Source organism: Chiroxiphia lanceolata, chromosome 23 (genome assembly GCF_009829145.1).
Source record: "Chiroxiphia lanceolata isolate bChiLan1 chromosome 23, bChiLan1.pri, whole genome shotgun sequence".
NCBI lineage: Eukaryota > Metazoa > Chordata > Aves > Passeriformes > Pipridae > Chiroxiphia > Chiroxiphia lanceolata.
Genome location: NC_045659.1, coordinates 14,427 through 524,445, shown reverse-complemented (window position 1 = coordinate 524,445; position 510,019 = coordinate 14,427). Strand labels below are relative to the sequence as shown.

Sequence of the window (510,019 nt, the reverse complement as noted above, 5' to 3'; positions counted from 1 at the left end):
CTCGTGTGATCCTGCCAGAAACAGCGTTTTTCTTAGAGAGAGATTGTGACACTGAGGGGAAAACTGCAGGGCAAAGCCAAAAAAGCAGCTCTCCCCTTTCTTACCCGAAATGAGCAGCGCGGCTTTGATGGTTTCCATGGCTATTGCAATTATTTCAATGCAGAAGAGGTTTGAGACTTGCAGGCCCCCAGTGCCGGCTCACGATGCTTTTCTTCTCCTCGAACCAGCGCTAATTGCGTCTCACACTTGCAGTGTCTGTAATTTATCCTCTCAGGGGTCCACATCTTTCAGGGTTTTAAGGTTATTTAGTGGTGCTTTTCTTCCCATTTCCTACTTGGTCCTTTGCTTTTACACATTACAAATGGGTGACAAGAAACTGTACCTGTAGTGTGCAGGATCAGTTTCCTATTGAAACCCTCTGCATTAACTTTCAGACACTGAGATGCAAAAACATGGATGGGGAAAGCTGGAAAGAGTAACACTGAGCAATAAGACTTAGTGATTCCCATATCCCAAGTGTTCAGCTTGGGATGCTTCACACGTTCCCCACAGATGTGACCCCATGGCTGCTGAGCCTGTCCCGTTACACAGAGCTGAGGACACTGTCAGGTTTGCATGAAAATGAAGAAAATTATCATTACTTCAAATAAGAATTGCCCTGAACTTCGCATTTTCAAAAGTTGCAGAAGTCCTAATTGCACAATTAGTTTATTGTATAATACAATTCCTAATTTTCTTCTTTTTTTTAACCAGATACAGGGAGGAATTATTTTGAGTAACTGAGTCTGACTTGTGTAATTACAGCCTTTTCTGCCAGGCTGAAGTTGCCAAAAAGCTTGTGCCACGTAGAGTAATTAGCCATAAATGACACTGTAACTCCCATCAGGTAACAGGTACCTGGTCCTGGGTGGGTGATTGGAATACACGGGAGCAGGGACGAGGCTGAGCGCGTCTGGCAGCATCGATCCGCGCCGGCCAGTCAGTTCTCATCAGAGGGTCCTGACAAGGGGCTAATAGCTTTTTCTGAAGATCCAATCCCATTTTCCAGGCAGAACACCGCCTGGGATAACATCTGCTCTGGGTAGCATCGATCGGGCGGGGGCACGTGTGTGTCCCCCCAGTGCTGGGTCCCAGCAGCTTTATCTGGATGTAATAATTTCAGTGAAGGGGAAAACCCAAATTCCACCTAAAACCCAACACTTGGGCTAATAATTTACATCTGAATTAGTACAATTAGTACAGGAAAAGAATTTCAGTCTACTGGTCACTAAGAGTTTAAACCGGCCTTGTCCTATTTCTAGAGTCAGCCGTGGAGGTGAACCCTGCAGCACCTCGAGGTCTCTCCTGGAAACCTGTGTACACACTGAGCAGGGCAAGGGCTTAATGGGGTCTCTGGGGAGGTGCAGGAATTCTGCAGTGATTCTGCAGATGGACAGAGCTCTGCACACCCTGCACTGGGCTGCAAACTGACGAGCTCCTTGGTGAGCTTCAGTTAAATAAACAGACTTTGGGTAAACAAACAGATTTTAGGTGGAAAAATAAACTTTAAGTGAAAAAATAAACTTTAAGTGAATTAACAAACTTTAAGTGAAAAAAATAAACTTTAGAAGAATAAACAAAACTTAAGTGCAATAAAGAGCTCGAGTTAAATAAGCAAACTGCTGAAGTAACTGACTGAAGGCCAGCTGAGGGCCAGTTGTGCTGCTGGAGCCTGTGAGAAGCAGGATAAGAGCTCAGCCATCCTTCCCAGCAGAGGCTGTCCTGGAGAGAGACCCCTTGGAGCTGCTGTGAGGGAGGACATCACCAGCTCCTGCAGCCCTTTTCTGCCAGAGGGTGCCAAGCAGATGGATCCACACCTGGACCCAGTAGGATGTCTCCCTGTCCCGTGTCAGGTCTGCTCCTTGCTCACCCCTCTGGGCTCATCCTCTCCCTCAGTCACCAGAGGTGGATGGACTGACAGACCCCCACGCTCTGCTCAGAAGGACTTGTCGGTGCCTCACACCGAGGTGCCAGTGCTGCCTGTGGAGCTCTCCATCCATTTTCCCTGTCAGCCCAGGCCAAGCTACTTTAATATCAGCTCTAACCCATGTGCCTCTGCCTATCTGCCCATAGCCGTGTTCTCCTGCTCCAGTTCCTTATCCTGTTCTGCAGGATAGCAGCAGCCCTGTAAGTCACAGACCTGGAGTGATGTGGGCAGCATAGGAATAACATGTACAGATGGAACAGGGATGCAGAATAGAGATAGGAAGGGTATGGAGAGATGCCATTCAGCAGTCCCTCAGCTCTGCAGTCCAAGGTGAGCAAAGTCCGGGTGCTGGGCAGCCTGAGTGTGGTTTGGGGGACACTCTGCCCCCCCGATGCCAGGGGAACAGAGCCCCTTCAGAAGAGCAAAGGGATTTGGCAGCCCTGGGAGGTTTTGTTTCTGTCTTAGGACTGTGCTGTGAGCCAGACCCACGTCTGCCTCCCTGCTTCACTCCACATGGTGGCTGGCAGAGCTGCCCTTGTGCCCTGTCCCCGGAGAAATCCTGGAAATCCTGTTTTCCTGCTTTGTATCCCAACAATACCAGCGTTGTCCTTCGCATCTTCCCAAGTCCTCAAGTGCTGGCTCTCAGCATCCTTTGGGGCGAGCAGGATCCCCTCCTCTTCCTCAACAAACTGCCCAAAAGTGGGGTTCCCTTGCTGCAGTGGTGCCTGTGCAGCCAGGGGGTGGTTGGTACCTGTCACTTCTGGGGTGTTGAGCCCTCGGCTCGGATACCCCAGATTAAGCATCCATCACAGCACCACCACCCCTCCCGGGAGCCCTCACAGCTCCCTCCTTGCTGCAACAAGCGGCGCCGGCGGCACCTCAGCCACCGGAGCCCACCGGGAGCGGGCACGCACGGAACCAGCGAGCGGGAGATGTGAAGGCTGCCAGGAGTAAAGGGAATATTTGATCAGATGCCCTCCTCTCTCCTCTGTTCTCTGCTCTCAGCCTCCCTCGGGGCCAGCACCTCACTGCCTCTGAGCACCACAGCTGCGACAGGTTGGCAGCAGCTCCTCAGAGTGGGACCTGCACGGGAATCTCAATGAGATGGAAAAGGTAATCTCCAGCCTTGACTCTCCATGTTGTTTTCTTCCCCCGTTCCTTTGCCCCCTTCTCTGTTCCATCTCCTCTCTGCTGTTTTCTGTGCCCGTGGTCAGCTTTCCATTCTCTGTACCTGCTCCCTGTGTCCGTTGCCAGGGTGGGAGGTGCTGCCCCACGTCCCCTTGCTGGGGCACAGCTTGCTCCAACATCATCCTCCTTGGATGTGCCCCTTGTCCATGCTGTGCCTTGGGCATTCATGTTTCTCAGCTCTTCCACATTTCCCAGACTGGACTCTGGCATTTGCACTTCTTCTGAGAGTCCTTTCAACGAGTCTGGCAGAGCCACAGATCAAGTGTGAGATTTCACACGGTCTCTGATGATTTCTTTTTTTCCCCCAGCATCAAAAAACAGCCTCTTACAATGGGAACAAGCTCCAGCCCAGTCACAGCACCCCAGGGACCTCATCCAGCCCCATGTTCCCATGCAGGTGATGCTCCCAAAACAGCTAACATGTGTCCCACCAAAGGTAACCTGCTCCCAGCCAGGGGGGACATGGTGCCTGGAGCATTGCTCCAGCAGTGACCGGGACCTGCCAGGATCCAGGCTCTTTCCCACACCCACTGGCCAGGCAGCCTTTCCCTGTGCAACCCCGGAGTGTTCCCTCCCCCAGTGCTCCTGTCCTCAATCAGCCCGATTATTCCTGGTAATTGTCCCTTCTCTGGGTAATGCTGCTGAGCAGGGACAGGGAGCGTGGCAGTGTTTTTCTGTGACTAAGAAAAGGTGTGTACGTGGCCTTGATTGCAAATGAAAAATTAAGGCCCCGTGTCTTGCATTCATTCCCACTTGATTACGCACCAGCACATAAACAAATCTTCACCCAGTTGCCTGAGGGGTGTCAATGATCCACCTTTGCTTCTCTCGCCTCTCCTCCAGCAAATCTATAACACATTTAATCTTCACCACTCACTCTCCTCAGTTTTTAAATGTCTAATTTGCTGCCGAGCGTGGCTCCAATTCTCCCTGTGCTGCCACTTTAGCTCTGACTGGTGTTTGCCTGATTGCTTGGCTGGAGACTCGGGGTGCACTGGGCCTGGGATGGCAGAGGGGCAGCAGCCCAGGCAGTGCCACGGCTAATGGGCTGCTTTGGAGCAAACCCCAAACTTCACAGATTTGTCTGCAAGTGTTCAGTGCACCCTGCCAGGAGTGCAGGTTCCTGTGCTTGTGAGCATTAAAACTTGGGGTACTTTAAGCAGAACTGAACAGTGTTGGAGCTGTGCTTCTCTGCAGCCATGGCTTCGTACCTGGAAAACATGTGCTTAAGGCAAACCAAGAGGAATGGTACAAAGGGAGGAAAACAGGGATCAGGATTTAGGTGGATGCTAGGACAGTTCCTGGTCCTCCCCCCTCTGGGCAGGCTGGAGCAGTGGGGTGCTCTGTGGTGCCCCTCTCACCCTGCCCCGCCCCTGCCCAGCTGTGGCCAATTACCACCCACACCTGTGGGTACTTTGTGCTCAACCCACACCTGTGGGTACTTTGTGCTCAGCCCACACCAGACCAGCACTGGCCACCAGTGAGGGACACGAGGACTGGGCTCTGCAGGTAAGGGGGTCCTGGTGGGTGGGTTTGGGTGTGAGGGGGCAGGTGAAGGTGGGGGGAGTTGCCCCCCGTTGTCAGGTACCTGCAGTTGTGTGGGTGCTGTGTTTGCCCAAGGCTGTGTTGCAGGGGGATGTGCTGCATTGCTCACCTGGGTGTGTGGATAAAAGCAAACCTGGGATGTGTGTCATTTGGAAAACCAGCAAGTTGAGGGAGGGAAATTAAAGCTACAATGGCCTGGCAGGCTCCAGGTTCAGGAGCTGGGTCATGGGAGAGTTTTAGCAAATGGTTGTGCAGTAAAGCAACAGGACATGAGGAGCAGGGTTTGCTGAGGACGTTGGACCCTTTGTGTGCTCGATGGAAACTCCTAGGCCAGCAGCTTCTCTTGTTGAGACTGGCAGGGTTGGAAGTAGAACTTGCCAAATGTGCCCATCAAAGCCCTCGAGCTCTGGAGGAGCTACCATTACCTACCACCACTTATGTGCTCACACCATCTGCCCCAGCCTGTTTGGTCCACGTGTACTGGGACTGTGTCTGGCACTGGGAGTGCTGCTGGGGGTGTCTCTGGGGCTGGGGGCACCTCTGGGGCTGGGTACAGAGGCTGGCAGCCCTGGGGCAGAGCCACATTCTGCCTCTACTGTTCTCCTCAGGGCCATGTTTGAGCTGTACTCCTGAGGATGAGTCTGCTTGAAGCAAAATGAGTTCAGATTATGAAGCTCTCCATAAAACTTGCAACACATCTCTTTGTGTCTGGGTGTGTGTATATGTGCTGCTTTCTTTTTATTTAATGCTCTGTTGAGGTCTGAGGCTTTTCCTTCCACTGGCTTTTATCTAGTCATGACTCCTACAATATTTAATCTCTATCAGAAACTGTAAGCCCTGTATTTATTTTATGGGTCAGTTGTTCATCCTTTTCCCTTGATGTTCTCACTGGCAGTGGATAGTGTGGAAGGTGGAAAAAGAAAAGGGGGGGGGGGGGAAGAAAGCCCTGCTTGTTTCTGCCCGTCAACATTTGTCCAAATGACAGGGTGACAAATCAGAGCTCTGAAGGCTAATGGCAGGCAGAGAAATCCAGTGAAGAGTAAATGGGTGTATGAAAGGGGATGGTGGAAATTTCCATCCCCAGGCAGAGTGTCTGGGGAGGACAGGCAGATCACAACCCTGTCTGAGGCAGGCTGTGTGCTCCTCTCTGCACAATCTCTCCTGGGGAGAGATTCAGGTGTCAGTGGAGCTGGAACTCGGGCACCTGCACCCTTACCAATGCCAGCCTGAGTCTGGCATCAGGGTCCTGTGCAGGTGGGAGGCTGTGAGTGGCACCAAGAGCATCTACAGTCCCCCTGTCTGACTGAAAGGTGACATACCCACTGCTCTCATTGTCACTTTACTATCTAGAAAGTCTTTTTTCAGATTTGAGATGAATAAAAGATTAGAGTTACAGGGGAGAGACAATGCCAAAGGTTAAGGTGATCCACTAAATTTACTGTGTTTGCTCCAGAGACATAAATCAGGAGGAGACAAGTGCTCTCTGGACACCCCAAATCAGCTTTAAAGATCCCCCTGCAGCCTCTAGTCCTCCTCAGGGTGCTGAGGAAGGAGCAGGTGGAACAGCATCCTTCCATGGAGTCCTGGCTTTTCTAGGGCAGGTGGCTTGGGATGGTGCAGGGCAGAAGCAAGACACAGGAGCTGCTGCCAGAGCGGGGCCAGGGAAGGAGTGATGATGTATTATCTGGGGGTAGAGAAGTGCTTGCTAGCTTGTTGACCCTGCCTGTTGAAAGGCAATGAATATTTCATGTCTCCAGCACTATCTGCAGCATGAGCAGATGAAGAGTCTTTTTATTCTTCCTCCTACCCCTCACTCCCCCCCCCCCCCAAAGTCAGGAAAATCTGTCAAAACATTTATCAGAATGTGTGTGAACTGGGTAAGCACTGCAAGGAGCTAATCTGTGCAGAGCTAATCTGAGTGAACAAAGTCACCACAGGCTTGCCATGGGCACTCTGATAAAGATTTATCATAGAGAATTCAGGTGAAACATGAACTGCCTCTGGAAAGAGGGATGCAAACACAGTGCTTTGCCAGGGCTGCACCTTGGGAGCCATCAGGAAGGGGAAAGTCAAGCTCCCCACCACGGGCACGGGCAGCCTGAATTAGTAGGAAGATGTTTCCTCTGCAACAGGTGGAATTTGGGTGCAAAGGAGCACGACTGGAGCACACACCATGGGTTGCTCCTCATGCAGAATAGCCAGGGCCATTCTTGCAGCATGGCTTGAGGTCACCACTCCAAAGCCAAGGAGCTTGTTCATCTGCTTTGTTCCCTTCCTTTTATTTGGGGTGGTATAAGTTGAGTTCTCCTGTCGGCTGTCACCCTTCACCCTCTTTGTGCTTGACCCACATCGAGAAATGGGTAGGTGGCTCCAGAAAGTGGCAGGTTGGGAAGTGGCATCTCTCAGGCTGTTGATTTCCTGGTTTGCATCAGAGAAGCTGGAGCTGGGGTTGGAGGTGCTGGGAGGTGGTGGAGGCAACAGAGCTGCTCTGTGGTGCTTCCTCAGTGCTTCTCACTCAGCAGCAGCACTGGTGGTGTTGGGCACGAGGTCCCGTCCTGGCTGCTGCATTCCCTCCACTGTGCTCCAGCAGGGCTGGGCAGCCTTTGGGCTCTCTGCTGGCATTTCAGGTGTTGTGTGGGGGCTGTGTCTCCTGTTCGGGCTGTTGGGAGGGCAAGCAGATCCTTGGACATGCCCACGTGTGCCCTGAGCTTTACTCTGAACATCCTCCAAAGCAGGGAGTGGGCTGGCCCTGCACTCTTCATTTCCTTGTAAGAGATGCAGGGTGGTACAGCACAAGCTGGAAGAACATCCCAAGTGTTGTCTGGAGACAACTGGCCGAGATGCGGCACAGAGACAACATTTTAAAACCTCATTTAAGTGAACACAATGAGAGGGCTCTTGGGTAGAAGGAGAATTAATTAATCTCATTCCTTCGTAGATACTTTTAATTAAATGGAAGTGCGTGGTCTTTTTTAAAAAAAAAACATATGGAGAAGAGCCGGAGTCTTTGTGTGAGCTTGTGGGAGGAGGATGGGGAGCGAGATTATTCTTTTTTTGAGTGTTCTCAAGAGGAATGAGCATCAGATCAGGAAAGGTTTGTACTGTCAGAGTGTGCACTGAACACTTCCTTTTATCTGGGAGGAGGGCAAAGGCATTTTCCCGGCCAGTTGCTCCAGGAGGTTGCTCTGTGCATGGCTCTTGCTGCTGGATGGCTCAGTGCAGGGCTGGGATCCCCATGGGGGTCTCAACAGGGCCGTGTCTTTAGATGGGCTGGCTCTGGATGTGCCTCTGTTCCCTGCTCACCTTCTCTGACTTTCACTCTGCCTCCTCTCCCTGTGGTGGTCCCTCGCCCTTGCCCCCGCTCATCCACGACACTGATGTGCCCTCAGGAGGCACTGATGGCTGTGCAGAGCTGACAGCTCCGGGAGGGCTCGGGCAGCAGTGGCTGGATGTGCTGGCTGTGTGTTCACAGCTCGGATGATGCTGCAGCTGAGGCTGGAGGAAAGCCGGGAGGTATCCAGGGGAGAGGAGTGAAATTCAATCAGAGAAGTGCGAGGTCTCGGGCGCTGCCCGGACGCTGCCAGCATGTGCCCGTCTCACTCTGCTGCAGAGCCAGGGCCCTTTGCACTGACTGCATCTGGCCAGACCTTTTTCAGCTGTTAGTAGGGAGGGAGGCAATGGGATTTCTTTTGGATGCAGGAAGCTGACATGGCCAGGGACCTCCTGGCTTCTTTGTCACACTGGCATCTGCCAAACTCACTGCTCATGAGTGTCTCACTAAAAGCAGATGCTGCCACTCAAACACAGGCACGTTGTTTCACCTTCCAAAAGTGTAATTTAATTTTCCTAGCTGGAATGCTCTAGCTTGCAGATATATAGGTTCCCACCAACCCATGTTACTCTTCCAGCAGGCTTGGTCTGCCCTCCATAGGACTCCTTCATGCAAAGAGGGATTTGGGTTATCTCCCAGGAGATCATATTGGAGGAGGGCCAGTGCTTTGGCTCTGTCCCAGTGAGGGAGATGTGGCTCGTTCCTCTCCCTGTCTGCCAAGGGTGAAAAACAAGCCCCAGACTGAAAACTGGGTTACTTTTTCCCAGTGTCTGCAAATGCATCTTCTGGCTTGGTTTATGGCTCTATCTCAAATCAGCTGGACAGGCATTTTTGGGGGTGGATGGAGTGTATTTTACAAGGCTGTGTGCCAGCTGTTTGCTACCCACAGCTTCAGAGCCTGCTGCTGTTATTACTGATTGGTCGATGAAGCCCCTGTCAAGAGAACAGACATCAGCAAAACTGTGTCTCCCCAGATTTAGTGAGTACTTGCATGAGCTTCACGGCTCATCTGAATATTTGCTGGTAACATACGGCACCTGGTCAGAGCAGAGACATTCAGTTTAGATGTCATGGTGATGGAAGCAGCATGGAAACCTGCCCACAGCAGAGCAGGATGTAAAGTAGCTCACAGCTACGTTAGAAACCTGTCTGATGTATAATCACGTTACCTCGGGCACCCATCAGATGGTTCAGAGGCCTGTATTTCCTAACCTAAAGCTGCTTATGGCACACTCCATCTTTCCAAGGATGCAGCGTGATTGCCCACTCTGATTTCAGTGGTGGAATGGGCTTGTTTGTTATGTGGAGCTGTTGGAATAAATCTGCCCTGCCAAAGAGGTGCTGCTCACCTGGCATGATGTGGAGCATAAATGTTAGAGGACATTGGCCCTTGTCTGGTTGGTGGAGCATGGCCCAGACCTCAGATCCAGAGATTTGAGTTCCTCCTGTCGTGCACTGCTGCCTGTTCCCTCCTCCGTGTCTTTGCCACCGAACAGAGCGTTTGTGGGGTGTGAGGGCAGTGTTTGTGGGGTGTGAGGGCAGTGTTTGTGGGGTGTGAGGGCAGTGTTTGTGGGGTGTGAGGGCAGTGTTTGTGGGGTGTGAGGGCAGTGTTTGTGGGGTGTGAGGGCAGTGTTTGTGGGGTGTGAGGGCAGTGTTTGTGGGGTGTGAGGGCAGTGTTTGTGGGGTGTGAGGGCAGTGTTTGTGGGGTGTGAGGGCCTTGGCACTGTGAGAGCTGCCTGTCCTGGCTTTCAGCTGCTCTGTCTGTCCTGTCTTGGGACACCCACACAGATTTTTAGGCTCATTCCATGCAGTTCCCCGCTCCTTGCCACGGGTATAGTGGCACCTTGCACTGAGGAACAGGGCTGCTGGACCTGCCTGTGGGCGAGCAGGGGTCCAAGATGCTTTGTTGTTCCTCAGTTGGGTGCTGGGGTTTTGTTCCCAGGTTTTGTTCCTAGTTTTAGGGACTCACCGTAACAACCACTGAGCTCAAGGAGTGTGTTCAGCTTTTCCCCAGGACAGAAAATAGCGTTGCTTTATTATCCTGTCATGTTTTGGTGAAAGGTGGGAACGTGGGTCTCCTCGGTCACCCCTCGGAGTGACAGGATGCTAATGAATTGAGAAATGGCTGCGGGACGGCGCTGCCCGCATCACATCTTCATTAGCATCCTTCTCCCAGCGACTGCTGTGATTAACGCTGTCACCACAAACGGGACGGGAATGAATAACAATGGCCCGTCTTCCACAGCAAATGTGCCTTTTGCTCAGCAGCGGAGCAGGGACCCCGCGGAGAAGTTCCTGCCGCAGGTTGCATCCTGCCACGTTGTCTTTACCGGGTTTGTTAGGCAGCTGTTGGTGCTCTGTCTGCAGCTGGAATGTCCTTTATGGCTTGGGTTAGGGCCCAGGGAAAGCAGTGACTACTGTGCTGGGAAAAACTCAGGAATTGGAAACTTCTTTGTCCCTCTTATGAGGGGTCTCATAAAACACCTGCACACCCCCAGATGTGTGCTTGGGCCCAGGTTGAACTGCCTGGGCTGTAGGAAGGATGTTGCAAAGGTATAGAATTGCTAGAAAGTTTGTCCCTGGGGTGGGAGGAAATGCTCTTACACTGTGGATGGACAGGATGGACAGGATTTACCCCAGGCCCACAGAAAAGCCTCCAGCCTGCACTGGTTCAGCCTCTCACTGCCCCTCTCTGCCCCTCACTGCGTGGTGAGCCAGGAGTTTCCAGTCAGTGGGACTGGCAGGTCTGCACTGCCAATGCTGATATCTAAACTGGTTTAAAGTGAGGGAGGAGAAAGGGACACTTGTGGGATGTGCATCATCTCATTTCAGTGCAGGTGTCTAAGATGCCTCATGGCTGTGTCTGACCAAGGTCACAGCTTGGGGCACTTGGATCTGGCTCTTGGGCCTGTGGGCAGTCCTGCTGCTGCTTCCCGAGCCAGCCTCATCCCACTGCCTTCCCAGCAGTGCCAGGGCTAAGAATAAAACTGCAGTTTGTGAGAGGAGGCAGCTCGAGTGTCAGCTCTGCAATCCCCAACACCCCCTGCTTGTCCCCCAGCCTTGCCATCCCGCTCTGGGCTGAGCAGAGGGACCTGTAGCAGGTCTCTTGCTTCCACAAGGAGCTTTCCACGAGCCAGCTGAGCCAAAGTGTCTGACTTGCTGTGCAGGCACCGTGTGCACACGTGGGGAGTGACTCAAGAGCCGAGGGGAGCGAAGTCACTTTCCATGTGCCAGCACCTGTTCCTTTGAAATGCCCTGGGTAGGGAAAAATCCCATTGCACAGAGGAGGCTGAAGCTGCATAAAACCGAGAAACTCGCAGAGGTCAAAAGAATAAATTATAGTGATTTTTAGGGTTTTGTGCATTGTTTATCTCCCCTGTTTTCGAGTCAATCTAATCAAATGCGGATTTGCCACAATCACAGCTCACGCTAACCTTCACCTGGAGGGTATTAATATGCATGACGCTCGTTAAGTGTTTGCTTAATTTTTATTTATGGAAACCAGGCTCTGCGAAGTGTAGCCGAGCTGGCTGGAGAGCACAGGGTGTGCTGGGGGAGGAAGGCAGGGCAGAGGGGAGGCTGTGGAGGGGCTGCCCAGGGGCGTTGGTCCCACAGCCCCTCAGCCTGGGGGACGTGGTCAGCAGTGGGGTCTGAGCTGATCTCGTGGGCTGAAGAGCTGGCAAGGGGAGCTCACTCATAAATGGAAATGCTTGACCCCAGCCCTGGCTGCCTGTTTAATGATCTGAACCTTGTGTGCCATTCTCCTCATCTATTGAAGATGTGCTTGCAGGTCACTTAACAGTGATAGTGCTGTGTCCTGGGAGAGAGAGAGGGGGAGAAGGAGTCTCAGCAATGGGGGATTTTCCTGCAAATGGCTCTTATTTTTAGACTGGCATTTGGGAAGTCAAAAGGGAAGGAAAGGACAGGATTTATTTTTAGCATCTATTCTTGCCAAAGCTGCTGTGAGGTCTGCAGGCTGAAGGACAAGATTCTCAGAGGCCCAATTCCTCAGAGTCCTCCCATGCCAGGATGTGGGGAGCATAACATCTGTGCTGATGGCGACAGTCCCTGTGGCCGTGTCTTGGGAAGAGTCCATGGAGATAACACAGGTTGGAGGTGTTACCAGAGGCCATGGCCGTGTTTGCAGGTTCCCCAGCTGCTGCTGTGCATGGATGAGGCTCCTCTAATGTCTCATACAAAGGATGTGAAGGACATTTATCAAGCCAGGGCTCAATTCCAGCACAGCATTGCCAGTCCTGTGCCCAAGAGCAGTGTTCGGGGGGTCAGGGTGGCCAGAGACCATCTGGGGGGATCTGGGAAGATGTTTCAATAGTCAGCAAACTAAAAGGGGCCTAAAGCAGCAGAGGGTGATCCCTCAAGCTGAAAAACCTGCAAGGAGCTGGGTGATCGAATATCCCCCACCCATTAGTGGTTTTTTTTATGGATGACAAGTTCTACTGCCCCATTCTTTAAATCAAAGAGGCACCATCCCAAAGCCTGCCCCAGTGCATCACAGTCGGTCCTCGGCAAGTGAAGGGATTGATCCAAACTGTAATGGGCTCCCTCTCCTCCCTCCCTCTGCAGCGAGTCTATAAATAATCATTTACTGTTGCCCTCTGCTTCGTGGGCTTCATTGAAATCTGCAGCACCGAATGTTTTTACAGCGACCTGGGTGTGTTTCGGCAGTCAATCCTAATCTCGAGATTGACTATAGCATCAATATTTGCCCGGGTTGTTGTTGTGATCCCTCCGGAGCAGCCGGTGGGTGGTGGCTCCGTCTGGCACATCCCGCGTTCCCCGGGCCCGGCCCCTCCAATCCCCGCACATGGCAGCTGATGGTGCCGCTGCTGCCAGCAGCCAGCTCCCGAAACAACCCCGAGAGCCGTCTCCTGGAAACCCTTAACGCATTCATAATACGACTATTTATGTATCTGAATTAAAAAAAAGAAAGGAAAAAAAGCCTTAACCTTGGTGAGGAGGGGGGGAGCTTGGGGATGGCAGAAAGGTTGCAGTGATTAAAGAAAGCTCGGAGCATTCGAGCAATATTAAATCTGACGGGCATAATGACGACTGAGATCTGATAGAACAGAGAGAAGGCTGGAAAGAAAGGGCTGGTATTTTTCCCTGATGTAACATAATGGTCACATTTTTCTTTCACAATGGTTTTTCTGAGATAAAGAACAAATTATACTGATTTGATTGCTACTTAGAAATACTTAAAATTGAAAAAAGACAGCAGGTGGGCATGGTTAGGAAGGAGGGTTATTTTAGCATAACAGATGCATGCATAAAGCATTGCAGAGCCAATTTTTTAATCATGAGACCCCCCCAAAAAAAGCCTTTGGAGTCTTTCTGTGCGAGGCGGGGAGGTGAGGAGGAGTGTGGGGACACAGGGGATGGAGGAGGATGCTCCTCTGCCACAGTGCTCCCACCAGGGTGGGATACACCATGGGAATGGTCCTTGCACCAACTGGGGGATGTCCTGTTCAGAAATAAATCTGACAGGGGATGCTTTGTTGTCAGGAAGGGGCTGATTTCCCAGAGCAATGGGGTACTACTGCCTGGGATAGCCACACTGGGAGGTGGCACAGTCCAGGGTGCCAGGCAGGAGGGACAAAGCCTCCTCAACCGCAGCCCTGGCTGGGTGTGCTCTTCAGTAAACATGCACAGTCATTTTTAATTATTCCCACAATTAAAAATTACTTGTTTACTCAGATTTACACAGCACTAATAAATATACCTTGGAAATTACTTAAGCAACTAGGGTTTGCTAATAAAAACACCATACATAAAGTAAGTGCATTGCTTGGTAAATCAATTAATTCACATTTAATTACTGGGAATTGCTATCAGTGACTGGCCATTGCTTCAATTTGTTTGCAGAATGGACGTGCTTGTTTACAGCTGCAGATAAATTATGTCAGGGAGGGCTGTGGTCTGGCAAGGCCAGGGCTGGAGTGGGCACCACAGCTCTGCAGAGCTGTCTCTGCTGGGATGGGAGTGCCAGGAGGGCTCCTGTTCTCAGGAGAACTGGTGGTGGCTGCTCATCTGCCAGCTCGGGGGTGCAGGGTGGGCAGCCAGGGCAGGCTGGGCCTGTGGGGGGCTGGAGGAACCATCCAGATGCTTCCAGCACGTGCCAAGGCAGCTGGGGGGAGTTTCTTTCACTCTGTCAGAACAAATCGTCTGTTCCTTTGTGTCTCTGAACCTGAAATTAAAAGGAGGTTCGGACCTGAATTACAACAGTTTCCAAACCACTTTGATATTCCCAGGAGTAGGGTGAGGCAACAAGCTAAGACAGCAGTAGACCTGTTAGTTCTGAAATTTTGTTTCCATAACACCAAGAAAGTTTCATTTACTGATAAAGTATATTTTATGTTTCTTTTCTAACGGTATTTTAAAAACATCTTGGATTCTCCTGAGCTCCCTGCCCAAGCCTTCTGTGACCATTACTGGAATGGAAAGAAATAACTCCCCTTGCTGCAGAGGAGAGGCTTTGCAGGCTCTGTACTGACCCTGGGACTAATTTTCAGCCAAAAAGGACTATTTGATTATCTAGCCTGACCCCTTGTTAAATATTAAATATGTAATTCAATCAGACTGCTGCTTTCCAGCTTCTGTTTGACTAAGGGAGTAGAGTGGTTTATAAACTAGACCTTGTAGCCTGGAATCCCTGAGCTCCTGCTGCTGCTGGCTTGTCAGCTCTCGAGCCCCTGCTACTGGCTTTGGTTTCCATCGGTGTGTTGCAGTAGCCAGAGAGGGAATAAGGTGGGGAAAAGTGGGTGAAAGAAGCAAACAGCATCCAGCTGGGGAGGAGAGAGAGCAGAGTGGCTGCTGGAAAGGGGCAGCACTCCTGGCACAAGCAGCACCACCAGACCTTGTCTGAATCTCTCTCTCCTCTTTCCTTTTCTCTTTTTTTTTTCTTCCCTAATCCTGCCTGTCCTGGTGCATCCCTGGGGCCTCCTGTGAAAGTACGGATTTGTCTGGCTTTGTGTTTAATTCCCGAATCTGTCAAGCCCTGTTAAATTTGATGGTGCCTGAAAGGTCTGGTGTTAAGCAAATAGGGGTGACCAGAGCCTTTGATGGGAATCAGATGGAAGGCCTAATCCTAAAGTAAGGATTTTCCAGTAAGCCAGGGAGGCCCCAGGGTATCCAGAAGGGGAGGAAGCTGGGAGCGATGCCGCTGCCTCTGCCTTGGGCCCTCACACACCTTCCCTGGGATGGGTGTCTGGCAGCCCTCCCTGTGACCCCTAGACAGGCCACATGCTGCCTCCATTGCCATCTGTCCTGCCAGCAGAGTGGTGCCCAGCTGGGGATGGGAGGCATCCATCCCTCCATCCCTCCAGCAGAGTGGTGCTGGTTGTGGATTATACCGACCTGCTCCGAATGCCCACATCCTCACATTATATCATCCCCACTGAGATCTGTGAGGCTCTGCCTGGGACAAGTGTCCCTGGCTCGGCATCAGCATCCTGGGAACAAGAAATTGCACTGGGACATGGGCAGGCGAGGTGCCTGTCTCAAGGAGTGATGCTTAATCCTTCTTTTTCCTCTCCTTCCTTCCCGCTGCAAGCCCACCAGGCGAGGATGGTACTTTCCATTAAGTGAATATTACTGGTCATGTAATTGAATTCAACTTTAAGGTTGAAACTCCAAAGCAATGAGCCTTGAAGGAAAATGCAAAGCTCACCTACGCTCCCATCTTGTTCCTGCCACCCGAGCAAGGAGGAGCCATGTGCCCCAGGAAAAGCCCAGCACAAAGCTTTGTCTCCAGTGCTGATGTGCCAGAGCTGGCTGGTGCTTTTATTTTAATCTCTTTATGCCCTTTTCATCACACAATGCACCCCTGGGAGTTTCTAGGGTTAGTTTGAAGCAGCAGCACTTTCTTTTCCTTTTTCCTCCTCAAAATAGCAATATTATCAGGATCCATCCACCCCTGTCCTTTCTGACTGTCTCCTCCAGTGTCACCGTGGTACAGACACACAGGGTCAGGGTCTGCCAGTGGGGATGGCACTTTCTGGCACAACCAGGGGATGGGAAGTGGCGAAGCCTCTCCCCTTGCTCCCTGGCTGCTGCTGCAATTCCCAAAGGCAAGTGGAAATGAAGATGTATCCGTTCCCATCCGCAGATAAACCAGGCACGTTTGGTAAATTAATGGAATTCCACTGTGCATCTCCAGACAAATATGTGCGTGTGCATGTTATTAATTTGGCTCTGTTTTTCATTCGCCTTTTTTTCTGCAGCTAATTACCTGTCAGAGAGAGTTCTCTGCTGGTCCATGTGCTGAAGGGCTGTTTTGGGAGCAAGCAAAGGGAGGGAGATGCAGGGTGTCTCAGGCTGGTCTGAGGCTATGCAGGCAGGAAAGGGAATGCTGGGCTGGAATACTGGATATCCCCTGTCCGTCACTGGATGTCATCCAACTGGCTCCATGCAAATGCCATGGACCTCAGCAAAACCCAAAGCCTTCCAGTGCAGAAATGCCAGTCAGTGACCAGATGCATGGGGTGGTGGACACACAGCCCCACTTGTGGCAGTGTGGTTTGTGTGGTTTGTGTGTGTTGCAAGAAATGGTGTACCTTCCGAGTGGGAGATGTAGCTCAGCAGCCATCAGTAATTCCTTGATTCAGGATATAAATTAATAATCTCTCAGGTACTTTCATGTGGGAGCATTGCAGGGGGAAGGGGACAACCTTGGGTGGACAACAGCTGTGGCAGAACCAGGTCTGGTAATGCTGGATCTCTCTTGTTCTCATCTTGGTGATGAGTGAACTCACATGGGACTTAGAGCATCTGCATTTAATGGTCTTGGATCAAAATCCTGCATGGGGATGTTGGCCAGAGGTAATGGTGACACTTCACACAGACCTCACAGGGATCGCACCCCAACCAGGCTGCAAACATAGGTATGAATTGATGTTTCCCACAAGGCTTCTTTTGAGGGACTAAAGGTGGAAAATGTGGGGAAGGGGTGTCCTGACCATGCCAGTACTTGCCAAGAAGGTGGAGAAGGTTTGGGTTTGTGGCAAGAAGCTGCTGACTGGCTGAAGAATCCGTCATCTGCTCTTTGCCAACATCTTTACAAGGGCAAGAGGTTGAGGTGCAGTATTTTTAAAGAGGTTTCTGTCAGAAAACCCTCCTGCTCAGCCAGCCCTGGTGTAGCACCGGGAGTGTCTGCTCTGTTTTCCCCGCCCCTGTTGCTTTACGTGGGGCTGACGAAGGAAGGAGTAGCTGTTGTGAGACACAAGTGGGTACGTGTGAGGTGATTATAAGCACATTAGCAAAATGAATTATTTATGCATTTATAAGACATTATGATCCGTCGGGTCCTAATCATGCAGTTACTCATCAAGTGATCTATTTCTCACACATTAACCCTTTTCAACCCACTATAAAGAGGACCTCGTGTATAAAATGTGACAAGTGGAAGTAAATGGGGTTTCTGGGTGTTGATTTGGGCTCTTGGTATAACCACAGTGGGAATCCTGCAGGCACGCAGACGCTGGCAGGTGAATAATCAGCATCTGTGAAGTGAGGAATCCCCATAGGACAGGAATTTGGCAGGTCTGAGAACTGCTGGATCAGCAGGACGGTTCCTTTGGCTGAGGGAGGGGGCTGGTGATGCCACTGGCCACAGCGTGAGTGCCCAGCACATCAAACACCTCCTGCCCGCACCTCTGCCATCCACAAACACTGAGTGGCGGCTCTGTGCCGAGCTCACTCGGAGTTTGCCTGTGGAAACAACTCTGGAGCCAGCCTCCGGGGACCACTGCAAGTTTGTGTTGCTTTCAGCAGAATAATGCAATTCCTCATATTTGATTAACCGTAAGAACACAAAGTCTCCTAGCCGTTGCCTATCTCCCCATCCACATTTTTTTTCCAACTTTCCAATTATTTCAGCTCCCTGCACCTTGCTGACAGAAATACATTTCAGTGCAGTTTCTTTGGGGCACCGTGAGCCTGGCAGTGCCTGAACCAGCAGCGTGGTGGGGAACAGGCACCGTGTTCCCACAACCTCGGTGACACCCCCACAACCCTCCCGACGAGCCACTCCCACTCGGGCAGAGGCTCCGAGCCCCAGCACGTCCCTCACACCCACCTCAGGCCACGCTGGAAACTGCAGAAAACTGTTGGGGAGATTTATTCTCCATAAAAAATGGTTGACTGTTATGCCAAGTTGTTGCATTTTCTGTCTTTGCTTTAATGGGTGCTAAAACTGATTGACTCTCCCGTCTTTAGACAACTCACAGCATATTTGTTGGGGCGGGATTGCTTGTTTTTTGGCCCTCCACTTTTTAACAGAGCAGCCACCTGAGTGACTTGAAGTTACGAACTTTGAGTTAAATTATGAACCTTTTAGTTTTGCGTTATGAGGAGTATCTGAAACCTGATTTGCTACATCAAACCACATTAGTTGTGTTATGTTATTTTCTAAAAACACATTTCGGAGAAATAACTCCATCTGTGTTGCATTTATAAGACCAAAATAATTGAATGGCGGCTGTTTGTAATTTTAGCAATCTCTTAACCTTAATCATATTTAATGGCTTTTCTCTTCAGGCTAACAGGAGGGAAAAAAACATATTTCAGCTCCATCACAGAGCAGCACTACAGTAATGCACTCCCAGCTCCGGCAGGCACTGTAAATTCCTGCTTTCTGAATTGTTGGTTCAGGACAATCATTCACGCAGGAATTACTTTCTCATCTATGAATAAATGAGATGTTAAACTAGTTTTCTGCTTCCTGCAGTAGGAACATAGCAGTGTGCAGACCTGGGGAAGGCAAAAACTACCACCCGGCCCCGGGCTGGTCACTGGGGAGTGGGGAAAGGAGCAGGGCGAGGGGCATCAACGGCACATCCAGGCCAAAGGAATAAATCAGGTGAAACCCAAGCAGGCAGAAAGAACCAATCCTCACAGACACAGCACTGCAGAGCCGGGATGCCTCCTGGGTGCTGGGAGGGGCACGTGGCTCACAGCTGCCAGGGATGCAGCGAGGGGTTCACAGTGCTCCTGGCCCCTTCACCCTCTGCTCTGTGCCGGGGTTGGGTGCCTCCTGGCAGCATCCCTTACACCCACCCACGGGGTGCCAGCAGTGCCTGTGGCTCTGGGAGCAGCAGGGTGAGTCCAGGAGTGCAGTGATGCTGCCAAGAAATCCCTCATCTCCCGCTCTAACGGGGGTGGTCGTTCCTAATCCTTCCAAGAGGATGATTTCTAAGGCTGTGCCCTGGAGCTCAAGGTCCAGCCTCCACACTTGGTTTTCCAAGCTTTGCCCAGCAGCTTTGCCTGAGGGAAGATCAAAGTTGTTAGTGCTGAAGTTGCTCTCTGCTGCTGGGCTTAGGGACCAGCAAGTCTTGGACTGACTTTTTAAAGAGCCAGGAAAAGACAGATTTTCCAGGCGGTGTCAGAGCAATAAAGGGTTTAATTTTGGGTGTGTTTGTATGTTTCTGACACAGCTGACTGAGTCAGAAACACTTCCATGGCTTTGCTGATTAAAATTCCAATTGCTCTGGTAATTGCAATATGTTTCAGGGAGGAGGGTTGGAACTTCTTCCTCACAGGTGACGGCTGCCTGGCTGTTCAGGCACTGGCTGAGTGTGTGGTGTGTGCGGGCTGGATCCCTGCTCTGTGACTTGTCCCATGTATACTCTTGTTCCATGGGCTGTTCTGCTGAGAATATGGTGCCGCCGGAAAAATAACAGCCATTATATCCCGGTTCAGTGAAGGAGGTAAATGTCTCCCCGTCAGAGCTCTGTTTCCTTCCGAAACTCTCTCCCATTGTACTCATGAAAAATAGGTTAGTGGTAATTAGGGATACGGGTCTGGGCAGCAAGGAGAGGCACAGTGGTGATTAACTCGGCGCGTGTGGGAGAGGGTCACCTTCTCTCACCCTGCCACGGAAGAAAAAAAGTCCTCTTTTTTCAGCCCCCCAGACATGCTGGAATTATGTGAGTGACAGGGCAATATCCATGACAATACGCAGAGTTTTGTATGAGATGGAACCTTCAAAGACCTGAAAGAAATTCCCCCAAATCTCTGGCTTCTCTCAGGTGGAATATTGATGCTATTTTAGCAGGGTCCTTTTATTCGTTTCTACAGAAGGATTTTTTTAAAAACTATGGTATTAAAAAAGGCAGACTCCCCTCTCTTATGCCCTCCCTGGTTTCTGGGTCCACCCAGAGCAAGCTGCTAAGAAGGCCCTTGATATACCAGTTTGCAGTAATGGCTCCTACAACCAATCCATACGATGGGGAAGTCAGTGGACAGATCTGTCCCCTTAGGCTTCAGCAGAGGCTTTGCAGGCCAAGGCCAAGGTCCACATGGAGTTTGGGAGGGATGGAAAGTGCCCAAACCAGATGCTCAGCTATGGGACATTCTTCCTAAACATTCTGAGTCATCGTGCACCAGGAGCTTCAGCCAGTGACTAATGTAAGGGATACAGCGACTGAGGGGGGGGAACACCAGAAGTTCCACTTTGCTTTTTCCCCTAAAAGGTTGAAATTTTCGAAGTTGGGCTGGTGCATACGAAAATCTTCAGCCAAGTCGAGCGTGATGGTCCTTGACCAAGGAATCTGCACCCCTTCGTGCTCCGGCAGCATCTGAGGCTTTGTGTGCGGAGGAAAACGATAATTGCCTTTTCATTCTTTTTCAGTGGCATTAGGAAACATTAAAATTGGGTTTGGTTGGTCACATGGGAGCATCATCCATCAGCAGCGCGATGGAGAGTTTCTCCCACTGCAGGCAGAAGGCATTATTAAAGAAAACTAATCATTAAAAAAATAGTACAAATAACCTCTTGTCTGGTGAGCCTGACGGCTTTATTTCCTATTCTCCAGCATAATGAGCGCAGTCTGGGCTGCTTGGATCTGCCTCTCTGAGGGCCTGATTGGTTTTAAAGTCTTTGCTAACCACTCCACATCGAGCCCATAAATCTGGGTTTGGGTAACTGAGAGCAGGCTCCCGAGCTCCCGGTTAGGACGAGGCGTTAATTAACACACGCTTAGGAAGCTGCAGAGATGCAATCCTTCAGTCCGTAAATGTGCTGCTGTGCTGGGTGCTGGGTTCCCTTGGTGGCTTGCTGGGAGCGGTGCCATCGATCCCCACCTGCAGGGCCTTGGCACAACACGTGGGCCCAAGCAAAGATGCTGAGTTCCTGCCTTTGATGCATCTGCCTTTGGGAGATTAGTGCTCGGAGCTTGTTCGCTCCCAGGTCGTCCATCACAATAGTGGTTGGATTAAAGAGTTGGTGGATGAAGGAAAGGCTGTGGATGTGTCTACCTAGATTTTAGTGAGGTCTTTGATACCATTTTCCACAGATTCTCCTGGAGAAACGGCCTGCTCGTGGCTTGGGTGGGTGTACCCTTTGCTGAGCAAAAACATGGCTGGGTGGCCGGGCCCTGAGGGGATGGGGAATGGAGCCACATCCAACACCATTCCACTTCCCTTTAAAGCAGAGATACACCCCTGAATGAAACATAGGCTGTGTTTTCCCCTGTAAATTAAATGATGTCTGAAAATGTGTTGTGACCTTGAACCTTGGGCTGTGTTTAACTTCAAGCAGCACAAAAACATACCTTTTTTTTCAATCTACATATCAGGTTTTCTCTTTCTCAGAAGGCGAAATATTAACTCTGTCTGCTTTGAGCAATTTTGAGTCAATTGGCCCTCTCCCTGAACTGCGAGCTGCTGAGCGTAATGTGCAGGGATGGAAGTCAGGCACGAACTTCCAAACTGTTTTCTTTTAAGCAGCCCCACTTACACATTAACCTGTAAGACGAATGTGTTTTAAGGGAGCCCTGTTCATCACCTCAGAAAGTCAAATTAACATAATATCTGGAAAAGAACAATGGGGATAGAAACTGTTAGTCATTGTTGATGGAGCAGGTAAGTTTCATGGCATGATCTGCTGAATATTCATACTCATATGTTTTTGACATTTAAGAACTCAATTATCAGCTGACTAATCAGTCTTTTACAGGACGTTATTTTTGTGATGGAAAATGCAGTGCTGGCAAAGCCTCGAGGGGAACACTGCTCAGAGAGATCTTGGATCTTTTTTTTTTTTGAAGGCAGGGTTTTTCTTTATTAAATGGATTAATTTAGCCCTTCTACCAGCAAGTGACTCTGAGCCTCTGGCAGGATGGGCAGATTTTATTCCAGGCTTTCCAGCCCTGCACGATGCTGGACCTTGGCAGCATCCTTCCCACTGGAGCCAGGGAGTGGCCCAGCATGTGACCCTGACCTTGGGCTTCGTTTAACCTCAGGCAGCAACCTGGAGGTGTTCAGGGAGGGGAAGGGGACCATGGTATGTTTGGGAGCCCCAGGGCTGGCTGTGGCAGCCTTTGGGAACCTCAGATTGTAATGGCTGTTCCTGAAGCAGAAAAGGGGTGGGAATAGTCTGAGCCTTAAGAAAGATGCCCAAAATCTTGTCCTTTCCCTTTCTTTTTCTCTCTTTGGAAGGCATTTTGGAAATCTAGTGATAATCTTTGTGTAATTTACCTCTTGCATTGAACAGCTCAGGGACCAGCTTTCCACTTGATAGATTATTTTGACATATTTACTTCATAGCTGTGTCTGTCTCAGCAGCCATCCCTATAAAAACCTCAACTTTAAATTAATATGTAGGGACTGAGATTCCTCTTCCCTGCAGTTGAACAGACTCTTAAAACACCTCTCCTCTCTCGCCTTTTAGTTATATTTAGGTCTCAAACTGTAACTACAACAAAGCACCGAGTGCATTTGTTGCAGAGCAAAAAAGGAGATGTTTTTGCCCAGGGTGTGGTGTCAGAGAGCGAGTCCTGTTCCTTGCAGACAGGCCAGTCCTGGTGGAGGCAGCTGCCCTCGGCCATCCCGATGCCCAGGGTGTCGGCAGTGCCGCTCCTCCGCGCCAGCCTCGGGGCACAGAGCGGGGCAGGAGGACTCGGACAATTCCCCGCAGGTTTAGTTTAATCTATGGATGAAAGCAAGCACATTATTTCACCTTCGTGGAACGTGACAGTTATTAATAACCCCATTAGGAGCGGTTCTGTTTAGGCAGGCGATGCCCGAATGATTGCTGGGAAGCGGGAGGGCTCCCCCGACTTCCCGAGTTAACAAGATGTTGTGTTGCTGAACATTGTTTTTCTGTTTTGGTAACGAGCTGTGCTCGGGGTGTCGCGGGTCAGATCAATACGAGCACGGGCCCCCTCCATCACCTCTGTGGAGAGCAGAGAAGGACAGCAGCTGAAGGATTTCTTACCATTTTTCAAAACAAGCTCTTTCCTTTGCACTCGTGTTTATCACACTCCTCAGAAGGGTTTTGTTTTTTCTTTCTTTTTGCAGAGAAGCTTTGCCCCTCTGACACACAGCCTGGCTCACAGAGAGCCTGGATTTGGCAGTTGGGGGGGGTGTTGGTGGGTGCTGCTGTCCCCCTGCCATGCAGCTCTGCTCTGGGGGCTCTGGGGGCTCTGGGCAGCGGGGCTGTCACTGTGGTTTGCAGGATCCACGTTTCCAGTGGCACCACACTGGCATGATTGGGCTGGGTTCTGAAGGGCTGTGGAGCCTGCAGGGATGCTCTGAGCTCTGCCAGCCCTGGGCTTGCTTATGGTGCTGTGGGTGCCCAGAACTCACTGGTCAGGTTGTGGGGGCTGCTGCACACCCACAGAGGAGCTGCTGCTTGTGGGCTGCTCCTGAATGTGGAGGGAGGGAAGTGTTGGTGTAGAGCTCGGAGAAAGAGCCAGAAGCAGCCAGGAAACCTTGGCAGCTCCTTTGCAGCTCCCACAGGGCTGTGCCTCTGTGCAGTGGGTCACACTGGTGTGTTCTTTAGGGTCGCTGATGAGCAATGTGGGTGGACAAAGGGTTAGTGGCTGTCAGGCAGAGATGTGGGGCACAGAGGCCTCTCATTAGGATCTTGGCAGGGCTTGGTGTTTGCTGCTTTTCTTTCAAAGGAAGGAAAAAACAGAACATTGCATCTTGGGGGTTTTGTTTGGGAAGAGAATACCAAGAATTGTAATTCTTTTTAAAGCCGGTGTTATATCTGCATCCATGTAGATGTGCACCCGTTCCTTTATCTCACATGGGGATAATGATGTCTGGTTCCACAGAACTTGAATAATTCATCGACATAAACACTCAGTGCCCGGCGTGCAATGGCCCTCTCTGTGCAATGGAAACAAATCTGGGAAAATGTGAAGGAATAATTAGATTTCTAGGGTCCCTGGATGATTTTAGGGAGTCAGTTCCAAGGGCCAAGGGCTGTTGATGTTCAGGGGCCGAGAGGCTTCAGAGACAGAGCCAGCACTGCCCCTCTGTCCTTTGGGCAGGATCAGCCCCTCCATCCTCTGAGACACCAGGTAATATTCTGGTGTTTGTGCAGCCCCTGAGTGATCTCCAGGGTCCCCAGAAAGCAGGTGCAGGACACGTAACCCGGGCAGGTGCTCCAGTCAGTCGCTCTCCGTGCCACACTGCAGGATTTGGGTCTCATTTCTCTTCTGTCAGATAACTTTTCAAAACAAATCTGTGTTTTATTTCCAGTAAGCAGAGCACTGCTCAGGTCCACCTCGCTTTTCTCTTTACAGAGAAGGAAATTGGCACATTTTCCCCTGCAAATACATTTATTGTGCAGTAAGGGATCAAAACACCATTTAATCCTGAAGATTAAAACCTCATGTTGTCAGGGGATTCCTACATGGAGCACTTATTTTCTTTGCCCTTGTTTTCTTTCTTTCCTGATGGATACAGCTGTCTGTTCTCTTGTCACCAGCCAGACCCCTCGTACCCGTGCCAGGGCTATTACTCCATCATGTCGTCTCTCTGCAGAAAGCAGGTATTAAGCAAAACAGCATTCTCAGAAGCAGAAACTGCTATTGTTAGCAAAACAATACCCGCAAAACAATTGCCTCCTGACTGAAGCCTTGTTGTTCCCAGCAGCCGGATGAGAGGGAAGATTTATGAACTGGTGGTCACACTGATGCCACTCCTGACCCTGGAGCAGTGCTTCCTCCTGTGGGTGGGTGGAGGGAGGTGAAGGAGCTCCATCCCAAGTCCTCACATAGATGGGCACAATGCTTTCCTAGAGGTTGATGTTTTCCCCGCTGCTGGCACTTTAGAGGTCACTTTGCTGCTGTTCAGAAGAGTTTGTCTGAAATGAGTCACAAAGCACTGATAGCACTCCTTAGCACCCCTGAATGTTTCTGTGTATGAAATTTGTGCAAGGAAAAAGGAAAGACAGTTGGCAGCACAGGGGGAAAAGGTGGGGTTTGTTGGGGAATATTTTCCTGACTGCAGCAGAAAAGGACACTGAGCATCGCAGTAAACAAGCCCAGGTTCCTGGGGTGGCAGAACGCCAGGCCTGGAGATTCACTGCTCGTTTTTTCAACAACAACAATTAGCTTCTTCAGCTAATGAGGGGTTTCATAAGCAACCATGAATAATAGTGCTTAGGGACTCTTGGCAAAAATCTGTGTTTTGAATCAGACAAGCCACAGTCTGGTTGAAATCAAAGCAGAGGCTCCTCACACAGCGATTCCCTCCCCAGTCTGTGTCCTGGGCAGACAGGCGGGGGGAGGGAGTGGTGTCCCAGTGCCAGTGGGTACCCGGTTTGGGTAGTTTGGTTGTGGGCATCTCCAAGGAGTCCCCAGAGGAGGCAATGATCCAGTTCTGCAGGGGCAGTCGGAGCTATCGGAATACGATGGCAGCACTAGGAGACATGGAGAGACCCTTTGACTGCATCGATGGGAAGGGGAGAGACGTCAATTCTATCTCTTTGAATTAATGAACTACAGTCTGAAACTTGCAGCCTGGCTAAAAGCAGTATGGATTTTGCCTGCTTGATGCTTGAAGAGGATTCCTGTTCCCCCTGAGTGCTCCCCCCAGGCTGCTGGAACCCCGCTCCCCTCTGCATCCCTCCCTCTGCCCAGCAGAGCTGTGCTCCCTGAGTGCTGCTCCACGGGAGGAGAGGCTCAGAAAGTCCCTGATTTTTGCCAAGAGGTGCACGACAAGGAAGGTGTCTTCCTCTGAATGTGCTCCTTGCCCCTATGCCCTAGAGCCCCTGTCACCACCCTGGCATGGCAGGCTCAGAGCCGAGCCATGCAGCGGAGAAGAGAGGGACGTTCCCACAGCAAAGGGCTGTTCACACGAGCTGGACAGAGGGCCCAGCTCTCACCACAGCACTGGCATTGCCAGCTGTGATCCGTGGCCTCTCCCTAAGCGCGAGGCACCATCAGCTCTCCAATTTTAATTTTATTCATACAACCGCTATTACTCCATCTGGATCACGCGGGATGAATACTAATGGCCCTCTGGATTGTTTTAAGTGCAGATCTGAACCAGATACTTGCCTTCATTTTGTCAGGAGCTGTAGTATCACACCAAGATTTGTGGAGTTTCCTCCTAATGAATCCCTCCTGGTGCTGGCATTGGACCCTGATGTGTGTGTGTGTGAGAGAGGGCAGAGCAAACCTGCCAATGCCACAGAAAGGGGGATATGGGCAACCTCCTCTCTAGACTGGAATGTATATGAATTGTATACATATATATATGTATACATGCCTGACCTAGCTGAGAATGCCCCAGGGAACATCTCACCCTCCTTCAAGGTCCTGGCTCTCCCCCCAGGGTGCAGCAGCTCCCCTGCCCCATCTGTCATTGTGCTGCATGAGAGGATGCCCCCAGGTCTGCTCTGAGGGCACTCCAGCCTTTCACTGCATCCGAGGTGGGAATTATTCCATTTAGTAAAGAGGATTAATGTTTCATAACAAAGGGTAATTTATTCAATTGTATGCAAAAAAGGTAGTGGTAACGCATGTACGACGCTGGCTTTATTTCTGGCTCTTGTATTGGAAGTTTAAATCCTGTGAAAACACTGGTAAAGCCGTTGTGCACTTTGGGGAGAACTTGACCAGCCCCAGCTGGATTGGATTGCCTTCATTAACTGCACTTGACTCTGACAGCTGAGGGACTTGGCAGGATTTTGGGGTGCACAGCCTGCTCCTGAGCAGATGCTGAAGAGCTGATTCCACAGAGAACACCACGACCTCCCACCCCCAACACCACGAGGGGATCCTCGAGGTGAGCTGGGGGGAGCTGCTGCTTCTGGCAGCCCCATAGACCAGCAGCTGGTGTGTGCATCCCAACTCCTGGCTTAATCTCCTCTGGCATCCCTGCAGAAGGGAGGCTTGAGTGCAAGGAGGGATCCCGACCCACGGGATGGCTGAGTCTGAACTGTCCATGTTGCTTCTGGAGCAGTAGCAATTGCATTGTTGTAATCGTGATGGACTTGGAAAGGAAGTATGGGCAAATTTAGGAACATGTAGGAAAAGCTAAAATTGTCCAGTGGATGAAATGATGGAAAAAAGTAGATGCTTTTGGGAAACAAAGACCATCTTGTGCTTAAAAGCTTGCACACCTCAACCACCTCAGTGGCCCCTGATGGGAGCCATGGCCAGTCCTTGTATCTCACTGCCATTGCTGTGCAATGCAGACTGTTCTCCTCCCTGCTCTTACTGAGGTTATTGGATGTTGTCAGATCAGGACAGGCCAATTCCTGGCAGTATGACCCTTTCCTCTGGTGATAACATGAGTAGAAGTACAGAAGGTAACTTGATTTTCCAGACCTCCACTAACTCGTGTGTTGCTGTTTGGAGAATCCTTCTGTTCTTTGATGTGCGAACCAGCCGCTCTCAGCTCGGAAGGTGTCGGAAGACAGTAGGCACACAAGCTGGCCTGTCACTTCTGAGGCACTCTCTAGACAGCAATCATCACTCAAAAGAGAAAAAAGGGCTTTTTTCCCAATTGTCATATATGTGAGTCAGTGCTCGAATTCAGTGGCACCTCTGCACGATGGTTTCTGCGGGAGGGGAGGAGGGCTGTGAGCTGATGGCAGAGCCCTGCAGAGCCAGAGGCATGAGGACAGTGAGCAGGCATTGCATCAGTCCCTGATGCACAAGGAACCCTTGTTTTGGGAGACCTGCCTGTTCCTTGGGCTGCCACCTCTTGGCTGCATTTGCCTTTAGTAAGCAATAATCATAATATCAGCAATCAACACGTCCCCGCCTGCAGGACGTCTCCCTCTGCTGTGGCTCCACAGTCACCTCCAGTCCCACACACTGAGCTCCCCACAGGTCCAGGGCCCCAGGTCAGCTGTGCCACTGGCTGCTCGAGGCCCTTAAACACCCCTCAGCAGGGTCACATATCTGTCACCTGCCTGGGACACAGACACATCCTCCTCCCACACCTGGCCTGGGCCACGGCTCCAGTCCTTCCTCACAGGGTTCGTTCTCACCCGAGAAGACAGACAGTGACAGAGTGGGGGACCCTGTACAAACACAGTTGGTTGTCATTGTTTTATCTGGACCAAAACAAGCACAGTTCAGCCTGTCCCTGCCCCAGCACAGACCGTGCTGGTCCAAACTCCCGTTGCAGACTGTTCGCCGTGGCACTGACGGCACCGCCTGTCTCTGCTGCGCCTCGGGAGGTATTTATAGCGTTTCGAGATATTTTGTGTGCCGTGAACTCTTGAAATAAGCAACCAGTAAGAGCTTTTACCTTCCAGGGAGACTGTAAAGCCTCGGTATCTGCATTGATCCAGCCCTGGGGATTTGCATTAATTACTTCTTCCTCCAGTGACTTTCAGCTCTGGATTCAGTTGCTGGAGAAGGTACCTGCAGCACACACAATCCTGACACAGACCTCGCTGGGCCACGTGCCCACATGGCCTGTCACAGCCATGGAGGGGCAGCACAGCAGGAAAGGGGACGTTCAGTGTTTCAGGCTGAGGCAGCAAATCCTCCAGCGCTGTCACATCACCCTGTATAGGGCAGGTCAGTAATCTGAACTACAGCAAGAGACTCAAGAGGTTACTCCTGATAGAAAATAAGGTTTAAACAAAAAAAAAATTATTGCACCATATTGCTGGCTGCTGTTTTGGCCAAAGGCAAAAATAGAGGTGTGAAAGGACTTTTTTTTTTTTCCCCCATTCTGTTTTCACTAGAAAGATTGTCCCTGGGGCTAGAGACCCATTTGGCAAAGTTGCATTTATAGGGAATTTCTAAGAAAGGGAAACCTTGAAAGCCCCTTTGCTGGAAGAACAAGAGGGCTCCTTCCCTGCCACCTCCCAGCCTGTGGCTCCCCAGGGAGCTCTGCTCCTGCTGCCCTGGCGAGGAGGGCTCCAGCTTAGGTCATTTCTTGTGTTCCAAACCCTGCCTCTCTGCTGAGCTATCTGAGAGCTGCAGGGCTGTGTGGGAATGTGGCTCTTCCCATTGTTTCTGGAGGAAGGGCTCTGTGGGGACTTTCATTGCTGTTTCGCTGGCCAGGGCATCAAAGAGAATAGCAGATAAGCTGTGGCTGGAGACGACGAAGGGGAGTGAGCCTCTGGGATTTGCCCCAGCTCCAGGACTGTGCCAGGCAGTCATTAATGATCTAGAGAAGCAATAAGCTGTGAAGGAACAGAATTTGCGATGACACACGGCTGTGTGGGGCAGGCAAGTTTAAAGAAGATGGAGAAATTTTAAGGACATCCACTAATGGCTGATGAGAAGCACCTGGCCTGGAGGTGGCACCTGAGCTGTTGGCACAAATGTCTGTGCTCTGGTTAACCCTGTCATCTCAGGAAGCTGACACACAGCTGTGTTAGAGGAAATCAATAACCTAAAAGCCAAGAAATATAGTTATCTCCAAAGCACAGAGCAGGGAAAACTCAGCCCTGGTTTAATGCCATGGGTTCTGCTCACCTGAAAACATGCATTCAGTTCTGACTGAGACACCTCAAAGAAGAGGTAGGGGAAATAAAAATTATGGCAACACTTTCCTGAATAAGATGAAACTCCCTGCAATGAGTTATTGGGGATTCCAAAGTGCTTGGCAGAATTCTCAAGTCTGGGGTGGTCCGGCCACCCGAGCAGGCTCCTCACAAGCTGGGCTCAGCCTGGCTGATGGCATCCTGGGGCAGGGGACAGCCCAGCACTGCTCTATTTTTTTTCCCTTTAACAACTGAACTGATTAGAGTGAAACTTTGACTTGATGAGCAATCATTGTTGCGGTGTGGCAGCTGTGTGCAGCCCCTTCATTTTCTTGGTTTGTCTTTAAAAAAACATTGGCACCATTTCATCCCCATTTAATGCTTGGTCTCGCTGCTCCATATTCATTTCTCTCTCCCTTCTTCCCCTCCCTCATGCTTAAAAGAATCAGATTATTGTTTTATTTTTGTTCATGTGTACAAAGCGGGGATTTGTGAGGTGGCCATTCCCCTCAGTCCGTGTCACCAGCAGGACACTGAGTGTGCTCTGTCATGCAGGGAACGGGAACAAAGCTACAGCAAGCCCTAATTACAGGATAACATGCAAAAGCAGTTCCATATTTCTTCCTCCTGGGTTCCAGCTCAGTGGAGTCTTTTACTCCTCGAGCTCCGATGCGTTGGAAGCTTATTCAGCATTATTTCTGTTAATTAGTGGCATTAGAGCAGTTTCTGGAAATCCTGGATGAGCTCAGCTGTTGCTGTGGCACAATTCATTGCCACTTTTTATCCTCTCAGGGTTCCAGCCCAGGTCAGGGCTTGTGGTCTTTGCTTTGTAGGCAGAAAATGTGAAAGAGCCCTGATCCATGGCATTCCCAGGCTGGAGGGGGCAGGAGCCCAGCGGGAGGGAGGGAGTGGTGAGCTGAGGGCTGCCCAAAACACGGGCACCGATGTGCAAGTCAGCTGTGACATCCATGTCCTCGGTCACCCCGGGACAGGCAGTGGGAGCCCTCTCTGTGAGAGCCTCTCTGTGTCCCCCACTCACCCGAGCTGCTCGTGGGGAAGCTGAGCTCTGCCTGGCACCCTCCCTGTGCCTGCTCTTCCTCTGTTCACTGAGCCCTCAGTCCCTGGCAGCATCAGCCCTGGCTCTAAATCACCTCCCACCTTTCTTCTTCCTTGCAAACACCGGGCAAAATATTTATAGCAGAGACCAGTGAGCTCCCAGCTCCTGCTGGGGATGCAGCTCACGTGCCACGTATTTCAACAACAAGGACTTATTAAATAATAACTGACATTTACCTAGCTGCCTCTTGTCCTCAGGGCCCCCATGACTTGGCAAACTTTAATTAATAGTTGTTTTAATAGTTAAATAACCTTTATAACTGCATTTCATTTATTCCAGGTCCGTCAGAAATAAAGTCATAATGATCTGAGTCAAGCGATAAAACACAACATCTGGTTTAATGTTTGTGGGTTATTTAATGAACTGAGGAACCTGGCAAAAGAACCAGATATTTATTTCCTTTTCTTCTTGTAAGAACATGGGGTCTGTAGTGAGATAGAGCTTGGTGCTGGCGTTTGGCCTCCTGCTTTTGGCTCAGTGCTTTTCAGCAGCAGGTTCAGCTGTGGGACCCCACGGAAAGAGGGTGCCAGGGAGCCCTGCTGTGCTGGGCACAACCGTGGACGCTGTGGGGGAAGCACCACTGATTTCTCTGTCGGTGCAATCTCTGCCATCTGTTTTTACATGGCCCTGGGCACAGGATGAGCAATTCCCACACAGCACACGCTCCACCGGCCGCAGGGTTCCTGTGTCTGCAGAATTCCTGGTAAGGTTGGCAGTTGTCCCAGTGCATCCTTCCCAGGAGCAGGGTCCAGGACAGGCAGTGCCACCTCCATGTGCTTCTGCCTGCTCCAGAGGGCTCTCCAGCCCCTCTTACCTGAACCCCTGATGTGGCTCCCGCCTCTTGTTGTCTTGCATGGAGCAGGCCCAGTGCTCATATCCCCTCCCTGCAGCTCAGTGTTACTTGCTCTCCCTCAACTTCTGACTCACGTTTCCTCATCTTTCTCCGCAGCCTATTAAGAGTATCCTGACTAATGTTGCTTAACACAGCTCGCTCCGTGGCTCCCAGAGTACCGTCTGCACAATAAAATTACCTTCCTCGGGCATATTTTGGGTACTTGTGCTCCCCCCGCAATGTTACCTATTAATTGCACAGAGAAAATATTCCAGAAACTTACTTGTGCCCTTGAGCTACATTCGTGTTTATTTCCATAACTCTTTGATACAATATTTGTCTTTGCCTGAGTTAGTTTGCCAAAAGGAAAGGGAGAAGGAGGAGAAGCATACGAGGGATTTGGATTGCCTCACATCTGCCTTTCTTTAAGCAGCCCATATGGGAAAACATATCTTCTGCACAGAATTTGTTATAAGGTTTCGTAAAATGCATTGCGTACACATTTAGCACAGAACCCAGCAATATTTATATTTAAAATGGGTCCAAACAGATCCATTTGGAGAGCGTTTGGAAGACGTAGGGTGGCAGTGCACATTGCTACTGTAATAGTCTCGTTAGCTGGCTCAGCTTGTGGGATCTGCTGCCGTGGGCTGATGGGAGGAGAGGAAAGCTTCCAGTGTGGTAAGTGTAAAAATCGTAACGTCTGCAATGCTGAGAGCATATTTCACCCACAACGCTCCCGAAAGGCGGCGTTATCCCTGTTCCCCTTCAAGACAGAGCAGTCTGAGTGAATGGGAATTGCCATGAGTGGATACTTCACCTATTCCCCTGGTGTTGGTCTAAACCACGAGAGGCAGCTCGCAGTCCCCTCGTCCTACTCACGGGATCAGCCCATCACCTCCCCTGCAGTAACTCATGGAAGTCAGGTTCATGTGCTGTCCAGATGGACCAGCCCCATGGCATGAGGAAGCAGGTGCTGGATCTGGCCCTCCGGAATGCTGGTGCAAGACCAGCAACAGCTCCTCCTGAGCCAGTGTGGTGGGGAGGTGGTGAGAAGGAGAGCAGAGGCTGATCTCAAAAGCAGATTGTGGGCATCTGTGTCATGATTTCAGTGGGTCTCAGCCCAGCTATGGTTTATTTTATAGGGATGAGATTTAAAGCCACGTTATTCCTCCCCACCCCCTGTGCATGGTGTTCCCTGTGCAGCCCTGCAGCCAAGCAAGGCCATGGGGGATGTGAGGTCCTGCTGGTACAGGTGACAGAGGAGGCTGGAGGAGCAACTAATCACATCCCATTAGCTGCTTTCAGGCTTTGGGTTGGTCTGGTTTATTCTGAATCTTATTAGATAAGCTTGAATTAGCAACAGGGCATGTGATGCAGCAGCCTATGTGATCCCCATCCAGAGAGGCAGGAGGGCAGCTCCCAGCCCCTGCTGTGCCATCCTGAGCACACACAGCCCTGCCTGCCTGGAGCTGATTTCATTTTGTCTTGGCAATCTTCTGCTGTGCACTTAAGTAAACAAAGATCAAGCTACTCACAGCCTTAATTAGGCTGCACATAAATAAGAGATTACTGGATTAGCCAGAAGTATACATGGGAGAGAAAAATCACAGCAAAAAAATCCCACTACCAGTGTTTTCCTTGCAGCACATCCCTGTGGATCTCCCCTGTTGCTTCCCCACACCCACTCTGCTTTTATTTGCTCCCTTGCAAAACGTGGGACTGATGTGAGTGTTGTGGATGCAGGGGAGGATGGATGGGGTGGGGAAGCAGCAGTGGTGGGGGAAGCAGCAGTGGTGGGGAAGGAGCAGTGGTGGGAAGGAGCAGTGGTGAGCCCTGCAGCTGTTGCCAGCAGGAGAGGCCAGCTGAGAGCACCGCACTGCTCCCTCGGGATCTGCAGCATGTCCTGCCCCACTGGGGCTGGGTGATTGAAGCTGAGCCACAGTGGTGTCTGTGGCACATCTTGGGGAAGGCAGGCTCTCTGCTCCTTGCAGAATCTGATTCAAAAGTCTCGTTTGCTTCCACCAGACCCCGGCAGGGTCCAGGAAAATCCAGCAGCTCTCCAGAAGTTGTAATTTCTCCCACGGGTCTTGGTTTGCTGAGGACGCAGAGATGTGGAGACAGAGATTCCTTTGGGCAGAGCATGGCCCACTGGAGAGGATAAAGGATGGAAGCCCAGGCTCCCCGTGGCATCAGTGGTGGCAGGACCAGGCACGTCCCTGGCTATGCTGCTCCCAGCACCTTCTGTCAGGAAGATGATGAGCACTTCAGCCCCATCAGAACTCAGTCCCTGCCTGCAGCCCTTTGTCCTGGGTCAGCAGTCCATTGTGTCCTCTCCATCAGTGTGTCCTGTCCTAACGCTGTGTTAGCAGTGAAAAGTGAGCTATTTACCCTTTATTAGTGGGGAAATCAATAAATGAGCACTGGGCAGGCTGTCACAGGTTGTTTCACACATGCTGTCACAGGCCACTGGCCTGGGCACACTCCCAGCCCACTCAGCCCTGTTGCTGCTCAGCTCAGCAGATGGAGCCAGGCACTCACCTCTGGCAGAAAACATGACAGAAAAATTATGTTTCCCCGATTTTCCCTTTTTCTTGGCACAGTGTGGGGTGGAGAATGAGACAGGAGAACACCCCAGCTCTCCCTCAGTGGAGGGGCTGCTGCTCTGGGCTGCCTTGATTCCTGCTCACAGCAGTGGAGGGTCACAGGGAGTCATTCCAAAAGGCATAAATATTACAAGGAGATACTTTTTCAGCCAAGCTGCTGACACAGCACCATCCATGTTCTTAACCAGGAGCGATGTCTGAGTTATCTCAACCTAAAGCCTGAAATATACATTATAGGGCTGTGTCTTTCTATGCTTATTTTGGGCTGTAAAGTGAGATCTTATTATTTCTCCCTCCTGGGCATCCTTTAATGAATCTAGATTGAAAGTGAAATATTATTATATTTCAGGAACTTAAGCACGGAAGGAGAGGAGGAGGGATATGCAAATTTGCCAGAAAGCATTAAAAAAAGGTCTCTTTATTAAGAAAAGAAAGTGAGAGTGTGCAAACTGTCCAAGCCACAGGATGGATGTCCCAAGAGAGTGGTGTTATGGGGATGTAGGGAGTGGGACTCCCCCTGAGAACTACCCCATTCTCACTCAAACTCTGGGGGAATTGGGAAGTTAGAACTGGAATTAGAGACATGTCTCACTGTTCTCAGTCCTCAGCCTGGTCAATGCAGTGCTTTGGAAAAATGTAGGAGAAAATATATTTCCAATTAACCAGAAACAAAGTGATAAAGCCAAGTGTATCACACAGGTAAATGCAGAGTTAATGCAACAGTTGTCAGCAGCTCCCTCCAACCTGAACCCCAGTGGAAGAACAAGGTGTGCAGCTGCAGTGGCAGGAGAGCCATCTTCATTAGAATCAACACATTTGTTTAAAAATAGAAATATTCTTCCATCTTCTGCAAGCCAAGATGAAGCAAGCTTTTAATGGATTATGATTCTGTGACTTCAGACCATTGTAGTTTTAATATTTCACGGGGCATGACACGGAGTACCTCATATGGTGACGGCACCGTTGGCTTCAGCTGTTGCAAACAATATGGTGCAGAAATAATTGAGCTAAAAGAAATTACAGCTATTCGGGCAGGTGGCAACTCTGCTGCACAGAGGGGAGGCTGCAGGCACCAAGTCGGGGCGTGTGCTTTAAAAAATCAGAGGTAAAATCTCTGGGTTGATGCTGGAGAGGTTTTTGGTGGGTTCTGCTGTGGTTGCAGTGCCTGCACCCAGAGAGGGGGAGCTGGTCTGTCAGTGAGATATATAGATAGATAGATAGATAGATAGATAGAGATATAGATATATATACAAGCAGGGAGGATGGGAAGAGGAGGGCCTTGCCTATATGGGGAATTGTGTTGGGTTCAGGAGGGCTGGTGTGAATCTCTGTTTGTGCTTTTAAGTCTCAGATGTATCATCCAGCCACCGCAGCTTAACAAGTCGCTGTTTGTCAGCTGTGCTGTAAGTCACCGTGGGCGTGCTCGGGCGCCCAGCGCAGGGATGCCATAGAGCTCAGCAGATTGCGCCTTTCATCTGTTCTCATTCCAGCTCCTTTAGCTTAAACTAGTTCCTAATCATTACAGAAACCCCAAACGAGGCTCGTTTCCAGCACAACAGCCGTCTGGGCAGAGCCTTCTTGCATCTTTGCTGTGTTGTATTGGGAGTCATATCTTTCCCTTGGTACTCTGGCACTGGCCCCTGCCCCGGCCACGCCTCTCGCACGTTCCCCATCTCTCTCTGCAGCAGTGGGGACACCCCACCCTTGGGGACAGTCTGGTGGCCTCGGCAGACCTCAGGTCAGAGCTGGGCTGGCACCCACTGCACCCTTTGCTCATCTCACATCAGGCAGGAAATGGGAGAGGAGGAGGAGATGCAGCAGCAGGATTGAAATGTTTCAGCGCTGCTGGGCTGCAGCACCGCAATATTTCATTCCAAAATAGATTTTTCACTTGAAATTTGTTAAAGGGTGGATGTCAGCCGGGAAACTCGATGTTTTGATGGCTGGAAGTGCCCGTTGGAAGGAGAACTTCTTTCACAGTGATTGTGAAGCACCTGATTTCCAGCTCAGAGCACAGTGTGGGGGCATCACCCCTAAGGCTGCCCGTCCCAACACTGTCAGTGCCCTGTTACCCCCTCAGCCCTTGAGGGGTGTGAAATCCCACTGGCTTTCTTTGGTCCCCAAACTCCCTCATGAGATGTCAGTCCCTTGTAAGGAACTGCCCGTGCCAGTGATGATACATCAGTCTTTGCTGGGTGAGGTGTTGTTATATGCATGTACATATATACATGTAAATAAAAATAGATATACATGATATAATAGATAATATCACAGGTACTATATAATACATACATCCCACACAGATGGCCAGCACTGCTCTGGTGTGCCACATGTGGAGGAGGCACCTGCAGCCATCACAGGTATTTGCATCATGGTGGCACCTGAGGGTCCTGGTCCAAGCACACCACCCTGGAGCACCTGTGCCAGCACTGACGTGCGTCACTCCACACTCCTTCACTTCTCCAAAGCAGGATCTGAACTGATTCAAATAGAAATTTTCTGGTTTTCTGAAAATTTTCGTCTGGCTCTGGCTATTGCCTCCTCCCAGAGCGACACAATTTCACAGCAAATCCATCACTGCAGCAGCCACTTGGCACCATCCCCTCTCCAGCTCCTGGCAGCCCTTGTTGTCCCTCCCTCTGCCTCTACAAATTCCACCTGTGGCACTGGTCCTCCGCTCCCAACACATTCCATCCCGTTTGGGGGAGACTTTCTTCCAGCAGGTGAAACAAAACCTCCCACAGCCTGTTCCGAGGTGTTTTACCCATCCCAGCCCCACTGGCCCCCATCCTGCTGCTCACTGCTGGATCCCAGGCAGGGACATGGGGGCTGTGGGGCAGCACTGAGGACCCTGTGGCAGCCCAGCCCTGAACAGGGCAATGCCTTCAGAGGCCGTGCCTCTGTCCCAGAACACACACTGCTGATGTGCAGCTCCTGAGCAGCTGGACCACCGATGGCACGAGGAAGAGGAAGGACACATTCAAGGCAGGCTGAGTTTTTGGCAGATGAGGTAAAAAAAATACTAATGGGTCTGGGACCTACACACCCAAATGCAAACCGGGAACATGAGCTGGTCTCTGCTGCCTCCCCGGGTGTTGTCTGGCATGGAGAGCCCTCTGTGGCCTCCGTGCAGGAGGGTCCCCCCCAGCCCTAACACCCCTCCCAGGGAAGGAGCTGTTTGCTGCTGTCAAGTGAAGAAACTCTGTCTGTGGCTTTGCTGCTTGACATGATGGGAGCTCCTGGGAGACGGAGGATTGAAGACAATGCTTTTTTTTTTTGTTTTTTGCTGGGCAGAGATACAAGAAAGTGTGTGAGGGCTGCCAGCAGTGTAAGAGTCTGGATCTTCTCGTGGTCAATCACAGTTCTTAACCTTCCTCGTTCCTGCAGCCAGTGCCCTTGGGACTGTTTGCGTTTCAATTTCAAGGCTTCCTCTCTGAAAGCAAACAGGCTGGGGGAGGCTGTCACACAGACACATCAGTCCTGCATTCCCCTCTCTCCTGGCTGTCAGAGGCAGGTTAGAGGCTGGTACTGTCCTGGGTCTGGGGCCAGTGAAGCTTTTGTTGTACAAACCAGCTCACTGCACTGAAGGAATAAGTCACGTTGTTCTGATTCCAGCAGATAACCATCCAGCTTAAAATACACCTGAGACTTCGATCAGATGTATGTTATCTTCTAGACATCTGGGTGGTGGTTTGGGTTTTCCCCTCAAAGAATCCACCCTCTGCAGTGAATCTCACGCCAGCGTCAGAGCTGGCTGGAATGCTGATGGGGCACACATCCCTCCATCCCACCCTTCAGCTGTGAGGACCCTCAGTACACCATTAATGCTAAAAAGGCAGAGGCCAGGCATGGTGGAGCCTGCTCAGGTCCATCCTGGACCTGTGGCTGCAGGCAATCACCCCTCTCTTGCCCCGCTCTGCTCCGAAGCCGCTGGCGATGCCGAATTCATCTCAATGTCATTTTCTTTGAGATGTGAGCTGGAACAAATCCGGAGCAGCTGCTCCATCTCTAAGTGTCCTTCAGGGATCCCTTCAGCAGACACTTTGCAGGATATAATGATGACATTCTAACGAGCACTAATGCACACGTTGTCATCTTTCTGTATTTACACTTCCCACAGGAGGCATCGTTCCGGGAAAGAAAAGTGAGAGACAGAAACTTTTACACAGAAACTTCAGCGCCTGCGCTGGGCTCAGCTGGGAAATCCACCTGATGGAGAGAAGCTGCAGGGCAGGGAGATCTCCAGCCTGAGAGGGGCAGTGGCTGGCAGTGCACAGAGGGGTAGCTGGGAGAAGACAGGCACCAAGCTGGAGCCCCCCAATCCCTGCAGCTGGATTACACGAGGCCATAAGGAAAAAGGCAGGAAACAAGGATTATTCTGGGGTACAGGTGACAGCAGAGCCCACATCACTCCAGATCTCACCAGGTTCAGTCTCATGATTTCACTGGGGACCAGGGTGTTCCATGTGCTGGCACACACATGCTTTCTCTGTGCTTCACTCCCAAAGACACCACATGGAACAAATTCGTGGCCTTTGTGGTGGACATTCATTAGACACATCATTAAACAAAGCCATAATGGCTTCAGGGAGCAGCACTGTCTCATCACCATCCCTTGGAAGAGGATCCTCTGGTCACCAATGCAGTGAAACCCTCCTTGTCCAAGAGGAAACAACAGGAATCAGCTCTTTCCCCCTAGGAATGTTACATACATAGGTATGGGTGCATGTGTTGCCTACTGATAAATAAATAAATAAAGGAAAACCTTTCAAAGTGAGGGAAATGAGACTCTGGATCCATGTGGTGCTTCAGCGCAAGCAGCTGGAATGGGTAAGGTCATCCCTGTGTCCTCTGCTCGCTGATGTTATCGGGAGGAAGATTGTATCAAATAAATAATACACCAAAATATTTCTGTCTCCATCTCTCCACCCTCCGCTGTCCTGCTGCCTTACCCGGGCCGGGAGTGAGGATCCGGCCGGTGTGATAACCAGGAATAAATGGCTCTGCTTGTCGGGGGAAATTCTGCTGGCAAATTTCCGAACCAGATTAAAAAGTAAATGAGATTTCTTCTGGAGAGTTATTTTCAAGGGTTTTGTCTGCTGATGTTCTCGTGCGAGATTGCAGCTTTGCCAAGGGGGGAAGAGAACAAAAGGGGAGGATAAAGAACCAAGGTTGCAATTATCCGACGGAACGAGGTTCTCCAGTGAAAGCACCTAATCAGGAAAGTCTCAAATTTGCCTAAAATACAAAGTGCAGTACAACATTTATTTATAATCTGCCTCACCTGCTCAGATAAAACTGTTTCTAAAGCCAGGCAATTGCAGGAGACAAGCTGTAAAATGGAACAAATGGAATCAAATCGGGTATTAATAACAGCCAAATGAAATAATAACAGAATTGGGTCTTTGAGCAGAGCACAATTTCTGTGCTACAGCAAACACAGGTGGAGTGGTGGGGGCAGAGAAGCATTCCCAACCAGGAGACACAGTGGGACAAGGGGATGGGGAGGCAGAAGTTGTGTGAACCCCCGAGGATGGTGAGGAAGCAGGAGGGCCCCAGGTGTGGGTAGGTGGTTAACGAGGCACAGCTAACGAGGGAAGTGATGAGGCAGGTGAAGTTATTTATGTCCTGGCAGTGCTCCCCAGAGCTGGGTGCAACATGGCGTTCCTCCAGAGCCTTCAACTGGGACCCTGGGTGAGTCTCTTGGTCTTTATTTCTCTACTAATGCAGCAGAAATGTCATTGGTTTGGTTATTTGGTTATTTGGTCAGTGGCTTGGTTATTTGGTCAGTGGTTTGGTTATTTGGTCAGTGGTTTGGTTATTTGGTGAAGGCCTTTAGTCCATGAGCTGGGACTAAACTCCATCTGTTGTTGGTCTTGCTGAGGAGCTTAAGGAGAGACTGTAGTAGAAAGAAGGCAAAGAATGTGTTGGCTGCAGAGCTGAGATGTTTTTGTCCAGGGGCTCTTGCTCCAGCCAGACGTGTGGGTGGGTCCGGCAGCGGTGGGAAAACTTGTTGCATGGGTGTTATTCCAGTTTTTGTGTCTCTGTGCTCTATAATGAGTTCTTTGCCTATCTGCAAGTTTATTGACAAGAAACTCAAGCTGGGAAAGTGTATTTACTCTCGAAGGTTTATAAACGTTTGTTATTGCTGTTTGTTATTGCCCTTTGCTGTTGGGGAAACAGACTAACGTGCTGGGTTTGGTGCTCCACAGCACCAGGGTTTGAGTTGGAGCAGCTGGTTCCCATCACTCATAATCCCTGCCCTGGCAGGGGCTACTGGAGATGGTAGTTTGGGGGTCTTGAAACTACTTGGGCACAGCCCTTCTGTGTTGAAGAGCTGGTCTCTGGGGAGCAGCTTGCTGATCTCTGCTGTAGCCTGTGCTCCCAAAGGCCCCAGAGAAAACCTGAAATGAATAAAAAAGCAATTCCTCCTCCTGCTCCTTACACCAGGCAGAGGTGTCCTGGCTGTGCCCTGTGCTGCAGCAGCCTAGCCTGGGTGCTGCTGGCAGTGGCCACGCACTGGGAAGTGGGGCCAGGCTTTCCACTTGTGCCATGGCTGTTCCCAGCATCCCTCGCCGTGCATGGGGGGCAGTGGGTGGCAGTGGGCATTGGAGTTGGACCCGGCGCTGTGGGGTGTGGGGTCTACATCGCTCCTGAACACTCACGTTCTGGTTCTCTGCTTTTGTGACATTACAGTGCAAGCAGTAAAACTGTGTGGAATGAATGGAAAAGCTGTAAACAAACAAGTTTTGGCAAGTGTGGGTGGACGGGGCAGCGCTGGGGGGTGCCCAGGGCCCTGGGAGCTGATGTGGGGTGGGCACGGGGCTCTGCACGTGCCCGGCTCTCCCGGGGATGCTGCACCGCTCTCAGCATCCACCGCCGTGCCAGCTGCCCTTACCCCCGGCTCCTGCCCTTCATTTTGTGTGCATTTGGGCAGCCGCGTTTCCAGGCGCCGAGCAGCTGCTGGGCTGACACCGGTGACGTGCTCAGCCCGTGCGGGCTGACTCCTGTAATTGGGGTCAATCACAGAAAAAACCCTGTCACAGCAGAAAGTGCTTCCCAGCTGCCGGGGCTGACACAGACAGCGGCGCTCTGGGGACAGGGACACAGCCCCACTGCCCTCCCTGCCCTCTCCCTGCCTCTCCTTACCTGCTTTCTCAGCATGTAGCTCCTCTTTGCTCCCTCTCTGTGAAGCAGGAGAGTGTTTGCCCTGGTGCCAGTGGCCAGATCTGCTTACCCCACCCCACCTTCCCTCCTGGCTAGGCTTCTGGAGCAGCCCCTTGGGCTCTTCCCAGGACTCTGCTGCCTCTTCTCCATGAGAAGAGCCATGACTGCATCCCTGTGGCCTTGGCCCACATGTGTGGCCAGGGAGAGCAGCCTTGTCCTTGCTCCCTGCATCACCAGCACCTCTGAGGATCCTCTTGGCTCAGCTCCTGCCCTCACTCCAGGAACACCAAACCCAACAGCCAGGCAGGAGCCCTGTGGCTCTATCTGTTGGGGGAGCAGAGTTTGGAAGCTCATGAGCTGTAGGAGAGCCCGGGGTGCAAGAGGCAGGCTGTGAAATAAATAAGCAAATATATAGATCATTGCTGCTCCTTTCTGCTCCCCCTGCCAGTCAGCGCCGAAGGAGCCAGGGACCTTTCATGGAGATAAATGGAGTGCAAGGGCTAATTAAAGTGACTGATTTCTCCATGGCAGGAGCTTCCCAAGGCTCCGCTCCTGTGGTGCCCTTGTGTTCGAGCAGGGAGAAGAGCCAGAGGTGCCAGCATGTTTTGGAGTGTCACGAGCTGGGGACAGCCACCTCCGAGGGACCTCTCCGGTCACCTCCCATCAGAGACACTCAGACAGCCCAGAGCTCTGTGAGCAGCATCTCAGCCCACAAATAATAACAGTTTCATTTCCCTGCCATGCTGCACCAGCAGGACCTTTGCCATCTCCTGTCTCCTCTGTCACAGAAATAAGGTGGGGGAAAGGTTCACAGCTCGGAGCTGGCTCATGGGTGTTTGCCCTGAGGGCAGTGGGGAGTCGGTCGGGAGCCACCATGGCCCCCCTGGGGCTGAGAAACCCATTTAGGAGGGGAGAGATGAAATTGCACAAGGCTGTTTTATTGGCAAAGGGGGCTTTACAAATCTGCCAAAAGAGACTCTGATAAAGGCTGAAGGAGCAAGATCAGCCCTTCCGGTCTGGGGCACAAGCTGAGCTGCTGCAGCTGCAAACAGCAGCTAGTCCAGAACAGGGGGACACAGCTCAGAGCTGCCACAGCCACCAGGTTCACACTGTTCCCCAGTGCCTTTTGCCTCTGTCTCTGTGCAGCTTCATTATGGTCCTTCCATTGCTTATCGTGAGAGAGAGCGTGCCTGGCCTTGTTTACGAAGGATAAATGCTTTGTGCTGCGTGTTAATCGCTGCCCTGCACCTTTAGTCTAAAGCCTCGTCCAAAGCTGCAACCAGGGGCTCATTTAGGCTTCTGGTTTGTAGCAATAATACCCCTTTAATATGCTAAATGAGAATGGAAGTGAACCTTCCTTACACTTATGAGTTGTTGAAGACATCCCTCAGTGGGCGAAGGTCACTCCATGGGCAGGTTGGTGTTGAGCTGCCAGGCCCTGGGGCTGGTGCCACTGCTGGTACCGCGGGTGGCACCAGGGACAGCCAGGCTGGCAGGCAGGGCACAGCTCAGGTGAGCACAGGGCTCGTGGGTTCCTGTGTGCTGATTCCCTCCAGCTGTCCCCAGACCTGCAGGCATTGCCAGTCTACCCAGGTCCTGTGCTTTGTTGGGGCTTTTTCCATTCCTTGGCAGCAGACACGTCTCTTCTGATGCTATCGTGCATTCCTCTCTCTTTTCCTTTCTACTCTTCCTAGGAGCTTGTGTCCTGGTGATCTATGAGTTGTTTGGAGAAGCAGCAAACACTACTTATGCATTATATACATGTCTTGTCTGTTCCACTTGATAATGCCATTCTTTAATATGCTCAGCAGTAGCTTTTGGGCTGCCTCTCCCTGCACTCCCCTAAAAGCTGCCTGGCATGCACTCAGGCCTTTTTCTTCTTCAAATAATTTAGAGGATTTTATGTCTAACTTTGTTTTCCAACATCCTCATGCGTGGAGAAGAAGGAACCAGACAAAGCAGGGATCTGCCTTGTGAGCCTGTAGCATTTCCATCCCATTCTTTGCAGAGACAGAGCAGCTCTGAGGTCTGGTCAGAGATGAAAGAAAAGACAATGACAGATTAGCATGTGAGCTCATGTCCCAGCATGGATGGAGGGGGAACTGCCTTCCCTCTGCCTTTGGTGTAGAGGCTGCCTGTCAAATGGCCAGTGTGTGTGTGTGTATATTTATTATAAATATGTTTGTACATGAATAATGATGCCCCATCACGTACAGCCCCGGCACCACAGAGGCAGCAGGAGAGGAGGGGGAGCACCAGAGCCCCCTTTTTCCAGCAGCCCCCCCTTGGGGCCCGTGGGATCCCATCGGATTGCCCTGGTGCAGTGTGAGTGCTGAGGGCCCAGGGATGACATGGGCTCCCTCTGAGATGGAGAGCCATTTAAAAAAGGGGAAAAGAGCTTTTTTAGTCCTCTTTTTCCAGCTGAGAGGAGAGCATCTGGCATCACTACTCTGATTCATGAAAATCACTCTGACCTCTCGTATGGAGAGTCTCAGCTCTCAGAAGCCAGGGGAATCATGCCCTCATCCCTGAACTCAGCTATTTTACCTGTTCTCTCTCCAGATACTCTAAATAAAGCACTCGATGTACTGCACTCAAGGCTCCCTGGCTTCGCTTGGTAGGCAATGACAGCTTGTTCTTTTTGATTGCCATGCAAAAATTCCCACTATCCCTGGCTTTCTGTTTGCTTATCTCCTGCATTCTGTAAAGAGGAGTGTGGGGTGTGGGACCTTGGTCCCACTGCTGCCTGCACTGGGAAGGGCAGGGAGGGATTCCCAGATGCCAACTCCATCCCCCATGCTGATGCTGCAGGATAAATCCTGCATCCCTCCCCACACACCATCCTCCTCTCAGCTGGATGCCGAGAGGGAGAGGAGAGAAGCACATGATGGATAAGCTTTAAAAAGGAGACCAGGGTCACAGCTTTGTCTATAAAAAGTAAATAATGTGAAGAGCTGAGGCCCATCTCCCAGCTGGCACGTGTGAGGAGCCGAGAACGTGCTCTGCCTTGTGATGGGAGCTCCCTCGGGACCCTGGACCCGCTGGTGAATGAGAGACCCATGGGGTGAGTGCCTGGGGCAACAGCCTCGGAGCAGGAACCACTCACAGAGACTGACTTGAAGGCTGTGAAGACAATTTGCTGCTTGCATAGGATTTCCTCTTCTTGTGTTTCCAGTTGGTGGGATCAGCTGGGCTGATGTTGCACAGCTGGAAGTGGTACAGAGGGAAACATCTTGTCTTTGGTGGCTGGGCCTGCTGAGACAGCATCCCACCCTCCCAGGAGCTCTGCAGTGTCCCAACCGCCTGAGTCAGCAGCAGCTGAGTACAACTTGACCTTGCGTGGAAAGAGATGTCAAACAAATCTTTGTGCTCGTCACACATGGCTTGAGACACACGTGCAGCTGCCACAAATCAATCTCTTGCCTTGGCCTGGCCATGTGATCCCTTGCTGGGGAGGAACATGAGGCTGGTGATACCACATCCACCTCCTGCCTCGGTCCCCAGAGCCCCAGGGTGTAATGGGGTTACGGAGAAGCTTCACTGAGCAGCACCCCCAGGATGATGAGCCGGTCATACGAGCTCGGGCAATAACATTTAGCACCATAATTATGCCTTGAAATGTCCTTGGAGAGTCTGCAGGGGCTACAGGGAAAGGAGAATGGACAAAATGTGTCCTTGCTGGGGTAATGTCTTGCATCCCTACAAATGGCTTTGGAGGTGTGAGGGGGACACAGAGACACAAGGAAATTCCAGCACATTAGAGTTTTCCAGTGTGTGGAAATGAAGTGTTTCTGGGTAAATGAGGGAAGCTGCTGTAAAACCCATGGAGTGGAGCAAAGCCATCGGCCCCAGCGTGACAGTGTCCCCATGCCAAGGGACTGTCCTCTGAAATTCAGCTTCACGTGCAGTTTGGCACCATTGGCCGCCTCCTTCCTCTGCTCTTTGGGGCAGGGAGGGGGTTTAACAGCGTTTTTTTTGTGCAAAGGCATAATTATGCTTCCCTGATTAATCTTCAGGCTGAGTCGAGTGCTTGCCATCAATCTTTGAAACAAACATGTCTATTTATATTTTAATTATCTTTCTTCTTTCCTAAAGTTCAGGTTGATTTGAGCTTCTCCTACATATTTATCAATGGTGTGATTCTCTCCCCGCCGTTCCTGGCGCTCGGCAGATGAGAGCGTGGTGCGTGCCAGCAAGAGGTGGCCACACCGGTGCTCCTCGGTGCCAAGCCCCTGTTTTGGGCTGGTAATGACTCACATTTGTGAGCCCTTGGTCACGGCATGCCCGCAGCCTGGCTGGAGGAACCCGTGTCCAGTGGCACCCTGGCCTGGGGGAGAGAGAATCTCCAAGGGAGAGTGGAGGCTGAATTTGGGAGCGCCTGTTTCCCCTGGGCAACCGCTCCAGCCAGCCTTTCATTTCCAGCAGGGCGCTGTAATTTGTAAACATTAATAACCATTATTACTATTAAAAGGAAAGAAAGCGAGTAGCCCTGTAACTAATTACTTTAAGTGTTTTCAATGAGCCGCAGTTCAGCTCCTTTATAAAATCTCCCGCTGCGCAGACCAGATTGTCGTTATGATCGGATCTTCCCTTAGACCTATTAATTCTGCCCGCAGTAACAGCCGAACAGATGCGGGGAGAAGGCTACTCTGATTAACATCATTCTTTTCAAAGCCCGTGTGCTCCCCGAAGGCCGGCGCCGGCTCCTGCAGCCGCTCCCAGATCTCATTACGGCTGGAGGAGGCGGGCGCCGATCGCAGATCTCGGCAGATGCTGCTTCTCAGAGACGAGGCCCCTCCAGGGGATGGAGCCTCCTCCAAAAATCAATGGGAATTACCAGCCCTGGCGCCATGTTCCCTTTCTTCTGTGGCAGACGAACGTGGGGGCTGCCCAGAAATGTCTGGTTTTTGGCCAGGGAGGCTAAATTCTAGAAATTCCCTAAACCTGCAATTTGTTCACTAATTCTTAGGTTGTTTGGGGTTTTTTCTCCAATTCCCTCCAGCGTGCTCTCCCTCTTCCCCACCCTGATCATTCCACGGGGGAAGGTGCATCCCTCACCCAGGGCTGGTGCAGGAGGGACAAAGCCTTTTCCAAAGGACTATTAGGTGATGAAATACATTTCCCTGCCCTCGGGGTGCCCACGTGCTGCTTAAATGAAGCTTTTTAACTGAACGTGGTGGTGGCATTTCACATGGGGGAAATTGCTCCAGTATTTACTGCTATTAAATTAATTTCTCAGTAGAGGATTTTAGACTCTTGTAATTCATGAGGATATTTTCGGTCCTGTTTACTGTCTGGTGCTTAAAAAAATTGTCTCAAGCATTTGTTTGCCGAATATAACGCTGTTATTACATTAGCTTCCTCTCGCAGGAGAGCCAGGGGTTCATTAATGTTGATGTGGATCTTATTGTATCTCTGAGCTCTCCAAGCAGCGGGTAATTTTTCATAACATATGTGTGGCAATATTCAGGCACAGAAGGATGAGTGGAAAATGGTTGTAGCCTGGCGCCCGTGTGCACCCTGAGTGACTGTGGCTCTGCACAGCACTGGGGAGAGATGCTCCGTGTTCTCTGCTCTCTCTCTCTCTCAAAAGAATATATATTCTCTATATATTACAGTATATCTAGTAGAGTATATAGTTGAGCAGTGGGCCCGTGGTAATCTCATGAGGTTTAACAAGGCCAGGTGCTGGTGCTGTACCTGGGTCTGGGCTGGGAATGAAGGGATGGAGAGCAGCCCTGCCAAGAAGGACCTGGGGGTGCTGCTGGATGAGAGGCTGGACAGGAGCTGGACATGTACACTGCCACCCAGAAACCAACTGTGTGAGCTCATCCCACAGCACGGGGAGCAAGTGGGGAGGGGTTCTGCCCCTCTGCTCCGCTCAGGTGAGACCCCACCTGCAGTGCTGCCTCCAGCTCTGGGGTCCCCAGCACAGGAAGGACATGGAGTTGTTGGAGCAAATCCAGAGAGAGATTATTTACCAGGGCCATGTAGTGAACAGGACAAGGGGGAATGGCATCACACTGACACATAGTAGGTTTAGATTAGATATTAGGAAGAAATTCTTCCCTGTGAGGGTGGGGAGGCCCTGGCACAGGTTGCCCAGAGAGGCTCTGCCTGCCCCATCCCTGCAAGTGTTCAGGGCCAAGTTGGACAGGGCTTGGAGCAACCTGGGATAGTGCAAGGTGTCCCTGCCCATGGCAGGGAGTTGGAATTAGGTGAGCCTTCAGGTCCCTTCTGTCCCTAACTGCTCTGGTTCTGTGATTGTATATTTATATGGTGCCCCAGCTGCAAAGGGAACTCATCCCTCCAAGCAAAAGCACCTTTGTGTCTGGACAGGGACTGCAAAAAAAGGGACAGAGCTCAAGCGGAGAAATATCTCTTGTTCTTAAAGAATAGATACCCAAGCACTGAAAGAGACACAGCCTGAGGTGGGATGGGGGGGAGGAAAGTGCTTCATTTGAAATGTTATGAGTATCTCTTAGTCCTAATGCCTTCCCTCCGAACGGCTGCGTCTGCAGTGGAAATTGGCAGCAATCAGGCTCACAAGTGTTGGGAAGAGATTTACTTGGGCAGATGAAAGAAAACCATTTTCTGCTAAATGTCGGTGCCCAGAGCAAGACACTTTCCTGCTCTGCCCGCGCAGCCGGGCGGGGACGAGCGGCTCCTTAGCCGGTGACATATCGCTGTTCCCGACGGGAGCGGCCGAGCCCGAGAGAGGTGTCGTTTTCATCTGCCGCTAATGAAAAGCTCCTCTCTGGTTTCTTCATCTGGGCCAGTGTTTAGTGCAGGGTTTTGATCAACAAAATGATGCTATTTGGGGCTTCTTCCCTCCTGCTTTGAAGTCGAAATGCGGGGAGGTGGGGAGGGGAGCACCAGGAACCTGTGAAGATCCAACCCACTGGACTTCTCAAAGCCAAACCCATAATTATTATCCCCCTTAGAACAGAGCTGTTCTCCCGGCCCCATCAAAGCAGCACCACAGCCTGCAGATGAAAGCCCGGCTTTGAGCTCCCTCCTTTTAACACCTCGTTAGTTGTTAAGCTCTGTTGTTCCCAAATGAACAGTTTGTCTGCAGCACCCAAAATAACCAAACCACTAAAAAAGCAGCAGGCAGGCTGGTGTGGCTTCGGAGTGGTCCTTGCCATGGTGTTGGTGTGATGTGGTGCTCTGGCCACGCTTGCTCTGCCATTGCTGTCGAGCAGGAGCTCTTTTCCAAGGCAGTTCAGCAGCTCCAGATGACAAAAATTCAGTGTTCCAACGTATAAAGTAGAAATACTAAAACAAATGGTAGCAAGTAGCAGATGTTGCAAAATGTAATTACCAACTAGTCAGTTCCTGGCCAGTTTGGGGTTTTTTCCCTACCCTGACTCCCATGTGGAAGAGCTGCCTAGCTGGGCTGCAGGGCTTACAGGGAGCTGGTGTGGGCAGAGAGGGGCCCTGGGCCACAGAGCCAGTGCTCAGGGCAGTGATCTCAGGAAGGGCCAGTGTACCCAAGCAGAGGGACTGCGGTGGGGGGCAAAGTCAGCTATAAACACCCCAACTTCCCCATGATTCCCAGATACACGTGGAAAATGAGGCCTGGAAGCTTCATTCTCCCCCAAATCGATACTAATCTTCAGTCTCTCCTGCTCTCGTGCAATGAGCAACGTGAGGATCAGAGGGAAGCGAAGCAGGAGGCGTTAGGGGGCTCAGCAGATCTCTCCTGTGTTTGCTGTGAGCCCGAGTGCCGTGGGGCGGGATTATTCCATATCAAACATAGATGTGCTCTGTGTTTGAGTTTGCTAGAGGCTCACAGGTCCTCGAAACTCTCTCTTTGTGTTTGGTTTCTTTTGTTTGAAGTGTTCTGGAAGCACTGGCAGGATGGACTGCAGCAGCACGTGCGTGCAGGAGCCCTCTGTCCACCGCCGGACAGAGGGAACGGCTGGACCAGCCCCGTGCATTGTGCATCACGATGTGCCATCCAGTGAGCAGTGCTAGGGGCTCTCAGATCTAGCTTTGATCACACGTGGTGGTCTCGTGCCCCCTCCTCTCCTTCCTCTCCCTCTTCCCAAACTCATGAGGGAGGCAGCAGGCAAAGGACGGGTGGCAGCACTGCTGCCTGGCTGACACTTGCTGCTCACAACAAGTTTGGGAGATGATTTTCCTCTCCCTCCTGTTCCTCTCTGGAGAAGGAGCACGTCCATACCTCTGCCAGTGACAGGCAGCTCAAAATTATATTTTCAGAAAAAAAGAGCACTTTGGTTTTCCTTCCTCTTGCTTTGGCATTCCGGGCGACTGCCTGGGTTTATCTCCCCTCCTTGCGCTCGGGAGGCTTTCAAGTAGCATTTCAATTAAGATTTTAAACTGGTGAGATGCAAGTTAGATCAGAGCAGAGCCTGATCTCAGCAGCTCCCCTCCGATCCCTGTTTGATATTGGGAAATGTCGCCGTTTGTACTTCTGTGTCAGGGATGCTGCGAGTGAGAGATTGCATCATGTGTGCGTTCCCGGGGGACATCTGAGGGGGAAGTGCTCATTTTCCTCCAATCCTTCCCAAAAAAAACGAGCCTCAGTGAGCAGGAGGGGCGGCTCCAGAATAGAAACTGGGCCATGAAATTTGTCAGTTTATCATTTGGGGCTGGAATTAAATCACTTTATATTACAGATAACTGTTTAGGGTGAGCCCTCATCCAGCGATAATGTATCTGTAGCCTCTATTTTTTTCACTTTTATGGGTTTGGGAGAAATCTGCCTTCTTGTGTGTGTGCACTCCCTTGAACAAGGGCTGCTTAGTATCTGGGGCCTCTTGGCACCCGGAAAACACAAAGGATAAATAACGGTAAACATGCAGAGCTCCACCCAACGCTTTTCCAGCCCTCCCACGCCTGTCAATGCAGCAGTTGTACGGAAAGACTTCCCCCAGCAGAATTCACCGTGTGCTCAGGGACTGCGAGACACAGACCTGGAGGCAAAAGTTGCTCTTTTCCTCTCGAGTTCCTTCTTTCTGGTGTCGCTTATCACACTCGGGCGTGCTCGCCCCGGGGCCACTGTCAGTGCACGTGGGTCCAAGTGCACCCAGCCAACACCAACACCCGTTATCCAAACATCTGAGCCTGGTCCAACAGCAAGTCCAGCTCGCTCTTTGATTTTGGCTTTGAGTGAAAGCTCTTGTTGTGCCTTATTTAGGGAAAGGAAGTTGCTTCTATCTGCTGTTAGCCCCAGGAAAGCTCCAGGGGCCTGATGTCTAATTAGTGGTGGTAGGGATGCAAACAATGGCCACCCATCAATGCAACATAATCACCCAAAAATGATGAGTTAACTGGGGCAAGTCACTGTCACCCCACTGTGGGACTCCTCGGACAGTGCTCCTTGGCACAGGGTCAGTCTCATTCCCCTTCAGCATTGAGCAGATAGTTGTGAAGCCTGTTTTTCTTCAGCTGTCAACGTTTTGAATTTAAAGTGCCTGAGATAGGGCAGCTTGAAGCCTCTTCTAAGGACTCCCAGAAGCTGGATCAGTTTGACCTCACGGTCAGGCAGATGTCTCTGCCTTTACTGTCTCTTTTCTACCATCTCTGCAGAAACACACAGTCAGGTTCGTTTCCAGCCCAGGAAAAATGAGGAGCACTGCAAAAATCAATGTTCAGTGGAGGACAGAGTGACTGGAGGGCTGAGGGGGAGGAGGATGCTGCTCCTGCTTTCTGAAAGGTTATTTTAGCTAAAGACAATGAAAAAATGCTCCACGAGAAGAGCAGCTCCTGCAAAGTCCACCTGATCCTCGTGGCGTTTCATAACTCAATTGCAGCAGTGCGTGAACCTCTGCAAGGAATATTATTCTTGTTAGGACAGTCAGTTCCCATTTCATGTGCTGTGCTGGCACAGCCTGAAGCCTTGCTGCCATTGCTCTAACCCGGGGGGGGAAACCCAGCAGGGATGTGTTTGCTCTGTGCTGTGGGTGTCTTGGTGGGAGCATGGCAGGAGGAGACATGACCCAGGCTCAGAGGGATCCCTCTCACTTGAGAACATCCCAAAGGATCGCTCCCTTTGGCATAAGGGTAATGGGAAGTAAATCAGAGAATCGCTTGGGTTGGAAATGACCTTTAAGATCACTGAGTCCAATCATTAACCCAGCACTGCCAAGCCCCCACTAACTATTGTCCCCAGCTCCATTGCCCTTCTCTGGACATGCTCCAGCACTGCAATACCTTTCTTGTCATGAGGGGCCCCAAACTGACCCCAGGATTCGAGGTGTGGCCTCACCAGTGCCCAGCACAGGGGAACGGTCACTGCCCTGGTCCTGGTGGCCACATTCTTGCTGTTACAAGCCAGGATGCCATTGGCCTTCTTGCCCACCTGGGCACACGCCAGCTCACATTCAGCTATCCACCAACAATGGTCTCATTTGAACTTTATCTGCACAATATAAATTTAATAGTTTCCCTGGAATGTGCTGTTCACGTTGTCATAACATGGGGGTGTTTGGGAAGGCTTCAGAGCTGGTTTAATTAGCAAAGTTAGTTGGGAGGGCATTTTGCATTATCTTCCTCCTTTTCTCTCTACTCCTGCTCTATAATTTATGTCAGCCACGAAGGCGTGAGCTTTGCAGCACACAATAAACAGAGGGGGTTCAAAGCCAGTGGTTAGCGGCGCTTCAAAGGACACGGGAGGGAGGGCGCTGGCAGGCAGTTTATGAGCTGTCATTTTCTGTACTGCCCCGCGAAAACAAATAAATAAGCGAGAGCAGATCTGTCTTCGCAGTGCCAGTGGCTGTGGGTGCTGTGGGATTGTGCCTCATCCTGTCCTGCAGTGCTGAGCTGGGTGACACGGCCGGACAGACGGGATGCAGGCAGGGCTGGGAGCAGGAGCACGCCACTGAGGATGCTCAGATGGACCTGCTGTGCTCAGCTACGTCAGGATCCCAAGGGAAAGGTTTCCAATGCTTTCCTGGGCAGTGTCAGTGCTGTTAAGGGCTTCGTGTCCTCCTTGCATCAAAATCTGCTTGTGCATTTGCACGGGAGTCACGCCGCAGCTCTGCTCAGGCCTCCCGTCTGTTTTTCTGTCTCACATCCCAGGAACTCCACACGCTGCTGCCCGTCTGGCTGAAAGCCCGGGGGAGCCGATGGGAAGATTTCCACTGACTTCAATCTGGCTTGGATCAGATCCAGGGCAGGAGTGGGATTAAGACATCCACTCGCTCCCTTGATAGCCCAGGCAATGGCCATCACCAGCAGCCCGCCAAGCCTGGCCCCTCACAGCCCCTCCTGCTCAGAGCCATCCTGGCTGCTTGGCTCCTGCAAGCACCACATCCCTTGTAGAAAGCCAAAAGTTGTGCCATGGCTGCTCCACAGACAGCCTCCATGTCTGCCTGGCTGAGGACAGGCCTTCTTTGGAGCAGGGGTCATCTGTGTGGGAGTGTTTCCAACACAACAGCCTGCTCTGAACACAAATAATAACAAGGGACAAGATTTTTCTGCTGCAGTGGTGCACAAAAAAAAAACAAACGAGATTAACTTCCCCACTCCTTTTCTTTCCCTCCCTGCATCTGAGAGCAAGAAACACAATTGATTACAGTCCTATCTGATTAGTACTGTAGTTCAGGCTTTCAGCGGTCAATTATGATCCGCAGTGGAATGCCGAAGCCGGTCGTTAGCTCGCTGTGCTTTGTTCTCACCAGCGCCTTCCCGCGGGGCCGGCTCCGAACTGCGTGGGCACGGGGGAGCCGCGGGGAAGTGCCAGCAGCACCTGCCCCCATGATGCTGAGTGTCCCCGGCCGCTCCTCAGGTGTGTTTGGCGTCCAAAAGGAAACATGTCAGGAAAACAGGGGACATGGGGCTGGGCTGTTTAGCCAGCTTGAGTTTTGGGGCAGTTATGTTCTGCACTGAATTTGTGCCAAATCCAGTGCATTCCAGTAGATTTGTTTCTACCAGGGAATGAAATATGCTGGATTGAAAGAGGAAAAAATGTTCCCACCAAACAATTCAGGCCTTTGCTCCCGTAGCTCTGCTTTCATGGCCATCCTTTCCTCTGTGAGCCAGCTCACATGAAAGGCTCCCCTGGAGCTGCTCCCCCTGAGCCCCTGCTCTGGTTCTGCTCACCTCTCATGTACTGAAGAGTTTTCCCAAAGAGTGCAAAGCTCAACCTGCTGCTTTTCCAGTGTAACCTGGCTCCTGTTAGCAAGAGGAGATTTGGAAAAGGTTATGTTCTTAAGGAAAATGGTTCTGTTGCTTGCGCTAACAAAAGTGAGTCACGTTTGCTGGAGGATGTACCTTGGCAAGTCCTCGCTGTCAGTCAGACACCCAGAGAACACACAACCCCCCGCCCTGTGCTGATGCCACCGTGTGTTTACGAGGAGCTGACACCAGCACAGCTTCAATCTCTCGCAAAAAGAAAAAAAAAAAAAAAAGGAATTCAGGTTTTGAAGGGCATATCTTAAAGATTGCAGAGAGACATCTAGTTATGTAGAAATAAAATATGAATTTTAATGTGAGGCATTAACATGAGCTCTTTTAGGAATAACTACAGGACTTCATGATGAACGTATTAGAGCCCTGCTCCAGCACAGGTGCCTGCCAGTCTTCATAAATCAGCTCCAACAAGTTAATTCTTCATAAAAGAGGAGGAATGTGAATCTTAGGGATGGATGAATGGGCACATAACAAAAGAAGCTGCATAACTTAGAGCACTCAGGTCCTGGCAATTGGGAAGAGGGTAGCATCAGGAAACACAGGAGAGAATAAGAGTTTTGGGACATGTCCTTTAGACCCCAACAAAAGGCAGTAGGTCACAAGGACGGCTCTTATCTGTTGCTTCTGTAGTGATGGTTCCTGGAGGCACCTAGGATAACTGGGTGCTGTTAGAGGTGCCAGGGATGCTCAGCATCACAAGGGAGGCAATGCACTGCTGGCCATCTGAAGGTTGGTGTGGTCCAGAGAGTGGACACAGCACAGTGCTGTGGCACATGCCCTCAGTCAGTATTTGTCACAGTGCCGTGTTCTTGGGGAGGAGAGTGCCTGTCCTCCCCACACGTGGGGACACTTCTCACACTGAGCCTGTTCAAAAGGTCGCTGGGATGTTTCCTGTGAATAGAGCCTGCTGCTGAGCCAGGCTGCTTTTATTTGTTGTTGATTTTATTGATGTTATTGACTTTTCCGTGGGGCACTTTGGGGACGTTTGCACGATCGCAAGTGCAGGAGCTACAAATTGCTTGATGTTCCACAGTGTTTAACTCGCGCTCTGCACCGGCGCCAGAGACACATTTTTATTAAGAATCTGTGGTAGTCGTTGCTTTTGTGTTTATGATAAAATATATAATGCAGTCCTCACTGCTGCCGTCCCACTGTGGCCACCAGCTAAGGCAGAGTGATGATGTGTCATGTAAGCACTTCCCAGACAGCAGCAGTGGTACCCAGCACACGGACTGGCTGCAAAGAGCTGCCGGGCTCTCTGTCGGCATCCCAACAGGTCGGGAGCGTGCAGGGGACTGCAGCACAAACCAGCCCTGGCACAGGAGCAGGGCTGCTGCTGTGGGGCTGTTCCCAAACTGAATTTCTCCAAGCGAGGCTTGAAGCTTACGGGAATTTGTGTAACTGCAGGATGGCAGTCACAAGGGGTGAAGTGGGTCAGAGGCACCTGAAAATTTTGGAGTCTACCCCAAGGTCACAGCTTCCTTAGCCATGGCGAGGCAGGCTGGGCGTCTGCCAGTGCTGGACAAGCTGCTCCAGAGCAGTGACATCTGGCCACCAGGAAGGTGATGGAGTCAGAGGAGGTTTCACTGGGAGGAGAGGGGGATTAAGATGCAGATCTCTGATTGCAGCCTCTCCCTGAGGCATTTCTTCGTGTCCTTGCTGCCCCTGCCCTCTGCATCCCTGCTGTCCACTTCTCCTGAGAAGCCAGCGTTGTGGCATTAAGTGTTTTAACCAGAGGTTTTCTAGACTGAGCTGTGGAAATGTGATGTTAACACAGCAACGCACACAAACACTATTAATATTTCAATATGTGGGTGAGGACAGGGAGGACAAACATCCTTTGCTCCGTAAATAAAACAGGATCACTTGTTTTCTGCTCTGAGACTCGCTGCCTGCCTGAGACAGTAATATTTTAAAGTTGATTGGATCTTAAAATTGTAAGAGGTCCCTGGTGGCCCGACTTTAGCTGGCATTATCAGCTCAGCCATTGTCTTATGAAGCAATCTCCTCTTGAACCATCCTGTGCTCCCTCATCCTTTAAACCCGCGCAGCCGGAAGCGACTCGGTTCTCTCCAGCTAAGGCTGTATGGTGATGGTGAGGAATGAAGATGAATATCCTCGTGCCTGTGACCTTGGCAGCAGCCAGCCTTGTCCTTGGCACTTGGAGCACCTCCGAAGGTTCCTGTTTGCTTTCCTTTATTCTCCAGGGATGGGTTGGCAGTGCTGTCCTTCACACTGAACAACGCATCAAAGGGGAGATCTGGGGGAGCGTGAGGGAGCAGTGACATCCCACAGAGCACAAGGGGCAGGCTGGACCACGCACCAGGCTGGAAGGGGACGTGGGCAGCCCACTGCTGTGGCCCTGTGCTCTTGGAGGGAAGTGCCAGCACCAAGGCACATCTCCCAGCAAGGAGCATCCAGTCCTGTGGCACTGGGCAGCACCACGGTGAACAGAGAGCACCATGGTGAATGGGGACCACCCTTCCAGCAGCCTCCCAGTGTCCCAGGGCAGTGTGCATGGAACTCTTGCTGTTGTGGTGGATTAAAACTGGTCCTGCTGTTGGGAGGACAAAGCAGAGGGTCCTGAGGGAGGTGAGATGGGGGCTGGGAGCTGCCACAGCGCTTTGGGCAAGAAAGATGTTTTCAAGTTTAGGACAAAATCATTGCAGGGACATGCCAAAGTCTCAGGGATGTTTGCACAATGGAATTTTAAGGATGGTTTCCAGAAAGTGGGGATATGCAGCTCTGGAAATTGGGAAGAAGAGAGGCAAAGAGGCATGATGTGCTGTCAGGAATGGCCAAGGGAATGCTGACCATGCCATGCATGCCCAGGCAGAGGGGAATCCTGATGGTGGGTGGCTGTGGAGATGGATAGGGAAAGGCAAAATGATCCTTAGTGGCTAGGAATGAAAGCTGGACAAATTCAGGAGAGAGATATGGAACAAATTCTTAGCAGCACAGTCATAAAACATGGGAATGGTTTACCTAGGGATGGCAGCGCAGCTTGGCAGAGTCTTTATCAACACCAGATATCACACAATCTCCAGGTGGAGAGCACCCACAATCTTCTGAAGGCTTCCTTTGGGATACTTTACCTCTGCTCTTAATTAGGGTGGATTTAGAAAATTAAAAATCCCACTGATTGATTTGCCTTTGCCATGAATTTTCCTATTGGTTACCATCTGAGACCTGTGAAACCAGGAATATGAGTCTGCTGTTCTTATTTCCAGCTTCAAATAATTCTTCCAAAATGCCCTCTTGTACAAAATGAGCCCAATTCGTGTGTGCTGTGGTAGCTAGGAGACTGGCAGGAACTGTGCTCTCCATGATTATCCAAAGCAGTTGTCATGTTATTCTCATTGCTAATGGTATATAATTATGTATTAAGGCTCTCTCCAGGTAGAGCATCTCAGGGCAATTAGAGCACACAGCAGAGACCCCAGGCCAAGTCACTTTGTCCCTCTGGAAAGGGAAATGATTGTCCCAGAATGTATTTGTTTGTGTTTTTGCTGCCTGACATGAAAGTGGATCCATTAGAGTAAGCCAGGCCGTGATGTGGCCGGGCCGGGCAGGGCAGGATCCCTCCTCCACGTGGCCGATGCTGACACGTGCCTTGGTGCCTCCATCCAGGCACACTCCTGGCTGGGGCTGTGCAGCTGTTCACTCCAGGAATACATTCCCCTCAACCCTTTTACTGGTCACTGTTTGTTCTGGAGGGGGGAATTGATTAGCACTAATTTATCTACTCATGTTATTGATGGTCAGAGGCTGACTCAGATCCTGTACAAGCTGCCTGTGATGTTTGACTGGGTGGGTACTTGTGACCCTGAGGGCCAAAGAGGATTATCCACAGAGTGTGTTTCTCCGGGGGCTGTGGAGCTGTAGGCTTGGCTCCTCAGCAGGTGCCTTCCACCTGGTCAAGGGACCTGGGTGTTTGTATTCCCATGGGATGCTGTAGAAAACCTGCTTGTAACAGCAAAGGTCTCTCATTGCTGGTCAGTGAGGTTTTGGTGAGGGAAGGGTGCATGTGCAGCAGTGCTGCAATACCTGCTCGGTGCCTGCTCCGCTCACTGGCTCTGCTGAGGGGAGAGAACAAACCCAGAGAGCAACACTAAACCTTTCCCATGTCTGCTTCAAGGAGAACTGCTGCCCCGCTAATAGAGGGAATCTCCTTTTATTGGGAAAACATGAGTCTTTCATGTTCCTGGGCCAGTTCCCTGCAGGGAGAGCAGGAAGGAGAAGAGGCACCAGCTGCCGGTTCTGTGCCAGGTAGAGCTCGGAAGTCAGAGATGATGCATGTGTTTTAAAAAGCGTGGGAGGGAAATCACCAGGTCTGGGATGAATTTTCCCTTACAAATGTGGTCATTCCTCTTACCAAGCCTTCTCCAGTCTGTCACCTCACAGCGGATCAGTAGGAATGATGGGGAGCCCCAGGGTGCCGCCTGTGCCCAGTTAACCTCTCCTCTGCAGAGGGTCACAGAACAAAAGCATCATCCCAAACTGCACTGCTGCCTTGGATACGGGCCCAAGGTGGAGAAGGCAGGAGTGACAAGACCAAGCATCACACAGGAATCAGAGAGGTGGAATGCTTGCCTTCTCTGCTGACACATGCCATGAGTGCCACATTCATGCAGACACCTACACAGCACAGGGATGCAGCCAGGGCTTCTCTCTCCTCCTCCCCTGTGCCAACGAGGAACAAAACAATCCTCATTCCTGCAGGAAACTCTTGTTCCCTGTTGAAACAAGGGGATTATACCTGGAAAGGTAGCATGTACCCTTAGGACCTCCCTTTGACTGCAGGAGCAGTCAGAAAACAGCCGCCCAAGGGAAACCCATGGGCTGTGTGCAGCATTCCCAGCCTGGCTCTGGCTCCGTTGCCACTCTCCCTGCCAGAGCTCCCTCCACTCGCAGCTCCGCCGCTCCCTGTGTTTGGGAGACACCACAAGACCAACTGCAGCAACAGCAGCTATGCCGTCAGGGAATGGCAGCTCGGGAGAACGGATTGGGTGGTGGGTTTCGGGCTCTTCGGGAGCAGCGGTTTGAGCTTTGAAACCTGCGGGAAAGGTGAGGGCGTTGCAGATACATCTGGCAGGGAACATCTCCCAGCCCATGCGCCTCCCTGGCACAAAAGGCAGCTCCTGTCAGGGGTATTGGTGAGCAGAAGAGAGGAGAGAAAATGGAAGGATGCAACAGGTTGGGGGACTCGTGGGGATTTTGAGGGGAGTCAACTGCAGGCGGGGCAGGGGAGCCTTCCTCGGTGCTCCCCAGCCCTTGGGGCGCTGCTGAGGGCTTGCTGCAGGTATCAGTACAGGCGTTTCCCCTTCAGAAAGGGTTGGGCTCTGTGTGTGTGATGGCACTGGGAACCCAGAGCTGCCTCCTCCATCTTTATCAGAAGGAGTTTTATTCCGACTGGAGGGACAATGGAACGGGCACCGCAGAGCGCTGGCTGGCGATGAAAGTTTCTCTGAACCAACAGAGATTCGCTTCAAAGGGGCCTATGAAGAAGTTCCGCTTAATTATGGGGAGGAAATGCCACATAATTAATATATGCACACAAATGTATCTGTGCATGCAGCCATTCCCTAACAGACTGGGCACTGCAGAGAGCCAGGCAGATCCTGGTGCTGCGGCCCCGACAGCTCACAGACCAGGCTCTGCACTGGAGTCACGTTGCTGCCAAAGGGAAGCGAAACTCAGTTTTATTTTTAACTTGGCTAGAGGGAAAGAGGAAGGAATATCTCATGGTGGAAGCAGTTGATGAGGACCCTGGAGATCTCAGTTCAGTCCTTGGCTCTGCTGCAAATTCCCCATGTGACCTTAAGAAGGTCACTTCATCTCTCTGCGCTTCATTTCCCTTCTGCAAAGTTTGGAGAGCGTGATCCTCCCTCTGGTCTTGTCTGTTGGGCTGGGAGCAGAGGCTGATTTCATTCCATTGCAGTGCAGTGCATGGAGCTGGCACAGTGCAGGAGAGGACTCTGCCTGGGGAGGGTTCAGGGCTCACACAGGCTGCGTGGTCGCTTCAGAACACAGTTCCCCCAGACCTTCCAGGACAGGGGGTTTTAAGGGTGAACAGCAAAGCCTTGTTTTAGGACAGGAGAAAAATTTGCACCTTCATTTTTTGTTTGCTCTCCAGGCCCTGTAACCTGCCCGTGACACCCAGAGCTGGGGGGGTCACAAGGTGTCATTTAACTCACCGGATAATTGTGTTCTTTTCCAAAATACCGTCTCTGCGAGGCCCCGTCGCACCATTATCACACCCATTTACGCTCTTCTCTCGCTGGCGTAAGTGCCAGGGAATGGATCTCGCCGACTGTCACCTCTCCCTCCCCGAGCCCTTGACTGACAGCCCGTGCCCCGCTCGCGGCTCCTCCAGCCCGGCGGGTAAAACACCGCTGCAGCACCCGGCAATTTACAGCCATTTGGATCCCATCCATCAGTGGGGAGGCGGCAGGGAGGCAGGTCCCTGATGCCAGAGGGACCCCGTGTCCCCATGGCTTGGGAGGCTCTTCCCCACCCTGCCCCTGTTTTGCCCCTTTTCCTCCCTTCCCTCTGCCCATACTATTCCACCTGCTCTCCTGCTGCAAGGACAGCCCCAGGAGAGGCGGGGGTGCCCCGTCCTCACAGGGCCCAGGTGGCTGCAGCAACTTCCTGACAAGTTGTGTTTTACGGACTAGTCGCGGGGTAATTTTGCACGTCCTTGTTTTGTCATTTAGGGCACTTAAAATGTCACAGAGATTTCACTATCCTAAAAGCTTATCTGTCAGCAGGAGAGAGTTATTCCAGTAAAAGGGTATCATCAATGGCAGCAGGAGGAAAAAAAAAAAGAGACAAAAAAAGACGTGTCTGAAGGTTTTCTATTCCGGGCTCTCTGCAGCCGACCTTGAGCCGGTGCAGCTGCAGCGGGCGGGTCCCCGGGCTGCTGGGCAGTGCTGGCAGCAGTGCCAGGGTGGGCTGTGCGTCGTCCCTGCAGTGTCCCCAGCACGTCCCTGCCACCTCCAAGCATCCAGCTCGGCCTCAATGAACTGGGGAGGGTGTTACTTGGTCACTGTTCCCTTCACCTCCCTTCCTGAGGTTGGTGTCGTGTCTGTGACACAGCTGCTGAAGGCAGGAGCTCTTCTGGACTGTTGTGGTGGATCCCAGGCTGTGCCTGGAAGCAGAGGGGGAAAGAGCACAAGGATTTCTCTGGAAAAGGGGAATGGGAGCAGGCCTTACTGAAGCTGGGAAAAAAATGTAGCTTTTGTGTGGCATGAGATGATATTTTCCCTGATTTCTGTGGTTTCCGACTAAACAGTGCAGTGTTGATGGATGGAGACAAAGAGGTGCAGGGAAGGGCAGAGAAAAGATGGGAAGGAGGGAGGGATGGACGGATAGATGGATGGATGAGTCATGGGAAGCTCGAATGACTCGTGTCTGGAAGGAGTTTCCAAATGGGAAAGCCTCCAGCCTGGCAGCAGCTGGAGCTGTGGGACTCCTGTTCCAAATAGAGAATGGGAACACAAACTCCTTGTGCAGTAAAGGGTTTAATGTGCTGTTAAACCACCTGGATCCCGCTCTCTGTCCTGGGAGAGGGATTTCCATGAGGGTTAAATGGGGGAACTGAGGGTGGGTGTTTCTGACCAGAGCCGTGGCACATTCAGGGCAAGGATTGCTCCAACACCTGGCTGGAATAAGTGATGTGGATTTAAAGTTGCTCTGTAACCCGTGGGTACATTATTAATGTGGTATTAAGAAGACCTGAGACCTCTCTGCAAATTTCTATTTCAAATAAATAATTACAGGGGCCAACATAACTTATGAAATTCCCCTGAAAACCCCAGGCATACTCTGTATTTGCCTTTGAGGAAGTTTTATCAGCTACCACAATCAAAACCACAGTTATTTGCATTCCTGTACCTGGAACCTCTGTGATTGTGGGTGCGATGCTGGTGGAGCTTTCAGAGCATCACACTTGGAAGCAACGCCTGGTGCAAGTGCTTCTGGAGAAGGGAATGGTGCAAAGCTGGGGGGTCCATACCTGTTCCCCCTCCCCAGCCCCTGCTGCAGGAGGGAGCTTTGTTTCCAGCCCAAAATAACAGAGGCTTTGGTGGGGTTTATCTGTGCTCTGCCAAGTGCGTGACAAATTTGTACTAAATCAGAACTTCAAACGATGCCAGCACAGAAAACCAGGAATGCTATTGCATAACAGAGGGAAACGAGATAAAAATCCTCCATACAGCACCATTACTTCAGAAGCAAGAATAAACAATATTTTAAAATGTATAAACACAGGTGGCATATTTTCCTTAAAAAATGTTTTGAGAAAAACAAAAAGCCTCTTAAAAGGGAATAAAATATGAAAAGCAGGAGAAGTAGGTCACAGAAAGAAAAAGTCAAAGGAAGGGTAGAAAACTAACATGGAAATGAAAGACAAAGTGGATTCCACTGGTGTGTGGCCATGAGGTGGGTCCAGGCAGCTGCTGGGACAAGGGTGAACTGCGTGCTCTTGGTCCTAACACAGCACCAGCACAGGGTCCCGGTGGGTGGGGGGTCGGCAGCGCTGCGGGGATGCACCCCAGGCATCTCTGCAGGTGGTAACCCCATCCAGGGATGTCCCTCAGCCCTGCCCACGGGTTCTGGTACACAGGAAACAAACCTCGCTGCAATTGGCAGCCTACCTGGGACTCTGTGACAGAGGAGAGAGACATTTCACAGACTCATTTATTTGCCCCATTAACCATTTTAATGGCCTCTCTCCAATAACAATCGTTCCCAGGGTTGGCAGAGCAGGTGCTCCAACAATCAGTGGGATTGAGGAGCCCTGGATGGCTGTTACTATTAATGCCTGTAATAAAAATGCACCAGGGAGCTGCACACCCCGGGCTGCGTTATGAGCCGGTAGCTCCTGCTCCAGGACATCCCAGGGGAGGTTGGGAGCAGTGGCTGGAGGCAGGACACCAGCTCTGAGGGATGCACTGAATGCTTCACGTGCACGGGGCTGTACCTGCAGCGTGGGCAGGTGGCTCCCTGTGGGGAAGAGGGACACTGGACTTGGTTTGGTCCTGTGTGTTTTGTTTTCTGAAGTGTTTCTCACCACCTCAGACCCTTCCCCACAACTGTTTTTGGTAGCAAAGAGCTTCATGAATGTAAAGCTCTGCAGCACCTTCTCCTTCAGAGCCTCCACGCTAATTACTGGGGCAGTGAATGTCAGGGATGCAGGGGCAGAGGGATCTGGGTACTTGTGTGGTTTTTGTCTGGTAACTGGTGACACCTCTTATCTTCTCAGTCCTACCTCTTGTGCATTCCTGGGATGGCAGTTGTCCCTGTGATCCATGTCTTACCTACTCTGTGATTTGCATGTGGCTGTTCAACACTGAGTTATGTCACAGTTTCTGTTACTAGACAGAATGTTTTATAAACACTTTAACTCCAATGTTCGGGATGGTGTTGGTGAACAGAGGAAACTAATTGCAGACAAAAGCTAAGGTCCCTCTCCTGATGTACATTCCTTTTATACTTCCATTTTTTCAGACTCCACACCTACAAAGCAGTCATGCTTCCTCTGGAAGCTCAACCAGGGGGTAGTTTGGGTGATGGAAGCAGCTTTTTGTGGTTTCTACTCTCATGAGTGTGTTTTGAAAACACGGGAGTTACAGGGCAGGTACTTTCAAAGTGAAGATTAAAGTCTGATGCAGCTGCCTTATTGATAAGGACTCAAAGAATCATGGAATATCCTGAGTTGGAAGGGACCCACAAGGACCATCAAGTCCAACTCCTGGCCCTGCCCAGGATAACCCCAAAGATCCCACCATGTGCCTGAGAGCATTGCCCCTTCTTTGGAAGCTGCAAACCCCAATGAGGTCTCCCCTCAGTCTCCTCCAGGCTGACCAACCCGCTCTTTTCAATGCCCATGAAGGACTGGCACCCACACCATTCCAGTGCAGTGATGGTAATTTCCCAGAGTGTTTTCCTCTCCAAACCCATGAGCAGCTGGTTCACCTGGCTGTATGGCGAGCACCAAAGAAAGGCTGTCCAAAACCACCATCTTTCAACAGACCTTTTTTTATTGTGTCATGAAAGACTGCACCTAAAACCAGGTGCAAGGAGTATCAAACAGCGTGTTTTACCTAGAACACCCGACCCCGGGCGCTGCCGAGGCCCAGGGTGTCGGTTCCCCGCTCAAACTGAAAAGCAGCAGCAACTCAGGCTTCCTCTGCATTGAACAGCTGGTAAGAAACAAGGTAACCCAGGGGGCAGCTTCCCGAGAGACTGGCAAACAGAAAAGAACCAGGAGACGCATCTAGTGTGTGCTGGGGCGGCGTGGCAGGAGGGGGAATCAGCTGGCAGCTTTATCGCTCTCCCCGTTCTCAATCAGTTTCCTTTTCTTCTCATCCGTTTTCCTCTTGAAGATGTGGTCTCTGTAGAACTGGAGTTCTTTGATGCTTTCCCTGATGTCATCGAGTGCTCTGAAAGAGAATTAAGGAAGGTTTCAAGGCACCTGTGTGCACCTCCAGCTACACCTGGATCCCAACACCACTGAAAACTTCCAGGTTGCACGAAACCAAACTGATGTGTATGGATGGTGCACCTGTCAGACTCTCACCTCCCCATCTGCAGTTCTCCAATTTCAGTGTCTCTGTGACCAACTCTGCCTCAAAACAAGGGCAGATAAACCCCTGTTAAGTGACTGAAGGGATGAGGAAACTTCTGTTTCTCTGGATTTTAATAATCCCTTTCCTTACACTATCCAGGCTTCAGACAGGAGGATACAAATGTCTGACAGGGAGCAGAAGCACACAGCCTCCACCTGCATCAGACTCAGGATGCTGAAACAGGGAGCCCCATATCCTGCTCCAGAAGAGCCTGGTTCCAGAGCCCTGCTGTGTCACAGACAGGAGCACAAAGCTCACCTGTGAGAAGCTGCCTTCTTTGGTGCGAACTCATATTCCTCTGGATACCAGCGCCTGCAAGTGGAAAAATTAGAAAGGAAACTGGGATTCAAAACCATGTCTGCTGGCTGCTGAAGGTTTGTTACACGTGATGAAAGGATTTTGGTTCCACTGACACCCAGAGAAGCCACAGCTCTGCGAGTCCCCCTGCTAAGAACTGCAGAGCCCCAGCACCACGAACAGGCATCCCCAGGGTGTCCTTCAAACCACTTAATTGGGGGAACACTTACCTGCAAAGTTCCTTGACAGTGCTCACATCAACGATCCTGTAATGAAGGTGCCTCATGAACTGCGGCATGTATTTGTCAAGGAATTTCTTATCTGCATGAACAGAGTTACCTACAAAGACACAAAACAAGATGTTTCTTCAAAGACGCTACAGAGCAACATGGAAACGAGCGGCAGGATGAGCGAGCTGGGAGAGATCACAGGGGAGGAAAAGCCATTCACAAGCAGCTCATTTATCCCATTTTCTAGTAAATATGATTGTAAAGGTTTGTCAGATTTTCATTGCAGGATCACACGGGGTTTAAATACTAATACCTCTAGTAATTCCTCTGTTACTACTCCCACAATTTCTGTCACACAGATAAATATCAAAGAACCATGCGAACGTTGGGTTTTCTGCCAAGTGAAAGCGGCCATTGGTATTAATTTCACTCAGCACCCATCCCAAGACTGTATCTGAACATTCTGAACACAGTTACAGGTAGCAGGACACCTGGAAAATCCATATTTGGCCTTTGGCTGGATGCCCAGTGAGGAAAAGGTGCAGCACAGAACATGAGCACATCCCTACCACATGCGTTGGCAGGTGTTTGCATCCAGCTGGGAGTGTAGGAGGGATGAAGCTGTTGTTGTTAAGAAAGAAGATGCTTCACCTGCGAGAGGACAGAGCCCCGGGGGTGTCTGCTGCCGCACGAAGGACAGGAACTCGTACTCTGCTTGCTGCAATGAGATTTTACTCTCCTTCACAGCCTTAGTAAGGCCAGACTGCAAAAAAGAGCCAAGTCATAAATCAGAAACACCCTGCCACAGATACTGTCAGGAACGCTCCAGTTCTCAAGTAAATGTTTAACTCTACAGCAAAAGGTCATCCCTTCGAGTGCAGTTTGTTCCCCAGGTAATTCTTGAACTGTGTTTCTGTTCTCTGGGACACCCCCAGCCTCAATTCTGCCCAGGAACCTCCTGCTTGGTACGTAAAACCAAGGCAGGTATATAGTCCTGGCAGCACTGACCTTCCTATGAGGGTTGGGGCTTTTTCTTTTATTTCTTTGCTTTTTTCTTTTATTTCTTTCTCGGGGCTCTTCTCAATTACTGAGACATGAGGCCTCATTTATCCACCTGCCCGTCTGTGACCCAGGAGAGCATTACATCCCTTTACATCCCTGTTTCAGGAGAGGCACTCACCTCCCCAGCAGAGAGCAGCAGGTATCAGTGAACACAAGCAACCAGGATCCTGCCTTAAGTGTTTATCAAGACTCCTATAAATCAGAAAAATTCCTCCCTTCTTTTTTTTTCAATAGTTAAATGTCAAATCCTCTCCAAGTGTTCTCAGTGATTTATTTCCATCTGGCTACACTATATATTTCCATGACTGTGCTGCAAAAATCTACTTGACAGATCCAAGTGGTGGTTAAAAAATTCATTATGTGGCTGCATTTTCATCTATATTCTAATTGCTTCTCTTCTCTTAGTCAATTAAAAATAAGTAGCTCCTCAGGAGCAACGAGGACGCGTGTTACCATCTCCAATTCACTCCCAAGCTGAAGCTGAGCTGGAATCTTCAACTGGAGCAGGGAAAAGCACCCATCACAGTAAATTAATATTCATTTTCCAAACTCCTGTTAATCCTTCCCACAGAGAGTGAGACGCCGAAGGGGGGAGAAAGCAGGGATATGGGTGTCTTGAAACTTCAGCTCTTAATTGAAAACTAACTCGAATTTCAATTCATTCATCAGGGACTGGAAAATCCATTTGCTCTCTTGCTGCTGGCAAGGAGGAACCTTTCTTTGGTGGCCCAAAGAACTAAAAATAATCTCTTGCTGCAAAAGTGATGCTTTCGGTGAAAAAATGCACGAGGTTCCCAGTGCTGAGGGGACAGGCAAGAATAACAGCCCAGTGTTTACAGGCCTGTTTAATCCCACATATACCGAAATCTGCATGCAGAAATCTGCATTTCATCAGCTCTGGACTGTTCTGCACTTGGGCCTTCAAGCCTCACCTTCCCCTTCTCATCTGGAATTAGTCTTTAAATTATTTTATGTCAGATGGAAGAGGATTCACCGGGAGGAGCTGATGGAGGAACCCACCCAACCCAGCCTACACCAGGGCTCCCACAGAGGCAGGACAAGCCATCAGCTCCACAAGAGGACTGGGGAGTCAAACCCCAGCTCCCAACCTCACAATGGGAGGAGGAGGCTGAGATCAAACCCTGGGGGACGGGAGCCAGCGGCACATCCCTGAGCAACAGATCCCCTTCCGCGCTCCCCCTGCCTGCTCCAGCCCTCTCAGGGCTGCTGGGTGGTGCTGATGCTTCCTGAGCTCAAGGAAGTAGCTTCCAGCGCTATTCCAACTTATTAAAAACCAGACTGCAAAGCACAAGCTGCTCTAGGCAAGCTGGAAGATGAAGGCTAAAGATGAAGGCACGATTCCTGAGTGCAGCTTGCTCTGTGCCACAGATCACTTGTGAGACCTTTGGCAAAATGTTTTGCCTCGGCTCCCTGCTACAAAATAAGGATGATACTGTCTCCCGTCCTCCATCCCCTCTGACTTGCAAACTGCTCAGCACAGGAGTTGTCCCTGCTAAGGCGGCCGTGCTGCAGCTGATCGCTCTGAATTACACGTCATTCTCATCTGGCGAAGGCAGAGAAGGGTTTTTACCTTCCCGTGATGCTCCTTGCACCACTCGGACATGCTCTCCAGCAGCTCGTCGGGCTGGTTGATAATCAGGTTCGGGCCCTGGAAAAAAACATGGAACAAAAAAGATAATGGAAAACAAGTTTAGAAGCGACTAAAAGTTTAGTCCCAAGCACAGGCAGAGCACGGCGCAGTTTCAGCCCTGAGACGCGAAGTGCAACGTGACGCAGGTCCCGTCCCCGCGCTCCCGGTGGGGATCCCCCGCTGCCCGCCCGATGCTTTGTTCCCTCAGCCCCTGGAAGCGGCGCGGGGCCCGGCAGGCCCGTCCCGCCCCTCACCTCGGCCAACACGTTGAGGTCGCAGTCGGTGATCAGACACGCCATCTCCAGGATCTGGTCCTTCTCCACGTCCAGGCCCGTCATCTGCCACGGGGCGAGCGGCCGCGTCAGCACGCCCGGGGGGCCCGCGCCCCCCTTTCCCGCCCTGCCCGCGCCCCCCGCCGCCCCGCGCCGCCGCCCCGCACCTCCAGGTCCACCCAGACCATGCGCTGCCCCATGTCGCCGCCGGCCATGGCCGCCGCCCGCCGCCGGCCCCGCCACAGCCGCCCGGCGCAGCTCCGCAGGCGGCCCAGGCCGGCGCGGCCGCCGCCCAGCATCGCCGCCGGACTACAGCTCCCGGCGGCCCCCGCGCCGCCGCCCGCGCTCCCCCGGCTGTGGGCGCGTCGCGGAGGCTGCTGGGAGATGTAGTCCCGAGGCGGCGCGTGCAGCCCAGCGCGCTCCTGCCCGCCCCGGGGCCGCGCTCCCCGCCCCGAAGGAGGAGGTTCACCCGCCGGCTTTCCCCTGGGAGACTTTAATGCTCTTCTCCAAGGCAGTATTGGAATATTCAAAGGGAACATGAGACAATGGGTTCAAATTGAAAGAGTAGGTTTAGACGAGATATTGGGAAAAAGTTCTTTACTGCGAGGGTGAGGCACTGGAACAGGTTGCACAGGGATGTTGTGGATGCCTCAGCCCTGGAAGTGTTCAATGCCAGGTTGGTTGCGGCTTGGGCCAGCCTGGGTTAGTAGAAGGTGTCCTTGCCCACGGCAGTGGGTTGGAATGAGATGAGCTTTAAGGTTCCTTCCAACCCAGACCATTCTGTGATTCTGATTCTGTATCAAAAATGCCATGAGGAATATTGCAGACACCAGGCAGCATCTGTCCCACCTCTATTCTGCTTAAAAGGCTGGACCTGCCCATCTGATAAAGACAGCCTCCTCTCCTCCAAAAGCACCGACAGCCACGGTTTCTCCCAAACTCCATCACGGTGTTTTTCTTTTCCCCATGAAGAACCCTGAGGTGTGAGTTAACACATTTAAAACTGAGACCAGAGTTTGGCAGGACTGGGCTGCTGGTATTTTTACAAACAAACACTAAAAGGTGACTTCACTAGGGGTTTTTTTTTGTGGGGAAGGCATTTTATACACGTACTCAGTAAGAAACGGGTCGCGTTTGCTTTGCGCTCAGAGTCCGTCAGTGCCGCGACGGGTGCCACTTGGCCTCCCTGTAGCTCTCCCTGCGGTGGTCGTAGTCGTGGCTCCAGCCGTCCCGGTGCCTGTCGTTGTAGGGCTCGTCCCGGCCGCCCCGGTAGTGGTGCTCGGCGTCGTGGCCCCTCTCGTCGAAGCCGTAGTCGTCCCGCTTGCCGCGGCCGTAGTCGGGGCCAAAGCGCTCGCGGCCGAAGTGCCGGCTGTCCGGCGGGTAGGGGTGGGCGGCCAGCCGGCCCTTGCGCAGCACCGGCCCCTCGGGGCGCCGCGGCAAAGGGGAGCCCGGTGGCGGGGCGTGGAAGGCGTGGGGGTAGGCGGGAGGGGCGAAGCTGGGCTGCTCGTACTTGCTGCCGAACTGGGGCTGCTGCCGTGCCATGCTGTTCATCTGGGAGGGGGAGAGGGGAAAGGGAGGGTGGGTTTGGTGCTTGAAGGGGCAGAGAAACACCTAAACCCTGTGCTGGCCTCCAGATCACACTGTAAATACCAGGAGAATGGAACAGGTCGATGGGCAAGCAAGACTGAACGGGAATTTACGGAACAGCCCTTGCCCACTGCTTCTCCCACAGCTGAGCTCCCACAGCTCAGAGCCCTCCTGACTGACACCCTGGATACCAGGAGCTTCAGATCTTCTGGAATTGTCCCTTTGAGGCTCCAAAAGAATATTCCCACAACCTCTCACAATCACAACAGGAAACAAGGACTCCAAAAAGGGGAGGCAGCTCCACCCCATGCTGCCCGTGAGTGTGTGCCATGGACATACCACCGCTTGTCTCTGCAGGCTCGGCGGGAACCCCATGGAAGCCATGCCCTCGGTAACCCTCTCGTATCTGCAGGGAAAACAGAGCAGGGATTCCAGCATTAAACACGACTGCTGCAGTCCAAGGGGCATCTTCACCCTGGCCATGTTCCCTCCCTAGGGGAGACAGACCATGGTGCCCTGGGGAAGAGAAGCTGGAGCCAACGAGCCGTGCAATGCCGCTCTCCACTCCAAGCTCCAGGGCTGGTGGGATTCGTACCTGCTGCAGTTGGAGGCTAGATGTGGCATTCCAGGAGGAATGGTGCCAGCAGCTCCGAGCGGGGAACAGGATAGACTTGTGTCCTGGGCTGCATGACTGCTCCCTGGGGAGACACAAACATTTCAGGAGACCCACAAACACCAATGAGAGGAACTTGGGGGTGAAGGACACCAACAGCTTTCACAAGCTTCATTTGCTCTCAAGTTTTGTAAGGGATCTGCGAAAGCACATGGGTCCAGTCTCCAAAACAATTCCCACCAGGAAAGGGCAGCGATATTGCGACCACGTGCCTCATTTAACCACCACGAGATGTGACTTTTAGTGCTCCTGTGATAACTTACAACAGATCTCAAGGGTACAGAAGGAATAATCAGTAACAACCCAAGGAGAAGGCTCAGCCAAGGGGGTTACACCAGCCACGAGGGACAGAGGGTCCCTGGTGGAAGCAGCGGGACAAGAGCGTGAGGTGAGCAGAGCAGGCAGGTGAGGGGCCCCTGGGTGAGAGGCACCTGAATGTGCCCAATGAAACACGAATCCATTGGAGGCTGGGGAGCAGCTGACGGCAGTTCACTTTCCCTGCAGGAAAAGGGGGATTTGTGGCCCCTCCCGGGGTACCTGATCGGAACTGGATGCGCATGGGCCGCCCGTACAGCTTGATCCCGTTGAGCAGCTGCAGCCCGTACGGCACCGACACCTCGTGTTTGAAATTGACGAAGGCGAACTGCTTGGGTCGTCCGTCCCGGTCCTTCGGGATCTTCACGGTGATCACGGGCCCCGCCTGGCACCGAGACCGAAAGCGTTAAACAAACACCGGGGGGGAAGGAACCGCCGCCGAACCATGTCCCGCGACGGCCGCCGTAGCCCAGCCCCCCCCCCCCCCCCCAGCCCGCTGTGCCGAGGCCTCCCCGCCCCGTCGCGCCCTCCCCTGCGCACCCAGCTCGGGGCCCGAGCGATACCTGGTGGAAGAGCTCGAAGATGATCTCCTCGGTGACCTTTGGGTCCAGGTTGCCCACGAAGAGCGTCCGGTTCGCCTCGGCCGCCGCCGCCCCCATGGCCGAGCCCGGGCCCTGCCGAGCGCGCGCTCTCTGGCGACCGCTCTCCGCGTGCGCGGGCGCGACCGCGTGACGTCGCTGCGCGACCGCGCGACGTCACTGCGCGACGGCGGCTGCGCGCACGGCCCTTCCGAGGCGCGGGGCGGGGAACGGGAACGGGAATGGGAATGGGAATTGGGAAAGGGAACGGGAATGGGAATTAGGAAAGGGAACGAAAACGAGGCTGCGGCCTCGGGGGCGGAATCCCGGCGGGACGGCCCCGCTCCTCCCCGGGGGACACGGGATGTGCGGAGTCCCGCCCCGCTGCCCCGCGCCCTCCTGGGCCTCGGGAATTAACTGATAACCTGTAATTAACTAATAACCGGCAATAAACCCCGTTTGTCGCGAGGGAATCGTGGATGTGTCGCGTGTCCCGGTGTCGCGACAGCACCTGCGTCCAGGCGGTGACACCGCGCGGCTGGTGCCGGGCGTTCCCCCTTTCCCTGTTATTCCCGTTGGGAAACCGAGGGGGTCGGAGCCAGCCGGTTAAAACCGGGGGCGCAGGTTAAAACCCCCCAGACGGGCTGTTTGGAGACCGGGAAGCCGCCGAGACCCTGAATCCCGGGAGGGCTGCGGTGGTACACTGGGTGTCCCCTCCCGGGGCTCCCGGCCCCTCTCTCCCTCCGAGCCCAGCTGCTCCCGTGGCTGGATCCCGTCAGAGCGCCCTTCCCGGCGACTTCACTTCTCCAAGGAATTTGGAAAGCGGCTCCCGTGCCGTTGAATCTCCCCAGCCACTGTAATCCCCTGGGAATCCCAGAAGACGCGGGATGTAAAACGGGCGTTTTCCATCTGGAGGAATTTCGGGAGGGGGCAGTTGAGCTTCGTTTCTCATTAGGTCCCAGCACAGCTCTGCTTTCCCTGTTAATTGGGTGCCGTTCATTCTCTCCACCCCATTACTCGCCACCGCACCTAGAATTTATATCCATTTGGATTAATCGCGTCCGCCTGGTTAAATCCCAAACAGCCACTCGTTCAGAAAGGGAGTTATTACCTCGCTTTGCCAGGACTTCCACTTTGCCTTAATTTCCCTGGAGCCTCGTTTGCCTTGCTGTGCCTTCTTTCCCCTCCCCGGCTCCCCTCGGGCTCGGCTGGGAGCGTGTGACGCTCGTGTGCCATCGGGGCTCATTCCACGTGCGGGTCCTGCTGGGCTCAGGCCCGGCTCAGAGAACAGGAGCCACTTCAGGTGCTTCACAGACTCGCTTTTGGAATTCTGTTGTGCTTTTTGTGTCACTGGTTTGTGCCCTTTTTGCTCTTTGAAGGAGCAAAGTGGAAAACTAGAAACATTTTTGATTTGGGGGGGAAACCCCATTTTAGCTGTCTTGTTTTCACTCTTGAAGTGCAGGCACTCAGGAATACTGGGAAATTTCAACCAATTTCACTTGCTAATTTCAACTTTAGAAAAGGCTCTTGGTGATTTACTTTTTGGGGGGGGGGGGTTGTTTGCTTTTCTGTATATTTATATAATTATGGCTTTCTTCCTTGCTTCCCTTGCCTGGTAGAGGTACCCAGGACAATGTGTTCACTCAAAGTCATAGAATCATGGGATGGTTTGTGTTGGAAGGGACCTTCAGCAACAAATCTTAACCATTTACCCAAAAGAAACCCTCTTGAGAACTGAGGCATGTTGAGTATGCAAATATTAGTGATTATTACATATGGCTGGGCTCGAGTATCTGTGTGATGAACCTCTGGTGTGTCACAGGTCTTAAACCGTGGGGGACAACTGTGTCTGGCCTGTGGTGCTGCGGGCAAAAGAGGTGCCCTGGGGACAGCAATCCCTCTGCCCTGCTCCCGGTGCCAGTGCCCGGCAGGTACTGCTTGCTGGGGCTGCAGCATTGGGTCAAACAACTGTTTTTTACAGGTGTGCTGAAAGGATCAGCACGTGCCCCCAGCTCTGCTGGGGGCTGGGTGGGTGCGGGGCCTGCTGCTGCCCTCCACAGAGTCCTTTCCCCCCAGAGCTTCTCGGTGCGAGCCTGCAGGACTTGCCCACAAACGGTTCTGGGTGGGGACGAGTTCAGTGCCTTTGTGGCCAAACATTTTTCCCATAGGAGTGGGTTTTGCTCTCCAAAAAGCACATCATAGCTGAGAGAGGGAAGCCTCTCAGAAGCTCTGTGCTGGCTTGGAAGGATAGCAGGGAAGGGACTGGGACACTGTCCCTGTCCCTGGACCAGGGGGAGCCAGCACGGTTACCACGGGCATGGGCTGCTGGAGTGCTGGTGCCATGTGTGCCACACAAATCCATGGTTAGAGCGCTCAGGAGTTTACTTGGTGCCAGATAAAGGGCTGGGTTACACCAGCAGGACTTTCTGAGCCCAGGCTCACGGCTGTTCTCCCCCCCGTGCCCTCACACTACACGGAGGGACGCCTGCGTGCCACCAGGCCGAGCGTACCCTGGCAGTCCGTGCGCTCCTCGCTCACCGCGTACGGCTGCGCCTCGCTGAACGTCACCTCAAAGCCAGCAGCCTCCACAGCTGCCTCCACCTCGTGTTTCTCCAGGCGGAGGCACGAGAAAACCTGCTTGTTGAAGGCGTAGTAGGTTTCCCCGAGGACGGTCACCAGCACCAGGTGCCCCCCGGGCTTCACGAGGGTCCCGATGTTCCTCAGGGCGCTGCGGAAGGTGGGCAGGTCCTTGCAGGCGCCCTCCAGGCACAGGGTGGAGACGATGCAGTCGGCTGGTGGCAGGGACACAGCGCCCGTGGGGTTGGCTCTGGTCACGTCGCACTTCAGAACCTGCTTCACCTTCTTCCTCACTTTCTCCTGTTTCTCAGCCCACTTCTCCCTGGCAAGGAAATCCACAAAAAAGTAGAGGAAGTTCCGTGGTTATTTAACATCTGTGCCTGTGGCTCCATGGCCACTGTGGTTGGACACCAGCCTCACCTGTCCCCTTCCAGCTCACAGACGTATTTCACCACTGGCACCCAGTCAAAGGCTCCTTCTTCGTTCCTCAGCCACCTCTCCAGCTCCCGGCGGTTCTGGTCGGTGTAGTCCAGGGCAATAATCTCCTGGAAGCGCTCACAAGCAGATAGAAGCTGGTAGATGGTGGGGCCACAGCCGACATCTATCAGGGTGCCACCTCTCAGCCCGTCTGGTGCAGAGTCAGGGCAAAACCATCCCAGTGAGGACGGAGCCTCCCCCAGGGCAGAGACATCCCAGAGCCCCTCGGACCATGCTCACCCTAACCCAGAAATGTGACCCCGAGTGCCACAGACCCACGGCACAGCCCCTGTGGCTCTCTGGCCACAGTCCAGCCCAGAGACAAGTCCTGCAGCAGGTCCAGAGCCTGTGGCAGGAGCAGTGCCGACTCCTGGGGCAGAGGCACTGAGCCCACGCCCCCCTCCCCCAGCTGGGTTTGATGGTGTTCCCAGAAACAGGCACAGCTCCAGCTGCAATTCCCTGTATGCACAGACACATGCATGCAGGCAGAGGGATATTTTTAAGAGAGCAGGAGTGTGTCAGTGTATCACAGTGTCTGCTCCTTGTTGGGGCACGTGCTCTGCTGTTGGCAGCCCCAGGGCAGCCCTGCAAATGGCACCATCCAACGGCTCCGGACACCTCGGGAGTGCTTACCTAAGGAGAACATTTTGTGCAGGCTCTTCAAGTTTTGTGTCAGAAACACGTTTGCCCCTTCCTGGCCGTCACTCATGCTGTAATATTCTTTCAGATATGCCTGAGGGTCGAAATTCTGCTGGTAAAAATCCGCCTCCGTGAAGATCGCTGGTGCGTCCATCCTGCCGAGAGCCAGCTCTGCTCCCTGCTCCGCCCATCCCACGTTGCATGGCCCCTGTTGTACTTTGAGTTTGTTTGTCCTTCCTGTGTCCTTTGCTCCGGGTTCCGGCTGGACACATTCATCCGCAGGACTTACGCTTGCTCCCCAGTTTCCTGCTGAGCCTTGCCTTTTCCATAATAACTCACTACTGAGATTGCCCAGCAGCCCCCCAGCCTGCATGAGTGACCACAATTAATGGCAATTCCTGGGATTACAGTGCACATCCCTGGCTTCACAGTGACTGACAGCACTAAAGGAGTGCAGTGTGAGGTGGTATCACTGGCAGTCACTGCCTGGCAGCCCTGTAAGCTCTGTCCCACACTGCTGCTTCCTGAGAGCTGATGGAAGTCGGCGTGTTCAGTAACATGGCACAGGGCATTAAGGCCATTAGATGTCCTGGCAGAGGACAGCTGGAGTCTCTCCTGCAGGAAGGAAGGATCTGTCCCTGCCCATCCATGAGAAGCACCTGCCAAAATTTCCGCTCCATTTCCATAATTTTGTTGCTTTCAATTGTTTCAGGTTTTCCTTGGAAAACTGCAATTTCACCTCTGAGCACCAGAAACCAGAATCTTCCCAGCCTCGGTGCCCGGGTTTTGCCTCCTTAGCTGGCTCTGAACCCTGTGCCCCTGCCTGTCCCATGCCGATGGGGTCCCAGCCTGCCCTGCAGCCCCCAGGAGCCCCTCATCCTCATCCCAAGCAGCACGGAGGGCACACGGTGGTGACACCTCCTTCGCCACAAAGAGGCAGCAGAGCCCCGCGCTTCTCGTGCTGACGCGTCCCTGCGGCAGCTCATCCGCTTCTCGCTCGCCCAGCGGGAGCCGAAATGATCAAACAGTTTTAGGCTCATTACCGACTCTGAATCTATATAATTGGCCTTTGCTTTTTTTAAAGATCTGTCATTAGGAGTGACGGTGGAGGAGCCGCCGCATCATCGTCAAACTTCCAAGTGCGACTGTGGATCCCGAGGTGCGTTTGCTTCACAAACCCCCTCACTGTGCGCGGCCAGACCCGCCGCTGCCGAACCTTCTGCTGCGGATGTGAGGCGTAAAAAGGACGTCAGCTTGAGAGATGAACACAGTAAAGAGGTTTTCTTCTGACAGCAAAGCCAACAACCAGCCCTCCCTGCTACTGCAGCGCTGAGACACGGGGCTAAAATGGTCTCTAAAGCCCCACAAGAGCCCCATCAGCCAGGCAAGCTGACCGTGGGACATTTGCCAGCACAGCGCTTATGTTCCAGTCCTTAGAGACCAGTTTTGCTCACTGAGTGACATGATTTGGGGATAAAAGTACAAACTGTCTGCACCCAGAGGTCTTGGGGTATTTCTGAGCAGGGGTAGCAGAGCATCCTGGGGCTGGCAAGCCTTGTCCTCACCACCAGCCTGGCCCTGCCTGCTCCTGGGAACGGTAGACTGATAGAATAGCTACGACGACACTTCCAGGGATGAAACAGCCACAGCTTCTCTGGGCAACCTGTGCCAGGGCCTCACCACCCTCACAGGGAAGAATTTCTTCCTAATATCTAATCTAAACCTACTGTTTATGAATGTGAAACCATTCCCCCTTGTCCTGTGACTCCAGGCCCCTGTAAATAGTCTCTCTGTCTTTCTTGCAGGCTCCTTTCAGGCACTGGAAGGCTGCAATTAGGGTCAGCCCAAAGAGCCAGCCCCAAGCTGGTGGCAGCCCCCCGAACAGCTCTGCTGCTCCACAGAAGCTGGGCTCCAGGCATCCAAGTTCCATTTTCCCCCCTACTCTCATTTCAATCGAAGTGTGTGATTAGGGCTGTGCGAGTTCCATTGTCATCTCCACCTAAGTGCTGCTCTGATGGATGGAAACAGCACCTCAATGTTTACACCGAGGAACACATCACTCTGCTTTCCTGGATAATGCACAAAATCTGCCACTGCAGGGAGGGGAAATCACACACAAAAAAAAAGAGCAGCCCCGGCAGAAGGTTGGGGAGGGAGGAGGGGAACCTTCCCAGCTGGAACAGCACCAGGTCATCAGCTTAAGGAGGAGCACCTTGGCCTCATCCCCTCACCTGGGCGGCATCTGGGAGGTTATAAAGGGCAGGGGAGGTTGGGGGGGACTGGTTTGGCACTCTGAGTGCCTTAAGGCATTGATGGTTTAGGCTCTATGTGGTCTCTGCCACCAGCACAGCTCCTGTTGGTGTCCCAGAGCCAGTTTGGGAGCAGCCAGCTTGCGCCCCGAGCACTGGGTAAGCCCCAGGCTCAATCCAGGACCTGGGCATGAGCCTCAGCAGCCCCAGGGCTGGCCCCGGGCTCGGCAGTGGCAGCACTGAAGCCCCCCAGCCTGCAGCAGCACACCCTGAGACCCTTCCTGCCCTCCTGCTGCCTCCCTGTCCCGGGAGAGAGGTAAGCCAGGGTGCTGGGGAGGGCACGTATGCTCTGAGAGTGGGACTGAAGCATCTTTGTCTCTGTTTTACATGGTTTTACTGGACTGAGCTCTAGCTGCTCCTCTCCTTCGTGTTTGCAGTACATGTAAAGAAAGCACAAAAAGCAAATATCCAGTCTCAGATACTTATTGGGGAAGGGAGAAATGGTTCTTTTGTTGGAATCACTGGTTATTTGAAGAAAAGGTGGTGACAACTGTGCTCCCAAAGGATAAAGTGCACGTATTTTCCAAAGTGCAACAGCTGCTCAGGGACTTTTTGTGAACTCCACAGCTTTCTGTCATGAGCATTATTAGGCCTGTAAGGGTGTGTCCATGTGCAGAGGGACGCTGGGCTGGGGAGAAGGTGTGGTAGGGATATGGATCCCTTAGGGGCAGCACTGGGTGCTGATGCTTTTGGAAGGTTTGGTTCAAAGTGTGTGGGCTGGTTGTTTTGGTTGTTGCAGGAAACATTTTGAGTTTTTCCGTGTATTTCTGTATTGAGCTTCAAGGTTTCTGTCGGGGTCGGAAGACTCCACCCGCTGCTGTGCCTTTCCCTCTGCCCCCTTTCTACCCGGGATAGATGCTTGTCTGAGTCTCTGTTGCACGGGCATAGATGTGATCTTAGTTAAACAACAAGTAATTAACACCCGGGACGCTGCTGGGCCCCCGCCCAGGGTCTCTCCCCGCGGCTCTCGCTCCGCAGAGGGGAGCAGGAGCAGCCGGGGCCAGGAACAAAAGGTGCCTCTTCCTCCGCGTGGTGCAGAGGATCCCGAACAAAGGTTCCCATTCCCTGCGCTCCTCTCCCTGCCTCTCGCTCTTCGATGGGGATTTAAACCGTTCTTTTCCTGGTTTGAATTTCTCTGGGTTGCAACAAGAAAGTAGCAATTAACTGTTACAAGGCTGTTTTACAGTTCTGTGCAAACCCTGTTCTGTGCAAAGCATTCACTCTGCTTTAAATGGGTACATCTTTTATTCCCGGTTTTCGAGAGTGTAAAACTTTACAGCGTTTTCTGCAAACCTTCATACTTTGCTTTGCGGTTTATTGCTCCCTCTGTGGATATATCTCACTCATAAATACGGCTTCCAGCTCCAAGTACTTGACTCGGAGCCGCAGTGCCTCGGAGAGGTTCCATTAATGGGACTTTGCCTAGAAATCGTGGTGTGATTCATCCCAAACCTCTGTCTCTCCTCCACCCAACAGTGCAGAGCTCTGCAGAAGCACTGTGGCAGCAGCAGGTTGCTCAGCCAGGTTATTCTGCCCCTGCAGCAGATCCCTATGGCTTTGGGAGATGTGGAAAGTGGCTCTGGAAAGCTCGGTATGAGCTGGGGTGGCTTCAGGCACCACTGTAGTGGAGCCTTGGAGCAAAGGCTGCCTTAGATGGAGAGTTTCCTCTCTCTTCTAGGGATTGTTTACAGGTTATTCATTAAAAACTCTTTATTTTTCTCTGATTAGCAAGGAATCTCCCTGCTCTCCATGTGCTATGAGGGACAAATAGAGAGGTTGAATGTTGAGGTTCCTGTAGGTTTAGGTCTGATGTGGATGTGCTGTCTGTGACCACTCCGTAGCTTTTATTTCCATGGGAACACTAAGAGGGGCTCTTTAACGCTACTGCCTGGGTTCTTTCTGGAAAGTTGTGGAGATGTACTGTGCTTGACATGGGCTCAGGTGTCCAAAAATGGAGGCAGACAGGTGGAGGCAGAGTGGGGTTCTGCACAGTGCTGGTCCTGCCAGGGGCTCTGGGAAGGGGACAGGGCACTCAGCACCCAGGCAGGGGTGGTGGCCCCAGGGGAGGAGTGGGGGGATTGGTCCCTGCTGCGGATCCCAGCCAGCTGCTGTTTTTCCAGGACTGTCATGACACAAAGGATTCGGAAAGGTGTGGGATATTAAGTGCAGCTTTCAGAGCCCCACGTGCTACGTGGTAATTTTCTTGCATTACAGCAATGGTGGCTTTAAAAGCGCCCTCCTCCCGTCCCTGTTAACAAAACACGATGCGTTTCCCAGGGAAGTGTTCAGGGCCGATTTGGTTGGTGTCCAGGTTTGCAGCAGCACGGTGTGTTTGGGTTAATGGAGCTGTGCTGGTGTAAACATGACCTCTGTGGAAAGGATGGCACAGGGTGGGGGCTGCTGTCGATTGGTGCCACGTGTGCCACGCCTCGTCACCAAAAGTGGGATGCCTTGTGCCACCCCTTTGAGCGTCCCACAACTGTACTAAAGCTGCTTTTCCAGGGAGGAATAAGATCTCTTTAAAAAGGCATTGGTTGTCTGTGTCCATCCCCAGAGCCAGGCTGGGTGCTCCCCACAGCCCCCCGGGAGCACCGGCTGGAAGAGGGAGGGGAGCAGGGCGGGCACACATTGGCAGCGCCGCGTTAGCGGATGGTTTATGGGACCATTTGCCGGTGCCGGTACCTGCAGCCGAGGCTCCAAATGTCAGAGCCGGGCGAGGGAACAGGTGGGCTCTGCACATCTCCAGGGCCCCACTAATTCACAGGCAATAAATTAATGATGGGAACGGGGACAAAGTCCTATTCTGGGTGCAGGTGACTGAACAATTCCCTTCTGGCAGGCGGAGGGAGGGAGACCTGCCACTGTCAGTGTGCCTTTGATTGTGTTGTCTGAGCCAGCCTTAAAGGTAGCCTGCGCTCGGCACCGGCTTTGCTCCTGCTCAGGGCTTTGGAAGCGGTGGCAAGTCTTGCTTAAAATAACGAGCCCCTCTGCTAATTACCTGAGGCCGCCTCTTTGCACTGCAGGCTGTCACTTACATCATCCCCATAGAGGAACCAGAGGTTTCCTTCAATCCCAGAGAGACAGGAGATGTGCCCTGTCAGGAAAGGGTGTAAAGCCATTTGCATCCACACAGACCTGGCCCCTGGTGCCCAGCATGGGACAGGAGGAGACCCTGACAGGGAGCAGGGTCCTCCTCAGCCCCCTCTCAGCATCTGCCTTTGTCCCACCTGCCTCCAGGAAGGAGAGCTGGTGCTGTGCTGGAGGGAAGGTATGGGTGAGGGAGGGGTGCTTTGGTAGGGAACAGGGCCAAAAATAGCGGGGAAAAAGGAAAAGCACAGGAGTGGCACCATATTGACCAAGCTGCATAACAAACTGTCATTTCCCACAGACCTCGTATCAGCATGTTTCAGTTTTGCCTGTGCCATCTTTATAGAATTCCTGAGCAGTGATGACCTGGGAGCTGTGACCTGGTAGCGGGTGGGAGGGCAGTGGGACTGATGCAAACTGTGCCAGTGGGAGGCAGGGAGCACTGGGCTCTCTCCAGCTCTCCTCTAGGAAGCACTCTGACCTCAGGGAAATGCTGCTGCACTCCCCAAAATGTGGAGGATGGCTCCAAGCAGTGCTGAGAGTGTGTGCAGCCTCTTAGGGTTGGAAAAGAGCTTTTTTGGAGATCCTTGGCTTCTCACCCTTGGAAGTGGGTGAGGAGTGAGATCGAGGGAGGGACCCCAGCATGGAAGAGCTTGGGACTCAGCAGTTCCCTGTCAGCTTGAGGGAGAAGGTGGTGGGAAATGCCCCACGGGCCGGGTCCCAGAGCCAGGAACCCCTTCCCATGCAGAGGTTCCCTCCAAAACAGGGATGAGGTGGATGCCAGGCTTAGAGGATTTGGTTAGAGATGGGAGCACAGTGTCTGGAGGGGTTGGATTGTTCAGGAGCCACACTGGGCACTGCTGACAAACCTCCTTGTCCTGCAGAAGCGCAGGAGACACGAGGCTTCCCGGGAGCAGGCGGTTGTGCCCCGGCCCGACGAGCCCTCGCAGATGGCGGGGAGATAAACGACGCCATCTCCGTTCTGTAGTGGCTCGGTCGTAATTCCTGAAAGACATTTATTGGAGGCAGCCTTCCCTTTTTCAGGGCTGTGACTCCTCGGGCAGGGGGAATTGCGATAGGGAAGGTGGAAGGCACAACCCGGCGTTACTGATGAGAGCGGTGCCCAAACCCCCATCCATTCCTCTCCTCCAATTTTCTCCTCTGACAATTTATAGGTTAGTTTGATGCTTGAATAGCTGAGTCTCTCTAGTAATATGTATTCTCCGTAAGTATTCCCCGCTGTGGCATATCCTAAGAGAACTCCATCAAATAATTATCTTCCCTTTTATTTATTCACAGTCTTTTCACTCGATCTGCATCACGATAAAATATTCCAATGGCTTCCTCTTAGCACCGAGCCTTCCTGGATTGTAAAGTGTATTTATGTACAGTATTAAATCCGCCCTGCGCCGCTCTTTATCTCACTACTCTCCCCGTTCGATGCTGCCGTGGTGCACTGCCCTGGCCACCTCCTGCCTTGCCTCCCTGTGTCCCCATGGCACGCGCTGAGCCTGTGCCACCTGTGCAAACCCCTGGGAGAGAGAGGTCTGCAGGCAGCCAAGGATCCGTCTGCGGCTGGTGCAAGGGGCTGGAGAGGGGCAGCCCCACCAGGGGACCTTCCTGCCTCCCTTGCTGGTGCTTCCAGCCGGGATGTCGCTGCCTGGCAGAGCCGAGCTGCCTGCTGGCAGTGGAAGGACGTGACTGCAGGGCAGCCGAGCGCAATCAGAGCAGGGAAGAAACCAATAACCTCCTTTCCCTCCTCCGGAGGGGCTGGAGGAGCAGTGCTGCTCTTCTCTAAGGACTCTGCAGGTCTCCCTGTGCAGCTGGCAGTGGATGGGCTCTGGGGAAGGATGAGTCCCTAAAAGGGGGCTACCAGGCAGGGGCAGCTTTTCCTACAGGAAGAGGGGATTTCAAGGAGTGATGTGCAGAGTCTGAGCGAGGGTTTCCAATGGTGGTGAGCATTTGGGAGCAGTCCTTGGAGGAGGTGTGGGCTGCAGCATGGCTGTCACTCGTGGCAGGGGACATCCCTTCTGCACAGGGCAGTAGGTCTGTGTTTGTAACAGAGAGCTGCGGGTCTTCCAAAATAGCACTTCTGACACCAGTATATCTTTTTTGTGTTCCTGTGGATTGTGATGTGCTGCACAGCAGCCTAATGGAGTATTTGGTGTCCTGCATCCCTGCTTGCAGCTTTAAAAGGCCCCATGCAGGAGCAGCAGCTCCACCCCAGGATGCAGGTGGTACCTCGGTGTTTTTGCAGGCACAAGGGCATTCTGGGCTGAAGGGGCTCTCATTGTCACATTCACAGTCTGTAGCAGTGCCAAGGATTCTGTTAGGCCAGAAGAGCTCTCCACTCTCCAAGACCGAGGGAGTCAAAGCAAGTTTAACTTTGTTTTCAAGTTTGCTCCTGTGGCTCTGCCCACAGGAGCATTCCCTGGGAGCTGCAAGGCAGCACCAGCACTTTCTGCTGCACTGGGTCACTGTGATGTGGGAGCAGCGGTTATTAGGTTGGTCATGGAGAGAAATAGCGATGACAGTTCATAATTGTGGCTTTTCTACCCCGCTTTGCCCACAACCAGCTTGGCTGGTAGGTGGAGAGGCTGGGAAAGGGTTGTTTCCCAGAAGTAGTAGATGCCAGGAGAGAGGACCGATCATAGAGAGGAGGAGGAGGATGATCACGATGCTTCCACTCACTTGGTTCCAGTAGCTCTCAGAGTGGCATCCCTTCAACTTCTGGAGAGCCAAGTTCCCCAGCAAGGGTTAACTGAGTGTATAAAATTGATTGCGATTTTAGTAATTCAGTATAATCACAGTCTACCAGCAGGTTGCTTTTCCAGCAGGAGGGTTTGGAATTATTTTCTGGAGTTTGCAATATAGAACTTAAATTAAGCCTCAGAAGTCAGAGGAGCTCTGCTGCATCTCTAATGTGGTGCTAAATTCTCAGCAGCACATTCCCTGTATTAAAGCCTTTGCTGGCAATTAGGTTCATTAACTATCACAATACCTTATTTATTACTCGGCATGCCATATGGTTTCCCAGCTAAAGAATGGCACCCGTTCTAGCACAGACCATTTGGCATCATAAAAATGTTAACAAATAATGTTATGGCTCTCAAGGGCAAAAGGGCTCGCTGGGCTGCAGGTCTGCACGGCAGGAGAGAATATGAAAACATTTTTCTTCTATGGCAAAATAAAGAATTCCTCGAGACAGAAGTATTCAAAGAATATCCCGCTCGCATCACGCAAATGGGAGTTTTATACATGCCCATAATGGTTCTGTCAATATTTGCAGCAGGCAGCATGCTCACTCATCTCCTTTCCTTCCCCCTGCTCCCTCCGAGCACGGATGGTGTGGAAGCACTGACAGGAAGGACACACCTCCATCTAATCGTGCCATGTTTATGCCTCTTGATTTTTATTTCTTCTGATGGCACTGGCTCTCTGGTATCTGCAGCTCCTGGGGACAGGATTAATTATCCAGGACTGTCCTTTATTACCATCCAAACTTCATCCCTGCAGAAGCAGCACTGGGCACTGCACTGAGGCATCCAGTGCACCGGTGAGTGAACACAGCATCGATTCCTACTGCAGAAGAGTGGGTGTATAAATATATATATGTGGGTGAAAGGGCTGAAGCTGCACCAGTGGAAACAGCTAATTGGGAGCCCGATGATGGAACACAAAGTGAGGTGTTCTGACTCTGAAAAGGGGAATATCTCAGTTGCAGTTACTTTAGTGCTTTTCGCAGGAGATCAGGACCTATTACAGCCCAGGCTGCAACTGTTACACAGGGTGCACTTGGTTCCTATTTTCAGCAGGATTAGGATTATGAGAGCAAGGGACAGCATTTCAGGTCACAGCGACTCGGGTTGTCTCCTCCTGGGTACTGTGTGGCCAACACATAAGGAAAAGGTGCTTCTCTATTCCTGCTCTGTGAGTGGACTCCCCTGGAATTAACATATCCAAAGGAGGATTCTGACAAAATGTAACTTAGAGTAGTACTGAAAGCACAGATTAAACCAGAATTTGTGATCCTGTTATAGTATCCCATGACTACCTCTGAATTTCCAGAAATGGGTCAGAAAGCCAGGTTTGAGGCACAAGCAATGCTGCTGCTGAGTTTCCTGGGTGATGTTTACTTCATGCCTAGTTGAGGTGCCTTCCTGGATCCTGCTCCTTGCTGATTCCTGGGTCAGCTTTCTGATTTCAAAGAAGACAATTCTTTCAGCGTGTGAGCTGAGGCTCCTGCATGCAGGTGGGTCTGTACATGGCCAGCTGTGGCAGCACGGTGCCAGCTCCCCAGTTCCCCTGCCAACAGTCCAGTGGGTCAGGGCAGCCCCTTGGCTTGGTGCCCTCCTGCTGAGAGCAGCCAGTGGCAAGGCTGGAGCAGCTTGGTGTCCCAGGATGTGGGGCAGGATGTTCTTGGATAACTGCCAACGATGACCACTTCAAAAATGCTTCAATGTGCAGAACCTCTGCTCTTCCTTGGGCAGTGGCAGCAGTGAGGTGCTTGGCCAGCGCTGGGCTCAACCTGTGTGCAGTGACTGCAGCAGCTTCACCCTGCTCTGCCCTGGCAGTGCCCACTCCAGAGCTGCCTGTGTCCTGCTGGAACTGCCCTTCCCAGGGAGGGATGTGACGAAGAGCTGTATTGATACAAAACTCACAGCTTTAATGCCAGCAAGGATTATTTCTCATCACCTCAGCTGAACTCTTGAGCAATGTGGGTGAAGTATTCCACCTGCCAGTTCCCACAGCACTGCTTCAAGTCTGGAATTAAGCCATTTCTTTGGGAGCCCCTGTGTGGTGGGTTTTATCACAGTGGATGGCACGCAGCACCATAACATAGGCAGAGCCTGGTCCTAGGAATGACAGTGTTCCATGGGAGGATGAATGTGGTCAGAGATGAAGCTCTGTGCCCCCAGACAGTCACTGTAACATCCCCCTTCTGCTGGCCTCTGTGCCCCTCTCCAGAGGCTGCTGACTCCTCTCCATCCATCACCTTTGAGTTTTCCTGTTCCATGTCACCCTCCCTTCAGCTAATTACTTTTTTCATGAAAGTTGTAATTTGGTTTTTTGCCCCTTTGGATCCCTTGAAGAGATGTTCCAAAATGTGCCCCCTCAAAAGCCTCTGGGTCTGGGATATTTCCCTCCATCCTCCTTTGCTGCCTCCACACCCTGTCAGTCCCTTTGCACAGCCCCAAGGGCCCTTGGCCATCTAGTGATGACATACCCCAGTTCTGCGGGGAGCACGGTGATGCCAACTGTCCAACACTGAGCCTTTCATGGAGAACTCTTTGTGAGTGGAGAACTGTTTCCCAGATGACAGAGAGAAATGGAATTGGGGTCCATTTGTGGTTGTATTGTCATTTCCCAGCTGAAGGATGGAGCACCTAAGGCAGCAGAAGCAGTGGAAAAGAGGCACATGGGTGAGAAAGAGCAGGCTGGGTTCCAAAGGAAATTAATACCTGGAGAGGAGCCGGGTGGTGGTGAAAGCAGCTGCGCCCCCAGTGACAGCCGTGTCACACGCTGTGCTGCCTCCCCCCCTTCGCATCCCCGGCCGCGGGGACACGTGGAGCCTCCGGCCCTGGGCAGACAGGTCTTATCCAGGAACGGCTTTGCAGGAGTGTTTACTTTCATTCCTGGGAGGCTGATCGAGCCGTTCCAGCCGGGAATGTGCCCTGGCCAAAGGTGGACCCTGCCAAGCTCCCTTCAGCATGAACATTGCGCTGTCCAAGGGCACCAGAGCCCACGGCACGGCCGGGATGTGAAGCCCGTGGGCATGGGACTCGTGGCAATAGATGTGTGTGCTGTGACTGAGCTGGAACATGACGATTTCTCCCGACCTTTGGGAAGGATTCATAAGTTCTACCCTGAAAGGGCAGTTTGTGAGCTGCCTTGCTGCTCCAATGTTATCTGAGGCTTCACTCACTGAGGAATCTGTGACCAGATAAGATACCGGGGGTTTATTGTATCTTCTGGCAATTATTAAGAAAATAGAATCAGTTAATATCTAACCTTGAACCTAGACCAAAACGTTTGGCCTCAGACTTCATTCTGCCTCTCTTGTACATTCTGGAGTTGTACATTTTAGAATGCTGTTAGGAATGATAGAAGAGATGAACAGGAATTTAATCTGAGCCTAAAATACCGTCATTATGCAGCTCAAGCGTCTCAGAAACGAGGTCTGTGCCATGTGTGATTCAGCCACTCGATCTTTTTGTCCCGGTGCAAGAAAGGGAAGGAGGAGGAGCCCCTTTGGCAGAAGTTTCCCCAGCTGTGAAGGCATTTTGTGTGAATATTTAATGCATAGATATGTTAAGAGCAGGGAAGGGAGGGGGGAAGAGGCTTCCACGAGTGTGGGCTTTTGTTTGCCCTGTCAGAAGCAGTAATGCGTTCTCTGTGCGCACACACGGAGTACATAAATACATATAAATATCCTCTCCCTTGGAAAGGGGAGCAGATGACTGTGCAGCTGGAAAAGGAACATGGAGCACTGCCCTTGCTAGAGAGGGAGGATGGAATTAGGGCTGAAGGTGTTTGTTGGGTGACTGGGGTCCAGGACGTGGCTCACTCCCTCCAGTAAATGAACTTGAGCATTGCGAGGGCACAGAAACCATCTGCTTCCTGTGGGACCAAGGATGCTGCTTGTGGTCCTGGATGACTTACTGGTTTTAAACCCCAAAGTCATTCCAGGCTCTTGCAAACAGTCCCATTAAAGGCAGGGAGAGGTATAAGCAATATGTTAATGATATGATGATCTCGTGCTCAGAAAAGCATGTGATGGGTACTTAACTCTCCTGGAATTCTTGCTAGTGTCTGAACTTGGGCATGATCCTCCTGGAGAAAGAACAGCCCTGGGTGGAGGTGCAGCCTAGTGCCCGCTCCTGGGGGACCAGCCAGCATGAATGGTGTCTGGCAGCACTGAAACCAGCTCTTTCCCCAGCACTGCATCCATCCTGAGGAGAGCCAAAACCAAAGGGAGGTGGAGGGGAAAGCAGGATGAAACTGGGACACAATCCCTCACTAGAGCAGCCTCTGTTTTGGGAGGCAGAGCAAGCCCCCGGCAGTGCTTTGCTGAGGTCCTGGTGTAGATTCTGCTCTATTTAAAGGATTTTTTTTCCTGGGATGAACTTTACCAAGCGCACGCCCAGCCTCCCCAGCACCGTACAGTCAGGGCTGACATTTAAAGCCTCAGCACATCTCTTTCCTTGTCCCATGCAGGATGTCAAATATGCCAGGTTAAGAGAAGGGGGAAAGAGGAAAAATAGTTACACAGTAAATTAAACAAGGCCAACCCCTCTCCTGCTTATTAGGGCTTCAAAAGTTGCTACCTCTGGCTCGAGCTCTCTCAAATACATACAAAGGGTAACTCTAAAAATAGGTCCTGTACTAATGGCTGGGTCACAGCCTGCTAGAAGGAGACATTTTTATTTAATTGTGAGCCTGGCAGCATGTTTCTGGGGGGAAGTACATAAACACAGCACTCAGAGCCTGGCTGTAAAGTTTGTGCTCCTTCGCTGAGTCACTGTGGCTAAATTCCCCTTTGTATGGGGGATTTAGGGGAGGAATGTGGGAAGGCTGGCCCAGGCTGCCGCCCTCCTGAGTCACCGCTCTGCTCATCCTCCATCCCTGGCAGGCTCAGGGCTCTAAGCCACTAATTAGCCTCATTGTCTTAGGGCTGGAGCATCTGTAACCTGGTAAGGGGGGAGGATGGAGGGACACGCTCCTGGAAGCCCATGAGCAGCACGTATCTCCTTGCACTCGTGTTTTGTGCGTCACAGCCCACCTCTCCACAATCCCAGTGTGATGCTGATCTGCTCCTTCCATGGGACAGCATCGATTCCGTCATCCCTACAAGTGAGCAAAGTCATAACTCAGAGCAGTGCTTAAGAGCAGGAAGGATTTTAGTGCCCCCTCATTTGCTGTTCGGATGCTGTATCCCTTAAAGGAGCCTGCTTTAAAGAAAACAGGAGACAGAGGGAGTTTGGGGCTGGCGAGCTGCCGGTCGCTCACAGGTGCCAGTGTGCAGCAGCTTCATTTGGAGCTGCACAGATGTGCACAGTGACACACTGGTGGTGTCGCTCACGTGGTGGTGACACGGTGGCTCTCGTGGCTGCTGCCGTGCCTCTGTCGCGTGCTGGAGCGTGGCCGGGTGGCATCCTGGCATCCTGCACACAGCCAGGGCCGGGAGGTTGGAGGGAAAAGGCAGGTGCCTGGGGAAGGGTGGACAAGGCTTCTGCAGCGTGACAGCCCACGTGTGTCCAGTCAGCTCTGCGTGAACTGTCGGGCTGTACATGTTCCTCTTTCCCATGACAGCGGGTGGCTCCTGTCCAGCCCCGTTGGGGCTGGTTACAGCTGACCTCCAGCAGCAACTTACTTTGGGATCAATTGCAACGTGGGTAACCAGCGTCCCACCGCCCCACGCCGCAGCCCCCAACCCAGCTGCATCCTTGCCGTGACTCTCAGGTTCCCTTTGTGCAGCGCACGGGGGCACAAAGAGGGGCCTGTTCCCAGCCCCTCCGCTCCCCCGGGCTGCCACAATGGTGCGGGTCTGGTGTCCGCGCGCTCGGACGGAACCTGGTGCTAATCAATGGGGTTTAGAGGAAGCTTAACGTGCCGTGGCTGCTCGCTGAGCAGCCTTGCCGGGGCTTCCACCCTCCCCCTTGCAAACAGCTTTGTGCATTTAGGCTTTTTTTTTTTTTTTTTTAAGTAAAGTCTAACACATTTAATCATCTTTTCATAAGCTGTCAGCTTGCCGTGCGCCAAAGCAGAGCAGCGCGCTCGGCCCCGGCTCCCAGCAAAGCGAACATGCCCCGAGAAATCCTGGTCCAGGGAGCGTGTACATTAGGGCTCGGGAGCTGTGAACTTCCCTCAGGGTCTGTGGCGAGATCAAAAAGCAGTTTTTGAAAGTCATGGATTTTTGACTGAAGTTCAAACAGATCTCGTTTTGCACAGCATCCTTGCTCCAGTGTTTTGTAATTCAGCTCTGCACCAGCAAGGCTGGAAAACTCCAAATGCACCAACTGTTCCTGGAAAAATGTGCAAATAGCAGCATCAGAATGTGCCTGTCCCCCACCCTGTGCACAGCTGGTTCTCTGCAGCAGAGGGGAGAACAGGTCCAGGAGGCAGAGCTGGGGTGGGGGGCAATCAAAGTTAGGGCCCAGCAAGCTGAAGAAGTGGGAGCCGTGTTGTTGTGTCTCTTTCTGGGGTAGGGAATGGGTCGTGATGAGTCTGATGGCACTGGAGGAATGTGGGTGAGGGAAAAGGGCATTTGCCCAGAGAGAGGGGTAGGAGCACCTGTTTTAGGGGTGATGGAGAGGAGCTGCTCCTCCTCCCTTCCAATTCACACAGAGTAGGTGAGACCTTCTGGCTGAAGTTGTCTCCCATCTTTTTTGTGGACTAAGCATCCTGAACAAAGAATTTCCTTTCTTATTGTAATTTTGGAAACTGGTCTGTTTTCCTCTCCTCTCCATGCACCTAGACATGTCCTGGAGGAGCATCCTGATGCTGCTCTTGCTGTCATCCCTTGAAATACTTACAGGCTGCTGCTTCTTTGCCTGATCCATGCTCTGTGGAGCTTTTCTTCACACAGGCCCAGTGCTGCTCGCCAGGGTATTTCCACTGGGAAAGCAAACGTTTGTGTCTCCCTGTCCAAAATAACCGACGGGCTGGGGGTTAGCAGTGGATCCAAAGGGATCCCTTAGTTTCCTGGGAAGGATGTCCATGCTTCACCTGGTCCTCACACAGGAAGCCCTTCCCGAGGAACCACCGACTCAGGGGTTTAATGCTGGAGGTTAATAATAATCGCACCAGGCAGCACATCATTGCCCCGTATCTGGTTGAGAGATTTACAAGTGAAACTCGTGGCAGAGGAAGAAATTGCCTCAATCACTCGGAGTAATGGCACATGGAGAGGCACTTGGGCGTGACTGCTACTTAACACAGAGCCCAGCTTGGCTTCATTTAGCTGCTGGTGCCTTTCTAATAAACACGTTACACTACAAGGTGGGGATTAAGAACAGAAAAGTAAATAAATTGGAAACTGATGGGGAGAGATGGGAGGGAAATGGAAGGTACCAGCAGGGAGCAACAAGGAATTGACTCCCATGCCAGGGCCCAGGGAAATGACCCCGAAGGCCATAGCTGTGGTTTCCCAAGCATCTCCCTGGGCCTCACCAGGGGGCTGCAGGTGCTAGGCAGCCCCATAGCTGCCCCCTACCCTGCAGAGCTGCTCCTGCCCCAAGGTCACAGGGCTGGCAGCCTGCTGCAGCTCCGATACCTAACCCCGGGGATGGTTTTCCTTCCCTTCTCAGGGCACTAAGACAAGCAGCTGCTTCTGCCTCTCCTCTTAGGCTGGTGGATGTGTCCAGATCAGTCCTTGCCTTCCAGACCAAGGCACCTGATGTGTATGAGGTGATGGGCACCTCAGTTGAGGCTCCACAGGGAGAAGTTGGCGTTTCTGTAGTGTTTTCCCCACACAGCATGTGGGGGGATTGCTGGGGAAAGGGAGGTGATGCTGAAGGTCATAGAAAAGAGGCTTGGACTTTTTCACATCTTAATGTGCATTATGGTCACTCTGCCTCCTTCCAGGAAGGCATGTCCCAGCTCCATCTGTGCTCAGGGTGTGGGGTACAGAAAGAGTTTGGGAGAAAACAGGGCTTAAGTGGAAAAATGCTCTGGCCAGAGTTGTTTACCCAGCTCATCATCTTGCCTTGCCTCTGGAAGCAAAACCATCCTCCTGTGCAACCCCTTCCTTCTTCAGGGAGGTCTCCAAAGGCACTGACACTATGGATGCCAGGAGGGGTTTGGGCACCCACTGCCAGGGCATGTGGGGTTTCCCTGCTCGGGGTCGCCAGGCCAGTTGGTGCCTTTGGGGAGAGGTGGCCGTGGGAAGCAGGTCTCTTAAACAATTCAGTAGCTTTTACTACATGTATTAGAGGAGGGACAATAAGTGCAATGCACCAGTTGACAGGAAGGACTGGGGGGTTAATTTTCAGGATGCTGCCTGGGAATTTAGCCATGGGATTTCCATTACTGCTAATGGGACTCACGCAGCTTAATTTCATGTGAGCTACACTAAAAATGTACATCTAACCACCTGCAAAATTTCAGTCCTGAAATCGAGCCTTTTAAAAGTTAGAGGAGGGTAAACAAACACCTGAAACCACAGTGTCTCACTATTTCCCCCTCTCAGCTGTTCAGATTTTAAAGTCTGGGAGCGGGAGGAACTCGAGCAGTTTGAGGCAATTAAAAACCCCATCCTGCAGGCACGCTGGCTGCCTGCGCACTGCGCCCTCGCTCTCTGCCAATTACAACAGCAGAGTTATAACCCCCGAAAAAATAGGGGTAACTGATGCCTCACCCTTAACTATAGTACGGCGAGCGCGGTGTTATCGTACACATCTAATAACCCGCGCAGCGCCGCCGTGCATCGTGAGGCCTCCGTTATTAGGCTGTTCTCGTTAAATGACTGCTATCATCTGGTCCCAAAGTACATTAAATCCCATTATAATTATAAACACACTTTCCCATAACGTTCTCCTTAGATTACATTTGCGTTGCTTTACCCCAAGGGTATCTTTGTACTAATGCCGTCCGTGTTTGTTGTTTTAGCTGACGACGCCGGGCCCTGCGCTGGCTGTGGTGTGCCATGGGTGGTGCGGGGAGGGAGGGAAGGAAGGAGGGAGAGCTCTGTGTGGCTGCCGCCCTGCCATCCCCTGAGGATGACACGTCTCTGGGTTCACCAAGCGTGGGCAGCAGCAAGGAGCCAGGGCACATACACGTCTCTGGCCAAGGATGCTCGGGGTGCAGCTCCCTCGGTTCGTGGCCCGTGTCTCATGCCACTGCTTTGTGCTGTTGTTGTTGGAGTCATGGTGCTGCCGGTGTCTCCCTGCTGTGTTTCAATCCCTTCTCGAAGCCACCGTCGCCGATACTTGCGCAGACCCCCATGGCCCGTCCCGGGGCGCGGGCACTCGCCGCGTCCCTACGTACAAAAGGTGCCGGTGCGGGGTCGGCATTTCGTCAGCGGGAAATCAGCTTCGGCGGGGCGACGCGTGCTCGGTGTCACATCGTGTCACACCCCTGCTGGAACCCAGCACCGGACCCCGAACTGGGCTCCGGGGATGGGTTTTACCGTCTCCTCCCCCGGGGCCGGGGGTCCGCCCAGGCGCGGCGCGGGGGGCGGCTTTGTCTGCGGCGGGCGCGGCGCCGGGCGCAGCCCGTCGGGGCGCGCAGCCCCGCTCGGAGCGGGGCCGGGGGCACCCGCGTCGCTCCCCGGGGCCGCTCCGCGGGGCCGCGAGGCTTCCGGGTGCCGGGCAGCCGCCGCCGCCTCCGGCTCCTCCATGTTTGTTGTCGGCAGCGCTGTCCAGCCGCTCCCGCTCCGCTCCCCGCAAGGTGCGGGGCTGCGCGGGGCGGGGCGGGGCCGGGCGGGGGCGCCCGCACTCAGCGCGGCGCGGCGCGGGGGGAGCGGGGCGCGGGCGGTGGGTGGGTGGGGGCGGCCTGACGCGGGCGCGGGGCGGCCCGTGGGCCGGCGCCGCCGTGATTTGCTGCGCGGCGCGGCGAGCGGCGGCGGCGGCGATGAGAGCGGGCAGTGCGAACTGCCGGAGCAGCCGCCGGCCGCCGTGAGTGCGGGCGAGGGGGGGCGGCACCGGGACCCCCCGCCCCCCCGCCCCGGGACCCCCCCACCCCGCCGCGGGGCCGGGGCTCTGCCGCTTCGCCGCGCACCTGATGGGGCCGCGCTGCCGGCAGGACGGGGCGGCCGGAGCGGGAGCCGGGCGGTGGCGGGGGATGCGCTCCTTCCCGTCCCTTCCCTTCCCCGGGCGGCGGCGGCGGGGACGCGGCTCCGGCGGCCGCGGATCCGCCGAGCGGCGCAGAAAGTTTCGGGCGAGTCGCTGCTGGGCTGCGGGCTAACTTCCCTCTCCTCCCCGCTCCCTTTTCGTCCCTGCTCTCTTCTCCCTATTTCCTCTCCCTTCTGCCCCCCGACTTTCCTCTTTCCTCCCCCTTTCTGTCTTTTTTTCTCCTTTCTCTCTCTTTCCCCCCTTCCCTCTCTGCTCCCCCTTCCCGCTCCACTCCGCTCCTCTCCCCCTCCGCCTTTTGTTTTCGCAGATAGTCGGCACACAAAGCTGGTCCCAGATTTGAGTGACGGCGAGACACCCTGATGCGCGAGCCTGGGGCGCGCCATGGATCTGACTAAGATGGGGCTGATCCAGCTGCAGAACCCCTGCCACCCCACCGGGCTGCTGCACAAAGCCAACCAGATGCGCCTGGCGGGGACGCTGTGCGACGTGGTCATCATGGTGGACAGCCAGGAGTTCCATGCACACCGGACCGTGCTGGCCTGCACCAGCAAGATGTTTGAGATCCTCTTCCACCGCAACAGCCAGCACTACACCCTGGACTTCCTCTCGCCAAAGACTTTCCAGCAGATCCTGGAGTACGCATACACCGCTACCCTGCAGGCCAAGGTCGAAGACCTGGATGACCTGCTCTATGCTGCCGAGATCCTGGAAATCGAGTACCTGGAGGAGCAGTGCCTGAAGATCCTGGAGACCATCCAGGCCTCTGAGGACAACGACACTGAGGTCGCCATGACTGACGGAGGTGCCACTGCCGAAGAAGAGGAGGAGAGGAAGTCGAGGTACATCAAGGGCCTCTTCATCTCCAAGCCCACTGGCGAGCACGGTGGCTATGCTGGCACGACCGGCCAGAGCCTGCCAGCAGCCACAGCAGAGCAGAGCCACTCTGCCTCTGTGTCCTACTGCTCCCTCTCCGCCATGAGCCCCACCAAGGCAGCGGTGGACAGCTTGATGACCATTGGGCAGTCGCTGCTGCAGGGTGCCCTGCCACCCAGTGCCCCCGACGACTCGCGCCCCACCACCGTCCGCCGCCCCCCCGGCCTGGCCGAGGTCAAAACCGAAGCGATGCAGGTGGACGAGGCCTCCAGCCGTGACAGCCCCCAGACAGCCGAGCCTGGTGCCTCCAGTGGGGAGAAGCCTGATGAGAAGGGCAAGGAAGGGCCCGGCACCCCAACCCGCAGCAGCGTCATCACCAGCGCCCGCGAACTGCACTATGCCCGTGAGGAGGGCACCGAGCCGCCCCCTGAGCCCGGTCAGGGGCTGCCACTGGGGCCGGAGCCATCCGCTGCCACCCCAGGCGAGAAGCCCTTGGGCATCTACTCGCTGCTGCCGAACCACAAGACTGAGCCGGTGCTCGGCGTGCCGCCTGCCGTGGCGTCCGCCCTGCACGTGCAGCCAGCCCTGGCTGTCTCCATGGACTTCAGTGCCTATGGGGGGCTGTTGCCCCAGGGCTTCATCCAGCGGGAGCTGTTCAGCAAGCTGGGGGAACTGGCAGCTGGCATGAAGACGGAGAGCAGAGCCCTGGGCGAGCAGTGCAGCGTGTGCGGGGCAGAGCTGCCAGACAACGAGACCCTCGAGCAGCACAGGTGAGTGCCGAGGCCGTGCTGTTCATGCTGCACCAGGCAACCTGGATCCTTCCAGAGGGTTTCAGTTTCTGGCTGGGCGTTCTGTGTGTGCTGGTGCAAAGTTTCTGTCGCGTACCCTAAAACCAGGCTGTGGAGTAGCGTGCTCAGAGGGATGACTCTTGCAGCTCTCCCAGGTCTGGCAACTGTGCCAGAAGGTTCCTTCCAGCGAGTGCTTTGCTGAGGAGGACAGCCCGGATGGGGCTGGGGCCATTGGTGTTTCCCACTAGCACAGACCCCATCAGTTTCCTTGGCTGGCATCAGCCAAGCAGCTCACAGTTGCCACCCTTTGAGTTCAGGGATCTGCATGCAGAGAGATGCTGTGGGGTCGGGCAGCTCTCACCCACCCTGTACTGAGAGCTGGTCCCTCCTGTGCCCAGCAACCAGGCACACCAGTACAGACAGCGGTGGCACTCGGGCTTGCGGCTTGTAGTGACTTGCCAGCCCGGGGGGGTTTGTGCTGCTCGGCTTCCCGGTTTATGAAACATTTGCACTTCGTGCAAAGTGGCGCGGCCGTCAGGCTGGGTGATGCCGGGGCGAGCACGGAGGGCTCGGGCAACTGCAGAGCCGCGGGGATGGGTGCGGGACTGGACCTCCAAAGGCTGTCGGTGCAGTTTTGGGGCTCCCCCACGCAGGGTGGGGGGATCTGTGCTCAATCCCAGCCCTGCATCCCGCGGACCTGCTGCGGGGTGGGAGCGTGGTGGTGGTTACTGACACGTGAGTTCGGTGCTTTGCTGTTTACCGCCTCCTGGTCCCGATTTGGGAACCAGAGCTCGTTTTCCGATTTAACTGGGGAATGGGGACCACGTTAATTACCTCGCCGAAATCGGCTTCGCCGGTCAAATCCCGTGGCTCCGGACGTGCTTTGGCGAGCACTGTGCTGGCCCCCAGCGTGGCTGCAGCCCCACGGCAGGACGGCAGCGTCCTGCCTGGGGAAGGCAGCACCGGCGCGGTGCCGGAGCTTATCCCTGCCTCCCCGGGCAGTGCACCCTGACAGATTTTTAATGAATCAACAGGTTAATTAGTCCCGATGCACACAAGGCGCGTCAGGGCCGGTGGCCGTGCCGGCACGCGCCTCTGCCGGTGCTGCCGGCGCTCGCCGCCCGCCGGCGGTGCGGGATGAGCCGGTGCCGGGTGCCGGAGCAGCGGCTCCCCGCACGCTCAGCCCGTGAACGCTCCCGGTGCAGGGCGGCAGCTGCTGTGCCGGGATCCCCAGCCCCGCGCGGGTTCTGCGAGCGCCGGCAGCATCGCCCCTCGCTCTGCCGCACGGACCCTGCCGGGACAGCCTTCGCCCCTCGCGGGGTCCCCGGCTCCGTGTGGGTGCACACCCGCTTTCGGCTTTGTTTCCCCTCTCGTGAGCGGCAGAGCTGGGGCTGGCGTTGGTTACGTGCCCGAAGCTGCCTCGGCCGTGCGGTGATGCAGACCGAACGTCACCGGGAGAGCTGCAGTGAGGGCTCAGGGAGAATTTTAACGTGCCTTTCTGCCACGGTCTCGAGCCTCTCCCTTTCCCCCTACAAGCCCAGAGCAGCGACTGCTGCGGCCGCAGGAGAGGGCGATGCTGGGGCTGCCCGGAGGCTCTTGTCGCCGGCGGTGGATGCGTCCAGAAGGAGGGAAGGCTGCGCGGGCAGATCCTTCCCCGCGCAGTCGGGAGATGGGGGAGCGTGACCCAGCTGTCCAGCACGACAGCCCCTATTTCACAGTGCCTTCCAGGGCTCGACTTGTTTTGACAGCCGTGGCTGCAGCCGTAGCTTATTTCTCACTTATTCATGATCCTTATCGGGAGACTGGGCACACACCGTGCTCTGAGGGTCTCGAGGTCTGCCCGGAGCACGGAGCTCAGCACTGGCCCCTGCCAGCGGAACCTTGAAGGCAGCTGCTGAAGCCAGTGCCAAACTCTGTTTGCCTGTTTTTGCTTTCAGACCGATTACCTGGCGCTGGCAAACTTTGCAGGGCGAGCCAAATCCTTTGAGCCGTGTTTAAACTGATCTGTTAGACCGTCCATGTTGAAAGGCATTGGGCAACAGTCCAATGAACTCACCCCCCAAAGTCTAATACCCAGGTGGTTTGTGTGTAGATAGGGTCTCATGTGGGGTTTTTATAGTGTTTGCTTTCTAATACATTGTGAGAATTACCATTGGGGAAGGATTTGTGGGATCCTATTGTATTCATGGAGCTGTTAAACAGCATCTGCGCTGGATTGGGATCTGCAGCTCTGGTGGCAGCTGCACTGTGCTGGCGGTGGGCTCCTCTTCACTCCACTGCCTGGTGCATGGGGGATCTGGGGGATCTGTGTCCCACACTGGGGTCTGGACACCACCTCCCTGAGAAATCCGGCGGTGGGGGCAGGATGTGCCGGGGGCACCGGGGCGTCGCTTGTTGGCTTTCGCTGACCTCTTTCTGCCGTGCACTCGCTGCTGTGGTTTTGCTTTCCGACCCTGACGTGAGCGTGGAGGTACCCGAGCAGAGCTGTTCCCAGCTGCGGTGAGCTGGGGGCTGGGAGCAGCTCCTGGGGAGGGGGTACCCTGCTGTTCCGTGGGGTGCTCGGCTGCCCAGCGTGAGACAGCTTCCACCCAGCAGGTGACAGAGCCCAAAGCCACCCAGTGCCGACGCCGCTCTTCCCGCAGGGAGCTCCATGAGCCAGTGTGTGCTGAGCCTGTTTACAGCACACAGGCAGCCCATGCATATGGTAGGGCTGTTTGTTTACACACACACATGCCTATGGAAGTGTAAATATATATGTTTATAGTCTTGGAGCTTTCTGAGTGTTGTCTTCATTAGTATGGGAAGCATGTGCAGAAAAAGGAGAGCAGAGGGTCAGCCTGGCCTTGGCAAGCACAGGGGGCCGCTGGCCCTGGGTGACAGACAGTGCTCAAGGGACAGTCGTGTGCCCCGGCCCCGTGTGCGGCTCCTCGGCCTCGTGGCAGCATCATCTGTGCTGTGTCGTACCCAGGAGTGCTGAGCTGTGACCTTTTGGTGGCCGAGTGGCCACAAGCCTCGGCACTGGCTCTGGTCAGGTTTTTTGGGTCCCTGAACCCGCCGGTTGCTGCATGATCCATTTTTTAATCCTTTACCAAGCTTATGATTTTGACTAATTGAGTGTAGATTGAGTCGGCGAGTCTTTAATTTTTTTTATAAAAGATTTCCTTCTGGGTTCAGCAAAGTTCAAACTTAATCTAATGTTAGTATCGATCGTCGCTTCTAATTGCAGACAAAAAAACCATAGTTCAGCAGCCCTTTTTGGGGTTGTTTTGTGAAGGAAACCCTCCGAGCTGTGAGGTGAGAGCCGTGCTGAGCTCCCAACAGAGCCTGGCATATTTTGTCATCGGGAAGTTAAATACCCTAGAACTTTAAAAAAATTAAACCGTGTCTTTTATGGAACGATAGTGACTGGAAAGGCTGCAGGTGGGGATGCGCTTCCATACGGTTCATTTGTGGCACAGCCAGGCATCTCAACTGGTGCTGCCCGGGAATTCACCCGCCACAGCCGTGCGGCTGCTGGCAGCGCTCGCCACGTGTGTCCCTGTGAGATGGGGATGCTGGGCTGGAAAACGAAAGTGCTTCGTGCTCGTGGTGTCATGAGGCCAGTGGAGGCCAGCGGTGGGTGAATGCTCCCCGTATGGTGAGTTTGGGTGGAAGGTGCTCCTGCTTGGGAAAACTGCAATTTCCCATGGGGATCCAGCCTATGGGTCTTCCTCTGCCAGCCTCACCTCCCCTGTCTCCGTCTGGATTAGCTGAGCGTTGTACTGCTAATGCCATTAGGCACGTTGGCACTGCTCGGCGTGTCACAGTGAGAAACAGATGCAGTGTACCATTAAAGCAATAAACGTGATAAATCGGATCCCAAGTGCTTTGTGAGATGTTATTAGTGTTAATTTTGGTAGCCGGATACAGTAGTTGCTTTTTATTTTATTTTAAGCATTCAGCAATTTATGTTCCACAGCAATGGAAATTTTAGGAAAAGGAGAAAAAATGGAAAGCAAGGCAGGGAGGGAAGGAAAAGCCAAGGCAGCAGCCCCCCAAACTCTGACCATGATTACTTCCAGAGTCCGAGGACGACTTGGCAGCTCTTGTTTCTTGCTGATGGGCCTTATTAGCGGCACCTGGCATCATAAGGGGCTAATGGAAACCAGCGTTCCCGGCTGCCGGGCCGCGGCGCGGGGCGGCCGGGCGAGGAAGCTCTTATTAGCTTTATGGGCAGGGGGACGTGCCCTGCTCAGGAAATGAATGTTGCAGCTAAGGTCCACGGCGCTGACCCCGAGCGTGTAACCTGTGAGCGCCGGCCGAGACCCTGCGCAGGATGCTTGGGATTTCGGGGGCTCTCTGGTTCTTGTCATGGGCAGAGGGGGAATATGGCATGGTATGTTGCAGCCTTGAACTTTTGATTTATTCAGTGGGGGACTTAACTGTTTCCATGCTCAGCTCCAAGCGCAGAGGGGGAAAAGCCCCCTTCGGCTTTCGCGTTATTCCGTCCGTTATTGTGCATCAGTTTAGTTATGCATGTACTGCGTTTGAAAGCAAAACTCTGAGGTTCCCATCAGAAAACACTTATTTCCATTTATTTATTTATTTATTTATTTATTTATTTACGCCTGCCCAGTGGACGAAACCTGCCCCACTGAGGACACTTGGGTGGCTTTTCCCCAGAGAACTGGCTGTCGCTGCAGCAGATTTGCAGAGCCTCCTCAGTCCCCATGACACCTCTCAGAATGATGTTGGTTAAAATGTCTTTTTGGCTGTGCAGAGGGCCCCTGAGAGAGCTTGTGCTGGTTCAGGGATGATGCTGTACACCCTTTCTTCCTTTCCCCGTGGAACATGGGAGTGATGTAGAGCAGCCCGGGCTGTTGGTGACAGAGCATTCCCACAGCTTTCCCCACTTCTACGGGGTGTTGGCTCTTTAGTTATATTGGTGCGTAAATCTGTTTTCCTTGGATAGAGTAAAATGATCTGCATTTTCCTTTTTGCCTGCAATTAGCAAGATTTTTCTTTTGCCCCCCCCCCGCCCCTTGACAGCTTCAAGAGAGGCTTTAAATGAGTAATTACTAAATATTTCCCGGCAGCCAAACACGGGGCCATGGCATCTCCTGTTGCAAAAGTGAAAAATATTTCTGTTTGCAGTTAATTTTAGTGGCAGGCAGATCATGTTAACTGGGTGTAATTGCTTCCAGATATGGCAGAGGGTTTTGTGTGTTGGGATGAAGGGTCTGGTAAGTGCTCACTTCCTGTGTAAATTAGCCTATTCCATTCATTCCTTCTCTCCCGGCAGTCCTGGCTTGTGTCACTCTGCCGGCAAGGGGTTCTTCCCCCCTGGCCCGGCTCAGCGCTTTATGGTGGGATCAGTCCTTCACAGGACATCGCTCCCTCCTTGCCGGGGAGGGATCTGCATCCCGCTCTGCTGCTGGTACCCTGGGCAGAGCTTGGCGTGTGCCCTGGCCCTGGTAGGGACTGGTGTTGTGACAGGTACCAGCTGAAACGGGGGGTGGCACATAGGGAATTTCAGATGGGATGGATTCATATAACATGAGCAACAGGGAAACGTTTGTGTGTCCTTTGAAATAAATGCAGACACAACAGGGGAGTCTGCATGTGCCCAGACACCTTTTAATATGGGCTCATGAGCTCCCAGTGCAGTTGTGACATCTGCTCTTGTTCCTGCTCAAGCCCGGTTGCCCAGACCTGCTGTGGGGCATTCAGATGCATCACCTGCATATCTATTCTGGATAATCTTTATCCAGGCTGATGCGTGCCTGAACCACTTGGTTTCAGTTTGGAACACACTGGTTTGCGCTGGCACTGCTTTGGGTTACTTGTGTGCTGACAGGAGAGCAACAGGTAGCTTCGGGAGGGTACAAGTGCTGTTGGACCACGTGATTTACAAAGAAGGTGGATTTCTCTTTTTGGCAAGAACATGCGCTGCTTTGGTCTCTCTGCAGCTGAAGAAGGGAGCATCACCCTAAAATCGGGGTTGCGGGAGCGAGCCTTTGCAGCGCAGGCTCAGCGCTGGCCGGGGGCCAGGGCCGCCCGGATCATTTTCGCTGTAGTGTTCTTAACTGATTTTAAGTAGATTATGGTTGGATACGTGCCCCGCTGTGCTGGTTCAGGTTTCCATCGGCCTTCGTTGTCTCGTTGCCGTTTTATTGGCGTGCTGTTTAGCAAACAAGCCGGCAGTGTGCGATTGAGGAAACGCTTCTCCACGTAGGCACGAGCGCTGCAAGAGCCTGGCTAGAGCCGCCCGCCCGCCATAAATCAGCGTTAAACACCCTGCTTTGTTACCGGTGTCAGCGCGGGAGATGGGCTGGTTATCGGCGTGTATCAGCCGGGCTGATAACCCCGTGCTCTGTTTAGTGCTGCTCGAGGAGCAGCTGCCTCGCTGCAGCGGCAGAGTGATGGGGGAGCGCGCTGGGTGCCGCACGGGCGATGCTGTGGTGCTCGCCTTGCGTGCTGCAGAGGGGACCGGTGCACCTCCTTCTTGAAAAAATACACCTCCATCCATCTGCAAATGTAACTTGTGGTGGGGAGGAAGATGCCCGCACTCACCTTGGTGACCTATAAAGAAGGGAACCACAGACTGAGAAGAAAAAAAAAAAAAGAGAAACTCAAAAAATCCCACAGCCCCAAGCACCAGGCCAGTTCCATCGCTGGTGAAGGGCTTCAAAAGACACGCAGAGATGGCACTTGGGACGTGTTTTAGTGGTGGGTTTGGCACTGCTGGGGGAATGGTTGGACTCAATGCTGTCGAACATCTTTTCCAAGCCTGGTGCTTCCCAAACACCAACCTGCCAGAGTTCAAGGAGCATTTGGACAATAGTTTCAGGCACGTGCTGGTATTCTTGGGGCCGTCATGTGCAGGGCCAGGAGTCACTTTAACGATCCTTGTGGGTTCCTTCCATCTCAGGGTATTCTGTGATTCTATAATTTGTGTCCCAGGTACTGCACCAGTTACAACCCATGTGCTGTTTGCTACTCCATCACAACTGCTGGAATTGCTTTTATCCTCTTGCCACTGAGTTTGGGGATAGTGCTGGGCTCCACTTGCTTTGCCCTTGGTCGCCTTCTCTTGTTCTTCTCTCCACACATTATTTATAGTAAATCATATTAGAAAGGAGCACTAAGGAGGAAGCATGATTCATCCTCCTTGAAACCAGTGCTGACATAAAGGCAAAGAGCTTACTACGTGGTTTTTATTATGGTATTTAGGGGCAGGTTGTACTAATTTTGGCGTGCACAGAGTAAACCTGAGAAGGCTATGACTCCAAGAAATTTAATTTCACTGCAGCACAGGCTGCGTGTTTAAAAAACCCAACCAAAACCCCGCTGGCCTTCTTGGAAGGGGGTGTGTGTGGCAGCACAAGGCTTTTGGGATGGCCCGTTGCTTTCCAGATTTCACTGCATGTCTTTAGCTGTTCTGTTGGCTTCTCATGGTTTTGCTGTGGTGTGGGAGCAGGGACAGCTGCAAGCACAGGCATCCCCCTTCCCTGTGAGTGTGGTAGGGCACTTGGAACAGTGGGAGAGAAGCTGTGGATGCCCTGTCCCTGGAAGTGTTCAAGACCAGGTTAAACAGGGCTTGGAGCAACCTGGTCTAGTAGAAGGTGTCCTTGCCTGTGGCAGGGAGGTGGAATGAGATGATTTCTAATGTACTCCCCAACCCAAGGCATTCTGTGATCACAGGTCTGGAATGGGAAGCGCAAATTGGTACAGAAAAGGGCTCCCTGTTGAGGGGATGTGCAGAGGGGATGCTTGGTGCAGAGACCCCGCCAACGACTCTCAGACCGCGCGGATCCAGCCGCCGACGGGAGCTGGCTGCTGGCAGCGCAGCACAGGCAGCGCTGGGGATGGATCTCTTATCTCAGCTGGGCACGGCTGCGGTCGCAGCCGGCTGTGCCGTGCACACAAACGGCCTTTGCGTGGGAGAGATAAGGCGCAGGCATCGTGCAGTGCCCACGCATCGCCGGCCCCTCGCCGGCCCCCTGTGCCCGCGCGGCCCCGGCGTGGCACTGGCACACCGTCCCACTCACACCGTGCTGTGGTCAGCCGGATCACGGGTCGTGGTGCCACATGAATCACGGCACTGGGTCGGGGCCCCTCTGCCAGCGGCACATGGCGTGGGGTGGCCGGAGTGCAGCAGGGCACCGCTGACTCACACACCAGGGCCCCTTTCTGCGAAACAGCACAGTGCTCAGAACCGAAACCCTCCCTCTGCACCTCCCTCCCTCCAGGGCGTTCTGCTATTTTTACCAGGAACGTGGTGATTTCCTCTTCTCTTTTTACCTTCCCCCTGTTCGTAGAAAAGATCCCAGCACTGAGTGTGGGGCAGGGCACTTCTGCGAATAAGAGCAGTGACCAGAGGCGCCTGTTGTGCACGAAACCTCTTTGGGCAGCTCTACCTGCACTGCCCTTGCCTTGGGGGGCTGTGGAGGGGGCCCCTACTGCTGCCCTGCCTCCCTGGGGTGCTTAGAGCCTGGCTCACACTTCTCTTGCATGGGGCTTGCCTTGGTGGGAACCAGTGGTGTGCTATGAAACTGGCAGAAAACCCCCTTCCCTCCAGCAGGAATCACCTTAGGAACATTTTAACTTAGATGAAAACCGTTCCAGTGGAAAAAAATGAAAAGCAATAGTTTTTCTCTTCCCAGATCCCTGCCTTCCCGTGCTTTTGGGTGAGGGATGGGGAAATGCCATCCTGGCTCTGCTGTGCCTTCCCTGGCCTTTCAGTTCATTGTCACCCTGGTTGAAGGACAGCATTTGGTTTGGGTTTCTTGGGGGAATTTGGGCTCTGCATTGTTGGGGGCTATGGGGAAGATCGCATGTAGGGCAGGTGCTGTGGTGGAAACCAGGCCACCAGCAGCTCCCAGCCCACAGGGAGCTGAGTCAGCAGTACCCAAGAGTGGGACAGCACCAGGGCTGCCGGGGGATGGCCCCAGCCCTGCCCACAGAGCTGGGGAGGGGCACTGGGATCTCAGGATGCAGATGCAAGCGTTTGTATTGATTTCTGGCTTCTCTGATCCTTTAGCTGGAGGCGGCTCTTCCCTCAGCGTCCAACCAAACGTAACTTAAAGCAGTGCAGAAATGTTTATCACCCTTCCCTCGCAGCAGTGAGCGCTGGCCAATGCATTATTTAGCAGGGTGGGAGCGGTGGTGGGCTGCCCTGGGGCAGGGGCTGCGACCACCCAGCACATGGGGGGAGCAGGGGGCTCTGGTGGGTTGTGTGCTGAGGATGTGGGTGGGCATTGCTGGGAGGAGAGCTCACATTTTGGACCTTGCATTGGGAGAGGGACCCGTCCAGCTGTGCCCAGCAAGAAGATGGGAAGAGGATGGTAAAAGAAGGGCCCTTGATGTTGGGGGGCTGAGCAGGGGGTCACTGAGATGTGTGTCTCCCAGGGATGGTACTTGGGATGCTTTTCTCCTTATCCCATAGTGCCGGCGCCGCGTGGCAGGGTCCACTCTGCTGGCCAAGCACCACGGGCTTGGCCACTGCCAGCACGGGCAGCTGTGCCACATCCTCCTCCAACTGGAGGTGGAGAGCAGCTCGCTCCCTAATTAGCACCTTTGTTGCTAAGTGAACAAAACGTCCCTGCATGGCCAGCTTCCTGCCAGTGATCCGTGTGTCGAGGAAGGGGCCTTCCATCGCCACCACACACAGTGCTGTGGTGCACGGACACAGGGACCGATGTGCTGGAGCCAGGCTGCTCAGGCACCGTGTGTTCTGGGTCCGTGTGTTCTGGGTCCGTGTGTTCTGGGTCCGTGTGCTCTGGGGTCTGTGTGCTCTGGGGTCCGTGTGTTCTGGGGACCGTGTGTTCTGGGACCGTGTGTTCTGGGACCGTGTGCTCTGGGGTCCGTGTGCTCTGGGTCCATGTATTCTGGGTCCGTGTGTTCTGGGACCGTGTGCTCTGGGGTCCGTGTGCTCTGGGGTCCGTGTGTTCTGGGTCCGTGTGCTCTGGGGTCCATGTGCTCTGGGGTCCGTGTGTTCTGGGTCCGTGTGCTCTGGGTCCGTGTGCTCTGGGGTCCGTGTGCTCTGGGGTCCGTGTGTTCTGGGGTCCGTGTGTTCTGGGGTCCGTGTGTTCTGGGTCCGTGTGCTCTGGGTCCATGTGCTCTGGGTCCGTGTGTTTTGGGACCGTGTGCTCCGGGCACCGTGTGTTCTGGGGTCCGTGTGTTCTGGGTCCGTGTGCTCTGGGGTCCGTGTGCTCTGGGGACCGTGGCTCTGCTGCTCCACGTGCCCCCGGCCAGCCTGACGTGCCACCTCAGCAGAGGGCTGATGTGCCGTGTGTGCCCGCACTGGTCATGCTCCAGGTGCCGTCGCTGTCACCTGTTGTGCCGAGGGTCGCTGCTGAGGCAGCTCTTCTGCTCCGGTCTCCGGTGCGTGTATTTTCAATTACCTCTGGTCACCTCTCGCACGGCGCCTGCCCTGGCTGGCAGGGTCAGACATGAGTTAGTTGTGAGTGTCACTGTGTTAAAGGGAATAATCGTGTCGTCTTCAGAGGGACGGTAACGATGGATGTTAATGCCTGTGGAGCAACAGCCCACGGCAGCACTCATTAAACAAGACTCCATTTGGATTGCCAGATCCCTTTGATTCTTCCTGCATCGTCTTCTGCCACATCCCGGCTCCACATCCGAGCATCGGGGTTTTATTATTTTATAGGTGCTGTAATGTTCGGGCTGTGTTGTGTGACAGAGGCTGGTGTGCTCTCTCCACCATCCTCCTCCTCCTCAGGATGCTCTTCAGCAGCAAACAGGGAGCCACTGGGTGGCTGGAGCATGCGGGGGCTTCTGGCCTCTGGAGGTGTTTTGGAGTTAGAATATCCCATGTTTAGGTGTGTGCGTTCGAAAATACATAATATTTGTGCTAATGGGTGATGGGTTTGTTGCCTTTGGTGTCTGTTGCTGATCACATTCCCCTGTGTGTGTAAATTTTACCTTTTTGTTAGTAAATAATGCCATGGAAATGAGGGTGAAAAGCACCGTGACTGTCTGGGCACAGAGATGGGGCTGTCTGTGTGCTGCTGCCTGTCCTGGGCTGGCTCTGGAGCGGCCAGGCAGCCTTGAAAGGATCTGTGGAGCAAACTGTCCACTGGAAGGACCAGCTGGGAAGTGGGAGCAGTGCCGAGAATCATTTTCACCCAAGAAATTATTGTTCTTGCAAGAGCAGATTTGAAATCTATTTGACTTTTCAGCACCCTGTACCCCTTTAAACGTTTCCAGTGTATTCTCGCTGATGGGTTACCTTTTCTTTCCCCTTGGGCTATAATTAGTGTCCTTTACACAGAATTGCCTTAGAATTGGATTTGAAGAAGATAAGAATCAAATTACCACTATTTATCTTGTAAATTCCAAAAGATCTACTGAGAGGCACTGTACAAGGGGGATTTTTAAAATATTGTGCTCTGAAAACACCAACCTCCTGTGGGTCCAGGATTCCCTCAAGGGTCACATCTGCAAAATGCCCTTGGATGCAGGACAAGGCCAGAGGTGCTAGGAGGGAGACAGGATGGTTTCTTCCTGGCTGAGGGCTGGGGCAGGTAGATGCAGGTGGGTGACTGGGTCAGGGTGGCAGCATTATCTCAGGCTCGGCTTTGGTCTTGAATTTCACGGTCCCAGGTAGGCTGGAGAGGAAAAGCCTTTGAAATGCCACTTCTCTCCCGCTTTTCCACACTCCCACCTGGGGTCACTCCCCGCTCCACTGGGCAACTCTCAGAAGATAAGGCAAGTTGAGTGCCAGAAATGGATGGAGGTAATTTTGGTGGGCTCTGTTTTGACAGAAATTAAGCATCTGAATCTAAATGAAGGAGATGGAGAGCCTGGGCAGCTGAGATTGTATTTTCATAGCATAAACAGTTGCAGAAGAAGATTAATGGCATCTGTGTAAACACTCTGTTGCAGTGGTGAGGGGTTGTGGTTTTTTTAATAGTTAGAAAATACTAAGTATGGCTGGAGGCAAGAGACACTGTACCTCCCTCCTGCTCGCACCTTCCACCTCCCCGTCCGTCCCACAGTAAATATTCCAGCCGCCCTCAGCCCTGCTCTCCCTTCTTGCAGTAAATTACATATTAAAGTAGCCTGGTAACTGAGCACTGGTTGCTGCGCGATAAGCTCCGGGAAATCGATATGTTTGCCATGTGCCTGCTTGTTTATGACACCTGCCTGCCGAGCAGTTGAGCAATGCTCCGTGGGCCCGGGCTGCGCTCGCAGGAGAGGCTGCAGCAACACTGACGGATTTTTTTGCTCCCTGAGTGAGGTGTTGCCCGGAGCTGCCCTGCAGCATCCTGTCAGGGGGGTAAAATAAAAGGAGCAATAATATTTGGTGATGCAGAACACGGGGAGGCAGACGGGATCACAAAGCAGGTCACGCCTTCGTCCGTCTTTGGGGCTTCTCTCAGCCCCTTCCATGGGTTTCTGCTCTGCTTCTGTCTGTCACCTCCATGGGTAGGTGTGGGAGTGGAGCCCAGGAGTTTAAACACTCCTTCTGTGTGCCTGGGCAGGGAGGCAGCTGCCCACACACACGGTGCTTTGTCAGTGGGGGTTGGCATCCTCTGAGCCCTGTGCCACACGATCCAGTGAAGCAGGGACCGTGCATTCACCAGTGCAATGCCCAGGACCCACTGGCTGTATCCCAGAGTGTGGGATATGCCCAAACTCCTTAGTTTGGGAGCAGCCAACCCCAGCTCAGCTCATGAACTGGGATAGCTCTGACTTGGGAAAATCTTCCCCTTGACTTCGCAGCCCAAGGGTTTGGGTGCTTTGCCTGCACAATGGTGGGCACCAGCCCACGTTCCCCCTGCTCCGGTGGGTTTTTCGGGTGGGAGCAGGGCATTTTTTTCTGAAACCTCAAGTCAGCAAGCTGCAGTAATTGACCTTTTGACCCAGATATAAAGTTGGGAGGTAAAAGACACAGCTTGCAAGATTTTTATAAAACTGTTGACCTCTCACAAGATTAACTCGGAGATAATAGTAATTATCAACAGCTTATGGTGGGTCCAATCGATGGTGAACTTTACCTCCTGCCTAAAACTGAAGGTCAGTGTTTTACTGCAGCAAAGATAACTGCCATGGGTTTTCTCACCACCGCCAGTCAGCAAACGTCCCTGTACAGAGGAATTCCCTGAATGGAGTGCATATGGCTCCTGTGGGAAAATGGACCCACGGGATGGCGCAGTGCAGTGCCCAAGTGTGGGTTTTGGTGATGCTTAATGCTGTAGCTGAGCCTCAGCACAGCTCAGATGGCCTCTCTGCCACTGTGCTGGCACACCGGGACAGTGGCTCCCTTGGGATGCTCGGGTCGGGGCAGCGGGCACGGACAGGCAGAGCACTGCTCCAAAAAGACACTTCCTCTTTAATAGCTTTTGATTGTGTGCTTTCACTTTTTATGTATAAAAGATAGTCCATTTAATTAACTTGAGAATGCAATTTCAAAACCACTAATGCTTTACACATGACGGCTCTTAAAATACAAGTAACGTTGCAGTACTGTGCTGTGCTCCCTCTGCCTCTTGTGCCTTGTTTTGGAGACAAACATTCCCCCCCACTGGTTGTTTCAGATCCTTGAATAGGAGTCAAACAGATTTGGGGTGTTTGAACCTGGGTTTACCTTGTCAGTGGACCTGGGCTGTCGGGTGCCATCCCCTAGCAATGTCAGTGATTTCCTCCATGTCCTTGTCTTTCCCTGGATGTCACCTGTTAATCTCCAGCCCACAGCACCGTGAGCTAGAGCATCTTCTCTCTGGCACTGGCGAGCAGGCTTCGTTTCTGTGAGCTTTCCTCGAGCCTTGGATTTCTCCTTTGTACCTTTTTTTTATAGAACTGGTTTATAATGGATGTGCTTCTGGGGGCAGAGCACACCCTCACTGCAGCCCCTCACTTGAAACACCCTACAGGCCTTTCCAAGTTCCTTAGTTTTTACCAGGCATCTTTAGGCTGTCCCAGATGGATAAGGTGGGGGGAAGCTTCAAAGGCTGGCTAAGTGGATGCAGCACAGTCAGTCGACGTGGCTTGTCCAAAACCTGCACACCCTTGCTGATGTGAGACCCCAGGGTACTCTGGCCAGGACCCTCACCCAGTGCACGGATGAGCCCCAGAACCAACTCCTCTGACTTCCCTCACTATCTAGGGGGGTTGCAGGCAGCTCTGGGGAAACCCCTGTTTTCCTCTCCCAAGTGCCTTTCCCCCAGCCAGGCACAGGGAAAACGGGTGGGAACCTGGAGGTGAATTGCTGGGTTTGTTGTTAAAAACCTGCACGCACCAACTCCCCCTTTTATTTTTTTCCCTTTTTTTTTTTTTTTTTTTTGTAGCATAGAAACCTCTCTTTGTGGCAGAAGGCTGGGAGGGTTTGAATGCCACATCCCGGCGTAGGAGGCTGACTGGGACCATACGGCTTTATCATTCATTAATTCCTGTGCTCATTCATCCCCCTATTTAAACTTCTCTGTAAAGACGGGAGCTACAGATGGTCTTTTGGTACCCGCTTTAGCTGACAGCCCTCGGCCCCGACAAAGGGGTACAGAGGGAGCAGCAGAGTGTACAAAATATTTCCAACCATTAGAAATCGAGGTCTCATTCACCAGTGGCTCCTGTTTTGAAAGCGAATTTATGCAAGCGTCGTAACCCCCAGGCAGGGCCGGGCCAGGAGTGGGACTGAACCGAGGGCAGCATCAGCTGCTTTTGCCTGCGATAATTTGGTGCCAGGTCACTGTTTCCAGTTTGCTTCAAGAATCTGTTATTGTTGTGGCACCAACATCACCCTTTGGTGTGGGAAGCAATGACCAGAGTGTCACTGGCTGTGCCTCAGGTGTCCCACTCGTGCTGGCCAGTGGTTTGTCCTGACTGTTTGCTGGTGCAGCAGCCACCATGTTCCCAATGTGTTTAGGTTTTTGTGTGGTGGCAACGATGTGCTGAGCTGGGGATGCACTGGGGCTGTGGTGCTGGGAGTGACACCGGTGGTGCCTCTGCCTGCCCATGCTGTAGTTCCCACGGGTGCAGGGGATGTTCAGGGCTCCCGCTGTCTCTGTCTTGTCCTCAGGAAAGGTTTGCAGGGAAGCACCGGGGATGTGGGAATGCTGGTGTGCAAGGGAGCGGCAGTATCACCCCTTGGCAGAGGAGGAACTGCTGGTCTCACGGCTACTGGGGAGCTGTTGGGGCACATGGGGGATGTTTCCTTAGCAAAAAGCCTGGCTGGCCACTGCTGAGGGGGCTCCAGACCTGACCCTGGGCACTGCATTTGCTGCCATGCTCCATCCTTTCTGCAGGAAAGTTGGGACCAAAAGTTTTCTCATGGAAAAACCGAATTCTGCGATCTTGTTTTTGCACATGCTGTGCTTAAATATTAACACCAATTGAGCAAATTGCCTTTTAACTGCCTTTATTTTCTTTCATTAACGATATAATTTAAAAGCTCCCGAATTTGCATGGAACCTGTTGTGCACGTTGGGGCGGGGGGTGAGGCTGCTCATAAATGAATTAATTGTGAGCAAGCCTCCTTGGGGAGGTCCCACGGTGCCGGGATGGCTCAGCAACGCCCAGGTTTGGGACGCCGCGTACTTTTGGCTGGGGCTGGGGGGAGCGGAGTGTGCCGTCAGTGCTGGCGTCCTGCTCAGAGCTTGGCTTGCCCGGAAGGTATTTATTTATTTTTCAGCAAAACATGTTGTAGGCTGAGCAAAACTAATTACAGAGAGCTGAGGCAGCGTCTTGTGTTAGTGCACCAGGGCTGAAACCGGTGCAGGAGGGAAAAACTGCAGGGGAAAGTTGCCAGTGCTGTGCCCCCGTTGCTGTCCCCCCGTGCGAGGCCCTGCAGCACCAGCAGCGTCTGCCCGTGTTGTTGTGCCATGAGATGACAGGTTACAGTGCGATTCCAGCCCGCTCCGCTCGCTCCCTCCGCGCAGATGTTGGTGCGGTTTTGGGAGCGAAACCAGCTCGGACACGGTGGATGCGATGCAGCCCCACGTGCTGCACTGTGCTGTGCTGACAGCTCTGCCGGGGCTCGGCTGGGTGAGCTCCTTTGACACCTCCCACTTCCATAGTCATTCCCAAAGTATATGTTTTCTAAGGGAGGTCTTGCAGTCGGAGGGACAGCGGTGACCTCAGTCCCTGAGCTGCCAGGGCATTCCCCTTGTTGCCACCTCCTTGTCCTGGGCACATTGGGTCTCTCCAAAGCCTAGTACAGTGCAGATATGCTAAATTACTGCCTTGACAAGGTGCATAATGTTCATCTTCCAACTGGAAATAATTAGTTATTTGTCCGCCCCGGGAACTCTTGAGAAGGCAGTGTGAACCTGGGCAAAGGCAACGGCACTGGCAGAGGGCAGGAGGAGACCAGCCCATGGCTGGGAGGAGCGTCTCTGGGTAATCCATGGGTAGCGTGGCATCTCCAGCCTGTCTGAGGGCATTTCTCCTGCCAGAGAAGGGCTGTGCAACAGCCCAGCATTAGGGTTTCATTAATCAAAGACACTTCCACTGCCCCTGTACAGCAACATCGGTGCTGCGCCTGTCCCTCGCTGACAGCTCCCTAATTCATCTTCCCGGGGAAGGGGGGGACGTGCTGCTCTTACCGCTCATGCTGCCAATGCTGCGGCCGTTGCCTGTTCTCCTTCCCAAACTTTTGAAGCCCAGCTGGTGTGGGGAGTGCTTTGGGAGCCTCTCTGGGAGCTGGTGAGCACAGGGCAGGCAGTGTGCACAGAGCAGAGGCGAGACCCCTGGCTGGACTCCTGCACGCTTGGGGTTCTCCCATCCCCTGACCCAGGGAGATGTCTCTGCCCATCCCCAAAATGCAGGCACAAAACCCGGGTGTGCACCCAATGGTCCCATCCCAGGAGCCCAAACCAGTCCTCCAAGAGGGCACATGACTATGCACAGAACCAGGTGGCAGCAGATTGGAATCGGGCATTCTTCATTCTAGCTACAAAAACACAATATTTTGGAGTTGCTAATAATAAGAAAGTGTTTTCATCAAAGGTTTATTCGTCTGTGTGCTGACATCTGGAGAGCTGAGATAGATATTTTCCTTAAGACTGTATTTCCAAGCCATGAGCTCTTCCCTGGCTGTTAATTAATCCTTTGTAGTTTAGCGACTGATGAAATCATGACTCTATGAAATTTTAATCCTTGTGCTGTATAGGCACAACCGACATTATCAGAGGACCCCAGGTGTGTGCTTGAAATTAGTTTGTTGAATCTCTTGCATATTTGATTACCTTATAAAACTCCTCGGGATCTGGGCTGCTTCTGGGAGCGGTGGTGTTTGCCTGTGGTTTGTGCCCGTTCCTGGCTGCAGTTCCCAGGTGGGCTGAGGGGGAACCGGGGCAGAAACCAGGGAGGCACCAGGGAGGGGGCATCAGTATCTCCGTAGGGAAGTGAGAGGTGGGAAGCATGTGTCTCCCTGATGGAACAGAGCAGCCGAGCTGCTGATTGATTCCATCTGGCACCTGGGTACTTTTCCCACTCCCTGAAGGGGAGCTCAGTGCAGGGAAGTGGCTCCTGGGCCCATCTCAGCTCAGCCCTGCAGCAGCCACGTGGGTACCACCCTGTTTCTGACACATGTCCAGCCTCAGCCCTGTGGTCGGGTCGTTGAAGAGAGTGGAAATTAAAAGAAAATTCTCCCTACTCTAAAAAACTCTTCCACTCATTTAGGTTGCTCTGTGCTCCAGCATCCAAATAGCATATCCATTCTTCCCTGTATCCCTGCTTTTGGCTTCTTGGGGACTTTTGCTGTCCCCTCAGGGCTCTGGGAGCTCCAGGCTCCCCCTTTACTGGGGAGCAGTGGGATGATGCTGCCTGGACTGTCTCAGGACTGTTGTCCCTGGAAACCATCCGATGCACCGTGCTGAATGCTTTCTGTGTGTCATAGAATCCCGCACTGGTTTGGGTTGGAAGGGACCTTAAAGCTCATCCGGCTCCAATCCCCTGCCATGGGCAGGGACACCTTCCACTAGCCCAGGCTCTCAGAACCAGGTGTCCCAACCGTCCCGAAGGTCGGGAGGAAGGAGCGGCTGAGGCCGGCGCTTCGCTGGTGCTCTGGTGGCACACGTGCTGCTACAGAAACCAGATGACGAATGTATTTTTAAACTTGGAATCCATGAACCGCTTATTATTTCTGAATTAGGAATCAAAACATCTGCATAATCACGCCGCTGCTGCGGCAGATGTACTCGGCACGAAGGTCACTTTGCCTTTTTGTCGAGATCTCGTATTATTTTGAATAAGCAGCGCCCCCCGTGCTCTGCCTGACGCCTCTGACACCCGTGTCATGTTGGCTCAGCGCTGCCCAGCGCAACCTGGGGCTGAGGCTGCCCAGCCCAGCGAGCGCTGCTCTCCCAGTGCTCAGCACGTCAGTGTCACCAGATGCCCGAAGAATGGGGATGGTGATTTTGGACGGCACATTAGTGCCGGTTATTCCAGGCAGGGCCGCGTGCATCGCGTTAACCCCTCGGTGCCTGTGCTCCGTCCCCACCGTGACAGTGTGGAATCGTGGTTCTGTTTGCGTCAGTATCCAGGTGGTGCAGTGGAGATGCAGGACTGTTCCCTGGGCCAGCAGAAGCTGCTGACACCCAGTACCATTGCTCAGTAAATTGTGCAGTGGCTGCATTCCGAATCCCCTTCTGAAAGCCGCAGATCTCTCCGGCTTCGGAGCTGGGGCAGCATCTGTGCCCCTGTCTGCGACGGACAGGAGATGCTTCCCCACTGCCAGCTGCACCACTCGATGCAGCCAGTGGTTTTCCATCCATGCTTGTCCCATCCAGTGCGAGCTCATGGACCCCCTTGCGTGGGGGGGCTGGGATACGCAAAGGGAATGCTGGCAGGGATAAAGCTCTGTCCAGGGGAATCCCATTCGATAATGAATATTGAACACGAATCTTAAACCAGGGCCTTGGAATACATTACAAAAAAAAAATCTGTATGCTGCCCTATTTTCTGTGGCCAGTTTCTCTTTTCCCAGGCCATGGGGCTGGAAGTGCTGTTCTGGTGGGATGCTGAGAGTAGCCAACAGGAGATGCTGCCACATGTGCTCAGCCCAGGCCAGCGGCAAACTAGGAGAGTCACTGCCCTTTGGCAGCATTTTTTCACACTTGTTGTGAGCAGGGTCTAAAAAAAGATTGGAATTGTGCATTTGGTGTTTGTGTCCTGGTTCTGTGTCAGGTGTGGTAGGATAAGAGGATCCTTTCCTTGGCTTTTTTCAAAGGGGAAGGGTTGGCATCATGCTGGAATGATGTCACACCACAGGATCTGGTTTGAGCTCATAAATTAGCTCGTGGTAAATATAAATATTGTACAGGCAGGGAGTTTCAGGGCTTTCTATTGATAGCTCTCCCCTCCCCTGGCTGGTTTTTTTTTTTTTAATCAAAACCTTCAGAAATAGTAAAATCTTTATTTCCATTTCTATTTCCTGTAAGATTTATTTATTTATTTTCAGCAGCAGTGTTGGTTTGAGGGCAGGTTTTTTTGTCGGTGTTTTCTTTTTTTTTCTTCTTAATTTATTAAAGCGAAAAGAAGGTCTCAGTTCCCTTCCCCCTTCCCCGTGCCCTTAATAGCTCTCCCTGCTATTTTAATCCTACGGGCTGGGAGCTGAGGGCAGAGCAGTGACTGCAGGAGCCACCTTGGCTTCCCCCGTCTGCCCCTGCTGCAAACAAGACGTGGCACTGCTGCCTCGATCTTGATAAAATAGATCAGGGATGAATCCATTTCATATCAACTTACCTGGGCAAGGGTGATGGAAGTGGAAATGGGGCAGCAGTGAGGGTTTGGGGGATGTTACTGGGATACAAAGCGGTGCCGGTGCCGCTTGTCCTGCCCAGAGTTCGGTGCATCACACGTGCCATGGTGGGGCTGTGCCGGCTGGTGGCCGCCCCTCCGGCAGGCACCACGGTTACGGCCCAGTATAAATAAAATTAGAAGGCTCCCATAAAACTCTGTTATTGCTGCGGCACAAAGTTAGAACCACTGGAGGTTTGTGCTCCCTGGCACTCGCGCGCAGCAATGAATATTTTATAGGAAAGGAAATACTTAGTGTCTGAATCTTTTTATAGGGCTGACGCTCCTGTGGTTGGTGAGCTGCCCCTCACACCCACGCCCTTCACCAGCACTCGCAGGGCTGGGTCCCCCCAGCATCCCCTGACCCCACTGCCCTGCAGCATCCCATGGTCCCACAGCATCTGCCAGCCCCACATCCCCACAGCATGCTCTGGTCCCACTGCCCTGCATCCCTGGGAGTTGCAGAGGAACAAACCAGGGAAATGCAACAGGGTGGACGGGGGAAATCAGTGGGGTGGGGATCTTGACCTGGTGCATGGACTTTGGGAGATGCAGCAAAACCACTGTGTTAGTCCCACGGACTGATTTCTGTCAGTGCAGGACTCTGAGTGCTGCACTCATGCATGTTTTTGCCTGGCTTTGGACTTGTCAGGACTCTGCTGTTTTCCTTGTGTCACACACCCTCCCAATTCCCCCGCTGTGTTGGGTGTCCAAAATACAGATCAGACAGGGTGTGGGCAGAGATGTGCAGGCCCCCACAGCCCCTTGCCACGGGTCTCCCATGCCAGGCTGCATTCCAGCCACACGCTGCTCCAGGCTTTGTCTTGGGACTCGCTGCTCCAACAGGTACAGAGAGAACCTCGGCCGCGCCGGCGCCGTTCCTCGGCAGCGGCGGGTTCTCGCTTCCCCTCGGTAGCCGGCCGCCCTGCCAAGCTGCGCCCCGGCCCGGAGATGACAAAGTGCCCTTTAGTTAATTGCAGAACGGATCGCCTGGAGTTAAAAGTTCTGATTTATACGACTATGGCTCTAACTGCTCAATAACACGGGCCCGTAATCTACTTTCATTTCAAACAGAAGGGTGATTTATGGGGCAGCATGCCGCTTTAGCTCAGAAATGAGGTGTTCAACATATGCTCTGTTGACATAAATTTGGAATTTATCGCTCCTGTCAAAACTGCCTGTTGGACAAAGGTGCGCATTAAGGCAATAAATGGCTCGGAATAGTTTTCTGTCAAATTTCCTAACCATTGTATTCACTCTGTTTGAGGGGAAAAATATACACTTAAAAGTAATCAAACTGCCGAGAGCCATGCGTCTTGTTCAGTATGGAGGGAGGGGGTCTCCTCTCGCTTCCAAAAATGGGTGGCAGGGAGGGGCTGAGATATGAGAGCTCCTCAAGTAAAAGCATAAGGCTGTTTTAGGCAGGTTTTTAAGCAGGCAGAGCAGAGATTTGTTTGTGGTGGCAGTGGGACACTTGCAATGGTCTTTAGGTGCCAGGGCTGCACCCGTACCCACACCCCAGGATGCTCCCTGTGTCCCCCTGGAGCAGGCAGTGGCATTTGCCACCGACCCCGGCCTTTTCACACGAAGCACCCTGTGGGGAAAACTCATAATTTTTACACCGCGTGGTCTTGCTGGAGTCGCCGTCCCTTTGAAGTGCTTTTTGCGGGGCATTTACAGGCCTTTTTAATTACCATCAGCTTGCGAGGGGCCAGCCTCTCGCCTGGCTTTTGTTTGCCGGTGCTGGGCGGGGAGGGGGTATCGCTCGGTTTGTGTTCTGCCTGGACAGCCGTTTGCCAAAGCCCTGCACCGGGGCTCGCTTGGGAGGGTTGGATCCAGCCCTGGGACTCCATGCCACAGGCATCTTCATCACCCTGGGCATCCTTGTCAAGCATCCTCCAGTGATATCTCACAACCTAGAGGCTTTGGGCAGCTTCGTGTTTCCGTGCACCTCAAGCAGGCCATCGAGTGGGAATTAGGGGAAACCCTCTTTTTACAAAAAAGGTGCTTTTCCCACTTACCACTGCTCTTCATCCCATGGGCACCTTCTCAGCCGATGTGCTCATAGGGACCTTTCAGGAGAAAGAAGCACAATTTCAGCCTCAAATCAGAATAATAAAGCATAGTTCATCTTTTGGCATGGAGTTTGGACAGCACTGCCAAGCAGGGATATATTTGAACGCCCTTCAGTCCCCCGCCCCCCCTTTCTGGAGGCACAACTTCAGAAGCATGTATTGATCTTTCCCCTCAGATCTTAACAACCCGAGCAGCCGTAATACCTTGCTTACATCTGCCAGGTTTTTGTGCAGTTTTGCAACATCTCCTTAATCCGGTGAGCAGAAATAGAACATTTCAATCATATTTCGCTACCGGGAAACGGAGCAGATAAAGCGCTTTAAGACCTTGTTGAAAGGGACCGTGCAAGATGGCGAGCGATAAGATCGTCCTAGAAGCAGGCGCCGAACGGAAAACTTTTGTTACCGCTGAAATTTGTTGATAGAGATATCGCAGCTAAATTACTCCTCGAGCACCCCAGCGCCCCTTCAACACAATGTGGAGGGGACGCGACTCAGGGACATAGCAGCGCCCTGGGCAGTGGCAGGTGGGGATCTCCAGGGTACCCTGGCACCAGCAGGTCTGGGGGGCTTTGTGGCTTTGTTTCCCCGCTCTGTGTTGGGGAGGGTGGGAGAAGAAGTTGTGTTGGGTTTGCCATAGGCTTGGGCGATGCGGAGAAAGGAAGCTTGTCCTTCCATTTCTCTGTTTCTTGAGATTCACTTAAAAAAAACCCCAAACCTCCATGTTTTGCTCAAACTAATTAACTAATTAGACTTTAATTCAGTGAAAAGGCATTCTGGCCTCAGAGAGGGCAGTGTGGGCCCTGGGGATGCCGCACTCTTCATAACAAAGTGCTTTTAACCCAACGTTAAACGCAGGAGCGAGCGCAGCCCGAGCCGGGGAGTATGACAGGCATGTCCCAAATTAAAAATGCAAAATGAGAAGGTTGTCACTTATTGAGCTGCTCGTTGGCAGCGGAGCCCTGTCAGGAGGCTGGTGTTTTATTTATTTTTGCAAGGCGGATAAATCCTTTGGATTGTAAACCTTCTTGGCCTGAATTCGTGCATGACTCCTAATCCTCCGCTATGACACAGTGAATTCAGGACAAGCCTGATTAATAATTACATTATACAGCAAAGTTGAGAGTTGAAACCAACTCCTGCTCCTGTCCTTTCTGCTCCACAGCATTTGCTCACTGCTGAACATCACAGGGTCTCCTCCTGCTCCTACTCTTCCTGTTCATGCCACCTCCTGCGAGGTGGGATATGGGGCTGGCAGTTAGGGAACAGGCCCCTGTGCCCCATGGGGCAGGGGTAGGTTTGGAGCTCGAGGCTCTCTGCAGCTGTGAGGGGTGATCCTGCTTGGACTCAGAGCAGCGGGAACTTCGTGCCAATAAAACTTACACTTCAGGGGAAGTAAAGCTCAGACAAAGCTGAACCTCCCCCCAGCACAGGCACATGGTTCTCACAGCCTGCACAGCCGGGGCTGAGCCCTCCCGTGGGAGGGTCCACATCTAGGCCTGGGCAGGACCGTTCCTGTTTTGTCTTTGGCAACAAGGCAATAGAAATACACTTGTCCTGCTGCGGAGCAATGATAAATGGTGGCTGTGATCAGAGGTCGGCACACAGTGATGGGCTGTTACTCCTCAACACACACAAATACTTCTCTGTTTACAGCATCTGATGTTGAAACTTTGCACGTGCTGCTGTTGTGAGTCCTCCCCAGCCGCGGGTCCGAGCGGCTCACGGTGACCGAGGGCTGGCAGGGGGCAGCCCGTGTGTTTGGGGCTTAGGGACGTTGGTCAGCGTGGCTGTCAGGTGCAGAGCTGGGTGGCTTTGCAAAGAGTCTGTTTGTCACCAGCGGAGTTGGCAAAATAAAGCACCAAGCCCCCATTCCACATGTTCCAGGCATTGCATCCCTCCACACACCCAGAGCAGCAGAGGCTGTTGGGGGGAGTGAGCCTCAGGGTACTCCCGTGCGGCGTGGTGGGAGCTGAGCAATGGCTGGCCCCAGAGGGGAATGGGTCTGGAGGGGCTGCCATGGGACAGCAGTGATGGCTTGGGAGTGAGACCAGATTAGGTTGGATTCATTGGACAGTGCTCCTTTAATGCTGCCTGTTAAAGGTCATTCCATTTGGTGGAGAGCTCCAGCCTTGGCTGCGCAAAGATGGAGCATCAGTGTCTTTGCTGTAAAGACTGGGTGATAACACAGGGTGTGGCCATTGCAGCTGAGCCCAGCACCTGCTGCCATGGCCACTGCCCTGGGCGGAGGGCCCCACTGGTCCCCAGGATGTGGGGGATGCTCAGCCCCACGGCGTGCTGCGGGGTGGGCGACGTGGTTGGAGGTTGTGCAATGCTACCCGGGTGTAGCTCAGTGTGTACCTGGGGCTGCCAGGAAACAGTGAGTGGCAAATTTCCTGTTTGCGAGCTGGTGGTTGCGTTTGTTGCTTATGATTTGTGTTGCGCTGAATTTGGATGGAAATTGGGATTTGGTTAGAAGTGCACACAAACAACCTCTTAAATTGGTTGGGGTTTTTTTGGGGGTTTTTTTTACCCTTTTTCAAAAGTGCTCAGGGCATGGGGAAGGAGTTTGCCAACACAGACTTTACCTGAACTCCAGATTTCAGATTTATCAGGTTTATCAAAAGACTCGAATGACAGGAGCAATGACAAAAATTGACCCGGAGAGGGTTGTCTCCTCAGTGCTGGGAAGTCACACAGGACCTACCCTGTCCATGCCTTCCCTGCAGGGCTTCTCAAACCAGAACCGACTTAGGGTGATATGTGGGTTGTGGGAAGCATTGGGCAGTTTCTCAGTATTATTTCAGGTCAGTTCCCTCTGGTGCAGGACTAACCCCACTCTGTTCTCCCCTAGGAAGCTGCACAGCGGGATGAAGACGTACGGATGCGAACTGTGCGGGAAGCGGTTCCTGGACAGCTTGCGGCTGCGAATGCACTTACTGGCTCACTCAGGTGGGTTGGGAGGGGGTGCTGGGTTGCTCTCCATGCCCACTCAGGGGTGCTGCGACCGCTCAGCTCACACGTCTTGTCTGAAGCAGACACATGTGGAGCCGGCTGCACCCTTCCCCGGGCAGCATGTTGCAGACTTGTTCTCCAGTGCCCAGTAATTTGATTTATTTAAATATTCTTTTTTGGAGTTTGTTTTCAAGTCCTTAATTGTGGAAATATTTTCCAGGCTAAGCAGCTCAGAATAACAAGCTCTACATGCCACGCAGCTGCTCGTGGTCAGCCCTGCTCATGGTGTGAGCACTGGCTCCACCTTGGCGCCCATGTCCCAGTGCCGTGCTCTTGTACAGGCCCCCGCTGCAGGTTCGTTAGCAAAACTGTGGAATTAGGCATTCTCTGCCTAATGAATCTGAGTAGCAGGTTCACAGGCTGCAGGGCCTTTAATTAAATAGATAGGGAAGGGCTGGAGCGCTGCAGTAAAGGGAAGACTCGTGCTCTGCAAGTGGATGGGAGCTGATGTTTCCCTTGGAGGTGCAGCCCCTGGCACAGCTGGGGGTCAGATGAGGAGAACTGGGGATGGCCACCAGACCCCTGCGCTCAAACACAGCCAGGAGTCCTCCCTACTTCAAGGACAGATCACTTGGGGGTGACAGGTACTGCAACCACAGCTCTGCTTGCAGGTAGCATGGCAGCGAAGCTCTATTATATTTTATATGGGTTTGTACACTTTTATCTATTTTTTGCCATTTTTCCCTTTTTTATTCCCCACTACCCCTTGTTCACACAGCAGGGGCTGCTGCCCCCACACTCCTTCTGGCCAGGTGCTGCTTTCTGCTTTTTGGGGTGTTGAACCTAGCCCTGACCCCATCCCCATCCCACCATTTTTTGGGACAGACACTGGCTCCTCAGGGTGCCCATGGGCAGTGGCAGGTTGCTGGAAGAGGTCCCCAGGATGCTGGTCCCCCCCCAGTGCTGGGGTGCAGGATGCTGGTCCCCCCCCAGTACTGGGGTGCAGGATACTGGTGTCCCCCCCAGTACTGGGGTGCAGGATACTGGTGTCCCCCCCAGTGCTGGGGTGCAGGATGCTGGTCCCCCCCCAGTGCTGGGGTGCAGGATTCTGGTTCCCCACAGCGCTGGTGCACACGGCTCGTGTTTGTTATGGTCGTGTTGGCTCGCAGCCTGTCCCTGGCAGGCAGCCAGCTTTGTGGGTACAGTATGTACAGTGAACACCGAGCCAAGCTTGTCATTGCGCAGGATTAATTTTTTTTTTTTTTTTGGTAAATCCAGCGAGGGTGGGGGGGTGGGGAGAGCTCTGCCTCGCACTCACAAACAGCCGCTGCGAATTCCAGCGCTGTTATTTATTAAAGCAGGAGACCTTTGCACCTCTTCCCTCGCCTCCCCCCGCCGCCAGCCCGGGATGCAGTGAGGTTGTACCGGAGCAGCAGCGCAGGGCTTGTTTTCAGCTCCAAAGGCAGCTTGCATCCGCACTAATGGACCGTGTGTTTAGTTGGGAGTTTGCCCCTTGGGAGAGCATTGTGGTGGGATGGCTTGTGCCCCCTGGCACCCACCTCCAGCCCTGGTGTCAAAGGGTTTGAGAGGGTTGACATCTCCAGCTTCCCCATCCAAGCCGTTGATGGGTTGTGGTAAAGGTTCCCAATTGAGGAACGTTTGGGGACCAGCCCTGGGGGTGTGTTGCTCCGCAGCAGGGTGGGCACACAGCACTGTTATTGCAGCAGCCTTACAGGTGTGTGTTGACTCTCAGTGTAAAGCGTAAATGTAAAGCCTTTAATGCCATGCAGAACCTTTCCCTGCGTGCTGCCCGTGCTGCCGGCGGCTGAGCTCTCAGACACCTCTAAGGATGATACTGAGAGTTGCCCCACTCCCAGAAAAGCGAATTGCCAGGGAAGGAGAGGTGGGAGACCTGGCTCATTGGTGCTGTGGTTGAGAAGCACCATTGGTTTGACCAGAAATGGTGCTCAGTGGGTGCTCATTCACAGCCTGGGGTGCCGGTTACTCAGTACCTGCTGTCAGCTGGGTGTGTTCCCTAGGACAGGGAGGAAGGTGGGTTTCTGCCTGTCCCCTCTCACTTTGCCTCTCCGTCCAGCAGAAATCTCTGCCATGGAGATGGCTGTGCAGCCCTTCTCTGCTCTGGGCTGGGAAGGGTGGGAATAACCAGCAATGCACGTGGATGCTTATGGGCAGCATGGGTAGCGTGCAGGCAGCAACCCTGCAGACCCCTACCCTGTTGGCCCACACCCTTCCTCCCCACCCAGATATGCTCCTGCATCATCAGGAGGGGCAGACAAAAGCCCCAACGTCCCAGTGGGTGACAGATATGCTGTCAAGGGAACAGGGGCTGCTGGGGAAGTGTGGTCCAACGTCCTGGTAGGGATGGCACCTCAGGCAGGAGGGAAGGGTGAATCCCACCCACAGCTCTCCCTGCCCAGTGTTAGGGGAAGGGGCTCATCCCAGGTCATCCACCTCCACCAAACATTGCGCCTCTCCCCCAGGTGGGATGTACGGGGTGGAGGGGGGGTGACGGCAGCTCTGGCCCCCTTGCCCCCGGCCGGTCCCCGCGGCGGCTCCCCGGGGAGGCCTCTGCCCCCCCGCCCCGGCTGGCCGGCGTCCCGCGCTCGGTCCCGGGTGATGTCAGCGGCCTGCCGGCAGGTCTGGATGTTCTGCCAGCGTTCCCGCGTTTATGATCATCCGCAGATGTGCATCCAAGAACACACTGTACCCACAGCAGAAATTAATGCAGGCTTGACTGCCGGCCAAGCCGCGCACACGGGGGAGAGGAAGAAAGAAAACAAAAACTGTTTAATGCTGTTTATAAATTATACACTGGCTGATGAAAAATACATTTCTCTCGGCCCCCCACTCCCCCACCCCTCCCCATCCTCTTTGCCTTGAGAGCCTGAGCTGAGACCAGAAGAATATGGTTTGCTTTTTAGCTCCTGTTTTGGCTGGGTTCCTGGACCTGGCCGCTGGGTCGGAGCCAGCTGCCTGCTCCCCCCGCCCTTACCTGATGAAATGTGTTTATTTTTCACCCGCCACCACCTCTCTCCGCTCCCCTCATTTGGCTGTCCCTTGTTATTGACATTATTGACATTACTGAAGGTGGGGTGCAGGGAGGGGCTCCAGGACCCCTCGCACTGTGGCGCTCCCCATGCCCAACACATCCAGTGTCCATCCATCTGTCTTTTTCCCTCCCTGTGTCTGCGGCCATCACCACCTACCTACTTTCTGCTGGAGGGGGGAAACTTCCCAAACTTCCCCCAAGGTCGTGGTGCTGCAGACCCCCCTCACTTGGGCTGAGGGGGTAAATGGGGCAGGAGTGCCCCCACCCCTGCCCACCCCTCCCCGCGCACTCACCAGCTATTTACGCAGCTTTTGTGTTGGTTTTTTTTTAATACCACTAATGTTTATCATTTGCCCAACAGGCTTGACAGATTTTGTTTCCTGTCGAGCGGTGGCGGTGGCAAAGCCCCCCCGGTTGCCAAGGAGCCGCCTCCCCGCACCGTCACGGGCTGATTTGGTATTCCGTGCGGCGCCCCGCCGCATTTCTGTATGCAAGACAAAGTGTTTTGATGGAGGACGATTGCAGGAGTGTCTGGAGGCTGTTTGGAGTTTTATGGGCTGTGCAGTACGCGCCGTGCTCGCTCGCCGTGCGGGGCTGCCGGGGATGGGGTCTGTCATTTTTTCCCTATGGAGAGGATGCTGCTGGAGAGAGCAGCACTGGCAGGGCGGCAGAAAGGGGGGATTATGTAAAAACCTGCCGGGTTTGGCTCCCGAGCTAAAAATTTGCATTTTTATTATTATTTTTAAAATTAAAATACCCCCTGCTCCACCTGTTCCCATGTGGTGTGGGAGTCCGTGGCAGTGGCTTGCCAAGGTTGGGTGATGGTGTTGCCGGTGACTGCCACCTCACCGGCCCCCAGGCCCCTGCTCCATCATTCCAGGTGCTTTCCCAAGGCTCGCCAGGGCAGCCCATGAGATGATGCTACAGCATCCTTCCCAGCAGAGCCTCTGGCATTCCAGCATGGAGTCCCTCTTGCCCTGTAACACCCATGCTTTTTCTCATATTCAGTTATTGCCTTTCGATGGCACTTTGGGAAGCAGGAGCTGAAGCCAGCTCTCCGGGCCTGCTCTGCAGCTCCATCTTTTTTCAACCCTTCTTGGGTTTCTCTACTGTATTTTTTTTAGTGCAGAGATTTTCACAACTGTCTCTTCCACTTGGGTGAAACAGGGGAAAAGGGAAATAATAATAATAATAATAATAATAATAGTAATAATAATAATAATAATAATGGCAATAATAAAAACCCAAAAGCAGCTTGATGTGGGCAAAAGAAGAAAACAAGAGAATGGGATAGAGAACAGGCTAAATTTAAAATTGTAATTGGCTGACTTCCACAGGCTTGCGGGTGTTTTAATGACTCATAATAACTTCATTTAAAACCAGCTGAGCAGAAAATAGATTGGAGAGGAGCCTCAGGCCATTATGGATTTGTTTTTTTTTTGACAAGCTCTGTTTTCGGCAGCCAGGAAGGCACTCGCAGAGGGCTCGGCTGCTGCGCTCCCTGAGTTGGTGGTCTGCCCAGCAGAGATTGTATAGAAACCAGGGCCGGCTCTTCTTTTTTTTTTCCCCCCTTTTTTTTTTTTTCACTGATTAAAAATAGATGCCTTGAGGTATTATTTTAGCATCACTGTGGTTTGATGCTTTTTTTCTTTGTACTTCTGATGTGGTAAACGGAACATAAATAAAATTGTTTTTGAAATTACTGAATTAATTAGGTAGTAAAGCGACGACAGTGCATAAATTTACTTAGCAATTTTTTTTTAATCCATATTTCCCCCCCCCCCCCCATCTCCACCTTCTCACCAATTACAGGCTGTTAATAATATATAATCCCAAATTTTTATTAATCCCCTCTGCTGGGGGAGGAGATGTCACATTGTACTGGTGGGGCCATCATGCCAAAATGGCAGTGGGGAAGGGCTGGATCCCCCCCCCCACTGATCTCACCAATTTCCCATCTTCCTCCTCCCTTACCCATCATCCTCCTTCTCATCCAGAGGATGCTGGTGGCCCCTCTTTTTCCTTTATTCCTTCTCTTTTCCTGAGCTAGAGTTCAGAGTGCCTCTCCCACAGCCGCTCAGCCTCCAGCCCCACAAAAGTTTCTCTTCCCCAATAAAGTCATTAAGTGATGGGTGTTGGGAGGGACTGTTGGGGTGATGGTGGCTGAAATGAGATGAGCTCCGTCGTCCAACCTGCTGAGCTAAGCCTGGCTGGTGAGAAGGGAGCCACAGCCCCTGCCTCACTCACAGGGATGCTCACCATGGGGCATCCCACTCCCGAGAGCCACTGTATGCCCTGGCAGCACTGCCTGGCCCAGCCGGGATCAGACTGTTCCCTTGCATTTTTTGGAGAGGAAATTAAATAATAGAATCATGGAATTGTTAAGTTGGAAAAGACTTTCAGGATCAAGTCCAGCCAGAGTTCTGCCCCTCCTTGTGGCTTTGCTGGGGGCACCACAGACCCGGGCGGCTCCGACCTTGCGGGGTGGGCATGGGGCAGCACTGACTGCGCCGATTGCGCAGGATGGAACAAGCGGAGGCTCCTCGCTCGTTCGCAGCAGGGACCTTTATTAGGTAGGGGCCATAAATTTGCTTGCGCGGATATAAATGTGCGGCGGGGGGGTCGGTGCCAACAGCGAGGCTCGCGCCGAAACACAGCCGATACTTGGCAGCACGCGGAGTCCTGTCCCGTCCCATTGGGAAGATCATCCGGAGATATCTATACACTGTAGGCGATACGAGGCGCTGGCTAAATATACCCTCACGTAAATATACGTTCGGAGGGGCTGATGGTTTCTGTTTAAAGCAGGGAGAAAGGCGAGAGGGGGAGAAGAGAGCCCTGCCACGAGCTCCGCTTTCCAACGTGTCCTACTCCCTTTCATAACAAACAGCGAACCGTGGTGGGTTTTTTCTGAGCCCTGTTATAATAAGCTCAGATGTTGGATGACATTTTTCCCGGTGACTCACATAGTAAAATTAACCTTGAACTATTTACATATTCAATCGCCGCCCTCCTCCTCCTCCTCCCCCTCCCCGCCGGCGTGTGTACATTACAGGAATTCTGGCTCCGTATCAGTTTTTGTTTTGCTGATGAGAAAAAAAAAAAAAGAGAGACAGAAAAAAAATTCCCCTCGCCTGGAGTACACATCTACTTGAGGGAAAGAACACGCAGTCCTGGCCTTTGGAAATTGGCAGGCAGCGTGCTGTTCCCGCGCTGATAAGAGGTACTGTAAATAAAACTGTACGGCAGCGCCTGCTGTAAATGCCCCGCGTCTGTACTCATTGTTCTGACAGCTCCGGCTTTTTTTGGGTCCACTGTTTTGGTACACACTGTGCTTCCTTATGTAAGCCAGCGCGCCCAGCTCCTCCCAGCGTTCGCCCTGTTTATTTTCGCCTCGCCAGGAATTTTTCCTCCCCCCCCTCCCGCCCCCCAGCCAGATGCTGACCGCCTTTGCCTCGCCTGGCCGTGCCTCCCTGGGGCTCTGCGGCCCCTCCGGCCACGGCTTGCGGAGAGCGCTGGCATGTCCGTCCTCCCCCCCCTCACCCCACGTGGAAATAGGGGAAGAAAAAGCAAACCCTGTGTTTAGCAGGGCCCTGGTGCATCTCAGCCTGTGGATGCAGCGAGAACTCCCCTGAGCACAGGACCCCTGGCATCACCAGTGCACGGTCGCAGGGAGGGGGCACGGGCACGTGCCAACAGTTACCCTGCCCTGGGAGGACCTGTTGCTGCCATGGGTTGCCATATCCTCACGAATCATGGGTTGCTGTATCCTCATGGATCACATTTTGACGTGGTGGGGCCGGCGGAGCTTCGAGTGGCGATGGAGAGCCATTGCCTTGGCAACTGCTGGCTGCGCATCGCCCGCACCGTGTGCCGAGCGAGGGCAGCCCACGCCGCTGCCCTATTGATCCAGCCCTCTCCTCCCCGGCAGCTTCTCCCCATCCCAGCATCTGCATGACCACGCTCCTCTCCCTGCCACGGGTGAGGGAAGGGACCACCGTCAGCACCTGCATCCTGGCGATGCCCCACATCCCTAATGGCATCTCGGGCACGTGGTCACCTGGCTAGCAGCAGGTGAGTGGGAGTTGCCCACCACCCTTCTCGTGGTGCCCCAAAGTTTGGGTGTGTTTGCCCCTTTGGAGCAGCCGCACGGCCCAGGCACACTCAGGTTGTTTTGAATGCAAACTTGACATCGCGGCGAGGGTGGCGGGGAACAACATATGCACAGTAAACAGGCAGACTGTCATATTGATTAACAGATGAGACCTCTATTATCGATCAGCGCTTGGCGAGAAAATTTATCACGTTTAATTTCGCCGCTGCCAAATATTTCTGCCTGCAAGCCAGCCTTTACTGAGACAATTTAAAGGCAAAGGAATTCTCTATTCAATGCATGTCATGATACCTTTCCCTCTCCCTCTCCCTATTGCCTTCTCTACACACCTTTCCCCAAATCCCACCCTGACAGTGGGACAGGGGCCTGAGGGTGGGAAGGGGGTGGGAGACGCAGTCTGGACCCCTGAAAATGTGCAGCACAACATTCTGTGGGGTGGTGCCCCTGCCTTGAAGGCTGCTCTGTCACACTTAGCTCCTCACAACAGATTAATCAAACCTCGAAATCTAAGAAATAGGGCCTCAGCTTTATCCCACAGAGATACTGTTGAATGTTGTGTATGTTGTTAATCTGGTTTCCTCTGGAAGGTCCTTATCTGCTGTTGGGAATCCTGGGTTTTTCCTCAGTCGGTTGAACCATTCCAGCCATATCCCCGATCAGGTCTGTCCTTGGGTACTGGAAACAGCAGCCATGATGGGAAGGGACAGGAAACCAGTTGCAATTGGATCGGTTGCGGTGCTAATGAAAGACATTGATGTTTAATGATTTTTTTAAAAGATAAATAAATTAATTAATTTAATTTTTTCCTGGCAAGCAGCTCTGTATTTTGCTGTGACGTGCAAGGAATGGGAGTGCAGAGATGAGTGAGGCACTGCTTTTGGTGTCTGCACAGGGGACACTAAACTTGAAACCCCTCCATGGCACCAGTCCTGTGGTGTTAATGGTGCTGGTGGCCACAGGTTCAGGTGGGTGTCCATCTGTCCCTCAAATAACCCTCCTCTCCCCTTTCTCTCCCCAGCGGGTGCCAAAGCCCTGGTCTGCGATCAGTGTGGCGCCCAGTTCTCGAAGGAAGACGCCCTGGAGACGCACCGGCAGACACACACCGGTACGTGGCAGTCCCCTTCCATCCTTCACTTAGGCACAGGGTTAACATTTGGGCTGCCTTTGTCACCCTTTGCCCAGCAGAGAGTTGGACCCTCTGCAATTCTGCCTCTGCCTTGCCCAGGCAGCCCCAGTTCCTCTTAGAGCAAAGCACAGATTTAGGCACCATTTGGCGCAGCACTGTTGCACCATTGCTCAGCATTACTGTGGGAAACGATGGTGCAGCAAACATGAGGTCATTTGCTCCCTTTGTGAGCAAACGCCATCCCTGTCCAAAGAGCTCCCAGCAGTTGGCTTCTGCCATTTTTCTGCTCTCGCACTTCCCAGCCTTTCAGCAGCACTGCCATGGGGAGCACAAGGAGCTCTTTATGCCTCTTGCAAAGGCTGCTGTGCCCAGGAAAGGTTTGCTATGGGGTTTGGGGAAATTAATGGCCAGGCAGTCCCAGGTGGAGCCTTTCACCCTGCAAAGTCAGGCTGGAGCAGGGCAGAGCACCAGCTCCTCCCGTGCTATATCGGGAGCAGTTTAACCGAGCACAGGCTTGTCTTTCAGTGCTGAAAGCCCTGATAAATGCCACTGGCCGTGAGTCTGTGCTCAGGGCTGGCACAGAGAGCCCCTCCGGCTTTGCGCTGGGGGTTTGAGGATTGATGCAAAGTGCTGTGTCACCAGGTGGGAATGGCTCCGGCAGTCATCTGATCTTGGAGCTGTGCTGGCCAAGCACCAGTCCATAAATCCCAGAGTACTTGCCCTCCCTGTCTGGAGCCATACAGCTGGAGGCCAAGCTTTGCCATTCCAGGTGTTTTTGGAAACCATGTGCTGTAGGCTGAGGATGAGGAGGAGAAGGAGGAGGCTGTGACAGGACAGTCAACACAGCAAGGGACTAACTGTGCAGGGCTGAGAGACCCAATCCCAAGCAGGGGGTTCAAGGTGGCTGAGCAAATAGTGGCTGCTTCACCCTTTCCTTCTATTTCCCAGACTGGTTGAGCATCCTGGGGCAGCTGGTGGGAGCCCAGCCATGCAGCTCAGTGATGCCTGCACCCAAAAACATCCCACAGATGTAGAGCAGCAACGTGGTTTGGCTCACAAACCTGACATTCCTGTGGGGATTAAACCCCCTTTGGCTGGTGAATCCTGGGGCCTGAACTGTGCCAAAGCTCAAAGGGCAACAGGCAACCAGAGCAAGGGGACGCGGTGACCCGAGCGGAGTGGGTTTGTCATCACCACCTCTGGCTGTAAACATGTCAGAGTGGGGCTGGGTGGCGAGGGCAGCTGAAATGAATTGCTTCCTCTCCTCTGCTGGCACGCAGAGTGCCCTGCCCTGGCACAGAAAGCATCCCTCCCCTGCCTCGCTATAATTAACCCCCTTCCCAAATAACGGCATCTCCCAGAATGCATTCATTTTGGACGTCCTCCCTTCGCCCTTAACAGCAGGCTGGTTGGCAAAAGACCTTACAACTTTCCAGGTTAAAAAAAAAAACAATAGCCCTTTTTGGTAGGGAAGCAGGTAGATTCCTTCTGGGGGTTTCCTTTCAGCATATGGGGCTGTTTCCCATGCACACAGTCAGCACCCAGGATCCCCTTTATCCTATTTCCTTTCCCACTGCCCTCCCTGCTGCTTCAAATGACAGCGACAACATGAAGCCAGGCTGTTTTACACGTGCTGCATCGAGCACTGTTCATTTCTATGGCAGAAAACTGACGCCTCATTTCCCAAAGCAAGGCAAAAAACAAGAATAGATACAAAAAAATAGTTCCTGCTTGTAAGTACAGCACTGGCTGTGCTGTGTGCAGCCCCATGGACACGGGACCGAGACGCCCTCTCCGGGTGTGCGCTGTCCTTGGCCCCCATCCCATCACAATAGGAAAAGCAGCAACTGTTTTGGCTCATCTTCCAGCAGCACAAGCTCAGTGCCATGCCAGGGGGAGAGCATGGAAAATTCCTTACCCTTCTCCTAAAATGTAGAGGAAAAAACAGAGCGCATTGAGAAGGCGGCCTGACTACCCCCAGACAGCACCTCTGGGAGTCGGGATGCGCACACGGACGGTGTTCGTGCTGACGGGTTTTGGGCTCGCGCCGACGTTTATAAATATCAGAGGTGACTTGTCTCGAGTTTCCTCCCGTGTGCCAAGGCAGTTAGTGTGTGGCGGCCGGTGTCAGTCCCCAGGACGGCGTGGATTTACTCCTGACCCAATTTCACATGGGCATGATCAACACCTAATATAGAGTGTGTTTGCTTCGGTGTGTAGTTGGCTCTGATTTGTGGGGTCAGCGTGCCCCCGGCTGCGCTGCCAAGGATGCACAGGACCCTTCACTCTCCCCTGCCCCTATCCCCCGTGAGCATCCCCTTCCCACATCCCATACCCACATCTCTCATATCCCTCATATCACCTGCCCAGAGACACAAGTAGCAGAAAAGAGTTAATGAAACCATGTAACTGAAAATTGAAAAGCTCTATATCTTCTCCCCCTTTTTCTTTCCCCCTTTTTTTTTCTTTTGCTGGGATGTTGGTAGCATTTTGATTTAATAGTTGGCCAAACACAAGGGTCTATTTTATTCAGAGTTTACAGGCCTCAGGGCTGTTATTCCTCCAAATTTAATAGCATTGAAATTGCAGGGTTGGCGATAATTTGCCTATCACTTTCTGCTCTCCCATTGATGTTTATTGTCAGCGGGATGGAATCTCAATCCGATTCACTTAGATAACGTGTCTGTTAAACATTTAGATAATTGTGCCATCATTAACTTGTCACATTATTTTAGAGATTCAAAACAGTTGTGCGGTATAAGCAGAGGTACAAAGAGAGAAAAATCCAGTGGTGAGAGCAGGAACCCGGGAGCAGAGGCGGCAGGATGTCCCCACGCTGGGTCCCATGGCAAATGTTGCTTGATGGCCGCACAGGGATTTTTTAAAAATTTTTAATTATTTTTTTTTTTTTATAATATGCTAGAGCTCTTGGTGCTTTTCTATGGAAGAGCATCCCAGAAAGGCTGTTACTGGCTTGGGTTTGCCAAGGGATGCGTGGGAACCTGGAGGAGGCAGAGGGGGGACTGCACCGGAGCTGCGCTGTCAGACAGGCATGTGCTGTCCCCATTCTTGGCAAATGTACATTGAGTCCAATTCTTTGCATATTTGTCTTATTGCCTCATGTTTATTTTGCTTTCTCTGCCTCAGAACAGTCCCTGCCCAAAACCTAGCAGTGGTGCTGCAGGTATACAGCACACTGCTTCTTCCAGTGTGGAAATGAAGGGTTATGAGCAAGTGGAACTTTGCATGCGAGTTTAGTGATGAGAGCTGTAAATCACATTGAAACATGAGTTCTGTTTGCCTCACTCAGTGTGGTGCCACGAGCTGTTGGCAGGCCAGCACTCTGCTGGGGCGCTTGGGATGACTCTGCCAGTGGCTAGGGCTTGTCTTGGTGGTGGCACTGGTCACCAACAGCCATCTGCAGTGCCTGCTCTGATGGCAAGTGGCACAGGTTTGGGAGATGCTGCTTGTGGCTTGTGCTGCTGCGTCATCTCCCATGGCTTGATTGGAGCTATGCCCAGCACGAGCAGCCAGCACGAGCAGCCGGCACACTTCCTTACCCAAACCAACCTGACTCTTCCTGGGCTGCCTGTGATTTTCTATTACCATTTCACAGGACTCAGGAGAGTTTTCTGAGAGCAGCTCGATGAGGCTTCTGGGGGAAGTACCTCCAGATCATGCTTTTCTCCATAGCTGGAGATAATGCACTATAGTATTAAGTACGCTTAGAGGTAATTATCCCTTCTGTGCTCGCCTTGGCTCCACAGTCCCAGGGGAAGGGAGCACCAGCGATGCTGTGCCATGATGCCCAGTCAGTGCTTTGCAGATTTTCTGTTGGGTGCCAGAGTGGATTTTGGATGCTCAGGTACTGGCCCCAGCTCACACAGGGTCTGGGGGCAGCAGGTCCTGGGGGCGCAGCACAGAGCCCCTTTGTCTGACAGTAATGTCCTGTGACAGTGCTTGAAATCTGAGTCCTGGCACGCATTCCTGCAGCCGGGAATCTCCCTGCCTTCCAGACCACGGCTGCTTCTGCCACCTTGACAGCAAATGGCAGCAAGAATTCCCTGCACTCCAAGGTGGGTGTCTGGGGAAATGTGATGAGGCCGGGTGTCATGCAAGCCAGTGGGTTCACCAGAACATGCAAGGAGATGGGAACGTGGCACAGCCACGCAGCAGCAGCAGCACCGGGGCCAATGGTCTGCCTTTAATTTTCCTGTGCAAATACTATTTAAAGCGTGATGAGAAAAGCCCTCTCGCTAAGCTACAGAGAAATCTTTCTTGTCCTTTAATTCTAGATGAAGGGGATTAGTGTGAACATATTTAACCTCTGACCTTCAGACAAAAGCATTTTCAAATTTAGTTGCCAAGTGGCTCCCCATTTAGCCAAACCAGTGCAGTATCGCAGCAAGTTTTTTCCCTTCCCTCCCTTGAAAGCTTTAACATCCATTGTTGCCCTGTAGCACCACAGGGACTCAGCAGCTCTCCTCCGCTGGCGTTTGGGGTGCTGGTCAGAGCCTCATAAGGGACCTCAGCATGGCACAGTCACTGCTAGAACCCGCAAAGGCTTCACAAAGCCAGCATGTAGCCAGCCCCTAAAAAAGCAAAGCCTTCTGTAGATAGGGCTGGTTTCTCCCTGGTTTCTGCACGCCCACCTCAGCACTGACACGTGCCCGCCCGTGATGGCACAGAGGATGTTTGGCTGGAGCACAAAGAGATGCCTCTGTCCCCCTTTGCTCTGGAGATAGGGATCAGCTATGGTGAGCTCGAGGATGCTGGGCACTACCGTGCCGGGCTTTATAAAAGAGGGATGAAACGCGGGCTCGGAGGCAGCCGGGGTCTCCTGGTCCAGCAGAGGAATGCCGAGAGGGGCCTCCCGTCAGGAGCCGGTGTCCGTTTACAGTGCATCTCTCATAAACCCGGCGGCGGGGGCGAGGGCAGGGGGACCGGCCCTCCTGGTATGTGATTGATTATCTGGTATTTATGCCATTGAGGACTTTTCAGCGGCTCGGGGTCAGGGGGTCATCTCATGTGTCTTGCTGCAAATCCGCTTCCTTTTGTACAGTGCGGGCTGGGTGAGCAGACACACAAAAACAGCTTTTTCTTTTCCTTGGGAAAAAGGGGAGGGGGGCGGGCTGGTGTCAATGAATTTTTTTTTTCAGCCTTTCCTGAATAGTGTCCTTTTTAATTCCAAAGAACTTTTAATTAAAAGTAGCAGGAAAGTTCATCTCGACAAGGTTTAACTTACCTTAGCAGTTACTTTAGTCCCCCAGGATTCGCATCTCCCTGCTTTACAAAAACCCCCCAAGAACTGGGGGCCAGGCTGCGCTCGGTGCCGCTCTGCGTCTCCCCAGCTTTGCCGAGGGGGCCTTTTCATCTTTTCTCTTTTTTTAATGGTGGGGGTGCAGGAATAATAAGCAGATGCTGCGAGTCCCGGCTTTGTGCCTTGCAGCAGCCGGTCACTCCACCGGCCAGGCTTTGCTGGGCAGCCTCCCCGATGCCAGAACGGTCATTTTGTCAGATGGGATGTGAACCAGGGCTCTGCAGCAGCTCCATGGGGCCAGAGGATGCCAGAGTGGTGCCACCCTGGCCAGGAGAGATGCTCGAGTGGAGCGAGTGGGCAGTGGGTGGGTGCCGCTCTGTGCCAGGTGGGATGGTGGCAGTGGTGACAGCAGTGGTGACAGTGATCTCCCATGGGAAGACCCCTCAGTCTCCTCACCAAAGCTCTTTGTTGGGAAACAGAACAGTTTCTAGCACATCAGTTGAACTATGGTTCAGAAGCAATGGGGGAAATGTGCTGGGTTTTCTGCAGAGTTGAATTGTTTTTTCAGATGGTTTCACTCCAAGTTCCAACTGGGAAGAGGAAATCTGGGAAGCCAGTGTGGTAAAGACAAGTAAGGACATAGATGGCAGCTTCCCATCTGATGCAGTGGCCAGAAATGCCTCCGTGATTTACCTCTGGTTGCCCCAGTGAAACTGGTCCTCAGGAAGGGCAGGGATGATCCTTCAACACGTCTTCCTTGGGAATGGCAGAGAGGAATCCGGCATTCTTCAGGATTGAGAGTGATGGGATCAGCTTAAGGGAAAATAGCACAAAAGGAAGGTGCTGCACATAGACACCCAGATACCAGACTAGTGCATTTTGACCAGGTGGTATGTATGCTTTGCCAGGAACAGAGGCAGTTTTCTGTTGGTACCTTTAGAGCTGAAACAGCTGAGTGCTGGGTTTTTTTCAGGGTTGATCAGGATTGAGGCTACATGAATGTTTTTGATATATTTTGATAGATATTCAGTACAACGAAAAGGCTTTGGGGAGTACAGCTTTGCAGGGAGGACGTGCCTCCAGCTTTGGCCAGAAAGCTTTAGGGGTTGCAAATGACTTCAAACAAGTGTTTGGCCTGAAAAAATGGAAATTGGGCTGGAAAGTACAGCACACCAGAGGTTGTGAAGTGTCTGCAGTGCGTTCCCAGGCTGGCACGGAACTTGGGGAAATTAGGAGCTTGGGAAATTAGGAGCTTGGGAACCTCCCGCCTTCCCCAGCCGGCAGGTGGAGATGCAGTAAATGGGATTGGCCTCTAAAATCCCTCTGCCAGATTTGCACAGTACTCAGTTTCTTCAGGAAGAGGAGAAAAGCCTGCTCAGGCTCTGCCAGTGCAGGCTGGGGTGATGCTGAGCACGTCCCTTCCTTCCAGAGCCTGGGGGCCACATTCAGGGAGGGCAGGATGGGGTGGAACATGCAGTGCTCCAGGGTGGTTTGTCCCCTGTGCTGTGGATAGGGGTGCGCCTGGACTGGTGCTGTTCCCCCAGGAGCATCCCTTGCAGACCAGGAGCTGCCTGCATCCCTTGGTTTGCATCTCCACAGTGGGCTTAGCATCCTGCCCTGGAGATGGGGTGCACACCACAGTCCTCCTCAGCAGTCAACCCCACACACCCCCCAAAACACATCCCCCACTGAACACCCCGTTTGGGCCCGTGGGCGGCCGCAGGACTTCACCCAGCGCGGGTCCAGCTGCCGCCGTGATTGACGCAAAGCCAGTCTATAAATAAAGTCTTTCTCTCCTCTCATAAAGACTTTGCAGTTTAGTTTGCTTTCAAGGTCAAGATCAGACCTTTCTAAATAAACACATATCAAAGGATCATTAGCGGAGCAGCACTGTTAAATTGAGATATTAACTTCTGTCAGCCGCACGTTTCCTTTTTGTTCTGTAACTCGCGACTGCGGCGGGTTTTTATTATTTTGGCCCTAGGCGGTAGCATCTGGCTTCTGTAGAGACTGTAAAAATTAAAAAGCAACACAAATCATTGCGAGAGAAAAGCAGTAAATTCAATGATAAGAATTTAAAATTAAAATGTTTCGGCGCTTTTATATTCAGCAAAACATGAAACGAATGAGTTGTGTGCCTGTTGCCATAAAGCCGCCGCTGCTAATCGTCGCCAGGCTCCTTCCCTCCCCGCGCGCACCCTCATAATTGCTCTGCCTTAGCAATTGCAAGGAAGCAGTGAGGGAAGGTGATGATGATGTCGGTGGTGACAGTGATGGAGATGGAGGGTGGTGGGGCGAGGCACAGGGTGCCACCGATGGGACCGGGGGAGCAACGGGCTCCCCAAAAGGGAAGCAAGACGGGGACGCGCTCGTCCCACCGTGCTCAAAGGGAGACAGAAAGGTCGAGCTGGGAGGGTGTGACTAATGCACCGGGTCACTGGGGTGCGGGACCGCATTGTCCCCCAGGTCCAGATGGCCCCCAGAATAAATCACCCCCAGCAGGCGTGGGCTGCCCGTGCCAGAGCTGCAGCTCAGGGTGTGTCACCCTCTGCCCGGGCTGCTGCGGGCACCCGCATCTCGAGCATCCTCCACGTGCATCCTGCCCAGGCAATGCAGTGAGCAGGGGCATGCCGGGTGGGAAGCAGCCCTATGCATCACTGTAGGAGCAAAAAATGAGGCATTAAGGTTTGAGGGTTTTTTTTAATCCCCCGTGCTTGCAAGGTCAGTGTTGTACATCTGCTCTGAAACACCAGAGTTTTCCTTGGCATTGGTAAAAGGGTGAGTGGGCATGGAGGCAGCGGGCAGTGCTGGGATCATGCCCTGCCCTCCTGTTGCAGCTGGAGCAGCCACATGCAGCCTGCAAGGAAAAACCAGCAGCACTGGCAGAAGAGCAGGCAGCACTGGCTGCTTTTTAAGAATTAATTTCTCGTAGTCAGTTAAGTTGGGAAGAAAGCTGCTCTATCTCTGAGTAAATAATAATAATCAAACAAATGCCCCCTTGGGAGAAGTTGCCTTCCATAAAGATGTTAATTAGCATGGAAGCCAAGCCATGGAGTCCAGAGGCAGCCTTTGAAACCAGGATGATTTGGTGACTCTGGCACGAAACGTGCACATCTCTGTTTATCATCCAGGGTTTTCCCCTGTCTCTCCACTTAACCATGAAGTTTGTAGAGACTGTTCATCTCGGTACAGAAACAGGTGCCACCATCACCCCTCAATAGCACTGGAGCGGGTGAGGGTCGTGAAGGGCTGGCTCTACGTGGCACCCCTGCAAACTCTGGTATCCAGGCAGGCATGTGCAGGTGTCCCTCCTCAAGGAAGGGTCCTTCACACTGCCCCACGGGTGCACTTCAGTGCAGCCACCAAAAACATCACTTTGGGTTTCATAATAATTCCAAAAACAGACAGTGAAACTCGGTTCATCTTCTTATCCTGCATATGCATCCAGTGCCCTCCTGGGGCAAAATGCAGCCTTAGTGCTGGTGCCATCACAAATGTCCCCAGGCCAGGCTGGTGCCCACTCTCCTACCTGTCCTTTATCACCCATCCTCTCCCTTCTCAGCTCAATGGCAGCAGGACATGTGCAGTGTCCCCAGGTAGCCTTGTGCCAAGCTGAGCCTGGTGCCTTCAGGCCGTCCTTAAGGCCAGCTGTGCCGGGGCTCAGGTGCTGGAGCTCGTGACAGGATGTTCCAGGCAATGTGCCCCTTGCCAGCACTGGTGCCTCCCGTGGGCAGGGCTGGAAGGAAGAGTTGTCTGCCTCTCTCTGACTGTCATTGCCAATGGCTCCTTCCTCCCCAGTGCTGCTGTTCCTGCATGCCAGGGCCTGCAACCACCCCTGCAGTGGCAGCCAGCAGCATTGGCCAGGAGGTGGAGGCTGGTAGGGAGCCCTTGACACACTGCCAAAAAAACATCAAACATCCCTGAAATCTCAGGAGAACCAACAGACCTCAGGCTCCTGCTTTACATGGCCAGGTTGTTTTGGAGCCATTCACCTCCATCTTAAGGACAGCAGTAGTATCAGCTCACCTCTTTGGCACGTGCATTATGTAAGAGATGATGTTAAACATGAAGAGTGAAGGAGGAGGGAGCCTTGTGGGAGACCCCGAATTAGCAGGACACAAGTCGGGGATTTCAGGGTGGATGCAGGAGGCAACATCATCAGCATCCATCGACATGAGCACCCTCATGCCTGAGGTAATGCCTTCCTGGCATACCCCTCTGCAGCCTTTGATTCTGAGTTCCTGATTATTGCAGCAGTGGGTGGATCTGCCTCATTTTTAGTCTGATAACACGGCTCTGAGGGCAGGCAGGGAAAGATGGCAGTGTTACGAGGAGGACTGAGAGGGGTGGTTTGGTTTGCGCATCCCGGCGTCGGCGCCACGTGTCTGGGGACTGCCAGCCCCGTGCTGCCACAGCTGGGGCTCAGCAGGGGTTGCTTCACCAGCACGGTGGCACTGGTCCCCTTCAATCCCCCCTCCCCTGCTGCTGCAGCATCTTTAGGTCACCCCACGCCCGCCCACGCAGCGGGTCCGGGCTCAGCGGTGCTGCCGGGGGCTCTGGGGGGCTGGCGGGACAGCTCACACGATCGCGTTCTAGCACGGGGGGAAAAACTTGAAGTCAAATGTCTGAAAGTCAGATCCCTTTTTAGTATGAATTTGCTGTATCTCATTCTGAGCACTAATTCCAATTTAATTGCAAGTGGCCTGAAGCCTCTTCAATAGGAGTAACAAATGGTTTGATTTTGTAAACTTCATCAGACTGCATTTTAAATGCGACACACTAGCCCGGCTCGAATGCCAATGAAGCACTGAAGTAGCTCTCTGTTTACTAATTATCCGTTTTTACTTCAAGCCACGCTGGCTGGCTTGTCTGATTAAATCGGATTTGTGGGATAGAGAACAGCTAGCAGAGTTTTCTCTATAGTAAACGAGATTGAAACTATGGCCCGCCTGGCTGCACACTGTAAATTATATTTCCTTTTAAAGGGGACGTGTCGCCTTTCTGCCACTGGCACACCTCCTGCATCCATAACTCCACCAGAGTCCGGTGCCGGGGGAAACCCACCCCACGCTGCCTCCCTCGCCCGTTGCCATGCTGGTTTTCAGTTTAATTCCTGCTCTGGCAGAGGCAGCGGGAGGGAGACAGTGCTGTGCTTGATGTCACGGTGCTGCAGCATCCCTCACCGTGACTCGGACGGGCACGCTGTCACACGTCACATCTTGCTTGTCATCAGGTCTGTGGCAACAGCACTGCTTTGGGATTGGGCTGCTGGAGAACAGCAATGTGCATCTCCAGGCTTGAGGCCATAGACTTTTCCCTCCAGCAAGCATCCCTCCCCTAAAAACTGGTTTTGGGACCACCTCCTATTTAAAAAAGGTCCTGCAAGACGCAGCCAAAGAGCATCCGATACCCAACTCGCTCCAGCTTCTGTTTGCAAACCCCGTGGCAGCACCAACAGCTGCCCCACGAACAGCTCACGGCTGCCAGCACAGAGCACAGGGTCTGGCAGGGACACAGAAACCAAGGACGATGGGCAAAGGTGGTGGCCAAAAGTGGCCAAACGCAGCGTGCGGGGCTGCACTTAAACCTCCCCGGTTGCTAAGACTTTAATTCCGTGAGCTTGACCTACGCCGCCCCTTCCCTCAGTATCTATCTTTGTGCCCGGGGGCTTTTTATATTTTAATTTGCTTTTGAACGTCCTGCAAAATTAATGGCGCGCTCGGGGCCATTGTGCAGTGTACAGTAGAGGGAAGGGCCGTCGGCGCCCGCCGAGAGCCGGCGTGTTTCCCAGGGAATGAATTGCTCGCCCGCCTTCACCCCTTTTAATTGTTGACAGTAAAAAGCGTTTAAATGCTGCTTAATTTGTAATCATCTTCCTGCAAAAAGGGGAGAAACCATTAAAATGTCAGAGAGAAATGAATAAATCCGTCTCTCACTGATTTGGGGTGGCAGCGTTTCTTTATCAGAGGTGATTTTTCTTCCAATGGCTGAGGGCTGGCTCGGGGCTGCTGCGGCTGGAGCCCAGGGATGTGCTCATGGCAGGACAAGGGACCGAGTCCAGTGTCAACCAGTGTGGCCCCCTCTCGTGAGCTTTCCCGTTTTTTCCTACCTCCCATCCTCTCTCCAAGGGTGGGACATAGTTGACATGTAGCTTAAAAAAAAAATCAAGTGACTTGAAGGCCGGCAGCAGGCAGTGCCCAGCAGAGCCCTGGCGTGGTGCCTGCTGCGCCCCTTGGCTGCTGGAGAATGTCACCAGTGGAGCCTCAGGGCTGGGAAGAAGCAGTGCCTGAGCTCAGTGCTGCATGTCCCACTGCAGGGCCATCTCCCACATCCTCCACCTCCACACCCGGCCAGCATCAGTCTTTGCACCCTGCAGATGCTCTGCTCTCAGAGGGCAGCTGGCACTGGGTGCCTCCACAGGCCGTGCCAGTGCACTTTGACCTCCCACTTCGGGGTGTTTATCTACTTAATGATGCATTACCTGGAAAAAAAAAAAAAAAAGGCAATTAAAATCCGCCTTTTGCAGGTCCTAGGAAGCAACACCCGGGGGATGCCCAGCTCCGGGGACCAGCCCGGTCCTCCGTGTGTGCACAAGGCAGCTCGTCCCCATCGCTGCGGCTGCTGGAGTCGGCCCACTTTTTTATTCAAGCGGGGGCCAATTAGTTTCACAAATGAGGGCCCTACGGTGCCAGGGAGGATTTGTTACGGCCCCGCGCGCCGGCCCGGCGGCATTGTCCTGCCCTCCGCCCCCACGGGAGCCCATTGTCCCCGGCCCCAGCGGGGGCTGCTGGCGGCAGATTTATCGGGGCCGGCGTCCCGCCGGCCGGGGCCTCCGCTCCGCAGCTGGCCACGGCGCTGGGGGCTCAGCCCCGGGGACCTTTGACCCGTCCTGCTGTCACCGCCGGGGCCGCCGAGGGCCGCGGGGCCACATACCTCTCGGGATTTGCTTTGCACGGCCCGTTCGGGGCTGCCTGCTTTTTTTTTTTTTTCCTTGCCTTTTTTTTTTGCCTTTTTTTTTTTTTGCCTTTTTTTTTTTTTTTTCTCGGGAGCGTTTTGTCCGCAGCTGCGTGGGGGGCACGAGTCCGCACCCCCCCGGGATAAATCCCTGCGGAGGGAGAAAGGCAGCTCCCGCGAGGGGCCGCCTCTCTTGCCGCTTTTATTCCCATTTCACTGGGTTTTTTTCAGATTTTGAAGCGGTTTTGGGCAGCCCAGTGCAAGGCTGGGACCGAGCATCCCCCCGGGCAGCTCCTTCGTCCCCAGCAGGGCAGACCTGGCCACGGTGTGCCACCACACCTGGGTGGGTGACAGTGCAGTGTCAGAGCAGGGTGTGAACCAAGATGCTCTCTGGGATGCCCAAAGCCCCTGGGCCAGCCTGGAGGTGTGGGGCTGCCCAGGAGCATCCTCCCCTGGTGCCTGCCTGCATGCCAGGCAGAACCACGATGCTGACACTGCTGCTGCCCACTGTGTCCCTGCCCCGTGGTACCATGGTCCTGCTGGTTCCCCTGGGGTTGGTTTTGCCAGCATGGCAAGCAGCCCCCCGCCCCTGCTGTTCCTGAAGGCAGCAAGGATCCATTGGTTACCTTGAACATCTTGTGCTGCTAATGAATTGCTAATACAATTTTCTAGCTAATTTTATTTCCATAGTCCTCACATTTTAATGTCTCCAAAAAGCGAGCATTTATTTGCTTAATCTCCCTGCGTAATACAATTTGCAGTGACTCACAGGTTCTGAACAATCAGCTATGCATAAGTGAAAACAAACTGTTTAACAGCACAGAGGTCTGAGATGTTTACAGACAGGCTACGAGCACCTAGGTTGGGGTTTTGTCTGTGTTATGTAACTGCAGCCAGGTTTGTACATGTGGGCAATGGGATGGAACTTGGGTCTGCACTGTGGCTTAGGGTCACATGCAGCACAGGGGTAGGTGCATCGCCCTCGCATCCCACCCCCTGCTCCCAAGGGCAGCTTTGTGGGACCCTTCTTTGGAGTCCCCTTTCTCCTGGGCATTGCAAGGTCTGAGCTCAGCAGCCTTTGCAGGGGTGTGGGGATGCAGTGGTCACCCCACAGCTGCCTTGCGTTTGGGCATCCCTTGTCATCCTTAGGGCTCCCACCTGCCTCCAATGCAATAAAAGGCACTTGTCTTCCTCAGCAGTTTCCTCGGGAGGACCAGTGGCAGCAAGGTCGAGGTGGCCAGTTCTGCTGCTGGAACCCGAACAACACCCAGAGCCCTGCAGCTTTTGGGGTCCCCCTTGCTGCCGCAGTATCCCTGCTGCCATGTGGGAGTGGGGACCCCCCCACACACAGGGGGGTGATGGGACAGCGGGCCAGGGGTCCTGGGTGCCAGGCGGTGCCTAAGTGGCATCTCTCCCTCTCCCACAGGTACTGACATGGCTGTTTTCTGCCTGCTGTGCGGCAAGCGGTTCCAGACGCAGAGCGCGCTGCAGCAGCACATGGAGGTGCACGCCGGGGTGCGCAGCTACATCTGCAGCGAGTGCAACCGCACCTTCCCCAGCCACACCGCGCTCAAGAGGCACCTGCGCTCCCACACAGGTACGGCGGCACCACCGTGGGGGCTCGGGACTGGGGTGGCCAGGGCAGGCTCCTTCTCCATATGTAAAAAAGAAAACTAGGGGAAAGAGAGGTGAATTGTCTTAAAAGCATAGAGGTGACTGAAGTGGCCGGAGTTTAAAAACAAAACGGAAACAAGAAAGCTGCGTGTAATAAGTTGATCCGGTCGGAGGTGGCACGTGACCTTCTTAGGGGGTGTGTGATCATATCCGCCTCATCAGCTTACGGCGGTAGATGCACATAATCAGCTGGTGCTCGGCCCTAATGGGATTAGGGCGACCTGCGCTACGTGTAGCTGGTGCTGCCGTGGCCCCAACCAGGACAGGGCTTGGCTGCGGGATCGCCGGGTGGGAGAGCCTTACGCTGTGTCCTCAAAGCGCCCGCGCCGTGTCCTCAGCTCCTCCGACGGCATCCCCAGGCAGCTCCCTGGTCCTGGCCACGCCGTCAGCATCACCACTCAGAGCTGGCCACAAAACACCCCTGAAAAAGCTGATCCTTGGGGAATGAGCAGGGTCATGCGGGATCACATCTGGTGCCATGGTCCTCCACAGCCACATGGGTGAAGCATTCCTCACCCATCCTTTGCCCTCACAAGGGGGAGGCTCGTGTGACCTTCTTGGCAGCAATGCTGTTGCCAGCAGGGAGGAAAATGTGTGCCAAGCCAGGATGCCCCTTCTCCTTTCTCCTGTCAGGCAGTGGGCATGCACACAATCTCCAAAGAGCATGCACATGATCTCCAAAGGGGACTTAAACGTGGCTGCTGGCAGTCTTGAGGATAGTGTCATGGAGGGTTGCTCTGTCCAGACTGTGGCTGGCAGCTGCCAGACCCACATGTGGGCTTGGGGTCCCAGTGTGGGAAACGGGAATCCTGTGCTGATGATAAGCATGTTAATGCTGAGCACTGGAGCTATTTATAGCCAGTAATCCGGTGACCTGGGCTGCAGGTCGGGCTGCTCGTGTCCCACCCCAACCTCTGCTGCCTTAGCAGCTCCTGGCTGTGAAAAAACACCAGGATCATCAGCACTTTAGGAGCATTTAATCGTGCTGCGTGGTGCCATCCTGCACGGCTGCAGGATGTTCATGCTCTCCCAGGGCCGGGGCACTCCATGGGCCCTGGCTCCCCTAAAAACTGGGTGGATGGAAATGCTGGCTGCCTCTAGCTGCAAAATTGCTGTCTTTGGCTGTAGGATCAAAAGCCAAGGTGACAGTTTGGAACTGGGCATGGGGAGGGGAAAGGCAGCTGCCCACAGGCACCACTTGCCTTGCCTTCAGAGGGGGGCTATGAACTGCATCCCAAACATCCTCCTCCCCCAGTGCCCAGGCAGCAGCTGCAGAAGGGGGAAAGGGGCTGCAGGGCTGGGCTGCAGCACACGGGGAGAGAGTAAAATATCATTTTAAAGAGGAAGCAAAAGCGCAGGCATGTGAGTATATAACGAGAAGGACAATTTATGCCCAGGCACGAGTGCAGTTTGACACGGGGATAATGAAAAAACGTAGGTCATTGTGGATGACTTAAGCCTTCACAGCTGAAGAAAATGTATGAAATGCGGGGAACATTACACGCTTGGCAGCTCTGCACATCTGCAGCAGGACAAGTGAAATACAGTTCGCCATTCTTTACCATAAACTGTGCTTGTAGGATATGCGGCACAGAGAAATTGTAATTACAGTGACAAGACAAATCAGTAATATTTAAATATTCATGAACAAAGTCTCTGACGATCAATCTATCTTTATTGTCCTTGCCTTCGCGGCTGTAATAAATAAGTAGCTGGAGCCCTCACCTTTCCTTCAAATCATTCTGCCTTTGGTGCCGAACCGGAGTTCATTTATCAGCCACCCAGTCTGGAGCATGGGATATGCCCAGGGCCAAGTCTGTGCCAGTGTTGCCAAGTGAAAAACCTGGGAATTGGTGGCAGGAGGGTTGCAGTGCCCTCCAGTCTCTCTACCCTGCCACAGACCCAAGCATCCCCTCCACGCAGGCATGCGGGGGCCAGCATGCTGCCACTGGGGCAACTGGAATGCTCTGTCCCTGGCATGGCAGTGGGTGCCCAGACTAAACAAGCTGGGGAGCTGTTTTTGGTGTGGCACAGCAGACAAGGCAGCCCTGACCCACACGTGTCCTTGCAGGCGACCACCCCTACGAGTGCGAGTTCTGCGGCAGCTGCTTCCGGGACGAGAGCACGCTCAAGGGCCACAAGCGCATCCACACCGGCGAGAAGCCCTACGAGTGCAACGGCTGTGGAAAGAAGTTCAGCCTCAAGCACCAGCTGGAGACCCACTACCGGGTCCACACAGGTACGTGCTGGGGGGTCTTTGGTGACTCCGGTGGTGCCAGACCGGTTACTCTGGCGGAGATGCCGGCAGCGTGGATCAGGGCAGCAGCCAGGGATAACGAACCTCTGGATGCACCGGCACGTAACTATTGTAAATAGGGGATCAATAGTCACATTGGTTCTGCTGTTCATTACTTGGTTATCGGCTGTGCCCGCCGCGGCAGCATCGATGCCGGGCAGTTAATTACTGCCTGGAGGCCCTCAGCCCCCACTGACACCCCCATCTCCCTCAGGCGAGAAGCCCTTCGAGTGCAAGCTGTGCCACCAGCGCTCCCGGGACTACTCGGCCATGATCAAACACCTTCGGACCCACAACGGGGCTTCCCCCTACCAGTGCACCATCTGCCTGGAGTACTGCCCCAGCCTCTCCGCCATGCAGAAGCACATGAAGGGCCACAAGCCAGAGGAGATCCCTACCGACTGGCGGATAGAGAAGACCTATCTCTACCTCTGCTACGTCTGAGGAAGGAGGCTCAGGGTCAACAGGGCCGAGTGGCAGAGGACTGGGCAAAAAAAAATCCAACACCAAACCCGCAGCGTCCATGGCCTTGTTTGTTTTCCGTTCTCGTTCGTTGCTTCTCGCTGGAAGGATCCTGTGGCTCATGCCAGGGTGGGGGACGCACCAGCCCCTTCCCCAGCCCTATCTGCACCACCACCCCAGCTGGTCATGGGCCCACTGCCCTCACACCCTTGCTGCAGGGCAAATTTCACCCCTTGCAGTCCCCAGACAGCCCCTCCATCCCCCTTGGCACTGGCTACCAGCACTGCTGGGAAGACTGTGTAGGAACGAGGTGGTTCCCTGGAAGCATGTGTAGGGCTGGTGCTCTGGGAAGGCTTTAATTGCTGGTGTCCTCCGTCACTGCTGATCCCACCGTGGATGACCGGTGGAGGACCCAAGCTCCTGCATGGTGAGTGACCCCCATTTCAGCAGGTTCCTGTGCTCCCAGGCTGCGGCATCACAGGTGGGAGAGCACCAGAGCCCTGTGAGCTGCAAGTGCTGTGACAAGAGTGTCCTGGGGGATCCTGGCCACAGGAGGGTGTTTGGGGCAGGGAGCCAGCTGTTAGCCAGGCTGCCTCATGCTGCTGCCCGGCATCTGGTCAGCTGCAAGGGGCACCAGAGGCTGCTGCTCTCCCCTGACCAAAGACCTCTCTATGCATTTCCCCCTCCTTCCCAGGGCAAGGGCAAAGCCCCCGATGGGGAGATGCAGCTCGTTTGGTGATGCCTGGTTAATGCCAGTGCTGAAATGGGGGCTGCTGGTGTGTGGTATCACTCCAAACGGAGGGATCCTCTTTTCTTCTGCTGATTTGGGACACCTGGAAGGTGCAAAGTGTGGTGTGTTTTTTTTTTGCCCAGCCCTCAGCTGCAGGAACCCGCAAGTGAGTGGTGTCCGGTGGCAGGCGGCTTCGCTCGCCGCTTTTTTTGCTTTTTGTTTGGTTTTTTTTGAACTTTCTTTTGGAATATTTCTGCATTTAGCACATTTTACTTGAAATTACCTCATTTTTTGTGACCTCATGAGCTTTTATTGATTTGGGAGGGACGGGGGGCAGCGTGGCCGGGATATACCAGCCGTGTGCCCAGGGTTGGCAGTGGAGGGGTGGTGTGACAGTGACATCCCTGCCAGCCTCCCGTTGTGCATTATCCTTACCAAAACTGGTATTTTTTGCCTGGCCCCGCGGGGCCGGGGGTGTTGGTTCTGAAGCTACCTCTTGTGTTCGTTTTTGTTGTGTTTTTCCTGCGCGGCCGCGGGCTCGGTGGTTCCATCCCACGGCTTTTTTTTTTTTTTTCTTTTTTTGTCGTTTTGCTGCATTGGGGTAAAAAGGGGGAGAAAAGCGTTGTGGGGAGCGGGATGGTGTCTGGATACAGTTTGGAGGGACACTGATGGCTCCTCTGGGTTTGGGGTGCCTGTCCCACCTCTCCTGGTGCCGAGCAGGGATACACCTATGGGAGCAGCATCCTCCCTCGCAGCCCGGTCTGGCTTTGCACGTACGTGCGCGCCTGTGCGTGGGAATGTTGCTGCTCCACGCAGGGGGGACACTGCTGCTGTACAATCCGGGATGTGACTGTGGAGAACGGCTCGTTTAATTGTTGTGCCTAAGAAAAAAAAAAAAAACCCTAGAAAAAAATATTAAAAAAAGAAAACAGTTCTTTCACAGAGAAAGTTGCTGCAGTTTCTGGCACGTGCACGGCAGGTCCCCGCGGTGCCTCGGCGCTGCTGGACGCGGGTGCCACAGTGCCACAGAGCACGTGGCTGAGCTCATGTGGCTTTTTTTTTTTTTTTGCTTTAACCTCCCCTCCCATCCTGCTGTTCCTCTCCCTTAGTGCCGCAGCCCCTGCTGCGACGGCATCGGGGTCAGTGTTGGAGCGATGCTGTCGTGTCCCAGGCGCGCGTCCCCGCACTGTTCGCCGTGGCACAGCCCCTGCCACCCCTCCATATATATATATATGAGTATATATATGTGTATCATAGCAGTGAGGACCAAGCGCCGCGCGGGGCCCTGCGGCCCCAGGCTCCCTCTCCCCTGGCTTGTCGTCGGTGTCGTGAGCGCCCGCCTGCCCGTCCCATTGCTCTGTGTTGCCGCTCGTGGTTCGGGTCCGTCGCTGTCCTCGTTCCGTCTACCTCAGCACCTCTCTGAGCCCGGGCGCAGAAGGTGCCCAAGTTCCCCTTTGGTTTTCTCAGAGTATCTATCGGCTCCTATTTTTTGTACGACTTTTGCCCGTCTCCCCTTGCCGTTTGCTCCCCTGCGGTTCTGCTTGTGAGTCCTCTCTGTCCTCTAGCCACAGATGCCATTAGCTAAGTTTCCTGAAAAATAAAGAAAAACTAAAAAAAAAAAATACAAAAAAAAAAACCAGTTGTGGTGTCTCCTAGTTGCAGCTCTCCGCACCTGCCTTCGTCCTGTGTAGATTCAGATGCATTTCTTTGTAAGACTTCAGTGTTTCTGACAGGAAAAAAAAGACAAAAAAAAAAGGAAGAATATACTGCTGCAGGTTTTTTTCTCTCCATGTGTCACTAAGTGAAGTTCGTGCCTTCTATAGCAAAGAGAATATTTTTTACATCCTACTAACAGTAGATTTTTTTGTAGTGAACATTTTTTGTATTTTTATTTATAAGTCTCATAAGGAAAATAGCAATGTTCAGTTGTATACCTTGAAATCTGCAGTTAGAAAACAAAAAAAAAACCAACCAATAAAGTTAATTCCGTTGTCTCGGTCTGCCGTGTCCCATTCCTGTGCCAGCTGGGAGGAGGAGGAGGAAGGATGCATCCCACCGGCCCGGGGCAAGCTGCAGGGAGACCCACAGTGGTGAGTTTGGGGTGCCTGCTCAGAGGGGTGGTGAGGGGGGTTCTATCCCTAAGCCAACCACAGTGGGTGGGGGTCCCCACAGGACATCCCAATGGATAGGGAGCATTCCGCAGCCCTCGCCCCGGGACGCACGGCACGCTGCCTGCTGCCTGCGTGGCTCACCAGGGAGCGGAGCAAGTTTGCCTCAATGAAAGTGAACTCGTTCATTTAAACCTGCCTGCAGAGCCGTCCGGCCCCCTGCTGCGTTAATTATCCTGTAGTTCCCGACTGATTGCTGTACACTAAGCTTAAGCCCTCCTTTATTTATTTACTGACTACATTAACAGCAGCGCCTGCTCTCCTTTTGTGCTGTGGCAAAAGGCATGGCACGGCACGCCGTGGCGGAGCCAGGTGGGTGCTGCCAGCATTGCCCAGCTGTGCCTGCGCCCGATGGGTGTCATGGTGCAGTTAGATGTTAATTACAGCACGGCTGGAGTCACTGGGCACAGAATATCGCTTGTTTTTTATCAGGGGTGGATGGTGTGTGCCAGGCAGCAGTGTGTGCCGGTGTCAAGGCCAGGCTTGTCCCCTGCTCTAGGGCTTCCCAGTGGGTTTGGGGAGCTGCATGCCCACCCCAAGGTCCTGATGGTGGTCCCTGCCTCCCCCAGTTCTCCCCAGCACAGTTCTTCCAGGAAGGCTTTGGACAAGTGGTGGGGAGCTTTGGTCCTGGTTTGGGCAAGCAGAGGTGGTCCTACTGTGAACAACCTGTGGGCTGCAGTGCCCTGGGAGAAGGGGAGTGAAGGCCCTTTCAGTGTTTGGCCTGGCACAAAGGCGTTATAATAACGGGGAAATCGCAGTAGGACCAGGCCTTTGTGTGCACGCTCGCGCAGCAGCTGGGAGCGATTATGCTGCAACAATGTTCTGTTCCATCAACATTATGTCCTCATTAAACCTTTATTAGGAGATTAGATTCAGATTTATTGATATTTTTTTTTTTTTTTTTAAGAGGAAAATCCAGGCTCCTCTCAGAGAGATGCCTGGAACTTTTCCCTGCGTGCGGCACTTCTCAGAGTAGCGAGAGGGCAAAAGGTGAATCTGGATCTTTACTCCAGCATAGGCAGCCTCCCCTTCCGGGGGAAAGGACCACTGAGCTGCATGAAGGGGTTTGCTTGGGTTTGGAATGCTTCCTAGCACAGGGAAGGACAAGGACCAGGCGGCCACCAGCACACTCCGTGGGATGCAGTAGCACAGGTGAGCATCTCACAGTGTGGCCCAGGAGGGCATCCGGAGAGTCCTGGTTGGTAGGAGAGGGATGGCAAGGCTGGCTTGGGGGTCCTGCTGCCCTGTCCCCTCTTTGAATACAGGGTCTGAGTGGCATCAGACGCCTGGGTCAATGGGCCCATTGGATTTGTCTGTTGGAGCGTTTGATGTTACATGAAGGCAGCTCATTCCAGAGGGTGTTAATTGCCCGCTGCGCTGATCAGGTCTGTAGCACCATCGATCTCGGCAGGATCAATGGGCTGATTTAGTGTCTCACGAACTCTTTAACTGGACACCTCATCAATAGGCAGCCACTTACAGACCATCAGCGCATTACTGCAGGCCAGCACTGGCAGGAGCCCACTGCACCCATCCTCAGCCCCCCATCACTCAGCAGGAAGTTTTCCTGCAGGTGATGGCTCTAGGATGGCAAACGGGAGTCTTGGTCCAGGACCAGTGGGTCTGAGGGTGGCTGTATGAGAGCCAGGTGCTGTCGGCCCACCTGTTCCCCATCACCTGCAAGCCCACTATAGGCAGGGATACTCCTAGAGCACGGGATGGCCCTCCCGGCATCTCCAGCGCTTTCCTCTCCTCTTTGCCTCGTGCCTCTGCCCTTTGCAGGGGTGGATGGGCAGCAGGAGCTGGGGACCGACTGCAGCTGTGGCGGCAGTCATGACACGGTTTGGCTGCTGCCTGGCCCTTGGTCTCTCCCATTTTGCTGAAACTGCTGGGCACAAGCATGGTGGGGATCTGCGGGACAAGCGTGCTCGGGGTCCGGGGCAGGGAATAAAGGCGGCATCCGGGGTGAGGAGTAGGAAGGCCGAGGGCAGAGGGACTCCTAGGGCATTGGGGACCTCCCGGGGCAGTGGGGACGCCCCCGAGGCCGGGGAACTCCCGGTCGGGCGGCGGCAGTGCCGGGCGGCGGGGCCGCTGTCCGCGGTGCTGAAGCAGCGGCCGCGGCCGGACCGGGCCAGGGGCACCACCGGAGACGGCGGAGGGAGCACGGAGCGAGGTTCGGGCAAGATCAGGGCGGCTAGGGGGCTCCTCCTCGGGTCCGCCTTCCCGCTGCGCAGCTGGGGTACGTGAGGGATGCGCCCGCCTGGGGGGACAGCAGGCAAGCACCCGCCGGAGTGAGGCAACGTCCACAGTCCCCCCTCTCCCACCCTGAACAACGGGTGCCACTCAGGCATCCCGCCACACAGACCAGAGGGTGCCCAGTGTGATGCTGTAGGCCAGGACGGCCACCAAGTACGCCCGGAACAGCAGGACATCCAACACGTAGCCCACTTGCAGCCACTCACGGGCGACATCACGGAACTCTTCACGTTTCTCCAGGAACTGGCGGATGGCCGTGGTCTCACGCAGGACCTCCTGCAGCACTGCTGAGCCCTCTGCCCGGCTGCCAAAGGCCAGTGTGGGCCTCGTGCCCCCCACCGCCCCACACTCACGGGGGTCCTCGCAGCCATAGGGTGTCAGCTTGGCTGCAAGATCAAGAGAGGTAAGTATGTAAAACCTGTTTAGATGGGGAACTGGGATTTCTGCAAGTGAAGGGGACACCCAGTTCACCGTACAAACATTAGCTACATAGATGTAGATGGCTATGCAAGACCTAGACCCCTTCAGTTCCCTCTCTGTGCAGCCCTTACCTGTGCTATCATTGTTCTCTGCCTGCCTGGAGATGTCCGAGCTCTGCGTCCTGCTTTGGCTGAATTTCTTCCTGTCCCGGATGCAGAGCAGGACGGTGGCTCGTTCCAGCAGCAGGTGCTTCACCCACTCAGGTACGTGGGGCTGCAGGTCTTGCTTGTGCACCAGGCGCACAATCAGGATGGTCTCCGTCAGGCTGATGACGAGCAGCGCCATGCATACCACAAAGTAGGTGCCTGTGGAGGTGTCATTGAGGTGAGTGGCCTGCAAAGGCTCATGCACAGAACACAGGCCCAAGCAAGTGCTCCCTGCCCAGCTCTCAGGGCCTTGTGTTCTCTGCCCGGGACTGCCACGGCAGTGGGATGGGCAGGTAGTACCCCCGTACCTATCAACGGGGTGCCAACGGCAGTAGCTGGCAACGTGTCGGATACAATGATGAGGAAAACTGAGTAGCCCAGCAGGAGAGTGATCTTGAAAGAGACCCTCTCACCACTGTTGGGAGGTAGGTAGAAGCCCACAATGTCCATAACCATCAGGAAGATGCTGGGGAGCAGCAGGCTGACAGTGTAGAAGAGGGGGCGCCTCCGGATGACTACCTGCAGGACAGAGAGACAGGAAAGGCTCAGTGAAGGGTTGAAACGAGGCCTTGAGCTGGTGTGGCTCTTCACCAAGGCAGGCAAGGATGGCGGGAGGCACTAAGGTGAGCTAGAAGAAGGGCTCAGTGCCAGGAGCTTCCCACCCACAGGCAGGAGCGCTGCAGCACGGAGCAGTGACAGGGATGGGGGCAAGACCCTTCCCTCGTGCCACATCCCCGAGAAACACAGTGGCTGAAGGCTCTTACGTAGAATTTCATCTCAGCATAGTTGTCACTGCTCTTGACACTGAACTCCTGGAAGTGGCTGAGGACATAGAGCAGCTCCCACTCGCCCTGGTTCATGAAGACACTCCGGTCGAATTTGACCAGCTCCGGTTGCCGCCACAGCGTGAGGTTGATATCACGAACTGGGGGATCAGAGGAGAGGTGAGAACTTAAGGGTGCCTTGCCCAAAGCACCGGCAACTGCCGGCACCTCCACGCTAGGCTGAGTGCCTGCCCTCCCCACACGCTTCGCCGATCCGCTGGGGCCATCTAGAGGGACGAGTTGCCTTCTGCACGGAGCTCCGGCCCGGCAGAGGTCCTGCCCGCTCCCCCAGCCTCCCAGCCGCGGCGATCCCGGCACTCACTGTGGTGCAGCCAGCTGGTGAAGGTGAGCGAGCAGTTCTGGACGTCGAAGGGGAAGTTGTAGATGTCCAGGCTGCAGGCGGTCATCACCTGGATGGGTTTGAGGTTCTGCACCTCCCCGTGGTGGCTGACATAGACGTAGGGGACATGGGGGGACTTTCCGACATCCACACTGGGAGACACAAGGGACAGAGATGTGGGCTGGGGAACTCTCTGGGCAGGGTTTCTTCCTGCCAAGTGATGTTTCAGGAGGCAACTGCCCGGGAGCAGGGGGTTTGCCCCCTCTTCTGCTTTTTTGATGATACTCACATAGGCATTTCTGCCTGGCATCACCTCTGACTGCCTGGGCTGCTGCCTTCTGCCAGCCCTAGAAGTGTCTGTATTGTTGTCCCAGGGCCCTCAGGAGCCATTGAGAACACCTTAAATCCCCACAGAGTGGGAAGGACACTGGCTGGTTTTGTGGGAAGGGCCAGCAGCTCTGCAGCTGCCCTTGCATTGTGCTGCCTTCACAAAGCCTTTCTCCAGATATCTGGATCCCACCCCCGGCACGGCACGGGTAATTACTGGCAGTCACAGTTAGCCAGCACTGGAAACGGCCCAACTGCCAAGCCGATCCCCATCTGCAGCTCCCCATTGTGGGGAGGCTGCCAGCTCTGTGCCAGGAATACAAAGCATGGGATGGCACGTGCCCGCAGTGGGCGAGGGAGGTCCAGCCCCAGGCCATCTTCCCCCAGACTTTGGCCGCACTCACAACTCATTGATGAGGATGTCAGGTACCCAGATGCTCTCCACGGGGAGGGAGATCTGTGTCAGGTTGTCGAAGCGAGCCGGGTCCCACCTGAGGAACTCATCTGTCCAGTGCTGGGGACAACGGAGAGAGGACTTGAAGCACAAGGTCCCTTCTACCCTGCTAGCACACAGATCCCAGACTAGCACCAAGCAATATTCCCCCCATGGGAGGGAGGGAAGGCTCATCCTCTAGCTATTACAACACCCAGCAGTGCAAAACACAGAACATGAAAGCTGAACCTCGAGGTTCATGTGCTACAGAGGTCTTGCCAGCCCTTAAGATAGGTTCCCCCTCACTGCTCTCCTGCAGGGCTGCACACCTCTTCCACAAAAAACCCTGTCTTTTCAGGGGTGCTTGACTCCAGAGGAGCCTGGCAAAGGAGGGGTGAGGTTTCACAGCTACTCACCTGCCTGTACCAGATGTAGGTGGTCAGCACCTGGTTCTTCTCATCCTGTGGGAAGAAGAGGACATGGTGTCAGAACGGGAGCATTGGCACTCCAGAAGATGGGCAGAGCATGCCAGGAGGATGCTGCATGCCAGGTATCATTCCCCTCCCTGTGGACACATGAGGGATTGGAGCAAGGAACTCACCACACTGAGGATGGCGTAGACCATGAGGTCGATGGCCACGTTGGTGGTCGTTCGCCAGTCCCGCACGGGCCGAGTGCCCTTCTGGTAGTGGGCCAGCAGGTAGTGGGACAGACGGCGCAGGGCGGGCTCGGAGGGCTCTGGTGTCCGGCCCCCACGCTGAGTACCTGCTAGCAGAGCGAGGGAGGGAGGCTGCTCTCACTGGGGCAGCAGCTGCCATCACCCTGGCGTGTGCCATGGACTGCAGAATGCTGCCAGCTGCCATCCCACACTTACCAGTCGGGGTTTCCCATCCAAATTAAATAGGAGCATCTTGATGGGAAACAAGCCTGACCACCAGAAACGCTACCTAATGCATGACTGATGTCCTCTGCTGTGCAGGTGGTTGGTGCTGTGACCTTCCCAGCCTCAGAGGGCACGGCTGCCAGTCTCTGCCTCTCTGGACAGGTGCCAGGACAGCAGCAGCAGGGGACAGTGAGGGACCTGCTGCCCCCAGGTACGTTTCCTACTTCTCACTCCTTCCAGGGGTGTTTCTTTGCTCAGCAGGTGGAGGTGACGAAGGTTAGAGATGAAGCAGGTTGCTAAATTAATTTATTAGGTACCTTGGTGTTTGCTTCCTGTGGAAGCAGTCCCTGGGCTGACACCAGCAGCATCAATCGAGGGCAAATTGCCTGAAGCACCGTGTCCTCACTGCCAGGCAGCCCAAACACCACGGCCACGCCAGGGCAGCAGCGTTCGCTCCTGGCTCTGCTCTGCAGCACACCCAGCCCCAGAGTCCAATTCCCACGCAATGGAAGAGACTAATTGGAATAGATCTGTGGGAACTTGGGAAAAGCTGCTGGAAGGGAAATCTGTGTTTTAAGCTTAAAAAAAAGAAAAAACCTGCAGCCTCAGCCCCTCTGACATTGCACATGACTCGTAATGCCAGGGAGCCGGCCGGGTACATGACCCTCACCCAGGCAGGCATGAACCGATGGGGGCAGCAGGAGGGGGGGAGAGAGACAGCAATTAGGGTGAGGGGAAGAAATATAGACACTGCCATCATCATGACTGGGGCCAAGTGGCCTTTCCTGCTGCAGCTGCTGGCAGTTGGCTCTCGCTCATGCTCCTCGTCACACCCTCTCCTCCTCCTCGCACCTCTCCTCCTCCCCACACCCATGCCACCCAGCTCTGCATCTGGATGCTTTGGCAGGAGGAAAATGACTTTGCAGAAGGAGGACTGGGCTGAGTTCACCCCGAGTGCTCTTTGCCCCTGCTGCGGGCACCATGCTGCTCTGCCTGGCCCAAATCTGTGCCAATGCAACTCGGCGCAGCCCTGGCACATGGGGGTGTGTCTGCACAGCCCTGCCTGCCTCCTAACTAGCATTGCCAGGTGAGAGTGTCATTGCTTCTGCTCCTTTTCTGATAACCTTTGCTGTGGTAGCAATGAGAGAAGGTTTGGGAATTGGGAACTATGCCCCAGTGACAGGAGCTACATGACACATCCAGAGATCTGAGTCACCAACCTGCTGAACGCTTCCAGTTGTACTGGTGCAAAATAGCACAAGGATTTTTGTGCTATTTCCCAGGAAGGTTAAGCAAGAAAGCAAGAAAATAACAATGATAGCAAGGGAATATTTTGGCCGTCAGTTCTGCACCATGAAGAGCTGCACAGCATCCTCCCCAAAACCCAGATCTGGGTTATGAGGGACGAAACATTACTCTGGAGAAAGCCCTTGATCAGGTGGGGGGCTCATGCAGCAGCTCCCAGGCAGTGGAGTGCAGACAGGAGATCCCTGTGTCTCTCTCTGTCCTCAGGGCTCTCAGCACAGCTCTAGAGTACCACAAAGCCCCCCACCGATGAGCCCTCAGCGCAGAGCTGGAGTTAAACACCACACTACCTTGCTGCTTGTGTTATCCAGGCAGGATGTGCCTCTAGGCTCCAAACCAGAGCTTTCCCATGCTCCAGCTTCTCCCAGGTGCACCACTTCCCAATAGCACGAAGATCTCCCTAGAAAGCAGCCTTTGCCTGCCACACAGCACTGCTCTGGTTTTGGCAAGGTGTTGCACCATGCCAGGTCCCCGCCCTGCCCCAGCTCCCCAGCCTTGCCCTCCGGTCCCTCGACTTACCTGGACTCTGCAGCATCAAGGCCAGTGGCAGCAGTGCCAGGAGTGCCCCAAGAGCGGTGAGAGTCATGGCTCTGCTGGCTCCAGCTGCTGCCGGCTCGGCAGAGGAGTGAGCGGAGGAGGGAGACAGGCGGCAGTCGTGTGGCTTTCCCCCCGCCGTCGGGTTTTTGAGAACGCCCAGTTAATCTCGCAATCAGCTTCTTCCGCTGCATCAAGTTTCAGGCTGGGAGGATGCAAGAGGAGCCCACCCAGCCACCCCCCCTCCCCACTGGTTCCCCCAGGGCTCCCCCGTCCCCTACCCAGGTGCCTGGCTATGACAGGGTGGGTTTTGGGGTACAAGCATCGTGCCAGTATGCAGCAGGAGTGGGGAGCACGACCCGGGGGGAAAGGGTGCTGCAGGTGCCAGAGCTGTGCCAGGAGATCCTCAGCAATTGGAAAGATGGGGGAAACCCTCTGAGAGGTGGGAATCGGGGGTCTGTCTCAGGATGTGGTACCGGCACAGGGTGGGTTTCCATCAACAGGGGAACAAGGGGACTCTGGAGGTACTAGGCTGCTCTTCACACTCTGTGGCGGGTGGATCTGTCTCACTGACAGTGAGTCTGACAGACACAGGTGGTGGCAGCATGTGCTGCCAGCCTTTGGTACCCTGGCCTGGAGCAACAGCTTTCCCTGACCCCTAGGACCTGCACCAACACTGGAGTCCATTTTCATTGCAGGAACTTGAATTTGCTGTAAATTTCAGCAAACAAAAGTGCTTCCTATGGGTTTCGGTTTCCCCAAATGTTTAACACCTTTGGGCAAACACAAGCAAACACAAGACCACAAGCAAAGGCTGGTCTGGTATGATTGAGAGCCAAAAGGCACTTGATCTCCACCCAGGCATGGGTGCCCTGCTCAGGCTACAAATTCGTCCTTCCGTGTAACATCATTGTGGCCTTGGGCTGGACAATGTCCCTCTGTCTGGCAGGGGAGCCTCCCCCCGGCCCCCAGCCCCTATAATTCTCAGTATTCCTGTATGCATATGCTGCGTTTGTGTGTGTTGTAGGTGCCCATGCCCCCACGAAGCTGCCAGCTGCTGGAAACGCTGGGAAAGTGGCAGGCAGGGACTAGAGCCTGCGGCAGTGGCGTAGAGCAAATTGCATCAGATGCCAGCATGGAGTCACTTAAACAAGATAAGAATTAGTGCGGGGCCCTGATGAACTCCCCCTTGGCTGCCAACAGCGGTGTCAGGGAGAGAGTGAGAGCAGAGCCAGGGCTAATTTGATTTCTCAGCTCCGTTAGTGGCTGGCAAGTCACCTCCCGGGGAGTGCCGGCAGCTCGTAGCGCTCTCCCATTATTGAATCTGGGTAATGAAAATCACGGGCAGCGCCACCACGGCGCCGGGGACTGTGCCCCACTCTGCCCCCTCTCCTCTGGCCTCCCGTGTCTGCAGCGGGCAGGATGCGGCTGAGGGGGCACGGACCACTTCAGTGGAGCCTCTGCTGCAGCGTCATTAACTCTGAATTTTCTCCCTTGGGTTTTATGTCTTCATCTTAAGGAGATTTTAATGTAGTTCCTATCAGCCCTCCTGTTATTGGATATCTAATTAGCGTGATCTACTGTAGCCTCGTGTTACGTGTGCGCACAGGGGGCTCTTGCGGGACATTTTGTGGGATGGCTGATATCAATCGGCAGCGCCCGGATCAGATTTACTTTCCAAAATGACATAATGGGATTTTATTAGCCCTGTAATCTGCTGCACAGTAATTGCTTTTCTGGGAATCAAAGTGCTCGGCGCCTGGGGCTTGCCACAGCTCAGCCCCACGTCCTGCCTGGGTTCCGCTGCAGCCAAGCATGGCAGCATCTCTGTGCCAGGTTGGGAACTCAGGGCTCTTTCCTAGAGCAGCCATGCTACAGGCAGGTTCTCTGGGTGCTTAGCCCAGAGCTGCAGCGATCTCGGGGACTGGGGAAAGCACAGGGGCACAGGCACAAGGTCCCCAACCTGTGATGGGACAAGTGATGCTCCACACACCCCGTCTCACCCCAAGCCCCAGGTGTACAGCATTACACACCACATTACCTTGGCAGCTCCCACCCCATGCCACGGGACATGCTGGGGGCTGCCTGGGCTGTGGCACGAGTGTAGCTGGGCTCTGCACAGGACGGGGAGCTACAGCCAGGCTGGGAACCATGGTAGGAAAAGGGAGGGAGGCCTCAGCTGACAGTACAGAGCAGGCAGGAGAGGAAAGCAGCCCTCCTCTGGGCTGCCAAGACTCGCCTTTCAGGGCGCGTTTGGAGCGTCAAAAGCAATAAAGCATCAGCGAGGAGCCCTGGCAGCGCGGCTTCGTACTGGCCCCGGCCCCATCACACACCCGAGGACGCCCATTATGGAGCCTCACGCTCCCCGAATTGCATGTCTGCTATGATTTAACGCTGTGAGACATGAAATAAACACCACAGGCAGGCAGGGCTGGTGGCGCGGGCATGGCCAGGCTCATGGCAGCCCCTGCTCTGGTGCCAGGGGATGCAGGACTCTCCTGTGGGGCAGTGGTCCTCAGGGATGCTTGGGCTCGCTGCATCCCCAAGGCTCTGTGAGCAGTCAGGGGGACATGTGGGATCTTTCCTCCAGCACCTGCCTTGTGCAGCTCCAAGATCAAAGCACAGACCAAGTGCCATGAGTGGCTGCTCAGTGTCGTGCCCCTGGATAATTTAATTTAATTTGGGGATGCCGGTAGCTTTGCCCTGTGGGTGCAAACTGAGTGGCCCACAGAGTGGCCAAAAATTGCCCATGGCAGGTACCAAGCCTGTTCTCACACCAGTGAAGGAGCCCAATGCCTTTAAATCCCCCATGAAAGGGAGGGGAGTTCCTTTCTTTCAGTCCTCTCCTCCATTAGACACCCTTCAGGTGTTTGCAATATTCTGCCACTGTTTCACTACCATTAAAGCCAAGTAATAATATGTATGTGAAGGAATTTGGAACCCATTGCTGTTAATGAAGGAGATCCAGCTCATCCTGAGCAGGATGGCAGCCACACGTTGCAGGCTCGGCACCATCCAGTCAGGCAGGAATTGCCTTGCTGAGAGCGGACCCAGCTGGTGTTTCATCTTCTATGGCTGCCTTCTCCTTTCTGTTTTTGTTTTTTAAAGGAGACCTGTGCCGGAGGCTCACTGCAGGGAGAGGGATGGTGGGCTCCAGCGCTGTTGTGGCTGAGTGTCACCTCCGTGGGAGAGACCCAAGGCAGGTTTGTAGCAAGGACTGTACACCAGCTGCCTTGATGCAAAAACCTCGTGCCTGCCTTCCTCCCCTTTCACCCAGCTCTTCTCTGTGGCTGGAGTTTCTGGGGAATCTTTCCAGTTAGGAACTATCCTGTGTTTTAACAAAACCATACTGGCAGTTACAGCTGGGTATTTTTCCCTTCATTTTCTGGAGAAAATGAGAAAGATTTCAAGCGAATTGGAAAGGTTAATTTGGGCTGAAAAGGCTATTAGCTTGTGATGTGAAACACCTGAAAAAGTCTTGCAGAAAAGTCTTCTCCCTCTTGTTTCTGGTGGAGTCCAACACACCGAGGTCTCTGGCAGTGCTGGGGAGGTTTGACAGTGCTGCACAGTGTGTGGGGATAGCCCTGGAAGGCATGGAGACAGGAGACATTGTCCATTCTGGGTTTTTTTATTTTTAAAGCACCTACAGTGCAAATTACTCCTTTTGCTGAGTCAAGACTGTATGGAGAGCTCTCAGGATGTGGAAAGAGTGGGATGAAGGCATGTCTGCAGCTTGTTCTGTCTGAGAATGTACAATCCCCCCTGTATTAAATTATCTTGGATGTAACAGTGCTGTGACTGCACTTGACGCTGCAAACAAATTGTTCTGCACCCTAATTAGCCACCACAGCATTAATCATGCTGCTAAACATTAAACACAGCCTAGACAAAACCTGGAGCTAAAAATACAAAGCTGAGATTATCTTTGTAACTGGGACATTCAGAATTTTTACAGTTTGTAGTTTAGGGTAGGGAAATCCTGGGGACCCCTCCCTGAGCAACTAAGTTGGAACAAAGCACCATTCCCTCAGCAGCACATGGGGGATCCCAGAGCAAAAATTGCCCAGCACCACCTCCCTATCTTTCACTATTAATAGTCTGGCAGGCTCCTGAAAGAGCAGAATTTACTTTGTTGTACTTAAACTTCACTGGGTGTCTTGTTTTTTCTTTGCATGTCAAGGAGTAACTGCTGGCTTCCTCAGTTTTTCCTTATCAACCCTGCTGCTTCCTCCTCCTTGCCTTCTCGCCTCCCTAGTTCCCCAGCCGGAGCACATTTGAGAACCAGGGAGCTGAGGCAATCCCAGAAAGGCCACACTGAGATTCCCCACACCTCTTCCAAAAAAAAAGGTGAGGGATGCTCTGTGACTGCCCACAGAAAATCCAGGTATGAGATGCCCACCGAGCTGGAAAAGGGCTTTTTCAGCAGGGAATTGGCAACAAGGGGATGGTGGTGGCACTGTCTCCAGCCACTGTCTCCCCTCCCTCCCACAGTGACACAGCTCCATTGGGAACATCAGTGCCAGCAGTGCTTGGCCACCGGGGCTTCGGTGCCCAGTGGGGGACAAACCCAGGCTGGCGACTGAAGTGACACATTCCTGATGGTGCAGGATGGTGCCCCTGGCAGCACCGGGACAGCACAGGCGCGGCTTGGGCCAAAATGGGGAAAATGGTCTTTTCTCGTTATTGTTGTAATTAAAAGAAAATAATTCATTTTTATCTGTCCAGAGGGGCACAGCAGGGGCAGAGCACTGGCTGCGGCCAGTGTGCCCAGCTGCTGGGGTGGGGACCAGGGAGAGCGGGTCCCGTGGCCAGGGGACGCCCAGGGGCTGTTTGTGGGGGGAAATGGCCAGACACACAGATGGACACATGGATGGACACACGGACAGACACACGGCCAGGCACACAGATGGACGCACGGACGGACACGCGGATGGACACACGCACACAGGGACGGACACACGGACGGGCAGACACGCGGACAGACACACACACACAGACACAGGGACGGACATGGGGATGGACACACGGACACACAGCCGGACACACGGCGACATGAATGGACGGACACAGGGCCAGCCACGCGGATGGACGGATACAGGGCCGGCCACACGGCTGTACACGCGGAGGGACACACGGACACGTGGATGGACACACTGACACAGGGCCGGCCACGCGGATGGACACACGGACCCCGCGGATGGACACACGGACCCGCGGATGGACACACGGACCCGCGGATGGACACACGGACCCGCGGATGGACACACGGACCCCGCGGCCCTGGCGGGCGGTGCGGCCGGAACCGGAGCGGCCGCGCGTGCGCTCTGCGGTGACGGCGCCGCTGCCGGCGGGCCCATGGCGGCCGAGCTGCGGGCCCGGGGCGGCGGCGGCAGCGGCGGGGTGAGAGCGGGGGGGAGACCGCGGGGTTGGGCGCGGGGCGGGAGGGAGGCGGCGACTCCCGCGCGGGGCCGGGGCTGTTGCCGGCCGTGCTCTCCCTCCGCGGCGGCCCCGCTCCGCCCCGAGCTTGCGGCCCGCGGCCGCTCGGGGCCGGTCCCCGGCGCTTCCCCCTCTCCCCGGCCGCGGTGCCCCGTCCCACTGGACAACGGTCCCGGTCCGCGCGTGTTTCGTTGGGAATAACGGGCCCCGCGCGGGTCGCCCCCGCCCCGCCGGTAACGGGAAAGGGCACGGTTGGCTCGACGGGCGCGCAGACACCCCGCACCTCTGCAGGGAGCAGGAACGCGTGTTCTCCGCTCCCCGCCGCTGAACGGCATCTCCCGCCACCCCTTAACAAAAACTGTTGCTCTCAAACTATAGAGCTCTGCGTAAATTGTTTCAAAAAGGACCCGGACCTGGCCACGAGGCTGTGTCAGCACTCAGGGAGCTGCAGCCGGACCGTCCCGAATTGACACAGGGGTCTGCGCTGTTCTGTAGCATCTCTGTGCTCTCAGGACCCGAGAGATGCGTGTCAGAGAGGTCAGAGTTACAGCCGTGAGTGGGATGAGGGTATCAGCTCTTTGGTTGTGTGTTAGAAGTGGCATTAGTGTGGCAGCCGTGCCCTGGTCGCTCGGGGGCGGTGACCGAATGGTGCCCGCTGTACGCGTCGCGTCCATGCAGGAGGAGGTTGCTGCCCGCTGCTGCTTCCCATGATGGACACTGGTTTGGGAAAACCTCTCAGGCTTTGTTCCTGCTGCTGCCTGCGGGTTTCCAGCCCTCTCTGTATCCGTTTTTCCCCACGATAAAAAGCGTGGCTGAGGTGTGGAGGCTGAAGGCCGAGGCTCTGGGTGCCTCTTCCATGCCGCCGCCTTCTCCTCCTCGCACGTGGTTATTTCTGGAACCGCCTTAAACTCCCGCACTGCACGTGCTCCCTTCCCCACTCACTGCTTCTCATCAAAACAAACTTCTGAGCACGGGGAGTCACCTCGGAGCGAGGAAAATGCAAAACCTTTCTATTCCATTGCTCCTGGCCAGCCTTGTAATTTTCATCTATAGTTCCCTCCTTCCTCTCAGCTGCTTGGTTTTGTACTCTTTTCCTGTTGCTGTAATTTAATACTAATAGGATTTGTTTGGGTAGTTATTTTTCAGCAGGTAGGGCCGTGGTTGGGTTTGGGTTTCCAAGTGCAGAGTATGTTAGCAGCAGTAGCACGCTGGTGTTAATTACCAGCTATGGAGCTCGTTTTATAACCCCATGGCGTGTAACTTCAAACAGCAATAACCAAACTAGTTATGGCAACAAAACCACAAACTCCCCAAAATTTTAACAAATTAGTTGCAGAGAGTGTGCTTCCCAGTGGCTTTTGTGGGCTGGTAGGCAGCCACAAGCCTCTTAAAACTGTTATGGGATAAGCTCTCTGTTGTTAACACAAAACTTTTCTCAAAGGCTGAATAAAATCCCGCTGGAATCATTGAAATATTAAGTGGTAACTTAGAGCACAGGATCAGTAATTGGCTTTTATGCTTACAGCAGCCTGGCAGCCTTTGTGAGTTCTCCTTCTGGTGGAGCAGAAAAACCCCAGAAAATCATGCCCTGTCCTGCCTTGGATTTCATTATTGTATTGCAGTTTATTAGGGAGGGTGGTTTTTTTTCTTCACTTAAAAAATCCTCCCTGCGGCGTAAGGTGGGGTCGGCCGACACGCACGGCACACGCTAAGACAGCAAAATTAGCAACATGATTTAAGTGGTTTGCCTTTGTGAGAGTGTGCCCGCCCCACGCCTCACAGCCTTGGCTCCTCATCAGGCATCCAGTGTGTCTTGGCTCTTCTCAGGAATAAAGCGTGTGGGACAAGCTGGGGGAGTGTGCACATGCGCACGTGCTTTTTCTTGTAAAGGTTGAGTGGTATTTTAGGTGAGACTAGCATGAATAACTTGCTAGGGGTATTCCCACCAAAAATAATCTAGGAGGTTTTTTGTTTCAACGGCTGACACAGATGTGTACTGTCTTTGTGTGTGGAGTAGCATCTGTCACCAGTATGGGTGGGGGACTCAAAAAAGTTGTTCACTCTCTACTTACTGGATGGAACTTGTTCTCCAGCAGCCTGAAAACATGTTTTCTCAGTGATGAGAGTAAATAGAAACTTGAATTTATTTTCTTGCAGCTTTGCTGGTTAAGATTAATTAAATGTGTGATCTTAAGGAGCTGGGATAGGTTGGGTTGTGCTGACAGCAGGATCCTGGGACAGCCTTTGTAAATCAGGATATGCAACCTGGTCCCTGCAGTTGTTCCTGTTGTAATGTCCTTCCCATACTACCTGCAGTGCCAGTGTTATGGAGCCACACCTTGGTTGTCACCCAGGCTGAACTGTTGGCAGCAGCATCAGCTGAACTGTGGCTGTGATTGGGGGTACTGGGACCTGCAGCACTGGGGAGAGCTGCCTCTCCCAATAGCTGTTGACTGAGATTATTTGTGGTTTGGCAAGTGCAGTTACCACCCTGTGCTAAGCTAAGGCTGCAAAGATTTTATAAGTCTGGTAAAGAGAATTTTTGTAGTCTTTTAAGTGTCTGAACTGGCCAAAGGACGGGTTGTGAACCGTAGCTTGGGGCCTTGAGCAGTGAATGTCTCGCCAAACCTTGAGTGGCCTGTGTGGAGGGTGAAGGAGGAGCAATAACAGCCTCCCAGGCCCTCACTCTGACACCTTATTGTCAGTGAGACGTGACACCCACAAATGGCATGTGCCACCAGACTGAAAATAGCTCCCACCAGTGCCCTGGGATCCTTATATGTCCCGCTGCACATGCTGCTGCCTCGGGGGGGGGGCACAGGGAGCCCCTTCCCACTGCAGATGTAGCACATCCAACAGCAGGGGTAACCTGTCCTCCCGGACCTGCCTGCATTTTCCTGAGGATATACCAGATTAAACATTAGTCTGTGAATTTAGCGGGGAAAAAACCTGAGTGCAGTGTTCAAGCTGATGTTGGTATTTCCATCAAGCAAGTGTGACTGGGCTTGTGTGTCACTCTCTTAGAGAGGAAGGAAAGAAACAGTGGTCCAGTGAGCCCTCAGCAAGCCTTGCAGAAACAGCTTGATGTCCATCCCGGTCACATTTTCACATGAGCTTTCTTTATTTCTTGCGCATAGGATTGCCAGATGCTCTTAAACCAGATGAAAGAGATCACAGGAATCCAGAATTCAGCACTCCTACTCGCGGCTCTTAAGGTTTGTATCTACTGTCATTGTTCTCGGGAAAGAGAGCTCTGCATTTGCCCAAAAAGTCAGGCAAGTTCAGGGTCTCTCCAAACAGAGCACAAGGTCGGATGCTTGCTGGTGTGTCTGTGGGCTGATGCTGAGCTGATCCTCATTAGAATGATCGGTGTGTGCCTGTGGGAGCTATCCAGGAACAGCCTGGATGCATGCGAGGCAAAGGGTAAATCCTTTGCTGCTTTTCTGCTCCTCACTGGTGCTTTATTTTTGCACTATCATTCTATCAGGCTGCTAATGGAGACCTGATGGAAGCAGTCACCTTCCTGACAGAGGAGCACGCTCAGGAGCCGACGCAGGACGTGGCTGCTGCAGAGCCCTCTGCCTGGGAAGGGAGCGCGGTGGGCAAACAGCTCCCACAGGGTAAGTCTGTCACCTCTGCTCGCCCTGACGGCTTCACATGTTTGTGTGAGCTCAGAGGGGAAGTATCTGTCCCCCTGCTTCTGACAGCACATCCCTCTGGCTCCTGTGAGGATCTGATTTTGCCAGTACTGATCTCTTAATAGTGTTCTAATAACGTTTGTAGGTGACACATCACACTTAAAAAGCTGGTGTTCCCATTTCATTATTTCAGGAGCTCTGAACTGTTCCTGCAAGCTCTGGATTTGGCTGTAAGGAAATCTGGGCACAGAACACAGCTGCGTGTTCTACCCTGTTCTCATCCAGCCCACTCAGTGGCTCTTGGGTTGCCTGGCACGATCTGAACAGGGATTTCTGTTTAAAACCTGATCTAGAAAATTTTGCTCATATCAATTGAAAAAGTGTATTTGTGAAGTGTGATGTTTTCTAGAGGTTCCTTTTAAAGAGAATGTTTGCTGCTGGTGGTGGGACACTGATCAGAACGCTGCCTTCTCTTCTAGATGTTAGTGCTGCACCTGCCCCTCTCAACCAAGACAACCTTCACACAGCCAACACCGTCAGACCTCTGGAATCACCAAAAGCTCCGGCTGCAGAAAGGGATGCAGCTGAAAGGTCAGTGGGGCCGTAAATGGGCTCTGGTTTTCCCAGGTATCATAAGTGGGTTCTTAAGCTGATAACTGAGGAGCAAACATGGATTACCTACCAGGTGGACACCTACTGGGTAGAGGGGAGTTTGATTCCCATAGCTGTTGGGAATCTTCGGGGGGTGTTTTACAGCACAGTGTTCATCTCTCGTGACAGACCACAGGACACGCATTCCACTGAAAACAAAAACCGCTCCAAAAGGAAACGCTGTGAGGTCTGGGGAGAGAACTCCAAGCAGAATGACTGGAGAAGAGCCGGTGACTGGCCTGTTGGAATGAAAAATATAGGAAATACATGTTGGTTTAGTGCTGTTATACAGGTAACCTGTAAGAAAGTTCTCTTCTTCTGATAGCAAACTTGCTGTGGTCTTGGAGTCAAAACGTTTCTCCGTTAGAAGTAAATATGCAGCAACTCTGTGAAGGGATCATCATATGCAGATGAGTGAATGTGACCCTGCTCAAACACAGAAACTTCTGGGTTTATGTGATGTGACTGTGATGTGTTCTGGGCCTGCACAGAAAGAGCCAAAGAGCAGTTAAATAGGCTTTAAATAGGCTTTGCTTAAAAATAGCTACAGATACAGAGAATCTATGTGTCTATACCCAGGGCTTTGTGCAGTGATGGCCAAGTGCCTACTGAATGATAGAAGTTTGCTTGGCAAAATGAACTGATAATTTAATTTTACTGCAGTTATTGTTGGCTCCATAACACATGGTGTATCATATTCCATTTAATGGAATACACAGGCATAGATGCTTGGACAAATGAACAACTAGGCAGGTATATTATTAATGATGACCTAAAGAAGAGACAGCAGTAAGTGGAACCGAGCAGATTTGTCTCTCCTAACAATTTCACATCAGCAGAGAGATGTTAATCATTTGTCTCCAGCTCTGAGAGGAAGTAAGAAAGCTGCAAATAGGCCTTTCTCACTGAGGCTTGTTCTTGACTGCTTTTCTGAGGCTACCTATGCAGAATAGAATGCTCTTTCCTAAAATGGTTATTTCTAAGTCCTAGAAATGGCAGGATGAGATTTTGTCCTTGGGTGGCTAGGAACACACTGTTCTAGCACAGGGGCTGTAAACATTGTAAACGTGTGTTCAGTAACACAGGTGAACACGGGGCCACTGGGGAGGGAGAAGTTCACAAAATAAAGCTGTGGGGTCAGAGTGACAGCGGGGCGTCAACTTACAGTGAGTCCGATCCTTGCAGATGCTGACTGGGCTTTATCTCTCCTCTCCTTTTAGTCTCTGTTTCAGTTGCCAGAATTCCGGAGGCTGGTCCTGGGGTACTCCCTCTCACAGAAAGTGCTTGAAAGTTGTCGTAGTCACACTGTAAGTTTTTGATTCAGTAACACTGTCAAGTTTCCCTCTTTTGTGGTGTAGGATTCTGCTCTTTCTATAAGCAGATTTAATTTGGGGCCATCTGCAACTACTGTGCCTGTGTTAATGGCTTTAAAATCATCTGGCTATGTTAAAGACAAATTTGGGAAATAATTCTCAAGGACAGAATCAGGATAGGAAAAAAAAAGAGCTGCTTCTTGCACCACTGACCTCTAGAGCCTTTAACTGCCATATGGGGAGAAATTCTTCTCATAAAACTTCTTTGGCAGCTCCAGATTATTCATTGGTTTGCATACACAATAGAAGAACCAGTATTTGAGGCAGTCTGCAGGTCCCTCTAGCCCCAGTACCTTCTGAGAGTGGTCAGCAGAAGGTGCTTAGAAAATACTTAGAGAAAAAGGCATACATAGAATAGTCCTTTGCTTGTTATATCATCCCAGCTTGTGGCTACCACCATTTAAGAGAGTTTGCTTTATTTGCTTTCATGCGTACTCTCAATTATCTAAAAAGCCTAAAATGCAGATGGAATAAATTCACCAGCTTTTGCCTTCTGATTTAGCAACTATAATTTCTGACACTCTTTCCCCTAAAGGTTTTGTTTTGGTTAACTTTTTTCTCTCATGTGTCTGTTGGGAGAAAAGATGGGGATTCCCAGAAATGACACTGCACGTCTTCCTGCTTTTGCCCTTTTTCATGTCACCTCTTTCCTTAGTTGTTGGGTACCTTTTACAATATGTGTATGTGGTGTTCTGTAGCACTTAGTTTTAAGATGCTGCTGGTTTGAGTTGCAGGAAGGCTTTGGCTTCTCTTCTTTTTGCAATGCAGGGAAAAAGAAATATCGCATTCATGCAAGAACTTCAGAGTCTGTTTGCATTAATGCTGGGGACACGGCGTAAGTTCGTAGACCCTTCTGCAGCACTGGAACTCTTGAGGGATGTGTTTAGATCTGCTGAAGAACCGCAGGTAAAACCACGTTGAAAAGCCTTTTGCTCTCTTTGAACCAGCAGTCACAGCCACAGCAATCCCATTTTGCTTCATCCTGCTGGTGCTTCCAGAGGTCTCTTCCCCTGTTTGTCAGCCGACAAGCAGCTGTCCTGGTGTCATTTAGGCAGAATGTACGTGTGTGCTAATTAACCAGCCAGCGTAGCACACCCAGTGCCATCTGCGTAGTCGGGTAGTGATCACGATAATTTCCTCTGATCTAGTGTTCAGATGAGCAGAGTGTTCATTATCAGCCTAAATCAGCACACAGCACTTCAGTCTCACATGTAATTCAGCTGGGTGGGTGCAGCAGTATCAGTCGGGTTGTGTTCAGTGGGTCTGTGACACTGACACCAGCAGACCAGGGGGACACTTTCTCATGGGTGTCACAATTGACTCTCCACTTCTGTCTCTCTTCTAGCAAGATGTGAGTGAATTTACACACAAACTACTGGACTGGCTGGAGGATGCGTTCCAGCTCACTGTGAATGTCACGTGAGTCCTGGGTGATCTCGGGAGTTTGACCTGACTTTAAGGAGAGTTTTAATAAATAGGAGGACTTTACATGAAAATTTTGAGCAAATGAGAGTTCTTTATTTGCCATGGGTGAGGCTCTTTAAGCTCAAAATGTCCTTACAAACCATGGTGTCCACATCTCCTGTCAGCGCCTATGCAGCCTGTGGAGTAAATGAGCTTTGGAGGGGAGTTTGGTAGAGCTGGTGAACAGGAAAGCTCTGGGTTTTTGGAACTGCGTTTCAGAAGCTGGCTCCTTAACATCTTTTTTTCCCCCTTGCCAGTGCAGGTGTTATAATGTTCTTTAGAGCATGAAAATGGATAAGAAGCTTCCTCTGTATTTTGTGCTTTGATAGAAAACTGTACTTTTGCCTGTAGACTCCCAAAGCAGAGGCTTAGATTACTACCTGTGGGTTTTTTGCAGCCTCCAGCTGCAAATGAATGTGTGCTTTTGCTTTTTGAAACAGGAACCCTGGGGACAAATCTAAAAACCCAATGGTGCAGCTCTTCTATGGGACTTTCCTGACTGAGGGTGTCCACGAAGGTGAGTTAAGGCTTTGGTAGACTCAACTTTTTAACTCATTTGAATGTTTCAGAGTTAACCAGAGTTCTTTGTTCTCTTGAGCTAGCTCATGGTTTTTGTATGGTTTCCATCATCCAGGCAACACTTTTTCCAAGATTGAGACCTTTGGTCAGTATCCCCTTCAGGTAAATGGTTATCGGAACTTGAGCGAGTGCTTGGAAGGAGCCATGGTGGAGGGAGAGATGGATGAGGCGACAGCATCTGAGTCAGTGAAGTATGGACAGGAGGTTAGTTTTACCTCTTTTTGTCAAGCCTTTGGTTGCCTGCTGCAGAGAAGTGCAGCACACACAGCACAAATAACTTTAAATGGCAACTGTGAGTGTTCCCTAAGAATTGAAAACAAAATATTGTCTGGAAAGCTGGAATCTCTTAACATTTTAGTGTCACATGGTGAGACACTAAGTCTTTGCTGATTCGTAAAGATGTGTTGTCCTATGTAACCAATTCAAGGAGTTTATTTTGAATTGCAAAGGTCAACGTTTGCTTCTGAGTCAAGTGTGATGAAGTCTCTCTCTTTCTGTTGAAGCCTGCCTGTACCTGAGTAGGGGGAGACCTACTGCCTCCATGTTTTCGGAGGGTAAAAGTACAGTGCTTAACTCCATGGTATGCCATTTGGAATTTGTCTCTTTCTCCCTGTTATACTGTGTGCGCTTTGGGGTTTTTCTTCCTTTCACTTGTATTTTCTCACTGTGGTGATTTTTTTTCTTTCTTTTTTTTTTTAATCTCACTAATCACAAATCAATCATAAAATACTTAGTTGCAGCAAACCAGAAGGTGAAGGTGCACCATTACATTCAGCATCCTCTGTGTAAGTGCAGCTGGAGTTAGCTTTGAGAAAGGCTGGGAAACAACATGAAGATGTTGGCAAAGGTGTTTGGTGTAGGTGGGGCAGTGAAGGTATTTCAGTTCTATGAGAATGTCTGAAAATTGTGTTTAAAATAGCAAAGGAGAAATGAAGTCCTGGACGGGTGAGCCCTGTTCCAACTCTGGACTCAGATGTTTGTTCTGAGTTTTCCTGGTTCCTGCCTGAAGCCATTCAGGTGTATTTACAGGGGATGTAGGTGAAGCTGGTGTGGGCTGGCACTGGAGACAAAGGGACACAGCAGCTCATTGGCCAGGTTAATTTCAATCCAAGCTTTTTAGTTCCTCCAAATCCTTTGTCTAAAATTAAGGGAAATTTGACCGATCATGGAGTTGTTTTAATCATTCTTTGCATAGATAGAAGGAAAAGGCTCTGGCCTAATTTCTGAGAAATCTGACTGGATAATTTCACTTCCTAGGATATGGTGGCTAGTGGGTGGCATGATAGAAGACATAGGGAATAAGGTGATTTTGTCTCCCAAGCACCTAGATAAGTGTGCTGAAGCTCAAAGCAACACTGGGATTAACGAGAGTTTACCTTTCTCGCAGACAACAGGACTGTAAATCATTCCTCCTCTTTGGTTGTGGGCTCCTTCTCACAAAACTCTGGTGTGGGAGAGGCTTATTGTGGCAGCACACCTAACATGAATCTCACAAAGCAAAACGAGCTTAGTGTGCTCATCCCAAGTCCAGAGGGGGGAGCATGGAGTGGGTGGTGCCAAGCTGAAATAGGTGAAAGAAGTTTCTGGCAGTGGATGCTGCAAGTATTTGTGAACCCAAGAAGAGAGAGAGGAACTGTAAATTCAACTGTGAATTCTTCTTTCAGCGTGGCTCTTTGAAACAGTGTATGAAGCTACAGAAAGTGGGAGTCTTCTCTGAATCCCCTAAATCAAGGAGTTTATAGTTAGAGTGAGAGAGGATAAGGAACTCAGTGCAGTGGGAGGACTCCTGGTTTGTTCATCATTGCACATGATCTCAGAAAAGAGTTCTCTTGGGGGCTCTTGGCTGATGTGCAGAGTGTGTGTAGCCTCTGCTAATTTGTGAAATTCAGTGCTGGACTTCTTAGTAATGCATCAAACTGGATGCATCAGACAATGACAAGTAACTTTGAGAGCAATTCTGAGGCTTTTTCACAGTAAAAATGTAAAATGGAAGCATAAATTTTTACTTGTAAAATTTGGCTTTTTGACTTCACAAACAAAACCTGATTCAGTGCCTAAGGACAGAGACATTTAAATCAGTCTATAATCATATGGTATCAGTCTAAAATGTGCCATTAGCAGTCATCTTAAAACAAGTCCCTTTGGGGGCATTTCTGCTTTTGTTACAGCGCTGGTTTACAAAACTCCCACCAGTTCTGACCTTTGAACTCTCCCGATTTGAGTTCAATCAGTCACTAGGACAGCCAGAGAAAATTCACACCAAGCTAGAGTTTCCCCAGACTATTTATATGGACAGGTGAGTTGCCTTGTTGTACGATATGTTTAAAGCTGTTGGTTTGTTGTAAATAAAGAAATTTAAAAGATTGTTTGGATGAGCAAGGAAAGATTCTAAAATGTTTACAGAAGATTGTGGGTGTTAGAAGTAAACAAATCTCACCCTACTGACGGGGCTCTATATTTCTGTTTAGGTACCTCTACTGCAATAAAGAGCTTATTCAGATAAAGAGAGAAGAAATGAAGAGATTGAAGGAGAAAATGGTGATTCTGCAACAGAAACTAGAAAGGTGAGTAGTTAGCTGGCTTTGGTTTTGTGCCTTCTGGAAGTGTGCAAATGTTTTCTTTTAAATGAGCTTTCCAGTAACAGAGAAACTTGTAGAGGAAGGAGGAACAGCACCGGGTTTGTTCTGAGAAGTGTGGAGGGGGGAAGTGAGATTTCAAAAACAATCCTGTAGCTGCTGTGGTTTCTGAATATTACTGATACTGTTACAGGAATAAATTCTTTAAAGAGCGCAGTTGCCACTGTGCATTGGCAGGGGAGGCGTGGAAGCCCAGTAATACATTAAAAAGAATCTTACGTTACTGTGCATATTAGAGATCCCCTCCTGCTTAGAGTTTGGCATTATTGACAGGAGGAGGAAGGAGACTAATAGGGAAGACCTGGTTTGGGGACAACCAGAAGATTTCATGTCCCAGGTACTTTGTGTAAAAATCCTTTTTCTCAGCGTGGAACTCACAGTTGGTATTTTGAAGTGGCAGTTCTGTGGCCAAGTGGCAGCAGAGGGTTGTGCTGTGTCACAGCAGCCCCAGTACCATCTGTGCTCGGGGATGTTCTGGTGGCAGTGAGAGCACAGGGTGCAACCAGGCCTCATGGGCAGCACCCCACAGGCTCTGGCTGGCATGGGGTTAGTTGTCTCCAGATTGGTGCTGTGTTTTGTGTTTGTGGCCAAAACCTGCTGATAGCGCAAAGCAGTGCCTACAGCCTCAAGGCTTTCAAGGTCACCTGGGTTTTTCTTCTCCTTCCTTCACTTGCTAAACTGTCTTCATCCCAGCAGTTTTCTCCCCTCTTGCTCTTCTCTTGTCCCCTGAGGTTTAACCTGTCTCATTCCTTCATTCATGCAACACCTTGCATTTTTCCATAGGTACATGGAATATGGCTCTGGCCCAGCCCGCTTTCCACTGCCTGACATGCTGCAGTATATGCTCGAGTTCATCACTACAAAGCCAGCTGTGGCTGTTCCCTCTGCTCAGGGCTCTCAGACAACACTCCTGCACTCCCAAGCCGAGCCTCATGTTTCGGACGTGCTTTCACAGCCCAATGGGTCAGTAAACAAAAATAAAAAGGATTCACAGGAGAACACTTCACCTCCCAGCTAAATGCTCCTGGGTGGCATTCCAGAAGTGGGTTTTTTATCTGGGCACTGGTGAGCACGATGTCTAATGTACAAGTGCTTGTGCAGGTAGTGGGTCCCTGCTTTGCTGGTCATTTGGTTCTGTTGGTTTAAATAGAACACTGCATGTTCTTTCTCCTTGTCCGAAAGCATCCCCATATTCCTTGTCTAAGCAGCAAGTCTGAGTTAAATTACATGCTCTTTCTGGTTAGACTATTCATTTTTTTGCTTCGTCAACCAGTAAATTACAGCAATATTGGATTATTATATCCCAGGCCGGCATGGTTGGTTTAACAATCTAAATTAAGCTGAGTAAATACACGAGTTTCTTAGTAGTAATGAAAGAAATTTTTAGAATTGCTCATTGTGGATCTGTGCTTACAGAATTCTATAAGAATTTTCCCTTGTATTTGTCCTGTATTTTAGTCTGATCTGTGAAGGCAGAAGCACCTTTCAGTGTACTTTTCCCTTTACATTTTGTACCACCCTGAAAGGGAAGTCCTACTCCAGCTCAGGAGTAACTTTTGTTTGGTTTATTCAGTATTCTTTTCCAAAAAGAGGGAAAACAAGAGAAAGATTGAAAAAACTGTCCACTACTCTTGGATTTTGCTCCACAGCATATTAGAAAGGACGGATACTGGTACTGAAGATGGAGCTTTCTTTTTGGCAAATTCTTCACCACAGCAAAACTCCAATATGGAGCTCCAGCCTTCTGTTCCACCAGCAGAATTGTCTGAACATCCAGCTCCCCACGTGGTCTCCGAGGAGGAGCTGAACCTGGTTCGGACATGTCTGCAGCGATGGAGAAACGAGATCAAACAAGATGTGCAAGGTTGGCCCCAAATGCATTTGTAGTAATTTTTCTCCTGAATACCAGCCTGGTTTCACCTCTGTTGCTTTGCTGGATACAGCTTGAACCACAAATATTCTTGTCCCTCTTTGAGCTCTGGTGTTGAGTATATCTTATAGTTCCAGCCTGGCTTCAAACTCTCTGAAGTGAAAGGGGCTGGCATAGCCTGATGAGTAGTCATTAATTTGTAGGCATTTCTCTCATTGGTGATGTTCTTGGCAGATCTGAAGGAGTCTATTGCCAGAACCAACCTGTCCATGGAACAAATGTACCTTGACCCTCTCCTACAGCAGGTAGGAAATGCAGCTTCAGTACCTAAATATTAAACCCGTTTGCTGATACTTTTTTTTGTTAGTAGCTGTCAGTTTAAATTGCCCTCTTCGATATATTGTAAAGTTCCTAGTGATGAAGCAGAGTACGATTTATTTATGAAAATCTTGTTTCTTCTTTCCTTAAAAATCAGCTCGTAGTAGAAAATTTATCAAATTGCTCAGTTCTTGTGCCAGGCTACACCTCTGAACACCCCTGCTGTTTCAGCACAGAGATCAGGCAGAGTCAGTCCCTAACAGCACATGTGAACAATGTCGGTGTCACTTCGCAGGTTCCCTATCATTTGCACGCAGTCCTGGTCCATGAAGGGCAAGCAAATGCTGGGCATTACTGGGCCTTCATATACAACCAGCCTCGGAAAAGGTGGCTCAAATACAACGACATCTCGGTGACAGAGTCATCATGGGAAGAGCTGGAGCGAGAGTCGTTTGGAGGCCTGAGGAACACCAGTGCCTACTGCCTGATGTACATCAGTGACCAGGTGTCCTGTGTTGGTGCAGGTACTGAGATGTTTGCGTGTTGGTGTGTCCCTCTGGGCTGTGTGATCATTGTGTTCCTCAGCTTCCCTATGGCACCGATTGTCTTGTGACAAAGCACAAAACTTCACCTGGCATAGGAGTGAAATAATCTACTTTGTACTCAATTAATTTGTAAATCCCTGATAGGGCTGAAAACTGCAGGGAGAGCCATCCAGGTGAGATAGGGAACAGCACCTCAGGCATTATTTATATGCGTACAAACTCAGGCTGCCCTTTTGCCACCTTCATAGTGCATGTAGTGTTGGTGTTTATATGGCAGTGTTTGTTTACTGAGGGCATGTGAATTACCTGCTTCTTTATCTCTCCCATTTTTATCACATTTCCTGAGTCATTTGTTTGGTCTTTGGTGATTCCATTATACTGAATGTAAACAGGCTGAGTTTTGTGCAGCCTTTCTCCATGTGTGAGGTAACAGTATCTTAGTGGCTCAGACTTACAAGTGTATTTGCAGTACCAGTGTATAAGTAGTTTTGTGGAGAAATTGCAGTGCACGTGGCACTAGACATGGCAAACAGCTGTACAAGAACCCAATAATTTCATCCATGGCTCATTTTGATGTAATACATAGAAGGAAACAATGGAGAGCTATCATTCTGTTCATTGCTAAGTGTGGCTGATGAGAATCTAGAGTTTGTTCTTTGTTTTCCTATGACAGTTCTGAAATGAAACCATGGGGTGTTTTTTTCTCCTATTTAATGCAATTTTTGTTGATTTTTAAAAACACTTTGCTTTTGCAATGAGTGCATAAGAAATATCTGCTGTAGAGAATTGCCATTTGCTTTTGATAAATTTTAGATCTTGTCTAAAGCTGATGCTGCTTGGGTTTTGTGCTATTTTAGAAGTGAATATTGAAGTAGATCTAAAAAGCATTGAGAAATACCAGTGTGACATTTATACTATAAAACCCATGCACATCCCTACCTTCACCTGCTGTGCGGTGCTGCAGGTGTGACACCTCTGGCTGAGCTGTTGGCAGCTGACAGTTCAGTGCTGTTCCCTGTATGACTGGAGCCCTTGGATCAGGATGTGTCTGACCTGCATCAGCAGGCGCTGCTTCTGGAATTGCTCTGTGTTAAAATGCTGTCCAGTGGTAGAACAAAACTAGGTTTTGTTTCAGATAACTCTGTAGATTTTTTATTTTTGCACCTTTGCTTCTGGATCACCTTATATTACAAAGCCAGTAGAAAGTTGGGGGGTTTCCCCATTTCTCCCTCAGCCAGTTTGCTTGTGGCTGCCCATAATATTGTGTGTGTATTTAGTCCCTAAGGGGTGGTGTCCTGCCACAGTGTGTTTCTTTATGCTGGTCTTGCATTTCCTCCAGATGAGGATGAGGGCCCAGAGGCTGTACAGATCCAGAAAGAAGTGGAAGCCTTGACCCCAGCACTGAGACAACACATCCAGGAGGACAACTGGCGCCTGGAGCAGGAGGCAGAGGAGTGGGAGGAGGAGCAATCTTGCAAGATTCCGCAGATGGAGCCTTCACGTGCTTCTGAATTGCAGGACTTCTCTGAGTCAGGACCAGGTAATCCCACTCTGAATTTGCAAACTGTGTTGGAACCAGTAACAGCCAGCTGGTTGCCAGTGCCATTGGGTTGGAGCCTTGCACAAATGTCTCAGAATGCAGAAGCAGCTGTGGGTGAAGCAGCAAAGGCAGCTGCTGGAGGCTTTGCCCTTGCAGTACGAAAGGCTGTTCTAGTTCTGCATGTGCATCCTTCCAGGCTTGTCCCCAGAAATGCTGTTTCTTGTTCACTTAATCATCATGGGCTAATCTCAGTTCACTTCCAGCTTTTTCTTTTTTTCATAAATATCAAGTGGACAAGTGCTGTTCTCTGGAGTGGGAAACGTTACTTGACAATCCCTGATGACATGTGCCATTCCCACTGGAAAGGGGTACGCACACACTCACGTGAAGTGCCTTCACCTCTGGGATGAAGGCAGCAGCTGTGTAACACTGCATGGACAAGCTGCAAAACGTTTTAGAACAAGAGAGGAGAAGAAGTGTTGCAGCCGGTGCTCACTGGTACCACACCTCTGTCCTGACAGATCAGTTGTCGGTCTGTGAGCAGAGTGTGCACTCCCTGTCCTCGGAGCACGCCAGGATTGCCAAGGAGCAGACTGCCAAGGCCATCGCCAACACTGCCGACGCCTACGAGAAGAACGGCGTCGAGGCAGCTCTGTGCGAGGTAGGAGCTGAGCCCTGGCCCAGAAGCCAGCCCCTTGTCTCTTGTCTTCTTGACAGACCTTTGCTTTTCCCATTTCTATGAACTTCTGTAGCCACGTTTAACTCAGTCCCCTTTGGCTTTCCTGTATTTTGCTTTGGATTTTCTTACTCTCTTTCTTCTTTTTCTTCTCGGCCACAGCCCAAGGAGGCAGAGCCACTGAAGGCCCAGCCGGGAGAAACAGCCCTCACAGTTCAGGCAGAGCAGCCCCAGGATTCTCAGGAAGCAGAGGCTGCTGCCCAAACTAGCTCACAGGTCTCTGAAGTGGAAATCCCCAGTGTGGGGAAGATTCCCGTTAGATCTGATGCAGACGGATATAATGAGGAGGTACAGATCCCAGTGCAGGGGTTAATTACTGCCGCTTGTTAGCCCGTAGTTAGCTGGCTTTGAGCTGCCCTAAGGGTGGGTGTGGTAGTGTCTGTCACAGGAACAATGCCCTGTACAAAGTGCATTTTCCCACTGTGGAAAGGAAGCTGGACAGACCAAATTGTTCCATAATTCCATTTCTAAATGCCATTAGAAAGGCAGCTCTATAAGAGTGCTCAATTGGTCGATCTGCACGTTGGTCCTAAGTCCTTTTTCTGGCACAACTGTATCATAATTAATCCCACCTCTGTTAATTTTTTTACAAGCTTCTTTGCTTGCTGTAGTTACAGTTTTGTCCCCTCTCTCAAAGACCTTATCCCTAACAGCAGAACTTACATACTCTGCCCACTGCTTTTTTTGGGTCTGACCATTTAACCACTCACACACACGTGTTCAAGCAGTGTTTTGGAAGTTCTGTCTCTTTCACAAGTGCAGTTGGATTTCACCCAAACACTGAGGCTGTCACTCCTTGAGTATGTCTGACGCGCTTGTGTGAAATTGGCACAAGGAATTGCTGTGCTCTCCTTTTATATGGCTTAGGAAGATTGAGTGGGACACGGGGGACATGGCCAGCAGGCTTTGCCTTCTCACTTGTTTAATTTTCAAATTTAAGGCTTGGAGTGACGAACCTTTAGATCTTTAAATGCCTAAGAAAAGCCCTGCATGTAAAGTGCATGTTATCAATAGAGTCAGTAGAATGCAAGTAACTCACCCCAGTTATCACACCTGTACTCGTATGATTTCCTTTAAACCTTATCTTTTGAAAGTTTCTTCCATTCTTCACCGTGTCTTTCTCTTCTTTCCCTGTCCGTTACTGTTTTCCTTGTTCTTGTTTGTGTCTGTTCTCCTGCTTTCATGGTAGGTGATGCTGAGTCCAGCCATGCAAGGTGTCATCCTGGCTATTGCAAAAGCCCGCCAGACCTTTGATCGCGATGGGTCTGAAGCAGGGCTTGTTAAGGTATTGATTTGTTTGCTAAATCCAATAGTATGGATATCTGTTTTCTTAGAATGGGGAATCTGTGCTGTACTGACAGATCAAGAATGTGAAGGGAACGATTTGTGCAGTTTTTCTTCTAGCTAATGGCCTTTGTCCTGCATTTAGTTCCTGTTCTCTTACTGTGATGACATATCTGTCTGTTCAAAACAACTTTTAGAGCTTCCAAGAAAGAACTCACTCCTCCCAGGGCAAACAGCAACTTTTTCCCTGCTTATTCTTTTAGTACTGTGAAATTTGTTTTTTTGGTCCTCAACATGCTCCCTTACTGTGACCTCTGTTGTCAAACGTGTCCTCGAGAAATGTCTGCATGAACAGAGGGTGTTGAGAGCATAAGCACTGCTGAATGTTGAAGCTGATGTTAGATTTTACAAGCAGGTGGATTTAACTAAAAATGCCACATGGGAAGAATCACCCGTGGTGGTAATCTATGGGAATATAAATCACAAGGTACTCTTGCACCTCCCCCAGGTGCAAGTGTGCGGCAGTTGATTTTTGCAGCCTGAGCACTTGCAGGACAGTCAGCAAACCTGTCTGAGGCAGCTGTACCCCCTCTCTCAAAGTCATTTGGGCTCCCCAGCACTTTTGGAAGCACGCACTTCATGTGCAGGGTTTTCCTGGCTGTGGGGGCCATTGGTTTGTAGTTGAGATGTTGTGGGCTTCCGTTCACCACCGGAATATTACCAGGCTTGATGTCACCATGGGAATCCCATCAAATAGGACAGGTTTGAGCTCCCTGTCAGCTGCTGTGGCATTCCCACGGGTGGACAGGTAGATATGTCCGTGTGTGTGTTCCGTTGGCAGGCGTTCCACGAGGAGTACTCCCGGCTGTACCTGCTTTCCAAAGAGACCCCGACCCCCCAAAACGACGCCCGGTTGCAGCACGTGCTCATCTACTTCTTGCAGAACAACGCTCCACAGCAGGTGGTGGAACGGACCCTCCTTGAGCAGTTTGCAGACAAAAACCTCAGCTATGACGAGCGGTGGGTGCCCAGGATTCCAGGGAAGGCTTTTCTCACCTGCATGCAGCTGGGGCCACTGTTCTGATTTTTCTCTTCTCTGCTCACATGGAGCAGGTCCATCAGCATCATGAAGGTGGCACGAGCAAAGCTGAGAGAAATCGGTCCTGACGACGTTGACATGGAGGAGTACAGGGTAAGGGACTAGAGAGCTGCCTCTGATCTTTCACACTATCCCAACTTGAACTGTCCGAAGTGGGAAATGGGGAGCACAGCATGGAGCTGTGCTGGCAAACCCGGGGTTCACCTGTCAGCAGCGTGCGTCTGCAGGAGGGGGCTGCGGGAGAAAGAATACGCTGGAAATCTCCTGAGCTTGGAGGAGTGTCTGCAGTTGGCTAAATTCATTTACGTGTCACTTATGAGAGACGTTTAATCACTAGAGAGGGTAAAATCTGACACCCTTTAGAGTCACAGGGGACCCCAAACTGTGCGTGTGGGTGTTCGGGGTGAGGCTGACGCTCTGCTTCGCTCCTGCTCCTCACAGAGATGGCACGAGGACTACAGCCTTTTCCGTAAGGTGTCCATTTACCTGCTGACGGGGTTGGAGCTCTACCAGAATAGAAAGTAAGTTCCTCTAATTGTGTGTTTGGACAAGATAAGCTGTAGCTAAAAGTGAAGGCCACTCTGACAGAATTTCTTTCCAACCCGTGATGGCCAGTTTGTGTTCAATCCTGTGTTTGAGGCCAGGACTGGCTTTCTTTTTGACCTGCTAAAAGCCCTTTCTTGAATTGAGAGTCAACCTTGATTAACAGTTCAAATATGAGATTGAGCTGCTGGCCAGCTGTCCCAGCTGTCTGACAGTTTCTGAGAGTTTTTCCTAAGTTTTTTGTCTGGGAAGTAGAGCTTTATATTTTATTTTCCAGAGATGGGTTTTCAGGAATGACTGCCATAACTTTGGGATTTTTCACCTCAGGCCCCTTTATTAAAATTAAATTGTCTCAAAGTGGACATTATGCTTTGTGTAAACACACACTTTAGAGTCCTCTAGACCCAAAGGGCCTTGGTTTCCTCCTTACCTCTCTAGAAACTGTATTTTACATAAACTGTGCAAGATGGAAGAGAACAGTGTCATTTTAGGAAAGAAAAGTCATTTTTCTAATCCAGAAAATAAACAGGCTTTCCGAAATTATTCCTTGATGGAAACAGAATTGAATTCTGGGGTGGTTCACAGTGAAAAACTACCAAATTCAGGTGGGCAAATTGACACGAGGCTGGGCAAGAGCAGGTTAGAGCTTCCCTGAATTGTCCTAGTCCCTGTCAGCGATTCTGTTTTCTCACCTGGGGCAGGGGTTTAGAAGCCAGAAATATGTGAGGGACCTGAAAACATGACCTTCTGCACTTGGAGTGTTCTCTCAAAGTGCGGCGCAGAAAATAAATGAAACTGTTGTACTGGAACTTGGCTTTAAGGGGCTCTGCCAAGATGCTCGTTAGGCATTGCGGACAAAAAGGAGCAGGAATGGCTTGTCATGGGACATCTGTTCATTTGTGCTTTTGTGAGGAAATACAGCTTTTCCCATCAGGCCTGGTGCTAGTGAGCCGGCCCAGCGGGAAAGGTTTCCTGAGGTGAGCCAAGGGACTGGCTGCAGTCATGGCCCTGGCAGAGCCCAAGGCCTGCAGAGCTGACTCTCTTCTCCCAGGTACCAGGAGTCGCTCACCTACCTGGTCCACGCCTACCAAAGTAACGAGAAGCTGCTGCTGAAGGGAATCAACCGAGGTGTGAACGAGTCACTGATCGCCCTGTACAGAAGGAAGTGTCTCCTGGTTTGTATCGAGGAGCTCAGCTCTCAGCTCTCACTCTTGGAGAGGAGGGGAGGGAGCAGCCGGGGCACCGTGGTAGCCAAGACCAGTGTAACTGTCTCTCCTGTGTCTATTGCTGTGGGTCTGCCCCTTGCTGAGTACCAGCAGCAGTATGGAAATAATAATAATGATAATTCAGTGAAAGAGCATGCCATACAGCTCTCAGGGAATTCAGGCAAAGGCAGATCTAGGTCTTGGCATCTTAAAACCAGAGTTGTAAATAAGCCATATGCACTCTGTATGTAGATACAGAAAATTACATGTATGTGTATGAATATATACATTTACCAGTTTGTTTTCTATGGTGTGGTTCCCATGATTAAAGGTGGCTGTTCCACCAGAGCCCAGCACCTGGTGCTGTTAGTCCTTGTCCTCTGCATGGCTGCTGGTGCAGGGCATGAGCTGGGCCTTTCCTGGCTATCCATGGTCCATGCTTGCTCTTTACAAGTCTGTCCCCAATTCTCCCTTTGCCTCCAGAAGCTGAATGAGGTGGCAGCCTCTCTGTTCGTCAGCTCTGAAGAAGCTCATGTGTCAGAGGGCGTGAGCATCCTGAATGAGCAGATCATCCCTTGCATGCACCTCATGAACAACTTTGATATCTCCAGAGAGGACCTGGAGGCCATCGAGGTCATGAGGAACCACTGGTGCTCGTATTTGGGACGAGAAGACATGGACGGTAGGGAACAGCTGCTGGCCTTACCTTTGTTGTGCTGATCATGGGCAGAGCAGTGTCTGGATCTGAACTGGGAAAGAATTAAAGGACCATTAAAAACACTTCTTTAAATTCCTGGCATCTGCACTATAGGGGCCTTTCTGATTGTGGGAGGAGAAATCAATTTGAATCACCCATTGAATTCTGTTACAGAAGAATTTAATCTTTTGCACTAAACTAAGCTGCAGAAGGATCTCTCTTCCCTGAAATGGGACAGCTGATGTCCCAAGAATGGCTTAGTGTTCCCTCAGGGGGCTTGGGTCTTCTGTTAGGGTTTCTCCCTGACTGGAGGTACCCAGGGATGGCAGGTGAATGCAGACATGCTCAGTGGCATGGCACACTCCTCTTCAGGAGGGAGCAGCAGCTGTTATCAGAGGCCAGGGTTGTGGGAGATTGGGTGGGGGAGCAGATTCGGAGCATCTCTGTGTTCTGAAGAGAGGTATGTTGTTGTAGAGCTGAATGGTGGTTCTGGGCAGCTCTTCTTGATCTGTAATTCATTCTGGAGTCGGGCTTCTGTGATTCCCCTCGGGTCATTTCTGTTCAGTTTAATTGGTCCTGACCTGCCCTGATCTGTGTGTGAAGGTTTGGGGGGTTTATCACTAGCAGAGGGTAAACTTGATGAAGGAAAATAATGCAAAAACATAGAGGTTTATTCTCAGAATACTGTTGTAAAATTTAAAATTGGATACATTTATCTCAGTACACCAGTGTTCCATTGTTGGGCTGGCTGTGACCCCCAGAGGATTTTAAAGAACCAGAAGATGAGTGCTCACCCCGCCTGGGTTGCATGAGCTGTCTCAGCTGTGCTGCTGGCTCTTCTCACCCCAGGTGCCTGTGCTGTACCACACACTCCAGTGGCATCTGTGTGTCCATTCCCAGGCACAGACCTTCACTGGGAGCAGACAGTGTCTGCTCCATGTGGGCTGAGCTGCCCCGTCCGAAGGGGAGCGGGCTGTGAAGGCTCTGTTCTCCTCCAAAGCACAGTCAATATTTGAGCGTTGCCCAGTGATTCCTGGCCTGACAGCCAGTACAACAGCGCCTTTTGTGTGTCCTGGTGGGACATGGCCGTGGCCCCTGGCAGCCAGGTGGCAGTGGAGCTTCCCTCGAAGAGCCCTGGGTAGGCGGGCAGGATGAGGACTGGCCGAGCTGGGCGGCAGCTGCTGCGATACCTCCTCTGGTCAGCAGGTGCTGCTCATCCCCGGTGATGGGCTGGGCAGCTCTGGGTGCGGGGACAGGAGTCTGCAAGAGGCGTCACAGTGGCACAGCCCATTAGCTCATGGCCTGGAGCCCTCTGCCATCTGCTGCCACTGACCATTTCCTCCTCTCCCCCTTGACAGAAAAGCTGCAGATGAAGCTGGGCGAGCTGCTGCCCCGGCTCCTCGAAGGCTCCAACGAGGTCATTGTGCTGAAAGAGCCCCCAAAGATCCGGCCCAACACCCCCTACGACCTCTGCAGCCGCTTTGCGGCCGTGATGGAGTCCATTCATGGGGCCTCGACCGTGACCGTGAAATAGCCCACAGACCACTCGCTGTGCCACAGTGTCACTGCTGACCTGCCCGGGGCCTCCATCGGGTAGTGCTGGAGTGGGAGAGGGGGCAGTTTGGCTTCCGAGCTGTGTTCTTTGTAAATATAAGTGAATAAAAAGCAGTATTGCACTTCTGAGGCAGAAAGTGAGGCAGTAATGAGAAGGACCTGGACAACTGTTGTAGCGTTGAGGCACAGGCCCCAGCAGCACCACAGGGCCCAGCCCAGCTCCAGAGGTTCTTCTGTCCTGACAACTTTCTAGATGCGACCCCTGGGCCTGTGATGGCACAAGAGCCCGGCTCCTCTGTGCACAGTGCTGCGTGTTGTCACTGGGCTGTCAGATACTTTTACAGCTCCCTGAATGGTCACTTCCACAGGTTGCACGTTGTGATCCAGCCGGGTTCCTGCTTGCAGGAGCCTGGGCTGAGTGAGGAGGAGAAAGCGAGGGGCGGCAGCTCACATTCTGTCGTGTGGGCAGTGCAGCTGCATGTTGTGGTCAAGCCAAGCTGGCTTTTGCCTTTTGTATTCCAGCTGGCACCAGAAATCACGCAGGAGCCTTTCTCGGAGAGGGAGAGGCAAATCCTGGTAGTGAGGAGCCGGGACAGGGCTGTGAGTTTGTGCTAGGCAGGAGCTGACTGGCTCGGGGCCATCACACCACCCCAAAGGATATTCCCCTCACAACCGGAAGACAAACTTTCTTCTCCCCTTGTGTGGAGTGTCAGGGCTGGATGAGTGTCGATGACAACTGTGAGGGCTCAGATCAGCCCATTGTGTTGGTGGTGGGTTTTTTTGTTGACTTTGTTAACGAAGTGCCCTGTTGGCATTTCCTTTTGCAGGCACCCTGTGCTTGTGTTTGAGCTGTTTGAGCTGCGGCAGCTGTTGTAAGCCAAAAGTTCTGAGTCACTGGAGGGGGGATCCTGTTTGTTGGGACTATGCAGAGTTTTCTAACAGTGCAATAAAAGCATTTGTTCTATGTTAGAATGAAAAAGCTCCCTCTGTGTCTTTATTTCGCTCTGGGGTTCTGCCTTAAGACTCATCCTGTACAAAATGTGTTGTCATTAGCAGAGCTGCCTGGGGATGGTCCCACCGTTTTGTTGGTGTGCATTTCCCCATTATTTAGGAATAAACTGCTCCTGTGGGAAAATCTTGCACTCTCCCAGTGCCTTTATGATGAAGTAGAACTGCTGTTATCCACAGTGGTGGTGGTGGTGTCCCACCAGTGACCTGTGTCTCCTCAGGGACGGGGGTGATGTGGCAACCAGGGTGTTGCTTTTTCAGCTTTTCCCCTGTTGTCATGACAGAACAGTGGAATGAGGCCTCCAACTCACTGCTCAGGGTGCTCAGCCTGTGAGGGATGAAAACACAGAGCTCTTGAACATAGACCCCAAGCTGTGACCTGCTGGGAGCTGTGCTCTCTCTTCCCCGCCAGTGCTTGGCATTGCCAGGCAGCTTTTGTGCACTTGCAGGCAGTAGGATGTGGTTTGGGGAGAAACTCCTGAAACAGGAGAGTCCTTTTGTTCTGACTGTCAGGCAGTGAGTGGCTTTGCCTTGTTCTTTGTGTTGCTGCCAGGAGCTGAAATGCCCCAAAGCCTGCTTGAAAAAAAAAACAACAGTGTCAGGAGTACAGAGTGGTGCCAGGTCAATTCCTGATATTTGGGTTGGGCTGGACGGGAGTGTGTCCAAGCTAGAATCCTTTGCTCTCTGTCCTGTCTTCCCATTTCCCAAGGGAGTTATAGCCAAAACAGCCTCTCTGCTCCCTGAATTGGTCAGCCCTCTCAGGGCAACTGGCAGGGCATGCAGCTCCTTGGAAGGTGATGGCCAGGAAGGCCAACCCGTCGGTTCTACCTCCCTTTGATCCTTGTTCAGAAAGACAGAGCACTCATCTCTACCCCTTCACTGTTGGCACCACCAGCTCTACCCCCAGCCCTGAAGCATCAGAACTCCCAGGGATCGTCCCTGTTCCCTCTCCCTGCCCACCTGTTCCATCCTCTCCTCTTCAGATGAGCAAAGTGCAGGTTTCAAAACGAACTTAGAGGGGAGTGGACTTTGCTTCCCCCAGGAATGCCACTGTCGGCTGGGCCTTCCTTGAGATTGGTCACGCGCCCGCGGCTTTGAGCCTCCGAGGATTAAACCAGCGGTGAACTCGGTTTTCAACCAGTGCTGTAGCAGCGGGGCTGGCCCCTGTCAGGACTCTGGGTACTAATCCAGCCTGATGGTCTGTGCTCTTGGTTGCAGAGGTGTGCAAGCAGCCTTTATTTTTACAGCTGAATCAGGAAAATGTGGAAGGAACAGTTAAGGAGACCTGCAAAACCCCAGTCTTACCTTTTCTGCGCAGGTAAATGATGCAGTCGAGGAACTTTTGACACAAAGGTCTGTGGCAATTATCGGCTTTATCATCTTAGCCATGAGAAGATGAGGCTACTGCAGGGCACACAGCCGCTGCCATCCTGCCTTTGCAGCAGGACTAAAATTGGTGCTGCCTTGTCTCTAATTTTCCCTCTCCCCCTTGTTTTCCACTTTTTTCTCTCTTTTTCCCCAGTCTTTCCTGGACAGACTAAAACATTGCTGCTGCAGCAGCGCTGCCCCTCAGGACCCTTGCATCCCCCTCATGCAAGATGCAGCTGCATGTTCAGAGCACAGACACACACTGCCAATGGCCATGATAATTTATTGCAAATGCATCAGAGCGACACAGACACACAGGGAAGGAGCTGCTGTGCTGAGCTGCCAACACGGTGTCACCCATCAGTGTCACCAGCAGTACAAAGTACTGCCCACTGCTTGTTGCCTTCCCACGCTCGCTTGGCGAGTGCTGCGGGGAAACCTGCTGCTCCTTAACAGAGAAAAGTGAAGCAGGCACAGAGAAAGGAGAGGAAGTGGCAGGGCTGCTGTAGCAATTAGCAAATCATCCTGTGAAACGTGCAGGAGCCCTCCCTGCCAGGGGAAGAGCCACGAGGCATGCAGGGCACATGCAGGGCACAGCGAGGCCCTAGATGACCAGATCTGCGATTTTGGGGGGTGGGTGGTGGCCCCCACCTGGCCCCCGCGTGGTGGGGAGCTGGCGGCAGGCAGGGGCCGGCGGTGTCGCGGTGCTCGTGGAGCGGGCGCTGCAGGCGAGGAGCAGCCCACCAGCGGCGAGGAACGCTCCGGCAAACCACCCCAGGAAGGTGGCCTCCCCAAACTCCCACCGGGGCACGATGTCGGGGACGGTCTCATCCCAGAAGTCGAGGACGGTGTTGTAGGCGACCCAGGAGACCGGCACCAGGGTGGTAATCCCCGCGGTGCCAAGCACCGCTCCCCCAGCGAGCAGGAGACGCTGCTTTTGCCCAGGTTTGTCCTCGCAGGCTCTCCAGCTGTCCAGCCCCATGGCAGCGAGGAGGCAGCCCAGCAGCCCCAGCCCGTTGGAGGCACACATCAGGAGGCGAGAGATGCGCAGCTCAGGGGGCAGCGCCAGGAAGGAGCCGTGGGCTTGGCACTCGACCGCCCCTTCCTCCTGGGTGATGCAGACCTGCCAGAGCCCCATGTTCCAGACCTCCAGCTCGTTCAGGTCCAGGTTGAGGTTCTTCCAGAGCGGCACAAAGGTGGTGACGCAAGAGCTGACCCACCCGAGGAGGGCCAGCAGCATCCCCCCCGCCTGCGCCTTCGCCCACCAGCCCCCGGCCATGATATCGCCGCCCCGCTAACCTCTGGGCCCAGATTAGCCGCCCTGAGCGGCGGCCGCGGGCATTAACGTTTGTGGAGCAGCGTCCGCCCGGCCGCCGGCCGCGTCTGCCGCCCGGGGGGGGCGAATTCAAGCCTGTTCCTCCAACGCCGGGGTGTGGCCACGGTCGTTTTTCAGCCGTTGTTGGTTTTTCCACGCTAAAAGAAAAGCGCGCCCGGCTCAGCAGGAAAAGCCGGGTGCATCCCCGCCGTGACTCTGGGCAGGGTCTCGCCGTGCCCGGGAGGGTTAAGCCAAGGCATGCAAATCCTCCGAGCCTCGGCCACCCCGAAGCGAGAGCCTTGGCAGGGAAGGCGCCTCTCGGCAGCAGCAGCAGCAGCTCCGGCCGCGGTGGGACAGGGAGGGCACCCGGGGCAGGATGCAGGCAGCGGACAGCCGGCATCGGGCTCTTCTCTGGAGTCGGTGCCTTGGCTGGAGGCCCCGACTCTCATTTGGTCATCAAATAAATATGCAAATGAGCCTTTGAGAGCTGCGTCGAGGATGGGGATGTCCGAGGGAGGGAAGCAGGTTGCAGGTGGGTACTAATCACCCTGTCCTGTGTCCAGCACCTCACCCGGGACACGGCTTGTGGTGCTTGTTGTGTGTGAGGAAACTGTTGTCTGGGAGGGGACTCCCTGCTGCAAACAGAAGAATGGGGAAAACCCATCTACAGCAGCCTGGTCCAGTGGAAGGTGTCCCTGCCCATGGAAGGGGGTTGGAATTGGATGATCTTTAAGGCCCTTTCAATCCAAACCATTCTGGGGTTCTATGAAAAGGATGGGCCACAGCATCAGGAAAATCCCAACTCTGTGCTGGCGCTCAGCTCCCATCCACCCCCACGTGCATCCCCTCCGCAGGGTCCAGCTTGCAGATTCATCTTCCCCGGGAGATTAGCGACTAATCTCTCCTTCATCCGCGTCTTTCTTATCTGGTATTGGGAGCCAGACTGGAAATTACTGAGTCCTGCTGGCCCTGGGGGTCCACCCCAGTGAGCGTCAGGGGGGACCTTCGCAGAGGCCTCCCAAAAGGAGAGGGTGAGGGAGCACAGACCACGTTTAGTGTGAAGCACAGACCAGGCAGGAGAGGGGGGATGTTTTCCAGCACTTGCTGACCATCTCATCCCTAAAGAACAGACAGTGAGCATCATCCTAAGGGCAACAACAGGGAAATCCGCTGGGAAACCCCTCCTGCTCCTTCCCCCAGGCATTGGGGCGCCTGCTCCTTCTGATTAAATCGTCTCAAGGTAATTGTGCCTGTCATTGAGACAGATTAACGAGTGACCTTCTGCCGCTGGAGCAGGATTGGTGGCCGCCGCCGAGCTCCCTGTCCTTCCGTTCTTCCCTCCCACTGGCCACAGTGGCACAGCCTGGCAGAGGATTCCCGTCCACGACCGGTGGGAAGATGCCCGGCAGTGGCCGGGGCGCAGCAGGAGCCACAAGCCCAGAACGGCGTCTCTGGGGCTGGCAGCCACTCTGCCTGGACATGAGGTGGGTGCCCCCTGTGCCCAGGGGTCTGGGGAGCTGGGAGGTTGGCCCGGAGGCTGACGTCCCCCGTCACCGCACTGCTGGTCCTGCCGCTCTGCAGAAGCAGGGAATGCTTGGAGGGGGCAGAGCACCCACACTCCCACCCCATCCCCACCCCTGTCCCCGTGGGTCGCTGCACTCCAGGTTGATTTTCCAGGAATGTGACCTCTCATCACATCTCCCCACAGGGACCGGCTGGACTCAGCCCGTCCCAAGGAGTCCAGCAATGGGATCTGTATATCACAGCCTGTCCAGAGGCCACCCATTTCTGCTCAGAGCTCCTTAGAGAACCGGGAGCCACAGCCATGGCCCAGAACGAGTGTGGAGCAGAGCCCCGGCGCTTACCCGGAGCTTGTCGGCTGCTGGAGCGGCTTCCCACCGGAGGAGGATGGCTCCTTCCCTGGCCTTGCAATGCAATTATGGCCCCTAATGGGCTTAGCCATCTGGAGCCAGCCCATAGCTGCCCCGGCACAGCTCCAGGCCTGGCACATGCACTGCTGGGCAAGGGCTTTCCCCCTAGACCCCAGCCCCTGGAGATGTGGAGAGGGGCCAGAGCTCTGCACTGCCCTCCGTGTCCAAAATAACCCCCCACTTTGTGTCCCCCCACGGCAGGACCCCACGCCCAGCCCGGGGCTGAGCCCCCGCCCCGGCGCCGCCATGGTGCTCCCCTACGCCCGCAACAGCGGCGGCGCCGGCGGCTGGGGGGCCCCCGAGGAGCCCCGTGGCCGCAGCAACTCCATCCCTGCAGCGCAGACCCCCACGGCCAAGCACATGCTGGCTTACCTGCCCCGACCGCCCACCGACACCAGCCGGTACGGCACCTTCCCCCAGAAGGTATGGCTCGCGAGGGGCTCTGGGGCACCCTCGGCTCAGGGTGCCGCCGGGTGCTCGCGGTTGTCGTCAGAGGCGATTTCTCACCGACGGGCTCCTTTCCCCCCCCCAGCCCGACGTCCCGGCCACTCCCGAGGCTCTGGTGGAGGACGGCCGGCAGCAAACCACCGCTGCTGCCGCCGCCGCCACTGCCGCTGCCAAGAGAAGCGCCCCGATGCCAAACTACCCGTCCGCACCCCGCCGTGGTGGCTTCGTCCCCAGTGAGGCGTCCCTGCCGCTGAGCCGCGGGAGCCTGGCTGCCCAGCACCTCCGTGGCCGCCCATCCTGGTGCCCGCCACCCGCCCCGCAGGACCCGGGTGCCCGCTTGTATCCGCTGCACGCGCTGAGCGTGGCCAACATCCCCAACTCGTCGCGCGGCAAGACCTCCGCCCGCAGCTCCACCGTCCCTGCCCCGGAGGGGCTGCCGAGCAGGCGGTGCAAGCTGCTGGAGGAGGACAACCCCATGGTCCAGAGCGGCAAGCGGCAGCGGCAGCGCTACGTGACAAAGGTGGGCAAGTGCCAGGTGAACTTGGGCAACATCCAGGACAAGAAGAGGTTCCTCTCGGACATCTTCACCACCATTGTGGACCTCAAGTACCGCTGGTTCCTCTTTGTCTTCATGATGTGCTACATCGTCACCTGGGTGGTCTTTGGCTTCATCTACTTCTTCGACGCCTGGGTGCGGGGTGACGTTGGGCACCAGGGCGACCCTGAGTGGCAGGCGTGCATCGAGAACGTGGACGGCTTCATCTCTGCCTTGCTCCTCTCAGTGGAAAGCCAGCGGACCATCGGCTACGGCACCCGGATGGTGACGGCCAACTGCACCGAGGGGGTCATCCTGCTGATGGCTCAGTCCATCGTGGGCTCCATGATCGACGCCATGATGGTGGGCTGCATGTTTGTCAAGATCTCCCGGCCCAAGAAGCGCGCCCAGACCCTCATCTTCAGCAAAAACTGCGTTATCTCCCGCCGTGATGAGAAGCTCTGCCTGATGTTCCGCGTGGGGGACTTGCGGGAAAGCCACATGGTGGACGCCAAGATCCGGGCAAAGTTGATCAAGTCCCGGCAGACAGCCGAGGGGGAGTTCATTCCCCTGGAGCAGTCAGAGCTGAACCTGGGCTACGACACAGGGGAGGACCGTCTGTTTCTGGTGGAGCCCCAGATCATCTGCCATGTTATCAACCGCCACAGCCCCTTCTGGGACATGTCGGCCGAGTCGCTGCGCCGGGACCAGTTTGAAATCATCATCATCCTCGAGGGCATTGTGGAAGCCACAGGCAAGTGTTCCAGGGCAGGGGTCAGGGTGGGGACAGGCAGCTCCCTTGGGCTCCTGGAGATGCCAGGCAAAACTGGGCTCAGGACTGGCGTCCTGCCCAAGAGATGCCTGGGGCCAAAGCAGTGGGTGATGTGGGGCTGGAAGCCCCTCGTTGGGCAGCGGGGGCCTCGTGGCAGTGCCCTGGCCCAGCTCAGCTGCTGTCTCCCCACAGGAATGACGTGCCAAGCCCGCACCTCCTACACGGAGGACGAGATCCTCTGGGGATACCGCTTCGAGCCCTGCATGTCCCTGGAGAAAGGCGCCTTCCACGTGGACTACAGCCGCTTCGAGATGACCTTCGAGGTGCAAACGCCGGTGGCCAGCGCCAAGGAGCTGCACGAGCTGAAGGAGCTGGAGCAGCAGGACCACTCCACGCTCAGCCTCTACTGGGACCACCTCGTGCACCCCTGCGCGCTGCCGGGGCCCGGCGAGGACGCACTGGGGGGGATGAGCGGCCCCGGCAGCGTGGCTGAGGGCACCCGGGACGAGCCTCCGGAGCAGGAGTTCCCTGCCTGAGCCCCCGCCCGGGGGTCCCCACGCCGACAGTGCCATAGCCCACCCTCCCCGCGGGGCAGAGCCCCCCGCCCGAGCCCCCCGCACAGGGCGGCACTTTTGTTAAGCTGTTCTTTTGCACCGGCGGGCGAGTAAAGGCTGTTTGTGACAAACCACCCAAACCGTCGGCAGTGTTTGTCCGGGGAGGGGGCTGCTGGATGGGGAGGGGGTGTGATATAGACATATATAAACAAATACATCAGTGGCCTTACACACCCTCCCCTGCGGCCTCAGCCCAAATCCCCCACAAACATAATCCCCACCAAAAAAAAAAAAAAAGTTAAAAAATAAAAAGGGGCAAGTTTTGCCGTGTTTATGCAGCTGCAAACGGGTGTTTGTAAGTGCAAGGTCAGTAAACACTGATTATATAGAACAGCAGAATTTGCATATTAATCATGCTCTTTACGTCATCAATATTCAAATGAAGGTCAGTGGACGAACAACAGGCACAAACTTGGTTTCACAGCACGGGACACACTTGAGTCCTGCTGAGCAGGGATGGACTCGTGTCCATGTCCGCATCTCTGTCTGTTTCCCTGTCACATTCCCTGTCCCGTTCCTGTGTCCATGTCCTATTCCCTGTCCCAGTCCCATCCCCATTCCCTGTCCATCCCCCTTCCCATTCCCATTTCTGTTCCCATTCTCATTCCGTCCCCGCAGGTGTCGTTCGCCCTCCGCGCCGCCAGGGGGCGCTGCCGCCCCGCCCGCACACCCTATATAATCTCCGTGCGTCACTTCCGGGGCGCCATGGTGTCGTCATTTCCGGTGCGACGCGGTGACGCACAGCGCTCTCCAGCGGCGGCCGAGGTGGGACTGGGACTGGGACGGGTCCGGGACAGGACCGGCGGGGCCGGAGCGGGGCCGAGCCGGGACCAGAGGCCCCGCACCGAGCGGGACGGGCCCGCCGCGACCGGGGGAGCGCACCCGAGCCCTACCGGCGGCTCTCCCTGCAGCCCTACCCCGGCCCCCCCGCATGGCGTGGCCCTGAGAGGAGATGACTGACCAGGAGAACAACAACAGCATCTCTAGCAATCCCTTCGCCGCCCTCTTCGGCTCCGTCGCGGCCGCCAAGCACTTCGCCGCCATCCAGAAGCAGCAGCAGCTGCGGCAACTGACAGGTGGGGGGCGAGGCTGTCCCCGGGCAGGGGCTTCCCCAGGCAGGGCTGTCCCTTGGGGAGGGGGCGAGGCTGCCCCAGGGGCAGGGCTGTCGCTCGGGGCGCTGAGGGCTGTGCCGTGCAGGCGAGGAGACGTCCATCAGCCAGGATGACTCTGACAACAGCGTCTCCGAGAGCCTGGACGACTGCGACTACTCGGTGGCCGAGATCAGCCGCTCGTTCCGCTCGCAGCGGGAGCTCTGCGAGCAGCTCAACATCAACCACATGATCCAGAGGATCTTCCTCATCACACTGGACAACAGTGAGCCTGGGAACCCCGCGGGTGGGCTGGCTCAGCCCTGACATGGGAGGGCACAGTGGGGAGGGGACACAGCTGGGGCTGTGCCAGAGGCAGGTCCTGCCTGCAGGGTCCCCATACCTGTGGATGGAATGGGTCCCTCTGCCCTTTCCAGGCGACCCCAGCATGAAGAGCGGGAATGGGATCCCGGCACGCTGCGTCTACCTGGAGGAAATGGCTGCAGATCTGGATGACCAGGACTGGCTGGACATGGACAACGTGGAGCAGGTGGGGCCCCCAGCCTTCTGCAAGCTCTGACCAGAGGAGCTGAGTGTGATTCCCCACAGTGCACATGGGACACGTCCCAAATCCCTTCCCAAAGTCTGGCATGGAACTGCCTCTCACAGCTTTGCTGGAAACATCTGTGGGGTTTTTGGGGTACGAAGCTGAGAAAGGTGTAGAATTTGGGGAATCCAGATCTTCCTCCTAGAGGCTGCAGGGGTTTGCTGCCCTGCAGATCCACTGGGGGTGGAGAGGGGAACAAAAACCAAACAAAACTCAGTGATCAGTGTCCGCACACATGCTTGGCTTTGTCTGTGGCCGCGTCAGCCATTCCTGATGAGGTTTTCAGTGGAAATGACTCCTGGTGGGGCTGCTGTTGCTCCATATGGGACTGGAGGATTTGCACAGGGTTCTCAGCCCAGCACTCTGCTACTTAACAAGAGCTAAAGAGAACCCTTCCCAGCAGGAATCGATCAGCCTGTGTGGGGTGGGCCTCCCTTTTCCAGGGAGGAGTAGCTGGGGCTGTGTCACTGTGCCTGTCTCTGCTCTGGTTTCCAGGCCCTGTTCACCCGCCTGCTGCTGCCAGAGCCCGGGAGCCACCTGATCCACATGACCTGTGCCAGCACCCAGAACCTCTCTGCTGACCGCGACGCCGGGGAGCGGCACATCCTGCGCTACCTCTACGCCTGCTTCCGCAGGGCACGGGAGGAGGTGGGCAGGGCAGGAGGGACCCTGCCGAGGGGCAGGGCAGCTCTGTCACCCGGCCCTGCGCTCCGGGGTGACCCAGCTGAGGGTGTAACAACCCGGGCCCCAGCACTGCCCCGTCCTCCCTGCACAGATCACCAAGGTTCCAGAGAACCTGCTGCCCTTCGCTGTGCGCTGCCGCAACCTGACGGTGTCCAACACCCGCACCGTGCTCCTCACCCCGGAGATCTATGTCAACCAGAATGTGTACGAGCAGCTGGTGGACCTGATGCTGGAGGCACTGAGGGGGGCACGTAAGTGTGGCCGAGCTGTGCTGCTGGCTCAGTGCTGCGAGGCTGCCCTGGGGCATGTGGAGTTGCCAAAAGGGAGGGCTGTGTTTGGGTCAGTCTGGCTGTTGTAGCATTGTGAGTAACAGCCTTGTGTCACACCCTGCCAGAGTTTGAAGACATGACAGAGTTCCTTGAGGAGGTCATAGAGGCCTTAACGATGGACGAGGAGGTGCGGACGTTCGGGGAGGTCATGGTTCCTGTGTTTGACATCCTGTTGGGGAGAATCAAGGACTTGGACCTCTGCCAGATCCTGCTGTACACATACCTCGATGTGCTTCTCTACTTCACGAAGCAGAAGGACATAGCCAAGGTGGGTGCCTCGCTCTGGGCAGGAGCCCCTCTGGGGAGCTCATTTAGCTCCTGAGTTATCCAGGACCTGCAGAGGCCAAACCAGTGGTACAACACCTGGTGTGTGTATCCTACCCCTCTACTCCTTTCTCATAGCCTGTCTCAAACCCATCAGTGTGTAGGGTTTTTTTACTGGGATTTTGTACAACTGTCAGCATGTCCCGACGTGTTCCCCAGGTTTTTGCAGGCTACATCCAGCCCAAGGATCCCAGCAATGGGCAGATGTACCAGAAGACTTTGCTTGGTGCCATTTTAAATATCTCCTGCTTGTTGAAGACCCCTGGCGTGGTGGAGAACCACGGCTACTTTCTGAATCCATCCCGATCCAGCCCACAGGAGATCAAAGTGCAGGAATCCAACATCCATCAGGTGAGTGAAGCAGGGCAGTACTGCTTCCCGCAGTGTTTAGTGGCCTCTGGTTGCCTGAGGGTTCAAGACATGGTGTCAGGGCTTGAGTTCCACCGCTGGCTCTGTAACAACCTGACTTGTTACTAGGCAAGTCCCAAAACTGCTTTGGAGTCTCCAGCTGGAACATGGGAATGGCTTTGCCAGCTGCCTCAGGTGTTTGTAACCCATGTCTTTGTGTTCTATCAAAGTCCTTGGCCTGAGCTTCAGGGAAAGGGTTGGGTGGCATTTGCAGAACAGACACCAGTGCCATAACTTAAGGTGCTAGATTCCTTCAACTATATTCTGTTTCCTGTAACAGTTCATGGCCCAGTTCCATGAGAAGATCTACCAGATGCTGAAGAACCTGTTGCAGTTGTCTCCAGAGACAAAGCACAGGATTCTCTCCTGGCTGGGAAACTGCCTCCACGCGAATGCGGGCCGCACCAAAATTTGGGCTAACCAGATGCCAGAGATCTTCTTCCAGATGTATGCCTCAGATGCCTTCTTCCTCAACCTGGGGGCTGCCCTCCTGAAGCTGTGTCAGCCCTTCTGCAAACCCAAATCTCCGAGGCTGCTAACCTTCAACCCTACCTACTGTGCCCTGAAGGAGCTGAATGAAGAAGAGAGGAGGAGTAAGAATGTACACATGAAAGGTACAGCCAAACCTTGGGGAGCAGGGGAACGGGAAGGGGGATCTCCTCAGGTCCTCACCTCTCCCAGTAGTGCCCTCTTAATGGGTGCCAGTAAGGGGGGAGTTACAGCTGTGATTAGAGAGGAGTAAGGAGCGAGCTGAATACAAATAAAGCACTGCCAGCATCACTATGAGCCCTTTTGTGTCCTCAGCAGAGGCCATCTCAAGCTCTCCTCTTATCAGCACTGCTGGGTAGGGCCTGACACAGAGCTGCTTTTCCTTCCAGGTTTGGAGAAAGAAACATGTTTGATCCCTGCTCTGAGTGAGCAAGAGCCGGAGTTTGCAAACAGTTACAACCTGGTGACAGAAAACCTGGTGCTCACACAGTACACCCTGCACTTGGGGTTTCACAGGTACCTGCTTTCAGTTCCCCCAGGGCTGTTTTCCACCTGCATTTGGCCATGGAAATTTTAGTAAATACTTATAATGCAGAGTGGCCAATTGAGCTGCTGTTTGAACCTCAGCCTAACTGACTGCTGAAAGACCCTTTGCTCACAGTCTTACAGACTCCATGTTATTTATAGGCACCAACAGCCAAGTGCTGAGTGTCTGTGAGTTGCTCCATTCCCCTTCTCCTCAGGGAAGGGCCTCTGGCACCTCCCTTCTCTACTGGAGAGCAGCCTGATGGCAGGGCACCTGCCCACTGGGGGTGACCCAAACCGTCCCAGTAACCAGGCTGTGCACAAAGCAGGAATGGGAGGTGGCTGTCTGCTTCCAGGAAAGGATTTTCTGGACACCAGAACTCGCTATTTTGCCCAGCTTTCCTCTGCAAATCGTTGCCTGGATACTGTGAGGTCATGGCTGATCCAAGCAGAGTCCCCTTCTGGTTTATTCTCTAAATATAGAAATTGACAAAAAAGTTATTATGCAAGTGGCTGGTTGCTGGGAAACTGAACATGTGGGCTGGGGCGTGCTGGATCCCTGACTGTGACCCGAGGGAGCTCCGTGCTGCAGAGAGCTCTGCCAGCTCCCCAGGCCACTCTGCAGGCGCCACAGTCCCTCACAGGGTCTCATATCTGACAAGCCTTTCTCCAAGGCACTGCCAGAGCCCCCGCCAGAGTACCTGCAGGAAATTATCTGAATTTGCTGGCATGGAACAGTCTCTCACCAGCTTATGCATTGCTGAGGCAGGATGTCTGTCTGTCTTCTCAGGTCCTCCTTGCCTTTTTTTCCCGTGCAGGTTGCACGATCAGATGGTAAAGATAAACCAAAGTCTTCACCGCCTTCAAGTGGCGTGGCGAGAAGCTCAGCAGAGCTCCAGCCCTGCTGCTGACAGCCTCAGGGAGCAGTTCGAGCGCCTCATGACCATCTATCTCTCCACCAAGACGGCCATGACGGAGCCACAGATGCTGCAGAACTGCCTGAACCTGCAGGTGTCCATGGCAGTGCTGCTGGTGCAGCTGGCCATGGGGAACCACGGGACAGAGCCGCTGGAGCTGAGCTTCCCGCTGCCCGAGGTGGAGCACAGCGCACTGGCCTACGTGCCAGGTGTGTCCTGCTGGGGGTTTGTGCCACCACTGCTGTCCATGAGCACTGGCAGAGCTGCCTGAGGAAGCACTTCTCTGTCAAGGGCAGGACACACTGCTACAACCTTTGAAGAGGCTCACTCTTCTAAAAGTGGGGGCTGTTTGAGGGCCATACTTAGGGTAGTGAGGCTGCTGATCTTTTAGAGGTCCTACTCGTCACCAAGTGGCAAAATTTTCACCACATACCACGCTGATTTACTGTTCTCTCTCTGAAAAATCATCCTTTCAGGGTCTGCTTTGGGATTGTTCCATTGGGGGTTGCTGTGTAACAGTGTGTGATCAGCAGACAGCTGCCAGGTTGACCCTGTAAGGAACTTGACTTCTGGGAGAGCTGAAGTGAATCCCAGGTGTTACGGATGTTGTCAGGCTGGGCGTCCTTTGTGGGAGATTCTGATACAGCTCATTAGTTACTGAAACTTAATCATTATTAGAGTGGTGAGGGGAAAGTAGAGGGGAGGTTGGAAAAGGGCAGAACTGCCTGGGGAGGACTCACCTACAATCTCTCTTTGCAGAGTTCTTTGCTGATAATTTGGGTGACTTCTTCATTTTCCTGCGGCGTTTTGCTGATGACATCTTGGAGACTTCAGCTGATTCCCTGGAGCACATCCTTCACTTTGTTACTGTTTTCATGGGTGATGTGGAGAGGTAGGTACAGCCCTAGCTACAGCTCTGGGTGTTCATTGCAGAACACCCAGGGGGAACAAGCAAGTGAAAATTGCAGAGCTGTTTTGAGGCTTGGTTTGTGCAGCCACGAGCAGGTTGATCCCTTTGGAAATGCTGAATTCTGCCCACAGAAGGCACAAAGGGGACAAAGCCCTGCCTGGAGGCCATGGGCTTTCGAGCAAGGTGCACATGGGATTTGGGGCTTAAATATGTGTTTGGTAGTACAATGCAGGAGCCTCATCAACTACAGCCATTTTGTACTTGCTAAAGGAAGTTCCTGAGATTGATCTGTTGGGAGTGTCTCTATGATGTCCACTGAACAGAACTGAGTAGTTCTGTCGATCTTCCTGATGAGATATCACTCTACACTCTGCATTTCTGCTGTTCATTTGTTTACACTCACGTGTGTAAACACAGCTCCTGGCAGCAGCAGGAGCAGCTGGAGATTTCCCTTGGGTAGGCAGTTCTCACTGTTCTGCTGTCCCTGGGAGATGGAGGCTGTAGTTCTTCCTGGCAGTGCCCTACGGTGTCACCTGAGGCAGGTGGTTTGGCTTCTGCCCCACAGGTGCAGCAGAGTTACACTGTGCCCTCAGTGTTTGGTGCTGGACAGCAGGCAAAGCACTTGGACTGGCAGGATAAATAGAGGGCAGGACCCTAGGCAGTAGGAAAGCAGCTGGGGTGGTCAGTGGGATTTGCTCAGGAGCTCCAGCTGATGAGCAGCTATGGGTTGTGAGCGGGAAAGCTGCTGTGGGAGGGTGGGAGCAGCAGCTTGACTGTTCCCACACTCTCTGGCCTCTGCCTGAGATTTTTCTGTGCCATTGAGCGCATTTGAGTGAGCTGCTGACCCAGAGCTGGCTTTACAGATGATCTGCAGCAAGCAGGCACTCGAGCATGGATGGGCACAGCTCCTGGAATGATTCCTGAACAGCTCAGTTCCACACCCTAGCCCTCATGCCATCCTGGATTCACTTTCTTTTTCCTCTTTCAGGATGAAAAATCCTCACCTGCGAGCCAAGCTGGCAGAGGTGTTGGAAGCTGTGATGCCTCACCTGGATCAGGCCCAGAACCCGCTGGTCTCAAGCGTGTTCCATCGCAAGCGGGTGTTCTGCTCCTACCAGCATGCTGCCCACCTGGCCGAGGCACTCATCAAGGTCTTCGTGGACATCGAGTTCACTGGTAAGCACAGAAGGGGAAGAGTTGTGTTCCCTGAGGGACACCTGTGGGAGAATGTCCACTTGTAATGCTCTTTGGCTTGTGCCCAGGTGACCCACACCAGTTCGAACAGAAGTTTAACTATCGCCGTCCCATGTACCCCATCCTGAGGTACATGTGGGGCACCGACTCCTACCGGGAGAGCATAAAGGTGAGGCAAGAGGTGCACGTGTGTGTGTCTGTCTGTGTGTGCAGCACTGTATGGACCACGTGGGTCCGTGTCCTGCCACTGGGACACACAGAATTCACTGTTTGCTCGCTCCTTGCAGGCTTTGGCTGATTATGCCTCAGAGAACCTGGAGGCAATGAACCCCCCTCTCTTCTTGCGCTTCCTTAACCTGCTCATGAATGATGCCATTTTCCTGTTGGATGAAGCCATACAGGTAGGGCTGAGTTCCTGTGCCACCAGCATCACATAAACAAGTTCTCACTCCCTGGAGACGGCTGGGTGTGGTTTTGACCTCCAGAACAGGGTCAGCTCGCCTGGCCCTGCCTGGTGAATCTGTGTGGTAGACATTTGCAGGAAGCAATTCCAGGCTGGTGTGGCCAGTGCCCTGGGAGAAGGGGGGAAGGCAGGAGGGAAGGGGGCCTGGGGCCCTGCCTGTGGGTCACCCTTTCCTCCTTTGGGCTCAAGAGGCAGCTCAGAACCAAGAGGAGCAAAAGGGCTTTTTCAGATCCATCAGGAAGCACACTGGAAAATCTGCCTGTTGCTAATCTGGATGAACTCGGGCTTTAAATGATCACTGTGGGGTTTGGAAAGGCCAAGGGGATTTGAGAATCACAGGTGTTTTATCCTAACAAAGGCCTTTTGTCTCCAAGCAGTTCTCCTTTGGGATTACAAGGCAAGTGCCAGGCGACCTCATGTCCCTGGTGTGCGATGGCTGTCTCTCACTCCTTTCAGAGCTGCTGTTGCTGCTAGAAAGGGCTTTTTTGGGGAGCTTTTACCTGCCCAAGAACCGATTGCCCTGAGGCCAGCAGTTAAGCTGGGTCATGTGGATGTTGCCTGTCTGATTTTGAGTGTTTATGGACCTCCTTGGCTTTGCCATCCAACCAAGTCCCCTGGGTGTTCTGTTTTGCAGTACCTCAGCAAGATCAAAGTGCAGCAGATTGAGAAGGACCGGGGCGAGTGGGACAGCCTGTCCCCGGAGGCTCGCCGGGAGAAGGAGTCCAGCCTGCAGATGTTTGGGCAGCTGGCACGCTTCCACAACATCATGTCCAACGAAACCATTGGCACTCTGGCCTTCCTGACCTCAGGTAGGAAGAGTGGCCCCTCCTGCCTGCCAGGACCAGGAAAGGGTGGACAGGAACTTGGTTTCACAGTGGTCGGAGCGGGATGGGATTGCTGTGAAGGAACTGTTGTTTTCCTTTCCAGAAATCAAGTCCCTGTTCGTGCATCCTTTCCTTGCTGAGCGCATCATCTCCATGCTCAACTACTTTCTGCAACACCTGGTTGGGCCTAAAATGGGAGCTTTGAAAGTGAAGGATTTCAGTGAGTTCGACTTCAAGCCACAGCAGCTCGTGTCTGACATCTGCACGATCTACCTAAACCTTGGGTAGGTGATGACAGGGTGCGAGCCTGTGGGGTGGCAGTAGCCATCCTGGGGGTATTGTGGGAGAAATACTTAGTTACACTGTAGCTTTCCTCTAGCTTTGAGTTTTTTGCTGTGGGAAAGCAGCTGCTGTGGGGACAGTTTTTCAGCCTTGTAAATATAGATTCTTAAACCTTTGCTGTCTTGTAACCTATGGTGCAGGGATGAAGAAAACTTCTGTGCCACAGTTCCCAAGGACGGCCGCTCCTACTCACCGACACTCTTTGCCCAGACCGTGCGGGTTCTGAAGAAAATCAACAAGCCTGGCAACATGATAGTGTCTTTCAGTAACCTGGCTGAGAGGATCAAGGTGAGCACTGGAGGGAATTTAATGTACAAAAAAAGATGGAGCTGGTTCCCTGTGTCCTTTTCCCTCTGTGTATTGCTGTGGAGCTGGATTTCTGGGAGTGGGGCTTTGTTCAGGTGGGGCAACTGGGAGGGCATGCTGCCCATACGGACTTGTGAGTGCTCCCTGGTTTTTAAAGAACAGGGAGGCCGAGTCCCTCAAAGCCCCTGTGCTCCCCAGTCTCTTGCAGACAGGCAGCAGCAGGAAGAGGAGACATATGCAGACGCCTGCGATGAATTCCTGGATCCCATCATGAGCACACTGATGTCAGACCCCGTGATCCTGCCTTCCTCCCGTGTCACCGTGGACCGCTCGACTATAGCCCGACACCTCCTCAGGTGCGTGGCACAGCCCTCCTGCTTGATACTTGTGGAGATCTATTTCACTTATCCAATGACTCTTCCTGGCCTGTCTCCCTCTTTTTTTATCTCTAATGCCAGGAGTGTCCAAATAATCTCGTCAATGCTTTGTCTTTCAGCGATCAGACAGATCCTTTCAATCGGAGCCCACTCACTATGGACCAGATCAGACCAAACACAGAGCTAAAAGAGAGGATCCAGCAGTGGCTTGCAGAGAGGAAAAAGCAGAAGGAGGAGCTGGAAGACACGCTGAACTGAAAACCTTGATCTTGTTCCCAGCCCTCCCTTCGCAGGCAAGATCAGTGCCGTGCAGGGGAAATGGCTGGAGCTGCCACCCTGATGACAATGACCACATTTAGTGCATTGCCACCACCTATGGAGTCTCTCCTTGGACCTTCCCTTCCAACCCATTCTCTCTTTTCCTTTTAAGACTCACTGTTTAATACTGAGACTTTCCACTGCACTACAGCTTTGAGCCTCTGCCTCGGGGCAAGACCACAGCCTCTTCTTCGTGGCCTGGTGCCCCAGCCTTCTATTACCTGTTCTTTGCGTTGGCCACGTTCTTTTCCAGTGACACCAAACGCCTCCCTCTGTTCTTTTCTGTGTTTAAACTGTAACCATCCATTCACTACCTGAAAGTGATGCCTCCAGCTGCCCCCAGAGTAGGACATGGGGAGGGACTGAAAGGGGACGGTTCACCACCTTGTAAAGGCCAGGCGTGTAGAAGGGTGTACTTCCCAAGTGATCATTGGGAACGGCAGGCGTTGGAAATAAAACATAGAGATGATCTTAAAGCTAGTGGTTGAGGTCTGGCAGCGCCGGGAGCTGTAGACAGGGACTGGATCTCGAGTGGGCGGCGCCGGCCCTGGGCGGGTCTCGAACCCGGGGCCCCGGCGCCGCCCCGCCCCGGCCCGCCCCGCTCACGTGGTGCGGGGTCCTTGGCGCGGGCTGCCCGCGGCGCTCGCCGGGCGCGGTGACCGGCGGTGACATTGAGCGCGCAGCGATGGCCAAGGCCGCGCAGGGGCTCGTGCAGAGACTCGTGCAGCGCGGGCCGGAGCTGCTCGGCGGTGAGGGACCGGGAATGGGGACGGGAGCGGGGAACGGGCCGGGGGCGGCGGGGAGCGCGGTTGGGGAACGGGGCTGCGGGAGGCGGGGGCCGGGCCTGGGGAGGCCCCGCGAGCTCCCGCCGTTGGGAAAACACCGTTCCCTGTCTCCCATGTCCTCTCTTGTGTCCCTTCCGTGTCCCCTCCCGCAGCCGCCGTGACCTACTCCAAGCCGCGCCTGGCCACGTTCTGGCACTATGCCAAGGTGGAGCTGGCCCCGCCGACCCCCGCCGAAATCCCCCGCGCCATCGACGGCATGAAGGGGCTGGTCCGGGCCTTCCAGAGCGGCCGCCTGGCCCAGCTCACCGTCAAGGTACCGCCGGGGCCGGGGGGCTGGGGCCGTGCCGCGGAGCGGCCCCAGCCAGAGCCTCGTAGCCGCCCTGGTATCGGCCTAGGAAGCAGTGCGGCCGTTGTCAATGACACCTGAAGCTGAAGGAATTCAGGAGTCGAGAGTTTAAAGTAGTTTATTTTGTCGGCTTTACCTTAACTCTTCCTTGCCCGGACCGGGCTGTGCTTGCCCTCCTCGGGCCCCCAGTTGTCTCTCCCAGAGAAGGGAGTATCTGTAGGCAGCTGGATGAGCCGTGTCATTGGTTGGCTTTGAAATTAATGTGCTTCCCATGTGCATGGGCTCTGATTCTTGAAAGGGCTGTGAAAACCCACAAACGACAGCTGACGCTGTGCTGGGTGTTGTAGAAGATCTCTGTGGCCTGGTGTGTTGAGGGGTGACTGAACACAGCAAACCTTCTGCTCCATTCCTGGGTTTTTGCCTTGAGAACTCCTGAAGTCCCAGCCCTGCTGGAGGCCATGGATGTGGCTGTGGGAGCAAGGGGAGGAGCTGTTGTGGGAGTCTGGGATCTGACCAGTGCCTGTTTGCTTTCAGGAAGCGCTGAGGAACGGCCTAGTGGCCACAGAGGTGCTGATGTGGTTTTACATCGGGGAGATCATCGGCAAGCGCGGCATCATCGGGTACGATGTGTGAACACCCACCTGGCCGGTGCCATCAGCGTTGCAGCGCCGGGTCTGTCACGGGGTCTGCCACAATAAAGCCAGAAGCCCATGTTGAGCGGTCGTGGTCCATGTCTGGCACCCTGAGGGCCAGTCCCAAGGGCACCAGAGCTGCCTTAGTGACACCACTGTTGGTCACCACAGCTCTGCTCACTCTGGGGCACCCACTGTGCCCCGGCTGTGATGCTGGGGGAAGCCTGAGACCTCAAATTCAAATGGAGAGGGCAAAAGAAAATGTTCCATTTTTTCCTGAATGTACTTCCCATTAGTAGTGGGAACCGAGGAGAAATGCCTGTGCTTTTTAGCTATCAAAAGCAATCTCCGTGGCTTATTCCAGAGGGAGTGTAGCATGGTTACAGGGGGCTCTGCTGGTCTGGGATCTGACTGGTGGAGTGGAAGCCTGTGAAGGTGAGCAGAGCTTTGCTGCATGTGTCACCTCAGCTCCCCACCAGCCGGAGATTGAGCTGCCCAGGGTTTCACTACCTTGCTCATTGTCAGCCAGCTCTTGTAGAGGTCTGTACAAAGCCTGGTGAGTCACCTGTACTATAACACATTTCAGAAAGTAATTTGTAGTTCTCTGAAGCCAGCAGATGGTTTGGATGGGACCTCACTGATTTTATTGTCTTGGGAGATGGTTTCTAGTCAGTACTGCTCTTTGTTGATGCTATCATCTCAGCTGCTCCTTGGCTCCTCTAGGCCTTTTGCTGTGCACACCAGTGACCCTGATGTCTCTAGGGTGACTGTGCCAGGAACATGTCATTTACTGCTCTCCCTACAGCAGAACCGACCTTCTCAGCACTTCATTCTAGGAGGAAGAAGCCTTGTGCCCTGCTGAGAGGGAGTGCAGGTGATCTGACATTCTTTAGGTGACCAGGAGGTTGGTGTAGAATCAATGAATGGAAAGCTTTAGCTTTGTTTTTGGTTTTGTTTTTTTTGGGGTTTTTTTTGTTAAAAAGAAGGGTTCCTGTCCCAGCTCTGAGTCATAACCAGTTATAGGTCATCTCCGTGCTGTAGATGGGAAAACTGAGGCTCAATGAACTCCCCAGGCTTCCACAAGGGAGTCTGCAACAGCAGCAGCAACAGGACCTGTGCTTCCAGCCCCTGTCCAGCCTGGGTTCTGCGCTCCCTTCTCCCACCAGCCTGGCCAGGGCACCACAACTGCCTGGCACGGCCTGACAGCAGCAGCCCTGGAGGGGTCTTTATACCTGCTGGGTGTCCTGCCTCTGCCAGAGACAAACAGCCTCCCTCCCGTCCTCGGTCCCTCCCTGCCCTCATCTGACGGACTTCCAAGGAAAATGGGTATTTTATGTTCCCAAGCAGAGGGTTTTACACCCGATCCGTGCGTTTGCAGCGCTGTTTTCAGGGAATACAGCGGGCAGTTGCTGGATGTTACCCCTGTTCGCGCATTGCTGTACAGGAGGGGCTGCCAGCCCGGTGCCATCGCCGTCACCTCCCTCCCGGGGCTGGCACCCGGCGGGACGCAGCACCGGCCGGGCGCGGGGCCGCAGGTAGGGCACGGCCGGGGCCGGGAGGGGGGGGCGGAGCCTCTCGCCCGCGGTCCCACAGCGCGGGGCCGCGATGCCCTCGCAGGGAGCGGCTCCTCCCGGGCTCGGGCCGCCGCGATGCCCCGGGCGGGCTCCGGTGGGTCCCGGCGGCGCGGGGCCTGCGGGCGATGCCATGCCGGCCCGGGGACGCGCCCCGCGCCGCCCCGCGCCCCGCATACGGCCCGGCGCTATACAGGGGGCAGGCGGAGCCGCCTATGTTGTATACGCTGTCCCGGGCGCCGGCGGCTCGCGCCCCCGCTCGGCATCGCCGAGGGGGTTATGCCGGCTTCTTGCGGCGTGGTTATACGGCAGGCAGGTTCCGGGGTTCGCCCACGAGAAGCCCCGCGCCTGCATGTTCCTGCGAGCTATGAGGGGTCGCGGCGGCCGCAGGCTGCGCTATCCAGGACGGAGGGCCGCGCTGTGGCTCGGGCCCGGGGCCCTGTATATCGCCCAGCGTTATGCTGGGTTCGCACTGGTCGGGCATGGCTTATTCAGGTGCTCGGGCGGCGGGATGGCGGAGCCCCGCAATCTGCATTGCGCCCGCCGTTATGCAGCGCCTCCGCGGGCCGGCGAGGCGATATGCAGGGCGCGGGGCGCGGCCCGGCCCCGCTCTCTGGCTCGTCGCCTCTCAGTAAAGATGGCGCACAGCGGTCGGTGGCGCTTCCCCGCCCGGCCCGGCAGCGGCGGCTGGGGCCGCCGCGGCCCGGGGGGGTCCCGCCTGCGGGTGCCGGCCGTGCACAGCCTGCGGCCCGCCGAGCCCGCGGCGGCGCCGGCGGCGGCGGGCGAGGGTGAGCGCGGCGGCCCGTGCTCCGGCGGGGCGGCGGGAAGCGGCGGAGGCGGGGCAGCGCCGGGCCCCGCGGCCGCGGCCGGTCCTGGCTTCGACGCGGCGCTCCAGGTCTCGGCCGCCATCGGCATCAACCTGCGGCGGTTCCGCGCGGCCTGCGGGGCCGAGGCGGGCAGCGGAGAGGTGAGAGGGTCGGCGGGGCGGGGGCGGGGGCGGGGGGGGCGCGGCGGGCGGGCGGGTCCCGGGCGCAGCATCCCCGGCGGCGGCGGCGGCCCGAGCACACCCGGGCACACCCACCCAGCCCTGCCCGCACAGCCCGCCCGCCGCCGGACACACCTCCCGCGCCCCGCACAAAGGGCGCGCCCCGCGGGGGGGGCGGCGGGACCTGGCGGGCGGGGGTCGGTGCCAGTCCCGCTCCTGGTCCCGCCGCCCCCGCGGTCCCTCCCCGCGCACGCGACTTGCCGCCGGTGCGTCCTCCCCGCCGCCGCCTCCATTATCCGCCTCCCGCCGCTCCCGCGGCGGGGCGGGATGGGATGGGATGCGGAGCGCGCATCCCGCCGCCGGGAGCGAGGTAGGATGGATGGGGCCGCGGGTCTCCCCGTGCGGAGGATGCTCGGCGGGGTGACGCGTCCTTCCTCGGGCTCGACCGCTCGGAGGGCCGCGCTGTCAGCCCCTCCTGCGGGCCCGGCGGTGGGCGCCGCGCACCGGCTCTCCTCCTCCTCCTCTTCCTCCTCCTCTTCCTCCTCCTCCCTTTCGCTGCCGTGGATGCCCAGGCGGAGCCCGGGGCGGCGGGCCCGGTGCGAGGCCGTTTGCTGGCACCGGAGCCCTGGCTCTCCTTTTTTATCTTTTTTCTTTTTTTTTTTTTTCTGAGTTGCTCTTCTTCCTGCCTTCATTTTTATTTTTTTTAAGCCTTGCTAAGGCAGCCGGAGCGGGAGTCTGACAACAACCCATCTATTGACAGAACAGGGAAGACATGATGGGGGTGTGTTACTTACTACGAGCTGCAGCGATGTTTTGCATCGCTCGTTGGCTGCGTCCTTGCGCCGGCAAGTGAATTCCCTGGGTCCTTTGTAGCAGGAGGGGTCTGTGGGGTTTTGAAGGGTCAGTCCTGTCTCTTCTTCTCCAGGCAGGGTGTCAGTTGCAGGGTGGGTGAGCATATCTTTGTCTGTATTTTGTCCATTTAAAGAGCAGTTGCTTTCCTTTTCCATCGCTGGCCGAAGCAGAGTTTATTAAAAGACACATGAAAATAGGGTTTTCCCGTGTCTTTCCGGCTTCATTTTGGCGTTTTCTGTTGGGTGCCATGAAGTGGAGCTCTTCGCTCGCGGCTGAGCTGGAGGAATTCCTGGGCTGCAGAGCAGCAGCTCCCGTGGTGCGGGAGGGACAGGGTTGTGTTTGCACGGGCAGAGCTGAGCGTGGGGACAGTCCCCTCACCTGCACGGACTTTGGGGTGTGGCTCGCACTGCCCTCTCATTAACACCGGCACCTCATGGGCTGTGCTTTGGGATAATTGTCCGTGTTGCTGTTTGAAGTAGACATGGCTCAATGGAGTTCACCAAGTCCTCTGGGAAGCAGTTAATATCTCACCAGCACTAGTTCAGGGGCAGAAATGACTGAGATCTGGCTAACCAGGCTGACCACAGACTTAACAACCGGGGAGGTTTTCATGTGGGGGAAGGCAAGTTGCTTTGTTTCTTTTTTTTTCTGAGATGACATTGGTCTGTGGTTTGTTTGTTTAATTTCAATTGTCTTAAAGTTTATTTTTGCATTTCAAAAAGCTCCAAAACATATTTGAGATATATTTGTGAGTTTGGCCTTTAGGGCATTTTTGCATTAAATAAAATAGCTTGGATGCATTCTAGGCGTGGCAGCTGTTGAGCACAGGGTCTCTTGGATCTTAAAAACTACTTCTTACTTTTTTATTTAACTCGTAAAAACTTCTGTCTAATAACATTGCATACAGTGGAAAGTAATGATAAACGTTGCTTTGTGGCTTGGTGTCTGTAGGTTGAGCTTTACCTGACCCCTTGTGAGCCAGGCAGGGGCAGACCCCAGGTGCTTTCCCTCACTCTGGATTTACAGCATGTGCTGGTGCTCTGGGGTGTACTCAAGAGAGCAGACCCTCACAAATATTCAGATTAACTCAGTTGGTTCCTCTCTTTTGGTGATACTCAAGAAACAAAGCATTTTTGCATTGAAGGATGTAGTTCTCCTGGCCAATGAGTTTCTCTGCACTTATCGTGGTCCTGGTGAAGAACACACAGATGCTGCTGGTCACCAGAAGCTGTAGCACAAGCTTTTCTGCCCTGCAGTACAAGTTCTCCGTGGGGGTGGGAGTAGGGTTGTGAAAAGAGCTCTGGCACATGTAGGAAATCAGCACGTGGGTGCCACCAGTGGTCTCTCTAGAGGACAGGGCGGCTGTGTGCAGTGTGGGAACCCATGTGGTACCTGCTCTGGGTGGAGATGTTCTACTAGAAGGGGGCTTTCAGGAGTCCCCTTTGTAGTAGGGCTCACCGTGCCCTTTCAATAACTGCCTGGTGCTCACACTGTTCACTTCCACAAGGTTGAGGGTCTTACCTGAACCAGGCTAGTTACAGTCTTCAACTGGGTTGGCATTCTGCATCAGGAATAAACTTGGAGCAATTGCTTGGAGGTCAGGAGCTGGTGGGGATCAGAGGAAATACTCTGTTATCTTTTCATGTACAACAAGTTTGATGCAGGAAAAATGTTGAAGTCCAGAACAAGTATTACGCTCAGTCTTTCCCTTGTCTCCTTAGCCATTTTATGGTACATAGCAGACTTTATTTCTTGTTTAAAAGGTACCTGAATTCTGGGATGTCAGGGCATTCTCCCCAGGTTCAGGTCACTTTGTACAAATTCTTGTCTTCTGCTGTAGCTCAGTGTTGTGCTGAGTTATCTTGAAACCAGCTCGTGTTAAAGGAGCGACATTCTGATACTTGATTTTAGCACCACAAGAGTTGCCAGCGGGACTTTTTGCACAGTGAAGCTGTAACTGCTTGAACAGCAGGGTTTGTACTGTGCACTGGCCCTTCAGCTCTGAGTGAGTGGTGCTGTAGGAATAAGGAAAACTGGGTTGTGTTTTCTTGATTCGTTATGTCAGTATTTGGTATAAAAGAAGCATAAATGTAGTTGTTAAATATCTGGTCTTTCTGTCAGTTCGGAGCTTCCTGCACATCCCTGAAGTAAAATTTGCATTGGCTGAAAGTTGCAGGTGCCCAAGGTTTGCAGTGGGATGTGGTGGTGATGGTGGTGCCTCTGGTAGCACTATTGTAATTATACGTGGGCACAGTCTTCTACCAGTTGTGGATGTTTGCTGATGGCTGGTTTTTTTGCAAATGGCACTAGATCCATGTGCTGGGCGGAAGGAGCAGCTTCCATGCTGCCACCACAGTCACGCCTGAGCTGGAAGTACGAATTTCTTTCCTCCATGGGTATTAAAATTCTGTTTGTCTCAGAATTTCCTCTCCTAGTGTTATGTTGATCAGTTGCTGTAAAACTGCCCAAGTGTTTAATGTGTGAGATGGAGGTGTAGAGCCCTGCCTGCCACTGGTACCATGGTCACTGTACATGCACATGGTGAGGGAGATGCAGGCCTGAGAGATAGAGGCTCCTTCATGCATTGTCCCCTTCCTGAAGACTCCAGTGCTCCTTTGTCAGATGTGTGTAAATAAAAGTATGTTTAAAGCATCCTGGTGATGTTCCCATTTGTGTGGGTTGGTCAGCGTTGTGCAGTGCCCCAAACCCTCAGAGGACCAGTTTGGGGAAGTTTGTTAGGAATTTGGGAAGCCGTTTTGGAGTGGAAGGTGGTGTGGCTGGTCCCATTGGCAGGAGTGGTGGGCAGGTAGGGCAGCTTCAGAGCAGCAGCAATGCACTGACCAGTTTGTTCCAGGGGCTTTTCAGCATTGCACTTCCTTCAGCTGGAAAGCTCCCGGGACAGACTCGCAACAGTGTTTCACTACCTGCTTTCTCTGTTGGCATAGGAGCCTGAACCGCAGGTTTTACCAGCATCTCATTGGAGGAAACAAGGGAAGAGACTGGGTGACTCCTGGGGTCAGTGGTTCTTCACTTTTCAGGGATAGCACAGAACTCCCAGAGAGGGGTTTACTGTTCCCCCGGAGCTGAGCTGAAGCATAGTTTGACTTAAATAATATTTCTTTAGGAAATATATTTCTTTAGGAGCGAAAGATGAGTTTGCTACTACAAAAGACTTTTTTTAATGCATCAGTACAGCAGCTCTAGGCTTTTCTCTCACCATCTCCAAGCTGAATCTTTCTAGGTAATGGTTTGACTGACCCTCTTCCTTGAAAGCTTGTTGTGACCAGCATGAGAGTCTTTCAGGTGCTCTAATAAGCATTTCTCTGTGTTCAGAGGAGCATAATTCAGAATTTCTCATCCAGGATGGAACCTGGACTCTATGGAAAGTAAGGACCAGTTGTGTTGTTAGTGGGCTGCTGGTGTAAGTTAGTCTGGTCTCCTGCTTGCAGCTTGACTAGAGAGTGAGACTGGCTGTACTGTTACTTCCTAACACTGAATATTTTCATTTTCCTTCTAGCAAGCTGGCAAGACAGATCTGTACGCTCAGTAATACTGTCAGAACAGGTGCTCTCTGAGCCTCAGCCCTGTAAAGAGCAACATGCACTTTCAAATTCTAAATTAGGTGTCATCCAAGGGCTCCAGAAGCTGCAGTCCTAATCACGGTGTTATTGCTGTGCATGATTCCCAAGGGTGTAGCTGCAGCATTGTAGTTTGGGGGTTGTCATGTGGGGGTGACCCAGCCAGGAGTTCTCCTGTGCTCTCAGGATGTGGTCTGTAGGTTGTTGCTGCTCTGAGGGGAAGCCCCAGCCAAGTCTGGGCATCACTCTTGGTCTGAGCTTTTGTTGAATTAAACAATGAAAGGATGAGTGGACCCTCATCTGAGTCCATGCATAATGGTCACCCCAGGTGCTCTGCTGCTTATTATTGAAGTTGCATCACAAGCTGTGGCTTGGGAAGCATGTCCCTGAACTCCCAGGTGACTCCACTCCTCTCCCAACACCAGCACAGAGTGCACTCAGTGTTTGTCTCTAATTGCCAACTTCCAAGGGTGTTTACTCTGCTGAGTCTGGTAGATACTGTGCTGTAGTTACTAAGCAGGCATCTGAATGAGCTTCTAAAAATAACTTATCCCTTTACAAGAAGGTGAGGTGCTGCCTAATTGGGGCCAAACCCAGGATGAGGAATGGGAAGAGAAGTATAGGTCAGGTGAATCTATTGTAAAATTAAATAAACCTTTCAGGTGCTGATTGGAGCAGCTGCATTGCTGGCTTAATGCTGGTGACAGTCCTGTGCAACTTCACAGATCTGTAGTAGTATGTGTTATACTGTTATTCCTCAGACAGAGGTCGGAACTTCAGTCAGTACCTGTAGAGTAGTTTCTCGTTTGAAGGTGGATTTTCCTCCAAGATCTTTACTTGGAAAATTCTTTGAAAAGTAATTTTACTCAAAAGTGTTGTGATAGACATTTGCTTGCAACTTCTCTGTTCTTAGTAGCTGGGGAAAAGCCTTTCTTCATCTGCTCACAACTCTGAGGTTGAACCCAGGTGGGATAATGTAATGTTTGAGTCAGAGATGTACATGTAAGCTTTGCTGCCCAGAGAGATTGTCCTGTGCATACCTAGTTAGGCTTCATGTGTTGCACGAGGCACACCTTCCCATGTCCTTATATATAATAATTTTTTGTACTGCGTTATCCTTTTTTCAGGTAAATGAGGTCATGTTCAAAATCATTATGTTTTTTAATCACTCTCCATCTGTCATGCTTTATAGTCACTTCTAAAAAAATAGAGGGAAGCTGTTCCTACCTTGTTGCCTCAAAGCTGCATTTTGGACATGTGATGGCCAACTGGATGGGTTAGCTTGGCAAACACATAGTGGTACTTAGTGGCTTTCTTGGTCTCTGACAGGTCACAAGGCTGCTTTCTCAGGTAGTGACAGTGACCACTTAGAGGTCATCTATACACTCATGAATGTCACTGAACCAGATAACTCAGGTGATGTTTTGGTGCTACTTGTGGTTGTAAATGAAGCCAAAGTGATTGTTTTGTGGAGGAAGCCTTTTTGCTGTAGACAGTTCTGGTGGCTGCTTGATAGGCCATGGGGAAAAAATTATCATTCCCAGATTATCAGGCCAGAATTAATGTATCCCATTGGAAAAGTAAGGTAACAGGGCTCAGTTTGAAAATAATGCCAGTTCTAGTCTGTGGATTATGACTGGCAATTGTCAAAACGTGGCAAGTACTGATTTAGAAGTCACAGATAAAATAAATAATGACTGTAGGACCCAGAATAACAAGATGAAGAAAAGATCCATGGCAGCCACAGGAACTTGGAGGCCGGTGCAAGTCAGGAAATTGCACGGGGTGAGCGGCTGCTCCCTTTGCATTTCCAAACCTGACTGTTCTTAGAGTGCTTGTTATTTCTCTGCTTGCCTTCTCAGCGTTGAGAGCATTCAGCCCGCACCTGTCTCCGCTGGCAGCCTCTCCCTTTGTCGGGGCTGGGACCCTTTCCCTGCCTGCGCCCACGCAGGCAGCAGCACAGCAGCAGTGTTTACATCCTGCAGCGAGCCCACGTGCTCGGGAGCGGCAGGCAGGCGTGACGGCCGCCGATCCGCAGTGTTGGGAGCGGGCAGCCGTGCTCCCGCAGCTGCTCTCGCTCCGCTTGCATTGCTGCAGGATGGAAGTTGGGAAGCGGTAGCTTCTCCCTTTCGGGAAATGTCCTTCAGGGGTTCTGCGTGATGCCCGGTGCCTCAGGCAGAAGCAATGCCTTTTGGCGTAATTTTGTTTCTTCTATGTTGCTGTATCATTGCTTTTTTCCGGTTCCTTGGCATCGCTGCTGCAAGTGCAGAGAGCAGATAGGCAGCAGGGATGTGAGGAGGGGCAGGGCCACCCCCTCCTTCAGCAGCGTGTGCAGATGATGGCTTCCAGTGATTAACTGCAGCCCGAGGGGGTACGTGTTGTATTTGACTGGCCAGAGCAGTTATCTGCATTGAGAACCTGGATGGTTGCCTGGTCAGAACACTTAGTGTATTTGAATTGTTTATACTGGAGCTCATCAGACAGAAACCAGGCAGAAAACTTTGAGAAATAGTTTGATCTAAAGCCTCCGCTGCTTTTCAATCACATCACAACTCTCCTATAGACACAGGTGTGGGTCTCAGTGTGTGTGGTTCAATTTCTTTAAAACCAGACTGTGGTTTCAGTAACTCAGGTGCTCTTTATTGGTCTGTCCTGGAAGTAGATGAAGTAGAAATTCCATGTAAAAAACAGGAGGCAGAACATGAGGGAACAATGTTACTTCTTTGCACAGTTCACCTTCACCCTTCACAATGTTGCCCCTTTTCACTTCCAGGATGCTGTTCTCACAGTGCCTGCCCTTCTCAAAGCTCAGCATGCGGCCACATCACACAGTGCTCTGAAGGGAAGAGCCAACATAAATACTTGAGGTGAAAATAGGAAAGGTGTAAACGACATACAAAAAAAAAAAGTGTCACTACACATTTAGGTGGCAGATGAAAGGGATTGACCTTTGAGACTCCCTGATGCACCTGCCCTATGTAGACAGGGAGGCTCATACCTCTGTCAGAGGGAAGAGCTTCACAGCATAAGTCATGTTTTCATCTCTCCTAAGATCAAATCTGAAGTGAAGTAAAAAGAGAGGCTATACATGAGTTAGCAGGAAGTTGAGCTATGTTGTACTAGAATAATAAACACGGAAACACTTCTTTTGCTGAAGTATGTCTTTAGGGTGGTTTGAATAATAGCTTACAGGAGCAGAGCTTTGTGGTTGATAGGAGCAGCAGATTTTATGCATTAAGGTTTTTTCTGTGTATATTTGTCCTTTGTTTCACCGTAACTCTTTTGATTGTTCCATAGCTGTAAACTGTAGCTGCTGTGTATGTGTATATAAAAGTTGGTTTTCCTTTTTTAGCAGTTGTTGTTAGAAGAACAAATGCCAGTATCTTCTTTGGGGAAGGAAATCCTCTAGAATCCTTTTGTGCTTTGATCACAGGGAAGTTCTTCGTAATGTTATCATCCATGTCCTCAACTTCCATCCGCTTTCTCATTGCAGGATGAACAGTTTTTAGGTTTTGGTTCAGATGAAGAAGTCAAAGTACGAAGTCCCACCAGGTCCCCCACAGGTAAGTTCAAGTTGCAGGATTGGGTGTTGACTTTCTGTTTTCCTTTGTGATGGCTTTGCTGAGCTTCTTCTGTTTGTTCCATCAAATCTCATTCACCATAAAAGCCACCCCAGTCTCTGGATTTAACGCAGTTAGTGTTGGACTCTGTATGTCTGATCTGTAAAGGAACAGAGAAACTTGAGAAAAAGAGTTATACTGATGAACCAGTATTTGAAACCTCATGTCAGAGGTTTGACTGGTACTAGAGAAGAAGGATTTTTTTTTTTTTCAACCAGCTATGATCTGCTTAAAAAAAATCTTTTAATGTGTTTTAAAAGGTTGGCATGTGCCCTTGAGAATGATTGCCCCTGCCATCATGAGGTTGGTACTGGGTTTGTGCCATTGCATATCTAGTTGTTGGGAAAAGGCAAGCTTGCATTTTTAAAATGTTATCTCCATGATATCTTATGTGGGAGAAGAGGTTTGTTGGAAAGGTACTCTCTACATGTAGTGATAAAATGGTATTTCTGTTTGTTGATTATCTGAAATGTTTTGGCAACTTGTGCAGGCAGTGTGACTGATACTGAGTAAATACTTGTGTGACCTGGGTAATGCTGATCCCACACTCAGAGAAATTTAATATGTACTCTGCATTCTCTACTTCCCTCTCAGTCAAATCTAGTCCACGGAAACCTCGTGGGAGGCCCGGAGCAGTTCTGACCGAAGTTCAGCTGTACTGTCAGACTCTTCGTCGGTGTGTTCCCCTTCGAGCAAGTCTGAAACCACATCCATGGAGAAAGTAAAGAAGAAGGAGTCAAAGAGTGGGGAAAAAAGACGAGGAAGACCTCCAACACTTACAAGTGTGAAATTCAAATTATCACAAGAGAAGGACACATCAGACATTCAAAAGGGCAGCAAAGAAGAAAAGAGAGTCTGAAAAAAATCAAAAGGTCACCATCCACTACATTTCAGCAAGCAGCTAAAATCAAGAAATTAAGAACTAGTAAACTCTCCCCACTGAAATCTAAATTCAAGCCTGGGGCAAAACTTCAGATTGGGAGGAAGAGCGTTCAGATCGTGCGCAGGAGAGGCAGGCCACCGTCCTCTGAACGGGTAAAGACTTCCTCAACTTTGGTCATAAACTCACAGCTGGAGAAGCCTCAGAGGATTCGCAAAGAAAAGGATGGCACACCACCTCTCACAAAGGAAGAGAAGACTGCTGTCAGACAGAGCCCCGCGCAGGATTAAACCCGTTAGGATTATACCTTCCACCAAAAGGACAGATGCCACAATTGCTAAGCAACTCTTGCAGAGGGCTAAAAAGGAGCACAAAAAAAGATTGAGAAAGAAGCAGCCAAACTGCAGGGCAGGAAGGGGAGAACCCAGCTCAAAAATATCCGACAGTTCATCATGCCAGTTGTGAGTGCGATCTCTTCACGGATTATCAAAACACCCAAACGGTTTATTGAGGATGAAGACTACGATCCTCCTATTAAAATATCCAGACTAGAATCCACACCAAACAGCAGGTTCAGTGCTACATCTTGTGGCTCCAGTGAAAAGTCCAGTGCTGCTTCTCAGCATTCGTCTCAGATGTCTTCGGACTCCTCACGGTCCAGCAGCCCCAGCGTGGATACATCTACGGACTCCCAGGCTTCCGAGGAGATGCAGACACTTTCTGAGGAGCGAAGCAATACTCCAGAAGTTCACACTCCACTGCTGTTTCTCAGTCCCCTGAAAATGATAACGGTGATAGGCGAAACAGAAGGTTTTCGATAACAGAAAGAAGTTTTGGCCAGAGGACTGCAAAAAAGCTGTCGACCTTACCAAGTGTGCCGCAGCAGCAATCTTCCTCCTCTCCTCCTCCCCCTTTGCTCACTCCTCCGCCACCACTGCAGCCTGCTTCCAGCATCTCGGACCATACCCCTTGGCTAATGCCTCCAACCATACCATTAGCCTCCCCCTTTCTTCCTGCTTCTGCTGCGCCCATGCAAGAGAAACGAAAGTCAATTCTGCGAGAGCCGACGTTTAGGTGGACCTCCCTGAAACATTCCAGGTCAGAGCCACAGTACTTCTCATCAGCAAAATATGCCAAAGAGGGTCTTATTCGCAAACCAATATTTGATAACTTCAGACCCCCGCCGCTGACACCGGAGGACGTTGGCTTTGCATCTGGCTTCTCAACACCAGGTGCCACGGCTCCCACACGCCTGTTTTCGCTTCACTCTGGAGCCAGGTTTGACATGCACAAGAGAAGTCCTCTGCTGCGAGCACCCCGGTTCACGCCGAGCGAGGCCCACTCCCGGATCTTCGAGTCAGTAACTCTGCCCTCATCAGTCGGTCGCGCCGCTACAGGGACCTCTGCTGCGGGTGTGTCCTCTCGGAGGCGGAAGAGGAAAGCGTTCAGCCCCATCCGATCAGAACCCAGATCTCCTTCACACTCCATGAGGACAAGGAGCGGGAGGCTTAGGACCTCTGACCTGACAACTCTCACCCCACAGTCTTCGGTCTCTTCCTCCTTAACTAGCATTTCAGTTAGTTCTCTCGCCACTAGTGCCTTAAATTCCACTTTTACTTTCCTCTCATTCCCTATCACAGTCTGGGGAATCAGCAGAAAGAAGCCAGAGACCCGAGGAAGCAGACGAGCGCTCCAGCAGAGCCTTTCTCATCCAGTAGCCCTAATCCTCTCTTCCCTTGGTTCCTACATCGAGTCCCCAGACAGAGAGAGGCAGAAACAAGGACAGGGCAGCAGAGGAACTCTCCAAAGATAAAGATGCTGACAAAGCCTGGAGAAGGACAAGAGCAGAGAGAAGACAGAGAGAGGGAAAAAGGAGAACAAACGGGGAGTCAAGGAAGAGAAAAGGAGAAAGGGTCAGAAATTCAGAGTAGCTCTGCTTTGTTTCCTGTAGGTAAAATGCCCAAAGAAAAAGTTGTCAGCGAAGATGTTGCGGCATCATCGTCTGCCAAAAAAACTGCTGGGGCGGAAGAAGAAGTCTACAGCAGTAGATCCCACAGCAGATGTTTCTGCTGCTGCTCTGGTAGATACAGCAGCTGTCAAAACCAAAACGTCCAAGAAAGGTAGAGGGGGCTTAGACAATCAGACCTGGACGTCAGCCCCGCTGTGCCATCTCTGGAGAAGGAAAAAGCTCTGGCTCTTTCTGCTCCTTCGTCAAGCACTGTTAAACATTCCGCTTCCTCCATCAGCTCTATGTTGGCTCAAGCAGACAAACTGCCAATGACTGACAAGAGGGTGGCCAGTCTTCTGAAAAAGGCAAAAGCCCAGCTGTACAAGATTGAGAAGAGCAAGTCCCTCAAACAAGCAGATCAGCCAAAAGCACAGGTATTCCTTTTTCCAAGTTGAATTTTTTGCTAGAGTGCATCTTACTTTGAACTTGCTCTGAAAGTCACAGTAGCTTTTGTATCCTGAGTGAGAAGAATTAATGTGCCAAGCAAAGCAAGCTGTTAGTGCAACAGATGGCAAATGATTAGACAACAAGGAGCCCTAGGGCAGAAGCTGAGGGAAGAGGGAGCTGCTGTGTAGGGAGCTCAGGGGGGAGCATGTGGTGTGTTTTAGAGACCAGTATGGCATAGCTGCTTATTGGGTTCTCTCTGAATAAATCTAAGCAAAGTGATGGTCTGGAGTAGTACTGTCTCTGAAAAGTGCAGTTCCAGCAAAATGCAGTGTCTCTCTTGGCCCTGACATTTCTTGTGGGACCCTCCTTGAGTGTAAGGCTGGCTTCTGAAGAGCAAGTTGTTCCCTTAGTCTCTTCTTGTTTTTTAACTTGCACAGTGATCTCTGTCACTTATGAGAGGGAAAAAAATCCATTGGGATTTCACCTCTGATTTGGGGGACTGCTTCCTACCATTTTCCTCTTTTCCCTCTCCCCCACACCAAACCCACCCTTTTCTGCAGTCCTCTTTACCTACCAGAAAGGGAGGTGAGATACACTTTCAGGGAATACTTTTTATTTAAACTTTTTCTAACATCATTAGTGTTGAAAATCACTAGCACATATTTCAAATAGAAAATCTCCAACTGGTGTCTCCAAAATGAAGAAGTGTTTACTTCTGTATGTCTGACCTGGTGTAGCAGAAGCCCAGGCCCTCACAGTTGCTTGTTTGGGGTAGTTCTTTTGGTGGGGAATATTCCAGAATCTTATGATTCAAAACACAGGAAAATGCACTAAAATGCTGCATTTGTTTAGCACCTAGTAAACGAAACCCTCATCTGAACACCAGCATCTGCAAAGCTCTCAAACAGCCTCATTTACGTCTGCCTTCTGCTGGATCAGTCAGCACTGAGTGCCGGTCCAAATCCAGTGGACTCTGATGTTTGTGATGTCAGTGCCTTGATAACATGGCTTCATGAGCAAGTTGGTTTTCCAGTAGCAGACAGAAACTTAGCTTGTAACTCCAACTGAGTAAAAACCTCTTGTTCTCTTGCTTTTATCCTCCCTTGGATAGCTGAGGCTTGGAAGGCTGAATCTTTGTTTTTATCACGATTCTTACAAAGTGCAGCTAAGGTATAGTTTCTCTCTGCTTAGAAGTTCCATTACATGTTTCTCAGCCTCATTTCGGTACCTTTCTTAGGCATACTGTCTGTTGTCATGTTCTGAAATCTAGGGGCAAGAGAGTGATTCATCAGAAACATCAGTCCGAGGACCACGAATAAAACATGTTTGCAGGAGAGCAGCTGTTGCGCTGGGCCGCAAGCGAGCAGTGTTTCCTGATGACATGCCCACTCTGAGTGCCTTACCGTGGGAAGAGCGGGAGAAGATACTGTCTTCCTGGGGAACGATGGTGAGTTGGGGATTTCTAGTTTTTTGTCTGGATTTGTACAAAGTCAGCTTCTGTTGACTGCTTACAATGAGGACTTCAAGTGATTAACAAGGGAAAATATGTTAGAGCTCCGGGGCTCTCTATTGCAGTGCCACTCAAACAGGGTTAATCCTTTCAGCCACTGGAATTGTGTCAAATACATGTGTTCTGCACCAAACTTGTGTTCTGCAGAGGGGGGTGAGTGCATATATACGTGTACACATCTGTGTATACACACGCTGACATACGAGTGTATACACAGTTGGTGTGGTTCTGCACATGAACTTAGACTTCTTGGACTAAATTAGACACTCCTGAAACATTCTTTAACATCAGCAAATTCACATTAGAAATGTTCTCTTGATAGATAAGTCATCGATAGCTGGCTCAGAAGAGGCTGAACCTCTTGCTCCACCTAATAAAGCCCATTAAGCGGTTACCAAGAAACAAGGCACAGCAAGAACCTCCGGTGAAGAAAGGCCGGCGCTCCAGGCGCTGTGGGCCGTGTTCGGGCTGTCAAGTTCCAGCGGACTGTGGTGTCTGCACTAACTGTCTAGACAAACCCAAGTTTGGTGGGCGCAATATAAAGAAGCAGTGCTGCAAGTAAGTGAGAAACTATGCCTGCACTGACTGGATAAGTGTACCCTCACTCCGGGCCAGGAACAGCAGATTTGCCCTGTAGCATGGGCTTGGAGTGAGCTTGGCCTGGGGCTGAGGCTGGATCAAAGCAGGGGACTATAAAGAGCTTAAGAGTCAAGATCCCAAATCAAGGTGAGCTTGTTATGAGCTCTTTCTCTGGAGGTCACTTCTGGTTTATTCTCCCCAGTTTGACCGAAACTGGCATTGAGAAGTGTTTGGTGTGAGACCAGTGGCTTCTGTTATGGGATTTTGCAAGGGAGGCAATGTACACATAAATATTTTTCTCTTATTTTCCAAATTGCATTCATGAAGAGCTTGTGTTTTCTAGATGATGCTTATCTGGCTTATATACACTTGTATATCAAAGATGTCTCTAGGTGTCATTAAGAAATACCACTCTTCTTTGATATCTCCTGTCATTTTTTGTACATATCCCTTAGATTGAACCTTTTTTAAATTGCTGCATTAAATTGATTTTACCAGGCTAGATAATCTATCTGAAAGGGCAGCTGCTAAAGCAACACCAGTAGGTTGTTGTGGTATGAGAGCTGTTTATAAAGCCTTGCTGTGAGAATTGCTGTGTGAGAGTACTCTGCAGGCTGGAAGAAGTCTTGCTCTCAGCAGCTTTGCCCAGACCTCAGACTGGGTTTCAGAGCCACAGGCCCTGCTACAAGAACAGACTCAGAAACAAAGCCTGGCACAACATACAGAAGGCATTACATGCTAAATGTAAGACAAATAGGGAATAAAGTTGAATAAAGTTAACAAAAGTCTTGATCTCCTAAACCAGTCACACTCCAAGAGTACTTGATTTTGTCTGAACAAAAGTAGTGCTTATATTGATAATTTTATTTTCAGTTCTTCGTGTTGAGTATTTATATACTGCCCTCTTAATGTCTGCATCTTTATTCTGATTTTGTGATGTTTATTTTTAGAATGAGGAAATGTCAAAATCTACAGTGGATGCCTTCAAAAGCTTATCTCCAGAAGCAAGCTAAAGGTAGGCTAAAGCACAAGAGAGAAGTTTTCATTTCATAGGTTTTGCTCTCTGTGCTGTTATTGTGGCTACACTGAGCTTATAAAGGTTATTTTACAAGGAGCTGCTCTGCCTGCACTGATGACAGGTGAAAGGGGCAGGAGAGATGTGGGTGCTGACAGCATTTGTACTCCCCTGTGTCTCTCAGCACTGGACTGGTAGTTTTGCTTCCTTCCTTTTGATTCCTTTCCCTTCCTTTTCCTTCCTTCCTCACAAAGTCTGCTCGCAGCTCTGAATCTGTGCTACTGCAGGAGGATGTTGCTTACTGCTGTCTCAGAATAGGGGTCCAAGGTATAAGAATACAGAGTGAAGCACAAGCCAAGTGCATTAGTTTATTTTTTGAGTACAGTTTTTCTTTTATATGACAGAATGATGAAGTTCTGAATCAAAGTGTCCGTATCGTTGTTTCAAAGAAGCAGCAAATTATTTGAAGTCACACCGTTTTGTCTTTTTGCTTTATCTGTGCTGCTTCTTCTTCCTAGCTGCAAAAAAGAAAGAGAAGAAATCTAAGACAAATGAGAAGAAAGAAAGCCATTCTGGAAAAAATCAGTTGGACTCTGGACAGAAACAAACTCCTCAAGCTGTCGCACCAAGAGAAGACAGTGGTGGGAAGAAGAGCGGTGAGCCTGCCCGTAAGCCTGTTGAGGAAAAGCATGAGGATGGGAATTCCTCCGTTCCTGTGTCAGAGCCCAAACCGGTTCCTACATCTGGTACCAGAAAGACTGGCAAGCAGACATTCCAGCAAGTCCAGCTCCCTCCTTCTCAACCACCGAGCTCAGGACCTTTGAAAAAAGAAGCACCTAAACTTAGCACTTCTGAGCCCAAGAAAAAGCAGACTCCCCAACCAGAAATAGGTAAATGGGACTATTTATCCTCAATATGTTTGAGTCGTGTTAAGTAACAATATTAATACCAGTAAAAACTGTTGGGTTTTAAATATGATAAATGCTTTGTGGTGTGGTGAAAGTACAGCAGATTATTTTGAAAATTTTGCTTAGAACTGGCTTCCGTTTTGTTGAGCCACAGAGTATGTTGGGGCAGGGAGAAAGATGGCCATCCTGGTTGGGACTGAGTCATGTAGCTGTGGCAGTCTGGAAGTATGTTTTCAATATTGTTAAGCCTGTCAACTTCCCAGTCTGAATGTGAAACCAGGAGGATGTAATCTTTTAACACAAAAGCATAATCCACTATTGGATGTAGTGCAGAGCAGCATGAACAGTGACTAGCCAGGCAGCTCTGGGATTTCTGTGGCTTTGCACCCACAGTGCTCCAGATTGTTAGCAGAGCAAACTCTGCTAGTCATGCCTCCAGGAGACTGCTCATAGTTGGTGAGGTGCAGCCACAGAAGAGGGTGGAAAAGTTCTAGTCTAAAACTCATCGCGTGTTACCCAGCTGATTTTTTTCCCTTTTCTTCTCTACAGGTGGCTGTTAGTTACTTGAAATACTCATAATTTTTCCCCCCCTTCCTAGGCACAGAACAAAGCAAACAGAAAAAAATTGCTCCCCGTCCAACTTTCCCTGTGAAACAGAAACCAAAAGAAAAGGTGAATACTGTTTTTTGTACAGTCAGTAAAATTTCAAGCACCTGGAACTTCTCTCTGTCTAGAAAGTAGAACCATCTTGTGTAACCCTTTGCAGATACTTTTTTATATTTGGTTCTTAAAGATGTTAGGTTTTTCCTTGTTGGCTGGATGTGGATACCAGAAAAACCTGGTCTATCCTAAGATTCGGCTTAGGTGTTATTTTGATCTCGAAGACTTGTGCATTGGGGGGTGGAGGCTAGTTTTTCCATAAAAAACAGAACTACCTTTGTTTCAGAAACAGCCCCGTCGTGGAAAAAAAAATAATTGTCTTATTTAAATATGAGGGAGAAGTGCATAGGGCCTGATTACACCCAGAGTTGCCCCGCTGCAGCAAAAGACCAACCCACGCTCTGATGGGAGAGAACAACGTGATGGTAGAGGAAAGTGCAGTACATGGAATTACAACTGTAATTGCATGTGGAATGCTCTTAGGGAATGGTTTGCGGAATGGTCACTTCCCTGCAGCTTCCACACACTCATTAATTCTGTGCTGGTTTGGGGGTTTGTCTGTGAATTATCTACAGCATCGGATATAACAGCAGGGTAAGTTCTAATGTCCGGGGTTGAGATTAATGCAGGCTCCTTTGCTTGACCAGGAAAAGCCCCCTCCTCTAAGCAAGCCAGAGAGCAGCACGCTGAACTTGCTCAGCACTCTGACTAACGGCAGCAGTTCCAAGCAAAAGCCGCCTACAGATGGAGTCCACAGAATCCGAGTGGATTTCAAGGTAGAGGACAAAATGTTTTAAGTATTTGAATGTTCCATGGCTCTAGACACTGGAACTAGAGTCCCCTGAGAGTGCTGGCAGTAACTGCTGAGTCTGTGTGTCTGGTACCTTTCCCAGGGAACTGCAAATAGGAGCCTCATGAAGTCACTTGGTTGATTCTTAGAAGCTTGTTATGCCTTTTTTTTTCCTTATAATTAGAGTACTGGATGAAGAGACACTTAAACCTTTAAAACCTTAACTGTCAATGTGTGAGGATGAGCAAGAATTTGAGGTTTATGAAGAATTATTCCATTAAGATGGAACTTTAAATCCTTACCACAACTTGAGCCAACAAGATATGGGGAAAATGTTAGTAACTTGTAATTCACAATATTTGGGGTCTATTTGGGGTTTTAAAATGATAAATCATGTACTTTTTTGAACAACACTGTTGAAATAATAATAAAATTAATATTTTCCTAATAATTTTTTAGTCCATCTCTAAGTGTTGATACTGGAGACTATAGTGAGATCTCATAAATGTTTTATACAAATATGGAGCTTAAATAAAGTGCAATTCTTCTGAAATTTCATTTTTAGTAATAATTGTGCAATTGTGAAAAGCGTTGTCTTGTTCCTCAGGTTTGCTTTCCGTAGAAGGAAGGCTCTAGCAGGCACTGAGTGCTCTCAGCAGGAGCAGTGCCAAGGTGTGACTCCCAAAATACACTGTAAAGTAGAGGTAGACGTTGAAATTATTTCAGTTTGAGACTTCTTGATCACAGGCCCAGAATGTAAAAAAACAGCAATCATATGAGCACTTTGTACTGATGTTATATGCCTTGTTCTGCATGGTGATGTGTCCTTTTGTACTTTCAGGAGGACTGTGAAGTGGAGAATGTTTGGGAGATGGGTGGGTTAGGCATCGTCACCTCGGTACCTATTACTCCCAGGGTGGTGTGTTTTCTCTGTGCCAGCAGTGGACATGTGGAGGTAAAGCATTGTGTTCTGCTGTTGATGACTTAGTTACAGCACAGTGTTGTTACAAAAATAAATAAAAATTATAATGACTGTAATTCAGAAGAAATTAAAATAATACATGTAAATCTGTCCTTGCTAGAATTTGTCCCAAGATACTCAAGTGCAAGGTATTTAAAATCAGTTTAGAAACTTCTTCAGTGCTTACTTTGGAGGTGCATTAAGTGTGAAGAATAGCATATTTGAGAGCATCCATGTCTCTGAATTTTTGAACTCACATCTAATGTAATGCAGAAGCTTTGCTCTCTTTTAACTGGAAATAAGAAAGGCTGCCCTATGGTGCAAAAGGGCTTTAGGCAGCAATGACTTTCCCAGGTGTGTCTGTACCTGCAAAGAGCTGCAAACTGTTACAGAAACGTGACTGGAAAGCTTCTGGTGCTGCCTGAGGAGCTGGACTGAGATGTGTTAAATGCATTTCCAGGTGTAGATAGGTGCCTTCTGAGCATCTTCAGACCAACTGACCTGGGAAAGTGATAACTCTAGGAAAGTCTGGGTTCTGGTGAGTGGACAGTACTAGGGAAAAGGGGGTTAAGTTCTGGATGTGGACATCAGTGCACTTGAGGTCATGAAGGCCCAGTGGGGCATGGAGCCATCCCGTTTTCAGTCAGGGTGCTCCAGGCAACAAACAATTTCCGTGTCTCCTGTGAGCCTACAGTGTTCGTGCCCCGAGAGTGATTGTTTTTCCAATATGACCAGCCTTGTAGGGGATACAGAGAAATTAGAAGAGCTTTCTGATGGCCACCTGGGCTGAATGAAGATACTTTTTGTTCTGCATGTCCCTACTTTCTGCACTAAATGTGTCTTCTGGTACAGTTGGCTTGTGTTACAGGGAGGGAACAAGAGAGGGAGATCCTGAAGAACCCTGCAAGGCTTTGTCGATGCTCAGAGCACTTAGTTAGCAGGTACCAGACTCCTGGTGGCTGCGAGGTGTCCAGTCTGTATTTGGGTTTATCTGAAATACGCGCTCAGTTTCCCTCCTAAAATATGACAGTAGAAATGCTTGTTCTGTCAGTTGTAAAGCAGAATTCAAAGTAGTTTGGAGCACAAGGGGGTTTGTTTGGGAGCTTCAAGCAGCTTCTGCATTGCTAAAACCTGCTTCTCCCTCCCTTGCAGTTTGTGTATTGCCAGGTCTGCTGTGAGCCCTTCCACAAGTTCTGCCTGGAGGAGAGCGAGCGGCCCCAGGAGGACCAGCTGGAGAACTGGTGCTGCCGTCGCTGCAAGTTCTGCCACGTGTGTGGGAGACAGCACCAGGCCACCAAGGTACCCCAGAACTGCTGGGAGACCCAGCAACACCCCCACTGGTCCCAGAGCTCCTCTTGCTCCAGAACTTGGCGAGGAGAGCTGAGGGGCAGAGTCTGCGCACTGGGGAGGAGACCTCTCGAGTTGCTCCAATGGAGTTTCTTTCTTGTGCCCCAAATGGGGGATTCAATAAAAAATTAAAATGTCCAGGACTTTGCATACCTTTGCAGGGTCTCTGTTCCAATACTTTTTCCCTTTGTTCTTGTAGCAATTGCTGGAGTGTAACAAGTGCCGAAACAGCTATCACCCTGAGTGCCTGGGCCCAAACTACCCAACCAAACCCACCAAGAAAAAGAAAGTTTGGGTGAGGCATTTTAATTTCTTTTTTGGAAAATTCATTTATTGACTGATCATAATGCGCCAGAGCTCTGCAGAGCTCTGATGCAATTGCTCAGCTTTTCAAGCCAAGGTGCCTGTTGCATCGGAAGGTACATTTGGAAACAGATAACGAGGTGGCTGGTTGATAAGATGTTCTGAACAAACAGGGTTTTTAAAGAGGTTACACCTTTTTTTAGTTGTAGTAGGTCTTCTGATCATAGTAAGTCTTTTGATCATAGTCCCATAAAGTGGAAGAAGCTCTTTAGAATGGAAGCATTTACCTTGTTAACAAACCTGTTGATATTGGTGTTGAGAGACAATTTGGATTAATGTCCTAATTTGCATCTTTCAAGCTTTTGTTCTAAACAAGTGCCAATAGTGTGTTTCTTACTAGGAGTTTGTAGGTGTTTTCTACTACGATACATAAAGTTTGTAAACTTTTAAAAGAAGACTTTGTATTTTAGATCAGAAGAAATGCCACAACTACATATGCTGTTTTATGTGAGGGAAAGGTGATATTTTCTTCAATGCAAATATGAAGGACAGAAAAACTATACTGCAATTTGGTTTAATGTTTTTTCTTGTTGCATTATTACCATCTTACCATAAAAGGAGTGAGCTGTGTTCTTTTTGGTGAAAATTTCAGCATTTGAAACTCCTTGTTCTGTTGGATGAGTTCTCAGTGCTCGTTAAATAAAATTATGAAATGTGTTGTTTGCACAGAAAGCACAGGAACTGCTGGATAAAAGCACGTAACTCTTGCCAAATGCATTCTTTTTCCAGATATGTACCAAATGTGTTCGCTGCAAGAGCTGTGGATCAACAACACCAGGCAAAGGGTGGGATGCACAGTGGTCTCATGACTTCTCCCTGTGTCACGATTGTGCCAAACTCTTTGCTAAAGGTACATAAAGTTGTGACTCTTTACAGCAGGAGCCTCCTCAGCTGCTTAGTTTTGAATCAGTCAGTGTCAGTATGAGTGAGCAGAGGGCCAACATGACAGCTGAGCTTGGCACAGTCCAGGCAGCAGTGCAGGCTGGTTAAGGTCAAGCCTGAAAGAGCATGTAACAGTTCCTGTCAAAGCCAGGATCTTAGAGCATGCAGTGGCTCACCGAAGTCACCACTGCTTTATTGTCAGAGTTTGGGGCTTTCAGCATGTAAACTCTGTGCCATATGAAGGAATTATTACACACCTGTTAGCCCAGGATTTCAAGTAGCAGTTGAGGAAAAGACATTTTAAAGTATTCTGGACTTAAAAGCAACAAAATTTCTGTTGTGAAGTGGTTGTTTCCTGTGTTAGTTGCTGTACATGATGCCTTTGAACCTCTAAGGGGCATTCTTGGGAAAAATCCCAGGATAGAAAATCTTAACTGTCCCACATAATTTCTTGTCTGTGTGTCATCTTTTTCCTTTCATTTTGCTCTTGCATATAATATTTTGTTAGTCTTACCACGCCCAAAAAATGGGCACCCAGCCATGGGATTCTAGAGTAGGCAGTGGTCTTTCAAAGTTATTTTTTGTAGCCTCCTGACAGTAGATGGGACTGTGCTGGCAGTTTACTGGGAAGGGTGTTCAGAGCTGCTTGGTGTACCAGGAAGTAACCACCCAGCCTTTAAGATGTGTGTGAAGTCCAAACTCCTGATGAAATCTGATTATGTTTGCAGGAAATTTTTGCCCTCTCTGTGACAAATGCTACGATGATGATGACTATGAGAGTAAGATGATGCAGTGTGGGAAATGCGACCGCTGGGTCCACTCCAAATGTGAAAACCTTTCTGGTAAGGAAATCCTCATCCCATCAGTACTAAAGAACACAGGGTAGTGATTAGATCAGAGCAATCCAGTCCTGGACTTTTCTACTAGAGTGTTACTTTAACACCCTCACTTGTTGTGACCTACCTGAAAAATACCTGTCAAGTTGGTGACAGGTAAACCAGTGCTAATACCAATGACATCCTGAAAGCACAGGACTTGCTTCAAAGGCAGTGTCACTCAGTTAGCTGCACAAGGGGCTTTTGTTACCTGAAAAGTGTTTCAGTTAGGAAGTAAGTGCAGGGCAGGGGGCTTTTCCCTGTATCCATTGTTCAGTGAAGTACTTCAGATGGTTATCTTATCTTCTTTGTCTCCAGATGAAATGTATGAGATACTGTCCAACTTGCCTGAGAGTGTCGCGTACACCTGCATTAACTGCACAGACCAGCATCCTGCAGAGTGGCGTCTGGCACTGGAAAAGGAGCTGCAGGTTTCCCTGAAGCAGGTTTTAACAGCCCTGTTGAATTCCAGAACTACCAGCCACCTGCTGCGGTATCGCCAGGTAAGCTGGAGCTTCTGTCCTCTTAGTGTTAGTCCAGCTTGTGATGTGCCTGGCATTCACTTGAGCTGTGGTATTGCTGTGCCTCTTCCTGCAGAAGTGTCTGCATCATATTTGGAACAACACATGCTGTGATTTATTTATATTTTTTCTTTCTTTTGTTCATTCCTATGGAAGCAAAGAAGTGGGTATCTATGATACAACTTGTGAAGCTGAAAAAATATAGGGTAAAGTTCTTCAAGGAATGGGAGGATTTTGCTCTGTGATGGTGAAGGTGTTTTTCTGACAGAAGAAGAGGATCTTAGTCTTGAAATATGCATTCAGAAATAAGACTTCTGAACAATGGGTTTGATTCTGATAGCTGATGGCTCTGCCCTGCTGTGCACCTTACAGATGATAGCAGGAAGCTGCTTAAGAGCTTTTCATTGTTCCTACATTTTGGACAGAAATTCAGAACTCGGGTCTCCTTTCATTCACATTACCGAGAATTTCTGGGCCAATAAATGTGCTTGGGAGTGTATCATGAGGAGCAGCTACATTTCAATAGCCAACATCCCTCTATCTCATTGCTGGTGTTCACAGGCAGCAAAACCACCTGATTTAAATCCTGAAACAGAAGAGAGCATCCCATCCAGAAGCTCTCCTGAGGGTCCCGATCCTCCTGTCCTAACAGAAGTCAGTAAACAGGAGGAGCAGCAACCTCTGGATCTGGAAGGAGTGAAAAGAAAATGGATCAAGGAAGTTACACATCTGTGGTATGTCAAAGTTTTCATGTTCCACTCTATTATGTTATAGACTCTGTGAATTGCTTTATGACCTGTGGTGTTTATAACTGAGCAGGCTTAAGCCTTTTCTTCAGGAACACGGAAACAGGTTATCGTGCTGCTAAAAATAATTCTGGCTGGCACTGATGTTGATGTTGGCCCAGAGACAAGTAATTGATGCTGTTGTAGGGCTCTCTGTAACCAGCAGTGATACTTGGTTAGACCCCATTTGCTCTTAGTCAGGTGTTTATGTAGATGGAAACAGGACAGGTCATCCTTTATGTGGAAATTTTGACTGAAGGCCTGGTCCAATAGCTCTGCTGCTGTCAGTTAGCTGAAAAGGAAGGAATTCATGGGTGAAGGGGTGACTTATTCAAGGGTCAGTTACAGAAAATGCTAGTGTTGAACAAATCAGTTCTCTTTGCAGAGACCAGCCTTTTACTTTTTTTCCCCTACAGAATCTGTAATCTTTGAGGAACACTGTATATTGCAAAGTGCTTGACAAATGTTGATTGTGCCAGATTTTGACCAAATCCTTCTGAGGTAGCCAGTTTAGTGGATGCAAAACTGGTCAGAAGTCAGCTCCTTGTAGAAGGAAGAAGTGAACAGTTGTGAGTGTAGCAGCTCTGCCAGCCAGTTTGCAAATGTAGAGGGCTGCTTGATTCTTCACAGCCAAATTCTCTTTCTGCTTTTAAGTCATGCTCTTGTCCAATCTGATAGTCATCTAGATGCTCACTTGATGCCCTAAAGGATTAGTGGATGGTGTAGCTGTGCAGAAGACAATCCTGTTAATGTGAAGTTTTGTGGGTTTCTTACAGTTGGATTTTAGTGATGACATTGTGAAGATAATTCAAGCAGCCATTAATTCTGATGGTGGGCAGCCGGAGGTTAAGAAAGCCAACAGCATGGTCAAGTCCTTCTTTATTCGGGTGAGATGGGCTACAGTTATTTTGAAATCTGCTTGGTATCCTACCACTGCTTGTTGCTGTTGGAGTCCAAAGGGCCATCACACTTGCCCTTGCTTGGGTCTTTCCAGGAATAAAATAATACATTGTCAGAGTTGTTGATGTGAATGAAATGTTACTAGTTGTGCATTTACAGTAGGTCTTGGCTGAATGTCTTTGAATTTTTGGGTATGTTGTCTAACTTTTCTAATGACTTGTTGTTTTCCTTTAGCAAATGGAGCGTGTTTTTCCATGGTTCAGTGTAAAAAAGTCCAGATTTTGGGAGCCAAATAAAGTAACAAGCAAGTAAGTAACTGTTCTGTATCCGACTGTGACACCCTGCTGTTTGCCAGCTGTCCAAGCAAAACGTATTGAGAGAGCCTGTTTGTGGGGTTGGGATTTCTGGTTTTCTTTTTTTTTTTTTTTTCCCTGGGAAGTTACACATTAATCCCATTCCCAAGTTTTGTACATGCTTCCTTGTTCTAAAGCAGGACACTTTTTAGAACTATTTACAACTATTTAAAACTAGGTATTACTGTGTGTTGACTTGTCAGTCCTGTCCTTCCTTCTCTCTCTTCCTTCTCACACCCCTGTTTGGGGTGGCTCCCCTGCACCTGTTACCCTCCAAAGAAACAGACACTCATATCACAAACCTTAAAATGTGAGTGGTCACAGCCTGTAGGTAATTAAATGAGTTATTAGAGGGGGAGATGTCAGGTAGGCCCTGGTAGCCAGGGCACAAGGTCCTCCAGTGCAGCCGGGTGTGACACTGACTCCTTGCTCCATCTCAGCAGTGGTATGTTGCCAAACGCGGTGCTGCCCCCGTCACTCGACCATAATTATGCTCAGTGGCAGGAGCGTGAAGAGAACAACCGCACTGAACAGCCCCCTCTGATGAAGAAAATCATTCCAGCTCCAAAACCCAAAGGTCCTGGAGAGCCGGATTCACCAACTCCTCTACATCCTCCTACACCTCCCATCTCTGGTAAGAAAACCAATGGCAGCACTGCCAATCCTGAACCCGAAGCACTTTGGTCCAAAGCTCCTCATAGTAAAGGGAGGGTGGTATTAGTTCTGAATGCAACTGTCTTGAGACCTCTGTGACCTGAAATCATTCGGAGGCTGTTACCCACAAGGTGTTTCTGAGCTAAGCTTGGACGCAGGAATACTTTTGCCCCTGAATGAGGGCTATGTGGAGGCTGATGTGTGCTTTGCTTTCCAAGCTGGCTATGGAAAACTCTTTTACCCTGTTCTCTTACTGACAGTCTCTCCAGATGAATTTTTGCCTTCCTGAATTTCAAGAATGAACACTGTTCTCTCTTTTAACTCTAAGGCTCTGACAGAAGCAGAGAGGATAGTCCTGAACTGAACCCACCTCCAGATGTAGAAGACAACAGGCAGTGCGCATTGTGCCTGAAATACGGTGACGACAGTGCTAATGTGAGTATGTGCCACGTGCCCATTTCCATAGGAGCCCATTTAAGCAGTGCTGTAGGTTTGGTACTGTGGATAGGCAGGACAGGGTTTATGCATGTGTCTCATAGAAATTTGAAAAAAACATTTCCTTCCGTTCTTTAGGATGCCGGGCGTCTTCTCTATATTGGCCAAAACGAATGGACACATGTGAACTGTGCTTTGTGGTCAGCAGAAGTGTTTGAAGATGATGATGGTTCTCTGAAAAACGTGCACATGGCTGTGATCCGGGGAAAGCAGCTGGTGAGTACAAGCAAAAAACATTTCATTAAACTTCACTCTGATTTAGAATCACAGAACCAAGACAGGAGCCCAGCTAAAAGATGCCTTGTGTGTGTGTTTGTTCTGCTCTGTCCTTTCTTGCAGTATTTTTTTAACACTATAACAGTACTGAATGAAGGTATTTGAAAAGTTGTTTTATCATTGCTCAGTTCAGAAATATTGTGGAGATAAAGTGGAGCTTGCAAATGTGAGAGTTGGATATGGAGCTGAAGCAGGAAAGTCTGAGGTCTGGAGAAACCAGTCCACAAATGCAAAAGTTCTTCTGTGTGAGGGATCCTTCTTCCTCTTACCTCCTCCTCCATGTCTCGCTTTTGCGTGTGAGTCACTGTAGTGAAATGGAACGACAGTGAAGTGGGAGATCAGGCATTAGTCTAAACTTCTGTCTGTGCCAAAAAAACAACTGACAACAGTAATGGTGGTCCTGTTTTAGAAGAGATTAAATTTTAACTTTTTTTTTTTTTTTGCTTTTGCAGAGATGTGAGTTCTGCCAGAAGTCAGGCGCCACAGTAGGCTGCTGCCTCACTTCCTGTACCAGTAACTATCATTTCATGTGCTCACGAGCCAAGAACTGTGTCTTTCTGGATGATAAGAAAGTTTACTGCCAGAGGCATCGTGACTTGATCAAAGGAGAGGTGAGATGCTTCTGTCCTGGTCTGCCTCACACTCTGAAGGTGGGGTTAGCCTGTAACTATGAGCACTTTTTAGAAGTTCATGTTGAGTGTGTTCCTCGCTAATGAGGGCTGAACCGCAGTGCTCTTCGAAAGATGTCAGTGGTACAACTGGCCTGGGGCAGTTTGGCAAGTAGTGCTGTGTGGCAGTTCAAAAACCAAAAGACCAAACTGAGGATTGAGTAGGGCAGGCTGCATAGAGTACATGTGGTGGTTCCTTTAATGAGTACTTTTTTGTGGTTTCTTTTTCCAGGTGGTTCCGGAGAATGGGTTTGAAGTTCTTAGGAGAGTTTTTGTGGACTTTGAAGGGATCAGTTTGAGAAGAAAATTTCTTAGTGGCTTGGAACCAGAGAACATCCACATGATGATTGGTATGATCTAGTCTCTGGATACTTGATCCACCTTTGGTGCTGGAATGTGGTTCACAGAACTGTTCTGTTCCTCTCTCTGCTCAGGTTCAATGACAATAGACTGTTTAGGAATTCTGAATGACCTCTCAGACTGTGAAGATAAGTTGTTTCCCATTGGCTATCAGTGAGTATAAACTGTTTCCTGATTTGATGTCTTTCAGTATATTTCATGCCAAACCAGAACTGAAATAACATTTGGGAAAATTGACTGTAGCTTTCCTACACTGTTGAAGAATCTCTGATTAAGCTGGGTGTGCAGCATGTTTTGCCAGGAGGCCTTTGGCCCATGTAGTTTTGAGAAACTGAAAATTTGAAACAAGAATGAGGTTCAGTCAACTGTTGATTAAATTACTTTATGTTTGGATTATCTTCCAGGTGCTCCAGGGTGTACTGGAGCACAACAGATGCCAGGAAGCGCTGCGTGTATACCTGTAAGATCATGGAGTGCCGACCTCCAGTCATAGAACCTGACATTAACAGCACTGTAGAGCACGATGATAACAGAACAATTGCCCATAGCCCAGTTTCCCTTACAGGTAATCTTTTAAGGACTTTATAGAAGTATATTCTCTGTTTTGCCACAGTGCATCTCTTAAACAGATTTGGACTAGAATCCACTTCAGGCTTCCAAATTATGTTACAGCATCTTAAGACTTTAAGGTCCTGAGTGTACTGCTAACTTTGAAAACTTCAGCCAAACAAACACTGCTGCAGGGATGGTTTCTAGTCTACAGCTTATAGAATTTTCTAGTGATCTAAAACTTCAAACTGTACTTGAAGTGTCAGTGTTGGTCTGTAATATGGGGGCTCAATACAATGTTGAATAGTCATATTGTGCTGCTTAAGTATTTCCAAATTGTTTTCATGTATCCCAGGGTAAAGCAGTGAAAGGTTTTTAAAACATTTATAGTTGTCATTGTCAACATAGAATTCTAAACTCTATAAATACATAGTGGAATTTGATGTGTAAGCTGAGCATTAATGTATTGCTACAAGTATTTGAAAATGTTCTTATGAGAAGAAACCAGGTATTATCTGATGGCAGATCTTTGACTTTATGTTCATTTAACAAACACCCTGATTCTCAAAGTGGAACCCGATAGCAGTATACTTTATCAGGTCATAGCTTTTAGAGTTCAGTGATGGCTTATCCTGTTGTTTCTCTTTTATACAACAACAGAAACTCTACCGAAAGACAGCCAAAATACGCCTGAAATTGTAAACCCACCATCACCAGATCGTCCCTTGCATTCTCAGACCTCTAGTTCCTGTTACTATCCAGTGGTCTCAAAGGGCCCCAGGATCAGAGCGCCAAGTTATCCATCCACACAGAGGTCTCCTGGATCTAGGCCATTGCCCTCTGCAGGTATTTCTAGTGCTATTGACTTTGTTTTGAAAATATTTTTGTTTAGTTTGTGCCTTTTGTTTTGGCTTCCTTCAGAATGGGGTGTTACATTCTGTTTCTAGAGAAAGGAGTGAAATGGCAATAGGCTTGAGGAGAGGAAAGTTCTGACAATACACAGTAGAGATGGCTTGTTGAGAAATGTACAACTGACACAAACATTCCCCTGGGATAAAGAAACAGCATTTGGGCAGTATAGTAGTAGTGATCCAGAAGAGCTGTGATAAAAGTTAGGAACTTAACATCTCAGTTGGTATTTTCTGGAGAGAGTCAGAAATCTGGTATTGTAATTCAGTTTCTGTTTCTGTATGAATGACTCATGTTTTGTTTCAAACTGATGTTGAAAATTCCCATCTAAAGGTGAGGTACCAAACCCTGAGATGCAAATTTGTCAGCTCCACTTGGTGAATCCTGGTTGACAATATCCGGTTTTTAACACTTATCTCAAGTATCATCATTATGTTGGTGCTATTTGGCTGAAAGGTTTTGTTGGGTTTTAATTTCTTGTGTTTTATGTGAAGGAATAGGGTGTGCACTGATTGTGAAGGTTTCAGGTCATCTGACAGTCTTTCTTGCCTTCTTTTCTCAGGAAGTCCTACCCCAGTGACCCATGAAATAGTGACAGTAGGGGACCCTTTGCTGTCCTCAGGACTAAGAGCATTGGTTCTCGGAGACACAAGCACCTCTTCTTTGTCACAGCAGCAATCAAAACTCCGAATGGTTTCCCCTGCACGAGCTGGGAACACTTACTCCAGGCATGGTGTGTCTTCAGTTTCCAGCCTGGGGGCCTCTTCAGAACATGAACTGACCGTCAGAAGTACCGACCGCTTTGTGGGCTCGGTGAACACGGGTCCTCCTAGTGCTCCAGTTCAAAGTTGCTCTACCAGTTCAGGCTCCCAGAAAACAGCACCTACAACTGGAAGTAAAACTTACCAGCTGGATGCATCTCCATCTACGGAAGGGAAACATTCCAGCAGTTCAGATTTGATAGCCAAAGGTGCGCCTTCTAAGGGAGAGAAATGAAAGCGATGACCTCAAAGGACCCAGATTATTCAGCTCATACTTTTGTCCCTGGAGGAACCTCCAAAGTGTCCACTCAACCAACCAGTTCATCAGGCACAGAAGCGAATGTTAAAATAGGAAACCTTTCAAGAGTGTTCAGGATCATTTTCTTCCAAAGAAGCAATAGCCTTTCCACCTTTGCATCAGAGAGGCCCAAGGAAAGACAGAGATCAGCATGTGGAACCTGTACAGCCAGAGAAAACAACTGTGGCTGATGAGACAGATGCAAAGACCTTGAAGTCTGCTGGAGTAAACAGCAGATCCCCTGCAGCAAGTGAGCAAGTAGTTTCTGCCCCCAGAGAGAGGCGTCAGAAGGGCAAAAAGTTAATGAAAGACAGTTTTTAAAGAGAAGCATTCTCTGAAATCTCTGACAGAGTCAAGTCAAGCAGTAGGCAGTGATGAAGGAAACCTGAAACCAGAATTTGGCCATCAGGGCTTGGCAACTGAACAAATTAGCCAGAGGTTATGTAATAATATTCCTGCTGAAAAAGCTGGTGAGAAGTCTCCACCTTCACAAGGGCCATCTAAAGGGTCATCAGTGCAGGTGAAGCAGCCCCTAAGGAATCGCAGGCACCCAGAAAACGCACCGTTAAAGTCACTCTGACTCCTCTCAAGATGGAAAGTGAAAAACCAGTCTAAAAATGCACAGCAGGAAAGTGATGCCGAAACTCAGTCTGCTGGGGCAGACCTGGCTGCTCTGGCTGAGCCCTCCTTGGCTTCGGAAAGCCCAGAAGAGAACCCTGTAGTTCAGGGAAGCCCAAATGAAGCACCAGCACAGGAATCTCAAAATAACACATACGAAAATTTGCCCATTCAAGATAACAACTTGATGCTCCAGGATGGTGCTAAAGCTCAAGAAGAAGGCTCATACAAGCGGAGGTATCCACGGAGAAGTGCTCGGGCCAGATCCAAATGTTCTTTGGACTGACTCCTCTGTATGGTGTGAGGTCCTATGGAGAGGAAGACATTCCCTTCTACAGTAACTCAACTGGCAAGAAGCGGGGGAAGCGTTCTGCAGAAGGACAAGTGGATGGCGCAGATGACTTGAGCACATCAGATGAAGATGATTTATACTACTATAATTTCACAGGACAGTGGTTTCCTCGAACACAGAGGAGAGGCTTCCATCCCATAGTTATTCAGGGAGGAGGAGCAGTGCGATCTTCCAAAATCTCACAGCTAGACGGTGTGGATGATGGAACTGAAAGTGATACAAGTGTCACAGCAACAACCAGAAAAGTCACCAGGTAACTAAAAGGAGTGGCAAAGAAATGGGACAGAGAACTTGAAGATGGATAGAACTGAAGAAGCTGGAGAGAAAGTACAAGTCACCAAGAGCTCCACTGTCCACAAAACTGACCCCAAGATTGATAACTGCCACCCTGTGAGCAGGGTTAAAGCACAGGGTCAGGACTCACTGGAGGTGCAGCTGAGTTCATTGGAAACAGGCCGCAGGACTCACGCAAGCACACCTTCCGACAAGAACTTACTGGACACTTTCAACACAGAACTTCTGAAATCTGACTCTGACAATAACAACAGCGATGACTGTGGGAACATCCTCCCTTCCGACATCATGGACTTTGTACTGAAGAACACACCATCTATGCAGGGCGTTGGGAGAAAGTCCAGAGTCCTCATCATCAGAACTCCTGACGCTTGGAGAAGGTTTAGGTCTCGACAGCAACCGTGGCAAGGATATGGGTTTGTTTGAGGTGTTCTCCCAGCAGCTGCCCACTGCTGAGCCTGTGGACAGCAGCGTCTCTTCCTCTATATCAGCAGAGGAGCAGTTTGAATTGCCACTGGAGCTTCCTTCTGATCTCTCTGTTTTGACCACTCGCAGCCCTACGGTGCCCAGCCAAAATCACAACAGGCTCGCTGTCATCTCGGAGTCTTCTCTTTCCTCCTCGGGAGAGAGGTCAATGCTTGCCTTGCCTTCCACAGAGTCTGGGGAAAAGAGAGTGACAGTTACAGAAAAATCTGCCTCGGGGGAAGGCGATGCAGCTCTCCTGAGCCCAGGGGTAGACCCAAGCCCTGAAGGACACATGACTCCCGATCACTTCATCCAGGGTCACATAGATGCAGAGCATATAGCCAGCCCACCCTGTGGCCCCGTCGAGCAAGGGCACGGCAGCAACCAGGATTTAACAAGAAACAGCGGGACTCCGGGTATCCAGGTGCCGGTGTCGCCCACTGTTCCCCTCCAGAGCCAGAAGTATGTGCCAAACTCCACAGACAGTCCTGGCCCTTCACAGATCTCCAACGCTGCGGTGCAGACAACACCACCCCACCTCAAGCCACCCGCAGAAAAACTTCTGGTAGTCAATCAAAACATGCAGCCCCTGTATGTCCTCCAGACTCTACCCAACGGTGTCACCCAAAAGATACAGTTGACACCTTCTGTTAGTTCTGCACAGAGCGTGATGGAGAGCAATGCTTCGGTGCTGGGGCCCATGGGGAGCGGGCTCACGCTGACCACAGGATTAAATCCAAGCTTGCCTTCATCTCAGTCATTATTCCCTCCCACAAGCAAGGGTCTGCTGCCCATGTCCCATCACCAGCATATACATCCCTTCTCCACAGCTGCTCAGACTGGCTTCCCCACCCAACATCAGCAGTCCTTCGCCAGGTCTTCTGATTGGGGTGCAGCCACCTCCCGATCCTCAGCTCTTAGTGTCCGAAGCTAGTCAGAGGACAGACCTTGGTACCACTGCTTCTGCACCAGCTGCTGCCTAGGCAAGAACGGCCCATATCTCGTCTGCAGTCACGGAAGAACAAGAAGCTGGCTCCCTCCGGAACCGCTTCTGCTATAACTCCTCCTGACATGGTCTCTAACATGACCTTAATTAATTTTGCTCCTTCCCAAATTTCCAACCACCCACTGGATTTGGGAACCATTGCGAATTCAACATCCCAGAGAACTGTCCCCAATATTATCAAAAGGTCCAAGTCTGGTGTCATGTATTTTGAGCAAACATCTTTGCTCCCACAAGGTTGGGACCACTACTGCAGTCAGCACGTCTCCCAGCGTTATTGGTCCAGATGCTAGTCACCTCCCAGCAGGGCCTGTATCGGGCCTGACATCGAGTTCCTCAGTGCTGAACGTTGTATCCATGCAGGCCACAGCAGCCCCTACTACTGGTGGGTCAGTTCCTGGTCATGTTCTGGACAAAGTTTCTGTAACATTAACAAGCCCTGGATTATTAGGGGACCTTGGTTCGATAAGCAACCTCCTGATTAAAGCTAGTCAGCAAAGCCTTGGTCTTCAGGAGCAGCACATGACTTTACCACCAAGTTCTGGGATGTTTTCACAACTGGGAGCATCTCAGACTCCATCTACAGCAGCCATGACAGCTGCATCAAGCATTTGTGTTCTGCCTTCAGCACAGACAATGGGCATGACAGTTGCTCCATCATCTGCTGACCCAGAAGGCTCGTACCAGCTTCAGCACATGACACAGCTCTTAGCCAGCAAAACTGGGGTTGCTTCCTCCCAACTGGACCTTAGCACGGCTTCGGCAACAACGCAGCTGTCGAGCTTTCCACACCTGGTTGATGCTCCAAACAACACTGGACTCGAACAAAGCAAGGCTTCCTCATCGGTGATGCATGCCAGCTCAGCATCTCCGGGAGGCTCCCCATCACCTGGGCAGCAGTCTGCAAGTAGCTCCGTGCTGGGTCCCACAAAAATGAAGCCAAAAATCAAACGCATCCAGCCACTGTTAGACAAAGGGAATGGAAAGAAGCACAAAACTTCTCATGCGTGGGCCGGTTCTTCTGAAGTTCATGCTTCCGACAGAGGGGCTGTTGCTGTACCCCAGGTCTTGGCTACAGGGTAAGAGGAGAGTTTGGGTTTGCTCATCCCTGAGTTTTTTTAAACAATATGAGAAAGAATCTCACACTAGTTTCTCCAGCAAATTCTTCAAGTGAAGGCAAATTGTGAAGTGCAAGCTTTGATTCTGATGTAGTGCTGGAAGTGTGATCTGGTTCCTCATATCACAGGAGCAGCTGTTACTACTTGTGTAGTTCTGTGGAACTGGTGGATCTGTTCCTGCTTTCCAGTCTTCTTTAGAGCACACATGGCTTGGCAGGTATTTTGAATGTTCCCAAATCTTTTTCTTCCAGGACTCCTGCTATGAAGGCAGATGCGCAGGATGCAGCAAGCGTAGATCAGCCATTGCAGAAGCCATGTGGGCAGTCTGCAGGGTAAGGGATGAACAGACCTTTCTGTGGGATTCTGCTCACTTGAGCTGAAGGATGTTTGTACAGAGAATGCAGGGAGTCTGGCTTTCCTAGTTGAAATGTCTGAGGAGCTTTCAGTGGGGAGCACACTGTCATGTTTAGTTGCAATATGGAACCATTTTGCATTAAGCTGGGTGTAACTCTGGGAAGCTCAGTGCTTGCTGAGGAGACGCTCATGCAGCGATGCCTGATCGTGTGTTAGCACACACCTTATTCCTGAGTGGGGCTGACACAGAGCAGGTCATGGCCTGTGTGAAATTAGGCTGCTGCCCACAGACCAATAGAGGCTGTAGACAGAAATGCTACTGAGTAGAGTCTTTTTGTTTGCTCATTTCCAATTGAACTGGTGTCAGAATATTCGATCTGGAAGAAGGTTCTTTCTGTCTAGTTCTCAAGATTTCATAGACTACTGCTCAGGATTGGTGAGGAAATGAGGCTGGTTGTTGACTGTTTTTCTCCATGTTCTCTTCCTTCCCTCCCAAGGCAAATGGCAGCGCTCCCAGAGTCTCAATCAACACAGAACTCAGTAAATGAGCAAGAAAATGCAGGTACATCACTTCTTCAAAAACACCGAGTCTTGGGGTTCTCCAGGACCAGGAAAGTGGTGTTTGAAGTTTGATTTTTGTGTGTCTTGTTCTCTCAAGGAAAGGCTCAGAGATATAACTTGTGTTATTCTTGCTATGAAGGGAGGAAAGGTTTGTTTGCTATTAATAGGTCTTGGACAAATAGTTTTGTCTCTATTTTTAGTTTGTGAGAATTTCAGCATTTGAGATTTCACACTCTTATTTCGACACTCTAGAAGTTTTTCTTGGCTGGATGTACTGGTGAAAAGGCAAGTCAGTAAGGCATTTTCAGCTGTGGAACAACAGGTGGAAAAAGCATCATTATTCCCAGTTCCCATCTTCATACTGGCTCCTGTCTTTTCTAGGCTCAAAAGCTCTCGAGGAAGAAGAGAGCACTTTCAGCTCCCCTCTTATGTTTTGGCTTCAGCAAGAACAAAGAGGAAAGAGTGTCTTGGTGAGAAGAAACCAAAAAAAAGGTTTGGTTTTTGAGATCTCTAGTGATGATGGTTTTCAGATCTGCGCAGAAAGCATTGAAGGTGAGAACTATGCAGTGTTGGTTGTACTGATTTTAGCTGTCCTTACTAGAAGTAAAACTGTGACTTTTGAGGGCCTCCTACTTGCTTTTTTATAGATTAAAAAAAAGAGAAATCTCTTGGTTTACAGCCTAGAAACAAGCTTTGTTCCTGACCATGTCTGGATTCTATTTGTTTTTCTTTTTTTTTCAATGGAATATATTCAGTGAAATGTATGTTGCTGTCTCATTTTGTTTTATCAATTGACCAATGGTATTCAGCCTTAGTTTGTCAAGAAATAGGCAGTGTGGATCACACAATGGAGTATTGGGTATCCAGACTTTTCCTCCAGACCAGTTGTAGTATACCCTGCCTTCCCTTTATGCCAAAGTGAATTTTGGAGAGGATGAAGCAATTAAGATCTGAGGGTCTTAATTCATGCCCTGTGGAAGGTTGAAAACTTCACATTCTCCAATTAGTTTACTTAAATATGAGCACCCCAGTGCTCGAATACTCGGTCACTGTTTGTCATCTGTTTGTATGCTGCAGATGCCTGGAAGTCACTGACTGACAAGGTCCAGGAGGCCCGTTCGAATGCCCGCCTGAAGCAGCTGTCCTTTGCAGGTAACACCCTGCCCAGACAAACAGATGTCTCTGTGAGCATCTTGAGGTCTTAAGAGTTTCAATTCAGCTGCCACCTGATTTATGGAGGATAATTTCTTCCCAGTGGAAGGATTGGAAACTCTAACGTGGAATGCAGTAGCGAATGCAGTGCTGCTGTGACAGCTGTGTAGTGCCCCTGCTGTCTGTGACAAGCTGCTGTATCTTCCTGCTCCAAGTCTGCACTGACAGTGTTTGTTGTGCTCTATTTCTTATTCCAGGTGTGAATGGTTTGAGGATGCTGGGGATTATCCATGATACTGTCGTGTTCCTGATTGAGCAACTGTACGGAGCAAAGCACTGCCACAACTACAAGTTCAGATTTCACAAGCCAGAGGAGGCCAATGAACCTCCTCTGAACCCACATGGCTCTGCTCGGGCCGAAGTCCACCTGAGGCAAGTGTGAGTTTGTTGACGTTGGGGTTAGCGGCCCGTTGGCTCAATAACTAATGCCATGGCAGGGCAGGAGCAACAAAGCTCCACAGCTCTAAAGCTCTTGGTTAAATGTTACCAACTGGCACGTGAAAATCAATTATTTGGCATCTTTGCAGTCTGCACATTTTCCTGTACCACTTGTGGCCTGTTGCTTGATTTAACAATGCTTTCCTGGCTGGAGTTGTTCTTGGGCTATGCCTTACCCTGATGCACAGGGGCTTTAAGAGAGGACAGAGTGGGGAAGGTGTGAGACAGCAAACATGTCAGACTGTTGTGGCAACCACATGTTTACTTTCAGTCAGTATAACAAACTCCCTTTGGTCTCTTTAAATTGCAGGAAATCTGCATTTGATATGTTTAATTTCTTGGCTTCTAAACACCGACAGCCACCAGAATACAACCCAAATGATGAGGAAGAGGAAGAAGTGCAGCTGAAATCAGCCCGGTATGCAGCAGGGTTTAAAGGTTCAAAGGGGAAAATAATGCTGTGGTGTTAAAGTGAGCAGATGGGGTTTAGTTATGCGTTGTGTGCTTTGATGGGTGTTTAAACCTTAAAAGCTGCCAAGAACTACCAGACATAGAGGTGACTCCTTCAATAGCAAGAGAGGTGACAGCTGAAGGTGACCATCAGACCACTCTGCCTTTGAATGTTTCTTTTCCTTGTAAAACAACGTGATGAGAATTTGGGGAGGAAATTATCTTTTACATATATATGAAAACACAGCATTTATTTTGATTGTGTTCTCTGTGGGCTGCAGTGTCACAGTGTCTGAATTAATCCATCTTGGAAAGTGCCTCAGATAATGTGTGGTTGTCACTTATTAGCACCTCTTTGTTCTAGGAGGGCAACCAGTATGGATCTGCCAATGCCCATAGCGCTTCCGGCACTTGAAGAAGACCTCCAAGGAGGCAGTTGGTGTCTACAGGTACGGTTTTGCTTTGGTACTGCTGCCTCTGGGATAGGAGACAGTGGAAACTGAAAACTTTCTGCAAAGCCAGACTGCAAAATGCAGGGAAAAAAGCAGGCTTGTGCTTTTTACCTCCTCCTTCTCCCTGCCCAAGTTATGTATTTAAAAAGTAATCCTCAGGACAAACCACTTGCTCCATGCTGGCTTACTTTGACAATAGCTGAGGTGTGTGCTCAGATGTGGGCAAAGAGACGTGGTGTTGTTCTTGTGAGTGTTCTGTTAGAGAAGGTAACAGTACCACGGTGGTCCTTGTCATGAATAACTTGTTTTCTGCAGCCTTCGCAATCTGATGTTCCTGAGCTTCGCTTGTCTCATTGAAATACTCACTTTTCTTGTTGCATTTTAGGTCTCCCATCCACGGGCGGGGCCTGTTCTGCAAGCGGAACATCGAGGCCGGGGAGATGGTGATCGAATATTCAGGCAATGTCATTCGCTCCATCCTCACTGACAAACGAGAGAAATACTACGACAGTAAGGTGAGTTTTGGGCTTTGTAGACGTTCTTAAAGAATTGGGGAGAACTAGAAAGTGGCTGTGAAGGTAGGACAGGCCTATATGAAAATTGTGTTTGGAACATCACAGATTGGGTTTACAGACTACCTGGGATATTTCCATTCTTGCTGGAGCTTTCGAGGCACTTCTGATTCCCTCCTGTGGGCTGGGCGGGGTCTCAGGCCAGTCTCAGTGAATGTGGGAACGAAATGATTCAGGTGGGAGCCCACGGGGCCCAGTGGAGAGAGGCTGCAGACACACACACAGGCTCAGCTTCGGAGCCAGGCTGTCTGCTGGGGTGGCTGTGCCTGCCCTGCCCACGCTGACCCTTCTCTGTCCTCCCTGTGCAGGGCATCGGGTGCTACATGTTCCGCATTGACGACTCTGAAGTGGTGGATGCCACCATGCACGGCAACGCGGCCCGCTTCATCAACCACTCCTGTGAGCCCAACTGCTACTCCCGGGTCATCAACATCGATGGCCAGAAACACATTGTCATCTTCGCCATGCGCAAAATCTACCGAGGGGAAGAGCTCACCTACGACTACAAGTTCCCCATTGAAGACGCCAGCAACAAACTGCCCTGTAACTGCGGCGCCAAGAAGTGCAGGAAGTTTTTAAACTAGAACATCCGTCAGCTGCAAGTGAGCCCTGGAGGGCCTGGGGCGAACCAAAGCTTCGAGTGAGCCCCTCTCTGGCTGCTTGGACAGGATGGAGAGGCTGGAAGCAGGAGTGAAGATGGGCTGGGCTCAGGGACCTGACTGGCGGCTGTGTTTGTCCGAGTCCACATCTTCATGTCTCGCATGTGCACACTCACCCTTGTGAGAGACACGGGGCGGCTGGAGAAGATCCTCAGCGTGGTTATGTTTTTGCTATTCTCATTTCCCCCTGCCCCCATATTTGTTTCTCAGCATGGGGCTAATGAGTGGGAGAGGGGAGGGGAGGTCAGCCCAGGCGCAGGGCAGCGGCCGTGGGTCCTGTCCCTTTTTATGTCCTGGCTCAGAGCTCTCCTCTGAGGGCTGAGTCAGCGGTTGGGTAGCACAGAGTTTGAGTGAGCTTTTCTCCTGGGAAGAGAGGCTGTGTCTTGCCAACAGTTCTCCCCCTGGGGACTGCGTGTCTGCAAAACACTATCTGTGAGCAGGAGGCTGCCCTGCCTGCGCAGGGCTCTGTGGCACAGCGGGCTGGCTCAGCTGCCTTCACAAGGAGAGCAGAACAGAGCAGCCCCCAACTAGACAGAAGGGAGTTTGGCTGGCACCTTGCTCTGAAATCCCTGCCTGAGAGCAGGGAACTCCTGGCATTCTTTGGCAGAGAGGGTTTGTGCCAACAGTTGGGGTACTGTAAATCTTTGCCAGCAAAGGCTCCCACTTCAGCACTTCCCTCCCTGGTCGTGTGGGAGGGAAGTGCTCCTCTCTGGATCTTGTCTCCAGCAGCTGGCATCCTCCTCTGCTCAGCAAGCTCCTGGCATTGCCAGCCAGCAGTGTCTTGGTCACCGTGGAGCTGGTCCAAGGGATTGGACAGAAGTCTTTAAGGAGAGAGGGGCGGTGCAAGGTGGCCCTGGACTCGGCCGCACACCGCTGTAGGGCAGGAGCTAGGAAGGAATGGTGTGGGGGCACCCGCTCTGCTCTGCCATGCCACACTGTCCCAGGGCCAGGGGGGCAGGCAGAGGAGTGACCCTGGGCACGTGCCTGTCGTGGTTCGTTGTCTGGGTGTCGTCACGTGTTCCACAAAAGGCACAGGAGGGGCACCAAAATGGAGCCAAAGTTCTCTGCAAAGACAAGGCCAAGCACCAGCCAGCCTTGTCCGCACAGCATCCCAAAACCCATAGGAAACATGTGAGGTGGTGGCTCAGGAGCCAGGCAGGGTCTGGGTGAGTCTAAGGACACCACCATCCTGGTTGGAGCGGCGTGAGTCCTCCCCACGGGGTCTGCCCTGCGCCTCAGCAAAACCTGAGAGAGAAGTGAGAGCCCCTGACAGCGACGACATTGGATTCTGCTCTGTTCTGTTTACAGTTTAGTATTTAAGGTTTTATAAATGTAAATATATTTTGTATATTTTTCTATGAGAAGCACTTCATAGGGGAAAGCACTTATGACGAGGCTTTTTAAACAGTGGTATTATCCTAATTAAGAGAATCTCTTTTTAATGATTTTTTTATTTTCATAGGACGGTTCTAGGAAATACCTGGCTGGACACAGTCTGAGCCTTTCTCCAGAGGGGGGGTTGCTTTAGTTTTGTTTTCTACTCTTGTTCTGCCTTTTTGACTTCAGTAACTGTCTCCAGGAGGGTTGGCTGGACCTTAAACTGTACTTGCCTGTAAGGATGGGGGCAGGAGGGAGAGCTGCCCAGCGTGGAAGGAGTTTGGCTCTGTGGGAGGACAGTCTGTGCCCCGGGCAGGAGGCGACTCCGCCTTGCTGTGCACTGGCCGAGGGTTTAAAAAAAAAAAGCGAGACCGAATGAGAGACCTGACCCTCGATGCCTCTTTTCTGGGACGAAAGAGGCCGGTCTGGGGCACGTGCCCCTCCTTCAGTCTCTCCCTCAAAGGCAGATGGGTTTTTCCGCAGAGAGGGGAAAGCAGGGAGTGCTCTCGCTTTCCTGAGCTGGCCCTGTGGGGTAGGTTGGTGGCTGTTCCAGGAGCCGGTGGGGTCCGAGGGCTGCTCTGAACCAGCACTGGCAGTTGGTGGGGAAGGGACCAGGAACACCTGCTGACTCCCCAGGTCTCTCAGAGGGGCACCCCGAATCTGCACCTCTCGGGTCTTGAGAATTCTTCCTCTGCCCTGAGAAGGAAAAAACAGCGCTTGGAGGGTCGTGACCTGCCGGTTTCCTTTCGTTATTGCACTGTGTGAGGATAATTTGGTGGTAACTGTTGAAAGCAAAGTCACATTGACGCTGCATTTGTTACTGAGATGATTTGATGCACTGACAGTTTGGGAACGCACATACCTTGAGGAGCCCAGAGAGTGCCCTGGGGATCTGGGCCCCGTGGCCCCGGGCATGGCTGCTCTCGGCCCTTTTCCTTCCCTGTTTCTGACGCAGGGTGAGGGCTCAGCCCTCCTTGCGGCGAAGCCCATGAATTTATCCCAGAGCTCAGCTCCGCCGCGCTGCTGCCGCCTCCCGATGTCCTGGCTGCGGGAGGCTCCGCTGGGAAGCGCTGCCCAGAGCCACCCCACGTGGGGAGAAGGGGGAAGGAGGGTCGAGGGAGCCCCCGAGGTCCAAGTGCCAGGCATCCTCCTCCCGCCGGGACCAGCCGAGCCGGCGGGCTGCCCGCTTTGCTGCTATTCCCGTCGCGGCTGCCCTGGCGGGAGCTGCTGTGGCCAGTGAAACTGTCTGTACCCCGGGGAGCTGTGCCCGGGCCCGTGGGGCAAGCGGCAGCAGGGCCGGGGCAGCCATGGCCGCGGGGGCTCAGCCTGCCCGCCCTCGCCCCAGCCGGTTGGGAGCACCCAGCTCCCCATGTATGAATGTATATTTTATAAGGACTGACACAGATCATGGTATCTGAAAATACTAAAAAAAGGAACCTTAGGGCGTTTATTTTCTTTGTACAAAGCGACATGGTTTTTTTTTAAAGGAGAAGCGGGTCATTGCAAAGGGCTGGGTATCTTTTCTTTCTGGTTTTCTTTCATTTCAAAGCAATACCAGGTTCTTCAGCAGGACGGTCTGTGCAGAATCATGCCATTCACCCATACACTGGTCCACTCTCAACACTCGCAAGTTTTTTTATAACTATAAATACAGTATATATAGGAACTAATATAGTAATGCACCGTGTAATGAAGCCTAGTTCAGTATCGGTCCATGGCTTTTAATTCTCTTAACACTATAGATAAGGATTGTGTTACAGTTGCTCACGGCGCTGGGAAAGCCTTGCTGCGCATTCCCGCTGGCAGCCAGGGCAGGGAGCCGGGAGCGGGTGGCTCGGCCTTTCCCGGCCCTTCTTGTTACAGTCAGTACTTGTACAACTTGGTTTCTTCCTTTCCTTCCTCTCGTTTTGGTTATGAATGTTGGGGTACCACCTGCATATAGGGAAAAATGTGCTCTGTGCTTTCCTGGTATCTTTTTAACGAGGTACAGTAGCTTTGTCTATCAGCCGAGAACTATACTTGTGGTGTTTCTTTTATTGAACTTACAGTCTCTTTAGTAACTACAGGTAGGTGAATAATTGTTTAAAAAAAAAAAAAAAAAGCTCTGCAAAGGCAAGGTTATGTTCTAGAAATACATTTCTTGACAACTTATCATGTATAACAAAACGTTTTTTTTTTTTCTTGTGTTCTTCCAAGCTTCTGGTTGTTTTTGTTTTTTTTTTAAAAAAAAAAAGAGGAAACGTGTCTAAAGTACATCAGTGTTAACTCCCTGCCACAGGGAAGAAGGAAATACTTTAATAGTTTAAAAAAATGCTGAAAGCTCTGCAAAAGACTGAATGTAAAAATAAAAAGTGTACATAGTTGTAAAAAATACAAAAAAAAACAAAGGAGTTTTTAAACATGTTTATTTTCTATGCACTTTTTTTTATTTAAGTGATAGTTTAATTAATAAACATGTCAAGTTTATTGCTGCAGAGGGCTGCTCTCCATTTCTTCTTGAGGATTGAGAAGCTGCTTCTCCTCCAGGAAATTCGCTGGGGACAGGAGCCCCTGGCCAGCACCGAGGGCTGCACGGGGTGTTTGGTGAGGAGCCCTCAGCTCCAGTGCACAGGGGGGGCACTGGCCGTGGGGCCTCACGCCTGGGCTGCAATAGGATGGGACAGAATGAGGTGGGGCTGGCAGTGTGAACATTAACCAACCCACAGCCTCCCCCTGGAGCCCCATCACAGGCCTCAGTGGCACAGAGGGCACCATGGCCACGGCGAATGACAGGGCTGTCCTGCAGACCATCTTTAACCCCAGCACCCCTTTTGGGGACATCCCAGGGTTGGATGAGGAGGAGGAGGACATCGAGTTGGAAGGTGAGGTGACACTGCACTGGGTTCTCACTGGAATTGGTGGCGGGGTTCCCATGGGGTGAGCCGGCAGGCAGGGAAGGAGGCTCTGCAGGCTGGGAGCAGCTCCTGCCTGAGGCTGGACCTCACCACCTGTCCTGTTCCTGTTCCTGTTCCCTCCCTGGACTGGAGGTGTAGGGTGGCACTAAGGCTTGCAGCCCACGGGGTGTCCTGGTGCCACCACTTCCTAGCCAAGGGCTCCTGTTTGCACTGCCACAGTGGAAGCTTTTCCATTGGAGTTGCTGGAGCAGGTCCGGGACCTGGAGCTGCAGGGAGTTTCTGCGGCTGAGTCGGGAGATGTGAGCACGGCCCTGAAGCGGTTTCAGCGAGGCCATTCGCCTGCTGCCTGAGCGCGCCTCGGGCTACAACAACCGGGCCCAGGCCCTGCGCCTGCGGGGGGACGTGGCAGGTGAGCAGCACAGGAGCGGGTGGTCCCCTGGTATCCCCACACCCCACCAACGCCCCTCTCCCCCTCACCAGGTGCCCTGCAGGACCTGGACACCGCCATCCGCCTGAGCCGTGGGCGCGGCCGAGCCGCCTGCCAGAGCTTCGTGCAGCGTGGCCTCATCCACCGGCTGCAGGCGCGGGACGAAGACGCTCGGCGGGATTTCGAGTGCGCGGCGCGCCTGGGCAGCGCCTTTGCCCGGCGGCAGCTGGTGCTGCTGAACCCCTACTCGGCGCTCTGCAACCAGATGCTCTGTGAGATGCTGGGGCGGCTGCGCAACCCCAATGGCACTGGGAGCGAGTGAGTGGGCGGGGTAGAGCCATGCTCCGAGGTGGCCTATAGGCAGGCACGTGTGTCAGAGATCCTGTTCCTCCTCCTGCCTGGTAGCCGGGGACGGGAAGTACCGAAGTGCCTTGCTGTTTGTGTCCTGCTCTGCTCCACTCCCAATAAACCTCCTCCTGTCCCTGGCACTTGGGCTCCTCTTGCGGCGTTGCGGGCGTTGTGCCGCGATTCCCGAGCGCGCACAGTCCCGCTGAGATGGGGGCCCTGGTGGGTGTGAGGCTGGGCCCCTCCGTTGAAGAAGGGAGATGGGGTGCACGGGAAGGTGCATCCCCTATCCCTCCCGGGTGCCGCTCTCGTGTGCGGCAGGCCTGCCCCGGCGGCTGCGCGCAGCGCTCCTGCTCGGGGGCGGCAGTTGCGGCGCCCGGCCAGAGGGATGGATGGATTCTCGCAGCTGCGCCGGGCCCGCCCCCGCGCCGCATGCACGGCCCTGCGTGCGGGGGCCCAGCGCAGAGCCGCACTGCAGACCGGGCTGGACAGCAGCAGCGATGCCGCAGGTAAGGTGCAGCCGGGCCACAACCTCCGGCCCTGCTGTGTGTTGGAACACCGCGGGCCCCGCGCGGGGACGGCCGCATATCCCTGCTCCAGCTGCCTCTCTCCTAGCGCTGAGCACGGCTGATATGCCATGGGGTGTCCAAGGGGCTGGCCGGGGTCTGCCCTTGTCCCCCTCCTGCTGCTCGGCCTCCCGGCGCTCTCCTCTGCAGGTGAGGCTGTAGTGGGGTCCGTTGCACTGCTCCGGCAGCAGGACCCCCCCGCTGCAGCTCTGACGTGCCGCGGCTCTCCGGCAGGGCTGGGGGAACTGGGCCCCACCATCGACGGGCAGCCGTGGACAGTGTGCACGCTGCAGGAGGGGGAGAGCCGTGCCTTCACCTGCCGGGTCCCCCAGCCAGTGCCCGGTGCCACACTGGCCTGGTACCTCAACGGCCAGAGGCAGGAAGCCAACCTCTCAGCTGCAGGCACTGCCAGCACCGTCACCCTCACTGCCCGGCGCTCTGACCACCAACTCAACTGCTCCCTGACCGACCCAGCCTCAGGGAGACCTACAATGCCTCTGTCCTCCTCAATGTGCAGTGTAAGGTCCACAGCACTGGCCTGCTTCAGACTGGGATGTGGGAAGGGTGTGTGGGGCTCCAGCCTGGTAGAGGCTGGACACCATAACCTGTGTCCATCACAGCCATAGCAGAGCAGCAGCTTGTCAGTCCCATGCAGATGAGGCAGAAAGTGCTCCTGGACCCTGACGAGACAAATCGTATTCTGTGTTGCCCCCATCCCTCCTGCCCATCTCACTGTTTCTGTTTTTTACCCAGATAAGCCAGAGATCCTGAGGGCAGGTGCCCACTACCAGGAGGTCGAGGGTTCTGGCCTCCTCCTGGTGCTCTTTGTGCTGGTGCAAGCCAACCCACCTGCCAGCATCACCTGGGTGGACCAGGATGGGCACATGATGGCCAATGCCTCCGAGTTCCTCCTCCTGGGTGCCACACACTACCCAGGGCTGGCCAACCACTCGCTCCGCATCCATCTCAGCAGCGTGGCTGGGAACTTCTCTGTCAGTGCTGCCAACAGCGTGGGCATCACCACCACCTCACTCCTACCCACAGGTAGCTGTTGGGGGGGTGGGCACAGCACAGCAGCTGTGTAGAGGGGTGCTGAGGGGGCTGCACTGCCTGTGCAGGTCTGCTGGATGCCCATGTGGAGCTGCCCCTCCTGGGTGTTGCCGTCGGAGCAGCACTGGCCCTGGCCACCCTACTCAGCCTGGGCTCCTGTGCTGCCTGCCTGGCGTGCCGCTCACCCAAGCTGGTGCCAGGCCCAGGGCAAGCAGAAGGGAGCAGCCTGCCCAGCCGGTGCTCCCGTTGCAGTGGCTCTGAGCACCCACAGCCCCAGGGCACACGCCTGCCCCGCCAGACCCGGTCCCTGCCGCCTGACCTGCACCTCAGTGACCTCGCACAGGAGGATGGAGGTAAAACCCCAATGTACCAGCGCAGCAAGACACATAGGGCCACAGGTGCTGCCTTGGTGAGGGATAGATGTCCTGGCTTTTGTTCCTTTTCTGCCCTGCAGCTTCCCCCAAGGATGTGGGAGCTGGTGCCAGGGGAGAAGACAGTGCCGTGCCAGGGCTGGAGAATCACCTTGTCCTCAACAAGCTTGGTGAGGAGGTGCAGGTGGGCGAGTGGCCCTGCTCAGTATCAGTGGGATACTGAGCTCCGTGGTTGCCCCAAAAGGCAATGAGCTGTTTGTCCTACAGGTTTTGTTCAGCTCCCAATGTCTGGGCGCATCTACAAAGTGCCCAGTGTAAGCAGCGACGAGATCTGGCTGTGAATCGCGGTGCCCATGAGCCAGGTGCCCAGCCCCAGGTACGTACCAGCCCCTGGAGCAGGGCAGCCAAGGGTGCCAGGGAGGCTGTTCTGGGAGGTGGGCGCTGAGCAGCCCTGGCTCTGTGCTACACTGCGTGCTGCAGGGCTCAGGAGCTGCGCTGTCAGCCAAGGCATGTTTTTATGTAGCCCATTCACTTTCCCGATAGACTGTTATAATCAAAACGCATCAAAGCTCTTTATAGCCAGGCTCTAGTGCCTGTGATTCCTCCAGGGTAAGGCCAAGCACCAGCCTTGCTTTAGCAGGTTTGTGACTCGCTTGCTGCATGATCCTCTCTGCCCCTGCCCCTGCTGCTGTGGCAGATGGGTGGGCAGGCAGTAGGGCAGGGGCTGGGGAGAGTCGTTCCAACAGCAATAAACTAAACTCGAGCGTCTGTGTGGTGCTGCGCAGGTTATTTTCCTTGGCAGGAGATAAAGGGCTTGAGAACAGGAAAAGTGGACTCAGTAATAAGGGGCAGACAGATTCGAGATCCCCAGGTCAGACTAGGAACACCCTGGGCAGATCTGAGTGTTGTGTCTGAGTGTGGAATTTATTCCTGTTTGCTCAACCTTGTAGCGTGTGCTCAAGGAACCTCTGCCCTGCAGCACATACAGCACAGGGAGCCTGACACTTTGAAAGGCTGGTTTAATGCTGAACTCCTTGGGAACAAGTCAAAAACAGCCATTTGGCAGCTTCTGCAACAAAAATGATGAGTCAAGTCCTACTCTCCAAACACAGAACAGCCTAGTAATGTCTCCAAGACCAAGGAGGTTTTTGATGTGCTGTGTGACATTTCACAGCCTGCTCTGGGCACACCTTGGTGTCCAGCAGCAGACAGTGATCCAGGAGATGAGGGTTTAATGTGAAGCTTCAGGTAAAGCTCACCACCTCTGCCTCTGCCGCTTGTGAGGGTGGGTTGGATGGTGGGCTCCTGCCTTTCTGCCCATCAGCCAGGGGCTTGAAGTGCTGCAGGGAAAAGAATGTGCTCGTGCAAATATCTGACTCCTGTTGCTCAGAGCACATGCATCTGCACACACTGGCCACATCAGCTGTGTGTGAGCTGTGTGCTCTGCAGTGCCCTGAGGAAACATGCTCTGGCTCATGCTGGCCTGTTGAACAACGTGGTGCCCCAGCTCGGTAGCACAGCTGAGCTCCCTGCGTCAGGCAGAGGCACCAGGGACAGGAGCAGCTGAGAATACATTCCCAGGGCCCACCAGCCCTTTGCACACACCCACTGCTCCAGAAAGCCAAACAGGACCTGGGCACTGCTGCCAGCTGGGTGAGCAGCACCTGGCTGGAGCTGCCTACCTGCGAGTTCTTGAACTCTGAGAAGAGGGAGAAGAGGACATGCAGAGGCTGGATCCGGCTCTTGTACACAGGGATGTCCAGAATGGCTATGGGCAAGAGCAGCAGTGTGTGAGGGCACCTGGGCTTGCACCCTTGTCAGGAAGAGCTGAGCTCCCCACTGCCCACCATCATTTGGGCTTCTGTGCACCAAGACTGCAGTCCCCTGCAGTACAAGAGCCATTCCCACTGAGGCAGCAGCCTCCAGCTAAAGCCCTCTGGCTTTCAGTGAGAGCGCCAGGCCAGCAGCAAGTTGTGTCCCCAGCACAGCCTCCCCAGCTCACCGCAGATCATGTCATGTATTCAGCGAGGTCACAGCTCATCTCCGCGGTCGGGAGGCCCACCTGGAACAGACAGGGCCATCAGCTCTGCTCCTGGACTGCAGGAGCCCGGGAGCACACGCAGGCCACTGGGGCAGCAGCTGGGAATTCCAGCATTGGGCTGCTCTCCGCCTTCTGGCACGGGGGAAGTGGTGAGGAGGAACAAATCTGAGCGGGCTGAGCTGTGGGATGGAGCAGGCACCTGGCTTTCATGGCAGATGGTTTCTAAGTCCATACGTTGAGCTAATTCCTGATCACTCAGACAACATACCTTTCCCAAGAGTTCCTCAAATTCCGGTGACCATTCCTGCATCAGGGTCTCAATGTCAGGCATTGGCCTGCCAGGGAAGAGAAAAACAAACTTTAGGATCACACACAACCTTCCACTGCCAGACTGCGGTGAGCTGACGTCAGGGATCACCTGGAGTAATGGACTGTGGCAGGAGGTTTGCAGCGGTGCAGTTCACTGATACTTTCAATCCAGCTGTCAATGGCTTTGGGGTTCTTCTCTGCATTCTCCAAACTCTTCACTTTTATCTGCTGCTAAAAACACAAATATAAACCTGGAAGTGTTTTGTGGTGTTTTGGGGCTTTTTGGGAACCCCGTGTTCGCTCCTGCTGAACCAGGGCTTCTCTCTTTCCCAGCTGCACTTTATCAATGGATTTCTGCAGGCAAAATGCCAACTAAAACCAGGTATGGACAACCAAAAGGAAATAAAGCATCACCCAAAGGAACAGACTCAGAGTCTGTACCAAAATTTGCATTTTGGCTGCAGTTTAAAGCTATGGATTAAAGCAAAAGGTGCATTTTTTCTACTTTTACAGTCAAGTTCTCAGTTGTACCACTGGAGTCACAGAGACAAAGTAAGAGTAAAATGCCATGGTTTCACTCCAAGCAGTGTGTAGCAAGTGCAATCTCCCTCTCCCTGACTCACTGTGATGTTGTGCTGCTTGGAGTTCTCTGTCAGCCAAGAGAGAGCACAGTGGGATCTGACTGCTTGGTCGAGGGCTCATCCAGGACCAGCAGGCCAAGGTTGTCAGGCTTCCAGTCAGGACGGGGAACCTGCAGGAGAACAGAGCCCTCTCTGCGGAGTCCAGGGCAGGTTTGTACAGAGCCTCTCCGTGAGCTCCCTCGGATGTGTGTACTCAGTACAGTGCTGCCTGAACAGCACGTGGTGTTGGAGAAGGGAAAACCCAGCCCTTACCCCAAGTTACCTAAGTGCTGTGTGAGAGGTGACCCAGCCACCGGGTGTACCTTTCCAGGTCTCTGCCCATTATGTCCGGACCGGCCCCCCACCACACCCACTGCCCTGCGGGGCAGGGCCGGGACAGGAACCTGAAGAAACTCTACCTTTAGGAACGCATCAATATCCCCAACAGCAGGAATAAAGTCTGGAATAAAAGGCTGCAGCTTGTGCTCGATCTCTACTGTTTTTGGGAGTGTACCTGCAAAAAACCACCACCAAGCATCTGTGACCGGGAACTGTGCTGCAGTAATCGACACAAAAGAGAGCCAAGAGCAGGCCAAAACCCTTCCACTCACCTCTGATGTATTCAAAGAGGTCTTTGATTTCAGAAGACACTTTGCAGGTAGTCAAAATCTGCTGGATTGAAGTCACTAAAGAAAGGAAGAGAGTCATGGGCAAAGATTAATGTGTGGTAGGTTCTACTGGGCCCTGTTTTGCCTTAGACCTGCTGGCCAAGAAAAGTACTTGAGTGAGGGATAGTTGTGATCATATAGCTCCACAAAGAGTTATCAGAAAGGGGCTAAGTGCTCTGCATAAAGGCAGACGTTGGGACAGCAATGACGTGGTCAGCAATGGCTTGGAGCTGAAAACGTTGGAAAAAGAGGATTATCAGGAGCTGAGTGACATGTTTGAGATGGTCCTTCCCAAGGCTGGCTGACACCTTGGGTTGTTCCAGCCCTGCCTCTCCTGGGCACAGCAAACAGCACCTGGGGCTGGTTCATCACCTGGAGGAACCATCGCACTGGAGCACTGGGGACGAGCTGCCTGTCTCGATGCCCACGATCCCGCTCACCCTCGCGGGATTAGGGATCAGGGGATCAGCAGAGTCCCGTATGGCCCCACCAGCTCCGGCCCCAGCTCGTCCAGCCGGTAATGCCGCTCACCCCTCCAGCGCGGCCCCCTGCTCCTCCGAGTCATCCTCCGAGTCGCTCTCCGACGAATCCTCCTCCGAGTCCTCATCGTCCTCGTCGTCGTCCTCGCTGAGGGCGGCGGGGTGGGCCACTGCCTCCTCCCGGCGAGAGAACAACGTTTCTCACCGGGTGTCCCGGGCGTCGCCGGGCCGTCACCCGCCCGCCCCGCTCGTACCTTCCCGCTGCCGCCCCGCTCGCCGCTCCCGCGCTCGGCGGCGCCGCAGGACACCGTGGGCCGGCGGGAGCCCCGCGGGCGGCCCGCGCCCCCCGCCCGTGGCGAGCGGGACCCGGGATCGGCTCGGGCAGCTCCAGGCTCTCGTCGTACGGCTGGTTCTCCACGGGGCGGGGCTACGCCGAGAAGCAAAGTCAGGGGCAGGGCGGCCCAGGGCCCACATCCACCGCCCCCGGGTACCCCCGGGTCCCCCCCGGGTCCCCCCGTGTCCCACCTCCGCCCTCCCCGTGTCTCTCCGCGCCGCTGCCGTCGCCATGGCAACGCTACCCCTCCGGCTGGCCAGAGCGGCCCTGGGGCGCGCGCGCCCCCTGGCGGCGGGGAGGAGCCACCAGCCCGCCCCCCCGTGACGACATTTCCGGGTGCGGACGTGGCGCGGCGCCGCCATCTTGCGGGGCCGCCCGGGGACCGGACGGACCCGAGCGCCGCTCTCGCTGCCGCCGCCGCCGCCGCCGCCGCCATGGTAAGAGAAGGGCCGGGCCCGTCCGCCGCGGGCGGCGCGGGGTTCGCGGCAGTCTCTGGGGCAGCCCCCGGGCCCGCCGGGCCCGCGCGCAGGCCGGCGCTGGAGTCCGCGGCCTGGCGGGACGGAGCGCGGCGCTGCCGCCCGATGCTGGCGGGGCCGCGGCAGCTCGCCCCTGCTGTCTCGGAGCCGCGGTGCCTCCTGAGCCGGCTGCTTCACGTTTCGGGGTCTCAGGTGTAGCCGGGCGGGGCGGTGCCCGCCTGCCCCGCGCTGTGGCCCTGAGAGCTCTGTCTCTCGCGGGGCTGCTCCGGCTCCTTTTCCCCGTGGCAGCGGTGTGGGGATCAGCACGGACCCCCCGCGCACGGCTCCGCCTGCGGCAGGAACCAGTGGTGCCGTGTTGGAGGGTTTCGGGTACCTTCTGTCCGTTTGGGGATTTAAAGCTCTGAAGAGTAGAACAGCGTTATTCTGACAAAGGTAATTAAGAAACTGATCTGTGAGAGGAAATGTGGGAGGAAGTCTGGGCAGACAGAGAGAAGAAGGAAGACAAAGTGCAGCCGGCGAGCGATAACGCTTGCGAGCTGCCCGGGAGGCACCTGAGGCCTGTGGGTGATAACCGGGGCTGCATCAACTTGGCTGTGCTGTGTGTGTGGCACTGGGAGAGATTTCACAGCGTTCCTGTGTGTAGTAAGCTGTGTGTCACATTTCACAGCATTCCTGTGTGCAGTAAGCTGGGGCAGCCTGATGGAAAAGTCCATCTCCTGGAACCTCCCCTGATGCTCCAGCGGGTTGTTACACCTGGGTGTGTGTGGAATCAGGAACGGGTTCATTTGCCTGACAGGAGCAGGGAGAGCTCTGAGGTTAATGTAGGGACAGAACATGGAATGGGGAGAGAGAGAAAAACAGAGATATCTCTGTTCTTGGCATAATTCAGTTCCCAGTCACAGAAAAAGACATAAAATCATATTCTTAGTGCATGCAGGTAAGGTGTGGTGGGAAGTGATCCTTTCTGTGGGCCAGGCTCACCTGCTCTGCTCGCCCAGGTGCTGTTGGCAGCTGCCGTATGCACAAAGGCGGGGAAGGCCATCGTGTCCCGGCAGTTCGTGGAGATGACCCGCACCCGCATCGAGGGGCTGCTGGCGGCGTTCCCAAAGCTGATGAACACGGGGAAGCAGCACACGTTCGTGGAGACGGAGAGCGTGCGGTACGTCTACCAGCCCATGGAGAAGCTCTACATGGTGCTGATCACGACCAAGAACAGCAACATCCTGGAAGACCTGGAAACACTCCGGCTGTTCTCTAGAGTGGTAAGGATCTGTCACTCGGTGATGTGGCTGTAGCCTGGAACGGCACCATTGTGGGGCACCATTCTGAGCTGGTGCTCTACCTGGCAGCTTGGTGTTCCAGAGCTTCCTTCCTGACTGGGAAGAAAGCTCTGAAGTCTTGGTGGTAGTTTTGAACTACTACATAAGAAATCCTCAGTTGTAGTCAGTTGATGAGACCAAAGCGCTGATCGTAATTTAGCATTAAATGTTCTCTGTATTATTAACCTAAGGCTTATATACTTCAAAAGTAACATGATGTTACAAGTGCAGGTTGCTTTGCAGGGATCCTGAAGAAGCACGTTTGTGTCTCATACAATCAAACTATCTTCAGGAAATCTGCTGGCCCTAGCATGCAGTTGGGCTCCTCGGAGTTAGTGTTACAAGGAAGCTGAGAGGTTCTCTAAAGATTTTAGTGTGGAAAAACTCATAATGGCAAAACTTCATCTTGTTTATCAACAGCTTAATGGTACCTGGAGCAGCGGAAGGGTGCACTGGGGTTGGGAGGGTCAGCACAGCTGTGACCTCTGGGATGGTAGAAGGAAAGTGTTTACACAGTACTCTCTGTGGGCACTCCTTTAAAATGTGTTCTCCTACTAGATCCCTGAATACTGTCGAGCCTCTGGAGGAGAATGAGATCTCTGAACACTGCTTTGACCTGATCTTTGCATTTGATGAAATCGTCGCCCTGGGCTACCGCGAGAACGTAAATCTGGCGCAAATTCGGACCTTCACTGAGATGGACTCGCATGAGGAAAAGGTGTTCCGGGCAGTGCGAGAGGTGAGCACGGACACCTGCGAGCTTGGCACAAGGTGCCATGTCTGGAAATGCCACCTTTGCTATACAGAGGTGTTCCTCCACTTTGGTAGGCCATACAGTTATTTAGCTTTTCTGTAAACTTGTATTCTGTATCTGTCTAAACCTGTATCTTGTTTCATTTTTGTTGGCAAGGGGTTTGTGGGCAGCTGCACTTAGTTCCTGTGCAGGCTGAAGTTGAGGTTGCAAAGCTCCGTCAGCCTCCTGTCTCTTCTTTCAGACGCAGGAACGCGAAGGCAAAAGCTGAGATGCGCCGTAAAGCAAAGGAGCTGCAGCAGGCCAGGAGGGATGCAGAGAGACACGGCAAGAAGGCACCCGGTTTGGGGGGCTTCGGCAGCTCAGCCGTGTCTGGGGGCACGACGGCAGCAATGATCACAGAGACCATCATTGAGACCGAGAAGCCCAAAGTGGCACCAGCACCAGCCAGGTAGGGAGACAGCAGGTGGCAGATGTTCTCATGGAGTTGGTGGTGGTTCAAACTATGTACCCAAAGAGAAGTTCTAACACAGGTTTCCTCCTCTGTGTAACTATTGAGGAGCATTTGTGTCATATACCACAGTAACACCCCTTATAGTCTCCCTGGAATCTTGGATGAGCAGTGAGCTTCCCATTTTGTGTGAGAAAAAGAGGTCCCAACTCCTGGTAATACACAGAACAGAATCCAGATCTAAATTATAGCTTAGCACCTCACACGTAAGACAATAGTACTGTGCATGTTCTCCCCAATAAAGGGTTCCAAAGTGAATGGTGTGGTGTTGGGATGGTCAAGTTAAGATACCAGGAAGGAGGAACCTGTTGCAGTGAGCTGACTTGACCTCTGTTCAGACCTTCAGGTCCCAGTAAAGCCTTGAAGCTCGGCGCTAAGGGGAAGGAGGTGGACAACTTTGTGGACAAGCTGAAATCAGAAGGAGAAAATATCATGACTTCTGTAGGCAAGCGCTCTGCGGAAGCAGCCAAGTTCTCGCTCCTCCTGTTAACATGGAGAGGTGAGTGCTGCCCTTGTTTTGGAAGTGGTCTCCTCACAGCTCTCCCTGTGTGTGGCCCTGGGAGAGAGCCTTCCTGTTCCTTTTAGGCTTTTTCCTGTGCTCCCTTACCTTGTAACTATAACAGTTGGTGGGCAAAATCTGGGAAAGCATGGCAGCAAGAAAGTAAATAGCTAGTTTGGTTAGGCATCTTCTAACTAAAATGGGATGTCCATCCATTGTTGAGCTGAGGTTGGGAATTTTCTGTGCCTTTTGCCCTCAAATAGCCACTGTTTTCCCTGTTTCCCTGCCTCATTGCCACTCAGGATGGAGGCATTCACGCTTCATTTTACATGCAGCAGTTCAGAACCTTTCAGTACCTGGAGTGCTGTGGCCTGGCAGAGGGGATTTGAGTGACCACCATGTTGAGATGCTGCATCAGTGCTGTTTAACTGGGGGTCCCATCCCTTGCAGACCCGTATCCATGGATTCTCCTGCCCCCGAGTTCACCTGTCAGAGCAGCATTAGCCCCCATGGTGCTGGCCATGCTGTTCTGTTCAGGAGCTCTTGCTCAGTACACACAGCCTGTCCTTCCTGAGCACTGATCTCTCTGCTGCCTGGGAGATGAGCATAGGACTTGAGCTTTTTCTCTATCTGTCCTAGTGTGCACATGAAAAAGAGGAGAAAATCTCCTTGACTTGTGGCCGCGATGGAGGGTTGCAGAACATGGAGCTGCATGGCATGATCATGCTACACATCTCCGATGAAAAGTTTGCACGGATTCGCCTGCCTGTAGAAAACGAAGACAAGAGGGGAGTGCAGCTGCAGGTAAGCCTGTCTGGAGTCCCGTGCTGTTGAACGTGCTTTTGTTGTTTTCCAGGGAAAAAAAATTGGAAACATTTGAGCATGTTACTGTCCTGTATTCTCATCCAAGCTTTCTCAGCAAATGCATTGGAAATGGGAGAGTACTCAGTGCAGGGCCATCATGCTCAAAGGATTGAAGTTCAGTAGAGAATGCAGTCTCGGTGCTTGCCATCCTGCCGTTGGAGCCTTATCTGCCCAGCAGTGCACATTGGCATGCTGGGTGACCTCACTTGGACTTTGCAGCAGCCTAGGTGTTGCTTGATGCCTGTTTGTGTGATGTCAGTTGCAGCTGTGGACTGGGAGTAGATGAACAAACTTCTGTGCCAATGGGGAATGATTTATTCTCTCTGGAGCCGTTTCTTCTGGGTCCCTTGTCCCGTCACTGCTGTACCTGGGATGATTGCTGGAGCACTTGATCACAGTCGGTAGTAGCAGCTCAGAAGGTTCTTGGGAGATTTGTCCTTCCCTTTTTCTGTATGACCATATGATCCCTGGAGGTGGTGTTGCTTTGACACACTCTGGCTCACCCTTCCAGGGGCTTGTCCATACATCACTGACTGCAAATCCACTTCCAGCACATCCCATGAGTGAGTCTCTAACAGCGCTCCCCTGGGCACTGCTTTGAGTGGAAGATGAGGCCAACCCTGTGCTGACTCCTGTTTTTTCTAGTGGAACTTAACACAGTGATTTGCAGAAAGCCTCTGCTTCCAAAAGCTGCTCGTGCTCACAGTGTGAAGCGTGTGTTTAAATGGAGTTTGGCTTCTGACACATGCGTGCATTAAGGTTGCTGAGGGAGGTCACAGTAGTGTGGTTTCATACTGTTTTCCCAGCAGCTCTAGGTTGATTTTTCTTCAAGAGAAATGTGTGCTGTGGACCTTTAGTATGTTCTTAGGATTTGAGGAGTTAAGTTGTTTTGTAAGTACCAGCCAGGGCATGTATTGCTAGAGTCTCTGGCACAGTGACACGTAAGAATGGCAGTGGTGTGGATCCTTCTTGTCAGATCAGCATTTCTGCAAGGAATCCCAAGTTGATAAGCAGGTGTGCTCCAGATGGACTTCTGAGCCAGGAGCAAACCTGATGTGTGTTTTGTCAAGAAAAACACTCTGTGTAGGCCTGTCCTGGTAGAACCTGCATTACCTACAGTTCTGTTCTTGGGCTTACCTACAGCCTGGACATGTGTTCTTCTTTCAGACTCACCCAAATGTGGACAAGAAGCTCTTCACTACAGAGTCACAGATTGGTTTGAAGAACCCAGAGAAGTCATTCCTATTAACAGCGATGTGGGTGTGCTGAAGTGGAGGTTGCAGACCACGGAAGAGTCTTTCATTCCATTGACGAGTGAGTGCAAGTCTGGAGCTCGGGTGGAAGAGGCTGATGTTTGTGGGCTGCTTGTTTGTATCCACCTTGCGGCAGCTGGGCTGCCTGGAGCATGGCACAGTGTGAGACGTTGGAGATCCTGTATGTATCCAGTGGATAGTGCCTGCCCTCAGCAGTGTGCATTTTTTGTAATGCTCTCAAAGAAAACAGAGCTTTTCTTAAAGTCAGAATTTCTAGGGGATGACTTGGCTGGGCATTTCGAAGTGAAAGCCTGCTTCATGTGGAAGGCCTGCGTGGTTCACACACTGTCTCTGTGCCTACAGTTAACTGCTGGCCCTCAGAGAGCGGGAAACAGTTGTGATGTCAACATTGAATATGAGTTGCAAGAGGAGAGCCTAGAGCTGAACGATGTGATCATCACCATCCCCTTGCCGTAAGTAACATTCCTTGTCCGAGCAGCACTAACAAGTCCACCTCCTTCTCCTCCCTGGTTTGTGGGTGTGCTCAAGCTGACAGGTGGTACAGGCACTTTCTTAGCTCCATGCAGGGAAGTTATTTCACTTCTCATTACCTGCTCTAGGTCTGGTGTCGGCACCCCAGTGATTGGGGAGATTGATGGCGAGTATCGCCACGACAAGCCGGAGAAAACCTCCTCGAGTGGTGCCTGCCAGTGATAGATGCCAAAACAAGAGTGGCAGCCTGGAGTTCAGCATAGCAGGGCAGCCAAACGACTTCTTCCCGGTGCAAGTCGCCTTCGTTTCCAAAAGAACTATTGCAACATACAGGTATGGTCACTGCTGGTGCTCCACAGGTGTGATGTCACTCTTGCCTCAGTCCCTGTCTGACTGACACTGGCTGTGCTGCAGTGGGGCATTGCTGTCCCACTGGCCATGGCTGAAGGGTTGACATTTACTTACTACTGAGATAACTGGATTTGGGAGTGCCAGCAGACAGCACTGGCAGCTGACACCTCCCAGAGGCTTGCCTGCAGTTCAGTTGTGCCTTCATGCCTCTGAGGATCATTAATTCCCCTCAGACTTCATTAGAGATGCATCGGCCTTGGAGCCAAAACACTGCTCAGCATATGACTGTCTGCCCCCACTGAAGTGTAGCCAGCAGCTGCCGTTTCACTCCTCAGTGGAGACACAGTTACCACAGAAGATCATTCCACTCTTTCAGGTTCCTGGGAACAAAGGTCTTTGTTTCAGGGCTGAGTGTGGTTTGAAGGTGCCGGGTCAGTTCTTCCCTCATGACCATTCCAGTGTTGGGAAACACAGCATCGCTGTGGTGGGGAGCGGGGTTCGATGCTGAGCTAACACTACCTGTTGTCTCCACAGGTTACCAAAGTGACCCAGGTAGACGGGAACAGCCCTGTAAGGTTTTCCACTGAAACCACCTTCCTGGTGGACAAGTACGAAATCCTGTAATGCTAGACGTGAGGAAGTGCAAAGGAAGAAATTTTTTAAATTAAAACAAAAAAAAGAGACCGACGTTTATTCTGAATGTTGGGAACGCCGCAGCCCCCTCTGCTAGGACATGTGGCTCCGTCTGCCATCTGCAGCGTTCCTGGGTCACAGACATTTTTGGAAGAGAATTGACGTGGTCGTGGGGGGAAAGGCCACAAATTCTTTGGCAGATTTTTACCGGCCGGCAGAAAAGCAAGATCTCCGCAGAGAGCCTGACTTTGATGTGTTCCCTCCTCCCTGGCGACGCCCGGAGCTCAGCCCCAGAGCCGACCAGACATCGTTCCCTACCCTCCCAAAGCGTCACATGCTGTTCCGTTGTTGGTGCTTACATTTTGGTTTCTCCTCGTCCTCCAGCTCTCGTTTCCATTGAGGAAAGCAGGCACTGAGAGAACGTGTGTGGGGCCGCCTGCTGCTCCGGACCCTTCCATCTGGTGGAAGCTGAGCAAGTTGCCCTTGGCCTCAGAGGTGGGGGGATCGTAGCAGGGGCACAGGGTGGGTAAGAGGGACCAGGGGCTTTGGTCCTTTGCCCCACAAGGTTACTGCCATTCCTTGAGCCCTGCTGTGCTGCGATGGCTCAGCTCCAGGTGCTCTGGCTCCTGCTGCAGGGGGAGAGCTTCCATAGGGGACTGTGTCCTCGCTGTTTGCCACAGCTGCTCTTGGGCCAGGCTTTGGAGGAGGTTTAGTTAGGTTAGAACCAGCTGCGTGTCCTTTGCAAGGCCCTTTTGGTATCTGGGAGGCAGAAGGCTTTTCCTGCCTGGGTGAAAGGAGCTGAACCCGGGTAACTCTGCCTGCTGGTCAGAACATGTCCCAAACCAGTGTTTGTTCAGTGCTGGCAGGTGGGGGAGAAGGAAACGCTGTTTTCCAGGAAACATGGGGGCTGATCTGAGCTGTTCCTCTCCCCACTGCCTCACCAGCATTATTTGCCTCATCTCACAGACCTGTGCTCCCCTCACAACTCATCTCACCTGTGTGGCTGGGGCCTGTCACAAGTGTCACCTGCCCCCGGGCACACCTCACCTCTGGCCGGAGGGCCTGAGTGTGTGTGTGGAAGGCAAAGGCCCTAGAAGTGCATGTACTGTGTGCTCTGTGAGAGACAGCCAGCCTGTCACGGGCCCCTGGGGTCCTCTGCCAAAGAAGTCCGTGGTCTCTCCTCTGCTGGCAGCACCTGAGAGAGAAATCAACCCTGGTCCTGTCCTGGGAGGGCAAACCCTCCTCCCTAGCAAAGTAGGCAATGAATCCCAGTAACCTGGTCCTGTTCAGAGCTGCTTGTCTGTATGATTTTAAAATGGAGTCGAGGCTAGTTCAAGCATCCAAGGAGCTTTTTTTTTTTCTTACATTCGTTGGAGGGTGATATTTAAACCAAGCTGAGATCTCCCCTTTTTGTAACCCCATATGATCCTGGCCTAGGGAATAGAGCACATTCCAGTGTACACAGAGAATACTGAGTCTAATCAAATAAAGTACTGTCAAAGGAGCTGGCTGGGGGTCGTGAGGTCCTTCCGGAGCCGGGGCCCGCTCAGCCCAGGCCCCGCGGGGGCGGGACGGGGCCGGCACCGGGCGGGGCGGGGACGCGGCCGTGGCAGGCGGTGGCGGACGGTGGCGGACAGCGGAGCGGCGGCGGCAGCAGAGTCCGGGAGAGGCTGCCTGTCCAGGGGAGTGAAGGTGAGCGGCTGCCGGGATGGGGTGGGACCCTACCCTACTCATGGCCCAGGCGGCCCCTGCCTTGGGGAGCCTGTGAGGCTGTTTTCAGCGTGTCCTGCCCTGCAGGGACCTTCTCATGTTTTGGGGGCAGCTTTGTGGATGTGGTGGGGGCGAGGGGAAGGGGCTTAGCTGCCTTGGCTCCTGTCAGGGCCAGGTGTGGAACGTGTTTGGGATCCCTGCCCCCCGGGGCACTCTGGGAGGGGAGCAAGAAGGAGCTGCAGGCAGTAAAGTAGGAAAGACCCCGTCAGCCATACAACTGATCAGTGCACAATGCTTTAGGGGTGTGTGGGTGGACTGGGAGTTGGGTCTGGGTCCGGTAGTCTGCATCAGTGGTGAGTTTGGTGGTGTGGGAGCCCCCAGAGCAGCATGGTCTCTGTGGGAGGCTGGACAAGGCTCTCCCATCCAAATCCTGCTGCAGCTGGAGGGCAGTTGGAGGGGGAGATGGTGCTTGGCCTGAGGCCACCTCTGCTGTCCCTGAATCCTCTTGGGGAGCCTGGGAACGGTTGCTGGCCTGGCCGGACCCTGCTCCATGGCTGGACTTTGTTTACTCCAGCTTCCTGCCACGTTCCTGCCACAGCCCCTTCAGCCGCTGTCAGAAAGCCAGAGGAATTTGGCAGCCCCAGAAGGTCCAGCTGCTGTGCTGAAGGGCCGCCCTCTCCCCCATTCCTCCAGCTGCCCTGCAAGCTGCCAGCCCTCTCTGGGCACCAGGCACGGGCTGCAGGGGGGCAGGTCCCCTGGCCGGGCACCACAGGCAGCTCAGACGTGAGGCAGGCAATGTCGGGTGCTTTTTTGGTAACTCCTTGTATGTTTGGGTTTTGCTCTGTGGTGCTATGTGTTGGTATATGGGGGGCAGCAGGGCAGGGTGCCGTGCAGGGGGATGGAGCCACAGGATTGCACAGCAAGGGGTCCTTGCTGTCAGCCAGACACCAGAGAGTGCTCGATGCCTGTTTTGGAGAGGGGAGTTCACCCTGACCCTCTCCCAGCAAACACAGGGCTGGGTGATGAGTTCATGCCAAGGGCTGGATTCAAGACCCACCAAACCTATCCTGTGCTATCGTCTGTGAGATGTCATTAGTGGGAGTCACAGAGGCTCCTCACTGAGCTGAGTCTCTGGCCTGCAGTTGAGAAATCATCATTGGATAGAAGAGTGTTCTGAGGAGCAGCTTTCCACTGTGCAGCCTTGAGGGGTCTGGAGCTCATGGTGGAGGTTTCCCTGTCTCTGTTGCAGTGTCTGGAGGCACACGCTGATGCTGGGGTCGGTGCTTGAGCTGCAGCAGTGGTTGGGACTGCGTATGGTGTCAGAAGCCTTTGGAGCTGGCTCACCTGGGGGAGTGTTGGGTGCAGGAAAGCAAGGCTGTACGCCCTCCCCGACCTGAGTACATGGTGGGCAACCCCCAGTCTGTGGAGAGCCCGAGGTGTGATGCTAGCAAGGCCTCGGCAGGAGCACAGCTGTGCTGCAGTGGTGCGGGAGCACTTCCCGGGAGCGATGAAATCAGCGGGTGTGGCCGGGATTCCTCGGCTCCCGCTGGAGCTGTCTGGCGGCTGATTTACAGTGGTGTTATTGCCAGGATCGTGGCGTTGTCCCAGCAAACCTCAATGGAGCCCCCACCGCCCCTTGCCTGGGTGGGATGGGGCCGGCTGAGTCTCCCCTGCTCGCTGTGGGTCAGCCCCAGACCCGGAGGTAGCGGCCAGGAGCAGGCTCCTCGCTGCCCTCTGGCTCTGTGCTGGAGACGGGCTCCCCCTTCCCAGCTGCCGCCGGAAGGGCTGGTTGTTTACCGGGGCAGAGGGTGTGGGAAGGGGTGAGCGCGCCCTAAGTGCGTTAGCAGATGGGGAGCGAGCAGGCAGCCAAGTTGGCCGGAGGCTGCGATGCTCTGCCGTGTGCACCCGTTTAGCTCGGCCACTCCAGCGCCTCCTGTGACTCACCTGGCCACGAGTGGGGAGGAGAGGCCACGGCAAGGGGTGCCATGTGCCTGCCTCTTCCATGTTGCGTCCCAGGCATGGCTGACACCGCACGGCAGGGTCTGCTAGCTGTGCTCCCTCAAGAGTGTGTCCTGGCCAGCAGCACACGGTGCAGCTCTGGGGTCTGCCTGCCTGCTGCTGGCACCTGGCCATGCTGATGGGGAGCGAGGCAGAGCGTGCTGTGCCCAGGTTGGGTCTGGGGAGTCAGCAGCAGGTCGGGAGGAGTGGACCCCCGAGCACCCCCTGCCCTGTGAGGGTCGCAGCCTGCGGGCAGTGGGGTGCAGGGGCGCGGTGGGGCAGCGTGTCTGTGTGCAGCCCGCCCGGTGTTGGCAGGACCCCGCATCGGCGGGGCTAGGCGTCCTCCCAGGTGAGGCTTTTGGCTGCGCCGGGAGGAAGAAAGGGGCTTTTGTCCTCCAGGAGGCTGAGGCTGAGTGGGCAGCCCTGCGCGCGGGGTGCACGGGGACCGTGGGTCTGTTTGGCGGTAACCGAGCCCGACCCCTTGGCATTTGCTGCCTTCACCGCTTCCCACGGCGGGAACAAGCAGCGCGTTCTGCAGGCGGCGGTGGGAGAAGAAAGGCTGCCTGTCCATCCCAGCAGTGGGGCGCCGGCTGGGGCGGCTGCGCTCCCGCCCCGCATTCCTACGGCAGAGCCGGTTTGGAGAGGGGCTGCATCCCCAGCGGGACGGGCTGGGAGGAACGGCGGGCATCCCCTGCGTGGTGAGGAGCCAGGTGAGGGGATCCGATGGAGGGCAGTGCTGGGGAACAGGGTGCATCGGGCAGCGGTGGGATGCCAGGGTCACCCTCCGGCTCATGGGCAGTCAAGCCTGCCTGTGGAGTGGGGGGTGTTAGGTGGAGAGTGTGGGCAGACAATCGCCCAAGGGACGGGGGTCCCCCATGGTTCTCACCTGGTCTCACCAGTACAGCTGTGCTGGGAAGGAGTTAACACCGGCCGCAGGATCCCACCCTGGCCCCGCTCCCTTCCTGTGCAGCAGCCTGGCCCCTCCTGGCTTTTCCTCCTTTCCAGACATTGTGACGGGTCTGTGTGCAAGCAAGGGGTAGGGGCTCAGCTGGGCTGCAGGGTCTCCAGATGCTGGGAGTGCAGCATCCCAGTGCCTGGGGGACATGGGCACCCTGCCGTGGAGGGTCCCACTCGGCTCCAGGACCAGGTGGCAGGTAAGGGAAGGCAGCTGGTGGGCACTGGTGAACTGCTCTTGGGGTACTGCATCTCTGGTTCCTCCTGCCCCAGCTGAGCTGTCCCTGTTCTGTGTGGGGTGGCTGTGGTCCCCAAGGAGACCTTGCTGTGGGGCAGCCAACTCTGGTGTCGTAGGAGATACGGGCTTCATCCCAGCCCTGGATCCATGCCTGGTGTTTCCAGCGTTTTCATTTTTTCCACAGTGTGTAATAGCCACTCACATCGCCCCCGCAGCTGAGCCCGGTGCGGCCGAGCTGCGGGGGTCCCTCCGGGGGTTGGTGGGACAGCAGGCAATGCTCCCAGGGGCTGAGCCTGGATCTCCTCCTGGTGACCTGTGATCGAGATCCCTAACGGGGATAGAGGTACTCCCTGGTTGGGCTGCATGGGAAGGGTTAAGCTGCACTTGGCCAGTCCTGGGCGGAAGGGGAGGGACATAGGGAACAGCAGACGGTAAATTTAGTAACCCTGGAGCGTCCCGACATGGCGTGAGCGCCGGGTGACGGAAATCATTCCTTCCCAAACTGCCTCCCACCCACGCAGAGAATGAGTGGCAGCATAGCTACTCCAGGGGCAGCCAGCCCTGCCAGCTGCAGGCCTGTGTGCCACCTCAGCGGGGACACAGCACAGGCAGCCGAACTTGTGTACCCCGAGCTGCTGCTGCTGCTGGGCTGTGTGGGAGCAGAGGTGTGTGCCTGGGTGCTGGGGATGGGCACTGGTGACACGCTCAGGGGTACCCTGGGTTGTGCCACACATGGCAGGCAGGTGTTGCTGGGGACAACCAGATCCTGTGCTTGTGTGTCTTTGTCCACTGGTGGCCACTGGGGGTCTGGTTGTCCACCGCTCTTGACGTTTAGGGTGTGTGTTTCCTACACCGCCTCCCCAAAATTGAGCACGTATGCTGTCTCCTTCTGGGACCATGTCTGTCCCAACACCTGGCATGTGTGTGGGTTTCCCTGGGCAGATGGGGATGTGTGCCTCGGCAGGCAGGGATGCTCACTGACTTCAGGCAGCTACTGACACGCTGGAAACAGGAGCTCAGGATGGGCATCCTGTTGGTGGCAAATGCTGGTTTGGAATGGGTAGGGTTTATGCTCCGTCTGTGATGTGCAGGAGGAATACATAAAGGCCATGCCCATTGTGGTCACTTGTGCTGCCATTCTCTGTTTCTTTTGGCAGCAGCCTGTGCCCAGAAGCATCCAGTATCTCCAGGCAGGCATCATGGAGGCACCTGGCGGGACCCCCACCAGCCCAACCCACAGAGTCCAGAATGTCATTCAGGTGAGCACATGGGACCACAGGACCTTTACCCTGTGGAACAGGGGGATCTGGCTGGGAGCCCTTTCTCCTCCACAGCCAGCCCTACCATGGGTGCTGTCCTCCAGCCTCTCCTCACCCAATCCTATTATGGGATCGTCGGCAAAGCCCATTGAGCTAAGCAGCTGGTAGCTCAGATCCTCTTAGATGCAGCCCAAGCCCCAGAGATCTGCTCCCAGGGCAGCTCACCTCTGCTCCCCGGGGTGGATAGCACAGGCAGGAGAGAGCCCTCATCTCCTGTGTCCTCGCTGCTGGATGGTCCTGCTGGTGTGTGGCTGTGCCATGGGCAATGACCTCACCTGTATGTGTGGCTGTTCTGGAGCAGACCAGCCCGCTGGCAGTGCAGGAGAGTGAGCTGCATCTGTGGGAGCTGTGAGCATCCCTCCCTCTCCTGCAGAACAGCCCTCTGGACCTGATTGACACGGGCAAGGGCTAAAAGTGCAGACGGAGAAGCCGCATTTGGTGAGCCTGGCAGCGGCCGACTCAGCACTGCCATCACGCTCCTGCCCCTGGAGGAAGGTGAGTGCTGGCTGCCAGGCAGTCCCTGCGGGCATGCTGACGGCAGGGACACTGAGCTGCCCTCTTTGCTGGCAGGAAAGACCACCATCGGCACGGCCATGACAGACATTGTCCTGCAAGGCCCTGGGCTGGTGCCTCAGCACTGCTACATTGAGAACGTGCAGGGGACGCTCACCCTGCACCCCTGTGGCAACACCTGCGCCATCGATGGTGTGACTGTCCGGCGGCCCACGCGCCTCACCCAAGGTAGGAATGGGGCTGGGGTTCACCAGAGCCTTCACCGGGAAGTTGTGCCATCAGGTATCAGGGTGGTGGCAGAACCATCCTGTAATTGAATATCCCAGCTGGGATGCTCCTGCCTCTGTACCCTGGGCTGGCATGTTTGAGAACAGTTCGAGAACCGGCTTTGCCAAGTGCAGCAAGTGAGGTGGGGAGGGAGAGAGCCGGGTGGGCTTTGGAGACCAGGGGAGATGCTAAGCCGGCTTTTGGAAGGGAGATGACAGAGGAAAACCACCTCAGATATTCTCCCGAGGGATGGCTGCCGGGACAACGCCGGTCTGCCTGCGCGCTGGAGGGCTTGGACCCTGCGGGTCTCCCATGCCGCTCCTGGGGAGGGAGCATGGGCAGAGCCAAGGGCCCCTTCCCACGCCATCCCGTCCCCAACGTCCCGTATCCCGCTTCCCGGGAATGACTCTCCCGCCGGGCGGGGCGGGGCGGGCGAGGCCGGCCCCCCGGCCCTCCCCGAGGGCGGTGCGGCGCTGCCCGGGCGCGGGCGGTGGCGGTGGTGGTACGGTGAGTGCGGCGCTGCGGGGCCACGCGTGTCCGCGCCTGGCGGGGGGACTCCTCGCTCCCGTCCCTCCGCGGGTGACAAAGCCCCGGTGCTCCCCGCGGGCGGTGGCGTTGCGGCCCCCCCGCGCCAGTCTCCGTCCCTCCCCGGGGAGGGGGAGCCGCCCGCGTGGGCGCTGCCGCGGGCGTCCCCGCGGGGGACAATGGGAGCCACGTGGCCGCCGGAGAAGGGGCGCGACGGCTCCGGCGCGACGGTCCTGCCGGTCCCGCCGGTCCCATTGGTGGGTAACGAGGGCCAGGTGGGCTGTGGGGTGCGGGCAGGGGTCAGCCGAGTACCCCGTTCTACTGCCCGCGGGGGCCAGTGGGTCAGGCAGGGATAGGGCGTGGAAGGGAGGGCCACCTGTGCCCAGCCACAGTGGGACGAGCCGTGGGGGCTGCCAGGCCGGCGGTGCGGGTTGGGTACCCTGCTTTGCCGACGCGACGCGTGGCTCCGCTGGTGCCGGCACGCGGGGAAGGGGCAGGGCAGTGATGCCTCTCGACAGAGGAGCCGTTCCGGGCCGGGCGCCGGCATTGCCACCTGGCAGGCAGGATGCCCTCGCTGAGCCAGGGTGAACAGGACTCGTCCCGCGCTGGCACTTGGACAGGGGAGCCAGGCCCCCGCGGCGGCGATGGCGGTTAATCTGTACGGCCTCTCACTCGCCTTGCTGCGAGCCTGGGCTGACGGGTGCTCCAAAAAACACATCCCCTCCGGCAAGGGATTTTCGGCTCCGGCTGTTGGTGAGGAGTGAGCCTCTCCCCGGGGCCCTGGCAGGCTCTTCAAAGCGGGGGTGTGTCGGCAGCACCGAGCCTCTCAGCCACCCGCTGCTCCCCGCTGCCAGCACAAGGCTTCCTGGCACACGGGCAGTGGGCGAACGGGCAGTGGGCAGCCCACGGTGCTGCACCCTGAGCTGCTTTCCTCTGAAGGGCCACTCGGCAGCCTTACCCCAAAAGGGCTGCCACTTTGGGCCAAGAAGTGTTTTGCGGGCAGGGACAGGAGCTGTCTTGTCTGCAGCTGGCAGACACGCAGGCCCTGGAGTGCCGCCAACTCCCCCGCAGCCCCCGGCGGGGACCCCAGCTGTGCCTGTGCCTGCGTCGCGCTGCCGGCAGCTGCTGGGGAGTGACCTGGATTTCAGCCTTCCCCTAAGCCTCTGCTGACAGCAGGAGCCCGCTCCCCTCCCGAGGATGCATCTCAGGGCCAGCAGCGCCCTGCTGTCTCCCTGTGCTGGCTCCTATCTCCTCTCTCTCCAGCATCGTCTGATACTGCCAGCCAGCAGCTAATCTCTCTCCTCTCTCCCAAGGGTGCACCATCTGCCTGGGCCAGGCCACCTTCCTCCGCTTCAACCACCCTGCTGAGGCCAAGTGGATGAAGAGCATGATACCGGCGGGGGGCAGGAGCCCAGCGGCTTCTATGGGCTGCCAGCAAGTAGGTGACCCCCTTTATCCCAGGCAGGGTGAGGCAGAGGCTGAGGTGCTCCCTGACCTGCACCATAAGCCTTCCTGGCATGTGATGCTCTCCCAGCCCTGTCCTGCTGGACTCCCAGCCCTCCCACTTGGGAGTGGGGCTCATACCTGGCCGTGGATGTGCCGTCCATTGTCTCAGCGTGGTACGGCAGCTGCACTGATGTTTGTTAATGATTAATATAATTCAAGAGCGCGGCTGTGGGGGCAGTGAGGCAGAGTTCTTGCCTCTGCCAAGCCTGGCCATGGCAGAGCCATCACCCGTCGGAGCCCCCCCTGGCTGCCTGTGTTTACATGCCAGGGCGGGTGTGCAGGGGCTGCGAAGGCCATTTCCCTGACTGCTGTCCTTCATCCGCAAGCTGATTATCTTGCTGTGTCTGCCTGTCCGTGGGGCGATGGGTTGAGTGCCAGAGCTGTGCCTGGTTCCTGGGGATGTCCAAATCCAGGCAGTGATCCCTGGGCTGGTAGCCCTTCTGCCTGCCCCGACCAGCACACCCTGGCACAGGGAGAGGAGCTTGGCAGCCTCTCCATGCCACGTGTTGTCAGGAAGGCAGCACGGCCACAGCTGGAGGATGGGAGGAGGGACGCGGGGAAGTGCTGAGGCCGAGGAGCATCATACAAGTGCAGAGCATCCTGTGATTGCACAGAATCTGGTGCGGGCCCTGCGTGGTCCCTCTGCCATGCGGGACTGGGCGGGATCACACAGATAGGGCTGTGGCACAACTCTCCGGGCGTGGAGGCACTGCCAGCTGCTGTGGGGGAGCTGCTGGGTGCCAGGGGGTGACGCAGCCTGGGTGGCACGCTGTCCTGGCTGGGCTCCGTGCCTGCTGTGATTCGCTGGTCCCCTGAGTGACAGGCACATCGGTGCTGCCCGGGGAGGACAGGGCAGCCCAGGCGGGGGCACCCTGGCCAGGGGCACAGGGAGGCTGCAGGCGACGTGGCAGTGGGGTCCGGACATGCTGCAGGTCAGCAACTTTTGGCTGTTGCATCTCTGACCCCTTGCTGGGGAGCTGGAATGTGCCAGGGGCAAGTGGTGGGTCCCAGTGCCTGGCGCAGGCAGCTGCTCTCCGGGGACTGGGACCGGGAGCTGCGACACAGGGATGTCAGAGTGGGCGGCTGGGCTGTGCTCTCAGGTTTCTGTCTCCTGGGTGACGGGGCCAGCGGCTTCCAGCCTCCTCCCTAGCCCTGGCTCCCCAGCTGAAGTGAGAGAGGGTGGCAGTGGGGGTGCAGGCAGCTTGAGGTGCAGAGAAGAGGGGCTGTGACCCAGCTCTGGCTCTGTAAGGCTGCATGGAGGAACAATGCCAGGTTGCCTTCGGGAACCATGGCGGGGGGGGTCACACTACACTGACTGCCTGCTCTTATGTCTCCCTGCAGAGCCCGAGGCCCTAGTGAACGGTGGCCACCAGCCATCAGAGCGTGGGTGTCCCAGCCATAGCTCCCTCGTCAGCTCAATTGAGAAGGACCTGCAGGACATCATTGACTCGCTGTGCTGGAGGAGCCGGCATCCCCTGGCATCCAGAAGCCACCGGCCTGTGGCCGGTCCCCTCTCTCCCCTGTGGTGAATGGGGTGGACGCTGCCTCCTGTCCCCCTACCCAGCCCCGGGGCTGCCTCAGGAGGCTCCAGCTATGAGACTTCTCTCCACTCTCCTCCCCGACCAGCAGCAGCAGCTACACCAGCCCTCGCTCAGCAGCCAGGAGCAGGGGCCACCTGTGCCCCCCGTTGTCCACTCCGCTCCTCCAAGCTACAACCACACCGTGCAGCCACCCACCCTGCCCAGTGGGAGTCCTGGTGAGCCTTGGCCAGTTGAGAGGCTCGGCGACCATAGGGCAGGCAGCCCCCGGCTGACACCCAGGGGTGGCACCGCGGCCACGGGCGGCCCTACAGGAGCGGCCCCCGAGCCCCTTCCGTGACCACGGGACTCCCTGGTGCCCAGCCGACAGGCTGCCAGCAGGGCTGTCCCAGAGGCCCGGCTGCAGCCCCCGGAGAGCCCGCGGGTGGCCCGGGGAACATGGAGAGCATGCGGGAGTTGCCCCCCCTGAGCCCCTCCTTGTCACGCTGGGCCGCCAGTCCCCGGGCGGCTCCTGATGCCCCCTCCCCACAGCCCCGGCTGGGCAGGGAGGTGCCTGGCAGTCCCGTGCAAGGCGCAAGGGCTCGGAAGGTCGAGAGGTGCCGGGAGCCCCTCGCCCCACTGCTGGCAGAGACCTCCACACGCCGCCCCAGCTTTGGCACTTGCCTGAGCCCAACATATGGGCTGAGCTCACCGGCCATGCCCTCGCCTCATCAGAGCCCCCGTGCCCCCAGGAAGCCTTTGGGGACCCCCGGCTGCCAGCAGGGCCACGAGAGCGCAAGAACAGCATCACCGAGATCAGCGACAATGAGGATGAGCTGCTGGAGTACCACCGGCGGCAGCGGCAGGAGCGGGTTCGGGAGCAGGAGATGGAGCGCCTGGGTGAGCCTCGGGGTGGGTGGGGGGGACACATTTGAGCATGGGACACCCTCTTTGCAAACACCTTCTGTTATTTGCTACTTTAAAACCCGGCTGCTCAGCAGCTCTCTGGGGTACAAAGCCCCCAACTTGCAGCAGCCCAGGGAAGTTGGTGGGGTTGGCATGGCTCCGGGCTGCCATCAAAAGCCAGTGGTGCCCCTGTCTGTGCAGAACTATCCACGTCTCATCCATCCCGCCAGGGCCCTTCTGCTGGTGCAGTGCCATGGCGTCTTGTGGCATTGCATCTATATTTAGGGCCGGATGGAGTTTTTATGGAGCTGGCAGCTGCCTGGGTGGGGTTTGCCTGTGTCTCTGCTGGTCCTGGAGGCTGAGCCGCCAGGGCCCTGTTTGCTCAAGCCTGACCTCACGCCCAGCGTGGGTAAGCCTGATTCACCGCCTGGAAAGAGCGGAGGCGTTCAGCGGCCAGTGCTGCTGCCTGTAATTAGTCTGTCTCCAGCTCCTGGCACATCGCGTGCCTGGCTCTTGCAGGGAGTTTGGTGCAGCTGCATCGTGCTTTGTGACGTCCCCAGCCCGTCCCAGCGTGCAGCAGGGCAAGCAGTGAGCCCATATCCTGGTGTCCACTATCAGCACGGGGTCTCACGAGCTCTGGCCATGACACGTGCTGGGACGGGTGCCATGCTCATGGTTTGCTAACGGTTCTTCCCCACAGGAGCGGCAGCGCCTGGAGACCATCCTGAACCTCTGTGCTGAGTACACCAAGACGGACAGCACTGAGCCGGGTGACGTGCCCCGGCTCCTGGCTGGTGATGCGGATCCTGGCCGGCGGGTGCCCAGGGGTGCTGTGGCTCTGGGCCGTGCGGCTGAGGAGCTACGGCAGAGGGAGAGCCTGGAGAAATCAGATGAGGAGAACTTGAAGGAGGAGTGCAGTAGCACTGAGAGCACCCACCACGAGGTAAGGGGACAGCTGTGCCACGCTGTGCTGTGCCATGCTGCACCGTGCCACGCCAACCAGCCCTCTCCACAGCACGAGGAGTTGACAGGCCCCGGGCCAAAGAGGCGCAGCGGCTGGAGGAGGAGCGTGCCAGGGTCCTCGGCCACCTGGACCAGCTGAAGGGCCGTGTCAAGGAGCTGGAGCAGCAGCTGCAGGAGACATCACGAGAGGTGAGGAGTCAGTGGACGCTGCCAGGTCCCCTGCTGCTTGCTGCCCTCACCAGTCAGTGCTGAATTCCATGGGCATGAGCCAGATCCAGCTGGGGCAGCCATCCTGATGTGGCTGTGCCTGTCCAGGCAGAGATGGAGCGGGCACTGCTGCAGGGTGAGCGGGAGTCAGAGGCGGCGCGGCTGCGGCAGGAGCAGGAAGCAGTGCAGCAACTGCAGGAGAAGCTCTCCAGCCTGGATGCCAGCATCGCAAGGAGCGGGACAAGGTGAGCCTCATTGCAGGTTTGCACTGTCACCATCTGTGCCTTACCCTCCCTGGCACTTGCAGCCAGTGCCATGATGCCCTGTGCTGCAGTGTTCCCCTGCAGACACGTTCTCCAGACCCTGGGCTCCACAGAGGCTTTGGGGAGCAGCCCCTCTGGTTTGTGTTGTGGGTAGATCTGTGTCTGTCCATCTGCCTGGGACAACAGCCTGTCCAACAGCCCTGCCAGAGGAGAACTGAGCTGATGCTAGGGGAGCATTTCAACTGCTGCCTGTTGTGCTGGCAGGGTCTGGCAGGGAGACTGCTGTGTGGGGCTTTCCAGGTGGCTGCTGCCTGTGGTGGGTAGTGCTGAAGTGGGGGCCTTGGCGTTGCCCATTCCCTGCCCTTGCTGGGGAACTGCATCTTGTGGCAAGTCACCTCACTCTGCTGCATTTGCACAAGTGAAGGCAGCTGCTGCTGTAGCGTTCAGCTCACTGGAGGTGGCTGGGAAATCACTGCAGGTGTTTTAACTCATCTCGATGGCTGAGGAAGGCATCCTGGCCCCCTTTCCTGGAGTCATCTGTGGTGCAGTTATAGCCTGAAGGCACGCGTGCTGCTGCATGTACCACATGCTTGTCCCAGCTGCTGGTTGCTGGCCATCCCACCGCCTTGCAGGCAGTGTGGTATGACCTTGGGTAAGCTGCTCTGGAGCAGGAGAGCTGCTGGAATCCAGCTCCCTGCTGCCTGAGGCCAGCGGTCCTGTGCAGTCTGTGCCTGGGTCCCACTGGCAGCTCTGTGCCACCGTGATGTGGCACCAGTGTCCCTGGGGCCCTGGCTGGCCCGTGGCTGTAGGTACTGGGGCTGTCAGGGTGTCTGTGGCCAGGCAGAGCAGCCATCAGCACCTGCCAGCAGTGTTTGGGAGTTTTATTCTGGTTTTGGTCTTCCAGTGCTTTGTAGGCATCATCTGTAGCCAGGGACAGCCTCGTGCAGAGCCAGGAGAAGAGCACAGGGAAATCCCCATCCCAACCTCTCTGCTGACCTGAGTGCCCGCTTTCCTAACCCGCCTGCACTACTCGCACTAACAGTGCCTGCTCCGAACTTTACCATCATCTCTGCATCTCTGATGCCCAAGAGCCCCTAGGCACCCCGCACCCTCTTGTGAGGCACCTGCCTGTGCCACCCAGCCTCCCCACCAGCGTGCCCCCTTGTAGCCCTTTTGATGCATCCCCCATCTCTGTGTGGGAGCGTTGTTCCTTGCAGCAAGCGTTTCCCGACGCCAAGCCCCCATGGTGCTGCGGGAGGTGGTGCCCCTACACCAGCCCTGCGTTGCTGGCCCCATTTTACTGCTTCTGTGGCTGTGGGAGGAGAGGGTTGGGTCAATTCCCCTCATTCCAGGCACAGGACGTTTGCTCTACTGCTGACTTGTTGACATAGCCTGACCATCACTGGCAGCATGGCTGGACCTCAGCCTCCTGTTTTCACTGCTGCCCCCGTGGGCAACCCTCTCCTGCTGATGGATGAGGTGGTCCATGCCCTCAGGCTGCATTCAGGCCTTCAGCTTTAACTTGGCAGCATTCCAATGGTGAGCAGCACTTAACAAAGCCAGTTAGTGGTTGTTCGAGGGTGTATTGTGCAGCTGTGTGCAGGATCAGGATGACTTTATCCATGCTATCAGCATTGATCTTTTTGCTGCCTGTAAGTTTGTTTTTGGAAACACGGCTGAGGTTGAGGGCTGGCTGTAACTCCTCTACACCCCATGGACCCAGCTCCTATGTCCGTTGCTCTCTCTTGCTATGCTCCCTCCCCCTACCCCACTGTAGCTGCCCTGATGCTCCTCCTCACAACCCCCCTCTCCTCCTGCTCTAACTCCAGCTTCTGCATGGCGCCCATTTGAGAGTGTATTTCTCTCTCTTCTTTCTCTTTTTTTTTTTCCTTTTTCTTTTCCTTTTCTTTTTTTTTTTTTTTTTTTTCGTTTTGTCTTGTTCTCCCCTGATTCAGGAAAGGGCAAAGATGATGACTGCTGAAAGGAAGGAGCTAGAGCAACTCCGGTGCTTTACCATGAGTCGAAGAGCCACCTTGATAAGTGCCCCGAGTCAATGCGGGAACAGTTGCGGGAGCAGATGCGAAGGGTCAGTGTCTCCCCCCACCCCTCCCGGACCATGGCCCCCCCTTCCGCTCCAGCTTAGGCCAGCTCTTCCCTGCCAGCCGGGGCTGCACTGGGAGCGTCACACCCGGGCTGGAGGCAGCTGGCACCGGGCACCACGTCCTGGTAAGCTTGCTGCTCGCCCGGGCCCGGGGCGCAGGGCTGGCTCAGCAAGCTCCTCAGGACCAGGCAGGGCACGAGCACGACCCTGCCCTGCAAAAGAGGGCAGTCGGGGAGCCTTGTGGACCGCCGCATCCTCGTCTGGCTGCCTCCCGCTATTTTCCTGAGAGTGTTTATTTACACGGCACCGTCGTTTATGTTACTGCTAGTCTGCAGCATTTTTTCCCGTTATCTGGTATTTTCCAGAAGCAGTTGACTTTCCCCAGCCCATGGCTGGTGCCTGCCCAGATAACCCCCATTGCCACAGCCTGCTCTGGCATGGCATCCCCATGCTGTTGTGGGTCGGGTGTGGCGGGCAGGGGTGGCGATGGAGCGGTCCTGGTGTATGGGAGCCCTCAGTAGCCACCACGCCAGCGCTGGTGCCATGAGCCCGGCTGCCTGGCTCCCAGAGCAGGGTGAAACATGTCTCCAAAGGGTGCATGGCAATGGCTGCCAGGGTGGCACAGGCATGCCCTGAGCTGAGTGCTGCCATGTGCTTTGATGTGTGAAGGCTGGGAGGACACACAGAAGTATGTCCACACAGTGCTTGTCTGTGGGGCTCTGTTGCCCACTGGCTCGGTGATGCAGGGCTGCATGTTGTGGTTTACACTGGCACGTGGTGTTTTGGCTGCTGTCAGGGCATGGCTCCAACCCATGTGGTTCAGCAGGGCAGTTGGTCTCCAAGGGCTGGGTGAAGCCCCTGCCTCTGGTGAGCTCCTCATCTCATGGAGTGATTGCTCTGTCCTGGCCAGTTCTGGGTTTCTCCATTGCAGACACCTGGCAACGTCTCCACGTTTTCTGGTGCCTGCGCAAAGGCCCAAAGCACGCCTCTGCCCACGGCACCCCTGGCTGGCTGGGGGACGTGCAGGAGGTTTTGCTGTGGGATGCTTGCCTGCAGATGAGGAGCGGCCCATCCAGAGGGACTGATCTACTGTGCTCTTGTGTGTCTAAAGGAGGCAGAGGCACTGGAGACAGAGGCCAAGCTGTTTGAGGACCTGGAGTTCCAGCAGCTGGAGCGTGAGAGCCCCTCGAAGAGGAGCGTGAGGCACGGGGCCAGCAGCTCCTGCAGCCGGGCCGAGTGCAAACCGCAGCATCGCCCGCAGGAAGGTAGGGGCAGAGGGGGCAGTGGGTCTGTCACGCCAGGCTGTGTCCCATGGCTCACTGGCAGCCAGCTCATCCCTGCTGCCTCTCCCCAGGAGCGGTGGCTGCCCTGGATGCCCAAGCTGCCCAGATTCGGCTGCAGAGTGCCAGAGGCCGAGCGCCTGAACCAGGAGCGAGCAGCGTCCTGCAGCTCCTGCAGAAGGTAATGCCAGGATCAGGGGCCTGACAGGGCTCCCTGGGGGGTGTTCATGGGCAGGGACAAGATTGCGCCAGCTCTTTCAAGTGGTGGCAGGAATGGTGAGCTCGGGAGGGGACCAGCCATGGGGTCTCATAAGCATCAGCAGCTGTCCCTCGGCTCTCACTGTCACTGTGCAGGAGAATGAAGCTCATGTCTCTGAGATGCGATACCAGCTCGTCACAGGTGGCATGAGCTTCCCCAAAATGTCCTCGGCTCTCAGAAGTAAGTGGGTAGAGGGGCTATGGTGCCTAGGGCTGCTCTCCTGAGCCGCTGTTGCCAGTGAGGATGAGCTTGTGGCACCACAAGTTCTGCTCTGCAACGGCTCCTATGCTCCCAAGCACCCTCTGGCCAGAGCCAGTGCTCCTGGCGCACTCAGAGTCTTTCCATGGCTGCAGAGGTTGGGAGAGAAGGAGAAATGCAACAGGGCAGGCTCTGGGACAGCACTGCTCAGTCCCACCTTGCTGGAGAGCAAATGTGGGGGTGTTTTGGTGCTAGACAGGGGACTTTTAGGTGGGCGTGAGTCACTCTGTTGCCCTGCTTTGTGGCTCTGAACAGGGAGCCAGAACCATGATGCCTTGGGAGCTGTGGTGCTGCCAGACGCTGCTGCTGGAAGAGGGTGGGATGGCAGAGTCCCCTTGTGCCTACCTGCAGTGGGACTCCTGCTGCTGCCACCTTGCTGCCTGTGCCACACTTGCCACGTACGTATCTTTCTCTCCAACGGAGACCGCTCCATATCTCAGAGCCTTATGAGCTATTGGAGGGAACTCAGCTTCTCGCTTGACCCCCTGCCAGCAGCAGCTGCCGCTCTTAGCTTCTCCCCCTTCTCGCTCCTCTGCCACACCTCTCTGTCGTCCCCAAGGCAACAAGAGGTAACTAACTAGCAGGACTAACTGCATGTGCTTGCTCGCTTGCCCCTCCTTGGCAGAGACCCCTTTTGTGGACTAACGTCACCCCCAGGCAGGGCAGCCCCTGCAGCAGCATGGCTGGGGCATTTCTCATTTAGCTCTCTGGAAGCTGTGCTCATTAACACTCAGTCCCTGATTCCAGGTGCTCTCCTGAGCCCAACGGGCATCCCAGCTCCCGCTGCTGCCCTCTGTTTTAACCCTGGCGTGGCACTGTGGGGCACAGGCATCCCTGTTCTTCCCCTTGCCCACCACTTACCCTCTGGCTGGGCACCTCCTGGCAGCATCCTGTAGGGTCCTGCTACCCTGGCTTCCCTAAAATAAGAGCAAGTCACAAGCTTTAGCATGTTTGGTTCAGAAAGGATGTGGAAGTGGATTTTAAGCTGCCTCAGTGCAGCTTGAGGTGCCTCAGTACTGTGGGGAGGGCTTGTGGCCAGGGGCCCTGGGGGACCCTGAGGTCTCTCCTCAGCAGGCACTCAGCAGAGCTATGCTGAAGGCAGGAGGGAGGCGGGTGCCAGCACACCCAGCCCAGCTTGGGCACCACACTCCCCGCACAGTGCTGCGCACTGGGGCTGCCGTGGGCAGTAGGGCAGGGCAGGGCTGGGCAGGCAGTCTTGGGTCATGCATGCACAGGGAGGTTTGCTCCCACTTTGCAGTCAGTGCCATAATGCCAGCACATGGGTCTAATTCTCCTCCTTCTCCCTCACCGTGGATTTCTAGGAGTACATGAGGCTGTCTGACGTTTTCAGGTTCTGCAGCAATGCTCACGGCCCCAGCCTGGACACTAAAGCTTCTGCTGCTGCCCCTGCTGCTGCTCAGCGCTCTTTCTTGCTTGCTGTACCTCCAGCAGCCGACGAGGTACCCGCCCAGAGCATGCTCGGGTTTGCTCCCTTGGGTTGCCCGCTGCATCCCGGGTCAGGGGACTTGTCTGGCTGCAGCTGAAGGGGGAGCAGAGGCTTGAGCTGCCTGGTCTCCTTGCCAGGGTGCACTTCTTACCTGCTCTGGATGTGGTGGCAGCAGGGCCGGGGAGCAGAGCAGGTGCCCAGCAGAGTGGGAGGGTGGCCCTTTGACTGTTCGATCCGGTCCTGGCCGCTGGTCCCAAGCAAGGAGGATGCAAAGCAGGCAGGGACCTGACCTGGTGCCCAGCACCAGGGTAGCAGCAGTACCGACTGCTCTTCCTCCTGGGACATGGCACCCTCCTTTGGGGGGCTGGAGCTGCCTGTTCATTCCCCTGTGCCTGCTTGCCCTTACTCTTCTCCTGGTTTAATATGCTTCTCTTTGCCCAGTACGTGACCGTTGAGCAACTCTCAGGCATCCTGGGCAGCCTCCACACCCCTGCTGCTTCCCTGCTGGGCTGCACCCCTCCGGCCCCTTCATCCTCAGCCTGCGCTCCTCCTCCTCTTTCATCTCTCTCTTCTCCCTTCATCTCTGCAGAGGTTTGTGCCCTGTTTCCCTCTCTTGGGACCCTTGTCCTCTCCATGGGAGGTGCTGGGGATGCATGGGAAGGAGAGAACTGCAGATGAAGCTGAGCAGCAGCTCAGGCTCTTGACAGCCTACACACCCTCGTTGTCCTGTCTGCTGCTTCACTGCCCGTGGGGCAGGTCAGGGGGTCTTTTTGCTTGATCAGCTCTCTTGAGCAGCAAAGGTCTCCTACAGCTGCGGGGGCTTAGCCAGGGAGTACACGGGATCCCTGGGGGTCTGCACGTCAAATTCTGGGGGAGTGGTGCAGGCACAGGCAGGGATGCTACAACCTCTTCTCTGTGCATCTGTCCCTCTTGCTGCATTTGTCCTTCATCCTTTCTCACATGGCCTCTCTCTCCAGATGGAGCAGCAGCTGCCAGGAGGCCCCATGTGCCTCCCGGCTCTTGATTTAGAGAAATGGTACCAGGAGGTCATGGCTGGCTTTGAGACCTCCTCTTGCCCTGTCTCTCCTCCTTCTTCCCCTCCTCCACTTCCAGCTAAAGCTCACTCTTCTCACAAGGCTCTCCAGGTAATCCTGGCTCCCTGCTGCCAAGGCTCAGGCTTTGGGGCTGCTGGCCATGGCGGGAGTGGGGCAGTGTGGGGATGTTCCTGTGGGCCCTGCACCCTGAGTGCTGCCAGGCTCCTGCCTGCTGCCATGGGTAGGGGCAGAGCAGACCTGCTGCCTGGGGCAGGCAGCCCCTGCTTCTTGTTGCCTGCAGCCCTGCCAGAATGGCACTGACACGGGGCAGGATCTGGGGAAGGGATGCTCAGCCCTGCTTGCAGATGAGCCATCTGTCCAGGGGGGCTTTTGCAGTCCCCCATGTCCCTCTCACCTCCATGTCTCTGTGCCCAGGTCTATCGTGCAAAAACAGAGGGTGATGCTGGTGTCCCCACCCCTCGGATGAAGAGTGGGACCCCTCGTCTTCGCAGCTCAACCTCTCTGTGCTGGGGCGCAGCCCCTCGCCCAAGGTACAGCTGCCAGGGGGACCCGGGCACCCTGGCCATGGGTCACACACTCCCAGTGCCAGGCCCTGTCCCCATCCTTGCAGCTGATCCCCTGCTGTCCTGCCCAGGGCCCCCCAAGCCCAGCGGGCAGCCTGCCCCGCAACCTGGCGGCCACGCTGCAGGACATCGAGACCAAGCGCCAGTTGGCCCTGCAGCAGAAGGGTGAGCTCTGGCTCTGCATCCCGGCTCTGAGGGGTGGTGGGACTTTGGGAGACGCTGTGCCCGCTGCAACTTGGGCAATGGAGAAGGGAGCCCGGCCGAGGGTGGGAGCAACAGCACTCCGGAGGGATGCAGTGCCCTCTCACAGTCTCTTGCTTTTTCCCCCCTCTCCTCCTCCTGACCCCTCCGCCCGACGGCGTGTCTCCAGCCAAGCTGCTCCCAGCAGAGCCCTTGCAGCCAGGTGATCTACCAGGTAGAGATGTGGGGCAACTTGGACTGCCTGGAGCAGCCCGGAGGCAGCAGCATGGCTGTTTGCTGGCACCTTCTGCCATGCATTAAGAGGGGCATGATTAGCCCAGGACCCCAGATGCCTCTCAGCATCTGCTTAGGGACAACCCTGTGCATCCATAACCCGCTAATGCTTTGCCCAGCCTGCTCCTTCCAGCCTGGTGCATGTGCCCCCTTGGCTGTCCGGGCCCCCTCCTCGTGCCTGGACAGATTGCCGTGCTTGCCAGAGAGTTGTGACAGCAGCTCCCACCTCTGCCGCTACCATCCCTACCTGGCTCCAGCAGTGCCTGTGGTGTCTTCTGCCTGTGCCACCCCCTCACTCACCACAGTGCGGTTCTGAGTGTGGCACACTTAACATCATGATCCTTCCTCCCGTGGCACAGGTCAGCAGGTGATCGAGGAGCAGAAGCGGCGTCTTGCGGAGCTGAAGCAGAAAGCGGCTGCCGAGGCGCAGTCCCAGTGGGAAGCCCTGCATGGGCAGCCCCCCTTCCCCGCTGCCTTCCCCCGGCTCATGCATCACTCCATCCTCCACCACCACCGTCCCCATGGCGCTGGGCCCCGGGCCGAGGAGCTGGACCATGCATATGACACCCTTAGCCTGGAGAGCTCAGACAGCATGGAGACCAGCATCTCCACCGGCAACAACTCTGCCTGCTCACCCGACAACATCTCCAGGTAACCCCGGGGCCAGCTCCTGCAGCTGGGGGACAGCCTGCTCTGGTGGTGCGCTGCTGGTTCGAGGTCCTTCCTGCTGCAGCAGTACCTGCATCTGTCTTACAGTGCCAGCGGGATGGAGACAGGGAAGATTGAGGAGATGGAGAAGATGCTGAAGGAGGCACACGCTGAGAAGTCACGGCTGATGGAGTCCCGGGTGAGTGAGACCACACCAGTGCCGCAGCTGGATGGGTAGCAAGTCCCCAGTGCTTGGGGCTGAGCTCCTGTGTGTGTGCCAGCAGGAGCGGGAGATGGAGCTGCGCCGGCAGGCGCTGGAGGACGAGCGCCGGCGCCGGGAGCAGCTGGAACGCCGGCTGCAGGATGAGACCGCACGGCGGCAGAAGCTGGTGGAGAAGGAGGTCAAACTGCGGGAGAAGCACTTCTCACAGGTGTGAGGCAGGCTGCCACCCTCCAGCAGCCTGGCCAGGGAGGAATACCTGGCTCCCTACTGATGTCCCAGGGTCCCAGTGGGGGGACATGGCGCTCCTTGCCACTGGCGGGCTTTGCAGGGCTGTGTTGCTTTTCCAGGCTCGTCCCCTGACGCGGTACCTCCCCATCCGCAAGGAGGACTTCAACCTGCGGCTGCACATTGAGTCCTCGGGCCACAGCGTGGACACCTGCTACCACGTCATCCTGACTGAGAAGATGTGCAAGGGCTACCTGGTCAAGATGGGGGGCAAGATCAAGTCTTGGAAGAAGCGCTGGTTTGTCTTTGACCGCATGAAGCGCACCCTCTCCTACTACATGGGTGAGTCCCTGTGCCACCCAACGCCCCCTCCCCGTGCCATCACCCACAATCCAAAACACTTCTCTCTCTCGGGCAGATAAACACGAGACAAAGTTGAAGGGTGTCATCTACTTCCAAGCCATTGAAGAAGTTTACTACGACCATCTCCGCAGTGCTGCAAAGGTGGGAGCCGGGCACTGCTCTGGTTTCTGCTGGGAGCCCCTGGGGGCATCCCCATCCTCCCGCATTGCCCTCTGGCAAGCGTGCCAGAAGCAGCAGGGCAGCTCCTGCTGGATGCTCATGGAGTGATCCATGGCCTTTGATGGAGCCAGCTCCTTGGGGTGCCAAGGGCAGGACCCTAGTGCTGGGCTTTGGTGGGGGGGCACAGGTGGGAATGCTGTTGCTCAGAGGGGGCCAGAGCACTGATCCTGTCCTCCTCCCCTCCAGAGCCCCAACCCTGCACTCACCTTCTGTGTCAAGACCCATGACCGTCTCTACTACATGGTGGCACCCTCGGCCGAAGCCATGCGCATCTGGATGGACGTCATTGTCACCGGGGCAGAGGGTTACACCCAGTTCATGAACTGAGGGGTGGTGCTGTGCACCCCAGATCCACCACTTGGACAGACTCCTGAGGATCCCAAGCAGTGAGGAGATTCTGCGGGAGTCACAGTCCCTGCTGCACCCTGTGCCAAGGGCTGTGCACGCCATAGCAGTGGAGCTACACTGGGCCCATGCTGGGTGGCACTGAGCAGGGCCTGCTCAGCCAAGGGAATAAGATTTTTTATGCTGACTTTTTAAAAACAAAATTTATTTGAAAAAGTGCTGAAATGTAAGAAGCTGCCAAAGAGCTGCCAGGGCCTGAGCTTTCTGCCTTGGGGAGGTGCTGGATTTGAGGCCGACACTTAACCACACTCACACTGTTGCCACAGTGTTCCAGGGAGGGATGGTGAGGCCCCAGCTGGACAGGACCCCCCCCCCCGTGGTAGACCCAGACCCCTCTTTGTAAACCTTTTGTAACTCCAAATCGGTGTCCTGCCCGTGCCGCGGCTGGATGGGTATTGTGGGGCTGCCCAGCCATAAAGCATTTAATGAACCGGGCTCAGCCCCTCTGTGTGGCCTCTGGTCTGGCCAGACCAGAGCCTCCCGTGGACGGGGCGGGGGGGCGGGAGAGGGAACCGGGGGTGAGGTGAGGGAACCTGGGGAGACGGTGGGGGCCGCAGGAAGGTGCGGGAGGCACCGGCGGGAACTCGGCAACCGACTGGGAACACCAGGACGGGTTGGGGCCGCGGGGCCGAGCCGAGCCCTAACCGAGCCGAGCCCTAACCGAGCCGAGCCCTACAGAGCCCAGCCCTAACCGAGCCCAGCCCTAACCGAGCCGAGCCGAAGCGGGAGCGGCGCGGGGGGACGGGGCGTGGTCTGGGGGCTCGGCCGCCAGGGGGCGCGCAGGGCGCGGGCCGCTCGCACGTGGCGCTGTTTCCGTGCGGCGCACGCGACAACGGGGCCCAATGGGCGCGCGGCCCCCGCCCGTGACCACTTCCGGCTTCCCCCGACGTGGCCCAATGGGCGCGCGCGCGCCGCGGGATTGGCGCGCGGGGCCGGCGCCGCCGAACGCGCCAATCAGGGCGCGCCGCGTGCGGGCGGGGGCGGTGCGAGGCGGCGGGGCCGGCGCGGCGGGGGCGGCTCCGCGCGCCGGGCCGGGCCCAACCGAGCCGGGCCCAGTGCAGCCCAGCCCAACCGAGCCGAGTCCAGCCCAGCCGGGCCCAACGGAGCCAGGCCGAGTCCAGCCGAGCCTAACGGAGCCAGGCCTAGTGCAGCCCAGCCCAGTCGAGCGGTGCCGAGCATGGCGCGGATGCCCGGCGGGCGCTGCCTGGCTGCTGCTCCTCCTGTGCCTCCTGCCCGCCGCAGGTACGTTCGGGGCAGCGCGGGGGGAGGCGGCGGGAGAGCAGCGGCCGGTGCTTCGGTGCCGCCCCAGCGCCCTGACCGGGCTCACCCCTTGCTGGCCGCCGGCACCGGGAGCAGGGTCTCACCGAGATCTTGTCTGCAGAGCCGGTGGCCGTGATGTCGGTGGACGTGGGCAGCGAGTCGATGAAGATCGCCATCGTGAAGCCCGGGGTGCCCATGGAGATCGTGCTGAACAAGTGAGTGGCTGTTCCAGCGTCCTTAGCTCCGCCGCGGGAGCCGTACGGGGGCGGGGGGCTCCAGTCTGTCCTAGCGGGGCTGGATCCCGGGGGTGAGGATGACTGGAGCTCAGCCATCCATCCCTGTTCCTCTGCTGCCAGAGGGACGCTCTCTTCCTCCACCCATGGTTGTGACTCGCTCCTGCCCCCTCGGGTGAGCAGCTGTGGGGCATCGTCCAGGGCACCCTGGGGGGCTTGGAGGTGCTTTGGGCACCTTTCCAGCGAGTGCCGAAAGCCCACGTGGTTACGGACACGTTGTGGTGAACTGGAAAGGGCACAGGTCACGTTCTCACTTGTCCCTTGATTCTCAGTTCCCCACAAGGTAGCCTAGAGCCAGGTTTGTTTTGCTGCAGCTGTTCAGAGCCCACGCTTGTTAAGAAGCAGGTGAAACTTTCCCTGCACTCAGCTGCTCCTGCAGCTCATCCCCAAGACCTTGAGTGAAGAACCTGCGGTTGGAAGAGGACACGTGATCAGAAACATTCTCATTTTCTGGGAGACTAGAGATTAGAAATAAGTTTCTCACCCAGCTCCCTGACATTTGGCTGTTGTAGCTAGAATGAGGGAACTGTCTTGCCTTGCTTGTGGGTGGAGGAAAACAAAAACAAAGTGAGTGTCAGCAAAGCACTGAAGGTGGCAGGGGGACTTCTCTGCCAGTTCCTCAGCTGAGCAGAGGCTGGTCCTCCTCTCCCCAGCAGGTATCTGAGCACCTTCCCTTAGTCCTTCTGGAATGGAAACAACATCCTTCTTCACTAGAGACTCTGTGTGGAATGTTTACCTGTTTCAGCTGGTTTATTCCTCTCTCTCTTCACAGGGAGTCACGAAGGAAAACACCCGTGGCTGTTTCTTTGAAGGAGAACGAGCGTCTCTTCGGTGATAGTGCTCTGGGGATGGTAAGAGTTCCTGTCCGCAGAACACTGGTATTCAAGGTTGTGATGAATGTCTGAGCCAGGGAATTTTATTTTGTTGTTCTGTGCTGCTCATCTCCTTGATGTGTTACTTGTTCTGTACTGGCTATATGCTCCTACTCCCATAGCAAGGGTTGTTGCCCATGCAGGGCACTGGGAGGGGTTGGTTTGAGACTGGTGTAGCCAAAGGAATGCAGGTGGGTGATGTGCTTTTTTTTTTTCTGCAGTCCATAAGGACGCCCAAGGTGGCATTCCGGTACTTCCAGGATCTGCTGGGGAAGCGAATGGATAACCCCCACGTGGCACTGTACCAGTCCCGCTTCCCGGAGCATGAGCTGGTGAAGGATGAGACAAGGCAGACCGTTATCTTCAAGCTGTCCCCGTAAGTGGCTGCTTTTGGGTTCTCTGCGGGAAGGACTTTGGCTGCCAGGCTTCTGCAGCTCACTGTTGATGCCATAATTTTCTTTCCTGTTGTAGAACAATACAGTATTCTCCCGAGGAGATGCTGGGGATGGTCCTGAACTATTCACGTGGTCTGGCTGAGGAATTTGCAGGTTGGAAGGATTTAGCTGTTTCTTACACTGTGTGTGGGTGTGGGTGTGGGTGTGTGTGTTTATGTGTTATAGGATTCGAGTAGACACCAAAGGTGTTTGGAAACTCAGGGGTTTTTAGAAACAGAATGTTGAGTCTCTCCAGCTGTGGGCTGTAAGCAAGACTATCTAGTTGTCATTTGTTTCTAATATAATGTAAGTTTGGGAACTTATTCCTGTTTCTGTGGGCAGGCACCTCAGTTCCCGCCCAGCCTCGTGAAGGAGCCTTACAGGCAGTCTCTGGAGAAAAGTGAAGTGTTTCCTCTCTCTGAGTGTGATCAGAGCGGAGGCACGTGGGAAGGTAGCTGTAGGGGAGGGTGGAAGTAGCCCTGTGAAGGCTGTGCTGTGCCTGCTCTGGATGGAGACTTTGCTGCTGGAACAAAAAGAGCAAAAAAGGCTCTTTGCTGTGAAACTTGCTAACAGAAGCTGTCGTGCGTATTTCATGCTGTGTCGCTAATGAAATACCACAGTAATGAAAACTGGGTAATTATTAGGAGGCTGTGTCGTGTGGTCAGTGACACTACAGCCAGTCCAAAGACTTTTTACTGTAGAGTGAACATGATCCAGAGGTAATGTAAGGCTCCATGAAGATAATAGTTGTTGAAATCGAAGGCAGCCCAGAGCATTTGAGAGCATCCTGACCTGTGAAAGAGAGGTCAATAGACACGTGGCTTTGCGAGAATCTGCCAGGTCTGCTTGGTTTCAGCAGGACGCAGAGAGTCATCCCTAAGCATCCTCCTGCTGCTGTAGGATTGCATCCTGTACAAATCTTTACTGTGGGTCCTCTGGCTTTGCTGCTGTCACCCTGTCACAAATCTTTGCATGTGGCTGACTGATCAATAAACACGTTCTGTGCAACTTTTTCAGAGCAGCCCATCAAGGACGTGGTGATCACAGTCCCTGCCTACTTCAACCAGGCGGAGAGGAGGGCGGTTCTGCACGCCGCCCGCATGGCCGACCTCAAGGTGCTGCAGCTCATCAACGACAACACTGCTGTAGCACTCAACTATGGGGTCTTTAGGAGGAAAGACATCAATGCCACTGCACAGGTAGGTGCTGCTGGGAGATGCGGAGAGCCCTGCCGAGTGCCTGCACGCAGGGGAGAAAGTGCTGCAGAGAAAATCCAAAGAACTTAAGGCAGACTCTGCTGGTCAACCAGTCTCCTCTGTTTTCACATGTTCATCAACAAGACAAAGAGGTTAAACCCGGTGTGCATGTGTGGTGAAGCCTAGGAGCTTCTGGAGTGAGGGCAGGTGCTGGGAGTTCCCGTTTTGTAAAACCTGTGTTTGTTCCTTGCCCATGAACTGGGGGAAATAACAGTAACAATTACCTGAGATATTGGAAGACCAGCTTGGAAGTACTTGATTTTCCTGAGGTTGGAGAAACTTTTGAAGGGCAAAGCTTTGGTTTTTGAGCTATGAAATACTGAGAAAAGTTTTCTTGTCCTTTTCTGTCAGGTGACCCTGAACATCTCCTGTGTTTGGTCTGAGTCTTGCCCTTACGGTATGAAGCTGGTCCAGGGAGTGGATAGTCATGGCCTGTATCATGCTGAAATCCATAGGTTCTTTCTTATTTATGCGGGATATCCAGGTGTTTCTGCTTCACTGTCCCAGCTTTTCTTTTCAGAATATCATGTTTTACGACATGGGAGCAGGAAGCACCATTTGTACCATTGTTACGTATCAGACAGTGAAAACTAAGGACTCAGGAACTCAACCTCAATTGCAGATCCAGGGCATTGGGTAAGAATTCTGCATGAGTTGCACAAACCCCACAGGTCTCAGGAAAGAAACCATTTGTTTCACAGTCTTTCCTACATGTAGAATTTTGCAGTGAGGTTTCAGCACAGAAATTTGGGTGGTTGGGTGGAAAACATTTGGAGCAAGAAAACTCCAGTTGGGAATAACTCTAGTGTTGCTGACTTGTGCGGAAGTAACTGAGAACTTCCATGAGCCCAGAAGGGAGATAGTGTTCTTAGCTTGCTTCAGGCTTGCTTTTTGATAGCCTCAAACCATGTAAGCCTGTTCTATTTCATGTCATCCTATAGAATTAGAGTGTGTCAATTTGAAAAAGAGGAATATCCTTATAGAGAGGAATGAACATGTTGCCAAGAAAAGAGGGGGGTGCTGTGCATAACCAGCCCAGCAATTTTAACTCCCAAGCATTTATATTGCTTTTCCAAGAAAATACCTGAGACAGTTGTCCTTTGGCTTCTTAGCTGTTTTGTGCTTGGCAATAGGGCTTTTACCATAAATGCAGTGAAATTTCCTGCTCAAAGGCTGTTGTGACAACGAATCTTTTTTTTTTTCTTTCCTTATAATGTGTTGTTTTTAGGGCAACCATTGTACTTTCACAGTCAGTCACAGCTAATAATACTGCAGCTGCTTTTGACCACTTGCTGCTCTGCATATTTGCAAAATAACACATGAAGTTTGTTTGTATTTCAGCTCGGTTTCAGTTGTTTCATCTCCTTTCATTCTTTTGCTCAGGTTTGACCGTACTCTTGGAGGTTTAGAGATGGAACTTCGTCTCCGGGACTACTTGGCAAAGCTCTTTAATGAGCAGCACCCTTCAAAAGATGTCCGGAAGAATCCCCGGGCCATGGCCAAGCTGCTGAAGGAGGCCAACCGCCTGAAAACTGTGCTCAGTGCCAACGCTGACCACGTGGCACAGGTCTGACCTGCTGCTTGGGGCTCCTGCTTTCTTTTGGGCTAAGGGTGGGGTGAGTGGAGGACTGGTGTGAGGGAACACTGTGCCTCTGCAGTGCTGGTCTGTCGAGGAGCATCTTTCCTGTGGTCCCTCTCAGTTTGTGCCCACTTGGTAGCACCAGTGATTGAGTGGATTGAAGGAGAGTTATTCATATCAAGTTTGTTAAATAAACTTTCACTGAGAGAAGCTGTCTGTTACACCCATGTTCCATCCTGTTATCACTTTAGCAATGGCAGAGGGTCAGATGAGCACAGTCAGGTCCGTGGTGTGTTAAGAAAGCCAGAACTTTTTGGCATACTGGGCAAGTCATGCAAAGATTTGCTCAGAGGATGCTCCACAAATAATTTCATTCTGACTGGGTTTTTTTCTGGACAGATTGAGGGACTACTGGATGACATCGACTTCAAAGCCAAGGTCTCAAGGCAAGAATTGAGGATTTGTGCTCTGACTTGTTCAAGCGCGTCCAGGACCTGTGCAACAGGCTCTGAGCAGTGCAGAGATGAACATGGTATGTTTACAAGAATGCATTAACAAGCCTGAAGTTCTGTCTGTGGAGCTGCTGTCACATCATGATTGAGGCACCTGTGGTTGTGTCATCAGCACTACTGGAAGTAGATGCCTGCTGTTGTGATAGTGGTGTTGGTGCTGCAGAGCATTTACTTGCTGCAGTGTCAAGCAGGAGTGTGTCGTGGCTCCCTGTGCATTCCACAGAAATGAAGGACTTGGAGGAGGGGTTTCTTTCTGTTAAAACACTTACTCTTGGTTGGAGGTTGAAATACTGATCTTTCCTCTTTTTGTCTTGGATGCTGGTTCTGGTCTCCCTCCTGAAGTTTTAACTGAAAGAGCCTGGAAACAGAATTATTGGTGTTTGTGCTTCTGCTTGGTGCCCTCCCTGAAGGAGCCCCGTTTTGGGCTGCAGTTGGACCAAACCCGAGGCAGTTTTTGTAGAGAGTCACTGCGTGTTAAATGCTCACTTTCCAGGGTGCCAGGATGCTGTTGAGCAACTTTGGGCTCTGGTCTTCAATGCAAGGCATGAGTCACCTCTTAGAGTCCAGGTTCTGTCTGTTCTGGTCCAACTGGCTTCCTGGGTCACTATCTCCTTTGGCATTGAACTGTAGTCTGTTTAATTTTGAGTCAAGCCACCTGTTTCAGGTGGCTTGAAGCAATGATCTCATTGTCCACTCTGACAGACCTGACTCCAGGTGCCTCATGTTGGCATGGCTCGTGTCATTCTGTCTGAGTCTGTCAGGCACTTGCCGGCACGGGTACAGCAGGGTGCTTTAAGAGCACCCCATCAGCACGTGGTGACTGGGGAAGGAGTGTAAGGAAGCCCTGTGAACTTAGCTTTCCCAAAATTGCTTTCTCAAGACAAGGTGACTGTTTCCAATCCCTAGGATGGAATTGACCAGGTGATTCTAGTTGGCGGTGCCACCAGGTCCCCAAAGTGCAGGAGGTTTTGCTGAAAGCTGTGGGCAAGGTGAGTATGTGAGGCCCCCTTCTAGTCTGTCTCCCATTGGCAAGCTGGCTGTTTGTGGCAGAGGCTGCAAACCTCATGTCTGTTGCTTTTCCCTTCGTAGAGAAGAGCTGGGCAAGAATATCAATGCTGATGAGGCTGCTGCTATGGGTGCAGTCTACCAGGCAGCTGCTCTGAGCAAAGCCTTTAAGGTGAAGCCCTTCGTTGTTCGGGATGCTGCTGTGTTTCCTATCCAGGTAACCCTTGGCTTCCTTCTCTTCTGCAAGGTTTGGGCAAATTGGGGCTGTGCTGGGAGAAAACGGTCCAGGTTTGAATCTGTTGGTTCCCTTTGAGTAAGGAAACTCGGGAGGTCTTTCTGCCAATCTAATAAAGAAAGCCAGAAGAAAGTCTTCTGTACTGTAGAAGTGCAATATCCAAGGAGCCAGACATATGTAAACATCAGTTTGAGGAATATTTTCCTGTCCCCCAACTTTTTCATGAAGCAGAGAAGCCAGATGCTGCTGATGTAGATGCCACAGAAGAAGGTGACATTTGCTGGAGTGTCATTTCTGTTTGTTGTGCAGGTGGAGTTTACTCGTGAAGTTGAGGAGGATGATAAATCGAGGAGTTTAAAGCATAACAAGCGGATTTTGTTCCAGCGCATGGCACCCTATCCCCAGCGCAAAGTGATCACTTTCAACCGCTACACAGATGACTTTGAGTTTTATGTCAACTATGGGGATCTGACATTCCTGAGTCAGGATGACCTGAGGTGAGTTGAGCCCAGCACCTGAGCTGGCAGCTCCGTGGCAGTGCAACATGCCTGGCTGGAAATGTATTGGCGGGCAGGCTGTGTGTCTGACTGGCACTGGCACATCTATACTCCGAGCTGCGTGTGCTTTAGCAAACTGAACCCCTGCCAGTCCCTGCTTTGTGCAGTTGCCCATCACTGCCAGCGTGACCATGAGCGGGGGTTAGCTGTTCTGAAGCACTGTTATCCTGAGTTCTCTTTCTGCTTTTGTCTCTGTGTCATCAGAGTTTTTGGTTCTCTCAATCTCACCACTGTGAGACTAAAGGGAGTTGGGGAGAGTTTCAAGAAGCACTCAGATTATGAATCCAAAGGCATCAAAGCTCACTTCAACATGGATGAGAGTGGAGTACTGAGTCTTGACCGGGTAAGCACTACCTGTTGGGATGATTGTCAGCTGATGTATTTTCCAGTTCTGTCCCTCTCTCTGGTATGGATGGTCCCTGATTAAAACTAATCCTGAGCTCCCTATTTTCAAGGTGGAATCTGTGTTTGAGACCTTGGTGGAAGACAAGCTGGAGGAGGAGTCAACACTGACAAGTAAATGCTGAACTTTGGTATTCACACTGACTGTTTTGTTACCTATAGTGGCTGAGATAACTACAAGCATTGCATTTCTTTGGATGTGGGAGGTTACACAGTCTGTGCACGCAAGGACAATGGAGGGAGGTCGGAGAAGGATGAGTCTGGAGTGTGTGGAGTTCACCTGTGCTGCCAAGGGAGCTCCTTGGCAATCGTTGTGGTTGTGAGGGGAAGGACTGAAAGCTGAAGATGACTTTCTTCCTCCTTTGGATACGTAACATTCTGGACTTTTTGTCTCCCATCGACAGAACTTGGAAACACCATCTCAAGCCTGTTTGGGGGTGGCAGCCCTACACCAGAGACCGGAGAGAACCTGACAGACACTGTTCAGGTGAGCCCCAGAGGGATTGCCAGCAGGAGGGAGTCCTTGCGTCTTGTTGTAGAATTACCTCTTCAGTGAAACATTTGTATGGAATTTCTACATTTAAAACGCTGGTTTGCTTTCCCTTTTACTTGCCTGTGATGACCAGGAAGAGGAAGAGAGCCTAGCAGAAACAGGTAAAGAAGAGCAGGGTGAGAAACAAGACCAGAAAAGCAGTACTGAAGATGCTGGTGAAGAGCAGGGAGAAGAGAAACAGCAGTCTCCAGGCCAGGCAGAAACTGCCTCTCCGAAAGCAGAGTCACAGAAAAAGGAAGAAGGCGAGAAATTAGAGCCTCAGGTAAGCATCAGATTGAAGGAATTAGACTAATTTCCATACCTGAGAAATGGCATTTCCTCAATGAAATTCTCCCTTCTCTATAAGTGCCCTGCCTTGTAAAAAAATTGGCAGATTCTGAAAATCTCTTCCTTGCCTGAGAACATACTTTGTGTTACAGGATCCTAAAGAAAATAGAGAAACTGCAAAAGAGGAAGAACTGTCCAAAAGTTCTGGTGACAGCACAGCTGCCAAAACAGAGGAAGAGAAGAAGATCAAAGCACCCAAGAAGCAGAAGCTTGTCCATGAGGTCACCATGGAGGTGGACGTAAACGATGTGCCTGACCTGGTCGAAGATGAACTGAAGAGCTCAATGAAAAAGTAGGTTTGAAATGGCTCTGCCAGGTTAGAGCTCTAGATGAAGGAAGTGGATTGCTTTGGAATGGTGATGGCTCGTATAGCACTGCTCAGGAGCTGGTGTGTGATGTGCTGCTCATGCAAAGGCACTTCCTACCTTTGATTTCTCTTCTCTTTGCCTGTTAGACTCCAAGACTTGACGATCAGAGATCTAGAGAAACAGGAAAGGGAAAAATCGGCCAACAGCTTGGAGTCATTCATCTTTGAGACCCAGGTAAGAGAGAGATATAAAGAAATGAGAATTCCAGGAGAGCGAGTAGAAGTGTCTTGCACAGTTTGTGGCTCCTCTGAGTGCAGGAATGTTGTTTGAGCTGGGGGAAGCTGATTTGAAGAGCCTAGCTTTCATCTTTCAGTCACTTTTTTTGATGCTGTTAGGCTTCTCAGGCCCATGTTTCCTCAATACAAAATGAACTTTCCCTTCAGTGTGTGTAACACATTGTACTTTGGGTTTCCAGTATCCCTTATATGCACTTACCTGTGTGCTTTGGAACAATTGCCCCCAGGCTTCAAAGAAGCTACAGCTTCTCAGGAACTGTTGTGCAAAAGAAGCAACTAGTGTTAAGTGCCTGTGAAATTATGGCTGTTGCAGCATCACTGTCATTTACCTGGGCTGTGCATGTGTCTACATCTGGTGTATTCTCATCATGCTCCTGGCTGTGGGAGGGTGCAGGCAGCACCCCAGCCCAGTTGCAAGTGAGTGCTCTGTTCATTTTATGCTTCCAGGCTCAGTGATGTTTGACAGGAGTGTTTGCTCTGGTCTTTTCAGGACAAACTTTACCAAGAGGAATATCAGTTTGTCTCAACAGAGGAGCAGAGAGAAGAAATTTCCAAAAAGCTTAATGAGGCTTCCAGTTGGATGGAGGAGGAGGGCTATGCAGCTGCAACAAAGGTATTGCTGTGTGCAGTCAGGATACCAGTCTGCTCTCACTGACATGGAAATGATCACACAGGCTGTCAGAGTCTTTGTAATCTCGTTCTTGAGAGTTTCTTGCTTCCTAAGTGCGTTATACACAGAACAAAATACGAAGTTGATTCCACTTAAAGCTTTGTTGTGTGGCTCTTTTTACTGCACTAAAGTGGTGTATTTGATAGAGTAAACAATAAATGCAGTTTTAACTTCTGAAGTCATCAATGTTAGACAATGGTCAAACTAAGTGTCTCCTTTCTCCTCTCCCCCATTTGCAGGAGCTGAAAGACAAGCTTTCGGAGCTGAAAAAGCTTTGTAGGAACCTTTTCTTCCGTGTCGAGGAAAGGAGAAAGTGGCCAGAACGCCTGGCTGCCCTAGAAAGTCTGCTCAACCACTCCACCATCTTTCTCAAGTAAGAGCAGGCTGTTGGGAGGGAATGTCATACAGCTGGTCATGTAAGAGCTGCCAGCAGAACAAGACCAGAGTGAATGTGGTCTGAAAGTCACTGGCACTTGCTGAGAAAAGATGAGCAGAGCTCTGCTCCCTATGCCCAAGTCTGTAGGACCCTTGAACAGGCACATGTGAGCTCTGTCCAAACTGGGGGGGCAGGATGGTTCCAGTGCTGCTTGCACCCCATGGTGGTTATTATGTTGTTGTATTACTTGAGCTGTAACCACAGAGTTGCCAAGGTGCAGTCTGCTTGGCTTAACAAAAATAAGCTTTCTTCTTGTCTACAGGGGAGCCCGAATGATTCCAGAGGCTGACCAGATATTCACAGAAGTGGAACTGAGTACACTGGAAAAAGCCATCAATGAAACAACGGTACTAAAGGATGGAGTGATGCTGGTGGAGGGTGGGGTGGCAGCTTGGGTTGTGTTTCCTCCCTGTCCTTTCACTGAAGGTCATGGAGTAGAGTGTGCATATTTTGGTTTTGTGCCACCAGCAAACCTTTTGTGTGTTTGAGTGTTTCCTAATGCCCAACCTGGCACCAGCATGTCCAGAGGGTATAGTGGTTCCTGTGTTGCATTTGGAGTTGTCTCTGGGGTGGTGGTAGAGCCCAGTGATCTGACTGTGGTTTTTAAAGGCAGCAGCTGGGTTTTGTTTCTCTTTGTCCTGTGTCTGAGTAAGAGGTTATATAGCGGGGAGCAGAGCTGTCATGAGTAAGACAGAAACACTAGAGACAGTGACTTTGAGATACTGTGATATACAGCAGTTCCTGTAACCCAGATGCATTCCAAAAGCACCTCTTCTCTCATGTCCCACAGATCTGGAAAAATGAGACACTGGCTGAACAGAACAAGCTCTCTCCTACTGAGAAACCTGTGCTGCTGTCCAAAGATATAGAGCTCAAGATAGCAGCCCTTGACAGGGAAGTGCAGTATCTCCTGAATAAGGCCAAGTTTGCAAAACCCAAACCCAAAAGGGAGAAAAATGCCACAAAAACCGATTCAGCCAAGAATGCTACAGCAGCCCCTGAGACTGAGAACACTATCCCTCCCACGGAGGGGAAACAAGAAGGTAAGGAGCAGGTGGGGAGTGTGTATATAACTTTTAGTATATAATTACCACATGTAACACACTTGTGTCTCTCTGCCTTGAGTGAAAAGGAGCTAAAGAAGGGAGGACAATAGTTAACTGTGGAATTTAATTACCTTCTTCTTAATTTTCAAAGACAGCTGGGAAAATCTACATATGGCAGCATCCTTTTCCCCCCACCTTTTGAGGTTTTTTGTGAGGAAACACTGTATATATATATATATATTCCCACGATGGTTATTCAGTATCTGTCTCGCTGGTTGCCTTCTAGGAAAGATAAGCCATTGACTGCACTCTGGTGTGCAGAGGGAAGTACTCAAGGTCTGGTCCTAGATCAAGGAATAGAATGAGCTGTTGATGAGAAAGATTTGTGACCTAGATAGACCCCAGAAAAAAAAATATCTTGGGACACTAGGACTTGCAGTTTTCTGAACTTTATAAATTCCTAAGGTCCTGAGTCCCCTGGTCCTTTTAAATCTGGAGTGCTGTTTGTCAGCAGAGTTCCTGCTGGTTCCTCTGACCTGAGCGAGTGATCCTGCTTATAGTCACAGTTCCAAAGGCCACTTGCCTGTGCAACTAGTCAGTCTTCAGAGCTTCCAAGGAGTGCCTGGCACTCAGAGGCAGTGGGGAATAAGGAGCAGTTTTATGATGCTTCTCTTATGATGCTTATAGATGCTTTTATGATGCTTATAGAGCAATCTGCTATGAGAATGAACTATTACAGTCCTGCTGAGGCACCACAGATGGCTGGTTTAACCTTGCTTCTACTCACCTGATCTCTCTGCACCTTGTCTCCTGTGTTTTCTCCCTTGACTTTTATTTCTTTCTGCTTTAAATGTAGACAAACTGGAGGATATTGGTCCAGCCAAGGAACCTCCTACAGCCGAGAAAGCAGCAATAGATGCTGAGCCTGGATCAGACTCTGGTGGGTAAATGTTTGACTAACGATCTGTAACTTGGGAGCTGCAAGTGCAAGCTGTCTGTGGGCTGCTGTGCAGATTTTTAGCTGCAGGAGGTAGTACAAGAGTAGAACCCCTGACTGCAGATAGATTGTTAATTCTGCAAACAGGAAGACAGACTCTGGTTCCTTGCCGTTCCTGCATTTTTGTTGTTCAGAATGAAGTTGTAATGCACAGCTGCCTCAGCAGCTGCTCTGTGCCCCTGCCCCTGCAGTTTGCAGCCAGTCCTGTGGCTGTAGGACTGGCTCTGCTCAAGAGCTGCCATGCAGGCACGGTCTGGTTCTGCTGCTCCCGTCGCCAGGGCAGCCTGTTAAGAGGTGCAGTTCACGAGTGTCAGCCCCCAAAGCATCCCCGACCTCTGTACCATGGACTGAGAGTTTGGTGGAAAACTTTGTGAATATCAGGGACTCTTGGCACTGCTTTGCATGCTGTGAAAACCACTGCAGTGTGTAACTGAGTTTGCTTCCTTACACAGGGTCCAAAAGTGAGAAGACACAAGCTGGAGGAGAAAGCAGGAAAAATGATGAGTTGTAACACCCTGAAATCTCACGAATGTCAGCATCTATTTATTTCATTGTTACTTTCTTGTTTTTCTCATGGACCTGGTTAGTCATGATGTAAATGGAACACAACAAGAGTCTGACAACACAATGGGATAGAGGTGTAAATTTATTTTTTTGTTCTTTCTGGGGATTTTGCCGCTACTAACTTAGTGAATTGGTTTTTATTTTTCTTTTCTTATGTGTGGCAGAGTGCCCACCAAGAATTATCTCTGTTTCAGTACAGGAGTCACCAAAGTGACTTTTCTGTGGGGAGAAAGCGGTAAAGAAACAACTTAAGCTTTAGGAAGTAACTTGGAACATAAACTCTGCCCATCTCTGGTGAAGATGATCGCAGGAGGATATAGAGCTGAGGTGCCCTTGTCTTTGCATATGAGGCTCTGATTTACAGCAAGTATGTGATTTCAGCTGGTGGGAAGTGTATTATTGTTTGGATTCATAGGAAGGCTGAACAGAACTGGGGAGGCAGATGATCCGTGCTTTGAGATACGGCTGTGTCTGTTTTCCAGAGACTGTTAAAACCATCTGTCCATGCTCTGTAGTAGAGTCCAAAAACCATGACATGAGACTTGACAAAAAGATTCTGTTTATAGTTTAAGAAGTTCAGAAAAGGCAACACTGAGTGCTGAGGAGAGGGAAAGAAGGGCTGTGTTGGCACACCCTGTAGTCACAGGGATGGCGATACGGACCAAAGGGTAGGCAAAACCAAACCTGGAAAATCTAATGGCACCTGCCCTCCTTCCTTGGCATCTTGTGCACTCAGACCAGCTTCATCGTGACCCTCCCTGTCCTGGCCGTGGCCTCCTGCCCCCCCTCGGACCGTCGCTGCTGCTGCCACACAGACGAATGGGGTCCGACGGCCGCGAATGTGCATCTGACGTTGTTCTCCGTTTGGGCCTCTTCAACCAAAAATAAAAACTACAGTTCCTGAGAGGCTCTGCCGAGCGGTGCCGTCTGTGCCGGGCGGGGCGGGGCGGGGCGGGGCGGGGCGGGACTTCCGCGGGGCGGGCGGGGCGGGTCCGTGCCAAGGTCCGCGCTCGGTCCGTGCCCGCGGGGAGCGCGGCGCGATGGCGGCCGGCGGGTACGGGCGGTACCGGGCCGTGATCTTCGCGGCCATGTTCGTGGGGTACACGCTGTACTACTTCAACCGCAAAACCTTCTCGTTCGTCATGCCCGCTGTCATGGCCGAGGTGCCGCTGGGGAAGGACGATCTGGGTGAGTGCCGGTCCCGGCCCCCGCTGCCCCGCCGGCCCCGGGTGGCCGTGCCGCGGGCTGAGGCGCCCCCCGGGCTCTGCCCGCCGCAGGTCTCATCACCAGCAGCCAGTCCGCAGCCTACGCCATCAGCAAGTTCATCAGCGGCGTCCTCTCGGACCAGATGAGCGCCCGCTGGCTCTTCTCCTCCGGCCTCCTCATGGTGGGCTTGGTCAACGTGGTCTTCTCCTGGAGTTCCACCGTCACGGCCTTCGCCGGGCTCTGGTTCCTCAACGGCCTGGCCCAGGGGCTGGGCTGGCCACCCTGCGGGAAGATCCTGAGGAAGGTGAGTGTGGGGAAAGGGGGGGGGGAAACTTGTCACCGCTCTCCTGACCTGTCCTGGCAGCAGGGTTGTGCAGGCCATGCTTGCTCTGAATCCAGAGGAACTTGCACCTCTTCCTGCTCCCTTCTAGCCAAGGAGGTCAGAAGTACTATCTGTACTTTTTCTGCTGCCTGTGGAACAAGTTTCTGTGTACAGGGATCTGCTTATTATAGCAGAGATTCCATCTGTAGCCCCTGCCCATATGTGCCTCGAGTCTGATTCTGTTTGGTGAGTAACATCCCCTGGTAGCAGAGTTCTGCCCTGTAGAAATGGACTTTGTTGGAATTAAATATTTTAAGCGTGGACACAGAGGACTGCTCATCTGCTGCTGCGGTGGTTTGCTGCAGGGGAGGGGGCAGTGAGCAGAGTTCCATTTGCACACTCCGCAGGCTGTTCAGGTATAAACCCTTGTGGAAGATATAAAATCCAGGAATGCATTTACTGCACATAATTGCAGAATGGGGTGGGGCAGAGATGAACAACTGCCTTGCCCTTCTGCCAGGCACCCAGCCTCACCTAAGGGATGAGAAAAGGGCTGTTCAGGATGGTTGCATGCACAGAAAAGAAGGTCCCTAATAACAGAAACATCAGCCATGGTGTTTCCTGAAGACACTCACTAATGTAGCTCTCAGACATTTTCCTGCTGACAAGAAGGACCAAGGTGGTTCTGGCTCCTAGTACTTGTTGCAACACAGAGCCCATTATGCCTGATACTTAATGCAACAGCGAGTCCTAAAGTTACCCCGTGACTCTCTGTATATCCATCCATGGTCTGCAGCCAGCAGACCTCTCCAGGACTACACAGTTCCTAGCAAAGTGAGTACGCAGAACCACACGCTCTTAAATTTACCTCTCCTGGCCCACGTCTCAGTTTCATGATCTGTAAATGGAAGTGACTCTGAGCTGGCTCGCAGTGTGAGCACCTGTCAGGCTCTTATGCTGACACTTGAGTAGTGTTTGGAGTTCCCTGCATGACTAAAGTAGTGAAGTGTGGGTGCTCCCTCTACCTGCTTTTGTAGATCACTGTCTGAATTGCTCCAACCCCAAAGCATGGGCCTCAAGGGAGGATTTTCAGGTGTGCTGTCACTCTCTTACGCCTCACGCTGTTTTTCTTCTTGTTGCACAGTGGTTTGAGCCTTCCCAGTTTGGGACTTGGTGGGCAATCCTGTCTGCAAGCATGAACTTGGCTGGAGGCTTAGGCCCCATTGTCGCTGCACTCGTGTCTATGAACTACAATTGGCGCATGACTTTGTCCTCCTCTGGCTTCACCTGCGTGGTTGTCTCTTTTGTTTGCCTTGTCCTGATTAAAAACGAGCCGTCGGATGTTGGGCTGCCCAACATTGATCAAGGAGCCAAGAAAGGGAAGAAAGGTGAGCATGTGACTTCACATGTGACGGGCAGCCATGGGAAAAGGTGTGGTGTCTTCTGTCTGTTCTGGCACAGGTGTGTGGCTCTCGGTGTACAGAGACCCCCATCCTTCCCAGTTCCTGAAATCACAGCTTGGCAGTCACGCGTTAAGGGGTTGATTTTTGGCAGTTTTATTCTCGTAACTGTTGAGCTGCTGTGTTGAAGTTACAAATTGTATAAACCAAGGGCCAGTGTGATCCTGTGAGAAGGGAATGGTGTGAGGGCTCCTGAGGCTGTCGCAGAGCAGGCAAAGAGCCTGATCTCTCTTAGCCCTGCTCTTCAGCCTGCCAGCAGCCACCTGTGTGTCACTGAGAAGCTCACGGCTGGCTCTCCCCCCGTGAGTCATGTCTTCCTGCTGTCAGTGCCCTGGTTTTCTTGGGGCCTCGTGCACTCAGATTGTGAGCGCAGTCTTAGTGGAGTGCTGGAGAGAGGAAAACACAACAGCAGGGAATGCTTCCTTAAGCCTGACCTTCTGCTCGTCTGCATTGGCAGGGGGCAGGTGATTCTCCCCTCACCCTACCATGGGTTCTCTTGACCCCTGGCTCACAGTGGACTCTGCTCAGTGTTTCTGTCCTAACCTAGGACATCTAGTTAGTAAATGTTTGCTCAGATCACTGAGTGTGGTGATTCTCTGAAAGCAGAACAGGTAGAGGGGAATTGCAACACAAGATTGCTGTTATATTTTAAAGGCCAGTGGAAACTCAGCTTATGTACCGCACTGCCCCATGATGCCTGTGCTGCCAGACTTGACCCTTTTGCATAAGAAAAGAATATTGCTTCCCTGGAGTGTTCTCTGGAGAGAGCAGGTTTGTTGGTGTTCTGGAAGACTGATGCAAAAATCAAGGTAGCACCTGAAAGTCAGCATCTTTTTTTTGGATCTGTGCAGTGGCTTTCACAGGCACAGCTTAAAAACTCTCCCAGAGAATCTGGAGAAGCTGATAAATTTTCTAACAACCTTCGTAAGGGGTTTATTGGCAGCCACAATGCAGAAAATTCCTGGGAGTTGTGTTTTGATTATTCTTTTCAAATCTTTAATGAATGTGGCCTAAAATGACAGAAAAGATTCTGAAATCACCAGAACAAGGGGAGATAAAGCAGCAGCTGTGAATATCTCCCTGAGTGGGGATGTTCTCATGCATGGATCCTGCCTGCAGATCTGTCTGTGTGTTTCAGCAGCTGTGCTCGAGCTGTGGTAATGCTCCTCCTGACCTTCCTGCAGGTTCCTCCAGTGACAACAGCACCTTGACAGAGCTGCTGCTCTCGCCGTACCTCTGGGTGCTCTCGACAGGCTACCTGGTCGTTTTTGGAGTCAAAACGTGCTGTACTGACTGGGGACAGCTCTTCCTGATCCAGGAGAGGGGACAGTCCATGCTTGTGGGTAAGATGCAAAGCTGCATTTTGCTGCTGTCTGGGAGGTGTTGCCCAGAGCTTGCCTGGGTACAGGAGAAGGACAGACGCCTCTCCACCCGAGGGACTTGTTTGCCTACCTTCTAGTTGTCTACTTAGATACACACAGGTGTTTAAATAACTCAGTGATGTAGTTACTGTGTGCACAAAGCCCCCTGTGCCAGGACCCTCCTGGGAGGGCAGACAGACATTCCTGAACAAGGATGAGCCAGAGGGTCGTGTCCAACAGAGCTGCTCGAGCTCACTGTGAGCTGACAACAGTGGAGCTGGTCTGATGTCCACAGCAGCTTTGCTGTTTATACCAAACCTGATGGGCTGTTCTTTGCTTCACCTGCATTCTAGGCAGTTCCTACATGAGTGCCTTGGAGATCGGGGGCCTGGTGGGAAGCATTGCTGCTGGATACCTTTCTGACAGAGCAGTAGCAAGAGTAAGTAACTCTTCAGGTGTGCTGGGCAGGTAACACAGCATCAATCTGAGCTGCTTCACTAAGGGGCTCGGGCAGGGTGGCATCTCTGTGGGTACGACTGAGAAACAGGCCCATACCCAGTTCTGCCGTGTGCATGGCGTGCTGCTGATGTGCCATCTGTGTTTCTGACTGGACTGTATGGATGGTGTTAGTCACTACAAGTATAAAAGGAAGGAGGTCCCTCCAATTTCTCACTCTCAGCTTTCCTTCCTGTGTTACAGGTGGGTCTGTCAAGCTACGGGAATCCTCGGCATGCACTGCTGCTTTCCATGATGGCTGGGATGTGTGTGTCCATGTTTCTCTTTCGGGTCACAGTCACAGGCAACTCTCCCAAGGTAATCCACGTGCAGCAGCTGGCCATCAGTTGTAGGGATAGCCCTTGAATGGGGAGGTTTGATGACAGGGAGCGTGAGTGTTTTCTTCACCCTTCCCAAGGGTTTCTTTGTTTGTGCTACAGAGAAGCACTGACTTAGCCTGGCTTGGGCTGCTCCTGTTTGGCGTGGGCAGCCTGCCTTACCAGCTGTTTTTGCATCTGCTCTCATGATTGCTAAATAAATTAAACTTCTTTTCTCCTTTCCTTTTTTATTTCTTCTTCAGGAAACCCACTTCTGGACTGTAGCCTTGCAGCCTCTAGCTGATCTTACAGGCCTAAAAGAACATGAGGTTTCTGCTTGCATTTTTTCTCCCTCTACCTGTTTCTTCTTTCCCTGGTCTGCCTTACTCCTATCCTGGGAGGTTGGTTAGCACCTCAGAACTTAGAACCAGGGCCCTGAGAAGAGATTACTGTAAGTTTGGTAAAAGAAACCTTTTCTTAAAATAATTTGATTACGCTGACTTTAAAAGTCTAAAGATAAATCTTTAAAGTTCTTATAGAGAAGATTCTGAGGACTTCTGTTTGTTAGGTAAAATATAGCCAATTAAGGGGTCTTGTGGGTGAGATCAGGAAGAATGATTCTGCTCTGGCAGATGTATTCCTGCTTAGTTTCTGGCAAGTGTTTTCCTAATTTGTCATTTCTGTTTTATATCTGGAAGATAAGATGGCACTTACTTCCTTCTGGGATTTTTGAAATGGTTTTTACAGTTCAAAAAGCATACTGTAATGTAGGGGTGTTACTTATCCTTTGTTGTGCAAACAAGAGACTGATAATTTTGGGCCAGGTAGGTTTCTTAGAGCATAAGCTAACACGGAAGTTCAGACTGTTGGTTGTTTTTAGCTTTTTTGGTTCTCAGTTTAGCAGCATAGAGGTTATCAGAGAGAGGTGTCTCACAAATAAAGATGCTCTGATTAGTAGCATGCATCTAAACTGAGAAAAGCTGTCAGTTGGTGTCTCCAGGATTATTTATGAAAGCAACCTGATTCACAGCTCTCTCCTGTGCTTTCACAGGCTCATTACCTGTCTCTCTTTGATATTCTGTTTCCTTCTTGCAAATCAGCACAGGATGTATGTGGTGTGGGAGGCAGAGCTGTGGGAGGGAGGAGAGCTTGCACTGGCCACAGACGGAGTGGTGGAGATGCAGCTGGGCTGCATGTATGTGGGGTCTGTACAGGCTTGAGCTCTTTTGGCTGCAGGCCAGGAGCTGGTGTCAGTCCAAACATGTCAGAACTCCCTGGTACCGTATGTGGGATCTGAGAACTGTCAGCTACTGGTGGCTGACAGCGGTGAGGTACACAGATCCTGTTTCTTATCTTAACTTATTTTGACAGCTGTGGATCCTGACTCTGGGAGCCGTGTTTGGGTTCTCCTCATATGGGCCAATTGCCCTGTTTGGGGTCATAGCCAACGAAAGTGCCCCTGCCAACCTGTGCGGCACCTCCCATGCCATAGTGGCCCTCATGGCCAACGGTGAGTTACACCCATTTCCCCGAGAAACACACAAAACCCTTGCATGTTCTTGGTGATGCATAGTCTAGCCCCTGGTTGCCAAGTTACTGATCATGGGAGATCACCTAAGGTGCAGAGATAATGGAGCTGGGAGCCCCAGGGATGCTTCCTGCTGTGCCCAACAGGTTTTGCGTTGGGCTTTAAGTTCAAACCAGGCCTTAGGAATGTTTGTACATGCAAAAGCAAGTATTGGCAGATAAAATTGGTGCACACAAGCATTGCTAGCTTTCTGTTTGTTTTTCCTTGCAGTTGGGGGTTTCCTGGCTGGATTGCCATTCAGTACAATTGCTAAGCACTACAGCTGGGCCACAGCCTTCTGGGTAGCCGAAATCACCTGTATTTGTAGCACAGTGGCTTTCTTCTTCCTGCGGAACATCCGCACCAAGATGGGCCGGATTCCCAAGAAGGCTGACTGAGGATAAGCTGCTCGGTGAAAAGGATGTTTCCACGCTGACGTGAACGATGCTCATTTTTTGTTTAACTAGCCTAGGAGTGAGTTTACCTATTGCTGCAACCTAGATAAAAATGTCTCAGCTTCTCAACCACTGTCAGGTGGCTGAGGGCACAAGGTTCCTGCTACTGATCACTTTTTCCCTCGAGATGTGATAATTCACCTAGTTTACATTTGCAATGATTTTACTGTACCTCTTTCTCACAGCACTGCTGATGAAGTGAGCAGGCTCAGCAGCCTGAGCTTCCCCACTACAAATGGTCTGAAATGACCGGCTTCAGGTGCGCTTACCTTTAGTTTTGTCGTTACTGTTTGTCTCAGCCATGAACTGAGACATTAATCAGTTCAGCTTCGCTGCTCAGGGGCCCCTGAACTGAGCCTTTGCCACCTGTGTCCACCCGGTCCAGCTGCCGTAAGCGCAGCTGTCCCAGGTCACTTGGCGTGAGCTCCATGTGCGCTCGGCCCCAGGACAGTGGCAGAGCAGGGAATTGTGACGACTGCAGTCCAGCCTCACGGCTGCTCTGACAGCAGTGAGGCTTTAGCTGTACCGGGGAGTAGTTGTTAGGAGCAAGCGAGTGTTGCTGTGGAGAAGCAAATGGTGGGATGTGTTGTGGCAGGGCTCTCCACAGCACTTAGGAACAGGCACGTTTCCAGGGAATTTGTGGCATTTAAAGAAGCTCCTTCTAGTGAACTCCTGCCCGGTGTGATGTCTGTGTTCAGTGTTAATGATTTGCAGGGGAGGCAGCTGCTGCCAAGTCGGCTCATAGCGAGTGCTCTGCAAATCAGGCAGGAAAACTGCCCCAGCTGCCGGAATTGCGACAGTAGCCACCACCAACCCACAATTTCTGCAGCTGGGTTTTGTGATAACCTCTATTTGTAGCATTGGCTTTTTTTTTTTCAGTACAAGGTGTGTAGTCTAGGGTGGTTTTGGTCAAGAGCTGCATCTCTCGTGACAGCGGGCGGTGGCTTACGTTGCCTCCAAGTCAATCGTAGCAGAGCCACTGTGGACAGCCTTGAGCAGTCAGACCCAGCACTCTGCAATAAGTACACTCAGGTTTTTAACTAAGATTTTGTTGTGTATTCTTGTTTTTCCCCAAAAGGATTTACTGCTTTAGGGTCCTGAAAGAGGCAAGTTCAACTTGTGAAGAACCTGCATGCAGGTAGTTTGCTGAACAGCTTGGTTGCAAGAGTAGTTAGTCAGCCTTAATTAAAACAATGGAAGTAAATTAAATTTTGTACTTAATTATATGATCTTCTATCTGTGAAATAAAAATGGAGCAGTGTCACAAGGGCCCCGGTTTTCTTAAGGAGAATGATGCAAGAAAAACCACCAAAACTCATTTATCCTCTTGAGGTGCCACTGGCACAAACGTACCCACCAACAGAAAGCAAACAGCCATTCACCTCTTTAATGAACACTTATTACTTCTGTATAGAAACTCTCTGCAAGATCATAAGTTAGAGCTATACAGGAAAAATACATATGTACAATTATGACAGGAAAGAAAACCACTGAGTTTGGTAAGGCCATGGACCAGCATCCTCCTTCACCCGAGTGCAGTGGAGCTGCAACAGCAGAATAAGCCCCTGTGGCCCAATGTAAACAGTGCTAAGAAATTTGTTTAAGGTAAGTTTCACAACAAAGGTGATAAAATGGTATCCTGGGAGATAATGAAGCATGTTTTGGGGATGTGCAGTCTCTGTTGTGGAGGGGAGAGCTCTGTGAGAGGCCAGCCAGGGAAGAGAGAGGCCCCACTCTTCAAGAATAAGGAGTCTGAGCAACAGGCAAGGCTTTCTCTATGATCCAGGTCCGAAAGGTCCAGCTTTCTCTGCCACCTCCAGAGCAAGTTTCAAGTTCTGATCAAACAACTCACACCTGAAACAGTCAGAAAAGCAAAAGGGATGACGTTACCTATGGACCAAGCTAAGAAAGATAGGATCTCCACATCCTTTGGCTCTGCATCCTTCAAGGAGAGATCTGGGAAGCTGTGACACAGCTCACTGTCGCTGAGCTTTGGCTTGGTCCTTAATTAAGATTAAAGCTCTTTGTATAGGCCTGAGTGTTAAGTTAGGACAGCAGGGTGAGTGCCAAGGAAGTGTACCTCCCACTTCCCCAGCAGAACAGCGCCGGAAAGAGCTCAGGTCAGCGTCCCGTCCCTGCAGCAGTGTGCTGTGCCTTCCCCTTCCCTCAGCCTTTGGGTCTGCTTTGCTACTTCACTTAAGGGCTGTCTGCATTTGTTACTGCTCAGGCAGAAAGCAATGAGGGGTTGCAGCCGGGTTACTAAAAGTGGGCTTTTCCTTACCTGATTGGCATCTCCAGGGAGTAGAAAGGATTCTTCAAAGCGAAGTCGGAGTAAATCTCATAGATTTTGCGGAGAAGAGCATCTATCCCCGTCTGTCTCGGGTCAGCAAGAACCATGAATTTGATCCCTAGAGCCATAATGCCAGAAACATAAGGAAGGCCGAGCACAGTGACAGCCCTGGCACAGCAGAGTGGTGCTGGGTGCCTGGGGCCGGGCTGTACCTGTCAGCGTCTGGAAGCAGTGCAGTTTGAAGGTGTCAGTCTCGAGCATCTCGATCCCGGAGCTCCCAACCTCGGGGGACAGCTGTGATCCGATGGCGAAGAGCCTGTGGGCACAGGACCTTCAGCGCCCCTCACCACCCCTGCCCGTGGCATCCTCGTCCCCTCACGGCCCATCCTGACTCACGAGTGGAACATGGAGGCCAGCATGAGCTTCTCGTTGGAGGAGAGGCGGTGGCGGCCGAAGCGGATGGACACCGGGTAGTTGGCGGGGTTGCCCAGGAACTCCAGCACGTCCTTCCCGTCCGCCGTGAAGCGCCCGTTGACCTCGGCGCCGTTGATGGCGAGTACGGCGTGACCCACTGTGGGGACAGCGCGGCGGCATCGGTCAGTCTGTCAGTCACTCAGTCAATCTGTCACTCACTCTCACTCACTCAGCCCGGCCTGGCCGGCCCTCCCCGCCCGCCGCACCGCGGATGCCGTCGCGCTGCCCGAAGGCGACGACGACGCGCTCGTCGTGCGGGCGCAGGACGAGGTCGAGCGGGAAGCTGAACGTCTTCTCGGTGTCGGCGCGGGGCGCGTAGTGGTCCAGCTGGTAGATAAGGCCGCCCGCCTTGTTCACCACGTAGACGCTGAAGATCGCCATGGCCCTGCCCCGGCAGTGGCACCGCCCGCCCGCCCGCCCCGGCAGTGACGCGCGGCCCGCCCGGGGCCCGCCCAAGCCGCACGCCGGGCCCTTCCTTTCTCGCCGACATCTTGCGGAGCAGCCGTGCCCGCACCATGGTGAGCAGGGCCGGGCCGGGGCGCGGGCGGTGGGACGGGCCGGGACCCCTCGAGCGGCGCCGGCGGCTCCCTGAGCAGGGCGGGAACCCGTGCGGGGCTTCCCGGGGGGCGGCCCCGCGCCCCGCCGCTCACCCCCCACCCTTCTCCCCTCCTCGCAGCCGCCCAAAGACGACAAGAAGAAGAAGGACGCGGGCAAGTCCGCCAAGAAGGACAAGGACCCGGTCAATAAGTCCGGCGGCAAAGCCAAGAAGAAGGTGGGAGCCGGCGGGGCCGAGGGCTCGGGGAGCGGGCGGGGCCGCGGGCGCCGTGGGCAGCGTGGCCGGGCCTCGAGCGCGGGTGATGGCCGGACGGGGGCATCGTGTTGTTAGAGGAGCAATCTCTTTATCTGCCAACAAGCTGGACATAACGGTGTTAAAACCGAGTAGCAGAAGGCTGTAGTCCTTTTATTTGCAGATACTGTAGGTATTATTTGCAGCATTTTCTTTAAAAAACGTTTCGTTTACAAAGGCCATTTTGTGCATCTCGTTAGTAGTTTAATATGATATGGAAACATTTGATGGTGCAGTTCTCGGGGCATCCCTTAACTCGATCTTTTGTTCTTGTTTAGAAGATGGCTTATGGGGCATTGTTTTCTTTCTCTTTTCAAGTAGAAGTGGTCTAAGGGGAAAGTCAGAGACAAGTTGAACAACCTTGTCCTCTTTGACAAGGCCACTTACGACAAACTGTGCAAAGAAGTGCCCAACTACAAGCTCATCACACCTGCAGTTGTCTCAGAGAGGCTCAAGATTCGAGGCTCCTTGGCTCGGGCTGCCCTCCAGGAGCTGCTCAGCAAAGGTGAGCACTCAAAACTGGAAAAACAGAAAGCTGCTTCTGCAGACTCGGCTATTTTTTTTTCCTCGCTCATTTAGCAGGTTTCCTGCAGCATCTGAACTGCTCCATGTGCAAATTGACATGGTTTTGGGGAGCCAGTGCCTTAGCTTGTGTTTCAGAAGTGCTCCAAAGTATGGAGCAGCAGTTCTGCTGCGTGCAGTGGCATTGCTGTACTAAGAAAGTGCTCCCAGAAGGACAGGCTGTGACATAACCGCTGCCAGATCAGAACGAAAGCCTCGTATAAGCTGCTACGCTCTGGTATTTCATCTTGCTCGTTGTACTGCCTCTCTAGGAGGGAGCACAATAACCTTGGCATCTGTCAGTATATGCATGCTCACATAATTTCCTTCTTTTTTGTAGGTTTGATCAAACTGGTTTCCAAGCACCGCGCCCAAGTGATCTACACCCGAAACACGAAAGGTGGAGATGCACCTGCCGCAGGGGAGGATGCATAGGGAGGTGAGGCTGGGCGCTGAGGAGGAGCTGAGTTGTGCTATCAGAGTGAGCAGACAGAGCTGGGCTGTGCTGTCTGAGCTAACAGATGGCTATGTGCTGTGTAGGGGGCAGCTCTTGCGTGGCTGGGGAGGCTGTTCTTCAGATACTCGAGAGTATATAGTTTGCATTCCGAGTGACATTTTGAGGGGCGTTACTGGAAACATCAGTTCTCCAGAATTAAACAGCAGTTGGTGATTCTGTCCCTGTGCCCATCGGATGAGGGAATGTGAGCTGCAGGGCAGTGGATACGTGTCTTCCCTGCTATTGCAGGGCACCATGGCCAAGTGTTCCTGCTGGAACAAAGCTGTCAGACTGTTTGCATTGTGCTACCCTGCTCTGACCTGGTTTTCTGATTTGGGACTTCTTGTTTTGCAGGTTCTCCAGTGACCTTATCAACAAGGGGTCATATGTAGATGCACGTAATAAAATTACTGATATAATTTTTCTTTTCCAAGAATGTGTATGTTTCATTACTGATGCATTATTAATAGTGGATTCTGATACTAGTCATGGCTGTCATCCTCTACCAGCCAGTTTTTGCCTTTACACACAGTTACAAGTGTACTGTGAACGTGCTTTTATATTGCAAAAAGGGAAGGAACTTTTGCATCACCTACAGCAGCCAATTGTATTAAACCACGTGAAACAAGGAATGTTAGAATTAAGGAAAGCAATGTAAATTGGAATGAAAACATCTGGCACCTGGCATTAGTTGCCTGCAGAGCGAACCCTGCATTTGAAATGAGTTTCAGTTGGTCTACAAACACAGGGACATTTTAAAAAAACCTTTATTTCTCAAAAAATTCGTTAATGGGATGTCATGCTCCATGTCAGTGTAGACCACTGGCAGCACTTGTATAAAAGTGGATGCCCAGATGGACACTGCATGTCCTTACAGTGGAGCTCTCAGTAACAGTACTGAGGTCACCTTGCATTCAGGGGACCAAGCACAGCTACCTACAGTCCAGCTGTCCACAACAGAGCTGCATCTTTGGTGTTTTTCATCTGATCACCTTTTCTTCTTTTCCCCTGATTCAGTTCTAAACTGGTGCCTGAAAGAGAGCATAGAAGTCAGATTGCAGCAGCCTTTAGAGAGAGAGAGAGAATGAACACTGCCTCGAACAAGTAAGACAGTGCTGTGCACAGTGTTTTAGCATGGGAGTTCACTCAGTATTTTTATTATGTCAGTGGGCAGTAGCAGGCTCTCCAAGTAGCTGACACAGTTCTGGCACATTAAAAGGTGCCAGTGGAACAGTACCTGGGTCTGAAAGGTGAGCCAAGCAAAATGAGGCAGGTGCCTTCATGTGTGCAGCCTCTACAGCCATGACCATGCTTTACCTTGCAAGCCACCCCTTTGCTGCTTCAGGGCAAGAGTGACGCTGCCTGGACTGAGCACTGCCCGATGTAACTCAAGTGACAAGACATCTTAGGTAGCTTGCTGCTACCACAGAGCCTGCTCCAGGAGTAGCTTGCGTGGACAGAAACCACAAACCCTCCACTTGGCATCTACCTGTGTTGCCCTGAAGCTCACCTGGATTGCCACCTCCTGCCGTGGTTCCAAACCCGCCCGAAGGAAGGAAGCCAGCTGTCGCTTGTCTGAGAGGTATGGTCAAAGTTGGCACCAACACGTTCCGCCGGGAGTTTTTTCAGCTTCTGCTTCTCCTCTGAAAAAAAATAAATCATAGAATTGTAGAGTGGTTTGGGTTGGAAGGGAACTGGATGATCATGTCGCATGGATGGGGACACCTTTCTCTAGACCTGGTTGCTCAAAGCCCCAAATGTTTTGTTCAGCAAAAGTTTTTCAGTCAAATTGCTTTTAGTTTGGTAAAGTGACTGTGAGGTTAACTGAAAGGTGTGCAAGCTGCTCACTTTGTCTGAGAAATTCCTCATAGGAAGGTCCAATCTCTTGTTTGGTTCCATCCTCTTCTTCTGTTAGCCATGGAGGTTTTGCTCCTAGAAGTCACAGGGAAGACTTATTTAGCCACTGAAGTTATCCTAAACTGAGACAGGGAAAAGCATCCCTTCTTCCCCCATCCCTCTGCTCACCCTACCAAGCAAGTGGCAAAGGAAAAGTCTGGATGCTGTTAAGAAAAAGGAGCTGGTTTCCTCAGTTAAGGCCACAGCAGATCACACCCTAAATCTTACACTTCCCACAGCAGCAGTACTAACAGAATTTTCATAACACAGAAGTGTTTTCTTCTCCTCTAGTATGTCAAATATTGCCAGGAGAGTGAGCACCTCCTGGTTATGCTGCAACTGCTTCAAAACTGCTTTAAGTTATCCCTGTTAAATATGCAAGCCAAGAGGTAGCAACCCAGTGAGTTGTGATGCAGGTGCGATTACCTGTGTGGACATTTCCTTTTCCTTCTGTTTCCTGTTAAAAGAAACAGAAAATGCTAATGAGAATCTGATGTTTAAGAGTATGTTTGAACAGAAGGGTATTGTGTGCCTTCCCTTCCAGAAACACGTTCTGTTACAGAAAGACCAGAGGGAGGCTGTTCTCTAATTTCTTTTAGGAGCATTTGTTTTTTTCAGGGCATATTAGTGAACATTTACTTAATGAAAGTTAAGAGTGGATAACTGAAACTGGACTAGCTGCCCGCCCAAATCCACAAGGCTGTTTTTTCTGTGACAGGGACTGCACTCCTTGTTCTGCTTTGTGACACATGCAGTTTAACTGAAGTCACGCTTGTTAGCCAGTCACCCTTACCTGGTGGCCAATGAAGGTCAGAGCCTGTCCTGCTTCCATCCAGGATAAGTCAGGTCCTGTCTGCATCCCACTCAGGCCAGGCTGCTCTGCATCGTGAGAGGTGTCCCTGGAATAGAGGCCAGTGCTTACTGTAGTGTAGACAAAAATTTGCCAAGGATTATAAAATCCTGGTGACAACAGCGTCAGCTCTGGTAGCTGCCAGAGTCTCATCGGGTGCTTTGAGTAGGAACACGTCAGCCGCCGCTAAGGGAAGCAGTGCTCACCGTTCAGGTCCTGCGGGGGGGCTGCAGACAGAAGGTCCTGCACAACGTTCTGCCTCTGTTTGAAGCTGAGTGCGATTCAGGAAAAAAGAACAGTATTTCTGGTACTGAGCAAAGCCCCCACCCGGCTGCCCCCAGCCCATCCCGAGCGCACCCGGTTCCAGTAAGGGCACGCAGTGCGATGCCCGGTCCTCGCCGGGGCGCAGCCAGGGCAGGATACAGCTCACTGACCTGGAGCGCGGCCTGCACCGTCTCCCGCTGCCGGCGCTCGGCCTCCCGGATGTCGGCCGCCATCTGCGGGGAGAGCGCGGGTGAGGCGGGGCCGGGTCGCGGCGGGGGCCGGACCGGGGCCGCTGCGGGGGCGGCAGGCGGTACCTGGCGGATCCGCTCCTCTTCCCGCCGCTGGTGCTCGGCCAGCGCCCGCTCCAGCGCCCGCGCGAACTGCTCGTACTCCTCGGTCGGCACCAGGCACCGCTCCCGCAGCGCCGCCTCCGCCCGGTTCTCCCTCCAGAACCGCGCCGTCTCCCGCCGGTGCTCGGACCTGCGCGAACCGGGACACCGTCAGCGCCGGCCGTGCCGCAGCAGCCCGGCCTGCGGCAGCGCCAACCCGCCCGGTCCCTGCCCACGCACCCGGCCAGATGCCGCAGCAGCCCGGCCTGCGGCAGCGCCAGCCCCCCGCGCCGCCCGTCCCGCCGCACGCCGCGCCCGCAACACGGGCACCAGACGCGCCCATCGTGCTCCGCCGGGTCGTAGGGCCGCACGGCAGAGCCCACATCGGCCGCTGCCGCCCGCGCCGCCGCCGCCGCCTCCTGCAGCCGAACCAGCGCGTCCTGCAGGCGATGGCGGTGCCCCGCGCTGTAGCGGTGCCGGCGGCCCGTGAAGGCCGTGCGGCGGCACAGCCCGCAGTAGTGCACGGCCATGGCGCGGAGCCGCGGGCGCAGGCGCGGGCAGAGCCACCCCTCGGAGCGCAGCGGAGCCGCCTCAGCGCTGCCATCCAGCGCTGCCATCCAAGTACTTACTGAAAGAAATTAGATTGCTCATCTTCTTCCTCTCCCCTTCTGAATCTGAGTTCTTAGGTCACAATGCTCATACTTTCCACATACAGTTCTTGGGACGCTGCCTGTGGCAGCACCTGAGAAAATAGGCTTGGTTTGAAAATACATGGTACATGTTTCAGATGAAGGGAGCCCGAAGGAATCATAGACCAAACAGAGGGGGGAGGAAGAGGGAGGAAGTTGCAATTGTTACTTGGACCATAACATCTGCAGCATCCATGTCTATGCTATGAATGGGTGGTTGCAATACATACTCATACTATTCACCCACTTGCCATCACTTGGGGCACAGCGGAGGTAGGTGACACGTATGGAAATAGAGCAGCCTTTAATCAAAATCCAAGCCTTGGCTTAGTACCAACAGGAATTAGATTTCAGACTCTGCATATGTTGAGCATGTTGTAGGAGGATGAAGTTATGCTCATAGCAGAGGAACACATCAGGGACTTGTTGTTCATCTGAGCAAGGAGATGAACAGAAAGAGGCTGGTTTTGGCAATTGCTGGAAAAGATTGTGCCATAATATTAGTGCCATGGTGTTAGGAGAATCTCAGCTTAAAAGGGAATTCTGTGACCCTTGCATCAAAAGTTTGGATTTGAGTTGTTTGGGGTTTTTTCTGCATGATGAAAGAAAAGGGGAAGGCGCTTTTCCCCACTGCAGGCTTGCTCTGCTGGGCTTGGGGCCAAATGTTCCTGCACTTTTTGCTGTCACTATTCTCACCCTTTGCATCTTTTGAGATGGGCTGTTGAAAAATAAGTCAAACACCAGACTAAGCTCTTCTTAAAGAGAAAACCTTCAAAGGGCAGAGAAGGATCTGGGATGCTCAGTTTTGCCCCTTCAATAGTATGATAATTTACACTGTATCAGGGTTTGCTTGGTTCTTGTTAGGCAATCCACAAATATCAATCACTATGTCTTTGCTTTCGCTAGATGCAAAAGACTACAGTAGCACAGCTTTTTCCACCCTTGTGTGACAAAGTTCAGTTGTTAGTGGAAACAATGTGGTCCCTGTTAGAGCCTTCAGGGTGAGCAGGACGTACTCGTCTGCTTTCCTCAAAAACTCTCTGCACCCCAGTCAAAGCCCTTTTCCCTTCCTGAGACTGGAGTCTGCTATTTGACTTGGGATGTGTTGCAAACAATCTGGCTACTGTAGTTTAATAATTTACCACATATCACTTGACCTGCCGCACCACAAAGTTGCTTTTCCCTTTCTACCTTGAGTCAAACTCACACAGTGGTGTGTGCATCAGCTGAGGCGAGGTAGTTCATTAAGTTTATGACTATCTACGTGCACGCTTACATAGACACCTCATCTACCTACCTAACCTTTGGTAATTCAGAAATAATCTCACTCCAGGGGGCTAGACTGGATGCAGTTATGTTAATAATCTCAGAACAATGTGAGTATTTTGGGGAGGGGGAGTAAAAGAAGTCCTGCAATAGCTAGACCTTGCTTGCAGATGAAATCTCTTGACCTGCTTGCTCTTCAGCCAGGCATGGCTTTTGAAAAGCACGTGGGGCAACCTGTGAGGCACTGATAAGTAAAAGGCGGAAGAATATTCAGGTGATGGACTTGCCCATGGGAAGACATGGTTCTCTGTGCCACTTAGCAGGAGATGCCCTGGGAAGAGCAGCCTGGCAGAACTGGAGGAGGATAACTGGAGCCCATGGCTTGGCCACCAGAGGCCGTGTGAGCTGGCATTTTGCAGTGAATTCACCTGTAGCTTGCTCAGAGTCGGTGCCCCTGGAGTTGGGTGGGGGCTCTCTAGCAAAAGCTGCTACAGAGCAGCTGCAGCTGATCAGAATTTCCTCTGCAGCTGATCAGAGTTTCTTTTTTCCCATCTTTCCCCAGGTTTCTGTGTCCTCAGAGAAGGCTGTACTGGTGTGTGGAACTGGTAAGTAAAAGCAGGGAAGGGGAATAGGGTTGTGTATAACATAATATGATAGTGTTCCACCTAGAGAAGCCCTGAACAGTTGTACTTAGACCCTTCTTGAAAAAAAAGGTGTGAAAAGAGCTTGCTAATATTTCCTGCCTCTGCTGCAGCAATGGAAAGCATTCCCCCATGTGGTAATGTTTACTACTTACTGGTAGAGATTTGAGGTGCTGCCATAACAAACACAGGTAAAGCAGGAGCTGAGCCCTGTGGTCTGCCTGGTCTGTGCCATGAAGCAAGACTGGAAACAGAAGTGTTGGTTTCCAGCTTAAAGCCTAAGAATGTTTTAAATAGGTGTGTTTGCAACCATGAACCTTTCCATTAGGTATAGGAAAAAGCTATAAAGGCCTGTGTGTGTGAGGCCTTAATTTTGCCTTTGGCCATTCAGTTGCTGAATCCCAGTCCCACTGGTTTGTATGTATGTATTCTGGGTGAAAGCATAGTAACCTCTGAGCTCTGCCTTGCTGCCCCTGCTTTCCCAGGGAAAAGGGATTTTGGTCAGACTGATAGAGCCAATTTGTGACAAATAAAATGTAAATCTGCCAATTGTCAATCTGCAATTATGCCTTGTGGTTCTTCCAGGAGCTCATGCTTGTATCCTAAAGCCATCTCATTTTTTGCCCCCCCCTTCTAGCTTTAGAAGGTGGAACAGAAGATAGAAGAGAACCTGTTGTCACATGCAGAAGGCCAAAGCACCCACCATCTTTGCATCATGAAGGAAGCTGAAAACATAAAGAGGTGACAAGCTGAAGGTGTCTTGGCTCAGAACATCTGGATTCTTCAAAGTCAGCTCTTTTCAGGTGAGTGTTACCTGCACAGAAGCCAATTAATGGGATAGTTTAACTGAAAATCGGTCTCACCTACTCCCACACACCTTGTAAGCACAATAACTAGAGGGAAGCTTTGTAAGGCTGCCAGTTGGGGTCAGGGGCAAGTGCAGTTCTCGTTCCTTGCTGATTCCCATTTCCTGGAATTTCAGATTAAAACTGGCTGTTTGCAAATCATGAGAAAAGATATTTCAGACTCAAGGCATAACTACAGGTGTGGTCAATTGCTTCTCAGGGTGTCTGACTTTTGTGTAAGGTGTAGGCAGATGCCTTCAGCCAGGCTTATGGCTTCATGTGAATGTGGAGTCTTCTCAGCAAGCCAGAGACACTGCACTTGCTCCTGTTTCTGAAAGATGTTGGATGCAAGCTTGCTCTCTCCCTTGAAGATAGGGCAGCTCTATTACTTGCTTTCTGACTCAGAGTTGTTACTCGAGTTTGGCTCGATGGCTGTGGCATTCTTCAGAATTTGAAAGCTTTGAATTTGTACAGAGTGACATCTGCTTGTCTATGGTGACATCAGGATATCAAGGATATTGTCTCTTGTCTGGGCTTTGCCTTGCTGATGGTGTTTTTTTGGAAGCAAACTCATTGGACTTTGTGGGGACCCTTGTGGTTACTGGTCATGCCAATCAAGTCTGGGGTTTATATATACTTTTTTACTGTAGTAGAATAGAGATTAATTTCCAATTAAGTAATTAGTCTTTTTTCCCCTCTTCCTAGTACAGGGTATATGGTAGGTGGCTTATCCTTGCACGGGGCCATTCCTGCTATCTTAGTATTGATTCAGTTCCCTATGCTGCAGAGTGGCTGATGCTGTGACTGTAATATAGAAAGAGCTCCCAGGATTTGCATGGGCTGGGGTTAAAAACAGTCCTTTCTGTTAAAGAGAGGCAACAAGGAAAGCATGGGTGGGCTTGAAGATAGGGAACATGAGACAGGAAGAAGGCTGTGACTGGTGAGAGATGGTCACTTCATTGGCATGGAAACAGGGGCTGTATTAGTGTGCCTGGTTATTCTTGCAGATGCCTGGTGTGTCTCTGGTACCATAGGTAGGTGCTGCTGTCATCATAGCTGTTCATAGCCTCCTCGGGATACGAGAACACCGCACATGTACTTGATGAGCATCACAGCCTTTTTTATTAGCCATGTTCTCTTCTCTCTCAATGGATGCACTATTTTTCTGGCAGGGGAAAGGCGGCCTCTTACCCCCCTCGTCCTCAAATTCTGTGAAGTTGCAGTAAAAGAGCTGAACTCGGGTCTCTGCTCCTCCTCCCTGATTTTTAAAACCACATCAAAGGTGAGCTGGAGGACGATTGAAGCAACTGGTTCTGCCGGGCTCGCCGCCACTCACCTTTCGTGCCTCTCCCCTGCGGAACAAAGCACGGCATTTCCCTTTGATTTCCCCCTTTGAACGCCATAGGGGACAGAGTCTGAAACGGCCTATGACTTTTTTGGTGTCTCTGCTCCGGTGCCTTCCTGAAACATTGGGCGGATCAGGACAGGACTCCAGGGAGGGGACTTGGCTGGTGGCTAAGTTGGCTGTCTGTGCAGGCTGGCTGATGGGATGCTCCATCCCTCCCGGGTGTCACAACCGGCATCCCCCAGGGAGATGGTGAGGTACTGTGCAGAGAGGGTGAGGTACTGTGCACAGCGAGGGGAGAAAGGAGCTACAGGCTGTCTGTGAGTCGATGGCTTTGACTGACATACGCAGGGGTTCCAGAGCCCAGCCTGGCTGCCCCTGGCCGGCAGTATGTGTTGCCCGAGGGAGGGGTCTGCCCCGTTCGCCATTTCTTTCTCCCAAGAGATGGCACACAGCGAAGCCAGTGCGTGCTGCCAAGTCTCCTCCCACTGGGGAGGAGAAAAGCAGCGAGTGCTGCAGCCAGTACCCAAGGCACAGTCTGCTCGTCGTCTCTGAAAGGGATGCCTTGTCCTGTGTCAAAAGTGCGGGGCTGGATGCAGGAGAGGGGAGGAAAGCAGGGCTTGTTTTTGCAATATGAGTTTCCAGACCTCTTTCTGTGCCATCAGGACCTGAGAGGTTTGCAAAGCTTTAAGACATAGGGCTGTCATGTGCAAACAGGCAGTAATGCAGACCATCCCTGCATCATGTGAGGGTGATGAAGACCACCTAGTACTGAATCAATAGCCCCAACTCAGTGTCCCAGAGCTCTCTTATCAAAATGCAAACAGAACTTGTCTCTGCTCAGCTTGTGAGATGACAGGATTGTGCCGTGCAGCTGCACAGCACGCGTGGTATTTAGTGCAGGTGCTGCAGGTCACGGCTGTGATGCTTGGAAACAGTGGGACACTGACTCGAGCAGGGAGCAGTGGTAGTAAGGCAGTAGGAATTGGTGAGGTTGAAGGAAGTACTAGATGACAGTCTTGGGTTAAGGTGAATATATTTGATCTCTGTCATTCTGGTGAAACTCTCCATGCCACATATAGGTGGTGTCACTTTTATATGTGTTGTGCAGCTGCAGAATTGAAAGGAAACCTCCTTTGCCTGCTGGTTCAGAGCCAGGTTGGATGCCTATACATGGCTGCTTATGTGACAGTGCCGAAAATGCAAATACATTTGTGTTTGTATGTGTTTCACTTCTCAGCCCCCAGGTGCAAGAATTGATGCTGGAATCACACTCAGCTGCTTGTAGCAGGATGACCTATGTGTTGGGGCATAAGCCTCTGCATAAGACCACTCTGTGGGATTCAGACTTGCTTGTCCTGCTAGTGCAGAGTCACTGAGATTAGGAGGACCATGTCAGTGAAAGTTTAGTCTGGAAAAAACCCTTCTCTTAGTACTACCGCTTAAAACAGGGATATTGTATCTTTAAGGCACCCCCTTCTTATTCCCTTAATACCTCGAGGCCTCTGAGTGATTCTGGAGGAGAGGATGAGTGCAGGAGTTTAAGGCATCTTTCCCTGCCCTGCTGCACTGCTCACTTGCTGCTCCGAAGGCTGTGCTTTGCTATTTCCATGGAAACCATTAGTTGCTAAGCGACCGGAGCATCATCTGTGCTGAGCCCTCGCATCTAATTATCCCATCACTGTGGCTGAGAGGGGCTTGGGGGGGATTAACTCCTCTACCATGGCAGATCCGTTGACAACAATTTAGTCACATTTAAAGGGGCATCGTCTCCCTTCTGCCACACTTATCAACACTCTCTTGCTTGGGCAATTAGCTTGGCTTTCTTGCACTGTGTGACTGTGAGGAGGAATAGAGTTTTCTACAAGCAGCAGACACACTATCTGTGCTCATGGTATGCTTGCTGCCCTTCCATGCAGCTCTGCTGGGAGCTCTTCTTTCTGTCCAAATTATGCATGATGCACTAAGCTGTACATTTGGATCATGCAGTCCTTGCCTTGTGGACTGTGTCTGGGCCATACTTATAGTCGTTTCTGTTGTGATAACCTTGATGCTGCCCTTATTGCCTCTGTCCCAAGAACCTGATGTTACGTCTTCTCTGTATCTGGGGTATTGCTGATTCTTTAGAATTTGACAATGGAAGAAGTGGAGAGCTTGCTGTCTTCTGTCTGTCTGCAAACTAAAGGAAACATGGCATAGTTTGGTATTACCTTACTGTTTGCTACTGGGAGGGATAAGATTGTCTTTGAGGAGCACTGAAAGTCTGAGGGGTCAAGTAACAACTAAGGAAAAACCTCATTTCCTGGACCTCTGTGAGTTGACAAAGCCACCAGCTGCCTGGTGAATTTTGCACATTCAGATAAAATAGTCAGTCTGAGAGCTAATTTGGATTTTGAGTTTGCAAACACAGGGTCGATGGCAGTGCAGGACTCAGCCTACCTGCCATGACAGAATGCATCCGAGTGAGGTTTCCAGACTTGTGAGGAGAATGATGGTGGTTTGAGTGACCTTTAGACACTCAAATGCCAGAGTTTCATGAAAACCTGATTGCACCAGGTCCATGCTTGGGTAAATTGTATCAGCTTCTTGCCTGCTCCCATCTGAATGTATAGGGACTGATTCCTCAGTTTTCACTTTTTCCTTGGAAACAGTTGCTTTGTGATTTACTAAGGTGATTGCTGAATCAGTGAGATTGGGGGGTGTTATTAGAAAGTTTTCCTTCTTTTTTTACTGCCTAAGTCTGTAAGCCAGCTGAGTGTTACTGCAAAGCTCCCTAGCAGTGTTTGCTATGCCTTGTATAGACAGTGAGGATACAACTTCAGCAGAAGGGTGGCCCATCCTTACCTTTGAAAACAAGAGAATACCTAATACCTTCCCAAACTGACTTTTTTCCTGTGTGCTCCCTTGAATTGTAACGTCTTTCACTGAAGCCAAAACCTTCAGGCACTATCCAGCCCTGGCAATATGTCATGCCAACCTGTTAGCACTGCTTCCACCCCTCTCCATTGGCACAGGACCAGAGCATGTGGCTCTCCAAGGGCTGAATGACCGGGGGCTATGTGGGATGGGCTAACTTGGGAAGATGGAGCGGGTGCCCCCCCCTCACTCTCAGGGTACACAGATGATGGTGATTATTATTAAGAACTCTCATAATGATCTCGAGGAGGGGCAAGTTCAGGAGAGAAACATATTTTGTCATGAAAACGGGAAATGTAATTAAAGTCCACATGTTAATTAAGAGATGGAGGGGAGAAATAGATGGATTTCTGCCTGAAGTCTCATTGGCATCATCAGTTGGGCACTTTGCATAAAACTAATCAAGAAGGAAGAAAGGCTTTGGAGGAGAGGCATGAAAGAGGGAAGTTTTGCACAGAGGTTCCTGTGGCTTTGAGTGGAGTGCAGTGTCAAGGAAAAGCTTTGTTTTCCCTGGCCAAGGCCAGGAAACTGAAAAGAGGAACGGTATCCACAGCCTTTTGCATTTGGTTCCTTGGTGTAAATTGGCTGTGTTGAGACTCAGGAAGAGATAGTCCAGGCCTGATGGCCCACGAGTGTTTCTCTCTGGCCTGCCTGGGCACCTCCCTCTTCCCTGCATGGGGATTTTCAGACCTTGGAGCGTCAGACCAGTGCACTCACCCTCTGAAAAGAGGTGCATGTGAGAGAGTTCCTGAGCTCCTGTTTCCCCATCAGCAGTGGGTGTCCTGGCCAAGCACAAGTCTAGGGCAGCTTCTGGGACAGCAAGTGAGGATATCCCACAACATTGTGCAGATCAGGGCAGCTGCAACCTGCCCCTCTGGAAATGTGTAAGATGTCAAATCAGGTGCAGGTCCCTGGTGGTTTCAGGTGCTCTAATAAGGAGTTTTATGCTTGCTTTTTTCTCTCAGGTCAGGAGTCAATGAGATTACAGCTCTGCTGCTCTGACAGGGCAGGTACAGTGGGAGAACCTCACAGATTTGGGTCTCAGACTTTTGCCACATAGGACAGAATTGTGGAAACACGTTTGGAAATCACATCTTCCCTCTTTGTAGCAAGGACTAATGTATTTAACAAGGGGATCCTCCCATCCATCAGCTGTGCCAGAACCCCATTACCACAGTTTGGAAAAAGGAGCTGCTTTCTACACGTGCCTCGTGTGAAGCTAAAGCAACGTATGGGAAGTGGGGTGAAAATGCGTAGAGGAGGTGTGACTGTAGGGGAGTGTGATGCACCTGCCTATGAGAGTGTACTGCAGAATTTGAATGCATCTGTGAGGAAAGAGGATAGTGTTCCTTGTGTGTCTGATGCTGTTTGGGGGAGTAGAGGATAACTCTACTTCTTTGCAAAAGTGAGAAGGTTGTCTGCGTGCAGAAATTAAGGGAACTGCTCAAAATGTAATTTGCTGTGTGTTAGGGACTCACAGGGATCAGGGCAAGAAAGTGTGCAAGCTTCTGACTCATGCACAATGTCCCAGAGTCAGGAAGGAGTAATCTAAAAGCTGCTTGAGCCATGTTCTGCATGTTAATGAGGGAGGCAGTGCTCACAAAAATGCTGCAGCCCAGCTCCTGCTGCCCAGCTTTGCTACCAGTGTAGCTGCTTCCCTGAAAAGAGCAAAAGGGCTTGTGCTGGCAGAGAGTGCATGAGGACTTGTGCAGAATGGTTAGCATGCCTCCTCACGCCATCCAAAGGCAGGTGGGATGCTCCTTTTGTACCCAGGGGTTTCTCAGTGGAGAGCAGCACCCCTCTACTCGAGCAGAGCATAGCATTAGGCAGAACCAGGGCAAAACTTGAGGAAGAGTGACGCAGCTCTTGTCTGTCAAGCACAATGAATTCAATTTGTAGGATTGTCTGTGTCTTTCCTGGTGGATGAACACTGTGCTGGAACAGCAACGACACAGCACCATTGCGCAGTAGCTGGGACAAAGAAATTAAAGTGAGGGAGTTTTGGAAGATAGAAAGTCACTGCTGAAGTTGGAATTTGGCCAGAACACTGAGTCGAGCAGCCAGACTTCCTGAAAATGTTGAGGGATTTGTAGTGGCTTGTTCGAAGTATGGCACTCAAAGTATCGCGGTTCCTTCCACGTGGCTGGCTGGGTGGGAGGTTTCTCAGCTATTGGATGGCCAGCAGTGTTTGTAGTTTGCTCCCTGACCTAGAAGTGGAACTGTGGAATGTCTTGCTCTATCCACTGGGCTATATGGCATCCATGTTCTTCCTTTTGACTCTTGTGCTCTCTATTTTGCTTTTCTTATAATTCCTTTCAGCATCTTGGGGCTTAAAGCACTTCCAAGAAGAATTGACATTAGGAGAGCAGCAGCTGAGGAAGCTTGCCAAATGCTCTACATTGGCTGACAGCTCTTCTCAAAAGCAGATGGTTACTAATTAAAGGGACTCAAGTATGGAGGCTGCATTGGCCTTCCTATTTGTTTTTCCTTCCTCTTATGAAAAGATTTTGTGATCTTGGAGGAAGATCATATTCCTATCTTCCCTGGGAAGTCCTGTTCTAGTGCTTGTAGTCCGTGGTGATCCCAGTGCTGTTTGCTGGGTGCAGGATCTTTCTAAGGAAGCAGGCTCACTGTTTGCTCTAAGCCCAAGGTAGCTGCCATGGGAGGTAGAACAGAAATGCAGCTTTAAAAAGAAAACACAAAGTGGGAGACAAAAATGAAATATTGGGAAGAGCTCTTCTTGGAGATCTTTGTCTGGATCTTTCCTTGAAGCCTTGTATTGTCAGTAGAAACAAGCCTGACATCGTGCCACCCTTTTGACTCTTGCCATCCTCGGGGAACTTGTTCCTCAGCCTGCTGCACTTTTCACACAGAGGAATCTTTTACATGGCCACTCTTGGGCCATCTGCATGCCCATGGGCTGCTCCATGTGGCTTTTCTCCATGGTACTGGGAGGTGGATGGCTGGGAATATGAAAGGCAAACATAGCATGTTTCTCTCTTTATTTTCAAGAACATTTGGTTTCTAGAGCCAATCTTAACAGATGCACTGTCAACACTTAGCAGTTCAACCTCGTGTGGAAGAACTGGGTATGAGGAAAACTGCATTGGCAGTAACAAACACCTCCCACACAAATTCATGTTCATGAAAAGTTTAGCAGCTTTGTCTCAATTAAATTCCAGAGCTGTGGTCCTCCATTGCTGAAAGTTTGCTCCTCCCCTCTGCCACTGCCCCGTCCTCCTTCAAATGCAATCTCTTGCCCAATTTAAGTGAATATGGCACAGTTACTTAAGGAACAAAGAAGCAAACAAATGACAATTCTTTAAAAGGTAGCATTGCAATTGTTTGCAACCTCCTGTGCACACTCTTAACCTGTGAGGCCAAAGCACGAATTTTCTGGACAAAGAAAAAGGCAACAAGAAGGTGACATTGAAGAGCCTGGAGCAGCATCTCTTGCCTGTCTCTCAACCACACCACAGTCAGCACACCAGCTTTCCTGCAGAAACAGGCAGGAAATCTCTCAGCTACAAGGAAGAGCACAGTATGTACCACCTTGGTGCTGACTTCCCAAGCTGACAGAGACAGGAGAGGCCCTTGGGGCAAGCAGGGAGTCTCATAGACTCACCGTGTCCAGAACTCCTTTTCATAGATGTGGATGAAGAAAAGACCAAGCTAAAGACCACATGAGCTAAATTACTTCATCTAGTACCTAACAGTCTTGCCATATTTTCCCAATTCCTCCCTCTAACCACTGCCTTTATCCCAGTTATCAGAAGCCTTGCAACTTCCCCATCCTCTGACAACCACAGCATCTTGTCCAAGATGGAAAAGGGGAAAGAGACAGGGGAAAAAGGGAAAAAAGAGTTTTTCCAGAAGCCAGTGAATAGCAACTGTGAACATAGTTCCCATGGTAACAGCAGGATCCAGGGGAAGAAAAGGGAATGTAAATCGGATTATTAGGGGGATGAACAGGGAGGAACAAACAAACCAGTTGCATCTGCCAGCCCAGCCAGGCCACTCAAACACCACCTACACCGTGTGCCCAAGTGCCGAATCCTCTTCTCACCTTAACACCTGCCCAGAGAGCTCCCTGGGCAGCACTTCACCCTACTCCAGAACCACGAAGGGAAGCAAGGTCCCCACAGCACAACAGAGCTCCTGAAGGAGTCCTGCCTCCCCACACCCCCAGCTCAGAACCTTTCCCTGGAGTGGAACAGTCTCTCTATAATTAATGCAGTATATTACTTTCACTGTCCGACATCTTAACCATAAATGAGGAGGAGGTTCAAAAATGCCCTGAACATTAAAAAAAAAAAAATCAAAGAGAAGTAACTTGCGAGGCCCAAGACTTATGTTACTTCACCCACAGGGGAGAGCAAGTACTCCATCCTGATGTTGCCTCCCACCGAGGAGATCACTTGGTTCTCGGTGTCTACACCTTATTTATGGCAGTTGTAGAGAGTGTTAAGGTACCTGTTACACAGGCATTCAAGAAGGGCCATCTGTGCAGGAAGGCATGATCTAATGGTCTAAAGGACATAGTCTTAAGCTCCGCCGGGGGGGTTTAAGTTGGAAGAATTTTTTCAGAGAAAGGATGATTAGACTTGAAAAGGTGACTGGACTGCCCAGGGAGGTGGTGGAGTCACTGTCCCTGGAGGTGTTTAAGGAAAGACTGAACATGGCACTTAGTGTCATGGTCTAGTTGATATGGTGGTGTTCATAGGTTGAACTCGATGATCTCAGAGGTCTTTTTCAATCTAATTGATTCTGTGATTCTGTGGTTGAGGTGCCAGCTGTACACCTCTGCTGCTGGCGGGCATGGTGGGTTTGTATATCCTCATATTCTAGCCTGGAGATAAGGATGTATTGCATGCTGCAGAAATCCATTTCCTTGCTTCTGTGCCTGGATATTAAAGCTCTGTTTAGCATTTGTCGCTGGAGCCACGGTCTATCCTTTTCCTCTTAATCAAAACATCCCCTTCTGCTGTGCATAAGCTGCTGTTCTGTCATGCACAGCCCCGGAGATGCCTGCATCTCCTTTGCATCCTCTGAGGGAGGAAGGGATGTAGTGGGAGAAATGTAACAGCAGGGGAAATACAATAAGGCAACGTGTTTTCTGGCGTTACTCGGCCCCGCCCGCGTCCGCCAGGTGGCGCCACTGGGCCCCGGCGCGTCCCGCGGGAGGGTCCCGGGAGGGCCCCGCTGCCCACGCAGCGAGGGACCCGCGAGTGCTCCCGAGGCTGGAGCAGCCGGTGCTCTGTGTACGGGCGGCGGGTACTAGCACGGGTGTTCAGTTAAACACTGACACTGGAGAGGAGGAGCGTGGGGAGGCTGCCTCTAGCACCCAGCTCACTGTGCTGGGCACTGCGGCAAGGGCAGGCTGGGGTTTGAGGGTGCCTCTGAGTCTGTAGGGGTGGATGCAGTTTGTATGGAGAAAGGTGGAGGTATCTGCAGCATGATAAGACACTGAACAGACATGCAAGTGATAAGTAGCTGGTCAAGGACAGGGTGGTCTTGGCAAGGAGGACCTTTTTCTTATCCTAAATTCTGTAGAGTCCTTGCAGTAGTTAGATGAGATTCTCAGGACCTCTGGCCTGGGAGTACCATCAGGCCCTGCATAAATGCACACGTTTTGAAAGACAGAGGTACAGATGAAAAAGGGCTGGGTGAAAACCCTAGGAACAGGGCCTGAACACATAGATAGAGCCTGTGGCTTCACTCGGGTGGTTACCCTCACTGGAGCACACATGGCACATGAGCCTAGCCAGGCAGCTGTGTGTTGATGCAGGTGAGTCTGGCTGCGTCAGCCCTTTCTGCCAGGGTATTCCCTGCTTCCCTACAAAACAGGTGTGCACCTGAGATGCTGTGGGAGACGCTGTTCCCCAACCTAGAGATTTGTGTGGTTGAGGCATTGCATACACCAAGATGCTCATGACTGTCTTAGGAACAGCGACTGCATGTGGGAAGGGGGATTTCATGTGGTAGTCCAAGCTACCACCAGTACAAGTTCTTGTCATGCTGGCAGATGACACAAGGCAGCAGCTTGCTAACTTTTCCTGTTATGACCCAGTTTACAGAGGGGTGATTTCAAGTGACCCCAAATACTAATAGAGACATTGAATAAAATTGAATTTGTGTCAGACCTGTGACCTTTCTGAAAACTCTCCTGATCTTTGCTCTGCAACTTGCTGACACTGGCTCATGTGTTTGCAGTGACCAAGCTTCCAGGAGTCCTCTGGAGATGAAGGCACTGAGTAAATAAATCAAAGGGAGGGATTACTCTGTTCCCAGTTCTGCCTTACCCTAAGACTGTAGTAGTGGTGACAGCAAAAGCTGTTCTTGCATCTTCCTTGACTATCTCTTTATGCCGTAGTACTACGCACCACAGATTGGATGGTGCTTGCTCTACAGCACAGATCCAGGGCTGGCGTCCACGTGCCGTGCTCTGTTCCTACTGTTTGAGGTCGCACAGGCTTGTGCGTGCCTGCAGAACGTGTGTCTGCCCCGGCACAGTCGCCAACACCCATCCTGGGCACATCTGCGCAGATTTTGCCCGTCTGCGATGTGCGTTTGCCCACGCACGTGTGCACGGTGTGTGTGTGCTGTGCACGCCGAGGCTGCCAGGGGGCCCTGCCGTGCCAGGGCCCCGGGCTGGCGGAGCGGACACGGAGCTCCGGTAGCCGCCGGCCTGTTCCATCAGACCGGAGACTCCTCGCTGCCCGCGCGGCTGGCGGGGGTGCCCAGGGTGGGAGATCCCGTCGCTGGGCGGGGAGCCCCGCAGCCCTGCCGAGACCCCCGGCTCCCGCCCGCCCGGGTTCTGGGCGAGGGCTCTGCGTGCTTTGTGTCGCCGCGGCCGCGGAGCCAGTCCCGCTGCTCAGTGTTTCCAGACCCGCACTCGGCGGAAGGCGCCGTATCAGGATAAGAGTCCCCGCCGCCACCACCCGCCCGCTCCTGCCAGCCCGACCCCGGGGGCGGTGGGAGGCGCCGACTCCGCCGATGGCCTCATTTATCACGCTGTGGCTTCGCTAAACGATTTAACCCTTCGCGCCCCCTCCGCGGGCGCTGCCGGCAGCGGGCGCGGTGCCCGGCCCCGCAGGCTACCCGCTGGGCTCCGGCTCTCCTGGCCCTACCGGGTGGCAGGGACAGCAGCTCCTTCGCAGCTCCAGCGCCAGTAAACCTCAGCCTTTTCTCGGTTTGCTCCTTGGCAGGGCCTGCCCTGGACAGTAGCAGTGTGCCGAGACCAGGGACAGCCCCGTGCAGAGCAACCCAAATGCATCTAGAGCAGGTAGCAAAGGCCACCTGAGGCCAGGCACTTGTGGTAGGAGTGAAGCTCATCTCCCATGCCAGGATTCCAGGAGCATCAGGACTACGTGGACCTGGGATGACTTCCCCAGGACTGTAGCGAGGTGTTGGAAGGATAAGACTGGCACTAGGGCATACAGGGGTCACAAGAAGGGAAGAAGACTGGAAGAGCTGCATTGTGTCTGCGCCCGTACAGGCATCATAAATGCATCAGGCGTTGCAGCAATAGCAGGGCATCCAGGATCCCAAGTCTCGGAGTCTTTGTAATCCTGGAACCGTGTCAGGAGTTTGTCTTTGCTAGATGAGGGTCTGTCAGCTGTGCTATGGCTGCAGCAGCATATTTTCATTTGGAAAGAGAATGTCTCAGTTTGATTAAATTCTCCCTCGGTACCCCAGCACAGGCTGTTTTGCCTTTAGGATTGCAGCAAAGGAAAATCCCAGTGTACGGAGGGGGGCCAGTGCCCAGCTGTGGCGTGAGGATGCTGAGCAGGAGACTGTGGCTGGCTGGCTGCATCGCTTCACGTGTTGCCTTTGCACCTGCCAGTTTCTTCTGGCTGCAGTGGGTGAACAGTCTTGGTCTGCTGGAGATGTGATGGTTAATAAGGAAGTGGGCTAATTAGGAAATGGGCTGGGATCCCATTTGAAAGGAGAATCCAAACTGGGCACTCTTGATTCTGTCCAGGTCCATCTAGCCAAGAGCACAGGCTGCCTAGGCAGCTGCAGAGGTGGCAGAGGTAGCACAGACTCCTTGCAGCAGCCTGCTGCTGGCGGCTGCCCTGCTAAAACTCCAACGAGCATGAAATGAGGGAACCCATTCTTCCCCAGCTGGCTGCAGGGCTGGGCACAGACCTGGGACCTCTCGTGGGTTGACTTTTTTCCCCTTTCCCTGAGCGATGGCTTTGTGATACCATCAAAACAGAAGTGGGATTGAGACCTTGCAACACAGTCCAAGGGAGATGGAGGAACATCAGGGACTCATGAGGCTGTGGGTTAGAATCTGTATCAGTGTCTGAGGGGAAGAAGAAGGCACTGTGGCCAGGAGTATGCATAGGGATGGGCAGGACTGAGGGGAGCATGGGAAGAGATGAAAAGATGTTTTTAGGTCAGAATCTACCTTAGGAGCAGTAACATAGCCTCTTCCATCTTCTTGCTGGACCTTTGCCTTTCTGGGAGAACACAGGATGTGTGCCAGCTCTGTGGATTTAATGCTGGACCTACCACCAGGTCTGTAACTACATGGATCAGCAGAGAGCTGCCCCTAAAATGGCATTTCACAACCCCACACTCGTCTCCTTTGGCCCAATTCATCTGGGCTTTTCCATCTCTGGGGCCTCTGCTGCAGATTGGTCTGGGACTGGAGTGACCCACTGGGAAATGCTTTGCATCTCCAGCTAACTGTGAGTCTCATCGTTAATTCCAGTATATTTAATTGGACCTAATTAATCATATTCATAAGTATAATGAGGGCCTTGCTCACAGGGGTCTTGTGAAGGTCTGAGCTTGGGGGCTGGTATTCTGGAGAGTCAATGGGAATGAACAAGTCCCAGAGCCTTGGAGATAGCTTGGGACAGGCTTCTGTGTACTCCACATGTCCTCACCGGCCAAAGCAAGACAGGACAAATCCGATCATTCTGACCCTGTAACCCAGTGTTCTCTGCATCCCAAAGAGGTAGAATGTGTCGGGAGCTTCTGGGTGGCTGGTCCCAGTTCTTCCCAGGGAAGGCTGGAGTCACTGTCACAGATGGCTCCCTCTTGGTCCTTGACTAGTTTGGAAGGGAGACTCTTGTTTGTTTTGTGTGTTGTGTGTATGTTTTGTGGCACAAAAGCATGAAAACCCCATGCAAGCGAGGGACGTGTAACAGCCAGTTTGGGCATCTTGGCTAGGGGCTTGCTAAAGTGCTGCTATACCAGGCAGCTCCTGGGATGAGCTGTTGCCGTGGTGGTGGTGGTGGTGGTGGTAGTATTGGCAGAGAGAGGCTTTGAGGAGCTCCAAGGACTCTGCTTCACTATCTCCTCCCTTCTCTGTCTCTCCTAGTGTGGGCGTAATGATAGAGGAGGGAAGGGGAGACTGGAAGTCGGAGTCAAGTGCAGGGAGAGCAGCTAGCCCAGAAGATGTTAATTAAAGACAGGCTCAGTGCTGAGCCGGCAGCAACTGGTCCTCCTGCTGACCTTTCCCAGTCTCGCTTTGCCACTTTCATGTGCACAGGCTGGGAGAGATGTGAGGAGCTGTGATGTAGAAAGCCCAGGAGGTTGCAGGGAGGGAGAGGCAGCCAGAGGACCTGGAGGACGGGTGGCTCTGTGTGTCCCTTCTGCGCCACACCTGGCTGGAGGGAAGGAGCTGCCTGTCTGCCCCTGCCACCGAGCTGTCGTACCAGACAGTGGTGGCTAGGCACTGTATTTACTGCGCCTGTGCATGCCATCTGCAGGGACATGAGCCCAGTGCTGCTACTGGGGAGGATGAAAGTGTGAAAATATGTCACTACTTGCTGATGAGGCACTCGGGAGCTCACCAGAGAGACAGGGAGATGTATGGCCTCACCACTCCCCTGGAGGGGTACATTCCCCTTGGGTGGCTGGTGTAAGCAAATGATGCTCGATGCAAAGGGGTCCCTAGTGCCGGCCCACTCATGCAGTCTGCGGTTCCCCAAGGGAAAACCCAGATCATCCGCAACCCGTCCCTTCCGTCTGCTTCGGCCTCGGGTGCTTTCCACAGGCATTTCTGCAAACGAGAGATCAAAGAGGCGCCTGCACACACCGATGTTGCGTCCTTCCGTTGGGGTTGGAAGCAGCCGGCGCTTCTGCCTGTCCGCCCGCCCGCCCTCCCTCGGCGGCCGCCGCCACCACAGTTCGCTGGGCCCCGTCGCAGCAGCGTCTGCCCGTGAGGGACGAGGGTGGGGGGGCTCCGCCTCCAGCCCCTCTCGCCCGCCCGTGGGGGCCGGGGGGTCCCGGTACCGCCGGTACCGCCAGTGCCGGGAGCTCGCCCCGCGCCCCGGCAGGGGGCGCTGCCGCGCGCCACCCCGGCTTTGATGGGGTGACGACCCCATCGCCGTCCCCACCGCCCCTGCTCCGCGGCAGGCGGCTCCTCCGCCCCGGCCCGGGCGTTGCGTGTGTGAGCAGAGGGGCCAGGGTGTGTTAATTTTCAACCGCGGCCGCTGCCTCCCGCCAGCGGAGCTTGGTCGCTTGTCTCCGCATCCCCCTCAAGCCCTGCAACTCTCGGGGACGCTGCCAAGTGGTCCCTGCTTCCAGCCCTCTCCTCCCAGCTCCACCCCTGGGCGGTTGGTGCGCTGCAGGCAGGAAGGTGACACGTCCTGTCTAGGATGCTGCTGGCATCGCCCAGGAGCGGGCGGGCTGGCTCCATAGCCTGGTGTGCGTGTGCGCTGTGCAGCTCCCGTCCATGGAGGCTGCTGCTCAGGGCAGGAGGGTGGTTAATGCCTGGAAAACTTGTTGGTAAAGACAGTAACGTGCTGCCCTTCCCAGGTGCTGGGGCCAGTCCTTGTGCCTCGTGCGTAAGAATCATAGAATATCCTGAGTTGGAACGGACCCACAAGGATTATCGAAGTCCAGTTTTGCACAGGCTCTGGAAGACACGGCAAAGAGGGGGTCAACTGTGGGATCTCCCCGGCAAAATGAGGGTTGAGAACAGGATACGCGGGGTGTCCGAACGGGAGGCTTGCGGGACAGTGTTTCGGGTGATAAAGCAGGGCAGGGCAGAAGGATGCTCAGCAGGAGCAGCCCCTGTGCTGTAGCTGGGAGGTCTGTGATGCAGTTCTGCAGATCCCGGCGGTGCTGGGACCCGGGTACCATCGCGTACATGTGTGTGAGACGCGTGGGTGTGCGACACCTGGATGGCCACTCGCAGAGCGCCGGTCGCTCCCCGCGGGAGGCCTGGGACGGGCTGACGGTCCCCGGCAGTGGTGCCGGTCCCGGTCCCCGCCGGTGCCGCCGGTCCTCGGCGGTGCCGCTGGGCGGCCGGCGGGGCGCCCGCGACCAGGAAGCGGTTAATCGGCGCGCGGGGCTTTTATTTTGACAGGGCAGCGCCTGGCTCCGGCTCGGAGGAAAGTGAATGATCCTGTTTCTCCAAATGATTATTCAGGCTCCGGCGGAGAAAGGAGCACTCGGCCCGCAGCGCCTCGCCCTCGCCACGGCGCCCCCGCCCGCGCCCGGGCCGCCGCGCCCGCCGGCTCCGCTCCCCGCCGCCCGCGTCCGGCCGCCCGCCGCAGCGCGGGGAAGCCGCCCGCGGCCCGGGGCCGGGCGGGCAGCCGGGGCTCCCCGCGGCCGGACGCCCACCCCCGCCGGCGGGCGCGGGCTGGAGCCGCCGGCGCGGCCGGCGGAAGGAGCGGCGCGGCGGGGCGGGGGGCGCCGCCGGCAGCGGCCCCGGCCCCGCGCCCCGCGGCGGGCGGCCGAGCCATGAGCGCGGCCCGCGCCGCCGGCTCCGCGCCGCCGGCCGGCCCCCAGCAGCCCGCGGAACTGCGCCGCGCCGCCCCGGTGGGCTCGCCCGGCCTGCCCTGAGCCGTTCCGCCGCCGCCGCCGAGGTGAGTGCCCCGCCGGGCCCCGGCGGCCGCCGCCCCATTGTTCCGCCCCGGGGGTCGGGGCTCCGCGCCGCCCCCGCACCGACCCCTCGCTCCGCGCAGCCGGAGGCAGCCGAGCCCGCCTCGGGGCTGTCATCCGGACGGGGGGGGCCGCCGGGATCCGCCGTCCGAGCCGGAGTCGCCGGGCCAGCTGCCGTACCGCCGCTCCCGAGGCCGGCGATAACTTGGCCTGCCCCCCGAGTCCGGCCGGCTGCGGATGTGCTGTCAGTGCCCCCGCTTGCCTTGGACGTTGCCCCCGGTCCGCGGGACCCTTCCCGCTCCGCTCTTCGTCTCGGGAACCGCTCTTCCCGGCTCCCTGTCACTCGTTGCTGCGGTCGCAGGCGATTCCTCGAGGACCAAAGTGCCTCGAGTGGAGCTCCTCTCTAGGTGCAAAGAACTTACTCGCGTTGCGTCTGGTTTTACCGGAGCTGCTTTGGATTTTGCAAGACACCAAGCTGTATCGGTGCTGTTAAAGCCCCAGGGAGGATTGGAACTCGCCACATTTCACGTGGTGTTTAAACAAACGCTCCTGTCTGAGCCCATCCTAAGTGTCAGGGGAGACGTCTCCCTTCTCTTTGCGGTGTCCTTCTCGATGGGCTTCGGTTCCCTCTTGAGGTAAACCAGGCATGTGGTTGGCCTGGAAACACTACATGTACATGTTTTCCTTGCACGCAGAAAGGAACCTATGTAACAAAACCTCCCCTGCGTTGTATTAGGGACGTGTCTTTAGCAGGTGGTGAACTTGTTCTAGCCCCACTCTGCTAGCAACCACTTGCTGGAATAGAAATGCGAGAAGGATGCATATCTGAACACATAAGTAATGCTACATGACAGGGCAGGCTGTTGTGTTGTTGTGTGCAGCGTCTGCACGCCTTGGGGGCAGCGCCGTATGACAGGGTGTCAGGCTGCGGCATCAGACGGTTGTGCCCTGGCTGTGCCAGGCAAAGGGCTGCCAACTGCATGGCACAGGGGACAACCACGCACCTTTGGCTGCAGAGTGGTGCTACAGAAACCTTAGTTGCACACTTGTGACCTGCAGGATCCGTGCTGCGAACGTGGCTCCCGCTCTTTACCCTGCCTAAATGCTGTTTCATGCCAGGCACGCAGTAATGACATGCAGCTCCTTCTGTCTGTCAGTCACATAGGGAATGTGTGTGTGCCTTGCTTTGCTACTTTGGTGGCAGGAGATATAAGAACAGTGAGTCACTGAGGAAGTGATTTGCCCAAGGTCGCATGGCAAGGCTGTGATGGTGCTGAAGCAAGACCTCTTTTGACTCTGGTGCCTGCGATAATGCTGGCTGCCACCAGCATTATGTATGGGGTATGTAATACACACCCAAAGCTGGTTCTAGTGCAAAAATCTCCAGGTTGACGTTGTTGTGTGATTCTCCTTGATGGAAAGATGAGTGTATCAGTGTGCTCTCTCTACAACAGAGACTCCATCAGAGACTTTTTCCAGAGCGTTCACAACCTAAATGCTTAAGAACCTTTTTGTTTGTTTTTTAATGGGTGTGTTGCCATTTTAGCAGGGCAGATGGTGTGATTGGTCCCTCCCCACCATCCTGACCTGCATCTTCATTACCTTGAAAATCCATTTTGTGGTGTTTTCTGTGGTGCAGTGTTGTAGGTGTTACAATATCTCCCTGCCCCTGAAAGTCCCTTTCCTTGTTCCAGACCCCGGCCATGGGAAAGAAATAAATAGGCAGCAGCTGAAGGAAAGCTTACTTAGAAACTAGAAACCACAGTTGCTCAGTTGAAGAAAGTAAAATAGTTGTGTTTTGTACTTTCAAGCCCTTTTGCATCTCACTCTGTTGCTGTTGGAAGGTGGCTCTCTGGCCACTGTGTGACAGAGGGGACAGACTGCTGCATGAAGCTCCTAGGCCATCACAAAGCTGGATGTACCAAGCTCACTGGGCTATGCTGCTCCAGGGTGTCTGCCAAGGATGCGCTGGAGTTGCACTTTAGCTCTAGGCTAATTCCAGCCCACAAGCTGTGGACCTTGCCTGTGCTGGCCTGGAGTTTCTGAGGTCCAAGTTCAACTCAGCTTTTGACTTTTCTATCGAGTTGTTGACCCAGCTGGCATTGTCTCATCCATACTTACTGGTTTTTTGGGGGAAAAAAACTTACTTTTCCATCTCACTACTGCTGTCCTCTCCTGCTGGATGCTGTGAGTGCTTTCCCTTCTGGCAGCTCTTGCTGTGTGGAGGTATGTGGAAGGGAGTGGTAGCTGGAGAAGGAGGTCCTTGATTCCTTCTGCAGGGAGCATCAGCTGTGTCCCAACCAGTGGCTTTCATACTACTATAGAGGTGTTGCTCTTTGTTACTCTGGTCGCCTTCGGCTGGTTGCAGGGTCCCAAGTAAAAGATGGGTCCTGGGATTGTTTTCTGTCTCTTCCAGCCCCATCTCTTGTCGGTACAGTGTCCAGTTCAGCACTGAGCATTGGCATCAGAACAGCTCTTGCTTCTTTGCCCTGTCTTAGGTGATTGCATCGGGCTTCACTGCTGCTGGGAGGGAAAGTTCTTAACCATCAAGGATGTGTCTGTGTCCCCCAGAGGTCCAGATGTGCTGCTGCAATGGGTTTAATCTGCTCAGGTCTAGCCATTTCCTAGGGATGGCACAGGCCGGCTTTCAGCTCTTAATTGTTGACTGGTAAATGCATTTTGTGGTAATCTTGCACGTGGTTCTGAATTTCCAGAGGGTGGTGGGACCTGTGGATTCTGACTTTATGTAGCTGATCTCCATGAGATTTAACTACCCTAGGAGATTTCTCATAGCACTGAAGCTGTGGAAAAATCACTGTCTTGGAGCAAGGGGCCTGGGAAGCATTGCATCTGTTTTGCTTCTCAGTTGTGCATCTCCAGCAGCTCTGTGTGGTGTGGGGGTTGAAGGTGGACACAGAGATATTCCTCAGTTCCTCCCAACTTCTCTTTCAAAGCTGCGTGCTGCTTTCCAGTGGGTCGATCTATGCTGCTCTGCTTTGGCTTCCTTTCTGTGAGCGCCACCCCTGGCAGCCCTGAGTGGAAGATACCCAGGAACTGTTACCGGAGATTGGTGGGGATGGTTTCTGTTGCTGTATTTTGCCCTTCCTCAGCCTCTCCTGGGGAGGCAGCACCAGTCAAACCACGTGGTGTGGATGAGAGGCTCCAAGTCTTGCTTGCTTGGGCCCGGACCTTATGTTCCTTCTGCCCCTCTTCCAAGGCATGGGAGGGACCGTTGGAGACATACCTGTTCAAAATGGGCAGGGTTACCTTGATACCAGGCAACAACCCTCCACTGGAGAAAGCAGTGTGAGAATGATGGGCTGCAGTTCCCTAAAGAGATGAGCGGGGAACCTGTTCTGCTCTTGCTGATTGCATGTCCATGCTGGGCACAGCCAGGGGGATGAGGCCTGGTTCCCACTTGCTCAACACTTTCTGGAGTCATAGTCTGGTTCTTTGGCAGCTACTGGTGTCTGGGCACAAGTGTATTCCAGTGTCCTTGATGAGTACATCAGGCAATGGTTTCCAGCCCCTTTCCACTGCCCATGATGGGAGGGCAGTGCCTTCACCTGGGCACCTTGTCCTACTGTGTCTTTCTGGGCAGCTCTAGGCAGAGGAACATGCTAGCTATGCCTTGGCATCTTTGGGTGACAGCACTTCTGCAGTGTGTGCAGATTGCCAGCTTAAGCTGGAGCCACTAGAGAAAACAACGATTTGGTCACTGGGTTTTTCTTCCCCCCAAGAGCAGGACCTATGTTTGGGTGTTGGGTTTTTCAACTGCGACTCAAGATGCCTTGAATCCCAACTGGGGGATGATGGGGAGCCTCTTCTGATGCTGGGGTAATAGCCTCAAGATGGCTTTAGGACTGGGCTGTGCACTGTGCCCAGAGGTGGGGCGTCACCCTGTTTGGTGAGGAGCGCTGCTGTAGCCAAGTCCTGGGCCAGAAGCCAGGTTTGTGATCCGTGCCAGAGAGGGCAAGACTTGGAAAGCGAAGCAGAGCTCCTCCTGTGTGAGAGATGGCCTCAAATACCAAGCAAAACCACAGAGTGCTCCTTGTTCCTGCCTGTGCATACTGGTCTTCTCTCTCCCCAAAGTATGTGGGAGGCTGCAGGATGGATCTGCTAGGGAGCAGGAGGGCTGTGCTCCTCAGGCACGTCTGCACCATCCTGCCTCTTCAGAGTGCTGGTTGGGCTGTTTTTTTGCAGTTTTATTTTGTGGGTTTTTTCCCTTTTAACTCTGCCTCTCCTATTTCTGTATTTTCCCCATCCTTGCTGCTACTGGTTTGAGGGCCATCTCCTTGCAGGTGGGCTCTCCAGAGCAATGCTGTGTGTGGTTGCTCTGTTCCTTCTGTCACAACTCAGCTGAGCAGCTTTCCTTTTCCTCATTCAGCTGCTACTGCAGTGGCTGAGGAGAGGAACAGGCCAGGATATGGTTTGTGTAGAAGATGGTCCGCGGCACTGACTGTTTACAGACTCCGTGCTTCTCAAAATGTAAGCACAGGAAATGCCAGGCTCCGCTGGGGTCTGTGTGAGCAACGTGGCTCCTGCACGCTGGGTGTCTCACAGCCTCTGGCCGTAGCAATCTTCTGCCTTGTCACAGCACAGAACAGGTTTTAAACACTATGCAGAAGCAAGGGCTAGAGTTTTTTTACCTTCAAAATAGAGGCTGAGAGGAAGAGTGAAAGGAAGTGACTTAACCAATGAAAGGAAGGGAATATGGGGCAGAGCTAGGGACAGAAGCCAGGATTCCCAATTCCTGCTCGCTGCTCCTACTCCACTGCCTCTCTGGGTCTCAGCCTCCTATTCGAGTCCAGGTATAAGTGGGCTTTTCTAGTCCTCTAAGAAGCTGGAAGTCAGGAGCACCTCTCGTAAAGTATCCTCAATGCTCGGTGCATCTGTGAGCTTTCCAGTCCCTAAGTGTTTCATATCCAGGATTTGCCCAGCTGAAGTTAGAAAGCAACAACTGGTGTGGTTACAGTAGAGTCTCAAACCCTTGTCCTTGGCTACTGATTCGAGCTTCTGGTTCTCCACAGAGCACCATGATCCTCATCTGGTATGCACTCTGCAAAGAAATGCCCCTCTCCCAGAATGCTTGTACCCTTGTTTTGAGGACCATACCCAGCTTTCTCTTAAGGACTGAAGTTAAGGGACCTGTTTCTCTCTGCTTGCAGTGTGTCCCCTGCTGAAGTTGGCTTCATGAATGGTCTTTCTTGACTTGCCACCCAGAGCTTGATACCTGTCTGATCAGATGTGCACTGGTTGCCTGGTTCTGCAGGCAGGGCCTCTGTGGAGCATTGCAATCTTTCTAATAGAAAATAAAATCTTAACATACTCTTTAGAAGAAAGATCCTGCTAAATAGCTGTGTATCAGGGTTCACATAGTGAACAGTTGTGCTCCCCTTTGGATGGGCAGGGGCTCCAGCAGTGAGTGCAATGACTATTGCTTCTTTCTGTTGTTGCGCTGTGCTGGGCTTCAGGCCTTGGGAAAGGCTGCAGTTGGAAGAGAATGCTGGCTTATGAAAAAGTGGTTGCAAGGGTCCTGAGGAGCTGTGCTGTAGGTCTCCATGCTCAGGGCAGTGAGGAGCTGGACAGCGAGCTCTGAAGGGCAGTAATTGAGTGCAAGGGCTGCATCTCTGGGCGTGACTCTTCCCAACAGCAAGCTGGCCAAGGCTATGGAAACCCCTGCAGCACTGGAGCTTTCACCACTTCCTTGGCAGGATTTGTTCCAGTACTGATCTGCAGCAGAGGATCAGCCTAGACAGGGCCTGAACGGAGTGGGTCCGGCCACAGACGAGCCTCAATCACAGCAGTTAGGCTGGGCTGAAAGCTGCCTGTGTCCTGCCTCTGCGTAGCCTTGTTTGAACTTTCCTCTGGCACGGAGCAAAAGGAACAGGGGAGTCCTAGGGCTGGTCCAAGCAAGTTTCCTCTGCTCTGTCTGCCCCCATATGCAAAGGGGGGGACAGCAGCAGCTCCAAACTGTCCTCCCAGAGCAGAGCAGTTTGGAGGGGCCTTGGTCACAACAGCTTTTGAGCAAATGTTTTTTTGCTTCTGGTGTTCCCTGCTTCTTGGACTACGACGCAGGGAGGGGGAAGTGAAACTGTGGTTCAGACCGAGCTCTCTGGATGGCAAGAAAATTGCTGAGTAGCCGGTTTCCAGGTTGCCGAGGTCCTAGCCAGGGCCCGGCATGGCTGCCAGAAGCAACAGGCTTGGAATTTCCTCCGCCTGGTGCCAGCTCCACTTGGGCTGGCCGTAGCACCTCTGCTGGGGCCAGAGCTCCTCTTGAGCTCTGCAGATGGGGCGCTCCCAGAGCAGGGGTTACACCGGAGCTGGAGCTGCCCCCCTTGTTCTCGCAGCCTGGTTTCTATTTTCTTTTCCAGGGTCCAAGATGTTTTGAATTATGCAGCCTGCGCCTCCCGCGGGGCTCCTTGAGCAGCCGCCTAACGAGCTGAGCTCCTGACAAACTTTGCTCTGGCTTTGGCTACGCTTGGAAAATTTTACAGCCTTTTCACAAAAAGGAAATGCCAGGAAAGGCCTGTCTCTTCTTACTTTTATGAGGGGGTCCCAGTTGAGAGAGGGTGAGATAGGTTTGGAAAAGAAGACGAGAGATTTTGTATATGGCAGTATATATGCTTTCTAGAGACCAGGGTAAGCGGGCTCGGTGCCCTCTGGCAGGGCGGGCACAGCAGGGGTGAGACCTGCAGGGTGCTCGGAGGATGCACTGTGGGCACAGGGAAGCAGTGACTCCTTTTCTGCAGGGAGGTGGTGGTCTGTGTCTTCCCTCCCAGCTGCCAGCATAGCACTGGCTGTTCAATCTTTGCTAATTATGGTTTTTCTGAATGGTGGTGATTTTATTTCTACTGTGGTCACAGGCCACATGGATGTGCTGCACGTCGGTCCGCAAGGCTCAGGGGAAGGACTGCTGCCAGGTGCTGTGCTGGTGGTCTCCCTATCACAGGGGACAGCAGAGTGCCTTGGCAGGGTGCTGGGGACACAGGAATGTACGAATACAGGTGCTGCCAGCACAGTGTTTGACCCATAAGGGATAGTCTTGTGTAATTTGCCCCTTTGGCTTAGAAACCATGTTACAGTAGGAGAAACTGGGACACAAAATAAGCTGTGACTTGCCTGCCTTCCCTTTGTAAGATAGTGCTGAGAAGGGAGCCAGTAGCCCCCTGTTTTGGATAAACTCCCCTTTGGTGAGGTGCTGAAGGTCTGCCCTTGCATTTGTCTAGTTTCCTTCAGGAGAGCCCACCAGTCATGTCGTGGATCTCTTGACAAGCAACTTCTGCCTGGAGAGGCACTGAGGGTACAAGGTCCTTGCCATCCTCCTTGCATGTCCTCTCAGTGTTCCAGGTCCCTTTCCAATGGTGAAAAGGCATCTGTGGAGACTGGGATGGGGTCTTGGTTGGAGCCTGTAAAAAAGCAGCAGCCTGGGGAGTTGTGGAATTTCTGCAGGAGGGATTGAGGTTTCTGTGCGATCCATAGGCATCAGCTGCTGCCAGTCGTGGTGGATGAGTGTCAGATGCGGGCAGCGATGGCTCTGAGTGGAAGGAGCCTCACGCTGGTTCTGCTTTGAGGGCTTTGCCTGTTAAACTTGTCAGGAGCGTGGCTCTGGATAGCTATTTGATTTGGCAGCCTGCGCAGGCCTGGCAGCACTAAGAGTGGGATGTGGGCACCAGAATTGTGCCCTGCTCTTCCTTTTTTCATCGCTCGACCCCTCCCCGGCTTTCTGCTGTGTTGGGCGGGAAAGAAAGCACCTCCCCAGGGCTGCATCCCCTCCTCCACCTAGAAAATCAGTAATATGTCCCCTTTCCTTTCACGGGGCTCATGTGCAGAAGCTGAGTTTGCATTTGACAGAGAAGGCCAAGCACCTTCATTCTGCTGCTGAGAATTATGAGAGTGGCTCTCCTGTTGGCTTCTTGCAGTGATGAGTTTCTCCATCCCAGCTCATTCTCAGGGCTCAAAACACATGGGGAGCTGCTGGGAAGACTATTGAAAATATAGTTAAATACCTTACTGTTATTTATTTCTGTGATGCCATCAGCATATGTCTGGTTTAGAATGGCCGAAGTGGATGTTTTTTGTACTCTTTAATTAGTTTCCTAGTTTTCAGTGGGGAATCCTGTTTCATGTGAACCTGACACTGCAGAAGAAAAGACCAAGCCCTGTTTGTCCTCTTTGCTGTCAGAACAGTACAAACCCAGAGGAAACAGATAAATACAGGGGCATGGATGTGCTTCAGTCCGTAGCACCTTTTCTTCCAAAACATTTCCACAAGTCAGAGGTTCAGTGATGGTCTGCCTAGGCTGCCTACCTCTGCTGGAGAACGCAATGCAAGTTTTGCTCCTCATGCTCTTTAAAAAAAAAAAATCAAAAAAATCATAATATTCAGTGTTAGAATCTGTGCTTTGGAGCCTGTTTCAGAAAAAACCCAACAAAGCAAACAAAAGCCCCTCCAAAACCCAAACCTGTTTTTGCTCTTTGAAAGTCAGTTTCATGAGTTGAAGTTGTAAACGTTTTGTTGATAAAAAAAGAGTTACTTTGCCTAAAGCAGAACTTCAGCAAAGAAATGTCCAGCCATTTCCAAATATTTTGATAAAGACATAATTTTAGCCCTGATCTGTTATTTTAGTGAGAAGAGTGATTTTTCCACTTGTTTGTGTGGTCAGGACCTTACCTGTAAGAACTGCTCCCTACCCCACCTTGCGGTTTTGGAGTATTTGGAGACTCAGCTACTGGTGGCACACATTTATCATGTGGTTTATTATGCTTTTTAATCAAAAGTAATTTCACAGAGTCATAGTATAATTAAAATGTATTCTTTGTATTAGTAGGATTTAGTCTTCCTTTTTTTTTTTCGCACCATAGTTTAAGGGCTCAGGGCATTTTTCTGATGCTGTTGCAATAATAGGCTGCTGTTAATAGGTCCTTTCCCCAGAACTCCTAGCATCAGCCTAGAGGCCCTTGGAGGTCCACAGTCGGTAGGTTTAACACCAATGAAGCAAACCAGCCACCTTGGGATTTCCTAGTTCTCAGGCTGATGCTGGCAGTGCCATGTTCTGAGCTCTCTCAGTGGAAAGGGGTGATGTTGGCATCACTTAGGGCTGCTGATGCCTGTCAGGGTGATGCTGAGATTTGTATTCATCTCAGTGCAACCAGATGGAGAGGTTAATTGCTTTGCCCAGCCTGGGGTTGAAACAAGACTGCAGAAGAGGGAGCTGTAACTGGTGGTTGGTTAGTTGGAAGGGGAGAGAAGAGAGGTGAGGTCCAAGAGTAATGCCCTCTTTTGGCATTGCCCTTCCCCCAAGACCTGGTCCTGAGCATGTTGGATGGCTGCTGTTTCACTGTTTGATCCGTGGCTGTTCCTGGCTGTGGTGGTGTGGGGGCTGTGGTGGCTGTTTGCAGTGTTTTTGGAAAAGCTGCCGAGGGTATGCAAAGCATTGATCTCTCTTGGAAACTGATAGGAGAATCCCAATAGCAAATGTTGCAGGAAGCCAGGCTCTTACTTCTCTTGCTACCTCCTTGTCTCCTCACTGGGCACAGATGTTGATGTGCTCAGACTGTGACTCAGATCATGGGCAAGTGGCTCAGCTTGAGGTGAGAGCCTGGCAGTGCTCCTACCAGATGTGATGTGCTGATGATCAGGGAGGGGACAAGGCAGAGCTGGGACCCAGCTCAAGAAGAACATGCGCCATCCAGGCTCTCTGTTGTATGCAAGGTGTGTGTCCACGGGGTCCTCCCTGCTCTGGTGAGCCATGGCTAATGGTTGACCCTGGGCTCAGGAAGGAGGAGAGGCGTGGGGGAGTTAGGATTGTAGCATCAAACAGAGAGGAATCTGCGTTGCCCTGGGCCAATAGACTAGTCTAATGCCTTGTCTGATTTGCAAATCCATTAATTTTTATTTTAAGAGGACTCAAGTGGACCCCAAGTGCCAGACTGCATCTCAGTGTGCTGTAGGAGGAGCCCAGGAATTACTTGATTTGATCTGAAAAGCCCTTGGATGGTATCGCTTAATGAGCCAAAGACCCCTCTGGCTGAAGTCAGTTCCTCTCAGTCCGAAATGGGCAAGTGCTGATATTTCTGGGAGTCTGTTCAAGTTCCTTTGAACAGTCTGGGCAGTGAGTGAGTGAGAGGGGTTTTCCTTTGAACAACCTGGGCAGTGAGTGAATGAGAGGGGGTCTTGTAGTCACTGGCGATGGTCAGGATGCTCTCTGCCATCAGCTGTCCCAGTGCCAAGGGACCAATTTTCTAAGGTGCTGCTTGTGACTTGTCAAACGCTGCTTGGCTCACCACATCCCAGGTGCAGGACAAAACCCATGGGAGACGGGTGGTTGCAGGGTAGCTGCTGGTTGCAAAGCTCCTCTGGTCGGCCTTACTGCTGTGGGGTGGGGAGGAAGCCAACCTCCCCTGCCCAGAGGCAGGAAACGAGAACCACGTGGGCTGCCTTGGAGCTCCACCAGCAAGTCGTGCTTACACCGAAAGCAGCGTGGCTGGGATTGGTCTCACTGCCTGCCTACCATGGCACTGGTGGTCTTGTTCTGTGTCCTCCGTTTGCGAAGAGAGGGGGGTAAAATGGGTGTCCCCTTTTGGCTCCAGTGCCAGAGGAGGAGGCTGCATCCAGAGCTTCTGGTCTCTCTTCTTCTTTCTACTGTGCATCCATCCTCAGGCGCTTGCCCAGGCTCTGGCTGGGAGTGCCTGTCTGTTGCTTATGCCAGGAATAAAGGCAGCTCATGGGCTGTGGCGCAGCCAGGCTCAGCCTCAGCTACAGGATTTGCAGCCGCAACTGCTTCTGGGGGAAGAAGGGTTTTGCAGTTTTCATGAGAGGGATTTTTCCTCCTTTATATGAGGTCGCTCAGCATTCGTGCTGAGGTCTTTCTCCAACCTCTGGCTGAGGTCCTGGAACTCCCACTTCCCATCGCTGAAGTAGCAGTTATCAGAGGGAAAGGCAACGTAAGCTTTCTCGGTGGACTCTGTCGTGTTTGTCCTGTTCCATTACAGTGCAGCAGCAGTGGCACCAGCGGCTGCCTTCCTCCCCTCACTAGGCTGGAGCGCTGCAGGCTTTCGGCAAATGCTGTCTGCGGACATCTGCTGCCTCCTCCCCCACCGCCTCCTGGCAAGCAGCAGCAGCTTCCCAGCGAACAGCCTGCTCTTTGCATCACCCCCTGCATGCCAGACCAAAGCTCCCTTCTGCTCTTACAGGCACCTTTGCAGGACCTTGAAATGGTGGTTTCCCCGGTGCTGGCTTGGCTCCAAGCAGCCTTCCGCCTCACAAGACTATAGCTGAAAAAAATCAGGGTGCCTGATGGAGGAGAAAGGCTTATTAAAGGTGATGCTTACTGGGTTCTGGCTTGTGATTCAAACAGGCAGCCCTCTCCTTGGCAGGGCTCCAGCCAGTGCCTGGGGCCTAAGGCAGACGTGGAGTCTGGGGCAAAAAGCTTGGAGCCGTTTGACTGGAGCAGATGCGGCAAGGTCAGCTGTGAACTGCAGCCCTGGTGCCAGAGCTGGATGCTTTTGTCCAGTGTCTGGCTTGGATGTGTTATGTGCAGCTAAGGGGGGCAAAGTTCACTATTGCAGGTATTCATGTGGCCCTTTCCAGGAGACGGAAGGTTTGTTTCTTTCTGATCTGGCCAAGTGGTGGGATGATGTGCTTCTTGGATGCAGAGGGCAGTGGGGCTGTGGATTTCTGGCTCCTGAGAGTAACTCCCAGGCTTGATAGTCCTGCTGCCTTGGCATTAGGAAGTACCCTGCATTTCTGTGGCTTCAGCCTCTCTGCTCTGCTGCACCAGGTTCCCGTGTGTGAGTATGTGTTTGACACCAGAAAGTGTGGCAGTAGCCCTGAGAGATCTTTACCCCAAGCCTAGCCAGTCCCCCAGGCGACAGTTGCCAGGATGCCCTGGCTTCATCTCATGTGCTTCTAGCCTGGGGACTTCTTCAGAGAGTAGAGGAGCTGGGAGGGATGGAGCGGAAGGATTTAATGAAGAAGGCATGGGGGGCGTAGCAAACTCCTTTCTCCTGAAACCGGTGAAGCAGTAGCTGGGAGCATGAAGGCAATGCCGGGCTGTGATCTCAGAGAATGCCCAGAAGGAGGGCTGAGGTATGTGGATTAGTCAGAAAAGATGGTAGAGGATGAAAGAGGATTCAGCGGCTCTGACTGTAAAGGCAGGTTTGGAAGAAGGAGCTGGAGGGATTGCAGGTGGGACATGAAAACAGGAGCTTGGAAAGATGGGATAAATGAAGCCAGTGGGGAAATTTGCCATTTTGTACCTGGATCAAAAAGATGTGAGCATGATTCAAAGACATTTAGACAAGAAGGCACAAGTCTGTGTTTGAGGGGAGGGGGATCATCTTCGCTGTGACCATCTTTGCAGTGGAGGGGTGCAGGGCACAGCCAGATCCCCCCTGACAGCTTGGAGGAAGCGTGGTGTTACGTGGAGGAGTATTGCTTGGCAGGCAGTTAGTTGACAGTAGGTTCTGGCCCCGTGTTTGGTTAGCAAGGCTGTGGTCCATGCACGCACCTGGTGTTAGAAGAAGTGGTAGTGGGAGAGCTTTATGAATGCCATGTAAACGGCACTGGAGGAGTTGGCAAAATCACCTGAGTGCCTGTGGGTGATGTAGTGTAGAGATGGGAGCTGCAGGGCCAGGCCGGGACAGGGCGTATGGCTGATGGTGAGCAGTGGGGCTGGGGGCTGCATGGCGAGCAGGGCTAAGGCTCTGTGGTGTCACCAGCAAAGGCCCCAGTGCACCCATCAGCAACTGGGCCCAGTGCTGCTGCACATAGGGGAAAAAAAGCCTGTAGCAGATCCAACAGCCAGATCCGAGTTCAGTGCTCAGGTCTCCTGTTTGCCTGAGCAGTAGTCGCAGGCCTGTCCTCCTCGTTGGTGCAGCGCTGAGCACGAAGGAGATGAAGCAAGGGAAAGATGGGGCATGTGTCTGAGAGGGAGATGAGAGATGCTGCTGAGAAACACAATTGAGATCCCTTCCTCTTTGTGTGCTGCCAGATGCTTGGTGGGGTGGGGGCAGAGGGGCTGGGCTACAGGCCAGAAACACTCGCACGCGTCCCTGGGAGGAGAAGCTGAAGTACTGCAGGAAGTCCTGCTCTTGCCTGCACAGGTGATCCAGGGCTGCTGCATCGCAGGGGTGAAACAGCAAAGCCATGCCTCCCCCAGCCAGCTGGACCCTGTCCCAGAGCCCAGGAGGAGATAAGGGAGCCCTGGCAGGCAGCCTTTAAAGCCCCCACCAGGGAATAGGAGTGTCACCAGCAGCTGGAGACAAGACTGGTAGGTTCTGGTGTTTACCCAATGCTGAGGAGAAGCAGAAGGTGCCATGTGGAGGCCAGTTGTTGCCTGCCCCAGGAGATCAGTGTGGGAGAGTGGGGGAAGGCAGCAGGGCATGAGAGGAAAGGACTGATAAGTGGAGGCAGAGGGAGCACCAAGGCCCAGAAAATTGCTGGGGAGGACATACTTCCCTTGAGTGGAGAAGGGGTGCCAAGAGTCTGGCAGGACCCTGCCCATGGGAGCATGGTCTCCTGCAGGTGCACTAGTTAGTGCCCCTGGTGACTTTGTGCCCACGAGGTTCTTGGAGGGAAGTGGCATGGTGGAGGCAGGTGTATGGGCTGCAGGGACTGGTGTTGGGCTCAAGGAGAGTGGTATGTGGCTTTCCTCCCTTCTGTGGTGGTGCTGGGTGTGTTCTTGTGAGCCGCTGTTCCTTCCACGCCAAGGCTGGTGCAGGACTTTACCCCAGGCACTGGGCTCTTGTTTTCCTCTGTTAGGAGTTCAACTCCTGGAGCAGGCCTGCTGGCAGGACTTGGTCGCTGGCGAGTCAGGAGCCAGCTGAGCTGGCACACGGATGGCTGAGCACAGGCCCTGGGCAACACCAAAATGCCAGCTGGCCCTCTGGGGAGGCCGGTGGCCTCCCCAGCCCTGCCATGTGTGAGGTGGCCCTGGTGGGTCTGCAGCAGCTGTATTCCCCACAGTGGAGCCAGGAGAGAGGGAAGGGAAGAATCACCCATGAAGGGTTAACAGTCGCTCCAGCTCGTTGCTCTCAGCCCAGGCCCTGCTGCAGGAGCAGTGTGGAGCAGCCTGCTCCAGTTGGCATCTGTCCCAGAATGCTTTGGAAAAGCACTGGCCTCTGACCCCCAGTACAAACTGAGCCCAGCACGTGGGAGGGAGAAATTACTCCCAGACCTTCAGGCTCCAGGGTTTACAAGCTGCCTGCAATAAAGCAGCCATTTTTTCCGACAGTTATTAAATCTCCCCTTTTAGCTCACTGCAAACCTCTGCCTGTTGCTCCCCTCCCCTGCCCCCCAGCCCCACATCATGCTTCTCCTGCTCAAGTCAGAAACACCTCTGAAGGTGAGGCTGGCCCGTTTGCCTCAGGCTGAAGGCTGGGGAGAGCTCCAGCCACTGGTCCGGGAGCAGTGCCCCTCACCCTGCAGGGGCAGGCCCCGTCCCGCTTGGCAGCTGTCCTTGTGTCTGTCTGCCTGCTTCCTGCGTGAGCCAGTGCTGGCAGCAGTGGGCTCCCTGGATGTCTTACTGCAGCAATCCCTTGGAGTATCTTGCACCTGCTCCTCCCACTTGTGGGGTTTGCATCTGCATCTCCATTCTGAGCCCCTGCGGGACTAGTGGGGCACTTCTGGTGGACCCCATTTCACTACTGTCTTGGTGTCCATGCTGGGGACCAGGAACTAAAGGGCAGAGATTTTCTTCTCAGCCTTGCTGATGGCTGGGGCAGCTTTGGGCAGGGCCTTGGTTTTTCTGTGTCCCGGTTCTGCTATCTTGAAACGGGAATAAGAGCAGGGTTTGTACTTACTTGTCATCAGTTCCTTAGGTAACTTATTCTGTCTGTGCTCCCTGCAGTGAGTGAGGAATTAATCGCCAGGGAGGCTGGCCAGTTTCTATGGGAGATCACTGTGTGGGAGGCTCACGAGGCTTCCTTCACCAGCTAGTGTTTGTAATGCCTGCTGCAGCTGGAAAGTACCAAGTACTGCTTATTCACATACGATTTTGAGACCATCCAGTTGTGTGGAAATGCCAAGTCGGCGTGGGGCAGTGAGCACTGCCTGTCTGGTGCCATGCTGAGCATGCCAGGGTGTTGCACTGCTGCAAAGGGCGTGGGGAGCGCGTGTTCGTGTTTGTACAGTGCTTTGGGAACAGAAAGCACTCGTTACAAGTGGCTACCGTGCCATGGGCGCTGTGGGATCCAGATAAATAAAACAGGAGCTGGTATTTCAAAACAACCTTTTTCATGCTCCTCCCACCTACTGTGCATATTCCTCTGGTGAAGGTGGGGAGCTGCCCACAGCACGCAGCCCTAGCCCACAGCTCGAGAGCAGCTGCAGTGGCAGGCAACCCACCCCACAGCTCTCTTCCCAGCAGATATAGGACACTTCAGATACAGCAGGTCACCCTTGCTTTGGCCATGCCGCCCAGCAGGCAGGTGGCACCTGCCCGGGCACCCGGATTGCTGTCTCTAACCCTTGGGGTGGCTGGAGGAAACCAGCTCTGAGGGCAGCCCTGGACCCTTAGGCTTTCAGACCCAGTGGTTTGCCAGGAGCCTTAGCAGGAGTCTCACACTGCACTGGCACTGGCAGACCTGTGCTGCCCCTTGCTCTGTGCTGAGCCCCTGGGCTCAATGAGGCAGGGAAGCCGTTTTCCTAAGCACGTCTTGGGCTGGTCTAGGATTTACTCAACACACAAGAAAAAAGCACATTCATCTGAATCCCCTTCTCTCCCCTCTCCGAGGCTTGGTTTTGTTTTTAAATCTGTATGGCAGGCGACCAAACTGGCTGAGTCAGTCAGCTGGCTGGTCACCAGAAGTAAAAATGTGGTTTTGTCCCCTCCCTCATCCTCCTCCTTCCCCCCAGATTTTTTTTCTTCTTCACTTAGCGACAGTTTCATGTATTGACAACAAACCTCCTTCTGCCTCCTTCTCTCTTGGGGCTGGGACAAGTGGAAGCTGGTTTTTATTTTCAGGATCTGTCTAGGGGGAGAAGATGCAGGGTGAAGCCTGGCTTTGCCTTCTTGCTTCTGCCCACAGTGATGCTGCCTGGGAGGAAGGAGTGGTGACCACTGCGCTGAGGCCTTTGCAGCCTGATGGTAGCATCTGCTCTCCTATAGGCAATTAGATAGAGGGAAGAGAGGTGAAGTGTCTTCTTGCCCAAGGCCATGCAGGCCAAGCCTGGAGGGATGGGAACTGATAATCAAGTCTCCTTTGGCCACTGACATCCAGAAGCTGTGGCGGCAGTGGGCTGGCTTTCAGGGAGCAGGAAGAGATGAGAGGTTCCTGAGTGCTTACCAGTGCTCCTGGATGCCATGGCGCAGATGAGGGTGGTTGAAATGCTCCCTGAAGTTGTCTCTTCCACTGACAAGATGGGAACCAACAACAAGAAGATGAGAGCAGGGGTGTTTGGCTGTTCTGCTGGCAGTCTGAATGGGCAGCTGGCTGGGTTTCAGGCGCCTCTTACTGTTGGGTTGATCACGATGCCTGTATCCTGAGGACAGGACCACAAGGGGTAGTTTTCTGCCCTGTGGCCTGTGGTTTGGCCATCAACATCTTTACTCCCTTTGCATCCAAATTCTGTAGCCTCACCTGTGGGCAGCCTTGTGACTGTTGCCAGGGTGGAGGGGAGATGGAGCAGGGGGTGATGCAAGACTACTTACTCTGCTCCTTGCTTGTGGCAAGCCTATGTCCCAGTCTGAACTGTATGATAGGTCGTGACAGGTTGTATGATCTCACTGTGTCCCAGCTGGTCACTGGGCACCAGAGCCTGTGGCACCTCACAGGAATAAAACTTACTGAGCTGTAAACAAAAGAAGCTCCTCCAAAAGAGGAGTTTTCAGATGCAAATTGGCCGGTTGGCTTCAGAGACAGATTTTCTTAATTTGTATGTTGATTTTTGCTGTTTTAAATGCATACATTGCAGCAAATGCTCCAGCTTGACTCTGGCTTCTGCGTACTTCAGCAAGGGGGGCTGCATGAGGCTGCCTGCTACGAGCCACGCAGGGAGCTGAGGATACCTCACTGGTCTGAACTAGTTTGCTGCTTCCTCTGTCATATATCACCACTCAGTTGTGGGACATACTTCCAAGGCTTCAAAAGCAGGGAAGGGGAGAAACTGATTTACTGATTTTTGTTTTAGCAGGAAAGCATGCGATGGGCTAAGAAATGTTAAAAGGCAAAATAAATCCTCCACAATATTTTGCTCTGTTGAAATGAAGGGAACTGAAAGGTGCACAAAGAGGCTTGAGAGCACAGTGGGTAAAGGTACCCACAGGCTCCTGGTGAGACAGCCTCTTTGCTATGTGTCACATGGGGAATACAGGCGTGGGGGGAACGATAGCTATGTTACTGTCCAAGAGGTATGTCTGTGCACACGTAGGTTTGCCCCCATCTCTTCTCTGATGGCTGGTGGCCCTGGCTGTACCGCAAAGCTGGAGGCAGCCACGAAAGCGCTGCAGTGCGCAGGTGCCTGTGGGTCACACAGGAACTGTGGCGGCAGGACAGAACAGATGAGGAAAAGTGAGAAGTGCTGCTGGGATCTGGTGTTTGTTGGCAGAGGTTCTGGGGCTGGAAATGAGTTGAGGGTAACAGATGCTGCACGTTTGCTGAGCAGTAAGGGGAGCTTTGAGGTCAGGAGGATGCTGGGGATGCATCTCCTGCATCCATTTGTGCCTAATCCTCAGCCTGTCATCACTTCTCTTCCCTTCCCCATCTCTTAAGAGCTTGTGCCTGTAGGGTTGAGGAGGTGTGGGAAGAGGAGAGCTCTGTAGCAATACCTGAGCGCATCTCTCATGGCATAACTGTGCCTGACAGTTTCCTTAAATTTATTTGTGGTCATTTACTCAGCAAACGTCCAGGACAGAAGAAGAGCAAGAACAGTTTGGAAGGGAACATAGTGGCCTGTGGTTTGCTGGCACCTGTGGCCAGGTGCTGAAGTGGATACCATTATTTTCCACCAAACGTGGAGCGCAGTGGGGGCCTGAGCCGGTACAGGAACTTTTTGTGTGCAGTGCTTTTGGAAATTGTCTGTGTTAGGGATGCTTAATTGATCCTGGTACTTAACCTGTTGGCTTTTGGTTATGCTGGAGAAAAGGAAACAAGACTTGTCAGTTCCATTTTGTCCTGGTTGGTGTCATTTTCCAACCCTTTCCTGGTTGGATTGCAAACCTGTGGGGATCTTGAAATCCCATTGCTCTTTCTGACAGAAGGGGGTGGGGAAAATAATCCTGAAATGGATCTGCTGTTTAAATCCTTTCCACCTCAGGATCCGAAACCTCCAATGAACTGCCTGGTCTTCAACCCCCTTTTTACACCCTCTCTGTGCTGCACTCCTCAAAATGCAGGTGCTGCCGTACAGCTGTTTGTGGTGTTCCTCCACCCAACAACATGGTTTTTAAAGTTGGGGGAGGGAAGCAACCCTGAGGGACTACTTAACTTCCACACCTCTTATATTCTGCTCCCCAGGCAGGTGACTGAAGTTTAGCACAGTCTGTTTCTAACCTCATCATCAGAAAAGACGCTTGTAACAAGGTCTGACCCATGGGCAAACTTCTAAACAAACACAAACTCCTGCAGCAAATCAATACTTGGATCAATGGGGTTTTTTTCCTCTGTCAGAAATAGAGTATAGCTTTGTTGACTCAGTCTGCCGAGGCTGTTTCCCAGGACATCTCCCTGCCAAAGCTGAAATGAAGAGCTGGAATTTCAAGCTATTCTCCATTTCCATTGTCACCTGAGTTGAAGGAGTACCTGCATTGTAGGTTTCATTGAAAGTCTTGCTTATAGTTCTTGGAGCTAGCTGGCTATCTCCAGTACATCAGAGGGGTGAAAGGCACTGGGCAGCTTGGCAAACCATGACCAAAATGGTGGTGGTATATACTTTCTGTCCTCTGATCTTAATACCTGTCAGGTTCCCTTTTGAATGCACTCTGGAAAAAGGCAAATGACACTTCAGTAGTGCAGCAGTCCAGTACAGTGGCCTTCCACTGGCCCACACCTGCAGGGACAGTCTTGTGAGAGCCCCCCACAGTGTTTCCCACCAGTGGGCTCTGTGTGTGTGTGCTGGATGAGGAGGCTTAGCACCATGTGTGCTGCGTTGTGGCAGGTGTTCCCCATCATATCCCCGTGGGGGTTAGGGACTGGCAGAAATGGAGCACCCTGGGACAGCTCCATCCTGTACAGCCAGACACTTCTGTGTTTGAGGCTTTGTCTGTAGTTTTACTTGGTTTGGAAGGGAAAATAATTCTTGTGTAAGTAGTTAGAGATGAAAACCTACCTGCTCTCTGATCCTCCGGCTGTTGTCACTAAGTGGAGGATGGACACTGCTTGTTCCCTCCCTGGGGCCATGCATGCACATCACCCTGTGATGTGATGTCAGCAGGGCCAGCAGGCAGGGCTGAGCTTCTTTGTGATGGTCCCCAGTGAATAACAGGTGTTTGAGTATGAGCTGTGCTTGGCGCAGAGCAGGTGGACAGCACTGTGTCCTGAGGATGCTCAGAAGGATGGTCTGCTCCTGGACAATATGTCTAGATTGGGAGCTGACAGCTCATTCTCTCTTTTGTATTTGACCATGAAGATGATTGTTGTCTCCTGAGTTTGCCCATGTGGAGTGAGGCTAATGGGCTTGGCAGTAGGAAGAGTGAATCCACCGATGTCTGTGATATTTGGAAAGAGCTATTAGAGACTCAGAGCCCACTCTGCTCCAAAACTGTCATATCTGCAACCTTACTCTGGCTCTCTCTGTGGAGTGTTTGAGAAAATCCTGCAAGCCCCAGCTGGATGTGAGCAGGATGGTGTGTCCTGGGCCTCATGCAGATCAGGCTTTACTTGCTTTTGCAGTGAGGTTCTGGTGCCCGGAGGTGGGACTGCTGAATTTGCTGAGCCAAGCATTGAACAAGAGAACCAGCGTCCTCCCTTCCCTGCTGTGCTGTAGAGTAGGCTCCCTGTCTGGATTATAGTGCCAGGGCCTGGGGATGGCAGGACTTCCCAGGACAGGACTTCTCTGATTCATGCTGAGGCCTATCAGGGCCAGGCTGCAGAAGGAGAGGTGCCTGACTGTGTCCTGCAGCACTGGTGTCCTGCGGAGAAGAAAGCATGGCAGGATTGCCATGACATCCCCCAGCAGAGAGGCCTCCACCTTGTCTCACGCCCACGCACTGCTACAGACGCGCACACGCGGACAGAGGCAGGTTCGTACCGGCGTGAACACGCTCGTGCGGATTCCCATGGATCTGCGGTTAAACAGGCACACCCACACCAGCATGGATGCAAACAGACCCCATGCTGGTGCGGGCCTGCTCACTGTCACAGAAGCAGACGCGTTCCTATCTGTATGGCTCCGGGCTTGTGCCGGCACAGGCGCAGGCATACAGGGCATACATGCACTCACAGACACAGCCACGGCACTGGGCTATTTTTGGGAGCACTCCTAAGAATTGTGAGCGTGTTTCAGATGTTAGAGTCTTAGATGGGGGAAAGCTAGAACAGATGGCTGGAGGGTTCAGAGCAGCAGCCCTGCTGAGAAGAGATATTTATAGGCAGCTTTAACCCTTGTGTGGTCTCTGGAGCCAAGTTTAAAGGGACAGTGTCTGGAGCAAACATGGTGGAGCCGAGCAGTGACCTCTGAGGGTGTGCTGTCCTATCTGGTTTCTGTGAGCCAATTATCAGTGTAGTCTGGAAATCCCATTTATACTCTACCTCTTTCTTAAGCACAGGGATGCAGCTTTCCCTAGACCGTGGAGCCTGGTTTCTATAAGCCTCAATGAAACTGGGCTGGCTGTGGTTATTATTTGCTGTCCAAGCTGGGGCAGCGGGTACTGTGACTGCCCTGTGCTTGCGTGACCAGCAAAATGAGGACAAAGATTGTTTTGTCCCTCTTGCCCTCATTTTTTCTCTTTTTCTTTTCTTTTTTTTTTTCCCCTTTCTCTTTTAGCCAGAGGTTACCCAGATTCTTCCTTTTCCTTTTTGGAAGGAGATATTGTGTTTTCTTTCAGGCATGCAGTCTTGTAAAGAGATGCAGATTAAACCCTGCCCTGTCAGAGCCGTCAGATGTTTTTACCCACCCTCATCTTGGGCCCTCATGCTTGAGCGTTTAGGGAAGAGCAAAATCCATCTGTGGGTTGTGCTGCTTTGTTGAACAGAGCTGGCTGCAAAGCGGGGAGCATGGCAGTGGGGTGACAGCTCTATTTGCAGTCCTTTCTTCAAGAGCAGCCAGCCTCCTGTTTGGGGTCTGAAAGAGTGTTTTATTTAAATTGTCTGGCATGTCTTGAAGTGGCCTTCACGGAGCTGAGTACCAGTGATGGGGGAGAGTGATCTGGGGGCAAGGAAGAAAGCCCTCAGGTGGGACATGTAAAGAACTGACAGAGTGGCTATCTGAGAGTTGCAGGGAAGAAGGCACCATCTCTGAAAGCATGAACTGGGTGCAAACCTGGGGAACTGTGCGAGTGTGCTCAAACTGCTTGTCAGCCCAGCTCTGGCAAAATTAGGGAGCAGTGGCATTTCCGAGTGAGTGTGAGGCACTGGAAGACTGGATAAAAAAGAAATGGAGATGGGTACTGCTGGCAGAGTTGGTGCTGCCAGATCAGGGAACTGTGCTGGCCTGTGTTTGTACTCCTGAAAATGGGAAGATTGAATCATAGAATCATAGAATCAGCCAGGTTGGAAGGGACCTCTGAGATCATCAAGTCCAACACCACTGTGGTTACTAGACCATGGCACTAAGTGCCACATTCAGTCTCATCTTAAAAACCTCCAGGGACAGAGAATCCACCACTTCCCTGGGCAGCCCATTCCAATGCCAGATTACCCCCTCTGTAAAGAATTTCTTCCTAATATCTAACCTAAACCTCCCCTGACAGAGCTTAAGACCATGCCCTCTTGTCTTACTGATAGGTGCCTGGGAGAAGAGACCAACCCCCACCTGGCTACAACCTCCTGTCAGGGAGTTGTAGAGTGTGATGAGGTCTCCCCTGAGCCTCCTCTTCTCCAGGTTGAACAGCCCCAGATCCCTCAGCCTCTCCTCACAGCACTTGTGCTCCAGTCCCTTCCCCAGCCTCGTTGCTCTCCTCTGGACCTGCTCCAGCACCTCAACATCTTTCCTGAACTGAGGGGCCCAGAACTGGACACAGTACTCGAGGCGTGGCCTCACCAGCACTGAGTCCAGGGGAAGAATCACTTCCCTGGACCTGTTGGCCACACTGTTCCTGATACAGGCCAGGATCCATTGGCCTTCTTGGCCACCTGGGCACACTGCTGGCTCATGTTCAGCTTCCTGTCAGTCCAAACTCCCAGGTCCCTTCCTGCCTGGCTGCTCTCCAGCCGCTCTGTCCCCAGCCTGTAGCGCTGCAGGGGGTTGTTGTGGCCAAAGTGCAGGACCCGGCACTTGGCCTTGTTGAACCTCATCTCGTTGGAATCAGCCCAACTCTCCAGCCTGTCCAGGTCCCTCTGCAGAGCCCTCCTGCCTTCTAGCTGATCGACACTCCCCCCCAACTTGGTGTCATCTGCAAATTTGCTGATGGGTCTAGTTGTGAGATGGGGGAAGCAGCTGCACCATTCAGTGGAAAAGGACACATCTCCCTCCCAGATAGGCAGTGGATCCCGTGGCGTTTGAGCTGTGGTGGTTGTGCACAGTGGCATGCACAGCATGCACCTGGGCTGTACCTTTCCTCTGTCAGGACTTAGACTAATCCAGATGTTTGGAGCTGCACTCTGCCTGCCGGCTTGTACCCAGCATGGGGGTCCCAGAGGCAGTGCTGAGCACTACAGAGCTGTTTCCCAGTTGTCTTTGCACTGCTGTGCACCTGTGGACCAGCCGGAGCTGCTTGTGATGTTGGAGGTGGCTCGTAAGTCAGGCTATTCGGCCAGAGTCAGGTTCTTGGCCAAGCATTTCACACAGATGGCTCAGTGTATGTCTCAATGAGCCGAGTTTGTTGTTGTGTACCCTGATCCCATGCCCGAGGGGGCACGAGGCTCTGCTGGAAAGTCTGGGAGCATGACAGAGTGCTGGCCTTGCCTCAGTGTGGGACTTTCCAGTGGTGCTGCCACTTTGCCAGGGGTCAGGTCTGTGCCTTGAGGGTGTGAATTCAGTTTTCTTTACATTGATGTGCTGGGCCTGGGAGATGCACATCTGTAGAGAGTGGAAGTATGTTGGAGCTGCTTGCTTCCTTGCTTATTCCCACACTTTCAGACTTGGAAAACAGTCACTGTTGTTGTGCCCCTCTCCCCCCCCAAGCTGTGCTCTCACTGCTCACCTGTGTGTCATGTGGAGGAGTTCTCGAGTTTCCCAGAAGCTCTTGGTCACAGGTCAGCACTTGCATTGAAATGTGACTTTGGGGTGAGAAAAACCTAGTTTCTGCTGCTGCAGCCCCCCCAGCACATCCTGAAAGCACAGCTGATCCTGCTGGAGACCCAGGTGCGGTGCTGGCAGCGCTCAGCAGCCGGCTCACAGTCTGGTCTGCTGCATGCTGGTGTCAGCTGGCAGCTTAGTGCTGGTGGCTGTCTGACTGCATTTTGTACCCAGACAAATTGGTAGGAGTGAGGTTGCTCTCAGCAGGGCCACCGGGCACGCTGGCGTGGTGTTCCTGTGGCTGGGCTGGTCCTGTGTTCTTCCAGGGCCCACAGGAAAGGCCAGGAGCCACCGCTCTCCTCCTACCTGAGGAGGCAGAGAGAGAGCCTGGCAGTAACAACGAACCCAGTTGGGCAACTGCCAGTCCTGGGATCTGCCCACACTTGCCTGGCCTCCCACAATGGCCCCATTGTTCCTGAGAGGGCAAGGAGGAGGCTGCCTGCGGCTCCCTGGGCATCGTTAACCCTCTGCCTGCCAGGAGCAGGCTGTAGGGCAGGCGTACATTACAGAATCACAGAATATTTGGAGTTGGAAGGGATCATCAAGTCCAGCTCTTAAGTAAATAACACCAACACAGCCTTGGTGTTATTAGCACCGTGTTCTAACCAACTGAGCTTGTCTCAGGTCTTTGGGGCAGGAGGTCCCATGGGCAGGTGGAGGAGGTCCCTCTTCTCTTGAGTGCAAGGAGGGGAGCTGCAGGGGAGCACCAGCCTGTCTCTGCCAGCTGCCTCCAAACCTGCCGCTTGCTGCTGTTTTGAGGACAGCCAGCACGCGCCTGTGGTGAAGGCGTACACCTGAGAGGCAGGGCCCTGCTGAGCCTTGATTTCCTCTGAGAAGGCATAGGGAGGCTCTCTGCCTTCTTCCAGGCTTCTTTCTGCTGTGACCTTGCCTTGGGAACAGCCCTCATTCCAGCACGGGTCGTCGGTGACTGGGTTGCTCTTGCCCTGATGCGCATGCCAGAGCAGGACATGTCTTTAGGAATGGGATATTTGGGGTCTTGGGGGGCTAATTCCAATGGCTGAGGTATCTGTGTGGAAGCTGTTTAAAGCAATTCCAGGCTGATCAAAGTGCCTTCTTCCTTCCTGTCCCGTAACGTGATCTCAGGCAAACGAGCTGCTTGGGGTCTGCTGTGGCTTCTGGTTCCTGTGGTGGAGACACAGCCTTGGAGGGCACAGACATGCCTCCCTGCAGGTGCAGGCTTGGAGCCAGAGCGCAGTGTCCATGTGCCAAAGAGGACAACAAGTACCCTGTTGCTGGCCAAAGGAGCTGGACACCCATGTCCTGCTCTGCTTGCCAGCTCTGCACTGCCTGTCTTTTAATAGCAGTGATGCTTCTCCACAGCTTTCTGGTGTGTGTGCTTCCCTGTCAGCTGATTCCAGGGGTTACAGGGCTCCCTCAGCACCCCTGCTCTGTCACAGACTTCCTCTCCAGAATCTGTGGGATGATGGAGAGGAAAAGCTGTTTGGCCAGCATGCCAAGACTCTGTATGGGAAACTTTCTAGATGTTGGTGTTCAGGTATATTGACCCTGGCATGTCTCATGCCAGCTCAGAGACTGGAGAATGGCTTGGTAATCTAGACAGCCAAGGACTTAGAAACCTAATAGACGCTATGTGAAAGTCACCAATTAGTTCTTCTGCACATCCTGACACCAAATTGCTTATATCATAACCTAAACAGCTACCCTGCTTCCAAAAGAACTGTTATCTCCTCTTCTCCCACTCAGTAGCCTTGGCACTCTTCTCCTGTCATTTGTATCCTGGTCTCTTGTTGATGCAATAACTTTTCAATAGGTTCAGTTTCTTAAATAAGAGTAGAACTGGAGTTGACTGAGGAGGGCCAAGGGCTGAGTTGGGAGCACTTGTGATTGTACCCAGTGATTTTACCTAGTGCAAACAATGCTTCAGAGCTTGATCTGGCTGAGTCTGGGCACCTGGGCTCTGGCCGCAAGGACCACTGCAAAACCCAAAGCTTCCTGAGAGCCTCAGAAGCCCTTGCCTACTTGGCCAGTTGTAAGTTAACAAGACCTGTCTCTCCTGGTGGGTCAGAAGGGCTCTCTGTGAGCAGCCCCAGGACAGGCTGCCTTTGGGCCCTCTCCCCATCTGTGGCTGTACATCTGCTGCTACACAGGAGGCTTGTTGCCTGACCCAGAGGGCTGCAGTTAGTGAAACGGGATGATTTCTGTCTCTTTCTGCCTGTTTCCCGTTGGGTGGTTGGAGGCCTGGGTCAGGGTTAGCACACTGTGTCTCTGGAGGAGCTTGATGTGATGTGGGAGTGTTTGTGGAAGGGCAGAGTAGCCCCTGGGACTTGGAGGTCTGTGGGGAAGGCTGTGCTTCTTTGCGCCCCTCAAGTGGCAGAAGCTGGGGAATTTCAGCTTTAGGTGCAGTGGAGGCTTCTGGGGGTGAAGGTGAAGTGTGGGGAGGGGGTAGAGCACTGCTCTCTTGGGATGCACAGTGGGGCAACCTCTCTCCAGTGCTAGCCCAGACTGATGGTAAAGCCAGATGGGGAGCAGTGACTCCCCTCTCCTCAAGGTCTCTCCCTTCCTTTCTAGCCCAGCACTGGAGTCCCAGTACTGCCCACAGGCAGCTGCCACCACTCAGCAGCAAGATCTCTGCTGCCCGTGCCAATCCACTCTGCACCGGGGAAGGTGAAAGGTTTCCCAGGGTGGAATTTCCTGCGAGGCAGTTGCACAGCCGCTTCCCCTCTGACCTTACACCCCATGTGCCTTAGTCACGATGGCATGCAAATACGAGGCAACGGGGTGGGGGCTGGAGGGAGCTGCTGGGAAAAGGAAGTGACCTAAGCTGGGGTTTAAATATAGAGCCCAGGCTCTGCTGCTGCTGGGCTTGGTATTTATAATCCTGGAGGAGTGCTCGGCAGTTCTCTGCATCTCTTCTGCAGTCTGGGCTGGCAGAGGGCAGTGTGAGGGGCAAGATGTTGTGGCAACCAGCCTTGCCTCCTCCTCTTCCCCACATTTCTCTGTCAGCTCCCTCTCCCCAGGTGTGCTGGGGTACATACGTGTGTGTGCTCAGTTGCACAGATGTGGTGCTGCAATCCAGGCAGTTTGCAGGTCTGCAGGTGTTCCAACCTCTTCTTTTTGTGCAGGTGTGTCCTTTGTATGTTGCATTTAGTGCCAGGACTGGGTGGAGGAAAGGAGTCCAACTCTTCTCCAACTCTCTGTCATGAGCCTCCTCAAAGGCAAACCAGGTTGTTGCACTGCTGGCATGCTGGCATGCACCATGCGGTGCAGCTGGGGTACATGGTGCTGAGAGGTGGTAGGGATGTCCCTTCCACAAGGGTTTCCTGCTGGGACCTTGTCTGCAAAGACTGTGCCCTTCTTCAGGCTGGAAAGTCACCTGAGCTTGCTCAAAGGAGAGCTAGTGTTTTGTGGAAATTTTCTGCAAGGTAGTATGGGATGCCTAGCCCTCTCTTTCAGTGTGCAACAGACATCTCTGTGCTGCCTTTATCTGAGAAAGTGGAGTAAGTGTCTGCTGCAGGCACATGGTGCGTGGCTCTGCTCCCCAGTAGAACCCTCTGCACTCTGCGGAGGCCCCAGTGTGAGGGCTGGGGTGCCAAGGAAGCCTGGGGTCCAAGGGTGCCTCTGTGCTGGCAGGAGGTGCAGCAAGTTGGCCCGTGCTCAGCCCTGGCCTGGCTGTGCATCCCTGGGTGACAATGACACCTAGTGGCCTCAGGCCCAGAGGTGGGGCACCGAGTGTGACACCCCAGAAAATCTCCTGGTGCTCCTGGACAGCCGGCATGAAGCTGGAACAGCCATGGGCAGCAGACCCTGGGGTGCTCAGGAACCCTTGCGTCTCTGGCTTGTAGACAGTGGGCAGGGAAGGGACCCAGTGTGATGGCCCTGCCGACAATGGCTAGTCTGTCACAGAGCCCTGCAGAGAGACTTTCTGCTAAAAATAATAGCAGAAACTGTTGTGTTAAAGCTTGGAAACTCCTTGTGAAGCTCTGGCATTGCTGAGTTCCAGTCCTGCACACTGCTCGCATCTCATGAACTTCTTTTGCTGTTGCCAAAGGATCCTAAAGCAGTTACTGAATCCTAGATGCAGCTGAAAGACTGTCCTGATAGGCTCAGCCGCATCAGCCATTTACCTGACACGTGTGACCCTCAGCAAGACGTCTCCCTTGTGATTCTTTTGGGAAATTTGTGGTTTCAAGGTCTCAGCTGTGAGCCCTGCTGCTCAGGAGAGCTGGTGTAGCAGAGAGCAGTGTTGAGGCACAGCTCACCAGCAAGGCTTTTTAGCACTACTCATCCAGTCCCAGTAGCTTTAGTGCACAAACACAGTGGGAATGGTGTGAGGAGGTCTCTTCATCCCATGCAGAAACTGCCCAAGGAGGTCTGTGCTGTGGCCTTGTGTTGCAGCCTGTGGTGATATCTGCCAGAAGGGTTTTCAGAGGGAAACTGCTCCCTTCATGTACAGATGAGCTTGTCTTTGTGAATCCCAGCACAGCTGAAGGCTGTGTGGGGGTGTCCAGCTGTCACAGCAGCCCATGTTCCTGACCAGATTTCACATACTGCAGGATGAGATCCTGCCTTGGAGGAAACTGAAGCTTCCTGAGCAGCAGCAGTACCTTTGGAAGAGACTTCTGGCTTTGCTCCCTGACCTACTAGATGCTGTTCCCCAGCCGCAGGCTGCCGAGCTGCAGTGTGCAGGTGGCTGTGCTGCCCCGCATGTGGGCACCTGCAGCTTCCTGTATGTCCCGTGCTGACCTGTCCCCAGCAAGTCCCATGAGCCGGTGTATGAAATAATTCCTCGTTATCATCTCAGTAGAGCCACATGCGACTGTCGAGTAATGTCTGGCACATGCAGGGTTTCTGTAGGGAGTGTGCCAGTTGGATTGGGAAGCTAGAAAGATCTGCAAATGTGGTGTTAGACCTGGAGACTCCCTGAGCACAGGACAGGAAGCCAGGCTCTGGCTGGGGCTGCAGTAAGGAGGGGAGGAGTGGGAGAAGTTGTTGAACTGGGGATAAGGAAGGGCTAGCAAAAGATCTTCTAACACCGATGGGCTAAAGCTATGACAGGAGGAACGTAGTAGGGTGCCGGACAGAAAGCAAATGGCATTCCCAATTCACCTCACTGTCTCTGAGCCTCAGCTTCCACCTGTGTTACATGGGATGTCTGTCCCTAGGTGGTAGGGAACGTGAATCTGAGGTTTTGTCCTACTAAAGACCTTTTGAGACTTGTGGCCAAGCAGCCCCACAGAAATGCATCATTCCTGAGACAGCTCCAAATGGCAGGAGATCAGCAGGGCCTGCCAAAATGACTCTGAAAACTGCTAGGATTCAACAGAACATTAGATTCTCTCTGCAGGTCTTTTAGAACCCTCCCATACACCTGGCAAGGGTACCACCTTATCTGCTATTTAAAATGGCGTGAGAAGGATCCAAGAAATGAACAGAAGTGAGAATGGGCTTCTCCAGGCTATCAGTCTGATGTATAAGAGCAAGACAATTTCATGACATTTTGAAAACATGTTAGCAGAGCCTTGCCCAGTGGAACTCCCTGCCTTCCAATGTCTCTAAGTTCAGCTGGCCAAAGCAAAGGTCAAATGAGAACGCCTTTAGCAGTAGCAGCCTGGTTTAAGGCTGTTCTCATTGGGGATGAACACGCTCAGGCAAATATTCTGTACTGGGCTCCAGGAGACGATCCTGCAGTCATTGGTCACTAAACAGTGTGAGATCTTGGAGCTGTGCTGGTTGGGCTCGAGTGGGTTTCAGGCTCATCTGGCTGTTCAAGCCCATTGCTGCCTCTTGGCTGGAGCTGGCTGGCTGACAGCAGTGCTGTTTTGCTACTGGTTTTGAGGGTTTTGTTTCTCACTGGAACAGACTCAAAACCTCTTGAATGGTCTTGCGAAAAGGATTGTTTTGGAACAACCATTTTTGCATGAAAAAGGTCAAGTTTCTGATTCTGGTCTTCTCTCAAAATCGGAAATGATCCAAGGGTCTCAGACTTCAGAAATCTTGCTTCTAGAAAGTTTGTGGTAGTCTTCCCCTCCACGAAATACGCTGATTTTACTGACATAGTATGGTTTTCTTTTTAAGGTGTTCAACCCTTCTGTTCTTAACCCTGGGAGGACTGGTGTGGGTCTTGTGCCCACTATCTCATCCAGACTTGGAGTGAGTTGTATTTCAGGAGGGGTCAGTGGGTCTTTGGGGTCTCTCCTGGCGTTCTCTGCCTAATGCCTTTCTTCAAGAAGCTCTTGAGCTTGCTTAGGACCCCTCATTGCCAAAGCTCAGGTATTCAACATGAGTTTGTGGTGGTGTCCACAGGAGGTTTTGGACTGGGCTTGTCCAGGATTGCAGCTTGTGGTTGGAGGATTTTTGTGGTTGTTTATCAGCATAGGTGATGTGCTTAGAGGGTGTTTGCAGTGGCAACCAGGTCTTGTTACTTCCTGGACGGGCTGACGGAGAGGAATTGGGCAACTTTCTGTGCATTGCATCACCTTGTCATGACCTGTCTTGTATGTTGGGCGTTGGTGAGCCGGGCACATTGGGTTGTTGGGCACGCACAGCTCAGGAGGCTGGGGTTCTGGTGTCTGCCCTGTATGCATAACCTGGTAGTCATCTGGGTTTCACAAGAGCTCTTCCCAGCATCCAATAGGAGGGAGGTGTGGTGAAGAGCCTTCCTTTTTGACTCCATTTTCCTGGCTTCCTCTTTCACCCTTTCTTCCAAGAGGGATAGCACGGCAGCAGTGCCAGCCAGCTCCCAGCTGTGGAAGCTGCAGGGCTGGCAGCAGGCTCAGGCTCTGCATTCTTTGCGGCAGTGTTGGGAATCTGTGTTATCAGAGGGAGCAGGAGCATGATTCACCAGAAAGTCCTCTGGGGAGGCAGTGGGGTTTCAGGTTTCTTGAACTATCAGCTAGCAATTCCCCGACTGTGAATATGTCAGCTCAGTCTCTCCTGCCTGGAGCTTCTTCCTGCTCTCCCTCTGCTGCTGTTCAGACCGTACTGAAGGAGGCTTAGTGAAAGCAGTTTTTGTTGTTTTGGTTCGAGGTTTCTTGTCTGCTAAGGTCCCAGTCTTTGATTTAAAGCTGTGGCTTTTCAGATGTACCAGGCGCAAACACTCTCTGCATTTAGATGTAGCCCTTCATTCAACAGATACTTATTGTGCCTTGTAAGCCTCCCTCCCTGCATGAGGTAGGCTGGGTTATCTCCCGTGTAATGATGGGGGAATCAAGGCACCCAGAAACAAGACATCTTGCTCAGGGTCACGGGTGGAATTGGTGGCAGCCGGGAGCAGAACCCAAGAGTCTCAGCTCCTTGCTTTAACCACTGGGAATTAAGTTTGCTATTGTCTTTAAAACTACTGGGCTGGAGTGGGTGTGTTGCTAAACTGCAGAGGAAGACAGATTTCTGTGCAATCTTCTTTTTGCCATGTTCTTTTCAAGATGTTTTGGATTGTTTGTCTCCTGGTGTCAGTGTATCTACTTTCTAAGTAATTATCTTCTGTGGCCCAGATGTGTGGCATGCCTGCTGAAATCTAGTTTAAATCTAGTGTGGAAGGGGTGTGTGGAAGGAGCTTACAGCAATCGAGATGCCTATCGTCATGCTGCAGTCAGACAGATGAGAGGCTGGGGTGGATCCCCACTATGCATCTGCAACAGATCCAACTGTTGCTACTCCCAAAAGCAGAGCAGAATCCGCAAGCAGCTGCTTCTGGCATTTGTCCCACTAGGAATTGTGAGAAGAGTGTGGTCCCTTTGAGTGGAGACTAGAAGAGAAGGGCTTTCCAAGGTTTAGCCAGGGCCCTCTGTCAGCCCAGGGTGGCTTTCCATCCTACCTCAGGCAAGATTTTGAATGTCTTCCCTGGAGCACCAGGCTAGTCAAAAATGAAGGAAGAAGATAAATGTCCCAAAAATGTAATGTTCTGGAGGGACCTCCCAGCCAGTGAGGCTCATCCATGCTGCAGGCAGCACCTGAAGGTTTCATCCTGGTGGCTGCCAGGTCCTCCGTGATTGAGATGTGTATTCCCTGCAGTGTCATTTGAGAACCAGAGGGACAGGGGGTGCATCTCTGGACTCTGCAGGCCTGGGCTTTGCAGGGCCCTGGGCTTCTTTCTCTCTGCTCATGCTATGCTGTACTAGGGTTGTGCTGCAGTGCTGCTGAGCACTCACATTTTCGGTGAAGCACTTTGGGATCTGTTTCAAACACGAAATTGTACCCGTGCAGATTTGCCATAGGCAGATCTGGATCTCCCAGCCTACCATCGAAACAAGAGCACTTCCTCAGCGGGTTTAGTGGCACCGTTGAGTCAGTGGGTTTGTGACCCTCGGGACTGTGGTGCAGCGTGTTGCAGGGATTGCGAGTGCGGCACGGGGGGGGGCTCTGGGCCACCAGTAGCGGGAGTTTGCTGCAGGGCTTGCTTTCTGGAATGCTGTCTGGCAGCAGCCTCTTCCAGCGGGGCTGAAGGCTCCCTGCGGCTGGCCAGCCAGTGGCTGCGGGCAGCGTGTGCGCCTAACGCTGCAGCTTGTGCCATATGGACCTTCTCCTCCTCCCCGCTTGCCCTCTCCATGTCTCCTTCTCTCCTCGGCTCCCCTCCCCCTGCGAGCGGTTTGACAGAGCAATTGGGCAGGCACTGGGACGGCAGCTCTGACATAAATCTCTCCTGGTGTGGAATGAGGGGTATAAATATCCAGAGAGTGATGTGATCTTTCCAGCTGCTATTAATAGGTCCCTAGAGAACAAGAGCGAGCAAGCGAGACTGGCTGACACTTAAAGGGCTAGCAACTCCCTTATGTGCTGTGAAAATTAATCAGTGCTGTGGCTCACCATCTTCCTCCAGGCTAGAGCAGAGCCCTTGTCGAGGTGCGTGGGGAGGAGGCGGAGGAAAAGGAGGAGGGAGTGACTCGCTAGTTAGGAAGTGGTGATAGGCCAAGCTGTGCACGAAGGATCCCACTAACTAAGGAGGAATGCCTGGGCGGGCTGTGCCTCAGCGCTGTTTGCTGTTTGCGCAACGTGCCAGCAGCCCCCGGCTCAGCTCACAGGGAGGCAGGTGCTGAGAAGACCCTTTTTCAGGCAGAGAACTTGCTGGTGGTGGATGGCAAGCTGCAGCCTGCGCCTTGTGGCGATTGCAGCCTTTCAGGGATTACGGGTTTGCCAAGCGTGCTTCCCTCTTTGCTTGCATTGCAAGGGTGCAGTGGTTTGCCCTGGCAGAGTGAGCACTTGGCTTTTGCTGATGGTGTCTCCAGGCTTGCCTTTGGCAAGCCAGGAGCAGTGTGCTGAGCTCTCGCGGTGCTATTTAGAGATGTGGGGTTTGGTCCGGAGCCGGTGCTTCCTGTCCCTGGGTGGCAGAAGAAATCTGTGCTCAGCATCTGGCCTGCGTGGTCCAGATGGGAGGAGCAGACCCTGGGCCCAGTAACACCTTTTCCTGTGTGCTGGGAAATTTCTCTGCCTGTGCACAGGAAAGGTTCTTGAGTGCATTGTGGGGGTGTCATGCAAAGCATATAGCGGATGTGAGCAAACAGAGAGCAATACCTCAGCTTCCATGAACACGTGGTTTACTCTCCCTCCCTCCTAGTTCCCAGGAAGTAAAAAAGACTGTGGCAGGGTTAGGATTAGGGTGCAGTTACCAGGGTTGTGTGTTAAACCAAGGGTTGGTAGTGGCCTTCCAGAATACATGATGTGATATGGAGCCACATCCCAGTCATCTCTAATGCCTGTGCAGAGCTCCAAGGGGAATATTCCTAGTGCAAGCCCAAGAGACTCTGCCAAGGCAGCTAGATCCTACAAGGAGGGCTGTTGCAGCATTGCTTATCTGCATGCATGTCCCCCAGCCCAGAAGCCTCCATGCTCTGCCCTAACCTCCTCTGCCAGGCTCTGCTTCAGCCTGCAGGGCTATTCAGAAAGCTGGTCTGGGTCTGGAGCAGGAGAGCCTCACCCTGCTATCCTGGCAGGCCTGTGGCACATTGCATCATCCTGCTGGGCTGGAAGTTCCCGCTGAAGTGGACGTTCCATCACCCAGGGCCTTGGAGAAGGAGCTGGAATGGTCCCTCAGGCCCCTGGGAGAGGCAGGGATACCTCTTGTCTGATGAGTGCCTGCACACCCTGGCTCTGCCCTTGCCTTGCAGCCCACTGCCACCTTCTCAGTTGCCTTAACCTCCTTTGTCCCCGGCTCCATCCCAGTTTTCTTTTTATAGGCTTGTGTCAAGACCATTTTCTGTCTGCTCTGTTGTGTCCTTTGTGTTTTGCAAGGCAGAGGAAATTTATTTAGCAGCAGAAGGGGTCTGTGAAACCAGTAGGGTACTAGATTTCTGTTCAGGGTCACAAAGTTGTCTGAGCTCTGGGAACATGTGCAAATTAGCTGTGAGGATCCTTCACTCGCTAAAGGGCCAGGTTGGCATGGAGCACCCATTTTTCATCGTGGCCTTGGAAATGAGGGCTCTTGTGTCCATGCCTGTGCCTTGAAATGCTGGCAAGTCTGCCATGCCTGATGGGAGTTTACAGCTAGTCAGCATGTCACTAACTGTGGAGCAGGATCCATTGCTCAAAGGGGCCAGTGCTCATTCCTGACATGAGAAGCTCTGGGTTGTGCCTTGCCATGGGCTTTGTCTGGCCCTGCAACCAAGCAGCAGCCCCAGGGCCCTGATCCTCGGCTGTGCCCCCAGCAGCTGCACCCATGTGAGGGGCACCGTGGTGACTCGCTGCCCTTTTCTCTTGCAGGTTTCTGACTGAAGGGCCTGGGAGCTCCCTCCACTGGTGCTGTGGGAAGCTTTAGCCAAGCCAATGCACCCTGACAACAAACTGCCCAGCCATGGCAAGGCAGGCAGCAGCGGTGCCCTGGCCCAGCACCACAATGTGAGCCAAGCACCCACGTGTAACCTGGGCTCGAAGGGTGTGGGGGCAGGCAGCCATGGCAGTAAGGCCACTCAGATCTCCCCTGGCAACTCTGGACTGAAAAACAGCCAGAACACTGTCCCAAACTTCAGCTCCTTGAAGGGCAAGGTGAAACGGGAGCGAAGCATCTCAGTGGACTCTGGAGAACAGCGAGAAGTCAGCACCCCATCACAGGACACAGAATCAAAAGGTAACACTCTCCTAAACCTTTCCTCAGCATGTTGTCCCCTCAGTCGCTCCAGGCATCCTGGCAGGACTTGGGATGGGAACATCTTGAGTTTCTGTGCTCTCTTCTGTCCATGTCCTGGCTACCTGTGTGACTTTGCATCACTGCTTGTCACATTTACAGTTTTGGGACCAGACTAGCTGAGCATTCATTAGCTTTGCATCTCACTCCCTAAACTCTTTATTACACCCAGAATCTTGGACTGATTTTCATGGGCTATTGAGGCCAGCTAAGCAACAGTGTGGTTCACTGCCCCTGCTTTGCAATGTGCAGACTTTCAACTTGAGACTGAGTTGTTTTCTGTCTCCTTGTTGTTGGCAGAGAGCTGCCTTTGTGGTGTTCTTGCAGCTGCCCAACAACTCGGTCATGGTTAGCAAGGAGGTGCTGTGAGGGTCACTGTCTGAACAGTTCTGTGGTTTTGTCAGCGATGGATGACTCTTGTGTTACAGCATGTGGCTTCTGGAAAAGGGCTGAGTCAGTGCTTCTAAACCCTTTGGCTTTCCTGTCCTTGCCAGCCTTCCCCATAGCCTCTTGCATTTCACCAAGCTCTGTGCTCAATGGCTCCATGGGATGCTTGAGCATCTCATGGGTGGTGGGAGGAGAAATCCCAGTGGTGCCCTTGGTTCCAACGGAGACTCAAACCCAGTCCCCAGATGCAGAACTGCTGTTATGGCTTGTGTCCCTAAGCATTTGCTTTCACAGCCAGAGCTGTGTTGCCTGACTGTCTTAGGCCAGAGCCATGCCTTGGTAGAACGAGTAGACGGTACCTGGGGTTGCAGGGGTAAGTGTACACCACTGATCAAAAGCATTTGTAGCTTTATCCAAGAACTGTCTTGTAGCCCACACTTCCACAAGAAAATTATTTAAATGGCTTGGTCAGAAATGCTCGAATCTCCTATGTTCGTAATGCACTGATAGATCATGGGAATATGGCCTGGAAACCACTAGATGATGTAAAAAAAGGAGGGCAAAAAATGTTATATTAGTTAAAGCACGGGACTGGAAGTTATCCATCCTGTGTCTGGTTGCTGTCCCCGAGTCCCTCAGTGCCTTTAAGGCAAGCCACTTCCTCTCTGAGCTGCATCAGTCCCATCTGAGAAATGGAGGGAGCACATGAGTTTACAGAGGGCATGAAGGCCCCTGCCCGATTGATATCAGCAAAGGGCAGAGTCTGTCTCTTGTTCCTACAAAGGATGCGAATGCACTATTTCATTCTGTATTCAGGTTTTGATTGCTAAATCACAGACCCTTTAAATTTATGGTTAATGCCCAAAGCTCTCCTATTTCGAACAGCAGGTGGACATGTCCTGTGTTCGCAGACTCCTTTCAGGCAGTAAGAAATACACCTCATTCTGAAACTCTGGCTCTCACACTGGAGTCCCACTAGATCTGGCTGCAAAGACAAGAAGCCCAGACTGAGAAGATGCTTCAGGTTCTTAAGCAGCACTGGGCAGATGTTGGTGTAAGGCTTCTTGCCCAGTGCATCCCTGTTGGGTCAGCACTGCCAGCATGCAGCTGGGCAGGACCTCAGTCTTCCCAGTCCCTTCCAGGTCTCCTCAGCACCTCTGACGGCTCTGTCACTTTGCAGGTGAGGTGGCTCCCCGTAGCAAGCGACGGTGCGTGCTGGAAAGGAAACAGCCATACAGCGGCGATGAGTGGTGCTCTGGGCCAGACAGCGAGGAAGACGACAAGCCCATCAGCAATGCACACAGTGAGTGACTGCCTCCTTACCAGCTCACAAGCTTGAATAAAGCTAGATCCTTCCTGCAGCTCAGCAGGGCTGGTGACACTGGCACCTTTTTGCCTGTGTGTGCTCACTTAGCCGGGTGTGTGGTGGTGGGGGGCCATTGCAGTTGCAGCTCGTTGCGCTGTGAGAATTTTTTTTTTTTGCCATGTAGTGAGATGTGGGGCCTCACTTTGTGAAGCATCTTTGTGAAGATGCTACTGAGATGCTGGAGGAAAAGGCGTTGAGGTTGAATGTCCCTGCTGTATGTTGCTCTGGCCACACTACCAGCAGAATTGCCATCTTGAAAGTGTGCCCAACTTAACTCTGGTCGGGCATGCCCACCCTGGTCAGAGTGGCAGCCAGACTGCGACACTCATTGCCCTTGTTGCAGCAGCTAAGTCTGTGCCAGGCCATCTACCCGGCTCTCCACAGATATGTTGTAAAGGCAGCTGAGTCTGAAGAGGCCCTTGGGGTCTTGACAGTGGTTCAGGCAGGGCTGAGCTGGCCAAGGTGTGCGCTGCTTTGGGCAATGAACTGTAGGTGTCTCCTGTTTTCCAGAAGCATGGATGTTCTTTGACATTTTGTATCTACTATTCAGTCTACTTTTTTCTGTGGGGCCCCAGGAGATGCCCATGTCCTCTGATGGAGAACATGAATGTGTACGAAAGCCAGGAGAGCTGCCAGCGCACTGTCACCATCCTCTCCATAATGTTCCCTTGTGCTTCTCAGCACACTCCACAGCCCGTGTGGGAAGGGATAGTTCCACTTCCCTTGTCAGAGCCTGCTCCCAGGTCTGCGTGGCAGGAGTGGGCCACGGTGGGGCTGCCCGGGGGCAGGGGCTGGAAGTGTCCCCGCACCAGGTTCCCAGCGACGTCTCCTGTGTAGATGCTGCAGTGGCAGGGTTGGGCTGCAGGAGCAGGGAGTGGGAGAGGCAGCTGGAGGGGAGCAGGGAGCCAGTCGCGTTGAGGGGCGAAGGGAGAGGAAGGCAGGGCATGCCCCTGGTAATTGCAATGCTTATTAATATTAATTGCGGGTCTCCTGCGATAGCGGCTGGCGGTGGACGGGCACGCCGGGCGGGCCGGGGCCGCCCTCTGCCGGCGGCTCGTCCCGGCGCTCCCGTGCTCTCCTCTGCTCCCGCAGGCTGTAATGTAGCAGATCCTGCGATGTCCACGGCCCCACAGCTTGGCCCAGGGTCCAACCCGCTGCCGAACCTGAGCGAGAGCAGCGCTTCCGGCGTGCCCCATGGTGCTGCCCCCGGCTTGCGGTCAGAGGCTGTGGGAGGCGGAGGCAGCGGAGCAGGGAAGCAGCCGTCACAGTTCGTTTACGTCTTTACAACGCACCTTGCTAACACGTAAGCGGTAAACTCCGTCCGTCCTGGCAGACCTTGTCACACCTGTCCGCTGCACACGGCAGTGGAGTGCAGAAGAGCTGGAGAGACCTGTGTCTCTCTGGTTGCACAGAGTGGGAACTCCCTGGGGTTCATGAGGTTTACTGGCAGCCACCACGGGTGGGCAAACTTGGACTTAGATGCCCACTTCCTCCTGGCGATGCCTGGCGCTGCACTCTGCTGTAGAGCACATCTAGTCAGCATCCAACGAATGATTCACCCAAAGCAGTGCAGGCTGCTGGGCTGATTCAGAAGTATCTGATGGGTGGGTGTCTCTGGGAGTGTCATGTAACCCTTGGGTATTCTTCACACAATTCCTCCCTTCTGTCCTGCATTGTCTCAGCCACAGGGTCATAGCAGTTTAGTTAGTTTAGTCTGTTTAGCTTAGTCTGTTTAGTTTTAGAGCTCTGCTGTACCACAGGTCTGGTGCGGAAGATCCCAGAGCATCTGGGTGACAGCCACCTTAGGGCAGTAGGCAGAAGGCAAAGCCTGTCACAGGACATGGGAAGAGGGAAACTCCAGGGCAAGTGATCGTCAGTTGGAGATCCTCAGGGGACATGTGTAGGACAGGTGGGAAGGCTCTGAGAACATTCACTCTTCTCGGTGACCTCCAGAGATTTCCCTCTTTCTGGAGGACTGAAGAGCAGAGGTGGCAGCTGGGGATGGGTAGGATGGGGCACAGTGCCTGTTCTCAAGCGATTTGTGCTCTCTCCCCAGAGCTGCAGAAGCTGTCCTGCAGGGCCGAGCTGACTCCATTCTGGTCTACCATCAGCAGAATGTCCCGCGGGCAAAGCTAGACCAGGTATACCAGCTGTGAACCAAATGCTCCAGTTGGCATGTGCTGCCAACTGCTACCCTTCCCCAGCCCCTGGCTCAGTTGTGAAAGAAGGGGTTGCCAGAATGCCCTTTCAGTGGCGTGAGATGTTTTGCTGCGGAAACTCTTTGGCACAACCCTTGCTGTTGTCATCTGTGAAAAGTTTGGGATGGGGCATGGCCTGTGGCCCCACAGCCATGCCCACAGCTTGTGCATTCCCAGGGCGTGTAGTAGGGCCTATATCTTTCCTGTAAGGAATGAAGATGAACTGCCATGAGGCAACTTTTCGGGACAGAGAGGTCTCCTGCAGGGTGCAGGGAAGAATACCTCTCTAGGGTTTTTACTTCTCAAGTTTCTTCCCCTTTTCTCTGCTAGGCACCTGCTCCTAAAGTGCTGGGGGTTGCTGAGCCACTTCCGATTAACCCTCCTGCTGCCAACACTCCACAGTCCCAGCCGCCAGCCCCTCAAGCAAGTCAGCCACAGCCGCAGCCTCCCCCACCGCAACCTCCACCCCCCACACCTCAGACCATCAGTCAAACACCTTTGCCTGCGCCTCAGGAAGGGACAAGTGAAGATGTCCGGAGAGATCTGACTCCCAGCTCTTTGGGGAACAACAGCAGCAGCAACCAGCCTGGAAACAACCACCCAAATACACCCACCGCATCTGCCAGTGCCATGCAGCCTGGGCAAGTGGACTCCTCTGCCGCCTCCAGCTCTAGCCTTCTCGGAGAGGGTCCGGGTCCAGGGATGCCAGGGCAGGCAGGCCTGGGCCCCAGGAACGCCATGAACTCGGAAGGGCTCTCAAAGGAGCAGCTGGAGCACCGAGAGCGCTCTCTGCAGACCTTGCGGGACATTGAGCGTTTGCTGCTGCGCAGTGGGGAGGCCGAGCCCTTCCTCAAGTCCAGCCAAAATGTGGGTGAGGGTGGCACTGCCCCTCAGCCGCAGGCTACCCCTACCCAGCCCCCTGCACCCTCTGCCAGCATGAAGAAGTATGAAGAACCTCTGCAGTCCATGATATCCCAGACTCAGAGCCTTGGTGGGCCCAGCCTAGAACACGAGGTGCCACACCACCCTGGAGCTGACATGGGGCAGCAGATGAACATGATGATGCAGCGGCTGAACCAGGACAGCCTGACACCGGAGCAAGTGGCCTGGAGGAAGCTGCAGGAAGAGTACTATGAGGAAAAGCGACGGAAAGAGGAGCAGATCAGCATCCACGGCCGGCCCATGCAGGAGATCATGATCCCGCAGTCGATGGGGAGCATGATGATGCGTGGGCCCCCACCACCCTACCATAGCAAGCCTGGGGAGCCGTGGCCGCCGGGGATGGGCAGCCAGCTGCGGGGACCCATAGATGTGCAGGACCCTATGCAGCTGCGGGGAGGGCCACCCTTTCCTGGGCCACGGTTTCCTGGGAATCAAATGCAGAGAGTCTCTGGCTTTGGAGGGATGCAGAACATGCCCTTGGATGCTCTTGGGCCCATGAATGCCATGCAGAGACCAGTCAGGCCTGGCATGGGATGGAGCGATGATATGTCTCCTATGGGAGGCCCTGGGAACTTTCCGCAGGGCACCCTCCCCTACCCATCAGGGCAAGGGGACCCAGAAAGGTTTATGAATCCCCGTGCCAGGGAGGAGATTCTACGGCATCAGCTCATGGAAAAACGCCCAGTGGCAATGCAGAGGCCCATGGGAATATCCGGCAACTCCATGAGCCAGAGCATGGAAATGGAGAGGATGATGCAGGCTCACAGGCAGATGGATCCATCCATGTTTGCTGGCCAGATAACGGGGGAGAGCCTGAGCAGTGCCCCAATGGGAATGGATTTTGCAGGCACTCGGGGGATGCTGAGCCCCCCTATGAGTCAGTCAGGCCTTCGGGACATGGATGCACCCGTGGGCCCTGGCAACCTCAACATGAACATGAATGTCAACATGAACATGAACATGAACCTCAATGTCCAGATGACCCCACAGCAGCAGATGATGATGTCGCAGAAGATGAGGGGCCCCGAGATGATGGCCCACCAGGGCATGAGCCCTGAGGAGCTGGCCAGGGCAAGGGCTCAGAATGGCAGTGGTAGTGCAATGCTAACAGGGCCCCAGAAAATGATGATTCCCTCCCAGTTCCCCAACCAAGGGCAGCAAGGCTTCTCAAGCGGGCAAGGACCTTATCCCAGCATGCCCCAGGAGATGGGCAGTGGCTCGGACATATTCAACCCTGAGCAGGGCACCATGCCCGTTGGGAGCATCAGTGGCACCACCAGGCTCAGCCACATCCCTCTGCCTCCAGCTTCCAATCCCACTCCCACACCAGGGGGAAACCTAGCCAACATGCACCCAGCACCTTCCCGAGGGCTTGGCCGCCGGCCCTCTGACCTCACCATCAACATCAGCCAGATGAATTCCCCCAGCATGGGCCACCTCAAGTCTCCCACCCTTAGCCAGGTGCACTCGCCGTTGGTCACCTCCCCGTCTGCCAACCTCAAGTCCCCACAGACACCCTCACAGATGGTCAGCATGCCACCTTCAAACCAGTCAGGGCCCCTCAAGTCCCCCCAGGTGATGAGCTCCTCTCTCAATGTGCGGTCTCCAACCGGCTCACCAAGCCGCCTGAAGTCCCCTTCTATGGCTGTTCCTTCCCCTGGTTGGGTGCCATCTCCCAAAGCCACCATGCCCAGCCCAGGAGTCAACCAGAGCAAGCAGACTCTCAGCATGAACTCATCTGCCTCCATGGGAGCACTGGATCAGGGTATGCCGGGTGTCTTGCATGCGAGTGCATGTCTGTGCTTGGTGAGTGTGCGGACAGTGTTTCTCTCCAGCCTGTGAGCTCTCGCAGGAGCAAGAAGAAACAGAGATGCCTGTGTGTGGCATCTCATGGGGCAAGTTTATTTCCCAGGAGTCCAAACAGGGCCTTTTCAGGTAGATGAGAGGGTGGGCAGAGCAGCTTTTACTGCTTACACTCTGTGATAAGGCAGCAAAAGCTGTGTCTGTGCTGGGCAGTCAGGAGCAGGTTGAAGTGGAAGTCTGTCACTGCTCTGGAGCAGGGTCTCTGCATTCTGGGCTGGGCCAGCTCTGTGTTTTGCAAACTCCTTTGGTTGCTGCCATCGGAAGGAGGGGACAGGGTTGCTCTCTGATAGTAGGTGTGTGGACAGTACTAAGCTGGTCTCTCTCTTGCTTGCAGGTTCTCTCCCTTCTGGGCCTCGGAGCAGCTCTTCCGCGCCAGCCAGTAACACCTCTAGCACCATAAATCCCAACATGCCTTTTACTTCCTCTCCAGATCCATCCCCCTCTCAGAACCCACTCTCACTGATGATGTCCCAGATGTCCAAGTATGCCATGCCCAGCTCCACACCACTTTACCACAATGCCATCAAAACCATCGCCACCTCCGACGACGAGCTGCTGCCGGACAGGCCTATGCTCCCTCCTGGAAGTATGTCAGGTACATACTACTGGAGCTGGGCTTGCAAGAGGTCACGCTGTCTCGTGGCTGCCAGCGAGCCTGAGGCAGCAGGTGGAGGAGGCATTAGAAACTTTCTTCTCCCCCTGTCCACCATGTCAAATAGCTTAAATTCACCCTCAGTGGTAATAGTTTGTGCATTTCTTTGCCCTGTGCTGAGGCTGCCCATCAGCTTTTGGCTAGGGTGTGCTCTCTGGAAGTACGTGAGCGAGTCTGGCTTGAGACATCCTTCTTCCGTGAGCTCTGGAATTTTTTAGATCTACCTTTACCTCGTGCGGAGGCATTGGCCCTGAATTTTCATGGCTCCTGGAGTTTTCTCTGGCTCAGGACTTGCAGACAGAGGTCTGCTGCTTAGAGCCCTTGTGTTTCTGTGTGACAGGACAGGCATGCTCCAAACAGGGCTTGGGAGTCTGGTGTTTTGAGTGCAGCCCAAGTGCCTGCATGAGGCAACCTGTGTTGTAGGTAGCATAGCTGTGATTTCAGTAGGCCAGATACGCTTCACTAGCTGGTGGCACGGGTGAGGACAGCTAGGCAAATGAGTGTTTTTTGTCACTTGGTGACCGGCCCAAAGGGGAATTCCAGTGTGCTTTACCACTTGATTTAGGGGTTTAAAGCTGTCTGATAAATATTTTTGGCAGTTTTCAAAATGAAAAATCAACTTTTTGACTCTTTCACTGCTGAGCAGTCACTTAGGTTGACTGCAGGCATGCAAATGCATTGACTGCCTCCACAGGCATGGATGGCTCTGCTGTTCCGATGTCCCACCCGGACATCACCTGTGTTGGGCTGCCCGCTCTTCTGCTTTTTTCCTCCTCACCGCCCAAGGTTGTGTGGCCACTGGAGCTTGCTGGGTGGCATGAACCCTGCAGCCCACAGTGTTGAAGGGTCACTCCTCAGTGCCTTCCAGGTAGCTGGGAGCCTTGCTGGGAGCCCTGCTGAGACCATGGTGTAGGGCTGTCCCAACACACCGAGCCAGGATTCTAAAATCAGGGGGCTGTAAGAAGCTACAAATCCAGCATGGGACTGGATGAAGCTGAAAGATCTCTCTGGTGCTTGTGGGCTTAGGGAGCTGGAGTCTGAGTGCTTTTTTTCTGATATTGGTGCTTTGCAAGCCCATCTTGCAGCTCCTTACTAAGCATCACTCTCCATGCTCAGGGAATTCTGAGCAGGAGTGCTTGGCAGGCTTTCAGGATGTGGATTTTGCAACCCTAAGAGATCTGAGAGGAGGGATAACTCTTCTCTCTTTTTTCTGTCCTTAGGTGTGACAGGGAATCAGCCAAATCAACTGCACTTGAACTCTGTGGCACCTGGATCCTCTCAGAGCCCCATGGGAATGAACCTGCCTGGTCAGCAGCCCCTCTCCCACGAACCGCCCCCCACCTCCATGATGTCCTCCCCAAACCCTCTGGGCTCCAACATTCCTATGCACCCAAGTGGGCCAGGGGCAGGCGTGCCCCCCCAGAACCCCATGATGATGCCCCCGGGTCCCCAGGACTCGTTGAACCAGCAGTGTGGCCCTGTGCCCAACAGTTCACAGATGATTCCTTCTAACCAGCTCGTGTTCCCCCGCATGCAGCAGCCCCACAACGCCATGCCATCTCCTGCTGGAGGCATGCCCATAGCCCCCGGTGCGGGAGGTGGCCCTGGGATGCAGCAGCATTACCCACCAGGGATGCCCTTGCCGCCTGAGGACCTTCCCTCCCAGCAGCCTGGCCAGATGCCCCCTCAGCAGCACATGATGGGCAAGAACATCCCTCCTCGGATTGGCGAGCCCTACCCACCCGTGCTTCCCGGGGTGGCATCGGTGCTGAACGACCCCGAGCTCAGCGAGGTCATCCGCCCCACACCCACAGGGATCCCTGAATTTGATCTGTCCAGGATCATCCCATCAGAGAAGCCAAGCAGCACCTTGCAGTATTTCCCCAAGAGTGACAGCCAGGCGCCGAAATCTCAGCCTTCCAACCTTCACCTCATGAACCTGCAGAACATGATGGCTGAGCAGCCCCCGGTGCGGCCAGGTATGAATGCCCCCAGCCTCCCCGGGCAGCAGGGCGTGCAGAGGGGACTCAGCATGCCCATGTGCCATCCTGGACAAATGCCCATGCTGGGCAGGACAGGTATACCACCCCAGCAAGGCATGATGGGCAACAGCATGCACCAGGGCATGATGTCTCCACAGCAGAGCCTGATGGCCCAGCAGAATTTCATGCTGATGCAGGCCAAGCAGAGGAGCATGTCTGTGTCAGGGGAGATGTATGCCCAGACAGGACATATGATGTCACCTCAGGGCTCTCTCATGGGGCCCCCGCCTCAGCAGAACCTCATGGTCACGCACCAGATGAGGCAGAGGAGTGTCTCCCTGGACAGCCAGATGAGTTACATCCCCGGGCCTGGGAACATGGCGAACTTGCCTTTCTAACCCCGGCTGGCTCTCAGGGCTGGGGAGGGGACTGGGCTGCCTCTACAAACATTTTTAAACCTTTCTGCAGGGGAGGGTTGGGGGCCAATGTCAGTGGAGGACACCACGTGGGATGCTTTTCATATTGGATTCGCCTCTACACAGAAAACCATATGTGCAGTAAACTTGATGTGAATTGGGTTTCTTTTTCCTTTCTTTTTTGGGGAAGGGGAGGGTGGAGGGGCTGGGAGTGGGGCTGTTACTTTGAACCCTGAGTGGAGACTAGGGTCATCCAGACCCTGTGTCAGTTTGTAAAGTTTTCACTTACGGTTTTCCTCTGTCAAGTGTTTTTCTTTCTCTTTTTTTTCTCTTTTTCTTTTTTTCTTTTTTTTTTTTTTTCTTTTTTTCCTTCCTTTTTAAGCAACCAAAATGTGCAAGAGGGTTTTTGGAACTAGCTGTAAATAGGTCGCTGGGAAAGGCGAAACTTGTGCTGGTTTTTAATTGTTCTGTATTTCTGTGTTTTAATAGAAGCCTCAAAACATGTTTGAAAAAACAGAAACAGAAAAACATGCTAAAGGCAACAGTGTACAAGGATTGAAGACTCTCCTTGAGGGGGGGAGGGAGGAGGATCCCCAGGGTGCACAAGATGTTGAGAGATCCCATTGTAGAGTGACTCTGTGTCAGACCTGTGTTGTTCATGCATCTGGATGGTTTGCATGTGCGAGGGGGGCGGGGGATGTAGTGTCATGCAGATCTCAGGCCCCTGTGGATGCTCTGCTGAGTACACAAACACAACCACCACCAAGAGCTGTGGCCCTGGTGAAACGCTGCTGGTGCTCATCTGGCAGGACAGAGTCCACAGCTTCATGGGATGCAGCTGTTGCTGCTCTGTGGAGAAGCTGCTGTGGCAGCTGGGGATGCTGGGGAGCATTCTCCCTTCAGCTGGAGAAGTGGTGAGGATTGGGCTTCGCAGATGATAACATGCTGGACCCGAAGGTCTTGACCAACCCTGTCACCTCTACTCCCTTCTCTTCCCTTCCTACTGTGTCCCCTGGTGGCAGGTGTTACGGTGTGTAGGGACCGATGGGTTCCGAGGTGAGTGAGGTGATGCATTTCGGTGCTTCCAGGAGAGGCTAGCTAGGAACCCTGCTCTTCTGCAGCCTTCCTACACCAGTCCATGACCCATACATCACCGTCTGACATTGTCCTGCGCCCCCTCTCCTGTTGAATGCTCTCCCAGGTCTTCCTCATGCTTGTCGGTCCTTCTCCTCCAGAGTTTTGCAGGCAGTCTTTGTTCCATCTCGCCCTGAGCTACTGGCAGCAGCCCTGCCCTGTGACACAGGAGAGGTCCAGCTGTTGAAGAGGACCTGTCCCTGCGTGCAATACTCCACCTTAGTGTAAGTCTTGTTTGGTGTCAGTGGTGTGGCCATTCTGTGTTTCAGACAGAAGAGGCTGAAGCTGCATTGCAATCCCTCATTCCCAAGCTGGCAGAAGTGTGCCATTTGGACAACTCTGGCTTTTCTGGATGTGCTCCATCCTCCTCATCCTGCACTCCATAAGGTCTTCCTGCACGCGGTCCTGATGGTCTGTCCTGTGTTTGTTCACGGAGGGGAATGTGGGGTGATGTGCACACACTTCTGCACTCATGGCAGTGTCTCTGGACCTCTGCAGGGACCCCATTCCAGCATCCAGCGGTGAACTTGGGGCACACAGCTGCTGGGGGAACACTGCTTGGAGGATTATCTCTGCAGAGCCAGACTTAGCACACTCTCTTATAACAGAGCTCACCTTTCCCAGCTTGGTACTGCAGGGAGGAGAGGGCTTTGGAAAGGGAGATTGTCAAGTAGCGGGTGAACAGCAACACTTTTCACCATCTTGCAAGCTGTTTGGACAGGCTGGCGGGTGCTGAAACGTCAGCCCAGCAGCTCTCTCGATCCAGTCTGTGAGAAGATGGAGTCACAGAGTCCAGTTAGGAATACCTCGAAGCTTTGGGGCATTGTGTAGCGAGCAGTACTGGGTAAGAAGCATGGGTCTGGATTTGAGGAAGAATCTTGCTTTGGTCTCCTGCTTTGTAGGGGTTTGTTGTGTATGATGTGAGCAAGTAGCAGTTTTTGAGGTGATGAAACAGGCAGCGGTCATCCCTGCCTTTGCAGTTGGAGCAGAGGAATAATCTTCAGCTCAGGCTTTGGACCTGACCATGTTAGCTAGTTGGATTCTCCATCCTTTCAGTGTGTTCACATGGGAGGATGTGGCTCAAACAGATGTAGCTCTTTCTAAGCTTGACTTGCCTGAAAGGCTGTGGCTTCTCTTGGCTGCACTTTAGGGTGTTGGCTGCTGGTAGTTTCTCGTAAACATCCAAATACCAATTACAGCCTCAAACCTTGCTCATTACCCACCAGCTAGTCTTGGCTAATTTGAAGCCCTAACATTTTCTATATGGAGGTTTTTTGTTTGTCTGTAGACAGCCGTTGTTTTAGCCCGGTTGAGATCTCCACGTGTTCGTACCTTCCCTGTTGTCCTTTTTGCCCAGCCTGACACAGAAGTTGCTTGGGGCTTGCAGTCCTGTCTTTGTGGGCAGCGTGTTGTCCCTGCTCAGCTGGAGCCCCCAGGCTGCAGGGCTGTGCAGGACTCAGGAGGCTGGTGCTGGCTGCTCGTGGGGACGGGGCAGTGCAGTGCTATTTCTGCCTGGCAACAGAAGGAACACCTGTCCTTCAGTGACAAATAAGAAGCAAAGCCTTTTGACTCAGCAGCCCTGGATACAAAAGGGAAATCCCAATACTAGGTCAGAGCTGAGGATTCTAGAGCAGCAGTCGATGCTCTTCTGCAAAATTGCACTGCCCTAGAGCCAGCCCTATCCCTACCACTGAGAGGGCTGAACAACGGGGAGAAGTGCTGTCTAACACCCTTCTGCCCTGGGCACCACTCCCAACCATGTCTGTGAACAGCAGTGTGGCAGGAGTTCCTCTGGAGGCTCAGCGACAGCCAGTCTGTGTTAGACCTGGGCAAGGTTTGCCATCAGCTGGTTGCCTGCTGCCGTGACCTGTGTCTAGTCTTGTGTCTTGTAGTTTATTGCTCGGCTTCTCAGCTTGAGTTCTGTGTACTGACTCCACCTAATCACAGTAGGTTTGCCCATCTTTTAGCCATGACTTCGCCATGTTTTTCCGGCTCCAAAAAAGCATATGCTGGGAAACCGCATCTTTCAGTACGTCGGATAATCACGCACCCGGAATTAGCTTTCACGTTGAGGTAAAGGTGACTGACCTGTTCTCTGTCATCCCATGGAGAAATTCCCCAGTCATTTTGTACCATTATATAAATATATATATATAAATATAAATATATAAATACAATATGTGAAGACATCTTATTGGTTTTTATTTGAAACAATTTTTAGGCTTGTTTTTGGGTATCTGTGCTGCCTGTAATGTATTGACCTGTTTTATAGGTGCCTTTTTATTAAAAAGACAAATTTCAAAACCTGACCTTGTGCCTGTCTTTTTCCACGTGATTTTCCATGGGTCTGCAGTGGGGACAAGAGGGTGCAAGAGCTGCTGGGAGGGTTGCGTGGGCATCGGGGGAGCCCTTTCTCTGCAGCGCTCCCAGGCACAGGTTCATTCATGCGTTCCTGGCTCGTGCTCACGCATGCACGCTCCACTGCCTGCCACAGCCCTGCGATCATCGCGCGCGTGTAGCAGGATGCTCTGCTGAAACACCCCAGCTCTGCCTCCTGGGAGACTTGGTTGCCCTGCAGGAAATGCAGAGCAGTGTGCTGTTGTGAGTCTGTGTCCTTGTCTTTGGCGTTGCCTTCAGCAGAGACCAAGGCTTTCTCTGGGTTGTCTGCTGGAGCCTTGTTTGCAGAGCGTGGTCCAGGGCTGGGGGTGCAGAGTGTGTGCTGTGGATGGTGGTGAGATTGCCTTCCCACACGCCACTTCCTCACTCCCTGCACAAGCCACCTTGGAGCTCCCCTGGGCTCCGTGCCTCTTCCTGGTGGCCTGGGTGGGCAGAGTACGTCTGCCTCACTTGGTAGCAGTGGAATAGGGGCTGAGCTGAGCTCCACAGGGGAGTCTGAAGGTTTGTGTGCCTGAGGGCTGTGGTGTCTGGGGGTGGCTCTGGTGGCATGAGTGCTTAGCAGGGAAGCCCTCTCTGGGCCGTGTGACAGCCATGCAAACCTTGAGGAGGCAGCGAGAGTTTCATTGAGTGGAAAGCCCAGCTTCCTCTGTGGTGAAGGAAAGTTCCTCTTGCTTTCTTGTCACCATTCAGCAGGTTGGCTGCAGGCAGCTGTGGGAGGAGCAACAGCTGCTCTTTGGGGAAGGGTCTGCCAGTTCTGAGCCAAGCCATTCCCAGGCTGGCTGAGCCAAATGTGGGTGCAAGGGCAGCTTTCCACTTGGGTTAGCAGCTGCTGTAAAACTGGGGCAGCAGGTGCTCCAGTTGGTGGAAGAGGCTCTGGAAAGCAGAGAGCTAATGTAGATCTGGACTGACTCTGAACACAGCAGGGCATTCTGTGGCACCAGTGAAGGGGAATCTGAACAGGGTGGTCTTGTGAGCCCTGTGGTCCCCATGTGGGAACAGCAGTGCTTGTCAGAAAGGTGACGTCTGCCCACTCAGTGCTCTCTGATGCATTTCCCTCGAGAAAGTGACATGACTGCAGACAACTGCTTACAAGCACTATCCATGAGAAGGTGTTTCCTTCAATTGTTTATTACAGCTTACATCAAACATTTCTAAAGGTTTGTACATACCAGTACTAAAAACTATAGTAACAATAGATGTGTAATCAATCTGTTCACTCTTACTTTGTATGCAGATTTTCTTTTTACTTTGTGACCACTGTAAGAATTTTACACTCTGACTGTTCATTTCTTCAGTAACAGTTTTATGTACGTAGAAACACAGTTTCATCAGAACCTGCTGGGGAGGTGTTTACAATGCATCTGCAATGGGTCTGCTCACTGGTACAACCATGGAGAACACGAGGACAGGCTAAAGAGAGCTGCTCTTCCTCTGCTGCATGTACATGCTTGAACAATTACAGTCACCATTATTTGCAGGTTTCATCTTTGAAGATGCAGCACTGCAGGAAATGGTGGACTGCCTTATACTTGGTGAGTTTTCTCCTGAAGTCACAATGTGAGAACGAGCTATTGAGATCTCTACCTGATCCAGACTGAGGTAACGTAACCCCTTCCATAATGCCTGGTCTTTTTAGAAGGGCCCTTGGGTATAGTGAAGTTCAGCTGCAGTTCAGGGCAAGATCACCACCCAGGTTTGTTCTCTGTACACCTGGATGCACTTAATCTCTGAAAGCCCTGTTGATGCAGGTGGAGGAAAAATATCAGAAAGCACAGTGCAAAGCAAAATGCTGCATTTCCTCTCACCTCGCTAAAAACAAAGAGAAGTTATGCAAACGAGCTCTTTTCCTTACTTTGGGGCAGTGGGTCTCCTTGCTCTCAGAACCCACAAATTGCCATACAGTGAGCTGAAAGAAAAAGTTACACCTTCAGACTTACAAAGCGGTGTGGTTTCTGTCCCCTGTGCAGAGTCACAAGACAGAAGCCATCTCTTCAACTGGTGTTTTTCCTTAAAGGAAAACTTTTGCATAGTCAGGCATTCAGTTCAGCAGCCACTCACAGAAGATCTTAACAGCAGTAAAACAGATCAAATAAGTGGGGAAAGATGCAACTGGTGTCAGGAAAGGAGTCTGTGACAGTCAAATCTGTTAGTCTGTGGGAGGACCAGCTGGCATGAGCTGTGTCGGGCAGGTGAACGTGTCATGGCTGGCTGAGGGGGATGTCATGCAGCAGGAGGACAATGTTGCAGTCAGAGAGTGTTCAGCACTGTATGCTCATGCTATGCGATTGAGCTCTACAGCCCCCATCAGTCCTACCTGCACCTCTCTTTCCAGTTGCTGTGGCCAATGAGTCCTGCTGCTTCCTTTGGGCATGTCTGTACCAACCTGAGCTAGTGAAATGGAGACCTGCTTAGCTTAGTTGGCTGCACTTTTTTCCTTGCCCCTGGCACCCCAGTCTTGTGCCTGGCTTCATGCACAGGATGCCTGCAGGCACCGTTTTGAGGGAGAGGTGGGAGCGTCAGTGGGAGTGTCAGTTCAGCCCACTTGGGTTCATCCACGAGAGTGACCACTGGACAGCCAGCATTCACCAACAGCTGCCAGGCAGATCTCTACAGGTATGAGAACCAGGAGGAGCCAGGCAAGGTATCTGATGGGATTCGGGTGTTCGGTGGCTATTGGACCTGTTTCCTGAGGAGCAAAGAAAAGTGGTGGGGATGCTTGTGAAACTTGTAACTGAGACCACAGCAAGTACGCCACTAGGAAGGAAAGCCCTAGGCCAGTTCTGTCCTGCAGGCAGCCTTTTCCAGCTAGAAGGTGGAGATGGAGGTGGTGGTGTCGGAATCAATCCCGCTACCCTTCCTTGTCACCTCCAGGATCTCCTGCAGGGTCTCCTGGCTTATGCAGCCAAGCTCCTGCAGGATCCGGAAGAAGTCATTACGGAACTTGACTCCAATGAAGGCGTAGAGGATGGGGTTGAGGCAGCAGTGTGTGAAGCCAATGGCCTCTGTCACCATGATGGCTGTGTCCAGCTGGTCTTCCAGGAGGCAGTTCTTGGTGAAGGCTTCTAGCTTGGTAAGTGTGTTCAGGAAGATGACGATGTGGTACGGGCTCCAGCAGAGCAGGAAGATTCCTGTCACCAGGATGGCCACACGGACAGCTTTCTGCCTCTGCAGGCGCTGGGACTGACAGAGCACCCGGACAATGGCCATGTAGCAGTAACACATGACCAGCAGGGGCACAAAGAAGCCCACAGTGTGGTAGAGGAAGCGAGTTGCCAGCCAGGCATTGTTGCCATCGATCCCAACCTCTGGAAAATAGCAAATGCTGCGGTTGCTGTCGTCTGTCCAGACTTCCATGAAGATGAGATCGGGTAAAGTCAGAAGCAGTGAGCAGAGCCACACAGCCGTGCAGGTGAGATGGATGGAGTGAGCTCTGCGTTTGCGGTAGGTGTGGATTGCATAGACGATGGCCAGGTAACGGTCCACCGCGATGCACCCCAGCAGCATGCTACTGCAGTAGAAATTGATCTTGTGGACAGCACTGAGTATCTTGCAGAGGAACTTCCCAAATACCCACCCAGCCAAGCTCTCTACCACGCTGAATGGGAAGGTAAGCAACAGTGCCAGGTTGGCCAGGGTGAGATGGAAAAGGAAGTTTTCCGTGGTGGTGCGAGACCGCTTGAACCTCTCTAAAATGACCAGGACCAGAGCATTGCCTACAGTCCCCAACATGAACATCAGCAGATAGATGAGGGGCATGAAGACCTTTCTGAAGGGGTCTCTCTGGTTGCCGACCACTGATGAGGCTGGGTTGAAGCAAAAGTAGCCCTCCAAAGAAGGGGTGGTGTTCTCAGCTTCGTAGTAGCCACTCAGTTCCACCTGGCTCTGGAGAATAAGAGAGTATCGTTAACAGAGGGGAGTTTCTGGACACAAGAACCCAGTCCCTCAGCTGCACCTGGCAAACCTAGAGTGGAGCATTCCCACGTCCTGCGGCCCACCTGCATCAGGAGCGGGTGTTGCCTGTCTGCAGTGTGATGACCTTGGAGGTCCCCCCAGTGCCAGGAGGTGCAGCAGCCTGTGGAGAGGGTTGTCTCCATCTCTGACAGCAAGAGCTGCTCAGGATCTAATCTCTAACTAGCATATTTGGTGATGTTCTGGTGTCCAGTCAAATGACCAGTTTCATCATCTGGTTCTTGCCAGTTTACCTGCTGGTGGCTCTTGCTTCCTCACATAGAATGGAACGCTCCTCTACCAGCTTTCCTGATGTTTTCTACTCATTTCTGATACGGACTGCCCCTGTCCTGCCTGCTGCCAGGTACAAAGGTGGTGGGATTGCACTGACCACCTTCTCCTCAGAGGCCTGGGAGCTGCCTGGGGCAGAGCAAGGTAAGGGGCAAGAGCAAGCAGCAGCTGTCCTTGAGACTGCTTTCCACACGCTCAGAGAAAGGTGTGGGGCAGGTGTTCAAAATGGCTGGAGGAAAGCCTCTGAGGCACTGTGGTGCCATAGCTAGAGGAGTGGATGCTGCAGAGAGAAATCTGTTCTGTTGGTAAACCTTGCAGTTCTGAATTAATTGCAGTCAGAGCAGGAAACACGACTAAAAACACCACCCGGACCCTAGGCTGATAGCCGGTAAGGAAAGTGCAATAGAGCTACCACAAACATGATTTGCTCTTGGCCTGCTGGATCTTCTTGCCAGGTGAGCAGCCTGTATTGGGGCTGAGGCTGCGGGCAAGTATCAAGTGCTGGGAAGCTGGAATTGCACTCAGGATGAACTTCCTGGACAGTGGGCACACTCCCGCTGGCCTTGGGCACCTTGCAGAAATTGGGTGTTCACAAAAGCAAAGGGCTGGGATGAGCATAAAAAGAGAGCAGTGCAGGAGGCTTGTGGCAAGCTGAAAAATTAGTGACAAGTGGGAAGAGCTCAGCAGCAGTCACCCTGAGGTCCCCCACCCACACCCTCTCCAGAGACTTGTGCTGAGACTTCAGTGTCAACCACAGCGGAAGTCTCTGCTTGCTGCTTTCATACCTTTCACTGCCAGCTGCAGCCGTTTGCACCTGCTACTCCTTCCCTCCTCTGCCAAAGTTCCCGTCTAAAAATACCAGCCCTGCTTTATACAGTTTTAGAGTTGATTTTGGGGGTTTTTGCTCACCCAATGTGCTACTAAGCCAAATGAGTGTGACCAGCCTGGAGTCCTGCATTGTTCCTGGCTAGGGAAGGGTGATTTATGTTTCTTCTCTCTCAGGCAGCCTTCCCTGGGCAATGCACTGGGTGCCTCCGCACGTGACTGGGGTAAAGAGGCAGTGGCAGGGCTCATCTGAACTGCTCTGCTCTGCTGCTGAAACCATCTGCATGGCTCCAGGAGGGGCCAGGCACACTGATGGGGCAGAAGTCTACGGAGCATTACTAAACACGTAGAGCAGACAGCTGGCTCAGGTGGTCCCCCAGCAGTGGATGGTAGGAGGGCAAACAAGCCCTTGGGAAAAATGCAGAATAGCCTTGCCCAGCTCTTGCCTTCTTCCCTGGGCCTCTGCCTTTGGCTACTGCCAGAAAGAGTGCTGAGCCAGACTTTGCTCTGACCAAAGTTACTCTTGGTCTTGCCACCATCCCGTTCTCCACCAACTCTGCATCCAGGGGTGCTGTGGCTGTGCTCTGATGCCATGGTGCTTCCTCCTGAATGGGTGAGAGCCAGTCCCCTCGGGGGCCAGGAATCCCCCCTACCCAAAACCTCAAACACACACCTGTCTTCCCCTAATGTGATGATGGGGCTGCAAACCTTTGGTGAAAAGCATTTTGTATTCCCAAAGAACATTTATTTTTCTGGTTAAGGATATGATTTTGGAAACTGGAGATTGCTGCTAAAGACAAAAGCCTTTGGAAATCCCTCCCAGTTATTTTTCTCCCTGGCTTGAAAACATTTCCTAGTCTGTACCCAGACCTTTTGTCAGGAATTACCAACACACATAGAAACCTGCGATGTGTTGTCCAGTGCCAGATCCTTGAATCTCTTTGAGAAAAACAAGACCAACCCAAAAACCTTTGCAATTTAGTGGACTGACCAAACCAGACTGCTCAGGCTGTGCAGGTGACCGTGTGGAAAACCCCAAACAAATTATATGTTGGAATGGGAAATTTCACTGGGGAGAGGTTGGAGGATTCCACCTTTGAAGGAAAAAAAAGGAAAGGATGGGAAATGTCCGGGTTTGCTGGCTGGAGTGTCAGTCCTGCCTTGGAGCCATGCCAGCACCATTGATGCTGATGGGTGGACAGCCTGGGTGGTGTTCAGTGGCTTTGGCCACTGACCAGCTTCCAGCATCACCTTGTATTTGGAGCCAGAGGTGCAGAGGCTGAGTGCCACTATCAGACACCATCTGATTGCTGATGGGGAGCAGGTAGGGAGGGCTCTTACTGTAAAGCCACTTGCTGTGGGCAGGGGAAACATGTGCGGAGCTGAGTCTGAGGCATCCTCTCATGCATCTCTGAGCAGAGCAGCATGTGTGGGTGGAAGCGGACAGAGATGAGTTGGAGACATGAGGATGAAAAGTCACAGTCCAGGCTGAGACAGGAAGGACAGGGACCAGAGCTGCAGGAGATGCACTGAATGTGCCAAGGAGAGGATTCTGGGGACTCTGCTGTGATTCCCATTTCTAGGACTGGAAGCAGGTGGCTGCCTGATCTGGGATGGGATAAGTCAACAGTGTGTATGCAGAGGGACCTTTGAACAGGTCTCCTGCAAGACAATTGCAGCCAGATTTGGGGGTGGGAGAAAAAGTGGTGTCTCTTTCTGTAATAAATGCATACCTGGGAAGGCTGTTCCTGTGTGCTTTTTGTTCAGGGATCCCTCTACCCCTGACCCACATTCAGATTTATTCTGGTCTCCGTGTGGCAGCTGCTTTTCTCAGTTCCCCACAACTGTCAGCGATCAAAACATTTGGCTGCAGAAGTGAAGCAGCTTGTGCACTGTTATGGGTTTTCCATGTGAGTCATTCCCTTCTAGTCCATGCCAGGGCTGGGAGCAGCACATTTTATTCCCAAAACCTTAAAACTGAAATAGCCCGCAGCAATGTGATTTACTGACAGAGCTTCTACTCATAACCTCTCTGGGTGCTGAACCAGGGAAAGCTAGGAATAAGACCAAAGCCTATGGAAATGCCACATTACTGTAGTGCAGGTGCCTTTATGCTCTTGAGTCATACTGGTCCCATTACAATGAAAACTGGCCTGCAGCACCTCAAGAGACCTGGTGCAGATCTCAATGGTTCTTCTGCACCTGTGATTTTGGTTGTCTAGGCTGCAGTTGAGGAAGGTTAAGCAAGCAAAGCATTTTTGCTATGGAGAAAGGGGGTTATCATTTTGGGCACGTTACTTTTCCACAAGGTAACAGAGTCGATTAGTCTTGGATGGTATCAAAATTTAGATGAGGCCCTCACCGTACTCACTGTGCGATACTCACTGTGAGACAAACACCCTTTTGGTGCAAACGTTCTCATAGTTTTTCCTTCCACAATTGCTCAATCGGTTAAAAAATAAATTCTGAGATGGTAGTGCTGCTGTGTACTTCCCCTTGGATACCTCAACGTACTCTAAAAGGTGCAGCTGCTGTCTTTCATTTGCAAACGCTGGGGAGAGAACTATGAGGCAGAATGCCTTGTGTCATCATTCCCTGTTAGAAGAACTCGCAATTTATTTTCCCCTCTTCAAAATGTCCCTCTTGTAAATATACTTTCAACAGAGCCTGTGGCAGCCTGTATGTGGAGAAGGCAAGCAGGGGTAGGAGCACGAATGGCTGTACCAAGGGTTTTCACACAGAGAGAGAGAGAAAGAGAGAGAGACCTCACTGGATTTGCTTGAGTATTCCAGTTGTGTAAGGAGACCAGACGAGGTGTACTGGGCTTTGCATACTGTGTGCACAGTCATTTATACCACTGAAGGCTGGTGCAGAAGGTGCCTGGCTCGGAATGAATGTTTGATGCCAAGGTGTCGAGGGCTGCATGGGCAGCAGGGAACAGAGCCTGGGACAGGCTGGCAGTGGGTATGGGGCTGCCAGAGCCCCGCTCTCCAGGGGAGTCACCTGGCCCTTTGCAGAGGCTGTGGTCTGTCCTCATGCTAGGACAGTGCTCAGGCTAAGTGCTTGCCAGAATGGTTGCACACAAGGCCCCGGCAGTTCGGCAGCTTTCCCCGTGGGAATATCCAGCACCCTTGGATCAGCTGCAGCCACACTGCGCTGGCTCTCTGCAAGCAACAGCCTTGTGTTTGTGGCCAAGCTGGGACTTAAGGGATGCAAGGGCTGATTGTGCTGTCTTAAGAAATGGCTCAAGCTCTTCCTCTGCCAACAGGAGGGTGAGAAGACGGACAGACAGAAAACAAGTCTTTCAGCCCACCCCAGCTCTACCTGCTCTCCCCGTTATCAAGCAAAGCCAGTCCCAACTCACCAAGTCATAGGTCTCTGATGAGTAGCTGACAGGCCCCATGGTTTCAGGAGCAGGATCTGTCTCTTCTACAGAAGTTTCAACAGAAGTTCTTTTTTGGGGTGGAGTTAGTAATTTGAGTAGGAAGGGATACAGCATGTAACAATAGACTATTTGCAAGGCAAATGAGCTCCAGGCATAGTGACCTGATTGATGTAAGGATTAGCATCTAGCTTTATCATCTTTTTACTAGTACTGTAAGTTGATTTTTAAAGTACAGTTTGAAGAATCCACATTCCTTTGTTCTGTACCAGAGAAGATTCAGAACATCCTTACAGCTTCCCTGGAAACCTCCAGGGCTGTTGCCCATGGCTGTCCTTGTCCCAGGTGGTCTGAATGGCTTTGGAAAGTTTTATGCCAAGGAACACAGCAGAAACTTCCTGGATCCAGGCAGGATCTCTGGATACTCCTGGATCTCTGGATACTCCTGGATCTCTGGAGCCATGCAGGACTTCAAAGATACCTGGAGGTGAAATGCATAGGTATAGTCTATATGACCATCACCCTCTGCCTCGAGGTCCTTCTGGCTGCTTTAACCCCAGTGGCTTGTGGTTGTCTTCTGCTTCTCCTGCTGCTTCGCCCCTCGTCTGGGCTTGCGGGAGCGTGAGGTGGCTTGCACAGGGAAGCGCAGGAGGGGCTGGGCAGCTGCATGACAGCAGCAAGGCCCCTTGATTTCACAAGGTAGTAAAGGATAATAAAAATGGGAAATCAAGATTTTCTCTGCTCAAGGAAATGTGTGTTTTGTTCACTGATGTTACAGCAGCAGATTCATGGTGAGAAAGCCCCAGTCTGGGTCAGCAGAGCAGGATGGCATTGCAGCTGGCGTTTTGGCAGGAAGCTTTTCCCCTGTAAAGAGCTGAAGTGGTTCCACAAGCACAGTGTTTGTCCTCCTCTTCTCTGGGCACAGCTGCACCAAGGCCTCTGTACCAGCAAGAGTGGGACTTGGTCTACTGAAGGAGGAGGTGGTGTTTGATTTCATTCACTCCTCCTGCTTCTTAGCAGGAGCCAGGTGATCCTGACTTAATGGGCCACTGCTACCACAAGGATGTTGGCTGTCCTTCCCTGCCCTGAGGACCTTTGTGTGCATCTGCATGTGCTCATCAGCCTCTGGGCACCCCTTCTCCCAAAAGGGAGAGGATGGAGAGCAACAAACCTGGAGGGAGGCCATAGGGAGCTCGCTCTCTGCCTCCCAGGCGGGAACACAGACTGAGGCCTGCCCTGCCAGGGCTGTGGAGCAGCGTGAGGAGTGGGGCACCACTGAGCCTGGGAGACTGAGAGCTTGGGAAGGATGCTCTCATTCAGCTAGAACTGGAGGGTGGAGCACGCAGCACCAGAAACTTCCTTTAAGGGCCAGCAGCAAGGGTGCTGCTTCCCAAGACAGGGCAGTACGGTACTGTGAGTCTGAGAGGGAGGGAGTGATGATGCAGAACCTCTCAGCTCAGAGGGACAGGCCACAGAAGGCAGCTGTGGGGAACTGCAGTCTGGAAATGCCTCCCACACTGCAAGCTTGGCCCTCAGATGTGGTGTGGGAATGACAGGGGTTCAAGGAGCCTGCTCCAAAGCAACAGACACAAAAGATTTCACTTGCAAACACACACTACACCAAGGAGATGACTGCTGCCCTACAGGCATGACCTAAAGGATCTTTGTGTTGCTGTAACGTGAAATGCAAGAAATATGATAATGAGAGAATAGCATAAGGGAAAAATAAATGGAAAGAAATTGAAATTAAATATACATTTTTAACCTGCCTGTCCCTACACAGACAGGTAAGGAACTGACTATGGAAGAAGACTGTTACCAAATTCCTCAATTTGAGGGTTGTTTTGATGTCCATACATGGGAATTCCTGTCTGAGCTCTGGTTTTCTGCCACAGATATACACTCTCATCGGAGAATTGTTCTTGTTTTGTCAGGAATGTAAAATTTCCTTAACTTGGATGCAGTATTTTGATAATAGGAAATTATTCAGCTCTACACAAGGATGACAAAATGCAGTACTTCTGTGTGAAGTTGCTATGTTCTTTGTAACTGTGTGACTAATAAGCACCTCTACTGGTCAGTTGGACACTACACTGACTTTCTGAGCTCTGCTGGAGAAAAGCCAGACTGTTTCTGGCTCCTGAGTCTTCTCAACTCTAATGTTCTCTGTTAGTCTTATTTGCTGTTACCATAACTAAAACTTTGTGCTGCCTGCAGATGTCAGGCATGTTTCCTAATCTGTTAATTTCTGTTGTTATTTGTTCTTTCAAGATTCGAACATGCCACTTTCTGCACTACTCATTGGGAAGTGTGATGCTTAGCCCCACAAGGAGCTGACATGAGATGCCAGCCCCCACACAGCAGGGCCAAAGCAACAGCAGGAGCAGGAGAATGAAGGTCGTGCCCAGCATCTGCCTCTGTGTGTGAGGCAGTTGAGGGTTTCCCATCTATGATTTTGGCGCTGCTGCGCCCTTTGGCCAATGAGTAGCACAGCAAGAAACAGGTGAGGTGCAGTTTTCTGCTCCCCTGGCACGTGAACACCTGTCTTTTCAGGTTCCTTTTTCACTTGCCACACTTGGAACAGAAGCTTTGAAAAGAAAGAGGGATGCATCAGGTAGGAGAGAGGTTGGCAAGGGAGCTTCACACCAGGGATGACCTCTGTGCCCCGAGGAAGGGCAGCTCGGTCCAGGGCAGCAGCCTCAGAGCAGAGCAGAGTCTGCAAGGCAGCAAACAAAAGAAATCAAGGATGAGACTGCACTGATCTCCCATGAGAACTGGGCAGGAACATACGAAGTTATTACAGAAGAAGGGTCAGCAGGCCTGATGGAGATGACTGTGCTGTGGCTGTCAGAGGAGGGAACAGCATTGCTTCATTCCCCTGCTGTGACCCCCAGACTTCCAGTGGGGCTGAGGGCAGACATGGCCCCTCCAGCCCCGGGTGTGCCTTTGGCTGCTGGGGGTGGATAAACAACCACCCTGAGACAGCTGTAGATGTGAGGAACAAGATAAAAGCAGCCATGTCAGGGTAAATGAACTTCCCTCCCTGTCTTTTTGTGCCTATTTTGGAAAACATTTGAACCAAAATTTGTCGGCAAAGCAGTTTTCGAATTACCAGCATTTTTAGGCTACTGTTTTTAAGATCACGTTCCCATTGTGGTCCGGTTTGTCAAGACCTGTGTGTAAGGAACAGCCAGCCGTCTGAAAGGGAATGGCAATTCCCAGGCCTGCCGCGGTCGGAGGTTACAGCTCCTGCCCGCTGAGGATCAGCCTTTTGGTCCTACATTTGTTTTCGCTGTGTTTTAATGACTACAGAGCGAAGCCACGCTGACTTTCCAAGCCTTTTCTTCAGAAACAACAGGGCCGACAGACCAGCCTGGATGCGGGACGAGGGACCGGGATGAGGGACCGGGATGAGGGACCGGGATGACGGATGGGCGGGGCCAGCACTGTCACGTGGCGCGCAGTGCACGCCGAATGTACGTAGGTACGCACGTACGTCTGTGCGTAATGCGTGCGGGGCGGGGTGGCTCCTCCCGGCGGGAGGGGGAGGGCGCACGGGAGGAAGGAGGAAGCCGCCATCTTGGAGCGTCGAGTCGCCATAACAAGGCACCGGGGCAGCGAGAGGATTTTATACCTGGGCGAGGGGGAGCGCGGCTGGTGGCGGTGAGGACGGGCCGGGGCGCCGGGGTGGGCGCGGCTCCTCGGGAGCGTGGCGGCAGGGGCCGGCGCCGGCGGGCCGGGCCTCGCGGCCTGCGGCGGGAGCGCTGGGCCCGAGCGAGGCCTGGCGGGGCGGCGGGCGGGGCGGGGATGGCCGGGCCGGGGCGCAGCGGGAGCGGCTGGGCCGGGGTCCCGCGCGGGGCGGGGTCGGGCCGGGCGGCGGGTGATGGGCTCTCCATTGTTCTGGGCGGGCGGGACGTGCCGGTGTGGCGCAGCTGCGATCCGCGGGCGGCGCCGGGCCCGCTGCTCGGCCCCGCGGCTCTGCAGTGCGGCCCGGCCTCACCGCGCACATCGGGCGTCGCGGGGGCTCCCTTTGTGCTGGGCCGAGGGGAAGGGGAAGGTCCGGAACGGCTTCCCTGACCGCCTGCCCGCGTCCGGGGGGCACAGATGGGCTGCGAGGGCCCTTTTCCCTTCGGGCCGCCGGTCTGCGAGATGGTGGCGCCTCTTGTCTCGGAACGGGGGGATTTGTTGGGTTCGGTGAGGCTGAGTGTTGTTTTTAACCTCTGTCCTCCTAAAGGGTAGTTACGGGGGGGGGGGGGGGGGGATGGGGAATGAGGGGCTGAGAGGTTTCATTTCCTGCAATGTTGGAGAACTCCTCGGCGTTGGTATCCCGGGACTCTCTGGCGGCTCCGGTTACCTTCGTGGCTCATCTCGTCTGTTTTTTACGAAGTTAATGGCTAGGAGAAATCTGTCTTCAAAGATGAGAGCTAGCAGAAAAATCCTGGTTCTGCGAACTTTAAAGTTGTGCTGTGGACGCATTTGGAAACAGCAGGGAAGTCTGGGAGGAGTCTGAATTCCTTTTTCACTCTCTTGAAATGCTTTTATTCACTGAGGAAGCACATTTTGTTGTGAACGCCGAGGTTAGGAAGCAGTAATCTGCTGGTTTTTCCTTTGCATTTTCCCAAGATAAAAGGTGTCTTGTGATGAGAAAGGACAGGCAAGCCTACTTTCTGTTCCAAAAGATTTTGTACTGGGAACGTTTTGTCTCCGTGATACCACAGTAAGGAGTCTTTCAGCTGGTCTGTGCTTACTTTCTGTAAGGGGCAGACTTTGTGTTGTCTCTCCGTGGTTTTGCCCACCTTTCTGTTACATACGGAGTCAATATTAAGTCGTGCACCAAATGTTATTTTTTGAGCACAACCTAAGTTGTTGGTGACTGCTGGAAGGTAAGGTCACGTGGAACGCATAAGCAGGAAGCTGCATACCCAGTGTACATGTGTGTTACTCGCTGCCTCAGTTCAGGCTCAGTCCCTTGGACTCTCAGAGGCACCTGCTCAGTTCAGTGTGATGGTATTCATGTTGCTGCTCTGAATGGCTCTAAATCAATGCCCAGCTCAAAACTGTGAGTAAGCTGGGTTGAGCTAATGTTTTGGGTTGGAGGAGGGTAAGCTGTTGTTTTGGGTTTATGTAATTTCTATTTCCCTTTCAAATTGAAAAGGGCAATCAGAGTAACTTAAGGATTTTGTCAGTTCTTACTGGAATGTCCATTTGATATTGTCATCTTGCTTCCTGTCATAAACTTGTGCGTGACATTATTGCTCAGCATTTTAGGGCTGCTTTGCTGCATCTCAGAAGTGGGGGAACTTGAAAAGCTGTCAAAGTAGTTGATAAAATTCATGGTTACTTTCCAGGAGGGGGCAGGTACTGTTCCTCTGAGGAATGCTGCTGAAAGCACAGCTCTTTGGGAGGTTTTCTTTGATGACTAAAGGAGGTAGGCACAGCTTTATAGAAAGGGGAGAAAAGTTTGATGCACATTGTGATAGTTATCACTGAGGAAACAGAAAAGCAAGTATTCTTGTTGCACACTGCATGGGAAAAAGTGACTCTTAAAATACAAAAGTAGACTGATGTGATTTGTGTGGCCAAAAACCCACATACTAATTGTTATTGTCTGCTTCTCTTTCAGATTGAAGCAAGTGAATTCTGACATAACTTCGTTAGAGGGCTTTTTTTAAAAAAAAGTTGATCCACAGTGCATCAGAGCAAGTTACTGCTTTACTTTTGAGTGACTTACAGGTGCTTGCCTGCATTGCAATAAAGGACTCATATATTGAGCAAGACTTATTTATCTCTTCGTTTTGGAGAGTCTAATAAACTGTTATTACAGTTTCTGTACTGACTTTCAAAGTTTTGAGTCTAAAAAGACATCTTTAAAGATAAAACCATGAGCACGGCCAGAACAGAGAACCCTGTTATAATGGGTCTATCCAGTCAGAATGGGCAGTTGAGAGGCCCCGTAAAACCCAGCGGGGGCCCAGGAGGTGGAGGCACACAAACTCAGCAGCAGATGAACCAGCTGAAAAACGCCAACACAATCAATAATGGCACTCAACAGCAAGCACAGAGTATGACCACCGCTATTAAGTAAGTGATTGTATCGGCTGCCGCAAAAGGAATGTTTAAAAGTTGGAAAGTTTTGGGGTTTCCGTTTGAAAATGTTGTCTGCTGTTGTTTTATGACATGGGCAGGTAGATGTGTCCTGTGATATACATTATAAAAAAAAAAAAGCTGTATTTCCACGTGTGAGCTCCTCTCCAACAGTGATTGTTTTGGTGTGTTCCTTGTGAAAATGGAATTTGATGCTGTGCTTTTCCGAGTGTGAACTGCTGTCAGAAGCAGCCCACTGAGCATCAGAGTCCTGTGCCCTTTGCTTGTTGCAAGTGGTGCAAGAGGGAAGTTGGAGAGTGGGAAGGAACAGAACTGAAATTAAAGACAGAGGAGGAAATGCCACCTAATCTCAGTCCAGTTGTGTATACTTTTTGGTTTGTTACAGTTCTTTCTCACAATGAGAAATGCTTTAAAGTCAGTTATCTTTTGTCACTGATCTGAAATAGTAGTGCCTGCTGTCCTCAGTGTAATGCTCTGGCTTTAATTCATCAAAGCCTTAGCTGAGAGGATATGGTCTGCCTATGATACCCTGCTCCCATCCAGCTGGTTTTGGAAGTGTGCTAATAAAACGTGAGTGTGCTGGTTGGAATTTCTGACAGATGTAAAAGACTTGGACAGTACGGTAATGTGTTGCTTTTCTCTTTCCCCTATTGTTCCTGCTCCTCCTGAACAGCATTGGCTTTTATTTTGTTAATTATTTGCAAAGGAAGTGCCAGCTTCCTCAGAGAGTGAGTGATGGAATACTCAGGTTTTTAAACTCTGCCTAATTGCCCCCCCCCCTTTTTTTTGTGTATTACATGGGTTACACTGAAACTGGTGAATTAAACTCATGACTTCGTGGGAGTTTGGAAGAGAAGGACTTCCTCTAATCTGTACAGTGCCTTTCAAGAGAGGATGGGTGTCTAAATCTCACTGAGAAAAAAAGACTTTTGATCAACCAGTGCAGTGTTTTTTACCTTCTCACATTACTTGGGGATTAAGAATGGATGTTCCCTGGGCAAGAGAATTTTTCTTTTAAGTGGTGAAATACTCTCAGGTGGATTTATTATAGCTGGTTTCTGTTGTATGACTAAGTCAGTGCTCAGTTTTAAATCTGCTCTAGTGGATTGATTCAGTGCCCTAAAAGTGAGACTTGAATCATGACTGGATAAATATTTCACAAATGTCTTTGGCAGACTGCTGATTTTCTCTGTTTCCAGTTTCCTGCCTGTTATATCCTGCTTAACTCAGAGAAAACTTGAGCTCATATGTGTAGGTGCTTTTAGCTTTGAGGAGGTTAAAATATTACATGTTCATCACTGTATCTAAGAAAATAAAATGCAAAATCAAAATATTAATCCAGACTTATTTTATAATTTATTGTTATTTTATTTTTGCTATAGACCTGGTGATGACTGGAAGAAGACTTTAAAACTCCCTCCAAAAGATTTGAGAATCAAAACTTCGGTAAGGATGGTTGAACTGTAGGAATAAATATTAAATAAAAGATAGAAGTTGCGGTGGCAAAATATTTGTTCTGAGCAAAGGTTAAAAAGCAGTTCAGTTCCTGCTGTTTTAAATGAAGAATTAATTTACTCTCCAACTGCTTGGGAGTGATCCTTTCTGGGAAAGCTTCAAAATGGAGTTCACTGTGGATTTCTTACTTTATTAGTGTTACAACAGGGACTGATGGTCTTTGTGTTGTGTGAGGCAGGTGGGAAGGTGTCACTGTAATCTCAGAGCTGTGTTCGGCTCTGAGAAAGCAAATGTTTCCTCTGCCGCTGTAGGGTGTTGCATGGAGTAGTGGAAACTCCTGTGTAGTAATTTGTGGTCTTCCTGCACAGGCAGTCTCAGACCAATCAAAAACAGCTGCAGGTTGTCTGACCTAATCTTATGGATGTGCTTTTTTTGATTATTCAGGACGTGACCTCCACAAAAGGAAACGAGTTTGAAGATTACTGTTTGAAACGGGAGTTGCTGATGGGAATTTTTGAAATGGGCTGGGAAAAACCATCTCCTATTCAGGTTGTTTGCAAACAAACTGCTTAGAAGCCATGTTTAACTTTGCCTGTATGTCCAATACTTATGTCATGGTTTGGGAAAACTGGGGCTGTGAACAGTGGAACATGGTGGGAAGTTCTTCCTTTGGAGAAGGCAAGAATTTCTCACCCCAAACTAAGTCACTAAGTCATGCAGTGGGTGGCTTAGTGATGGGACTGACTTACACTTTGGAGAAGTTAATTTGGATTTTCCTTTTCATGCTGGAGGTCTTAATTTGTTAATTGTCTGTTCAGTAACATCCTTCACATAAGTAGTCCCAGTGAGAACAGAGCTGTTCTGTAAATTTTCCAGAAAACTGAGTTACCGTAGGCTGCGTACCTTTAGTTGTTACAGAGACAATTATGGCTTTATTGCAGTCTTGGCTCTTTTTATTGTAAGCATCTGGAAGAAGCATAATGCAGATTGTGAGAGAGAGATTAATATCTTAGCAAGTTCACTTTTCTGTCTCCCCATCTCCCTTTTACTCCTAAGGCTTGTTCTGTTAAGAACCGTTGGTGTGTAAACTTTGCAGGACGGGGAGGAAGGAAGTTGAACTCTCTTTTAATTGGTCTTTGAAGGTTTATCATTGACATAGCTCTGCTGCCTTATCTCCTTAAGGCATGAGGAAGCTATGGTGTTTAGGTGATTGATCTGCTTTAAAACAGGTTCTCACGATGCACCTTTCCAAAAGGCTGAAATTTCTTTAGATGTTGCTGTAAAAGGCAATAAAGTTAAAAATACATGGGCCTTGTGTTTGGATGGCTGAAGTTTGAAGTTTCAAAAGGAAAGCCTGCTGATTTTATGAGAATTGTGTCACAGGAATGTGCAGGTTTGAATCACACGGGCTGTGTTTGTTCTGATGTTAAGGTATAGGTGAGAATCTTTTTCCATAGGAGGAGTTTGCTAGTGACTATCATTGTCTCTTCACTTCCCCTCCCCCCGCCCCCCAATTTTTCACTTTTTTCCTAATGTGTCAGTATGGCTTTACTATCACCTGTGGTACCCAATCTTATGATCAGACAATATAAGGAATTCTAAGTGGGATATGTTGGGGAACTCTTTATTGATGGGTTTAACTTCTTCCTGTTATGAGTCTGCCATGCTTGTAGTTGCAGGATAGTAGTAATAATAATAATCACGATCATGAAAAAGTCAGGTTTCATGTAATACTGTTAGTGAAGGGAGTTTAATTTGGTCAGCCTCTTCAGTGAGCATGGCTTGTGATTGATTGCTCATGTGCTGTCTGTCCTTGCATTTCAGGAGGAGAGCATCCCCATTGCTTTATCTGGTAGGGATATCTTGGCTAGAGCGAAAAATGGAACAGGCAAGAGTGGAGCCTACCTCATTCCTTTACTTGAACGGCTAGACTTAAAGAAGGACAATATACAAGGTCAGTTGAGGTGGATTTCATGTAGCTGCAGCCAGGTAGTGGTGTCAGTCGCTACATAACAGACTTGAATCTAAAACTAGTTAATGAAACTGGGCAGCGTGGGTTATCTGCTTGTACTTCCAGAGAAAGTTAATGGGGAGTGGTGGAGGGGAGGTGGAACTTGAAAAGTCCCGCAGTTGCTTTCAAAAGCTTTAAATGGAAGACATCTTCTGGACTTGACTGTCTTGCCCCTGGAAAGTGGATGTGAAGTAACAAGCGAATGTGCTGGCTGGGGGACTCAGCAAGGGGAGCATCAAAGAAGGGAGAACCCTTGCGCAGGATTTGCCTTGTCATAAGCAGTTCCTGGGCTGCTCAGGAGACCTAGAGTGGAACTCCAAAACCATAGAAGTACCACTTTCATGAAGTCTGTCTCCTCTGAGGATGAGTATTTAAGATACAGAGTGTTATTAGTAACTCACACTGATGTTTTTAACTTTCAGCAATGGTGATTGTTCCCACCCGTGAACTAGCCCTGCAGGTCAGTCAAATCTGTATCCAAGTCAGCAAACACATGGGAGGTGCCAAAGTGATGGCAACCACAGGAGGAACCAATTTGCGAGATGATATAATGAGACTTGATGATACAGGTCAGAGCACTTTTGGTACATTACAGTTGCTGTTTGTTTGTGGCTTTTACAGTGTGGTAGTGGAATTGCTGCTTATTACTGTTTGCCTGTTACAGAACAGACTTCAATATGTCTTGTTTGCTGTTGGTATACAGTCATCATTCTTTCAAACTGTTCATATGAAACATGGCCATGAATGCCAGAAACATTATTTTAGTTGGCTTAACTATTTTTTTTGCTCTTCTAACCTTACAGTGCATGTGGTGATAGCTACCCCTGGGAGAATTCTCGATCTCATCAAGAAAGGAGTAGCAAAAGTTGAGCATGTCCAGATGATAGTATTGGATGAGGCAAGTTGCTCATGTTAAATGTTCTGGGATTTTAGCACCAAGTTAAAGCAATTACGTGTTTCAGTGAGTCTCCTTTCTATGCACAGCAACAAATCAAACTTTACTTAGAGACACTATAAGGTTATAGCTCATCCATTTCCCAGTATTTTTGAGAAAGTATTTTGGAGGAGGATTTTTCTGCATGTGACTCTTAAGAAAAGAGCCTAGGAAGATTTGCCTTTCCTGTCTTCTTTGCTGATGCTGAAGATTAGAGTAACAAATCTAGCCCGAAACTAAGAAATGCATTTCATTTGATTTCCTTTTATAATGAGTGAGCTGTACTTACCACATAATTGTGTATAAAATAGATTTATGTACATCCAGTAGTGTACAAGCTTCTCAGTGAGAGAAAATATAGTTGTGTGAAAGCTCTTGAATGACTCTGGTAGGAACCCTGGTAACTGGTTTTTCCTTCCCCCAAATGTGATGCTATCAGAAGACCGAAATATTTTTTTTTTTATTTTAACTTATGCTTTATTACTTCTGTTGTTACAGGCAGATAAGTTGCTGTCTCAAGATTTTGTTCAAATAATGGAAGATATTATTCTCACGCTACCTAAAAACAGACAGATTTTACTCTACTCTGCCACTTTCCCTTTGAGTGTACAGAAGTTCATGGTGAGTGCAGAGATACCGTGTAGGTGTGATGGTGGTGACATTGTGTGAGTGGTGCACAGCTGTTAGTGCTTGGGTTGTTTTAGTGCATCTAAACTTCACAGGTTTAATCTAAATCAACCCAAGTCTTGGACAGAAGTTTGAAAAGAGTTTTTGACCTGCAATAGCATTAATGGGAAGCTATGTACATGCACTTCTTGCCCATAAGGTGATGTTTTTCACTTTGTGGATTGGTTATGTGTCATCTACGTGCATTTTCTCCCAGAGGATGCTCCTATTGGTCCTGCTCAGTCGCCTTGGATTTATGACTAATCATTTGTGAAATTTTACCCACCCTGTCTGTTAGAGTATGGCACAAAGAGTGAGTGGCGAGGTAGAGCATCCTTGCCATGGAGTTAAGTGTGCCGTAGGATGGGAAGTATTTGCATTGTTTTGCGTGTAAATCTATCATTATCTTTATTTTTCAGAATTCCCATTTGCAGAAACCCTACGAGATTAATCTGATGGAGGAGCTGACTTTGAAGGGAGTTACTCAGTACTATGCCTATGTCACTGAGCGTCAGAAAGTGCACTGCCTCAACACGCTCTTTTCCAGGGTAAGGAGTAGGGCTTCGTCAGAAACATACAGAAGCTTTTTTCCTTTCACAACTAAGAATAAAACTGAATGTTTCAAGGGTGGCTTAACAAAACATGTTCTTTGTCAAAATGTGTTATGTAGTTGAAGATAAAAATGCATTCTTCTTGTCTTGCACCTTTATGTTACAGAATTTTGTTAATTGTTTTTCCTCTGTACAAAAATACATCTTATGTAAATTACCAGCAGCATACCTGCCATGCTTTCTTTATGGTAGGGATTTAGACATATCTGGGATCATTAGTTAGTAAAATGCTGCATTTACTGAGCACTCTACTTATATGTTCAGCTCCAGATTAACCAGTCGATCATTTTCTGCAACTCCTCTCAACGGGTTGAATTGCTAGCCAAAAAGATCTCCCAGCTGGGCTATTCCTGCTTCTATATACATGCTAAAATGAGGCAGGTGAGTATGAAGTCTGCAGTGGTTTATTCTACACCACCCCAGGTTTACTGCAGAGCTGAATTAAGTCTCATGCTTTCTTTAATTTTGAATGTTCTTTGTAAACTGAAACATATATTGCTTTGCTATAGGTTTGTTTTTAGATGCCCACTGTCAACCTCCCTGCCATGTTCCCCCATCCCAGTCATCTTTCCAGACTGTTCAGTGTAGCTGGCCAGTTGGTATTTAGGACTGCTTCAGGTCAGGTCAATTTGTCCAGTGCAAGCACCGACTGCAGCCAGAAGGCACAGTTCTTTCTTAGTGCTGCTGCTGCCTTGCTTTGGCAGCATGGGAAGGCAGGGTAGGCCACACAGTGTAACTGACACAGGTGAAAACAGGCTTGATTTCAAACAAATGACAAAAACCCCAATACTTAGCCCACCGAGTGCCATGTGTGTCTTTGCAAACAGAAATCTTGCACTGTGACTGCAGGGGAATCTGAGAAGTTGAGGCGGTGGCTTTGATGGAACCTCTTGGAGAAAGCTGCATCTGTTGTGTGGTGACCAGGCACTTGTGACCTTGATGTAGATGATGAAAAATGCTATTGCAGCTTTGCTGGTGAAGAGGTTTCTGTTAATTGCGTGGTAGCTCACATGTCCTCACAATACCTCACATGATATTAAAAGATGTCAGAAGGTTGAAATGATGCGTGTAGAACCAGGAGTATTTTGAAACATTTTTTTCATTTTATAATTAAGCTAAAACAAATTCAAATGAAAGCTTTCAGGGTAGTCTAGCTTGCTGCTCATGCAGTTGACAGGTAATGCCAATGTTTGGTGGGCCAGACCAGTAATTAATTAAGCAGAAATAGAAATGGTGTTGGTATTGAGAACAGAGAGATATGCAAGCGGATTCCTTGAAGTTTGATTTTTGTGTGCTTTTGATTCGTTGATAGATGGTCTTTGTGGCGAAGTGCAGCTCTGTTTTTGCCAAATACTTCAGCTTGTTTATTCCCTCTCTAAATTTCACTTCTTAACAGTGATATTACTTAATCTTTGTGTGAGGAGAGTCTTCACAGAAAATCAACTCATCCCACACCTAATTCTGCATCGGTAGTGAAAAATGCTTCATGCTAGAAAAGGAAGTTTACTGCTGAGTTCATTTTTTAAGGGAATGAATAAAATGTGTTAAATTCAGCAAGGGACCAGGGAAAGGCAATAGTCAAAATACCACTTTAACTTCCTTGGTGTGGGTTTCATGTAATTGTAACTTCAGATAGTCGTTTTCTGAGATGGCTCTGATGCCACTGTAGGAAGCTTTAAAATGCAGTCAGTTAAGTGCCTTTGTCAAAAAGTGGGATCGTGGCCCTCTTGGCTAAGTTCTTTAGAATACGTGGTAAGGAGCGCTAAAAAAATATGTACTGGCAGCTTGTTTGACTCAGCTGTTTTCTAATGAGAACTGGGAGAAATTCACATGATTGAAGTTTGGTGTTTGTTACGTGAATATACCTGGTTGGTTGGTTTGTGGGTTTTGGTTTTTTTCCTCTCTGTTTATATGTGTGTATTTCCAGGAGCACCGCAATCGTGTATTCCACGATTTTCGGAATGGCTTGTGCCGCAATCTCGTTTGCACTGGTAAGAGCTGCTCAAGGTTTCCCTGTTTCTAAAAGATGTAGTAGAAAGCGCATTGGCCCAGGTATAATAGACCAGTTATTTGTAATAAACCAAAACAAGATGTTTTGGTAGATGTCTCTGTTAAGCCTGCATGTTGCAGGACGCAGCACTCCTTTGGGCACGTGGAGTTTTGTCTTTTGTGACAAACTGTGAAAGTGCATCTTTGCCAATAAATCATTTCATTGCGATAGTGTTTTCTGTTTATTTTCACATGCAAGGACTCCCTGAGATGTTGGGCCATAAACTTTATGAAATATCAGTAGAGCTCTGACTAGGAGGATCATGTGAATAAATTTTGTTGATTCTTTAGGTGCTCATAGGTCATTTTTTTCTAAACACTTTTGTGGTTTTGATTGGCCTGTGTATGATCCAAGTTCTCTATTTTTATGGCCTGTTTGGGCAGTACCCGGCAGTGTCTGCTATCAGTGGGTCATCTTAACAAGTCACTGCTATGTCTGGATCGTCTTAACAAAAATCACTGGAAATGGAATAGAAGTAGTTGAGGTAGTGGAACGTAGTTGAGGTCTCAAGTCTGTTGTGACTTTGGCAGCGCACAATCCTGTGTGAGAAGATGCTTGTTTAAGAAGACCTGTGTGCTGAAATAGTCTAATGTGGAAAAAACTAGCTTAATGTGCAGATCTGGTGGGTTTGATAATTTTTCTTATATTATTCGTATTTATAGTGGATACAGAGCAAGAAGCTGTAACAGGATTGTATGTAAACTGTCTTTGATACAAAGAAAGCTTATATCTGGAAAATAGCGTGAGGCAATGTTAATCACTGTTAATCTTTGCACCCTAAATACTGTCGGATTTGATCTCATTGAAATTAACTTTCTTTGTGACCTGGATTGTCTTTCAGATCTGTTTACCCGAGGTATTGATATCCAGGCTGTGAATGTGGTGATAAACTTTGATTTCCCAAAGCTGGCAGAGACTTATCTCCATCGCATTGGCAGATCAGGTGAGAGGAAAGACGTGTTTTAGGTGCAACTTTGCTGATGACTGTGATGCTTCTTAGCCTTGAATTCACTTTTGGGTTTTATTACTGTATCTGAGAATTACCTTAGATAGCTTTAATTTTTCTGACAAATTTATTTTTGAGTATTACCTCAGATGGTTATCCTCATTGAGGATTTTATCTAAATAAAGGCCATTCTCTTGAAACTGACCTGACTGGCAAATGAGAAATAAAGGCTTATTTTGGTTTTATCTCAGGAGACTTACTATTGCCCCTGTTTGCAGGGAAAATTCTATACTGAAAACTTAGCTTCCAGGGTATCTCAAGCATAGACATCTGTACTTTCTTCTCCATGTATTCTGAGGTATGTTTCTGCTGATTGGACATCAGCAAAATATACCCCTAAGGAAGGCAGTAAACGAACTCAGTATACTTGAACTTTGTAGTTCAGCCTTGCTCAAAAACTCTGTTATTGAAGAAGGGCTGGATGTGCATAATGCAGGAGTGGAAGACTTTTCTCTGGTAATTAACCTGGAGCTTTGGTCAGAGCATATTGAACCTCCTGAGTTTTCTTATTCCTGCAGCAGTATGAAACTCCTCACCAAAAACTGATGTGAAACATGTAGAAACCTGCAGCTGGATTTGTTTTTACCATCAGAGAGCAATGTTAACTTCACAGTCTGTAGACTTTTTCATTCAGCCCTCTGTTACTCAGTTCAGTTCAGATGTGTGTTTCTTTTTTTTTTTTTTTTTTTTGTCAAGGTCGCTTTGGTCATCTTGGCCTGGCCATCAACTTGATCACCTATGATGATCGATTCAACCTGAAAAGTATTGAGGAGCAGTTGGGAACTGAAATTAAACCCATACCAAGCAACATTGACAAGAGCCTGTATGTGGCAGAATACCACAGCGAACCTGTAGAAGATGAGAAACAGTAAACATGTATGTTTGTAAGTGCCTCCTGAATACCAACATTGTGTGGGATGAAAGGAGAGTTGATATGTCAGTATTGGCACAGGGGAAGAGGGAAACTGATGTGATGAAAAGGCTCTGAATGTGAAAACAAGGGTTTGAAATAGACTGTCAGTGCAAGGAATTCTGTGGACATGCTAAGCTGGGAGGGGAGGAGGAGTATTTTTTAGTTGTTTTAATTTAAATGCTGACCATATGCTAAGGAGACCAAAAGTGGGGCAGGGGGGAGGGGGGAATGCTGCTGGGAGAGGCCATGATGGGGTACTAGTAGCCTAAGGAATTCTTTCTGTATTGCTTAGCTAAAATGAGAAATTGGTGAGGGGCAGAGAGGAAAGTGGTCCTCAGAAAGGTGAGGAGAGAAAATGGATAGCTGTGAGAACAGAGCACCATCAGAAGAGCTAAGCACCTCACCAGTCAGACGGAGCAGGTTCCAGCGAAAGGTGCTGCCTCTTTTGTATCCTTTGGTTCACAGAACTGCAAGTGAACAAAGTAGGGAGCGAAGCTGTAATTCCTATTTGCTGCCACTCGAGGTCGTCTACATAGTTTTAAAAGAAAATGAGGTTGCACTGTTGGAGACTCCAAAGTGCTCCCTTTCTGATCATCGTCTGAGAAAAAGCTGCTGAGTTGAGTCCTTTTATAAGAAGACTACTTACCTTGGACTGCAGTCAAGCAAAGTAGCTGCAGGATGACGTTTGATCTGGCCTTAGTTAAGATGCTGTGTCGTGCAAGATCTAACACCATACAGTTTGGGCTGGAAATCACTCTTTTGTGTATTCTTCTCAGAGATCATGAATTAGAAAGTGAAGCTGCTGAAATTTGCCTCAGGTGACCAATAAAAAAAAAAGTGGCCGTAGAAGCAGACTGCTTGATAGTGTTAGAATGAACTGCGGTTCCTTCTTTGAAATCATCCAAGGACAGCCTTAGCCAGTCATGCCAAGCTGACTTGCAAGCCTCTGCTTTGCTGGTTGAACCTCCTCCAAGTTTATAAGTAAATAAAAAAAGGAAACAAGTGATGAACTTGGAACAGGCTCTTGGGTGGCTTCTTTAAGGGGAATGCTCTGACCTTGCCAGAGAACAGTTTGCTGCTTCCTAAAAGGCAAGAAACCAGGAGATAATTGTGCTCTTAAGTACAGTAGAGCATTAGCAGCACCTCTTTCTACAAAGCTGAGGCTGAGGTTGAGCTGTTCAACATGCCCTTTGCTTTTCCAGAGCTGGTGCATAGTCAGTGTGAATTCTCTCTTACATTCTGGTTTTGCATAGAACCGATTTAACTGTGGGTGTTGTGGTTGTGTTTTTTTGTTTGTTTTTTTTTTTATAGGCTTTGATTACACATGCCAGAAGGTGAAGCCCTATGATCCAGATCTGTGACACATCGTTTCTTTGGGGATACCCTTCTCTTTGTGGGTTTTTCTTCGTCTTTTCATTTCGAAACTATGAAGACTAAAGAGCTCGTCCTTTTTTTATTTTTAAATTTGGCAGCAAGGAAGAAAGAAGATAAAAGGAGGAAAGTCTTTTTGTTTTTCCACTTGTTTGCACTGTGTGCTGATTGAACATTAGTTGCACTAACTGCTGGTTTTAAATTTTGTTTTCTTTGGGTGGGAGGGGCAGCAAGGGAAGAAGAGAAACCCTGAAAAGAGAAGAATCTTGATGAACGCGAGCTTGTCTGCTATTTCAAATTCTTTAACCATCGACTGAGTGCATTTCAACTTCTCCCTGGTTACTCATCTGTTTTTTAAGCTAAAGAGCTTGTTACTTATTCGTGCAAAGTGCCTTATGCTATGAGACCATTCAGAATATCACCTTTCCAACACAGCCCAAGGAATCAACAGCTGTTTTTGGTTTCAGGTCAAAGTTCCCCTCTCTTCCCCTTCTCCTCCTTCCCAAGTACTCAAGCCCAGGGCTGGGAGGTGAAATGTATTGGTAATACTACTTTTTTCTTCAACTTTTTTTTTTTTAACTGGAGGAGTTGATATGCATCTGCAGTTCACCCAAACTGTAAATATCTGTATTTAAAATGAAACCAACTTAAAATCTGGGCTGATTAGGTGCAGCATCATAGCTCCAGAAGGAAAGAGTAGCCTGTCATCCTTTGCAGGAGCCATAAGAAAAGCCCTGTGCTCTAGCAGAACACTAAAGACTGGTTTCCATAAGAGTCTCCATTCGTAGTTACAGCACTTGATATGTAGACTTGTTTCAGAGCCATGGCCCTCTTTCCTCTGGTGCAGTGTGTCCCATAGAAAATCAGATGTGTATATTGTACAAACTTTGTAAATATTATTTTTTTTCTCTTTGGGTTCATATATAACTTTTTCTTTTGTGATGAAGGTTGCTGGGGTTAAAGGGATTAGACTGATTATGGGAGCAGCTAAAGATGAGAGGGGCTCAGTTTTCTGCAACACTAAACAGTTAGAAGTGCTCTGACCTCTGTGAAGTGCAGGCCTCCACAAGTGTCCCTTGTCAGCGTGGCTGTGCTTTGGTGCTGGCAACACTGTCCTGTACCACTCGTATGGAAGAGATCACTTGGGGGGCTCCAAGGCCTCCAAATCCATAGCTCAGCCTTTTTGGAGATGCTCTTTGATTTCCCCAGTAGAAACTTCAGGAGCTTGACAAGCTCTGAAGGGACCCGTGACCTGTGTTCCACCATGGTGGGAGGGAAATCCAGTGAGTGTCAGAATTTCTGAGCAGTGGATGTTTAAGATGTGGACTTGAGTTTAAGAGAGACCATAGAAAACCAGTTTACATGCATAAACTGACAGTTCTGGAGCTTTATGGAATCGATTCACTTCCTGCAGCACTGTGCATTTTCTGCCCAGAGCAGCCTCTGTGCAGAACTGTGAGCAGGTAAGGGCAAACTCCCGTTAACGTCAGAAGCTGCAGGAAGCTGCTTGCCATCTCCTCTGGTTTGGCATGAGTTGCTGTCTGTCATTTTGCATTGTATATTGCTGAAAAGTGCTATCTGGTCAAGTAGTGTTGCTTTAAATTGTGCCCCTCCCAACATGCTTGATGTTTGGCCTGATCTACAGGCAAAAGGAGTGAGACAAATCAAAAACTACTCTTTTTAAAATCCCTTTTAGCCTGTTCACCACCACTGTCAGGAGGCACCTGGATGAATGCAATCCCTTTTGCTCATTTGTTTATTGCATATACAAATGCTGCACTCACCATGCTTGCTTACCTTTGAGGCAGGAATTAATTGTCTTAATTTCTCCCATTTTGACCCTATTTCTTTTTTTGAATTGGAGTAAAATTGTTTGGAACAACAAGGCGGACTTTAGCCATCTGTTTCCTTGAGGATCATACATAACAAGCCAGGTGCCTCCTGACAACAGCTTTACAAGATGGAAAGGTTTTTGTGTTTGGGATGTTTTTCTTCCTTTTGTCAGCAGTGACTCCATAATTGTAGCAAATGCTGCACTAGAGTACAAACTCAAGAGCTTGGTCACAGACACACTGTGAGCCACACAGCTTACATCTGACTGGCAGGTACTAAATGTAAACAATTTTGGGGTGCTTTTGGGGGTGGGGGGGTGGGAGTTTGTGGGTGGTAACTTTGACCAAAAGTAAAATCTTGCTCTTGTACTGCAGCCAGCTTATGATTTTCCAGACAGAAGAGGGATCATTTTAGTGCAACGAAGACATGACAAATGTAAATAAGTTTTGTATCTTACCAGGGCATGCACATGTACCAAGAACAGGATAGCGATGTTGAGTCAGGTGTGTGTGCTCTGCTTGGATTTGTGGTAGGTTAGCCTGGTGCCATGCGTTGATGGTCCCTCTTGAAGCACAGAACTTTTGAAAGTATTACTTTAAACTTGGCCTCTCGTTGAGGATTGGCACTTAATCTAAACTATCAGGGCACCATCTTTAGGTGGCTTCTTGTCAAGAAGGAAGCAGCCTATTTTTGGTGCTAGTAGGCTATCTTGAACAGATGCGATCTTGCAAATGGAAAGATGCTCCAAAGGACTAGGATAATCCTAGGTTTTTTTTGTTTGGTTTTTTTGGTTGTTTTTTTTTTTATTATTATTATTTTGTTTTGGGGTTTTCTTGGTTGTTTTGTTCCCTGTCCAAGAGTAAGGAGTGTGTATAAATCTTGGCTTCCTGAGATTCCTTGTGAGCTCCAGTTCTTGCTGGTCATGTGCCAGCCTTTACATATGAATTAGTTGGAGCCTTCGGTGATGAGCCCTAGGTCAAATACTTCCTCTGACAAAGTTGATGTGAATGAGAACCTGATGTATTCTGCACTTTTTAACTCGGAAGTCAAAAGCGTCACTCCATGAATCTGTGAAATGGAGTTTCACAGCTGGGCGAGGTGGCTGTGAAGAGAGTGATGGAACCTTCAGCCACTTGAGAGAGCCTGTAGGGTGGTCTCTGGGTGTGCTGGGGGGCACTGCAGCTGCTGGAGGCCTTTTCCCAAAGGGAGGGGGGTGGGTTGGTCTCAAATACATGTTCCAATTTCCAGAATGAGATGGGAGCATCTTTCCTTTGCCCTCTGTGATTTTTTTTTTTGTGGGTAAGAACAGGGAAGCTCAACATGAATTCATGTTGTGTATATGGTGGTATCAAATCATCTCATTCTGATCTTCTGTTTATTTTCATTTGGGGTGGGGGGGGGGTGTCTACTCCAAGGATTTAAAAATGCTTCAAACACTGTTTCTCTTTACAAATGACTGATAGGACACAAATCTGAGCAGATGGCTGTCTTGCCTCAGTTTCTGTAGGAGAGGTTACAGAGATGCCATGCCATGTCTCCTGAGCTGCCACTGTGGTGGTTCTCGCCCTGGTGCTGAACTCTGTAGTACTGCTGGGGCCAACTGGTTGTTGCTTTCTGAGGACGAAGTGAATTTTGTTCCCAGAAACTCCAGCAGTACAGCTGCCATGGTAGAGGCTGGGCAACTGTAGTCCCTGCAGGGAGTTTTCTGGTTGCTGTGAACTTCTGGTCCATCTTTTTTGCATCACAGCTTATCTCTGTAATAAGCCAGGTCTCTGGACCAAAGAGCATGCATCTGAACTTCATAAGGAGGCTTTGGCAGATTAGGCTGTAAGTTTTGCTCAGTTCATTGTTGTGTTGCTAAAATGCCTCTATGGGGAAGCATTGTTAAATTCTGCTGTAGACAAGTTAGGGAAGGGTAAGGAGGGAAGGGGGGGATGGGTTTATTAAGATACGGCCTTGCTGTATTTTAACCAATAATTTTGGGGAAGGGGTGTCAGGAGAAGGAAAATAGTCACTATTCCCTTTATTGAAAGAAACTGGAACTTTTATTTCAAGAAAAGAAATTATTTGCGATTTGAGTGGAGCGTCATAATCCACTGGTCCCTAGACAAGGGGTTGATATTCTTACTGTTAACCAGCAAACAACATGGTCTAGTCCTTGAAAACAGTCGGGGGAGGGAGGGGAAAATTGGCTTTCTGTTAAATTGGCAAACTCTCCAGTGGAGCTCAGATTTTGTTGAGATGTGTTTTTCTGGCTGTATCTGTGTTGCAGCACTGACTTGTGAAGAGCTTCATGAGTTTCAGATGCAAAAAAGATGAATGGTAAAATCCTGATTTTGTTGATTTAACTCAATAAAAGCTCCCTGGAACTCCTGTTTGTTCTGTTTTTTTTTTCTGTTAATTGTGCTGTGTGAAAAGTGTGCTGATGAGACCTGTGGCACTTGACAAGGGGAAGGGTGCTCTGCCTGCGTAAGCCATCCTGGGTCTGCATGGACCCTCCAGCCTAAGTGGCAGCTGCTCTTCCAGGCTCCAATGCTCCACAGTCTTGTCTCTACTAGACCAGTAGACTTTAACTGGCATCTGGTTGCAGTGCCAAGTTAGCCCTGACTTTGCCAATGGGAGTTTCTGAAAGGGGCCAGAGCAGCACTCTGGGAGTCTGTTGGGGCTGTGTCCTCATGTCTTTCATCAGGAGTCATCCTGAGCTCGTCTGCTTGTGCTGCAGAAAACCTGTGTGCTGTGGCTCTGGTTGCTAGGAATGAGTGTTTTAAAGTTGCTTAAAAAATCACGAGCAACAGTCCTACGAGGAGAGGCTGAGGGAGCTGGGGCTGTTCAGCCTGGAGGAGGCTCAGGGGAGACCTCATCACTCTCTACAACTCCCTGACAGGAGGTTGTAGCCAGGTGGGGGTTGGTCTCTTTTCCCAGGCACCTATCAGTAAGACAAGAGGGCATCGTCTCAAGTTGTGCCAGGGGAGGTTTAGGTTAGATATTAGAAAGAATTTCTTTACGGAGAGGATGGTCAGACATTGGAATGGGCTGCCCAGGGAAGTAGTGGATTTTCCGTCCCTGGAGATTTTTAAAAAGAGACTGGTTGTGGCACTTAGTGCCATGGTCTAGTAACTGCAGCGATAGTGGATCAAGGGTTGGACTTGATGATCTCTGAGGTCCCTTCCAACCCAGCTGATTCTATGATTCTATGAAAAGCAGATTTAATATAAAAGCACGACAGAGTTTGTTGGCAAGGTTCACTCTAGTGCTGACTAGATGGTTAAAGCATAGAGAAAAAGACCACAATCAATCTAAAACCAATATCAACCCAAAAGTTACCTACGTGGAGGCTGGGGGTGAGGGGGATAAGAGTAGATTGAGTCAAAAGATTCAGACCTCTGTTATCTCTGTTACAATCCGCCCTAGAAGGTGAGGGTAACCCAGGTTCTTGTTAATAGATCCCTTCGGTGGTCCTAAGGATGTTTAAGCCATTAACCATTTCCGTTTCTCACAACCCCCTTGTTCAGCTGGGCCCTGGATGTGACCAAACATTTTGTATATACTACTGTGGCCTTGTTGGGGAGAGGTGAGTTAAAATTAGATGGTCTCTCAAAGATTAAATATTAGTTACTACACTGCAGTAGTAAGTAATACAAATTAGAATAGTAATAAAATAGTAGTAATAAAAATTATAATAATAATTTTTATTATTGTAAAATGTGTCCTTCAAGGTTGTTGGCACCCGACTGAATTTTAAATCTCTAGCAGGCTCAGATATGGTTTTTTTTTTCCCTCGATAAGTGTGTTCAAAATTCAACCTTTAAAATTAAATTTCTTGGCACCCCCGAGGGGTGGGGGGCCGGGTCACGTGATGCCGGGCCCCGGTCACGTGGGCGGCGGGCGGGGCCGGCCCAACATGGCTGCGTACCTGCAGTGGCGCCGCTTCGTCTTCTTCGACAGAGAGACGGTGAAGGAGCCGCCGGGCCCGGATGGGGCCGGTGCGAAGCCCTTTGCGCTGCCCCCGGGCATCGCAGTCTGCGACTCGGGCCGGGGCAGCCTCGTGTTTGGGGATATCCTACCCGGGGCCGGGCGCTGGGGCCTGTGCGGGGCTCAGCGGGGCCGGAGCTGGAGGGTGCTCCAGCTTTCTGCTCTCCGCTGTCCTTTGCTTTAAACACAAACAAAAAAAACCTGCTGAATGTGTTGGTGCTCCAGGGTCGTTCTGCAGAGGTGTTTACTGAAGCCCTACGAGGGGTCAGCGAGAAGCATTAACGTGTTTGATCCTGGTATGACTGGAGGTGTGGGGTTTGGGGTTTTCTGGTTTTTTCCCTTTATGTGCCTTAACTGTGATCTAAATATGGAAGGTCAGATTTGGTTTTTGCCTCGCTCCCTTCAACTCAGTAGTTTCCAGGCTTACAAGCTGAGGGTAACGCATCTGTACCAGCTGAAGCAGCACAGCATCTTGGTTTCTGTTGGAGAGGACGAAGAGGGTATTAACCCCTTGGTAAGTCAAATGACAAAGTGAGGAAAATGTATTTGTAATATGTGTCTTTCTAAAGGCTACTGTGATTATCTCAGATGACTTTTCTTACTTTAAGTACCTTGATCATTTTGAGCACTGTAACATTTGATACCAGGTCTTGACCTTCTAATACCACATGTTTTGCTTATGGCAGATCGTTGTTGTTTGTAGGTGAAAGTCTGGAACCTGGAGAAGCGAGATGGTGGCAATCCTCTGTGCACACGAATTTTTCCAGCAATACCAGGTAACAAGCCCACGGTTGTATCCTGCCTAACTGTCCACGAGAATCTTAATTTCATGGCTATTGGTAAGTAAAACTGAGCTCTAACAGCTTAAGAAAAATATTATGAAAAATAAATATTATGAAAATTAACCCTTACTCAGATGTAAGGAAAATGAACAGATAGCACAAAAATCAGCACTGAACACACTGATGGTTTTTCTTCTTATGCAGTTGTTACGTTATGCTCTCTGAGAGATCGTGTGTCTCGTGTTGTCACAGAGCTCGAGAAGATAAATGTGTAAATTTAGCCTGAGTCTGTATATTTTACGCAAATAACTTTGGTACTTAAAAGGGAAGCACATATCTTTCTCTGCCAGTTGGTCAGGCTACATATTTATTGAACTTAGTACTAAATTCAGCTTCTGTTGGTACAGGAGAAACCATAGGTTTTGTGATACCTACTGTTACAGAGAAATTTTTTTTCAAGTATGCTGTAAAAACTTTTTTTTAAAATAAGAAAGCCAGTTTCGCCTTTTGGATTTACCCATTCCTTTGTAATGTTTCTTGCTTAACTTCTGACAGGCTAAGAGCAGTAATGTTGTAAGGTTACATGATCCCTGCACTGAAATCAAAAAGCTTTCCCTGTGTGTGTGATGGCCTCCCATCCTGGGACAACTTACAGCATTGGGGCTGTTGTCAAGTTGTGAAAACTGCATGATTTCACACAGAAAATCTTCCTCTTGTCTTTTTACAGTGTGTTTTGAATAAGCAAGGGAGTTAAAATGATCATTACAGTTGTGAGATGGGAAGGCTGTTCATAGAGCAAAATACAGAGAGACTCAGAACAAAATTAACCTGTGCATGAGATTTGTGTGTGGAAAGCAAGCTGACCCTTGTTGAGCAGTGCCCTCCTGTATGCAGTAATGTGACAGCTCTGAACTGGAACAGGAGCACTGGGAGGTGGTTTGGCCAGATTGACTTGACACAAGAACCTGTGGCAATCCCATCACTTCATACCTTGCTGGTGAGCAAGGTGTCTTTGCCAACTGGAGCTGCCCTGACTTATGCTGAATAAAATTTCAGGTGTGCTGTATAAGTAATAGTTCAGTCTGTCCACTTCACCAGGTTTTGCAGATGGGAGTGTTGTTCTTACAAAAGGAGACATCACTCGAGACCGGCACAGCAAGACCCAGATCCTACACGAAGGCAGTTACCCAGTTACTGGCCTTGCATTCCGACAGTCTGGCAAAACTACACATCTCTTTGTGGTGACCACAGAGAACATCCAGGTGAGAAGTTAATTGGAAAAAATGAGACTCTGACTTGCGAATTTCATTGGTTTCAGAGTCTAGGCCAGAGCAACCCCCAAACCCTTGAATTTCCTCTGTAGTCTTATATGCTTTCAGTGAAAGACTATCCTCACCTGGAGCTGGACACTCATGGTTGTGGATTGCGCTGTTCATCTCTCAGTGACCCCTCCCAGGATCTCCAGTTCATCGTGGCAGGAAATGAATGTGTGTACCTTTATCAACCAGATGAACGTGGCCCCTGCTTCGCCTTTGAGGGACAAAAGCTGATTGTTCACTGGTACCGGGGGTACCTCATCATTGTCTCCAAGGACCGAAAGACTTCACCAAAGTAGGGCTTCTTGGAACAGATGAGTTGTTTTTTCTCTTGCAGCTTCCTGCTTTCCCACTTTTTCGTTCTTCCCTGTGAAGCTTTGCTCTTGGAGGCCGATTGCAACTTTGTCAGAGGCTGTTGAGGTTCATCCAGACCAATCTATCAATTAACTTCCATTGCAAGAGCAGCATGGTTAAGCATGCTGAATGAATGGGAATTTTTCCCGGTCCTATGAATTTCTCAGTATAACAGGATAATTGTATTTGTGTATAAATACAAGATGTTTTGCCTCTAGGCCCATTAAATTTATTGCCCAGGTGAACCCTGCTTGTCTTGCTCTCTGTACGTCCCTAGTTGGCACAGGTATCAAGAGTTCAAGTTACACTGTCTTTGTTTTTTAAAACTTTCTTCTGCTCTCCAGGTCAGAGTTTGCTGGGAATGAGGCACAGAATTCGGACAAACAAGTCCTGAATATCTATGACTTGTGCAACAAATTCATTGCATACAGCTCAGTCTTTGATGATATAGTGGATGTCTTGGCAGAGTGGGGTTCTCTGTATGTACTGACCAGAGATGGGAAGATCCATGTACTACAGGAGAAGGATACACAAACCAAACTCGAGGCATGTAAATCTGTTTTCTTATTAGTCTCTGCTTTATTTCTGCAAGACTGTACTGGCTCTGCAGATTGAAAAGTTGAACCACTGGGGTAGGTGAGTTACATAACAAGTGACCTAATAGCTTTTCAGCATAACCAGTGTTATAAGGCATTTGCTATTTAAAAGCCTAAAGGCACATATGCACTAAAAAGAAGAAACAACTTGTTTTCCAGGTGTATTTGAACTTGTTTTGTGGGGTGGTATTTCCTTTACGCAGCTCTTACTATGTGTTTAACAGATGCTATTCAGAAAGAACTTATTTGAGATGGCCATTAACCTGGCCAAGAGCCACCACTTGGACAGCGATGGTTTGTCAGAGATTTTCCGGCAGTATGGGGATCATCTCTACAATAAGGGGAACCATGACGGGGCCATCCAGCAGTACATCCGGTAGGTCCTGTGGAGCCAGGATATTGTAGTGCAGGTAGGAGCCACAGAGGCTTTGATTTCTGTTTCAGCCCAGGAATAAAACAATTCCAAACTGAAAAAAGCGTGACTTGAGGTGAAGGTTCTACCCATAGAGAGAAACATTTCAGTGAGATTAAAAGTCTTTGAACACATTGCTTGAAAATTGCTCTGTACACCTTGGGATAAAGTTCCTTTTGATCATATTTTAACGTGAATAATGTAGGCACACTGAGATGGAGTGGGGCCTGATGACATCATTATAAAGAAGGAATCACTCTAGGTAGGATTATGATGCAATTTGACCATGAATGGCAGTCCTTTTGGAAAATACTCAAACAGTTCAATGTCAGCTTTAAAACATCTTGGGTATTTTAGAACTCAAACTTGGAGCAGCCTGGGCTTGGGGCTTACTGAAAACTTCATGCTCAGTTTTTAAAATGCCACACAGTGTTAGGTTAATGTGAAACTGAGCCTCTGGAGTCCCCAGTGTCTGATGACAATCGACACATACTTTTACCTTTGTATCTCTGTGCATGCAGATGGGTAGTCTTACACCATAACTAGTTGTTGTATAGCTGAGTGATCACCTGTGGGTTAGTGCCTGCTGAAATTAAGGGTTCTCTGTGCTCTGTTGTTAATTGTTCCATTTATTTTGACTTCTTGGGTATACAGTATCTTGTAACATGACTCTTTCCCTCACAGAACTATAGGGAAGCTGGAACCATCATACGTTATTCGAAAATTCCTGGATGCTCAGCGTATCCACAACCTCACTGCTTATCTACAGACGCTCCACCTGCAGTCCCTGGCCAATGCAGACCATACTACACTTCTGCTGAATTGCTATACTAAACTCAAAGACAGCTCCAAACTGGAAGAGTTCATTAAGGTACTCGGGGGAGGTGAAATCGTGCCACATTATTATGTCATCATATTAATTAAAAAGAGATAGCGGTGACATTGTAAATTGGCTCCTGTAGGGCCATTAAGACAGAGAAGAACGGATTTGTCACTTAGTACCCCTTCTTTACTCCTTGACTTCCAAGGTCTTGCTTACATTCTCAGTTTGGTTGGCTTGCCATCCGAGTCTGAGTGTGCTTACTTCTGCCAGTGCAACTGGCAAGAGAATGAGAGGTGGTCAGACTCCTTCCTTTCTGCACATGTGACCTTACCCTTGCCTGAGAGGTACCGAGTTGTTCCTGCTCATGCTTTCTGTCTCTTACATAAATGACTGCTGCTTCTGAACTGTGGGAATGTTCCTGAGGGGCCATCTTTCTGCTTTTGTTCTTGGAGACGAGTGACAGCGAGGTCCGCTTTGATGTGGAAACGGCCATCAAGGTGCTCCGCCAAGCAGGTTACTACTCCCACGCTGTGTACCTGGCAGAGAAGCACGAGCATCATGAATGGTACCTCAAAATCCAGTTAGAGGACATCAAGGTGAGGAGACATAACTGCTCCTGTGTTCTTACTTGGGAGAATACCACATCTCTAGCCTCCTCTTCAATGAGAATACCATTTCACTGACCTCCTTCCTGAGGGTAGCATGCTGGTGGGACTGCTGAGGCAGCAGCAACAACACTTGATGCTGCTTGTGTGATGCCTTTCTCCTTTTGGCACGTGTGGTGGACTAGGGGTGGAAATCAGAGAGTCTTACTTGTTCTGTTTCAGATGTGGCTTTTTACAGTGCCCTTTAAGAGGAGGGAGAGGTGGTAGCAAGGGACTCATCTAAATCTCTCCCCCAGGCCACATCCAGTCTTCCTCCCTGAGGAGGAAAACAAGTGGGAATAGTGAACTAGGTTATAATTCAGAGCAAATGGTGTTTGTGGCATACTCACAGCACGTCTTCAGTGCTTTCTGTCCTAACCTCAGAGTGGAGAGCAGAGGCCAATGTCCTGTGATTGTTTTGTTGGCTGTCTCCACAGAACTACCAAGAGGCTTTGCACTACATTGGAAAGCTGCCCTTTGAACAGGCAGAGAGTAACATGAAGCGCTATGGTAAAATCCTAATGCACCATGTCCCTAATGAGACCACGGAATTGCTGAAGATTCTTTGCACTGATTACCGGCCCTCGGGAGACAGTGAAGGCCATGGGATGCTGGAAGGAAAAAAGGTACCATTTGTGTTGACAGCGAGTTGTTGCTCTCCAGTAATAACTTTGCAGCAAGTGAGTGCTTCTGCATACCTTGTGGTGTCAGCCTGATGGCTTAGGTATAATGAGACATATACCTAAAAGTATGTGTGTGTGTGTATATATATATATATATATATATATATCCTCCAGAGGAGGGCTACAAAAATGATCAGGTGAATCGAACACCTCTGTTCTGAAGAAAGGCTGAGTAGGCTGAGTGAATTGGGCTTGTCCAGCCTGGAGAAGAGAAGGCTTCAGGGAAACCTCATTGCAGCCTTCCAGTACTCAAAGGTGGCTTATAAGAAAGAAGAGGACAAACTTTTTAGCAGGCCCTGTTGCAATGGGACAAGAGGTAATGGTTTTAAACTAAAAGATTTAGACTACATAGAAGGAAGAAATTTTTTATGATGAGGGTGATAAAACACTGGACCAGGTTGCCTAGAGAAGTGGTAGATGCCCCCATCCCTAGAAATGAATATTCAAGTCAAGTTGGATGGAGTCCTAAGCAACCTGATCTAGTTGAAAATTTCCCAGCTCATTGCAGGGGCATTAGATGAGATGGCCTTTAAAGGTCCCTTACAATGCAAACTATTCTGTGATTTTTATGAGAAACTCTGTCCTGGTGTACTGGTAGTCCCAGACACAGGAGACCACTTAAGGCTATTGCTCAGAACTGATTCCTGATGTAGTTGTCATCCTGTGTCGTGCTGTATCTGTCGTGTCTCAGAAATGAACATTCCTCATGGCAGGGAGGAAGCACCAGTCCAGCTTAGACTGATTTGGGTGCTTGTCTCTTTCTGTCTGTGTTACAGGCTAATTCAGAGGAGTTCATCCCAGTCTTTGCAAACAACTCCCGAGAACTGAAGGCTTTTCTGGAGCACATGACTGAGGTTCAGGCTGACTCGCCACAGGGTGTCTATGACACTTTACTGGAGCTTCGACTCCAGAACTGGGCACATGAACAAGATGAGCAGGTTTGAGCTCTTCCATCATTGTGTTTTGAGAGACAGATTTGGTGTCTTTGAATCCTATTTGCATTCCTGCAAACCCGTAACCTTTCCAGCTGGGCATTGATAACAAGAGGCAATACATATGCTGTGCTGGACAAATGGCACATAAATGGGAAAGCAGCCTGCTAGCTGGGAGAAACTCCTTTAAGGGAGGCTGAACTTATTTTGTATGAATCTCATTTAAGAACAGATTCCACACAATACAGCCTCTGTGAGCAGATGCCTCACCCATAAAAGTAACTCTATTTGCTTGCCTAGATCTGTGAGGATGCTGGCTGTTTGGGCAAAGAAAATCATGTCCTGTTTACTTAAAAGGGATAGAGAACAAAGAGCAAAACTGTCCTCTGTGAAAGAGCTGCAAATTGTCAGGTCTTAGTGCAAAACAGTGTGTACTATGTGTGTGTCTGAGTTGCTCTCCCTGACCTCTCCCCCTTCTCTGTAGATCAAGGAGAAGCTGCACGATGAAGCCCTCACCCTCCTGAAGAGTGGAAGGTTCAAAACAGTCTTTGATAAGGCCTTGGTCTTATGTCAGATGCACAATTTCAAGGATGGTGTCCTCTACCTCTATGAGCAGGGCAAACTGTGAGTGTTGCTCTTGTCTGTAGTGTCCTTCCCCTTCTTCCCCCATTCAGCCTTAACTGTCTGTGCCTTCAGTGGTAGTGACCTCTTTAGTGTTTCAAGATGGGAACGGTAGTTTATTGCTCAGCTGAAATACCCTGTTGTTAGAGCAAGGCAGTTACATAGAGAGTGAATGACAGACTTGTCTTTGGCTTCTGTGTGAGTTTGGGGACTGCATAGCTGGGTGGAAAGCTGAGGTCCCTGTAATAATTCAAGGGGAGAGATGGACTGTGGCAGCTGATGAGTCTTTCTCTCATAGTTTCCAACAGATCATGCACTACCACATGCAGAATGAGCAGTACAAGAAGGTGATCGAGGTGTGTGAGTTGTATGGAGACCAGGAGGCTTGTCTCTGGGAACAGGCTCTTGGCTACTTTGCACGGAAGGAGGAGGACTGTAAGGAGTACGTTGCTGCAGTGCTGAAACACATTGAGAACAAGAATCTTATGCCTCCGCTGCTTGGTAATAATGACGTGTGGCACTCAACCCACAGCACCCCTCCAAAAAAAAACCTAACCCAAGCAAAAACCAAGAAAAAAAAAACAAACCACAAAAAAATTCAACCCAAACTAGTTTGTAGCAGTCTGTATAGATCAGAAATTTGAGAGGTGAATCAACGAATTTGGAGCCCACCATTTGAAGTAATATTCCCTGCTCTGTAGGGAAAAGCTATGTCAGTCACAGCTCCCTAATTAGGTAAAAAGATCTATAGTATCAGTGAGATGTCTGTACATGATTTCTGTTCTGTCAGTGTGGGGCAGTGAAGGGCTTGCTGAAATTCCTGCTGTGCCTTGGTGGAGAAGTTGAACTGGAATCCAATCCACTACTAGATCCTTGCTTTGCTTCTTTTGGTCTGAGCTATCCAGACATGCTCCCAGTTGCCCTTTTCTGGAAGAGGTCAAACTGAAAGAGAGCCTTTTCTAATTCCATAAGAATGTGAACTGTCTTTGCTTGTAAGTGGCCTTTCCCAGGAAAACAGTCTGCCCAGGCAGGACTAGTGTAACTTTTTGTGCTTGTGTTTAAACTAACGTCTTGGTTGCTCTCAGTTGTGCAGACGCTGGCTCATAACTCCACAGCCACCCTGTCTGTGATTAAGGATTATCTTGTCAACAAGCTGCAGAAGCAGAGTCGCCAGATAGAGCAGGATGAGCAGAGAATTCAAAAATACCGAGAAGAAACTACAAGGATCCGCCAGGAGATTGAAGAGCTAAAAGCAAGGTGCAGGAGTGTGTGCTGTCTTGTCTTGTCCTATGTAAGGATAGAACTGCTGTTTTCTTTTATTAAGGTAAAATACAGTTTGTCTTTCTCATGCTTCTCCATCTCGTCACTCCCTTAGTCCCAAGATCTTTCAGAAGACCAAGTGTAGCATTTGCACCAGTGCATTGGAGCTGCCTTCAGTCCACTTCCTGTGCGGTCATTCCTTCCACCAGCACTGCTTTGAAAGCTACTCCGAGAGCGATTCGGAATGTCCTACTTGCATGCCAGAAAATCGCAAAGTCATGGACATGATCCGAGCCCAGGAGCAGAAGAGAGATCTGCACGACCAGTTTCAGCATCAGGTAGGGTAATATTGCCTGTCTTACCAAGTTGAAATAAATAGAGTTTAGATTCATTTACAGACCCATGGAGGCTGGTAGAAAAGGGGAAGGCTTGAAAGTGTTTTGTAAACAAGGTTGAGTCTCAATAATGAGGCATTAGACCCTAGGGTGACTGCATTGTGTAGAGGGCACGGAGAGTTCTTATTACTCTGAGAAGGTGAAAGGGAATCCATTCTCACCTTATCCTCAGATGGGTCGAGACCTATTGGTCAGTGGCACAGCTGGTCAACGAGTTGTATAGAACAAATCACGGAGAAAGGAAAAAAAATTGTGTGAATCAGAATGGGGACAGGACCAAAATGTTGTGTTTCCCAAGGATGAAGCAGTGAAGTTGAGAATGGAGCATATGTGGAAACTAGAGCAGCTGAGGCAGTCGCCTTCCTGCTTAATTCAATTGTTCATTATCTCCTCCATGCATGGCTCCGATGTAGGTTCGAAACATGAGGTGGAATGGCCAGTGGCAGCAAATCTGGCATCTTCCTCTGCTACATGCAGTCCTTGCATGGAATGAGAAAGAGCCAGGGAGTGACATGGGCTGTCCTGTCCCTAATAAAGAGGCTCTAAGTGCAGGGATTGAAAGGAAAGGGGCTGGAGGCAAGAGGCTCTGGAGGCTTCTGCTGATGCTGCTAATGTGTGTCTGGCAGCTCAAGTGTTCCAACGATGGCTTCTCTGTTGTTGCTGACTACTTCGGTCGTGGCGTCTTCAATAAGCTCACACTCATCACGGACTTGCCTTCGGGAAAGGCAGCGACGACGCTCGAGGCTGGCCTGCAGCGGGAGCTGCTCATCCACACCAAGCGCAGTACCTGACCCCAGGCCCTGTCCACGCGCCCCCTCGGTTGTACGGAGTCCCGCGCAGTGTCCTCAATAAATCAGACGCCTTGGCCCCAGTAAACCAGCCTGGCCTGGCAGTGCCGCATCCGGAGCGTCCCCTCGGCCCCCGCAGACCGGACTGACCGGGCCGAGTGCCGGGGGGGCGGGGCCTGCAGGGGCGGGGCGGAGGGCGGAGGGCGGAGCTCCCTGAGGGCCGCGGGGGCGGGGCCGGCGGTGACGTGTTCGGCGCGGCTCGAGGCCGGCGGTGATGGCGGAACCGGGCACGGGAGCGGCCGGAGGGGGCCGGGACCGAGCGGGGAACGGCACAGGGTCCGGCGGGGCAGGCGATGACCCGGGCGCTGACCCGCCCCTGCCGCGGGGCGAGAACGGCGTGGAGGGCAGAGCGGTCCGCGTGGGCACCCGCCGGAGCCAGGTAGGCAGCAGCGGGGCCGGGGCGCGGGGAGCGCTCCCGCCCCGGTACCCGACTCGTTCCAGCCGACGCGGGCTCCTCGGGGCTGAGGGAAGGGCTGGGCTTCCGAAGCCCGCGCGTTCCAGTTCCTTCCTTGGGACTCCGGCGAGAAGTTTGGAAAGCGCTCCCTTCGGAGCCCGGGGGGCGGCCGGCTCTGGGAGCGCTGCCCCGGCGCGGGAACCGGGGGTGAGGCGCGGGGCCTTCCCGGGTCTGGCGGGGGCTCTGTCACTTGCAAGGCCTGTGCAGCTCTTGCAGGGAAAAAACGCCAATGACTGACGGCTGCAGCCCGCTCAAGGGCAGGGAAGGGACGTGTCCGGAGATACAGCAGGTATCTCTTGCCAGCGGGCTGCAGCGGGAGGAGCAGCCTCGCAAAGGGAGATAAGCGACCCTCAGACCTTTGTTCTGAGATAATCTCGTTCCTTCTGGTAGCACGTTCTAGGTAAAATTCCGTACTGTCACGAAGGCATTTTGTGTAGACATCAGGGCAAGGGACATAGCCGTGCCTGTGTGCTGCCTGATTTTCTAACCTGAGGCTCTTGGGGCACTTTACAAAGGGAAGCAGCTACTTATTGTCATTTTACTTGTAGGGAAACTACAGTCCTGAGAACCACGTTAATTACCAAAGGGTCCTTAACCCCTCGGTGGGAGAAAAGCTGAAACTCACCTGTAGTTGCTTGAGTCTGCTGCCTCTTGCATCTGTGGAATGATGATACACTGTGTGATTCTGGGTTTATTTTACGTGCTTCTGCTGTTCTTATGCAAAGGAATGTTCTTGCAGTTCACTGCTTTGAGATTTGTTGCTTGCTGTACATGACGATGTAAGGTGTTACTTTTCTGTGTGTGTGTCTGTAGAACCTATAAATAAAGCTCTGTTCTTACAGAGGATAAGTAACTTGCATTTGACAGTAACTATAGATTTTTCCAGCAGCACAGTGAAATCCCATTGGCTTCTCCCAAAACTTGCAGTATTGGTAAAATTCATACTCTTAGAGAAAGCAAGAGGCTACCCGGTGTGCAATATGACTTATTCTTTCATCACTGAGCAGCAGGAGGATGGTTTTGCTTACTTTTCTGCCCACTTGCTGATGAGCGGGTGTCATTCGGCAGTTGTGTTCCACAGAGGTGAAACACAAGTAGAAGCATGAGAATCCTGATCTGCAGGCTTCTGCTCTAGTCACTTCTCCTAACTTGATCATTTGCTGTGCCTCATGAGCACTTGGATCACAACAGCACTGGACACAGGGAAATGTTGTGCTACTTAGGCAATAAAAAAAGTTCTTCAGTGCAGTGATCTGGTCATGATAGGAGTTCACACAGTTCAAGAAGTTTGTACCCATGAGTGATTTTACTTGAGGCAACCTATTTCTAATGCTTTTGATTTCAAGAGAATGTACTGGGCATGCATGCCTGACTGTTGAAGAATAGCAAAGCCTCCTTAGCTACCATATGGACAATGTACTCTTTCTTTAGGACTTTCTGCTTCCTTGCAGCTGGCCCGGATTCAGACCGACAGCGTGGTTACGATCCTCCGTGAGCTGTACCCTGACCTCCACTTTGAGATTGGTAAGTTTTTTTGGATGCTGCCCTGAGGGTGGATGGCAGCAGGAGCCAGCTGGTTATCTTTGTGTGCGAGAGGTGTGTGTAGAGTCAGGAGGAGGAGGATTTGACCCCACTTATCTAAGAGTGCAGTCTGAATTCAGTTACGTTGTGTGGCTTAGCAGTTGCTGCTGGTTTCTTCCAGAGGAGAAAGATGGATTTCATAGGCTTTTGATGACTGAAGTGCTGAGTACGTGATGCAGATGGTGTTCTGTTGCTCTGTTTGCAAACCTGGTATCATTCTGGCTGCACCGCACTGAGCATTAGGGGCATTTTCTGGTCTGGGGCTTGAGGCTTTCAACAGGAATAATGGGAGCTTAGCCTTGCACTGAAGAGAACTGCTGCATATGTGTTCACTGGCACTCCAGAGACAGACTGTGGCAGTTTCCATTGGGTCAGCTCTTCCCAAACCTGCCCCCTTTCCCCTTGCTTTGGTTTTGATGACAGTGAAGGAAGTCTCCATTTCACTTGTCTTGAGTGCAGGTATTTCTAGAAGTGAGCTGCTCTTGTACTGAGCCTGAGTCGGTGCTCACCCAGCAGTGTGTGACACTGCACTGCGTGTGGCATTTCACATAGGTGTTTTCAGCCTAAGCCCAGTGCTCTTACTGAGCCTCACATTTTACCTGTACTGTCTCTGAGCAGTTGCCATGTCAACAACTGGAGACAAGATCCTGGATACAGCACTTTCCAAGGTAAAGAATCTCTTCTTCCTCTATACAAGAACTAACTAAATTTGAAGTTATATTGACTGATACTTCTTTTGTGATTCATGTCCTTCTGTTTATGTGTAGATCGGGGAGAAGAGCCTCTTCACCAAAGAGTTGGAAAATGCACTTGAAAAAAATGAGTAAGAGCTTATTGTTTTCCTTTCTTCTTCTGGCATTTGTTGCTCTTTGGACATCTTTGGCTTGCTGCATATGTGATCTACTTTCCTTCCGTTCTGGTACCTCTGGCTAAAAAAAGAAATCCTTCGATAAGTCACCGTCTTTTTCTTTCCCTTTTCTCTCTCTGCCCTGGGCTTAGGCCATGTATTTTGAATTGGAGTTGTGTCACTTTGTCTGCTGCAGTTCGGTTTCTTTTCTTCTGTGATATGTGTATTACGTATGCATCAGAGAATGTAATTTCATTTGATTTCTGCTTATGAGTATGTTCTTTTAAAAATACTTTACTTGCTGGTGGTAATGTATTGCAAAACATATTTATTGTTAGCATATTAACATTTGTTAACATGTTTGCAAGCAAAATGTGCAGGAGAATTTGGCGTGGGCAAGTTGTGTTGTGTTCTAACTTCTCTCTACAGAAAACCTTGGTTCAGGCTCCTGCTGGAGGAGAGAGAGATTAGTGGTGTTTTCATGGGATTGAGGTGTTGGGTTGTTGTTGTTTTTTAATCTCTTTTTCTTTTTTAATATTCTGAGGAGTGTTGCCTTAGTTAAAGGATGTTTAAAAACCAAGGTATTCTTCTTTATCTCTGCCACATAGTTACATCATACTTCATTTTCAGTGAAGTTGGTGAAAACATACTGGGGACTCAAGCATTTATGATGATGTTCACTTGCTGTGTGATGAAGCAGGTACCCTGTAGTTTGAGTTGCTGCCACTTTCGGTTTGAAGCATAATCCAGCCCCCAGACTGATGCATATTGGTATGAGTCTCTCTGTGTGAACATCCCCAGCATCTTCCCCTCATTCAACTTAATTGTTTCTAAAGTGTCTTGCATCACTGCTGGAAGGAAGGCATTATCCCAAGGGGAAAAGAGAGGCAGAGAAAGGTGAAGTAGCTTTTTTTGGAGTAACATAAGAACTCTATAGTAATTCTGGCTGTGGAATCCTGAAATTCTTCTCTTCTCCAGATTAATTCCCAGAGTGGGTTCAAACTTTTCTGTAGGTGACCTGCGGGCCTCTGATAGATCACCACATGAGCTCAACAATCTGTTCGCTGATTACTACCCTCTAATTTTTAGAGTTGACCTTGTGGTTCACTCCTTGAAGGACTTGCCAACTTCCCTTCCTCCTGGCTTTACAATCGGCGCTGTCTGCAAGTAAGTGTGAACATTAGGCTCGATTCTCTGAAGAGCTTGCATTTTACAGTGTTGGTAAAGAAGAGCAAAGGCAGCTTCGGTCCGTTTATGTGTTCAAAGTTTTGTCACCCTCTGAATAATCTCCAGAACAGTGGAAACATCAGAGCTACCCTAGTGTTCCGTTGCCAGCAGGTGTGCTGAAAATACTTGCTTTTACAATGACAGTGGGGTATTTTGGAGCCAAAGGCCATTTCTCCAGGGAATGATAGAACTGCCTTCCTTTAAATGATGTGTCATTCATTCTGTGCTTGTATTATTTTGCAGAAGGGAAAACCCACTTGATGCTGTTGTCTTTCATCCCAAAAACTGTGGAAAAACACTGAGCCTCCTTCCTGAAAAGAGGTGAGTGGGAGAGGAAGGGGAAGACAGGTGTGAAAACAGAAGGGGGCAGTTGGTTGATTCTTTCCAGTGGCAAGTCCATGAGCTCCTTGCTTTATCCTGTAGTGATTTTACACTGCCTTTTGTGAGCGTTCCACAGACATTACACTGCACTCACTAGCTGGGAAGAGCAGCAGCAGGGAGTGCTGCACACTGTCTGAGACTGGATCTCTCAAGCCACCCTAGAGCTGCAGTGCTGATTCTCAAGTTAGACGCTTTCTGTTCAGGATCTCCAGAGTGAATTCCTGCTTCCTTGTATTGTGCCTACTGCAGGGGAATGCATACAATGCAGATAGGGTGTCCAGTGCAGGATTTTGGCTTTCATGGACCTGAACTATGCTTTTGTTCTCACTCAGCCAGTTCTGACTTTTTCCTCGATTTTTTGGCATAACTTCCTTGTGGTTTTCCCGTTTTGAATTACCTGCCCTTTAGTAGAGGTTATTGGAATCTTTTGTCTGAGACAGCTGAGTGAAATGACTCAAATTAAGGTAGCTGTTATAAAGATATTTTTTTCTGTGTTAAAGTGAAAGAAATAAACTAGCTGTAATATAAACATAGACTCATGCTTCTGTACATTTGGATAGCAGGAAAATCATGTCTGGTCTAGGATCTAGGTTACCAAGAGGGGGAAGCGGAGGGGCAGGTACCGATCTCTTCACTCTCATGACCAGTGATAAGACTTGAGCAAATGGCCGGAGCTATGTCAGGGGAGGTTTAGGCTGGATATTAGGAAAAGGTTTTTCCCCCCAGAGGGCGGTTGAGCACTGGAACAGATTCCCCAGAGAAATGGTCACAGCAGCAAGCCTGAGAGAGTTCAAGAATCATTTGGACAATGCTCTCAGGCACATGGTGGGATTGTTAGGGTGTAGGGTGAGGAGCTGGAACTCGATTGATGATCCTGATGAGTCCCTTCCAAATCAGCATATTCTGTGATTCTGTGAAGAGAAGTAAACAGTTTACATCTTGAGAAAGGAAATGCTCACTGCCTAGACTGACAGTTTTCTGTGGTTTCCAATTAGGCTCTCAAAGGTTCTCTATTTACTGCATCTATGTCACTGATGAAGTCCATCCATTTTAGTCACTTTGGTTGTCTGGTTTTGTCTGCTTCATTTTGGGACAGCCAAGTCTTTTTTTCTAATATAAATGTTGTGGTCTTTAAATGAGGTTTATCAGTCCTTGACAGTGACTGGGGCTGCTCTCCAGAAGCATATCCTGTAGATTGTCTCCTTGGGCGCGGCTTCGGCCAGGCTTTATGCTAAATTTCACAGAGTGGTTTTCTTTCTTCTAAGGAGATATAAATCTGGTTCTTAGATCTTCACTTCAGTATATATGTAAAAAAAGTTACCATTTGTTTCCTTGAAAGTTCTGTCATACTTCTGTCTGGAGGTGTTAGGAGTATGCTGTATTTCACTGATTCTATTTTTCCCTACAGTGTGATTGGAACTAGTTCACTTCGTAGAGCAGCTCAGCTCAAAAAGAAGTTTCCTCAGTTACAATTCAGGGATATTGTATCCTTTCCTGGCAAAACGTGGGAGCTGGGTAAAGCTGCAGAGGGGAAAATACAACTTAATGCAAAGTCTACATTCAAGGCTGATTTGTAGCAGCTGACCTAGAAGAACAAACTGTTTCCTCAAAGGCTGCCTGCCCCCTGGTACCCTGTTCAGAGGATGGGGGTAGCACTGTAGCCATTCTGTCCTCTGCTTTATCGGGAGGCTGTGAACAAGGGGCCGGCTGTGATCTCACTAGGGTTCAGGATGCATTGGATTGTATGCTGTGCAGTGTTTGAGGAACGGTGCCTCCCATGTGTTTGTTGAAGGCGTGTGACCAAATGCCAGTGGGTTCCCAGTAACCCTGGATGTGATTTGGACCACTAGTTCCAATGTGGGTGGCTGAACTACTGAGAGAAGGCATTGTTACTTCGGTCCTAGGAGCCGAGTTCTTTGGAGTGCAGAAGGAGCTGGGTATTAATACTTAAATGACGTGCAGAGTCAGCACTTGAATTAATATTCCATAATGCTTGGCAAAATTCTATTTAAAGAAACAATTGTCCATATTTAACACTTCTTTCAGAAGATGTTCTCATTTGAAGGCTGTTGGATTCTGTACAGTCTGTAAATGCTCATGTGGTTGTAGGACTGCTTGCCTGCTGTTTCTATGCTTGCTTAACCACTTCTACAGAGAGGGAACTTAAATACCCGCCTAAAAAAGCTAGATGAGAAGGAAGACTTCAGTGCCATCATCCTGGCTGCTGCTGGGCTGAAGAGGATGGGCTGGGAGCATCGCATTGGCCAGGTGAGGAGCAGCAAAGCAGAAAATACCGTTCTCTGCCTCAACTGCTTGTGTTTCAGACCTTGTGGTTGTCCTGTCCAAGATGAGCATGCAGTCTGCTGACTCCATTGCCATGTTAGCTTGCGATTTGAGGTGCTTCAGGGAAGAGTTCTGGGGGTTTTTTTTGGTTGGTTGCTTTTTCCTTCATACAGAAACTTATACTGTTCAGCTTTCCATGGTTCAGTAACAGTTTGTGATCTGGTCATCTCCCAGCAGTTTGCAGCACGCATGTCTGGCAACACAGTGTTGTGCAAGACTCAGATCCTTGTGATTGGCTATTTCACAAAGTGCTACAGTCCAGTTGATGGAAAGTGCATTGTTTCACTTTAGCAGTGCAAACACTGGGGCATGGGAAGGGAAAGGTGATATTTCTTTGGTCTGACATGAAATCAGTTGGTATTAGAGACAAGCATAGAATTTGGCTCCTGTTTCCTATATTCGGAACACTGTGCCTTAACTCTGATTTTACTTTCTTCCAGCTCCTAGGCCCTGAAGATTGTCTGTATGCTGTTGGACAGGTATGTTACAACTTTTGTACTTTAAGCCAGGCTATGTACTGAAAGCACATTCTTAGGGCTCTTGTTTCTGGGCAGGCGAGTGGTTCCAGTCTGTTCTGGGCACGTGGCTGAGTTTACACAGGATTGCTCAGCTGGTGTCAAACTTGCTAAACCAGAGCCATTAGTGATTGCAAGTGACCAATCTGCACATTCGTTCTGAAACAGTGATTTTGATCATGTGTTGGTCAGGTACTGTGCAGTACCCTGCACCCCCTGCCCCATTGTATATCCAATTTAGGAAATAATTGTTTTGTCATTGTTACTCATTCAGCACTTGATCTGTTTCTCGATAAAAGGTTGTAAACCTTGGATTTATCCAGCCTACTCATCCCAAAGGCACAGTAGAGTGGGTGTTTCTATATATGCAGACATAATTGAGATAGGTTCTAGAGTGGTTTGAGGTGGCAGCGTGACCTTTAACATTTGGCTGATTAAGTTCCGATCATCTGTTCATAGCAGCTGCTATAGGATGACTCTGCAGCCAGTAGAGTGTTTTGTAATTCATTTCTGTAAACATCACTCCCTTAGTGAAAAGCGTTTGAGCCTCTAAGTTCTATTTCGTGGTCAGTGCTGAGTGCACACACAGATGCATGAAGTTGAAGAATTACTATATTTTGTTGTGTGTTTCTTCTTCTAGGGTGCCTTAGCAGTGGAAGTTCGTGCCAAAGACCAAGAGATACTGAATATGGTATCTGCCCTGCATGATGCAGACACTGTGTTGTGCTGCATTGCTGAGAGAGCCTTTATGAAGCGTTTGGTAGGTCTGGCATCCTTGCTCTTCTGCCTGCAGCAGTAAATACTGCTCTGCTAGTTGACTTGATGCCATAGTATGGGAAATCCATTACACTTCCCTAAAACTGTGAAGGAAGGATTACTTCTGAATCAAGAAGGGCCTGAAAAGTAATGGGTGGGGGTTGTGTGCAGCCTAAACTTTTCAGAGGCCTCTGCTTTGCAAGTGTTAGGTAGGAGCCTTAGCATCAGCTGCTTTTTGTTTTAGGAAGGTGGATGTAGTGTCCCTGTTGCTGTCAGCACCCTGCTGAAGGATGGCCAGGTGAGGAGTACTTTGTTCTTTTCTGGGATTATTTCTGAAAACCTATTCCAAGTGTGTCCCTGATCCTTCCCTGAAGATAATTTCAGCAGATATCTTTATAGCTGATTAGGGCAGATAATCTCCTCACTTAGCCCTTCCGTGAATGGGTCTGGCTACTGAAGCCATCTTCTAGAAAATTCCTTTGAAATACATACCAGATTTCCCCTCTCACCCTCCTTGCTTATTTTAAGGTAGTGTTGCCCTGAGATCTGAAAGTCTCGCTTCTGACCCCACCAAATCTCTTTTTAGACAATGGAGTGTGATTAAGGAGGTGGGAAACGAGAAAAAAATTCCATCCTTTTCCTTGGGAAGTTGCATCTTCCTTAACAGGGATTTCTTCTCTTATGCTTGTATTGTACTGCGATTCTTGCTGTTCCCACTGCATGACAAAAGCCTTCCCCTCCAGACTTAGCTTTGTATGTTGGGTGGGGTTTTTTCAAAGAGGGGGTAGTTGGCTGTTTGTTTGTTAATATGGTATTAATCCATTCTGTCTGTCTTTCCAAGTTGTACTTGACAGGAGCAGTCTACAGCTTGGATGGATCCGATAGCCTGAAGGAGACTATGCAGACCAGTGTCAACTACCCCCATCAGGTACGTGCCCCCCAGTGGCTTCAAAATTCAAACCTGAAGCTAAATGACAAAACCCAGACCTTTAGAAATAGATTACTTTTGGTCTGGTTCCTTGGAAGTTGTAACAGCACACTGTTCTCGAGGCTCCTCATACCAGATGTTACCCTGTTTTGTGGGCGTCCGAAATAGCTCCTTGCCTGCTCCTCCCTGCTGCCTTACCTAGGGGTGTTTGTATTTGCAGAATGAAGATGGACCAAACGATGATGTGCAGCATGTTGGCATCACAGCCAAGAGTGTCCCTAATCAGGCCCAGGAAGCTGCAGAGAACCTGGGTGTTGAACTGGCTAATTTACTTCTGAGCAAGGGAGCAAAGCATATCCTTAGCGTGGCAAGGCAGCTCAATGACACACGCTGAACTCGGTGCAGCCAGGAGTGCTACAACACCAGCTACAAGACTGCAGCTACACCATCATCCTCTGGAGGATGGGATTTATTTAAACACTCATCCCAGTCTTGCCTGATGTTTGGGTGCAAAAACCTGAAATAATAAGCTAACTAACTTGAGTAGTTTGTGCTGTTCAGGGTTTTCATCCCTCTCCACATTTCTCTAAATTGCCAGGTGTCTCTTTGAAGTATTTTCAACAATTTTTGTAGCTAGGAAGTTAAAAGCAAAAATTAAAAATAAAAATCAGTAAGCATTCTATTCCATTTAGGAACAAAGTGCTCATTACAGATTATAATTGGAGACTCAACTGTGCTGGTACTAAAATGCTGTACTGTGCTAAGAGAGTGCCTTATTTGGGCCAGTTCACTCACTGGACTACTGAAGGCTCCCATCAGGTTGATGATACCATGTTTGTTTTAGTAAAGTAGCACAGATACCACTTTCAACCTTGCTCTCCGTTAAGGTAAATTAAGTCTGCAGTTATCAGGTAGATGCAGATTTGCCAATTTGTCAGGATTAAATGAGGGAGTGGACAGCCATTGAGTGCTTGCCCACAAGGGTAATCTGAGCCAGTTCACCTCCACTAGCCAGTGAATGGGGAGTTGAAGCAGAAGCCCAAATTTGGGCTATTGTGCCTTTCTTTGTAACAGCTCTTTCCTTTTACTTTGGCTCCTTGCACTCACTACTGGGTCACCATCATCCCAGCAAGGCTTGTGTGTTACAGTGCCTTGTAGAAATACTGAGATGGTACCCCATTGGGGTCCTGTTTTGTTAATGAAGCACTGTTTATTCTCTATGCAACGTCCACTGAAGGTAAGAGAGGTAAATACAAGTAAATTACGAGCCCTTACAGAGCAGCTCTTGTGTTCTGTGTCTGACGGGCCTCGGCCCAGCTCCTGCTCGTCCCCCGCAGCCGGCCCGACCCCCCCCCCCCCCCCGGATTACAGCTCTCCTCGTGAGCAATGAGGTGGCCCTGAAAAGGGCCTTTTGTGTGGCGCCGGAGGGGCGGCCGGCCTAGTACTCCTGTGACTGCTGCCCGCTGCCCTTCTTGCCGGCCTTGGCGGGGCTCGCGGCGCCGCCGCTCGTCTTCTTGGGCAGCAGCACGGCCTGGATGTTGGGCAGGACGCCGCCCTGCGCGATGGTGACGCCGCCCAGCAGCTTGTTGAGCTCCTCGTCGTTGCGTACCGCCAGCTGCAGGTGACGGGGGATGATCCGCGTCTTCTTGTTGTCCCGCGCCGCGTTGCCCGCCAGCTCCAGGATCTCGGCCGTCAGGTACTCGAGCACGGCCGCTAGGTACACGGGCGCGCCAGCCCCCACCCGCTCCGCGTAGTGTCCGCGTCGCAGCAACCGGTGAACGCGCCCGACCGGAAACTGCAGCCCAGCCCGGGACGAGCGAGACTTGGCCTTAGCGCGGGCCTTACCGCCGCTTTTGCCACGGCCGGACATTGCGCCTCTCCGCTCGCTCCGGCCGCTGTGGCCAACTGAGGCGGCACCGGCCTCGCCGGGGCCTTTTATGACCTCCCGTCAAGTAGGACTCAGCTCATTGGACACCGACACCGCGCCTCGCTATTGGTGCGTCTGCCGTAAGAAGCTTTTTGCTGACTGGTCGTCTGTGAGACGCCGCCGCGTTTGCCCTGAGTGTATTGGCGGCGGGGCCCAGCCAATCAGCGAGCGCGGCGCCAAATTTAAACCGCGCCGAGGCCGTTGGAGGTTTGCGGGCGTTTTGCGGCGCCTCCCGAGCGGAGGGTCTGGCAGGACCAGCGGCCGGTCCCGCGGAGTCCCTCGTGCTGTCCGTCCGGTGCTCCGGATAGCAGCGGGTAAAGCTGCAAGGTCAGATCTGTGTGAGGAGCTTTGGGTCTGCCAGCTCTCAGGTTACTAAGGGATTGGACCAAAGGGGCAGAGGAGTGATGGCAGATGAGGCACGCGATGGCCGAACCAGCACGATGGTCCCCCTCCTGGGCTGCTCCCAGAGGTTTTGAGGACTGGAGTCAGCCTCTGGGCCTGGGCTTTGGTCTTGGCCTGGCTTCCATCCAGAGTGAGGCAGGAGGGCTCCTGGGATGCCTGCAGGCCAACGGGTGTCCTCATTCATACAGGGGAAGAGCATTTGGGAACGAAAACCTACCATGAGATCCTTTTAGGGGATTGTGGGGGCGTGTGAGATGTATTATGGGTTTATAGTATGGGTAAGTATAGTATAATAAGGGAAGCACCAAAGGCAGGGAAGGAGTCAAAGCTGACTAGGAGGAAAAAAATATGGGACCATTGAAGGAGAAAAAGTGTGAAGAAAGTGGCCATGTCTTAATATGTTGCTGATCAGTAATAATTATCTCTGCAGCCTGTCCCATCTCACTAAACTCCATTTCTAGGTTTTTTTTCTAGGGTGACGGGACTGTCAACCCTGTGTGTTTATGTATGTCTGGAGGTCTTAAGTACCAGCCACTGGCATCAGGCCATAGGTCAAAGGGGCCAGTGTGTATGCAGTTCCAGCAAACAGAAAGACCTCAGTGCATGCAGGGAGGGGAAGGGCCAGGACTAGGGTGGAACGAAAAGATGTGCGATCCCTAGTGAACGAGCCAGACCAGAGTGAGTAGGATTTAGAGCCAGGTATCCAGGGTCTCATACGGGAGATCAGGGTGGGCAGGATGCTTACTGGAGGTAGGGCTAAGCCAGCTTACTGAAGAAAATGGGGTGGCTGTCTGGGCTTTGCCTACTGGATCAGAGCAGAGAGATTAATTTCTCTCCATATGCCATGAAATCCAGCAGCACGTTTTTGGACAGACCGAGTGTTTTAAGGCCAGGTACTGAAGGGTTTTGTAATGTTTGTGTATGTATGTGTTTATGAATATACTCTACTAGTAGACTTACGAACTAGAGAAGAGGAAGAGGATTTGGCACTCGTGCCATCCACGCTTGAGTGCTGTGTGTTGTCTCTGTTGCTCAGCGCCACTGGACATACATGTTTTTGCATACTGGAAAAACACCCCAAGCCTCGCTACTGGCTGGACGTGGGTGTGTGGAGGTGCAGTAGCCTCGCATCTATTAAGGTACTGGACCTGGCAACTCCTACTCAGCCACCTCAGCATCCCTGTTTTTGCCGTTGCATTATTTCACTTTTCACTGCTGTTAATCTTGCGCAGACTCTAACCCGGTGCTCCAATGGCTGTTCTGTGTTTTTCTGCTGGGTAAGTAGCAATTCTGTCTTGAACTATGGTGCTATACTGCTATATAGGTAATTATTTATATTTGATGAGAAGATAATGACAGCCTGCAGGGTCTTAGTTCCATGTTAATCTAAGGACACAGCGATCCTTACTCTGCTAGCCTGTTCCAGATGTGTCCTCTTCCACAGAGGAAGGCAGATGATGATGTTAAAAATTAAAAGCCCATCAGCAGGGAACATTCCTAGTAGCCATAAAAAAGGAGGGAGTCAACTGCAGAAATGATCAGCCCCCTAGCAGGGTAGAAAGGTACAGGGAGGAATCATGTAACCCAGTTTTACTGCATGTCAATACTGTCGTGGCAAAGCACTGCAGGGGAAAGGGTACCATGAGTTATTTTATTCTTGGAGCGTTCTGAGTTTTGAGCATGGTTTATAACATGTCACTCTATGTCCATGGACCAAAGGATTGGAAAAGCCAGGAGCGAAATCTGGTTTACTTATTGTGCTCTACAGCATCTCACAGAATTTAAAGTTGCTGTTTTCTCTCTTGAGGAACAGTAACATCCTTGTTAGATGTACAGAGATTCCATCTTTCCCACTTCCCTGTCAGTAAACATTTGGGTCATTTGCTTTCCCTCTGAAAGGTATTCCCAGTAACAGTGATGTCCAAGTAGCAGTGAACCCTTTCCATCAACAGAATTGGACAAAAGCCTTTGCACCAAAAAAACCCAAAACAAACGGTTCAAGACTAGCCCACATAGAGCAGTTGCTTGTGTTTTGACAGGTGTTCTGAGGTTCTCAGAGGGCTAGAGTAAGATCAGTTGAATCATTTGATCAGCAACTGGAGAAAATGGACTGGCTGGTACAACTCTTTCCCCTGACGGTCCAGTCAGACATCATAAAACAAACGCACTAGTTGGTACCGGATGGAAAATGCAATGGTGCTGCCCAGGACCTAGGTAAAAAAGACATACAACAGAAACATTACAGTGTTGAATAGTCTACAGGCTGTCAGATTTCTCCTTTCCATATGGATTTGCTAAGCTTTCCAGCATGCCTCCTTTGATTAAACAGCAACATATAGGCTAAATTTTTTAGGTATAGTCTATCCACAGACCCAATTTCTTTGAGAATTATAGGTATCAGTGGGGGATTTCTGCATGTGCCTGCACACGGTCACATTCTGAGAACATGTGGATGAAATGAACGGTTGGGAATAACTCATTCCTCCTTAAGGAGCCTATATCATAATATAATATGGTTTGTAATGGAAAATACCTCTGCAATTCAGCATCCTTACAATAAGGTACTGTCAGGAATTCTTTGCTGTGACTGGGCTCTCTGTACTTCCTGTCTTCTGCGATCCCCGATGTCATCTGCCTAAGGTCTGTTCTACAGGCTTCTGTTGGAAGTCCTTTCTCCTGAATGGGAATTTTGCTAAGTGTCTCTTTTGTAATAAGACCCTCTTATCTTAAATCTGAGATTGAAAAAAAGAATTTATCATAGGCAATTAACCAATGCTTGCCTTTCCAAAAGTGGTGTTTCTACTATATCATGCATGAGAGTTCATATGCTGAATAGGGGTAGTGGCAGTATCTGTGAGGTGTATTATCCTTGTGTTCCAAGTGGCTCTAAAATGCTCCTGCTCAGATTCTGGGGACTGCTGAGCCTTGTGCCACCCTTACACAAATCCACCTGTCAGAGATAATTCTCATTTGCTCTGACTGACAAACAGGAACACGCAGAAAGGCTGTACTTGGTCAGAGTCACAAAGCACTCTGCTGTCCTCGTGTTTTTCTTGCAGCCAATAATCTGTGCTTTGGGAATCTCCTCAAGCTAACCTAGAGACTTTGTTTTTATAAGCTCTCAATGAACAGGGAGGTGTGCATGTGAATTTGCTTCCTCCTTGAGCTGTGTAAGCCTCCCTAAGTTCCACAGCTCAACTGCATCTTGTGTGAAGAGCACGATAATTTACTTCCCCCTTTCCCCTTAAAACTCTTGAGACTGACTTGGATCTGTTTCCATTCTAGAGTACTTCTTTCTACTGGAGGAACCTGTTGTCTGACCTGAATGAGTAGCAATAGAAGAGTGAGATTTCGCTCCTGGGTGGGTCCAATCAGCTTTATGACAAAGTTAATAAGTGTCATATTATTGCATTCAGTGTATTCGCCATCTTCATCCATTCCACTCCTCACATCTACTACATGCAAGATCTTGACTACCTGGGGAAAGAAATATTGCACATTATTGCACCAGGTACGTTTGGTGCTCACTGGCTTGGTTTTGTTCAAGAGCCCCTTTGCTGTACCATCCCTGAAATCTGGCCTGTGTTCTTACTATAAAGACAGGATGGGCTTATGATGGTCCTGGGACACTGCTATGTGTGGTTATTCTGAAAGACTGATTATTAAAACAATCAAGTGACCGTGAGGGATGGTAACAGAATAAGCAGAATATTTTGTTCTGGATTTGAGCCAGGAAATAACTACTGAACCCAGAAGTTTTGCATTCCCTTCCATCTTGCTCCTTTTGCATTTGACCACTGCCTCAAAATGCATCTGAATTTTGAATGTTTTCTGGGTATTACCTTCAGAATGTTTGATCCTAGGGCAGAGAGGCTCTTAGTTTTGAATTTGGAGTAGCTCATCTCCAACTTTCCTGTAGTAGGGTTAAGCCTAAAAGAAACATTAAAAATTTAGTCCAGATAAAACAATGAGACAGAGAGACCCCTATGTAAGCAGACTTAGATGCACAGCTGAGTAGCCAAGAAAGAAATCCAGTGGAGGAAAAAAAAAAAGTAACAACAGCTGCTGATACCTAGTCCCTCAGAGGGAGCAGAGGAGACTCCTCTTCCCCTGTACCCCCTATATATGCATAAAGCTGTATAGTTTAAAGACTAAACCAGAAGAATCTAACATCTGCAGAGACAATAGCTGACATGGCATAGTGCTGCAGAATGCTTGCTACTATGAAATCTTAGCAGATCTCACTGCAACAGCATTAAAAGCAGCCTGTGTCAACTTCTCTCAATCTTGTAGCTGAGAATCATCATATTCTAATATTGTTAAAAATATTCTGTATCTGAGGAGTGGGGTGGTCAGAAAAGTTCGCTTTTCTGAGAAACCTCTACAGTATGACTCAACTGTAGCTGACAGAGTGAGCTGGCTACCTTTTAACTAGAAAACATACTTCGATGGCTTTTAAAAAGAGCACCTATTACCACCTTTCTCAGCTGGTGTTGAAGATAGACACAATCTGTGGTACCACTATAGGTCACTCAGGTACATTACCTTGGCAGCCGGTGACGGGGACAAGGAATGATGTGGAAGAGTTGAGGCAATGAGTAGAGGAAATTGAGCACTTGTGGGATGAAGAAAAGCAGCATGGTTTTGCTGAAGTGCCCCAAGATCCCCACCACAGCAAAGGTCATGCCGGCAAAGTAGCAGAAGGTGTCCCCAACAAACACTCGAGATGGGTACCTGCAATCCATGGGGCAGAAAAGCAAAGGTCTGTCATGATTACTGTTGCCATGCAATTACTTTCTAACCACTGAACACATGCCCACATCGCAGGTTAGGGGCCAAGAGGGATCTGCAGCAGATCTACACAGTAAAAACAATTGTAGGTATTTATTCTAAGAACTGCAGGACTGGGACTCACCACCCGACTTGTAGAGAATACGGTAGGAAAAGACGTCCAGGGAGGCATGGGAGGGAGTGTATTCTGACTCTGTGCATTTGGGTGTGCTGGTGGGACCACAACTGTTCTAATAAAAAGAAAAGCTACCACCACATAAATGCTTTGTGCTCTTAGTTCTGGCAAGAAGCCTATCTACCCTCCAGCATCCCATCTGCACATTGTTAAGTGGTTTGTGTGTTTGAAAAGGGAGAGAGTAGAGGGAAAGGATGCTTCCAAAGAAACTGATGTCCTTCCTCTTACCAGTTGTGGTAAAATAGGCCCAGCGTGGTAAAAAAAAAGGGGATCATGAAGTAGAGAGAAAAGATGTGATCATCTCGATAATCGCCTACAGAAAAAAGGAAAACGTGTTTATTTGTGATAAGACAGGACTGGCTGATTGTTATTAACAGCTATTTTCAGATTAGGATTCAATCTCCCTTTGCTTTTTGTACCCACAAATGTTTGTTATTTTCCTTACCATTTAACTCTACAATGTTGAATATGATAATGGAAGCAGCTATCACCAGCGACTGTCCTGCTTCAATCCCGTTAATTCCAGCGAGAATGTTGATGGCGTTGGTGCAGAACACTGCCAGCATGCCCATGTACACATAGTAGAGGATACCTACAGATCAGAGCAAGCCAAATGCTTTAGTACTGGCAGGCAAAGCAGGCCGTGGGCCAATTCACCAAAGCTCTCACTTCTTGCTTTGTACAACAATCCTTTACCTAACAATCTCAGTGAGTTTTGATTGTGGTAGCTTGCAAATAGATTGCTTCCTCTCCTATGAGCTGGCCATCATGTGTACACATACATACAGCACTGCGACTGCAGCAAACTGCTGTGCCGCAGGGGCAGGCTGCAGGGTTCTGTCTCTCTTTCAGTCATGCTGGTGTTAGCAACTAGGTGTTGTGTACACCCGTATTGTCAGAATCACGGGAAAATGATCGGTGCCTATCTATTCACAACTGAACGTGTGCTGGGTTTCTGGATGTTCTTTCACCCTAATATTTAGTGGGTGGAGTTCCACCCTTTCACTGGTTACTTAACCAAATCCTTTTGTTTGCTCTCTCTGCAGCACAGACAGCTTCAGGTGATTCCTTCCACCAATTGCTCACCAGTTGGATGACGGCTTCTGGTGACTCATAACTCACCCAGGTCCAAGTGCATGCCCAGCAGCACCCGGAAGGGCTTAGGCACCACAATGGTTGTGTTCCCAAAGTTGGTGAAGTAAACCATGAGCAGTGGGAGGGAAGCCATGGTAGGAAGAAGCAGCTTGTGGCGCCAGCGCAGGTTCAAAACGTCATCTGCAAAGCCCAGGAAAATCATGCAGCAGATGGCAAGGAGCGAACCGATGAGCTCCACGAACTGCAGGACAGAGAACAGGACCCCGGTCACCAGTGGCCGCTCCCGGCCCGAGCCTGCTGCGCTCGCTGCGCCAGGCAAGCCTCACCTCGTCGTGAGGAAAGGCCGCGCACTGCTCCTCCACAAAGCACCTCAGGAAGGGCACGGGGATGAAGCAGAAGAGGATGATCAGGAACACGGCACCGCTGATGACGCCCTGTGCTTCGGGGCTGGAAGGAAGGCAGAGCGGGGAGTCAGCCGGGCCCGGGCTGGCCGCGCGGGGCAGCTCCGGCGGGCAGCGCTACTCACACGGGCCGCCGCGAGGCCTTGTTGAGGTCCTCCCCGAAGAGCCGCGCAGCGAGGAAGCGGTCGGTGAAGGCCGGGATCAGCGTGAGCGTGGCCGCGAAGCCCAGCAGCGACCCGCAGAGGTTGATGAGGAGGGGCACGGCGGGCAAGGCCGCCATGGCCGCGGCGGGCGCTGGCCCTGCCAAGGGCAAGGAGCGGGGCGGGGCGGGGGCGCCTCCCGCCACCTCCCTGGCCGGGCGCTACAGGGGCGGTGCCGGCTGCGCGGGGCCTCTGCGGCCTATCGGGGACGGAGGCGCCATCTTTGGCCCTGGCGTGAGCTGCCCGCCGGCACTGGGCTCTGGTCGGACGCCGGCTGGGGCGGGGAGGGCTTTTGGCCGCGTCTGTGCCCGGCGCAGGGATCCGCGCAGCAAAGCTCCGCGCCGGGAGCAGCGCTCGCCCTGGCGCGGAGGCGGCCTCGCCACGGACTCCGCCCCGCAGTGCCCCCCCCACCATGGCCGCCGCGGCGACCCGCGAGCCGCAGGTACGCCCCTTCCCCCGCCACGGGGAGGCGGCAAAGGCCGGCGGCTCCCCCCGCCTCCCCACAGCCCGAACCGCGTTTTGCTGTGGTTTGGGGAGCGTCGTAGTCACCGCCGTCCGCCGGGGCGGGGAGCCGGATTACCGGGGTGCAGGATGCCCAAGAGCGGAGAACGGAGCGGCCGTCGGTTCCGTTGCCCTGCGTCTTTCCTCGGATGTTGGGAAAATTCAGTAAAATACCTTACTCGACATTTTCAGTGGGACCGTCGGGGCTTCTTTTTTTTCTTTTTTTTTTTCTCCATTTTTTTGGGGGGGGGACGCGGCAGGATAGGCGCGATGTCCATGCACAGATGTTCATTCAGGTGTGAGTAAATCACCAAAGGGGAGAGGCAGTGAAAAGTCCAGTAGTAGCAGCAAGAAGCACTTTCTCGTGCCTTGCATCTCTGTGGCAACCGGAAATGCTTTCTGATGGCCTTCTCCGTGCCACCTAGAGAGCTGCTGCTGCGTTGAGAGGCCGCCTCTGCTCTGTTGTCTGTTGAACGTGAATTTGTAAACTTTAAATAAACTCTGAAGCGGGCACATAGTACTGCTGGGGAGGAAAGCACAGCACAGAGGCGTGATGGTCTCTGGCTGGCCAGAGACTCTGAAGCTGCAGCACCAAGGAATCGCCACCACCTGGCCTTGGGTTGCGACTGTCGTGAGGCGATCAAAACTCGCGTTGCTTTTGCTCCACAGCGAAGGGTGGAACAAACTGAAGCAGACGAACGGAAAGGTTCCACCTCGGTGGCGAGTCCTGCGTGCCTGGTGCGAACGGGGCAGCGGCTCCTAGCGGGAAGGAGCGTGACGTGAAGAGAAAAGCGCCGTTAATGGGAGCTCGGAAAGCCGGTGGGGGAGCTGGGCTTTCAGACTCGCAGAAGAGAAGGCTGGCGGCAGCCGCCGGGAGGGTCCCTGGCCGTGGAGGCGCGGGGCGAGCAGCGGGCGGCACAGGCCCAGCGGTCCCTCCGGGCCGCGGGGGGCGCGCGCGCTCCGCCGCGCCGGAAGGAAGGAGGCGGCGGGAGCGCGCGCGGGGCTGCGGCGGGGCCACGTGTGCCCGGTGCCGTGAGTGGAGCGGCGCCGCCTCCCCTCCGCTCCCGCCGGGCCGCCCGCCCGCCATGCCCTGACCCCCCGCGCCATGGGACCGGACTTGGGCTGGGCCGCGCTGGTGCTGCTCTTCGCAGCCTCGCTGCTCACAGTGGCGGCCTGGCTGCTGCAGTACTGGCGGTCCGCGGCCCTGCGGGCGCCGCGGCGGCGCGGGGCGGCGGCGGAGGAGGCCGGGGCCCGGGCGCTGCTCGCCGCGCTGCTCGCCCTTCGGTCCCTGCGGGAGCAGTGGCAGCGGGCCTGGGTGCGAGCCCTCAACAGCCAGGCGCGCCGGCACGGGGTACGGCGGGGCCCGGCCGGGGGAGTGCGGGGGGCGGCGGCGAAGGGAGCGGAGCTGAGCTGAGGTGGGGCTGCCAGCCCGCCCGCCCTTTGTTCGCTGGTGCCGGGGCAGCCCTTCCCCGTCCGGAGGAGCCGTCAGGCACTGGGAGCCTTGCGGGTGGCTCGGCTCGGCTCGGCTCGGCCTGCGCGGGCCAGGGCGTCGCTCCCGCGAGTGCTGGTACTGCGCTCGTTTATCCTGGGTTGGGGCAGGAGCCGGGCCAGCTGTGGGGAGCCGGTTTCCACAGCAATTTCTTAAAAATTTTTCTGGTATTTATTTCCTTTAATCTCCCAGTATTGCTTTTATACTGATGCGTAGTTTTGGCGTTCATGAAGAAGAATATGCCTAGCTGATTTTCGCATGGAAATAATTGCTTATAGCAAATAATTGCTTAAGCAAGGCAGGGGCTTAATGCCCACAAACAGCTGTGGTCCAAAGCTCTCCAAAGTCTGTTGTAGTCTCTTTTTTTCTGTCGTGTGAATGGGAAGGGGGGGGCATTTCTATTAAGTGGTATAGGAAAATCAAGAGGTAAAAAAGGTTAGCATGAGGCTAACATGTTTGAAGAAAAAGCAGTCAAAGCCTTGAATAAGGATGTAAACTTTTTTTCCGGCAAGGCAGAAAAATTGTCATCCCTTTTGACAAGGTGACAAATTCTAGGCTAGATTCAGTGTGAAGTGCCTCCCCCCCCCCCCGGAAACGCACCCTCTACTTTCATGTCCCTCAACACAATGCCATGATCGAAGTGTCAGCAGTTGTCCATATCTGATAAACTGTGCTTTTCTGTCACATGGTGATTTACTCAGATTCTCCTGCATCTCTGTCATCCCTCTCGATCATCCTGGCCCTAAAATGCAATCAGCTCAGCAAATGGTCTTGTCCTAGCGCCCAGATTGCCTGTTCTCTCTCTCTTTTTGTCCCTTGTGAGCAGAGGGAATCTCTGAGGGCTAGGTTTTGTTCAGGGATGCTCTCAGCTCTTTATCTTGGTCTTGTGTTTCTCGAGAGGGATTCTTCGTACAGAACCGGTCCTATAATATGGGGATAGAGGGAAATCCTCAGATGAAGAAGAGGGATGTCTTCACAGTGGAGATTGTAATCTAATAAACTAGGAGAGGGTGGAAAAAAGGAACAAATTGGGCAGAGGAGCTGATGTACCATATGCTGAGGGTGTGGATTTCGTTGTTGTTAATTGTTTATTTAGTTTGGGGATTTTTGGTTTTGGTGGTGGTGGTTTGGTATTTTTCTTTCTTTGAAGCAGGATTAGCACAGAGGGGAAGAGAGAGAAGAAACAGCAAAGCTTCTGCAACGGAGAAGGGTTAACACACTTGACCTACTATCCGGAACAATTTTTCCATTCTCATTTGGGCTTATCTGTCTGAAATTAACATAGCGTTAGTGAGTTTGAGCCTTAAATGGAGACCTTGTTTCTTTTCGCTGTACGGACAAGCCAAGGTGGGTAGAATTGCAGTGTGGGATGGTTTTCTGTGCTGGCTGGATTTGTGAAAACAGACTGGAGCATCTCTGGGTTCCCGCATCAGAATCATTCATCCTCTTTGAAACTGTCTGTGCTATTCTGACTACTGGGAACTAACAGAGTTTTCTCTTCATAGAGTTCAGTGCAGATCACATTTGAAGAGGGTCCTCAGTTACCACCAGCCGCAAATATAAATTGTGTGACGTGCAAGGGCCAGTTGGACCGTGGCATGGTAAGTCTTTGCTGTTCTGAATTGTACATTGACCGATGATGTGTTCTGTGGAGATTGCTGAGACCTTTGTGACAGGGATGGTGGGACCGAGGAAGTTTTGGGCAAGGTCTGTTGTAGAGTTTGAAGGCCTGTCTCCTGTTCAGAGGCTCTTGGGCTGTACCTCACTGAGCTCTCGGAGAGCTCCATGAGGGGAGATGTGTTGGTGGAGGTGGGGTATATGAATGCTGAGCCCAAACATCTTCTCCTACAGTGGAGAGAAGAGAGCTACTGTCACCAATTTGTCCTTACTGCCTCACGTACAGAGTCTGAAGTGGCAGGTTCACGTTGTAGAACGTGGGGAGAGTAACACAACTGGCTCTTTTTGGGATAGAAACTCATCTCTTCTCCCTAGGTGCTGTGCTGCCATCTGTCAGCTGAAGCTGTGAAATTCCCTGTCTCTGTTACTCAGCAGTCCCCAGTTGCTGTTTCTGTGGACACCTATCATGTCACTTTGGCTGTAATGCAAGCTCAGGTAAAAATTGTAAGAAGTTAGACATTGACCTTGTTCTTTCATCCAGCCCCACACTGGTTGAGGAAGGAGGACCAGATTTAGCACAAATAAAGACGTCGTTGTGCTGGAAGAAGCAGCATGCTGTCACTAACATTTGGTGAAGTGGCAAATGTTCCCCTTTAGCATGCCCAGTCCTGTTTTCTGAGTCTTGCTCTGCAGATTTTGGCTATGAAACATAGCTGTAAGAAAATCCAGAGAGTTTTGAGGCATGGCAGCATTCTATAATGTGTTTTTAAGAGGGTATTTAAGAAGTCCAGAGAATTCAGTTCCTCTCACGACATAATGGATAGATAAAGGTACATCCTGTGCATATGTACAAATATGGTGTTGTCCTGGTAGTTGTTGTCCTGAAAAAGAAATCTGTTGTGAGGAGTAGCTTAGTTGTCAGTGTTTCCCCTATTACCTTCGCAAGAGCATGATACAACTTTTTCTGTGTGTTGAATATTGGAGATACTTCTTCCAGAACAGAAGCTTTGTGAAATTACAGTGGATGGTAACTCCACAGTCACTTTCTGGCCGGATTTGATTCTCTGGAATGTGATTTTGTTCCCATCATGATGAAGGATGTGACGCTGGGGATGGTATCTTGTGTGGAGGCTGTGCATTCATTTGCACTATAGCAAAATAAATAAAAAAAAAGTTATGGCAAAATGGGAAGTAACTCGGTGGTGGCAGAAGCCAATCCCGTGCTATTGCAGGTATTGCAGTTGGAAAGTTGTTCTGGAACCCCTTTGCTCTCAGAAGCCTTATTATAATTTTGAATGTACATCCCAGGTCATCCCAGTTTTATTTTGAGCCTGTGTTCTGCGGTCATTTAAATAGTTCCTCTCTCTCCTCAGTATTTAGTGTGCCTGCTGCCTGTCTAGTTGTGTGCAGCAACTGAAGTTGCTTTTCATCTTTGAAAGTCCCCTGTCTCACATCTCATCCAATTGCTCCCCTACTCACTAGCATTTTCTAGGATTCCTTGTCTGCACCTGCTGAAGTGTTGGGTTGATTATTCTTGTACAGAATTGCACGTGGTACTCTAATTGAGGTCTTGCTGCTGCTTTAGGAAGTGCTGGTTAGATTATCATATACCTGACTGTTGGAATACTTCAAGTACTGTATTCCCAAAAATTGTGCCTTTCTTATTCTATGCACCTCTTACTGGTTACTTACCAGTAGTGAGGAAGCCAGATCTTGCTATGGAGCAATGAGGCTTCTGCAGCTGCTTTATCCTATAGGCCTGGGAGCACTTTTGTTCTTATGTTCTGTCTCTTACTGTTGCATTGGTGCGATTGCCTTTCAATCACTGAATTTGAAGTGGGGCAAAAAGCACGTAATGTAAACAGAAACTGTTCCTGACTATGGGTATTTGTTCTGAGCCAGGTGGAGATCCACTTGGAGGAGATAGAGAATGAGGGTCTCCTGGTGTCATGGACATTCAAGGACAGACCAGACTTGGACCTTTTGGTTCTTCCAAGACTTCAGCTTCCTGAGGTGAGTGGTGCATGGTGGGAGGCTGACCTTGATGCAGGAAGGGAGGGAGCAGTAGAAACAGTGCTGAGCTGGGAGAAAGGCTGCTGTGGAGGGGGAAGGTTGGCAACTTGCTACTGTGGCCCTTTGGGAGAGGATTCTTTCACCCTGGAATCGATACTAGCTCAGCTGTGTCAAAACAACGCATCTTCAAGAGACCTGAAGCGGTACCAATAACTGTTGAAGGCTTTCTGTCTATGTAGGTTCCTCCTGCTGTTGTCAGATGTAGAGCTGCAAGATGAGCTGGGTTGGCATGTTTTTTGTATGTGAGGAGTGTGTGAGGTGGTATTTGCTTGTTGTTGTGTTTGTTTGGGGTTTTCTTGAGAGATTAATGTGGGGAACCCACGGGTGTTAGAGGTTTAATGGGCTGAATGTGGGTGTGCTTGCGCTTCTGTGATTCAAATAGGTTGGTTGATTTGTTTGTTTTGGCATCTTTGTCACTTTATCCCGAGTAGATGTAGGAATGTGTCAGTTTTCCCAATAGTGCGGTAGTACCATCTTGTGAGGTAGTGAGGATGTGACAAACTATAAAAGCTGTATTGCAAAAATTTACAATGGGTAGACTACAGATGTAGAGGCCTAGTTTGTCTCATTTAGAAAGCTTCCACTTGTGTGCAGCTGCTACACGGAAGCTCACTGGGGAGAGTGAGTACGGGATACAGAAAGAGTATCTTGGAGGTTATTACTGGGAGAAAGACTGTTATACCTTAGAGGCTTGGGAGGCATCTGTAGTTGTAAAAGGAGAAAATGTGTTGGTTTTTTATGACTTTCCTGCATTTCCTCTTGATTTGTGGAGAGAAGGATGAAGGGAGAGCGGATCTGTCCACGATAAGGGATCTGATCGAGGATACCATTGTCAGCACACAGCCAGCCATGACAGTGAACCTGATGGCTTGCACCGCTGGAGCCAGTGCGGTAAGGCACTCTCCTCCTGTCATTCTTGTGCCTCCAACTCAGGCCCCAGGACACTTCTGAGGGCTGAGGCCTCAGGCAGGAATCCAAGGGTTGAGTCTCACTTCTGGGTGACAGCTGAATCCTGACCTGCACTGTCATAGGAGTTGGGGTTCTGCAACTTGGGGCGCAGGGATAATTAGAAACTGCTTCGAAGGGCAACTCTGTTTGTGCCTTGTTTCTTGAGTGCTGATTGTCGGTCGTGTTGTTTTGGAGCCAGACTGTCTGAGACACATCTCAGTTTTGGCAGTCTCCCTTGCCCTGAACACCAAGGCTCTGTCCAGGGCAGCCTTTGCAGACATGGAATGACTGGCAGCCAGCAAGCTTGTTCTTGCCTGTCTCCTTTTCTGTCTGCCTTAAACTTCCCATCTGACATAACATGAGGGCCCACTGGAGCTTGATAGCTGCAGCATTTCTGGATGGCTCTGTGGGTGTTCCCGTGTTGGTGTGAGGAGCTACTTAGTAGATATGAGGACCAACGTCATGCATCTTGCTGCTGTCTGCTGGCGAGTGAACGATAAAGGCATCGGTCTCGCTCTCGTCATTCCTCAGGTACCCAGCAATAAGTTGATTCGAGAGTCCCCGTCCGGAGTAGCAGCAGCCCCTCTGGGTTCTAAGCTGTTGCTCCGGAATCTTCGAGTGCTGAACTTGGGCTGCCAGGGGAAGGGAGGTAAGCGTGAAAACATTGCTGATCCACAGGGGCAGGTGCGCAGGTGGTGAGATTGGAGTGAGTGGATGTTTTGGGTGGGTTTGAATGGAAAAGAGGGGCGTGTGTCTGCTGAACCATTGCCTCATGCTGATGAGTGCACGCATGCCCTCTGTCCCTCTGTTGCAGGAGTTGGGGAGATATGCTGTGTAGCAGAGCTAGACAGCCCCCCGCAGCAGAAGTGGACAAGGCCGATGACAGCTGGCAGTGCCAGTGCTGCAGGAGAGATGGAGTGGAATGAGGAGCTCTTTCTGTAAGTGTCTGCCCTTCTTCTGAACTGGCACACTCTCTGGGTGTCATTCCCACACTGCAGTAACAGTTGTGGTTGGTGCAGAGGTGGAGGCTGGCACCACAAGGCAGTGTCTGTTTGTGCTGCTCCTGTGCTGGTGCTGCTGCTTCCAGCAAGTGGCCCCAGCCTGCATGTGCATATTTCCCACTACTCTGGACACTCTGTGTTTTAACTGGGTGGGATGAAGCGCTGATTGTGGGAGCGGCAGGCACAGGAGGGCTGTAATGTATCTCTCAGCATTCCAGGCAGATTGCCCTCTCAGCTTCCTCTGGCAGCCTACACAGCACTGCAGGGGACACAAACCAGAGTTCTATTCTGTGTAGTTTCTGCCCTAGACATGTCCTCCAAAGCAGTGCATGCATACTGGAGCTTTGGAGAAGGTGACAAGATGTGTGAGATTTGAGGGAGAGAAGATACAGAATGGAGTTGTTTGCTCTGTGGCCACTTAGCAAACAGTGCCTAACAGCAGCCCATCTTTTTGTGTTTCAACAGGGAGTTGGGGCCTAAAAGCAAAGAGCTGAAGCTACAGGTGCTGGGGAATAGCGACAGAATGGGAAGTGAGTATGGGCAACCATAAGATGGGTTGTAAGATAGGGAGACAAAAATGCCTAAGGGACTTACCGTGCTTTAAGCTTGTGGTAGTTCTGTGTTGATATGATGCGTGATGAACTCTGCAAAGGATTTTTCATATCCAGCTTTATGTGAGCCTCTGTCTGCATGAAGTAACTCAGTTTTTCTTACCAAAATGGTCTGAGTCTGACTTGAACTCGGAGATTCCTCTATAGCCTGCCCATCTCTGCTCTGAAGCAGTAGAGACATGCCCCCATGTATTGGAAGAACTTCGCAGAAGGCTCTTAACTCTGTTCATTTGTACTCAGTCAGGGACTAACTGTAGCACCTATTTTTGATGGAGGCCACACAATGACCACCTTTTTAAGGGAGTTGATTTCTGGATTGTTAAAGAGGAGCGGAGGAGTGCTGCCTGCCCTTTCTCCCTCTTGAACCTGGGAGCTGGCAATATTGTGGGGATCTGCTTTGTTGGCCCGTGGGGCTGCTTTCCAAGAGCAGGGAGATGGCTGGGAGATATCTGAGGTGCTAAGGTCATTTGGTGTGTTTCATTTTCCTGTTCCTTCTTGCAGATGTGCTGCTGGCGCATGCCACACTTTTGATTGATTCTTTGGGCAAACAACCATCTGGAAGACACGTCTGCTCACTGGCCCCAGGACCTGGGCAGTCACTGACAGCTGAAGCTACCATTACATTGGAGGTGAGCTCACAACTCCACAAGCTCGGCACTAATGTATGCTCTGAAAGTGTTCATGATGTGAGCCTCTAGCTGGAGACAAGCATGATTGGGGCTGAGCTCGAGTTGGGGGCTGGCAAACCCTTATGTCAAGGAGGGGTGTTGCCTGAGCCTCGGTTCCTGAGCTTCCCTCTTGAATTGACACTGTAGTGGGGATGGCTCCTCAGTACCCAGAGCCCTAGCTTTTGCTGCCCAAATATGCCTGCCTTTCCATCTGGGAGGAACAGACCCTCTCTGAGCAGTGCTTTACTCTTTATAGCTGCTATTCCAGGAGTCTCCTGCATCTTTGAATGCTCAGCACACCACATCTCTGAGAACCAGCATCACCCCCACTAAGAAGGTGGAGATGGACCGGACCATCATGCCCGATGGCACCATCGTGACTACTGTCACCACGATTCAGTCCCGGCCCAAGGCAGACTGCAAACTGGGTGAGGCTGCCCTGCAGTGGGTATATTGTGCAGGTGGCTGCTATGGCAGCACAGTCTTAGCTACGATACTCCCGAAGCAGCTCATGCAGGTAGTAGCAAAACTGTTTTACCATCACATGTGGTTATTGCAGGTTGACTCCTTACGCATTGCTTTCAGCTTGTGAGTCAGAACACAGGCATCCTTGCTTTTCCCTGAGTGTCTTGTGGCTGGCTGGAAACTTCAGTATAGCCCTGGGGCAGGGAATTGATGCAGCCCTGTGTTTGCAGGGAGGTGAGGGAGGGACGAGCCTCTCTCACATCCTTTGGTGGTGGGAGGTCTAATGCATATGCTGTCACATAACCTCTGTGTGATGTTGGGCTAAGTGTTTAGCCACTCTTCCTCTGTTTCCTTCACTGCTAAAGAAGTCATGCTGTGTGTAGTGAATGTGGAGCCGAAAGGGTCTTGACCTTACTTACTAGGGGTAGTTGCTGCTTGCAGTCTGGCATCCTGATGCATGTGGTGCTGGATATTCCATGAGATTTGGTTGGGAAATGGCACGAAGGAGGTCCTGCGAGCAGCTGCTTCACAGGATTGTGGCCCAGAAAGCCAACCATATCCTGGGCCGCATCAAAAGAAGCATGGCCAGCAGGTCAAGGGAGGTGATTCTCCCCTTCTACTCTGCTCTTGTAAGACTCCACCTGGAGTATTATGTCCAGCTCTGGGCCCCCTACCATATGAAAGATGTGGACTTGATGGAGTGAGTCCAGAGGAGGGCCACTAAGTTGGTCACAGGCCTGGAACAGCTCCCCTATGAAGATAGGCTGACAGGTTGGGGCTGTTCAATCTGGAGAAGAGAAGGCTCTGGGGAGGCATTATAGCAAGCAGCCTTCCAGTACCTAAAGGAGGCTGAAGAGGGACTTTTTACAGTGATAAGACAAGGAGGGATGGATTAAAGCTGAAGGAGGGTAGATTTATATTAGCTGTTAGGAAGAAATCCTTCCCTGTCAGGGTGGCACAGGTTGCCCAGAGAAACTGTAGCTGTCCCATCCCTGGGAGTGCTCAAGGTCAGGCTGGATGGGACTCTCAGCAGCCTGGTCTAGTGGAAGGGGGGTTGGAATGAGATGATCCTTAAGGTCCCTTCCAACCCAAACCATTCCATGATTCTATGGTTTTCTCAATAGGCTTCTTACTGCTTCGTTGCCGCAAAGCCTTACAGAGCCAGCCTTGCAGGATCTCCGCACACTCGATGGAGGCTTTTTGGGGTTGTGTGTAGGGACCGCAGTACAATAGCATAGTTGCCTAAGCTTCATCTGCACTTACTGGTATCTGTGTCTCTTTTGCCATGAAGATTCACCATCGAGGTCGCCTTCTAAGGTGGAAGTGACTGAAAAGAAGACAACAGTGCTTTTGGAGACTGGCTGTCCTCGTGGCCCCTTGCCCAGCAGTAGCCGTAAGTGCTTGGAAATTCGAGGCTCTTAGCGGAGTAACTGTTTTCTTTCGTGTTTCTTGGAAAGTGGTAGTCTGAGTGTGGTTCAGTGAGCTTGTTTACATTTGCTACGGAGGAGGATGTCCAGGTGCCTGAGTGAAGGCAGGGCCGGAGGACCGGTGGTGAGGTGGAGGCAGGTATAAGACATTTTTCTTTGGCTATCCAGTCATTGAGTCTGAGTGTTTCCTTGCTTGACAAGAACTTTCCAGGCTATCTGGACCCAAAGAACTTTGGTCACCCTGCACTCCGGGCTCTGATTGTCTCTGAAACAGAGCACTGCAACAATTTGGACAATTTGCAGCCAGGGCTGCCCAAACTCTTGGGAACCCTTGGAAGCTTTTATTGAGTGGGAGGGATATTTTAATGATATGCCTGCTGGGAAATGCCTAAAAAAGCCAAGAGCTAGCTATGCAGAGCTTCTTTCCTTTGGGTTATTTGGACAGGTCTGTAATAAATTCTGTTCTCTACCTTCGTGTACATGTAAGTTGCCTATTACAAGTGTCACAGTCAGCAGGCGACCTTTTGCTGTGCTGAAGGTTTGCTACTCCAAGCACTGGTATTTTTCTTGTGTTCAGGGGATGGCCATATGCCCAATGGTTTGGATCCAGTGGCTGAGACGGCGATCAGGCAGCTAACTGAGACAAATAACAAGACCACCAAGAAGACACCAACAAAACGTAGCACACTGATCATCTCAGGAGTTTCCAAGGTCTCTGGTAGATCAGAGTTGCATTTCCAGTCTGGGAAGTTGTTTCTAGGAATGCATGCGTGAAACTACCCTGTCCTGTAGGGACCAGTTTGGGAAGGTTCCAACACAGATGACTGGCTCAGCAGAAGCCTTTTGCTGCTTCCCAGTGAGCATTAAAAGGTACCTTGCCAGGCTACAGGGCAGCTGCCAGTGGGAGTTCACTAAGGGCATCTGCAGAAAGGGAGCCTACTGCCATAGCTGGTTTTGACCCTCATGGAGAATATAAGGAGTTCTCCTTGAACTTGACTGTGGGAGTGAGGGAGGTGCTGCAGAATGCTCTGTAATCGGCAACGTTGCGGTATGTTTCAGCAAAAAAATGATGATTGTGCATCAGTGCTGTCTGATGATCAGAACCAGAGCATCCGTATGTAGGTGTAGATGGAAGAAGGGAGATGGTTGCAATTCTTTTGGTCTTGTCTCCATGTCTGTCTGCCCTCCCTTCAGGTACCTATTGCTCAAGATGAAATGGCACTTTCTCTGGGTTATGCTGCATCCCTGGAGCCCACAGCGTTTGGGGACTCTGCAGCAGAGAGCACAGCTGACCAGATGCACGATTCTACTGAATCGTCACAGCCACTGGAAGCATCACTGCTCAGACAACGGGCCAGTCAGGAGCTGGATGAGACAACACGTTCAGACATCTCTGAAAGACCATCAGTGGAAGATGCTGAGTCTGAAACTGGCTCCACGGGAGCCCTTGAGACCAGGAGCTTGAAAGATCACAAAGGTAAGATGAACTGTTAGATGGTAGCTAACATTGGCCTGTTGTACGTAAGGACAAAGTGACATCCGAGTGGGGGGTCTGCAGCCAGCTTTTGGCATGACGAAGAGCAGCTTTTTACCGGAGCCTGGAAGAGCCTGTCTCTCTCCTGTGCTTTCCACTGGAGCGGTTCCAAATCCCTCTATTTGTAGGTATACGATTCCAGTAGCCTTTTCAATTTCTGTGCTCTCTTAAATGGGAACCCTGTGCAGCTTGTGTACGTCAGAGAACTGTTTTCTTTCTGTGGCCTCTACATCTACAGATCAGGTGCATGTCTGTAAATAATGATTCCTCCTCTGAATTTGGCCACCTCTGGTGTGGAAATGGAGGCTGCCCAACAATGTGGATTGTACAGGCCTTTATGCCCTCCTTCTTTCTCTGCTAGTATTGAAGCAGCTACTGCCTCTGACCTGTTATACTGTAGGATGTCCACACAAATTCTCTGCTTTTAAATGATGGAGCAGGCCTGCCCCAGCCTAGCTGCTGTTCTGGAATTTACTCGCTTGTGACAGTTGGGTGGATGGCACACCTTGGATTTGTCTGCTCGTAGCCGCAACATTTTCAGTTAGCTACCGACTTACGTAGACAAATGCAAATCACAATCTTGATTGCTCAGAATATGAGAGTAGGACAAGTTTTGGGGGGTTGTACCCTGTTACAGCAAGGTATGGTTTGAACTGTGGAGGCCCCCTGTTTTCATGTCAGTGGGTAGAAAGGTGCATGACCCAGATTCTTGAGAGACCTGGTGGGTGGGGAAGAGAGGGAAAACCCCCTCTTGGAAGAAATACTGTTGTAGTGCTGTATGGCGTGCAGGTTTTGAATATGCCTTTCTGATCCATTTGAGACTGATGGCAATTGGTGTCTCCATCCTCTTGTGCCTGTGTGAGTCATAGGGAGCTATTGGCATTATTTGCCTCCAGATTGGGCATGTGAAACCACGGGCAGTTGTTCCAGGGGCTTGATGACCAGTTAATCTGTGTGCCCTTGAGACAGGTTAGTCTGAGGCCTTTTCCCCCTGTGTGTTCTTCCCAGGGTCTTCACATTCAGGTGTTCTTGCCCATTTTCCATTCATATGAATCTTGGCTTTCTATTACAATTCTTCATACTTCCAGTGAGGGAAGGACGTTGTGTAAAAGGAAGTTTATGCAGAGGGGACATGGTTTGGAATGCTTAGTGAATCAGCTTATTGGCATTGCAGTCTGTCATGAACAGAGACTTTGCCTTGCATTTGGGAGCTGGGATTTGCAGACTGCTGTGACTTCTGCCACCTGAGGTGGAGAGGTCTTTGCTGCAAATCTGAGAATGGCCAGGTGTGTTACTGTCCCTGAAACTTGCCTGGGCAGGACATTCTCATGGTTTCTGTCTTCTTCCTTTCTGTCTCTGCAGTTAGCTTTCTTCGGAGTGGTACCAAGCTCATCTTCCGGAGAAGGAGCAAGCAGAAGGAAGCGGGCCTGAGCCAGTCACACGATGACTTGTCTAATGTCACTGCCAACTCTGTCGCCAGGAAGAAAGCTGGTAGTTTCTCTCATCGCCTCATCAAGCGCTTCTCCTTCAAGTCTAAATCCAAACCCAAAGGTAGTGACAGCACATCAGCTGGTGAGAACTGAAGGAGGGAGAAGCCTATAGGAAAGATTTCTCAGAGATCGTTTTATAGTCTCTTGTCTTCCCACTCCATGGTATCTGTGACCTGCAGTCCAGTTCTTTCCAACCTTGGCTGAGGGAAGACACCCCAGTGCTTTACACCATCTGGAGAGTGGAGGTGGCAAACCTGGGACTTAGGCTGCTCGTCTGCCTTGGCTTAGCCTTCTCTGATTGTTGTACCCCACTGTACTCTCCCAGAAAATCCAGGTGTCATGCTAATCCCCCTGGGGGTCCCAGGAGCTGCAGACGTGACTCCACCTGTGTAGCCATCTGGCATCATGAGCTACCTCTTAGAAATGGGAGGCAGGTCTCTCAAGTGGCAGCCTTCAGTGTTACAGATCAAGAAACTACTGGGTGAGCTACATGGCTGAGAAGTGTGGGATGTAGCCTCGCTCAGCTCTTTTATCGAGAGAGATGATCTAAATGCTCTTATTGCTTGCCCTTGGTGCAGAGGCTGTAACCTGAGGTGTGCTCGGGGCCATGAATTCCTGGGCTGTGAGCTGGCAGAACAAGCTGTGGTTCTCCACCTGGGAACCATCCTTGGAACAGTCCCTGGTTTGGACAGCACGGAGAGACCCCTGCTTTCTGTGCTATGCTGGTGAAGGAAGGAGTCTCTAAGAAGAAGAAAGTTTTAACCGCTGCACAAGTTCTTGTAGAAGCCTGAGGCCTTGCAAGAATGCCTGGTCAGTGCTGTCAGTTCTGCCACCCTGTGCATTCACCCTGTGATGCAACCCTCCTTCCACATTCTTGAACAGCCAAGGGGCTGTGCTGCCTGTACGCACCAGCTGTCCTATGAGCAGATCCCTTACCCTCGGGGGTGGTTGGGGACGTTGCCAAAGGGGTGCCAGCCTGTCTTCTGGATCTGTGGAGGGCCCGGCCTCGTGCACTCTCGTGGTTCTCGTGCCAAGGACTGGCACCATGCTGGGAATGGATGGCAAGGAATATGGCAAGAAATGTGGTGAAAGGGCAGTCTGATGGGGAGCCTGAAGGCACGTGGTAGAAAGAGACAAGACTTTACATGTTTTCACTGATGAAATAGTAATAGAAGGAACCTTTCTTGATTGTGTTTGGTATTTCCTTTCTTCTAGGAAACCCAATCCACTGCTTTCAAACAGAGGGGGCATTTCTGCAGTGGTATTTGCAGAGGGAGGGGCATGCAGGGGAAAATCGACTCCTTGCGTGGGAGGAGGCCGCCCTTCTAGATGAATGGTTGACTGGTCTCCTGACCCGTGCACATTGTGAATACAATGTCCCCAGAGGCTCCCTTTGAAGAGCGTAACAATGCTCTTTGGAGAAACACCCACGCCCCTGCCAGCATGCCTAGTTTGAGTGGAAGCTCCTGTTCTCCTGTGGGTTGTAAGGTTAAGGAAGTGGAACAGAGGGGAGGAAACAACTCACAGAAGGTCCGTTGCCTAGGCCTGGCTGGATTCGCCAGCTTTGCTCCCCTGTCTCAGTACCTCCTGAGGTAATGGCTATCGCCCTGCCCAGTGCAGGATGCTACCAACTGAAAAAGTGGTTCTCTTGATGGCGTGCATAAAATGTGTTGTGTTCTTTGGAAGGACAAATCCTTACTCATACTGCTGCCGTGTGCCATTTCCAAAGACTGGAACGTCTCTGGATATTGTGTTGTGAAAGGATTTACAGGTGGGAGCCTCAGGGTGTCTCTTGGGTGTTTGTGCAGGTAGGGAAGGCCATAGTCACCTGGGGCTTGAATTGAAAGTGCCAGTGTGTACCAGCAGGAGGGACTCCTTGTTTTTCCTGCTGATTCCCCATGTGATTGGGCATGTGTGAAAAATAAGATTAGTCCAGCTGGCTGACCAGGAACCTCTTCATTTGGTTTGGTGCCGGAGTCTTTGTCATCCTCAAGCTCTGCCATGTCTTCTATCTGTTGTTTCTTTCCTTGTCCACGTGGTACTGTGGCTTTGTTTGCAGTTCCGTGCACTATGGGTGTTGGAGAAGTCTCTATTTCTCTCTGAAGATCATTTTCCTCGAAGCAAGTGACCAGTTCATGCTCTGGTTCTGGTGGAACCTGGCAATCTGTGGCTCTCATGTATGGATCCAGCCCACCAGTTGGACGTGGCCTTCCTTTCCTGGGTTGGTGGTGTCACACATGATGCTGTCCTTCCCCAGCATGCCCTTTCTCCCAGAGTCCTGGGGTTTGGTTCCAGTTTGGCATTCTCTCTTGCACCTTCCCCTCTATGAGTTGTAGCTGTGAAAGTATTTGATGCTTGATTTTTGGTTTTTATTTATTCTTTTTAATACCATGTCAGGTGAGAGTACTGGCTGAACCCAGACAGCAGTGCTTCTCTAGTGGGATGACTGGGAAGCCTTGCAGTGGAAACACTGGTTTGAGCGGAAGGGAACTTGCAGAAGAGCCAGCAGCTCATCAGTTGTGGGTTAATCACAGGACTTGCCACAAGTCTTGTTTAATAGTCCTCTGTTCTTTAAATTTCAAGAGCAGCTCAAGCTGTTGTGGTGAGGAGCAGCTGGAAGTGAACACAGAGGATGACTGGGCTTCTGAATCGGGGATCTGGGGCTCATGTACACCAGGAGGGCTATGAGGACTGGCCAGTGTTGTCTTTGTTGCTGTGGACTGGAGGCAGAAAAGGTGAGATTTATGTCTGACAAACATGTACCCAGAGTCTTGACCAGCATGTTTTGGTCTGATTCAGAGGAAGAGGTGATAGGAAAGGGAGTAAAACTGAAACTCGAGTTCCTCACTGACCTTGGGGACCTTTCTAGCTGTGTTAAATGGGAATTCCTGCCATGTGTCTGTGGGCTTTCCTGTATTTGTTCCTGGTTGGCTCCAGGCTATGCCTCCTGTTCACAGTGGAGGTATTGGTTTTGATTTTGAGCTTTGATGTGGCAAAGATTCCTGCACTGTGGTCAGCAGATTGAATGGCAGATGGGAAGCATGATGGTAGGGGCACATCTTCCCTTGAATTTTTAGCAATTTTTTTATCACAGGCAGTAAAGTGCACTATAAATTTGTAACTGGTTAGACAGCTTGCAAAAGAAAGGGGTATTTTCAAGTGCTGACAGAGCACATCCCCAAACATTTAAGTCCTGCATCTGCTTGTGTTTTCTAGTGGAGATGTATTTTCTGCCATTTTGTTTCTTATCAAAGTCATCCTGATATATTGTAACCTTTTATATTCTTTTAAATGCTCCTAGTAAGTGCAGATTGGTTTTCAAGGTGTTTGGCTAAACTTCTGTTTCGGCTATAGAGGAATGAGGGAGAAAGGGCTCATCTGTGTGTATTGGAAGTTTTTTAGTTCTGGTATGCTCCTGATTACCACGTTGATCCTTCCTCGTCATATCTGTATATGGCTTCCTTTCTCCTTTGCAGAAGTGTTTTGATCCCCCAAGCAGTAGGTGCTGATTTTGTTAGTCCCAACTATGTGAGCTTCCCAAAGGTGTGAGCAGTAACAAGTCCACCTCATGGGGCAGGTGTGGTTATTGGTGTGAGAAACAATTCCTCTATCCTAGTCTTCTCAGAAGGAAAGGGAAGGTCACACGGGGTTTTGGCCTCCAGAAACTGTAAAGACAGAGTCCCCGGAAATTTTCCCCCATAGAATGGCTGCTTAAAGAAACCTCTTTTGTGTTTAATCCCTGCCAGTGCTTCTGGCTTTAGGACAGAAGAAGTGGTATTTGAAATCTGATTTCCCTGTTTAACTTCTTCCAGATACCCATGCCCTCACCTTGGTGCTGCTGCAGGGTCTGTGGCATTTCATAATGCTGGGACCACAGAGCAGCCCCAGGGAGTGGCGAGGCTGCTGTCGAACTTTATAAGCTTGAATAATCTGCAGTTGGCAGATTGTTGTCTCAGGGTAGGCTCAATATTTGCACCTTGTGAAATTGGTCCTTGACCAAATATGTGATGGAAGAAGAGGAGCAGAGCGGTGGCATGAATGCATGGAGAGTTCTGAAGGAGTTCAACCTGCTGATGGGGGCCTGCATTCCAAATGCTGTGCTTCACTGTCAGATACACAAGCATGAACAGTGACTGGTAAATGAAGCCAAAGTTTCTTTTTGTTTGTGAGGGGTTTGTTGTTTGGTTGGTTTTGGTTTTTTTGTTTGTTTTGGTTTCATTTTGTTGAGGGTTTGGATTTTGTTTGTTTGTTTGTTTGTTTGTTTTTTTAATTTTGGCTGAACAGAATTACTAGAACTTACTTTTGTTGTGTAGTTTTACTGCTCTGAAGAAAATAGATTTGCTCTAGCTGCAAGTATGCTTGTAAGTGTATTTCTCTCTGGATACACCCTCTCCCTATGCTTTGGTAAGGCTTTTTAAGAGCCTCCTCGTCAAAAAAAAGCCCTCGGTGTTAGCCCATTAGGGCTATGTTTGAGTCAGGCACAGGAAGAAATGAAGGGAACTACACAACCTCAGTGTTCTGAGGGTGCTGTAGGCTTTGGCATGATGGATGTCTGACTGAGGCCAGAGGGACTGTGTGTTTGCACGTGGTTATAATTAGAGCACACTCTGCAAACACCTGTACTGGGAATGCTGCGAAGGGGCTGGGGATGACAGCACCAAGTGGTGGGTCAGGAGAGCCTTCTGTGCCATTTGTATCCATTTCTTGCACAGACCTGAGCGAGTCCAACTCCTGCTCCTGCAAGCACCCTTGTGTTGTTTACATAGTTGAGGACGGGTTTTTAGGTAGATTGGTTGAAGTGGGGAAGAGCAAGGGAAGACTACTCAGGTAGAGAACCGGTTCAGTGGAGGGGAACATAATGAGAACTTCTCCAAACCATGAGAGAACAACACGGGCATGTGCTGTTTCTAGACTAGAACTGGGCACATGACAAAGTTTAATCTTAAAAATGTTTTTGTTATTTTTTTTTGTCTCTGGCGGTGCAATTTCCTTCCTGCAACGGCTTCTCTTGGCTCATTGTTTGCTAAACCTACAGAGAGGTAATTTCTGGGTAGCTGGGGAGACTCTTGAATGTTGGGAGGCTGCTGTTTGTGTTGTTTTGGTCTTTTGCATTGTTCTCTCCATCCGACCTCCCCCACTGCAAGGTCATGGTGAGTCTCATGGTAGAGTAACAATCCCGGTGGTGTTCAAACTTCTGGCAAAGGTCTTTGTGTACTCGTGATATTGCAGCTCCTTCTTACAGGCATGACTACTCCACACCACCTTTCCTTGCTTGTAAGGTACTGGACCAAATACCCACACGAAATTTGAATTAGCACCCCTCCTTGTGTGTTCTCTTTTGTACTTTGATGCCTTCTCTCTGGGTGGATTATTTTAACCCCAGATTGTTTGGGGGAAAAGAATTGGAACTGCATAGCTATTTAAGAGAGGAGAATAAAACTACTTATGACTAAATGAAGTTCTTGCACCTTTGTAAATCTTGAAGAAGTCTATTGCTGTGTAATGGCTGAATCTGTTAACTTATTAAACCATATGGAAATCAAAACCTGGCCCTGAGTCTGACTTCATACCTGGCAGAGTGTTGTGAGTTGCCCTCCAGTCTGTCCCTGTCTCCTCTAAATTCTCCCTCTCAAATGATGGCAAACTGTATATACCCCTGCAAGGGTCCCCCCTCACGAGTCCCCTTTGCACCTTGCATGCCCTGCTCTCATCTCCTGACTCACCTTTTTTCCCTCTCCCTCTCTATTCTCCCCCTCCCTTCCCTCTTCTCTCCCCTTTCCCCCCCTTCCCCTTTCTGGCCATTTGTCTGCCCTTTCCCTGGTTTCTCTCCCCTTCTGCTCTTATCCCTTCCCTGTTCCCTCCCTTGTGCTCTCCACACTTTCCACACCTTCTCCCCTCTCCCCTCTTTTTTCCACCCCTTTTCTCCTCTCCTCTTCTTGTCCCCTCTTCTCCCTCTGTCTTGTGACCCCAATCTTGTACCCACTCTCCCTCTCTTCTTTTCCACCTTTGGGGGTGAGTAAAAAGGGGGATGTGGGGGAGGCTGGGAGGGTGATGAGGTCATTAGAGGCATCCCAATGCCTCTGGGAGAGCGAGGATGTGGTGGAGGAGCAGGTGAGTGGGGGATGAGGAGGGTAGTGCAGGGGTCCTCCCAAAAAAGGGAGATTACAGCACCAAAAGACCTGAAAATTCGTGGGAGGTGGATGTGTGTTAAATGTATTAAAAACTGTAACATTTCTCTTTTTCATAGAATCATAGAACCAGCAAAGTTGGAAAAGACCTCTGAGATCATCAAGTAGTCCAACCCTTGATCCAACACCACTGCAGTTACTACACCATGGCACTAAGTGCCACATCCAGTCTCATCTTAAAAACCTCCGGGGACGAAGAATCCACCACTTTCCTGGGCAACCAATTCCAATGCCAGATTACCCTCTCTGTAAAGAATTTCTTCCTATATCTAACCTCCCCTGGCAGAGCTTAAGACGATGCCCTCTTGTCTTACTGATAGGTGCCTGGGAGAAGAGACCAACCCTCACCTGGCTACAACCTCCTGTCAGGGAGTTGTAGAGGGTGATGAGGTCTCCCCTGAGCCTCCTCTTCTCCAGGCTAAACAACCCCAGATCCCTCAGCCTCTCCTTGTAGGACTTGTGTTTAAGTCCCTTCACCAGCCTTGTTGTTCTTTTGCTATATATTGAAAAATAATATTAATTTACATATAAATTGATTTCAAAATAAAGCCCTGTATATATTGTATTATATACAGGATCCTAGAATATAAGAAATTCTAAATATAGATATATAGGGCTTGAAAATACAAATATAAGTTTTGTATATCTAAATTAAACCACAGAGGGCTCAAAAATGTGAGAAAATGTGACCGCTTTGGTGGCAATAGAAAGGGCTCTGTGTGTCGGGAGGTTTTTCCTGTCTCCTCTCGCTGCCCCCCCCCCCCCGCTGGGGTGGGAACCGCTGCTGCCGCCTGGCGGTGAGCTCGGGTAGTGCGTGTGCGCGGTGACTCGCGGGTGACACCTGGTGACTGAAAGCGGTACTGCAAAGAAGGGCGCGCACGCGCAGGTGCCCCACTGAAGCGGAACGATCCCTGCGACCATCCCTGCGACCCGTCCGGGGCAGGCTGCTGCCCATCGGCCTCCGATCGCAGGTGGATATGGAAGTGATGGTGTTTAGGGAATGCTGATCGTATTTCCTTGACTTTCGCAACCCGGTCATTAAAAAGAGAAAAATAACAAGTCCATGGAAATCCCCCGCAGTTGGGATCTTGTGGTGCTTGGGATTAAATCTTGACTTAGTAATGTTAAAACTGTGGGCGAGGCGAGGGGCGGTGGCCGAGCAGGGCCAGCGGCGGTGCCGGACGGGGCCGGCCCGGGGGTCCCTTCACCGCGGGGTCGCAGCCGCGGGACCCGCCCCCGCCCCGCGCGGCCCCTCCCGGCGCGCCCCGCCCGTCGTTGGGGGCTGCGGCCGCTCCCGGCGCTGCCGAGGCTGCCGGGGAGGGACCGGCCTGTGCTGGGGGGTTCGTTCCTTGTGTTCGAGGGCGGCAGCGGGAGCGGCGCTGCGGGGCGGGACGTGCGGGAGGTGCCGGGTGAGGGCGGGGAAGCCGCGGCGGGGCCCGGGGGCTGCAGCTCTCGGGGCCTGGCGGCGGACGGGGTCTGCCTGGGCTTAGCGGGAGGAGTTGGGAGTTGGCCTGGTGTGATTTGTTTGTTTTGTTTGTTTGTGGTTTTTTTCCCTTGTTTGTGGTTTCCTTTTCGACCACTGCGGTGCTGGGCAGAAAAGGCTGGAAAAGAAAGACTGGGAGTGGCTTCCCGATTCGCTTTGCAGACATTTGCCACCTTCAGAGGAGGCACAAATCCCCGCGGGGCTGAGCAAGGGGTACGGGAAGTGCAGTAGGGTGCAGCGAGCTGGGGCGGGGCTGTGACCTGGGGAGGGTGTGCGCAGTGCCCAAAACTCGCACCCAAAACCAGCCCAAAAGAACCGCAGAGCCCAGAGCGAAGCGCCGCGGGCTCGCGCCCGCACCAGAATGTCCTGCTGTCTGTGCTTTTGCCATATTTTTCCCCCTGCTTATCTTGTAGTGAGTCACTTTGACTGGGACAAGCCCCCTTTGAGCCTTACTTGGTGCTGTGTATGATTTTGTCAGCACTGGAGGAAGGGCACAACTTGCCATAATATTGGCCTGTTTCCTCCTCTGTTTTTTGTTTGTTTGTTTGTTTGTTTGTTTTAAGTTTCTTAGTTGTTTTAGGATCCTTAAGCTCTTTTTACTTCTTCGTCCCACAGAATTGCCACGAGAGGAAATACTTCGGAGGGGCTTCCCTCCAGATAAGCCCTGAATATGCCAGGAGGTTTCAGCTGGGAGAAAGGAGCTGTGGAAGAAAACCAGCCTAAAAATAGCCAGTGGGGATCAGCAGGTTTTCCAGCCAAGAAAAACAAGGAGAGAGATGAGGGAATTGGGTTCCAATTCCTAATGATTTGGTGGGTGTAGGAATGATTTCTGTGTGTTTTCCAGTCCCTTTTGATTCCTGAGATGATTTTAAAATCATGGCTTTAGCAATCAACTAAATTGGAGATTTTGTTTTTGAGGGGAAATGATGCCAAATAAATGCAGAGTTTTGGGTCATTTTTTGGGATGATTTGGGTCAGTTTTGGGTCATTTCTTGGGGTGATTTGGGTCAGTTTTGGGTCAGTTTTTTGGGGTGTTTAGGGTCAGTTTTGGGTCAGTTTTTGGGATGATTTGGGTCAGTTGTGGGTCAGTTTCTGGGGTCAGTTTTGCGTCATTTTTTGGCGTGATTTCGGTCAGTTTTTGGGGTGAATTTGGTTCAGGTTTGGGTCATTGTTCCTCACCATTTCGTTCCAAATGAGAGGGGAGCAAGACGCAGAACAGCCCACTGCTGCTGGGGCTGAACTGTCTGCAGTGCCCAGGGGCCGGGCAGGACTTGGCCCCGATGCCTGCATTGCTCTGCGGCGGCCAGGGAGGGGTCCCGAAAGCCATCCCCCCGCGTGCTGTGCTGCACAGCAGGGGCTGGGTAGCCCGGTTCCCGGCCGGGGGACCCCGGGGGAGGCCGTGCTGAGGCTGAGGGGCTGTTGCTCTCTGGGCCTCTCGGGGTTTGCCTTGGAATCCCAAAGCCTGTGCCTGCGTGGGGGGGAGGAGGCAAAGGTGACTGTAAATTGGTTTGTTGTGGAGTGTTTTGGGGCCGAGTTAATGCTCTTGGCTTGTTGTGTGTCAATTCCCAGCCTCGGTCAGGGCTTCACGGGGAGCGTTGCTGCTGCCGCTGCCGCCGCCGGGAGAGAGAAATCCTTTGGGAAGCCGGGATAAAAACAGCAACTCTGTGAATTGCTCAGCTTTTCCTAGGTAAGGGCAGGTTTTAGGGTAGAAAGGCCCATACTCGCGAAAGGCGCCGCGGGTCTCGCCAAGGAGGGGGGGGGGGGGGCGCGCGGCTGCAGTGCCGCTCCCGGCCGTGTCCGCCAGGCGGCGACTGTGAGGCAGGGCCCGGCGCTCGGGGGCGCGCTCGCAAGCGGCGCCCGTGGGAAAGCGGCACTGGTTTGGCACTGCCGGCCTTCCCCCGGAGTGCCCGGGCTGGCCCAGCACCTGGCAAAACAAAACCTCTTAGTGAAAAGGCAGGGAACAACTGCGGTTGTCCTACCGTTTCTTTAGCCAGGGACTGGAACACAGACAAAATCAAGGTGGTCTTTGACCTGTGCAGGCTCCGAGCATTTGTCAGCCTTCCTTAGCGGGGCATTCTCCCCCTCTGAAAAGCTGGAAGACTTTAACATTTGGGTACACGCTTGCAGCTGTGCAAATTAATGTAGTTTCTTTTAGGAAATGATGAAGTTTTCCTGTTGTGAGCCTAAATGCCAAGTCTACTCTGCTTTTTCGATCAGGTGATGAAGCTTATGGAAAAAAGACAAAATGCATCGATGTGAGTACAATATACCGAGTTCTGCTTTTCTTGTATCAGTTTGGGAAAATCGTGTGAAATTCTAAAAAGCTTCTCTCCGTGTTTTCTAGTTATTTTTTCAGCCTTGGTCTCTGGGGAGATGGAAGAAAAGTCTGCTGATTCCAGTTCTGCTTTTCCTGTCTTCCCTTCGACTGTCATTTTCTCTTCCCTGCTGTTCAAATAGGCAGCAAGTAATTCCTCTACTGAAGAGTGTGCTGTACTAAGTGTCAGTTTCTGGTCCTTTTTTGAGGAGATTTGAGGCAGTTTCTGGTCATTTTTTGGGGTGATTTGGGTGAGTTTTTGGGTCATTTTTTGGGGTGATTTCTGTGAGTTTCTGGTCATTTTTTGGTGTGATTTGGGTCAGTTTGGGGTCAGTTTTGGGTCAATTTTTGGGGCGATTTGGGTGGGTTTTGGGTCAATTTTTGGGGAGCACTGGGTGTTACTGGGGTGCACTGGGAGAGGAGAATAAAAAATAAACGAAATAAAAAAGGAAACATAAAATACAAAAGAAAAATAAAAAAATTAAAAGGAAAAACTAAAAAGGAAATAAAATGAAAAGGAGCTCCCGCTCCTTTTTTGGGGTGATTTGGAACAGTTTCTGGTCATTTTTTGGGGAGATTTGGGTGAGTTTCTGGTCCTTTTTTGGGGTGATTTGGGTGAGTTTCTGGTCATTTTTTGGGGAGATTTTGGTCAGTTTTTGGGTCAATTTTTGGGCAGATTTGAATCAGTTTCTTGCCTTTTTTTGGGGTGATTTGGGTCAATATGGGGTCATTTTTTGGGGTGATTTGGGTGAGTTTCTGGCCATTTTTTGGTGTGATTTGGGTCAATTTGTGGTCATTTTTTGGGGAGGTCTGGGTCAGTTTCTGGTCATTTTTTTGGGTGATTTGGGTGAGTTTTAGGTCAGTTTTTGGGGTGATTTGGGTCAATTTCTGGCCATTTTTCGAGGAGATTTGGGTCAGTTTCTGGTCATTTTTTTGGGGTGATTTGAGTCAGTTTCTGGTCATTTTTTGGGGAGAGTTTGGTGAGTTCTGGGTCATTTTTTGTGTAATTTTAGGTCAGTTTCTGGTCATTTCTTGGGATGATTTCTGTGAGTTTTGGGTAATTTTTTGGGGAGCTTTCTGTGAGTTTCTGGTCATTTTTGGGGGTGATTTTGTGTCGGTTTCTGGTCATTTTTTTGTGGTGATTTGGTTGAGTTTCTGGTCTTTTTTTGAGTCAGTTTTTGGGGCATTTTTGGGGTTATTTGGGTCAGTTTCTGGTCCTTTTTTGAGGAGATTTGGGTGAGTTTCTGGTCATTTTTTGGGATGATTTGGGTGAGTTTCTGGTTATTTCTTGGGGTGATTTGGGTCAGTTTCTGGTCCTTTTTTGAGGAGATTTGAGGCAGTTTCAGGTCATTTTTTGGGGTGATTTGGGTGAGTTTCTGGTCATTTTTTGGGGTGATTTGGGTCAGTTTGGGGTCATTTTTTGAGGTAATTTGGGTCAGTTTCTGGTCATTTTTTGGGGAGATTTGGTTGAGTTTTTGGTCCTTTTTTGAGGAGATTGGAGTCAGTTTTTGGGGCATTTTTTGGGGTGATTTGGGTCAGTTTCTGGTCATTTTCTGGTCATTTTTTGGGGAGATTTGGTTGAGTTTTTGGTCATTTTTTGAGGAGATTTGAGTCAGTTTTTGGGGCATTTTTTGGGGTGATTTGGGTCAATTTCTGGTCATTTTTGGGGGTGATTTGGGTCAGGTTTTGGGGTCAGTTTTGGGTCAATTTTTGGGGCGATTTGGGTGGGTTTTGGGTCAATTTTTGGGGAGCACTGGGTGTTACTGGGGTGCACTGGGAGAGGAGAATAAAAAATAAACGAAATAAAAAAGGAAACATAAAATACAAAAGAAAAATAAAAAAAATTAAAAGGAAAAAACTAAAAAGGAAATAAAATGAAAATGAAATAAAACAGAAAAAAAAAAAAAAAAAGAAACCCCTTCTTGGGCACCCCGTTTCCTTCCCCCCCCCCCCCCCGAACCGTAAATTGCGGGGTCACCCCTAAAATGTGAGAAGGGGACCCCAAAATGTGGGTGGGGGAACCCCAGGGAGCCGAAAAAGCGGAGGGGGAGCGGCAGTAAGAAAGCGAAGCCGGGCGGCGGGGTAGGCAAGGTGGGGACGCCGGCGCCTGCGCAGTCGTTGGCAAGACGCCGGCGATCACGTGGTAAGTAAGGGCGGCCAGGCGCGGGACCGGCGACGCATGCGCAGTGGTTCTCGTGCCGGTGCAGCCCTCCCTGCTCGAGTTAAGGGCCGGTTCCGGCGGCACGGCGGGACTTGCGGTCTCCCATCTCTCCCGGGGGGTGTGTGTGGGGAATTAACATGAAGATTTTTAGGGTCGAAAGCGCAGAAATTAGCGAGGGACGCTAATTTGGGTAAACTCGGTCGCCGGAAGTAGAGAGCGACCGGAAGTCCTCCGAGGCCCCCGGCCCGGAAGTCCGCCAAGCCCACAGTAAAGATGGCGCCGCCAGGACCGGAACTTAGCTGAGACCACACTAAAGATGGCGGCTCCAGCCCGGAAGTCCGCCAAGCCCACAGTAAAGATGGCGCCGCCAGGACCGGAACTTAGGCGAGACCACACTAAAGATGGCGGCCCGGCCCGGAAGTTCGCCCCAGGCCACACTCAAGACGGCGCCGCCAGGACCGCAACTTAGCCCCATGCCACACTCAAGATGGCGGCGAGAGGCCCCCTTGCCTCAGAGAGGCGTCTATCCTGTTGCCTGACCTCCGCCGCGACCCGGACCCCCGCCCCGCGCCCGCAGCGCCGTCTCGCCGCGCCGCTTCCCGCAGTGGGGACAGGGCGGGGCGCTCGGCGGCGCCGGGCGCGGGCGGCAGGTTCGTGGGCGGCGGCAGGCACCGGCGCGGGCAACCCCCTCTCGGCGCCGCGGCGCGGCGCCTCGCGCCTCGCGAGGACCCCCCAGGCGCGGTCCCGCCCCGTTCCGTTCCGCTCCGCTCCCGCTCTGCTCCGCTCCCGCTCCCGCTCCCGCTCCCGCTCCCGCTCCCGCTCCGCTCCCGCTCCCGCTCCCGCTCCCGCTCCCGCTCCCGCTCCGCCCCGCTCCGCTCCCGCTCCCGCTCCGCTCCGCTCCCGCTCCCGCCCCCGCCCCCGCCCCGCTCGGTCCCGCCGTGCCCTGGAGATGCTCTCGGGGCTGCGCCGCCGCTTTTTCCCCCCGGAAGCGACCCACGGCGGCAGATCCGACGGAGATCGTCCTCGGGGTAAGCGGCGGGGGCGCGGCGGGGGCGCGGCCGCTCTTCTGCCTCTCCCGCGGCCAGCGGGGACCGCGGGCAGGGGAAGCGACAGGCAAGTTTCTCGCCTCTGCGGAGAAACTTGCACCTGCGTGCCGCCGCAGGGCCGGGTTCGGATGTGCCCTGGCATTGCACACACCCCTCCCCGCGGGGCGGGGTCTGCGCTGCCTCAGGGACCCTGTCTGTGCTGCCGGGAGAGAGAAATCCTTTGGGAAGCTGGGGTGGAAACAGCAACTCTGTGAATTGCTCAGCTTTTCCTAGGCAAGGGCAGGTTTTAGGGAAGAAAGGCCCCTACTCGCGAAAGGCGCCGCGGGTCTCGCCAAGGAGGGGGGGGGGCGCGCGGCTGCAGTGGCGCGCGCGGCTGCAGTGCCGCTCCCGGCCTTGTCCGCCAGGCGGCGACTGTGAGGCAGGGCCCGGCGCTCGGGGCGGGCTCGCAAGCGGCGCCCGGGGGAAAGCGGCAGTGGTTTGGCCCTGCCGGGCTTCTCCGAGCTTAAAGCCGGAGTCGGAGGCGTCGAGGGAGTGTGTCCCTGCTGAGTTCAGCAGGCGTTCGGTGAATTTGGGCTTCTGCGGGGGAATTCAGTCCGGTGTCGTGGTTTTTTGTTTGTTTCCATCCTCGGGACAGTGCCCCAAAGGTGCTTTTTCCCCTCGCCGTGGGCGCTCTGAGGAGACCAAAGGTCCAGAATTCTGCCGCTGACTTGGCTTGCGTTGCCAGTCCGATTCCCAGAATCGAATAGGGACGGAGATTCCTCCCGGGGAGAAGGGGCCACCGCAGAAAGCTCTGGCTGCCCCCGGGAGTGCCCGGGCTGGCCCAGCACCTGGCAAAACCCCTTAGTGAAAAGGCAGGGAGCAACTGCGGTTGTTCTGCCGTTTCTTTAGCCAGGGACTGGAACACAGACAAAATCAAGGTGGTCTTTGACCTGTGCAGGCTCCGAGCATTTTTCAGCCTTCCTTAGCGGGGCATTCTCCCCCTCTGAAAAGCTGGAAGACTTTAACATCTGGATCCGCACCTGCAGCTGTGCAAATTAATGGAGTTTCTTTTAGGAAATGAAGGGGAAGTTTTCCTGTTGTGAGCCTAAATACCGAGTCTACTCTGCTTTTTCGGTCAGGTGACGAAGCTTATGGAAAAAAAGACCAAAGGCCTCGAGGTGGGTGAGTACATTCTACCGAGTTCTGCTTTTCTGGGATGGGTTTGGGAAAATCACATGACATTCTAAAAAGCTTCTCTCCGTGTTTTCTAGTTGTTTTTTCAGCCTTGGTCTAAGTTTCGTGTAGAAAAGGGCATAGAATTATTAGAACAGAGAAACACGACTTTCTCGGGAGAGATGGAAGAAAAGTCTGCTGATTCCAGTTCTGCTTTTCCTGTCTTCCCTTCGACTGTCATTTTCTCTCCCCTGCTGTTCAAACAGGCAGCAATTAATTCCTCTGCTGAAGAGTTTGCCGTACTAAGTGTCTGTCAAATTGATGCCTTCAACTCAGGATAGCACCTGCTCCTTAGTTACAAAAAGTTCCTCACAGGAAATTTTCAGGCGTGCCCATAAATCTCCTCGCTGTTTGTTTGGGGAGAACAGGGTTTTCTCGTCGGTAACAGAACAGTCGTGGCATTTGCTATTGAATGCCGGTGGCAATCTAGTCAGGAGAAGCCCCCGTGCTTCACTAATTTTCCCTTTTTGTCGTTCAGGGTGACTTCTTACCAGGGATGTTATTGTTGACCCCCCGGGGCAAAGGGAGGTGTTCACCTGGTCAGCGTCAGGAGCCATCCTAACTGAGGCCCTGGTAGGTAAGTGCTTTTTGGACGACTGGACGGCGAAGCTGTCTGTGGGAATGACCTGGCTATTGGTCAGTGTAGTCCTAATTAAAGTGTCTTTTACTCCGTGTTCCCAGGCTCCCTCTTTTCCTTCGGTTGCCGTGGATGTGCCGGACGCCTCTGGCAGGACTAACCCTGTGGCTTTAAGGTCCAGCGTGCTGTGCTGCGTGCCTGCAGGTAAGAAAAGCTGGGAGTGCAGTCCCTCTGCTTTGATTGCTGTGTCTCTTTGGTAGTGATTTTGGAGGGGAATCCCAGAGTGATTTGGTTTGAAGGAGACCTTCAAAGGCCACCCTGTCTTCCATGGGCAGGGACACCTTCCACTCTCAGCCCCGGCTGGATGCTCCAAGTCCCGTCCAGCCTGGCCTGGAACACTTCCAGGGATCCAGGGGCAGCCTCGGCTTCCCTGTGCAGCGTGCTCTGATAGCTCTTCACTGGCGTCACGAGAAATGTTGTCGGCACGTTTTGTGCGACGATGGTAAGCGGGACCTGGGTTCTCTGAGGTGCAGAGGGAAATAATTCTCCTTTGAAGTCAAATGTAATTCAGTTTTGCACGAGTCTTGTCTGCCTTATGTTTGAATTGCTTTCTATTCTAGGCAGTTGTTTTAAATTAAACTTTTATTTTGTGTCTCCCCCCCCCCGCCCTCCCAGTATCCTGTACAAGACAAAGCTGCCTTTCCTCATGGGAATGGACTGGCCGGGCTTTGGCAATCTGGCCCCTCGAAAGACTAAAGTGACCTCTTCCAACAGGGGAAGACTTTCTGGCAAGCGGTGCCAGAAAGAACTGGAGTTTCTGGAGAATAAAAGCTGGAAGCGTGCCCCTGAAAATCCCCCCCACTCCGGGCGGTCAGTGGTCTGACTTGCACGGACCGGTGGCCTTGGCCAGGAGCGGTCCTGCGGGAAGCGCCTTTGCCCAGGCTGTCATTTTAATTTCCATTGGATGCTTGGCAAAGCCCCTCTGGGTGAGCCCCAGTGCCTGGCAGGAGCGGAGCGGGCTTCCAGGGAGGTGTTCACCTGGTCAGCGTCAGGAACCATCCTACCTGAGGCCTCGGCGAGGGCTTTTTTTTTGTCCGACTGGACGGTGAAGCTGTCTGTGGGAACGACCTGGCTATGGCTCAGTGTACTCCTAGTTACAGTGTCTTGAAAGTGTCCTAATTAAAGTGGGTCAGTTTTGGGGCAGTTTTTGGGATGATTTGGGGCAGTTTCTGGGGTCAGTTTTGGGTCATTTTTTGGGGTGATTTGGGTCAGGTTTGGGGTCAGTTTTTGGGCAGATTTGAATCAGTTTCTTGCCTTCTTTTGGGGTGATTTGGGTCAATATGGAGTCTTTTTTGGGGTGATTTGTGTGAGTTTCTGGTCATTTTTTGGGGTGATTTGAGTCAGTTTCTGGTCATTTTTTTGGGGAGATTTTCGTCAGTTCTGGGTCCTTTTTTTGGGGAGATTTGGGTGAGTTTCTGGCCATTTTTTGGGGTGATTTGTGTGAGTTTCTGGTCATTTTTTGGGGAGATTTGGGTCATTTTAGGGTCAGTTTTTGGGGAGATTTGTGTCAATTTCTGGTCATTTTTTGAGGAGATTTGGGGCAGTTTCTGGTCCTTTTTCGAGGTGATTTGGGTCAGTTTCTGGTCATTTTTTTGGGGTGATTTGAGTCAGTTTCTGGTCATTTTTTGGGGAGATTTTGGTGAGTTCTGGGTCATTTTTTGGGGAGATTTGGGTCAGTTTCTGGTCATTTTTTGGGGAGATTTGGGTCAGTTCTGGGTCATTTTTTGGGGAGGTTTTTGGTGAATTTTGGGTCATTTTTTGGGGGGGATTTGAGTCAGTTTCTGGTCATTTTTTGAGGTTATTTGGGTCAGTTGCTGATCATTTTTGGGGAGATTTGGGTGAGTTTTGGGTTATTTTTTGGGGAGATTTTGTTGAGTTTTGTGTGATTTTTTTGGGGGTGATTTCGGTGAGTTTGGTCATTTTTGGGGAGATTTGGGTCAGTTTTGGATCATTTTTTGGAGAGATTTGGGGGAGTTCTGGGTCTTTTTTTGGGGTGATCTGTTTGAGTTTCTGGTCATTTTTTGGGGAGATTTGGGTCAGTTTTGGATCATTTTTTGGGGAGATTTGGGTGAGTTCTGGGTCATTTTTTTGGGTAATTTTGGGTCAGTTTCTGGTCATTTTTTGGGGAGATTTGGGTGAATTTCTGGTCATATTCTTGGGTGATTTGGGTGAGTTCTGGGTCATTTTTTTGGGTAATTTTGGGTCAGTTTCTGGTCACTTTTTGGGGAGATTTGGGTCAGTTTCTGGTCATTTCTTGGGATGATTTCTGTGAGTTTTGGGTAATTTTTTGGGGAGCTTTCTGTGAGTTTCTGGTCATTTTTGGGGGTGATTTTGTGTCGGTTTCTGGTCATTTTTTTGTGGTGATTTGGTTGAGTTTCTGGTCTTTTTTTGAGTCAGTTTTTGGGGCATTTTTTTGGGGTGATTTGGCTGAGGTTGTGGTCCTTTTTGGGGAAGATTTGGGTGAATTTGGGGGCATTTTTTTAGGTAATTTGGATCAGTTTCTGGTCCTTTTTTGGGGATATTTGGGACAATTTTGGGTCATTTTTTGGGGTGATTTGGGAGAGTTTCTGGTCATTTTTTGGGGTGATTTGGGTCAGTTTCTGGTCATTTTTTGGGGAGATTTGGGTGAGTTTTTGGTTCTTTTTTGAGGAGATTTGAGTCAGTTTTTGGGGCATTTTTTGGGGTTATTTGGGTCAGTTTCTGGTCCTTTTTTGGGGTGATTTGGAACAGTTTCTGGTCCTTTTTTGGGGAGATTTCGGTGAGTTTCTGGTCATTTTTTGGGATGATTTGGGTGAGTTTCTGGTTTTTTTTTGGGGTGATTTGGGTGAGTTTCTGGTCATTTTTTGGGGAGATTTTGGTCAGTTTTTGGGTCAATTTTTGGGCAGATTTGAATCAGTTTCTTGCCTTTTTCTGGGGTGATTTGGGTCAATATGGGGTCATTTTTTGGGGTGATTTCTGTGAGTTTCTGGCCATTTTTTGGTGTGATTTGGGTCAATTTGTGGTCATTTTTTGGGGAGATCTGGGTCAGTTTCTGGTCATTTTTTTGGGTGATTTGGGTGAGTTTTAGGTCAGTTTTTGGGGTGATTTGGGTCAATTTCTGGTCATTTTTTGGGGAGATTTGGGGCAGTTTCTGGTCATTTTTTGAGGTGATTTGGGTCAGTTTCTGGTCATTTTTTTGGGGTGATTTGAGTCAGTTTCTGGTCATTTTTTGGGGAGATTTTGGTGAGTTCTGGGTCATTTTTTGAGGAGATTTGAGTCAGTTTTGGACCATTTTCTGGGGAGATTTGGGTGAGTTTGGGGTCATTTTTTGGGGATATTTGGGTCAGTTTGTGGTCATTTTTTGTTGAGGTTTGTGTCAGTTTCTGGTCAATTTTTGAGGTGATTTTGGTCAGTTTTGGGTCATTTTTTAGGGAGATCTGTGTGAGTTTCTGGTCATTTTTTAGGGTGATTTGGGTCAGTTTCTGGTCATTTTTTGGGGAGATTTGGTTGAGTTTTTGGTTCTTTTTTGAGGAGATTTGAGTCAGTTTTTGGGGCATTTTTGGGGGTTATTTGGGTCAGTTTCTGGTCCTTTTTTGGGGTGATTTGGGTCAGTTTCTGGTCATTTTTTGGGGTGATTTGGGTGAGTTTCTGGTCCTTTTTTGGGGTGATTTGGGTGAGTTTCTGGTCCTTTTTTGGGGTGATTTGGGTGAGTTTCTGGTCATTTTTTGGGGAGATTTTGGTCAGTTTTTGGGTCAATTTTTGGGCAGATTTGAATCAGTTTCTTGCCTTTTTTTGGGGTGATTTGGGTCAATATGGGGTCATTTTTTGGGGTGATTTGGGTCAATTTGTGGTCATTTTTTGGGGAGATCTGGGTCAGTTTCTGGTCATTTTTTTGGGTGATTTGGGTGAGTTTTAGGTCAGTTTTTGGGGTGATTTGGGTGAATTTCTGGCCATTTTTCGAGGAGATTTGGGTCAGTTTCTGGTCATTTTTTGGGGAGAGTTTGGTGAGTTCTGGGTCATTTTTTGTGTAATTTTAGGTCAGTTTCTGGTCATTTCTTGGGATGGTTTCTGTGAGTTTTGGGTAATTTTTTGGGGAGCTTTCTGTGAGTTTCTGGTCATTTTTGGGGGTGATTTTGTGTCGGTTTCTGGTCATTTTTTTGTGGTGATTTGGTTGAGTTTCTGGTCTTTTTTTGAGTCAGTTTTTGGGGCATTTTTTTGGGGTGATTTGGCTGAGGTTGTGGTCCTTTTTGGGGAAGATTTGGGTGAATTTGGGGGCATTTTTTTAGGTAATTTGGATCAGTTTCTGGTCCTTTTTTGGGGATATTTGGGACAATTTTGGGTCATTTTTTGGGGTGATTTGGGAGAGTTTCTGGTCACTTTTTGGGGTGATTTGGGTCAGTTTCAGGTCATTTTTTGGGGAGATTTGGTTGAGTTTTTGGTTCTTTTTTGAGGAGATTTGAGTCAGTTTTTGGGGCATTTTTGGGGTTATTTGGGTCAGTTTCTGGTCCTTTTTTGGGGAGATTTGGGCGAGTTTCTGGTCGTTTTTTGGGATGATTTGGGTGAGTTTCTGGTTATTTTTTGGGGTGATTTGGGTCAGTTTCTGGTCCTTTTTTGAGGAGATTTGAGGCAGTTTGAGGTCATTTTTTGGGGTGATTTGGGTGAGTTTTGGGTCATTTTTTAGGGTGATTTGGGGGAGTTTCTGGTCATTTTTTGGGGAGATTTGGTTGAGTTTTTGGGGCATTTTTTGGGGTGATTTGGGTCAGTTTCTGGTCATTTTCTGGTCATTTTTTGGGGAGATTTGGTTGAGTTTTTGGTCATTTTTTGAGGAGATTTGAGTCAGTTTTTGGGGCATTTTTTGGGGTGATTTGGGTCAATTTCTGGTCATTTTTGGGGGTGATTCGGGTCAGGTTTTGGGGTCAGTTTTGGGTCAATTTTTGGGGCGATTTGGGTGGGTTTTGGGTCAATTTTTAGGGAGCACTGGGTGTTACTGGGGTGCACTGGGAGAGGAGAATAAAAAATAAACGAAATAAAAAAGGAAACATAAAATACAAAAGAAAAATAAAAAAAATTAAAAGCCAAAAAGTAAAAAGGAAATAAAATGAAAATGAAATAAAAGAGAAAAAAAAAAAAGAACCCCCTTCTTGGGCACCCCGTCAACTTCCCCCCCCTCCGAACCGTAAATTGCGGGGTCACCCCTAAAATGTGAGAAGGGGACCCGAAAACGTGGGTGGGGGAACCCCAGGGAGCCGAAAAAGTGGAGGGGGAGCGGCAGTAAGAAAGCGAAGCCGGGCGGCGGGGTACGCAAGGTGGGGACGCCGGCGCCTGCGCAGTCGTTGGCAAGACGCCGGCGATCACGTGGTAAGTAAGGGCGGCCAGGCGCGGGACCGGCGACGCATGCGCAGTGGCTCTCGTGCCGGTGCAGCCCTCCCTGCTCGAGTTAAGGGCCGGTTCCGGCGGCACGGCGGGACTTGCGGTCTCCCGCCTCTCCCGGGGTGTGTGTGTGGGGGAATAACATGAAGATTTTTAGGGGCGAAAGCGCAGAAATTAGCGAGGGACGCTAATTTGGGTAAACTCGGTCGCCGGAAGTAGAGAGCGACCGGAAGTCCTCCAAGGCCCCCGGCCCGGAAGTCCGCCAAGCCCACAGTAAAGATGGCGCCGCCAGGACCGGAACTTAGGCGAGACCACACTAAAGATGGCGGCCCGGCCCGGAAGTTCGCCCCAGGCCACACTCAAGATGGCGCCGCCAGGACTGCAACTTAGCCCCATGCCACACTCAAGATGGCGGCGAGAGGCCCCCTTGCCTCAGAGAGGCGTCTATCCTGTTGCCTGACCTCCGCCGCGACCCGGACCCCCGCCCCGCGCCCGCAGCGCCGTCTCGCCGCGCCGCTTCCCGCAGTGGGGACAGGGCGGGGCGCTCGGCGGCGCCGGGCGCGGGCGGCAGGTTCGTGGGCGGCGGCAGGCACCGGCGCGGGCAACCCCCTCTCGGCGCCGCGGCGCGGCGCCTCGCGAGGACCCCCCAGGCGCGGTCCCGCCCCGTTCCGTTCCGCTCCGCTCCCGCTCCCGCTCCGCTCCCGCTCCCGCTCCCGCTCCCGCTCCCGCTCCCGCTCCCGCTCCCGCTCCCGCTGCGCTCCCGCTCCCGCTCCCGCTCCCGCTCCCGCTCCCGCTCCGCTCCGCCCCGCTCCGCTCCCGCTCCCGCTCCGCTCCGCTCCCGCTCCCGCCCCCGCCCCCGCCCCGCTCGGTCCCGCCGTGCCCTGGAGATGCTCTCGGGGCTGCGCCGCCGCTTTTTCCCCCCGGAAGCGACCCACGGCGGCAGATCCGACGGAGATCGTCCCCGGGGTAAGCGGCGGGGGCGCGGCGGGGGCGCGGCAGCTCTTCTGCCTCTCCCGCGGCCAGCGGGGACCGCGGGCAGGGGAAGCGACAGGCAAGTTTCTCGCCTCTGCGGAGAAACTTGCACCTGCGTGCCGCCGCAGGGCCGGGTTCGGATGTGCCCTGGCATTGCGCACACCCCCCCCCCCCCCCCCCCGGGGCGGGGTCGGCGCTGCCTCAGGGACCCTGTCTGTGCTGCCGGGAGAGAGAAATCCTTTGGGAAGCTGGGGTGGAAACAGCAACTCTGTGAATTGCTCAGCTTTTCCTAGGCAAGGGCAGGTTTTAGGGAAGAAAGGCCCGTCCTCGCGAAAGGCGCCGCGGGTCTCGCCAAGGAGGGGGGGGGGCGCGCGGCTGCAGTGGCGCGCGCGGCTGCAGTGCCGCTCCCGGCCTTGTCCGCCAGGCGGCGACTGTGAGGCAGGGCCCGGCGCTCGGGGCGGGCTCGCAAGCGGCGCCCGGGGGAAAGCGGCAGTGGTTTGGCCCTGCCGGGCTTCTCCGAGCTTAAAGCCGGAGTCGGAGGCGTCGAGGGAGTGTGTCCCTGCTGAGTTCAGCAGGCGTTCGGTGAATTTGGGCTTCTGCGGGGGAATTCAGTCCGGTGTCGTGGTTTTTTGTTTGTTTCCATCCTCGGGACAGTGCCCCAAAGGTGCTTTTTCCCCTCGCCGTGGGCGCTCTGAGGAGACCAAAGGTCCAGAATTCTGCCGGCTGACTTGGCTTGCGTTGCCAGTCCGATTCCCAGAATCGAATAGGGACGGAGATTCCTCCCGGGGAAAGGGGCCACCGCAGAAAGCTCTGGCTGCCCCCGGGAGTGCCCGGGCTGGCCCAGCACCTGGCAAAACAACCTCTTAGTGAAAAGGCAGGGAACAACTGCGGTTGTTCCTACCGTTTCTTTAGCCAGGGACTGGAACACAGACAAAATCAAGGTGGTCTTTGACCTGTGCAGGCTCCGAGCATTATTTTCAGCCTTCCTTAGCGGGGCATTCTCCCCCTCTGTAAAGCTGGAAGACTTTAACATCTGGATCCGCACCTGCAGCTGTGCAAACTAATGTAGTTTCTTTTAGGAAATGAAGGGGAGTTTTCCTGTTGTGAGCCTAAATACCGAGTCTACTCTGCTTTTTCCATCAGGTGACGAAGCTTATGGAAAAAAAGACCAAAGGCCTCGAGGTGAGTACATTCTACCGAGTTCTGCTTTTCTGGGATGGGTTTGGGAAAATCACGTGACATTCTAAAAAGCTTCTCTCCGTGTTTTCTAGTTGTTTTTTCAGCCTTGGTCTAAGTTTCGTGTAGAAAAGGGCATAGAATTAATTATTAGAACAGAGAAACACGACTTTCTCGGGAGAGATGGAAGAAAAGTCTGCTGATTCCAGTTCTGCTTTTCCTGTCTTCCCTTCGACTGTCATTTTCTCTCCCCTGCTGTTCAAACAGGCAGCAATTAATTCCTCTGCTGAAGAGTTTGCCGTACTAAGTGTCTGTCAAATTGATGCCTTCAACTCAAGACAGCACCTGCTCCTTAGTTACAAAAAGTTCCTCACAGGAAATTTTCAGGCGTGCCCATAAATCTCCTCGCTGTTTGTTTGGGGAGAACAGGGTTTTCTCGTCGGTAACAGAACAGTCGTGGCATTTGCTATTGAATGCCGGTGGCAATCTAGTCAGAAGAGGACCCCGTGCTTCACTAATTTTCCCTTTTTGTCGTTCGGGGTGACTTCTTACCGGGGATGTTATTCTTGACCCCCCGGGGCAAAGGGAGGTGTTCACCTGGTCAGCGTCAGGAGCCATCCTAACTGAGGCCCTGGTAGGTAAGTGCTTTTTGTACGACTGGACGGCGAAGCTGTCTGTGGGAATGACCTGGCTATTGGTCAGTGTAGTCCTAATTAAAGTGTCTTTTACTCCGTGTTCCCAGGCTCCCTCTTTTCCTTCGGTTGCCGTGGATGTGCCGGACGCCTCTGGCAGGACTAACCCTGTGGCTTTAAGGTCCAGCATGCCGTGTGCCTGCAGGTAAGAAAAGCTGGGAGTGCAGTCCCTCTGCTTTGATTGCTGTGTCTCTTTGGTAGTGATTTTGGAGGGGAATCCCAGAGTGATTTGGTTTGAAGGAGACCTTCAAAGGCCACCCTGTCTTCCGTGGGCAGGGACACCTTCCACTCTCATCCCCGGCTGGATGCTCCAAGTCCCGTCCAGCCTGGCCTGGAACACTTGCAGGGATCCAGGGGCAGCCTCGGCTTCCCTGTGCAGCGTGCTCTGATAGCTCTTCACTGGCGTCACGAGAAATGTTGTCAGCACGTTTTGTGCGACGATGGTAAGCGGGACCTGGGTTCTCTGAGGTGCAGAGGGAAATAATTCTCCTTTGAAGTCAAATGTAATTCAGTTTTGCACGAGTCTTGTCTGCCTTATGTTTGAATTGCTTTCTATTCTAGGCAGTTGTTTTAAATTAAACTTTTATTTTGTGTCTCCCCCCCCCGCCCCCCCAGTATCCTGTACAAGACAAAGCTGCCTTTCCTCGTGGGAATGGACTGGCCGGGCTTTGGCAATCTGGCCCCTCGAAAGACTAAAGTGACCTCTTCCAACAGGGGAAGACTTTCTGGCAAGCGGTGCCAGAAAGAACTGGAGTTTCTGGAGAATAAAAGCTGGAAGCGTGCCCCTGAAAATCCCCCCCCACTCCGGGCGGTCAGTGGTCTGACTTGCACGGACCGGTGGCCTTGGCCAGGAGCGGTCCTGCGGGAAGCGCCTTTGCCCAGGCTGTCATTTTAATTTCCATTGGATGCTTGGCAAAGCCCCTCTGGGTGAGCCCCAGTGCCTGGCAGGAGCGGAGCGGGCTTCCAGGGAGGTGTTCACCTGGTCAGCGTCAGGAACCATCCTACCTGAGGCCTCGGCGAGGGCTTTTTTTTTGTCCGACTGGACGGTGAAGCTGTCTGTGGGAACGACCTGGCTATGGCTCAGTGTACTCCTAATTAAAGTGTCTTTAAAGTGTCCTAATTAAAGTGGGTCAGTTTTGGGGCAGTTTTTGGGATGATTTGGGGCAGTTTCTGGGGTCAGTTTTGGGTCATTTTTTGGGGTGATTTGGGTCAGGTTTGGGGTCAGTTTTTGGGCAGATTTGAATCAGTTTCTTGCCTTCTTTTGGGGTGATTTGGGTCAATATGGAGTCATTTTTTGGGGTGATTTGTGTGAGTTTCTGGTCATTTTTTGGGGTGATTTGAGTCAGTTTCTGGTCATTTTTTTGGGGAGATTTTCGTCAGTTCTGGGTCCTTTTTTTGGGGAGATTTGGGTGAGTTTCTGGTCATTTTTTGGGGTGATTTGTGTGAGTTTCTGGTCATTTTTTGGGGAGATTTGGGTCATTTTAGGGTCAGTTTTTGGGGAGATTTGTGTCAATTTCTGGTCATTTTTTGAGGAGATTTTGGGCAGTTTCTGGTCATTTTTCGAGGTGATTTGGGTCAGTTTCTGGTCATTTTTTTGGGGTGATTTGAGTCAGTTGCTGGTCATTTTTTGGGGAGAGTTTGGTGAGTTCTGGGTCATTTTTTGGGGAGATTTGGGTCAGTTTCTGGTCATTTTTTGGGGAGATTTTGGTTAGTTCTGGGTCATTTTTTGGGGAGGTTTTTGGTGAACTTTGGGTCATTTTTTTGGGGGGATTTGAGTCAGTTTCTGGTCATTTTTTGAGGTTATTTGGGTCAGTTGCTGATCATTTTTGGGGAGATTTGGGTGAGTTTTGGGTTATTTTTTAGGGAGATTTTGTTGAGTTTTGTGTGATTTTTTTGGGGGTGATTTCGGTGAGTTTGGTCATTTTTTGGGGAGATTTGGGTCAGGTTTGGATCCTTTTTTGGAGAGATTTGGGGGAGTTCTGGGTCTTTTTTTGGGGTGATCTGTTTGAGTTTCTGGTCATTTTTTGGGGAGATTTGGGTGAATTTCTGGTCATTTTCTTGGGTGATTTGGGTGAGTTCTGGGTCATTTTTTTGGGTAATTTTGGGTCAGTTTCTGGTCACTTTTTGGGGAGATTTGGGTGAATTTCTGGTCACTTTCTTGGGTGATTTGGGTGAGTTCTGGGTCATTTTTTTGGGTAATTTTGGGTCAGTTTCTGGTCACTTTTTGGGGAGATTTGGGTCAGTTTCTGGTCATTTCTTGGGATGATTTCTGTGAGTTTTGGGTAATTTTTTGGGGAGCTTTCTGTGAGTTTCTGGTCATTTTTGGGGGTGATTTTGTGTCGGTTTCTGGTCATTTTTTTGTGGTGATTTGGTTGAGTTTCTGGTCTTTTTTGAGTCAGTTTTTGGGGCATTTTTTTGGGGTGATTTGGCTGAGGTTGTGGTCCTTTTTGGGGAAGATTTGGGTGAATTTGGGGGCATTTTTTTAGGTAATTTGGATCAGTTTCTGGTCCTTTTTTGGGGATATTTGGGACAATTTTGGGTCATTTTTTGGGGTGATTTGGGAGAGTTTCTGGTCATTTTTTGGGGTGATTTGTGTCAGTTTGGGGTCATTTTTTGGGGAGATTTGGTTGAGTTTTTGGTTCTTTTTTGAGGAGATTTGAGTCAGTTTTTGGGGCATTTTTTGGGGTTATTTGGGTCAGTTTCTGGTCCTTTTTTGGGGTGATTTGGAACAGTTTCTGGTCCTTTTTTGGGGAGATTTGGGTGAGTTTCTGGTCATTTTTTGGGATGATTTGGGTGAGTTTCTGGTTTTTTTTTGGGGTGATTTGGGTGAGTTTCTGGTCATTTTTTGGGGAGATTTGAGTCAGTTTTTGGGTCAATTTTTGGGCAGATTTGAATCAGTTTCTTGCCTTTTTTTGGGGTGATTTGGGTCAATATGGGGTCATTTTTTGGGGTGATTTGTGTGAGTTTCTGGCCATTTTTGGGGGTGATTTGGGTCAATTTGTGGTCATTTTTTGGGGAGATCTGGGTCAGTTTCTGGTCATTTTTTTGGGTGATTTGGGTGAGTTTTAGGTCAGTTTTTGGGGTGATTTGGGTCAATTTCTGGCCATTTTTCGAGGAGATTTGGGGCAGTTTCTGGTCATTTTTTGAGGTGATTTGGGTCAGTTTCTGGTCATTTTTTTTGGGGTGATTTGAGTCAGTTTCTGGTCATTTTTTGGGGAGAGTTTGGTGAGTTCTGGGTCATTTTTTGAGGAGATTTGAGTCAGTTTTGGACCATTTTCTGGGGAGATTTGGGTGAGTTTGGGGTCATTTTTTGGGGATATTTGGGTCAGTTTGTGGTCATTTTTTGTTGAGGTTTGTGTCAGTTTCTGGTCAATTTTTGAGGTGATTTTGGTCAGTTTTGGGTCATTTTTTAGGGAGATCTGTGTGAGTTTCTGGTCATTTTTTAGGGTGATTTGGGTCAGTTTCTGGTCATTTTTTGGGGAGATTTGGTTGAGTTTTTGGTTCTTTTTTGAGGAGATTTGAGTCAGTTTTTGGGGCATTTTTGGGGGTTATTTGGGTCAGTTTCTGGTCCTTTTTTGGGGTGATTTGGGTGAGTTTCTGGTCATTTTTTGGGGTGATTTGGGTGAGTTTCTGGTCCTTTTTTGGGGTGATTTGGGTGAGTTTCTGGTCCTTTTTTGGGGTGATTTGGGTGAGTTTCTGGTCATTTTTTGGGGAGATTTTGGTCAGTTTTTGGGTCAATTTTTGGGCAGATTTGAATCAGTTTCTTGCCTTTTTTTGGGGTGATTTGGGTCAATATGGGGTCATTTTTTGGGGTGATTTGGGTCAATTTGTGGTCATTTTTTGGGGAGATCTGGGTCAGTTTCTGGTCATTTTTTTGGGTGATTTGGGTGAGTTTTAGGTCAGTTTTTGGGGTGATTTGGGTGAATTTCTGGCCATTTTTCGAGGAGATTTGGGTCAGTTTCTGGTCATTTTTTGGGGAGAGTTTGGTGAGTTCTGGGTCATTTTTTGTGTAATTTTAGGTCAGTTTCTGGTCATTTCTTGGGATGGTTTCTGTGAGTTTTGGGTAATTTTTTGGGGAGCTTTCTGTGAGTTTCTGGTCATTTTTGGGGGTGATTTTGTGTCGGTTTCTGGTCATTTTTTTGTGGTGATTTGGTTGAGTTTCTGGTCTTTTTTTGAGTCAGTTTTTGGGGCATTTTTTTTGGGGTGATTTGGCTGAGGTTGTGGTCCTTTTTGGGGAAGATTTGGGTGAATTTGGGGGCATTTTTTTAGGTAATTTGGATCAGTTTCTGGTCCTTTTTTGGGGATATTTGGGACAATTTTGGGTCATTTTTTGGGGTGATTTGGGAGAGTTTCTGGTCACTTTTTGGGGTGATTTGGGTCAGTTTCAGGTCATTTTTTGGGGAGATTTGGTTGAGTTTTTGGTTCTTTTTTGAGGAGATTTGAGTCAGTTTTTGGGGCATTTTTTGGGGAGATTTGGGTCAGTTTCTGGTCCTTTTTTGGGGTGATTTGGGACAGTTTCTGGTCCTTTTTTGGGGAGATTTGGGTGAGTTTCTGGTCATTTTTTGGGATGATTTGGGTGAGTTTCTGGTTTTTTTTTGGGGTGATTTGGGTGAGTTTCTGGTCATTTTTTGGGGAGATTTGGGTCAGTTTTTGGGTCAATTTTTGGGCAGATTTGAATCAGTTTCTTGCCTTTTTTTGGGGTGATTTGGGTCAATATGGGGTCATTTTTTGGGGTGATTTGTGTGAGTTTCTGGCCATTTTTTGGGGTGATTTGGGTCAATTTGTGGTCATTTTTTGGGGAGATCTGGGTCAGTTTCTGGTCATTTTTTTGGGTGATTTGGGTGAGTTTTAGGTCAGTTTTTGGGGTGATTTGGGTCAATTTCTGGCCATTTTTCGAGGAGATTTGGGGCAGTTTCTGGTCATTTTTTGAGGTGATTTGGGTCAGTTTCTGGTCATTTTTTTGGGGTGATTTGAGTCAGTTTCTGGTCATTTTTTGGGGAGATTTTGGTGAGTTCTGGGTCATTTTTTGGGGAGATTTGAGTCAGTTTTGGACCATTTTCTGGGGAGATTTGGGTGAGTTTGGGGTCATTTTTTGGGGATATTTGGGTCAGTTTGTGGTCATTTTTTGTTGAGGTTTGTGTCAGTTTCTGGTCAATTTTTGAGGTGATTTTGGTCAGTTTTGGGTCATTTTTTAGGGAGATCTGTGTGAGTTTCTGGTCATTTTTTAGGGTGATTTGGGTCAGTTTCTGGTCATTTTTTGGGGAGATTTGGGTGAGTTTTTGGTTCTTTTTTGAGGAGATTTGAGTCAGTTTTTGGGGCATTTTTGGGGGTTATTTGGGTCAGTTTCTGGTCCTTTTTTGGGGTGATTTAGGACAGTTTCTGGTCATTTTTTGGGGTGATTTGGGTGAGTTTCTGGTCCTTTTTTGGGGTGATTTGGGTGAGTTTCTGGTCCTTTTTTGGGGTGATTTGGGTGAGTTTCTGGTCATTTTTTGGGGAGATTCTGGTCAGTTTTTGGGTCAATTTTTGGGCAGATTTGAATCAGTTTCTTGCCTTTTTTTGGGGTGATTTGGGTCAATATGGGGTCATTTTTTGGGGTGATTTGGGTCAGTTTGTGGTCATTTTTTGGGGAGATCTGGGTCAGTTTCTGGTCATTTTTTTGGGTGATTTGGGTGAGTTTTAGGTCAGTTTTTGGGGTGATTTGGGTGAATTTCTGGCCATTTTTCGAGGAGATTTGGGTCAGTTTCTGGTCATTTTTTGGGGAGAGTTTGGTGAGTTCTGGGTCATTTTTTGTGTAATTTTAGGTCAGTTTCTGGTCATTTCTTGGGATGGTTTCTGTGAGTTTTGGGTAATTTTTTGGGGAGCTTTCTGTGAGTTTCTGGTCATTTTTGGGGGTGATTTTGTGTCGGTTTCTGGTCATTTTTTTGTGGTGATTTGGTTGAGTTTCTGGTCTTTTTTTGAGTCAGTTTTTGGGGCATTTTTTTGGGGTGATTTGGCTGAGGTTGTGGTCCTTTTTGGGGAAGATTTGGGTGAATTTGGGGGCATTTTTTTAGGTAATTTGGATCAGTTTCTGGTCCTTTTTTGGGGATATTTGGGACAATTTTGGGTCATTTTTTGGGGTGATTTGGGTGAGTTTCTGGTCATTTTTTGGGGTGATTTGGGTCAGTTTCAGGTCATTTTTTGGGGAGATTTGGTTGAGTTTTTGGTTCTTTTTTGAGGAGATTTGAGTCAGTTTTTGGGGCATTTTTTGGGGTTATTTGGGTCAGTTTCTGGTCCTTTTTTGGGGTGATTTGGAACAGTTTCTGGTCCTTTTTTGGGGAGATTTGGGTGAGTTTCTGGTCATTTTTTGGGATGATTTGGGTGAGTTTCTGGTAATTTTTTGGGGTGATTTGGGTGAGTTTCTGGTCCTTTTTGGGGGAGATTTGAGTCAGTTTTTGGGTCATTTTTGGGGAGATTTGAATCAGTTTCTTGCCTTTTTCTGGGGTGATTTGGGTCAATATGGGGTCATTTTTTGGGGTGATTTCTGTGAGTTTCTGGCCATTTTTGGTGTGATTTGGGTCAATTGTGGTCATTTTTTGGGGAGATCTGGGTCAGTTTCTGGTCATTTTTTTGGGTGATTTGGGGTGAGTTTTAGGTCAGTTTTTGGGGTGATTTGGGTCAATTTCTGGCCATTTTTCGAGGAGATTTGGGGCAGTTTCTGGTCATTTTTTGAGGTGATTTGGGTCAGTTTCTGGTCATTTTTTTGGGGTGATTTGAGTCAGTTTCTGGTCATTTTTGGGGAGATTTTGGTGAGTTCTGGGTCATTTTTTGAGGAGATTTGAGTCAGTTTTGGACCATTTTCTGGGGAGATTTGGGTGAGTTTGGGGTCATTTTTTGGGGATATTTGGGTCAGTTTGTGGTCATTTTTTGTTGAGGTTTGTGTCAGTTTCTGGTCAATTTTTGAGGTGATTTTGGTCAGTTTTGGGTCATTTTTTAGGGAGATCTGTGTGAGTTTCTGGTCATTTTTTAGGGTGATTTGGGTCAGTTTCTGGTCATTTTTTGGGGAGATTTGGTTGAGTTTTTGGTTCTTTTTTGAGGAGATTTGAGTCAGTTTTTGGGGCATTTTTGGGGGTTATTTGGGTCAGTTTCTGGTCCTTTTTTGGGGTGATTTGGGTCAGTTTCTGGTCATTTTTTGGGGTGATTTGGGTGAGTTTCTGGTCCTTTTTTGGGGTGATTTGGGTGAGTTTCTGGTCCTTTTTTGGGGTGATTTGGGTGAGTTTCTGGTCATTTTTTGGGGAGATTTTGGTCAGTTTTTGGGTCAATTTTTGGGCAGATTTGAATCAGTTTCTTGCCTTTTTTTGGGGTGATTTGGGTCAATATGGGGTCATTTTTTGGGGTGATTTGGGTCAATTTGTGGTCATTTTTTGGGGAGATCTGGGTCAGTTTCTGGTCATTTTTTTGGGTGATTTGGGTGAGTTTTAGGTCAGTTTTTGGGGTGATTTGGGTGAATTTCTGGCCATTTTTCGAGGAGATTTGGGTCAGTTTCTGGTCATTTTTTGGGGAGAGTTTGGTGAGTTCTGGGTCATTTTTTGTGTAATTTTAGGTCAGTTTCTGGTCATTTCTTGGGATGGTTTCTGTGAGTTTTGGGTAATTTTTTGGGGAGCTTTCTGTGAGTTTCTGGTCATTTTTGGGGGTGATTTTGTGTCGGTTTCTGGTCATTTTTTTGTGGTGATTTGGTTGAGTTTCTGGTCTTTTTTTGAGTCAGTTTTTGGGGCATTTTTTTGGGGTGATTTGGCTGAGGTTGTGGTCCTTTTTGGGGAAGATTTGGGTGAATTTGGGGGCATTTTTTTAGGTAATTTGGATCAGTTTCTGGTCCTTTTTTGGGGATATTTGGGACAATTTTGGGTCATTTTTTGGGGTGATTTGGGAGAGTTTCTGGTCACTTTTTGGGGTGATTTGTGTCAGTTTCAGGTCATTTTTTGGGGAGATTTGGTTGAGTTTTTGGTTCTTTTTTGAGGAGATTTGAGTCAGTTTTTGGGGCATTTTTGGGGTTATTTGGGTCAGTTTCTGGTCCTTTTTTGGGGAGATTTGGGCGAGTTTCTGGTCGTTTTTTGGGATGATTTGGGTGAGTTTCTGGTTATTTTTTGGGGTGATTTGGGTCAGTTTCTGGTCCTTTTTTGAGGAGATTTGAGGCAGTTTCAGGTCATTTTTTGGGGTGATTTGGGTGAGTTTTTGGGTCATTTTTTAGGGTGATTTGGGGGAGTTTCTGGTCATTTTTTGGGGAGATTTGGTTGAGTTTTTGGTCCTTTTTTGAGGAGATTGGAGTCAGTTTTTGGGGCATTTTTTGGGGTGATTTGGGTCAGTTTCTGGTCATTTTCTGGTCATTTTTTGGGGAGATTTGGTTGAGTTTTTGGTCATTTTTTGAGGAGATTTGAGTCAGTTTTTGGGGCATTTTTTGGGGTGATTTGGGTCAATTTCTGGTCATTTTTGGGGGTGATTCGGGTCAGGTTTTGGGGTCAGTTTTGGGTCAATTTTTGGGGCGATTTGGGTGGGTTTTGGGTCAATTTTTAGGGAGCACTGGGTGTTACCGGGGTGCACTGGGAGAGGAGAATAAAAAATAAACGAAATAAAAAAGGAAACATAAAATACAAAAGAAAAATAAAAAAATTAAAAGGAAAAAACTAAAGAGGAAATAAAATGAAAATGAAATAAAAGAGGAAAAAAAAAAAAAGAAGAAACCCCTTCTTGGGCACCCCGTTTCCTTCCCCCCCCCCCCGAACCGTAAATTGCGGGGTCACCCCTAAAATGTGAGAAGGGGACCCCAAAATGTGGGTGGGGGAACCCCAGGGAGCCGAAAAAGCGGAGGGGGAGCGGCAGTAAGAAAGCGAAGCCGGGCGGCGGGGTAGGCAAGGTGGGGACGCCGGCGCCTGCGCAGTCGTTGGCAAGACGCCGGCGATCACGTGGTAAGTAAGGGCGGCCAGGCGCGGGACCGGCGACGCATGCGCAGTGGTTCTCGTGCCGGTGCAGCCCTCCCTGCTCGAGTTAAGGGCCGGTTCCGGCGGCACGGCGGGACTTGCGGTCTCCCGTCTCTCCCGGGGGGTGTGTGTGGGGAATTAACATGAAGATTCTTAGGGTCGAAAGCGCAGAAATTAGCGAGGGACGCTAATTTGGGTAAACTCGGTCGCCGGAAGTAGAGAGCGACCGGAAGTCCTCCGAGGCCCCCGGCCCGGAAGTCCGCCAAGCCCACAGTAAAGATGGCGCCGCCAGGACCGGAACTTAGGCGAGACCACACTAAAGATTGCGGCTCCAGCCCGGAAGTCCGCCAAGCCCACAGTAAAGATGGCGCCGCCAGGACCGGAACTTAGGCGAGACCACACTAAAGATGGCGGCCCGGCCCGGAAGTTCGCCCCAGGCCACACTCAAGACGGCGCCGCCAGGACTGCAACTTAGCCCCATGCCACACTCAAGATGGCGGCGAGAGGCCCCCTTGCCTCAGAGAGGCGTCTATCCTGTTGCCTGACCTCCGCCGCGACCCGGACCCCCGCCCCGCGCCCGCAGCGCCGTCTCGCCGCGCCGCTTCCCGCAGTGGGGACAGGGCGGGGCGCTCGGCGGCGCCGGGCGCGGGCGGCAGGTTCGTGGGCGGCGGCAGGCACCGGCGCGGGCAACCCCCTCTCGGCGCCGCGGCGCGGCGCCTCGCGAGGACCCCCCAGGCGCGGTCCCGCCCCGTTCCGTTCCGCTCCGCTCCCGCTCCCGCTCCGCTCCCGCTCCCGCTCCCGCTCCCGCTCCCGCTCCGCTCCCGCTCCCGCTCCCGCTCCCGCTCCCGCTCCGCTCCGCCCCGCTCCGCTCCCGCTCCCGCTCCGCTCCGCTCCCGCTCCCGCCCCCGCCCCCGCCCCGCTCGGTCCCGCCGTGCCCTGGAGATGCTCTCGGGGCTGCGCCGCCGCTTTTTCCCCCCGGAAGCGACCCACGGCGGCAGATCCGACGGAGATCGTCCCCGGGGTAAGCGGCGGGGGCGCGGCGGGGGCGCGGCAGCTCTTCTGCCTCTCCCGCGGCCAGCGGGGACCGCGGGCAGGGGAAGCGACAGGCAAGTTTCTCGCCTCTGCGGAGAAACTTGCACCTGCGTGCCGCCGCAGGGCCGGGTTCGGATGTGCCCTGGCATTGCGCACACCCCCCCCCCCCCCCCCGCGGGGCGGGGTCGGCGCTGCCTCAGGGACCCTGTCTGTGCTGCCGGGAGAGAGAAATCCTTTGGGAAGCTGGGGTGGAAACAGCAACTCTGTGAATTGCTCAGCTTTTCCTAGGCAAGGGCAGGTTTTAGGGAAGAAAGGCCCCTACTCGCGAAAGGCGCCGCGGGTCTCGCCAAGGAGGGGGGGGGCGCGCGGCTGCAGTGGCGCGCGCGGCTGCAGTGCCGCTCCCGGCCTTGTCCGCCAGGCGGCGACTGTGAGGCAGGGCCCGGCGCTCGGGGCGGGCTCGCAAGCGGCGCCCGGGGGAAAGCGGCAGTGGTTTGGCCCTGCCGGGCTTCTCCGAGCTTAAAGCCGGAGTCGGAGGCGTCGAGGGAGTGTGTCCCTGCTGAGTTCAGCAGGCGTTCGGTGAATTTGGGCTTCTGCGGGGGAATTCAGTCCGGTGTCGTGGTTTTTTGTTTGTTTCCATCCTCGGGACAGTGCCCCAAAGGTGCTTTTTCCCCTCGCCGTGGGCGCTCTGAGGAGACCAAAGGTCCAGAATTCTGCCGCTGACTTGGCTTGCGTTGCCAGTCCGATTCCCAGAATCGAATAGGGACGGAGATTCCTCCCGGGGAGAAGGGGCCACCGCAGAAAGCTCTGGCTGCCCCCGGGAGTGCCCGGGCTGGCCCAGCACCTGGCAAAACAAAACCTCTTAGTGAAAAGGCAGGGAACAACTGCGGTTGTCCTACCGTTTCTTTAGCCAGGGACTGGAACACAGACAAAATCAAGGTGGTCTTTGACCTGTGCAGGCTCCGAGCATTTATTTTTCAGCCTTCCTTAGCGGGGCATTCTCCCCCTCTGTAAAGCTGGAAGACTTTAACATCTGGATCCGCACCTGCAGCTGTGCAAACTAATGTAGTTTCTTTTAGGAAATGAAGGGGAGGTTTTCCTGTTGTGAGCCTAAATACCGAGTCTACTCTGCTTTTTCCATCAGGTGACGAAGCTTATGGAAAAAAAGACCAAAGGCCTCGAGGTGAGTACATTCTACCGAGTTCTGCTTTTCTGGGATGGGTTTGGGAAAATCACGTGACATTCTAAAAAGCTTCTCTCCGTGTTTTCTAGTTGTTTTTTCAGCCTTGGTCTAAGTTTCGTGTAGAAAAGGGCATAGAATTAATTATTAGAACAGAGAAACACGACTTTCTCGGGAGAGATGGAAGAAAAGTCTGCTGATTCCAGTTCTGCTTTTCCTGTCTTCCCTTCGACTGTCATTTTCTCTCCCCTGCTGTTCAAACAGGCAGCAATTAATTCCTCTGCTGAAGAGTTTGCCGTACTAAGTGTCTGTCAAATTGATGCCTTCAACTCAAGATAGCACCTGCTCCTTAGTTACAAAAAGTTCCTCACAGGAAATTTTCAGGCGTGCCCATAAATCTCCTCGCTGTTTGTTTGGGGAGAACAGGGTTTTCTCGTCGGTAACAGAACAGTCGTGGCATTTGCTATTGAATGCCGGTGGCAATCTAGTCAGAAGAGGACCCCGTGCTTCACTAATTTTCCCTTTTTGTCGTTCAGGGTGACTTCTTACCAGGGATGTTATTCTTGACCCCCCGGGGCAAAGGGAGGTGTTCACCTGGTCAGCATCAGGAGCCATCCTAACTGAGGCCCTGGTAGGTAAGTGCTTTTTGGACGACTGGACGGCGAAGCTGTCTGTGGGAATGACCTGGCTATTGGTCAGTGTAGTCTTAATTAAAGTGTCTTTTACTCCGTGTTCCCAGGCTCTCTCTTTTCCTTCGGTTGCCGTGGATGTGCCGGACGCCTCTGGCAGGACTAACCCTGTGGCTTTAAGGTCCAGCGTGCCGTGTGCCTGCAGGTAAGAAAAGCTGGGAGTGCAGTCCCTCTGCTTTGATTGCTGTGTCTCTTTGGTAGTGATTTTGGAGGGGAATCCCAGAGTGATTTGGTTTGAAGGGGACCTTCAAAGGCCACCCTGTCTTCCGTGGGCAGGGACACCTTCCACTCTCAGCCCCGGCTGGATGCTCCAAGTCCCGTCCAGCCTGGCCTGGAACACTTCCAGGGATCCAGGGGCAGCCTCGGCTTCCCTGTGCAGCGTGCTCTGATAGCTCTTCACTGGCGTCACGAGAAATGTTGTCGGCACGTTTTGTGCGACGATGGTAAGCGGGACCTGGGTTCTCTGAGGTGCAGAGGGAAATAATTCTCCTTTGAAGTCAAATGTAATTCAGTTTTGCACGAGTCTTGTCTGCCTTATGTTTGAATTGCTTTCTATTCTAGGCAGTTGTTTTAAATTAAACTTTTATTTTGTGTCTCCCCCCCCGCCCCCCCAGTATCCTGTACAAGACAAAGCTGCCTTTCCTCGTGGGAATGGACTGGCCGGGCTTTGGCAATCTGGCCCCTCGAAAGACTAAAGTGACCTCTTCCAACAGGGGAAGACTTTCTGGCAAGCGGTGCCAGAAAGAACTGGAGTTTCTGGAGAATAAAAGCTGGAAGCGTGCCCCTGAAAATCCCCCCCCACTCCGGGCGGTCAGTGGTCTGACTTGCACGGACCGGTGGCCTTGGCCAGGAGCGGTCCTGCGGGAAGCGCCTTTGCCCAGGCTGTCATTTTAATTTCCATTGGATGCTTGGCAGAGCCCCTCTGGGTGAGCCCCAGTGCCTGGCAGGAGCGGAGCGGGCTTCCAGGGAGGTGTTCACCTGGTCAGCGTCAGGAACCATCCTACCTGAGGCCTCGGCGAGGGCTTTTTTTTTGTCCGACTGGACGGTGAAGCTGTCTGTGGGAACGACCTGGCTATGGCTCAGTGTACTCCTAATTAAAGTGTCTTTAAAGTGTCCTAATTAAAGTGGGTCAGTTTTGGGGCAGTTTTTGGGATGATTTGGGGCAGTTTCTGGGGTCAGTTTTGGGTCATTTTTTGGGGTGATTTGGGTCAGGTTTGGGGTCAGTTTTTGGGCAGATTTGAATCAGTTTCTTGCCTTCTTTTGGGGTGATTTGGGTCAATATGGAGTCATTTTTTGGGGTGATTTGTGTGAGTTTCTGGTCATTTTTTGGGGTGATTTGAGTCAGTTTCTGGTCATTTTTTTGGGGAGATTTTCGTCAGTTCTGGGTCCTTTTTTTTAGGGAGATTTGGGTGAGTTTCTGGTCATTTTTTGGGGTGATTTGAGTGAGTTTCTGGTCATTTTTTTGGGGAGATTTGGGTCATTTTAGGGTCAGTTTTTGGGGAGATTTGTGTCAATTTCTGGTCATTTTTTGAGGAGATTTTGGGCAGTTTCTGGTCATTTTTCGAGGTGATTTGGGTCAGTTTCTGGTCATTTTTTTGGGGTGATTTGAGTCAGTTGCTGGTCATTTTTTGGGGAGAATTTGGTGAGTTCTGGGTCATTTTTTGGGGAGATTTGGGTCAGTTTCTGGTCATTTTTTGGGGAGATTTTGGTTAGTTCTGGGTCATTTTTTGGGGAGGTTTTTGGTGAACTTTGGGTCATTTTTTTGGGGGGATTTGAGTCAGTTTCTGGTCATTTTTTGAGGTTATTTGGGTCAGTTGCTGATCATTTTTGGGGAGATTTGGGTGAGTTTTGGGTTATTTTTTGGGGAGATTTTGTTGAGTTTTGTGTGATTTTTTTGGGGGTGATTTCGGTGAGTTTGGTCATTTTTTGGGGAGATTTGGGTCAGGTTTGGATCCTTTTTTGGAGAGATTTGGGGGAGTTCTGGGTCTTTTTTTGGGGTGATCTGTTTGAGTTTCTGGTCATTTTTTGGGGAGATTTGGGTGAATTTCTGGTCACTTTCTTGGGTGATTTGGGTGAGTTCTGGGTCATTTTTTTGGGTAATTTTGGGTCAGTTTCTGGTCACTTTTTGGGGAGATTTGGGTGAATTTCTGGTCACTTTCTTGGGTGATTTGGGTGAGTTCTGGGTCATTTTTTTGGGTAATTTTGGGTCAGTTTCTGGTCACTTTTTGGGGAGATTTGGGTCAGTTTCTGGTCATTTCTTGGGATGATTTCTGTGAGTTTTGGGTAATTTTTTGGGGAGCTTTCTGTGAGTTTCTGGTCATTTTTGGGGGTGATTTTGTGTCGGTTTCTGGTCATTTTTTTGTGGTGATTTGGTTGAGTTTCTGGTCTTTTTTTGAGTCAGTTTTTGGGGCATTTTTTTGGGGTGATTTGGCTGAGGTTGTGGTCCTTTTTGGGGAAGATTTGGGTGAATTTGGGGGCATTTTTTTAGGTAATTTGGATCAGTTTCTGGTCCTTTTTTGGGGATATTTGGGACAATTTTGGGTCATTTTTTGGGGTGATTTGGGAGAGTTTCTGGTCACTTTTTGGGGTGATTTGTGTCAGTTTCAGGTCATTTTTTGGGGAGATTTGGTTGAGTTTTTGGTTCTTTTTTGAGGAGATTTGAGTCAGTTTTTGGGGCATTTTTTGGGGTTATTTGGGTCAGTTTCTGGTCCTTTTTTGGGGTGATTTGGAACAGTTTCTGGTCCTTTTTTGGGGAGATTTTGGTGAGTTTCTGGTCATTTTTTGGGATGATTTGGGTGAGTTTCTGGTTTTTTTTTGGGGTGATTTGGGTCAGTTTCTGGTCATTTTTTGGGGTGATTTAGGAGAGTTTCAGGTCATTTTTTGGGGTGATTTGGGTGAGTTTTTGGGTCATTTTTTGGGGTGATTTCTGTGAGTTTCTGGTCATTTTTTGGGGTGATTTGGGTCAGTTTGGGGTCATTTTTTGAGGTAATTTGGGTCAGTTTCTGGTCATTTTTTGGGGAGATTTGGTTGAGTTTTTGGTCATTTTTTGAGGAGATTGGAGTCAGTTTTTGGGGCATTTTTTGGGGTGATTTGGGTCAATTTCTGGTCATTTTTGGGGGTGATTTGGGTGAGTTTCTGGTCATTTTTTGGGGTGATTTGGGTCAGTTTCTTGTCAGCTTTTGGGATGATTTGGGTCAGGTTTTGGGGTCAGTTTTGGGTCAATTTTTGGGGCGATTTGGGTGGGTTTTGGGTCAATTTTTGGGGAGCACTGGGTGTTACTGGGGTGCACTGGGAGAGGAGAATAAAAAATAAACGAAATAAAAAAGGAAACATAAAATACAAAAGAAAAATAAAAAAAATTAAAAGGAAAAAACTAAAGAGGAAATAAAATGAAAATGAAATAAAAGAGAAAAAAAAAAAAAAAGAAACCCTTTCTTGGGCACCCCGTTTCCCCCCCCCCCCCCCAACCGTAAATTGCGGGGTCACCCCTAAAATGTGAGAAGGGGACCCCAAAATGTGGGTGGGGGAACCCCAGGGAGCCGAAAAAGCGGAGGGGGAGCGGCAGTAAGAAAGCGAAGCCGGGCGGCGGGGTACGCAAGGTGGGGACGCCGGCGCCTGCGCAGTCGTTGGCAAGACGCCGGCGATCACGTGGTAAGTAAGGGCGGCCAGGCGCGGGACCGGCGACGCATGCGCAGTGGTTCTCGTGCCGGTGCAGCCCTCCCTGCTCGAGTTAAGGGCCGGTTCCGGCGGCACGGCGGGACTTGCGGTCTCCCGTCTCTCCCGGGGGGTGTGTGTGGGGAATTAACATGAAGATTCTTAGGGTCGAAAGCGCAGAAATTAGCGAGGGACGCTAATTTGGGTAAACTCGGTCGCCGGAAGTAGAGAGCGACCGGAAGTCCTCCGAGGCCCCCGGCCCGGAAGTCCGCCAAGCCCACAGTAAAGATGGCGCCGCCAGGACCGGAACTTAGGCGAGACCACACTATAGATGGCGGCCCCGGCCCGGAAGTTCGCCCCAGGCCACACTCAAGACGGCGCCGCCAGGACCGGAACTGAGCCCATGCCACACTCAAGATGGCGGCGAGAGGCCCCCTTGCCTCAGAGAGGCGTCTATCCTGTTGCCTGACCTCCGCCGCGACCCGGACCCCCGCCCCGCGCCCGCAACGCCGTCTCGCCGCGCCGCTTCCCGCTGTGGGGACGGGGCGGGGCGCTCGGCGGCGCCGGGCGCGGGCGGCAGGTTCGTGGGCGGCGGCAGGCACCGGCGCGGGCAGCCCCCTCTCGGCGCCGCGGCGCGCTGCGGAGCGCGAGGACCTTCGCGACGACGCGGCGCCGCCCGCTCCCTCCGTTCCGCTCCGCTCCGCTCCCGGTCCCGGTGCCGGTCCCGGTCCCGGTCCCGGTCCCGCCCCCGCCCCCGCCCCGGTCGGTCCCGCTGTGCCCTGGAGATGCTCTCGGGGCTGCGCCGCTGCTTTTTCCCCCGGGAAGCGACCCACGGCGGTAGATCCGACGGAGATCGTCCCCGGGGTAAGCGGCGGGGGCGCGGCGGGGGCGCGGCCGCTCTTCTGCCTCTCCCGCGGCCAGCGGGGACCGCGGGCAGGGGAAGCGACAGGCAAGTTTCTCGCCTCTGCGGAGAAACTTGCACCTGCGTGCCGCCGCAGGGCCGGGTTCGGATGTGCCCTGGCATTGCACGCACCCCCCCACTCCCCCCCTCCCTTCCCCCGCGGGGAGAGTCTGCGCTGCCTCGGCGACCCTGTCTGTGCTGCCGGGAGAGAGAAATCCTTTGGGAAGCTGGGGTGGAAACAGCAACTCTGTGAATTGCTCAGCTTTTCCTAGGCAAGGGCAGGTTTTAGGGAAGAAAGGCCCCTACTCGCGAAAGGCGCCGCGGGTCTCGCCAAGGGGGGGGGTGCGCGCGGCTGCAGTGGCGCGCGCGGCTGCAGTGCCGCTCCCGGCCTTGTCCGCCAGGCGGCGACTGTGAGGCAGGGCCCGGCGCTCGGTGGCGGGCTTGCAAGAGACGCCCGTGGGAAAGCGGCAGTGTTTTGGCACTGCCGGCCTTCCCCCGGAGTGCCCGGGCTGGCCCAGCACCTGGCAAAACCTCTTAGGGAAAAGGCAAGGAACAACTGCAGTTGTTCTACCGCTTCTTTAGCCAGGGACTGGAACACAGACAAAATCAAGGTGGTCTTTGACCTGTGCATGGTCCGAGCATTTTTCAGCCTTCCTTAGCGGGGCATTCTCCCCCTCTGTAAAGCTGAAAGACTTTAACATCTGGATCTGCACCTGCAGCTGTGCAAATTAATGTAGTTTCTTTTAGGAAATGAAGGGGAGGTTTTCCTGTTGTGAGCCTAAATACTGAGTCTACTCTGCTTTTTCCATCAGGTGACGAAGCTTATGGAAAAAAAGACCAAAGGCCTCGAGATGAGTACATTCTACCGAGTTCTGCTTTTCTGGGATGGGTTTGGGAAAATCACGTGACATTCTAAAAAGCTTCTCTCCGTGTTTTCTAGTTGTTTTTTCAGCCTTGGTCTAAGTTTCGTGTAGAAAAGGGCATAGAATTAATTATTAGAACAGAGAAACATGACTTTCTCGGGAGAGATGGAAGAAAAGTCTGCTGATTCCAGTTCTGCTTTTCCTGTCTTCCCTTCGACTGTCATTTTCTCTCCCCTGCTGTTCAAACAGGCAGCAATTAATTCCTCTGCTGAAGAGTTTGCCGTACTAAGTGTCTGTCAAATTGATGCCTTCAACTCAAGATAGCACCTGCTCCTTAGTTACAAAAAGTTCCTCACAGGAAATTTTCAGGCGTGCCCATAAATCTCCTCGCTGTTTGTTTGGGGAGAACAGGGTTTTCTCGTCGGTAACAGAACAGTCGTGGCATTTGCTATTGAATGCCGGTGGCAATCTAGTCAGAAGAGGACCCCGTGCTTCACTAATTTTCCCTTTTTGTCGTTCGGGGTGACTTCTTACCGGGGATGTTATTCTTGACCTCCCGGGGCAAAGGGAGGTGTTCACCTGGTCAGCGTCAGGAACCATCCTAACTGAGGCCCTGGTAGGTAAGTGCTTTTTGTGTGACTGGACAGCGAAGCTGTCTGTGTGAATGACGTGGCTGTTGCTCAGTGTAGTCCTAATTAAAGTGTCTTTTACTCCGTGTTCCCAGGCTCCCTCTTTTCCTGCGATTGCCGTGGATGTGCTAGACGCCTCTGGCAGGACTAACCCTGTGGCTTTTACGTCCAGCGTGCTGTGCTGCGTGCCTGCAGGTAAGAAAAGCTGGGAGTGCAGTCCCTCTGCTTTGATTGCTGTGTCTCTTTGGTAGTGATTTTGGAGGGGAATCCCAGAGTGATTTGGTTTGAAGGAGACCTTCAAAGGCCACCCTGTCTTCCGTGGGCAGGGAGGGACACCTTCCACTCTCATCCCCGGCTGGATGCTCCAAGTCCCGTCCAGCCTGGCCTGGAACACTTGCAGGGATCCAGGGGCAGCCTCGGCTTCCCTGTGCAGTGTGCTCTGATAGCTCTTCACTGGCGTCACGAGAAATGTTGTCGGCACGTTTTGTGCGACGATGGTAAGCAGGACCTGGGTGAAAATGGCATTCTGTTAGGTGCTGGGACAAAAGGAGGACTGGTGCGGGCACCTCCAGAGACAGCGGGAACGGGAGCGTGCTGCGGAGAAGGAAAGTTCCAGGTGGTGGGTGCTTAGAAATTTGTCCTTCCCTTGCCCTGTGCTCTGCACTTAGCAATGGGTCAAGTGCAGAAGTTTCCTGGGGACCCTGGAAAATAATGCCAGGTCTGGTAAGAAAAGTGAGGCCAGAAGAGCAGGACCCTGGGTCTGCAAGTGTGGGAGAAACAAGGGGCGGGTCATCCTCTGCCTCTGGGAGGGAGGGCAGCAGGAAAGGCCTCGGACTAAACCACTGAAGTGCTGTTCCCCAGGGAGCCCCTGCACAGCACTGAACTTGCTTCTGCACTTGCTGTCCCTTTCCCCACGGAGCCGAAGCGTTGGATGTGGGTGCCGGGGGGATGGAGCTGCCAGGGACAAACTGGGAGGGTGTTTGCGAAGGAAGGAGGTAGAAGGAACTCTTGACGTGCTTTTTTTACTTCTTCATCCCACAATTGCCCTGAGAGGAAATACCTCAGAGGGGCTTCCCTCCAGATAAGCCCTGAATATGCCAGGAGGTTTCAGCCGGGAGAAAGGAGCTGTGGAAGAAAACCAGCCTAAAAATAGCCAGCAGGGATCATCAGGTTTTCCAGCCAAGAAAAACAACAAGGAGAGAGATGAGGGAATCGGGTTCCAATTCCTAATGATTTGGTGGGTGTAGGAATGATTTCTGTGTGTTTTCCAGTCCCTTTTGATTCCCGGGATGATTTTAAAATGATGGCTTTAGCAATCAACTAAATTGAAGATGTTGTTTTTGAGAGGAAATGATGCCAAATAAATGCAGAGAGAGAGCATGGAATCATCCTGGGATCCTGGAGTGGTTTGGGTTGGAAAGGATCTCAGGGATCATCTCCTTCCACCCCCTGCCATAGGCAGGGACACCTTCTAATAGACATCCAGCCTGACCTTGGCCACTTCCAGGGATGGGGCAGCCACAGCTTCTCTGTGTCAGGCCACCTCCCCACCCTCCCAGGGAAGAATGTCTCCCTTATGTGCAATCTTTCCCTTTCTTCTCTGCAGGAAATGGGCTGGGACAAGGGAATTGGCTCCCACGAGGCCGAGGATCAGAGCGGGCTCTGCACAGGGGACGACTTCCACTTCCGAACAGGGAAGGGCACCTTCGTCCCCACCCCCGGCAAACTGGGACGGAGTAACATCTGCCTGCAGCTGGCTGGAGTTGCCGTGTGCTCTGGGCTTTCTGTCCACGGGCCAGGGATCACGGCCAGAGTCCTTCAAACCTGGGGAACAGTGGCCTTCACACCATCCCTGCAGCCAGTCCAAGGCACGCTGCTGCCCATCGGCCCCTGATTGCAGGTGGATGTAGAAGTGATGGTGTTTAGGGAATGCTGATTGTATTTCCCTGACTTTAGCAACGTGGTCATTAAAAAGAGAAAAATAACAAGTCTGTGGAAATCCCCTGCACTTGGGAGCTTGCGGTGCTCTGGATTAAATCTTGGCTCTCTAATGTTAAAACTGTGGGCGAGGCGAGGGGGCGGTGGCCGAGCAGGGCCAGCGGCGGGGCCGGCCGGGGCCGGCCCGGGGGTCCCTTCCCGGCGGGGTCGCAGCCGCGGGACCCGCCCCCGCCCCGCGCGGCCCCTCCCGGCGCGCCCCGCCCGTCGTTGGGGGCTGCGGCCGCTCCCGGCGCTGCCGAGGCTGCCGGGGAGGGACCGGCCTGTGCTGGGGGCAAGGGGTTTGTTCCTTGTGTTCGAGGGCGGCAGCGGGAGCGGCGCTGCGGGGCGGGACGGGCGGCAGGTGCCGGGTGAGGGCGGGGAAGCCGCGGCGGGGCCCGGGGGCTGCTGCTCTCTCGCTTCCCGACTCGCTTTGCAGACATTTGCCACCTTCAGAGGAGGCACAAATCCCCGCGGAGCTGAGCAAGGGGTGCGGGGAGTGCAGGGAGCTAGGGCGGGGCTGTGGCCAGGGGAGGGTGTGCGCAGTCCCCCAAAACCCGCACCCAAAACCAGCCCGAAACAACCCCAAAGCCCAGAGCGAAGCGCTGCGGGATCGCGCCGGCCCCGCCCCTCGGCCCGCCCAGGCCCGCCTCCCGGCTCGCGCCGGCCCCGCCCCTAGACCCCCCCCAGGCCCACCGCCCCGCCCCGCCCTGCCCGGCCCCAAGAACGCCGCTGTCCCCGCTCCCCGCCTCGCTCCCCTTGTCCCGGGAGAGCTCCCGGACGGGCCGTGACCGCGGAGCTCCCAACCGCCTTTTCCCGGCCCCAGCAGCGCCTGCCGGGGCTGCAGCGGCGGCGGGAGCCGCGCGGAGGGAACGGGGGGACGGGGCCGCACCGAGGGGCGGGGCCGGGCTGAGCTGCTGGGGCGAGCGGGGCGGGGCCGCAGGGACAGGCGGGCTGGGATTGGGCGGAGGCGCTCGAGTGCTGATTGGGCAGCGCTGCCGGCCCGCGGTATAGAAGGACCGGCGGGGCAGGTGCGGGCGGTTGTGTGTGAGGGCTGCGGGTGCGGCCCCGCTGCTGCCCGGGCTGCGGAGGTGAGAGTGCCTTGGTCGCTGGGTTTACGGACTGGGGGAGCTGGGGGGCGTTTAGGTGCGTGTTGTACTGGGCAGCGGGGGCTGGGTAAGCCCGTTACTTGCCGGCTGCCCCGGGGGGAGCTGTGGCGGGCCTGCGGGGCTGGTGCTCTCTGGGTGTCTCGGGTTTTGCTTTGGAATTCCAAACCCTTTCCCCGTGCAGGGTTATGAGGCAAAGACTGCTTTAACTTGGTTTTTTTGTGCTGCGTTAATGCTTTTTGCTCGTTCTGTGTCAATTTCCAGCCTTGCTCGTGGTTTCCCCTGGTGCTGGCAGAGTGGAGGCGAGTTGTGCTTTCTGCTGGGAGAGAGAACGGCCTTGGGAAGCTGCTCCATGACCCACAGCTGTGCCGAGCCTTGGAGTCTGTCCAGGTAAGAGCAGGGCTTATACTCCCAGTGAGGAGCTGGGATTTGCTGTTGGAAGATAGAATATGCCCATGCCTTTAAATGCAAGGACAGGCAGAAGCTGGGAGGGACCCTGAGCAGGTTTGGTGGCATTACAGCAGTTTTAAAAGACCTTGACTGTGGGGGAAGTGTCCAGGAAAAATGATTCCTTTTTTGCAAGGAGGCAGTTTGCAAGGACAGGGGGGTTGCTGTGCTCTCTAGCAAAAATACTCCCCTTGGGATGTCCAGGGTGAGGAAATGTTGGCCATGTGTGGGCTGGAGAAAAGGTGTGTGGGTGCCTTGTGTGTGCAGGAAGGGGGTTCTGGTGCCATTGGAGCTGCCAGGGAGCCAAAAAGGGCACAGTTGTCTGAAAAAGGCAAAAAGTCTCAGCCTCTATTGACACCTGTACCAAAGGAAATGCAAATTTTCCCTTTCTCGTCTGTAGACTTCACAAAGCTCCCAAGAAAGGAAGCTTTAGATTCCTTCCCAGCTTTATGCTAAAGGTTTCCTTCCTCCTGTCTCAGCACCCTTTCTGCTGTTGGGAGAGCACAAGGCAGATGGAGAGGATCCCCAGGCATCTGCAGGCACAAGGGACTCATACAACTGTGATTTTCCTACAGCCCTCGTAAAAGGGACTTCCAGGATACTCTTGGGAATGTGCCAGCTCTCCTGCTGGAGCTTTTCTATGGAATATTTGAACACAAAGGGTAGAACTAAAGTCAGGTCTGTTCTGGAGTATGTTACACTTGTGCAAAACTCCTTTCTTCTGTTTATTTTCTGTTCTGAAAAGCACAGTCTGGGGTTCCTGGGCGCTTCCTATTGAGTGATTCCATGAAAATAATTTTGTACTGAAAGGGGAAAGGAGCTGTCTGTGGGAGGTCAGGTGTCCATGATAAAAGCTTTATGCTTTTCAGTCAGTAAAGCCTTAAAATATCTCAGTGTATAGGAATGCCTGGCTTCTAAAGCTCACCAGCTGAGTCTTAGAGGCTTCTTTGAAGAGCTGATTTCAGGCAGGAAAATTGGCCCCCCAGGAGGGACTCTGTGCCTGCTCTCCCGTGGCTCCAAGGGATCTCTGGGCCTTCACGCCGGCACCGAGATTTTCTCGGGAAGGGCCTCAGATCCCCGGACCGGTCTGGGACACAGGCAAGATCCCCCTGCCTTTAGAAATGAGGCCTTCTTGTGGCTTCCTACCCGTACACGTTGGTGGGTTCCAAAGAAGGACTCTTGAAATCCCTTTTGGGCTGTCCACTGAAAGCTTGGGACCAAATTGGGCCCCCTGGAGGGACAGTGCTGTTGGTGCCCCCCGGGCTGGGGCACCCCGAGGACTCCAGCGCGCACCGAAAGGATTATTCGGGGAGATCCTCGGGGTGCCCGGCCCTGGGGAGTTCAAAGCAAGGTCCCTGCAATGGATTCAGGCATTCCTGAGAGTATCCCAGGGGTACCTGTCCCTGCTAGACATGGAGCTCTCTAATGGGCTGTAGTTGGGTTCTAAAAGTGGTGCTCCAACTGCCAAAGAAGGGTGGGATTGGGATTAAGAAATGAGCGGTGATGGTACAATTGGCTGTTTTCTCTTGAATATAACTGTGAGAGCTGCAGGAGTGCAAGGTGTGTTCCAGTCCCCAGCATTTGGTTTGCACGTGTCCTGGTCAGACACAGGTCCAACTTCCTCAGTCCTTAACACAATAGTGTCTAGGGACACTGAACTTATCAGGAGCAGAGTGTCAGTCTTGCCTTGCTGAGCAACCCCGGGGCCACCAGTGCCTGCATTCAGCACTCTTTAACTGTGTGCTGTGTCCAGTGTTAATTCCCAAGACCCCTTTGCAAAGGTTGTCCTTACAGACTGAGGTGCACAGAGGTTGGGGTGTGGGTGCTGTGGATTCGGTTCGAGGTGGGTCTGTTAGCACATATTCTGATCCCCGTACAGCCACGTCCTAAAGCTTCATGGGCTGATCTCCCTGCAGCAGTGTCGGAGGGTAGGGCTGAGACATCTGGCACTGACTGGAGCACAGTAAATGAGAGGGAGTGTGGCTGAGTAGAGCCTGAGCGGAGGCAAGGCAACATCCTCATACAGGTGAGGTTGATGGGAAGTGAGGGGATTTATGCAGGGTCCTTCCAGAAATGCCTGAAGACTAACATTTCTCATTTTTCTATATATTGAAAAAAATACTACTTTATGTATAAATTGATTTCAAAATAGAACCTTGTAACAGCTGCATTATATATAGGATCTTATAGTATAAGAAATTCTGAATATAGATATATATATAGGGTTGGAAAATATAAATATAAGTTTTATATGTAAAAAACCAAGAAAGGGCGTGAAAGTATGAGAAAATATGCTGAATATGACGGAAATAGAAACGGTGTATTTGGAGGGTTTTTTGTGTCTCCTCTCAGTGTAACACAGGAAGTCTGAGATCTGGGCTGGGGTTTAAACCACTGCTGCCACCTGCTGATGAACATGGAGTACTGCAGTCGTCCCCGAAAAGGAGGTGTCTGGCTCCGCCCCCTCTAGCTCGTCTCCCTCCCCCTGGCCTGTGGCTCCACGTGCCTGCGGCTCCACGTGCCCTCACCTCCCATGCGGGGCAGCCCCAGGTGTGGCCAGTGAGGATGATGAGGGGGAGGCCCCGCTGGGTGATCATCTGGGAGCACTTTATGTCGGGAGCTTTTGCAGGGGAGCAGCCCATTCCAGGGGAGTCTCTCAAGCAGTGATGGTGAGAGCATCTTGCAGCAGCTGCAGGAAGCCCCTGTGTGTGTCTGGAGATGGATCATGGCTCAAGGAAGGTGCCAAGAGGTGAGCCCTGTGCCAAGAGGCAGTGCAGGAGAGGGGAGTAGTGCATGTGAACAGGTGGGGGAATGTGGGGGTGCAGGGAAGATGCAGCTCGGGCGGGAGGAAGAGCTTAGAGGTTTCTTTTATTGATATGAATATGCAAAACAGGGAGTGAGGTGGAATATAAGCATTGGAGGTGCTTGGGCAGGGGAGCCAGGACTCAGGGGAGGGGGTCACTTTGCTGAGAACCCAAAGTTCCAGTAGGCTCTCCCAGGAGCAGTCAAAAGGAGTTTCTACTTTGGGGCTGGTCTCCAAAGGAAGGCACCTGAAACTGCTGCTTCTGATAAATTTGTAAGTATGAGAGGCTGTAGGAAGCTCACTGCTGTAACAAGCCATTAATTTCCACCGATATTTTTGCTATTAAAAACAGTGAGTTTTATTTCCTCTGTGCTCAAAACCTGATGGTATTTGTTAAACTGACTTGCTAAGTTGTGCATTGCTTGATGAACCCTTGCCTCTTTCCCTTTTCCTAGAGAGATAATTGGTCCTGCCTTGGAAGCAAGAGAATGCCCTGCTGTCTGGGGCTTTTGCCAGTGTTTTTCCCCTGGCTTATCTTTCATTGAGTCACTTTGACTGGGACAAGCCCCCTTTGAGCCTTAGCTAGTGCCTTGTGTGGTTATTGTCAGCGGGGGAGAAGGGGAAGGGCACAACTTTCCAGAGTATTGGTCCACGTCCTCCTCTGTACAAAAGCTCATGTTTAGGAAGTGTGATGTAGCCTTGAACTGCTTTGCCCAATATGTAGACTCAGAAATCAGTGGAATAGGTTCCTTACCATGTATCATTAGCATGCTGAAATGCTAAGCTGCTTGAGGCAAGGGTTCTGCAGTGTTCTCAGTAAGAGTAGTCAGGAATGTTCAGTCAGGAGAGCAGGGGTTTGCGGGGGAGATACAAGTTGCATCCATGCACTTTGAAGATTGTCTCGTGTTCATTTGTTTCTGTGAATGATTATTAATGAGAAGTAATGTAATTTAACCATTAAGTCTGCAACTTAGGGGCTATAATTTTTTCTCTTGACTTTCCATAAAGAATTGTAAAAACCTTTAGCCAAAAATTTCTTGCAAAAACAAACAAAGAAACAGATGTGCTACTTAAGTTTTCCTTTCGTTCACCCAGATATTCTGCACGATTACAGCTGCAGTCTTTGGCTGCAGGCAGTGACCCTGGGTGGTTTGCCTGAAGAGAAGAGAGACTCTTTCAGCTCTCCCCATCTATCTGGGTGACTTTGGTTAGGGTTTCTTTACCATGTCAGAGGGACAGGGTGTAAAGCAGAGTTGAACAGAACAGAGGCCAGAGGAGCAGAGCAAGAAGGTGGGTCGTCACCTGACATCAGCACAAAGATGTGGCTTTTGGCTCCACGTTTACTCGCTGCGTTAAGGATTTTCTTGTTTTGGTTTGGTTTTTCTTTGTTTTCAGATGCAGAGCCCTCAGCACAGGAGGCTATAGGCACCGGAGGGGAGGTGATCCAGGTGAGTACCTGTGAGCAAGGTGAGCATTGACTCCAGGACAGAACTAGATGGTCTTCTACAGGTGTTGTGGTGAATCTGTGCACATGCTTCGTTTCTTGTGTTTTCCAGGGGTTCTGCCACCTTCTAACAGACAGTCCAATGCTTCAGGGACCCTGTCGGTAAGAGATCACTGTCGAGGAGAGGTAGGTAGGAGCTCCCACAGGAAAGCCATCCTTTCAGGCAGTATCTCAGTATGTACGTTTGCTTTTGGTTTTTTTACTTTGCAGAGAATGTATGCAGTCTCAGAGGGCTGGAGCCACCTGCCAATTAGGTTTGATGGTCTTCAGCTGTCCATGTGAGTAATCTCCTAGTACTATGAGGGTCATCAATTAAGGCTCAACCTCTTCCAGTTGCTGGTGCCATCCAGCCTGCCTTTGGCAATGGAGGAGCATTCAGGTTGAGTTGGGGAGGTAGCGAGGAGGTGCTGGGTGTTTCAGAAACACCACGTAACTTTTTTTACTAACTCACCCAGGTACAGTACATGGTGATAGCAGCAGCCTATGACTCGAGTCGGAGCTAGTGACCCGAGAACCTCACAGCTTAGGGGACGGTGAGTAGCCAATTGCTGGGTTATCGCCCACGTGCTGCCAAACTCTTGCGTCAGTTTCGATTTTCTTTCTCGTAGCTGACCAAGTCAGTGATCGCAGGACCCTCTGAGCCAGCTGGGCGTCCTTCCTTCCCATCGAAGATGGATTCACACCCCTGCCTATGGGAAAGATAAGTGGAGGACTATCACCTGGAGAGGGGATGAGAGCTGGGTCCAGTTTTATGGTTAGGAGGGAGGGATTTTCAAATTAGCATAGGGGAAAGGGTCTGCCCTAAGAGGCCCTTGGCACACATAGGAGGAGCAGTTTACTTTTCATCACTGGAGTAGAATGTGCAGGGCAGAGTCGTTCAGGTCTGTGTCGTGTCCTTTGTCCAGTCTGTGTTTTGTGTCTTACAATTCACAATCACAATTCACAATTGTTGCACCACAGCACTTGTCTGGAAATGTGTCACTGGAGTTTGTGTTTGGCCTGGAACTGCTCTGTCCTGCAGTGTAGACTTGAGGATAGGTGGAGTAGGAAAGAGACTTTACAGGTAACCTGTGATAGGCTTAGCCACTCAGGGCAGCAGTTCTCTGGTCCTCCCGGAGGCAACCCCTGCCTGCAGCGTGTGTGCAGTCATAAGAGTGGGCTTTTCTGGAGACAATGGGAACGGTACGGCAGGGCCTTTAAGTTAGGTCAGTGTTTGTTTGTGCAGGTTGTCTTCAGACCCCAGATGGCTTGTCTAAAGAGAAGTTAGAATTGCACAGCAGTTAAAGTCCCTCCATTTATATGGCTGACTTTGGTAACTCATTTCTTTGCAGTGTCAGAGGGACTGGATGTAAAGCAGAGATAAAAAGAAGAGGCTGGAGGAGCACAGTCAGAAGGTGGGTTCTCATGTGAGGTCAGAGCCAAGACATGACTTTTGGCCCTAGGTTTACTTGATCATTTGGATGGTTTGGTGGCTTAGTTTTGTGGTTTTGGGTTTTTTTTAAGATGTGGAGCACCCTGCCCAGCAGACGAGGGACCAGAGGGAAGGTGAGCCCAGTGAGCAAGGTGAGTAGTGACTGCAGGATAAAACTAGATGCTCTTTTGTAAGTAGGGTACTTGTGGTGAATCTGCATACATACTTGGTTTTTTGTTTTACAGGCAATGCACCGACATGTAACCTGCAGTCCAACGTGAGGGGGACCCTGCCTGTAAGAGGTCACGGTCAAGGGGTGTGAGACAGAAACTGCCATGGGAGCAGCACACTCTTGGACAGTATCTCAGTACTCAGATTGGCCTCTGGGTTTTTTTTGCAGGAGACATAGGCAGCCTCACAGCGCTGAAGCCAACTCACAATGAGGTGAAGAACACGATTTGGTCCACTCGAGCTGTCCTTGTAGGTAATCTCCAAGTATTAAAAGGATCAGCAATGAAGCATTGAGCTTTTTTGATTGCGGGTGCCATCTGGCTAACCTTTGGGAGCAGATGAACCTCCTAGGTGAATTGGGGAGGCAGCAGGAGGAGCGGGGATCCACTGCAGCTTTAGAGATGCCGTCTAATTTTGTCTCTCGCTCACTCAGGTATCCCAGAAGATGAGAGCCACAGTGTCCGCCTCCGGTCAGAGCCAGCGCCCCGAGGACCTGCCCCGGTGACAGTGAGTAGAGGGATCGTCGGGGCTGGGGCCACGTGCCACACTACTCAGATACGGTGTCTGGTTTTCTTTCTCGCAGTTGAGTCCTAGTAGCGTGACGATGGCAGGAACCTCTGAGCCAGCCCAGGTGCCCCTGCTGTGCACGAAAGATGGCTTCGCATGGCCGGCTCTCGGAAAGATAAGTGCAGGGCAAAGACCCAGAGAGGGGTTGGGAGTCGGGGCGAGTATGTGCCTCGCCTGGAGGGATTTTTGAAATTAGTCCGGTGCAAGGGGTATGCGGGAACAGGTTATTTGGACGCATCGAAGGAAGGGCTTACTTTTTCTCGTTGGATTCACGTGTGCAGGGCAGGACAGTTCGGGTCCGTGTCACGTCCTTAGTCTCGTCCGTGTTTTGTGTCACGTGGTGTGTGTCGTCACAGGTGTGGGATGTCTCACTTGGGGTCAGCCTGGAACTGCTGTGCCCTGCTACGTGGATCAGTGGGTAGATGGCACATGGCTCCGAGTCTCATGTCAACCTGTCAGTTCCCTTAGACAGTCGAGCCGATGGCTGTACAGTCGGTGAGCAGGATGGTCTTGCGATGCCCTGCTTGGGTGTATAGAGTCCCGGCTAGGTAGAGTAGCAAAGAGTGTCTAGGGTTTAGAGGTTTTTGGCTTTCCTTGTGAGCAATCCCTAAATGTTTGAGAGCTGAGCGTTTGAGCATTTCCCCATTTCATTTGCAGGGGCGGTCTTGGGAGCAGCTGAAGAGAGAGGAGCCTTCTAGGTGAATTGGGGAGGCAGCAGGAGGAGCGGGGATCCACTGCAGCTTTAGAGATGCCGTCTAATTTTGTCTCTCGCTCACTCAGGTATCCCAGAAGATGAGAGCCACAGTGTCCGCCTCCGGTCAGAGCCAGCGCCCCGAGGACCTGCCCCGGTGACAGTGAGTAGAGGGATCGTCGGGGCTGGGGCCACGTGCCACACTACTCAGATACGGTGTCTGGTTTTCTTTCTCGCAGTTGAGTCCTAGTAGCGTGACGATGGCAGGAACCTCTGAGCCAGCCCAGGTGCCCCTGCTGTGCACGAAAGATGGCTTCGCATGGCCGGCTCTCGGAAAGATAAGTGCAGGGCAAAGACCCAGAGAGGGGTTGGGAGTCGGGGCGAGTATGTGCCTCGCCTGGAGGGATTTTTGAAATTAGTCCGGTGCAAGGGGTATGCGGGAACAGGTTATTTGGACGCATCGAAGGAGGGGCTTACTTTTTCTCGTTGGATTCACGTGTGCAGGGCAGGACAGTTCGGGTCCGTGTCACGTCCTTTGTCTCGTCGATGTTTTGTGCCATGTGGTGTGTGTCGTCACAGGTGTGGGATGTCTCACTTGGGGTCAGCCTGGAACTGCTGTGCCCTGCTACGTGGATCAGTGGGTAGATGGCATATGGCTCCGAGTCTCATGTCAACCTGTCAGTTCCCTTAGACAGTCGAGCCGATGGCTGTACAGTCGGTGAGCAGGATGGTCTTGCGATGCCCTGCTTGGGTGTATAGAGTGCCGGCTAGGTAGAGTAGCAAAGAGTGTCTAGGGTTTAGAGGTTTTTGGCTTTCCTTGTGAGCAATCCCTAAATGTTTGAGAGCTGAGTGTTTGAGCATTTCCCCATTTCATTTGCAGGGGCGGTCTTGGGAGCAGCTGAAGAGAGAGGAGCCTTGTAGGTGAGTTGGGGAGGCAGCAGGAGGAGCGGGGATCCACTGCAGCTTTGGAGATGCCCTCTAGTTTTGTCTCTCGCTCACTCAGGTATCCCAGAAGATGAGAGCCACAGTGTCCGACTCCGGTCAGAGCCAGCGCCCCGAGGACCTGCCTCGGTGACAGTGAGTAGAGGGATCGTCGGGGCTGGGGCCACGTGCCACACTACTCAGATACGGTGTCTGGTTTTCTTTCTCGCAGTTGAGTCCTAGTAGCGTGACGATGGCAGGAACCTCTGAGCCAGCCCAGGTGCCCCTGCTGTGCACGAAAGATGGCTTCGCATGGCCGGCTCTCGGAAAGATAAGTGCAGGGCAAAGACCCAGAGAGGGGTTGGGAGTCGGGGCGAGTATGTGCCTCGCCTGGAGGGATTTTTGAAATTAGTCCGGTGCAAGGGGTATGCGGGAACAGGTTATTTGGACGCATCGAAGGAAGGGCTTACTTTTTCTCGTTGGATTCACGTGTGCAGGTCAGGACAGTTCGGGTCCGTGTCACGTCCTTAGTCTCGTCCGTGTTTTGTGTCACGTGGTGTGTGTCGTCACAGGTGTGGGATGTCTCACTTGGGGTCAGCCTGGAACTGCTCTGCCCTGCCACGTGGATCAGTGGGTAGATGGCATGTGGCTCCGAGTCTCAGGTCAACCTGTCAGTTCCCTTAGACAGTTGAGCCGATGGCTGTACAGTCTGTGAGCAGGATGGTCTTGCTCTATACACCCTGCTTGGGTGTATAGAGTCACAGCTAGGTAGAGTAGCAAAACAGTGTCTAGGGTTTAGAGGTTTTTGTCTTTCCTTGTGAGCCATCCCTAAATGTTTGAGAGCTGAGTGTTTGAGCATTTCCCCATTTCATTTGCAGGGGCGGTCTTGGGAGCAGCTGAAGAGAGAGGAGCGTTCTAGGTGAATTGGGGAGGCAGCAGGAGGAGCGGGGATCCACTGCAGCTTTAGAGATGCCCTCTAACTTTATCTCTCGCTCACTCAGGTATCCCGGAAGATGAGAGCCACAGTGTCCGACTCCGGTCAGAGCCAGCGCCCCGAGGACCTGCCTCGTTGACAGTGAGTAGAGGGATCATGGGGGCTGGGGCCACGTGCCACACTGCTCAGATATGGTGTCTGGTTTTCTTTCTCGCAGTTGACTCCTAGTAGTCTGACGATGGCAGGAACCTCTGAGCCAGCCCAGGTGCCCCTGCTGTGCACGAAAGATGGCTTCGCATGGCCGGCTCTCGGAAAGATAAGTGCAGGGCAAAGACCCAGAGAGGGGTTGGGAGTCGGGGCGAGTATGTGCCTCGCCTGGAGGGATTTTTGAAATTAGTCCGGTGCAAGGGGTATGCGGGAACAGGTTATTTGGACGCATCGAAGGAAGGGCTTACTTTTTCTCGTTGGATTCACGTGTGCAGGTCAGGACAGTTCGGGTCCGTGTCACGTCCTTAGTCTCGTCCGTGTTTTGTGTCACGTGGTGTGTGTCGTCACAGGTGTGGGATGTCTCACTTGGGGTCAGCCTGGAACTGCTCTGCCCTGCCACGTGGATCAGTGGGTAGATGGCATGTGGCTCCGAGTCTCAGGTCAACCTGTCAGTTCCCTTAGACAGTCGAGCCGATGGCTGTAGAGTCGGTGAGCAGGATGGTCTTGCGATGCCCTGCTTGGGTGTATAGAGTGCCGGCTAGGTAGAGTAGCAAAGAGTGTCTAGGGTTTAGAGGTTTTTGGCTTTCCTTGTGAGCAATCCCTAAATGTTTGAGAGCTGAGTGTTTGAGCATTTCCCCATTTCATTTGCAGGGGCGGTCTTGGGAGCAGCTGAAGAGAGAGGAGCCTTGTAGGTGAGTTGGGGAGGCAGCAGGAGGAGCGGGGATCCACTGCAGCTTTGGAGATGCTCTCTAATTTTGTCTCTCGCTCACTCAGGTATCCCAGAAGATGAGAGCCACAGTGTCCGACTCCGGTCAGAGCCAGCGCCCCGAGGACCTGCCTCGGTGACAGTGAGTAGAGGGATCGTCGGGGCTGGGGCCACGTGCCACACTACTCAGATACGGTGTCTGGTTTTCTTTCTCGCAGTTGACTCCTAGTAGTCTGACGATGGCAGGAACCTCTGAGCCAGCCCAGGTGCCCCTCCTGTGCATGAAAGATGGCTTCGCATCCCCGGCTCTCGGAAAGATAAGTGCAGGGCAGGGCCCCAGAGAGGGGTTGGGAGTCGGGGCAAGTCTGTGCCTCGCCTGGAGGGATTTTTGAAATTAGTGCGGTGCAAGGGGTATCCGGGAACAGGTTATTTGGACGCATCAAAGGAAGGGCTTACTTTTTGTCATTGGATTGACGTGTGCAGGGCAGAGCAGTTCGGGTCTGTGTCACGTGGTGTGTGTCGTCACAGGTGCGGGGTGTCTCACTTGGGGTCAGCCTGGAACTGCTGTGCCCTGCTACGTGGATCAGTGGGTAGATGGCACATGGCTCCGAGTCTCATGTCAACTTGTCAGTTCCCTTAGACAGTCGAGCCGATGGCTGTGCAGTCGGTGAGCAGGATGGTCTTGCGATGCCCTGCTTGGGTGTATAGAGTGCCGGCTAGGTAGAGTAGCAAAGAGTGTCTAGGGTTTAGAGGTTTTTGGCTTTCCTTGTGAGCAATCCCTAAATGTTTGAGAGCTGAGTGTTTGAGCATTTCCCCATTTCATTTGCAGGGGCGGTCTTGGGAGCAGCTGAAGAGAGAGGAGCCTTGTAGGTGAGTTGGGGAGGCAGCAGGAGGAGCGGGGATCCACTGCAGCTTTGGAGATGCCCTCTAGTTTTGTCTCTCGCTCACTCAGGTATCCCAGAAGATGAGAGCCACAGTGTCCGACTCCGGTCAGAGCCAGCGCCCCGAGGACCTGCCTCGGTGACAGTGAGTAGAGGGATCGTCGGGGCTGGGGCCACGTGCCACACTCCTCAGATACGGTGTCTGGTTTTCTTTCTCGCAGTTGACTCCTAGCAGTCTGACGATGGCAGGAACCTCTGAGCCAGCCCAGGTGCCCCTCCTGTGCATGAAAGATGGCTTTCGCATCCCCGGCTCTCGGAAAGATAAGTGCAGGGCAGGGCCCCAGAGAGGGGTTGGGAGTCGGGGCAAGTCTGTGCCTCGCCTGGAGGGATTTTTGAAATTAGTGCGGTGCAAGGGCTATCCGGGAACAGGTTATTTGGACGCATCGAAGGAAGGGGCTTACTTTTTCTCGTTGGATTCACGTGTGCAGGGCAGGACAGTTCGGGTCCGTGTCACGTCCTTAGTCTCGTCCGTGTTTTGTGTCACGTGGTGTGTGTCGTCACAGGTGTGGGGTGTCTCACTTGGGGTCAGCCTGGAACTGCTCTGCCCTGCCACGTGGATCAGTGGGTAGATGGCATGTGGCTCCGAGTCTCAGGTCAACCTGTCAGTTCCCTTAGACAGTCGAGCCGATGGCTGTAGAGTCGGTGAGCAGGATGGTCTTGCGATGCCCTGCTTGGGCGTATAGAGTCCCGTCTAGGTAGAGTAGCAAAGAGTGTCTGGGGTCTAGAGGTTTTTGGCTTTCCTTGTGAGCAATCCCTAAATGTTTGAGAGCTGAGCGTTTGAGCCTTTCCCCAGTTTCATTTGCAGGGGCGGTCTTGGGAGCAGCTGAAGAGAGAGGAGCCTTGTAGGTGAGTTGGGGAGGCAGCAGGAGGAGCGGGGATCCACTGCAGCTTTGGAGATGCCCTCTAGTTTTGTCTCTCGCTCACTCAGGTATCCCAGAAGATGAGAGCCACAGTGTCCGACTCCGGTCAGAGCCAGCGCCCCGAGGACCTGCCTCGGTGACAGTGAGTAGAGGGATCGTCGGGGCTGGGGCCACGTGCCACACTACTCAGATACGGTGTCTGGTTTTCTTTCTCGCAGTTGACTCCTAGCAGTCTGACGATGGCAGGAACCTCTGAGCCAGCCCAGGTGCCCCTCCTGTGCATGAAAGATGGCTTCGCATCCCCGGCTCTCGGAAAGATAAGTGCAGGGCAGGGCCCCAGAGAGGGGTTGGGAGTCGGGGCAAGTCTGTGCCTCGCCTGGAGGGATTTTTGAAATTAGTGCGGTGCAAGGGGTATCCGGGAACAGGTTATTTGGACGCATCGAAGGAAGGGCTTACTTTTTCTCGTTGGATTCACGTGTGCAGGGCAGGACAGTTCGGGTCCGTGTCACGTCCTTAGTCTCGTCCGTGTTTTGTGTCACGTGGTGTGTGTCGTCACAGGTGTGGGATGTCTCACTTGGGGTCAGCCTGGAACTGCTCTGCCCTGCCACGTGGATCAGTGGGTAGATGGCATGTGGCTCCGAGTCTCAGGTCAACCTGTCAGTTCCCTTAGACAGTCGAGCCGATGGCTGTAGAGTCGGTGAGCAGGATGGTCTTGCGATGCCCTGCTTGGGCGTATAGAGTCCCGTCTAGGTAGAGTAGCAAAGAGTGTCTGGGGTCTAGAGGTTTTTGGCTTTCCTTGTGAGCAATCCCTAAATGTTTGAGAGCTGAGCGTTTGAGCCTTTCCCCGTTTCATTTGCAGGGGCGGTCTTGGGAGCAGCTGAAGAGAGAGGAGCCTTCTAGGTGAGTTGGGGAGGCAGCAGGAGGAGCGGGGATCCACTGCAGCTTTGGAGATGCCCTCTAGTTTTGTCTCTCGCTCACTCAGGTATCCCAGAAGATGAGAGCCACAGTGTCCGACTCCGGTCAGAGCCAGCGCCCCGAGGACCTGCCTCGGTGACAGTGAGTAGAGGGATCGTCGGGGCTGGGGCCACGTGCCACACTCCTCAGATACGGTGTCTGGTTTTCTTTCTCGCAGTTGACTCCTAGCAGTCTGACGATGGCAGGAACCTCTGAGCCAGCCCAGGTGCCCCTCCTGTGCATGAAAGATGGCTTCGCATCCCCGGCTCTCGGAAAGATAAGTGCAGGGCAGGGCCCCAGAGAGGGGTTGGGAGTCGGGGCAAGTCTGTGCCTCGCCTGGAGGGATTTTTGAAATTAGTGCGGTGCAAGGGGTATCCGGGAACAGGTTATTTGGACGCATCAAAGGAAGGGCTTACTTTTTCTCATTGGATTGACGTGTGCAGGGCAGAGCAGTTCGGGTCTGTGTCACGTCCTTAGTCTCGTCCGTGTTTTGTGTCACGTGGTGTGTGTCGTCACAGGTGTGGGATGTCTCACTTGGGGTCAGCCTGGAACTGCTCTGCCCTGCCACGTGGATCAGTGGGTAGATGGCATGTGGCTCCGAGTCTCAGGTCAACCTGTCAGTTCCCTTAGACAGTCGAGCCGATGGCTGTAGAGTCGGTGAGCAGGATGGTCTTGCGATGCCCTGCTTGGGCGTATAGAGTCCCGTCTAGGTAGAGTAGCAAAGAGTGTCTGGGGTCTAGAGGTTTTTGGCTTTCCTTGTGAGCAATCCCTAAATGTTTGAGAGCTGAGCGTTTGAGCCTTTCCCCGTTTCATTTGCAGGGGCGGTCTTGGGAGCAGCTGAAGAGAGAGGAGCCTTCTAGGTGAATTGGGGAGGCAGCAGGAGGAGCGGGGATCCACTGCAGCTTTAGAGATGCCGTCTAATTTTGTCTCTCGCTCACTCAGGTATCCCAGAAGATGAGAGCCACAGTGTCCGACTCCGGTCAGAGCCAGCGCCCCGAGGACCTGCCTCGGTGACAGTGAGTAGAGGGATCGTCGGGGCTGGGGCCACGTGCCACACTACTCAGATACGGTGTCTGGTTTTCTTTCTCGCAGTTGACTCCTAGCTAGT

General features: G+C 52.0%; 29 protein-coding genes and 5 long non-coding RNA genes across 59 annotated transcripts in view; 23 read left to right on the top strand and 11 right to left on the bottom strand.

Annotated features, from left to right (window-relative positions):
- Nucleotides 1-63,648: 63,648 nt before the first annotated feature.
- REXO2 (RNA exonuclease 2) lies at nucleotides 63,649-68,066 on the bottom strand. The gene is made up of 7 exons (XM_032709692.1): nucleotides 67,934-68,066; nucleotides 67,749-67,832; nucleotides 67,435-67,512; nucleotides 65,433-65,544; nucleotides 64,782-64,890; nucleotides 64,513-64,566; nucleotides 63,649-64,068 (listed from the first exon to the last, which is right to left on the bottom strand). Exons 1-7 carry the CDS (start codon nucleotides 68,063-68,065, stop codon nucleotides 63,939-63,941), a joined length of 699 nt encoding a protein of 232 aa, XP_032565583.1. The 5' UTR covers nucleotide 68,066; the 3' UTR covers nucleotides 63,649-63,938.
- A 280-nt stretch (nucleotides 68,067-68,346) lies between these two features.
- On the bottom strand, nucleotides 68,347-71,062 carry RBM7 (RNA binding motif protein 7). Its single transcript, XM_032709520.1, has 5 exons — nucleotides 70,905-71,062; nucleotides 70,564-70,726; nucleotides 69,949-70,051; nucleotides 69,693-69,759; nucleotides 68,347-69,317 (listed from the first exon to the last, which is right to left on the bottom strand). Exons 1-5 carry the CDS (start codon nucleotides 70,998-71,000, stop codon nucleotides 68,922-68,924), a joined length of 825 nt encoding a protein of 274 aa, XP_032565411.1. The 5' UTR covers nucleotides 71,001-71,062; the 3' UTR covers nucleotides 68,347-68,921.
- A 273-nt stretch (nucleotides 71,063-71,335) lies between these two features.
- Nucleotides 71,336-74,833, bottom strand: NNMT (nicotinamide N-methyltransferase). 3 transcript variants are annotated; one of them, XR_004360763.1, is made up of 5 exons: nucleotides 74,607-74,832; nucleotides 73,917-74,124; nucleotides 73,458-73,818; nucleotides 72,031-72,194; nucleotides 71,340-71,948 (listed from the first exon to the last, which is right to left on the bottom strand). XR_004360763.1 is itself a non-coding variant. In XM_032709718.1 (4 exons), the coding sequence occupies exons 1-4, from the start codon at nucleotides 74,764-74,766 to the stop codon at nucleotides 72,189-72,191; spliced, it is 735 nt and encodes a 244-aa protein (XP_032565609.1). In that variant the 5' UTR covers nucleotides 74,767-74,832; the 3' UTR covers nucleotides 71,336-72,188. The 3 variants fall into 3 exon arrangements, 2 of the variants coding, with proteins under 2 accessions (XP_032565609.1, XP_032565608.1); XM_032709718.1 differs by having other exon boundaries at nucleotides 71,336-72,194; XM_032709717.1 differs by lacking the exons at nucleotides 71,340-71,948; nucleotides 72,031-72,194 and having other exon boundaries at nucleotides 73,279-73,818; nucleotides 74,607-74,833.
- Nucleotides 74,834-92,334: 17,501 nt separating this feature from the next.
- Nucleotides 92,335-146,921, top strand: ZBTB16 (zinc finger and BTB domain containing 16). 4 transcript variants are annotated; one of them, XM_032709478.1, is made up of 7 exons: nucleotides 92,335-92,398; nucleotides 93,114-94,445; nucleotides 119,136-119,233; nucleotides 127,439-127,525; nucleotides 141,187-141,357; nucleotides 143,506-143,673; nucleotides 143,945-146,921. In XM_032709478.1, exons 2-7 carry the CDS (start codon nucleotides 93,184-93,186, stop codon nucleotides 144,172-144,174), a joined length of 2,016 nt encoding a protein of 671 aa, XP_032565369.1. In that variant the 5' UTR covers nucleotides 92,335-92,398; nucleotides 93,114-93,183; the 3' UTR covers nucleotides 144,175-146,921. The 4 variants fall into 4 exon arrangements, with proteins under 4 accessions (XP_032565369.1, XP_032565366.1, XP_032565368.1 ...); XM_032709475.1 differs by lacking the exon at nucleotides 92,335-92,398 and adding an exon at nucleotides 92,523-92,625; XM_032709477.1 differs by lacking the exon at nucleotides 92,335-92,398 and adding an exon at nucleotides 92,556-92,625 and having other exon boundaries at nucleotides 93,110-94,445.
- Nucleotides 146,922-149,274: 2,353 nt separating this feature from the next.
- On the bottom strand, nucleotides 149,275-154,812 carry LOC116797687 (5-hydroxytryptamine receptor 3A-like). The gene is given in 10 exon segments (XM_032709479.1): nucleotides 149,275-149,732; nucleotides 149,898-150,131; nucleotides 150,281-150,491; nucleotides 150,737-150,897; nucleotides 151,119-151,288; nucleotides 151,868-151,977; nucleotides 152,313-152,357; nucleotides 152,498-152,661; nucleotides 154,604-154,685; nucleotides 154,687-154,812. Coding segments are annotated over 10 exon segments (1,602 nt in total). The 3' UTR covers nucleotides 149,275-149,433.
- A 5,176-nt stretch (nucleotides 154,813-159,988) lies between these two features.
- On the top strand, nucleotides 159,989-182,765 carry USP28 (ubiquitin specific peptidase 28). 5 transcript variants are annotated; one of them, XM_032709505.1, is made up of 26 exons: nucleotides 159,989-160,018; nucleotides 163,192-163,269; nucleotides 163,542-163,674; nucleotides 164,172-164,283; nucleotides 164,473-164,635; nucleotides 165,564-165,650; nucleotides 166,485-166,622; nucleotides 167,062-167,135; nucleotides 167,621-167,697; nucleotides 167,815-167,963; nucleotides 169,928-170,055; nucleotides 170,228-170,323; nucleotides 171,179-171,358; nucleotides 172,045-172,259; nucleotides 172,500-172,570; nucleotides 172,879-173,107; nucleotides 174,468-174,668; nucleotides 175,190-175,329; nucleotides 175,507-175,692; nucleotides 176,594-176,689; nucleotides 177,530-177,708; nucleotides 177,802-177,880; nucleotides 178,229-178,308; nucleotides 179,382-179,505; nucleotides 180,019-180,217; nucleotides 181,591-182,676. In XM_032709505.1, exons 2-26 carry the CDS (start codon nucleotides 163,201-163,203, stop codon nucleotides 181,764-181,766), a joined length of 3,381 nt encoding a protein of 1,126 aa, XP_032565396.1. In that variant the 5' UTR covers nucleotides 159,989-160,018; nucleotides 163,192-163,200; the 3' UTR covers nucleotides 181,767-182,676. The 5 variants fall into 5 exon arrangements, with proteins under 5 accessions (XP_032565396.1, XP_032565394.1, XP_032565395.1 ...); XM_032709503.1 differs by lacking the exon at nucleotides 159,989-160,018 and adding an exon at nucleotides 160,268-160,606 and having other exon boundaries at nucleotides 181,591-182,765; XM_032709504.1 differs by lacking the exon at nucleotides 159,989-160,018 and adding an exon at nucleotides 160,269-160,591.
- A 1,674-nt stretch (nucleotides 182,766-184,439) lies between these two features.
- LOC116797722 (putative claudin-24) lies at nucleotides 184,440-185,879 on the bottom strand. The gene has a single exon (XM_032709534.1). It carries the CDS (start codon nucleotides 185,439-185,441, stop codon nucleotides 184,767-184,769), a length of 675 nt encoding a protein of 224 aa, XP_032565425.1. The 5' UTR covers nucleotides 185,442-185,879; the 3' UTR covers nucleotides 184,440-184,766.
- Nucleotides 185,640-189,698, top strand: LOC116797650 (G protein-activated inward rectifier potassium channel 4-like). The gene is made up of 5 exons (XM_032709374.1): nucleotides 185,640-186,009; nucleotides 186,743-186,961; nucleotides 187,610-187,831; nucleotides 187,941-189,144; nucleotides 189,355-189,698. The coding sequence occupies exons 3-5, from the start codon at nucleotides 187,655-187,657 to the stop codon at nucleotides 189,696-189,698; spliced, it is 1,725 nt and encodes a 574-aa protein (XP_032565265.1). The 5' UTR covers nucleotides 185,640-186,009; nucleotides 186,743-186,961; nucleotides 187,610-187,654.
- Nucleotides 189,699-190,503: 805 nt separating this feature from the next.
- UBE4A (ubiquitination factor E4A) lies at nucleotides 190,504-200,357 on the top strand. Of its 2 annotated transcripts, XM_032709631.1 has the most exons (20): nucleotides 190,504-190,541; nucleotides 190,688-190,852; nucleotides 190,974-191,150; nucleotides 191,302-191,414; nucleotides 191,967-192,119; nucleotides 192,247-192,406; nucleotides 192,550-192,752; nucleotides 192,968-193,159; nucleotides 193,497-193,830; nucleotides 194,095-194,221; nucleotides 195,049-195,356; nucleotides 195,907-196,039; nucleotides 197,046-197,233; nucleotides 197,320-197,420; nucleotides 197,539-197,652; nucleotides 198,349-198,523; nucleotides 198,642-198,822; nucleotides 199,021-199,168; nucleotides 199,385-199,542; nucleotides 199,683-200,357. In XM_032709631.1, the coding sequence occupies exons 2-20, from the start codon at nucleotides 190,729-190,731 to the stop codon at nucleotides 199,819-199,821; spliced, it is 3,228 nt and encodes a 1,075-aa protein (XP_032565522.1). In that variant the 5' UTR covers nucleotides 190,504-190,541; nucleotides 190,688-190,728; the 3' UTR covers nucleotides 199,822-200,357. The 2 variants fall into 2 exon arrangements, with proteins under 2 accessions (XP_032565522.1, XP_032565519.1); XM_032709628.1 differs by lacking the exon at nucleotides 190,504-190,541 and having other exon boundaries at nucleotides 190,618-190,852.
- A 133-nt stretch (nucleotides 200,358-200,490) lies between these two features.
- Nucleotides 200,491-201,729, top strand: ATP5MG (ATP synthase membrane subunit g). The gene is made up of 3 exons (XM_032709672.1): nucleotides 200,491-200,630; nucleotides 200,819-200,979; nucleotides 201,547-201,729. The coding sequence occupies exons 1-3, from the start codon at nucleotides 200,567-200,569 to the stop codon at nucleotides 201,643-201,645; spliced, it is 324 nt and encodes a 107-aa protein (XP_032565563.1). The 5' UTR covers nucleotides 200,491-200,566; the 3' UTR covers nucleotides 201,646-201,729.
- A 2,123-nt stretch (nucleotides 201,730-203,852) lies between these two features.
- On the top strand, nucleotides 203,853-245,011 carry KMT2A (lysine methyltransferase 2A). The gene is given in 67 exon segments (XM_032709668.1): nucleotides 203,853-204,182; nucleotides 212,124-212,193; nucleotides 212,845-212,877; nucleotides 212,880-213,092; nucleotides 213,095-213,405; nucleotides 213,407-213,488; nucleotides 213,491-213,889; nucleotides 213,892-214,750; nucleotides 214,752-214,800; nucleotides 214,802-214,873; nucleotides 214,876-214,954; nucleotides 214,957-215,043; nucleotides 215,046-215,155; nucleotides 215,157-215,265; nucleotides 215,268-215,512; nucleotides 216,796-216,958; nucleotides 216,961-216,972; nucleotides 217,358-217,407; nucleotides 217,409-217,593; nucleotides 218,565-218,629; nucleotides 219,148-219,519; nucleotides 220,136-220,209; nucleotides 220,845-220,973; nucleotides 221,829-221,942; nucleotides 223,101-223,247; nucleotides 223,495-223,590; nucleotides 224,388-224,508; nucleotides 225,269-225,382; nucleotides 225,734-225,918; nucleotides 226,498-226,636; nucleotides 226,639-226,670; nucleotides 227,498-227,608; nucleotides 227,856-227,929; nucleotides 228,415-228,608; nucleotides 228,957-229,063; nucleotides 229,202-229,339; nucleotides 229,852-230,010; nucleotides 230,300-230,417; nucleotides 230,502-230,580; nucleotides 230,832-230,992; nucleotides 231,637-231,822; nucleotides 232,448-232,873; nucleotides 232,876-233,000; nucleotides 233,002-233,259; nucleotides 233,261-233,459; nucleotides 233,462-233,547; nucleotides 233,549-233,828; nucleotides 233,831-234,004; nucleotides 234,007-234,051; nucleotides 234,054-234,089; nucleotides 234,092-234,160; nucleotides 234,163-234,186; nucleotides 234,189-234,532; nucleotides 234,534-235,520; nucleotides 235,522-235,652; nucleotides 235,654-235,915; nucleotides 235,917-236,755; nucleotides 237,046-237,126; nucleotides 237,646-237,710; nucleotides 238,091-238,261; nucleotides 238,787-238,861; nucleotides 239,119-239,293; nucleotides 239,670-239,777; nucleotides 240,174-240,207; nucleotides 240,209-240,258; nucleotides 240,647-240,776; nucleotides 241,142-245,011. Coding segments are annotated over 67 exon segments (11,823 nt in total). The 3' UTR covers nucleotides 241,418-245,011.
- A 323-nt stretch (nucleotides 245,012-245,334) lies between these two features.
- TTC36 (tetratricopeptide repeat domain 36) lies at nucleotides 245,335-246,678 on the top strand. The gene is given in 4 exon segments (XM_032709671.1): nucleotides 245,335-245,730; nucleotides 245,983-246,083; nucleotides 246,085-246,172; nucleotides 246,244-246,678. Coding segments are annotated over 4 exon segments (567 nt in total). The 5' UTR covers nucleotides 245,335-245,621; the 3' UTR covers nucleotides 246,513-246,678.
- A 260-nt stretch (nucleotides 246,679-246,938) lies between these two features.
- ARCN1 (archain 1) lies at nucleotides 246,939-261,626 on the top strand. Its single transcript, XM_032709669.1, is given in 24 exon segments — nucleotides 246,939-247,587; nucleotides 247,590-247,619; nucleotides 247,855-248,145; nucleotides 248,220-248,504; nucleotides 248,606-248,692; nucleotides 248,801-248,898; nucleotides 254,448-254,711; nucleotides 255,327-255,347; nucleotides 255,349-255,507; nucleotides 255,764-255,778; nucleotides 255,780-255,970; nucleotides 256,369-256,502; nucleotides 256,505-256,529; nucleotides 257,169-257,179; nucleotides 257,182-257,333; nucleotides 258,561-258,630; nucleotides 258,633-258,707; nucleotides 259,010-259,032; nucleotides 259,034-259,119; nucleotides 259,267-259,321; nucleotides 259,324-259,366; nucleotides 259,369-259,446; nucleotides 259,449-259,471; nucleotides 260,024-261,626. Coding segments are annotated over 24 exon segments (2,721 nt in total). The 5' UTR covers nucleotides 246,939-247,172; the 3' UTR covers nucleotides 260,114-261,626.
- On the bottom strand, nucleotides 249,522-253,258 carry IFT46 (intraflagellar transport 46). The gene is given in 13 exon segments (XM_032709670.1): nucleotides 249,522-249,862; nucleotides 250,205-250,290; nucleotides 250,525-250,539; nucleotides 250,542-250,584; nucleotides 250,832-250,898; nucleotides 250,982-251,103; nucleotides 251,496-251,533; nucleotides 251,536-251,623; nucleotides 251,912-252,006; nucleotides 252,104-252,146; nucleotides 252,148-252,178; nucleotides 252,692-252,819; nucleotides 253,165-253,258. Coding segments are annotated over 13 exon segments (894 nt in total). The 5' UTR covers nucleotides 253,207-253,258; the 3' UTR covers nucleotides 249,522-249,766.
- A 2,869-nt stretch (nucleotides 261,627-264,495) lies between the features above and the next one.
- Nucleotides 264,496-283,014, top strand: PHLDB1 (pleckstrin homology like domain family B member 1). The gene is given in 34 exon segments (XM_032709372.1): nucleotides 264,496-264,984; nucleotides 266,180-266,281; nucleotides 266,715-266,745; nucleotides 266,748-266,783; nucleotides 266,786-266,836; nucleotides 266,912-267,082; nucleotides 268,960-269,112; nucleotides 270,494-270,601; nucleotides 270,604-270,713; nucleotides 270,715-270,748; nucleotides 270,751-270,795; nucleotides 270,798-271,026; nucleotides 271,072-271,121; nucleotides 271,124-271,429; nucleotides 271,432-271,567; nucleotides 272,275-272,534; nucleotides 272,591-272,727; nucleotides 272,854-272,990; nucleotides 274,969-275,015; nucleotides 275,018-275,094; nucleotides 276,221-276,290; nucleotides 276,293-276,374; nucleotides 276,436-276,570; nucleotides 276,704-276,828; nucleotides 279,149-279,498; nucleotides 279,823-279,921; nucleotides 279,924-279,938; nucleotides 280,043-280,136; nucleotides 280,805-281,096; nucleotides 281,202-281,292; nucleotides 281,378-281,524; nucleotides 281,664-281,883; nucleotides 281,960-282,045; nucleotides 282,310-283,014. Coding segments are annotated over 34 exon segments (4,218 nt in total). The 5' UTR covers nucleotides 264,496-264,933; the 3' UTR covers nucleotides 282,451-283,014.
- A 356-nt stretch (nucleotides 283,015-283,370) lies between these two features.
- On the top strand, nucleotides 283,371-297,036 carry HYOU1 (hypoxia up-regulated 1). Its single transcript, XM_032709371.1, is given in 28 exon segments — nucleotides 283,371-283,511; nucleotides 283,605-283,770; nucleotides 283,910-284,003; nucleotides 284,854-284,932; nucleotides 285,175-285,329; nucleotides 285,425-285,501; nucleotides 286,405-286,586; nucleotides 287,164-287,279; nucleotides 288,027-288,210; nucleotides 288,622-288,673; nucleotides 288,676-288,705; nucleotides 288,708-288,754; nucleotides 289,641-289,680; nucleotides 289,683-289,727; nucleotides 289,829-289,956; nucleotides 290,284-290,471; nucleotides 290,736-290,874; nucleotides 290,987-291,047; nucleotides 291,338-291,420; nucleotides 291,560-291,748; nucleotides 291,906-292,105; nucleotides 292,268-292,355; nucleotides 292,908-293,030; nucleotides 293,327-293,460; nucleotides 293,786-293,870; nucleotides 294,314-294,566; nucleotides 295,426-295,509; nucleotides 296,019-297,036. Coding segments are annotated over 28 exon segments (3,222 nt in total). The 3' UTR covers nucleotides 296,078-297,036.
- A 74-nt stretch (nucleotides 297,037-297,110) lies between these two features.
- Nucleotides 297,111-304,577, top strand: SLC37A4 (solute carrier family 37 member 4). 2 transcript variants are annotated; one of them, XM_032709678.1, is made up of 9 exons: nucleotides 297,111-297,318; nucleotides 297,408-297,640; nucleotides 298,803-299,046; nucleotides 300,303-300,461; nucleotides 300,833-300,918; nucleotides 301,179-301,292; nucleotides 301,555-301,620; nucleotides 302,663-302,801; nucleotides 303,090-304,577. In XM_032709678.1, the coding sequence occupies exons 1-9, from the start codon at nucleotides 297,171-297,173 to the stop codon at nucleotides 303,254-303,256; spliced, it is 1,356 nt and encodes a 451-aa protein (XP_032565569.1). In that variant the 5' UTR covers nucleotides 297,111-297,170; the 3' UTR covers nucleotides 303,257-304,577. The 2 variants fall into 2 exon arrangements, with proteins under 2 accessions (XP_032565569.1, XP_032565570.1); XM_032709679.1 differs by lacking the exon at nucleotides 301,555-301,620.
- A 108-nt stretch (nucleotides 304,578-304,685) lies between these two features.
- On the bottom strand, nucleotides 304,686-306,514 carry TRAPPC4 (trafficking protein particle complex 4). The gene is made up of 5 exons (XM_032709681.1): nucleotides 306,284-306,514; nucleotides 306,000-306,174; nucleotides 305,816-305,919; nucleotides 305,595-305,721; nucleotides 304,686-305,167 (listed from the first exon to the last, which is right to left on the bottom strand). Exons 1-5 carry the CDS (start codon nucleotides 306,456-306,458, stop codon nucleotides 305,089-305,091), a joined length of 660 nt encoding a protein of 219 aa, XP_032565572.1. The 5' UTR covers nucleotides 306,459-306,514; the 3' UTR covers nucleotides 304,686-305,088.
- RPS25 (ribosomal protein S25) lies at nucleotides 306,478-308,414 on the top strand. The gene is made up of 5 exons (XM_032709682.1): nucleotides 306,478-306,595; nucleotides 306,754-306,849; nucleotides 307,246-307,429; nucleotides 307,826-307,924; nucleotides 308,336-308,414. Exons 1-4 carry the CDS (start codon nucleotides 306,593-306,595, stop codon nucleotides 307,918-307,920), a joined length of 378 nt encoding a protein of 125 aa, XP_032565573.1. The 5' UTR covers nucleotides 306,478-306,592; the 3' UTR covers nucleotides 307,921-307,924; nucleotides 308,336-308,414.
- A 434-nt stretch (nucleotides 308,415-308,848) lies between these two features.
- On the bottom strand, nucleotides 308,849-311,850 carry CCDC84 (coiled-coil domain containing 84). Its single transcript, XM_032709680.1, has 9 exons — nucleotides 311,561-311,850; nucleotides 311,306-311,471; nucleotides 311,162-311,224; nucleotides 310,934-310,998; nucleotides 310,671-310,776; nucleotides 310,304-310,334; nucleotides 309,830-309,913; nucleotides 309,492-309,624; nucleotides 308,849-309,012 (listed from the first exon to the last, which is right to left on the bottom strand). Exons 1-9 carry the CDS (start codon nucleotides 311,848-311,850, stop codon nucleotides 308,970-308,972), a joined length of 981 nt encoding a protein of 326 aa, XP_032565571.1. The 3' UTR covers nucleotides 308,849-308,969.
- Nucleotides 311,851-313,754: 1,904 nt separating this feature from the next.
- On the top strand, nucleotides 313,755-378,554 carry BCL9L (BCL9 like). 3 transcript variants are annotated; one of them, XM_032709510.1, is made up of 9 exons: nucleotides 313,755-313,880; nucleotides 314,554-314,719; nucleotides 364,885-365,248; nucleotides 366,873-366,995; nucleotides 368,151-368,361; nucleotides 369,115-369,199; nucleotides 369,587-371,963; nucleotides 372,396-372,656; nucleotides 373,934-378,529. In XM_032709510.1, exons 3-9 carry the CDS (start codon nucleotides 364,948-364,950, stop codon nucleotides 375,091-375,093), a joined length of 4,518 nt encoding a protein of 1,505 aa, XP_032565401.1. In that variant the 5' UTR covers nucleotides 313,755-313,880; nucleotides 314,554-314,719; nucleotides 364,885-364,947; the 3' UTR covers nucleotides 375,094-378,529. The 3 variants fall into 3 exon arrangements, with proteins under 3 accessions (XP_032565401.1, XP_032565402.1, XP_032565399.1); XM_032709511.1 differs by lacking the exons at nucleotides 313,755-313,880; nucleotides 314,554-314,719 and adding an exon at nucleotides 330,771-330,851 and having other exon boundaries at nucleotides 364,883-365,248; nucleotides 372,492-372,656; nucleotides 373,934-378,554; XM_032709508.1 differs by lacking the exons at nucleotides 313,755-313,880; nucleotides 314,554-314,719 and adding an exon at nucleotides 330,771-330,851 and having other exon boundaries at nucleotides 364,883-365,248; nucleotides 373,934-378,554.
- Nucleotides 378,555-379,788: 1,234 nt separating this feature from the next.
- CXCR5 (C-X-C motif chemokine receptor 5) lies at nucleotides 379,789-390,552 on the bottom strand. Its single transcript, XM_032709723.1, has 4 exons — nucleotides 390,495-390,552; nucleotides 389,977-390,461; nucleotides 387,071-388,091; nucleotides 379,789-382,524 (listed from the first exon to the last, which is right to left on the bottom strand). Exons 3-4 carry the CDS (start codon nucleotides 387,203-387,205, stop codon nucleotides 381,448-381,450), a joined length of 1,212 nt encoding a protein of 403 aa, XP_032565614.1. The 5' UTR covers nucleotides 387,206-388,091; nucleotides 389,977-390,461; nucleotides 390,495-390,552; the 3' UTR covers nucleotides 379,789-381,447.
- A 52-nt stretch (nucleotides 390,553-390,604) lies between these two features.
- Nucleotides 390,605-408,416, top strand: DDX6 (DEAD-box helicase 6). Of its 4 annotated transcripts, none has more exons than XM_032709388.1 (14): nucleotides 390,605-390,751; nucleotides 392,712-393,169; nucleotides 394,576-394,639; nucleotides 395,093-395,197; nucleotides 396,473-396,602; nucleotides 397,082-397,228; nucleotides 397,463-397,557; nucleotides 398,092-398,214; nucleotides 398,679-398,807; nucleotides 399,135-399,251; nucleotides 400,798-400,861; nucleotides 401,762-401,863; nucleotides 402,623-402,802; nucleotides 403,132-403,995. In XM_032709388.1, exons 2-13 carry the CDS (start codon nucleotides 392,970-392,972, stop codon nucleotides 402,796-402,798), a joined length of 1,452 nt encoding a protein of 483 aa, XP_032565279.1. In that variant the 5' UTR covers nucleotides 390,605-390,751; nucleotides 392,712-392,969; the 3' UTR covers nucleotides 402,799-402,802; nucleotides 403,132-403,995. The 4 variants fall into 4 exon arrangements, with proteins under 4 accessions (XP_032565279.1, XP_032565278.1, XP_032565276.1 ...); XM_032709387.1 differs by having other exon boundaries at nucleotides 402,623-402,810; XM_032709385.1 differs by lacking the exon at nucleotides 403,132-403,995 and adding an exon at nucleotides 404,151-408,416 and having other exon boundaries at nucleotides 390,606-390,751.
- Nucleotides 408,417-409,929: 1,513 nt separating this feature from the next.
- On the top strand, nucleotides 409,930-419,709 carry VPS11 (VPS11 core subunit of CORVET and HOPS complexes). Of its 2 annotated transcripts, none has more exons than XM_032709384.1 (16): nucleotides 409,930-410,098; nucleotides 410,381-410,529; nucleotides 410,719-410,791; nucleotides 411,896-412,059; nucleotides 412,161-412,408; nucleotides 412,812-413,013; nucleotides 413,288-413,439; nucleotides 414,160-414,346; nucleotides 414,751-414,894; nucleotides 415,380-415,568; nucleotides 416,402-416,563; nucleotides 417,042-417,181; nucleotides 417,477-417,679; nucleotides 418,264-418,435; nucleotides 418,554-418,776; nucleotides 419,460-419,709. In XM_032709384.1, the coding sequence occupies exons 1-16, from the start codon at nucleotides 409,945-409,947 to the stop codon at nucleotides 419,622-419,624; spliced, it is 2,727 nt and encodes a 908-aa protein (XP_032565275.1). In that variant the 5' UTR covers nucleotides 409,930-409,944; the 3' UTR covers nucleotides 419,625-419,709. The 2 variants fall into 2 exon arrangements, with proteins under 2 accessions (XP_032565275.1, XP_032565274.1); XM_032709383.1 differs by having other exon boundaries at nucleotides 410,719-410,854.
- Nucleotides 419,710-419,871: 162 nt separating this feature from the next.
- Nucleotides 419,872-429,400, top strand: HMBS (hydroxymethylbilane synthase). The gene is made up of 13 exons (XM_032709501.1): nucleotides 419,872-420,060; nucleotides 421,587-421,659; nucleotides 422,335-422,384; nucleotides 422,484-422,539; nucleotides 423,653-423,730; nucleotides 424,034-424,111; nucleotides 425,580-425,655; nucleotides 426,326-426,439; nucleotides 426,955-426,993; nucleotides 427,670-427,789; nucleotides 428,030-428,083; nucleotides 428,627-428,713; nucleotides 428,934-429,400. Exons 1-13 carry the CDS (start codon nucleotides 419,896-419,898, stop codon nucleotides 429,105-429,107), a joined length of 1,164 nt encoding a protein of 387 aa, XP_032565392.1. The 5' UTR covers nucleotides 419,872-419,895; the 3' UTR covers nucleotides 429,108-429,400.
- A 498-nt stretch (nucleotides 429,401-429,898) lies between these two features.
- On the bottom strand, nucleotides 429,899-430,644 carry LOC116797706 (histone H2A). Its single transcript, XM_032709502.1, has one exon. It carries the CDS (start codon nucleotides 430,581-430,583, stop codon nucleotides 430,152-430,154), a length of 432 nt encoding a protein of 143 aa, XP_032565393.1. The 5' UTR covers nucleotides 430,584-430,644; the 3' UTR covers nucleotides 429,899-430,151.
- Nucleotides 430,645-432,665: 2,021 nt separating this feature from the next.
- DPAGT1 (dolichyl-phosphate N-acetylglucosaminephosphotransferase 1) lies at nucleotides 432,666-438,010 on the bottom strand. The gene is made up of 9 exons (XM_032709499.1): nucleotides 437,630-438,010; nucleotides 437,430-437,550; nucleotides 437,131-437,344; nucleotides 436,454-436,600; nucleotides 436,237-436,321; nucleotides 435,588-435,776; nucleotides 434,885-434,972; nucleotides 434,364-434,519; nucleotides 432,666-433,252 (listed from the first exon to the last, which is right to left on the bottom strand). Exons 1-9 carry the CDS (start codon nucleotides 437,782-437,784, stop codon nucleotides 433,187-433,189), a joined length of 1,221 nt encoding a protein of 406 aa, XP_032565390.1. The 5' UTR covers nucleotides 437,785-438,010; the 3' UTR covers nucleotides 432,666-433,186.
- Nucleotides 438,011-439,220: 1,210 nt separating this feature from the next.
- Nucleotides 439,221-457,073, top strand: C2CD2L (C2CD2 like). 2 transcript variants are annotated; one of them, XM_032709497.1, is made up of 14 exons: nucleotides 439,221-439,556; nucleotides 441,200-441,295; nucleotides 441,687-441,806; nucleotides 443,214-443,324; nucleotides 444,162-444,275; nucleotides 444,864-444,981; nucleotides 445,147-445,270; nucleotides 445,799-445,863; nucleotides 446,446-446,573; nucleotides 446,869-447,040; nucleotides 448,369-448,470; nucleotides 449,082-449,215; nucleotides 449,699-449,981; nucleotides 451,401-457,073. In XM_032709497.1, the coding sequence occupies exons 1-14, from the start codon at nucleotides 439,311-439,313 to the stop codon at nucleotides 451,619-451,621; spliced, it is 2,034 nt and encodes a 677-aa protein (XP_032565388.1). In that variant the 5' UTR covers nucleotides 439,221-439,310; the 3' UTR covers nucleotides 451,622-457,073. The 2 variants fall into 2 exon arrangements, with proteins under 2 accessions (XP_032565388.1, XP_032565387.1); XM_032709496.1 differs by having other exon boundaries at nucleotides 444,159-444,275.
- A 7,512-nt stretch (nucleotides 457,074-464,585) lies between these two features.
- On the top strand, nucleotides 464,586-484,184 carry LOC116797757. Its single transcript, XM_032709583.1, has 10 exons — nucleotides 464,586-464,687; nucleotides 464,720-464,787; nucleotides 465,839-465,877; nucleotides 466,614-466,713; nucleotides 467,284-467,297; nucleotides 474,809-474,903; nucleotides 475,374-475,486; nucleotides 475,677-475,812; nucleotides 483,582-483,697; nucleotides 484,045-484,184. Exons 1-10 carry the CDS (start codon nucleotides 464,624-464,626, stop codon nucleotides 484,182-484,184), a joined length of 885 nt encoding a protein of 294 aa, XP_032565474.1. The 5' UTR covers nucleotides 464,586-464,623.
- Nucleotides 484,185-484,585: 401 nt separating this feature from the next.
- LOC116797698 lies at nucleotides 484,586-487,398 on the top strand. 3 transcript variants are annotated; one of them, XR_004360715.1, is made up of 5 exons: nucleotides 484,586-484,730; nucleotides 485,883-485,921; nucleotides 486,471-486,549; nucleotides 486,658-486,752; nucleotides 487,222-487,398. It is a non-coding gene; the product is annotated as an uncharacterized LOC116797698 (long non-coding RNA). The 3 variants fall into 3 exon arrangements; XR_004360714.1 differs by having other exon boundaries at nucleotides 486,455-486,549; XR_004360713.1 differs by having other exon boundaries at nucleotides 484,595-484,730; nucleotides 485,818-485,921; nucleotides 486,455-486,549.
- Nucleotides 487,399-495,817: 8,419 nt separating this feature from the next.
- Nucleotides 495,818-496,871, top strand: LOC116797699. The gene is made up of 2 exons (XR_004360716.1): nucleotides 495,818-496,124; nucleotides 496,661-496,871. It is a non-coding gene; the product is annotated as an uncharacterized LOC116797699 (long non-coding RNA).
- Nucleotides 496,872-500,059: 3,188 nt separating this feature from the next.
- Nucleotides 500,060-501,014, top strand: LOC116797703. 2 transcript variants are annotated; one of them, XR_004360725.1, is made up of 3 exons: nucleotides 500,060-500,432; nucleotides 500,541-500,614; nucleotides 500,699-501,014. It is a non-coding gene; the product is annotated as an uncharacterized LOC116797703 (long non-coding RNA). The 2 variants fall into 2 exon arrangements; XR_004360724.1 differs by having other exon boundaries at nucleotides 500,060-500,451.
- Nucleotides 501,015-503,943: 2,929 nt separating this feature from the next.
- Nucleotides 503,944-506,648, top strand: LOC116797701. Of its 5 annotated transcripts, none has more exons than XR_004360722.1 (5): nucleotides 503,944-504,309; nucleotides 504,392-504,428; nucleotides 505,461-506,142; nucleotides 506,225-506,298; nucleotides 506,375-506,648. It is a non-coding gene; the product is annotated as an uncharacterized LOC116797701 (long non-coding RNA). The 5 variants fall into 5 exon arrangements; XR_004360719.1 differs by having other exon boundaries at nucleotides 504,392-504,459; XR_004360721.1 differs by having other exon boundaries at nucleotides 504,392-504,465; nucleotides 506,225-506,261.
- Nucleotides 506,649-509,071: 2,423 nt separating this feature from the next.
- Nucleotides 509,072-510,019, top strand: part of LOC116797702 — a 2,729-nt gene continuing 1,781 nt past the window's right edge. Inside the window, exon 1 of the long non-coding RNA XR_004360723.1 lies at nucleotides 509,072-509,429. This is a non-coding gene — a long non-coding RNA (uncharacterized LOC116797702). The remainder of the gene's footprint in view (nucleotides 509,430-510,019) is intronic.

Bases quoted from the DNA above. Each gene is read 5' to 3' on its own strand.
- NNMT (XM_032709717.1), bottom strand. From the start codon at position 74,766: ATGGACGCACCAGCGATCTTCACGGAGGCGGATTTTTACCAGCAGAAT. The intron at 74,125-74,606 runs GTAAGCACTCCC...ACTCTGCACCAG, and splicing joins GCACAAAATGTTCTCCTTAG to ACGGGCTGAGAGGTGGCACC. The intron at 73,819-73,916 runs GTGAGGCTGGTG...TTTCCTTGCCAG, and splicing joins TGTGAGCTGGAAGGGGACAG to GGAGAAGTGGGCTGAGAAAC.
- TRAPPC4 (XM_032709681.1), bottom strand. From the start codon at position 306,458: ATGGCGATCTTCAGCGTCTACGTGGTGAACAAGGCGGGCGGCCTTATC. The intron at 306,175-306,283 runs GTGCGGCGGGCG...CTGTCCCCACAG, and splicing joins GCAGCGCGACGGCATCCGCG to TGGGTCACGCCGTACTCGCC. The intron at 305,168-305,594 runs GTAAGGAAAAGC...TGACTGTTTCAG, and splicing joins TCCCTGGAGATGCCAATCAG to GTGTGAGTTGTTTGATCAGA.
- LOC116797706 (XM_032709502.1), bottom strand. From the start codon at position 430,583: ATGTCCGGCCGTGGCAAAAGCGGCGGTAAGGCCCGCGCTAAGGCCAAG.
- VPS11 (XM_032709383.1), top strand. From the start codon at position 409,945: ATGGCTGCGTACCTGCAGTGGCGCCGCTTCGTCTTCTTCGACAGAGAG. The intron at 413,440-414,159 runs GTAGGTCCTGTG...TTTCCCTCACAG, and splicing joins GCCATCCAGCAGTACATCCG to AACTATAGGGAAGCTGGAAC. The intron at 416,564-417,041 runs GTTTGAGCTCTT...CCTTCTCTGTAG, and splicing joins CACATGAACAAGATGAGCAG to ATCAAGGAGAAGCTGCACGA.
- USP28 (XM_032709503.1), top strand. From the start codon at position 160,577: ATGCGTGTCAGAGAGGTCAGAGTTACAGCC. The intron at 164,284-164,472 runs GTCAGTGGGGCC...CTCTCGTGACAG, and splicing joins GAAAGGGATGCAGCTGAAAG to ACCACAGGACACGCATTCCA. The intron at 172,260-172,499 runs GTTGGCCCCAAA...TGTTCTTGGCAG, and splicing joins GATCAAACAAGATGTGCAAG to ATCTGAAGGAGTCTATTGCC.
- CCDC84 (XM_032709680.1), bottom strand. From the start codon at position 311,850: ATGGCCGTGCACTACTGCGGGCTGTGCCGCCGCACGGCCTTCACGGGC. The intron at 310,999-311,161 runs GTCAGTGAGCTG...AATCGCACTCAG, and splicing joins CGGTGCAGGCCGCGCTCCAG to CTTCAAACAGAGGCAGAACG. The intron at 309,914-310,303 runs GTAATCGCACCT...TGTGACTTCTAG, and splicing joins AAAAGGAAATGTCCACACAG to GAGCAAAACCTCCATGGCTA.
- ATP5MG (XM_032709672.1), top strand. From the start codon at position 200,567: ATGGCCAAGGCCGCGCAGGGGCTCGTGCAGAGACTCGTGCAGCGCGGG. The intron at 200,631-200,818 runs GTGAGGGACCGG...CCCCTCCCGCAG, and splicing joins CGGGCCGGAGCTGCTCGGCG to CCGCCGTGACCTACTCCAAG. The intron at 200,980-201,546 runs GTACCGCCGGGG...GTTTGCTTTCAG, and splicing joins TGGCCCAGCTCACCGTCAAG to GAAGCGCTGAGGAACGGCCT.
- HMBS (XM_032709501.1), top strand. From the start codon at position 419,896: ATGGCGGAACCGGGCACGGGAGCGGCCGGAGGGGGCCGGGACCGAGCG. The intron at 426,440-426,954 runs GTGAGGAGCAGC...ACTTTCTTCCAG, and splicing joins GGGAGCATCGCATTGGCCAG to CTCCTAGGCCCTGAAGATTG. The intron at 428,084-428,626 runs GTGAGGAGTACT...TGTCTTTCCAAG, and splicing joins CCCTGCTGAAGGATGGCCAG to TTGTACTTGACAGGAGCAGT.
- RBM7 (XM_032709520.1), bottom strand. From the start codon at position 71,000: ATGGGGGCGGCGGCGGCCGAGGCGAACCGGACGCTCTTCGTGGGCAAC. The intron at 70,727-70,904 runs GTATCGCTCGGG...TCTCGGTGCCAG, and splicing joins TCTTCGAGCTCTTCCACCAG to GCGGGGCCCGTGATCACCGT. The intron at 70,052-70,563 runs GTACCCCGGGAG...GTGTCTCCCCAG, and splicing joins GCGCATCCAGTTCCGATCAG to GGAGCAGTCATGCAGCCCAG.
- UBE4A (XM_032709631.1), top strand. From the start codon at position 190,729: ATGACTGACCAGGAGAACAACAACAGCATCTCTAGCAATCCCTTCGCC. The intron at 193,160-193,496 runs GTGAGTGAAGCA...TTCCTGTAACAG, and splicing joins AGGAATCCAACATCCATCAG to TTCATGGCCCAGTTCCATGA. The intron at 193,831-194,094 runs GTACAGCCAAAC...TTTTCCTTCCAG, and splicing joins TAAGAATGTACACATGAAAG to GTTTGGAGAAAGAAACATGT.
- LOC116797757 (XM_032709583.1), top strand. From the start codon at position 464,624: ATGCTCTCGGGGCTGCGCCGCCGCTTTTTCCCCCCGGAAGCGACCCAC. The intron at 464,788-465,838 runs GCAAGTTTCTCG...TTTTTCGGTCAG, and splicing joins GCGGGCAGGGGAAGCGACAG to GTGACGAAGCTTATGGAAAA. The intron at 483,698-484,044 runs GTAAGTAAGGGC...TTGCGGCTCCAG, and splicing joins AAGACGCCGGCGATCACGTG to CCCGGAAGTCCGCCAAGCCC.
- BCL9L (XM_032709508.1), top strand. From the start codon at position 364,948: ATGCACCCTGACAACAAACTGCCCAGCCATGGCAAGGCAGGCAGCAGC. The intron at 365,249-366,872 runs GTAACACTCTCC...GTCACTTTGCAG, and splicing joins ACAGGACACAGAATCAAAAG to GTGAGGTGGCTCCCCGTAGC. The intron at 369,200-369,586 runs GTATACCAGCTG...TTTCTCTGCTAG, and splicing joins CGCGGGCAAAGCTAGACCAG to GCACCTGCTCCTAAAGTGCT.
- SLC37A4 (XM_032709678.1), top strand. From the start codon at position 297,171: ATGGCGGCCGGCGGGTACGGGCGGTACCGGGCCGTGATCTTCGCGGCC. The intron at 300,462-300,832 runs GTAAGATGCAAA...CCTGCATTCTAG, and splicing joins GGGACAGTCCATGCTTGTGG to GCAGTTCCTACATGAGTGCC. The intron at 300,919-301,178 runs GTAAGTAACTCT...CCTGTGTTACAG, and splicing joins CTGACAGAGCAGTAGCAAGA to GTGGGTCTGTCAAGCTACGG.
- REXO2 (XM_032709692.1), bottom strand. From the start codon at position 68,065: ATGCTGGGCGGCGGCCGCGCCGGCCTGGGCCGCCTGCGGAGCTGCGCC. The intron at 64,891-65,432 runs GTGAAGCATCTT...GTGTCTTTGTAG, and splicing joins GGGGCTCTGTCCTCTCGCAG to GTAACTCTGTTCATGCAGAT. The intron at 64,567-64,781 runs GTAAGTGTTCCC...TTCCACTTGCAG, and splicing joins ACTGTCAAGGAACTTTGCAG to GCGCTGGTATCCAGAGGAAT.
- LOC116797650 (XM_032709374.1), top strand. From the start codon at position 187,655: ATGGTGCTCCCCTACGCCCGCAACAGCGGCGGCGCCGGCGGCTGGGGG. The intron at 187,832-187,940 runs GTATGGCTCGCG...TCCCCCCCCCAG, and splicing joins ACGGCACCTTCCCCCAGAAG to CCCGACGTCCCGGCCACTCC. The intron at 189,145-189,354 runs GCAAGTGTTCCA...GTCTCCCCACAG, and splicing joins GGGCATTGTGGAAGCCACAG to GAATGACGTGCCAAGCCCGC.
- RPS25 (XM_032709682.1), top strand. The intron at 306,850-307,245 runs GTGGGAGCCGGC...CTTTTCAAGTAG, and splicing joins GCGGCAAAGCCAAGAAGAAG to AAGTGGTCTAAGGGGAAAGT. The intron at 307,430-307,825 runs GTGAGCACTCAA...TCTTTTTTGTAG, and splicing joins CCAGGAGCTGCTCAGCAAAG to GTTTGATCAAACTGGTTTCC.
- LOC116797722 (XM_032709534.1), bottom strand. From the start codon at position 185,441: ATGGCCGGGGGCTGGTGGGCGAAGGCGCAGGCGGGGGGGATGCTGCTG.
- DPAGT1 (XM_032709499.1), bottom strand. From the start codon at position 437,784: ATGGCGGCCTTGCCCGCCGTGCCCCTCCTCATCAACCTCTGCGGGTCG. The intron at 436,601-437,130 runs GTGAGTTATGAG...TCTGATCTGTAG, and splicing joins GGGCATGCACTTGGACCTGG to GTATCCTCTACTATGTGTAC. The intron at 433,253-434,363 runs GTCAGACAACAG...TTTTTTACCTAG, and splicing joins TTCTATTGCTACTCATTCAG to GTCCTGGGCAGCACCATTGC.
- DDX6 (XM_032709385.1), top strand. From the start codon at position 392,970: ATGAGCACGGCCAGAACAGAGAACCCTGTTATAATGGGTCTATCCAGT. The intron at 395,198-396,472 runs GTTGTTTGCAAA...CTTGCATTTCAG, and splicing joins AAAAACCATCTCCTATTCAG to GAGGAGAGCATCCCCATTGC. The intron at 397,558-398,091 runs GCAAGTTGCTCA...CTGTTGTTACAG, and splicing joins AGATGATAGTATTGGATGAG to GCAGATAAGTTGCTGTCTCA.
- ZBTB16 (XM_032709478.1), top strand. From the start codon at position 93,184: ATGGATCTGACTAAGATGGGGCTGATCCAGCTGCAGAACCCCTGCCAC. The intron at 127,526-141,186 runs GTACGTGGCAGT...CCTCTCCCACAG, and splicing joins GCACCGGCAGACACACACCG to GTACTGACATGGCTGTTTTC. The intron at 141,358-143,505 runs GTACGGCGGCAC...GTGTCCTTGCAG, and splicing joins GCACCTGCGCTCCCACACAG to GCGACCACCCCTACGAGTGC.
- C2CD2L (XM_032709496.1), top strand. From the start codon at position 439,311: ATGGGACCGGACTTGGGCTGGGCCGCGCTGGTGCTGCTCTTCGCAGCC. The intron at 439,557-441,199 runs GTACGGCGGGGC...TTCTCTTCATAG, and splicing joins GCCAGGCGCGCCGGCACGGG to AGTTCAGTGCAGATCACATT. The intron at 444,982-445,146 runs GTAAGCGTGAAA...CCTCTGTTGCAG, and splicing joins GGGCTGCCAGGGGAAGGGAG to GAGTTGGGGAGATATGCTGT.
- CXCR5 (XM_032709723.1), bottom strand. From the start codon at position 387,205: ATGCTGTATCCCTTCCTACTCAAATTACTAACTCCACCCCAAAAAAGA. The intron at 382,525-387,070 runs GTGAGTTGGGAC...CTTATTCTCCAG, and splicing joins CATCAGAGACCTATGACTTG to AGCCAGGTGGAACTGAGTGG.